The sequence below is a fragment of the Eupeodes corollae genome, chromosome 3 (genome assembly GCF_945859685.1).
Source record: "Eupeodes corollae chromosome 3, idEupCoro1.1, whole genome shotgun sequence".
Lineage (NCBI taxonomy): Eukaryota > Metazoa > Arthropoda > Insecta > Diptera > Syrphidae > Eupeodes > Eupeodes corollae.
This window is the reverse complement of record NC_079149.1, coordinates 47,045,406-47,567,912: the sequence shown is the minus strand read 5'-3', so window position 1 is coordinate 47,567,912 and position 522,507 is coordinate 47,045,406. Positions and strand designations below refer to the sequence as shown.

The window sequence follows — 522,507 nt, the reverse complement described above, 5'->3', positions numbered from 1 at the left end:
ACAAAGTTTTAAAAAATTCTGATGATTTACAAAAAAGCTAAAAGTTATAAGCAAGTTGCTTATTCATACTTATTTGTCTCGGTAGTGTCAATTTTGCTTATTATTTCTTCCTAGATATTCCTTCACGTATTTTTTTTTAATTTCAAACGCAATGGTACCTGCAATGTAATATTTTAAACAGCCAATAGCTGAACCTTTTTTATTTTAACAGCTAGATTTGTCCAAATAAAAAGTGACAGTTTCTAATAACGTCCCATCGACGACGGTCGTCTGTCGATTTTTGTAAAATTTCAAGATAATATTAATAACAATATTTCGTGTGGGATAAACAAGTTTGAAGTCAATGTTTTTCATTGATCTCATAATACATAAGTCAAAAACCATTTCTTTTCGGCTTTTGGCAGTTGTCAATTGAATTTTGGTAAAACATTAACAAAAAGTTAAGAACAATATTTTTCAGATGATAAAATAAGTTAGATTTCAAAACCTCTTTTTGTTCCTGGCATTTGAGTCAAAAACTTCTTTTTATTAATTTTGGTAGCATGAAAAAATACCGATTGGATTTTTTAAAAAACATATTCTTACGCTAAAAACAAAGTTTTTCAAAAAATTAAATAATTTTAAAAACAATACCTTCATTTTAAAATATTCCTATCAGTTTTTAGTAATTTTGAGTACAGTTGGATTTTTCTAAATATTTAAATAAGATTTTGTGTAAGATAAAATTAGTATAGTGGCTATATCTTGATATGATGATGATGAGTCGAAAATCAATTTTTACCAACCTTAAGGTGTTTTTTTAAGGTTTTAATTTTTGTTGTACACAAAACAGTCTCTAACATTTCACTCAAAACCTTACGAGATGCCAAAAACGTTGCATTTGGATATTTTGTTCGTAAAATATTCCGGGTGATAAATATTTTATTTAATTCAGGTACTTATTTGGTATCAGTTTATGAACGTTAGATTTCAAGTTGAGGTACCCATTTTGTTAGTTAGTTTTTGTAAAATATTAGGAAATAGTCAGATTTTAAAATTGTTTGAAAATAGCACAATCATCTTTTTAACTTCAGTAAGTTACTCAAATGAACTAAAAATTTAACTTAATTGTTAAAATAAATCAATCTTAACCCCTTATTGAATGAACGAATTATAAAGGCGATGGAAAACAATATTTTTTTTTGTCAAATAATTTTGTTTTAATAATTTTTTACAAAAATTATTAATAATTTTTATATGCAGTATTCGTAGGCATTTAAGTAAATTTAACCGAAAAATAAATATGTCATATAGGGCTTCGTTTGCGTTTGAGAAAAATGATGTCTTATGGAAATAAACTTCACATTTCTGGCATCGTACAAAAAAACGAAATTTGGTGCTATTCTGGCATAGTTGCCTTTGATTGTTCTTTCATTCCGGAAATGATCCAAGTTATCTGAACGCACCGTATTTAGTGGTAAATCATGAAGCCTTAAATGAATTTTACGTGCCCTTTTTGCTGGGTACTAGTGAATAGGACGGAGTGCATAGAGTGGGTGCTCGGCTTGTTGGTGTACTTAAAGTTGGTGTTCCAGCTGGACGACCACGTTTTTTGGAAATACTTAAAACCTTTCCTGCTCTACGCATATGTTCGGAGACTGCAAGTTTGAAAGCATGTATTCATAATTTACGTTGATTTGGCGCCGTAGTAACCAAGCATTTAAAAGGCTCATACCTCGTTTGTACCATTGACAATAGCGTAAATGGATTCTATAATAGCCAAGCATAGAATCAAGCAAATCTACACCTCCCATGTGCTGATCGTTAACATTCACAGTTTGAGGAGATGTCGCATGATTGAATTGTTTTTCTCGACGAAAATACCGCCGTTTTGTTGTTTTCGGCTCTCTTCCTACATAAGCTGACAGCGTATTCGAGTCGGGTAACGATGTTAGAACTGACGCCAAGAGCAGATGCATCTGAGGATAGGAATTACTTTCATCTCCAGCAAAAATGTCGAAATCATAGCTGAACCCTGAAACACCATTCAACACCTGATTTTTATAACCCAATTTATGGGGTTTTGCAGGATTATATTGCTTGACTTTGTGATGACATTTGTTGGGAATTATTTGCTCATCTACTACTAAATACTCTTCTTTCGGCACTAATCACAAACGTTCCCGAACTTGATCCAAAAGAGGTCGGTTTTTAAAAAGCCATCTGCTCCACGCGTCTTGAGGTTTTCAATGTTGTTGAAATGTAAGTTCTTCTTTATAACCTGAAATCTATTACACGTCATGGTTTCGTATACTTGAGACTGGACTACATGTTTCGACCAATACATCCTCGTTGATGGCAACTTCACACAAGACATGAAAATTACGATTCCAATGAATTGTTCCATTTCATCTTTCTTAACTTTCTATTTCAAGATATTGAAATTGATCGGACGATGTGTTGAACGTAATAATTTGGAAGCTATTTTTTCCATGTTAAAAAAAAAAACAAATATTTACATTTTTTGACGTTTATCAGAATTTACATCTTTCAAAGAAATCGAATTTTTTATGATCTAAATTGATAGACTTGAATTTTATTTTCTTGTAAGACTAATAACGTTTTTAAAATTTGATGAATTATTTTAATTTTCATTTTTTTTTTCGAAAAATAAAATACTACTAAAAATTTGTTTCAATTTAAATTTCTTGACAAATTAAAAAATTGATTTCAACCTCACAATATTTTTAACAAAAAATGAAAGTTTATCAATTTTATGGCAAATACTATTCAGTATTGTTTAACGTATTTTTTGATACAAATATCTTTTAAATAGAGATTGGCTTTCACGTCGTGTGAATTTTATTGTATAAGCAATTGCATTGTAAATATAATCTGACGTTTTTGTGAAAATCAAACTTACAACATTTTTTGCTATAAACATAAACAGTCTAAAAATATCGATTGGAAAAGACTAAGGTATTGAAGTATAATTTCTGAATGTGTCCTTAAAGTTTTTAAAACAAAGCTGTTTTTGGAAAAGACATTTGGTATTCTTTGTCGCTTACCTCAAATCCAAAGCTGCAACTCTTCACGAATCAAGTGTATTATATAAAAATACTTAACGTTGATTTCCTTAAAGTTAAACTATTAGTGTTTTTAAAAAAATGTTTATTTTCGAGTTCAACCCAATCTGGTCGAATTCAAATCACTTGAAAAATGCAAAAGTCCAATCGATTACAATTGCGTTTCCTTTGAAATTGAAACATGTAACCTAGCTGATATTAGCTGATTTTCGAAAAATTCATTAGAAAAAAAGGAATTCCAAAAATCTATCTTAAAATTTTCAATTCAAACACTAACTCTCCTGCCAAGGTGTAAAAAATTACCAAACATTTTTTTTAGATCTGTGCAGAGCCAGCCAATTTTTCAAAGCCGTGTTAGACTTGCCTATAGGGATTTTATTTATTAAATTGTACGTAGTTAATATTGAAACTTAACAAATATGTGTGGTAGGCGTAACCTTAATGAATGTGATATTTTGAAACAGAAGAATACTTAAGTTAATATATTATTCTTGAACATGAGTTATAATAAAAGATTTTTTTTACACACCTTACTTATAACTTTAATCAAATTCCTCACGTTTTTGTATAACACATGACTTATTTTTGCGAAATCTAATTTATCTCAAACTTCTGTTGTTAACACCTTCGTTAAGAGACCTTACTAACGTGCAATGCGTTAAATGGTTGTAATAAATCTTTTTAGGAGTACCTGAGTGAAATAATTTACCTAATATTTACTTACTCACTCAATATAGCAGACTTCTAATGTCAAATTCCGGAAATTGTTTAAAATAATGAACTATGGGTCAAAAAATTATCTTTTTTTTGTTCAGTAACATCAACTTTGGTTTTGTTAAGTAATGGCGGATATTAACTCTTTCCTTTATAAACATATGCTTATGTACTTACCAAAATCCCATAAGGCCCACATCCCATTTTTTCTAAATTAAAATTTAAAAAATCCAACCCTGGTATAATTTAGTTGGTCCTTTGTTCTGAGCCTTATAGTGAGTTCATGTTTCGTCGATCAGCACACGTCAATCTCGAATCAAAATAATTCCAAATGATAAATTGTCAAGGGAAGTGTTACTCAATTTTAAGGCGCTATATCATCATGTTTGACGGAACGAACATGCTCTAGGTTTCTATTCTGTAGAAGTATGTTTAGATATATTGAAAATAAGAGAACAAAAAAATACTTAACACATCTTGGGGGACGAAAGGAAATGAGGCTTTCCAAAAAATTTGTTCCTTTTTTTTCTGTTGTTGTATTGTTCCTTTGTCAGGGTGAAAATAAGGATTTTGGGCTGTCACTAAGCTTTTACGTCCAAGAAATAAAATACAAATAAAATAAAAAACATCTTTTTCTCTATATTCAACGTAATTTTAAATTCACAAGACATTTTGGTTTGAAGCATTTTTTTTTAGGTGTCACCATGATTTTTTAAAAAGCAAGTCCTATTATAAAAAAATAATATGTGGGTAGGGTAGTATACCGTGTTCCTAAGAATTGTACAATTTTATCATGATAAATGCAACTGTCGTAGGTTCCTTGTCCTTCAACCATGATAAGGCTTACATTAACATCCATCGTGATGAATTATTATCTTTTCTGTTTATTTTGATGCCATGTGGGTTTATTTCACATGTTTTTATTTCTGTTGTTGTTTTGTTGTTCCTTAGAGGTATACTTTTCGATAAAGACGACAAGGACCCACCGCCACGCACGCCGTCGTCGGATTTCATCTACCTTCCCAACCCATCAAGGGTATAATAATATGAAATTCGTCCATCCTCGGGTGATGTAAAAGATATAACTATGTAATTAAGAAGGCTTAGTGTGGATTTATTGAATGCTGCCAATTCGTTGATCTGGTTGACGTTCGAAGGAAATTAACTTTACGCATTAATAGTTGAATAGGTTTCCATTTTCGACGAGATGTTTTGATGGGTTAATAATGTTATGTAAAGTTTATAATATAATTTCTATACACATATAAACCCTGTCTGATGGTATGTATAGAGGTAGGATCAGGATGGGTTTTAGAATTTAGAGAAATCGTCCCTCGAGAGTCAATCAAGGGAGATTATTATTTTGAGAATTGATTTCATGTCAACTATATTGTTGACATTGTAACAAGCAGCCTAACGAATTGATACCGTATCATAGGGTTCAAATAACTTCTGCACATTGATATAGATTCATTGGAATTTCATGAGATTATATCACATTTGGATGATTTTCAAATGACACATGAAATCAATTAAAAAAAGGAGATTACTTAAAGTTTAATTTCAATTTAAGGGAAATTAAATTAAGGAGCCGCAACATTTTTCAGGTTGAAAAAGTCGTCGTACATTGTATCCAAAAGTGAAAAATATTAAAATGCTCTTATAAATTACTGCAAGCGACCTTGACAAGAATTCCAAAAATAAAAGAAACAAAGCAAAATAAATTGGAATACATTATTTATAAGATTCAGAAACCATTACTTATTCATTGGCATTCAGTAAGATAAAAGTATAATTGGATTTGCAGAGAGCTGAAAAAATAAAATTAAAACAACAACAACAAAAATATTGCGCTTGGCTTGTTGCATTTCTTTTATTTTTACGTTTCGTTTTTTTTTTGCACATTGGAAAAAGGAAAAGTCATGACATTTTATTGTTTTATTACGAGCAATTTGATATTATCTCGGGAAGGAGCTGGCAGTTGTTGGTAAATTGTTTGATTATTCAAAAAAAAAAAACAATGAGGAAATAAAAACAAAAAAGAATTTTATCGAAATCCTTCGTTTTCGTTTCGTTTTATTCCTTTGTTTTTCATTCAAACATTTTATGACATTTATATTGCTGGTTGATGACAAAGAAGTTAAACGTTTGCATAAAAATGATTATTTAGGTTATATAAGGTTAGACTTCTGTTTGGTAAATTATTATAACTTAACAAAAAAGATTATGGTGATTCTTCACCTTTAATCCTATTACTCAGTATTTTTTTCCCATACGATTGTGAGATATTTAAATGAAGAGAACAATTAAAAATTTTATTCACGGTACTTAAAGTGATGAAAAAAATATAGAAAACCTTACTCTCCTGGGCAGAGTATCCAAATTTAAATGTTCCAATAGAGGGTGGATCAAATCCAAGTTTCTTTTCAAAATGCCAATAAAACGGTTTGGGCACTTTTTCCGAGTCTTCAATTTGAGCAATCAAAAAATTTCGATTGACTTGTTTCTGTGACTCCGACCGATTAAGCTTAACTTTGTGACCAGCCTTGTTTTCGAAGCAAAATAGTCAAATGACGACGAAACTTGCATCTACCCCGAAGTATCCTCTTCAGAAAAGATTATTTTTCATCCTAAATCGTTTTATAATTCTAAGCAGAGTCTAAAGTCGATAGACAATTTATTTCATGTCCTTCAATAGCTGCTTCAATTTTGATTTATAATAACCTGAGATCTTTGTGCAGAATTCTTCTGGAACATAAAATACCATGCTTGTCTTTAAGACGATAACGTGACTCTATTCTCGTGAAATTTTTGTTGTAGAAGCTCAATTTTGACTAAAACTTCTATTCAAGAAACATAGTGTGTGGGATACCTCTTATTTACTTGCTTAAGGTGGCGCTACAGTCCGGGAGGACCTAGCTAGCTGTCTCATGTTTCGCACGCCAAGTTGGTTGAGGTTTTCACCCACCAGCGTTCACCACCAGGGCCACGGTCTTCCACTGCTGCGCCACCCCTAGGGATCGGATTCGAAGACCTTCTGGGGAGAAGCGTTGATGTCCACGTTCTATATGACCCAGCCATCTAAGTCATGTTGGATTTCAATTCTGTTAACCATGTAAGTCTCGCTACACAGCCCATACAGTTCGTCGTTCTATCTTCTCCTCCATTCTCCATCTATATAGACGGTACAAAAAATCACCCGAAGAATTTTTCTCTCGAAGCATCCTAAGACGATTTCACCTTTATTTGACAAACTCCAGGCCTCAGCGCCATAAATAAGAACCGGGATGATGAATGTCTTATAGATGATGATTTAAGATGCTAGATTTTAGGATTGTACTACTCAAATACCTTCTAAGTCAAAAGAAGCAGTGATTTGCAAGAGTTATACTTCGTTTGATTTCAGCGCTATTGTCGTTTTCTGAGTTTATAGCGGTTCCTAGGTACACAAAGTCCCTCCAAGGCGTCGTCATTCAAAGTCCGTTTTTGATCACAGCATATACTTGGTAGTACCCGTGGCATGATGCTTAGTGCATTGTACTGTCATGCAAGGGGTCTTGGGTATAATCCTTGCCTATGCCATCTTAATTTAAAAAAAAATAATTTTCGCAGGTACTGCCTCTTGCTAGGAATTGGCAAATCATTCAAGAGTAATTCTTCTAATATCATCATCTTATCCGAGTTATTGGATGGACCTTTGGAAGATTGTGATTCTAGTTTTGAAGGTTGAGTTTTGCACATTTCTTTCCAGAGGAACTTGCATGGCAATGCATCGCCTTTTTAAATCCTTATTTGACATCAAAAGTTCTGCACGATATTTTCAACCTTGAATAAGCGGCGTGCATTCTCCATCGTTATTCTTCACAAACGGATAAGTTTGACAGGTGTACCAAAACTAAACACTGCGCTGTTAATTTTGACCCTATAGATGCTGTCATACATGGATTTAAAAAAATACAAAGATGGTAATTACGTAATTTCAATATTTTGTCTATATTGGATTTTCCTGGTCTTAAGCCGAAACCTAGCATTAACTTTGCACATAATTTTTCACAACTAACTAACATTGTACTGCGGAGATATGAAACTTACTTACTTTCCAACATTATTTTTAGTGTCAAAATAAATTAAAGCTTTAAAGAAATAACTTGATGAACAACCTTGTATTGTCGTTGCTTAAGTTATGCTTTTAATTTTGACCTTTTTTTGAACACATTTTAAAATGAATTAGAACACAAATCATTTTGCAAAATTAAAAAAAAGAAGAGAATAAAAAAACTTTTTGGAATTATTAATTTATGGCTTTAAAAACCCCTTTCTTTCAATTCTGTTTTAATTTAAGTTTTAGTATAATTTGTATTCTTTTAACAAGAACATTTTTTAACTTAGATTTTTTAAAACATGTAATTTTGACATTTACGAGAAAGCTCTTGTCGGTCAACTTTAGTAGCTTAAGACTAAAAAATAATTTAATTCAATACCATCTATTCCCTTAGCTGGAAATGCAGATTTAAAAAAAAAATGTATTTTCAAAGCAGATTAACTTAAATTAAAATTTCAGAATTATTTTTTTAATTTGAATTGTTAACTTCCTATAGCAAGGCCGATTTGTCAAATTAAAAAATTTGTATTTCTTCCAGTTTTTAAATTACCTAAATAAGAGATTTTAAAGAGTTGTATATGTGGGTGTTCGTTCATTTGTACGTTTTTGATTCCTTTTCGGCTGCCATTTCTCCAGAACCAAAAAGGCTACGAGACGAAAAGATTTTCGATAGTCTCGTCTCTGTCTATGCTAAATCAAAAACTTTTAGTCTCATCCCTGTATCAGTCTTGTATAACTGAGTTTCATCTATGTTTTGGCCTAGCTTTTTTACTATAATTTAAGATTTAAAAATGTACTTGCAAAATTAGTTTGTATTCAAAAATTTAATGCCATTGACTTCTCAAAAAGACCTCTATTTTTTTTAAAATCGTTAAAGCGGTTTTTCCTTAAATACATTTGGTATAATTGTATACATTTTTAAAATTTTTACAAATATTTAATTTTATATTTGGTTTTCGTAAAAATATGTTAACCTTTTTTCAAAGTATCAAATTTTGAAAAAATCTAATATTGTTCCTTAAATCCAAACAAAAAACGTTGACATATTCGATCATCAAATGTTATAAAGACCATAAGAGAGCTTTTCCATAAGAAAAAACTATTGAAATCGGTTCATAAGTTCCTGAGAAAATTTAAAAACAAAATATAGGTTCTAGAGAAAATTTGGTAAAAATCTATCAGAAAAATTTTACTAAAAATTTTAAAAGTTTGAGATGACAAAAAGGGAATTGATAACAATTTACTTAAAAATCGAAAAAAATAATTAAAACATATATTTCTTGTATCGAATACTGACATGATTATAAACTTAAAAATATTTGTATGCATTAAAAAGTCACGTTTTTAAGGTATGATGCAGTTTTTAGAACAATCGAATTTATGTTTTTTTTTTAATGCAAATTTTGGCTTATACTAAATATTGGTGAAAATTGTTTTAAATTTTAAAACTTGCACGAAAAAAAATATTGAATTCCCGCTTTAATAATCCTTTTAATATTGTTATTAATATTTCGTTTCATACAAAAATCAAAGCTCTACCAAAACACATTTAATACATTTATATTCAATTAACTTCTCGAATATATCGCAAAAGACAAACAGTTAAAACTTAATTTGATTACATACGCTTTTAATTTCTTTAAATGAAAAAATTGACTTGTTACTATACATATTTTTTCAACACTTTTATCAGTCCCCATTCAGAAGTTACCTTCGCTGTCTTTTTTAAATTGTTTAAATTTAGTTTTAATTTTAATATTGATTGTCTTTTTGATTTCTTTCGATTAAAATATTGCAAAGGACTAATGAAATTGTTTATATTTTGTGTACTTTTTATATTCCCTTCTGATTTAAACATAGATTTGAATTTATCTTTTTATTCCTCCATTTTTTAAAGTTCATGCATAAAAAAAACTCTTGAATCACTTTTGATTCTTTAAGTTTTTGATTAACATTTTATCAATTTTTTTTTAATTAAAGAGCCACAACAAAAACAACATACTATTCTCCTTTTCAATTAAAATACCAAATCTAACTTAAATATGAGCTTTCATATGACCATATGTGAAGTGAAGACTTATAATGAACATTCCACTCTTTTCACTTTAAATAATCTCGGTATAATGAAAAATCAAAATAATGTTTTCCTCTTGTTGAACTTTCCTCTTGCATATGAACTTTCTCATTTATTCTCTCTTTCGTGATATCGTGATGTACATATGTATGTTTGTATGTGAAGTGATGTGTTTGTGTGCATCACTTTTAATTCCTGAATTCTTCATTAAAAATTTAAATTTATTACTTCCATGTAGCCCATAAACGACCCTGATTCTGATATTCGAATCATCACCCACAACACACAGAAACTGAAAAACAGAATTGCAATCTAGTCATTCAACATCAACATAGTTATGCGAGTGCTGCAGCAGCAGCTATGCTCCTAACTGCAACTATGCGAAGGATACTAAGGATTCATCTCTCACCACGTTCGGTCGTCGTAGTCGTTGATCCTTGTATGTGTGACTGTAGTGGGTGGTTAAATTGCGGTGACAGTGTGTCACTGAGCCAACATAGATTTCCCACTAAAAACGAAAAGTATATTCGGAAGCAGAGCTTCAAACAAAACTTTTTACGCTTACACTTGTACTGTGCAGCTCTATATATTTTTTCATACAATGTTCACTGCACTGAGTATTATGCGTCCTTAGAGCAAAGCATAGGCGAGAATAGGGTTACAAATATTTGTGCGCTTGGTCTCGGGTTCGGGCATTTCCTCTCTGCAAACAGTTTCATTCATAATGGCATGTATAGTCGTACATTAAACGTTTCCTCTGGTTTTTTGTTTCTTTCTTTTTGTATAATATTTTGGTTTAAACTCCGATACAGGTATCCTTGTGGGATATGTCCTTCCTGCAGATGTGCAAAGAAAAAGTTTTTTTTTTAATTAAAGTTGTAGTTCCTTGTATATTAAGGTGTGTAGAGGTAGACGTCGTTGTTGCCGCACAGCTTTCCGGTTCGCTTCGATGGCATCCATCCATTTATCCCATTCTTTTTGCTTATCAGGTCTCGCTGCTGTGATGTTGATGCTGATGCTGATATGCTGAAGCTGATGCTTACCCCCGACCTCGACTTAACTTTGTTTTTTTTTTTTAATTCTTGCTTACTTTAGCTCTTTTACGTATTCTTTCACACCTGCTCTGTCGGTATACTAAAACTGATTCAGGCTTGCCAACTTGGTTTTAACATCCTGTTTATTGCATTAGCTTTATTGCTTTACCTTGAAGAAGTGAAGATGGTTAGAAAACAGCGGTGACTAAAGAGCTGAATAATTCTGTTAAATAATTAATATTAAGGACCACATTTTCGTACTTTAAAAAAGATGATTCTCTTGAAACGGTGTGGCATTCTGGAAAGTGGGGATATTAAGAAAGGCCAAATAGTGGGGCTCTTATTCTAAAATATTGGAGAAAATTGAACAAATTAATGTTGATTTTTTTAATTTTCAAGGAGAAATTATTAGTCTTAAAAATGCTTATAGTTTTCTAAAAAGTGTTCAGGTTTTATTAGCGCTAAATCTCACCTGGCAATACTTTTTTAAGAGAAATGATGCTAGCGATGCAATGGCGGCGTAATTTAATTAATTCTCAAAACAATGTTGTGCATTTTATGTTCACTTTTTTATTTATCCTTTTTTCGTCCTTGCATCAGAATAATCCACTGTCGATTACAAGCATTTTGTCACGAAGAGCCATGATGCTGCTCCATGATGCGTTCGTTTGGTACACAATGAGTGTGTCATTATGGAGAAAAATTGTGTGGTTCAGTTCAAAGGTGAATGCGGAAAATAATAGTTTTATTCTACTGATTGAATTCCTGTCAAGCGCTGAGGAAGAAAAAATAAACTAAGTTGTTAACTGGGGTAGATTAAAGGTAGATTTTTTAATAATAAGTTTCTAATGGTTTAAGGATATTAAATACCTGCTGTGGAAAATTAAATTTAGCTTTTTGTTTAAATGTGCAAGGAATATAATTTTATAGCCAGTTAGATAAATTATTTTGTTTGTGTTGTGTTATAACATTATGTAAGCTGTCAGATTGAATGCACGAAATACAAGATGTTTGATAAATAAAAGTGAAGATAGACTTTTAAAAGCAGCTTAAAAATATAAATAGATCCTTAAGAACCTACATCATCTAGTTTAAAAATAAATGACTCACAATTTTGATTCTTTTTTTTACGTTGGTTTATAGGACAAAATGTCATCCATGATTATATGCTCATCTACTACAATAATCTTTGGAACAAGAATTTATTATGTAACTATGGTAATTTAAAAAATTCTTTAGAAGGCGTGACGATAATATATTGAATTTAGTTGAGCTTAAAAATGAAAATTGCCTTTTAGTTTTTGGGAAACTATTTCTTATAAGAAATATGTTTTGAAAGTTTCTAAAAAAACACAACAAACTTCCATTATCATGTGGATAATAAAAATGTAGTTCAAATCAGACAAGATAAACGTTTTAATCGCAACTATCCTTAATAATATTCAAAAATATAATGTGATTTGAATACAAAGAAGAATTTAAAGAAGGAAAAGCCTCTTTTAAAATAGTACCGATATTTTAAGACTTAAAAATATTCCTGTAGAAAAAGTTTGGGTTTAAAAATAAAAATGTCATTTGATTTTAATTCTTAAAGAAAAACATTAATATTCTCGTACTATGTCCGCCCGTCTTTGAGATATAGAATTATGAAAAGAAGTGTATTAGGATCTGAGAAAATTTAAAAACAATAAAAGAGGCTGGGATGCGATTCATGATAACTTTTCATCCCATCTGTTGATAAGTCTGGAAAAAAGTTTGTAGGTTTTCGTGTTTTGTTAAAAAATTTCTCAGTTGAATTATTTTAAAAAATTTTAAAAACTACCAATAATATTTAAAAAAATATCTATTCGAATTTTTTAAAAAATTTACTGAAACAATATCTCTCATAAGATAAAATTAGTTGAAAGCCAATATATCAAAGTTTTGAAAAGATATTCGTGTCGAAAATCAATTTTTACAAACTATTATTTATTTTTTTAATGTTTTTATTATTTTTTTTTAAATTGTCAATTCCAATTTTCCATTTTTTGTAAAAAAAAAACCGTCAGTTTGATTTCTCTAAAAATTGTACTGAATGGTAAGAAATAAAATTAGTTTTAAAAGACAAAATAAATTTAAAGCCAATATCTTAAGGCTTTGAAAAGATATTTAAGTCGTTAATCAATTTTTACCAACTTTTTTGTAAAAAAAAAACTATCAATTCGATCTTTTTCAAAATACTTCCAAATGTTGAAAACGATATTTCTCACAAGTTTAAATTAGTTATTATTAAATTAAAAAGATATTAAAATCTCAAATCAATTTTTACTAATTTTGAGTAATGTTTTTTAGGTTTTTATCAGATGTTTAAAACGTTATTTTTTGTTGTACAAAATTGTTTTGGAGATAAAATAATTTTTTGTTCGTAAAATGTTCAGGTGATAATGATTTTTTTCAGGTTTTTTGATTTATACCAAAAAAACTGTTCACTGGATTTTTTTTTGGTATCACGTTGCAGTAAATAATATTAAATTGATTTCAAGTCTCTAGGGTTATTGGTTCGTGAGATATTTAGGGTTAACCAAAATTTTCATATTTTTTTTAAATTGCTAAATTTGGTAAAAAAACCACATATTTAATTCTTTTAAAAGTTCTTTCGGCATCTTTTTTATTTGAAGTCGATATTTCTACTGGTTCTTGAGCTATGGACTAAGTACCCACGCACGTACAGACATCTTCCTAAAAATCTTTTATTTCGACTCTAGGGACCTTTGACAAATCGAACCGATTACAATAACTTCCTATGAGAAGATAATAAAGTTTCCATGGCGGGTTGAGAACATTTAATACGAATTTATTGACCCGTTCTTGAGAAAATTTGAACTTTCGATTTTCGATTTTTGGTCAAATATAGGGTCTACTCTTATATCTGGTCTTAAAAAAAAAGAAAATAAATACCTTAAGCAAACCTGATCAAAATCGCAACTTCCAAGTTTAAGCTTAAGTTTCTCAATGGTTAAGACTGTTAGGCTGTTATCATGCGGAAATACAGACGGACTTATTTGATTACCAATCGTACATTACGTAAGCAACAAATTTTAAAATTATAAGCTAAATTGATTTGTACTTAAGAAACCTAATAAAATATGAAAATAGAATTTATTAAAGTTCAAGTTTTTCTAAGTCAATTTACTAATATTTTTGGTAGGATTTTAATTTTTATAAAAACGCTATAAATATTAGTTTTTTAGTTTAACAAAATAATAACAATATATTTTAAAAGTTACAATAATTTTTAAAGCCTTTGCTCCAAACATATTTCAATCGAAAATATGTTTGTTTTATGTAATTTTGAATTATTTTTCGTAGTATAAAATTATTCTGATTAAACGATTTTTGTTGGTTATGCTAACAAACAAATTGTTTACTTAGTATGGCGATCGAATATGCAAAAAAGATTGAAAAAGTTCAATAGCATCATTGTTCCTTAAGAAATCTGGAATCAGCCAATTTTTTACTTTTATATAAATCTCTTATAAATAAACTTATTTCTTGAAAGTCCTTTCCACGCTTGTTGATGATGTTTCTTTTTAAACAAAATGTACAGTGAAGTCGATATCTCTACTCAAGATAGTTCTCTAAAGAGGACAACAATCTATTGTGCTCAGGTGGATGTAAGCATACAGATGTCCCACCCTTCATTTTAATTGTAAGAGTCTAAAAACTTTGAAAATTTTAAATTTTTCAAAACTATAAATATCTAAACAAATAAAAGAGGGAGAAGGTTTGTGATTTAATTTCAATATTTTTCAATATATGTAGGTGTTTAGCAAAACCTTTTTTAAGTATTCAATACTTGGTATATACCTTCTTCAATGTTCATGAACCTAGGTTAAACTTAAACGGTTGCTAATTATGCCTATTAAAGTGCTGAGTATTATTCAAGGTTGTTTAAATATCTCATTTAAAAAAGAGAAAAATAGAAAAACCCCGAATTTATAACAAGAAAACTTGTGAGAGCTAATATTGTATGAATGGTAGTCTGTCTTTGCAATTGATTAACATAGGAACTTGCATTGGGAATACTTCAATCATTTTCAGCTCCGTGAAAAGTAATACATCGGCTCCGTTACCAACTTGGTCAAGGTTGGAATATCAGTAGAAAGTTTTTCAATTACTATGAACGAACCAAAGACTAAATAAATTGGTTCTAGTTTTTTTAAATAGAATTTTTGTTTTTGGTGACTAAGGAGTAGTTTAAGACTGAAAAATAACAGTACTTAGGTTTAGTAAAAGATTTAAGCATGATTTCCGTGATCCATGTGTTCTTAAACAACTTTTTGTTTCGTTCGTAAGGCCATTTATTGAAAATGCGTGTGTAGTGTGCACACCTTGTTATTTTCTTATTGTAATGAAAATTGAACTGATTCACAAAAAGTTATTGAGTTGTGTTTTCTGTTTTCTTCCTTGCTTTCCTAGAAACGTTCTGCCTTTTTATTCTAAATTGCTTACTTTAATTAATTTCCTATTTTCCTTGAAAAGTCGAAGAAATGTTATTACAATTTTGGTTTGTTGATCTGGTTTACGACTCCAAAGGCCACTAAATCACTAAATTTTAAGCAGATCAAACTATAGTGATACAGCCTTCTCGTTATATAAATTTGTTGCAGTTAACGTTAAAAATTTATAACGTATTTGAAATAAATTAAGTAAGTTCTTTGGATAAAACTGCAGTTTATCCTCTCCAAATTTAGGAAGATTCTAATTCGTATTTTAATGAAGCTCTTTACTAATAATTCCGCTTTGTGGGAATTCTTTCAAAATATGGCAAGTTTTTTATATGTTGTTTTTTCTGGATTGCTTACTTATCTCGTAGAATTCTCGTAACTACGGTTTTAATCTTTTTACTTAACAAATAAAATACAATGCCTCTTAAATGAATTATCATATTTTCCTAATGTAATGTTTCTTTGTAAGTTCATTGAATAAATTTAACACAATTCATCTGAATCGACCCTTAATGTTTATTTGTGCTATCAAGAGTAGCAGCTCTACGAGTACTTAGGTAAATTCTATTAATTTTATACCTATTTCCAAGAACTTTACCCCACTTACAACAAAGAAGTTTCTTCCAAGTCTATAGACATACATCAATTTTCACACACATAAAACTTTCACAAAAACAAAACAAATATTATGATTCAATATAGCCAATGAGATTGATCGACCTCCCAAATGGCATATCAACTAAATAAAACCTATTTCAAACAGACTTCTACACACATACGTAATAATATATCACCTATACCTTTACTCTACATATTATACGTGTTGTACGAAAGTATGTTACAATTTAATAAACCAAAATCAATAAATTTTCAATATAATATCAACTATACTCAATATTCGTACATGTACGTTACGTATTGTACATTATACGAGTCGAGTATAGATGTAGCCCTTTTCTTGATGGCTTTTCTTCATAAAATATGAAAAACCTTTTTCCATCATGTTCACACTTATGCAAAAGAAAAAAAAGGAAGAAAAATTGGACATTTTCATTTCAACTGAATATTTCATGCAACATTTATCTCGAATAATCCTTTATTTTTTGCATGTTTGCAGAAATATCCCTTTTTTGACATTTTACCTCATATCACAAAATTAACTGATTTCAACACTTTATGTAAATACCTTCATGTCTGCTAAGTTCCTCTTCTTGTAAGTATGCAAGACCTTTTATAAAATGTACAACTTATGTTCCCCTCGTCGTCGTCGTTGTCGTCAATTCAATGGCGTCACCGTGTTCGTCAAAATCTCATATAATTCCTGTAAACTTTGTTCTCTTTTTATTTGTAAGGCTATAAACATCAATTTTACTGGTTGTTCCATAAAATTAACAGAGATTTTGCACTCAATTTAGTTCAAAAATTCAAACTTTTCCATTCCGGATTCTCTTTTCCTTGGATATCTTCTTATGTACATACTTTTAAGAATAAACAATTTATGACCTCACCAGAGACTTAAGGAAGGCTGTTCTTTTCTTAAGGGTAACACATCAGACCCAAAATTATTATTAATTTAAGTCCAAAAATGTCCAATCTTATGCAAACAGGAAAAGTAATAATTATTTGTTCTTAAAAAGAAGATTTCTTACAAATTTATGGTGAAAAGAGTCCTTGGAAACAATAAGATTCACTGCTGGCTATTAAATCAAAAGTTTCTTTCCTATCTAAGTTTAATGTTTCCTCCTTGGGATCCTATATGATGGTCATTAAGTTTACGAAATTTGTGTATTACCAACTATAATGTTCAATGTAGGCGGGAAACAGAATATAAACTTAACCTACCTATCCCTCGCGTACCTTCATATCTACCATTTTAGGGTAAAACGTGAAACAAAACTCTGAAAAAACACTTCAGCTTTCTCAAGTCCTCTTCATGAAGATACATACATAGTTTGAACTCGTTGATTTAAATTCCAGGGGGTATAATAATGTTCCCTACCTACACCGCCCCTCGTTGGACGTTGGCTGGTTGGTGCTGATGGTATATGATCAAATTTCAACTACATTTTTGGGTAGGTGAATGGGTTTGAATATGTATATATAAAGCGTCCATTAAGGGGTGCCTGTTAAAAGGGGCGACTGAAATCTACCCTTCGAAAACTTAATATTTCGAGTTTTATGTAAGAGTACAATATATACGGAATGAACAAAACAAACAGGTAGGTAAGTATAAATTATACGCAGAAATGGCAATCTACACTTAGAGAAAATAGCAAAGCAAAATAAGCTTAAATACCCTAGGTATACATTTAAGTAAAATCTGCTCATTGCAGAGGTTCACAATTACAAGATAATAGTATAACATGTTTTGGACAAATCTGAAGGAACTGTTATTTTACACAACATTGGTCAAAATATCCAAAATATGCCACATCATCAAAGTAGCAGCTTCAAAAAATTCTAATCTATAATTAAAATGTCAATGGTGTACGGACAAAGATCAATAAGGTCTACCAAAATATAACCATTCTACCACGCGACATAATTATTTTGACTGAAACTTGGCTTAACAATACATTCTTGGATACTGAATTCTTCGATTCCATTTATCAAGAGCACAGACGTGATAGACACTCTTAAATGACATTAGCACTGTAGGAGGTAGACTTTTGTTTGCCGTACAAAATTGCTTGATATGCACTTTGGTTGGCGACTTTCATTAATCTGATTCATAAAAGTTAAAACTGAGACAGGACTGCTTTACATTATCGTCATCCATAGCTCTCCAAGCTCTTCTAACAATGTTTATGAAAACTTAACTAATTGCATAGACAAAATAAACGATCAAATTGAGCCACGAGACAAGCTACTAGTCTTAGGAGATTTTAATCTTTCAAACTTGATCTGGACTAAAAACACAAATGAGAACTATCTATCTCCTATTAATATGTCCACTACCAACGAATTTTTGAAAATTGACGGCCTCTCCTCATGTGGACTAAGCCAATTTAATGGGATTGCCAACAACTTCAACAAAATATTGGACCTTATATTCTTTTTGGACACACTCAATGCTGATATTGCTGTAAATTCAAACAATACCCTACTTGTCGAAAAAGACCGAAATCACCAAGCATTAACCCTATCTTTTAATTTAAATGTATGTAATGTTCCTAATTGCTCCAAGGAAAATCCTAAATGTATCTTCAAAAAATGCAGACTTAATGAACTTTTCAACCTGTTATGTAATGTTAACTGGAATCATTTGTTTGAGAACTGTGACTTTAATGCTATGTGCTATAGATTCTACTGTGTTCTTTTTAACTTAACCGTGCAATATTTTTAAATCTCCTCCATGGTTTGACTTAAAAAATAAAAGAAACAAAGCCTGGATTAAATATAATAAAACAAAAGCTTATAATGACTTGGTAATATACAATGAACTAAGAAATATGTTTATTGACTATTCCGATATTCTTTATAATGATGACTTTATTTTAAATATTGAAACCGACATAAAAAACAACCCAATAAACTTTTGAAGCCATGTTAATAGTAAGAGAAATACTGACGGGTATCTAAACTGCATGTCGAAAAAATTTCAAATATGTTTGCAAATTTTTTCAAAGACGCTTTCAAACTATAGCGACCTTCTGTCAAACGCCTGAGTCATTGGCTCTCTCACAAAATGTCCCTCATTTGAATTCAATTAGTCTCTGAATCTGTAAAGATGAAATCGTTCGCAAAGCTTCAGAACTTGACGTTTGTTATAGCTCTGGTCCAGATGGTGTACCTTCTTATATTTTGAAAAAATACGCATCCTTTTGATCCTAGTCTTTTTAATGAATCGCTTTTCAATTTTTTCTGAAATTTGGAAGAGTTCGTACTCGTAATGTACGATACATAAAAAGTGTAGTAAAAATTAAATACAAAATTATCGTCCCATTGCAAAACTGTCCGTCATCCCTAAGTTATTTGAGTCCATTATTTATAAAGTCATATCGTTTAAAAGTAAGTATATAATTTGCGACAGTCAACATAGTTTTGTTCAAAATAATTTAGCAGTTAGTAACATCTTTCATTTCAATTCTTTTTGTTTAGATTCGTTTGAAAACAGAAAAAAGTTGACTGCGTTTCACAGACTTCAGTAAGTCTAAATTGTGCCATAAAACATTAACTTCCAAACTTAAATCCCAAGGCTTTAACAATAAATTTGTTAGTTTGGTTTCGTAGAACATATATAATAGATAATACAGCGTAGTTTTTAGGAATGAGCAGTCATCATATTTCTATAGCAACTCTGGCGCACCAGAAGGTAGCCACTTAGGACCTTTACTATTTGTTTTGTACGTTCATGACTTGCATTTTATTATAAAACAGTCATCTGTTTTAATTTACGCTGATGACATTGAAATTTTCAATCACTTGACGACATTTCTAAGACCAATATTGGAATATAGCTGCATATTATGGGCTCCCTTTTATTATTTATAGGCTCGAACTTTGACTGTACATTGTTCAATCATACGCTCAGACTCATAAATATTCCATCACTTTCTAAACACAGGCAGTATATTCAGCTGTGCTTAATTATAAAATGAATCAATAGGTCAGTCATATCACCATCAATTTTGTAGCAATTAAACTTTATTTATAGCCGTTCAAGTATTACAAGACAAGTTTTTTTTAGTCCTATATCAAGCAGATCGAACTATGGTAAAAACAGTCCCCTCAACCAATCGATTTCAGTTTACAACAAGTATTACTTTTTGGTATATTCCGTGAGCGATGATTTTAAAAGTAAAACATTTAAAGTAAATTTTGTCAATACTTCAGTCTACCTTTTTTTTGCAAATTGCTTTAAGCATTGTAAATCTATAAATTTAATAATAAATATAATTTTAGTCTTAAGTTCTAACGTTTAACAAACAATAAATAAAACTAAGCAACAAATTAATAAAGTTAGACCACATTATCTGCATTTCTCTTTTTGAGGATGACGAACTTTCTTTCGAATAATCTTGTGTATAAAAAAAGAAGACCCGAAACAAGAAGTTTTTTAAAACATCTTAGGCTATTTAGTTCATCAAGATTGCTTCCAAGCTTCAAAATAATAAGACTTTATTTTACTTGAAAAATTTTATAATTTGACGTCCATAATATTAAGGATTCGAGATTCCGAAATATTTTGCATGGTTTTCAAAAAAACAGATTTCTTTTTGCTATTATATGTATATAAGATATAAGAAAATAAAGTGAACGAACTGTATTCAAAGACTCTATTTACAATAGAACTTATTATTTAAAAAAATTAAAAAAAAACTTCATTAATTCATTTTTTTTTAAATGGTTAAAACGTTTTTTAATACAACTTTTGTATATTATAAGGGTTTTTAAATTTAGTATGCAATTTCTTACAACATAAAAATATACGTTTTGCATTGAAATTTCGTTAAGAAATATTAACCTGTTTTTTTTTATCAAAAAAGGATAATTTGACATTTATAAAAATCGGCTTATTAGTTTTCGAAAAAGCTTAAAGAAAATAACGGGTTTATACGGTTCTGTAACAATATAAAAATATAAAGAAATTTTAATTAAGATCTTTTGTTTGATTTTTTGAAATATTTCTGAATATGTTTTTTCTATGAAAGTCCTGATCATTTTGATGAATTTCATTGACCTAATTAGAATAATTCCGATGTTTTGATGATTGAACGAATCAAGTACTAAACTTCACAAATGTTTCATGACATTATAAATGAATAAAGGATTGTAAAAGAAAACATTCTTTTAAGATTAAAATAAAATTCGATCGCTCAACGCTCCGTAAAAAAACAGACTTACAAATCCCAACTATTTCTGTGTATGAGTAATATCAGGAATATAGGTGACCTACAGTTTTTGTGCCGAAAGCAAAAGTTTTTTTAAAAGCACTACCTAATGAAGAGAATTTTTTTTGAAGGTTTTATCAATTCCATTCAAAGGGAACAACTTTAGGTTTCCCAGGCTAAAGTCTAAAGTTTCTTGAATCATGCTCAAAGCAGTTTTTAAATAACTTTAACAACATTTAAAATTACCTTTGAATCATAAAGACTTGCCAAAGTAAAGCAGCGTAAGCTAATGTTACCATAATGTAAAATTAACACTGGTTTTTCTTTAAATGTAACTTAAAATCGCTTACATCTCGCGCGATTTTGTACACAGATTTAATAAATTGTCACATTTATTTTATTTGGAATATTTTCGTACTGAAATCTTTATAAAGCTGCAAAGCTTTTTTTGTTATGTTAATAAATATATGCATGAGTATACATCTCAAAAATACGTTTAAAAAAAATGATAAAAACGTTCATAAAATGTGCAAAATAAATTTAAAAAATAATTATTCTTAATTTTGTTGCATCTCTACACCACCATAAGTTTGTTTCTGAGGTTAAAGGTCCTTTTAATCGCTTTATCATGAATATTTAATTAACATTGAGGATTATTGTAGTGGCAGCAATTTTCTTCCCTAATCCTTTTTGAGTGGTGGAATGGTGTCATCAGTCCTCTCTTTGGGGGAAGCGACATTACATGTTAATGGAAAAGTCTTTTGAGTAAAATTGATTTAGCAGTTGCACACTAATAAACACACAATGTGTTTAACAGTTAGAAGGATATGAACATGAACATAATCAACTATTTTTAGACAAAAGGAACATGGTGACTATATGAGAAGTTAATCTCTTGAAAATGTACAATCCAATTATTGATCATTGTGAATATTCGTTTTGGCCTATAAGGATATTAGTGATGGCTTGAAATGAAAAAGGACACTTCTTTCATTGAGAAAGGACATGTATGTAAAGGTAAATCTTTTTGAGTGTGGCAGCAGCCAATTTAAGGTACTTTAGAATGTATCATCAGATCTATGTGCATATATGTAGATAATATAGATGGTTCACTTTGAAATAGAGTTGGAGTTTAAGCTCTAGCTTAAATTACCTATACCATATACACTTCTGTTTGTAGAGTGGCAAAGATTCTTTGAAAGATTATTTTTGCACTATTTAATTTCATGAATTTATTGGCTCTTAAATTTGTTTTGTGCATGGTCTTTACAGTAACTTTGGTTGAGGTCAATTTAATTGGAAGAAGTTCTTAAGCTATTTAAAAGATGCATCTTAAAAAGGCATGTATAAGGTGTGGGGTACTGCAATTTAATATCACCTTTTTTTGCTGGTAGAGTGTCATTGGGTAAAATTCTAATTGTACCTCCACAAAAATTGCATCGATTAAATACCTTTTTTAAATTGAATGAATACGACAAAATTTACTAGAAAAATGCTTTTAAATACAATACCTTAAGAGTAACTTAATAAGGGATTTGTAAACAAAAAATTCATTCAATCCCGTCACTTGTTATAACCCTATAGGGAAACCCTTACCAAAGCTTACCAATCCCCTACATAAAAATTATATTACTGAAAAAGTTACATTAACAAGAAAAATATTAAAGAGGGACAAGACCATATAGACAGGGATCCCTCAGTCTTTTTATTACTTAAAGAGTCCTTATCAATGCAATACATTTTCCGTTGATATATTTTCTCCGTTTAACTTCAAAATTACTAAATGTTATTATTATATTATTTGTCAGCCCTCCGAGCATTTATTTTAAAAGCGAGTTAAATTGTATGAACCAGACCTATGTATAGTACGAATATATTTAGCTAATCATAATATCACAAATGGCAATTATAATAAAAAATAATAATGTTTTTGTGTTTAGGAATGTATAGTTAGATAGGGGAGTTTTAATGGAATTTAAATTAGAAGGGCTTCTTTAATAAAGTTTATATGTATACTTTTGCGTATTGTGCCATTCGAGTTAAATTAGTTGTATAACCCCATTACAAATTTGAAAGGCTTCATTAATAAATAAATTATTTGATATTTTGTAGGCATTTAATTTTTTTAAACTGGTAATCTCTCTTTTTACTGAATTGTAGTATTATTATCAAATAGTGGGGATTAATATTGATAAAAGGTCATGTTATGAATAGCGCTCCCTAATAGGTGTCCTTACGGGACACTGTCTTATTGGCAGACAAGCAATACGACTTGGTGTAACCTCAAATGACTTCTGCAGGAGCTGTATGGACGAAGAAGAAGAGGAAACAATCTCTCACCTTCTCTGCACTTGCCCTGCTCTTTCACTAAGACGCAAACTTCATCTGGGAGACTACTTTTTTGATAATCCCAGTGAACTAGCTAAAAACCATATCAAATACCTTCTTCGCTTTATAAAAAGCTCAAAATGGTTAGTCTAGTAAGATATAATTCTCTAGATTCATGTGGTATTACAATGGGCCTTTTCTTTTGGCCTAAGTGTGTGGATTCTAAATCCGCAGCCACGTTAACCTAACCTGACATGGTATGAATATTCTCAAGGTCGATATTTTTAATATGGTGCTTATAGGATAGTACGATAAACTCGGAGAGGGAATATGTGTTATTTGGTAATGATCAATTGTTTATCAAAGAAATTTAAAAGGATAACAATTTCCTCTTTGGTCGCCTAACTATAATTGAACCCGCAAAATAAGAATGAATTTTTGAGTTCTGCTATTTATAAAAACAAAAATGGGTATATATTGAAAGATCATGACATAAAGATGAACACAAATTAGGGTTGTCCACTAATACACTGGCTGTATTGGAAGATAAAGGTGAGTTTGCGGGGGATTACAAGCCCATCTGTTATTTTATTGATTTGAACTAAATAAAAATGTATTCAATCCTATTTCAAAAAACGAGTCTGGGATGCAACCACACCGATAACTTCCAACCCTGTCTGTCAATTTGATCAAAAGGTTTCTAAGTGTTCGTGTTTTGTTCAAAAATTTATCAGTTAAATTATTCTAAAAAAATAAAAATGACCAACAATGTGATAAAAGAGTTTGCTTATTTCAAAATTTATTTTAGTTAACGATATTCTTATTCGAAAACCAATTTTTACCAATTTTAGAAGCATTTCTTAAATACATTTATTTTTAATATAAAAAAAAATAAAAATTGGATGAATGAAATTAATTTTTTTTCTATTATTCACGAGATATCGAAAACCAAACATGTATTTTTACCAAATTAGTGTACTATGTTTTGTAGATTTGAATTTTATATGAAAAAACTGACTATTAAATTTTTATAAACAAAATTACTGTATGTTGAAAACAATGTTTTTATAAAATAACAATTTTTTATAAAATAATAATTGCCTATATTTTACATTTTTGACAAGATATTTGAATCGAAAATCAATGCTACCAACTTTTATTAATTTTTTTCGGTTTTTATTTTTTGTAAAAAAACTGTCAATAAGATTTTTCTCAAAATTTTAAATAATGTTAAAAACAATATTTCACATAAGATAACATTAGTTTAAAACTTTAAAACGAATACTTCAAAGTTTTGAACAGATATTTATGTCGAAAATCAATTTTTACCAACTTTTGTTATTTTTTTTTTTGGTTAGGTCAATTCGATTTTCCTTAAAATTTAACCGAATGTTGAAAACAATATTATTTATAAAATAAAATAAGTTGTAAGCCATTACCTCGATTCGTAAACGACATTTGAGTCGCAATTTAATTTTTACCAACTTTTGTTTTTATGTTTTTATTTGTATATAGTGTTTTTTCTCAAAATTTTAAATTATATCAAAATTGTTTTGGATATGAAATAATTATTCGTGAAATATTCGATTGAAACATTTCTTTTTCAGTTTTTTCGATTTATAAAAATTAATTAATTGGATTTTTTCCTAATATGTACTGGTTTGGTATCACGTTACAACATATAATAAAAAACTAAATTCTCTCTCTAGCGTTATTGGTTCATGAGATATTTAGGGTAAACCAAAATACTCACATTTTTTTTAAACTGCTATGGTAAAAAAAACCACCCACGCAATTTTCTTGAGAGCCCTATATGCATATTTCTGCGAACGTACGTTCTCACGACATCTTCCCTAAAGTCTTTTATTTCGACTCTAGGGACCTTGAAACGTCGAGAAATGTCAACATTTTCAATTTAACAAATTGGACCCATAACAATAACTTACTATGTTAAGTCAAAAATATAAAGTTGTTTAACTAAAAATATACCTAGGCTAACTTTCATTTGAAATGTAAAATCTTTGAAATGGAACCTTACATGCTAAAAGTTAAAATTACTAATTATTTTTTTGTACATTGATAATTTTTAAAATACTTAAGTCTATTTTATAACCCAGGGTATTTGATGACCATGGATGTTATAACGCAGACCCTTTTGTAATTCAGGTTATTCTACAACTTAGGTTTTTGTTGAACCCAGGTTTTTTCTAACTAAGGTTATTTTTAACCGAGGTTATTTTGAAACCATATTAATTTTGTTACCTAGGTTACTTGTAGCACAGATTAGTCTTAGTAGATTAGTTAGTCTTGAACCAAGGTTATTTTATAACCCAAGTTATTTCTTAACCCAGGTTATTTCACGCTCACTTTATTTTTCAACCCATATTATTTTATTAACCAGATTATTATCTAGACTGGTATGGTTTTATAACCCAAGTTATATCTTAGCCTTATTACTTTGGTTTACCCAGATATTTTGAATTCCTAACTAGATTAAACATCACCTTAAAACTCATTTTTAAAACTCAACTTTATGGAATTAGTTTTTGAGCTATTGGTTGCTTTACGAATATTTGAAAATCGGCATATCATCGCTTTGTATTATTTCAATGCTGAGCGGTATATCAGCATATAAAACACAGATTAGACGTACCTTAACACAAAATAGCTCAAAGATGTGAAATCATTATAACAAAACGGGCTTCTCACAACGGTGCTTTATATTTTTTATTTAACAAAGTGATGGAACGGAGAATAATTACTTACAACGTCAACACCTAGATATGAGCCATAATTTGACGGCAAGTTTTTACATTTGGGCATTCTATATTCACTTAGTTTTTGAAATTAACCAAAAGAATTTACTCAAATATTTACTTCCACTTATTTGGCGAAATGTTTCAAGTAAGTGATGGAACGGGGCGTCCTCTAAAAATTAAATAAAAAAATCCCAGTTGGTTCTGATTTAAAGACAAATTTGTTGGGATGTAGTATGGTCTCGAGAGCCATTTTTAAAAATAATACAAATTCTAAAAGCTTGCCATTAATAAGCCTCACTACTGAAGATGATTTGATGATATACTGAAGATGATTTGAGGATATATGTAAGTACTCAATGAGTTTGACGAGCAGAGGCTATACTTTGTTACTATTGAAAACGTTTGAAGTGTGCTAAAAGCTATGGCCTTATTGTTGGTGTATGCGCACCACTCTAAAATGTTAGGGCGAGTTAGCTCGCCGCAAGGTTGAAAGTAAAAGATCAATATGAATATTCTTTTGACTCTGTTTTATTTTCATTGAATTCATTCCTTAAATACTGTTGTCTTAACTGTTATACTTATTTTCTATCTTACTTCTATAAGTTCAATTACATATTCAAAATAATTCTATTTTGTATTGGTTAAATTATATTAATAATGATCTTATTACTCTTGAGTGACAATCAATGCTATCGAGTGGAATGTTAATGTTATGATATGACTAACATACTCGATTTGCATTTCACATGTTTTGTTACTCATTTATTGAATAAACAGTGGCGGTGGATATGTGGATACACTTCACGTTGTTCTGATGTTCCCCTGTAAATAATGGCTTACCAAAGCACTGAAATGAAAGTCAAACACTCTTCATAATGACAGCTTTATTCCTTTCGGTAGTTTTATACTTCTAGTAGTACCCGTGGCATGATGGTAAGTGCGATGAACTGTCATGCCAGAGGTCTTGGGTTCGATTTCTGCCTATGCCACCTTAAGTTTTTTTCACGGGTACTGCATATTGCGAGGAATTGACCAATTCTCTAAGAGTAATTCTTGTCATGAAAAGTGCTTTCTCAAATTTGCCGTTTGGATACGGCTTAAAACTGTAGGTCCCTTCCATCGCTGACAACAGTACCCGCACACAGGAATGGTTGAGAGTTGTCAGTCACTAGGGACTAGTTCTCGAACGGACTGTTGCGCCACCCAATTTATTTATTTATTTAGTTTTATACTAAAAACTCATATTTGACAGCCAAGTGATTTCCTAAAAGGCAGGAAATACACAATTTTTTGCGATTTCAAAGAGCACAATGACAAATTGTATCCAATGGTGATTTTATTTCAAAGACAAATTTAAGGTCTGGAATACAGTATAGCCTCACAATTATCTTATAAAAGAAACTTTAACTACAATTGTACACTGAGGCGTATACGTACTTTTTATATTGCATGTATTTGTAATTTATTTTTCATTTGTATTAATACTTAAGTTGTTGTTACCCAACAGAACAGACTATTTTGTGTGAACAAACGTAATCAATATGATTATTTATATACTATTATTTTCCTGGAAAAATCAATATCGATTTGGCATTGTGGCGAAAATTGGTAAAACGAATATGTGTTCCTGTCGCCATTAATTTGTAAAGTCCAAATGAAAATTGTTCAATTATGTCGATGTTATTATCTCTTAACTTATTTTAGTAAAATTTGTTTGTATTTTTTAATTTATGTAAAATAATCTACGTCTTCTTAACCTTAAGAAAATTTATATTTTAAACCCTTTAAAAAAAATGTTACAAAAACTCTTCCGTTTATACTTGAAAACAAAATTTTTGTTCTTTAATCAATTAATTTTTAATTTTAATCAAAGTGCACTTGAGTTCATACCATGCCATGAATTGATCCATAATCCATAACGCAAATCATACTTTAAGATACTCCAACGCATTTAAGATAGTTTTCGAAAATCCTCTTAAGGTAATCGCTTCCAAAACATTAAACATTAATTAGAACGTCGTCGATGGAATTTCTTATTAAAGATTGGCTTGCTTCCTAGGTTGCGTACATTGCACAGTGGGAAAGCAACAATTAAAAAATTAAAAAATGTCTACTTAGCACAGTGGTAACTGTTTATAAAAAAAATTTAAGAAAAATATAATTAACAATCTAAATCAGCGCTTGGATAATCATCCAAATAACTGTAACTTAATTTGACAGTGCCCTCTTTAGTTTCCTTGTCAAGTGTTGAGAGATTAAACTTAAAAATTTCAAAGTGTATCCATTCTCTTTACAGTCACATTTTTTAACTTTAAGGACACATAAGTCCAAAATCAAATTTACAGAGACAAACGATCTTTTATAATATATTCCAACGGAGCCATCGACGAGAAAAATAAACTGACACGTAGCATGTTTAATATTAAATCACAGGTTTTTTTGGTAACATTCTTCCTTTTATTCGAATAAAATGTATTGTGATCCTTATATACGCTTTGTCAGGACTTTAAATAGAACATTGGGACACAAGATGCCGCTTGCCGGACCATGACGCTTGACAATCCAAATAAAAGGAATTCTTCTATGGTTTAGCAATTCTCAAGTCACAACTCACAAAATATATAAATGGAAACTGGACACTCTGCTTCTAGAGACTTTGACAACATTACAATAATGGACAAAGAGAGAATTTTCCAAAAAAAAAAACATACCAGAGATATATTCTTCACACATAAATATGTGTGAGAATTTTCCAAAAAAAAAAACATACCAGAGATATATTCTTCACACATAAATATGTATAATAAATACAATAAAACCAAAGGATAATAACACAATAGCCTTTTCCTCGAAATACAAAATGTAAGAAAAAAAATATTTTTGATTCCGCTAGAATGAAATTCAAATAGTTTTTCAGAATTTGTACTAACATAACAAACATACCAACAATTATTTTATTTTAAGACTTTGAATCGTACCAACTCACACGAAGAATCGTTACAAAAAGCATGAGGATGAAAAAAATAAGTTTTGTATTTATTATTGTATGTGTATCTTTTCGAGGAAATGCAAAGTTATGATAAGATGATAGCTTGTTGCTATTTTCATATTAAGCTTAAGAGCTCTTAAATTTTTTGAATAAGAATTTTGAAAGAAGCTTAAGTTGTATGTTGTATTTCAAGTGAATTTTTTAAAAATTTGTTTATTAATTCAATTTCCATAACTTGAATTGTAGAATTTGTAAATTAGCCTGAAAAAAGATTTAAATGAAAAGGAAATTAAATAAATAAATAAATTGGGTGGCGCAACAGTCCGTTAAGAACTAGGGCCTAGTGACTTACAACTCTTAACCATTCCTGTGTGCGAGTACTGTTATTAGGGGGACATTAAGGCGAATAATAGCACAGTAAGATACGTTTTCAGTAATGTATAAGCCATGAAATAATTTCCATTAATGTTTAAAATGAATTTAAAGGAAAAGAGTTTTTTAATATTTTTTTTTCTATGTTATTCAAGTCAAAAAGGTTTTGTTCCTGGCAATCAAATTGCACTTTTTCGATATTTTTATTTAATATCTGACGCAAAAATTTTTTATCACGTCAGGTTTTTGAGAGTTTTTTTTCAATACTTCTACAGGGTTCAATTTCCAGTTTAAAAAACGTTTAAAAGATTTCGTATTTAAAAAAAATTGTCATTAGTTATTAGATTTTAACTACCTTACATATATCTTGAGAAAACTTTTTAACAAAAAAGTTAAAATGGGTTTAATATTAATTTGTATCTTTGTATCAAATCTTTTGTCTAAGCAAAGTTAAAAACTGGTATTTATGAAGTTTAAGCAGACAATTAAAATCAAAATTCAGATTTGAAATAAGCATTAGACAATTTAGTTTAAAACGTATTTTTTTAAAGCAATTAAATCAAGGTTTCTCAAAACTTTGTATAGAGTCAAATAAAGAATCATAACTAATGAGAATTGCTAAAAACTAGGCAAGATCATAAAATTTTTCAAACTAGAAGACTTTATAAAATCTACATGCCTTTAATTGACAAAAAATATGTTGTGCTCTACGTTAGCCTTGAAAACACGGTTGTTGGTTGTCTATAAAAGAGATGTCGGAGTTCGAATTCAAAAAAAGAGGCTGGGATGAGGCCCATACTAAGAACTTCCCATCCCGTCAGTCGATTTGTTTTGCCTAAATTATTCACTTAAATTATTCTTAAAAATTTAAAAATTATTAAAAATATTTGGCATATAATCAAATAGATTGATTTCGAAATTTATTTTTGCTAGCGATATTTTAAGTTGTTAACCAATTTTTTCAAATTATAGTATAAGTTTTAATTCTCATATAAACAAATACTAATTGGACGAATAAAATTAATTTTAAGTCAACGTCTTCTATTATTCAAGAGATATCGATTAGCGAAAATCACTTTTTACCAATTTCGCGCATTATTTTTTGTAGATTTTAATTTTCGACTGTTAGATTTTTACAAAAAAATACTGAATGTTAAAAACAACATTCTTTTAAAAAATAAAATTAATTTGAAGAATTTATCTTAAATTTTTCAAAAAATATTTAAGTCGAAAATCAATTTTTACCATCTTTTATTAACTTTGTTTAGGTTTTAAGTTTTTGTAAAAAAAACTGTAGAATCGACTTTTCACAAAATTTCACTGAATGCTGAAAACAATATTTCTCATAAGATTAAATTAGCTTAAAGCAAATATCTCAATGTTTTGAAAAGTTATTTGAATCGAAAATCAATTTTTAATTTTTTATTTTATTTTATTTTTATTTAGGTTTTTTATGTTTTGTAAAGAAAACAGTCAATTCGATTTTACTCAAAATAATACTAAATGTTGACAATAATATTAAAAAAAAATAGTAGTTTAAAGCCCTTGTCTCAAAGTTTTAAAAAGTCATTTGAGTCGAAATTTTGTTTCCTTTTATCAATTTTTTTTAGGTTTTAAGTTTTTTTTTTTTTTTAAACTGTCAATTCGATTTTTCTCAAAATTGTATCGATAGTTCAAAACTATATTTTTTTGATATTTTTTTAGGTTTTATTTTTTGTAAAAAAACCTGCCAATTTGATGTTTCTCAAAATTTTACCAGATGCTAAAAATGTTATTTTTCGTTGCACAAAGTTGTTTTGGAGATCATTTTGTATTCGTAAAATTTTCGAAGTGACAATTTTTTTTTTCCAAAAATATATTTGTTTGGCATCACGTTACAATACATAATATAAAATTTAATTCAAGTCTCAAAATTCATTGGTTGGTGAGATATTTAGGGTTAACCAAAATGTTCACTTTTTTTTAAACTTCTATGGTAAAAAAAAACACCCAGGCAATTTTCTTGGAAGCAATTTTTGCATCTTTCTGCAATATTATCTCTATAACAAAGCCACTTTAAAGTCGTTATCTCTTCTGTTTCTTGAGCCATGGACGACGAAAAAAACGTCACTAACTAACGTTAGTATGGACGTACGAACTAACGTACAAATTCACGAACAGACATCTTTCTAAAAATCTTTTATTTCGAATCTAGGGAGCTTGAAACGTCGAGAAATGTCGAAATTTTCAATTTGACAAATCGGACCCATTAAAATAACTTCCTATGCAAATGAAGAAGTTAATGTGTTAATAAAACAATGGACAAAAGCTATTTTTTAATTTTACCAAAGACCATGTTTTTTTAAAAATATCTGACTTTGTAGAGGTTTTTTTAATCCCTCGTAGCCATTCTAAAATTAAATTTGACTATTTATATAAAAAATCATTTCTTTTAAAAATCTATTGTAAAATAATTTATGAAAAACATAATCGGTTTAAAGAATATTTTGAAAACGAAGAATTAACCAAATATTTCGTTAATGATTTTTCGACAAAATGGAATTTTCGGTTAACGAGAATACCATAGGATTTGTATAGCATTGAATTGGAAATAACCTACAATTATTGCAACAATTTTTTGTGTACACTACATTGACCTAAATTTGGGCCCAATATTACGGTGCTGCATTTTCGCACGGTATAAGCAAAGCACTTAAGGAAATTTTTTGTATGTAGCTGAATTTGTTGAAGGTACAATGATAGATACTGATTCACCAATTTTTCAATACATTGCAAAATTGAATTTAAAACATTTTTAATTTTCACTTTTCAAATAAAATCTAAAAATATGAACAGTTAAAAGTCTTTTCACTTTTCAATTTTTTAAATCGCTTTACAATTTTATTTTGCAGAATATTGTTTATTTGTAAAATTGCAAAGTGAAAAGTGTCTTGTAAATGAACCCTCGCTTCTCAAATTATATTTTTTTCATCTAGAGATTTTAAAGAAACCTAACCTAAAACCTTTAAAATAATTGTGTTCTACGAACAAATATTTTCTGGCATTTCGTGACCAAAAGAGAAAAATACAAACCAATTTGTTTGGTTAACATTGTCTTACAATTATGTATATACAAATTTAATCAACAGATTTTTTGCGAAAAATAAAAAATTGTGTAAGAAAATGGAAAATTTTGTAAGCTTCTAACTTATGAACTTTTTAATAATAATAATTTTGGTTATTGGAAAAAAAATATCTGATGGGGCATTTTAAATTATCAGTGAGGATATCTTACCAGTTTTTATATATGATGATATTAGAGAATTTTTACTAAAATTTGGTCACATTTAATGTGAATATTCAAATATTTTTTTTGCGTGAAACACAAAAGTACTTTGGAAGAAATTGTGAAGTTCTAAAAAAACTTTATTAAAATTTTCTGTTTTCTTAAGATGAAAACATTATTAATTTAACAAATTTATTAAATTTAAGTTAAAATAAAAATATACTCGAAAAATAATTTCCAGTACCCAGTTTTTTAATATCTGTGTTTGTTTCTACAAATTTGTTTTAAAACACTCCGCTGAAGTGAAATAACACTCTTATATGAAAATTTGACCATTGTCCGTTATTTCAAAATGCTGAATAGCATTTCTAAATCCGTTTTATTAAATTTTCTATCACGAACCGAATCGCTTCTTAAGTAGGATTCTGTGATGTGAAAAAATCCGCATGACTAGAAGAAAAATCGTGTTAAAATATTCAGTAATTTTTTACTTTATTTTGATAAATTCATGTGCCTCTGTTTTTGTATATAATAATTCTAAAACAAATTCCAAAGTAAAGTATATGAGGCAAGTTTAAGATGCCTTTCATTGACTTTAGTAATTCCAAAGACCTTTTGTTTGTACATTATAAACTCTATAATATTTTATTCATTTTGTTTTTAAAAATGCTCATTTCAAACTTATTTTTAAATAAATTAATAAAAAAAATATGATTCAAAACATTTTTCAAAGGTATTAAAACTTTAGCTACATTTTTTGTCTGATTACGAAAACAAACATTCAATACTAAAATTTTCATAAAATGCACAATTTGGCAAGCCTGAATCTTAGCTCTAAATCATTTAATTACACTCTTACTCCGATTCTCATGTGGCAACAGAAAACATATCGATTATATTATCACAAATTATATTCCACACATCATTTGACTTCAATCATTATTTTTTTTACTGACTGATGAAGCTGCTGATGTGTGTGTATTTTGTGTCCTTAACGCGAATCTATAATCGCTTTTGCATCAGTGTGTAACTTTATAACTTATACAACTTCCATATGTACCCTATTCGTATATATAATCTCAAAATTATGCGAACCTTAAGCATAACATAAAGTCAATCAAGGATGAACATATTTATTTCAATTAATTACACTCTGCACAAATCTATATGCTTGTATACTTATTTGGCTGCAAGAACTAATTTCAGTCTCAATTTAATTACAATGCCTCAAACGGTATGAAAGTATAATTGAGCAACGTTTATAAGTGATCGGCTTCAGCAATATTTTCATCCTTAAAAAGTATTGGTTATGGGTTGATGATGATGATGACGATACGGATGATGATGATGGGAAAACATAATTTAATTCAGGAAAGTTCAAACGATTGAAATCAAATAAAAATAAAAAAATAACTTTTACGTTTCCATTTTTATTTCTGATGAATTTTCTGTCAGGAAGTTTTATGGTTGTGTAGCTATATATGTTCCTCTTTTCATACATGCATAAAAAGCAACTTATATCCTCCCCCTCTCTGCACTCCCATCACCATCATCATAAGGACCTTAACTTGGAAAAAGTAATAATTTTGTTAGCCAGATTGCCGAGAGAAAAACAATAAAAACGTTCAGCTTATTATTTTATGCCAGCCAAGCCATCAGCAAAGAGAAAATATACTATGTGTACATAAACGAATAAATTAGCACATTTTTCTGTTGTCGTTGTCGTTTTTGTTATTTGTGTGCTCTTGACAATCTGATTGTAATTGGTTATAGCTTATAGATCTTTGTATAGTAAAGGTAATACGTTGTATTAGGTTAGGTACCTAGTTGTGTATGCCTAAGCTATAAGCCTATACTCGTATACCTATACTGAAGGTCCTGCCTGGTCAATTTATGGTTATGTGGGTGGATATAGTGTTTCTCAGTTTTGGAATTGGTCAATGTTCATACAATTTAGGTAGGTATATACCTTAGGCTCATATAATGAAAGCTCTATTTATTGTTTTTCGTATAACGTAGGATATTTTTGTGTAGGCTGTAGACCAAAAATAATAAGGACTATATGCCAAATTCTGTAACGAAATTGGAATTATGTTTATACGAAATGAAAATAAATGATTTTTGCTCACAAATATTTAATCCATATGATTTAAGTAAGTACATAACTATGTACATATATTAGACATGACTTACAATAGCCAAAAAGGCTTACAATTAAGTTGTAAGAATACTGAAAATAGGCTTTAGATTTGTTCAATTTCTTTAAATTTGTTTACTTGATAACTCATATAATTGAAAACCAATTTGTGTTGGAATGACTTAAAGTTCATTTAAGACCATGGAAAAACATCAGTGATGAACTATTATTTTGGAATATCATATGTTACAATAACAGAATTAAACATACCAATTCAACAGATGTAGCTTCAACAATATGACCACAATTCTCTGTCAAATTTTAGACATTCGTATTTAAAAAACCTTTAGACGTGCATCTCCTTTACTTTTGTTATGACAGAATTTTTATAAAAAAAAATTACTGTGCGTTTTAAATATTTTAACTTTTACAATATTAAAAAAAGACTTTTAAAATATATAAAAAAAGTAATTAAATTACCTCAAGAAATTAAGATACCAGAGGGACACATTTTAAGTTGTGTATGTCAATTTTGTACAAAATATAACCAACCTATGTTGTACTACGTTATACAAGAAATAAAGAGTTAAATTTTGTGAACATTAAAAAATTAAACTAATTACATTCAGCAACAGGACTTTATTCCTTGTAATCAAATTTTTTCAATGAGTTCCGATAACCTCGATTTAAATCCGACTTAAACCTCTTTCAAATCAGGATTTGAGATGTTACTTTTAAAGATTTAAAAAAAATGTGTGATAGTTTTCCAAATCTATAAATCTTTTCTTTGAAATTAATTTTTAAGTAATTATAGTATTTCGAAAAATCTTTATATGCTGTTAAATTTCACGTGTCTCAAATTAATATTAATAAAACTGTGCTAAAAGGTTTTGAAAAAAAAGCAAAACGAAATTCATACCATATTAAATATATTAAAAATATATAAATAATGTTGAAAAAGGGTATTTTAAAAATTTGAGTGGATTGTCAAAATCGAAGTTAAGACTCGAAATCAGCACAAAAAGTTACATAATTCCAAAACTTATTTTTCAAAATGGCGAACGTAATAAATCCAAGGTTTCCCAAACCTCCACTTAGAGTCAAACACTGTATCAATATTCTTTTGTATGATAAGAGTAATATGCAGAGACACAGTGTGAGAACTGCGTAATGAAAAGAGGGTTTGAGAGGAGGTATTGGTGCATATTGGTTTTGAATTTCTGGATTTTATTATAACTGCGAAAGGCAGAGTTTGTGATCAACATTGCTTAAAGCGCGAGTACTACGGTTGATCTTTTTAAGAGAAGGAATTCAGCTAGCTTTTTCTTTGAAGTATGAACCGTTGAAACTACGATAAAAAAGGTTGAGGCAAACAACAATGCTAAAATTATCGAATACTTTCCAAGAGCCTGAAACAAGTTGCGAGAATACCGGAGATAGGAGTCGTATTCTAGCTTTTAACGTATGTAAGTCTTGTAGATAACATGCAGGTCAAAGAATTTAAGAAATGAAATGTTTCATCGACCGTTTTCAATAAAGCTTTTTTCGAGAAAAAAGAATTTATAGTATAATATTTACAATATAATATTATTATTTCTGACCCAGAAATTTTTTGAAAACATCAAACTAAGGTTCGAATCCATGAATTTTGAGAAAGATATTTATAAGCTTCGAAAACTACAAACAAAATTTTACTGCAGTTTTAAATTAGCAGTCCGAGTTTTGGAAACTCTTTTCAACTATGTTTTAACTCAATAATTTACTGTGTTCCGGAACAACAACGCTGAAGTAAACCAGCGAACATGTATTTTTTCTTTTAAGTGTAAACAGGCACTTAAAAATACCCTTACATTTTCATGTATAGTTTTTAATGAGTTGTTTCGATATCATATGTTGACCTCAAATTAAAAATAAAAAATTAAATCAAAAGTGTTTAAAATAACATCGTCTAAAAAGGTAAAAAGTATCAGTACATTCAATGTTTCATAATATCTGTTCACAATATACTAAATTCAATTTAATTTCTCCATTATTTGGTTTATCAAAATAAGTTGAGTTGTTTTGAAGAAATTAAAATCACCAAAATTAAAAATATCATTGTCATTACAAAAATATACTAAAAGAGCTGTTCTTGGGAAGATCATCCTAAAGAGTCAACTTAAAAAAAAAATTTCAAAAACCCCCCCAAATTAAGCCTTTATTTTGAAGATTGCAGTAATACTGTCTGCTGAGCTAATATAGACAAACTTGATTATTTTGTATTTCTATGAAGGCAAAGAATTTCGAAAATTTAAAGCTCTATTGTATTTGTTACAAAATTTTCACCAAAATGTGCAGTAACTCTCAAACGATAATATTTTGTACAGATTTTAATTTTGCTTCAATTCAGTGGTTTAATTGCATCAACATCGTACACGGTGCAACGATCTTACGATAGTATTCAGTGCCGCTAAGTACAATGAAGTATTGATTGCTATTGAGGATCTTTGCGTTATCAATATCACTGCCAACTTACCACTCAGTCATTTCGGTATGCATTCACCAAATCGAAATTTATCTGATTTAATAGACAATAAATTGAATCGTGAACTACAATATAATATTATAGAAATGGCAGCGATTGTTGTTCGCAATCTCCCACTTATGAGTGAAGAACAAAGAATCATTTAAGACCAAATCATGCACGCAGTTTTGGACAAGGTGGATTCTTTTTTTTTTTGATTAACCAGGTTGCACTGGAAAAATATTAATTATTTCGTTAATTCTTCCTGAAATACGATCAAATAATGGTATTGCATTGGCTGTCATCTTCCGGCATTCGGGCAACTTTATTGGTTGGAGGCAGAACAGCTCATTCATTATTTAAACTGCCACAAAATATTCAAAATAACCCAGAAGCGGTGTGCAACATAAAAAAAAACAATAATCCATAGTCACCGTGTAAAATTATCATCTGGGATAACTGCACTATCGATTTAGGCGTTAAAGAGGACATTCAAAGATATGCAAAACAAAGACAGACTATTTGGCGGCACTTTGTTGCTCCTTTCAGGTGATTCCAGACAAGCACTTCGAGTAATTCCGCTTTCCACGTACGCTGATTAGATCAACGCGTGCTAAGAATCATCGCCACTTTGGCATAATGTTGAAAGAGTGCAAACTGAAAAGAAACTGCATGCATAAAATTAGCCGCAGATTTCTGCAAGATTATTGATTCACAAGATGCTCTCATTGACCAGATATTTCCCGATGTACACAGGCAATATACAAATCATGAGTGGCTTGCAGAAAGGGCAATTTTAGCAGCAACAAATGTGGATGTCAACGAATTAAATCTCAAGATCCAACATTTGCTACCCAGAGACTTGGTGTCATAAAAATCTATTGATACAGTTTGTGATGCTACCGAAGGTGTAAATTATGCAACTGAGTTTTTTAACTTATAAGATTTACCAGGCATGTGACCGCATAATTTACAATTGAAGGTTAGATCTCCAGTAATTTTGTTTCGTAATTTGAATCCACCACGGTTGTGGAACGGCACGCGATTGATAGTAAAAAAACTAATGAAAAATGTTATCAAAGCCATAATTCTAAATGGCAAATTCTGAGGTGAAAATATATTACTACCGGGAATCCCTATTATACCAACGGATGTGGCAATTCAATTTAAATGCCTTCAATTTCCCACTAGGCATTTGCAATGGCTATCAATCAGTCTCAAGGCCAAACGATGTCTGTCGGTGTCTTAGATTTGAGCCCTTCATGTTTTTTACAACTACAACTATACGTAACGAGCTCTCGAGTGGGTAAACTATCCAGTTTGTTTCTATTTGGGAAAAATTGGATCGCAAAAAATATTATACGCTATTTTGCATTAAAGGATGGATATTATTTTTTTGTAGTTTTGTCATAATTTAAATTAATTAAAAAAAAAAATTGTTAGGTGATTTGTTCGTTTAATATTTTGTCATCATTTACAGTGCTCTATATCTCTTCCACTTACATTATATACCACATCCTTACACACTTACAATAAGATATTTATTTCTAGCAAAATATTCTCTAGAAATTATTTATATGACAAAACAACGTGTGTCTGGTCAGCTAGTAAATTCTATAATATAAGTACCGCTAGGATTTCCGAAATAAAATTTCTGATTTTTACTCAAATTTATATGAGAGTTTGTTTAAATTGTCTGTGATAGATTTTCAGGAAGGTTTTCTGTTGCTCATCTACCAATACATACAGAAACAGTCATAGTTTTGTTACTTTTTGAAGTCTTCCTTAAAGTGATCAAAATTTTTCTTAACTAACCTTGTATTAAGATAACTATTATCAGAATTTGCATTTTTTTAGAGAAAGAATCTATTGAAAATTTTCCCCTGGCTACAAAAAATAAGGTTTTTTAGAAAATAAATATTTTTCCTTAAATTAAGTATTAAAATTAATAAACCTTCGTTACTAAAGTTTATTTATAATTTATTTAATATCATTATTGATTTTCTATAAGACCCGAAGTGATCATTGCCAAGAAATAATAAAAACAATAACTGATTTCTCTCAAGCTTTTAATAAACGTTTAAAAAATCATATTAAATAAAATAAAACTTCAGTTATGAATATACTTAATTTTAAGGCTAAAGTCAATTCGCCACAGTACTTCTTCAAAACTTTAAAGTTCTTCATTAGTTTGAAAAAAAAATCCGGTACCTTATAAAATTCCATCTAGTAATCTGCTGTAGCAATAAGAATTTATTTATTTATCAATGAAAAAAAAACAAACTTATGCAATTAAAATCATGGTCTTAACTCTCTTTTAACCTTTCCTACTTGCCAAGTTCTATACAAATAACTGATTTCTTTTGAACACAATTTTTATTGATGTTTTATGTTCATTCCAAATGTATACTTTCTTACTTTCATTCAACTCTGTCATAACAAAGTTTCAAATTAATTTATTAGAAATCATAAATTATGCGAATTTTAATTGTAACTTTTCTTGCCTTTTCCAGTGTAGAAGATATTGCGTAGCGTATACACATACATACATACAAAAAAAACATAACAAATAAAACAAACACACACATAAATTCATCCGGATAAGCCACCGGCAATAAAAAAAATCTCAAACAAAATATTTCCGTTTTCTTATCCTTCCTTCCGCTTTAACTTGTCATGATGGTGGCGCTGGCATCGACTCGAGCTCGGGCTCTGAGTGAGTAAAAAGCCACTTTGCTCCTTTGTGTATGTTTTTCTTTTGTATTTTCGTTTTGATTTCTCTTATTATTTTCTTTTTTTGTCCTGTTTTCTGTTTTAAGTGGGTTTATTTTATAAAAGAGTAAAATAAAAGTAATAATTATTATTATTAATCGTCAACGGAGTTCAAAAGAAGTCTAGAAAATACTGAAAAATAAGAGAATTATTAATTTGAAAGTTTGACATTGCAAACGTAAAACTCAAATACACCAAATCATTTTTATTTGTTGATTGAAACAAAAAATAAGCTTCACACTTTATTCTAAGCCCTTGCCATCCAAAGGGAGCCAAATAAGCATTAAAAGCTGCAAGTAGGAGAAGGTGGGTCCCTACAGTATACTCTTAAGCAGATGTGTACTTCCTTTCATTGGCAACATTCCCTCTCCTGCCCCAGGAGGGTTGGAAGTAATTTTTTTAAATCTCCCCGGATCCGAGTGTAATTAGAGCAGGAAAAATAAGATTCATTATTTTGAACTCTAAAAATACCAGATTAACGCGTGAATTTAAATATTGAAGCCCATTCCCCGGTTGAAGCTTTGAGATTGAGAGCCCAAGGCAAATGGCAAAGGTTAAATGATTATTTGAAGTTAAATGTTTGATTAGTGTTTCAGAAAAGTGAAAGAGGGCGGGGGAGTGACTAAATGATAAAAATATTTCAGATGGTTCGTGATATGCACGATGTCAAATACTTTGTGAGTTTTCTGTTTGATATTGAAAATTCAACTTTGACATGCTTTGATTTTGTGAATTTCCACTTTGCCCAGAGGTATGTTTAATTGGAATGAAGAGAAATTAAAACGTATCCACTCCCTCTGGGGAGGTGTTTGGTCGGTGTGCCTTTGAATTGGATTCGAAAACGATATAAAAGCCAAAATGCTAGTGCAGCATTTTTGATAGAAAAGGTAGGGGCTAGAGGTGGTACCTATTGGTAGCTTAGGTACTACATATATCTACCTACTTAACTTAATGAGAATGTTGATTTTTTTCTCTCTTTTAGTATTTTTGGTATTTTATTCGAACCATCATCAAAGAGGGTGAAAACAAAGGCAAGCTAAAAAAAATCTGTATTATAAATGACGAACTCTCGCTCCACCCTTGAATTGAGTACTTGCCGTTAGCGACTATATATATGTACATATATAAGCTAGACTAATAATTAAGCTACGGATTTGGTTTGACTAGGGAAGGAAAATAATTAATCACAAGAAGAGAATAACAAATTGAGTTAACCAACAAGCGTAAGGTATACCTACCTAGGTTCTTTTATACCTACAATACTTATGTATATTGTATATTGTCTTGAAGGGATGACTTGACTGTGATTATCTCCTATAGGAGATTTTCAAATGATTTTGAAAATTTCTAATTATTATTCTTATTCTTAAGCCGGATTGGATACCTTTGCTTAACCTACCCATAGTACTTATGTAAATTATAGTATAAAGGTGTTTTAAATTTCATTATTATTTCGTTGAAAGAAACAAACTGAAGAAGTGGGATTTTATTACTTACCTATAAACTCAAGTCAGAACTTTGCTTATAGGTTTTTTTGTATTCCAAAGATAATAATCTGGGAAGCTGTCAGCTCTATGGCCTATAGAGATTATTTTTTAAAGGCAAATCGAACTAATTCATTTGGTATTCCATTAACAAAATTAAAACAAATTTACATAAAAACAAATTATGAAACTTCCTAGTCAGAGCATTAAAAAGAATGTCAGAGGGAATAAGTGCAAACAAATAAATAGAAAACAAAAGACAAGATTTTTTTAAAAAAATTATTGCAATTTTCATAATCTTTCAAACTACACTATTTTCAAACATTTCAAATAAAAAAAGTACTTGTAATTTTCGATTCTTTTCATTTTACTGTTGCAAATTCAAAACGTCTAACTTTATTTTTACTAAAAGTTTGTAGGTTTTCGTGTTGGGTTAAAGAAGTTTCCATTTTCATGATTTTAAATCATATTTATAAAAAAAGTTAACAGTTGAATTATTCTTACAAATTTTAAAATTGCCAACACTATTTTTCATTTAACAAAATACATAGTTAAGTTTGAAAATCTAGTTTTGTTAAATAGATTTTTTGTCAAAACCAAATTTTTACGAATTTTAGTAGCGTTTATTAAATTATACAAATTGGATGAATCAAATTAATTTTAGAAATATCAAGAACCGAACATTAACTTTTACCAAATTTGCGAACTATTTTTTGTAAATTTTATTTTCTAATGAAAAAATAAATTGTTGGATTTTTATAAAAAAAACTACTGATAATCCAAAACAATGTTTTTGGTAAAATGAAAAAAGTTTGAAAACAATATTATTAAATTTTGAAAAGATGTTTGAGTCGAAAGTAAATTTTTACCAAGTTTTAGTATTGTTTTTTTTTTTTTAGGTTTTTATGTTTTGTAAAATTTTCCCGAATGTTGAAAAAATATTTCTCATAAGTGGAAATTAGTTGGAAGCCATATTTTTGAATCGAAAATCAGTTTTTCAACTTTTGCTAATTTTTGTAGGTATTTATTATTTGTTAAAAAACTATCAATTCGATTTTTTTCAAAATAGTATCGAATGCTCAAAACAATATTTCTTATTAGATAGAATTAGTTAAAAGCTAATACTCTTATTTTTGGAAAAGATAATTGAGTCGAAAATCTGTTTTTACCAACTTTTTTGTAAGTTTTTTTAGGTTTTTAATTTTTTGTAAGAAAACTGTCAATTCGATTTTTCTCAAAATTGTACTGAATATTGAAAACAATATTTTTCATTAAATAAAGTCAGTTTGAAAAAAATATCTCAAAATTTTGAAAAGTCAAAACTAAATTTTTACCAAACTTTGTTATTTGTTTTTAGGTTTTGATTTTTTTTAAACTGTCTTTTCGATTATTCTCAAAATTTTACTAAATATAACAAGAATATTCAAAAAAAAATTAAATTAATTCAAAGCCAATTTCCTAAATTTCTAAACGTATTAAAAAGTTTTTTTTTGAGGCGAAAATCATTTTTTAATAATTTTTTGTGTTTGGTTTTTATTTTTTGCAAAAAAAAAAAAAACTGTCTGCTCGATTTTTCTTAAAATTTAACTGAATGCTGAAAACAATATTTGTTATAAGATTAAGTAAGGTGGAAGCTATAATCTCAAATTTTTGAATCGAAATTCAATTTTTATCAACTTTGAGTAATGTTATTTTTAGGTTTTTATTTTTTTTTTATAAAAAAAACTGTAAATTAGATTTTCTTCAAAATTTTATTAGATGTTTAAACGAGGTGACACATTTTTTACAGTGTTTTTGATTTATATACAAAAACGTGGTATCACTTAACAATATATAATATACAAATTAATTCTAGTCTCTAATGATTAGTGAGATATTTAGGGTTAACCAACATTTTCACCTTTTTTTAAACAGCTATGATAAAAAAAAACACAAACGCAATTTTCTTGAGAACCCTTTCTGCATCTTTTTGCCCTTTTATCTGTATAACAAAATTTATTTGAAGTCGATATCTTTTTTGGTTTTTGAGCTATGGACGACGAAAACGTACTTACAAACGCACGCACCTACTCTAGGGCCCTTGAAACGTCGAAAAATGTTAACATTTTCAAATCGACAACAATAACTTCCAATCGGATGCTAATAAATTGTACAATGATTTTGCAAAGCACAAATCTTTGTTTTTTGAGAAACTTTGAATTTAATGGTTTCAAAGTTTTGAAAAAATTTGTTTTTAGAAATTTTTAGTACTCATTTCGAATCTGAATTTTGATTTTTTTTTTATCTGTTTAAATTTTGTAAATAATCGTTTTCTATTTTGTTAATATATTTATTAAACTTGATGTGATAAAATTGAAAAGACTACAATGTTCACATAAATGTTTCAGCGTTTCTTTTAAGTTCAAGTACGACTGTCATTTAAAAAAAAAATCACAAATTGAGCATTAATTAAGTGAAAACTGTCAAAAGGACCAATATTAAAAAAGATATTGCCAGATTAAAAACCACACGTATAAAAAAATAAAAATATTTTAAATAAATTTGAAAAAAAAAAACAAACAAATTATTCATGAATTAAGACAGTCTGAAAAACCCTTTATATGGTATTTTTGGAATTTAAAAAAGTAAACAAACTTGACGGATTTGAATTTAAGGTATCTAAGCATATGAGAAAACCGTAATTGATGGCCAGGAACAAAACCTCTATAAGACTGTTAAAGTGTAGCATTTAAGATTCCTTGTACATTGCAACTGAATTTTCTTTTTATTTTTGAGAATTTCTGAATAGTTATCTACAGAATATTTGAATGCTTCATATCAGTTAAGATGAACCAAATGCTACAAAAGTTTTTAGAGGTCGAATCACTTCCATATATTTTATTTTCAATATTCAGACTATTTTCCATCAAACCACTTGAAAACTGTTTCAAACATGGGTGTTTACAGTGATCTCCTCTAAAATAAAATTAATAGTTCTAACTTCAAACTGTATTCGAATCAGCTTTAAGTGTTTCTAACTTTTCCAATTAAGTAATTAAATTTAAAAAAACTGCCAAAGAGCATGTTTCACATTGCTCTTAATTTTCATTAATTGCATTTGCTTTAAAAATTACTTAAAAGGTTTTACAGCGCAAATCCATTTAAATTAATAAAAAAAGGAAAAAGATTAATTGTTTACAAGATTGATGGATCGCATTTACCGACATTTCACACTGATTCAATTCAAATATGTTTGGAAATACTTAAAGTAGAGCAAGTTGCCTAAGGTAGTCGCTTTTTTGTTCATCTAAACAAATTAAATTAATATTAAGGAAAAAATGCTCTGCTTTGTTAATTGCCAGAGGTATAATTAAGACAAAGGTGCAGTTCAAGAGTACAAGAAAAAAGGAGCAACACTTATAAGAAAGGCAGAAAAAAAACACACTTCAAACCGCATTAAGATAGAAAAATGTAATTTGTCCTTTGCCCTGTCTTGCCTATGATAAAATGAGAATGACTGACATTTTGTTATTTTCTAAGAAAATGTTTCTTCTTCTTCTTTAAACAAAAAAAATTGTTAATGAATTAAAAGGCAAACAAGTATTTCCGTCTTAACATCACTTAAGAATTTCCGTAGGTTGGTAAGTTGCTATAGGTTGAGTAGTAACGTATATATATATATGTATATAAATTGTCATCCAGCTCAAACCCTTGTCAATTACCTTTTCTAATGACTAACAATAATTTTTTTTCTAATTTTTGTTTGTATTCACTGAAAGTCCTTTTGAATCCTTAAAGAAGAAAAGGATGAATATTTTGTGTCTATAAATCTGGGGATATAAAAAAATCAACAAAATTCCTGATACCAGGATATTGCAGGGAACTCTTAATAATTCGAAAAAAAAAAAAAATCTGAAACCCACCGAAATAACCATCAGAATATATAGCTATAGGTACCCTCATCAAATATTGTTTACCTTAATTAAAAGCTACCTTCAAAAATGTTGTTAGGCCAAAATGTTAGCTGTATAAGCACTTCTTCACCTTCTTCTGCTTATCCTAACCAACCATTTCCATTTTTTCCTTCAAACACCTGAACTTCCCATCATCAGACCCATCAAACTATATTATATCCCTTTTGATTGTTGTGTGTGTTTCTTTCTTTCTGAAAAGTTTTAATTGAATTTATCAGTTGAGTGAATTGAAATACGTAGAAGAATAAAAAAAATGTTATAATTTATTCAATAAGTCGACCTCTAACTCACGACGTCGTCAGTCCTTACCTCCTTAAACCCTGTCGAACCCTCCATCGTAGTTGTCGTCGTTGGTCGTGGCTCGGCATCGGCAGAAAAAGGGAAACATCCTTAGCAATATACCTAACCATAGCTCCTGCTCCTGCTTCTGCATACCTTCCAATTAGCTTAAAAAGGATTTGCGTGTTTTAGTTCTTGTTTCGGTTCTCATTTAAATGAATAATTTTTGGATTGAAAAAGATGTTTTGGAAGTTTTTTATTTACGAGGATTCAATTGGCTAAACGAGTTATCCTTTAGTTAGTTTTTTTTTGTTTAAGTGTGAAAGCATTAAAATGAATATGAGAGTCTGGGCGCGTGACGATACATATTAAGAGGCTGAAAATTTGGCGCGTCACGCGATGAGAAGATTCGTTAAGGATTAGGATTTTAAGTTTAGGTGATAAATAATATGAATCAATTTGTTAAGAAAAGAGGTGGAAATGGAATTTTAATCCTTGCGATTTATTAGGGTTGGAGGACTAAAATGAATTCAATAATTCTGGACAAAATTTGAAATGTTTAGAAATGAATATTTATATAATCAAAAGACACGAAATTTTCACCACTTTTAATTGAAAAAAAATTGTTGTCTATAGAATTAAAATAATTTGTGTAAAACTTGGCGAATTGAAAACAACAACATCAACAACAAGTAGTGCCCTAAGAACGAATAAAGATATTTATTTATAATTAAATATTTTAGGCTTACAATAAAACCTATAGATAAATTCTGATGCTTTCAGATTAAGTATGTTTTTATTTAAGTATGTTGTGATGGTAAGTCCAATATTGATTCTGAATATGGGTTTAAAATTAAATGAAAATAATTGGTTTTAAAGCTCTCAACTCAATTTGAATTGAAGAGCGTTCGAAATTCAGATAACAATCGATTCATAATTTAAAAAATATTGTTTTTTTAACACAATATAATATTTTAATTAGATTTTAACTAAAATTAATAATTATTGAGATTTTATACATTTTTTTTTGAAAATTGGACCTTAAAGTTTTTAGGTTATTCCTCGGAGAGGATTATTAAAATGTTGTTTAACTTAAAATTTTATACACTTTGAAAAACAAACATCTTAAAATAAACAATTAAATCCTTAATTCTAAAAAAAATTAAAAGAGAAAGAAAAAATTCAAAGTCTTAGAGAGTTTTCAAAATACATAAATTCATAAAAACCAGAAAGTTGTTGCTTCTAAAATTTTCTAAATTTGTTTATATTTCCTATTAAGAACTTGGATTTTTTTTCAAATATTTCTCACTGGAACATCGGAGATAGAATGGAAATGTATCATTTTCATCTAATTAAACAACATTCAAAACTATTTTAATTTTTTTTTTGTAAAAATGTACCAAATCAGGATTAAAAAATGCAGACCAGAAAAACGAAAAAAAAATTAGTTCTTTTTCGTTTTTAAAAAAATTTAATTGAGTGAGCAAAAAACCTGATTGATATTTTTGATACCGGTGCTTCCACAAGACAGAGCTGCATTTTGGATTTAAAGCCTGTTTCCGTTTCTTTTGTGGCTGTCTGGAAAAATCAGCTATGGAAGTGATACCTATTGCTAGTAAAGTCAAGGTTGTCATAAATGGTCCTGCCACTACTAACAACAGAACTCCTCTCAACAAATACAAAAGGAACAACATAAGCCCATATAAACAAAGGCCTTTGGTGGATTATTAGATGCTGGAAGCAGTCTTATCGCTCTTAGGGTTCAGAGGTCTTCCGATACATACAATGTTTCTGTTAGCTGGATAGGTGAAGTTTGAGGTTTTTCCTAAGTGGAATATCTCTTAGCCGACCAAGAGTGAGCAATTTGATTCCAATTGGACTTCCTGCAATTGAGGAACTTCTTGTGATAATCAAGATCAGCAATCCATCCACGCCAACTCACAACTTCAAAGTCTCTAAACAACCTGGTATAATCACTAGGGTGGAGCGAAAATGGCAAAAAAAAAAAATCAAAATTTTTTTGTTCCTGTATTGTTAACTGTTGACCCTTTATTAGGACATCAGTTATGCAAAAAATCAGGAAGCTATGACTTTATCTTCAGGTGGCGCAGATGACTTTAAATTAAAAAAAATGAATACCTAATTTTAAAAAGTTCTTCGCTCTATTCAGAGTTATTTTAAATCAGGAACCTATGATTTTTCTTTCAGTTGCCGCAAATTAATTGAATTCAAAATAAATTTAAGGTCTACAATCTTATTCTTCATTCGATTCAGAGTAGTTTTTAATGTTTTTTTTTAAAGTAATGTGTCAGAATCGCTTTCTATGAAGTGTAATTGTGCGTATTAAACTATTTTTATATTTAAACCTTTAACTAACTAAGTTAATTCGTTTCACCACTTTTATAAACATTACTTTGACATCCATTCTTTTAGTAATAAATTCGTTTGCTACTGACTTATTAAAATGCCTAAGACTCGTAAAAATACGCGTTGTCCTCTTTTTGGTGATTCACAAAAAATGAATAATAATTTGTTGCCAACTTATTGTGATATAATTAAACATTATTTGTGGATTAGAAACGATTTAATTGCATTGCATAATGGAAAAGACCCTTCAATCAAGGAGGTAAGTGAAATAGTTTCCAATGACGTCGAAAGTATATGGAATAAAGCATCACTTCCTACCATCAGTCATCAACAAGTTGTTGCAAGGTTGATTTCGTATTATAATAAGTATAAAAGTACGAAGAAACAAAAAAGCAAGAGTTTTATCAAGATTCTCTGCAAAAGTTGTTTGATATTGCAACATGTAAATGTATTTCAAGAGGATTGTGTAAATGTGAGACAAAAATACCCATTGGAGAAGAACCCTTCTTAAAAGATCAACGAAATGCTCGTAAAATGTATATTGGATCTGTTGATCAGGTGGCAACCAAGTCTTTGCATCGTAAGGATCTTAGGAAACGAAAATATCAAGAATTTTTAAAAACTACGGCCGATACTCCAACCAGTAGCACTTCTACTACTGATGTAGTTGTGGAATATTTGTCTGACAGTACTTCTACTGTAATTGAAGTCAAGGAATTTTGCCCCTTAAAACCCTGCAAACAAAAGAAAGAAACGCTTCAAATGAGAAAAAAACTAAAGAATTTGGCTACAGCTTGCGATAGAACAGGGGTTTCAGATAGATCGGCTGCTATCATAGTAAACGCTGCTATGTTGGATTTAAACGTCATAAGTAGTGAAAATTCATCGAAAGTGATAGATCGGAGTAAATTACGACGAGAGCGTCAAAAAGTCCGTGTAGGTTTACAATGTGAAGCTACAGGTTTAAGAAAACCTATATCCTCACTTTATTTTGACGGCCGTAAGGACAAAACATTATTCATCGCTAAGACTGACAACATTTTACATCGAAAGACTGTTACTGAAGAACATATATCACTTATATCGGAGCCAGATTCAGAATACATAGGACACCTTTCAATTGATTCGGGAAAAGCAGTTACTATTGAAAGAAGTATAGTTGACTTTCTAGAAACAAATTTTGAACTTCGTACGTCTTTGGTAGCAATTGGGTGTGATGGCACTGCCGTAAAAACAGGACATAAGAACGGAGTCATTGCATTGTTAGAAAAACATTTCGGTCGTCCTTTACAATGGTTTGTGTGCTTATTACATGCAAATGAGCTACCGCTTCGTCATCTGTTTGCAAGTCTCGATGGAACCACCACCGGCCCTAATAGTTTTTCTGGAAGCATTGGGAAAATGCTTGAAAAGTGTCTTAGCTTCAAAGTAGTGAATTTTGAAGCAGTAAATGCAGCACTTCCGGATGTGGATGCTGACTCCTTAAGCACAGATCAAAAATATTTGCATCAAATGTGCTTAGCTATTTCTATAGGTTCAATTTTGCCCGCTTTAGCTAGCAAGGATCCAGGAAAGCTGGCACATTCCCGATGGCTAACTTGTGCAAACAGGATTCTTCGATTATATGTTGGCACAGAAAATCCTTCAGACAACCTCAAAGAACTTGTCATATTTATTGTGAAAGTCTACGCTCCAACGTGGTTTGACATAAAAACAAAGCCATCATGTAAAAATGGTCCGCTTCACATTTTCAACATGCTAAAAAGATCATTGTACTTGGTTGATGACCTTAAGAACATCGTTATAAGAACTATACAAAGAAATTCATTCTTCGTACACCCAGAAAATTTGTTGCTAGCTATGTTGCAAGATGACCAATCACACATAAGAGAGCTAGCTCTCCGAAGATTTATAAAGGCAAGACAACTTAGAAACAGCAATGAAGTTCGTGAGTTTCAACTTCCTAAGCTACAAATAGATGCATCTAATTACTACGAATTAATAGACTGGTCGAAGGAAAAAGTAACCGAACCACCAATGACAATGAATACAGCGATACAGAAATATCGAACATGATTTCTTCAAAGGACAATTTAATGTTTTTGCAGAAGTTGCCTTGTCACACTCAAGCAGTAGAACGTTGCGTTAAGCTTGTTACAGAAGCCTCATTATTTGTTTGTGGACAGGAGGCACGAGATGGCTACATTAGAGCAAAGATCAAATCCAGGCAAGAACTACCGTTTTTTGAAACAAAATCGCAATATTTCAACCGTACCGGAGTTCCAACAACTTCTGCTGGAAGCAATTAAATTTATTTCAGATTTCAATTATTGTTCTTTTATCTATTTTTAAAGTACATATAATTAATAAAAAAAGAAAAAAATACTTTAGTGCATTTTATTTCCACCGTTTTGAAATGCCTTTTTTTGCTTATACTTCAAAAGTTCTATTCTAGCGCGCCACCTGAAGATGTTGACGTAGAAAGCTGAAATTTAGAATTTATACATTTAAGACCATGGGTCAAACAAAAAAAATTGAAAACAAAAATTTCGCTCCACCCTAATAATCACCCTGTGTTTCTATAAAATAGAATACGCAGTCGAAGTTAACTAGCTTCCACATCCATTCCATAGTGAACTCGTGGTTTGCTATATCAACATATTTCTTCAAATTACAGCCTTCTGAAAGCATCCTAAAAATGGTGGTACTTTCATTAACAATTTTATTGTATAGTTATTTATTTAATAAGGAATATGAAATACTAAGAAAATAATTTTTATACAAAAGTGACTCCTTTTTTCAGTGAAATAATCAATCTTTTCAATAAACATCAGAATTGAATGAACTATTTGAGTACCAAGTCATTTGTTACAAAAACGGTCTACTTTGGTACACTTTTTCTTGAGAATTTTAATAATAATATAGTATTTTAAAAATATGTTAATTAGCTTTGTTAACTTTAAGCTAATTTCTAAAACATAGGTACACAAAAAGGAGTTCGCATTAAACATTTCTGGGTCCTTTAATTTTTAAAAAAGTATATATTGATAAATAGCGAATGTTTGCATTAATTTACAACTTTTGGTACACAGTTCTAAAAAATAATTTATACAAAACACATTGTAAAGCTTTTTTCAAAATTAAAACCATTAAACATTTTTTTTTATGAGACAAATCCAAATAACTCTAAATGAATTCCCTGAAACGTTATCATTTAAAATTAAATGCATTTTTGTTTGTATAAATGTTCTTATTTAAATTTTCATTATTTCAGATACTGGGCGGTAACGAATATAGACTATATGCATTCGAGAACAAGTAAACGAGTCTTCATAATGATATTTCTCGTTTGGTTTTGTTCGGTGATTGTATCATTAGCGCCGCAATTCGGTTGGAAAGATCCTGAATACTTACAAAGAATTGAACAACAAAAATGTATGGTATCACAGGATGTATCATATCAGGTAATTAACTTATACTTATACTTATTTAGCGTATAAATTGATTAATATATTTAATTTATTTATTGTTTTTGTTTTTATTTAATTTCAAAAGGTTTTTGCGACGTGTTGCACGTTTTATGTTCCACTCACAGTGATATTAGTTTTATATTGGAAAATCTATCAAACAGCGAGAAAACGGATACATAGGCGAAGACCAAGACCAATAGATGTATCTGCTAATAATAATCAGGTAAGATACAATTTAACAATTTTTTAATATTTTTCAAATGAATTTGATTAGGAGCACTAAATTTTAATTACGTTTGGATTTGAAAACTTACAGCGATAATTTTCGACGACTTAAAAACATGAAAACCAACAATTAGACATTTTTTTCAAACAAACACATCTAACAGTGTCACATTCAGGATAGAAATGCTTTCCAACTATCGTTCTTGAAGCTCATATTTCTGAAGGGAAAATATAGATGAAAAAGACTAAAGATGATCTTTCGATGAAAATTTGGATCATTTTAATTCAATCTTCATTCAATGTTAGAAGATGCCACTTTTCTGACACCCGAGAAGCTTGAATTCTTGTGTTAACTTAACTTTAAGTCTTTATGCAAAATTCTGTATTTTTCGTTTGTGGATCGACGAGGAATGCACAAATCTCTGTTTACTCCAGTTTTCCGATTCTTCACACCATTAACTTGTCGCGACAGCTCAAATTTTGTAACCACCTTTACAATTGCCGTCCAAAAGAGTACGTTATGACGAGTTCAATGTGATTTATTCTATATGTATGGCGTTATTTTAACTTTTTACGTGTTAAAAAATTACAGCTTCAAAAGTGACCACAGCTCAAATAACAGGCTATGAAACCTCTTGTTGGAAAATTGTTTATTTAAAATCGCTTCTTTTCTTTTGATTTTTAGTTTCTCTAGTTTCAACTTTGAAAAAGACTTATATTTTACTGTTATGGTTTTTATTTCGTTAAAAGAAATGGATTTATAAATTGAGGCATTGAGGGCAGAAGTGGCGTAACCCCAAATTATAATAATTGAAAAAACCACGGTTAAAAAAATTAAAGAAACACATTTGTTTATTATTGGTTTCCTATTTAAAATAATGGCTACTAAACTTCAGCTATGACATATCTGGATGAATATCTCTTATTTTAGATCTTAATCTTGTCTGTAAATGTGTGATTTACTGTACTTTATGTGGCTTACACCACTTCTGCTTTATAGATACAGAAATAATTTTAAAAAAGTATAAAAGTAAGTTGGTTACACCAATAATTAAAAATACAAGTTATTACATTTTGTTATTATTATTTTCTGAGTACAAAATAGTAACAAGTTTTGAGTTAAGACTGCTATGAAACCATCACTCTTCATTATCATGTACGTATTCAACAAAGCTAACGTCTCTGTCTGTAGAAACCGTTTGCAAGTTCTTATAAAAGTCCTGGCAACAGGGAGGAATAAAATTTAGTAAGTCGAGTAAATCTTTCTTTTTTGATTCACTTACGGCATTTCCTTTTGGAAACAGTAAGTAAGTAAGTAAGTAAGTAAGTAAGTAATTTCATTTATTGATTTTATAAAGTAATAACATGATTATTACAAAAATGAATTTATAAGCTATGGCATTGCCGTCAGCTCAGTTGGCAATAATATTTTAACAATTTAATTTCTTTTTTTTTTTTTTGGTTTAAGAAGTTTACATTACAATTTTGTTTTAATCAAATTCAGTTATCAATAACATTCTATAATTATATGCACTTTTTAAGAATAAATAAAGATTTTTCCAGTTCGGGCCATTTAGCAAATTAACTGTTTCTTGCACCGTTAAATATTTAGCTCCTAAATATTGTTGTCTTTGTACTGCATAAATTGGGCACACTCCAATAAAGTGAAAGCAGTCCTCTTTTGATTTGAGGTTACACAATGTGCAAAACCGATCAAAACTTCCATTATATGGTGCACCGTTTAGCCCAAGGACCTCGCATCTAGTTTTAAATATTAAAGAGATTTGTTGGTAACTATGCGAATCACAAAAATAGTTATCAGCTTCTAGATTATAGTTGAGTTTTGAGTACAAGAATCTGCTATCCGACTGCTGGGCTTCCGCTACAAGCAACGCTCTCTGATTATCTTCAAACTTTTGTATTGTACGATACAACCGATCTTTTATTGTTATTCTATCGCCGGGAATTATGTTGGTATTTTCTCCATAGACTTCGCCAAGATTTCGCCATTTCTCCATCCACCAATCTTTATTTCGGATTTCATACTGTAGCATTTTCCATACGAGTCGTGATTCGGGGAAGTCGAGTACTTTTAGAATATAGTCGGCTTGTGTTTTAAGAGTACTAGTAAAAATTTTGGGTAAACCTGTTTCTAAGTAAATAGCATAATTTGGAGTTTTTATTGGTAGGTTGAACAATTTTTTGATGAAACTTCTTTGCAGCTTTTCCATTTCTTCAAATTCATCAGTTCCCCATACTTCTGCAGCGTAACACAATGTCGATTTAACGACTGAATCAAAGATTTTGTACTTTGTTGACAGACTAACGTGTTCATTGAACAAAACATTTTTCCAAGTAGAGTTTATAAGTTTCTGGCAAGTTTTAGTTTTTTCTTCAAAATGTGTTTTGAAATCGAGTGTTGTATTAAGCTTTACTCCCAAATAAGTATATTCTCTCACAACATCAAGACGGTTAGTTCCCAAGAACCAATTATAGTTTTGTGTTGGGTTACCCCGATTATTTCTTGAGAAAACCATTACCTTCGATTTATCTGTGTTAATGATAAGTCCCCACTTCTCACAGAATGAAACAAGGCGGTTTATCATCAATTGTAGATTTTGCGGATTTTCAGATAAAATTACCAAATCATCGGCGTACAAAAGAACATTTACTATGGTGCCTGCAATTCTGATTCCACCAGGTAGTTCAGTCACAACATCGTTTATAAAAAGTGCAAATAACAATGCACTAAGTGGGCATCCCTGCTTCACACCACTATCTGTTTCAAACCAATCCGATATATTGTTTCCATCCCAAACAGCAGCATTAGTTCCACAATACATTTCTTTGATGATCTGAATGAATTTGGTAGAAAGTCCGATTTGCGATAACTTGTACAAAAGCGCGTTTCTATGAATGAGATCGAAAGCCGCCTTAAAATCTACAAAAAGTGCGTACACCTTTTTGTTTCTCGCTTGAAAACCTTTCACTATTGCAGTTAGACTAAAAATGTGGTCGATAGTCGAGTAGTTTTTTCTGAATCCTGCCTGTAGTTCGGTCATGGTGTTGTTTTCATCAATCCATTTTTCAAGTCTAGCGACTAGAATTCCACAAAAGAGTTTGCCAATGGTGTTCATAAACGATATGCCACGGTAGTTTTCGGCTTTATCTAAAGCGCCTTTTTTGTGTATGGGGAAGATTACAGATTTTTTAAAAGATTTTGGTACAATAGAGTTCGAAAAAATGTTGTCATACAATTTTTTGAGGTGCAACAGAAATACTGGCGTAGCATTTTTAAAAAATTCGTACGGGATACCATCTTCTCCCGGTGCCTTTCCATTTTTTGATTTTTTTAAGACATTTTCAATTTCCACCAAAGAGATTTCACAATCCAGAATATCATCGACGATAGGAGGTTCGGCAGTTAAAAAGGTTATGTTTCTTTGATCACGAAGTAGAGTTTGAAAGTACAGTGATAGGTGTGCTGCAGAAACGCCTGTACCTATTTTAAATTTAGAACCATTTATCTCTTTTGTTGCTTTCCAGAATTCTTTTGAGTTTTTAATATTTGCAAGTTGAATAGCTTTGTTGTTTTCCCAGTTGATTTTCTTCACACGACACATATTTTTGGAAACAGTAATTCGAGATCTAAGATTTTTGTAAATGTTCTGTTTTTGATATCACAGTTTCAAAAAGCTCGTCTTCGTTATTTCTGTAATTGTTAGACATATTGAAGGGGGTCTCTTTCAAAAGTTGAAGCCATTGAATCTTAAGCCATTCCATTTTCCCTTTATTAACATTAACCTTTGGATTTGTCACATTTGTTTAAAATTCTTTCACAACATCACAGATCCATCCATAACAATAATTCTAAATGGGTCCTTCTTTCTTGCTGCTGCTATAACCTTATACCAGTCCATGGGCCAAAAATGTCTTTTAAATAATTCTTTTGTTTTTCGATAAGACCAAAGTCTTGATCACAAGGTAAGTAAGAGTGGCTACTCAATATAAATTTGTGATCCATTTTATTTACAAGATAGTCACTATGCGATACAATATATTGGCACAAAACAGACATCTGTATACATAATTAAATGTGGGGTTTTCGCAAAATGTTTAATATAATGCAATAAGCAGCTGCCAATATCTTGGGACCTCTTGATCCACCCACTCATCCCAAATGTACATGTAAGCTTTGTTCTTTATCATGTCATGGATACCTAGACAATTTGTCCAAAGCTGCCTATAATAGCACACAACTTTTGAAATGACTGGAGTTGGCAAGGTTTTCATAAGATCAAATGCAATTACGGAAGTGTAATTAGATTTCTTTGCTTTTACAGCATCATCTCTAATGCTATTTCTAGCCGACTCCGCTTTTCTAAGATGCAGTTTATGTTTGATTTCACTTACTGTACAATTTTGTTGCAGAAATGGTGTATGCGTTTGAAATTGATTAATTAAAAAAAAAAAAATAATGCAGAAGTGGCGAAAGCGGGTTACGCCATTTCTGTCCTACGAGAAATTGCGAGCAGAAACAATGTTTCAACAATTTTGTGTAGATTTATGAACAAATGTGAGCTACGCCACTTCTGCACAGAAAGAAAATTTAATGTTGGTCATGTTAGTGTAAATAACTCAAAATTGAAAAAAAATGAGGGTTTCGCCACTACTGCTCTCAATGCCTCAATTTATCTGATGTTCTAAAATGTTTTCAATTTAAAAATAAATCAAAAAAAGAATACAACTTTTAATCATCACATCATTTAAAATTAATTAACATCATTTGCCAGGACATCATGCGTCTCAAAAATAATGTTTTCTGGATACGAAATACGAAAATAATTTTATATATTTTTGTATACGAAAATACACACAAAAAAAATGGTTCTAATTAAGTATTTACGCAACACATCCTTACAATATAATATAGCATCCAGAATATAAGTAGGTACTCATTAACTCGGCTGTCCTGGCTGTTTTTCATCTCTTGTGCATATCACAAGGCTGAACACAAAATAAGTTTGTTACTATTATATCAATGGGGATATTTCATTTGTGTCAAAAACATTTCAATTACACAAAAAGTCCACACACTCACATACATTTATATAAAGTAGTATGTAGATTACACATATCCTGCCTTCCTGGCAACAACGCAGCACAAGGATATGCTCTGTTAAAGTGTTGCTGTTATATTCTGGTGTTTGTCAAACAAAAGAAGAAGCAATAAGATTAAATACTAAAATTAATACAAATGACGTTTGATTTTAATCTCCGTAAGTTCTCTGCGAGCTGTCATACACGCTTTTAAAGAGTCTACAAAGTACACTAGTATGTACACTGTACAGTACATCCTGCCAGAGTAGAGGATCCTTCCAGTGCTGTGATGATGACGTTGACGGTGACGTTGATGATGATGATGATTAGATGACGGAAACGAAGTAAGACCAAAAATGGTATAGGGTTTTTTTACATATTATTCAGGATATCTTCGTTAACTTGGATTATTTTTATGAGCAAGAGAAAGAAGACATCTTTGAAAGACTTGACGTTGAAGTCTAATTTAATCTAAATTGTATTTTTTGAATTTTGTTTTAAAGAATATTTTAATATTCAATGTGTAGGCATATGTGCAAAATTTTAAGTGTTTGTGAAGTTGTGTAGGCCAATATTATTATTATTTAGGGGAATTTCTACGTTCGAAAAAATACACATATGTGTAAACGACATAGATCCTGCTGATGACAATACTAATGGCGATGGCACATAGAACATAAGACAATGTTGTTGTTTTGTTTATTTTACGAAATTTTCAAAAAAAAAAGTTGTAGCTGCTCATTGTATTAGACACGTTTGAACTTATATGATGGCATTTAGAATTCTAGTGAAAATAAATGGCAGGTAAAAGAACCCTTCTTTTGACATTTTCCCTCTTTCTATACCAAAAAGTTTTGGGTTCTTCATGCGAAATTGTATTCAAAAGAAGAAGAGTTAGTAAACGTGACTTTTTTGTATAAAAGTTCCAATACATAGTTTTCAGATCATTTATTTGCAAATTTTGGAAACATAACAGTAGGAATATACATTGAGCTGTGAGCACGTTTCAAGGTTTTTTGATTGAGATTTGTAAGTCTATGTTTTCTTTCTTTGAATATGAAAGTATGTTAATCACTATCGCATCATATATCAGTAAAAGCCTCGTGGCTTATTTGATTTAAAAAGAAATCGAATCAACAATAAATGGAGACATTATAAATGAGAAAGATGGCAGAATATTCTCGTTTTTGGAAATCCAATCTTTGCTAACCAATATCTGTTATATATTCAAGATTCATGAAAATAAATATATTTCATTTCACCTAGTGAATATCAATTCCTTCGCATTTCTTGTGAATGTGCATTTCTAGACTTTAATTAGAAACTAAATGGCTAAGAATAAAATGAGTTTTTTCTTAATGTATGATGTTTCAAATCAATTGCAAGAGGAAATTTGACAACCCCTGACAGATTTGTAAAGTAATGTTTCCATAATATTGTCAAAAAAATTCAAAAAAAAAAATAGGTTAAGGAAAAGTCAATTGAATTAAAAAAAAAAAAAATACTAGGATACAATCCACACTGATATCCTCCCATTGGTGCATTTCATAGTAATGTTATTTGCAATAAGCCACATTTTAATTTAGTTAACTTCAAGAAGTATGCAGTCAACACTTTAACTTGAGCTGTTTTTTGTTAAGATTAAACTACTTTATTTATTTATTGAAGGTAACACAACTTCGTTTGACATTTTTCGAAAAAACGTAATTTTTTTAAAATGTGTTTGAAGCAAAAACCTTCATTCGTTCTTATAATTGAGTCGAAAATTAGTTTTCAACATTTTTTGTTTAGGTTTCTTAGTTGCGTAAACAAAAGTGGCATTTATATTTCTATACAAAAAAGACACGGGGATACGACCCATAATAATTTCCCATCCCGTCTTACAATTTGTCATGCTTAAAAGGTTTGTAGGTTTTCGTGTGTTGTTAAAAAAACGAGTCAGTTGGATTTCAAAAATTGTTTAAGTTAACGAAAACTTTAGTCGAAAACCAATTTTTAATATTTTTAGCAGCACTTCTTAAAAGTTTTTATTTTTTAAATAAAAATACAAATTGGATGAATAAAATTAATATGATGTTAAGAAATCTGACTGTTGGATTTTTATAAAAAAAAATATCGATCGTCGAAAACAATATTTTGTGTGAGATAAAAAAGTTTGAAGCCAATATTTTTAAATTTTTAAAAGTACATTTTTACCAAATTTTATTCTTTTTTTTGTAAAAAAAACTGCAAGTTCAATTTTTCTCAAAATTTGAGTGAACGTTGAAAACAATATTTCTTATAAGATAAAATAAATTAAAGTCTATACCTCAAATTTTGAAAAGATATTTGAATCGAAAATTAATTTTTTCCAACTTTTCCTTAGGTTTTTATTTTTTGTAAAAAAAATGTCTATTTGATTTTTCCCAAATTTAACTGAATGCTGAATAAAACATTTTTAAAAGGTAACATTATTTCAAATCCCATACGTAACATTTTTGAAAAGATATTGGAGCCAAAAATCAATTTTTAGCAAATTTAATTAAGTTTTTTTTTCAAGTTTTAATTTCTTGTAAAAAAAACTGTCAATTGCATTTTTCTCAAAATTATACTGAATATTGTAAAATAACATTTTTTAAGAGATTACATTAGTTCAAATCCAATACCTTAAATTTGAAAAGATATTTAAGTCAAAAATCAATTTTTACCCACTTTTAGTAATGTTTTTTAGGTTTTTATTTTTTGTAAAAAAATATCAATTAAATTTATCTCAAAATTGTACTGAATGTTAACAACAATATTTTGTATAAGATTAAATTAGATTAAAAACTCGAAGTAATGTTTGGTTTTTTTTTGTAGTTTTGTTTATTTTTATAAATTGACTTAAATTTAAAATTTTTATAAAATAGATTTTAAGTCATTATGTTCAAATTGAAGTTAGCAGAATTATTGATTCGGTGTATTTTAGAAGAGTGCTTTTCTATCTGGCAGTACTTTTTATCGGAGTTGCTTTTTTGACAGCTGTCAATTAATTTTGTAACAATTTATCTTATCATTTTGTAATAGAAAGATTTACTCCTGAACAACGTTTGCAAATCGTACGAATTTGTTTCCAAAATAGTAGTTCAATTCCGTACTCAAATAAGACTATCAATTTACTGAAGGAATCTTTAGGTTAGCCCATTATTTCACATCGATTTAAAAATGCTTAACTATTTTTTGTAGGGTTATGTGAATTTTTTTGTCTATTCAGATGAGAATTCTGCAATTTACGTCTTGTCAGAGAATAGCTGGATTGTTATTGCTGACATAAGGTCACAAATGCTGTTAAAAGTGGCCGAAAAATAATCAAACCAGCCAGTCACAACGCCCACTTGACAAAACCATTTCTCAAACATTATGATTAACCTTTTTTTAAAAATAAGCAACATTCTTGGCCTTAACATTAAATTATATGTGTTTTATTTCTTCTCGAAAACATTCGTCTTAAAAACACAATCTGTTTGGAGTAAACCAATTGGTTTCACGTAAGTTCTCTCTAAAAATATTTAATTTCGATTGGCCGTTCGGTTTCGGCTTAAAACTGAGACCCCCTCCATCCCTTATAATATTACTCCACATACGAATGGTTGAGATCTGTAAGCCTCTAGGCAATAGTTTTCAACGGACTGTTGGACCAACTTATTTATTTATCCTGAGGTTAAATCTCAATAAAAGGTACAGATTACAAAATTAAGTGACCTTGAAGCTTCGAGAAATATGACAATTTGTAAGTTGGCAAATGTTACCGACTGCAATTACTTCCAACGGAAATTTTCTAAGTCTAGAAAAGCTAACAACAACAAAATCCAAAGAGTTGACATTTCACCAATGTGAAAAAAATACATTCAATATTTGCTCATTTATCACTTAAAAAATATCAACTCAGGTTTCAGTAAGAAAGTTTTATATATGTATGTATAATAAATGTTGTTAAAATTTTGGAAAAAAAACTGTTGTTGCAATGATTTTGTAGGCTTGTTGTAGGCCCCATAAAATGTTATTAGCCAACCTTAAAAAATAACACTTACCATCACCTATACCCTGCTTCATAAGTGGCTGCCACGTGTTACATGTCATTATTGATGGCTGGCCTGAATTTTTAATATAAAAAGCCTAAACTTTTAGCTATTAAATTGTTATATTTTTAATTTTATTAGGGTAGGGTTTCAAATACTCGCTGTACAACGAGCAGATATGTTGCCAAATTCGTTGTACTTTAATTTTGGGACACCCTTTAAAAACGATAAAATCAAAATTATGCAAATTGTGTTGCTGTAATTCTGGTGCTTTAAAAAGATGGCTATACTTTTTCTCGTAGTGTGTTTTTTAATGACTTTTTCATCCATCATTTTCTCAAGTAAGTTGGCTTCCAGGTCAAGTATCCGAAAGCATTTTTCGCTATATTCTTGATGGTTTATTATATTCTTGTTAATGTTTTCGACCAAAAAATAATCGTGACACTTTAAAAAAAAATATTTGTCATTTTCATGTCATTAATGAAAAAACTTCTTGAATAAATTTTCAATCGATACTTTAACAAGGTGTTATAAAATCCAAAACAAAATTATGTGAATTTTCAAGGAAATTCACTGTTAAATTTCGTTCCAACTTTTTTTTTTAAAAGGGGATAGAAAAATTGTATCATTTCTTTCAATTTGCCAAGATAAAATGCTCATATCCAAAACTTCACAAATTACGTCTCATCAACAATGTTTCCAATATATTGAGTTTCGGAATAAGTTTTTGGAATGTGTAAGCTTTTTTAATGTGCTTTCTTGACATTTATGCCTTTTTAAGGCGTTTTTACTAAAAGATTCCTCTTTCTTGGATCTCTTTTGTAGTGACTTGAGAGCATGATTTTAAAATGAGTTGAGGTCATCTATTATATATTTATATTAACCACACAATTACAGATAAAGTTATATAACTTCTTTACATTGTTTTGGATTGCTTTTAAAATACTAATACTATTTGGATCCTATCTCAAATCTCAGAAAAAGGTAATTTAATGTTCAATTTCTGTTCAGTTTTCAAAGAAAAACAGGAAACAATTTGGGACCATTTTAATAGACCGCTTAAGGATGAATAATGGCCTCCTGACTATCTTTAATTTATCTATTCATCCTTCTCTTCCCTTTGGTTCTTAAAGATGTTATTAAACTAAATAATGCTTCTATAATCTATTTCATTTCAGGCCTATATTAGAGGTTTAAAATTTCACAATTTATCTACTCTAAAATATATATTTCAATTTCTTAACCCTTAATTCAAATAATGGAATCAATCTATTTTGCACAACAGTTGATACAAAATTGATAGAATAAAACAAAGAAATGAAGATAAAAAGAAAGAAAATCAATGTCAAAGCCGAAGTCGAAGAAGAAGAGAAGAAGTACAGAAGATTATTTTCATTGTTTATCTTTTTCATTTGATTCAATTTCCCAGTATCGTCCTTCTTGTCTATCAGCAAGCAAATAAATAAACCAAAGCAATTCAACTTCTGTTTTTTTTTTTGTTATTTTTTGAAATTGGTCTAGCTTGTTGTTTCCTCAACTTCCGCATGTAATCCACTATCATCGTCCTTTCTTTTTTATTTCTCACTAAAGATGAATATCAAAACCGTTAGTAGGCGAAATCCTACATGAATTGTAGAAACTGGCGCCCAACGATAACATCGATAATAATTTATGTCGGTCTCATTAATTGCGAAAAGCATTGGAATTGAACTACGAATATGAGTATTTCTGATAGAAGACTGAACGAAGCAAGATGTTTGAGCTTTTATATTGGAAAAAAAGTAAAACCCGTTTTTCTATAGCTTAACGAATATATGGAAAGTCCTGTCAGCCTTTTGTTTGGTCCATGTCCTTATGCTATATGAAAAAAAGAACCATCTGATAGTAAAATAAAGGCAAATTTGTTCACGAACCAAGGACTTGCCTATACGAGACGCACGGACAACTACAATGAGGACGAGGATGAGGACGAGAACTTCCGAACGCGAACGTCTATAACATAGTGTGTGTATAATTGCTTGGTGGTCGGTTGGTATTGGCATAAAAGAAAGAATATAGAGCATATAGCACCACCATCTCCATCACCGTGGAGGAATGCTATGTGGAAACATAAGGATTGCTTTTCTATTCCTCCTTCGGCATTTTCAATTTTATCATGAGCTGTAATTGAAATACTTGCTGTCGGTAAGGTTGGTTATGGGCATTTTCTTTTTCTATACATACATATCTATAAACTTATATATGGAAAGGACAAAAGGACTATAATATATTCAAATTATTCAATGGATTTCAATCTTTTCTGCGGATGTCAAGTTTTTTATTTTATTTTACTTCAATTTTATTCTATATATTCAATCTTAAGAAAAAGCTGTAGTGGAATCAGCAGAACTTGATTGTTTTTTCTCAAATAATCAAAATTAAATTTATTTTCTTGAAAATTTAATGAATTTTGAAATATAACAAATTTGAAGTTTAAAAAATTTGAAGTCAATTTGATGTATGTATATTAAGAGGGTTTAGACTTATTTTAAGAGCATGTATGCAAGAATGTTGTTAACATCTGAGTAATTTACTAAATTTACTTTAAATCCTTTTAAGTTAAATTGTTCACACATTTAAGTGGCAGCGTTGACTATTCTGAAAATCTCAAATTTGTTTTTTTTTTTTGATTTTATGTTAAAAAGAAGGAAGAAAAGTGTTTTGTATTAAGAATTTGGTCAACACAAGTTTACCATTATTTTATTCGAAATACAATTTTAAATTCACACATTCAATACATTTCTAAACAAATTGCTGTTATTGGATTGTTTCTGATTTAGCTGGTACCTAACCTTTCCCAATAGAAACTATTAGGGTTTTGATTTTTGACTCCTATGTTCCATAGGCTAAATTTTTAATCATCGAATAAGTAATTTGATCATTTTAATATAAACAAAAATGCCAGTATTATTTTTTGCTGTTTCCATAAAAAAAAAGCATAATTTTATTGTATTTCTGTCACCAGTAATTTAGAGGAAAGTGGTTGCGTTATATAAATATTTTTTTTGATAAATAAAAATGGTAATTTGGAATCACTGTTTTTATTGAAACAGTTGAAAGTGGTACTAAACCAGGTGTGATATAGAAAAATTAATTCTTGGATCACCGAAATAGAGCCAAGTTTAAAGCAGGATTTTGCTTTGTTGTTGTAAAGAACATAAGTGAATGATTTGATCTGTATCATGGCAAAAATAAAAAGGCTATTATTGTAAAAAGCTCGTTATTAAAATACCAATGAATTAAACGATATCAGCAAACACATGCAATTTTCCGTGACCAATTCACACATTTGTAGCTGTATATCTTTGATAACTTAACAAATTCCATCTTCTAGGTATTGAATAGATTGTGAAGCGTTGATGAGTCTCAAAAGAAAAAGTCTCCGAAAAATTGTAAGTTGCTACCCTACTCCTGTGGAGCGTCTATTTACCGTCTCATTGAAAATAAACGTCATCGTCCACATCCATATTTTTTTTATTGTGGCAATAAAAAATCATTCATCATAGCTAAATCATTTATTTACGAATAATTAAGTTCCAATCCTTTCAACGCCCTGCAAACCTCAAGAAATTTTGTGATAGTATCAAAAGACTTTATAACAATCATTCCGGTATATTCGAAGCTTTTAATCTTTCCTCATAATTATGGATATTTTTTTCAATGAAAACCTGAATCATTTTTATAATTTGTACGGACCCAATTAGAAAAGATATGATGTTTCTACCTTGAGACCGTCTTGATCTCTTGTGCCAATTGATCTTTAAGGATTTGAGAGTCAAAGCATTATGTTAAATATAGTATTGAGTTAAATGGTTTTTGGGAACGCCTCATTCCAAAAATCGACTAGGAACCAACAAAACTCGGTTCTCTAAGACACTATGGGCAACATTATCAATTATTGTTCTAAAGCGCTGAAAAGCAAATGATTTTGAATCTTCATGATATACATACCTAACTTGCCAGCTGAGGAGAATGCAAAAGCAAAAAAATATTTTGGGAATTGTGACTGTAAACTTTTAAACATTTTTTTAATAACATATCGTTTTTTTTAACTATGGATTAGTTTAATAGTGACATCTTCCAAACATCGAGCTATTTAAAACGAAACCTCTTTTTGCAGAGTAGTGCCTTACTACAACACTCCAAATTTCCGACCATTTCTCTCTAATTCCTACGAAAAAAACTGAAACTTTTATCAAAAAAAAAACTCCATCTCAATGAAACTAAGAATTTTTTTCTCAAATTTAAATTTAGGGTAATTTTAATTGAATGTTGGGAACGTATGTATTTGTTTATCCATTTAGTGGTTTAAAAAGTAAACGTATATAAAACATATAATTTATTTTCTTTCATGATATCTCTCTCTACATCAATTAAATGAACACCATGCGAATTACCTCAAAAGCTTCGAATCTTTAAAGTTATTTTTCGACCACTTTTTGACACATATTGGGCGGTATCTAAATCTTGATGAATGTGGGTTTTTAAATGCCCAAGAGTTAAAGGTTTATCTAAATAAACATGGTCTTTCGCGTAGCCCTTAACAAAAGTCCAGCATTGTCAAAACACATGATCTTGGTGGCCAGTTTATATCGCCACGACGAGAAACAAAATATTTTTCAAGACGTATTCTTTAATAGCAGGCAAAAGGTGGTGATCATGTCACCGTAACGCTCTTAATTAACAGTGACAGTCGTTTCATCGTCGTTTTCGAAGAAAAAAGGGCCAATCACATTTTCGGAGAACGCACAGTAATAATTTCTGAAAACGACGAGGAAGCCACACACTCGGGTCTTAGGCAACTCTATCACTCAAACGATGATGAAACTATGATACACAGGCCTTACAACGACTGTAACCAATTCATTCTTTTTCAAATTTCTTCTAAATTACAAATTTGGTTTAAAAACTTAGTTTGACAGATGTCGAATTCCAGCCCTATACTTTTAAAACTGCAAACTGGATAACTTGTTATAAAGAATCTTCTTATACCAAAGACTTCTAAGCTAGTTTCTTCTCGATGTCGCCCTCGTTATTTCTGGTAACAAGTTCAATTTTGAATCCTTTTTTAATGATATCCATCAAACTAAATTGAAATAGGGCTGACAAGTTACATGTAACATTCATTCATACATACATGTATAAAATATTTACAGATCTTTCATTTTAAATGCTAAACGAATTTTGTAAATCACCTTTTCAAAATATGAAAATATTAAATCTACAACAATAAAATTTTGTAAAAGAATACAATTTAAAAAGAAAACATGTTGAACGTCACTTTAAGTTGTGCTAGAATTATAATGTTTTGAAACATTTCGCAGGATTTTTGACACACATACATACCTGTAATTTTTTTTTTAAACTGAATAATTCTACCATAAGAATGTTCAAATGAATGTACCATAATAAATTAAATGTGTTTTTTACATATACATTTTTATATATTTTAGTTACGGTATCAAAAGGACTCAAATCATATCTTTTAAATAATCGCTCACAATGCATACATAAATCCTCATTGTAATTTATCTCATTTTTTATTCCACTGTCAAATCCTTCCAGAAAATTCTTGATTTGATCAATTGCTGATACCAACGAATAAATTAAGCAAATAAAGAATATAAAATACGACTCAGCAGTCAGAATAAATATGAAAACAAAAAAAATCTGAGGGTTAATTTCACCTTTTTTTTAATATTTTGATTCAAAACCCCAAATTCATAAAACAAATATTTCAAAAAAAAAAATAAAAACAAAAAATAAAGAATTATCATAATTTATTAAAATTGCTGGTAAATAAAAATTACAGCCATCAAAACGAATTGACAAGCAGAAAAATGGAATAAAAATACACCAAGCTCAATTCAATAATAAAATTATTCAAATTTGAGAGCCCATCTAATATGCCAGCCATTTTGGTTGGTTAACTAAGCCCGCACATAAATAAAATATATTTGCATCCAAAAATTCAACTAAATTGCTGCTCATTAAAAAAGGTAGCCATCATATAATATAATTTTTCAGCCCAGAAAGAAAAACACATTCCACTTCGTTTAATTCAACTTTCGTCTTCGATTTCGTATCGAACAAATATTACAAAAACAAAATTCAAAAAATAAACAATCAAACATTTATAAGAATACAAAAAAGTCGCCTAATTGGCAAAATTTTACAATGATATTCAATTCAATTTAGAAGGGAATAAATAAACAATCGAGAAACAATCATACAAACAAAATTAATTTAGACCAACAAATTTTATATACCTATAGCCCAGACACACATATATACATAAGTAGATAGATATGCAGGTTGGTATGTATCTATAAGATACATCTATATATTCGATTACTTAAGTTGAATGTTTGACTTTTTTTATTCTTCTTTCTTATTATTTGCTTTTTTAAAATTTCATTTACCACATCAACATTATTCTCTCCTTTTGTGTTTACATTTCTGTTTCTATTTTGTTATTTTCATTTTTTTGTATTCTTTGCAATTTTCTTTCAGCCTGCGTTATCACAAAAAAAGAGAAATCGCTTAAAACTTCGGATAGGGAAATGCTCAGATAAAGGAAAATCAGCCGCCTCGTCCTTGGGCTTAGTCGAGGGTATTTCAACAAACACAGTTAACACAGTCGAGGACACCGAATTTAGCAGTAGTAATATGGACAGCAAAAGCCGCGGCTTCACAGAGGTGACTACAAATTTTTCTAATCACTATGAGGTGAGAATTTTTGTTGTAGAACTTATTGAATTTGATCAATCCTTGACAATTGAGTATTGTCATTTTGTCAAATTGAATCCCTTTTCAATCTACTCGTACTCAAATTACCTGCATGTAATTGGTAAGCTTATACATACAATAAATGAATATCCTTTTCTATAAATAGATAATAATATAAAAGATGGGCGTGAACACCATTCAGTAAGGTTATACTGCCTTGAGTCATATTAAAAACAAAAAGTATTATTAAAATATTTTGGATGATATTTTCATGCCAATATGTTGGGAATTGTTAAGCATGTGTTGCTTAAACCGTAGATGTCACTAAAAAAGCAAAAGGTGTTGAGATTTTATCCATTTCATTGTTGGCTGCTAGTGTAGCTCATACCCTTAAAATAAAATACATATGGAATAAACACTGAATTTTGCAATTTTTTGTAGTAATTTAAACAAAAAAACTGTTTCCGAACAATCCAAAATAACAAAATCGATTTTAAAAAAATGAATTCAATATATAAACCGATTCAATGAACTGCCGTATATGTGTATTTGTTGGTCTCAAATTGTGAAAGATTTCATTTAATACCTGTCAATTTGAAATTTCATACTAATAGTTGTATTTTTGCGAATTATGATAATGGATCGCATTTTTAAATGATATGCATTTTTCTGTAAAATTGTGATAAAATTTGAAGCCTTACAGATGTCATAAGACCAGTGCGTCAACGTAATGCGACACAGGTAAATATTATTAATATAGAATTCTATTATTTTTAATAATATTTATATTCAGAAATTACTAATATTGATAAATATCAACCTCCTTAAAACATTTTTCTTGAGTTAAGTAATCACCTTGACTTCAGAAGAGATAATTTCCATCAGTTGTCTGAATATTTACCCATTTCTGGAATTGCTGATACATTAGCAATTTTTAACATTGACGAAGCAGTTTGAACTCTTAATAAGTTCCTTAATTATCGTTTTTAAAAAATGAACCCTTAAATAAATGAAGAAATACAAACATTAGCCATCCCTTGTACACGAAAGAATTGCGTTTACTGGACAATTTATTTCAAAACTCTGTGTCCAACCAACTTCTCTTTTTATGTTGAACTATTTAACCAATTTTAGTCTCTTTCTAATTGTTTATATGCTTGTTTTTTACTGATATAGGATCCTCTTTGAAAGAGAACCCTACAAAATGTTAGAATTTTGTAAACTCAAAGATAAAATCAGATGGCACTCCAGTTAACTTCACTTACAAGAATTTTTCATAAGATAAAACTGTTGATATCTGTTACGCTTTAGCAACAAATTTCCGTGAGTCATTTGTTAATAGGTCTGAAGAAGTTGATGTAGTTTATTTTCATAATCTTCACTCCTTTTCGCAAACTACCTGTAGCCACATACCTGTGCTACAGAGTACGGTCCTTGATCTTTTATCTGCGTTGAATGATGACTATTCAGCCGGTCCCAATGGTATTCTCCCCAAGAGTAACTCTTGTCATGAAAAAGTGCTTTCTCAAATAGCCGCTCGGATTCGGCACATAAACAGTAAGTCCCCTCCATTTCTGACAACATTACTCACACACAGGAATGAATCAACGGATTGTTGCACCACCCAATTTATTTAATTTTTAACATCAATTTTCAAGAAAGGTGACAAGGCAGATTTAACAAACTACAGGCCCATTGCAAAGCTTTCTTGCATTCCTAAATCGTTTGAACAAGTTGTTTGTGAAAGTGTCGTATTTTTTAGTAAAAATCTCATTTGCGAACAGCAACATGGTTTTGTAAAAAAAAGATCAACCGTTACTAATCTCCTTACATTCTCAAACATATGTTCAAACGCTTTAAAACAAGGTTATGAAGTTCACTGTGTATAAACAGACTTCTCTAAAGGTTTTGACCAACTAAGCTACGGAATTATTTTATTTAAACTCAAAGCTCTTGGTTTTCCACCCTTTTTCTTAGCTTGGATCAAATCATACCTTGAAAACAGATGTTATGAAGTGAGATTTAGAAATTGTCTTTCTGAACTTTTTGATGCTCAATCCTGTGTTCCTCAGGGAAGCCATCTTGGCCCTTTTTTATTCATCCTGTCTTTTAACGACGTATCGTCATGTCTACGCTCAAGTTAAGTTCTCATTTTTGTTGACGACATGAAGATTTTTAAAATAATAGAGTCCACCCATGATCGTATTCTTTGATAGTTTCACATTTTGGTGTGGGAAAAATAGGCTTTTACTCAACCCTTTAAAATACCAGACAATAACATTTACTAAAAAATATATCACAGCTAAAACTCAGTCGTGGCACCACATTTAAAGATCAAGGTGTTCATTTCTGTTCCAACTTAGAGTTTACACATCACATTAGTTTTATTGTTAATTAAGAAAGTTCTATGCTTGGTTTAATAAAATTCTAGGCAAAGGAGTTTAATGATCCCTGTGTTACTCTTTCTTCGTATAGTTGCCATGTTCGTACTGATCTTTCATATGCTTCGCAGGTTCTCACTTTAATTTTTGTTATGTAATATTTTAATGGTTATTATGTTTTATATTTTGTTCGTGTAGCTAAGTACTTTCTGAAAATTTTAAAGTGTACAAAAAAGTATTGGTTATTAGTTTGCTGTTAATCAGACGCTTATCAGTTTGGGGAAAATTAATGTTAACATTCTATGTTTTCTTTGTGTTTCTTCCGTTTGCCTTATTTTACTGTTATTAAGTTGCAACCCCTCAAAGCTATAGAGAAGCTTCAAGATTTTATTCGTCACAGCTATTTAATGTTAAAATTTCGACTTATCAATAAGTTGCAACTCATTCCAAGATTTTTGTTTGTAGTGGGATGGGGCTTTCTATGTTTATTAACTTCCCATAGGAAGTTATTGTAATGGGTCCGATTTGTCAAATTGAAAATTTTGACATTTCTCGATGCGGCAAGGTCCCTAGAGTCAAAATAAAAGATTTTTAGAAAGATGTCTATGCGTGCGTGTGTATGTACGTTGGTACGCCCGTACGTCCGTACGTTCGCGACGTTTTTTCGTCGTCCATAGCTCAAGAACCAGAAGAGATATCGACTTCAAATACATTTTGTTATACAAATAATAAGGCAGAAAGATACAGAAAGGGCTCTCAAGAAAATTGCGTGGGAGGTTTTTTTACCATAGCAGTTTAAAAAAATGTGAACATTTTGTCTAACCTTAAATATCTCATGATCCAATGACTTTAGACACTCGAATTAAATTGTATATAATATATTGTAACGAAATACAAAACAAGTATATTTTTCCAATTAATGACTTCTGATAAAATTTTGAGAAAAATCTAATTGACAGTTTTTTTATAACAAATAAAAACCTAAAAAAAATTAATAATAGTTGGTAAAAATTGATTTTCGACTCAAATATATTTTCAAAACTTTAAAATATTGGCTTTAAACTAATTTTATCTTTCAAGAAATATTGTTTTCAACATTCAGTAAAATTTCGAATTGACAGTTTATTTTACAAAAAATTAAAAACCTAAAAAAAGAATTAACAAAACTTGATAAAAATGTACTTTCGACGCAAATAACTTTACACAAATTAAAAATATTTGTCTTCAAACTCTTTTTATTTCACAGAAAATATAGTTTTCGATATTTAGTAGTTTTTTTTTATAAAAATCCAACAGTCTTTTTTTTCATAAAAAATTAAATCTACAAAAAATTTTACGCAAATTTGGGAAACATTGATGTTCGGTTCTTGATATTTCTCACATTAATTTCATTCATCCAATTTTTTAAAATTAAAGATATGCTATTTAACAAAACTGGATTTTCAAACAATTCAATTTCTTTGTATGAAAAATATTGTTGGTAATTTTAAATTTATAAAAATAATTCAACTAACAACTATTTTAACCCAATACGAAAACCTGCAAACTTTTAAGCAAGACAAATCGACAGACGGGATGTGAAGTTATCAGTGTGGGTCGCATCCCAGCCTCTTTTTTATAAACAAACTAGGTGGTTTACAATCCTGTTGGAGGTATTCTAATTTATATACAAAAAAATAGGATGAACAAACTACTATTTTCTTATATTGTACTTTTTTATTTATTAATTTATATATTATCTCTGTACATTTTTTTATTACTGTTATAATACTTCTTTGTAAACAATATTTTCCGTTCTTTGATGAGGAGCATATCTACTCGTATAATCATATAGATTTTTTGACAAGCTGACACGGGAGCAAGCAACATAAAATGTTCCGTGGGTAAAATAGGAATTTGTGATGTCAAGGCCTGCAATCTTCAGTGTATGTCCCTGCGCCTTATTGATAGACATAGAAAAACAAAGCTTTACACAAAATTGTACTAGTTCAAATTTAAACCGTTTAAATTTAAACGGGTATTCGTTAGTAATAATCGGTATCATGTCAATGAAAACGACTTGACTGAGCCGGAAAAAAATTTAAAAACGTTTCAAATACGTTCCTCTTCATAGTTACTATACGTAATCTAGTACCATTGTATAATTTCGGTGCATTTAAAATCCTGAAAAGTATTATTAGAACCTGCGGAGGAAGTCCTGATGTATTCAAAAATTTCAAAAATTCAATTGGAATATCAACATTATGAAGGGCCTGAACTATTAAAATAATTGTATTATTTATGCTTGTAACAGAATCGATTTAGTTGCTAAAATCACTCGTTTGCGTAACCAATCATCCGTTTTCTATAAAATTTGGGCTACTTGCAGGTAAACAATAGCTATTAATTCGTGACGCTAGTTGCAAATGCTGGTTCTATTAGTACTTCACCATCATTATTTAAAATATGTCCATTTCCTATATCCTATTGAAAATTGTGCTGCACTATTACGCGCATATTTGTGGTCAATTTTAAAAGTTAGACAGAAGGCAACAAGAACAACGATTTTAGGCAAGCATTTATTTCATCTGTACCTCTTGGCGCAACTGGCAATGTTTGCCGAAAATCACCAGCGAACAGTTTTACAACACCTCCCATCGGACGTCCATCAGCTCTAAAATCTTTAAGTGTACGATCTAGAGGTTCAGGCCCAGGCATAAAATATCCATGAATGATTTCATTGGCACCGTCATTTGGAAAGCAGAATTGGAAAAACGAATCATATAAATGTTAAGAATCTCGATGAGAATGATTCAAAAGACTTCTTAATGGTTTCAATGCATCAGCAATTTTTGCCAATACTTTTCCTCCTGAACAGCAGAGACCTGGTGGTTCTTTAGGCTATTTGTATGCACGACAGAAATTGAACGAGGTATTCATATTTCCTATCGAAACGTAAGATGTGATATTTGGATTTTATATGTATTGATAACAAGTTGTTGACTAACATTATCGGACTTTATTTATGCCTTAAACCTGCTCCATGATATCTTCTTTCATTTAAAAAAAACTGCATTACAATTGTTTAAGAAGTTTCGAAGGCAAACCGTAACAAAGATTTCCTCTTTTGCTTGATTTAAATTTTTTATTATACATTGATAGATACAGATTAGATTTTTCTATACCTTAACTTATTACCGAAAAAAACATTATTACCTTATTATTAAAAAAAAAAAACACCTACTCAATTTTTTCTACATTATTTGCATAACAAATCTTATGTAATTAATCGTGTTCATATAGGTTTTGGTGTCAATTTTGTTTTTGAAGCTCAGAAATTTTTGCAATTTTTAAAAAGTACAAAATTGTGTTTCTCATTACTTAAAGTATCTTCAAATTTTTAATTCAGGTTTAAAACTTACTACCATACGAGTACACTTACTTAATGTGAAAAACATTGCATTACAACTTACGATTTTCAAAGTTTTATTTTCATACTTCCCAAAATATAATACCATTTCTACAACTAGCAAATATTACTTAGTTTAAATAAAACTAAACAAATCAAAAAGAACACCAAAAAAAGAAACTGTACCTTGAGAACTTTTAACTCATCTACTGTTAAGCATTTATCTCTCAAGTAAAAATATAAAGCATATTGAAATTCTTAATAACTTTGCTTGAGCATGATTCATGATTACAATAACTTTACTTGTTGGTGTTTAAGCCTTTAACTCATGTAAAATTTTTTGGTATCTGCTTACCATATGTACTTACAACATTTGTAAGTATGTACATTTCCGTATTCTATCTTCCACAATATCTAGAATTGTACTTGAGTATTTAAATTCCCCCTAAGTACTTACAAATTTCAATCTTAATACTTTCCAATTCTTTTTCCCATTTCTCTTACATTTCAAAAATTCTGAACTTAACTTAAAACAATTATTTTCTAAAACTTTGATTTCATAATAATCCGCCTTAAGTATTTCCTCCTCGAGCACCATCTGCTTTAAAAAACCTGTACCAGTAATAGTATTGTATCAAAAATAATCCCATATCAACAAAATAGATTTCCTACAAAAATCTCCTTAAATTTTTAAGTACATATATATATTCCACAAAATATAACTATTATAAATTTAAATCTTATAAATTATGTAATATTCAAAAACTCTTTCCCAAATGGTAGTAATGCTTAACCTTTAAGCCCGAATCTCAACCAATGGTTTTAATTTTTTGAAACAATTCCCATATACATTCATATGTATGTCTGTATACTGTATTGTGTGTGTAAGTATACGAGTATTTATGAATGTATAGTATCATCTTTAATTAAAGAAGCAATATCTTTAGGATTATCTTCTCTCACTAATATAAACATGAAGTAATTAAACAAAAATTCGCAAAAGCTTTGTTAGAATATAGGAAAGGGAACTACATGCTAAGCATAAATTATTACCAAGAAGGAATAAGGTATTAATATCTTTAAATACAAATACACACATACACTTACACAAAAAATAGAACTAAGAATAACCCCAAACTTATGTACCTAGTAGATATCTACGAATATATAGTATAACAAGTTGTTTTTCTCTATAGCTTCTCTAAGTATATTTCATTGGAAAAAGTTTTCAAAAACTTCTGAACAAACCATAAGTTTGGGAGTTCACAAGGGTTCGGCTTACTCCCTTTTCCTTGTAAATGTAAAGGGTGAGCCAACGTCAAGTTTCATTTTAAAAATGCAATAAAAATTACAAAATTACATTGTTTTTATCTTTCATGGCAACTATTACGAAAGTATTTAAAAAGCTGGTTTCGAAGAAGTGCATTCTGTTACACAAATTTTCCAAGACCTTGTTGAAGATTTAACAGTAATTCATGAACAGCTTGGATAAGGGATTTTAACGATTTCGAATTAATGGCATAACACCAGTCAAAAATCAAATCGCAGCTCCAAATCGGCGACTTCGACTTCGCTAAAACCATAGGTTTTCAAAATCCATTTATAAAATTTCAGTAACAAAACCCCAACGGAAACGTTTCATCAATCCTCATCATATGATGCACCCACTTTCATTCTATGAGGATGCGTTGTCTTTTTGACAATAACATGACGATTTGTTAGCCCTTCGTTTTTCTTCCAAAATCGTTGTCCAAAACAAAGCTGATGGCCCTGCAACTTAAACTGATAAGTCAATAAGATTTTAAAGTTGAATAATATAAGATCTTTATGCAAGATGCTCTTAACTCTAGTGCATGAAATATTGAGCTGTTAAGTTTGCAACTTGTTGCTTGTGATTTGGGTATTAACACTAGGCTACAGAACCTATATTCTAGTCGAATCTTTTCAAAGACGAGTACCATCAGTGTTAACCAATCCACTAACATAACACTAACAGGAAGTTTGTATTCAAACCTTGACGACGAGTGCTTAGTATTGGTTAAAATATCTTTTTAAAAACGCACTTTATTTGGACTACGCAGTACTCCTTTTTTTTAGTACTAGCATAGCATGATGGTAAGTGCGTTAGACTGTCCAGCCAGAGGTCATGGGTTCAATCAATGCCTGTGCTATCTAAAAAAAAGAAGTTTTTTTTGCAAGGGTACTGCCTCTTGCGAGGAATTCTCTAAGATTAATTCTTGTCATGAAAAGTTCATTCTGAAATGAGTCAGTCGGACTCGGTTTAAAACTGTAGGTCTCCCCATCCCTGCTGACAACAGTACTCACACACAGGAATGGTTGAGAGATGAGAGTTGTAAGTCACTAGACCCTGGTTCTCAATCGACTGTTATGTCACCTAATTTTTGTATTTATTTTGTTTAAGTACTCTTTTTTGAAATAAGATTTCAATTGTAATGCTGCTCATTTCGTTCGGCAGAAGTGTTATTCTACTTTCTTTCAAGACTTTCTGTCAGATATCAAAATAAAACTCCTATGATTTAAAAAGAAACCACTTGATGGCCCACCCTGTAGTAACCGGAATTATTGGTCGTCTTACTTCTGCTTCTCCTTCATCTTACTCTTGTACACCACAATGCCATAATAAATTACTTGCAAAAAAATAATAAATAAACGCAGTCATGTGCACAAAAATTAATAACCCAGCTCTCTTTCTTTCTGGTATACAAGTAGTAGTATTTGTGTATAGTGGCTACATAAGTCTATGTATGTTGTCCTGTGCTGCTGTTTTTATTTCCCGAACTTCAGACACGACATACTGAATAATTTTGAGAGCAAAAGCATCTATACGTCTACGGGCTTAGGTTTCCCGGGTCCCGAAATATTCCAGGGACAAACCGAAAAACACACATTAATATACTTCCTCTCAAAATTTGTATCTATGATGCGGATTGTTGGTTGGGTTACTCATCGTTACTCTTCTTTTTTTGAAGTTTTTTGCGTTTTATTTATTCGTTATCCTTTTTAGCTATAAAAAGAAGTTCGTAGGTATAGACGTATAAGGATAAAAGATTGCATGCATTCAGCACGTGAGTGTTGAACTAATTTGATGATTTTGGAATTATATTTTTATCACACATTTCGTTCCTTATCGGACTTGACATAGACGCTATAAATCAATGCATAACTAATAGTAGTAGAATAAGTAGTTTTTCTCTATTCTCATAAAATTCTATTTGGCTGAGTTATTTTTTATCTTGGATTAGTGGACATACGAAACATTCCAATTTGGGTGAATGTAGGAGACTATTATACATACATATAGTATATACATTTGCTTTTCGGGCAGTACAACAATTTTTTATCTAAGCGGTACAACATTTTAAATTTACATACATACATACATACATACATACATATATTTAGCTTTGTATCTTTTTTACTACGAATTTTTATGTGTAATAAGCCAAAAAGTCTTTTACTTCTTTCTTTAAATAAAACGCTACAATATCAATAATCAATGTACAAAATAACAACATTGAGACATTTTACACACCAATTTTGACTGTTTTTATTTCTAATATTTCAGAGAATTTCTATTCTCAGAAATAAGAAACGAAATTTTTTGCACTAATTTTTCACATTTGTCTGAAATCTAAGAACAGAATTTTTTAGGATTTGATTTTCCAAGAATTTCCTATCGCACAGTTCTAAGCGAATGAAAAGAAATCCAAACCTTATTTGATTGCTAAGTGCGAATAAATTGTGATTGTATATCATTCTCCTGTTGTATTAATTCTTTTGAGAACATTCTCTAAGGTTTCTAAGGTTTTTTTGGACGTTCTGCTAGTTAAATGTTATTATGGTATTGACCTAAAATTAGACATTTATCGAAGGCCATTATTGCAGTTCTATAATATGACACACTGACAATATATTATGTTCTTCATTTTCGCTTTATTAGTAAACTTATTTTGTTTAGTTTTTTTTCCAACAATTGAGACTAGAAATTTATTTTTTCCGATAAACCGTTTTGAAAGATCAACTCTAACTTTGTTCATATTAAGGGGTAGATACATTTTCCAAAAATAAGTATGTACAGTATTTTCAGAATGAAGTTACCTATCATTATTTATATATTTAAAGAAGCTTAAGCAGTACTGAAGTCTGCAACTGAGCCTTCGATTGTCACTAATTACCTTTCGAATGTATACTCTTTTGGTCTATTGCATATTCGATTAAAGTCAGCAAATACTACGAAAATCATTTGCCTTTTTTTTGTATGCTCTGTTATTATAGTAAAGTATTATAGTAAAGTACATACTTAAAATGGTTCCTGTTTTCAAAACCTTAAACAAGTTTTTTTCGAAACAATTTTTTTGTTTAATTTGTGCATTCATTACATAGATTAGCTTCTAGTTCTCTAAGATTCCCAATTAAATTTCAAAAATGTTCCTTTTGTGCCAAAAAAAAACATGTATAAAAGGGGGAAAAATCGAATTGCGATGTGTGTCAATCTCGGGTTGCCATCTTCGCAAAAAAACTGTTTGCATCACAATTTAAATAAATAATGCTACAAAATTTCACAAAAATTAATTCATTCCTTCTCGGTTTAAAAAAAAATCAAAAACCGTCGAAATTCTCGAAGATGCATGTATTGCTCTTCTTAAAGATAAATGACGCCTTGATTTCTTAAGACTTGATATCTTAAGAATTCGGGACGAGAACGAGATTTGAATGTAAAGGGTGATTTCTTAGCAATTATCTCTTTGGCAACACTTATTTAAACATCTGACGCACGTTTAGTATTTTGTTTCACTGTCACACATCTTCAGTTTGGTCTATAATTTAACCATGAATCGTCTTACAAACGAACAACGCTTCTTTATTATTTTTTTGCCCAAAAAGAAAGAGCTTGACTTGCATGACATGTGATTTCATTCAAAACGGTGCCACATGCCACACAGCACGCGCAACAATTAACTTATTGAGAGGTGAGTTCGGTGAACATTTTATTTCACGTTAGGCACTGATCAATTGTCCGCCTAGATCGTGTAATTTAACGCCTTTAGACTATTTTTTGTTGGGCTATGTTTAAGCTCATGCCCGCTTCAATTTGAGGAGCAGTCAAGGTCAACATTTGCATGAAATAATCTTAAAACATTAAATAACATTGACCGTACTATCGATTCAAATAAAGATTTCATGAATTTTTCTGAATTGTATGTGTTTATTATTTTTGAAAAGCTTTCCTATAGCTTTTAACAAATCACGCTATCTATTTTAGACCAAAATTTAGGCAGACTCTTAGGCTGTCTCGTCAGCTTATGAGTATTAGGGTTTCTGTATACAAAATATCTTTTATTTTGAATTTATTGCCAACACTGCTTATAAAGTCATTATTTTTTCAAAAGAAAACATCTTGTCATCGGTTAAAAATGGTCAGAAAAAATATGGAATTACGTACGTTATGTATAATTTAACAATGTAACGAAAACATTATCTAGTGTTGAACCTCACATCTCCTCACCACAACCCCTGCTTGCTTGCATAAGCTCAAAGTTCGTCCGAAACTCGAGTACAATTCTCACATCTGGGCAGGTGCTCCAATAACACTTTTGAGTCTTTTTGACTTAATTAAAAAAAAGAGCTCTTAAATTGATAAATGATTGTTCTTTACTGAAACTTTTGTAAATCTTGAGCACCGCCCTAGGGTTTCTTGTCTATCGCTATTTTCATAAACAAATTTCTAGTGAAATACCCACTTGCATTCCTACCCTCAAACAATTTAACCCTAGTTCCGGTTCTTTTAGGATGACCATTAGTTTACCCTTGAGCCCAATTTCGGACGTACAGTAAAGTACAGAATCTTTTTTTAGTCGTACTACAGGAGTGTGGAATTCTTTACCAGAATCAATATTTCCCACTCATTAAAATATGCAGACATTTAAAACCAATGTGCATCGAAATCTCCTCTCCAATCCCATCCTTCCTTCCTAATTACTCGCACTGTGTATGATCATTATAAGGGTATTCATATCCTCTTTAGTGCACGCATAATATCAAAACAAAAAAAAATGCTCGACGCACGGGGGCTTCTAGCTACCGCTTCAAAATATCAGCACTAGATGGCTGTACGATTCTTCATTCAATTAATTTAAAAAATTGAAAAAAAAACAATTGAGACCCCAATGGTCCATGTGATTACTATAGACGGGGGATTGGTGATCATTTTGAACCTTGGAGGATTTGCGCATCCAGCAGATTCTATTTTAGCGACTGCAACTTAAAACCTTAAAAACAGTTTAGAAAACAAGACAGTAATTAAACTTTTTTCAAAATTCAGTTCCATTAAAATACATCGAGAAAATACCAAATTGATACTGATATTTTTGAATTTAGACGAGGCGAAATAAAATAAGCAACATTCCCGTCAGGTCTTATTTCGAGGTAACAACGATACGCATCCATATTGAAAAATCAAGAACATTAGTTTTGTGTACCTCGGTAGAGTCTTATAGTAGCATTTTAAATAAGTGTTCCAACTGCTTGTAATAATTAAAAGTTTCGTAGACTAAAGAGACTAAACAATTCTAAATAGATAAAAAACATTTCTTCATGCTTACATTAGTTCAACTTTTATCTAATCTATTCTATTATTGTCAAATAATGTTTCTTTTCTTCTTTTCCAAAAAATCCAACTTTAATTTTTGTCCTCCAATCTTGCTCTTTCCCACGGCAAATAAAAGACAAAACCCATCAGTATCCTAAAGATTAATGTATGCTTTTTGCATTCTTCTTTGACAACAAAAACCAAAGCACAAAAAAACTCTTAAGCCATGCTGTTAAGTGTAAAAGTTGTTGGTCTATAAACAAAGAACTAAAAAAAATAAATCTAAGGGTTGTTATCCTCGTCTGTATGAGTTTTACCCTTCTTTACGTTCTTATCAAATAAATTCCTTCCATTTGAATTCTTATTTCTTATCCAACAAATTGGAATTTGAAAACAAAGTCAAATCCATTCCTTTAAGAAAAAGGTTGCTATGATACAAAAAAAGCTAATAAAAGGGATTTATTTCTTAAAAAAAGGTGTTCACTCTTGTAACGTATTTTATATTATAGTTATAATGGGGATACATTTGTGTCTGTCCATATATAACGAAAAGTTGGCATGTTATGAAATATATTAAGAGTCCAGATTTTTCTAGTACCTGTTTGAAATTTAAACTAAATTTTTCATTACATTTTCACATTAAACAAGAATTCTGAAAAACTTACATATTTATTATTTTTTTTTAAGCTGTAACCTTTCATATGTACGAATTTAAACATACGAGAATATACAAGAATTCAGTTTACAAAACTAATTTTAAATGCTTCAAGAATATCTGATCTTTAAAATTATCATAAAATAAAAAGGTCCAAGACAATTCTTAAGTGAAATATTTCCTTTAAAAAAATCAACTAATTAGTTTTTGAGACCGTTAGTTTTGGTCTTGAAAAATATTAAAAAGCGTACACAAAAAAATTCTAAGTTAAAAATAAAACCCATTCGAATCAACAATGTTTAAGTAACATCGTCGGGGTAGTAAAAACTTGATCTAAAATTGAAAATTGTATAGTTTTGACTTTTGTTTATACAAATTATTAAAGCTAGAAAACGTTTAGTTTTGATAACTTCTCATTAGTCTCTTAAAACTTACAAGATATTTTTTTACATTAAGACAAATTTTAATTTAATGAATTTCGAAAAGTGTTAAGTGAAAAATTAAAGCTTAATACAGTTTAAGAGAAAGTATAGCGCCTTCTCGATATTTTTGCGGGATTTTATTTTATTTTATTTTTAACTGAAAATTGATTTTTTCTATAAAGTTTCCCGAAAATTAGCAATAATATTTTGTATAAGACGTACAAAAGTTGGAAGAATATATCGGCAATTCTTAAAAGTATTTTTAAAACGTCAAGAATTAAAAAAAAAATATTTGAAAAATTAAAAACTATTATTCCAATGGACCTTTAAAACGAAAAAATTCATTGTTACCATTGACAAATAATGTTGTATCTTATTGTCGTTGCATAAAATTATGGTGGAGTATGATTTTTTTTTTTTTTTTTTTAAATATATATACAACATTAAACAATACATAATTTAATTGAATTTATTATCGTTATTGGTTCGAGAGATATTTGGGGTTAACCAAATTTGTAGCTATTTTATAAGTTGCTCAATTTGTGTAAGGTCCTTCTTGTGGGGCCAATCCCATGACCATAGTGGCCAATTTACATGATCCCTGCGAGATATAACCCTATAAATTGTTCATGCAAAATGTCAATCGTAGCTTTGCTGTGTGGCACGTAGCGCCACCTTCCTGCTGGAACCTCATGCAATCTGTGTAGGTCCATATGGCTCAATTTGAGCCCAACAATTTGGCTTGTTGACACAGCCATTCATCTTAAAATTCGCTTCGTCACCAAAGATGACTTTTCTGGATCTTGTACGCGTGTAGGCCCAAGTCCCGATTCAAAATTCGCAAAGTTGAAGTTTGCGAAAAACCGAGTTCTGCTGTAGACTTTCCCGGACTGCGGCGATGTTCTCGGCCTATCTTGCGTTCCTTGTATAGAGTCGATTAGACGAAACATTGTATCCCAAACGTACCTACACACGCACATACATGCATCGCTCTAAAAGTATGTGATTTAAGTTATAGAGACATTAAAACGTCAAGAAATGTAAATATTTTCAATTCCACAAATAAGACCGATTACAATATCTTACTATTGATGTTTAAAAAAAATCGAAATGTTTTCGAAAGAGAAAACATATGACATTTTTATGATCTTGAAAACCCTAATTTTACAATTGAGGTCTAATTACAATGGAAAAAGAAGTCATAATGAACAAAAATCTTAACGTTGCCCTTAAGCGAAAAAAGGATTCAATTTTGTTTTGTTTTTCAAAAAAACTTTAGATCAATTTTCAACAAATTTTCTTTTTGGTTATATAATAGGATGTAATTTTTTAAACTGTCTTTTGGACCAACTACCTTGACACCAAATTTTTTACGTATTAAAGAACAAAAACTTAAATCTCAAGTCAGATTTTTGTTGGAATCTTGAATTGTACTTACGTATTATTGAAATCGTAATTTTAGATTCTCCTTGTTTCGAAATAACCAATTCTGAGCTATCATTTCTCCCCTCTTAGCTATCGAAACAAGTAGGTATCTACCTTCAATCGACTCCATTGTATATATACGTGGTGTATTCCTATTTGAATTTTGAATGGAAATAGCACTTTTTTGCACCCCTAAAATCCTCCTACCCACTTACAACGAGTGCTAACTGCGACAAATGACGATGGATGCTGGTGATGGGTAAATCTGTTGGGTCTTGATTTTTCAAGTGCGGGTGGTTGAATTCACATTCACAGATTTCCTATTTCTATAGTTAATATAAAAAGTCATTCAGTAAGAACAAAACAAGCAAGAAAAAAAAAAAACAAAAAAGGAAAAGCAGAACAATCGAAGAAAATTGTTTTAAAATGTAACATCTGACAAAATGACCCAGCCAAGCTAACATATACATTCATTTTTAGTTGTATAGCGATAGAATATCCTTTTTCATATAATAAATTCAACCAAACACATACCTACGTTTAGAGTCATGCAACACAAAATACAACTCCCTCTCTCCACCCCTAGTATTAATCAAGTAGCAGTATAGGAGTGTGATGAAAAGGTACCACAATTTACACAATTGAATTTGAATTTCAAATTTGAAAAGAATCCAAATCCAAATGTAAGAGTCTCTGATCCGCACTGATGGCAGCGCAAGGGTATTTTTCGAATCCTTCGAATCTTCCATTTCGAAGGATACCTAAACAAAAAAATCCAAAAAAAGGAACATACAAAAATATCAAAATGGATGAGAGGACAATACACCATTGACTTTGTCATTTCAGGAGTGAGAAAGCCAAAGCTGTGTCCTGTCTCCTGTGTCCTGTGTATAGGTCGTTGGCGTGTCGTTGGTGACCGGCACTTAAAAAGGGTTAAACCTAAATGCCAGTTTATGGCAATTTAAGTATTTCAGCTTCAGAACTTCAGTGTTCCTTTTTAGTTCTGATTTTTTAAAAAACATTCAACTATAGATATGGATATTTCTGTATGAAGGTACCTACGTTAATATTAGTCCTGGGTGATATTTTTTTTATTTTGAAGGTACAAAATGTTATATTATGAGAAAAGGATATAGAAAAACTGTCTTGGTCCTTTATTGACTTTGGAATATGGCCACACTTGGGTAATGAATATGTGGAGGTTTTTAAACGAAAAAAAAGGACAAAAGTATGAAAAATACTGTCACCTAATTGTATTAAGATCTAAGATTGTGTCATTGTGTGGTGAGAAAAAATGGTTCTGCAAAACGTCTGTCTGCTGTTGTTGTCGTCTCATAGCTCTTTGGTACTATGATGCAAAATAAAATCCCTTTTTTCTGACTTTGAATAATCCCATAGCTTTATTTTATGTCCACCAAATCACATTGGAAACTGAATTTTTTCATTTTTATTTTTTTTTAAGAAAATCCAATTACTTGGGTACGTAACACACACTTAATGTTAGATATTCTTTGTATATACGTACATAGATTTGCTTAGAAGCTTAAATTAAACGAAAAATAGAAATAAATGGAAATCAAATTGTAAAGGGCATTAGTGGAAGGAAATTCTAAAAATAAAAAAAATACAAAATCTAAATAAAAACAATTCCCTTCAATGGAAATAAATACTCTCATCATCCTGTGCCTTGGGTTTGATGCTAAAGCCCCTTATAAGGATTTTAAATTAATTTATTTATTTGAATAGTTTTAAGATTGAATTCCGGAAATAGGTAAGTATAAAGTAATATGCACATATACACGGCATTCAGGGGTGTTTTTTTGGTTTTTCGTTTATCCAAATGAGATAATGAGGCTTAAAATAAATATTTAAATTTTTTAATAGATAAAAAAGTGGTTATTTGTAAGAATATAATAAAAGGCAGAAATATAATTATCGGAAAAATATCATTAATTTGATTTCTTTAGACAACCATTTACATATAATTGAGCAAGTAAGCAAAATTTGGCATATAATGACAAAAAAGAAGGTTATAGGAAGTATTTTGTCAAAAAGAAATTTCAAAATGTCTTAGGGAACCGAGGAGGGTGCCGATAAGTCTTAGTTAATTTTTAAGTGAGTCATATCCAAAAACTCAAACTATCCGATGGTTGAACTTTTAGTTTTTTCTCTAAACCACTTTTATCGAATGAATACATTTTATTCTATACGTGTGGCATATAAGCAGAAAACTAAATTTATGTCTCATAATTTTTGTCTTGATGCTTGCCTTAGGTAATGTAGATTCTTATACCACTAGTAGGAATTCTTTGGCTTTGAATGAAAAATCTTTATGCTAAGTTTTCTGAAAAACCAATATAATGATGTAAGTTTATTTTAAATGGAAATAAATTCAAAAGGTTAAGCTAGAAGTTTTATTTAAGTTTAAAAATCAGAACATCCATTCAATATAATATAATAATAATGGTACTATATTCTACCATAACCATTTTTCTTTAAAACTAGTTAAGAAACTTAAATAATAAAAACAAGGTAAGACAAGTTTTAAGCGAAAGTGATGACTTGATTTAGATATCTTATGGATTAAAACTTGAATTCAAATTAATAAGAATATACCTAAAAAATTTCAAGAAAAATTAAAACGCATAAAATTAAATCGTATGGCCAAACTTGATTATAAAAATAAGGGATTTTCATTGCTAAACTATCTAAAGGAAGTTATTGTAATCAGTCCGATTATAGATACTAACACAGAAGACGCAGAAAGGACTTTGAAAATAATTAAATGGGTGACGTTTTTAGTAAACAAATTAAAAAAAATGGTGGAATACAGATATCATACAAACTAATATATCAAACCAATTAATAAAATTTTTATAATTTTGAAAAAACACAATCACCGGTTTATTTCCAATAAATACAAATAAAAATATTTGATACCTGGAACGTTTTACGAACCGAAAATGGTATTACCTCTAAAATAATTTTATGTGACGAAGAGTAACGTTTTCGACATCTGATAAAATTTAAAAAAAAATTAAAAAAAAGAAAAATTATTTCTAAAAGTTGGTAAACATTTCCGACCCCTTAAATATCATGAAATACTAATACTAATTTTATCTCATAGAAACTTTTATTTTTTAGTATTAACTAAGATTTTTAGAAAAATCCAAAATTGGCTTTTTTATAAGAAATAAGAATTTACAAGAATTGCTGCGCAAAACTAGTAAAAATTGATGTCTGATTCGTTTTTTTCCAGAACAAACAAAAACAAAATTATGTCATTCTTTGCAAAATTTTGCTGTTAATGTAGAATTATGGCCGTTATGTCCTTAGAATCTCTCCAGTAAAATTTAAAATCAATTGTATATGTATGAAGTCGCATAAGCCTTAAGGATAAGAGTTTTAAGATCTCAAAGGATAATTTTCTGTCAGGAAACTTTTACTGAAACATGTTTATTGGGTTTCTACAATTCAGCTTATTAGCGTTGAGTCCTAAGTCCGAGATTGAAATAATTGAAGAAGATTCTTGGATGTAATTCCAAAATATTTGTATGCCTTTCATGGACCCAATCAGGCAATGTAGTATGCCAGTAATCAACCGGCTTAATTTTTTGTGTTAGCAGACTTCAAAAGCCGTACATACCAAGTTTGCATTAAAAATGTATCGTTTTCGAAATTACTACTCCAAAAATCAAGTTGAAATTGACAAACCTGGATTTTCATAAAAAGTACTTGTTTTTTTTGTGGCAAGGACCTTTTTATTGCTTCAATAATCTCTTAGGGTTTTTGGTAGTTGGCCTACCTTTTTAGTAGACTTTTCTTGAAAGCCATTCCAGAAAACTGCGTAAAAGGTCGTTTCAGGATCTATTTTAAAGTGATTGCTCTTATTTTCAACCCTAGAAAATCCAAATCTACGGCCCCGTAATAAGCGATTGCTGACCATACCATTACACTGTTCCATTTTTCAAGACAGATTTCTTCCTTTAAAATAGAAACTATATCCTTCAGGTCCGTCCAAATCAAATTTGTTTTCCTCGAAAAAGACGACGGAATAGCATGCTAGATTCCACTTGATGTGATTTTTTGCAAAACAAAGGCGTTGGCTCTTGCGTGCAGCATTCAATGGTGGTTTTTTCTTCATTTTTTGATTTCGCATATGGCCTGCCTTTTGTATCCCTGAGTAATAGCCGATTTACTAGTATTTACCCCAGCTTCTGCTTTGATTTTCTTAATTAAGAAAGCCTTGAATTTGAAGCAGCTCTCACTACCACCCGCCTTTTCTGAAATAGTTTGGCTTTCTTGACTTTTCCATTGTGGTTTTTTCCATACCTCTCTGGGTCCTTGAAGTAGTTGTATACTAATTTTGATCTTCTTCTTATTTTGCTAACTTTAAACCAGATGGTTTTAGTAAGCTTGAATTTGACCTATTTTATCCTTGGTTAGATCCTTACCTCAAACCATACTTCTTGTTATTATATTCGTTTTCATTTATCTGATTAAAAACACGATTCTAGGTCAATTTAGATCTTGTCCCTATTCATTTGATACCCAAAAAACAGGTACCTGTATTTATCAACTTAATCTACTTTACTTATTGCTATACAGACTTAAAACATACCTCACTCAGTTATTTTACATTTGGGGTTTTACAAAAAACCAAAGGGTTAGAAAAAAAAGTGCTATGACTGCAAAATATTCACAATTTTTGTACAGAATTTTAACAATTTCAGTTCATTTTTAAAATGTGTAGATTTTCTTCCATTTTTAGTAATGGCGTAATAACAGCATCAAATTGACAGCTTCTCAAAATCCTATCATTTCAAAATGAATTTTCTTAAATTGAAAACGCTTTACTTAAATTTCAATTTTCGTCACTGTATTAAAAAATAACCATCACGCAACAAAGTCAATTTTAACATACTCTAGGATATTATGATCTCTAGCAAATTTGAAGCTATATTAAAAATTTTAGGTACACATATTGTAACTAATTGTTATAAAAACTTAAGTTTTAAAGAAAACACCACTAGGCAAATATATAAATACATACGTAATGTATAATGTCTATTATGTATAGTAAAATTAAATCTGAATATTCAGATGTGCTTTGTTCATAATTTGAACACTCCTATTTTATTTTAAAATATTTCGTAATATGTATTAAAATTCATGCATCATCGTTCGAAAAATTTCAGAATCCAACTTTTATCCATCTGTGGTGTAGAATATCAAATTAGACGATAACACTTTTCATGTAAAAAGACTCTTCTGTTCGTATATAAGTTTTCCTAGTAAACTTACATACATATATACTTACTTACAAACGTCGTACATAGACTATAGTTAAAGTAAAACACAAAAAATAAGACAACAAGGGAGGCATCTGGTTAAAGTTGCATTGTACCCATCAGCAAAAATGTAAAAAAATAAAAACATGAACAAGATAGTTGGAATTTCTTTATGGTTTTTAACTCACACAGACAAACACAAACTAACACACTCAAACACATACGATGTATTGTGCATGCAAAAAATAAATATTTCGCTTGTAATAACCGCAGGGAATATGAAATATATTGAAATACAGGATTTTGTTTATATTTTGTAAAATTCTGAAATAATTGAAGTTGGTCCTGGATTTGCTTTGCACAGTACTCAATGCTCGTACTTGCAATCGCAACTTGCATGACCAGCTTCCAGTATCAAAAATTCATTTTAAGTTTTTTTCAGTTTTCTAGTTTGATTTAGTTTTATACAAAAAAGAAAGAAATGCAGTTGAAAAAAGAAATTGAATCGAATTCTATTTAGTTTTCTAAAAAGTTGCTGACATAACTTTTCGCATCAAAAAATATAACGTGTCTTAAATAATTTTTGGCAGATTGATATTTTAATGGTTAAGGTTACTTTTTGACCCACAAAACGTATTCAATATCACCTATGATTTTGTATACCCATTTCTGTAGCCAAAAATGAGCCATTACCTTTCTTTATTTATCATTTCATATGAAAGCACTTTTTACATGATATTAGATATTTCATATGAATATTGTTACTGAAGGTTTGTTTTTCGATTGAAATAATAAGACGATTGAAAATTTGTACCTAGAAATTGTTAAATAGTCAAATTTGAACAGAAAATATTCCAATAACATGATTCTTATGAAAAAGTAACAAGCAATACAAAATTAATTTTGGTGGAAACACTTTTGTTACAATCCTGGGCGCCTGGAATCAGTGTTTGGGAGTACATTACTTTAAGTTGGCTGCATATTTGAACTGACAACAATTTTGTCAGCCATCAAGTAGCAAAAGGTCTTTACAACGATGAAATGAAAAAAAGTGAAGTGAAGTATCACCACCTTAAAAAAACTGATCTTCCTAAATGATAAGTAAAGCCAATTCTTCATAGTTGGGCTGATTTCACTTGACATTAATTCACGGCGACGTGAGTCATACGACAAAAGTCATGGAACAGTTTGAAATAATGTCAATAAACAAATCTGTTGTATTTTGGAGTTATGTTAATCCACAGAAACTGACTCTTTGGTTGATGAAATAATTGATATATGTCTACTTCTTTAAAAACAATTCTGGCCAAAACATTACCACCAATGGTGTTCGCTATGTAGTGATAATAACTGATAATCCCTTCACTAATTATTAAACGACCAAGTGGAGGAGCTGTCTGAACCACTCGTAGCCAGTCCTTGCTATCAAATGTCATGAATCATATTTAAATTATAAGCCAGAAGATGATCTTCCGACTTAGTATATTTCATATCAATTCAAAAACAATTGAGTTTGTTTATTTTACTTATGATAAATTGAATAATAAAAAGTATATTTGGTATTGGTAAGCGCACATACCAGTATGCCAAAAGTAGAATTATTTAAAAAAAGTTAAATTTTCGTAAAAATAACTATGACAATTTGTATATTTAAAACAAGGCACCCTTAAAATGAAAATGACTTGACTATAAAGTTGAAAATTTTTGAAAATGTTCTAGAAAGTTTAGAAAAATGTATATTTTTGACTAAGTTTACATTATATTTGTGTAATGTTTTATTAGAAATAATTGAACTTATGTATACACGGACCTTCTTGGTTTCAATGTAATTTTGACGTAGGTCACTATAATTCCAATAATTTAAAATATTCTGTTGGGCTAAAGTTACATTCTTACAAGTGTGGCGTTAAATTAAAAAAAATATATAACTTGTATTATTTTGTGTGTAAGAAGAAGGTATGTAGCTATATCTTGCAAAGGGTGTTTGTCTTAAAGGCCCTTACCTTTTTCTAAAATAAAACAACCCAATGAATAGAACGACCAACATTTTTACATTATTTTAATACCTGGCAAAAATGTTCTTCGCAACAGCTCTACAACCATTCTCTTGGTCAAATTTTTCAATATTTTTCAATCAAATTCGTATTTATAACGTCAATAGTGCATGAAATAAATCAATAATAAATATCTGCTGTTTCATTAAAAAATAATAGAGATTTGAAGCACGTTCACAAAATTTAGCCCAAAGGTGTCAAATCACTTGAAAAGCCAATTTCGAACTCTATCTATTAAAATATTACTATAATTTTGTTAAAGATATTTAATTGTAAGTATTCGCATGATAATTCTCCAAATTATATTTAAAAACTAGTCAAACGTATTTAATTTGTATGACAGTCATGACTATAGGAAGTTCTAAATCTAAAAAAAAGCAATTGGGACCAAAAAAACTTTTCAGTTTTTACTTTTAAAATTTGTGTTTTTACTTTGTAAATTATGTTTCACCAAACGAAAATTTGCAAAGAAGAAATTATTGAATTGCAAAGTTTTCCGTTTCAACAAACTCAAATTTGCAAAGTGCAAAGAATTTTTTATGAAATGAAAAGTTTTGTTGTTTTGCAAAGCATTTTTATCTTTCTGTTTCACGAAACAATAAATTTTGCAAATTATATTTTGAATTTTGAAAACTTGCTAGCAATACGCAAAGAGAAATTATCATTTGCCAATAAGCATTTGTTTTAAAAAGTTATAAAAAAAAAAAACACAAATAACAAAAAAGAGTCTGAGATGCGACCCACACTGATAACTTCCCATCCCCTCTGTTGATTTGTCTTGCTTAAAAGTATTGAGGTTTTCGTTTTTAGTATCATTTCTTAAAAGTTTTTATTTCTCATATAAACAAATACAAGTTGGATGATTAAAATTAATTTGAAGTCAATACATTCCTTGTTCACGAGATATTGAGAACAGAACATAATTTTTTAACAAATTTGCGAACCGTTTTTTATAGATTTTATTTTCTTATAAAAAAAAAGACTGTTGATTTTGTATAAAAAAAAATGTTCGAAATGTCGCAAACGATACTTGCTATGAGATAAAATTAGTTTGAAGCTAGTATTTTAAATTTTTAAAAACATTTTTGAGTCGAAATTCAATTTTAACCAAGTTCTATTATTATTATTTTTTGTAGGTTTTTATTTTTTGTTAGAAATTTGTCAATTCGGTTTTTCTCAAAAATTTTACCTTTTTTATAAGGCACAGTTAATTGGAAGCCATAATCTCAAATTTTTGAAAGATATTTGATTCAAAAATCAATTTTTACCAACTTTTAGTAATGATCAATTTAGGTTTTTATTTAAAAAAAAAACTTCGATTTTCGTCAACATTTTAGCAGATGTCAAAAACGTTATTCTTCGTTGCACAACCTTATTTTGTAGATACAATCATTTTTTGATGGTAAAATATTTGAGGTGACAACTATTTATTTCAGTTTTTTTGATTTATAAAAAAACCATTAATTATATTTTTCCAAAAATATACCAGTTTGGTATCACGCTACAATATAAAACTTAAAATTTTATTCAAGTCGCTAGCGTTATTGGTTCAGGAGATATTTTGAGTTATCCAACATTTGTCACCTTTCTTTTTAATTTCTACGGTAAAAAAAACTACATACTCAATTTTCTTGAAAGCCCTTTCTACATCTTTCTGCATTGTTATGTGTATAACATTTTTTTTTGAAGTCGATATCTCTATTGGTTCTTGAGCTATGAACGACGAAAAAAAGTTCGAGAATGTTCGGACGTACGTACACACGCACTCACAGACATCTCTCTAAAAATCTTTTATTTCGACTCTAGGGACATTGAAACGTCGAGAAATGTCAACATTTTCAATTCGACAAATCGGACCCAATACAATAACTTCCTATGTTAAGTTAATAAATGAACCGCTTTCAAAATGAGAAGTTAATCAAAGGTAGCAAGACAATGGACAATGGACATACCCTTTTTCTTTTTCGAATTTTGACGAATTAAATAAGGAACATGAATTTTGAATTTTAGGGTTAACGCCTTTATTCATCCGAATTTCCGAAATGTTGACATCTTAACGATCCTTCATTGGAATTTTATAGTTTATAGCAAAAACACGATTCTTTTTAAAACTTGCTGTCAAATTATTTATATACAAAAAATGGATCGTGTTGAAAAATATTTTGAAAGCGAAGATGTTAATAATATTGACCATTAAGTAGTGAAACAATTATTTATTTAAAAATAGTTTTCGATAAACGAAACGTACCAATACAATGCAATAACCAAAGGAATATGGGTTTAAGTCCCTTTCAACAATTTTTGAGTACACTAAATACTACAAAGACCTACAAGACTGCTAACTTTGTGTTATTTTTGTCTGATCGACTTATTTTGCATTGTTTACACTAATTAAATACACACTGTCCATATTTTTTTTGAATGCATATTATGTGTTAAAAAACACAGTCTAAGATCTACTATGCATTTTTTAAAAATACAAATTAATTCCAAAGTTCAATTTTTAATTGGTGAAACACTTTTACTCTTCAATTTTTCAAACTTTATATGAAAAAGTAAAAGTGGTTGAAAATTCTTTTCACTTTTAAAATTTTGTGAAAAACTTTGCACTTTTCCTTTCCAGTATATTAGTTTTTGGGAAAGTGAAAAAAGTGTTTGTTGAAAACTTATGTCGAAGTTTTAATCTCTGACCAACTATTCATACTTTGTGTACTTGGGACGTACTTTTTTCTTTAATTGTATTGAATTTGTAAACCTTACAGATTATTTGTTTTTAAAGGTAATACTATTTTTTCAGTTTAGTTTTTAGTTTAAAAGCTTAAGAAATATACCGATTGGCCAGATTAGTTCTCATATAGATGTAATACCAGTAAACAAGTTAAACAGTGAAAAATATATATCTTTTTTTATTTCACACCTGCTTGAAAAAAAATCAAGTTTTAGGGAATTTCTATCTTATACTTTTGGCAGCTTAAATATTACATAAAAATACAAAACATAGAACATATTAAAGCCAATTTCTACTACCTGTTTTATTTTGTTCTTTGTATTAAAAGAAAATAAAGGTCCAACAAAAATTACAACAATTCATAAATGCAAAACATTTTTTATTAGTATTGTTAAACAAATCTTCAAATCAAAGATATCTAACAGATTTTGAGCGCGTCAGTCTTATTTGACTTTAAGGCATGGCTTAATCTGACGTTACGAGCAATATAACAAGAGTCTTTCAAGAGCTCACTGGGAATCTTACTTTGTTGTCACTTTGTATTATTTATTTTTACGTACATATATATGATAATGTTGTTTTTTTCTTACATATTTTCCAAATCCCTAAGTTCTTCCAAAAAAAATCAAAAAACATACAAAAGATATATATGTACATACATATATACACATACATAGCTTTTAAAAATTTCTTAAGGACTGTCAATCAAACATATTCCTTTGGAACTCATGCATAACTCAATCTGACTTAAAAACTTCGTTTGGGTTCATTTATGTTGTATGTACTGTATATTTCACGTGCATATTCAAATATCAGCTCAACCTGACAGTTCTTCCATTAATATGTCAAGCTTAAGGCTGCGAGCTAAACAGAAAAAAAAATGAAAGTCAATTTTAAAAGGCCAAAAACCTTCAATATTGCATGAACTCGCTTAGGTGCTCCCATAAGCCGTCGTCGTCGTAGTCGTCGTATTCGTCGCCACCGCGCGCCGCCGCTCTATAATCGTCGTCATCGTCACATTCAGAAATTCCCAAAAGTCTCTGCACTCTCTCAAGCTCCTAATCAATCATCATCACCATCATTTTGACTTATGTTCCTCTTTCTTCTTGTTCTCGTTCTCTCTTGCAGGCACCCACATCATCCACTAGTCAAATTTCAACCGTTTCTCATCTCGTAGCAATAGCCAATCAAACAGCGAACAAAACTGAACATAATCAAAATTTACAACAGCAACAAAATCAACCGCAGCAAATGGCACAAACCCCCTCATCAATATCGACATCAACGTCAACGTCAACGTCCACGACGATAACGACAACAGCTACTGCTGCGGTAGCGGCAACAACTGACCGAGCGACCGTAATCCCTAGTGATGTCCTTGAAGAGCCTCATCACGAGCTGTCCGAGTCACACAGCCATCCCGCCGCCATTGCCGCACAGCCATCACATGCCACCACCTCAACAGCAACAACAATCACCTCAATATCAGCGCTCTCGCCTCAGACTCCCATCAACCCGACAGGGGGCACTGTTGCAGCTACCGGCCTGTCATCCTCATCGAATCAGGTGACACCGGTGCCACAAAACAAGCAATCTCATCAAAACCTGTCAAGTATACCAAATCCCCAATCGAAGGTGACCAAACGCAAGGAGACCCTCGAAGCGAAGCGCGAACGTAAGGCGGCCAAAACGTTGGCCATTATAACGGGTGCCTTCGTAGTATGCTGGCTGCCGTTCTTCCTAATGGCCCTCCTGCTGCCGCTCTGCGAGGACTGCAATTTCAGTGATGCTGCTGCCTCGTTCTTCCTGTGGCTTGGCTACTTTAATTCGACCCTGAATCCGGTTATATACACGATTTTCAGTCCCGAGTTTCGGCAGGCTTTCAAGCGTATTCTCTTCGGGGGACATCGGCCCGTACACTATCGCAGTGGGAAAATATGAACATGGCCTATTGCTGCGCTGCTCCTGTCGTTGGTTGTTATAAGTGTTGTTGTTCTTTATGAGGGATGGCGTCGACGGTGATTCTCATCAAAATTACGGTACGTAGTCATATTTTATATACGTAGGAGCATGATGTTTTATTCCTTTATTCCTTACTTTTATTTTTGCTCTCTGCCTGATGTTGGAGAGTTGGGTGTTGGGTTGCGAATTGGAATGGGTGATATGGTCACTGGTCAAAAGGGCGTCAGATTGATTTAGGGTGATGTGATGAGTCATTTCGGATTGCTTTTGCATGGCAGACTTGACTTTGGAAACTTTCGTGATAATCGTGTTAGTTTTGGGTAGGTATTGGATTGCATATTCGTCTCGTTCTCAACTTGATCCTGGAAGCTAACTGAGGATGGATCTCGAACTGCAGCTGGAGCTGAGCTGGATGCATTTTAAAGAATAGATATGAATTAATGTTTATTTTCGTTCGTTCGGTTTATGGAAATGAGGGAGTTTTAGATAAGTTTCCCATAAACTGATGATGGACGTTTATGTTTCTAAAAATAAATAAGATTTTAATTAAGCTGCACCCAAAAAGGAGATTTCATAGGAATTTATTACGGAATTCGAAGAGAAAAATTTCAATCTCATCTCAATGGTATTTATCTGTCTTGAGCAGATTTTGTTCGTAGAATTTTGATTTAATCGAATATCGATGAAATGAACTTGTTTTTTTTTTAAGTTTATGGTGCGAAATTCAAAAACAAAGCACAATGAAAAGGTTTGATATGCATGGTTTTAACGAAACACTCTCGAGGTAATGTTCAGTACGTTGGTGAAATTTTTAAACATTTTTCTATTGACACTCTTTGTTTGAGAATTGAGATACGTTGTTGTTTGTGGTCTAGTTTAGAATAACAACTTTCAAAGCAATAATTGACACTGTTTCATATTCGTATTCGCAAAACATCACCTTTATGCTAGAATCAATTTCAATTGGCAATCCATCTTCAGTACATCTTTATTCAAATTTCAGAAAATTAATCTATTTATCGATTGGGGAATACAAATTGAAAAGACACAACGAGAGATGTTAAATCCTGGTGCATGAATAAATGCCTTTTGAACGTTAAAAAGTGTTAAAAAATACGTGTTCCTTTCAGGTAACATTTTTGCCGCACTTAGCTATTAGCATTCAAAGATTTTTACACTTAAAGACAAGTGAAATGGGATAAGACAAATTAGGCTTGTTGCACTTCACAAAACTGACATAAGGCTAATTCTGACTAGTTGGTCATATTGCAATTTGGAAAAGTGAAATAAGGTCAAATCGTTTTGAGAAATAAGGCAGGTATTTTTACGGAGAGTATAAACAGTGAGGATTTCGGTGTAGGTACGAGGTTGAGTGTTCGTAAGGTTTCTTTTACTTTTATAGAAAGAAAAAGCGACACATAAAAATTCGAATATAATTCTTTGTATAGCCTGTTATTGAAAGGCTTTAGTAAAAAATTTGGATTCTATAGAACATGGATTTTTGATAGTATAAGTACAGATGTGTTACATCGCAGAGCTCTTACCTCTGTATCGCTTAATACATCACTTCCAAGGAAGATTCTTCTTAGTTATTTCACTTCCCGATGAAATGCATAATATTTTCTTTTAGCAAAATGTTGCAAAGCGTGCAAATTATTTGAAAATCGTCTCGGTACGGCATGAAGTTCAATCTTACCATTTCTCCTCTTATCTTAAATATTGATAAATAATCCTAAAATAGTTTTTTTTTTTAATATTGTGTTGAAGAACGCTTTATGTGGCACTATGTACAAATGAAGTCGCTTGATGGATACATTCAAAATGAGATCATAGAGTGCATCACATAGTGGCAACACTTCCATTATATATATTCATATCGCAATATTCAGCCAGTTGTTTCCATTTCTCGAACCAAAGACGCAGTTTTTGAAAAGGTAGTCAAACTAAATAGCTTAAGAGTTTTAATAAAAAGCGCAGACAGTCCGGTTTCAATGTTTACCATATAATTTGGCTTGTTTTTCGGTAGTTGAACACATATTTTGACATAGAACTTTAGTAGCATAGAACCTTTTAAATAGCACTTATTACGCTCTTGGCTTAAACAAGTTTCTTCTTAAAATTTGTATTCATTTCTTAGTGACTTGTTATTCTTACACCAAGGAATATATATTCATTCACCACTTCAATTGGTTCGCTGTTGAAATACCATTTTTCAATACTAGCTAGGCTGCTACCACCGTTTTTAAATACCCTAGCCTTCGGTTTATTTAAATTAACCGTTTAATTCCACTGTTCACATTTTATAATAAGACGGTTTATCATTAGTTACAGTTTTTGAGGTGAATAAGCAAAAAGGTTAACATCGTCGGGAAAGAGAAGTGGTTTTGTCTTGGTTTCAGCAAACTCTATTGCACCGAGTTAATCCTTTATAATATCTTTGATAAACAGGGAAAACAGGTACAGACTCAAGGGATATCCTTTCTGATTCCCATTGCTGTTTTAAACCAATCCAACCTTTTCTCACCATTTAATTTTGTTGACATTCCTTTGTTGTACAGCTTCTAAAAAAAGGCTCTTCCATCGATAGTGTGGAAGGTTTCCTTGAAATCTATGAATAGGACACATAGTTTTATATTTAATAACAGTAGATTATCTTGGAAACGTATGTAATTCTTTTTACAAATTTTTGCCTGGATATAAGTCGTAAGATTGTGGGGGATTGCAAGCGTGTGTGGAATGTTATTCTAACCATATATGTACAATGTACATACACCGTGAGCTGTATTTTTAGGCGGCTTGTTCTTGTAGACAGATTTTAACGATTGTGAACGACTTAGCTTTCGACATTCTTTTTAAGTTTCGTGTGTTCATCATAATCAACTCATCCATTTCTGTAGCAGTCATGGAATTCCACCCCATAACTTTTCCAACTTCATGTTTCGCTGTAAGTTCCAGGTTTATGTTTCTCAGAGCTGTATGCAGAACTTCTCTACAAGGTTATTAGCTCTACAAACCTAACTTTATATTCGATCACGTATTCGACTCGCTTGTTTAGTTCACTTTTAAAACATAGGCTTTCATCTTGTAAATCATTTGTTGCAACCGGCCTAGAGAAGCAATTCGCTTGCCGTAATACGATGAACTTTTTTCTCAACTTCTTGTCCTACTTTAGCAACACATTCTGCTAATGTAATTGTTTTATTTGTTTATTATTATTTTATTACTTTATAAGACAATCTTATTGCATTCAGAAGCACGAACTGTATGCTTTGTATTTTCATAGGTAGACATTTTCTTGAAGCTATGTATGGTACTCCATTATTTGTTTAGTATCTGCATATGATTTAAAACTGTTATTCATATACAGAAATTCAGGAGCGGAATGCATTCTAATTTATTATGCAATCTTTGGAAAAAAAGGTTGGTAAAATGATCGAGTTAGATTGTTCTTAAATTACTTTAACTAAAATTATTCATTTTTTAGCTGACATAGCAAAAATTCATAGAAATGTTAAAATCACTTTTTCATAGTTCAAAAAAGTTATAAATATATGAAGAAAATGATTCTTAAAATAAATACTCTACAAAATTATTAAATTTGCAATAAAAGGATTCATTTTGAATATTCTGGTTTTCGGGCCACATGTCCCTTGAAATTTGATAAGCAATGATGGAGCAATGTATACTTCTAAAACGCATTCCGATTAATTTTAGAAATGTGTTTCCTTCGAGCCATGTAAAATGTAACGTCTAAGAAATTTCAAACCTTAAAGATGTATTTCCTTAAGTTTACCAGGATATATGGTTGCAAATGAACATTTAAAAATATTCAATTTGAATAAAACTAACATTCATCCATTCAAACAAGAGACTTTAAAACTCTTTATTTTATTCTTTAAATTTAAATGATCAATGTCTCAATATGTTTAATGGTATGCAGCTTTGTTTTTTTTTATACAAAACTATATTTATTTCTCTTTACGACTCGAAAAAATTACCTAAAAACAGTAAATCCGTTCGATAATTTTGTACATGTGATAACTTCAAAATTTTAGTGAAAAAAATCAGTGTTTTTTTAACTACAACAAATTAAAAACAAAATGCTAAAATTATATCGACTTTAAATTTAAATCAACATAACGTGACTTCAAATAAAAATCGTATAAGCTTTATCCTTAATATATAGGAAAGAATAATTAATATTACTTCTTTTGTTCTTAACATCTCTAAAGATTTTTAGAAAAATCAAATAATTAACTTTTAAAAAAATACTACTAAATTCAAAAACATCGTAGGTTTCAATAATTGATTTTACACTTTTTGGATATTTGTATGTCATTCAAACTTTTAGTTTTTTACAAAAATAAATCTGCAGAAATTTTTTTAAAAGGGAAATTATTTTATTACTTGCACTACAGCTTCCTTTCTCATTGGAAATTTTGACAGAAACAACATTCGAAAAAATCACATTCCTATTTTTTAAGAGCACGTTCAAGCAAAACTTTTGCAGAAAATAATTGCATATTTTTGTCTTGAACTGAAAACACGCTACCCTCTCTACCGAAGCAACTCACGAAGGTCCCTGGTTCCACAATCATAAGTTAAAGAATAAAATTCGTGAAGCCTATTCTATTTCTTTATCATCTTTAAATGTTTGGATAAATAATATAAATGTTCCGAAATGACTACCTTGAGGCACATTCGCACAAGAGTTTCTTACTTTTACAATCATAACTTCTGACTGTTGCGTTTAAACTATTAACCTTTCTGAATAATTTTCACCTTTTTATTATTCAACACTTCGCTTCTCCTACTCTATCACACTTAACAATGCTTTTATTCTCGGTGGGTTTCTTGAGGTAGCTTTTGAAATTTAAAGTTTTGATATCATTGAATATTGTTTATTGTTTCCATTTGGATGGGTTTCATTTAAATTTCAATTATATAAAAACCCCACGAAGGGATATCAATGAGCAAAATTCTATGCCTTAAGTTTTACTTACACTTTGATGCTTTAAGCTCCATGAAGAAGGTATAAATACTTGGGTATTAAAATTCAACCTTAGATTGGCCTATTTCATTCTGATAAATACTTCCGGCAATAAATAACAAAGAAAATTAAAAAACAACGAAAAACAAACTAACTCAAAACACCCTAATCATTTTCGAATTCTCTCGAGCTATTTACATTTAAAACAAAATTATTCGCGTCAACTTCGATTGACTTGAATATTTAGGTACATAGGTATAAACTTATTTAAACAAAAAGCTTTAGTAAGGATTTTCCTCCCACCGCATCAAGGTTTCCTAAAATATTTTCATGCAACAATACTCGAACTTATCTTGTCAACCCAAATCATGAAACAAAAAGTCAGACCTTTTCTTTTCTAAGGATCTGTGTTCTCAAGTTTTTCTGATTCTTTTTTCATGAGCTGAAAAGAACATATCGCATACCTATAATCAGTGAACAAAAGAGGAAGTAAAAACTACAAATTTATAAGCCCTTGGAAGTTCCTCCAGCTTTCACCTCCACCTGTCATGAGGCAGGGAGAAAACAACCTTTTAAAAAGTGATTCCTTTATTCTTTTTGTATCTTCTTTTTATTTTAAGAAATAATTGCAACTCATTACTACCACTCTTGGCGGGATGAATCAACAACGCGTTGGCAATTGATTCACTCCTGGATCTGGACTATTTTATTTTCCAAAAGTTATTTCGTTTTGAAACCCTTTCGTCGGGAATTAAAATGTATAACCTTTCTATCCTTCCGTGTCAAAAATTACTTAAAGAATACCCTACCCATGCCTGTGAATAATTAAACAAAGTTTACGCTCGAACGCATCAGACAGGTCCTCGTTCTCCGTTATTTATCCAATTTTCACAATCTCCTTTGGGGAAATTTGGGTCAACAATGGCGGTAGTGACTATGGCTATCAACTACGGCAACGACAACGGCAATGTAACTACATTGCTCAGGCAATGGCAGTTGGAAGGCTTTTCTCGCGAGATACCCAATACGGGGTAGCGTGGAGGCGGGCCGGGGCTGTTCAATGTGATGATAATGATTATGATGATGGTGGTGGATGGTGGTGGCCAATTGAAGAGCTTTCAACGATTCAACAAAATATGGCTTTTATCACATCGAAGTAACAAGTATAGTCAGATTCTGTATCGTGTCATGGCTGACATGACAGCGATATAATCAAGGCATGAGTCGAGTAGAGACAGTTTCATCAGAATTGTAGAGGACTCATCAGCGATGTCCTTAAAAACATAATTTTCCATCTCTTTTTTGCTTTCCACCTTTTTCTCCATTTCTCTGTCTCTCTCTCTTTTTGTGCCATTTTTCCTCCTTAGAGTATAATATCGAAATTAAGAATAGGAAGTTTTTGGAAATACTGCCAAGTGACAAGGTCCTTAATTTGTGCAAAAACACCTCTAAGGACACAACTCTAAGGAAATTAGATAAGAGGCCATGGTAGGATTGTTTCTTTGTTGTTTTTATTTAAGCTAAATAGTAAGGCAGCTACCTACAGTTTTGATATTTCTTATTCAGTTGCGAATTAGTATGAAAAGATTTTAATTTTCGAACACAACAAAAAAAATAATTGAAACAAGGACACTTTCGATATAAAAACTTATACCTAAGTTAGGAAAAGATGAAATTTGTAAAGGTTTCTATACATAAGTATATATAAAGATATAACTATTTGTTTCATTAAACAACAAAATGAAAAACACTTAAGGAAGCTTATTTTAATATTCAGCTTTTTTGATTCATCATTAGCTATATACAAAAGATATAAGGATTTTCATAATGATAAGCGGGGAAAAAGGAACCCAATTTATATAATGAAAACGTAGATAATGGAAAATATTTGTTCTATATAAAAACGATTTGTCCCAGGTGCAGAATTAGTCTTTTTTTTTTATTTCCAAAGAAAATAATTGCTGAATTTTAGAAAAACCTCATTAGAAGAATCTTATGAATAATGTTCAAAAATAATTATTGATAACGTAATTAATTCCAATATTGACAGGCTTGACTAATATCGACAAATCAAAGAGGATAATATGTTATACTCTATTTCAGTCATTCCATTACAGTCAATATTGCTTAACTGAATATGAAATTTTTCACACTTTTTTTAGTTCGTATTTCTATTTATATTATATGGCGTTTTCCAATAATATATTTCAATGTTATATTAAAAAAAATATGTTTTTCAAGAGATATTAATGGATATCAACCAAAGAGCCTTCACAGCTAAGATTCAAAATTCTACAACTCGCACATAACTTGGAAACTACACAAACTTTTTAAGGTTTTCAATCGATTGTGGAGCATTTAAGTGACTCAACAAAAAAATTCTAAACATACTAGCTCAAAATATTGCGGTGGCAATTGCTTGCACTCGTTTTGCATTTAGCTCTGTCTTGTTGATCATAAACGTTTTACACAATATCAGCTAATTCCGGGCATAAGAAATTATTAGTCATAACTTGATAAAGCAATCAAAGGAATAAGAAAGGTGTAATCTCACCACTCCTGCCCCCACACAAAAGTTCAAAACCCACTTGACAGAATTCTGCTATATGACGAAGTTGGACAGTTTTAATGAATCTTAATGAGAGTAATTACCACATTTTAGCGAAGTGGGCGCTAAGGTCTTTAGTAACTGAACTTTTACCTACATTATCAGCCTAGCCAATGGCTTCATCATTGTGTACATAACTGGGATCCGGTCTGGACCTCGTTCAACATGTTTCTCCACAGTTCCCGATTGTTAGCCAACGCCATCCAGTTTGAGCCCCCATACTCAGGGCGGCCGGGGTACTGGTCTATGCCATCCTTCCCAGATGAGGGGTGGTCTTATAAAAAAAATCTTACTGCAAAGGACTTTTCAGGCGGGATCTTCTTCGCTTTTGCGTGATACGTGCCCAAAGACAAAACAATTTCTGTCTTGGTTCAAGTAAAGGTAAACACCGCATTCAGAGAAGTGATTCTCGCCAAAGCTTTCTTAGCTTTTTTCTGAGTTGAGGTCGATGGACTTGAATCCAAAGTTCTTTTCGTGCTTTTTGGAGTACCACTGATGGAAGCTGGTCGACCCTCCTTTTTGTTAAACGTATTGCCAACTTTGCAGAAATGCTCGGCTACTGCCATCTTGTAGTCGAATAAGGGCATGTAAATTGTACACGTCACTTTTCTTACGCCATAAAATCCATGCATTTACTTCGCAAAGGTCCAACTGGAAGGTACAACTGAAGGAATATTCTTGTTGGGCCATGTCGAATCAAGGAGATCCACACCTCCCTTATATTTATTGTATATATCTTAAACTTTTGGACAGTCAAATTCAATACACTTTTTTTCCTTTCTGCAGTATGTTTTTTTTTGTTGTTGTTGGATTACATAGCACAAAAGTTAATAACATGTTTACAACTTTGTTGTCGTACCACGATACAAGGATACTTTTTCAACATCGATATCTGCCACTCTCTCGATCATATATCCGCTACTCTTCTTTCGCATTTCCTTTTCTGTGGGAGCAACAATATTTGGCACTCTTTTGACTCTTACCATTCCTAATGGAAGCAATCCCGTTTTATTCAAATGTACCTGAAACTTTGGGCTATTGAACCAGTTATCGAAGAAGATCTTGTGGTTTTTGTGTCTTGTGTCTTTCCACTCACACCAACGTCAGGAGCATCTTCTGAATATGTATTACTTTGATCCCCAGAGAAAAAAACAAAGTTATAGCTAAACCCTGACAACCGATTCTTATAACCCCATTTGTGAGGTTTCCTTGCGTTGTACTGCTTGAGTTCATGACGGCATTTTGTAGGAATTGTTTGCTCGTCAACTGCAAGGAATTCTTAATTTGGAATAAGAAGAAGCCAATCCCTTATTTTACTAAGAAGAGGCCTTGATTTAAAAAGTTTATCATGTCCGGGCAAAACGCGCTTTATAAATTTATCGTTGTCGGCAAAGTGGAGATATCGCTTTATGTCTTCTCATCGGTTACATGTCATTGTCTCGTAAACAAAACTTTCACCAATCTCTGAGCTCCAATATCCTTTCGTTGAAGGTAATTTCACCAAGGACATAAACAGGCAAATACCAACAAATGTCTCCATTTCTTTTATCGTTTGTTTATATTGCTTTGTAAAGCCTTTCGATAATCAAATCTTCGGTAAAAAAAAGAGAAAAAATTTTCCGGGGGTCTATTTCTGGGAGTTCCCAGTTTCCTAAAAAAGGGGAAATCTTCTTCTTTGTACGTACCAAGATTTGTATCACTCAAAATTATGCTCTGCTGTTTCTACTATTACATTTTTTGGCATAAAACTAGCTAAAGGCCCTTCATCTTCTGAGTCGAAGTCACTCGTTTCAGAAACCACCTCTTCTGATTCCGCCGATTGTCTATTTCCTCTTTACTTTCTGAGCCATCGTGAAGAATTGAGTAGAACCACCTTGTTGGGAAAACGGAGCTCGATGATGTCATTATGGAGTCACTGGATAAAAAGCCAAATATGGAATGATGATTTTTAATCCATATTTTCTTGTTTGATAAAATGTCTATTTTCTAGACTATTTATGGACTTAAATAAAAACACACATATTACTTACCAAAATAATTTCGTAAAAAAAATTATTATTATTACCACTCTCACTTGTTTCTTCTAAAAAAAAACTATTTGACTGAGTGAATTTTCAGAAGATACGTGACCATGCGCACGGCTTACTTAAACTAAAAAATTAACAGTTAAAAAAAACAACGAATGTTTCTTAGAGACAATTACCAACAAATGCAATCTGGTAAATGTTTGTTTCTTGATTTTTTGTATTTCTGTCGAAAATAGCAACTTTAAAATTAAAAGCCATATATGGAGTTGTATACACTAGAGAAATTTAAATGTTTCTTAGCATATCTGATTTTTGTGTGACTAAGTATTCTACTTTATAGTTGCAACTAATGGCATGCAAGAGGTCTTGGGTTCAAACCCTGCCTGTGCCATGTACATTTTTTTCACGGGACTGCCTCTTACGAGAATTGTAAAATTTTCCAAGAGTAATTCTTGTCATGAAAAGTGCTTTCTCAAATTAGCCGTTCGGATTCGGCTAAAAAATGGAAGGTCCCTCCATTTCTGAAAAAAAAAAACATCACTCGCGCACAGGAATGACTGAGAGTTGTAAGCTACTAGGCCTTCTAAACAGACTTTTGCGCCACCTAATTAAATTATTTATTTATTAGTTACAATTAATACAAAATATATGAATTATCCTTATATTAGCAGTTGTTAAAAAGATATAATTTTTTAGTGGTAATATTATTCATAATAGATATTAATTTAGATATAAAAAGAGGTTGAATGCGATTCACACTGAAACTTTCAATTCGTTCCTGTCTATAAATATTTCTAAAATTTGAATAATATATCAAAAACTACATTTCTTGTAAAATGAAAAAAGTTTTGAAGTCAATATCTTTCTATGTTCTTAAGATACTTGAGTCAAACATCATTTTTCAAACGTTTGAGTTGTTTTTATAGGTTTCAGTTTTTATTTTAAAGTTGTGAATTTAATTTTTCTAAAAAATAACTAAAACTAAGTTTGTTCTCGAAATATTTTCATCGAAAACAATTTTTTTTATCAATTTCTAGTACCGATTTTTAAGTTTTTATTTCTTATAGGAAAAGTACAAATTAGATTCTTCCAATTAAATTAAATTATGTTAACAACAATGTTTTGTATGGAATGAAATAGATTTAAAATCAAAAACCCTCATTTTTACTCGAAGAATTCGCGTTGAAAATAAGAGCATCAATTGGATTTTTTTTTAATTTTTACGAATATTAATAACAATGATTATTAAAAATAAAATTAAATCGAAGCCAAGATATTCGAGTTCAATTGATAGTTCGATTTAAAAAAAAAAGCAATGTATTAGATGTCAAAAACGTCATTCTTTGATGCACAAATTATTTTGGAGGTAATATAAATTTTTGTTCGCCAAAAAGACAAATATTTTTGTTTTAGTTTGTTTGTATTTATTAAAAAACGTTATATGATTTTTCGATTTTCTACCACATTTTAATCTTCTCAAAATTTTATAGTTTAAACTATACTTGAGGTTACAAGAGTTATTGATTCGAGAGTTTTCAACAAATTTGATCACCTTTTTCTTTTTACATTGTTATATAGTTTAAAAATCAACCACTTATTTTTTTAACGTCCTTTCTGCATCTTTTGATGTTATTATCTTGTTCATTTTTTTGACGGTTCTTACGTACGGATGTCATCTCTATAAGAACTTTTTATTTAGATTATAATTGCATTGATTTTTCAAAATTTTCAATTCAACAAATCAGACCGATTTTAATAACTTCCTATATGAAGTAAACAATACACTTATTGAAATGAGGATTGTAAGAAGTTCAAAGAAACTTGCAAAGAAAATCTGAATTCAAATAAACGGTATTGACTGTAAATTGTGTGGCTTACAAAATTTAATTCATTAAATTATATTGATGAAAACTCAGAGTTTCAATGAAAGAATTTTTTGCATTAATATTGAATTTAATAAGTGGTAGGTATGTCGTGTACATGATATCACATGTCTTTTTTTTTTGCAATACAAATTATCAAAACATTTCTACCTAATGAGCATCAATATAATTAGTTAGGTAAGCTATTTTCTAATAAATATTTTAATTCTGATAAAGTGGTAGATAGTGTAGCTTTGCAATGTGAAGATAGGAAAAAAAAGTATTTGAAAATAGCACAGAAGATTTCAATTAAAAATCAATCAACCAATAAATTAGAACCATATTCGTACCCTACATTATGTACATATGTACACTTGTATGTACTTGGTTGTGTATATCATTTAATTGATAAACTTTTGACACATTATAATTGGAGATCCTTAAACATGGAGTAGAGATTATATATCAATCAATTTAAGTAAAGGCAAATGTTTAGTTTTAGTTTTATTTATATTTGCTTCCACTCAAATTAATGCCAAAGTTTTAGTTCAACTAAATTTGAAAACTTATTTTTATTTCATTTTCAGATTTTTCAATAACCTATCTTGGGCTTCAAAATACTTCCAAAAGACTTCAAGCCTGGGATAAGGGCAATACATATTTCATTTTAACTTATCATACCAACATATACATAATTCGCATGATTTTTTCTAAACTTAATAAAACAAATATTTTTTTATATTTTTGTATTCTATTCAAAATAAAAAAGCAACAAAAAAAACTATAAATAAATCATCAAAAAATGTGTAAATCAAATCAATAATTTTAAGACAAAAACAAACAAACAAAATTTAGTTTTGTCTGTAAATAGCGAAGAATAAATAATTGTGTATATCTTATAAATAATATTAAAATAATTATAAATTCTGTAAAATTGAACATAAAATTTTGTTTATTTGTAATTTTAATTGTTAATATAAATTAATTTGTAAAAAGTCATAAAACAAAAATAACAAATCACAAAAACGTATTATAATATATAATGTTTACAAATAAAAATAAGAAAACAAAAATCCCTTTAAAAAAATATTGATTAATAAGTAAATTATATATATACCTAACTATTTCTAAAATTCATGTTAAGGAACCAAGTTTATATTATTAAATTAAATTAAATTTAAACAAATAATAAATTAATGGTAAAAATGGTGTTTTAGCATAATAATAAATACAAAAATGGATTTCTTTAAATATTTGAAAAATTATATATATGTAACTGTATATGTAAACAAAATGTACCTCTAGACAAGTACATTCATATGACTAGAATAATACATTATTGCAAATAATAATAATAATATAGATAATTATTATTAAGGATAAATTAACAAAGAACAAGTTACTAAAGACTTATCTGTGTTTGATTTGTTTATTAAATAATAATAATTATGAAAATATTGCAAAGGACTAAATAGTTAAATTTAATAAGTAATATAAATATATATATAAATTAATGTGATCACTGATGTTTAAGTGATTCGATATAGTTAATTGTTATTTTTAACTTATTTTTTTTTAAATATAGTAAAATTAAATTGAATTGAAACAAAAAATTGTTACATAAAATTTAAGAAAAACAAACAAACAATAATGATACAAAATAATTAAGGAAATTCTATAATTTTTTGTATCCAGTTCTTTTGTTTAGATAAATAATAACAAAAAGAATACAAAAATCTTATCCTTTGTAAACATAAAATAAAAAATAAAACAAAAAAATGACTATTTCTATAATATACAAGAAATAAAATTTAAAAAAAGGAGTAAAAGAAAATAACATTTTGCAAACGGAAATTTTGTTTGAACCATTATTTAATTGTTATCATTTTCATGATGAAATACAAAAAAATGTAAAATAAATTTAAAATTGTTTGAATTTTTCTTGTTCACAGTTTGGAAAAAAAGTAAGTAAAAGGCATAAGATGAATTTGGTAACACAATATATCATAAGGATCGATTTTTATTCAGTATTAAAATCCTGTTCTATATGGAACTCATTTTCTCGAATCTTTATATCCTTACAGTAAACATTTACCAATTTTCCTTCAGTCTGGTGAAAATAAAGGTTAGTTAAAAAAAGCCCGTCTACAAAGGAAGCCTTCGCTATGAAAATAAGAAGGTTTTGAAAACCCATAAAATGTATTTGTAATTATTTTTATAGTATCCACTTCGCAAATAATTTGTTTTGCGTACTTTCCCGTATCTCATTTCGTTAATTCGTTTTAATTGGATCTATTAACATTAAATTTAATAAACCAAAATACCAGGCGCACAGGATCTTCTGCAGATATCCATACAAACAAATTCCTTAAAGAATGCTACACAAAGTGTTAATAATTTTCTCAATTTGCTTTCTCTTAAATTCGAGAATTATTATTATTTTTTCTATTCCATACCAGGCGACCAGGAACTTTAGTAGGTGTTTATAATGCATCGAAGCAAATTTATAAACTCCTTAAAGTATACTACGGTTCAATTTATCAAATTTTATAGTATTTTCTTAAGATTACAATGTTATTATTTAATAAGTTTTTTTATTTTTTTGATCTTAAAAGCGGAGAGATATAAAGCGTATTTAAGTATAAGTTTGTGGTCAGGACATACAAATCATGTTGCTTAGAACATTATTTATAAATTTGATGAGGCATACTTCATACCGTCCATGCAACACTTAAGTAATTTCCATGTCAAATACAAAAAACATTTTACCCTTATAATATTTGTACGTCAAAATAATCATTTCAAGAATAAGATCGTGTCTCTTATTAACTTCCCATAGGAAGTTATTGTAATGGGTCCGATTTGTCAAATTGAAAATTTTGACATTTCTCGACGTTTCAAGGTCCCTAGAGTCAAAATAAAAGATTTTTAGAAAGATGTCTGTGCGTGCGTGTGTACGTACGTTTGTACGTCCGTACGTCCGTACGTCCGTACGTTCGCGACGTTTTTTTCGTCGTCCATAGCTCAAGAACCAGAAGAGATATCGACTTCAAATAAATTTTGTTATACAGATAAAAAGGCAGAAAGATGCAGAAAGGGCTCTCAAGAATATTGCGTGGGTGGTTGTTTTACTATAGCAGTTTGAAAAAAAGGTGAACATTTTGGTTAACCCTAAATATCTTACGAACCAAAAACGCTAGAGACTTGAATTAAATTTTATATAATAAATTGTAACATGATACCAAACAGGTATATTTTTTGAAAAAAAAATAAAACGGTTTTTTTTAAAAATCAATAAAACTGAAAAAAAAAATTTGTCACCTCCAAAATTTTACGACTGAAATATAATTTCATCTCTGAAACAATTTTGTGCAACGAAGAATAATGTTTTTGACATCTGATAAAATTTTGAGAAAAATCTAATTGACAGTTTTTTTATAAAAAATAAAAATCTAAAAAAACATTACTCAAAGTTGGTAAAAATTGAATATCGATTCAAATATCTTTTCAAAAACTTGAAATTTAGGCTTCAAACTTATTTTATCTTATAAGAAATATTGTTTTCAACATTTTGAAGAATGTTGAGAAAAATCGAATTAACAGTTTTTTTTACAAAAAATAAAAACCTAAAAAAAAAATGTATAAAAGTTGGTAAAAAAACTCAAATATCTTTTCAAAACTTTGAGATATTGGCTTTAATTTACTTTTATCTTTCAAAACATCTTGTTGTCAACATTCAGTTAAAGTTTGAAAAAAATTGAATTGACAGTTTTTTTACAAAAAATAAAAACCTAAAAAAAAAATTTATAAAAGTGGGTAAAAATTGATTTTCGACTCAAATATCTTTTCAAAACTTTGAGATATTGGCTTTAATTTACTTTTATCTTTCAAAACATCTTGTTGTCAACATTCAGTTTAAGTTTGAAAAAAATCGAATTGACAGTTTTTTTACAAAAAATAAAACTCTAAAAAAAAACAATACTAAAACTTGGTAAAAATTTACTTTCGACTCAAATAGCTTTTCAAAACTTAAAAATATTCGCTTGAAACTTATTTTATATCACAGAAAATATTTTTTTCAATATTTAGTAATTTTTATATAAAAATCCAACAGTCCGTTTTTTTCATAAAAAATAAAATCTACAAAAAATAGTACGCAAATTTGGTAAAAATTGATACGAGTACATATAGACAAACTTTTAAGCAAGACAAATCGACAGACGGGATAGGAAGTTATCAGTGTGGGTCGCATCCCAGCCTCTTTTTTTTTTCATAATCAGTCTCATAAAAAAGAAAACATCCATACAATAAGCAATAACCTTAAAAGAACTCTAGTGGAAATCTCCTATTAGTTAAAAATATGTCCTGAGTTACAATCAGTTTGAAAAGGTCGTATGTTGCATACTTTCTAAACCTCTCATATTGCTTTTGTTTACCTGAATTTTGTGTACATACATTCTACTGAAGGTACATATCCATTGAAGAATAAAAATCCTGCTTAAAATTATGCTCTAAACATTTTATGCACAATTCTCATTTTTCTTTATTCGCTTACATTTATTTTTTTACAAAATACCAGGCGCCCAGGAACTTTTGTAGGTGTGTGCTATTTGTCGGAACAAAATGTTAACTCCTTAATATATACTACAGCTGAACTTATCAAATTATGTAGCATCCTTTTAAGATTACAATACAATTATTTTATATGGTCTTTGATATTTAAGCCTAGTACATACTTCCTCGTGAAGTGAACGTTCGCCAGTGGAGAAAGTGAACTTTTGAAATTGCTCACTGGTACACACTTGTGAGTACACGTTGTGAACATGAACAAACCAAATGTCAAAGCTTCACCAACAGTTCCCGTACATTTTGCACGTGAATTGCCCGTGAACGAAAACTCTCCACTTTGTTCTCCACTCAGCTTCACGAGCAAGTACACGGGTGAACCAAAAACTGAAATTTGTATGGGTTCACGAGATGGTTCACAAGTATGTACTAGGCTTTAGATTATGGTATCTCAAAAGTTGGCCCTCATAAAGCCTATCTGAGCCCGGATTTCAAACCAGGAAATGCAAATTGTGATAATCAAAAATTTAGTTTTAAGTTTGATGAGGCGGACCCATCCATTCAAAACATGAATAACTTTAGTTTGAAAAACAAAAACAAACATTGTACAATTTTCTTTTCATTTATTGGTTAAAGAATCTTTCCAAAAATAAGATCGTGTATCGTATGACCTTATAATCAGTCTTCACATAAAGAAGACCATAATTGTACTGTTATACACTATGACCCAAAACAAGCCATTTTTGAAATTTCCTTTAAGTTAATGTCATCAGTTGCAGTCAATTTGAAAATACTTTGTCTTCCAACCTCGAAATTTGCTTACTCTATTTCAATAAAATACCAAACCACCAGGAACCCAGGACTTTCTGTAGGTACTCTTATATATGTATATTTATTTTCCAACAAGGAATTAAATGTGAACTTCTTAAAGTATACTACATTTAAAAGAAAGAGTGTTACGTTTTAAGATTTAAAGTAAATTTTGATTTAAACAAATAGTCGAAAGGTGCCACTTATGAGAAAGAAAGGACCAATCCGCTTCACGCTGTCATCTAAAAACAGCCTCTTTAGTAACCTATTGTAAATCTTTATTATGTCCATAGTTGCAGTCACTTTCAAGATATTTTTTGGTGCATACTTACCAACCTCTCAATTTGATTTGGTTGATCTGAATTTCAATAAAATACCAAAAAACCAGGTAAACAAGATCTTCCCTAATCTCTAAATATCCATCGACACTTCTTCTAACACAATTTTTCTTTCTTAGTTTGAAGAATTTTAAATGTTAGTTTTTATAAAATACCAGGCGCCCAGGAACTTCTGTAGGTAATTGTAAGCCAACAAATCATATGTAACTCCTTGAAGTATGTTATAGCCGCATTTATAAAATACTGTAGTAACATTTTAAGATTGAAGTGAATCTCCTTGAAGTATATTACAGTCACATTTATTAAATACTGTACTAAGCTTTTAAGATTATTATACGAGTATATGTAAACAACTTCAGTGTTATTGATTTGTAGATACAAATATCTCAAGAAGTCAAGAGCTGGACGTAGTGGTATCATAAACCGGATTTCAAATCAAGACACACGAATCACGTAGATATGAACTCTTATATAAATCTGATAAGGCTTCCGTTACGGAACTTAACATACAATACATAATTAAATACAGGTTAAACTACGAAAATTCTAAAATCGTTATTAAGGAAAGGGCGAAAGTGACAATTTATTATTAGATATGTTTAAATATTTTTCGATGCCAAAAATGAACGACCAAAAATAAGATACGAAAAGAAGCTGGATTAAGACCACTTTCCATTTGGTGCCCTTCATATAATTGCTGTGTATGGAACAATCAAAAGTGTCATTTAAGGTACTTCAAAAAGTATGCGTTCGATATTTGGATTTTATTTGTTTATACAAATTTTTACCAAAGTTAACAAATTTTTTTTTGAATCAGATTAAAAAGTTTGGAGTCAATGTCTATAGTCATTCATAAATAAATTAGACTCGATTAGAGTTTACCAATATTCAGTATTATTGTGTTTTAGATTTTTATTTTTTGTAAAAAAAACAGGCAGTTAAATATTTCTAAAAATTACATTAGATTTCAAAAACGTTAGTTGTACAAAAATATTCAGTGAGCAATATTTTTTGTAAATTTTTTGTAATAATATTATAGAGGTGACGTACTTTTTTTAATAGATTCTGTGGTGTAAAAGAAAAATACTGAATTTTTCGAAGTCATGTAAAATTTATTAAGTCGTTTTGCAAGTTTTTTAAATAGAAAAATAAACTTTTTTTTTAGTTCAACATTTCATATTATTGCTCTGAATTTTCTGAGTTTTGAATAAAAAATATTTTTTTTTCAATTTTCGTCTAAGAGGAATCTATAACCAACTAGCGATATAAAACATAACTTAAGGACATGCCCCATACTTACCAAATAAACGTAAAAGATGTTATCAAAATAGGTGGCGTAGTTTTGTAGAAGTACGCACAAAAAACACTGTGACACAAGATCCTCATAAAAAGGATGTGTCAAATAAAATTTTAATTTATATACATATATTAAATATTAAATAAAATTACAATATTATCCATATATATAGTAAGTACATATGTTATCCAATTTAGCAAGACCTTTGTGGATGGTTTCGATATCGATTGTGGTATGGGTTGTGTGAAATAGAGGTAGTCCAAATCCATCACATCAATATCTGGAAATACAAAATAAAAATAAAATCGTTTAAAATGGCTCTATAGCACTTCCGTTAATACCCAATAATTTAAAATTTTATTAAATCTCAAACAACATGAGTCTAAACTTAAATTTTGTTTGTTTTTAATGGGTCCCTAGGGTTAAGTAGTTTATTTGGTTCCCCGGGTTCAAGGTGTTGCAAAGGTTCCTATGTTCTCCTGGTTATGAATATGTTAGTTTTACCTGGTAAATAGGTTCCCTTGGTTATAAGTTTCGAGGGGTTACTTAGGTAACCGAGTTATTATTTTCACCAGGTTCCTTGTTAAGATTTGGTCAAAACCATGAACTTTTTATTATAAAAACGGGGTATATCTCTCTTTGGTTAGGAGGTGGGGTAATTATAAAAAGAATGACTTATGTTGAATAACAATTTTTGAAAAACAACGGAAATACTTTAAAGAAATGCAAACTCATAATTAAAAAAAAAAAAAAAAACAAGTTTAAGCAATGTTTTTAAGAATTTCACTTCAGTAGTCCGGACACCTCCATGTTTCGGACACTTTTAAAAGTTTACCTCTACAGTCCGGACAGCGTATTTAAATGATTATGTACAATACTTATACATATATTATTTGTCTCTGTTTCTTGGAAAAAACGGTGCAAATTTACTCATTGGAAGTTTATATTTGTGGTCGTTGATTTTTCATGATCTGTTACATTTCTCATCGAACATTTTTAAAACATAAGTTATTACTTATTATGTCTTCTACAAAGAAAAGAAAGCACGTTTCTTTGACACTTTCTGAGAAATTTTAAATATTGGATGATATTGAAGAAATCAGTCAGGCAAGTAGCAGACATTTTCAAAGCGTCAAAGTCAACTGCTTTTGATATAAAAATGAATAAGATAAAAATTCGGAAACTTGTATTTAAAACATTCCAAGGATCAGGTAAGCTTACAAAAGGTCTTAAATTTAAGGTCTCTAAGATCATTTAACAATTGATGAGATGTTTCATCCAACGAAGAAATCATCATGTGCCAATTTCAACAGATATGATTCAAACCAAAGCCACATTCTTTTACAAAGAGATGACAGGTAAGGAAGATTTTGCAGCAAGTTCTGGTTGGTTGGAACAAATAAAATTGTGACATAGAATTCGATGCCTTAAGATTTGTGGCGAAAAAGTATCCAGCGACGTTGCTGCTGTTAAGCCTTTTCAAGAAAAATGTTTAAAACTGATTCAAGACATGAACATAATTGAAGAACAGCTATATAATGCTGATGCGTCAGCTGCCTTTTGGAGGTTTCTTCCGGGGACGACATGGGTTCATGCGAATGACAATTCTGCCCCTGGCAGAAAAGAAAGATCGCGTTACTTTTATGCTATGTTCTTACGCTGCAGGAACTCATAAGTTACCCCTCTTAGTTATAGGAAAATCAGTTAATATGAGGGCTTTTAAAAACGTTAAAAAAGGCTGGATGTCTACAACAATTTTTTTTATTGGTTCAAGAATAATTTTATTCCAAGTGTGAAAAAGTTTTTGACAGAGACTAACATGCCGTTGAAAGCAATTTTGGTTTTGGATAATGCCCTATTTCATCCTAAAGAAGACGAAATAAACTTTGATCCGAACTTTAGAGTAGTATTCTTACCGCCAATTGTACAGCAATATTGCAGTCTTAAAAAAATTCAATTTGCGAGATGCTGTTTATTTTTTAGATTCAGCTTGGAATAGTATCGGAGAGAAAAATATTAAAAAGTGTTGGTCAATATTATGGCCAGAACAGGCATCCCAATGAAATAATGCAGACCTTATACCACTTTCACAATTACGCCAACAAATTGACTCAGATTCTTCCCTTGCTGATTTAAATAGAATTCATGCCATGATAAGAATAATTGATCCGAATGGTGACACATATAAAACCAATAAATGGGCAACTGGTTAAAATGAAGTCTCCTACGACTTTTCTGATAATGACATTATTCAGTCCCCTTTACAAATCCAACAAAATGTTACTGAAGCTGAAGAAGAAGACAGTGAAGATGCAAATTTAAACAAAGAAGTTTCGAAAATTTCAAACAATAAAGCAAGGAAGATATTTGCCAAGGGCATGCAGTGGGCCGAACAAAATAATAATAATAATAAATTTATTTCAATAATTTTTAATTTGAAATGAAGTAGTTATCGCATCACTATTTTGGCTGGGCACACATCTTTAAATGAACGTGAAAAATTCTTCTTCCTAACAAGGTAATAAAATAACAATTTTGTGTTAAGAACCGTATTATGTTGAAAAATTATTAATTAGTTTTTGTGGTACGAAAACATTCCAAATCTAATGAGAGAGATTCAAATTCATACAAAAAATGACTCAGATTGTAAAACCAGAATTGACTAAAAAATGGAGACTGCGTAAAGGCATCAAATACATGATAGGGCCTACTGTTTTTCTTTCCTAGAATATACCTGCTACAAAAATCGTGAGATTATGTTTTAAAAAAATTTAAAGAGACTGAATTGATTTTAAATATTGTAATGTCTGTGCATCATCGTTTCAATCGTACAACAAAAAATATCGTTGTTATGAGTGTAAGTTTTGCCGAAGACCCAAATGTGTCAATTCCTCGTCGTTCTAAGGAATTAGCACTGTATTGCGGCTTATTATGGCTTATTTTGTATTTGGATCTACGATTGCATCCATATAAAATCCAGCTCACACAACAATGTAAGCCAGCTCGTAGGTGCGTCTAATGGATGCTTGGCCAACACACAGGCGGTGGACGTTAATTTTCGAACAAAATTTTGTATTAATGGTTCTGAGAATCCTCAAGTTATTGAAGAGAGGCTATTACATCCACCAAAAGTTACTGTTTGGTGCGCTCTATGGTTTGAAGGTTTGATTGGACCTTACTTCTTCGAAAACGACGATGGAAAGTCTGTCACCGTCAATTCGGAGCGGTATGGTCATATGACAACGTACTTTTTTTTGCTTGCCAAACAACTCGAGCGAATTGGCCCTATTGTAAGAGACATTTCTGGTCGAGTAAATTCTAACTGTGGTAAAATCAAATGGCCACGAAGATCATGCTATTTAAAACCGCTGGAATTGTTTTGTGAAGTTTTGCGAAAGACCGTTTTTAAGCAGGTAAACCTTTTACTCTTAAGTACTTAAAAACCAACATTCGTCATGTTATGGCTAAGATACCGTCAAAAGAAGGTACAAAATTACCTGAAAAGGATCGATGCTTTTAACAATTCACTTGGTGGTCATTTAAATGATGAAGTGTTTTACATAAAACAAATATCATGAAAAAAAGTTAAAAATAAATAAATTGAGTGGCGCAACAGTCCGTTGTGAACCAGGGCCTAGTGACTTACAACTCGCAACCATTCCTGTGTGCGAGTACTGTTTTCAGGAATGGAAGAGACCTACAATTTTAGCCCGAATCCGAACGGCTAATTTGAGAAAGCACTTTTTCATGACAAGAATTACTCTTGTCAATTCCTCGCAAGAGGCAGTACCCGCGAAAATTATTTTATTAAATTAAGGTGGCACAGGCAGGGATTGAACCCATGACTCTTTGCATGACAGTCCAACGCACTAACCATCATGCCACGGGTACTACCATGAAAAAAAGTAAAACAACTAATTACCCAAAAACTTAATTGAAGAAAAGCCAACATCCCATATTTAAGAAGAAGATTTTATGTTTAAAATAAAGGCCTGAAAGTTTTTACATACTTTAAAGCTTTTTAAAGTGTATTACCATTGAAATGGAACCATTGACAAAAATTCTTTTTTATCAATAGGTACAATAACTCAAAATATCCAAATTGGATAATAACGTGAACTTTATATTGAGTTAAATGTGAATTATGACTTATGATTTGTCATTCAAATGGAGCTTTGGACAACATTTTAACCTTAAAATTTCTATCTAATTAATATCTATGGCCATACACATTACACATCCTTCAGAAAAGAATAACGTGATGTCTGTTACGAAGAGACATAAGTACCTTCCAACTAATAAAATATTCCTACAAATCTTACAAATTTAAAATCAATCAAAAGCCCCACATACATACATACATACATACATACCTTCCTACTATCCCCGATACTATACAAATTTATAAATATCTGTTTGTGTGCAAAGCAGACTTGTGTATGTCAATAAAGCTAAGCAGTTGACGCAGCGCCAGTATTACCTATCATTGGTTTCCATCATTGAAAATAAACATTCGAATTTTTTTGGAAGGTCGTTTATAGCAATCATTCAAAAAAATTTTCTGATTGAAAGCCACTAAAACATTTTTACTGCAGATATCTGTCATTGGAATTGTGCGAAATTGGAACACAAATCAGTGGAACGATTCGTTTCACTTTTGAACATAAAAGTATCAGCTGTTCAGGAAAATGAATTTCCGTCCGAAAAATTGAAAAATACATTTTTAGAAAAAAATAAATGAGCAATTACACTTTTTTTCTCAAAACAAATTCTTTCTTTGATTTCCGATCGATCAGTATATAATTTTCATTTCTAATCAAAGGAAAACACCGTCAAATATCGATTCAAAAATTTGTCCGGACCGATTTCAATAACAGCTATAACTGGCCCGTTACACACAATACGAGTATAATGGCATACCTTTTTACTCCCCTTTTTCCAATATAAGCAACGCAAACAAAAACTTTCTTAGGGTTGGTTAGGAGTCCAAGAGAATATATAATAACTTTTGTTTTTAATTTTGTATGGCGAATTTATTTTCTCTCTTACTCTGATGGCTTCTAATGGGAATGAAAATAATACTTTTCAATCGCTCTCTCCACTTCGCGACACCAACGCCAATAATGCGGAATGTGGTCGCCCTAACAGTTTCTGCTCTTGAGAGTACTTTGGTTTTCATATGCAAAGATTAATGTCTTTGCTAAGAGCATTCAATTAAGATTTGAAGGGTTGAGCTTTCATAAGCTTTTACTTTTTTAGCTAAGATTTATTTTGAAAATTTGAAAGTATTTGAAGCTTTTTATAGAATAAAGCATTTCTGGTTTTTGTATCCAAAACAATCCTAAAAAAAGCTGATATAACAATTAACTATAAAATAGTGATGTTTCTTTTGCAGACACCATTTTTATAGTTAAAATTGATGAGCTTTATCGAAACAGGATAAAGGGTGATTAAGACAACTGTTATAGTTCCCGGAATACTACAAAAAAAAAATTAAAAATACATTTTTAATTTAATAAACAAAAAATATAAATTTTATTTAAAAAAAAAAATGATGTGTGTCAAACTTAGTCAAACTAAGTATCTTTACTTCAACTTGGTCCAGGCTTATTATTTTACATTATTTTAAGTACTTTGCGGTTGATTTATAATTGAAAAAAGTGATTTATCACGTTTTGACCTATGTTTGTATATCTCATGGAAGATAACCACATGTAAATTCTATTTAACGAATTTCTTAAAAAAAAAATTAATTAATTTTATCTTACACATCAGATTTTAAAGCACTCATTATGATTTGCATATAAAAAGTAGACAAAAATCAGACAAATTAGATGTTAATATTCTTTAACGTCAAATTCACCTCTAATGAAAAAGTGCTCCATCATAACACATGATATTAATTGTAAATGAAACTAACAGTTTTTATAGAATTGTGTTGTTATATCAATTAAATAAGATCTGTACTAAAAATTGTGTTTTTATTAGGTTACGCCAAGTTTATTGCAAACGGTGATTATGTTGACAGAATTGTGGAAGGTGACCATTATTTTCGTGATGAAATTTGCACGGTTTGCAAACTTTTTTTTAGATATTCCAATGGCTCAAATTTAAGCACTCCCCAAACGTGGGCTCCGTAAAATAAGACCGATTTTGCCGTTGCATTAAAAACTCGGTACTTAATGTCGACAGATGTAAGTTTATTACTGAAGATTCTTCTCCAATTTGCGCAAATCGCTGATTTCGTTTTGTTCAATTTTGTTTTAAGATGCGAATTTACATTTAAATTGAATGTTACCTCCATTCCCAGGTAGTTGTACTTTTTTACTACTTCCAGATCTTTCCCGTTGTACTTCCATTTTTCATTAGATACCACTCTCCCTGATCCATTTTTAAAAATCAGAACTTTGGATTTATCTGTGTCCAAAATTGTTAATTATCAGTTGAAGTGATGATTGGGACTCAGCTAAAATCACTGTCATCCGCGTACATAATTTTCTATATACTTAAATTTCCAATGTTTACTCCGCCAGTAAACCAATCAGTTAGATCGTCTAGAAACAGTGCAAAAAGCAATGGGCTTAAAGAACAACCCTGCCTGACCCCTCTCAGCATCTGAAATTTATCTGAGACATTACTTCCATATTGTAAAGTCTTGCTATTGTTTTTTGATACAGCTTTTGAATCGCTCGAGTTAAAATGGTTGAAACTCCTAGGTTATGTAGCTTGTATAATAAAGTGTTACTGTTAATAGAATCAAATGCTGCTCTGAATGCAACAAAAAATGCGTACAATTTTTTTATTTTGGTCCAGCTTCCATCGAGCAATCGAACTGAGCTAAAATAAATTATCAATAGTGGAGTACTCTTTTCTGAATCTTACTACTTTATGAGGCTTGGTTGATTTCGTCCCATATACGGCAATTTTTCTTGTTACACAGCCATTCAACCAAAAATGCACTTCTTCACTAAAGATTATTTTTCGGTCCAAATTGGGGTCTTCTTCCAAAAGATTCGAAGCCCAGTCAGCGAACAAATAGCGTTGTCTATAGTTATGAACTTTGAGCTCCTGGGTCAGTTTGATCTTGTACGGGTGTATGCCCAAGACCAAAATTTGCCAAGTTGAAGTCTGCAAAAGGCTTCTTGTGCACGGCGAGGAATAGACTGCCTCGGGTTCTGCTGAACCGTGGCGATATTCTCGTCCGATATTGCGTTCCTTGAACGTACGGGTGTTAGCTGATTATTTATCAAACCGGTCGTCTCCGATTTGGCCACCAAACGTTGAAGAGTCGACTATGAAGGGCCACGACGTCTACCGTAAAATGGGCGCAATGCGCGAAACCTTTGCGTTATGGAACACTCATTTTAATCATAAAGTTTTATCGTTTGAACGTTATTCAATCGTGTAACTTGCCATGATTATTTGGCATAAACAACAGAATAAAACCAAAAGATTTGACAAATGTCACAAAACAAAATGGCAGCCACGGGGCGCCAAAATCTACTCGCGTCAATTTAAAAACCCAATATTTGTGAGGTAAAATATTAGATAAATGGCCTTCAAGGCTGCGATTTCATTCGATCGTGCATATTTTCAATAATATTGTTAGAATTGAGGTTCAATGTCGATAATGCGTTAGATAAGTTCATTCCTTTGCTTTTGACTTATTGATCATAATTTTCCTTTTTTCATATCATCAAAAGAAAAAAAAGAACATAGATTACAAATCTCACAGTTAAGATATTTTTATCGTCATGTTAGAACTTTAAATCCGTAAGCTTCATATCCTCAATTTACGGTTATAAAAAGTCAGTTTTTAAATGTGAAGAAGAATGGCACTATGAGTCCGTTCGTCAGCGAGCCCATAAACCACAACAAATTGTCACTCTTAAACAATCTTAACGCTTTTATCTTGAATATGTCAAAGACTGAAAAGAGAAAATCTAAAATAAAGTTGGGGACAAGAACTTGGACTTAACATGTGACTCACAATATTAATATCATGCTCATGCGTTATGATTGGACTTTTATACGCCATCTTAGATTTAACAAACTTTAAACTGTGAACGAAATATCGATTTCAAATAAAAAAAGTTATTAATTTGAAAAGTTAATATTATATTTTTGAGAAAAATTAAAATGGTGAATAATATGGAAGAAACCTTGATACATTAAAATGTCTTCCTATTTTTTATTTCTGGAATGGAGAAATCATAAAAGTTATGGTACAATTTTTTTATTTTAAAACTTAAAAATCCATTTGATAAATTAAATTCTTTTCTAACACCAGTTATCTCAACTATTCCTACATAAGTAAAAAATCGAGCTACACTCGGCTTTTAATCCTAAATTTGCATAGAAGTAAGAAAGAAAAATAAGCAAGCAATCTTCCGAAGTTTTTCATCTCAAAACGAAAAAAATATATTTTTTATCAAAACTGCAGGAAACCTCTGGCGGAATCCACTTTCTCTCTGGCAGATGCCAGCTGTTTTATCATCTCATTCAGCTTAAACTGAAGAGGAAGCACGTGTTTCCGGTTTAATGCTTCTCCCACATGCAACCTGCATTTTGTAGCGATAACGAATTTAATTATCCTCCTTTATAGGAAGTCCCTATGTTTAAGCGTCATCCATTCGGCCCACACGAATCTACACACGCACATATACAGATATGTACATACAAAAAAAGGCAAACAAGTTTAAGTGCAGCAAAGTGTAAGAAATATAAGTTCCTACTGCACAGCACATGGAATAGTAAACGTCGTCGTCGTCTGTAACATTTATCCTTATGTACATAGGTTCTCTGAACAATCTGGCGACACTCACATACTTTTTTTTCGAAAAGTTTCACTAACGAGAGTTTGGCAAAAGTTTTTTCTTTGAGTATCCATATCCGGTTTATATCTGCAATTTAGTTATAATAAAGTTCGGAAGTTCATAATTGATGGATATATTGACTTTTAATGCCCGGATAATCTCAATGAACTTTCAAAAAAAAAGAAGAAGAAAAATCCCTCGTTTAATTGAATTATTTCTCACAAAAACAACAACAACAATAATGCTAAACAAAATTCCAATGCAGTGGTTTTCTTCAAATGCAAGATCCAGATTAAAAACGAAAATATTATTCTATTCTGCAGTACATGTTAAATTCAATATCTATCTATATAGGATACACTGTGGCCAATAAATTTTGATTGATGGAAAATGCCTACTTAGAAGTGGTGAGTGTACGGAAATAATGTTTTCATTTTCTTTTGTTTTTTGTTTTGTGTAAATTTTCACGTGTTTATGATCATGTCTCAAATAAACAGAGATTCGAGGAATTTGTAATGTTTATAGATTTTAGAACTCATACAAAATCAGTTTTCTGACCTTAGCCCACTTTAAATATTTATTTAATATTTACAAACTTATATAATTTTGGTGGTTTGTTGTTTTCTAACGGAAATGCAGTTTTCACTTTATTTGGTTTAACCACTTTTATGGTTATATCCATTTAGGTAAGGTAAACAAAAACAAATGTAAGAAAAATACGAAAGTAGAGCAAAATAGTTTTTATTTACATGTCTATGGTAAAAATATACAAAAATGTAATGTTTTTCAAAATTTGCATTTTCCTTCTTGAGGCTTAAAAATATACAAAAACTTTAGGTTTATTGACGTTAGTTTTTTTTCAATTTTAGGGTTAGTCCGGGAAAATTAGATACAAAATTGATACAAAGTTGAATTTTGTTGGATAGCTCCATTAAATGTCTTTAACATTACCTAGAAAGTTCTCTCATTTTGGATCGGAGTACAAACTTTGCGTAGGATTTAAATTGAGTCAAAACAATATTTTTCTTGTAAAGTTGATAGATTTGGAGAAAAAAATTCGTAATAGAATGGGGTGTTGTACAGTAAGTCAAAAATGTAATAGTGTCATATTTTTATTAAGGAATTTTTTCAATTGTCTTATGTCCAAACAAATATGTTTCTTTAGAAAACCAGTTTTCAGAATAATGGCAAAACCGCCTCATCTTGAAATAAACATTTTAATTTTTATTGATCGTTGGGGTAGGAAGACTTTATCTTTTTATGTGATATCTAAAATACACTTTTTTTATTCGGATAATATGCATAACCGTTTTTGAGGCCCTTGACAGTGGCACTTTAAGTGGATATATTATATATGTAGTTCAAATGATTACATTACATTACATTACACACTACTCACCTTGAGCGACTAGACAATGTAAGGTGATAACAACACAAGACAGAATGGCAGGAGAGAAGGAACAATAGACAGAAAGAACACATTACAACAGCACGCGGTAGGTTTCGAGACGGTCCCACATCTTCTGTCTACTAACCACTCTCACTGATGCTTGATTTCGGTGATCGATGGGAACCGAAGCTTTATTAGTGACTAGGCCGTTGCCTAGATATTGATGTGTATCAAAAAATCATGTATTTTAAAAACCATTCATATAGCTTAAATTACAAAAGAATTGTACATTTTAAAGTGCACAATTAGATCGAATAAATTTTCTTTTGTTTATGTCGGTAAAAGCTACAGAGTGAACAGTCTTAAGCATTTAAGTTATTAAGAAAAATTTCGATATATGTATAAGTATTGTTATGTTTTCCATGAATCTTTTGAGTTATACAAAAGTATGTTTTTATGATAATTTTGCAAACACTGAAAAGTTTAACTCTAATTTCGACTCATAAATATTAAAATCTACGATAAAGGTGTGAACAAACGTTGTTGATCACCGACCTAAATGAAAATAATACACATATATTTATTTGATTTCCTTGGTTTTAAATCATAAGACGTTATGCCAAATGTCAAAATGAGTTATTTAAACTTTAATCAGTCTTCTACATAAGCATTTTTGATATTTAGGGACAAACATGGGCTTAATCACATTTTCAAAAATATTATTTCGAAAAAATACAAAATTATGGATATGTTTTAGAAATTTCGAAAATTATGCAATCGGTTGAAGTTCAATCAGTTTTCTTTAAATAAAAAAATTGGTGATTGCTTGATTTTTTTTTGTTTAAAAAAAATACCGATAAAATTATACATAAAAAGAAATAAGTGTCATTTGTTCTACTAATAGCGTAAGTGATACAATTATTGACACTGCAAAATTTTAGTCTAGCTATTGACACCCTCTTTTTACATAACGTTTTATTGGAATAAATCGGAACGATTCAACTGTTCGGAACTGTTTTTTTAAATTCTTCACTCTTTCTAATTCCCCCACTCTTTGTTCTTAGTTAGGAGCTAGCTAGCTAATTTTAATTTTTACTGAACTATACTTTTTGGAAAAAAAATTCAATCTTGAAGTTTAGTCCACATTTCAAAACAAACATTCTTAAAATAATTAGGCTAGAACAATTTTTCTTTGAACGCACAGAAATGTCAAAACTCGACAAAAAATGTAATCGGTCCAAAGCATTATTTCAAAAGCAAAAGTCACTTTCATGCTTATGTTTGACTACTTTGGTTAATAATTAAATTATTATGTATTGAAAACTAATTTAAAAATTTCTTATCTACTAACTAGGTTATGAATTAATTCTTTTTAGTTTACAAGTCATTTTCAGACTTAGGACCAAATTATTTCTTAATTCAAAAACTCGCAACACTGTACCAAATATATTTGTTCATTTATTTAATTGTAAAGAGGCATGTCGTTAACAATGGATAACAATGACAGCCAAAAATGACGTGTATCGTTTTATTAACTTTCCATAGAGAGTTATTGTAAAGGGTCCGATTTGTCAAATTGAAAATTTTTACATTTCTTGACGTTTCAAGGTCACTAGAGTTAAAATAAAAGATTTTTAGAAAGATGCCTGTGCGTGCGTGTGTACGTACAACAGTACGTTTGCGAAGTTTTTTGTCGTATTGTTATTGTTAACATTTAGTAAAATTTAAAAAAAAAATCGAATTGACAGTTTTTTTACAAAAAATAAAACTCTAAAAAAAACCAATACTAAAATTTGGTAAGAATTTACTTTCGACTCAAATAGCTTTTCAAAAATTAAAAATATTGGCTTCAAACTTATTTTATTTCACAGAAAATATTGTTTTTGTTATTCCGTAATTTTTATATAAAAATCCAACAAAAAAAAATACGCAAATTTGGTAAAAATTGATTCGAGTACATATAGACAAACTTTTAAGCAACACAAATCGACAGACGGTATGGGAAGTTATCATTGGGTCGCATCCCAGCCTCTTTTTTTAAGTAATAATCATTCAAGTAGTTTCTTATCGGAAACCCCTTTTTAGATATTATTTTGAATATAAAAAAATTGGAAAATTGGAAAGATATACCAATAAAATATAATGTCTGAAAATGAAAATAAAGGTTTACTATGAAAAGAAAAAGAGAAAATTGTTGACTAATTTTAAAAATACATCGACGAATTATGCGACCAACACTCATAACTTTTCATTTGTCTGTCGATTTGTCTTGATTAAAAGTTTGTGGGTTTTCGTGTTTTCTTAAAAAAAGTTGTCAGTTAAATTATTCTTAAAAAATTTACAATTACCAACAATATTGTTCATATAAAGAAAATGTCTACCAATTTAAGTACGATTTCTTAAATTTTTACAAATTGGAAGAATGAAATTAATGTGAGCGATATCAAGAAATCAACATCAATTTTTACCAAATTTACGTACAATTTCTTGTAGATTTTATTTTTTTATGAAAAAACGGACAGTTGAATTTGTAGCAATAAAAAGTACTGACTATTGAAAACAATATTTTCTGTGAAAGAAAAAAAGTTTGGAGAGAATATTTTAAATGTTTGAAAAGCTATTTGAGACGATAGTAAATATTTACCAAATTTAAGTATTGTTTTTTATTTCAGGTTTTTATTTTTTTGTAAAAAAACCTGTCTATTAGATTTTTCTCAAAACTCTACTAAATGCTGACAACAATATTTTTTAAAAGATAATAGTAGTTTAAAGCCAATATCTCAATATTACGAAAAGATATTTGCGTCGGAAATCAATTTTTACCAAATTTAATTAATTGTTTTGTTTAGGTTTTTATTTTTTGTAAAAACCTGTCAATTCGATTTTTCTCAAAATTTGTCTGTATGTTGACAACAATATTTCTTATAAGTTAAAATTTTTTGGAAGCCACAATCTCAAAGTTTTAAAAAGATATATTTGTATAAACTTTGAGTACCCAATATTTTTTGTAGGTTATTATTTTGTATAAAAAAACTGTCAATTGGATTAATATAAAAATTTTACCAGATATTAAAAACATTATTTTTAGTTGCACAAAATTGTTTGGGAGATAAAATCAGTTTTTATTCGTAAGATTTTTGAGGTGAAAATTTTTTTTTTCATTTTTTTTGTATTTATAAACAAAACATTAATTGGCTTTTTTTTCCAAAAATATACTTGTTGGGTATCACGTTATAATATATCATATAAATTTTAATTCAATTCTTTAGCGTTTTTGGTTCGTAAACCGAAATAGTCTCATTTTTAAACTGCTGTAGTAAAAAAAAAAAACCAGCAACGCAATTTTCTTCAGAGCCCTTTCTGCATCTTTCTGCATTTTTATCTGTATAACAAAATTTATTTGAAGTCGATATCGCGAACGTATGGACGTACGTAAACACGCACAGACATCTTACTAAAAATCTTTTATTTCGACTCTAAGGACCTTAAAGCGTCGATAAACGTCAAAATTTTCAATTTGACAAATCGGACCCATTACAATAAATTACTATGGAAGTTAAAACTAAAAAAATTACCAATTTTGATCTTCAAATATAACAAGGGAAAACAAAAACAAAACAAATTTAATTTATTTTTTCTGGAAAAATTTAAGAAGAAAATATCGATTCTTTGAGTTATATCCTTCTGGAACAATTTATAAACTTTTTTTTTTAACCCTAGTTTACTGCCCCAAAAAACTTACTACTCTTCTTTTACACCCCAACAGTTTTAAGCGCATCTAATTGTTTAAATTAGTGTTGTGGTGCCTTGTTGGAATAATTGTTACTGTTTATGAACACGTGTATTGTTCGCCAAAATTTAAAGTGATTTTGTAGAGAAGTGCAAAAAACTTTGGCATCAAAAAGTAAGTATGAAAATATTGTTTTCTAACACAAATGTTAAAAGTTAAAGAACTTTGTAAATGTATAATTTGTTTTAGTATCTAATTTAGATGAATTATTGAAAAAATATATGTAATAGATGAAGATAGAAAGGGCAATAGCGTTGAGAGCAATGCTAGACTTGGAATCAGATGAAGAAGGCGAGACTGATCCATTTTATGCTGGCGGAGATGACGAAAAAAATGATCCAGATTTTTTGCCAAATGTTGAATTCGATTGCAATTATATTCTTTAAATATTCTGTATAAATCGTTCTTTGAATAAATTTATTACTTAGCGGATTATGAGGACATCGATGAAACTGCGGCAGAGATGTTGGGACTAATTGAAAGTTTGCCTGAACCTGATGAAGTTAAAAGTGATATTGATTAAGAATCAACGACGCCAGTTTCAAATGATGTATGTTTTCGTGCTCATAATGGTCTAGAATTAATGAAGTATCCGGAGAGAGCAGCTCTGTCTCGTGTTCAAGGAAGCAATGTTTTCAAGCCTGGTGGAACTGTTGTAAATAAATAAATTGGGTGGCACTACAGTCCGTTTGAGAACTAGGGCCTAGTGACTTACAACTCTCAACCATTCCTGTGTGCGAGTACTGTTGTCAGGGATGGAAGGGACCTACAGTTTTAAGCTGAATCTGAACGGCAAATTTGAGAAAGCACTTTTCATGACAAGAATTTGTCAACTCCTCGCAAGAAGCAGTACCCGTGAAAAAACTTTAGGCGGCATAGGCAGGGATCGAACCCAAGACCTCTAACATGGCAGTCCATCGTACTAACCATCATGCCACGGTGGTGTAACTGTTGGATCTACGATTAATTTGAAACATTCGTCTGTTATGCAAATTTTTAATCGAATTTTTAACCTGGATATGAGAAACGAAATCATAAAAAGGACAAACGAAAAGGCCAATGATATCTACGAAAAATTAATAACTTTTTTTAATTCTGTAAATTTGGCACTAAAGTTATTGGACAGAAAAATTACTCTTCTTGGGACTATTCGCAAAAACAAACGCGACATTCCCAAACCATTTGTTGTCAAGGAACTCCTAAATGAGTATGATATACCAATCAAAATGAACAACAACAAAAAAATACCGTCCACTTTATTCTTCACTTTTTGGATTTTCGGAGAAAATGGCATTGGTTTCATATGTTCCAAAACCCAGAAAACAAGTTTTGTTGCTTTCAACACAGCACATTGTTGAAAAGGCAGTTTTCGGCCCTCAAAATAAACCTCTCATGATATTGGACTATAACAGAACAAAATGAGGAGTCGACGTGTTTGACCAAATGGTCAAACACTCAAAAACATACTCATGTTCTCGTCAAACCAATCGGTGGCCCATGGTTGTTTTTTATACAATTTTTTGGATGTTTCAGCTTAGCCACAGTTATTATTTTTCGCCATTTTAACCCTCCTTCAAAAAGTATAAAGGTATTTAGAAACGAAAAGCTTATCCAACTTGCACAAGATCTAATGGAAAAGGAGTTGGATGATCGTTCGCATCCTTAATGGAAAAAAGGTGATCCAAAATTAGTCTTGATGCTCTCTGCGCTATGGGAAGACAATTTTAGGTTTTTCGTTCAGTTGACGAGAAGCTTCCACGAAAACAGGTATTAATTATTGTAAAAAGCTTTTTATTTTCAGGCCAGATGCCACCTTTGTCCAAGAGCAGACGACAGGATATCCAGATCAACTTGCGATTTTTGTGAAAAACACATTTGCCATCGCCACATCAATACAGTTTGTACTAAATGTCTACCAGAACTTCCATCTATACCGGAATAATTAATATAATTATTTTTAATTCATGAAAAATAAAATAAACATTAAAAACCATTGGAATGTTACACACCGTAGGCAAGTGTGACGACCTTTTTTCACACGAAATTCCAAAAAATCAAGTTGAAGCTCTTTGTTTAAATAAAGAAGAAATTTATTCAGAAAAAAGAATTTTGTTCACTGATTTTTGATCCCAAGTCGAAAAACTGATTTTCAAAAAAGTAACAAGCATTTTAAAGCCGTCTGGGGTGTATCACACCCGAGGATATAAACTACGGTTAATTAAATTAAATTTTGAAAATTTAATTTTTCGGTTGACCATAAAAAAGGGTGACTTCTGTTATTTTTGGTCTTAAAAACATGGATCCGCCAAAAAAACAATGATTTATCCTGAAGAGGTAAAGACATAAGACAGACGGACTAAATTGCCGGATTCACTTTTTACTGACCATTTGGAATGCAGTTATTTAAAATATATTAATATACATTTTATATTTAATTTTCGTAAAAAATGTTGCCCCTTTTCGAGATATCGAATTTTGTATAAATATCAAAAACAAAAATATTATCATTTTTTATCATTAAATATTATTAAGACAATATGAGAGTTTGTACAAAAAAAGTATGATAATCGGTCCATGAGTTAATGAGAAAATTAACAATATATAAATACAAATATTTGTTAACAATATATAAATACAAATATTTGTAGTATGCAGTTATTTATAACTTGTTAATATACATATGTAGGTACATAAGTTTTACATTTCAATTTATTAAAAACTGATGACATATTTTCTAGGTATGGAATATCGAAAAATATCTTTGAAATTAAAAAAAAAAAAACAAAAACTAATAATAAAAATAATGATATTTTTAATCATTAAGTTTTCTTGAAAAAACTTTAAACTATATATCGGCTTTGTATATGAAAACATATACAAAGATATCGGTTCTCTGGAGCAATACAAACATATCTTTTATTGAAACAATCCAAATAAAAAAATAAAATTTTGAACAAAGTTAAATAAAAAATCTATCGGTTTGTTTATCAGTAAATTCGAATTTTCGTTATTTGTAGTCATAGAAATAAAATTAAAAAACAACACCTAACGCAATCTGGCTTAAATCCTTAATTTCCAAATTCAAAAGTCACTCGTCCCAACGATTTTGGCTGTAATTGCTAAGACAGACAGATAGTTGGACGGAATCGGTGGAGCCACTTTTTTAGACTTTTCTACCATCGTAATGTCAGTTTGATTTAAATCTCAATTTCGAATTTTCTTGCACATGCAACACTTGCTATTTATTTCACATACATATGTCGCAGGTAAAAATGAAATGAAAAAAAGGAAATATATTATCAAAACAAATCTATACCAATTTAACAAAAAAAAACTTTTCTTGCACATACATTTAAAAATCTATCTTTAAGAGATTAAGGTTAGCGACTTAGGTTCGCAGCCGTCTGTGAAATACCCTATACGGGGTAGCCAGTAAGATTTCTGGAAATATATCTCAACACCCCCCAACTCTTTTCAAAATATTTTAACAGCTTCAAATTATACCTCTTTTTTTAAAACAAATTATGAATAGTGATTTCTAAACTTTAAGAAATACTTACTTTAATAAAATTTGAAAGTTTTTTTTGATAAATTCCGTTTCATTAGGAAAATATTTAACCCATTTATTTTGAATTAAAACAAATCAATGCATGAGCACTCCTTTTTCTAGATGAACAACTCATAACATTATATAAATAATCATAGCTCTACCGTTCAAGGCTTTTGCAATTAACGCCATCTGTGTCAATATCGACTTTTTGTTTTCTGAAAAAAAAAAGAAATAGAAATATCTATTTAGTAATCCCTTCAAATAAATCAATTCAGTTGTATCAAGCAGCTGAAGTTTGAAAACAGTCATAATAGATAAAAACATACATATGTAGGTGTATAGAATTGCGGAGCCTACTTTAAACTTTTCTATAGAATTTATCTATTTGAAGTATAAAAAATGATGATGACTTTATCCCAAGTTAAACAATAAAATGGATGATGAAATGATGGAAGTTATTCTTCAAAAAACTTTTCACAAATATTGATTCCATCTGTTATTTGTGTTAAAGTTTCATCATTCGTTTTAAATTTATTTTCAAAAGTTAAAAAACCATTTATTGAATATTTTTGTTTGCAAACAAAACAAAAAAGAAATCTCCAAGGAGTTAAAAATATTCAAAAAAAAAATAAAAACATATTTAATAGCAGTTTTTAAAATCAATAAACAGCTTAACATGGCATACACAAGAGTGTATAATGACTTCATTAGACTTGATAGCTTTTTTAAATCATTGATAAGAAAAAATAACATAACATAATATTTTATGTTAGGTGTTATATGAAAAACCTTGTGATTTCCTCCAATTGATCTATGTACTTTATGTTCTCAAGCACATATGTATATAATATACGCAAGCATATTTAACTATTTATCATTTTCTAGTTAACAAGCAGCATCATTTTACCCATAAGCCCCATTAAATTCTCGTTTCCTCGCTTTAATTTTTATTGCTTAACCAGCAGAGGTAGAATATTTCACAAGGATTTATTACGAGTGTTTAGCCAAACTTATATAGACTTAGCCCCCCTTGAATGGATATGGTGGGAAAAATAAACAAACACAAATAAACTATACATATAGAAGTTCAAGCCATGGAACCCGAGGATAAGAAAGAAGAAAAATGCTTTAAAAAATTGAAAAGAAAAAATATTCAAATGTAGATATGTCATTTTAATATCTGTCACAAATGGCCATAATCAATCTTATATCATATTTCTATCAACTATGCTAACTTAGATACCTATATCCTTCTCAAACTAGCATAAGTAAACAATGCACATATAGAAGAAAAAAAATCAATCGTTAGAAGTAATATTTCAATGACAAAGCTCTTATACGACTTACTTTTTGTTGTTGTTTTTTTTTTACATCAGTAGCACTATATTATAGAAGGATATGCCTTCATTTTGAATTTATTCAAAAGGAAACAGCAGGATGATGATAAACATTGAAAACATTCTCACACGCATTCATATCATTGATGTTCTGCATATATATATGTATAGTCGTACACTTAAGAGGCTTGGATTGGATGAGTTCGCATAAACAGCAGGAAACTGAAATGTGTGTCGAAGAGCAGACATATGGCTAACGACATCGACATGATGAGACTTAAATGTGTATAAGTTGGCACCTTTCAAAGAAAAGCAAATGATGCCAGATGCTTAGCTATGAGTTTGCCTTTAAAAAGGAGTGTTAAAGTCCTTACACTTTTATTTTATTTAATATAATGTTTAAATTTTCATATTTTATAGGAAAATAATCTTCACAGATGGTGTTAATGATAGATCAACTTTGTAGGCATTGTAGAAAAATAAAGATAAATGTAAGCGTACATATATACCATCATCATAATTTTGAATGGAAATTCAAGGGAATGGATCATAAGGTAGGGAAATGGTATCCTGGTGGAAGCCTTATTTAATTCGTCATTATATCCATTTGCGATACAAGAAAATATTACGTTTTGAGCTTGATTTCCCGCATAAAACATATAAAAGGTTATTATCTCTTTCAGCAATTCATGAAGTACCTTTATATTTTGCTTCATTTTATTTTGAAGTGTGTGCTGGATCCAATACTGAAGAAATGAAATAATACAGCTTAAGGTTTTATAAACCCTTTCAATCAAAATCAATTTTACTAAGCCATGAATTGAAGACAGAAAGAAAAAATTATTATTTTTGGATACCTTGTTCGTAATACTTATACCTTTATCATTCAAAATAATGTCGAAAAAGTCTTTTATTTCTTTGAATAGTAATATTAAACAAAAATGACTCGCAATCATATAAATTTTGTTCATTTCTTAAATTAAATGCTAAATAAAGCTTATTTTTTAATTTATTCAAAAACAGTATAATTGTTTATCACACCCTATCACAATTTCCATCTGAAATGAACTCGAAGTAACTCAACAGAGAACGATTGGATTAATATTTGCAAATAGTTAAAACAAAAAAAAGTAAGTATACGACATAGTGATCATTTTTTAAATTTCATAGTTAATGGCTCCTTTGAGGCAAATAGTATTTATTTATGAACGTCGGTAGAGCAACTCATTCACCGTTACTATTGCGCTATTCTCATTTTCTTATAAGTAAGGTAAAGTCTCACAACAAGTCTAAATCACCCAAGCTTCAAAACAATCGATCAACCATTTTCCATTTTCCTACAAAATTTAAAACATCAAGCAGTCACCATTTTCCATCGCAATTTTGTCACAAAAGTTCCCTGACAATTTTATTTTTAGAAAAGTTGGCCACTACTGGTCACCGAGATCTTGTGACCTTAGACTGTTCTCTATGAAATATACATTTGTCCACAGTCAATTCAAGACTTTACAGTTGGAATTGTTGACGAAATCGATGAAATTTAGCTGCAAATGAATTTATTTCAACGGATAGTTTCTTAAGGGCAATCTTTACTTACTTAAGAAGAAATTATTAAACTATAGTAAAAACGGGAAAGATTCAAAAAAAATTCTATGAGAAGAAAATGGAAAACTTTTTTTTCCAATCAAATAAACATTCAATTATTTATTTTAGCAGAAAATGTGGATATGTTTTGTCTTTAATATTTTGAATGGTAATTAAAGATGCTGTTGTACCCATGGCGCGGTGGTTAGTGTGGTGGGCTATCACGTCAGAGGTCTTGGTTACAATCCCTGTCTGTGCCAATTTAATTTAAAAAAAATTGTACGAATACTGCCCCTTGCGAGGAATTGACAAATCCTCCAAGAGCAATTTTTTCATGAAAAGCGATTTCTCAACTTATTCGTTCAGATTCGGCTTAAAACTATGGTCCACTCCACCCCTGACAACCTTACTCGCCCACAGGAATGGTTGAGAGCTTGAAGTCTCTAGGCCCTAGTACTCACTTTACTGTTGCTACACCTAATCTATTAACTTCCCATAGGAAGTTCTTATAATGGGTCCGATTTGTCGAATTGAAAATGTTGAAAGTTCTCGACGTTTCAAGATCCCTAGAGTCGAAATAAAAGATTTTTAAAAGGATGTCTGTGCTTGCGTATGTACGTAAGTTCGTACGTCCATACCTCTTTACGTCCGTACGTTTGCGACGTGTTTTTAGTCGTCCATAGCTCAAGAAACAGAAGAGATATCGACTTCAAATAAATTTTGTATACAGATTATGATGTAGAAAGATAAAGAAAGGGCCCTCAAGAAAATTGCGGTGGTGATTTTTTTACCATACAGTTCAAAAAAGGTGAACATTTTGGTGAGCTCTAAATATCTTTTGAACCAATGACGGTAGAGACTTGAATTAAATTGTATATTATAAATTGTAGCGTGATGCAAAACAAGTATATTTTTGGAAAAAAATCCAATTAACGTTTTTTTTTATAAATCAAAAAAAATATGTCACCTCAAAAATTTTCCGAATAAAAAATGATTTTATCTCTAAAACAATTTTGCGCAGTGAAAAATAACGTTTTAAAATCTGGTAAAATTTTGAAAAAAAAATCAAATTGACAGTTTTTTTATAAGAAATAAAAATTCAAAATAAACATTGGTCAAAGTTGCTAAAAATTGAATTTCGACTCAAATATCTTTTCAAAAACTTGATATTATGGCTTTAAGTTTACTGCATCTTTTAAGAAATACTATTTTCAAAATTCAATCAAATTTTGAGAAAAATCGAACCGACAGCTTTTTTTACAAAAAATAAAAATTTTAAAAGAAAATTTAAAAAAAGTTGGTAAAAAATGATTTTCATTTAAATTATGTCTTCTTACTAATTTAAACTCATAAGAAATATTGTTTTCAACTTTCGGAAAAATGTTGAGAAAAATAGAATAAATAGTTTATAAACAAAAAAAAACCTAAACAGAAAGATTAATAAAAGTTGGTTTTCGACTCAAATATCTTTTCAAAACTTTGGGATAATGGCTTTGAACTAATTTTATCTTTTAAAAAATATTGTTGGCAACATTCAGTTGAATTTTGAGAAAAATCGAATTGATAGTTTTTTTACAAAAAACTAAAAACCTAAAAAGAAATTAACAAAAGTGAATAAAAGTTGATTCTCGACTCAAATATCTTTTCAAAAATTTGAAATTATATCTTTTAATTTTCACTTATAACAAATATTGTTTTCAACATTCGGACAAATTTTGATAAAAATCGGATTGACAGTTTTTTAACAAAACAAAAAGTTACTTTCGACTCAAATAGCTTTTCAAAAATTAAAAATATTGTCCTTAAATTTTTTTTATTTCACAAAAAATATTGTCATCGATATTCAGTATATTTTTTTTATAAAATTCCAACTGTCCGTTTTTTCATAAAAAAATAAAATCTACAAAAAATAGTACGCAAATTTGGTAATAATTGATGCTCGCTCTTGATATCGCTTAGATTAATTTTATTCATCCAATTTGTAAAAATTTAGGAAACGCTACTAAAATTAGTAAAAATTTGTTTTCAACTAAAAATCTATTGAACAAAACTAGATTTTCTTTATATGAAAAACATTGTTGGTAATTTTAAAATTTGTAAGAATAATTCAGTGAAAACTTTTTCAACATGACACCTTTAATAAAAATCAATATAAAATAAAATGCACGACTAGGTCTCAAGTAACAAAGAGTCTGTCTGGCTTTAAAATCGTGTAAAAAATTGTTTTTAGAACCTTAAAAACCTTTTGATTTCTTTAACAAAAATTTAATTTTATAAAAAATATTTTTAAAATGCAGTTACTAAAAACTTATAATTATTTAAATTTCAATTTCGTAAAAAAATAATGACCCATTTTCGAGATATCGAATTTCAAAAAAAAGTAATTAATATTTTTTTCACAATCAAAAATAAAAATAATGAGATTTTTGATCATTAAATATAATTGCGACAGTATAAGGTTTTGTACAAAAAATTATTAAAATCGATTAATGAGTGCTTGAGAAAACTTAAAAATAAAATAACGGTTCTATAAGGGATGTCCCCTTCTTTTATTATTGAAAGAAGCCAAATTAAGAAAATTTTTTAGTTTATTTTTTAAAACCTTAATTTACAAATTTGAAGCTAATCAACCCAATGATTTTTTACGAATGCAAAAATTTGTATAAAATTGCTATGTGTATGTCGCAAGTAAAAAATTCCTTTTGAGAAAGTTAAATCCAACTAAATCACTTAAAATAGTTCAGCAAAGAAAATATTACATAGTAAAAAATTCATAAATTTCAAATGAATTAAATTTACTAAGGATTGCAATATAAAAATCAAATGTATAAGTTAATTTAAAAACACTCAATTAAGATTATTAAAACAAATCTGTTTTTTTTTTTCTTCAGGAATGTACAAACCTCTCCAGAAATTGCACCTTGAAATAAAAAAAGTTCCACGAAACTTTAAACACGAATTCACCTCAGCGACCTATGCGACGGAAACTGAGTTCACTTCATTTACTTTAATTAAACTTTTGAACTTTTACTAACTTGAAAAAAAGAATTTTATTCACATATTTGATGGTATAAAAGTGGCAAAAAAAGTAATAATTGAAAAATGTCGGCATTATTTTCTTTTTTATATCTTTCATTGGTTCACTTACATCATCATCAAAAATAAGACCTCGAATTCTCGTCAAAATTCATAAAATTATTTTTGTAATTCCAATAATGTTGAAATTTTATTATATATTTTTGTTGTGTTAACATTAACTTTTTCTTTAATCAATATTTAAAAACTTTCAAAACAAAATTTAATATCAAATAAGATTATTTATTTAAACGATTTACAGTAAAATTTTGAAAATATTGAACTATTTTAAATCATTCAATTTTAAACCAAATTTTTAAAAATGAGTTAATATTTTAGAGAATAAATTAACATTTAGTTAACTATTTTCAGTTTTAAAAAAGTTGTCTCTTTATGTTGGATCCTCATCTACTTGTTGTATATCCAAAGTTCAAAAACTATATAAATAAAAATATCTGAACAAGTTAGAATAATTTTGTATTGAACAGACCAAATTTAGACCTCAGTAACTTTAATTATTTTTATTTTTCAAAACTATTTATGTTTTGAAATAAAACTATGCTATTAAAAGTCCATCAATTTTATCAACATCTGCGATCAATTTTCTAAAAGGTTTCAAAAATATAAACAAAAATTGTCATAGGTACATGAACTTAAATTTGTCTTCATACATTTTTGTGTTAAATTCTTAAAGCGTACGAAATGTTTTAATTTAGTTCTTTTTTTTCTTTTGAAGCGCCTCAGCTCATAAAATTTACTTCGTACTTCGTATTCTATCGTCCCCATTCTTTGACGCGTTTATACAAACAACAACAAAAACAATAAAAGGACAAAAGCTCCATTTTGCCATAAATAAAAACACTTTCTTCTTTTTCCATATATAGAGCTAGAACTGGGACTGGGATTGTTTCGTCTCATTTCACTATACAAAACTCTACGTTTCCTTTGCTCCTTTCCCAATGTCCTCTTCCCGCACTGTTTCTCTTTTCTCACGCGCAATAAAGCGCATGGAATCCCGGAGCTTTTCTACACAATGACGTACTTTAGGTTTCCTCAGCCATCAAAGTACCTATACGCATTTTTACTTATTTTATTTTGTAGGATACGGATACTGATATATCTCTCATTTTATTTTTTCTCAGTCGATCTTCCTTGTAGCCACAGTAGCTAGCAGCAGGAGCAGAAGGAGCAGTTGTCTGCACTAACTTGGTTATGGTTTCCTTTAAAATCCTGTTGGCCAAAGCCCAGGACTCTAGAGTAGCTCCTTTGACGACATCAAGTTTTTTAGTTTTTAATTTTTTGTTTGCTGCATGGAAGTGTAGCACACAAAAAATTTAAGGAGTACGAAGGGTTTGAGCGTAAAGTAAACATTTGTTCACAATGTACTGTCGGCACTATACCTTCCTTAATTTTGTATCTCTATACTCGTCCGTACATCACTTGATGGCTGCAGTGCAGTGGCAGTCCTTGTTCAAAATTCGTTCCTCTCTTACCAAAGTGAATACTTCAATACTCAGACTCTGACTGCAGGAAAGAGAAACTACGAGCAACTAGGTGTTGAAGATATTATATCTATTTTGTGTTGGGGTGGTGGTGGTGGAAAAGGGTTGTAGAGTAGATAGTTGTCTTGTGAATGTGAACACGCTCCAGGCTTAGGAAGCAGTCGTGTGCTTCTTTAGTTCCCGGTTGAGTCCTTTACATCCAAAGTCGTGTAACCTCTATCTGCTCGTGCTTCCTATTTATTTGATTTTTGTCTTCTTTTTCAAAAATTTTGCAGCAGAATGCCGAACAAGTAGTATTTTTCTTCAACAACACAAAAAAGAGTACCGCTTTGACATGGACTGAAGACTGCAAGTGCAGATACAAAATTTAACTATACAAAAGAATACACTCTTTAACATTGATGCTCTGCTCTGTTGTGCTGTATGCTGTAGCTATACTGACGCTGCCGCTGCCGCTGCCACTGCTACAGCCACTGCCACTGCCGCACGCTGCTGTGGCCATATCGTACGTAAAAGTATCCGTGTCGTGTTCTTGTATACCTACAACGAACCTACCTCAGCGCGACTATCTCTCTCAACAATTTCACTTCCATTCCAACAGTGCTAAATGAATTTTCAACCTGTCTGGTTGTATCCGGCAAATAAATCGTTTGCATCCGCGGCGGGCGGTTTTTTGGTTTCCATTGAAGAGAAAAAAATTTAGTGTTGATGTAGATAGTTTTTTTTTTAAATATATTTTTATATATATATAGCTTTATATTTGTTGCTCCTGATGGTACATTAGTTTTTCCTTAAAAGTTTATGAGTCCACATCCGGATGCTGGCTTGTGGGTAGCTATAGTGACAGTGAGATATAGAAAAGCGTAAATGGAAATTAAAATTCCATTTAAAATGGCCTCACAGGCCTCATTTAATATTCTAGGCTTCGAGATTCGTCCTTTTGTATAATAAATTTTATCATTGTGCTATATTTGTTAACAACAACAAAAAAATGTAAAATTTGGGATTCTGCAAAATAATTAACCTATTTTCAATTTTTTAACAAAGCTTATGAAAAAAATTAATCTAAGAATTGAATATTCCTTTGAAAAAAATAATATATTAAATAAGATATACAAGACAATAAAATGAATACTTAAGCAGGTTACAAGCTTAACCTAAATGTGAATTTTGATTGTATCTTGTATCTTCAGGTATCCCTGTTTTTCTTTGACCTGATGCTATTATTTATTAAACATTCACAAGGAAGAGAAAATTCATCTAAATAAAATAAATCAACAACAATAAATAAAAAAAGTAGAAAACTAAGAGGAGACTGCGAAAAAATGGAGCTAACTACCTGTGCCGAAGTGCTCATGTGCACACATCTACGAGTAGAGTGTACCCCAAAAATAACTTAAGTTCCTTCATCTTGACGTGTGTGTTGTGTGTTGTGTCCCTTTTTGCGGGTCTCATCCTTATTTTTTGTACAACGAGTCTATACGTCCGGTCGCCCCTCTTGCTGTATCCTTTCCACATCCTCCATAGCAATTGTTTTTTCATCGTGTCGCTTGTACATCTCCAACAAAGAGCAACAGTGCTTCTTTAGGAAAAGCAATAACAAGCTGGCTAGTAAGGCGAAGCCAAACTCCTAAAAACCATCTGTGAAATACTGCTTTTCTCGCAGGATGTTTTCTTGTTTAAATAATTGTGCGTGTATTTGTGAGTGTGTGTTTTAATGGATGTGTGTGTATGTGCTTTAAATAAAATAACATAAACACACAAAGGGAGAAATAATAAAAGAGCAAAAGAAAACGAAAACGAAAAAAAAACATGCGACACAAAATGAATATCGCATACAAATTGGGAATGATAATATCCTTAATATAATGTTTTCGTCGGTCGTCCCGAGCGAGGATATAATAATGTAAATGTGTAGCTTAGATATTTGTTTTAATAAAATTCACTACTGTGCTGCGTACGAGAGTGTATAATCATCTGTTTGAGTGTGTTTGTGAAGTGATTTTTTCCTCAGTGAAAATTCACGCTAAAAATGAGATATAAAAATTGATAGTTTCCTTTGAATTTGAATAAAAATATCTCTTTTTCCAAAATCCAAAAAATAAATTAAATAAAAATTAAAATTGCTTACATCTTAAACAAAAATTTTAAAATAAATACATACTTAAAAAATATAAGAATTGGTAGAGAATTTAGAAAAAAATATAAAATGAAATTGTTTTGCTCAATTCAAACTCATTGAGTAGCTTTTGGATATTCACTGGATTCTTCATAAATATAAGGATTAATGAATTGGAATCGATTGTTATTTGGCTGCTTGAATTAAATTGGTGTTATATAGCTCGTTGAACTTAAGCACAACATAAACGGATATCTACGAGAATTTAGTGTTTGCAGTGAGTTTTCGGGGTAAGTAAATATTTAATGGTCTAATGAATTTTAATGTTTTTTAGGTATTTAACTTTGCATACAATTGTGATTTTAATTTTTTTTACTGATGCTTAAAGATTTGTTTTTTATTATACAAATTTAGGTTATTCTGTTTAAAAATTGAATAAAATTCATGATCTATGAGCTATCTTTGACTAAATAAACTAGAATGCTCAAATAGGAACTGGCTAATGACATCTTATACAATTAAAATTCAATGAATTTTATTCAGGCAAAAGGATAATAGGAAGGTTAATTTAATTTAATTAATTCACTCTAAGATTCAGATCAAGAACAGGTTAAAAGAAAAAAGCATATCTATTAACAGGACAGTAACTGTACATAGTTTAAAGCAGAGCATCTAAATGTTATCATCTTCACAAAAATATAAAAATCTAGTTTATTCTTCAAACTAGAAAAACTCAAGTTCGAAAAATAAGCCAGATTTATTGGGTCGGCCTAATTTAACAAACATTGTTTTTACGATTTATTATCTTTGTTTCATTTTTTGTTTTCAATCCTTTTGCAAAATCTTCGAATCATTTTGAAATTGTAATACGTGACCACTATATTAATTTCCATAAGTTTCCATAACTTAACTACTGACCTACAAAATAATACTATAATCTGGTTTCTCTAAAAAAGTGTTTTTTTCTAAAAGATAATTTGATTTAGGAACATTAAAGTAAGCGGATTGTTAAAATTTCGACAGAAAAAAAACAGCTTTCGTTCAAAATACCGGCTTTTTTCCAAAAGAAAAAAGAAAAATCTGGAATGTGGTACACACTGATAACTTTCCATCCGTGCACGTTTGACAATTTTTCTTAAATTTTAACAAAATATTATTAACAATATGTTGTCGGAGATTAACAAATTTAAAACCAATATTGTTGATTGTTCTTATAAAACTTAGCTTGAAAACCATTTCTCATCAATTGTTTGTTGTTTGTGTAGTTTTTAGGTTTTTATAAAATAGTTGTCAATTGGATTTTTTTAAATAAATAAAAGTTAGGGACAATGTTTTGAATATATTACAGTAAGTTTTATTTCAATATTTTTTTCTATTCCTGAAATTTGTAGTCGAAAACCAAAATTTACCAATTTTAATAAACATTTTTGACAATTTTTATTTCTTATCAAAAATACCTTTTGGATTTTTCTAAGAACATTGTCGTTAACAAATAAATTCGTAAAAAGATACAGTTTTGAAGTCAAAACTCTTAACTGGTCTAGAAAAATTCGAATCAAACATCAGTTTTTACAAGTTTTGCGTGGTATTTTTTATAAAAAAAAACTAAGTGCTGGAAAAAAATTTTACTAATCTTTTAAAACAATATTTTGTATAAGAAATTATTATTATTTTTTGCCAAGAAATATTTCTTTCAAAATTTTAACAGATGTCAAAACGTAGTTTTTCGTTGAATAAAATTAGTCTGGATGTAACATCATTTCAAGGCGACAAATAATTGTTTTCAGTTTGTTGATTTACTAAAAAAAAAAGTTGATTGATTGTTTGGGTTTGGTACAACGTCACATTATAATATAATTTAGAATTTAATTAAAGTCACTAACGTTATTTGTTCAAGAAATTTATTTGAAGTAAATTTAATTTAAATTTTTCTAATACCTTTAGTAAATAAAATGCACAACTTGGTAACACGAAATTGATCATGTACCCAAAACGTTTGTTTTACAATTTTTAAAATACTTCCTTTGTTTTTAGATTTAAATGAAATTTGACTAACCAAAATGTTGTTTATTTAAACTTTATCTCAAAAGTATATTGAGAATGCAGTTACGAGTATTAAGTACTTATATACATACATTTCATATTTGAATTTCGTTTAAAATGTTGACCGCTTTCTGATATTTAATTCTGAAAAAAATTCGAATTTTCGATTTTTATCCAAAAAGTTTGTATGATACTTTTATTTCTCGCCTTAAAAAAAATGCAAAAAAAACGCGTAAGGCGAATCGTTAAAAAAAGATGAAACTCAATCGACTGAATGCTTTGGGCTGTAGGGTTGTGCACAGATTAACAGACGTAATGAGATGTTTGATTACAATCTCGACTTCAAAATTTTGTACGAATGAAAAACTTCGCATATACATAGTTCCTATGTGTCGCAAATAAAAATACAGACTCAATTATTTTGTATCCTTACATGTTATTATTTGAAATTGATATATTGAGTCCGTTCTTGAGATATGGCTAATTCACCCATGGCCAATACTATTTACAGTAGACACTTTAAGTTTTTCTTCCTTGAAGTCAATTTTTGTATATTTACAAAAATAAAATATACTTTAACATTTTTAAATCAATAACAACAAATCAAAACAGCGTTATGTCGTAAAAATGGATATACATTTAAAAATATTTTTAACTTCCCATAGGAAGTAATAGTAATTTGTCCTATTTGTCAAATTGAAAATTTTGACATTTTTCGATATTTCAAGTTCGATAGAGTCGAAATAAAAGATATTTACGTCTGTACGTTCGTGACGTATTTTTTGTAGTCCATAGCTCAAGAACCAGAAGAGATATCGAATTCAAATAAATTTTGTTATACAGATAATAATGCAGAGAAAAATGCAAAAAGGGCTCTCAAGAAAATTGCGTGGGTAGTTTTTTTACCATAGCAGTTTAAAAAAAATTAATATTTTGGTTAATCCTAAATATCTCAAGAACCAAAAATGCTAAAGACATAATTAAATTTAATATTATATATGTTAAATTGATACTAATAAACATATTTTTGAAATAAAATCCAATTAACGGTTTTTATTATAAATCAAAAAAAAATGTCTCACCTCGAAAATTGTACGAATAAAAAATGGGTTCATCTCCAAAACAATTTTGTGCAACGAAAAATAACTTTTTCAATATCTGGTAAAATTTTGAGTAAAATCAAATTGACATTTTTTATAAAAAATAAAAACCTAAAAAAAATATTACACAAAGTTGGTAAAAATCGATTTTCGACTCAAATGTCTTCAAATATTTGAGATTTTTTGGAACATATTGTTTACAACATTTGGTAAAATAAAAAAAAATAGACAGTTTTCAGAAAAATTGATTTGACAGTTTTTTTTACAAAAAATAAAATCCTAAAAAATTAATAAAAGATGGTCAAAATAGATTTTTGACTCAAAACTCTTTTCAAAAATTTAAAATATTTACTTCAAACTAATTGAAATATTGTTTTCAACATTCAATAATTTTTTTATAAAAATCTAACAGTCGGTTTTTCCTAAAAATTAAAGTCTACACAAAATAGTACGACAAATTGGTAAAAATTAATGTTCGGTCCTCGATATCTCGTGAATAATAGAAGACATTAACTTTAAATTAATTGCATTCATCCAATTAGTATTTGTTTTTATAAGAAATAGAAACTTTTAAGAAATGCTACTCAAATTTGTAAAAATTGGTTAACGACTAAAAATCTCGTTAACTAAAATGAATTTTTGAAATCAAACTATTTTATCATATGCAAAATATTTTTATTAATTTTTAATTTTTTTAGAATAATTCAATTGACAACCTTTAACAAAACACGAAAACCTACTAACCTTATAGGCAAGACAAATCGATAGGTAGGATGGGAAGTTATCAGTGTGGGTCGCATCCCAACCTTTTTTTTTAATTTTACGAGACCCGGTTTTTGTGCACAATTAGTAAAAACGTAATTTATATAATTGTTTGAAATGTTAATACTTATAATTACAGGATGAAAAAATAAATCAAACGAAATTTGTCAATTTTTTAGATTTTGGCAATGTACCGTTAGGTTATCAATTTTTGCAATAAATTTAATAACTTACCAATAATTTATAATCAGAAGCTTTTGAAAGTATTTTTATAATTTAGATATCAGTCTGTATAATTCAGATTTTAGTTATCTTGTAAAAAAAATTATCAACAATACACACAAATTTTATAAATTGTATCAAAAAGCAGTAAAATTTTGTTAATTATTTTATTTAACACCAACATTGAAAGTACTATAATTTAAATAGTGATTTAGAAAATACAGAAATAGCCAATACTTATTTGGCTGCCCATATTACGCATTCTGACATCTTATTAGTATAAAATTGGTATTTTATGTTTGTAAAGATAATTAGCAAAGTGCTTTAAAATAATATTAAAATAAGGTGGCGTAACAAAACGTTGAGAACTAGTGCCTAATGACTTACAAGTCCGTTAAAGTAAACACAAAATTTAATTTTTTGGATATGAATTACTACGTTGATTTTTTAAAATTTGTATTCTTACAAAAGTAACATTTTGGATTCCTTTTTCAAGGCCTTAGTTGTTAATAGACAAATTCAAAACTAGATAAAGGTTTATCAGTTTTTTTTTATTGAGCTTAGATCAATTTTGTTCATAAATAGCTACAACAAACTTTTTTGATTTAGTTGTTGAATTTCAAAATTTTTTTCTTCAAACATAACATTCATAATGGGCCCAAAAAGTTAAGCCTGATCCTGTCCCCTTTAACAAGTCTCTTTATTTATTTAATTGCGAGCTAACGTCATCCTGCAGTTGCACACACCAAAGCTTCGGAAATCCTGCATGCACCATTTCCTTGCCGTAGGCATGGTCTGTCTTTCTATCTTGTGCCATAGAATGTGCTATAAAGGACTTCCTCTTTGTTCATGTGAGTAAGTTGAACTACCAATCAGAACAGAAATTGCTTAATTTCTTTCCAAAAATTTGCTTTGAGGCAAATTGTGTATAGAAGTTTTGAACCTCACAATTCCTATATTTCTTTTTACTGATTTTGGTCCAATATATATATTTCTGTTATGTGATTTAAATCAAATTTAGTATGTATGTATGCTATAATTGAGCCAACAAATATTATTAAATTTTGTATAATCATAATATCAGATGGCATGATACACCATAATTAAAATGAAATTGCAAAAATGTAACCTTTTCTCAAGTGCTTACTAAAATGTTTTGAATAACGAATGTCATAAGTCAAGAATAATTGGCCAAATTGTACTTTCACAAAGAAAGAAAAACTTCTAAATAAAAACCAATTAAATATAATATTGTTTTTTATATCAAGGTTCTTAATATAAGATACACAAAATAATTGTACCTTTGCTTAACACGCAATTGTTACAAAAATACATACAATTGAACACCTCAAACTAGATGGTCGTGTAAGGAAGTGAGAAACTATTGGTGACGAGAGTAACACAATTACTTTCGACAGAATTAATTTGATTATTTATAATGTATAATATATATGCCTATTATTGATCAATAAATGAAAACATGCATCTCATATGTACAATGTGAATACAGCTGCTGTAAAAAAAGGATAACACTGCAGAATATCGTCATTTTTATAAAGAGAAATGACAAATTTCGTCCTTCGATAAATCAATTACTTTCCAAATCTTTAAATAATTTTACACAACACAGTTTTAAGAAATGTTTTTTTTTATTAAGAAATGTCTAATTTTCAAACCGTTAAAACTATTAACAGTCAAAAAAAAAAAAACAACGTAATACGTATCAAAATCACATATATAAAAAATTGAAAATTACACTTTTTATAATAAATGTAATGCAATTTGTAAAATTTGAGGTTGAAATCAATATTTTATTTTATATAAAAGCTTAAAAGCTGTTGACATGTACAGAATGTTTAAACTATAACATTATTGTACGGTCTTGAAGTACTTCTTTAATAATCAGCAAAATTAATATCACCTTATCATATTTTATTTTCTAACCATTATCAAACGGGATCGGATAATGTTGCTCTTTTATAAAAATGTAAGCTTTTAAACAGATGTATTTGATGGAGATAGAACTCAAATTCGTATGATTTTAGTGTTTGTATTGTTTATTTTAGTCGTATCCGTTTAATGATGGTTAGTGCGTTGGACTGTCATGCCAAATCTATGGCATCTAAAGTTTTTTTTCTCACGAGCCCTGCCTCTTGCAAACTCCAAGAGTAATTCTTTTCATGAAAATTGCTCTCTCAAACTAGCCGTTCGGATTCGGATTAAAGCTGTAGGGCGCCTGCATCCCTGACAACAGTACTCGCACACAGGAACGGTTTAGAGTTGTAAGTCACTAGGAACTAGTTCTCAACGGACTGTTGCGCCACTCCATTGATTATATTATTTATTGTTTATTTTAAATAATTTTTGAAACATATCAATTTTAAGCTTTAATACAAATTTATTAAGTTTCAAACAAAATAGATACATTGACAATATACATATATAGTCTTTGGTGTGTCCACTTTGAAATTTGGCGCCCATTTTCATGATAAACGGTCTTAGGGCATTTTGACCCTCTTCCTTAAAATCGTATGAAATTTTGCAATTAAACAAATGCTTATGTTTTTTTTTTTTTAATTATGCCAAACATCATACATACGTGTACATTAAAATTCAATTACAGTAGAACCCAGATTGGTGGTGCACAAGTACCTTTTATTTTCGAGAATCAAAATTCTTAGAATTTTTTTACTCAAAATTACATTACTAATATTCACTTGACTGCCTGCATCGCTTGAAGTACCCGTAAGGTGATGGTTATTGCTTTGGACTGTCATGCAAGGGGTCTTGGGTTCAATCCATGCCAGTGCCAACTAACTTTTTCACGTTCACTGCCTCTTGCGAGGAATTGACAAATCCTCCAAGAGTAATTCTTGTCATGAAAAAGTGGTTTCTCAAATTATCCGTTCGGATTCGGCATATAAACTGTAGGTCCCTTCCATTTCTGACAATATTACTCGTACACAGGAATGGTTGAGTGTTGTAAGTCACTAGGCCCTGGTTCTTCATGGACTGTTGCGCCACCTTATTTATGTACCTGCATCGCTTAGCTATATTTTATTTTGTAAAATTTAAACGAATTTCACTACCAAGAATTTTTTTAAGTACACATTTAAAACCAGCAGAACAATAATACAAAGTCTTCCTATAATTTAGAACTTCCTTGTAGATCTTAATCTACTACAACAATAGTGAAGGCTATTTTCCTATAATATTCCCTCCACAATATTAATATTTTGTTTAAAAAATATATGTATATAAAGGGATAAATCCTAATGTGCACTTAGTGTCTTTTTATAAACCAAGTGCCCTAATAGCGCAATATTCACTGACAGTGAATCACTTATCCCGGTTTTACTGTATATTAATAGAATAAGAGCTCTCCATATGATACAATTTTAAACAAAACAATTGTTTTTCACATAAAATAACAACAAATTCCTGCAATCACAGCGTACATTATATTTAATGCTTTTTTCATTAATAATTCACTTTTGGCCTGTGAAGTTGTGAATCTCAATGACTCAATTTTCATCCATATCGCTGAACAAAACATTAACGAGACATTCCGGCATTTAATTATTTTTAACCTCCCATATGAAGTTATTTCAATGGGTCCGATTTGTCGAATTGAAAATTTTGTCATTTTTCGACGTTTCGAGGTCCTAAGAAGTTAAAATAAAGGATTTTGAAAAAGATGTATGCGCGTGCGTGTGTACGAACGTTCGCGACGTTTTCTTCGTCATTAAAAGCTCAAGAACCAGTAGAGCTATCGACTTCAATTAAATTTTTTTTTATTCAGATAATAATGCAGAAAGATGCAGAAAGGGCTCTCAAGAAAATTGCGTAGGTGTTTTTTTTACCATAGCAGTTTTAAAAAAAGGTGAAAATGTTGGTAAATCTTACGAACCCAAAACGCTAGACTTGAATTAAATTTTATATAATATATTGTAACGTGATACCAAACAAGTATATTTTTTGAAAAAAATCCAAGTAACGGTTTTTTTTATTATAAATCAAATAACTGAATTAAAATATTTGTCGACTCGAAAATTTTAAGAACTCAAAATGATTTTATCTCGAACACAATTTTGTGCAAGGAAAAATAACGTTTTTGATATCAGGTACAATTTTGAATAAAATCGATTGACAGTTTTTTAATAAAAAAATAAAAAATAAAAAAAACATTACTCAAAATTGGTAAACATTTATTTTCTACTAAATATCTTATCAAAAATTTGTGATTATGAATTTTAACTTATGGAAGTATTCTTTTCAACATTTGATTACATTTTGAGAAAAATAGAATTGACAGTTTTCTTCCAAAAAATTACAAAATTAACAAAAACATTAATAAAAGTTGGTAAAAATTGATTTTCGGCTTAAATATATTTTCATAACTTTTAGATATTGGGCTTAAACTAATTTAATTTTAATTTTAATTTATATTGTTTTCAACATTCAGTAACATTTTGAGAAACATCGAATGACAGTTTTTCTTTACAAAAAAACTAGAAGCCTAAAAACAATTAATAAAAGTAGATAAAAACAGATTTTCGACTAAATTATCTTTGCAAAAATTTTAAATATTAGCTTCAAACTAATTTTATCTTATAAGAAATATTGTTTTGAACATTCGATGAAATTGATGTTCGGTTCTAGATATCTCTCGAATTAATGTTGCATTCAATTTGTATTTGTTTATATAAGAAATAAAAAAATGTAAGAAATGTTACTAAAATTGGTAAAAATTAGTATTCGACTTAAAATCTATTAAACAAAAATAGATTTTGAAATAAAATTATTTCACTTTACGAGATATATTGTTGGTTATTTTAAAATTTTTGAGAATAATTCAATTTACAACTTTTTCAACACAACACGAAAACCTACAAACCTTTTAAGCAAGACGAATCGAGAGACGGGATGGGAAGTCATTTTTTTTTAATTTTGGTATATGGTTTAATGTTTTCAATTATTGTTTTGCTTCACGTTTCGATTCATTTATAACCCAATAATTTAAATACAATTTTTCTACTTCTAAAATTCAACTTTTACCCTCTATTTTTGAAATACATAACATTTCCTGACTTTTTTTAGTTTTTACATATTCGCCTTAAGAAGTTGCATTGAAACAAATAAAAAATTATCAAAATGCATTTATTTCTCGATAATAAAAAAGTTAATAGTATAATACTGCATCAAACTCGTTTATCGAATTTATTATAAAATTAAGAATTATTTTATGATACAAATTCTAAGAGCAACGCATTTAAACAAATACAGAAGTTTTTGGAATGTTAATCCTGGTAATTCGCTAGAATTGTATTGTTCACCTTATTTTTAAAGTGAAGATCCTTTTTTTAACATTTAATGTCACTAAAGTTGTAATCTGGAATTTGACCTTTAAAATTAATTTTAAGACACAAAGTTTCTGAGACTTTTTTAAATCTAGAAAAAATCTAATAGTGTATAATTTTAGTAATATTTTTGAATGTTCGGTTGGTTAAACTCAAACAAAATGTTTCCACCCCTTATACGCTTAAACTGTATTGTTACCTATTAAACTTCTAGTGGGCAACACTACAAACTTGAGTTGGTAAGAAATTTAAGCGCTCTGTTATGCTAACATCACTAATATATAGCAGTTAAGTAAACATAAATTCAGGGTCTAGAAATACTTTTTTTTCTTATTTCAAAGTTAAACCTAAGTTATTTGTATGAACATATAAAATAAAAAGTGAACACTAAAGTTTATTTATTAATTAAATTCCTATTACAAAATCCAGTCAAGAGTTTCTTGTATAGACGAATTGAAGTTCGTTAACTGAATACACCATAATCGAAACTGTTTACAAGCTGAGCTTAAAAATAACTTACGCCTCATACTTTGCCAAAAAAAAACAAGCAAATCGAATGATAGGGAATTTTAGTGCTAGTAAAGATAGGTATCTATAGTCTTTACCACCAAAAACCTTTGATTTTTCAAGCTTGACGTCAAGCTGCGTACAACAGAGATTAAAGAGTGATTTTAAGTCTCGGAATTTAGTGGAACAAACTTTCAGATTCCATTTGTAGTTAAAATTTTTGGAAAATTTCGAAAGCCAACAAAAATTAAATCAATGATGCAAGATTATAGCTGAGTAACGAGAAGTTTGACCGAAAAAGAATTTAGTTCGGGATAAGATCATAAAATTAGAACAATAAAAAACACTCTATTAGAACTTTATTTGTACTGCATAGGTATTAAAATGAGCTTGAAGTGAAATAGCACATTACATTAGCTAATAATTTTATATTATTTTTTAGATTTCTTTAGCTGAGCTACATTTGAAAAATCTATTAATATTTTTGCAAAAATTGACTCAATTTGTATAAAGTTTATAGTATCCAAATGTCGTATCTTTAATTATTTATCTTTTTTTGTCTTCATACGAAACAAACTTATAATTTTACCCTCTTTAAGTCCCCATATTTCTTATGTGTATATCTCAAAACCGACATCACCTATCACGTACAAAATTTGAACCATATTTAACATTTCATTTTGACCGACAAAGCATCTGGTATTTTTTTGTTTCAATATGTGCTGCCATGTCATTATGTTTGTGTTACACTGTGTGTGTATGTGTTGGTATTTGAGTGTGTAAATTAAATCTCTACAAAACTCTATAACACAGATTCTCCCTTACTTTTGTGGCGCTCTACCAGTCTACTTAACCTGCTCCCACTTTTAAGCTAGACCAAGACTATTCTTGGTTCAACAGGTGGCAGTCACATAGAGAAAAGAAAGGAATGAATGTGAGGTGTGAAAATGAAAGCCCCTATCTACCTTCTTTTCAATACGCACTCATACATTACCTACATGCAAACAGTTTTCCGTTTACATGGAACTTTTGTTTGCATGTAACGGTGAAATCTCCGCTCCTTTCACGCAACAATAACACATCCTTAAACCAATACTCTGTAGATATGTATACAAATAAGCCTGGTCCTTAGCAGTTAATACAAGAAGATTTGTATAAGTCCAAAACTGCTTCTCTTAAAACCACAGCAGTAATTCTCTGTTTAAAAATCGTCCTCTCTTTTTGAAATAGAAAATGGTACTTTTCATCTTCTCGCTCAAAGAGATCATTTACTTTCACCAACACTCTCACTAACAAATTCATTCTCTTTGCTCTCATTTCCCATATCCTTTCTCTATATCTACATTATATCTCCTCTCCGACCGTAGTTTTATTCTAAATTAATTATTTATACTTTGGCTAGCTTTACAGCTACATGTGCTGCTATGTGTTGTGTGTGGTGTATGTTGTGTATAACGGTATACCCACTGCTTTTGCGATATTATGATATGCTTTTTAGTGGGGCAAAAACGTCGAAAAAGGAAGAAATAAGAAGAAAAAACCGTTTTAAAATCCCTGCTAGCATCCTGAGCATATTGACTCACATTCAGTAAGAGCATTATATTATATAGTAGTCCTCTTGATGCATTGCTGCAACTGCATGCATAGCATATGCCTATGTTGGTGTGAAAGTTTCAAGGATTCAGGCTTTGCACTGTGTTCTGGTGCTCTGGAATTATTTTACAATTTTTTTCTTTTGCATCCTTTTCTTCTATTTTGTGCAAAATTAATATTAAAAAATAAAATTAAAAAAAAAAACAAGAACTAGACGAAAGAAATGAGGTTGTATGGATGTAATGTAATAAGGACATTATACTATGACTTAAGGACGATGACGATGACTACGACGACGAGGAGGAGAAGAAGGAGGAAGAGAACGACTATGTCGACGAATGGTAGGCATTATAAAACAGTAACGAAAGGACTTTCTATATACATATGATGTGTAACGCAGTTCATTCGCTATATTGCTATCCTTGTGCGGCGTTTAAGTTGAAGGATACAAAACTAGGTACCTACCTATACGAGGAGACAGTTGTGCCGTTTTATTATAAGTTGTTTGCCATATTTGCCAAACATGAATATTTAAAAAGACGGAAATGAGTTGTGAAAGTTAAATTCATGACACAAAACAAAACGATTACAAACAAACAAGGACACTTTCAATATGATGCACAAGTCACATGGTCTAATAAATTTGTGTACGTGTGTGTGCTGTATTTTTTGAATTTAAAAACTGCCTACACATAACACATCCATTTATACAAAGGAAGTGCATGTATCTGAAATCTGAATTCTGAACTGAACTTGGGCATCACATTATAGGCATTCAAATAGAACTGTTGAAAGTTCAAAGAGCTAAAACTCGTGAAAATAAAACTTCCTGCCATTGAATAGGCAATGCAGCATGATGTGGAAGCTGCAGATTTATTTGTTTTGTTCAACACAAAAATATCACTTTATGGTGATGAATAATATGAACGATTTATGAGAACATAAAACTTGTTTATGCTTTCTTAAAGTTTGGCATTCAAATTATAATATCGATTTAGCTGACAAACCAAATAAATAAATAAATCACAGTGCACAGGGACAACACATACATCATCTCGTTGTTAAACTTTTTAAAATAAAATATACAAAAAAAAGTTAAATTTGTGTAGTTTTGCAATTTATTTGAAATTTTGTAAGTTTATGTTGATAAAAACACATAAAAGTTAGGTTCTGCATTAAGTCTTTAACTTTTTTTTTTGTACGAGAATGTAGGATTTAATTTTTTATAACCTGCGCCGGACTTGATGAATTTGTTCAGAAATAGGGTAGTGTTAAATATTACGCTACATTATGTATTTTTATTACATTATATTTAAACTGTGTGCCTTAAAGCCTGCACTTCATATTATTTAATAATTTATTTTTTTTATGCCTGGAAGCTTGAAGCCTGCACTTTGTATATGCAATAATTAATTTTTAACATTATTCGAGCATTTTGGGAAAAAATAAAAACAAATTTGAAAATAAATTTTATGAGGTATAATTTGGATTGCGGGCAGTTAATTGTTTATGGATTTTTTTTATTGTTTTCATTAACGAAAATTGTATGTTGCTTGGATTTATTTACATAGCTTTAAGGCTAGAAATCAGTTTAAATAATTTAATCGATTGGGTTCCACAACTTATTTTGTTAACATAGAAAAAGAAACCGCTTGATCATTAAAACAGCGGAAAATAATCTAATTAAACATAGCTTACAAATTGGTAAACATTGAAATAAGAGATAGTTAGCTGGAAAATTGGTACAACTCCGTTAAAATGTTCCTTGTGTTCATTGTATAAAAAGTAATACACAATTTCGTGTTTACGTCGTAAATTATGGTATGCAATATTTAACATTCTGGTAGTAAATCAACCTTATTTATTTTTAAAAGCAAGACTACTTAGAACATGATTTAAGAACTCAGAAATAGGGCTGGGTGCTCCAAAATAAAATGCTTGATGTTAGGTCTTTTCACCCAAAACCGTAGCACCTAAATCTTTCAATTTTAAAAATAAATCCTAAAATTGGTTCGAAAACTCAAAAAGTAAACAAAAATTCCAAAAAGACAAAGTAAATGTCACAACGTCCAAAAAAAATTAAATAGTAATACAAACTTTTAGTTGTCCTTTTGCTCAAAAGAATTTTTTATTTAGAATTTAAGTTTTATGACAAAGGGGTTGGACTTGTTTCATTTATTTTGGGCATTTTGACTTAATGACATTATATCATAAGAATTACATAAAGCCCAAAAAGACAAATGCTGTACAAAATATCACTAAAAAACGTCAGAAAAAACAAATAAAATATTATATTACCCAAACCAACTTTTTAAGTTGTTACACCCAAATTATGAAATGTCATTACGTATTTAGCAAACCTTTTGGATACTTTGAGATGCGTATAAACAGTAAGGTATTTATGGGGGCATGCTTACCTCCATTTAACCCCCTGCTTGGGCTCACTAAAGGATTTCAGGTAGTTCCGAAGTTGGCTGCATCCAGAGTTTCCGTGCATTTAAAGAAAGTGGATTTAAATAAAATGAAAACGCACAACGTCGCACCTACCCCAAATATCCTATAATGATCCTAAAAAGGGACGTTGCAGAAGGCAGCATATTTCATATATTAAAAACAAATTACATTTTTTTTTTTTTTCAAAATGCCCGAATTTTCAAATGTTAATATACATTTTGCTTTGTGGCACTTTTTTCTTTAAAAAATTTTGGGCTAAAAAGCCATTTTTGGTGATATGACATTTTTAATATTGTGGTGTTCTTTTATTGGGTAATAAGATCCAACTCTTCCTAAAATTTTTAATTTCCAAAAATCTAAAAGAGTTTTAACTCCCAAAGGATCGGTAATATTGGCCAATTCGTACAACAACAAAATGTTAATAAAATTGTTTTCGTAGCTATGACATTTTTAATTTGGGTAATATAGTTTGACCGAAGAGGACTTAAGCCAGATTACATAATACAATTCAACTACTGGGGTTCTAGATCATGCCATACATACTTCCCATAGGAAGTTATTGTAATGGGTCCGATTGGTCACACTGAAAATTTTGACATTTCTCAACGTTTCAAGGTCCCTAGAGTCGAAATAAAAGATTTTTAGAAAGATGCCTGTGCATGCTTGTGTACGTACGTTCGTACGTCCGTACATTCGCGACGTTTTTTTCGTCGTAACAAGTCGTACCGTACGTAATTCTCGACTTTTTTATCTTCCTCCCCAACGAACTCCGTATGGCTCCATCGAAACTATATCTCTTATTCTGCGAAATAGTAATTTAAAATTAAATCTAAACCCCACTTCTCCTTCATTAAAACTTCTGAGTTACCCTTTCTCATACAGTATAAGGTTAAGTTCATAGTTTGTTTAAGTTAAATTAAGAATTATCTTGTATTCAAGCCGAATAAATGAGGTCTAGCTCCCGGCAAAATTAAATAAATAGTGAGTGATATCTTGAGATCGATGGCGAGTTTATGTTCGTACATTTAGTGTCACACCCAATTACGGCTACAGCAGCAACTTTTTTGTTTCTCACCGTTCGATGTTGAACTTTTTACGGAATTCGCTTAATTTCAGTCAAAACGGATTTTTAAAAACAAAAAAGTTGATGCCACACATCAATCACTTAAGTGTCTATATTTCTAAGCTATATTTCTATGTTCAAGCGAATAAAGTTACTCATATTGTTCGAGGAGATATGCTGACTTTTTATCAAAGTTTCAAGCGGAAAACTCTATAAAAATTTGATCATAAATTTAGGTCGCTAACATTTTTCCACAACTCTTTCAAACAAAAAAGATGTTTAAAATTGTCGAATATTTCAAACGTTTTTAAAATATACATATTCTTAGAAAAAATTAATTTTTTGTTTGTTTCGACAGACGCAGATACAACTCGACAAAGACTCTTATTTTTTATGATTTAGCTTCATAAAGCTATTACATTAGAAACTCAGATTTTGTTCAAATTTCTAAATATATTTTTTCTTAGATTGTCTCCTAAATTATGGACTAATTCTAGTCTATAGATAAGGATGACAACTTTTAACGTCCAATTGTTTGACGTAAAAGAAAAATTGTATAATCCACAAATTAAGAAGAAATATTTTTATTCTTAAACGAATGCGAGCGAGCAAAGCTCTATTAATTTTGACTACAATTTCAAAGAGAAAAAGTTATATAACAGTAATACGTCCAATATATAAATCCATAAGTCCAGGCCAACGGAAATTATTTATGGAAACATTTCGTGTTTCGATTTTTTTGCCTGATATTAAAAAAACACAGGCACACAGAATAAAAATACGTCAAAGTGAACTCAACACGTCATAAATATCTATAAATAATAACATTGAACCTAATCAAATACATCTAAAATATTTACTTTTCAAAATCAATAGTCAATTATTATTTGATGTCATATTCGAAACGTTCTAAAATCAATACACTAGATATGTATAGTAGTTAGTGACCCATGAACTACTTCATAAGTTATCCAACACTTAATTGACTTTAATGGAAATGAAACTAAAACAAAACCAAAACCAAAAAAAAAAACAGAATATGACTTGAAGCAACCTTGACAAAACACAAACCAAAGAGTTTTATATGGTGGTAGGAATTATGTATAAGGACATGAATATTCAACAAAAGCATGCGCTTCAATATAGTGCGGCCATTCAATTTAATGTCCTGACTCCTAAGCAAATAATACTACAAATACGAACTATACAAGAAGTTAATCGTGCATGCAAAAACGAATTTAGTTTTTCTTTTCTTACTTCTTTATTTGCGTCACTTAAACATTAATTAACACGGAAACTAAGACGGTAGCCTTTTTGTCGAGGCACACAAAAAACAACAATAACAGAGAGAGAAAATTTCGTCATCATGAGGACGAACGCAAACAAAGAAGCTCTTAAAGATCCTTTGTAATAAATCTATTTTCTAATTACCACTAATAGATTCTAAGAAAACCACTTAAGGAGGCTATAAATGGCTTCGTCATAATGCCAACACTATACTTGTGGCAGACTTAAAAAAGATCAACACTCTTTGTGTTCGAAAAAAATGTTATGTTGTTGTGGAAAGGAAACCAAAACACGAACACGAATACACTCACCAATATCATAACAGTGCCAAGTACGTACTTATGGTTTTAAAGAAAATGATTTTTGAAGCGTCCCATTGCCCCAACGAGCACTTGAAATCTTTGTTGGCCGAATGAATAACCAACACAACTATGAGGCTCAAAAAGTTGGAGAAAAAAAAACTATCTATTGCCATTGTTGGCAGCAAGTTTTTGGCAAATTAACTCGATCCTGAATTAAAATATTTTCCCACCATCCTGCGAGTATAAGATAAGACTGCTCTTGTGTAGGCGACGACGACGTCGGCGGGCGGCAAAGAGGAATCCAATTATTGTGCCATGAGTCTCCCTTAACAATTTATGCATTTTTGCAACTTTGTACATACATTTAATTTACATAATTCAATGCAATTCATTTATACTTGTCATAACTTTCATAAATGCAGACAAGTTTGCTTATACCAATAAATTACGAAAAAATAATTATGCTGAAAAAGCGGAATAAAATTAAAAATGCGTTGTATTTTTTTGGCATGTTTATGAGATAACTTTATTGTACGAAAAATACAAAATTGAAGAAAATTTCAAACTGAAACAATTTTTACAAGTTATTGGAGACATAATTGTTCAGAGAATAACATTTTAGCGGAAGTCGATTTTTTCATAAATTTGGAGCCGAAAAATGTTTTAGGATCGTTAGGCTTTTTCTAAATATTATTTTTCATATTATCTCCTTTGCTTTTTTCTGCTAAGTCTGTGACTATTGTCATACTATCATATTTTTTTCAGTTGTAAAGTAAGTTCTTTCCATATCTCTGAACATTTTGCAATTCAAATATTATTTAAGAAGAAATGTTAAAAATTTGAGCCACAATAAAAGCACAAATATAAAGCAATATTATTTTTGTCAATATTTATTGTACGATTTTGGGTTTTATGAAATTCTAAAAAAAGCGTTCGGTCTTATTGCCCAATAAAATAACACCAAGATATTAAAAATGTCTCCATTGGCCAAAAACGTTTTTAGAAGGAAAAGCCACAAAACCTAACATCAGTATCATATCGAGCCCTCCCCGCCATTTAATCGTAAACGACATTTTCAATAAGAAAGACAACTTAATTATTAAAATTTGCTAGTAACCCATAGAGTCTTGAAAGCTTTTGTCATGTCTTAACTTAAGTATAATTAATAGTTTCAAATATTTACTATAGGTACAGGTCGTTTACGATACAATTTCTTTTGGCGCTTACGATGAATTGGCGGAAAGGTCTCAATATTGTTCAAAACAATTTTAAAGAATCATAGCGCCCAAATTATTAATTGACATATTGCACGAAAAATGTCATGTGTTCAAATATTTGGGCAAAGTGCTAAAATTTGTGTTTATTTTGGGAACTACGACATTTTAAGTCAAGAATGCGACTTTTCTTTCAAAAAAGGTTAGTTTTCAAAGGGAAATGGTTTGCCGGCTCACAGTGTAACACCCAGTATTATGGCGGTTACATAGAAAAATATGTATCTGGAGCATGCTGACCCCTGTGACCCATCTGCTTGTACTCATTTGAGGATTTGGGGTAGGTGCAACGTTGTGTGTATGTAAAGTTTCTTAAAATTCAGGTTTTTTAAATGCAAAAACACTTTGCATACACCCAACCTCGCACCTTCCCTGAGTAGGTTAGCCCAAGCAGGGGGTTGAAGGAGGGCAGCATGTCTTCAAATACAAACCACACTGTTGACAGGCGTCTCAGAGCCCTAACATCCAAAATCTTTTGGGTGTTATGACATTTCTAAATTTTGCCGGTTGGACATTAACAATTGTTTTGGGTGATATGACATTTTACTTTTTTGTTGTTTCTCTTTTTGAACTTAATGTCATTTTATGATTTAGGTTACATGTCGTTTGATGATAAGACCAAAGAAATTATAGAAATCATTACCGGCGTTATGCCCAAAATAAATGTCACAAGGCCCGTCCTCTATGTTATGAAACTCAAATTCATTTGGGCACAACGACAACTAACAATATGGACGTTCTTTTATTAAAAATTTGTTTCGGCGTAACGTTATTCACTTTAGGTTTTATGACGACTTATTTTAACTTTTTGGGCTTTGTGACCAATTTTGGGCTTTATGAAATTTTTGAACTTGAGCGTTATGGCTTTGGGCTAGAAGACCTAACGCCAAAAAAAAACTCTAGATGGCAAAGGCAGGGTTTGAACTCAATACCTTTGCGACTTTGGAGTTGCAGTCTCAGCAAAAACTGGTATTACTGATGATTTAAAAAAATATTAAAACTTTCAGTTTGTAAACTTTTGTGAAGCATGCATGCAGTTGTTTTTGTCCCTCAAAAGATTCAAAACTACAGAAACTTCGGGCCCCAAAATGCTCTTTTTAATTTTCTATATGACTTTTTTTACTGAGATTTTATGTACATGTTAAAAATAATGGGTCCGATTTGTTGAATAGAAAATTTTGACATTTGTCGACGTTTCAAAGTCCTTAGAGTCGAAATAAAAGATTTTTAGAAAAATGTTTCTGCGTGCGTGTGTACGTACGTTCGGAAGTTCACGACGTTATTTTTCTTCGTCCGTAGCTCAAGAACCAGAAGAGATATCGACTTTTTTTGTTTTTCTCGCTATACGGATAATAATGCAGAAAGGGATCTCAAGAGAATTGCGTTGGTGGTTTTTTTAACAAAGCAGTTTGAAACAAAATTTTGGTTAACCCTTACTATCTCACGAGTCGATGACGCTAGAGACTTGAATTAAGTTGTATATTATATATTGATACTAAAGCAGTATATTTTAAGAAAAACATACAATTAACGGTGTTTTTTTATAAATCAACAAAACTAAAAAAAAATTTGTCAACTCGAAAATTTTACGAATACAAAAAGATTTTATTTCAAAAACAATTTTGTGCAACGAAAAAGAACGTTTTTAACAACTGGTAAAATTTCGAGGAAAATCGAATTGACAGTCTTTTTTACAAAAAACTAAAAACCTAAAAAAGAAATTACTCAAAGTTGGTAAACATTGATTTTCGTCTCAAATATCTTTTCAAAACTTTGAGAAATTTTCAGCAAAATCTATTTGACAGTTTTTTTACAAAAAATAAAAACATAATCCTAAAACTTGGTCAAAATTTACTTTTGACTCAAAAAGCTTTTCAAAAAATGAAAAAAAAAAACTGTCTTCAAACTTGTTTTATTTCACAGAAAATATTGTTTAAGATATTCAGTGTTTTTTTTTATAAAAATCAAACAGCCCATTTTTTCATAAAAAAAATAAATCTACAAATAATAGTACGCAAATTTGGTAAAAATTGATGTTCGATTCTTGATATCTCTCAAATTATCTTCATTCATCCAATTTGTAAAAATTTAAGAGATACTACTAAAATTGGTAAAAGTTTGTTTTTCTACTAAAAATCTGTTTAACAAAACTAGATTTTCAAACTAAACTATTTCTTTATATGAAAAATATTTTCGCTAATTTTTTAAAAATAATTCAACTGACAACTTTTTTAACCCAACACAAAAACCTTAAAACATCTAACCAGCCTATTTTTTATTTTGAAATTGACGATGTTTCAAGCTCAATATATTGACTTAAGTCGGTATCATAGCTTCAATAAAATTGTGCAATATTTAAAACTTATTTCCAATGTGAGTTCTGTGCGTTTTTTGAAAAGAAGTTTTTGCAAAATTATGACTGCAAACCGTAACGAGAATAATATGCTAGTCGATAACACTCGTAGTCCTTTTACTTATCGTCGAGAGTTTGAACTCACAATATATCCGAACAACTCAATATTTCGCATACTAGCCTGGGAGAATTTTTGGACAAATGGGCCAAATTAGGGCAGATTTAATTTTACAACGCTTTTGGGTGAAAAATCATTTTTCCTTACGAGTCGTATTTTTATCAGAGTAGCTACGGGTATTTTGGAAAACCCACCTGTTATTGTCGAGAAACCAATGCTTCTGTTTTGGAATAATAGCATCATTAGACCATTTTTCTTCGACATTTTCATTTCAGAAGTTAAGAATATAGTATAAGACATACTCAGGTACATAAACCCAAATCTTGTTATCAGCCATATTGGCTAAGTCAATTAGCCCCTTCTATCTTTAGTTTGCCTCTTTCGGACTTATATCCGTAGAATACCGTGAAAAACCGAAAACAGTCCACAAATTATTCAACCACATAGATAATTACGATATCACATTCAGAAGCCAGCTGAGACAACCATTTGAAGGACTTTGTGTTTCATAAGTAATAAACGAATGTTTACTCGTTTTAATAAAGAGTTATAATAAATAGACACAAATTATTTTGTTTATTTAATTTGATTTTTATAAATGATCTTGTAGTTGGCATACATTTTATTTTTAATGGTTAACTAATAAATTGACGGCAAGACACAATGGCGGATCCAAGGGGGGGGGGGTCGTAGGGGTCATGACCCCCCCTAGGAGATAATTTGTTTGCTTTTTCGTAGGAATTCCCTTCAATTCAAAACTAATCGTATTGCGTTAATGGATATGACCCCCATAATATTTTGAATCATTTATTTTTTGTATATGAAAACAACATTTATATTTTACTTCCTCAAATTTTGTTGCTAAGAGTACTACTTTTGACTGAAGATTGGACCAAGAACATAATATGAATTGGATATTCAGCCTTATTCCAAAATTACAGCACAAATTCATCAACTTTTGACCAATTGTCGATTCAGGGGGGTCACATGAGCCTAAAAGCTTATACAGTTAAGTTGTATAAGTAAGGATTTCATCTATAGATTTATTAGTAATTTATCGACATGCACCAAAGAGTGGTTTGCGGTCGAAAACAACTCAAATTTTAATTACAAAATTTAGAATTTGAAAAAAACTTTAGTCATGCTTTAAATTATTTCATAAAAATTGTTTTTTAAGGAAAAGAACAAATATTCCGGTTCTTAAGACGAAACCTTGAATAAGTGATCATGAATTTTATATTAAGTTGCCTTTGAATTCCTTAAACTAGCCTTCCATTTTATTATTACATTTTTTTGACACACATTAATAGTAATTATTGAAGTGATTCTTACTTCGACATACATATAAGAACTATTTAGCAAGTCTTGCATTAGTAAACAATTTCAAACTAGAGTTTTTAACCAAATATATCATTAGGTAGAGAAGCCGAAAAAAGTGGGCACCCCGAAATCTTTCGTCTGCCCATACAGTCTAAACAATTGTGTTGATTGAAATTAAGATTTTCAGCCGATTAGTGTAAGGCGTTTTTTTTTCATTTTATTAATACTAAAAATAACAGCAGTCCCCACAAATATTTTTTGATTCAACATGCGATTTTTCTAAAACTTTCTCTAAATTTTGTTTTCTTAATTTGGCTTCTTTCTACAAAAACATATTTTCGTATTGCTCTAAAAGGGTACCATTCAAAAAATCTTTATTTTGTTTTTAAGTTTTCTCAAGAACTAATGGAACGATTTCAAAATTCTTCTCTTTCAGTGCAAGCTCTTGTCAATGATCAAATTGATGATGATTTTTTATGAAATTGATTTTTAATAAAATACTAAACTTAAACCTCGATATTTGAGGGACAACATTTTTTGACGAAATTTTAATGTAAAATGTTCATATATTTATAAGCGCTTTATTTAGTGCTCATACCAAAAATATTTTTAAGACAAAATTTAAAATGATTTTCCAAAAAAATAGCTTAATCTAGATTTTTTGACATTTAAATTTTTGAGAAAAACTTATTTTGCAGGTACATTTTTAAATCCTAAAATATAGGAAATATTTAAACAGACTTTTTTAAGAAATTTTCAAGTTCGTGCGTTTCATTTCTTTCAAAATTAGTTTTCTTACAAAATATTTTAAAATGTTAATTAAATCTACTTTTGAAGTGAATTTTTCTTTGGATGCTCTAGAACTAAGATTCAAACACGAATTTCAATAATACAAATTTCCCAAAAAAATCAAGTGACACTTTTGTTAAATTAATGGCTAAGGGAAAGGCATAATAAAAGTTTCATATCTATTGATACAAAAGCTTTGAAACGTGTAATTTGTGAGTACTACAAAACTTTTCTTCCCAACTTATTTGTTTACTTGCCTTAATTTTTTTTTAACTTATGTTTTAGAGAATTTATGTACTTAAATGCAACTATTTTCTTGAATTCAAGAATCAAACCTGTTAATCTCTACAATTTTTAAGTTTTGTTGACGCCTTTAAAAGATCAAAATACGAGTAAGCAGATTGATAAAGATAGTAATAAGAGACTCCCGGAGATTGGTTTCGAAAAAAACTACATCAAAAAAAGCCCGACATTTTAACATATCAGATCTTCTCTCATTTTCTGGATATTTAAATGTTTGCAGCGTTCTTTGCATTAATAGAAATGAAAACAAGAAAAGTGCGTTTTGTTTTTATAAAAAAGCAACGTTTCAAAACAATTTCCTACATTTCTGCGCGAAATGCACCAAAAAACCTCTAAGTTATTGTATTTTAAATTTTTCTTAAATATGGCATATTTAGAAAACTGTTGGAATTTTGGAATGCTTTCATATGAGTCATCCAAATTAAATAGTAAGACCATACCTTGCTGGACAACAGTGTTCTAAATAATTTGATAACTAAAGTGGGCATTTTAGCAATTATTAAATTTTGTTAGGATCCTTTACAAAACATTAAAGAACATTTTTCAGCGGTGAGTAAAAACTATCTAAGTGTGTGACCCCCCCCCCCCTGATGAAAAGTCTGGATCCGCCCTTGGCAAGACAGGTATTTTATAACCACGACTTATTGAACCATTTTTATTCAGAGTCGAGTTTACATTTTATTGATTTAATTTAATATATTTTTAAAGGATAAAGGTTAAACATAACTATTTTGCAATGATTTATATTTATAAGGATATATTTTCAAGGACACTGTAAGATCCATTCACACCCATGCTCAGGCAGCTTCAAAATCAATTAAACCACTTTTACCAAATAACCGATTTAATGGCCAAAACCCAACCACTTACTGACAATAAAACAAACAAAAGTAACTGTAATCTATACTAAATCAATAACAACTTTCCTCAACTACTCTATACCACAGACCTGTCTTCCTATACTATTAAATTCTCCTTTAACATTTTCGCGCTTTATTTTTCTTCCATCATAATGGGTTTTAATCAATAAAATCAAGGAGGCACATAAGTATACTTAACGGAGATTTTTATTGTTCAACAGGGAATTGTCGATATGTATTATACATATCTACTTAAAGATAGAAAACTGACTGGGATTTCTGCCAATTCGAGTGTGGATTTATGTCTCTACTAGATGAATCCTATTTTGAGGGTTTTTTGGCAATGTTTTCTTTGTTAGACCAAAGGTCATATCGATGATTTTTATTGAATGGGTAATTTGAATTTTAATTTATATTCATTTATTGGGGTTATTGAAATTGAATATTGTAATATTTTTGAAGCAAAAAAAAAACAGTCTATTGTAATACTCATGCCAAATATAGATTTAATAAAATTTCTTACACTAAAGCATTTACTGTTTAACAGTGTGACCGATTTACTAGAAGTCTCCTATGTGTAGTCTTACCGGTAAGTAAACAAAACTTCTTAAAATAGGAGGCGTGTATGAGGAGTGTATGAGACATACAAATGTTGAGTCAATATCTGTCTTTCTTCTTATAATCCTTAAGTCAAAAACTATTTCTTATCAGTTTTTTGTTCCTTTTGTATGTTTTAGTGCTTTGTAAAAATAAGTTTTCAATTGAATTTTTGTCTAAAAAATGAACTGAAAGTTAGCAAAAATGTATGCACATGATAAATAAGTTTGATTTCAATATCTGTTTTTTTCCGACATTTTTAGTCGACAACTAATTTTTAACAATTCTATCAGCATTTTTTGAAAGCTTATATTTCCTGAAAAAAAAATTAGCGATTTAATTTTTCTAAGAACCTTATCTAACGTTAACAACAACATTTTGCATAGTATGAAGTAATTTTTAAGTCCGTATCAGGTTTTTAATTTTTGTAACAAAACCATTACACCGATTTTTCTCAAAATTTTACCAGATGTCAGAAACACTTCCTAGTGGATCAAGAAATGTTTGGAGTGGTGGTGAGACAGGGTTAAATGTAGTTCTATCCAGTTTAGCCATTTTGTTTGCTTTATTAACCAAAAAAAATAGTTTTTTTTTTACAGAATTAAAATATTCAAAGAAAAATTAAATAAGAACTTGCTCATGTACCAAAGAGTCTGTTTGCAAATATTTTCTGTATTTTTAGATTTAAAAATGTACCTGAAAACAAATTTTGTTTTTAAAAACTTAAATGTCATTTGACTTTCCAAAAAGACCTTCATTTCTCAAAGTTTGTATTTGAAATTGAAATTTTATTTTCGTAAACAAATGTAACTAATTTTCGAACTTCGAGCAAAAAAAGATTAATACATTTTTAAAACCCAAAAATATAAACAATGACATTCTCGATCATCAAATATTATTGAGGCAGCAATAGCTCAGGCTGTTCTGCTGAAATGGGTTGATTTGTTCTTGAGAAAACTTAAAAACAAAATAAAGGTTCTATGGGGGTACCCTTCTGGAAGCCAAATTAAATTTTAAAAAAAAATCAATTTTAAATGAAATTAAAAAAAATCCATCGGTAAGTTTTTGAGAAAATTTTAATCTTCGATTTTTGACTAACATATTTGTATAGGGTGTACTGTTAGTCTTTAAAAATAACATAAGACGAATTGGTCTTAAAATCTTAATAGGGGCAAGGACAGAAAGACCGATTTAATCGGGGGTCCCACTTTTTTCGAATTTTCTACTATAATCATGTAAAGTTTAATTAAAATATCGCCATAAACAGTTGTTCAGTTGTGGGCACAAATTAAGCACATATGAAGAAGATAACAAATATCGTTACTTTACTTGTATAGGTTTTGTTCGAAGCAACTTCTAATTTCATGTAGTCATTGTCACCCATATTAAAAACTAGAAACTGTTGCTCTAAACAAATATATTTGTTAGCGTTCCGAGAAAACTGCATAAGTTCGTAATTCAAACTATTTTAAGCCGAAAAAGGGTTAGGTTAGGTTATAGTAGCTGTCTAAGATGGAAACGGACACACATAGGCCAGTTTAATATCCCATTGTGATACCACATGAATCTTGAGACTTCGTCCTAGGTGGAACTAGCTTGAGTTCCTTACGAAACGTGAGAGGCTGATTATTCCGATATGATTTAGATCGTTTAGATCGTTAAAGAAGAATTCTCCTAGGTAATTCTTGCGTTTTCGAGCTAGAGCAGGGAATGTGCAGAGAAGATGAAGAAGCGTTTCTTCCTCTTCCTCGTCTATACAGCTTCTGCAAAAGTCATTTGAGAATACGCGTAGTCTTGTGGCGTGCTTTCCTATTAGACAGTGTCCGGTTATGACACCTTTTAGCACCATAACCGTTTTAAATCCAGTGTTGGCCAGATGTTTTTTAGTCCACCTGGTGCCTCCTCACGTCTTGCACCAACAGCAGCTTACCAGTAGCGATTGGTATGACAGTACTTGCCAAAACGTGGTAGCATGGGCTGTACTGCACCGTTCCTGGCGAGTTCATCTGCCTTACAGTTACCTGGAATGTTTCTATGGCCCGGCACCCAGCAAAGGTGAATATTAAACTGTTGCGCCATCTCCATTAAAGATGATCGAAAGTTATGAACTGTTAAAGAGATTGTAGAGACAGAGTCCAGAGATTTGATAGCGGCCTGGCTATCAGAGAAAAAACGGATATCAGATGTTGATATCACGTTTTCTTTGAGTCAAGACAAGACCTCTTTTATCGCCAAAAGTTCCGCCTGGAACACGCTATTTCTTTGCTAAATATGTCAAGAGGTGTAAGGAAGAGCAAGGTGTCCAGTGCCGCAGACGCTTATATGTACATAGGCAGGCTGAACGTTGGACTTTATTTAACTTATCCCTGTTTATACCTTTCTCTAAAGCAGTCCACCATACTGCGACAACGTACGTTAAAATCGGTCTGATTACCGATGTGTATTGTATAGCCAATGCGTGTATTCTGGGTTGTAAACCACATTTATAACTCATAGCTTTTTCGCATGAAAAGAGAGCTACATTAGCTTTGTTGACTCTTTCCTGTACGTTGCGTTTCCAATTTAGTTTTTTGTCTAAGACAAGACCCAGATACTTAGCCTCGTCTGAGAATTTTAATTGGATTCCTTTAATATAGGGAGGGTTGACAAATGGAATTTTGTATCCCCTCGAACATAAGACCAGATCGGTTTTGTGTGGGTTAACACCCAGTCCACACCGATCAGCCCAAAATATTAGTCAGTCCAAGGCATTTTGTAAGAGTTCTTTTAGGATGTTAAGATGCTTTCCTGAAACTGCTATAGCAACGTCGTCCGCATAGGCTATCACTCTGAAACCCTCCGCATCCAGACTAGTTAGGATTTCATTCACCACTAGGTTCCAGAGGAGAGGGGATAGAACGCCACCTTGCGGTGTAAATCAGACGAACATAAATTTAGCAAATTTTAGTATTGATCCGTTTAGTTAAACAAAAGAGCACTTTTCAAGGCAATCCGGTATATGTTAATATCAGCAAAATATCAAAATAAATCAAAATGTCCTTAAATAATCATGGCAATACGACAATGGTGCTCAAAAGATAAACGAAAAATAATTTTGTAGATGTAGACAAGAAAAGGACATTTTCTGACATATCTTGAAGCTTTTCTGTGTCGTAAGTAAAAAGTAACCAGTAAGAAGAAAGATTTCTTTAAAAAATCAAAGGGCTTCCAGACCGACAAAATTGAACTTTGCTGTAGAGCTTCATTGAGAATTTACAAATTTGGATGTGGAACACAAATTTATACGGAATACTACAAGTTTTGTTTGTAAAATGTTGTCGGTAAATACATACGAGTATTTTAGCTTTCATATGTTATTTGTAAAAAAAAGAAGTAAAATAATATTTTTTTAACAAAACTGCTTGATTTGAAGATTTCAAAATGTAAATAAAATTAGTTATGTTTGAAAAAATGTTCTGTATGAAATAACAAAGTTTCAAAATGAGATCGTTATGGAAATGCCACTATCTTGCAACAAATGCTTTATTGTAATTGTCTTCTGAAAACGCTAAATTTGTACAAATTGATCTATGGAGAAATGTTAGATACGTGTTAAGAAATTAATAAAAAATCGAAAAAAAAAACTAATGGATGAGTTTGACGGTATCTTGGCGGAAATTAGAGATATTGAGTTCAAATTAAATTTATGTACTAAAAGTATTGTTTTTAACATACATACAATCAAATGTTTATAAAAAATCAAAAGAACAATTATTTTTACAAGAAGTGAAACCACATCCCTGTAATTTATATTTTAATTTATTTTTTAATTCAATAGCTTGAAAACTGAAACTGAAACAGATTTTCGAAAAATTATTTTATAAATTAAATTTTGTTTTAGGCATTACGTGACATTTAAATCCTTGAAGATCAACTATTAAACAGGTATATAAAAACATGTACTCTTTGGATACAGACGCAAGTTCGTGTGAAAAAGTCGTGTATTTTATTAACTGTAATGGATCCCATTTGTCAAATTGAAAATTTTGACATTTTTCGACGTTTTAAGGTTCCTAGAGTTGAAATAAAAGATTTTTAGAAGGATGTCTGTGCGTGCGTGTGTACGTACGTTCGCAACGTATTTTTCGCTAGCCATACCTTAAAAAAAGTTAAATATTTTGGTTTACCCTAAATATCTCACGAACCAATGACGCTACAAACTTGAATTAAATTTTATATTATTTATTGTAAGGTAAAAACAAACCAGTACATTTGCTGAAAAAATCCAATTAACTATTTTTTTATAAATCGAAAAATCTGAAAGAAAAAATTGTCAATATTGATTTAATTTCCAAAACAATTTTATGCAACAAAAATAAACGTTTTTAATCTGATAAAAATCAAATTTAAATTTAGATAATCGTTTAAACTTATTTAATCTTATAAGAAATATTGTTTTCAATATTCTATAAAATTTTGAGAAAAATCGAACTGACAATTTTTTCTACAAATAAATACCTAAAAAAAATAATAAAAATTGGTAAAAGTACATTTTCGACTCAAATATCTTTTTTGAAATTTAAAATAAAAAAAAAAAAAGTTATTGATTTCAAATTCATTTCATTCATCCAATTCGTATTTGTTTATTTAAGAAATGCTATTAAATTTGGTATTGGTTTTCGACTAAAAATTTCGTTAGCAAAATTAGACTTTGAAATAAAACTATTTCATCATATGCAAAATGTTATTGGTGATTTTGATTTTTTTTAGAATAATTTAACTGATATCTTTTTTAAAAATACACGAAAACCTGCAGACCTTTTAAGTAAGACAAATCGACAGACAGCATGGGAAGTTATCGTAGCCTCTTTTTAATTTTAAAATATAGGTATTACTTTTAAACACAAGTACTCAAGTTCGTGTGACACGTGTATTTTATTTTCGGACACCCAAAAACTTAATCGAAAAGCGTAATTTTTGGCTCAATAATAAGGGTTTAAGCATTAAAGCACCTAAAATGTACATATACAACTCTCAGCTTAAAAAGGTTTGAATTTTAAGAATCAGGTGAAATTCACACATAAGTTCTGACGAAATTATTTGGATCAGAAATATTTGTAAATATTTCTACCAAAGCTATTTTCCATGTTTTAAATTTTAAAACAAGATCGACTAATTCTTGAGAATTTTTCATCTGCGAAACATTTTAGTGAAAGTGGAAAATCTATATATTTTAGATTTTTAACTTCCGCGTTTACAAAATTAACATACTTAAATTAATTTTACATTCTTTATACAAGAAATTCTTTTGAAATGTTGTTTAATTTCAAATTCAGACACACAAATTCATTTAAGCTGTCAAGTGTATTTGTGTTTTTTCTTTTTTTTATAACATGAAATGGAAATATAGACAAGGTAGGTATACATTATTCCTTAAGCTTACTAAGAAAAAGTCTTATTTTCCATCTCAAAGAGAGAGATTTCTATTCAATTTATAATCTTTTTCATCTTCTTCTTGCGAGATATAATTATGCAAGTCTAATTAAACAACTTAAGAACTAATAGGATTTGACCAAGAACACTTGCTTTTAGATTAAAAAGAAAACTATTTTGATATTTTACTTAAATGAAGGATACTCAAATTTAAAACAGTTGCAATAAAACTATGTGCGTATGAGTTAAGTTAAGTTGCACAGCGTTGAATTAGTTATCGCATAAGAAACTAAGTACTAAATTAAGTTGGAAAATTTTCTTTCAACTAAAGACACATTGGTGTCTTAAAAGGATAAAAGAGACAACTTATGGTCGATCCTCGTGGGTCGCTGGTATATAATTGGATTGAGTTAGCATTTCTAGCTCATGGCACACAAGAATATACAATCTATTTAAAAGAGATGTTGACTAATTGACTCACTGGAAGAACAAAGATGTGTTAGGTTTGAGCTTGCCAAGGCTGTTTCTTAAATTCTGAAAAAACAAGACCTTAATTCAAGAATTATGGTATTATTCTCAAAAGTACTTAATATAAGAATTATGTTCTCTAAGATGCTGTTAATTTGCTAAAAAACGCAATTTATTGAAATCAATGTTTCTTGTTCAACATATTAACACTATTTTTAAGTACAAAATCTTGATCAACCAGCATTTTAAATACAGAATTTTGTCCTATTTTATTTTGACCACACCGTATTTTATTCGTACAGTATTCAGTAGAGCAGAATTTTGGCATACAGTATTATTGCTCATACAATATTTCAACTCCTACCCTAGAATAAGTTTGCTTTTTTAAATCTGAGGAAAAAAATTACTGTTTAATTTTTGTTAGACCATATTCTGAAAATATTTTCAACAATAAAAATTTCCAAAAAGCAGAATGTTGCTTCGATTATGTAACAGTTTACCCGCAAGAGAAGTAGAATGAAGCCAATACCAAAAAAGCCCTTGGGTAGACGTTTCATGTGAAACATGTAAAAAGTGTTACAACGTTAGGAGATAATTCAAACCATAAAATCGCTACAGTTAATTTAAACACCTGTATACATATGTTTCGCAGAATATATAAAGAGTATTGTTTTTTCAAACCTATGGTTTTCAAGAAGAAATACAACGCAAACAAGCTTTATTATAATAAAATAATCATTATATTATGTTTTAAAAATTATTTCGAGCAAATGGCCAACGCGGTTTTCTCGAATAAATTCCAGCCAAGAGGCCTACTTTTTGCAGCAATTGGTTCCATATGTCAGCAATGAAGCGCAGAATGTTCTTTTCCAAACTATCAATCGTCTCCGAATTATCTGCGTAGCCAAGTGATGGTTAGTAATTAGGTCTGTCACGCTTGAGGACTTGGGTGCAATCCCTGCTGTGCAACATAAACAAAAACAAAAGATTTGTTCACGGGTATAGCCTCTTGCAAAGAATTGACAAAACCTTCGAGAGTAATAAATTCAGCCGTTCTAATACTGATAAAACTGAAGGTTTCCTCAATTACTGACAACATTAATTGCACACAGAAATAGTCGAGAGTTATAAGTCACTAGGCCGTAGTTGTCAACGGACTGATTACTTACCTAGTTATTAACTTACCATAGGAAGTTATTGTAATGGGTCCGATTTGTCAAATTGAAAATTTTGATATTTCTCGACGTTTCAAGGTCCCTAGAGGTGAAATAAAAGATTTTTGGAAAGATGTCTGTGTGTGCGTGTGTACATACGTTCGTAGGTCCGTACGTTCACGACGTTTTTTTCGTTGTCCATAGCTCAACAACCAGAAGAAATATCGATTTCAAATAAATTTTGTTATACAGATAACAAAGCATTGAGTCTCAAAAAAAGCCGTCCAGAAAATTGTATGGGTGGTTTTTTTACCAAAGAAGTTTAAAAAAATGGTGCAAATTTTGGTAAACCCTAAATATCTTACGAACTAAAAACGCTAGAGACTTAACATAAATTGTATATAAATTAAAAAAATAACATTTAAAATAATATTTATGAACTCGAAAATTTTACGAATAAAAAATGATATTTGTGCAAAGAAAAATAATGTTTTCAACATTTGGTAAAATTTTGAGAAAAATTGAATTGACAGTTTTTTTTATAAAAAATAAAAAACCTAAAAAAACATTACTCAAAGTTGGTAAAAATTGATTTTCGACTCAAATATCTTTTCAAAACTTTGAGATAATAGCTTTAAACTAATTTTTTTTTTGTTTTTTTTTTTCTTTTTCGCTCAGTAAAATTTTGAGAAAAATCGAATTAACAGTTTTTTACAAAAATTAAAAACTTAAAAGAAAAATTAACAAAAGTTGGTAGAAATTGATTTTCGACTTATATCTTTTAAAATTTTTGAGATTATGGCTTCCAGCTAACTTTAACTTATAAGAAATATTGGTTCCAAAAAAAAAACTAAAACTTGGTAAAAAATTTACTTTCGGCTCAAATTGATTTTCCAAAATTGAAAATATTGTCTTCAAACTTTTTTTATTTCACACAAAATATTGATAATTTGATTTTTTTTTTATAAAAATTTAACTGTTTATTTTTTCATTAAAAAAATGGTACGCAAATTTGGTAAGAATTGATGTTTGGTTCTTAATATTCCTCGAATTATTTACATTCATCCAATTTGTAAAAACTTAACAAAAGTTAAATCGCGCGACGTAAACATTGCCAAAAAAAAAAAACAATTCTTCACTTTTCCCCAAAAGTGTGTAGGGGTTAATTCACAGATTTGAGGCGGATATTTAACGTTGCGATCAAGGCTAAGAACTAGATTTGGTATTTTTATTAGGAAAATATTGATAATTCATTGGGGATAAGGGCTTGTTGACAAAGTGAATTTTTTTCTGTATGAATAAAAAGTCTGCCAAATAATCAATATTCTGTCAGTGAAGAAAAAATCGGCAAGTTACGATCCTCGTCAAAAATAGTGGTTTTCCAAAACACGAAATTCTGTCAAAACCTCAAAACAGAAACAGGTGTTAGTGTCAAAAAAGCGTTAACTAAAAGAAAAACCGATATATGTCTATCGATCTTGTAGAAAAATAAAATTAAAAATAGCCTCGGTTCAAAAAATGTCCCCAAAGTTCTTTTATTTTCGTCTGCTATTCATAACTTTTTAAATGTTTTTAAGAGACTAAAAAAAGTGTTTAAAAAATTGTCCAAAAAAAAGAAAGGTATTTCACATTTGGGCAGATTCAAGTACAAACGTCATACATTAAACATTTAATAGGTAATTTTTTATGAGGGTATACCAGCTTGATGTGAATTATTTTTAAGTGAATGCATAATTTGTCTGGACTATTATTTACGAAAAAATAATTCTACCAATAAAATTACTTTTCACGAAAAATTGAAAGTTTTCAACAAAAATTAAAACCTGTCAAAAAAGATTTATTTAAAATTCTTTAAAAAAGTTTTCTACTCGATACCTTGAAAAAGGGCTTAAATTTAAAATATTGATTGCATTCCATGTGAAGGGTGGTTAAATTTTAACGGTCGATATTGAATGTGAACCACACCTTAAAGTAAAGATTTTGTTGCATTTTATTCGACATTTCTCGATTTCAAATTTAATTTGACTCATGGTAAAACACACAATCGAGCAAAGCGTTAAAGTTATTAAGGCTTATTAGTTATTATGAAAAACGCCTATTAAATCAAAATGCATTACGTGCACTTTGCAATTTTTTAATTAATTTAATCGTCTAAATGTACGTATAATCAGAAAAATCTGCAAAAATTTGAGCAAACCAGGTCTGTAAGAGATGTTAAAACACCGGGGAATGCTTGTTAAGCTTGTACTGCATAAAGTTTTGCTGCTGTTAGCGATAGAGCGGCTGAAAAGCCAACCACTTGAACTATTCGTCGTGCCGAAGAATTGCACCTTTTACTCTCCTTACTGATGAGCATTATGCATAAAAACTTGGACTTACATGCTTGCAACTTGTCGATTGACTCAAGAACTAAAATCTCTAGATAATTTCAAGCGTCGTCAATGGTCAGAATGGTGGAAAGAAATGGAAACAGTCGATGATGAATTTTCGAAGAAAATCATCTTCAGTGATGAGGCACATTGTCACCTTAGTGGATTTGTCAATAAGCCGAATTGCTGCACTTGGGCGAACATAAACACAACACAGCGGTTTTTGGAAAACCAATACACCCACAAAGAGTGACTGCTTGTAGTGGTTTATGGGCTGGCCTCAACACTGGGCAGTATTTTTCTCAAAACGAGGCTTTTTAAAGGTATACGTCGATAAGCCAAAAACAATTTAAGAGCTTAAGAATGATATAATTCGACACATTAAAGTCATAGAACCTCAATTTTGTCACGGCGTTATCGAAAATAAAAATTTAGATTCTCCGATGGGGCTGTGCGGCTGATGTGGCGGCTGTAATTTGTCCAAAACTTAGTATCATACATAATTGATTTATATCAGTATTATTATAATTATTAAAAATGATAGTAATTCTTTAAATAATCTGCGTTTTATTCAATATCAAAACCGGCCCTTAAAGTGTTACCACCCTCTGCTTTCCGTGGTTCTTTGAATGACGTTTTTGAGTATTACAAACAAATATTGGGTGAAAGCTTCAAAAACCACCAGTAGGAAGTTATCAGCATATTTCGTCCACTCAACCACTTTTTTAAAAACAACACGTTCTCGCATTTAATATTCATTCTAATATCTGTATATCGCAGTTATTTCTGATCTCTGGTTCAAAGTTTTTACAATTTCCTATAATCATTAGCAATATTAAGCATTTCAAATTCAAATAAAATTGCTATATAACCAAGAATTCGCCAACATTAACCTCAAGAGAAGAAACGAAACCAAACCATTCACCTTGAAAAACATCTAATTTTCCCAACCAATTATCAGATGTCATCTTGCACCTTCATAAAAATTAAACCCCCAATTCTATTTTAAATTATTTTATTCTCCAGACAAATTATAAAGTACGAACTTGGAATTTCATTTACAATTTTTTGTTCAATTAAATTACTGCAGACATTTCCTTAATAATATTATTATCATATCATTAGACAAAACCACCTTAGTACACCACAGACCCTTAACCTTGAACTTATTTCCTTGAAACTGTTTTAAGGGGGGTTAAGTCCCAAGCGATTAAACCTTATTTAATAGGTTTATACCCCACTGTTTGTCCAAAAATACACATTCGGAGAGAGAAAAATACATCTTTTACGACTTGGTAATTCATTAATTCAAGACCAATTACTGTGCATGTTTTTTGGAAAAGGCTTTCCTTTTCGTATTGCAGGGGTATTTTTGGGAATATTTCGGTTCTTTTTTTTTTTGGTTTTTAATGTACCATAAATTTCTGCCGCCATGTAAACGAAACGAATTCGGACTCCTCGCTCTTTGTTCAGTACTCAAACTGTCAAATTAATATTTTAACAAGACACCCCTGGTCTGTTGGCGGTGGCGCTAGCGGTGATGGTGGTTGTGGGCGCAACAGCAGTGCACCGAGTACCGAGCACCGCGGCATCAGCTTCAAGTTCAGCATCCGCACCCTGCTCTGACACTGATATACGCTTACGCGTACACACTTCAAACTTCAGCCACTTTTGATTGCTGATGCCGCCAATCAAGCAGACATCATCATCTGGCGGAAAGAAATTAATGTTTTATTACGTGAAATTGTGTGTTTCTTTTTCTGTTTCGTTTTTGGTTTGTTTTTCTTGAATCGCATGTTTCTATATTATGTATATTCGAATACACTGTTTCAATACTTATTGCATATAAATCTGAATGTGAATTTGATTCGGATAAATTCAGTGGGGCAGAAATTTTGGAAGATAAATATAATATAAAAATCAAAACAACCCCATCACCATCACCATCCCCATCAAAATAAATACGGGAAATCCGTTGATGTTCCTTGTGTTTCGATTTGGGGCTCAGATCTTTTTATTTGCTGTTGATATTATACTTTTTGCTTTTGTCGGTGTCGGTGTTTATTTAGGATATAAGACTGAAAATATTTACTTGTTTTTGATTTTTATTTTTATTTTTTGTTTGTGTTTTTTTGGTGCTGCTTTTATTTTTCTAATCAAAGCCATGCGGCATGGACTTAACAGAGTACATGGCAATATTCATACGATATTTATGAACGAGTGAGGGGAAATATTCTTACGTTTTTGGAGTTTGTTTGTAAGCAATTTATTTTACTGCTCGCTAAGTGATTAGCGAAAATATAGTGGAGCTATGTTTTTGCTTAGATAACCCTTTTTCAGAGGAACTCACTTAGTTCAATGAACCTTTGTTTCGGCATACATTTTTACGATAAGTTTTATTTATTTAATCTTCACATTGTTTAGGGAAGTTTTTCTTTTTATTAACATTATTTGGCCATAGTTTGTGTTAAGAATAAGATCAAATTCCATTTGTTAGTTTTTTCAATCAAAATGAACATTTAACTTTTAAATAATTTGCATACTAATACAAATTATTACAGGCACTGAGATAATCATTTTTAAAAGGTGACTTTAAGTGCTCCAAACATTCCACTTGAGCATAAAAAGGGATTAAGGTTTTTTTTTCAAAAAATGTCCGAGTACTGTTGTGAACGATGAAGCTACTTAAAAGTTTTTGAGAAGTTAAGAATAAACAATGGTTTCAAAACATGAAAACAAGTGATTTTGATCAGAAAAAACTGTTTTTAAAATGTACAATTGATTATTATAACAATTATATATTGTTTATAAATTTGTTTGGTCTAAAGTACTAAAGTTACATTTTAAATTTGGGCTGGTTTAATCAAACAATTTTTCAATAATTTTTCTAAATATCCTTAAACGTCCAATGGCGATCATAGGCCTTTCATACAAAGCAAACAGTAAGTAAAGTATACTCAGGTGTTAACATACTTTTTTATATATTAATTTCCTGTAAGAATATATTGTAATCGATCTGATTTGTCGAATTGAAAATTTCGCAATTTTACAACGTTTCAAGGTATGTAGAATCTTAATGCCATATTTTTCAGACGGAAGTATGTGTATGGCGTGTGATACCCGTGGCATGATGGTTAGTGCGTTGGACTGTCATGCTAGAGGTCTTGGGTTCGATCCCTGCCTATGCCATCTAAAGTCTTTTCACGGGTACTGCCTCTTGCGAGGAATTGACAAATTCTCCAAGAGTAACTATTGTCATGAAAAAGTGCTTTCTCAAAATTAGCCGTTCGGAATCGGCATATAAACTGTAGGTCCCCTCCATTCCTGACAACATTACTCGCACACAGGAATGGTTGAGAGTTGTAAGTCACAAGGCCTTGGTTCTCAACGGACTGTCGCGCCACCCAATTTATTTATTTATTTATGTGTATGGCGTGTGTAGGCTCCAATTTGCATGACTACAAGATAACAATGGTAGTGATTTAAATTTAATTTAATATTGCTCAGTCTGATTTGATAGCAAACTGATATAAATTTGGTATTTATTTAACTAACGGCTTTTTTTAAACTGATAAAAGCGAAAGTTTTTTTAAACAAATAAAAAAAGGAGCGCAATAATCCGTAAAGAAGCATAGCCTTGTGACTAACAACTTTTAACTATTCCTGTACGCAAGTAATGTCAACATATTTTGATTTTGAAGAATTTCTTAATATCAGTGAAAAAAAACTTAAGGTGGCACAACATCACGCCAACGATACAATTTTTTTTGACAAAGAAAGAAAGCAAACAAATTAACAAATTAAATTTCGACTTGAATATCTTAGCAAGAATTAAAAATATTGTCTTTCAAACAAATTTTATCAAATGCATAGTTTTTTGTCAATTTTTAGTTAGTTTTTTTAGAAAATCCAACTAACAACTTTTCTTTACAAACACTAAGTTGGCGATAGAAATACTGATAAGAAAATGCTCAAGTTTTATGAGAACAAAGAAAGGTACTGACTTTAAAGTCTACTCTGCGAAATATCGAAAGACAAACACGATAGGAAGTGATCAGTGTGGACTGTGGGTATTTTTAAACTCCCCATATAATAAGTTAATGTAATCGGTCCGTGTCGGTAATGTGACGAATACAAAATACTTAAAGTTTCTTGACGTTTCAAGGTCTCTTGAGCCTAAATAAAAGATGCTAAGAAGATTTCTGAGGGCGTGTTCGCAATTCGTCCGTAAATTCGGAATACCAATTTTCATCGTCCATATCTCATGAACCAGTAAAAATATCAAGTTCAAATAAATTTTGTTTTACAGACAATAACATGAAAAGATGCAGAAAGGACTTTAAAAAAAAGAGGTGGTGGTTCCTTCTTATAAAAATAAAATAAACAATAAATTAAGTGGCGTAATAGTTCATCGTAACTCTCAATAATTTCTGTGTGCGAGTAATGTTCCCAAGGATGGAAGGGACCTACAGTTTTAATCCAAATCTAAACAGCTCTTGGAGGATGTGTCAATTTCTCGCAAGAGGCAGTACCCGTGAAAAAAAACTTTAGATGACAGTCGAACAAACTAACCATCACGCCACGGGTGCAGGGTTTTTATATGCTACATAAAGGAACTATATAGCAAGTTTTGCATGTGTTAAAAACTTCGAACTTGAGATTTTGATCAAAAATGACATTTCGATGTTAGAGAAGTTAAAAGAAGTGGGTCCTCCAGTTTTGTCGATCTGTCTCTCTGTCTGTCTTGGCACCAAGAGCCAAACCCTTGGGACCATTGAGTTCAAAACAAATTAAGGTTATGAGCCTACTCGAGTTAGGTGTTTTTTTCATTAATTTTAGACTAAAAATAAAAGTAGTCCCCATAAATTTTGTTTGGCCAAAAAACGAATATTAAAATTGTCTCTAAATGTTTTTTCTTAACTTGGCTTCTTTCAATGAAACAAAAAAAAATGTTTGCATTGCTCTATAAGGGTACCACTCATAGAACCATTTTTTCGATATTCGATATCTCTAAAATGGGGCATTATATTTTTAGGCAATTTAAATTTAAGAAGTATTTTAATAAGCTTCACATAACTCCATGAAATTAATATTTTTAAACTAAAACTGAAAAATTTTCATATATAACAAATAATTTAAAAAAAACTGTTCTAATGATTGCAAATACAAATTTTGAAAAATTAAGGTATTTTTGATAAATCAAATGGCATTTAAATTTTTAAAAACAATTTTTTGTTTGCAGGAACTTTTTTAAATGTTTAAATGCAGACAATATTTTCCAATAGACTATTAAAGCATACATGATCAAGTTCCTACCAAGTCGTGCATTTTGTTTATTTTAACTTGCAAAAGGTAATAAGTTTTATTGCTCTTTTTTCCATTTTCTTACTGTTCATAAAATTGCTAACTACTTTCAGCGGCTTTGTTGTTATTTCTTATCTGTATAACAAAATCTGCTTAAAGTCAATACCCATACCCATGTTTAAAGTTAAAATATGTTTAGTGTTAAAAATAAAGACATAAGTGGGTACCCCTAACGACGCACGTACCGTACATACACAGCAGATTTTGATTCTAAAGAAGTCGAAATGTAGATATTGTTTAAAGTTTTCAATTTGGACAATTTCAATCGATTGTTAAAACTTTAAATGGAAAGTAAGAAATAATCATTATACTAAGAATATTGAATGAAAGTTTATTGTAGTATTATATTTGTCACAGTAGTTTTGCTGACAAGGATCATTTTGCAAGTATAATATTATTTTAAACCCTTCTCAGAAAAAAAGCATCACATTGAATCCATAAATTTTGTGTATGTAAAGGCTGATTTTTTTGAGGTTAGGATTTTCATGCATTAGTATTTGACAGATCACGCGGGATTTCAGACATGGTGTCAAAGAGAAAGATGCTCAGTATGCTTTGACATTTTATCATGAATAGACTTACTAACGAGCAACGCTTGCAAATCATCGTCGCCGTTCGCAGCAATTGGGTTTGTGTTATTCGACCACATGGAAGATTTTACGCAAAGATCTTGGTGTAAAACCGTATAAAATACAGCTCGTGCAAGAACTGAAGCCGAACGATCTGCCACAACGTCGAATTTTCAGTGAATGGGCCCTAGAAAAGTTGGCAGAAAATCCGCTTTTTTATCGACAAATTTTGTTCAGCGATGAGGCTCATTTCTGGTTGAATGGCTACGTAAATAAGCAGAATTGCCGCATTTCATTTGGAGTGAAGAGCAACCAGAAGCCGTTCAAGAACTGCCCATGCATCCCGAAAAATGCACTGTTTGGTGTGGTTTGTACGCTGGTGGAATCATTGGACCGTATTTTTTCAAAGATGCTGTTGGACGCAACGTTACGGTGAATGGCGATCGCTATCGTTTTTTTTGTTGCCAAAAATGGAAGAACTGAACTTGGTTGACATGTGGTTTCAACAAGATGGCGCTACATGCCACACAGCTCGCGATTCTATGGCCATTTTGAGGGAAAACTTCGGAGAACAATTCATCTCAAGGAATGGACGGGTAAGTTGGCCACCAAGATCATGCGATTTGACGCCTTTTGACTATTTTTTGTGGGGCTACGTCAAGTCTAAAGTCTACACAAATAAGCCAGCAACTATTCCAGCTTTGGAAAACAACATTTCCGAAGAAATTCGGGCTATTCCGGCCGAAATTCTCGAAAAAGTTACCCAAAATTGGTTTTTCCGAATGGACCACCTAAGACGCAGCCGCGGTCAACATTTAAATGAAATTATCTTCAAAAAGTAAATGTCATGGACCAATCTAACGTTTCAAATAAAGAATCGATGAGATTTTGCAAATTTTCTGCGTTTTTTTTTTTTTAAAGTTCTCAAGCTCTTAAAAAATCACCGTTTATATGGATGTTTATGTACACTTAGGCGTATACGTTATATTTAATTTGATTAGATTGTTGTAACTGTTCCGATATGTATGCATTAATACAAATTTTGACTTTTCTCAATGTTTCAATGTCCCTAGAAAATAAATCCTTTGTGTTTTGAGAGATGTATTTAAACTTATGTTAAGTTTAGCCAGGCATATCTCAGGAAGCAAAAGGGATATCGATTTATTTTTGCTTACTGTGGTAATTCACAAAACTAGAGTGAACTTTAAACAAAATTGAAAATATGTCCAAAAAGTAAACAAACGCTTGTCCTATTTTACGTTTAAAAAATAATATTTAACTTCTTAAATAATGTTTCCATACAAAGATTATATTAATAGTTCCATGATAAGTTCTGATTTTGTCTTTTCTAAACTAAACTCCAGTTTACTCGTGTGTCAATCAAAGACAATTTAAACCCAATTTTATACGATAGCTTGGAGTCCGAAAATAAACACTACATAACTCATGTTTAATCTGTGTTCATTACTTTAAACCTTTAAAAATAAAAAAACTAATTGAAATCGACAGAAATTTCTATCGAAGGTATCGATTCGATAAGCATTTTGCCACGTTTCTAATTGCCATTAAATATTAAAGATCAAGCTTCAATACTTCCAAGTCTGCAAGTCTTAACACTGCTTTTATTTTTCGGTCGGAATATTCACTAAAGTCACATAGATAATGTGATATTTGCTTCATACGTAGTTTAACCCCAATAAGTAGATAATTTGTTATAACACGTGACTTTGGATGGATTTTCTCACCCAACAGTTTTAGGAACCGCATTTTATTTTTTTCTCTTTACAAGCCGTTTATAGAATCAAGTGAAATTGTACTAGAATTGTAGTAAATTATACGTCCAACCTTTTTATAACTAACCAGAGCTACCAAACACTCATATATTGTAGTTGACATTTGGTTTATTGAAAAAAAAAAAAAATAAGTTCCAAAACTCTTAAATTTTAGACTTTTTACTATTTTCGAATTTTTTAAAACTTAAAAAAAAAATAACTTTAAATCTTTCTAATGGAAAGATTTGTACGTTCGTACGTCCGCGTCGTATTTTTTGTCGTCCATAGTTGAAGAACCAGAAGAGATATCGACTTCAAATAAATTTTGTTATACAGATAATAGTGCAGAAAGATGCAAAAAGGGTTCTCAAGAAAATTGCGGAAGTGTTTTTTTTACCACAGCAGTTTAAAAAAGTTAACATTTTGGTTAACCCTAAATATCTCATGAGCTAATAATTTTAGAGGCTTGAATTAAATTTTATATTGTATATTGCATTGCAACCTTGACATTATGGATTCAAACCTATTTTATCTTATAAGAAATATTGTTTTGAATATTCGCGAAAATCTGGAGAAAAATTGAATTGACAGTTTTTTTTTACAAAAAATAAAAACTTAAAAGAAAATTTTACATAAGTTGGTAAAAATTGATTTTCGACTGAAATATCTTTTCAAAACTTTGAGATATTGGCTTTAAGCTACTTTTATCTTTTAAAAAATATTTTTTTTCAACATTCAGTAAAATTTTGAGAAAAATTGAATTGACAGTTTTTTTTACAAAAAATAAAAACCTAATCTTAAAACTTGGTAAACATTTACTTTCGACTGAAATAGCTTTTCAACAATTGGATATATTGTATTTAAACTTTTTTTATTTCACAGAAAATATTGTTTCGATATTTGATAGTTTATTTTTTTTTGTTAAACCCCAAAGAAAACCTACAAACTTTTAAGCAAGACAAATCGACAGACGGGATTTTAAGTTATCAGTGTGGGTCGCATCCCAGCCTCTTTTTTTTTGGTTACTGGGATATTTTTGTATATTCTGTCAAATATTGAATATTTTTTTTCCTTAAAGCTTATAACTTATGTCAAACTAAAAACACAAAAAATTAAAAAAAATCGAATTAATTTAGTTAAAGCTAAACCTAGTATTTTCAAAATCAAATCAAATGGGGTGGTGCAACAGTCCGTTGTGAACCAGGGCCTAGTGACTTACAACTCTCAACCATTCCTGTGTAAGAGTACTGTTGTCATTAATGGAAGGGACCTACAATTTTAGGCCGAATCCGAACGGATAGTTTGAGAAAGCTTTTTTTCATGACAAGAATTACTCTTGAAGGATTTGTCAATTCCTCGCAAGAGGCAGTACCTGCGAAAATTATTTTTTTTAAATTAAGGTGCCATTGGCAGGGATTAAACCCAAGACCCTTTGCATGACAGTCCAAAGTAATAACCATCATGCCACGGGTACTAAACTAGCATTTTATGTAAGTCAATTTGGAACCCTCTTTTTTACCATATCCTATCTTATTGTAATTGTTGCTGTTTTATTAGAATAAGGAGTAGGTAGTATAAATGTGTATGCAACAAAAACCAGTTGATCAATTCACAGGTCCATTTCGTGAGATGATTTGCTCACCAAACGTTTATCTCAACAAAAAATACCATGTTACTAACGTTATGTTTGAAACATTTCTTTCACTAATAACTTGCAATGACATGAGGAATACCAAAACTTATAGCTAAAATTGAAAGATCATTCTAAAGCAACGATACGGAATCGATTTGAATAAATATTATCAAGACATAAATTCTTAAGGTTTTGGTGTAAATCTTTGCATGATGATCATTCAAACAATATTTAAAAAAAATAAGTCAAACACAATTTATTTGTATGACAACTTGTTTTATATTTATCGCCAATGAAAGTTCATACTTCAAAAAAAATACTCGATATAAGAAGCTTGAATATCAAAAGTGATTACAAATTTATGACTCAGACAAATGATGTCCATTCTATTTATTTTGTCCAATATAATCCTTGAAAAACAATAATTGCTGACGTAGAATTAATGCAATTAAAATTCAAACTCGACAACATTAAAATTACATCTCTAAAAAATATTGAAGCATGTAATATGCAGCAAGTCGAATGTAACCAAATACAAAATCAAATGATTTGTTCTACGAAACCTAATTTCTATTCTCCCCCAACCATGGTCCTTGAACCAAAAAAAATTAAATATCGTCAACCAACTAGGTACCTAAATCCCTTACCCTACCAACTCCAACAACATTTTAAATAAAATACAACCCTAAGTTCTAAGAGTAAAAGAAGAAGAATAAACAAAATTGAAAAACAAAAAAAAATACACGGAGTAACCACACACAATTTCCTACTCAAGGCCAATTTCAGACAACAAAAGCGTTCACAACATTTTGTTGCAAGGTCCTTACGATAATTGCATCACACTTTGCCTAGCTACACGTTCATAAGCCTCCATTTCCACCAACATAGCCAAAGCTAACCATTTACATTTTCATTTCCAACATTTTCCGTAAAATATATTCACACAAATACATGTAAATAGGTGTAGGTACACAAAATAAAAACAAAATACATACACAAACAAAAAAAACAACGCAACATTATTTGCTTTGTAAACTATTTTAATCACCCTTACCCCGTGCCATGCCCGTCCGCTGCCGTTTGGTGTTCTCTATGGAACGGAATAGAGCTGAGATAGGTACACTGGTACACGGCCGAAACTAAAAGCATGTTTTTCATTTCTATTATTATTTCCAACGCGACAAAAAGGATATCTTTTTCTGCTACTTCTGCTTCTGCTTCTGATCCTGTTTCTGCTTTTAGCATACACACTGAACTGACATATACTTTAAATGTTGTGTGGATTTGAGTCTGAATCCTTTTTTCCCTTCTAGTCCATACTTCCTCTAGAGTTCCCATGTCATAGACGATAGACCCATGCACTGCGCATACACACATACGAACCTAAGGCAGTCGTACAGACAACGAGGAACGAGGACGATGGCGATGCTAGTGTGAAAATCTAAATAAAATTTATTCAAGTACACAAGGGACATTTTTACTTCTATCTATGTATATCCAATTTACATATATATTCGCATCATCGTATTTTTAGAATGTATTTCACCAGCCAAGTTGTTCTTGGAACTAAAATAGAATTTGAAAACTCAGGAAAAAATAGATAACTACAAATGTTTGCTTACGTTTCAACTTTAATTTAAATATGTGTAAGCTTATGAGAATCTTCGTATTGTATTTAAATTACTTTGTTTTTATTTGTTTTAAATTTTGTTTGATGTGTGTTTAATTTTTCCACATGAGTTTTATATTTCGATTCAATAAACTAAAGAAAGAAGAATTTGTTGCAACCAAAATTTGAGCCACAAAATTATGGAAATAGGAAAAAGTATAGCGTATTTTATAGTACAATTCAACAAAAAGTTTGGAGAGTTTCATTCCTGTACTATTTTGAAACTTTGTCTAGTAATTCAGATAAAACTGTACGCCCCCCTCCCCTCTCAAGGATTTTTTTTAATCCAAATATAGAAGATTTTTTATAAACTGTAGAGATCGGATAAATGAACCATCTCACCAAATTTTAACTTTGGAATGTATACATCTTATTTTAATGGACTACTTAAAAATTAAAAAAAAAAGTGGATTCGTCAGGCTTGGTCTGCAATTGGTGTAGGTCAAAATTTGCAATTTAGATACTTCTTAGTATTTTTCAATTGTTCTTAATTTTGTTTAGGGAAATATACATTGAAATGCGACCCCACTGATAACTTTCATTGGTAACCTTAAACATTTGGCTCAAAATCACAAAGGTTGCAAATTTCAAAATTGGTTTTATGACAAAAACAATTGAAAGCTAAAATGATGACTTTAAGCTTATACAATTTTAAAATTTGTTTATCAATAAACTTTAAGCAAGAACAAAACAAAGCGCATAATTTAAGCTTTGATAACTAAGCAATAATAAAAACTATACATACAAAATCTTCTACAAGGAAAATACGTCAAATCATGTCAGGGAACGTTCCCAAAATGACCGTTCACGAAATGACGATTTCAAATAAGATGGCCCTTTGATTATATGGCGGACATCTTAAATGTGATTTGACTTTGACAATAGGACCATAATTGAGGTTTCTTTGTTATTTTGAGTCATAGAAAAGAATTTCATCAATAATTAATTATTAAATATAATAAATTTCACGGAATGACGTACTATTGATGTACGCTCTACAAATAATGAATGGAAAGGTTCTTAACATTGAGATATGATTTATTTGACGAAAAGTACTCTGACAGCTGGCTTTGCTATTGTTCTCTTCCTCGACTGATATCGAATGGCTGGACTTACTTAAAATTATTTTTGATCCATTATCGATACGTTCACTGAAATGACTTGTCCAATACAGCGGACAAACTATTTTTGCGTTTTTGTAGTTAAAAATAAATAATCTTTTAGTATCCTCTCTAAAACTACATTTTGTATACAAAATACGGTATTTTGAGTAATGACCGGGATTAAATTGTCAGAATAATTGTCGAAAAATTGTCGAAATTCAGACCAACACTAGTTTTAACTTAATATAATGGACAATTTTAAAGACAATATCTTTAGAAAATATCAGGAATAATTTATATTGAACTTCTTTTATGTTTTCCATTTCGTAAATTAAATTTCATTGAAATAAAATTTAAAGGGACGGGTTTCGTATGTAGATTATGGTTTTAAGTAAAAAAGCAACAGACCGTTAATAAATTGTAATATTTTTCGTTGATACTAACTTTTTGCAGAATAACAAACAATAATACAACTCATCTTATTTAAAAAAAAACTTGGTCGAAATTCAAAAATAAAATAATTTTTTGTATAGATTAATAATGCAAAATAACTTCGGAAAATCAAAGATGGATTTATATTTTAAATTTGCATAGCATCAGTGTATTTTTCGGAGGACTTATCAAGATACTTTTTATTCTTTATTATGATTTGTAATTTCGCAACAATCCATACAAATTCATCACAAAAATTATTACACAAAAGTTGATAGCTGATTTGAAAAACACACTAGTAATTAAATTAAAAAAAAGGTTTTGTCGGAATATCAAAGTACATCTTGAGTGACGCAGAAATATATTGTATGTAGGGCACTACTCTACGGTCACAGCTTTCAAATGTCAAACGTTTCAACGTCTAAGAATGAAAACCCCAAAAATCGCTTTTGATACTTTTCAATTATATGTTGGACTTTTAGAACGCGTTCGCAAAATTATTTTCTATGCGTGTCGTGTATATTGATTTCATATAAAATTCATCTTATTAATAAATTATATATTTTGATGGACACCCAAAACAGGTTAGTTTTAGTATTTTATTCATTTTTTTGTTTCAATTAAGTCAAGATTTAAGGCATTAAATTGCTAGCAGAGCCAATTCTGCATCTTGGTGATTTTGAGCCATACGCATTTGGTTGCGGATATTGTCAAGATATTTGAGTCTAAGATCTGTTTTTTAAACTTTAGGCGTTTCATTTTTTTAAAAGTGTTAAAAGTTTAAAGTTGTTTAAAAAAAAAAACGGAAAAGACATTTCAGATAGGTTGAAATCAAAGAGTGTATTTATAGTAAAAAAATAGTCCATAGAATTCAAATCGACAATACCAACCTGGAAAAAAAAACTAACTGGTGAGGGTTTCTATTGGAATTTTTTTGATTAAGCTGGTATTTTTGAAATACTGGTATTACAAGAACTAACCGATAAATTATAAATGTTTGTTTTTGTTCTTTTATTTTTAAACATAAACAAAATAAAATCATAATACTATTTAAGAAAATTTTTAAACAATAAAATAAAGTTTTAAACAAATATTTACGAAAGTAATATATGTATGTATATAGTATGAACTAGTAGAAATAATTTAATGAATAACTTTATCTTTTTAAAATAAAATGCACGACTGGGTCGCACAAAATTGCTTCTGTATGCAAAGAGTCTGTTTAAAGTACCTATATATGATTGAAAAAAATACTTGTTAAATAAGTTTGACTTCAAAGATATAAATGCCATTTGACTTGTCAAAAAAACCGAACGATTCATCAAAAGACACAACTCATCCCGCAAATGAAAAATACTTATAAGCAAACTTAACGAACACAATTGTTTGTGTATTCAACTATTTTGTTCCAAGCTTTTTCTTTTGGAAAGCTTTATTTTAGTTTAATATTAGAAGAAGCAGGATGGAAAGTAAATTATCTGAAGATAAGAGAGAGGAAGAATATGTATGTTTAAATTGTAAAGCGATCGTCCATTGGTTGTGTAGTTAGGCAGGTGTCTAAAACGAATACAGAATAGTTCATTGGCGTTCTCAACTTTATGCAGATAGATAGATAAAGACATGTTTTTGATGATAGTGAAGGAAAAATTAGTAGATAGACAATCTACATTCAATCCAATCACATTCCTGCTTTCCTACAAGTTTTTAGCGCAAACATTGAGTAATTACGTTCAGTTTTTTTTGTTCAAGAAATTACGATAAATGCAGTTTTTACAGTCAGGCTCTTATGCATTTTAGATTTTAGTTATGAAGTGACACGTACGCAATACTTGTAGAGGTTGTACGTAAAACCTATACAGGTATAATGTGTATACTATACATACTTTGAAAAAGTGATTCTAATAGAAAATACATTTATTATTTCTGGCCCGATTCTTAAACTTGTACAAAGAATTTATTTTTATATACAGGCGAAGGCAAGTAAAATATGTGTGGAACAACCGTTTTCGTTAAGAATAATATTTTAAAATCACATATACAAAGGTGCCAAGATATTACTTGATGATAGACACTTTCAAATAGATTGTTGATTAAATATATCATATTCGTTAATCCGATACAGTGGCGCTACAGGGACGGCCATTGTTGGTATTAACAAAAATTATTGTTATAAAAATACATAAATATGTACCAAATTCATTAATTTGGATAAAAGGAATGTAATTGAAATTTAAATGCCATTTTAAAAATCAAGAAAAACCCTACATTTTTCATTTTTTTTTTTGAATATCGTGCGAGCGGTTTTTTTTTAAATTAATTTTTTATAATATTAATTCGTAAGAAAATATTAACCCGTTTTTGAGCTATCGAATTTTGAAAAAATAAAATTCAATATTTTTTTAAAAATCCAAACAATTAAAAAATGCACATTTGTTAATCAGATATTGTTAAGTCAGTATAAGAGCTTATTCGAAAAAAAATTTACTGATATCAGTTCATAAGTTGCTGAGAAAATTAAAAAACAAAATAACGGTTCTATGAGCGGTGCCTTTCCTCAGCAATACAAAAATTTGTTTTTCTTAATAAAAGAAACCAGGATAAAAACTAAAATTTAAGAGAAAATTTAAAAAAAATCTATCGGTTTGTTTTTGAGAAAATTTGAATTTTCGTTTTTTGACCAAAAAAAGTGTATGGGGGCCACTGTTAGTTTTGATCTTAAAAAAAATGAAAAAAAACGCCTAACGCGAATCTGCTCAAAACCTTAATTTCCAAGTTTGAACTCAATCGACAAAATGGTTTAGTTTGTAGGAGCGTGGACAGACAGGCAAAACCGACCGGACGGAATCGCGGGACCCACTTTTTTCGACTTCTTTACCATCGTAATATCATGTTTGAATAAAATCTCGATTTCGAAATTTTTTACGTATGCAAAACTTGTCATATAGTTCCTATATTATGTCGCAAGTAAAAAATATAAAAGCAAAATATGAAATAATATTAACTTAAAAGCAATTAATGAAAATAAAATAACCAAGAGTCTCTGCTGTAACTCAGTTTTTTTCAAAATTTTCAATTAGTTTTTCTTAATTTTATTGTAAATGAGACTAATTAAAATAAAGTTTGTTTATTTCCATGATGTCTTGTCTAAAAATTTAAAATACTCGTAAGGGGGTTTTATTTCAAATTTCACAAAAAGTCTGCGAAATTCTTTTTTTACATTTTTCTGTATTAAGGTAGAAAATAACGTATGTAAGTATTACGTCCTTAGTAAAATAAAGGATTTGTTAATGCTGCAATAAAAATACTTTTTTTTGTTGAAAGAATCCAAGTAAAAAAAAAAAAACAATTTTTAGAGAAAATTTTATAAAAATAGATCGGTTTGTTTTTGAAAAAGAACTTGAATTTTCGATTTTTGGCCAAAAGAATTTAAAAATGAAAACAACTTATAACGCGAAGCTTCTAAAAACCTTACACTTTCCAATAGTTTTGGACAAACGGATGGCATCAGGAGAATAAACTTTTTTACGACTTCTCTACCATCGTTATGTTATTTTTGATTGAAATCTCGAGTTAGAAATAGTTGTACGAATGCAAATCATGCCATATAGTTCCTATTTGCCCGACGTAAAAATTATCTAGTTTTAAGTATTGGAGTAATGGAGCTCAAATGAAAAATTAAAACAAAATTAGTAACTATCACCTTGACTATTATCGTAATTCAAAAATAAACTCAAATTGCAAATGATGAGAAATTTTAATTGTCAATTTCGTAAGTTATTTATATCACTTTATAGGCATGAGGCTTATGGGGTCTTTTTGTTATTTCAGACCCGTTGTCAAAGTCTAGCATCAATATGACCTTATAGTTTAACAAAAAAACAAAATATTTTGCACTCTATTGTAAACGGCCAATCTCTTAAAACCAAAGTCATTATGGAGTTTCCAGTTTCTCTACTTTCTCTGCTCGTAATTGTATAATTTGTTTTCAAATGTTTCATTTGATAGCTTGTAAACGGTGATTTTTTTAAGAGCTTGAGAACTTAAAAAAAAAAAAAACGCATACAATTTGCAAAATCTCATCGATTCTTTATTTGAAACGTTAGATTGGTCCATGACATTTACTTTTTGAAGATAATTTCATTTAAATGTTGACCGCGGCTGCGTCTTAGGTGGTCCATTCGGAAAGTCCAATTTTGGGTAACTTTTTCGAGCATTTCGGCCGGAATAGCCCGAATTTCTTCGGAAATGTTGTCTTCCAAAGCTGAAATAATTGCTGGCTTATTTGTGTAGACTTTAGACTTGACGTAGCCCCACAAAAAATAGTCTAAAGACGTCAAATCGCATAATCTTGGTGGCCAACTTACCGGTCCATTCCTTGAGATGAATTGTTCTCCGAAGTTTTCCCTCAAAATGGCCATAGAATCGCGAGCTGTGTGGCATGTAGCGCCATCTTGTTGAAACCACATGTCAACCAAGTTCAGTTCTTCCATTTTTGGCAACAAAAAGTTTGTTAGCATTGAACGATAGCGATCGCCATTCACCGTAACGTTGCGTCCAACAGCATCTTTGTAAAAATACGGTCCAATGATTCCACCAGCGTACAAACCACACCAAACAGTGCATTTTTCGGGATGCATGGGCAGTTCTTGAACGGCTTCTGGTTGCTCTTCACTCCAATTATGCGGCAATTATGCTTATTTACGTAGCCATTCAACCAGAAATGAGCCTCATCGCTGAACAAAATTTGTCGATAAAAAAGCGGATTTTCTGCCAACTTTTCTAGGGCCCATTCACTGAAAATTCGACGTTGTGACAGATCGTTCGGCTTCAGTTCTTGCACGAGCTGTATTTTATACGGTTTTACACCAAGATCTTTGCGTAAAATCTTCCATGTGGTCGCATAACACAAACCCAATTGCTGCGAACGGCGACGAATCGACATTTCACGGTCTTCAGCAACACTCTCAGAAAAAGACGCAATATTCTCTTCTGTACGCACTGTACGCATTCGTGTGGTTGGTTTAATGTCCAATAAAGTAAACTGAGTGCGAAACTTGGTCACAATCACATTAATTGTTTGCTCACTTGGTCGATTATGTAGACCATAAATCGGACGTAAAACGCGAAACACATGTCGAACCGAACACTGATTTTGGTAATAAAATTCAATGATTTGCAAGCGTTGCTCGTTAGGAAGCCCATTCATGATGAAATGTCAAAGCATACTGAGCATCTTTCTCTTTGACACCATGTCTGAAATCCTGCGTGCTCTGTCAAATACTAATGCATGAAAATCCTAACCTCAAAAAAATCACCCTTTATATTTTCGCATCAGAAACTAAACATGAAATGGAATATCCGTGCTTTTTTTTTAAATTTAATTCCACTAAGAAATTGCCATCCGCGGCACTGGAAATTTTAGAATAATTTAAAACAATTTTTACAAAAAATTGAGAAATTCTGACTAGAAATAATGAACAAAGGGGATATGCTTAAAAAATATAAGCAATAACTAATTATACTCGTAATTTATTTGTTTTGTAAAATGAAAGGGGTACGTTTGTAGATTTTGGTTTAAGTGGTTCGTAATGGTTCTTCACATGTAACAGATGGTGGTACTTTTACTTTTGCTATTAAATATTTAAAACCAGATTGAGAAGTCGGATTCAAATTTTTTACCTGTATTTTTTTGCCTGAAAACTTGACATGATAATTTTAAGGTATTATTCCCAAGGCATCTACAATTAAAACAGAGTTGTGACACATTTTGTATTCGTCAAGTTATTCAAAAAACACAAAAGTATCAAATTTATTTCAAATATTTTTAGAGAAATTCTATCGAAATATCAAAATTGATTTTGAGTTTTTAAATGACCTCATAGCGTTTTGTATGTTGAATACTACTACACGATCTTCTGAAAAATTATTTCCTGAACTAAAATAAAAGTAAAACATCTACCCTATGTAGCTTTACCTTTTTGATAGTGATTCTACTGCCTATTGGTCCTATTGGTTCTACAAATACATTTTTTCCTGCATTTACTTCACTATACAAAAGGAGCTCAAACTGTATATAAAAATTCGACCTTATACAATTATTGTACTATTTTCCCTTGCCGAGAGGAATATCAAATTTAACCATTTAAAAAAAGCTGATAAAACGGATGTTCAAACTTTGGTCAAAAGAAAGCTGCATTATTGAATTTTTGTCATACAACTTGAAACCATCAAACCAAACTGTTAATAAAATCCAAATGGTTTCGAAAAACAGAGACACGGGTTTAATATTTCTTCTAAGTCAAACATTAAAAACTGCCAGTGAAATTCACTTTTTCTTCGCCTCTATACATCGCATATAGATGATCTTTTCAGCCTTTTGTGTATCCACATCCATTGAAACTCATTATAGTCTGATGAAGGATTGCGTGCTTCAAATTTTAATTCATATTCTATGCCAACAAAATCCTAGACAAGCCTTTAATGCATTCATATTCTATATATAAAATTTATATGAATACGAAAGTGAAACAAATAAAATGATAGGGCCCAATAGTTCCATTTGAATATTTTGGTCCAAAAGCAAAACAAGCCATGGCACAAAAAACCAAAGAGAATTCAATTGACTTTTTTTTGAATACCCATAGAAACCTTCGTACTTCCGGCCGTATTATTCAGGAGTGTTTTGTTAGATGCCAAACAAAAAACGAAAATGAATTATGTGGCAGTGTTATTGGGAAAAGCATATTCAATTGAACTCGGAAAGCTTTTAGGCTTTGAAGTCTTCTATATTATGATATGAGTAGCTATGTCCTATCCTATGCTTATGATGAGGTAGTTTTAAATTGTTTTTCAATCCTGTCATTTTTGGCTTCATTTTTGATTAAAAAAATTCCTAAAACGTTCAATCATATTAAAGGATGCATAAATTTGGTTTTTATTTTGATATTTCCATCAGAAAAATATTAAAATAAACTTAAAAAACTTTTGATTGGTGACAGGTAATTTAGTTCCACTTTTTTTTCTGTTATAAGGTGAATATTTTGAGAGGGAATCACCATTATACCGGCATGATAATCAATTCTCTGAACCAAGTCATCGAAATGTTTGAAAAAGAAAGAAAAAAAATATCACCGGAAATTAAGAATCGATTTCATTTAACTTCATCGATATTTTTGGCCAACTATTATCTTGGCCAACTATTAGAGGTTTATTATATTTGAATTTGAAGGTATATCCAAAAAATACTCCATGCACCGCAATTTCCTGACGATTCAATTTCCTTTAGGTTATTAGTTTTTCTTAACTTTCTTATGTTTTTAATAGAATAAATGCAAAAGTGCACGAACCCGCTTTTGTGGGTAAAGACTATTACGTGAATTTATTCAATTAAATACAAAATACAAGCTTTTAATTAATTTAACCAACAGTGAGAACTTTGTAGCATGAATGTAAACGAAAAAAAGGCAGGTTATATCTTCAAATTTAAATAAGAGCATTTTAAAGCGTTGTTAACATTTAACATAACATATTAAAAACATTTGAATATTTAATTTTCTCGACGTTTCAAGGTCCCTAGAGTCTAAATAAAAGATTTTTAGAAAGATGTCTGTGCGTGAATGTGTACGTACGTTCCTATACGTACGTGAGTTCAGGAAGTTTTTTTGTCTTTCATAGCTCAAAAACAAGTAGAGATATCGGCTTTAAATACATTTTGTTTGAACATATAATAATTCAAAAAGATGCAGAAATGAGTTCAAAAAAAAAGTTAATGGGTAGTTTATTTAACATAGCAATTTAAAAAAAAGGGGAACATTATTGTTAACCCAAAATATCTCCCAAACCAATAACGGTAGCGACTTGAATTGAATTTTATATAAGGTACATATTATGACGTGATTTTTGGAAAAAAAAATCTGAAAAAAATTTTTAAATTTTGAGAAAATAACTGACAGTTTTTTTAGGAAACATAAAAACCTAAACAACAATACCAAAACTTGGTAAAAATTTACTTTTGACTTAAATATTTTTTTCAAAAACTAGAGATATTGGCTTCAAATTAATTTAAATTTTAAATTAAGTATAATTTATCTCATACAAAAATATTATTGTCAATGTTCCATAACATTTTGAGATAAATCGAATTGACAGTTAAAAAAAAAAAAAAAAAAAAAAAAAACTTAAAATTGATTTTTGTCTCAAACATCTTTTTTAAAAATTTAAGGTTATGGATTTATACTTATTTTATCTTATAAGAAATATTGTTTTCAACATTTGGTAAAATTTTGAGAAAAATCGAACCGACAGTTTTTTTACCAAAATAAAAACTTAAAAAAAAACAATGCTAAAACTTATTTAAAATTTACTTACAACTCAAATATCTTTTCAAAAACTAGAGATATTGGCATCAAACATATTTCATCTTATAGAAAATATTGTCGACGCTCAGTAAAATGTTTATAAAAATCCGACAGTAATTTTTTTTCATGAAATTAAAATCTACAATAAACAGATGCTCGGTTTTCGATATCTAGTGAAGGTATTGACTTCAAAGTTGTGGAAATTGGTTATCGATAAAAAATCTGGTTTAGAAAAAGAGATATTGAAATCTATTTCACCATATGCAAAATATTGTTGGTAATTTTTAGTTAATTTTTTAGAATAATTTAAAGGACAACTTTTTTAACTAAACACGAACAATTACAAACCTTTTAGGCAAGACTAATCGACAGACGGGATTGGAAGTTATCAGACTGGGTCGCATCACAGCCCATTTTTTAATTTGTATCACATGGTCTAGTCTAGATTTAGTTTTGTAGATTTTGTGTAAGGTTTAAAATTTTCTTCTCATATTTATTTCTGATAGTATTTTGTTGTCTCTATTTCTAGTGACCGGAATGACTTCTTAGGAACGTAGCTAATACTTTAATAGTTCTAAAGTATATATGTTTCAAATATTAAAACATTTTGAAAATTTAATTCTTCTGAAAATAAATCTTCCGATATTACTATTTTTTTAAGATAAACTTTGATTTATTGATAATTTGTTTAATAACGACAGTTTCTTATGAAAGCACACGAGAAATAAGTAAGAAAACCCAATATTCGTAGAACTTCGTAACGATCTAAAGTAGGATTAAAAAATTGAACTCAAAGTTCGGTTGCTGCAGAATGAACATTTTCAGAAATGACCCAGATGAAATTTAAAGTGGCAGACAAAGTTCTTTGTTCTTTTAAAATAAGAAAAACATTGAAACACAAAATCCGTGGTTATTATAAACTTAAGTAAAAGTGAAAAAAAAGGAAATAATTTTCTGCCGTTTTAAATCTCAGCTCAAAACTATAAGATGGGCTAAGTTTCTGACAATTTTTTTCAGTACATTCAATTATAGACTTTAACCTTCTTTAGTTAAATATTTTGAGTAAATTTGTCAATTTTAGTTAAACATTTAAGAGTTTCTATCCAGGGATTCGTCAAGGGACAAACTTTTGTTTCATTGGATTTAAACATGTAAAAGAGTCTTAATGTTGACTTGTGTCATTTTTTTGCATTTTTTAATTCTTCTATCACCACTTTAGTATAGAATCCGAAACTTCTGCTCTATCGATTTTGGCTCTGAGCTAACTAAATCTACGTATAAAGTATGGAATTTTTGCAACTAACTCTGCAATGGTCGATTTTTTCACACCATTTAATGTTTCGAGCTATTAAAACAACCTTAAAATAAACGAGACACGAAGAACGCCACACAACAGGTAAATTTGGTCAATTTATTGAGTGCAAATTTGACAAAATATGTAGCTGCAACGTTGAACCAGCTTCTTCCAGTAAAGACAGAAATTCCCTACAAACAAAAATCGGAGGCTTTTATTACATCATATGTTATACTGAAACTTTTTACTTGCGACATATAGGAACTATATGGCAAGTTTTGCATTCGTGCAAAATTTCGAACTCGAGATTTTAATTAAACATGATATTACGATGGCAGAGAAGTCGAAAAAAGTGGGTCCCGCGATTCCGTCCGGTCGGTTTTGTCTGTCTGTCCACGCTCCTACAGCCTAAACCATTGGGCCGATAGAGGTCAAACTTGGAAGTTAAGGTTTTGAGCAGATTCGCGTTAGGCGTTTTTTTCATTTTTTTTTTAAGATCAAAACTAACAGTAGCCCCCATACAATTTTTTTGGTAAAAAAACGAAAATGCGAATTTTCTCAAAAACAAACCGATAGATTTTTTTTTAATTTTCTCTAAAATTTTATTTTTTAACTTGGCTTCTTTTAATAAGAAAAACATATTTTTGTATTGCTCAGGAATGGTACCGCCCATAGAACCGTTATTTTGTTTTTTAATTTTCTCAGCAATTTATGAACCGATTTCAATAATTTTTTTTCTGAATAAGCTCTTTTATTGCTTTAACAATATTTCATTATCAAAAGTGCAATTTTTAATTGTTTGGATTTTTAAAAAAATATTGAAATCTGTTTTTTCAAAATTCGATATCTCAAAAACGGGCAAACATTTTTTTACAAAATTCAAATGTATAGCGTATATTTTTAATTTCTAAATAATTGCATACCAAAAATATTTTTAGAACAAAATGGAGAAATTTTATATATAAAAAATTAATTTAAAAAAAAACCGCTCTAACGATTTTCAAATTAAAATTTTGAAAAATCAAAAGTTTTTTGATTTATAAAATGGCATTCAAATTTTTGAAGACAAACTTATTTTTCAGGTAAAATTTTGAATCTTAAAATATTTTTTTTAATTATTTTTATTTTTAGTAAATTATTTTGACAAAATTTTAATTATATTCTTTTATCCAAATTAATGCATTTGGTACAATTTATGTATTTTTATAACTATAACTATTGTAAATACCAACTATGGCCGTGAAAAGATTATGATATGTTTAATCAACAATCTATTTTAAACTGTCTACCAAGAATTAATATCTTGGTACTTTTGTATATATGATTTTAAAATATTTATTCTTTAAGAATGAGGTTGCTTAACACATATTTTACTTGCCTTCACCTATATAAAAGAATAAATACTTAGTACTAGTTAAAGAAACGTACAACCTCTACAACTACACCTTACGTGTCACTTCATAACTAAAATCCAAAACGCACTAGAGCCTGACTGTAACCAACACATGAATAGCAATTTCTTGAACTTTAACGAAAAAAATAAATTGAACGGAAGGATACCTACCAATGACATTCTTTCACTATCATCATAAACATGTCATTATTTTTCTATATGCATAAAGCTGAGCACGCGAAGTGAACTATTCTATGTTCGTTTTAGACACCTACCTAACTACACAATCAATAGGTAACCGCTTTACAATTTAAACATACATATTCTTCCTTTTTCTTATCTTCAGATAATTTACTTTCCATCCTGGTACTTCTAACATTAAATTAAAATAAGGCTATCCAATTAACGAAATAGTTGAATACACAATTGTTTTCGTTAAGTACGGTTACAAGTATATTTCACTTCCGAGATGAAATGTCCTAGGATGAGTTGTGTGGATGAATTGCTGGTTTTTTGACAAATCAAATGACATTTATATCTTTGAAGACAAACTTATTTTACAGAAATATATTTTAAAATCTTATATAAGTACTTTTTTAAACAGACTTTTTGCATACAGGAGCAAGTTCGTGCGACCCAGTCGTGCATTTTATTTAATTCTTCTATCACCACTTTAGTATAGAATTCAAAACTTCTGTTCGTTCGATTTTGATTCTGAGCTAACTAAATGTACGTATAAAGTATGGAATTTTTGCAACTAACTGGGCTATGGTCGATTTTTTCACACCATTTAATGTATTCGAGCCTTAAAACCATAAAATAAACGAGACACGAAGAACGTCACACGAACACAACTCATTTTCTGGTAAATATGGTCGATTTATTGACTGCAAATTTGACATAATATGTAGCTGCAACAGTGACCAGCTTCTTACAGTAAAGAAAGGAAGTCCCTATGAACAAAAGTCGGAGGCTTTTATTACATCAGATGTTATACTGAAACTTTTTGGGTTCAAACCTGAATGATGCCAAAAAATCACAACTAAGGATTTTAAAAACTATTTAAATAGAATCAATTTAGACTTTTAAGAACCCTCTGCTAGATCTTCTAGCTGACTACGCTCACAACCTTATAAATAATTTAAAAAGGCTATATGCTATAAAAGAGTTTATTTAAATCATATAATATGATCGAAAATCAATTATGTGGCAAAACAATCCGTTGAGAACTAAGGCCTATTGTCTTGCAACTCTCATTAGTTCCTGTGTGCGAGAAATGTAGCGATGGAAGAAGTCTATAGTCTTGTGCCGCATTCAAAATCATGAACGCACTTTTCATGTAGGCAGCATCCGCGAAGACCACTTTATGTAGCACAGGCACGGATTGAACCCAAGACTTCTGGCATGATAGTCCTACGCACTAACCATCTCGTCAATCTTATCTCAATGATTGGAGTCCAAGAATCTTTTATATAGATAGTTTACTTAATGTTATGAATAACTTTTCAACTATTTATTTTGTACTTTGTTAGCTATCAGAGAAATAAAAAAGGACAAGATTTAGCTTTTTAACTTTGAAATGAAATCTAAGTTAATTTAAAATAATAGGAAGTTACTTTGACAGGGCAAACTTAGTTCGTAATATTCCAAAAATAATAAAATGCACGACTGGGTCACACGAACTTGCTCATGTATCCAAAAAGTCGTTTAAAACTGGTTCCAAATTTTTTAAATTTTTAAGTTAACCTACAAAAAAATTTGTTTTTAAGTAATTAAATGCCATAGATTTCCAAAAAAAATGTTAGTTCTTCAAAGTTTGTATTTGAAAATCGTTAAAGCGTTTTGTTTTTTTAAATTAATTTTTATACTTACAATTTTAAGAATACATTTTTTGTATGCAGTTATTCAGAGTTTATTAAAATGTGTTTTACATTTTACATGACACATTTTTAATAATTTTTTTTTAATCAAAAACAAAAAAAAAAATTTTAAGAATACATTTTTTTTTTTTTTTTTTTTTTTTTTTTTTTTTTTTTTTTTTTTTTTTTTTTGTATGCAGTTATTCAGAGTTTATTAAAATGTGTTTTACATTTTACATGACACATTTTTAATAATTTTTTTTTTTTTTTTTTTTTTTTTTTTTTTTTTTTTAATCAAAAACAAAAGTAGTACCCGTGGCATGATGGTTAGTGCGTTGGACTGTCATGAAAGGGGTCTTGGGTTCAACCCCTGCCTGTGCCAGCTAATTTAAAAAAAAAAATAATTTTCGCGGGTACTGCCTCTTGCGAGGATTTGACAAATCCTTCAAGAGTAATTCTTGTCATGAAAAAGTGCTTTCTCAAATTAGCCGTTCGGATTCGGCCTTAAATTGTAGGTCCCTTCCATTCCTGACAACAGTACTCGCACACAGGAATGGTTGAGAGTTGTAAGTCACTAGGCCCTGGTTCACAACGGACTGTTGCGCCACCCCATTTGATTTGATTTTGAATCAAAAACAAAAACAATGACATTTTTTGATCATCAAATAATATTGAGACAGGATTAGAGCTTGTGCAGAAAAAAAAATGAAATCGGTTTGATTAGTTCTTGAAAAAACTTAAAAGCAAAATAACAGATCTGTGGAGGTAGCCTTTTGCAGAAATAAAAAAAATGAATTTGAAAGAAGCCAATTAAAAAAAAGAAATTTAGTGAAAATTTGTTTGTTTTTGAGAAAATTGGAATTTTCGATTTTTCACTAAAAAATTGTTATTTTCAGTCTTAAAACAAAATAAAAAAAAAGCGCCTAACGCAAATCGGCTCAAAACCTTAATTTTAAAAGTTGAAAACAAGCCTTGGACTATAGGGGCCAGAACAGACAGACGAAATCGGGGACCCACTTTTTTCCACTCCGCTTCCATTTGACGTTTGATTTGAATTTCGAGTTCTTAATTGTTTACGAATGCAAAACTTGCAATATAGTTCCTATATATCGCAAGTAAAAATGTTTGGGTCTAACGAAGGAAGAAATATTAAACTTCTTCAAGAAAAAAAGTTTTACTTCTGTTACATAAAAATGAGAAAAAAATATGGAGTCAGCAGAATCATTTCGTGGGATTGCTTTACTGTTGGACCGATCTTACAAATTCATAACCATGCAATCATCGCATGATGTTTTGAAAGAATTAATGCTTCTGTATGCTGAGAAAAATACGCTAAATAAATGGTACTTTAAGCAAGATAACGATCGCAAGCAGTTTTTAAAATTAGTGATTACACTGGGCATCTTAGTTTCCCGATCATAAAGCGTTACCACTTCTCAAAAAAAGTGGAAATAGATTTTAGGAAAAAAGTGAAGTAGATTGAGAAAAATGGAAGTAGATTTCAAAAATTGACTTTTTCATATTATTCTACACATTTTTAAATTACATTATTTTAATAAAAAAATTGAAAAAAAAACTAAAATTATTTGAGCATAACATTTCTTAAATTTAATCTTGGTTGTTGGCAACGAAAAAGCAAAGATTGGGCTCGTGTTGGCCAGATGAAATGACTTTAGGATTTTTTGATTGCAAAGGACTAGTTCTACCAGAAATTGTTATTGTAATAGTAATACAATTTTAGTACTTCAACAAACCCTTAATCTTTATTTTTGGACAACTTGAAAATATCTTTTCATGTTGAAAACAAAAAATCATATCCAAAAAAACACTAGCGCACAACTGAACACAAATAACATTTACAAAAAGAAAAGAAATAAAATGCACGAAAAACTATGTTTAAAACTATTTTCTGTATTGAATTAAAATGTACCTGCAAAACAGTTTTTTTTGAAAATGTAAATGAAAAATTTAATTTCTTGTTAAATTTGTATTTGAAAATCGTTTTCGAATTGTAGTTTAAAAATATTTTTAGTATAAAGTTTTGAACTTTCTATTAGAAGTCCATTTTCAAGATATCAAAGTTCGAAAAAATAATATTTGTTTTTAAATTATTATTTTTAATTTAAAAATAACATTTTTGGAAGGAAGCTAAACTAAGAGCACACATTTTAACAAGAAAAAAAAAATCTATCGGTTTGTTTTTGAACAAAATTCGTACAATCGATTTTTGACCGCACAAATTTGTATTGAAACTACTCTCATTTTAAGTTTAAAAAAAAAAATCTATCGGTTTGTTTTTGAAAACGATTCGTACAATCGATTTTTGACCGTACAAATTTGTATTGAAACTACTGTTATTTTAAGTTTGAAAAAAAAAGGAAAGACGTACAGAAAAACCGAGAAAATCGGGGAACCCGCTTTTTTGTCTTCCCTACCATCGTAATGTCATGTTTGATTAAAATGTCGAATTCGAATTTGTTTACGAACGCAAAACTTGGCATACAGGTCCTATATTTACACCGAAAATGACAAAATTGTTAAACAAGAATACATAAGATAAGACGGAACCTCACTGCAAATGCAAATACTCAAGCGATTTTTAATTCTCTAGAAAGTTTTAAGACTGCATACTGCAAAAAAGGAGTAGATTTAGTCTATTTTTATTAAAATTGAAGTAGGTAGAAACACAGATATTAAAAATGAAGTAGAGTTCAATATTTTGATGATTTTTAATGGATTTGAAAAAAAGAACTAGATCTATTTCAATTAAAGTAAAGTGGTAAAGTACAACCCATTCGAGCAACTTTTCAGCCCCAATGGTTTTCAACAATAAACACCAACTATGGCTTGAAATAAAAAATCAATGGAAAATTTTGTTTGGTTTTTTCAATAGCCAGAATAGCTTTTTTTTAACACTCAAAAAATAAAAAAAAAATGTTTAAAAATGCAAGTCAGCTGGTTTGGTAATTTCTCTACTAATTTTGAAAAGCTGTGCATGTCTTCGGTGACCACAGCATTGGATGATATTACCAACACGTGAGATGCCACATGCATTCATAAATTTATCGCTAGCGCCGCAGGGGATATAATCCGCGTGTAAAAAAGTCTTTTTTGTGAAATTGACCTTGATAATCATGATCATATTATAACCATTCCGGTCACGATCTGTCACCATCCATTTGCGTGACTCATGGCTTAAGACGTCGTGGTCTACTACATCTAGATCTCTATATTGCAAAAATGAATTACAATAAAACTTTCCGGGCTTTTTCCTCTTAGCTCATGTGAGCTAGTTGTCCGACCCACTGGAGTCCACCTGGTCTAAAATTGTTTGATCACTTCGACAGTAGTAAAAATGTTGTAAAATATCAAGAAAACAGTAAACAAACGATACAAAAATGGTCTAAATTTAAGTCTACTAAACTCATCCTGACCCACAAAATTTAAAAGTGTTTTTCATTTTAATATCCAAAACAAAAAACACAACATGTGAAATGATTAAACTTTTGCATGCAAAATTTTAATAAACATTGAAATTCCAAAGTTACAACCACTTTGTTCGACCAAATGATGTCTCTTTTTTTTTTAAACATTATAAAGTATCACCTTTAAATTTTAATCTTCCTCTTTCAACAAAACCTGAGAAACTAGAACACAAGCTTCACGTAGCTTAAACAAGAACAAAAAAATCAATAGTCTCTAGTTGGTTTCCTCCTGGTGGTAAAAACTTCATCTCATGCTTAGGTGCTGTATAATAAAGTCTTCTTTTTCCTCTTATTTTTTCGTTACTTTTTTTTACTTTTTTGAAAAAGTAATTGACTTTTTGACTAAAAGTTAATATAGGGACTTCTCGGGAGAGTGTGCTAATATTTAATAGTTATTTTTCACATTATTATGTTTTTTGGTCAGTGTGATGGTCGTGGTTAGAAAAATATTCTTTTGCTAAGTGGAAAAAGTAATTTAACAAGGATTAAGGACTGGATTAGGTGTGTTTTTGTGTATAGGATATTTAAATTTTGTAATATAATATTTACATATTAAATTGTTTAAGACACTTTGTTTGTTGAACAAATTTTGTTTCCGTAGAATTCTTATACAACATTTAGATTAGATGAGTACGATAATTGAACTTTTTGTTCTAATTTTTACCCAATTGAGAAGGACTTTTTGCTTAAATAAATAAAATAAACAATGACTATTTCAAATTCAATTTGGTTTTACGTATAACCAAAACCATAATTTAATCGAAAGTTTTTCCGTTTCGAGGGGCACAACTATTTACCATACAAAAATAACAACATAACCCATAATGCGAGTTTCATTTAATGATCAAAATTTTGTTAAAATTTCCAACCACATTCACTTAAGACAAATTCCACCCATAATCTCATATCATCGCCATAGCCAACTTTAAGTACAAAAGACTCGTTTATCCCCATGACACTCTTACAAAAACTTATCCAAGCAACTTCCGAAAGGAATTCTCCCAAACATAACAAAAATTTTCAACATAGCTAGCTGTTGCGCGTTCTTCCTTACTTTCTCTCTCTCTCTCTTTCTCGTTCTCTCTTCTTCAAACCTTTTCCGCACATACCACAATATTGTCATTTCTATTCTCGTAGCTATATCGGGTATCTAGGTAACTAATTTAATACATCATTACAACAAGCTCAACAGGCGGGCTTGAATAGCCAAGTAGGTAGCTGGCTTTATTGGCAAGTTGTCAACCAACAACGACGACGAACACGACGACTACAACGGCGAACGTTCCACAGCAACAAGTTCAGGCTACCTCATATACCATCAGACCCATTATCATCGACCCACTCAACAGCTCCCACTTCCCACCACCCCTTCCATTTATTTGAACTATGACCATAAAAGAGTAAAACCATAACCACCTAACACCACCTAAAACCACCCAACACCACCCACCTTCACCTACAACAACGGCAGCTTTATTCGTCCTTTCAAGGAGTTGCTCCTTGTGTAGGGTTGTGAGTGGAATTCATTTTTCTTATTTTATTATTTGTGTGTTGCGAATTTCGACTGGCATGGCGATATGGTTTGTTTGGAGACTTTTATTGGCTTCGCAGTGAGAGAGAAAAGCGCGTTTCTTGGTTTATGGCACTGGCACTGGTCCATAAAAATAAGCAGTAAAAGTAAAACTCCGACTGTGGTTTGTTTAACTGTTTACTTTTCATAACTTCTGTTCGATTCGTCTACGGGAGTAATGTGATTGCTGTGCATCAATTTTATGACGAAAATATTTTCCATAATGATTTTTGTAAACGTATGAAAGTCAGATGATCATTCAAATGCAATAACCTTTGATTTTAATGACTTGTTTAGTGATTTTTATTGTTGAATTTAATTATTGGCTACAAATAATTTTATCTAAGCATTATTCCTTCTGCTTCAATCCCCAAGGCCAATGAACACAAGATTATTTTGATTATTTTCATAGAGCTTCAATACCAAATAGGTTTATGCTAGTATCTAATAAAATGATAATAATAATCAAGCACAGACATTTCTATACATGGGTTGGTTTAACAGGTATACCATAAAAGGGCTTATAGCTTATCCAGGAACATTTGGAAAGGATTCCTATTGCCACCCCATATAATCGTCAGGATGGATTTATTGGTCATTTCAAATTGACAAACATACTTGACTGATTTAAGAGGATAATAATAATTTATAATGTTGGTATCCTTTTTTGTGTGAAGGGAAGCATAAACTGTAAAGTCAATTTGGAATTTTGAGTTTTTGTTTTTGTTTTGTTTTATGTATTCGTTGTTATGCCTCAATTCTCTAACTGATTTGTCGTTTTGTTTGTTTGTATTTTATAACCATTTTTTATTCTTAATTTTTCCATTCATTGGGTTTTGACGAAAATAATTCCAATATCGTGACCCATAATCCAGAGATAGGACTCCTACAACATTTTATTGACGTTTGACCTTTTTGCTGAGTAAAACAGCACAAAGTTTGAGTTTTTAATGTCATTCAATTATATACCCGAGAGATAACAAATGGACTGTCAAGCTTATTCTTATTCAAGTAGAATATTTTCTTCGTTTTTAACTTGTGCGATATGTTTACAGATTTTACAGTCAACCTTGCTTATGTGCAACAAATAAAATGAAATGTATGCAAATAAGCAGAGCTTTTATATCCAACAAAATTCTTATAATTGTAACTTTAACCCCCTTTAAACGACTTCAGTCCAAAAAATTTTCATTCCAACAAACTTTGACAACAAAAAATCACGTCATAGAACAATTTATACAACTTTTTGATTGTGACATTTTAAAGGCTTAGAAAATGTGTTTGATGTTTTCAAACCTTAATGTATGGATGCATTCGATTCTTTACTTAAGCAAAGTTATTTTGAAACAAAACGATTATTATTTAGTTGAAAAAAGTTTTTTCAACTCAAGAAAGTTTTGAAATAGGAGGATAATTGGATGGATTATAAATTTTTCATTGCTTAGTTTTTAGTTTAATGGCTTAGTTTTATTTAATAAGTGAGATAAAAAATTCAAAAGTAGAATTTTTCAAAACCTTGTTGATGATTTCACAATTAGCTTGGATTATATTTGTCTCAAGTTCTTGACACTTATTAAATGAATTTAATTCGGTCGTTTACGGTTTGCAACAAAGTTGTTTAAGTTAATTTTTTCAATTTGCGTAAGTAATACATTGATCTAGAACGCAAAGCCGCCAACCCTTTCCAGTCTCAATTCTATAATTGTCATACAAACTGTCATTGTCTTTGGATGGTTTGGCTTCTCAGAAATATCGTGCTTGTTTTCCGAGCTCCAGATAATGCAATTTTGTTTTAGTTAACGGAGTCCATTTCTACGAATGTGAAAATGCACCTAGTCAGAAAAAATGATTTTCCACCAAAAATCATTAACGAGTTCATGCTCTTCTTAGTGTCAAACTGCGAGCGATAAAGAAGCAGATGGTCATGTGAGATCACCGAGATCCTTTGACATAAGACTTTTCCTAAGACCTCAGACTAGTGTCGAGCTTTTAAGATCAATTCTCATCTATTTGAACCGGAGGATGAGAAAGGGGTTGATGGGATTTTTTTCCTCTAGCATATTGGTTTTAAGAACTTTTTGCACAAACTTTCATACAGTTAGAACGTTGGATGGTTCTTTTTAAACAACACACTGTTTGGACACATAGTTTTTAAAATGATCATAAAATTATACCCATCTTTTTTTAAGCTTAGAGTGCTTCATTCTGTTTCGAAGAGGTTTGATATTGTCTTCTTATCGAGATTTTTAGCGAAAAAGAGGTGTTAATTGCAATCATTGGTTTAAAAAGAAACAACTAGATGACTTACTCTGGCACCTATTTAACGATACTAAGTGCAATATTCACCCTATACCTATGCTTTTTATTTCTTACATCAAAATAGGGGAACGGAATAGTCACTGAGAAATACAGTATGTAACTCTTTAAGAGAGAACAAGTTCTCTTAGTCCAAATTCCCTTAGCTAGACCATGAGATGTACTAAAAAATAAGTTCTTTTTTCGACGAGATAGCGTCTAGAAGTTACAAAGGTTTCAAGAAATGTCAAATTATGAAAATATCGACTGTTTTTCTTCAGCACTTCCAGTTATTACTATACATAAGATTATATATTTACAGCAAATTACTGGACAATGTGTCTTTAAAACTCCGGTTATTGATAAATTAAAACTCATTTGATGAACTTCGACTTAATAGGATATCAGGACTAGGTTCAGCAATGTTTTTACTTCCTAATTTTAAGATTCATTCCAGTTTATATTAAATTGCAGACCAAAAGGTCAGTGCAATAATAATAAATGTTAGGAAATGTATGTGTGTATGTAGTACATAGACAGTTTGCCAACAATTCAAAAAATATTAGCTGCATCATGTAAAATGTTGTGGACTTTGCTAGTTTCAAAAAGTGTAAGTCGAGAAATAACATCCAATCTAAACTAGCCAATATTAATATCGACAACATGAACAAATAAAATTGATGATACATCAGTATTTAAGAAGCCCGTTTAGACTTTATGTACATCGGAAAAGTATTTAAAATCATTAAACTTCTATCAATATTTGTTGCATTTTTCATCTCAACAATAATCTTTTGGCTGAATCTGCTTAAAACACGATTTCGTGATTGTACATATATCAAAAAGAGGATGGGATGCGACTCACACTGATAACCTCTCATCCCGTCGATTTGTCTTCCTTAAAATTTTAACACAATATTCATACAATATATTGTGTGAGAAAAATAATTTTAAAGTCTATATCTTTTTATGAGTCGAAAACCACTTCTTATCATTTTTTTTACGTTTCTGTAGGTTTACGTGTTTTGTTAAAAAAATGGTCGATTTCATTTTTCTAAAAAATTAAATAATCGTTACCAACAATATTTTGCATATGATGAAATGGTTTGATTTTAAAACCTATTTTGGTTAAAAGAAATTTAATAGTCGAAAATCATTTTTTATTAATTTAAGTAGCATTTGAAAGTTTAAATTTCTAATATAAACAAATAAAGATTGGATTTTTGTTAGAAAATTTAGCACTGAATGAAATAATATTTAAGCTTCACTTAAGTTTTATTTATAAGTGTTGTGTACTATTTTTTGTAGATTTTATTTTTTATAAAAAAACAGACTGCTGGATTTTTATAAAAAAAAAAACTACTGAATATCATAAACAATGTTTTCTTTGAAATAAAAAAAGATTGAACACAATATTTTTAATTTTTGAAAAGCTATTTGAGTCGAAAGTAAATTTTTGTCAACTTTTGGCAATGTTGTTTTTAGGTTTTTATTTTTATAAAATTAATTAATTAATGCTCGGTTCTTGATTTCTTTCAAATTAATTTCATTCATCTAATTTTTAAAATTTTAAGAAATGCTAATAAAATGGGTTAAAATCTGTTTTGGACTAAAAATCTATTTAACAAAATTAGATTTTCAAAATAAACTATTTCTTTATATGAAAAATACTGTTGGTGATTTTAAAATTTTTAAGAATGACTCAACTGACAACTTTTTTAACCCAACACGGAAACCTACAAACTTTTAAGAAAGACAAATCGACATACGGGATGGGGAGTTATCAGTATGGGTCGCATCCCAGCCTATTTTTTAACTTTGTGATACATAAGAACATATGTATAATGTATATACATGTTAAATGTTTTTTTAGTTTTTGTTAAATAATTAAAAATTGGAATCATTTTTTGTTTTGATATTTCTGAAAATATTTTCAATTCTACCCTATTTAGTTTATGAAGTGTACCACAATTTTTAATTCTTAAGATTCTTAATATAAGCTTCACTTCATGAACAATAATGTTGACTAGTGGATCGCACCAACTTGCTGTTTGCAAACAGAACTTATATTTTAATCGACAAATTACCAATAAAATAAGTTTGTCTTCATAAATTTCAATGCCATTTAATTAATCAAAAAAAACTTGATTTATTTATTTATTTTTTTCGAAAATTGTTAGAGCAGTTTTATTTTTAAATTAATAGTGTATATATAAACTTTTTCATTGATTGTTATTAGTATGCAATTTGGTATAGCTTATTCATAAAGTTTTACGTTTAATTTTTGTAAGAAAATGTTGACCCGTTCGTGAAATATCGATTTTCTATTTTTAACTAAATTTAAGTGGGACTTGTGTCATTTTTAGTTTAAAAAAAATTAAAATCATCTCACCCCAATCTGTTTAAATTCTTATATATTTTTAATATGTACATTCAATTTTTAATATGTTTTAAATTCAAAATACGAATTTTTCCACCTTTACTGGAAATTAGCACCTTGATGACTGTTTTAACCATATTCAGAATCAATTACATGAGAGTGTACATCATTTAGTCAAGTTAGATACTCTACTCAACTTCTACTATCGGAAAATACATTTATTTGAAATTTCAATAAATAATGAATTCGAATTGTTAAAACATATTTCAATTTATTTTTTAAGTTAAACGCTAATTTATACATTTTTAAATCAAAAAATTATTATTTAGTATTTGACTTCTTACCCCAACAAAATCATCATCTTTTTCACTTAAAATAACAGCTTAAAAATGTTAAGAATGTCTTAAAAACCAAAAAAGTTACATGCGTTTTCAATTACCTAATTTTTCCAATGAGTTTTAATCAGATTATTGTTAAAAATGCTCTTAACTCAATGACTGCTCAAAATGTAGCTACTTGAACGTGAAAAAATTTTTTATTTGCTATACCTCTCTAAAACTATATAATAACTACAAATTGTTAAGGGTATCAAAACACGTGATGCTATCAAATTTCTTTCTTTTTTTCTTACCTATTGACAAGACAATTCTCACGTTCAAAATACTTGCTTCATCTGCAAGTACAAGTAGCTCCTTCAAAACCATTGTTTTGTGTTCACTTTAAAAAAACCACCACCGCCAGTCACTACTCAGGATTGAAAAATATTCAAAAATAGAACTCCTTCAACTATTGATCACAATGATCATCACAAAACAAACGATTCCTTTTCATCAACAAGGAGTACAAAAATACAAAAAAAAACATAGTCACTCATCCTTGCAACCAATTATTATGTACATATATTTGCATTGGCTCTACTTTTGTTTTCTTTTCTTCTTTTTTTCAGAATACTGTGTCAAGAGTGCTGACAGCATTGTCGAAACAAAGCAAGAACATTCCCAACCATCTACAATAAATGCAACTCCTCATAGCAGTAATCCCTCCTGCCACAGCAGCAAAAGCAGCAGCAGTAGAAACATCAGAAGTGGAGGCAGCATCAAGTCACTCCAAACGATTGCCATCTCAATGCGAATAATGTTGACACGAAAAAAACCAACAAAAAGAAATTGGAAGCCAGCAAGGATGGCAACGTTATAGTATTAAATTCATGAGCGTGTATAGACAAAAGCTTAGGTACACATCCTGGCAAAGAAAGTAAGCTATGCAGAGGAGCGACAACATACTACAATGCATGTGGCAATGATGAAATCCGATAAAGCGGTATGCACAAACGACACCATGGAAGAGGACCTGGGCAAAGCCCTAACGTACGAGGCAATCTTCACCACGCTCATCGAGAACAAAGTGTTGGCAATGAAACGTGACTGTGAGGAACGAAAGCGTGCCAAACGACAAAAGCGCAAGTCGTTCGGGCGGATCCTTTTTAGCAAGAAGTTATTCGGAAGCAGTGCATCAGGTGGAACTGGTGGAGGGAGTGGTAGTGGAAGTGGTGGCCGGAAATCCCCATCAGCTGAAGAGCTCGACGTAGAGAAAGGTTCTTCTTTAGCAGATGATTTTGAAATCAATGTGACTTCGAAACTTTCCGACTGTCACATTCACGATGAAACAACACATTCAAAAGTGAGCAGCAAAAGACATCATCATCCGGAAGCCGATGCCTCGATGAGGCGGGGGAAGAACGCTACCATCAAAGTGCTACCGCAAATTCCCCCAGGCGATGACAGCCTATCAAGCAATGCCTACAATGACAGTTTGAGTCTTTCGGAGAAGAATGGAGTAAGGAATCTTGTCGTGGAGGTCCTCACCCACCACCATGACGCACGACTCGCCTACGACGATGACGCAGCATCGATAGCGGACCAAGTAGCACCAATCTCACTCAACGACACCACAACGGTGGACCAAAGCATAGATGCCATTTCGATATGTAGCAATAGCATTGCGGTCGATGAACACAACACTTCCACAATGGCTGACGATAGCCTCACTTCTATTCGGGACAGCATTGAGAGTCTATCGTTCCCGAGTTCACGCTGCACGGTAAGCGTGAGCGGATTCGGGGCGACCGGCGGTGGAGGTGGTGTGTGTCCTGAGATAACAGTGAATCCTAGTTGTTTAGACAGCGCTTCCTTGATCTTCGACAAGAGACGCGCGAAGAGGCTGCGAATTTTAGAAGCCAAGTCAATTAGTGCCCAATGCAGTCCGGTTCTGCCGCGGCACATCAAGCCAACCATATCGAACAGAGTGTCCAAGTTCTCCGCTGCCCACACTCAAACCACCCAGAATAGGGGCGTCACACATCAAGTATCATTTTCGAACGACACAGAAACGGGACGAACAGAGCACGAAAAACTGCTAATTTCCCGCCAGAACACGTCGGAGGACAGTGCCAATCTGACGGTAAGCACACTCCTCAACGAGGCCGAAGAAGCCCTCATTGCCAACTCATCAAAGGACCACTCGGGCAGAAGATCAAAAAGCACCAGTCTCTTAGTTATATCGAGCAAAGATAATTTAAATAAGCAATCACTTAGTAGCCGTTTAGATAGTAACAATCGTAATACAGTTAATCAAATATTAGCACCAGGCCGAGAGTCCTTTGTAGCATATACGACAACGTCGAATTATTTTCCTGTGATTACAACGACAACAATTGCAACTGCAAATGGAACTGCGACCACTGCAGCAGCCGCATCCGCAGCCGCAGCAGCAGAAACGACTTCGTCTATTCATTATGCCACAGCACCAATACCAACCCTCACAACACCAACAACAACAAGCAGCGCTATTGAATTGGTATCAAAAAATGGCAATGCAGTTATGTCGGGCGATGCAATCAATAGCAAGGGTGGTGGAAATGTGGTTTATGTGAAAGCGGAAGCGAAAGACTTTGTTCCGGCACCATCGTCGTCGTCGGCCATTGTACCGAGTGCAATGCTACCGAGCGACACAGCAAAGTTGCATCGAATGACCTCGACATCGACTGGGTCCAGTGTTGCACCGACCGGTTGCTGTGCAACCAAATCCCGTGACAAGGAGAAACGTTATAAACCGAGCTGGCCATCGGGACAGAGCGGAAGCGATGATGAGTACCGGAAGCGCAAGAGAAAATATAGTAAGTCTTTTTTCTTTTACATTTATGTTTTTTGTTCTAAAATATCTGAGTACGTTTAAGTTACCCTTTATCAAAGTTAAGGTGAATTTCAGCGGCAAAATAGTTTGAGTTTAGTTTTAAAACGAAATTCATCACAAAATTTACTATTCAATTATTTTAAGAAATTTTGTAGGAATGTTAACAATACCGAAAAATATAGAGATTCAAACCTTCGCTTTTGGAATCAAGATTGTGGTAAATTTTTTAACGTGTTTAAAATAACTTGTCATATTAAAATATTACAAGTTTAAAAATTATTTAAAAGGTTCACTTTGGCCTCAAGTTTCTAAGTTCAATAATTTGAGAGAAAACATTCGTGATGAGCCTTAAAAAAATAATCTCGATCTTAAAATTACTTTACAAATTGAGCTTCAAGGCAAATTGATGGAAATTCCTCTGCTTGAGGAATCACCTCCCAGCAGGAGTTTTTGGAAGCAAAATCATAGATTTTTAATAACAATTTTAAGCAATTTTTGCTTTACGTATATCATTTTAATGTTTAATAATATGTTGCTTCAATTTAATGAGTACTTGGGTCAGTTTGTATGATTTAATTAATTGTTGAGAAGTGAGCTCTGTGAAATTTTTCGTTCTTCTGTCTTTTTTATTTAAAATGGGAGTTTTGACATTTACTAACCACACTTCTGTTAAAATTTAAGTGAAATATGATTTACTTGTCCAAAGTTGAGGGTTTTTTTTCTTAAAAAACTGAGTTCTGATCCGCATATCAAGAGTTGCGGATTAGTTGACACTTTTCAGTGGCAAAAACAAAGTGGATGCAACATTAAATATGAGTTAAACCGTTTTTCCACAGTTTGACTTTATGTATTTTTGTTACAAACTAATGGATTTTTGATGTGCTTGGAGACAACATGATAAATTGAAAATAATTTACTGCTTTTGATTGCAATTCTGTGTGAGAACACACAAAAAAGGGCAATAAATTTCCAGTCTAAGCCTTTTGTTTCAACACCAATTTATTTGAAATAATCTAAATTTATTTATGGATTTATTGCATAATTTCCCAAAAGAAAAGAGCTCTTGCATTGAAAATGGTAGGTATATGATAGTTCAAATTTAGTTTATTGGGGTTAGAATAAAAAAATAGCATTTTTAATAATATTGATGTGGCAATAAAAGTGCGGGACCTTCTAAGTTGGAAATTCAAAGCGTGAAAATAACAGATGGGGGCTTGGCAATTGTCTGTAGATGGTTTCAATGAAAGGTTTCATTTTGGTAATTAAAAAAAAATTAGTATTTTTTAATACAAACCAATTGATGTTTTTTTAATTGTAAAGAGGAAGACATATCATTAACAATTAAAAAAGACATCAGTCAATAGTCAAATGACAGCCAATGCGCTAGTTATGCATACTTTTATGGAAATAACAAGGTCAGGAAACTATTCTTACAAAATTGCCATTGCTGATGCACTGGCTCTTCAATTATCATATTGGATTATCATTTCGCGAAAGGCGATATTTTTGTTTTTTAACATAACCTCCGCGATGAAAATGGGTCTTATAATTTTCGATGAAAATTGGGTTAATTTTTATTCATTTCATTCTTTCTTCGATTGGATTTTTAAAGCTTTAAGATCAACGACAAAAATCAGAGAGGAATTGAGAAACCTGTATTCTCATCGGAATATAGCAACAATACTTTGAGTAGTTCTTTGGTTTAAATTAAAACCATTTCGAAATTTACAAAACAGCATCACCAGCTTCATAAGTCCCAAAAGTACATTATTTTTTCGATATGTGCCTCCAATATTTAGAAAAATATTTTTAAGATTTTGTAGTGAATTTTAAGAATCTAAATGTGCTCTGAAGCGTTTATTGTTAGCATAGCAACCTTTTTAATTGTCAAATGTCAATTGACGTCAGCTTCAAAAGTGACACCTGCCCAAATATCAATCTACTCAAAGAGGAACCTCTTTTTAGAAACCCCATATTTTAGTAACCCCTGGCGATATTTTGATCATAACAAAAATGAAAATCACGTTACTTGATCTTAATTAAGTACGTTTTTCGCCTAAACCAAGATCCTTCATCAAAATCATCCATAAGGCACCGCTCCATTTAGGTCTTTTTTGATATTCTGCTCTACAGCAGACATAGCTGCTCTAACTACCAATTCTGTAGGGCTATTAAACACAAAATAAATAATGCAGCACAATTTTCCGCTGAAAATTAGGGCCTAGTGACTTACAACTCTCAACCATTCCTTTTGCGAGTTATGTCAGGAATAAAATTGACCTACAGTTTTATGCCAAATCCAAACGACTCATTTGAAAAAGCGTTTATTAGTTCCTCGCAAGAGGCAGTACACGTGAAAATACTTTTAAATGACATATGAACCGATTGAACCCAAGACCTCTAGCATAACACTAACCATCACGCAACGGATACTGCTAAGGATTATGTCAACAAAATATTGAAATCAAAAAAATTATAGGTCATACTATCCGAACCATTATTGTCGCAATACATTCTCACGATTTGAAAATGTTGTTCAAGAACAAGTATGTTTACTATAAAATGGTATCCCAAACGAAGAATAAACCATTCAACAGCTGTCAAAAAGACCAACTCCGAAAAAAGTATTGCCAAATTAAAAACCACACGTTTAAGAAAACAACATTTTTATAATTTCAAACCTACATATTTAATGGGAACTTTAAGATTTTTTGTCAGTAAATGTTGATTTGAAAAAAGCTGAAGAGGTGGAATTGCTATGCTCTCAACAAACTTTTATTATGTTTAAAAAGCAGAAGTTTCAAAAGTTTTATTTTCAGAAAATCGAACTTTAAAAAAAGTTTAAAATTTTCTTTAATCCTGATTGAATTGAATTTCTAATTTATGAAATTTTTGAAAGAATTAATGTTCTTCTTTCAAAAAAGTTTTGTATATTTAAAGTAATTTAATATGAAAATCACTCTTATTTCCAAAACTGAGGAGGAAATATGAAGCATAAGACAATAAAAGTACAGTTTTTTCTTTTGAACTAAGACAACACCCACAAATCCGGACTCTATCAGGTCTTAGAATTTCAATGTACAATTTAACTAGGATTTTTTCTTCTTTAAAAGATACATAATTTTACTATATTGTATTGTAAAGGGTGATTTATTTTCTGCTTTTAAGTAAGCTACACTGGAATTGGCAATTATTCAACTCGAAGTATCATAACAACGGGTGTTTTTTTAGATGTATGTATGGTTTTCGACTTGAAAATAATATTTTCAAAGCTGGTTTTTTGATAATTGTCACTTGATTTATGCTCAATTTATTTTAACAACAATAAAATAAACTAGGTGGGGTAACATTCCTTTGTGCGAGTAATTTTTTCAGGAATAGGAACCAACAGTTTAAGCCGAATCTGAACGGCTAATTTGAGAAAGCACTTTTCATGAGAAGAAAAACTCTTGGAGGATTTGATTTGATTTAAGATGGAACAGGCAGGGATCGAACCAAAAATATCTGGCATGACAGTCCTACGCACTAGCTATCACGACACATGTATTTCACTTATTTTAACAGGTCATACAAAATGTAGACTAACTCTTTAATCACGTTTGCAAATCGTGCATATATATGACCAAAATAATGGTTGGTTTCTCAGGACGCATTGCGAGCTGCGTCCAATATTTGGTGGACATAATCGTCCAGTAGTGAAGTAGAAGACAGAAATAAGTGTTCTTTGAGATGTATCCATCCATTTTTTTTTTAAATTTTGAGTAAGTATTTTGGTTTGTTTTCTTACAAAACCCAACTCGTGCAAAAATCGAAGCCGAAAGATCATCAAGCTTGTCGTATTTTGAGCGGTCATAATTGGAACGCTATTGTTGAGCAGCCACCGTTATGAAATCCTCAAAATGGCACTATTTGGTGTGCCCTATGGACAGAGGAAATCATTGGTTTAATTTCTTCGAAAATGAAGCCGGTAATAATGCTAGAATCAGTGGAGAACACTTAAGAGCCATGGTTTATGATTTGTGGTGCTCGAACTGCAGGATATTGATATGAACGATCTTCCAAAAAGTTCCAAAAAGACTCATGCCATACTGACTACAAAACAATCAAAATATTGAGAAAAAAAAACTTTTGGTGAGCGTATTATTTCGCATTATATTCCTGCGACATTGCCTCCAAGATCGTGTGATTTAACAAAGCTAGACTATTTTTTAAAGACTTATGTAGAGTCAATAAGTCCAAGACTGTTGACGCCTTAAAAGACAATATTCGGTGCGTAATTGCTGACGTATGAATTCAATTGCTGCAAAAAGTGGTCGAAAATTGGGCCTATTGGCTTAAATTTATTCGAAGCAGCTGCATTTTCAAAATATGATTGCAAACCCTTATATTTTTGTTCTTCTTGAAAATAACACGTCTTAGAAAACACCCTTTGTAAGTTTATTGTTTCTAATTTTCTATATTTAAAAATTATAAAAAAAAGTTAATGTCCTTAAACCGTCTGCCGATAAACCGAATTTATCGATGTCACGCAGTTCGTATTTGAGCTTTTTAGCTTCTACAAAAATGAGCAACATGTCACATAAGACATTATGGCCGCAGTATACCGCTTTAAATTCCAAGAAAAATCTACAGATCCATTTAAATAAAATTGTTTTTCGGGCTCAAGAGCAAAGTCTAAACTTAATATTAAAAACAAATTCGTCTGTGTTTCAAAACGAAACATTAACGAATAAATAAAATTCAGTATAAAAAAGCTCATAGGTTAAGATGAACCAAGGTCGTTTAAAATAGCATATTAGTATTTTTTAATAGCTACATTTTTATGAAATACTTAGTTACAGTTTACACTAGGATCCAAAGAAATTAAATATTTACAATGGAACATTTCATATATGAACTTTATCAATACCAAAAATGTGAAATACCAATAGGTCAGCTATCACAAAGGTCATACAAATAACAGCTGCGATATGGGTTACAGCATTAAATCGAAATATCCTGAATTTCACTGAATACACGCACGAATTTATTTATTAAATAAAAATAATACTCAAGTAATTTTAATTGATACACATGTACTAATGTATGTATATGTAAAATACATCTGTAGGTAGATACTTATTTTAATTTCATTTATAAATATTCATTTTTACAAATAAACAAACCATTTCATTTGTCCGATTAAAATATAACAAAAACAAAAACAAAGCATTAACTCAAGGCTACTATAATTGTGCACGTTATACCTACAAAAACTCATTTTCATTTGTTAAATCAACCACACATCAGTTGGTATATTGCATTTCAAAAATACCAGCCAATAGATATTATATCTCTGTATTACTCGTCCTTTTTATGTGAGTGCGTGTAAATTACAAATGAATAATAACTTTGGTTAACTCTTTACAGAACGCCACCACAGATGCTCAGATCCGGTATTGGTTTATCCCTCCCCGAGTGGCTTACAGCATTGCATCCTAAGTATGCCTCCAAATCAGCCCATGTAAGTACCCATAAGCTCACCCTTAAATACAACCACCCGTCGTCGTCGTAGCCGAACCGATGCTGTGTTGTTGTATAGGATGTGTAATTTAATTGCAGACACAGCTAATTATTATATCGTTCTCTTACATGTGTTTTTGGACGCACAGTCAATTCCATTACAATGAGGATTTTGTTTACGACATGACGCTCCAAGTGGAATCGGACAAGAACGACGACCTTCAGGAGATAGTTCCAAGCAGTCGCAATCGCAAACATCGGTAAGTTACTCAGTTCCTTCAATTACACATCCTCCCTAAAATCCTTTAAGCATGCTTCCATACATTTGTCTGCAGATAATATTTTGACTTTTGGACAGCCATTTAGAGGGCTTAGAGAGGGTAGTTTCAGAAGTTGTAGATGTAGGATTTGTTTCCACTCCAATTATGTTGAACAAAAGATTTGGAATTAAATGGCCTCATTGCGTTGTCGTCGCAGCTCGACGCTCGTCCTCGTCCTCGTGTTCATGTCTTCACTTAGTCCTTTGGTGGAATATCATCTCTCTCTCTCGCTCTTTTTCTATCTTTTTCTCTCCTGTCGAGTTGAGATAATTAAACGTTTTCCTTTTTATTAATGTTTTGTGTTGTTTTTGGAAAAGTGTGTTTGGGACAAAGGAATCCAATAAATTGCAAAAGAGATTTGTTGTTCCGTGCCAAGTCTTACCGTTCGGGACATTGTTTGGGATGCAATATAATTAGAATGAAAGGTGGAACGAAATCAATCTTCATTCCATTAAATGAGTAAAGTTTTGAACACCAACAAGAACTTGAATGTAGTTTAGTAGGAGAATGAGCATTATTCTCATTTAACTTTCTTTGAAAGTTTAAAGAAATTGCCTCGAAGTTTCTTAAAATGTCAATTGATTTTCTTTTTTCACATTTTAAGACGATTTTTTGTTTGTACCTAAGTCTTTCTATTTAAAAGGTTGGTATTGATTTCGTGTTAAGTATTGTGTTGATTCTTAAATTAGAGAAAATGGTAAGCATTCAATTCTATTAGGACCTTATTACAACAGGACAAGTTTTGAAGTCGTTATAAAATCGAATCATTAGGTATTTATAAACAATGGATAGAAAATACGGAAAGGTATCAACCGTACCGTAATTAGGTCTTCTGTGTCCTATCGGTCTATACACAGAATACATTTGTAAAGGTATTGTTTTTGAGCTGATTAAAATTCAGAAGATTGTTCCCAAGTGCTCTTCAAAATTGAATAACTTTTTGGATTTCAATGACAGCCAACTTAAAAATCCTCTCTTTAGAAGGGATACACAAATGGTTGTAAGGAGTACTATTAAATTTATTTATTTATTCATGTAAAATTTTAAGTGAACTAATCACTGAATATCATTGAACAAATGAGACAAAAATGGGTGCAATTGAAATTGCTACGGAAAGAAAATATTCAACAAATTGTGTTGGTATTTTTTAACCTGAAAAAGACTTTTTTTATGCAATCATGTTATGCGATTTCATGCAAATTAATTAACTACATTTTGAGTCCAGATTTGTGTCTATAGGTGTTAGGGTTTTTCGAATACAGTTGTTCAAAAATTATCTAGGAGTAATATACATTTTTTTTACAAAAAAAATGGGCGAAGTAATACTAAATTTAAAAAAAATATACAATCTGTAAAATAGTAAAGAAATGTTGATATTGTTTATAGTATCAAAAAATATACATAATTGTAAATTTCAAAAGTTGAAAACAACAATTTTATTCAGTTATCAATTGTCCTTGATTGATCTAAACAATATATTTTACTTTCCGAGAAAATTGGAAACAATTGCATCTTCTACAGTATTTTTAAGATTCTCTTTAGGGAACGAACCGTTTCCGTAAATTCAGTAGATCAATTTTTTTGTCTGAGTGTTTATGACGTTGGTGTGGTAAATAATCCAGGTTTTTTATCTCAAGGTTTGAACGGAACATGGAAAAACATCGGCAAAACAGCGAACTGTCTGTGATTTCAAAAGCTTGTGTTTTATGTAATAATGCAATTCTGTAATCTCCATTAATGCTCATTTGGGAAGAAACATTTTTTTCTAAAAAAGTTTGAGTCAGGAGGGACTTTTTCAGTAGATTTGTCTCCTGAACTAGAATATAGAAAATCCTGAAAATGTTATTGAGAGAAGTCAATCAAACTTTTGCACCTTTTTGACTAAAAAAATAAATATTCACTACTCGGGCAATCTTACAAATTATTGTTTGATTCTATATATGTTCAGCCGCATCATCAAAGTTCGTAAATCAGAAATTGCAAATTCACTATAAAAACTACAGTTCCGGATTTAAATATTTTTGTATTCTCGGACTTATGAAGTTCGATAAGTATAATGTTTATTAACTTCCCATAGAAAGTTATTGTAATGGGTCCGGTTTGTCAAATTAATAATTTTTACATTTCACGACGTTTCAAGTCGAAATAAAAGATTTTTAGAAAGATGTCTGTGCGTGCATGTGTAGGCACGTTTTTCATCGTCTAAAGCTCAAGAACCAGAAGAGATATCGACTTTAAATACAATTTTTTACACAGATAATAATGTAGAAAGATGCAGAAAGGGCTCTCAAGAATATTGCGTGGGTAGTTTTTTTACCATACCAGTTTAAGGTGAAAATTTATGTTAACCCTAAATATCTTACAAACCAATCACGCTAGAGACTTGAATTAAATTTTATATTATATATTGTTACGTGATACCAAACAAGTATTATTTTGAAAAAACTTCAATAACCGTTTTTTTTTATAAATCAAAAAAAATTGTCACCTCGAAAATTTTACGAATAAAAAATGATTTCATCTTCAAAACAATTTTGTGCAACGAAAAATAACGTTTTTACCAGTGATAACATTCTGAAAAAAATAAAATTTACAGTTTTTTTTAAGAATTTCAACTCAAATATATTTTAAAAAATGTGAGATTATGGCATCCAACTTATTTTATCTTATGTATAAAAAAAATAATTCAACATTCGAAAAAAAAAACAATAGTGTCTTCAAAATTTGTATTTCACACAAAATATTTGTTTCGATATTCAGTAGTTTTTTTAATAAAAATAGAGCATTCCGTTTTTTTTCATAAGAAAAAATAAAATCTACAAAAAAAACGCAAATTTGGTAAACATTGATGTTCGGTTCTTGATATCTCTGAATTTCATTCATCCAATTTAAGAACTGCTACTAAAATTGGTAAAAGTTTCGACTAAAAATCTATTTAAACCAGATTTTTAAAACAAACTATTTTTGTATGTGAAAAATATTGTTGGTAATTTTAAAATTTTTAAGAATAATTCAACTAACAACTTTTTTAACCCAACACGAAAACCTACAAACTTTTAAGCAAGACAAATAGACAGACGGGATGGGAAGTTATCAGTGTGGGTATCAAACTAGCCTCTTTTAAAGTGTTAAACTCTATTATAAGAAATTTAATACCTTAAACTGAAGAAAATGTTTTAGAAAATATATTTAAAATGCCATTTTGAATGTGAAGTTACGAGGTCTGCTTATAGTATGGGAGTCGGCGGTCAAAGTGCCTACCTCATCGAGTCAATGGAAAATTTGGTCATTAACGAATGGTAAATGACACAAAGATTACAAAACCGCTGGTCGGACAGATTTTTTCCCAATGACCACTTCCGGTTGAGTTTTTTGGTGTTGGGTTATATCATCAGGTCAATGGAAAATTAAAATAGTAGTTGGTAGAAATCTGGCGGTAAATTTAAAATCATTTGGTCGGACAGACACATTTCGGGACCAACCCTTTGTCCGACCATTTCAAAAAACGGTATTTTGGCGTTTACCTACCTCATCGGGTCAATGGACAAATGGGGTATCAAATGAAAGCTTGGACCGTCTACTTCAGGAATCTACTGGTTGGACAAACTTTTCATGGGCAAAATATACGTCCGAACGCTTTTTCCCCAAAAAAATACTTTTTTTTTTTGATTTTTTTTCAACTCAATATCAAAAAATTTTAAGTGCATTTAATATAAAATTTGTATCAGATAAAAGTTGACATTGTCACCTTAATAAATTATATAAAAAGTTTAAAAAAAATTACAAAAAGCCTTAACAAAATCTTTTGATAATTTTGTCTTCAGGAAATGAGTTTTTTTTATAAATTAAATAAATGACATACTTACCGACGAGCCACTAACTCCAATTAAAATGCAATCATATTTCTGTACTTAAAATAGCATCAGGTATCTACATAATAAAATTACATATATCAATGAATCTTTGCAAATAGAAATGAATGCTATAATTTTAATTTAATCTGGGCAGTTTGACTATCCAAAATTCCTGAACTAATAATGTTGATAGGATTTAATAGTAAGGCAATAATAAATAATAGTGAGATTCAAGTCATAGATTACTTTAAATTAATTTGTCACCCACACTCTATACCGTTGTTTTTGAAACTCTTAATCATGCTTAAAGAATTTGTAATCAGAAAGAAATCATTTTCACATATGACTTAGCTATTGCGAAAATGGCAATGCAAATTCAAATATTTTATATAATTTTAATAATGTTTTGTAGGAGTTGAAATACTTTAATAAAATTAATGACTAAATAAAATAGATTATTGAAGACACCATCCAGTAACACTTCGTTTTACGATATTTGGTATATGCACATGTGTACATTACATATGCTCAAGAGAAAACTCTCATTCTTTTTGCAAACGCTCTTTAAGTTTATTTTAATGTTATTTATAAAAAGCTCAACTAATAACAGCATAATCGAATGACGAAAAATACTGCTTTTGATATTTTGTAACAGTAATTTTTTGTTATATAATTTGTTATATAGTTTTAAGCTTATTGAGTTTTGTTAATTTTAAGAAGTTTAGTTCGAATAAAGCATCCAAATGATTAACTTGTTTTCTTTTTTATTTTTGCATGTGAATTTATTTATGAGTTTTTTTTAAGTTCAATATTTTATTGCATGATCATTTTAAGTTTTGCATGAATATTTTAAATTGAATTAAATCTAAAGTAAATTAAATCAAGAATAAGCCCTACAGTTTATTGATGGTTCTTTAATTGTCGATATATTAGTACAATCTGAAGTTTCAGATTAGTAAACGGATTTAATGATGGCAAGCACTTTAATTAGTAAACGAATCCATTCTTCCCTGACCGGTTTCATTCAGACATTGAACGGTTTTGTTTAGAAAACAACATCAACATTTCAGAAGATTACGTTGACGATTTACAACACTTTTTTAAAAGCCCATTGCAACCAAATGAGAACCCTAATTTAAGCTCATTGCTCAATGATATTTTTACTTAATACAGAGCGTATGAGTATAATACTCCTCGGTTTTTCATGCAATATATTAAATTCATGAACGTTTTTTTCAGGTTTTCAAGGAGTATAAGAACAATTGATTTTAAATTGTATGTGGATTCTATTTTCGAACTTTCCGATTTATTTTTTGTGTTTAACCAACCTAATTATGCAAGGTGGATATTAAAATATAATTACAATTTAGTTGAATTAAGAATACAAAATTCTAATTTAATAAACGAATTTAGGCGGGGTGCTTTTGGTATAAGGCGTACAGCAAAAATTTTTGCTAGGTCACCAGTTGACCTTACTCTCGAACAAACCATTAATGCGGATGCTGCTAACTCGTTGACTGGTGTTTTCAAATTCAATTTCAGAAAGATAACGCAGGGTACTAAGTCATAGCCTAAGAACAAAAATTATTTCCAAAATGTTAATGGAAATAAAAATCGGACAATCGGATGATATATGTCATGAGCTTGTCAGAAATAGAATTCAAAAGAACAAGAAAGCATTAACTGATATCGTTAATGTTTTCAAACAAATTATAAATCCTTCTGATGAAAACTTGGAAAAAGAAATTCTTTTTAACATAACAACAAGTAGAGCAACAAGTTCTAAATGTCAATGAAACAGGGTGATTAGCAATACTAGAAAAACTCAAAATTTCATCAACGTTATAATAACTTTAATTTATTGTACTTTAACAAAACTATTTCTATTATCGATCAAGCCAAAATTTACTTTCAATAGCTACTATGCAAAATTTAAGTAGAAAAGATGAGCTGTTAACTCGTTGGTGGTTGCTGGCAAAAAGGGCCGATCGATCGCGAAACAAGTGTACTCGATGCATCATACATTTTTCCAACCATACAAAATTTTATGTATAAAAAATTAACCTTGGAATAAGAAGTCTAAGCATAAAACATCTTACATGCAATCATATGAGGTGTGAAGATTAAAAGATTAAGTTGTTTGTTTTTTTAGAAGATTAAGAGATTAGCTTAAGAAAGTAAATACATAGGGTATAATATTCTATGTTTGGCAATTGAATAATTTTAAGTTTTAAGTTAAGTTATTAAGTTTTATGCGAAGCAAAATATAAATTAGCGAAATTGATCAAATTGAATATTAGTTATATAATAATTAATGATGATTATTTATGTGAACATAAATATCTATAATAAAGCAAAAAATAATAAATATCATTTCTGAACACAGGCAAAAACAAAAGATAACATTTATTGAAGAGTGTTCTGAAAACACTGGTCGATTTGAAAAACCTTTTAAAGCACAACAATGTTTAAAACTTCGCATCAAAATGCTTAAAAAAATATCAAAAAGTAGAGATGTTTCAGAATAGAGCCTTATAAAAATGGAACCGGATGCCTTTGGGAGATTATTAGCAATAGCTTTAGAAAAAAAAATTGACATGGTGGTTTGTTTATCATATCCATTGTCTCCAGCCACCCTAGCCATTTGTCAATATACTGATGAAATGCACAAAACTGACAAAGCAGTTTTGGCAAAAAAAACTGAAATTTAGAATTTCTCTCTCCGAGCTGTTAAAACAAGATATAGAATTTATTGATGGTTTTACTTAATCCATCTCTTAGGGTTTTTAGTTCTTAAAACATTTACCAAATTAGCCGAGATGAACATTGCGTTCGATATGAAGTAGAAGTCTCAAATTTCACGATTTCTGGACCACTTCAAAAACGAACAGATGATTTTCTTAAATGCCTAAAAAACCCTAAATTTAAAGAATCCCTCGTAAGATTTTAAGTGCTGCTTTGGAAGGATAGTTCCTTGATTCCAATTTTAGGAGACAAAACATTTTTTTTTCCTATGAAGTTCAAAACCAATGTATTTCTAAACGTGAGGAATATATATATAGTTGTAGCTATGAGGAAGCCGATACCAGTTAATTTACTATATTAGCAAATTAAAACCTAATTCCAACATTATGTTTCGATCATCTGACACAGATATACTCGTTATTTTACTAGGGAATATGCACAAATTCAATAACTAAGAGATTTGGTTAGCAAGTGGTAGCTCGAAAAGAAATAATTTCAATTGCATAAACTGTACGCAACTAACTTCGACATTGGGAGTGAATTTATGTGCTGCGCTACCAGCATTTTATGCCTCAATAGGTTGCGACTATATGTCCAGTTTTTTTAAGAAAAAGAAAAGTTAAACCTCTAGAAATCCTTCAAAAAAATGGTTGTTATCAAGCTGCCTTTGAAGCATTGTGTAAACAAACTGATCTTTTACTGAAAAAAGATACAGAAGTTATTCAAAACTTTATTTCACATAAGTATCTTTAACGTAAATTCAAAAATGTAAATAAAGCTAGATTTTAAAGGTTTCAAAATATATAAGTTTAATTTATTTAGGTGACAATTTCAACTTTTATCTTTGACTTAAAATTTGTTGATATTGAGTTGAAAAAAAAATGAAAAAAATAAAAGCATTTTTTTGGGGAAAAAGCGGTCGGACGTATATTTGGCCTATGAAAAGTTTGTCCGACCAGTAGGTTCTTGAAGTAGATGGCCAAAGCTCTAATTTGATACTCCATTTGTCCATTGACCCTATGAGGTAAGTCAACACCAAAAATACCATTTTTTGAGATGGTCGGACAAAGGGTTGGTCCCGAAATGTGTCTGTCCGACCAAATGATTTTAAATCTACCGCCAGATTTCTACCAACTACTATTATAATTTTCCATTGACCTGATGATATAACCCAACACCAAAAAACGCAACCGGAAGTGGTCGTTTTGCGGCCAAAAGGCCGGGAAAAAGTCTGTCCTACCAGCGGTTTTGTAATCTTTGTGTCATTACCATTCGTTAATGACCAAATTTTCCATTGTCTCGATGAGGTAGGTACTTTGACCGCCTTCTCCTACACGGCAACGATATGTAACCTATCTTTGATTACAGTAGTTCAAAAATTTGTTCTCTTCACCGTTTTTAAATACAAAGAATCTAAAGTAAATTTCAGAAGAAAACCGTTACATAATTTCAGAAACATTTTTTTTTTAATTTGTGTGCGGAATATAACCAATTAATCTCAACTCGTGATGATGCGCCAGGCGTTATTTTAGAATTTTTAAAACATAATGCCAAATGATGTACCCAAGTGTCTACGTCTGTGGAGCAAAATAAAAAATGGTACGCTTATGCGTATACGCAATTTTGTTTAGTGATATTTAACCAATTTTTTCTTTTTTAATGATACGTTAATTTAGTTCACTAAGTAGTCCTTAGACAGCGAATTGCTCATTCCGTTGAACATACCTATGATTTTTTTGAAACAAAGTAAAGGTTCTTCATGTCTTAACCATTGTCATTTGACAAGTAAAAACTATGAAATAACTAAAAAAATAGAACGATAAATGCTTTTGCAACGAATCGGAAAATAGAAACATCTGGACAAAATTAAGCTTCGGTAACAAGTATATGATATAAGAAATCAAACTTTGTTTAAAACAGGGCTTTAACGAAATCCCAGGTTTGTCGATGCTTCGTTTATCTTCACTTTGATCGGGTTCTTAAAACACATACAAATCATTCGAAATGATCATGAAAGCTACGATAATTGTTGCATTTGACTGGTGTAAGGGTTGCGACGTATGAAATTTTATAATATTTTAGTATTAATAGAATTGGACAAATTTGTAGCCATACTTTCCACACATGTAACAGAATAATCTTAATTTCGCAAACAAGCTTCCTTATTTAGTTATTTCTCAAAAATGTAGCACATTCAGATTTTTAATCTAACAACTAATGACTTTGTCTTTATCACCACTTAAAAGATATGTTATTTCAATGTTTTACAATTAAGTCAGGAACTTTGATATGAAAACCGTAAAGTTATTAAGCAAATTTGTCATTGACAATTTTATGACATTGGCATGGTTCTAAAACCTTAACCTCTTTATGCCTTTATGGTATTATGATATTATATACTTTTTGATCTGTGCTTCCAAATAAAAATTCATTATATAACGGCGATGACGAACCAAATTCCGCTGTAAGGGAGATAGAACCACTCAAGCTCGGCGACGCAGATCACCAATACCGCCTACCCGACCTTGACTAAGTGATATCTAACCTTAAGTCAAACAAAGCTTCTGGAGCTGATGGCATCACTGCCATAGTTCCAAAGCAGCAGGCGATGACTTGGTACGGAGCATGCACCATGCACCAACGATAAGTGGAATCTCAGCATAGTGTGCCCGATACATAAGAAAGGAGACCCTCTTAACTGCGCCAACTACAGAGGCATCAGTCTCCTTAACATTGCGTATAAGATCCTCTCTGCCGTATTATGTGAACGTCTGAAGCCGTTCGTCAGCAAACTGAATCGTCCTTATCAGTGTGGCTTCAAACCAGGAAAGTCCACTATCGACCAAATATTCACACTGCAGCAGATCTTGGAAAAACCCCAAGAACTTCAAATCGATGCCCACCATCTCTTAATCGATTTTAAAGCCGCGTATGACAGCATCTATAAGGAAGAGCTCTACCGAGCAATGTCTAGTTTTGGCATCCCTGTCAAACTTATCCGTTTGTGCAGAATGACGATGGAGAATGCACGCTGCTCTATCAAGGTCGGAAAAGATCTTACTTCTGTGTGCTTAGAAAAATGCTAATCGGTTCAGTATAGTTCGATAGAACGGAAAAAACCTGTAATTGGATTACAACTTTCATGTGGGTGCGGTGGCGTGGTGCGTAGTGCACTAGCTCCTCACACGCTAGATCGCTTGTTCAAGCCCAGCTCGGGCAAAAGTTCTTCAAAAATTAAATTGAACATAAAAAGCGATTAAGCACCACTAAAGGAGTCTGATGATCGGGTTGGTCCCCGTGAAATAGCTATAACTCAAGCCTATGAACTTGGTGGTAGCACACACAAGTTGTTGTTGTTTCATTCTAAAATTTTCTTACCGATGCATTTGATGTCAAAAAAGGTTTTAAATAAGGCGATGCACTGTCATGCGACTTCTTCAACATCGTTCTAGAAATAATTGTGCAAAACTTAACCGTGAACACTAGATTCATTATCTCCCAAAAGTCCGTCCAATTACTCGGATACGCAGATGATATTGACATAATTGGAAGATCAAAGCGTGATGTCAGTTGAGCGTTTTTGAGCATTGCGACGGAAGCGAAGAAGATGGGTTTAGTGGTCAATGAGGGCAAGACCAATTATATGCTGTCATCAAAAAAGGACACTGAACGACGACGTCTTGGACAAAACGTCACCATGGACAGCTATAACTTTAAGGTAGTTAAGGACTTTGTCTACCTAGGCACCGCTATTAATGCAGACAACGACACCAGCGCTGAAATCAAACGAAGAATAACTCTTGCAAATCGCTGCTTCTTTGGACTTAGAAGGCAATTGAGAAGTAAAGTCCTCTCTCGAGCATGTAAAATCACCATCTATAAGACACTCATCATCCCGGTTCTCATTTATGGCGCTGAGGCCTGGACCCTATCAAAGAAAGATGAGAGCGTCTTAGGATGCTTCGAGAGAAAAATTCTTCGGGTGATTTTTGGTCCCGTACGCATAGATGGAGAATGGAGGAGAAGATATAACGACGAACTGCACGGGCTGTACAGCGCCACTGACCTAGTTAGCAGAATTTAAGTCCAAGGGTTCCGGTGGCTAGGTCATGTAGAGGGGATAAACATCAACGCTCCAGCCCGGAAGGTTTTCGAATCCAATCCCGAGGGACGGCGCAGTAGAGGAAGACCGTGACTCAGGTGGCGCAATCAGGTGGGAGAGGACCTCAACCAACTGGGCGTTCGAAACTGGAGACAGCTAGTAATGGACCGAGCTAGCTGGAGACGCATGTTGGTTGAGGCCCAGGTCCGCCCAGACTGTAGCGCCACCTTAAGTAAGTAAGTTAAATTTAGAATCTCAAACCAACGGGAAATTTAAACACAAATGTGTTCTATTTTCCTATGTTCAAAATCATCAAGACATACCTACATTCCCAAATTATAGTCACAATGAAAAAATATAAATAAATACCTACATAGACAATTTCCTACGTAAACAATTTCCATTATATTGTATATTCTATTGACAACATCAACATTTATCTTAGCCAAAACAAAATGCCATCCTAAACTCATTTTGTTAATCGTAAATAGGTAACTTCATATACCAATGTTTAAGGATTTAATCTACAAATGTATAACACGGAACAAAACATCACTTTGTTAAAGTCATGATGATTGATTATTTCATGTTTATCTAAATTGACATTCAACATTCCATTTGAATCTTTCATCCATGAAAATCTTATCGACCATGATGGGAATTTTATATATCTTTTACCTTATATCCATTTGTTTATGTACCAAAGATTTGGAGCCAAAAGAAATTGACTTCTTGTCAATTAATTTCATTCAATGTTCGACTTTTCTCTGTAAATTTGTTTTAAATGTTAAAAATATATTTCTTCTCTTTAACTGTCAATTAAATATTTCAGACATCATAAACACAAAAAGCGACATCGTCATAAAAAACCAAAAATCCTTGTTCACGATTTAGACACACAAACGGTTAAGGTATGTTAATTGAAAACAAAATACTTATGAAGGTATGTACAAAATTAAAACGTACAATAATTAAATGTTTTTATTCTGATTGAAGGTAATTGATCCCGATGATCTTCCGCAAAGAGCTCGATGGACTATCATAGCCACAGCATTCCTCCTACTTATAATGTGCCTCATGCTAGTTGGTATCACACTACGAATGGCACCTATCATCGATGACATGGGTAAGTTTTTCTGATTCATATTGATTTTGATGTTATTTAAAAAAAAAAAAAGAAATTCCAAGAAAAAATAATAATCAAACAAGTTGTATGTTGCCGCAGTAGCAGATTATACAAATTTATACACATCTTGCAGCAAATGCAAATTGTATAAACAAAAATATGGAATTTGTTTTCCACTGCGCCGTAAATATTTCCCCCTATGAATTTTTCCAAAAATAAAAATGTAAACAAACCAAAGATCTACAAAAATGAGATCTCTTGCAACACAACATAATCAAGGAAGATACGTAGGATCTATCTTTAACTTGCAACAAAATAAACACACAAAATCCAAAATACTCGTCACAAGCACGACGACACAATTTACAGATGAAAGAGGGTGAAAGAGAGGGGGCAGTTGGGGCGTGGGAAAGGAAGTACGTATTCTCAAGGATGGAATCTCGTAGTAGTAGTTTAGTTTAGTTATGCCTCAAGTATCTCAACAAACTGACCTACATTCCAGACAAAAACAAAAGCACGCAAGTAAACTCCCGCCGGCTTTTTTCCTCTGTTTTTATTTTTGAAGTGCAGTAGCACAGCACACTACTCTGCTCTGCTTACTGCTCCCGGGTAATGATTCTCTACTTCCCCAGTATTTGGCAAAAAAACAAGGTAAAGGATAACAGTCCCCTACTTACTTATACTGTTTTTTCTGTTCTTGTTTGTTTATTTTGTTTCTCTGTATTTTTCATGAAAAAAAGTACTTACAAGCTTTTTTATTATTTATTCAAAACTCGTTCACATTAAATACAACAAAAAAAACTTCCCTAAGGCTTACGATAGGACACTGTGACTGTCCTTGTTGGAAAAAATAAGCTTTTGAAGGAGAAGAAAGTTTACAGGAAAGAGCTTTACGTTTAAAAATCCCAAAAATATGCAATGAAATTTAATTTTACTTAACTTTCTAATGGAAAGCTTAACATCTGAGCGCAAAATCAACGAAACTTAGAGCTTTCGTGAGAGAAAAGCTTCTTTCCAGTGAGATTAATAAACACTACTTTAAAAAGATAACACATTTCCAGGACTGTTAAGAACAGAAGGATAATAACATTTTATCAACAAGTAGTGAAAGGAGTAGATAGGATAATATACAAATATTTCTGTATGAACTGAACCCTTCCCTTACTCAACACAGTTTGGTGCAAGAAGCTTGTTGATTTATGTTATAAACTCATCTGTAACTGTTCTCTGTATATATTTTCTTATAGGTATGTTGCTTCATATGTATTTTCCGTTCTATCTCTATTTCTATCTCTATATCTTGAATGATGATTCTCCCAAAGGTGATCCAGAACGGAACCAAAGACAATTTCCATTGTAACATACTCAACCGGAAGTTAATATGGTGAACGGAAGTTGGCGATGGTTGAGCTAATGTTTTGATATTCTCTCTATCAGATTAAAAAGAAGAAAAGAAATAAAACGAACGTGTGCATCGTGTATTGTGTACAAAATTAAGTTCCTTTGGGGTCGAGATTGGAAATACTATTTAAGGTGTTATATATAGATACATATATTTTTGTAGGGTAGGTTAGTTGTACAAGATTCTTTCTAGAAACAAATTGAGAAAAAATTCAATTAATTTGTTTTATGTAATCTACACATCGTAATGTGAATATAAATAAGTATACTCAAGGGAAGAATTATTTTTTGGTTTATTTGATAATGAGTTATTTTGTGTTGTGTTGTTTTTTTTTAGAGGCGATACAACAAATTCAATAAAACTATCTACAGACAAATTTAATGTTAAATGTGTAAACATAAATTTTTTCATATTACCTCTATTTAAGAACGGTCGTTCTAATTTTTCAACATTTTTTGAAGTGATCATATCCGATCTTTTTTCGAATAATAGGTCGAACGTTTATTAACAATAAAGCATTCAACCACACCAGAAATTTACCACAGATAAAGATGTTGAATCACAAGAAGGAGGTGGGCAATTCAAGGCTTTATTTATTCGTGTGGCTAAACAAAATATTTCTCCTTAAAAAGATTTGTAATGAGGAATAAAATAAACACATAAATGTACAGAGTAGAGAACACAGCACCTTGAGCGACTAAGACTATATAAGGTGATAACAACACAAGACAATTATACCATACAGAAGAGAAAGAACACATGACAACAGCACGCGGTAGGTTTCGAGACGGTCCCCCATCTTTCCACTAACCACGCTCACTGGTGCTTGATTTCGGTGATCGATGGGAATCGAAGCTTTATCAGTGACTAGGCCGTTACCTTAAAAAAATATAAGCACTAATAATTTGACTGTGGAGTATATTTTTAGGATTTAATTGGCGTCTCTAGGATTTAATCAGAATTTTGGTCATGCTCAAAAACTAAAAAAAAAATCAGTTAATTTAAAAACCCGCTAAGTGAAATATGGATATAAACCTCATTGTTCACTTGACGAAGTTCTACAAATTTGGAGAACAAAGCAAATATTAAATAAATTAGCATAATCGGTTTTGTTGATTTGCCAAAGAAAAGGTGTCTTTATTTTGAAACTTATCCCTATCGGAAGTTTTATAGTTACCTTTAAAAAACACTCGACATTTTATCCGTATTTTTAATTCATAAGGTACTAAGTGCTTCTTATTATATGATACCGATGCAAATGTAATTTATAAGTTTCCCTTATTGATATGAGCGATAGAAAAATAGTTGCCTAGGGTTTGAAAGTAAAGCTAGGGTTTGTTTCCTGCATCAATCTTAAATTTGGGAGAGTAAATCTTATAACCGTTTTAACAGATTTATTATTATTACCACTGGAAATTGGGTATATCAGAAGTTTGACTGATGACCTTTGGAGGAGCAGTCTTTGATTTGAAACAACATAACATAAATATGGGTGACATTTTCTCAAAATGTTTCCAACCAGCATACAATTTACGTATAGACTACGTAATATTCGGTTAGTAGTCAAAATATGCATACAATTCTTGAAATTTCGGTAGAATTTTCATATCGATGAGAATTAGTACAGATTCTGAGAAAATCATTATTCAAGTGACAAAAAGTTCTTCAAAATCCGGTATGAATGAGCATAAAAAGTTTTTGAGGTTTTCTGTCAAAAAAAGTTTTAAAGGTGTTATTCTTAAACAATAATACTACTCAAAATCTGTCAGTTTAACTTTGAAGATTATGAGCTGTACTACCAAATATCTTCAATAATTTATAGCGGTTACAAAACAGATAAAATGTCAAATATAACGATTTTTCGGATATTGTGCCTAAACATTACTTTAATGACTTTAGGTAATAAATTGTAGATTAAGTATTTTTTTCTATCAGACAACACAAATTTTTTTTTCCAAGGATAATTAAGTTGTATATTTTTGTCATCAAATGAGGAAGTTAAAAAATCTATTTTTTATCTCCACTCTCAAATGGCAATGCTGTTGAAAAATATTTGAAATCTTGTTTTTTAACAATGTTACTGTTAGACACTCTCCTCCATCCGACACCCCTCGACTTATTTAGCAAACAAATGGCAGCGAGTACAGCTATAAGACTCAACGCCTCATCTCAATGGACCAATTACAATGTGGGGCACTCCATCACTTTGAACCTCTTTGGTTCTATACCAAAGTACACTATTCCAAAACCCCAATTTGGAAAAAACTTCCAGGTATTTATTCCATACAGAGGAAGACAAAAAAACTCCTAGATGACAAATGTATCCATTTTTATACAGATGGATCCAAGACAAATGAGGGAGTTGGTAGTAGTGTGTACTCAGAAAAGCTTAATCCAAGCATCTCTTTCCGCCTCCCTAATCATTTTAGCGTCTTCCAAGCGGAAATTTTAGCGATCAAAGTGGTTCTTTCCTGGCTAAGAGAAATCGTGATATAAACTCCCGATATCCGCATCTTCTTTGACAGTTTGGCTGCTATCAAATCCCTTGATGGTGTCTCAACCAAATGTCTAACGGCCCTCGATTGTCGATCGTCTCTTATGAAAATGGCGCAGCAATTTAACATTCACCTCTGTCGGGTGCCGGGCCACAGAGACATCATACGAAATTGTAGAGCCGATGAACTCGCTAAAAATGGAACCGTCATACCTATTTCACCTGAAAGGGAGAAGATAGGTCTACCGATAACTACATGTAAACTTCTGCTAAAAGAAACTAAAAGAAAGCTTTTGCGATAGCAAACTCTAGGTGGTACAATTTACCAACATACGCAGCCACAAAACTCATATGGCCTTCACTGGACCTTAACCGCTCTAAATAATTGTTATCTCAAAGCAGACTTCATACTAGCTCCCTAATAGGTATCCTTCCGGGACACTGTCTTATAGGCAGACACGCAATACGACTTGGTGTAGCCTCAAATGACTTGTCCAGGTGCTGTATGGACGAGGAAGAAGAGGAAGCAATCTCTCACCTCCACTGCACTTGCTCTGCTCTTTCACTAAGACGCAAACTTCATCTGGGAGAATACTCTTTTGATAATCCCAGTGAAATAGTTAAAAAGGATATTAAATATCTCCTTTACTTTATAAAAAGCTCAAAATGGTTCGACTACTGTTAAGTTACTCTCTACATTCATGTGGTATCATAATGGGCCTTTTCTTTAAGCCTAAGTGTGTGGATTATGAACTCATTCATTGTTGACTTCTTAGAAATGTTATCCAGACAGTTGTACTAGACTGTATTTATTTCTACAAATCTACAGTCATTGCTTGTATCCAATGGAACGTATTCAAAAAAAAATGCACGACTGGGTCGCACGAACTTACTCCTGTATTCAAAAAGTCTGTTTAAAATAGTACCTACTCTGGCAACTCTGGCAATTGTTATATAGTAGACATACAAAAGTGCTCTGTACAAATTTTTTATTTTCTTTAACTAACAAAAAGTTATGGAATTATTCTTCAACTTAAAGTGACCAAACCGGAAACCGAAAGGCAAGTGTGATTCACAGATTTTCCAATTTTAAACTAGTATCACTATTTGAATCAATTTTAAAGTTCACACAGTCATTGACAAGAATAATAGTAGCCATTTTAAGTAAACTTAATATATATACATTAAAATTTATTGATGAGCAATAAGCGCAAAGTTGGTGAGACCTCCCCCGAATTAGCAACGTTTAACTCAAAAAAAGAAAAAAACATGTCTCAATTAGTCGGATCCATGTCCATCCAGGAATTACGCCAAATGTTCGACTTAAAACTCAAAGACGTTGCTACGAAGGATGACATTGTTGGACTTCGCAGTGAAATCATTGAGGTTAAAACTGAAAATGAGAAACTGAAGGAGTCACTGATTTCTTTAAACACAAAGTGCATTTCCCTGCAAAACGAAATAAACCAGATTAAAACCTCAGCAAATGCGGCCAACTTGGTTTTTCTACTGAAAAAAAGCTCAAACGATCCACTCATAGAAACCGAAAACATCTGCAAAACTTTATCGGAGTCGCAGGATGTAATTACTATCCAAGATATACGGAAGATAAGCTCAGCGAATGGCACTGTTACAACTTTGGCAGAATTTAAAAACAGAAACAATGCATTTAAGGTTCTGAGGAATGCAAAAAGGCTGAAAGGAACCGGAGCATCCGTAAGTCGGGATTACCCACCAGCCATCCGACAGAAGCGTAGCAAGCTCTTACAATTGAGAAAACATATTCAGACCACTCAACCTCGGATGAAAGTTTCACTGCGCGATGATAGACTCAGCATTAATAATATAATTGAAGAATGGATTGATAATCAAGGCTTTGTTACTAATCAAGTAGATGGTTTTAAAAAATTAATTGAAGATAACAACCTGGAAAAAAACTTTTTTCATCAAATCTGTTTACAAATTCAACAAAATTCACGAAGAGATGTCAGACTAAACGTCATTCATCAAGAAACGTCAGTTGGGCAAAGCACATCTTCGGCTGGAAACACAATGCAAATCAGCAGTTGGGACTCAGGGGTTAACACTTCAGCACATTCCAACTTAAAAAATAATATAATGAACTAGGTAGATGCCGTCTGCCAGAATTCAAATATAGTTAACGTTAGAATATTAAGTTATAATATAGCAGGTTTAAATAATAAGATTCAAACTTTAGATTTTTTAAACTTTATTAATGAATTTGAAATTTTTATATTAATTGAAACTCATGTAACTGAAGAACATAACATTAAATTTGAACCATATTTCCCGAACCATACAACTAAGTGGCAACCAGCAATTAAAATTAATAGAAAAGGAAGGGCTAGCGGAGGCAAACTGATGGGCTGCAAATTAAATACAACAGGTGTTGAATTCATTTTTAAGAACCTCGAAGACTTTCTGTATATTGAAATCAAATCCAACCACCATACTTTATCCTTGGTTCCTGTATATCTAAACTGCACTAGCTGGGATAGGCAATTTAACTTACTTGAAGACAATTTGTACATTGCAGCTCTTAAAAACGTCATGCTCATTGGGGACTTCAACGCTAGAACAGGATCATTGGAAAGCGAACTCAAACCTTTGAACTTGAACCACCGTCATTCGAAAGATGTTGTTGTAAACCGAGAAGGAAAGAAAATTATTGATCTTTGTAATTCGTTTGGTCTTGGTATCTGCAATGGAAGTACACAGGGAGACGCTGATGGTGCCTACACTTTTATCGGTCCTCAGGGCAACTCAGTTATTGATTATGCTATGGTGAATGGGGATTTGTGTAACCTAATGAATGACTTCGAAGTTGTATCACAGATTCACTCGGACCATCTTCCTATCCAAGTTTCAGTTCAGCTACCAATGAGTCTACAACGTGTAGAGGTTTGCACAACAAAAGCTACAAAATACAAATGGAAACAATCGATGGCGAATACGTATGCTGAAGCGTTAGACACCAACATCGCCTTAAAGCTTGCACCTCCATTCAATACAAACCTCAATCTTTCCGAAATTGATGATACCATAGCAATATCGATACCAACATCTTGTAGGATGAACAATAACAGGGTTTCTACTCCTCGTGACAAATGGTTTGACAGAGACTGCTCACAAGCAAGGAAAAAATCATTTGCTTGGTTAAAGCTTGTAAGGAAGTACCCTCAAAACCCCTTTCTAAAGCGTGAATATTTGTCCGCTAACAAAACTTTAAAAGCCTTGCTTAAGTCTAAGCGTCAAGCATTGCACACGATCTTTCAAGTTGCAGGAACGCGTCACAGTTTTGGAGCAAAGTACGCCTTATAAACAACGACAGTCAATTACCGCGACCTTGCCTACCGATCGAACTGAAGGATTTATGCGAACATTTCAAAAACCTCACAAAGGACAAGTTTACTACGAGCTTCCAATTTGCTATCCCTTTTCAGGCGGATGACGCCTTGGACGCCCCCTTCTGTATCTTAGAGGTAAAGGCAGTTTTGGATGAACTGAAATGTAACAAAGCTCCAGGATCCAACGGTATACCGCCGGAATTTTACAAATTCAGCACACCCTCATTCATCGAACACTTTACTCTAGCGCTTAACCAGGCTTACGAAGACGGATGCATACCTACTTATTTTAAGGATTCTATCGTCACTCCCATATTCAAGAAAGGTGACTGCACTGATCCTGCAAACTATAGAGGAATATCCTTGCTGAACACTTCAATGAAAATTCTGACAAGGCTTCTATACAAAAGACTCTACGGTTGGGTTCAAGCAAATCATCTCCTTGGTGAGTCTCAAGCCGGGTTCCGCAAGAACTACTCAACGATAGACCAAATCTACTCACTCACATCCATTGCGGACATCTTCATTAAAGATAAAAAGAAGCTGTATGCCTTCTTTATAGATTTTAAAGCTGCCTTCGACACCATCGACAGAAAAGCTCTAATGCTTAAACTTTACAACAAAGGTGTTTCAACAAAGTTTGGACGCATTTTGGAAAAATTTTATGAATCTACAACATCTGCAATCTCTTTCAACAACGATATAGCGGAATCATACGAAGTGGAAGTAGGAGTAAGACAAGGTTGCAACTTAAGCCCTCTTTTGTTTGCACTCTTCATAGACGACATGGAGGACGATCTACAGGGTGGAGCAAAAGTTACAGCAAATCTTCTAGTGAAATCCTTAAAATTCGCCGATGACATTGTTATATTTGCTGAAACGCCTGAAAGTCTCCAGTTGATGATAAACAGAATAGCTGCATACTGCTACAAATGGAGGCTTCAGGTAAACCTTAGCAAATCCAAGGTTATGATCTTTCGTAACGGTGGAGGCCCAAACTGTCTCAACGAAAAGTGGAGATTTGATAGCAAGGAAATCGAAGTAGTAAGTGACTACAACTACCTAGGAGTAAAGATATCAAGAAATCTGAATCTGAGAAACCACATTGTAGAGAAACTAGCCAAATCAAAAAATGCACTAAATGCAACGTGGAAGTCCATTATGCACAACAAAGACGTTCATTTCAATTCAAAGTTCCGAATTTTTGAAACAACGGCGAAGGCAGTTATGTGCTACGCCGCACAAGAATGGGGTCACAAAGAATTCAGTGAGGTGGAATATCTTTTGAGATATTTTCTAAAGAGAACTTTGAGGCTTCCAAACAGTACTCCAAATCACATTCTCATGCTCGAGACGGGTCTTCCTCCTCTATTCATTTCGACACTTAAAATGCAAGTAGACTACATAATAAAGACGTTAACCATGAACGAGAACAGGCTGCCCAAAAAAATAACTATATTCATTTTAAGAAGGAAGTCATCTTGGTTCGAGAGCTGGAGTAGCTTAGCTACTCTTTGTGACCGTCAGCTAACTCTAAACGAAAATAGGCCAGATCAATGGAAAGCTGAACTTTATGATCTCATTAGTGCAGTTGATGTGAAGAAAAGAGAGGAATTCATTACAAAAGCTAGAGAGTCGTCAAGCAGACGTATTTACGCAATGCTCGATTACAATCTTGCAACCAGAAGTTATTTCAAGGAAGAGTACTCATCCGACCTCATGTCACTGGTTTTAAAAACAAGAGGAGAGTTGCTGCCACTCAACTTTATACCGCATAGAGAAGAACGCTCGGAAATCTGCAATTTGTGCAACCAAGGAGAAAGGGAAAACATCTACCACTTCCTTTGCAGATGCCCGATCTTAATGGAATCTCGGAGGAGTGTTTTTGGGAAGAGTTTACTGAGTGAAGATGAAATGATAACCATTCTCAATGGAGCTGATTGGAAAGTCCTGTTTCAATTTGTCAAGCTTGCTCTTTCATACAGAAAAAAAATTACAGATGAACTTTTTTAAATACAAAAAAAAATTACTTAAAATCTACTTTAAAGTTTATATTGTCAACTGGCAGACGGCTTAGGCCATGCTCTAAAAATGTTAGTTTATTATTATATATATATATAATCTGCATAAGACTTAAAGAAAAATAAAACATTTGTTAATCTAATCTAATCTAAAATCTAATCTAGTACCTATATAAGATTTTTCAAATACACCTGTAAAATAAGTTTTTCTTCAAAGATATAAATTATAAATCAAAAAACCTTTAATTTTTCAATTTTTTTTTAATCGTTAGAGCGGTTTTTTTTTAAATTAATTTTGTATATATAAAATTTTCCAAATTTGTTCTAAATATATTTTTGGTATGTAGTTGTTAAGAAATTGTAAATATTCGCTATATAATTAAATTTCGTAAAAAAATCTTGACCTGTTTTTCAGATATCAAATTTTGAAAAAATAAAATTCAATATTTTTTTAAAAATCCAAACAATAAAAAATTGCACTTTTGATAATCAAATATTGTTTTCATAAGTTGCTGAGAAAATTAAAAAACAAAATAACGGTTCTATGAGCGGTACTATTCCTGAGCAATGCAAAAATATGTTTTTCTTATTAAAGAAAGCAAGTTAAAAAATAAAATTTTAGAGAAAATTTAAAAAAATCTATCGGTTTGTTTTTGAGAAAATTCGAATTTTCGTGTTTTGACCAAAAAATTGTTAGTTTTAATCTTTAAAAAGAAATTAAAAAAACGCCTAACGCGAATCTGCTCAAAACCTTAACTTCCAAGTTTGAACTTAATTGACCCAATGGTTTAGGCTGTAGGAGCGAGGACAGACAGACAAAACAGACCGGACGGAATCGCGGGACCCACTTTTTTGACTTCTCTACCATCGTAATATCATGTTTTCAATTATCGTACTACCCCCGGCTCTAGGAATGTTTATCAATAAACCCTTGAGCAACCAACTTCAATCGTAGTGAGTTGTACAGAGATTCATTCCTTAGCCGTACTACCTTTTTACAAATAAAAAATTATATACCAGCAGCCTTAATTTTTTTATAGATCCACTCTTTGACTTTTAGTTCGAGCCAAAATGTTTTTTTAACTGCCGTCCACTTTTCCAGCTGTTACATGATTTATTTTAAGTTTGATTTATTGTTTTAGGTATTATAAGAAGATGTACTTAAACAACGCTTCCAATTTTTTTGAAAATGTCAATGTTCGTAAGCAATTTTCTTTAGCGATAAAGCTTGGTTGGAAAACTGACATATTTTGAGTTATAACAATCCTTCCGTGGAAGATTTTTCAAGACGAACTAATAGAGAACGACTTGTGTCGCTTGAACGATATTTATTTAATAATTTAACAAAGCTGTACCTTGTATAATGAGAACTGAAAAGAATAACTTTCGGTTGAATCATTGGATCATAAGGTCCAATCATAATTTTGAACAACGATTTCTATGTACATTGGCACAAGTAAATGACGAGTGTTTGCAGTAAGACATAGTGTGATACTAAAGTTTACAGACTACTTTGGAATAAAGTATGCTGCACTTCTGCTGTCACAAAAAGTTACCGTCATGAGTCAATAGTGAGCTATAGAGCCATGATTACTGACATTTTAGTTCATCAACATGTTACACAGCTAATGCAAAAATTCACTCATTGAAGTAGCTTACAGTAGGTAAGCGAGCAGTTTCAATATACGGGAGAGTGGATTAGTCTCCAAGATGGTGTAACTTAACGTCACTTCAATATTTCCTGTGGAAATATCTAAAGTCACTAGTCTACTTCTAAAAGCCTGAAAAGAATGTCATTTTGCAGGACAATATTTACTGATTCATGGCCACAAATGTTTGAAAAATGTATTGTGAATCTAAAAAAAATCTCTCTACATTTTGAATTTCTATAACTCTTTAAGAAAAAAAACTCCTTTTAAAAGGAAACAAAATAATATATGAAACAAATTTAAATAACTTTACATGCTTACTTGCGATTTTTGTCAACTTTTTTATTTGTTTTGAACGTTTATATGATTTTCAATCAATATTGGAAATATTCCGCAGAAATCATTTCTATTTAAGCTGGACTAAAATTGCAAGAAGTATTTGAGTCGTATTTTAAGTTATTCAACTTAAAGGGATTTTATATTAAGTTTCGAAAATATAGTTAAAGTATATCTAATTATTTGCTCAAGCAGCAATTGAATGCTTCAAGACCTCAAACCTATAAGAGCTGTGTTTAAATTTAGAAAGCTTCGTATTATTAGTTTTTTTTTAATAAAATTTGTATAAACCTAATAACTGGATTTTTATGTTTCTGTTATTGATTACACTTTTAAATTGGCATGTAGAACTGTTTATACTAAATACTAAGGAATTAAAGTGATATAAGTATAAACTTACCATAAGAAAAGAAACTGATTCAGTTTTTAGTTCATTCGCATAATTCCAAAACATTTTTGGTTGATGTTGTGATTTTTGAAACACATCATTCCTGTTTCAAGTGTCACTCAATTAAATCAGTGTACCTAAAACCAAAAAAAAAACTTATTATTCATCACCCGTATTTTGTTTAAATTGCTCAGAATACCAACATGACACATAAATAAAACCTCTAAGCATAAAAATTATAAATATTTTGGTAATTCTTTAAAAACAACAAAAAAGTTACATAAATACCCCTTGAATGAATTCATCACAAAGCCCGCAACTTAACAAACTAAACCAAAACTCTAACCAACCGTTATAATTTGCCAGCGGTTATGATGAAGTCTCCCAAGTCCCAAATCACAACCAAGAGTAGGCTCTATTTTATATGTATGTAATGTATATACCTTTCTCTATTTAGGAACTCTATTTTCTAAGGCACCCTTATGAAACCTTTTTACCAACTTTTTTGCCACAACCCTATATCTATCTACCTACTAATGTATAAAGTACATATGTACCTCTATCTATACCTATATAAAAGTATGTATGAGTGCGGGTATAATATAAGGATTTGCCGCCTTTTCCTTTGCCACACAATGATGGTGAATGAATTGCAAATTAAAAATAAAATGAAGCTTTTTGCAACCGGAAGTAATTAGCTTAGTCAGAGGGGGAGAAACAAAATGCTGCTGCTTAGTTTAGAGTGAGAAATTCACGCAGTGATTTTAATGACTGGAAAATGGCGTTTTCTGAAACACAAAAAATACAAAAATACAACTGCGGTACCTTACCCACCTACCATTTTAAGTTTAATGATTTTTGAGATTTGTTTGCACGTACTTTTTTTTGTTCTTTCTAGTTCTCTATGAACAAATCTCTCCCCGTTAAAAAATTAGGTATACCTTAAACTTACTCAACAAAAAGAAATAAAAGAAAGTCATTTTAATTGTTTTCAGTAATTAAAAATAGGTAGGTTCCTACTTTAAAAAAACGGAATGTAATTATGACAAGCTTTGAAAGGTTCTTTACAATTTATAAATCATACGTTTTATAATTTTACACGCACTTTAAAACAAACAACATTTTGAAATTCACTCTTTTATTAATTCATGTGACATTTCAAGACCAAATTATTTTGTTTAGCTAATACTTTATAACATAAAATTTATATTACAAGTCTTTAAAGGTTTTTATATAGTCCCTCGGGGTTCTCTTCCAAATGATTCGGAGCCCAGTTAGCGAACAAACGGCTGCGTTGTCTATGCAATGGCGGATCCAGGAGGGAGGGGGTCATAGGTGTCACGACCCACCTGGGAGATAATTTGTTTGTTTATATTCAAAGGAATTCTCTTTAATTCAAAACTAATCGTATTCCGTTAATGGACGTGACACCCATTATTTTTTTAATTATTAATTTTGTTTGCTTTTTTTTAAATTGTATTTAAATTCCTTAAACTTTGTTGCTTAAAGTACTTTTAGTTGTAAACTGGACCAAGAACATAATATGAATCGGATATTCAGCCCTATTTCAAAAACACAGCACAACTCATAAACTTTTGATCAGTGGACGATCTAGGGGATCATATGAGCCATAAAGCTTATACTTTTAAGTTGTATGAGTAAAGATTTCATCTAAAGATTTGTTAGAAATTTAACGACATTCACCAAAAACCAGTTTGCTGTCAAAAACAACTCAAATTATTATTTTAACTCAATTTAAAATTTGAAAAAAACTTTGGTCATGCTTTAAATTATTTTCATAAAATTTGTTTTTAAACCTTGAATAAGAAATCGTCAATTTAAAAATATCTGAGTTTCTCTAAATTCTGTATTCTTCATTTGGCTTCTTTCTAAAAACATATTTTGGTATTGCTCCTTATAAAACCTTTATTAACTTCCCATAGGAAGTTATTGTAATGGGTCCGATTTGTCAAATTGAAAATTTTGACATTTCTCGACGTTTCAACGTCCCTAGAGAGATTTTTAGAAAGATGTGTGTGCGTGCGTGTGTACGTACGTTCGTACGTCTGTACGTTCTCGACGTTATTTTCGTCGTTCATAGCTCAAGAACCAGAAGACACATCGATTTCAAATAAATATTGTTATACAGATAATAAAGCAGAAAGATGCAGAAAGGGATCTCAAGAAAATTGCGTTGGTGGTTTTTTTTACCATAGCAGTTTGAAAAAAAGGTGAATATTTTGGTTAATCCTAACTATCTTAAGAACCAAAAACGCTAGAGACTTGAATTAAATTTTATATAATATATTGTAACGTGATATCAAAGAAGTATATTTTTTTTTTTAAATCTAACTTACGTTTTTTTTTATAAATCAAAAAAACTGAACAAAAATTTGTCTTCTCCAAAATTTTACGACTAAAATATGTTTTCATCTTCAAAAAAATTTTGCGCAAAGAAGAATAATGTTTTTGACATCTGATAAAATTTTGAGAAAAATCGAATCGACAGTTTTTTTTTTTTTTTAAATAAAAATCTAAAAAAAACATTACTCAAAGTTGGTAAAACTTTAATATCGATTCAAAAACTTGAAATTTAGGCTTCAAACTTATTTTATCTTATAAGAAATATTGTTTCCAACATTCTGAAAATGTTGAGAAAAATCGAATTGAAAGTTTTCTTACAAAAAATAAAAACCTGAAAAAAATTTATAAAAATTGGTAAAAATTGATTTTCGACTCAAATATCTATTCAAAAATTGTAGGTATTGGTTTTAAACTACTTTTATCTTTCAAAAAAATATTGTTGTTAACATTTAGTAAAATTTTGAGAAAAAAACGAATTAACAGTTTTTGTACAAAAAATTAAAAACCTAAAAAAAAATTAACAAAAGTTGGTAATAATTGATTTTCGACTCAAATATCTTTTTAAAAAATTGAAATTTTTACTTTAAACTTATTTTATCTTATAAGAAATATTGTTTTCAACATTCGATAAAATTTTGAAAAAAATCGAATTGACAGTTTTTTTTTACAAAAAATAAAACTCTAAAAAAACAATACTAAAACGTGGTAAAAATTACTTTTTAAAAAATTAAAAATATTAGCTTCAAAATTATCTTATTTCACAGAAAATATTGTTTTCGATATTCAGTAATTTTTATATAAAAATCCAACAGTCCGTTTTTTAATAAAAAATAAAATCTACAAAAAAAGTACGCAAAATTTGGTAAACATTGATACGAGTACATAGAGACAAACTTTTAAGCAAGACAAATCGACAGACGGGATGGGAAGTTATCAGTGTGGTTCGCACACCAGCCTCTTTTTTTGGTTGTTTTTTTTTTTTTCATCTTAAAAAGAACATAAAGGCGGGATTTCTAAAAACATATTTTGGTATTGCTCCAGAAGGGTACCCCTTATAAAACTTTTATTTTTTTAAGGTTTCTCAAGAACTAATGTGCCGATTTTAAAACTCTTCTGTTCTGTGCAAGTTCTTGTCGATGATCATAGGATTGAATTGATGATCAAAAATGTCATATTTGTTTTGATTTAAAAAAAATATTAATTTTGTTTACAATTTTGTTCATAGGCATTTTATTTAAAAGCTTTGAATCTCTTGAGATTTGAAGTGAAAAGAGATTACGAAAAGTGTAATTTGTATTAAACGTTTCTTCCCAACTTATTTGTTTACCTTAATTTGTTTTAATCTGATTCTTTAGAGAAATAATGTACTTAGTTGCATCAATTTCCTCAATTTCAAGAATCAAGCATTTTTCTCTCTACTATTTTTAAGTTTCGTTGACTCCTTTAAGGTCGAAATACGAGTTAGCAGACTGATAGCGATATTAATAAAAGACTCCCGAAAATTGAGTCCGAAAAAACTACGTCAAAAAAGTACGACAGTTCCTTATATCAGATCGTCTCTCTTGAATTTTTTTTGCATTCTTTACATTAATAGAAATGCAAACAAGAAAAGTATATTTTATTTTTCAAAAAAAGCTACGTTTCAATTTCTTACATTTCTGCGTGAAATACAACAAAAACCATCTAAACTATTGTGTTTTAGCTCTTAAATATGGAATATTTAGAAAACTATTGGAATCTTGAATTGCTTTCATATGTAGGGAGTCATCCAAATCAAATTGTTAGACCACACCTTGCTGGACAATAGTATTCTAAAATTATTTGGTAACTAAACTTTCCACTAGCAATTAGAATCTGTAAATGTAAGGTTATTATGTTATTTAAATGTTGTTAGATTCCTTTAAGAAAGATTAAAGAGCATTTTTAAGAAGTAAGTTAAAACTCATCAAGCGTGTGCCCCCTCCTTGATTAAAAGTCTGTGCCCTTGTGTCTATGGTCATGAACTATGAGCTTCTGAGTCAGTTGGATCTTGTACAATTGCAGGCCCAAGTCCCAACACAAAATTTGCCAAGTTAAAGTCTGCGAAAGACCGACTTCTTGTGAACGGCGAGGAATAGACTGCCTCGGGTTATGCTGTACACTTTCATGGACCTTGGCGATGTTCTCTGCCGATCTTACGTTCCTTGAACGTACGGGTGTTTGGCCGGTTATTTACTTTACGAAACCGGTCGTTTAAGATTTGGCCACCAAACGTTGAAAAGCCGACTGTGAAGGGCCATCACGTCTATCGTCAAATGGGCGCGATGCGGGCAACATTCAAAGAAAACTAATTTTGATCGTAAAGTCTTATAATTTAAACGTGCTGTTCAATCGTATAACTTACCATAATTATTTAGAATAAATAACTGAATAATAAACAAAAGATTTGACAGATGTCACCAACAAAACATGGCAGCCAAACGCGGCGCCAAAATCTACCCGTGCCAATTTAAAAACCGTATATTATAAAAAAAAAAAGAAATTTGTACTCGAAACAAAAATGGTGGTGGTTGAGTTTATTCTATTGAGATATAACTTCCAGGTAGAGAAACTCAGAATTAGATTTTGATAAGACAACATTTTTGACTATAAAACTCGTGACAGGATCAATGCAATAATTGTAATAGGATAACAAAAATGTTTCATTTTGTCAGCTGACATTTTTAAAGCTATCTTCTTTTGACAAGAGTGACAAATAAAAACAAATCATTAAAACATTGAAATTGTTAAAATTCACAGTAAAAAAGACGAACTCTTATAAAAAATCAATTTGATTACACTGTTTTCTTTGGGAAAAATGATCCATTTCATTCATAAATTTGTGATGAAGAACTATGGTGCTGCAACTGAAGACGTAGTGAATATTTTGCTGATATCGAAACTTTCCATTTTAAAATAATATAAACATTCATTGAAATCTTTTGAAAAATACTAGTTTCAACATCAAAATGAAACTTATATTAAGTATCTCTAATTTGTAACCATTAAAATTCGTTCGATTATCCAATAAATTAGGTATTGCAAAATTTCATTGTCTTGATGAAACAAATTAATTTAATCAAATAACATTAACTTACCAATTAAATTGTTTCTTTTTTTGACATTATTCATTTTGGACTTTTCACTACAGTTAAAGGTAAATTAAGGTTTCTTTCACAAAATTATACAATTCCATTTGGAAATTTGATTATTTTTTTGTTGGTTAAAGAATTATTTTGTATTGAAACTTGATATTAATTTATTAACAGAAGGCTTTTAAGTGCTTGATAAATAAAATTAATTAAAAAGTTAACGCACCCATAGTGGGATGCACATTAATTGCCACTGGCCACTGTAGAAATTAATGAACGCGACACAAGGATGAACGATCTCTCATCTTTTGCTTTGTCTACGATAAATTATTCATTTCACATTCAATCGGAATTTATTTTTCGCAACGCGCACTTGGTAACACATTTTATAGTTTTCACTTGGTTTTCGCTCCGTGAATAAGAATATTAAATGTCCAAATTCGTTTTTCTTTTAAAGTTTTCTTTAGCTATCGGAAAAAATCGCAACACGTTCGCCTGTTTCTTACTAAAACACAAAAATACTTAATTGAAAAGATAATACATTTCGGCTGTCATTTCGGGTTGCTGCAAGTTGCGGAGTAGATAGTGAGAGAGTGTGGGTAGTCATCCATCCAATCAAATTGCTTTTTTTTTAATTTCATGGGTGTGTTCAAAAACATTGCAATTCTTACCAACAGAACCTCGGGTTCTATTATTTTCTTACAATAAAGTCTCAAAGTTTTTTTTAATAAATTAAAATATTGCATTATAAAATCTAATTTGTAAATCATGTGCAATGAATTGTTAATTTCTTACTCACTTTCCATATGAAGTTGTTGTAATGGGTCCGATTTGTCCAATTGAAATTTTTGGCAATACAAGATTTTTAGAGAAATGTCTGTATTTGTGTACGTAAGTTCGTACGTCCGTACGTTTGCGACTATTTTTTCGTCGTCCATAGCTCAAGAACAAGAAAAGATATCGATTTCAAATACATTTAGTTATAAAGGTAATAATTCAGAAAGAGCTCCCAAGAAAATTGGTGGGAGGTTTTTTTTTGCCATAGCAGTTTAAAAAAAAGGTTGAAATTTTAGTCAACCCTAAATATTTCACGAACCAATGACGCTAGAGAACTGAATTAAATTTTATATTATACGTAAATTATATAGTGATACCAGACCAATATATTTTTGAAAAACAATTAACGTTTTTTTATAAATCAAAGAAACTGAGAAATTTGTCGAACATTTTACGAAAAAAAATGATTTCTCCTCTAAAACTATTTGTGCAACGAAAAATAACTTTTTTAACATCTGGTAAAATTTTGATAAAAATTAAATTGACAGTTCTTTAATAAAACATGAAAACCTAAAAAAACATTACTCAAAGTTAGTAAAAATTGAAGTTCGACTCAAATATCTTTTCGAAGCCCCAATCTAGACAGAGTGTCAACTTCTCGTGAATTTGATGCTTTTTCTGATTCCATCCAAAGAATTGTTTCGTCCTATCCTCGCACTGAAATCGTTGTTACGGGCGATTTCAATGTACACCATTCTTCATGGCTTCAACATTCGGGCCAGTCAACACCAGAAGGAGTGTGTGCTGAGATCTTCGCTGAGTTAAACCACCTAACTCAGCTTGTCAACGAGCCCACTCGAATATCGGACGTGGTAGGTCGAGCAGAAAACACTCTTGACTTGTTTCTTACTTCTGACCCTGGTAAGTACACTATTAGTGTTCTATCTCCTCTAGGCACATCTGACCATTGTGTCATATCAGCAAATTTCTCGTGTAAAAACTCTCTAGTTAAAGAAAGAGCTCCTAAGAGAACCGTTTGGCAATACGAGAAAGCCAACTGGGACGGTCTCAATAATTATTTTAGGATCTTTAACTGGTCACTATGCTTCCTCGATAGTGACGTTGACGCCAGCGCTGATATGATCACAAGTTTGATTCTCTTGGGAATGAGAACTTTTATCCCGAATAGGGTTAAAAGCATCAGACCTAAGGAAAACTCATGGTTCGATGCGAGCTGTAAAGAGGTTATTAGGGTCAAGAAGGTAAGTTTCCGTTGTTTTAAAGCCAATCCAACTGAGGAAAACCGGAATAAGTTCAAGCAAGCCAGGAAGGCCTGCAACGCCCATATTCGACGGACCAAATTTTTACATGACCAAAAATTACGGCAAAAAATACTGCAATGTCCCAAAGGCAGTACAAATTTTTGATCATTTGTAAAAAATATGAGGAATTCTTCCTCTTCCTCGGTTCCTACGCTCGTTGTGAATGACACTCCATTTGTTAGCTCTTTAGAGAAAGCAAACCTCTTTGCTAGGCAGTTCGCCGCCAATTCAACGCTGCCAGTGAGTGTTATGACTCCGCCTGTACTTGAGCGAGTTAATGACTCTATGGGGCAAATCTTTTTTCGCACTCGTACTGTAGCGAGAGTCCTAAAAGATCTTAACATACACAAATCTGCTGGTCCGGATGGTATCCCCGCTATTGTTCTGAAGAGGTGTTCTTCATCGCTGGCAAAACCACTTCGTAAGCTTTTTCATCTGTCCTACTCCTCAGGTCTCGTTCCGAGCGGATGGAAAACAACATTTGTCCAGCCTATTCCCAAAAAAGGCGAATCTTCCTCACCGTCTAATTATTGACCGATTGCACTTACGTCCCTTCTTTCCAAGGTCATGGAAACGCTGATTAATTATCAGCTCAAGAAATATCTTGAAGAACGGAAGCTTCTTAATGACCGACAGTATGGCTTTCGTAGCAATAGGTCCACTGGTGATCTCATGGTTCATCTCACCGAACAGTGGAACAAATCTTTACATAGTTTTGGAGAAAGTAAGATTATTGCACTAGATATTTCAAAAGCATTTGATAGGGTTTGGCATCAGGCTCTCTTATCGAAAATGCGTGCTTTTGGTTTGCATGAATCCCTCCTTCATTGGATTAGTTATTACCTTTCGAATCGTTCAATACAAGTTGTACTGGATGGATTCAAGTCTGAAAACCACAAAATAAATGCTGGTGTGCCCCAGGGCTCTGTTCTATCTCCAACACTCTTTCTCATTTTTATTAATGATCTCCTGTCTGCAACATCTAATCCAATACATTGTTTCGCTGACGATAGTACTCTTAGCTTTTCATATTCGTTTTCAGATTCACACCCCTCTTCTTCGGATGTGGAACTGCAACGACAAAATATGATAAGCTCATTAAATTCCGACCTAAACAGCATTGTACAATGGGGAATAAGAAACCGCGTGGAATTTAATGCTTCGAAAACGCAATGCTGTCTTGTATCGTTAAAGCGAAATGTACCCCCCCTGCCATTATCCATAAATGGCACTTGCATCGAGGAAACTGAACATCTCGATATTCTTGGTATGTGTATCACCAACCACCTTTTGTGGAACGATCACATACGCGATGTCGCCAAAAATGCCGCAAGATGTTTGGGTTTTCTAAGGCGATGCAAGAAGTTTTTCTCCCCCTCTGATCTGGCTGTTATTTACAAGACTTATATACGTCCAAAGCTTGAGTATAACTCCCATATCTGGGCTGGTGCTCCTGCAACTTACTTAAGCCTCTTGGACAGTATTGAACGTAGAGCATTTAGACTGATTGGTGATATTACCATCATAAGATCATTTACGTCACTTGAACATCGTCGAAATGTTTCTTGTCTCACCCTCTTTTACCGTTATTTTAATGGTTTATGCTCTAGAGAAATAGCCAGCTGCATTCCTCCCCTTAAATAGTTCAACCGTAATACTCGCGCTTCTAGGAATGCTCATCAATATACACTCGAGCCCAACTTTGGTCGTACTGTCAAGTACAGAGATTCGTTCTTTAGCCGTACTATGCGAATGTGGAATGCCTTGCCACACTCTGTCTTTCCCAGCTATTGCAATATTCAGGAATTCAAAACCAATGTGCACCGACATCTCCTTTCAAACCCTCTCTCCCTTTCCTAGTACTCACACTGTGTCTACATAATAAGGGTAATATATCCCCTTGAGTGTGCGCTTATTATAAAAAAAAAAAAAAAAAATCTTTTCAAAAACTTAATATTATGGCTTGAAAGTTTATCTTTTAAGAAGTATTGTTTTCAACATTCCATAAAATTTTGAGCAAAATCGTATTGATAGTTGTTTTGCAAAAAATAAAAACTTTAAAGAAATTTTAACAAAAGTTTGTAAAAATTGATTTTCGACACAAAATCAGTTTTGTGTCAAAAATTTGAAATTATATCTTTCAACTAATTTAAACTTATAAAAAATATTGTTTTCAACATTCGGACAAATTTGGCGAAAAACCGAATTGACAATTTTTTACAAAAAATAAAAACGTACATAAAAAAATTAATAAAAATTGGTAAAAATTGATTTTCGACTTAAAAAGCTTTTTAAAAATTTTAAATATTGTCCTCAAACTTTTTTTATTTCACACACAAATTTGGTAAAAATTTATGTTAAGTCCTTGATATCTCTCAAATTAATTATTATTAATTCAGATAAACATTCGAAAATTAATGTCATATTGCCCAAATCAATTTTAAAATATCATAATGTCCAAATTGACAAATAGCCCGAAAAATTGTATGTGTTACAAAATTTGGACATTCTATCTAAATTGTTCGCTTATTTTGGGCACTACGACTTTTTGAATTTTAAATTGTACCGCCTAAAGACAAATATTAAACGAAAAGAATTTCAGATCACCTAAAAATTCAAAGCGTAACAAATTTGTTCGGTCTATTACATATAGTGAGCTGGAAAAGGGAGGTTGCCCATCATACATCACTTGTTATAAGCGTCTCAAACCACCCAAAATGTTTGCTAAATACAAAATTTTATTCGCAATGACATTTCTAAAATTGGGCTTTACGAAATTCAAAGTTGGTTTGGATGATATGAAATTTTATTTGGGCTTTGTGACGTTTTTTCAGTGATATTATTTACGACGTTAATCTTTTTGGGCCGTTTGTCTTTTTATGGTAATACGATATTAAAAACGATAGAAATCATAATCGTAATGCCAATAGGATAAGACCCGAATTCCAAAATATTTTGGGAAAAATGGCAAATAAACATTTGGGTGTTCTTTTATTTAAAATTTATTTGGGCATTACGACATTTGCTTTGGGTTTTTTTAAGCCTTGTTTTATAACTTTTTGGGCTTTGTTATCAATTTTGAAAATTATGACATTTTAGGATTTGGGCGTAATGGTTTTGGCAAAAAGACCTAACGCTGCCGCTTAAAACTGATATTTTCAGTGATATAAGGAAAGTAAAAGGACAAATGTGAAATCACAAAAAATCTAGAACTAAGTAAAAGTTAAGCTGTCAACATTTTAAAGTTTATTGATAAAACTGCGTTTGCGCATGGAATTTTTTTAACATTCGTGTATTAATGGACATAATGTCAAAATAGAAAAATATTGAAAATATTTATGTCTTTGTAATGAATATTTTTGCTATATAATATGATTCAAAATTTAGTTTCGAGATTTAAAACATTTTAATTTGTAATGTTATTTATTAAAATCAAGTTAAAGAGTAGAATTTTTTGTTACTGAGCAAATGATTCGTTACAAAACCGTTCCTCTAAAGGCGTTCCATTTTCCAACTGTATACCCACCTGTCAGTTTTGCTTTGAATGATAAACTGTAACTGTATGGCACCAGTTATAGGTATAATTGATTTTCATCATTGAAAACACACATTGGAATTTGTTTGAAAGGTTGTTTATAGTTATCATTAAAAAATTTCTGTCAATGAAAAAAAAATTTCTGATTGAAATCCACTCTCGAATTTTTTCTGACAGAAATCTGTCATTGAGACTGTGTGAAATTGGAACACAAAGCAGTGCAACGATTTGTTTCACTTTTTAACATAAAAGTATCAGCTGTTCAGGAAAATGAATTTTTTAGAAAAATAAACGTTCAATTACACTTTCTTTTCTCAAAAAAATTCTTTGTGTAAATCTGATCGATCAGTATAATATAATTTTGATTTCCAATCAAAGGGAAACACTGTCAAATATCGATTCAAAACTTTTTCGGATCAATTTTAATGATAGCTTTAACTGGCCTCTAAATGAATGAATGCAATCATGACTCGACCTTTTATAAAAACTTCAATGATGAAAGCTATGGCTAAGTATTAGAATAAGCCTTAGTATTCTTTTTATTGTGAAAACCTAGATTGTTTCATCATTGATATTTTCGAATAATTCTTTTGGCAAAATCGATATAGTATTGGTAAATTGCTTTGTATGGATATTTGATAAAAAATTTGGTCAACAATGGTAAGAAAATTGAAAGATTTGTATGGAATCCTTTCCGTCAAGTTTCATAAATACCAGAAAAATTGTATCGTTAACAACAAATCAAAAGTGTAATGCTGGCCCATGTGAACATAAATAGCCTAAAGTCATTATTGGAAATTATTAACCGCACTTAAGTTAAAACTTGCCAAAAGGTTTTATGATTTCATGTATTCTGAAAATATTTTAATAAATAGTGTTCTTTTTTATTGAAAGTTTCATTTACTGTAAAATTGGAGAAAGAAGTTGATATATATAAATGCTCTCTTACTTTCTTCGCGGGCAGCTTTTCTTCTGGTGCTAGTTTTTGTTTTGAAACGATACTAAGCCCTATTACGATTTCCATCATAATCGGAAACTTTTACGAATTACGAAAATAAACTATCATCAAATCCCTCCTTAATGAAGAATTGTTTTAGATTTTCCTCTACAAACGTATTTGATTAAAGTTTTTTCATGATTCTGAAAAGTTTCCGATTACGATGAAATCCTCGACATGTTTGACACTCTTTAACAAGAACCTTTTTCACACTATCGCACATATCTACATGTATGTGCATAAGAATATAAAACCATCAAAAAAGTATGTAGAAAATCATGTAAAAGCACTCGTAGTGTGAAAACCGAATATTAAATTTCATCACATCCAAACTTAACACACTTGGCAGTTCTTATATTCACGTTCTGGCACATGTGTTAATTCATGAATATTTTAAGGATTTGCTTTAAATACTGAAATCCTTATATGATTATAGTGAGCTAAATTTAGTTATTGTATACGTAGGTGGAAGTAAATTATTAAAATTATTCAGCTTAAAATAATTTGGTAGTCGAATGGAAATTCTTTTAATTCATTTAATTTGACATGTGAGTATTTTTCTTCATTTGGTAAGTCTAGAAGAGCCTTAACTTGATCTTTACTGACTAAAAGGTGGGCCAAGTATAAGTTTCTTTTTAAAAATGAAGGACGCGATGATACAGCCTCAAGTGTTTCGATTATTTCTGGCGGTTTTTCGCTTGAGGGTTTGAGTGGCCACAAATATCCCGTCTCAAACTTCGAAACATTTGTACGCCTTTTATTGAAAAGTCGATTGGATCTTGTATACGAATAATCCGAGATCTTTGTGCAGAATTCTTCTCAGGCTAGTGTGTGAAATTTTGAGCTGCTGATATCGATGGGGAGTTTATGATGATGAATTGAGTCCAACACTCTTGGTCTCAGCTACAGTAGCCAAATTCTTATCTGTATCGTAGGACGCGACGAACTATTATTAAGGCTGTCACGAAATTTTTTCACAAACTTTCTTTATTTCGGCTAAGACTTTCTTTTCAAAAACTTACTGTTTAAACTACACATCGACTTCCTTTTCAAGAACTAACTGTTTGAGCTACACAGCACCTCTTTAAAAGTGTTCAATTTTTATCAACTTTCTTAAAGCGTAAAGTGACTCATTTTCGATCCACCGAGGGATGATACTGACTTTCTATGAAGATTTTTGGCCGACAAACAGCTGTCAGTGTCAAAACCATCAATGATTTCAAAAGAAACTACTAGATAGCCCGCCCTGTACACTTAAATACGTTTGAAATATGCCTCCCACCAGACTCATGCTTTTAACAGTTATGTACGTCCTTTAAATTGTTTAAAGGTAGGTACCTACCTTTCCTACGTAGAAACTCACTCATATCTCAAGTTAAATCAGTTTGCTTTGAAAATTTTATTGTTTGCTGTTTTATTGTACAAGATTTGTTTGTTATTTAATTCATACTCGTATCACAAACAAAAATCACTTAAGCTGCCAACAACATGACTGGCCTACAAAATGTGTCGTCTTCATAAACAATACCAATTTCTTTACGAGTGCGATGGTCCTCTTATTTTGTCTGCCCTCATATTTTGTTGGCTTTTATTCATCCCTCTTTTGTGTTATCAACAAAAAAAAAATTAAGAAAAACTGTTAAATAGAATTTCTCTGAAAAAAAAAAATCAAAAATTCTTTTATCCATTTTTATGACCATGTTAGAGCTTTTTTTGTTGTTGTTAAATCACAAACAATGCCTAAGCATAAACTTAAGTTCCATAGACACTGACACTAGGACGACAACGACAACGCCAACGACGAAGACTTCGTCGTCTCTCTTTTGTCTTTTCTCTTCTGCCTTTTCCTGTCAAAGGACTAAACTAAAACCGTTTCCATTCACAACACGATGTAATATTCATTTTCCATTTCCTTGTGCAAAAAAAACCCTGAAAGATTATTCAAAAAGATATTAAATTTTAATTAAGACAAAGTAAAGCAGCGCAACAGGAACATCATGCACCCTGCACACACATTCCCGCGCATCCTTTTTGTTTATAATGTCGGCATAACGGCTAAAGCAGAAGGACTTTGCTCTGCACAGCCTGCAGATTTATAAATGAACGCATTCAAAGTATGTTTTCTATATGGGTATGTACTTGCTTCTCATGTTCCATTGCTCCTTCAGTGTCCTTAGTGCAACAACACAAATCCCCATCATTACTTTAAAACCACAAACAGTACATATGAATAGTTAGATAGGCTAACAACGCAATGTTTATGAGGTTTATGAGAGACGAGGCAGCGCGGCGGTGCGGTGGGTTAAAATGACATTAAACAGGATGAAATGACATCCAGAGGGATAAACCAAAGAACGATGGAGCGCGGTGCGATGACGACAAGAGGGGTTGTAACTTGCAATCGAGTTAGAAACGCTTTTGTGCATAACTGCGTAGCAAACGAATGATGAAGATGATGGGGATAAGGGAATTTTCTTCAACTCCTGTGCGGTTTAAAGTGCAAGTGCATAGCAAGGATCTTCTGTTTGTGTGCATTTTGTGTATTATTCTCCAGCAATGTGAGCAATAATCACTCATCTATGCATCTATTGAATCCACTTGCATTCTCCATAGCACAAAATGTTATGATGATGAAGGACAAGTAGAAAATCCTTTGCAGCGGAATGTCCTGGGCTTATAGTATATTGATACAGTCAAATATATGGGAATCTCTTGCTCGCTCTGCCACAGCAACATAACCTCAGACTCAGACACTGAGATTCTCGTAAAATATTAAATCATTCTTCTGTAAAGTGTGGATGTGTATTTTTGAGGGAATTGCTGCCTGATGCTGCTGCTTCAGCGTCAGCTAATATAGGAGGCAGCACCTCGATCTCGAATCCTTTCAATGATGCCCTCGAAAAATGACATGTAAATAGGTTTTTTTTTTCCAGAATCCCTTCCCACATCATGCAGCTCGCTCTTATGTGCTATTGTTGTGTTCTGCTTTAGGTATAATGTCGTTTGCCTATGAGCTATAACGTTGTCATCGTCTACGACGACGTCGTCGGGCTTAAGCTCGTGCTAGGACCTTTCAATATGATTGCCTTCATTGAATAGCTGATGACGGGGCTATACCTTTACGACTAGAGAGTATATAGAAACTTGAACTCTGTTCTGTTTAACGTCACATATAACAACAGAAAATGATTTTTGAAATTTCAACAGAGAATAATAATAGGGTCCTGCCCTGTGTTGTGTTGTATCCTTGTAGATTGACACTGTGACATAATATTCATGGGCGGCTTTAGTATAGTTGAATAGAGGTTTTAGTTGTTGTTAGATAGTTCATAGGTACCTATAATACAAGACATCAGATTGAATATGTTATAGAGTTTAATGCATCCATAGGATGGAAAATGCCTAAGCCAGAAGGTTTAATTTTCAAAATTGGTTTATGAATTACAACAAACATGTTGATTCAAATTGATTTTCCAAAGTGAAAATCTATTGATAATTAAATTCATTTCAAATTTTCGAATGAATTGCCTTTTAAAATGTGTTTGAATTTTTTTTGGATAGTGGATTTAACCGAATTTCTTTGCGTTCAATCCTGGAAGACCTTGCAACATTGAGGATTTTATAGTTAGCTTCAGGTATTTTTAATCAGAATTATAAATAAGTATAAAGAGGACTATATTCAATAAGGTAAGCTTATATAGCAGCATTTTCCTCTTTGAAAAGGTTGCTCCGTTCTGTTAACGTGTACAAATTTTCATATAAACATTATTAATACTTTTTTATATTATGATGGAACTTTAACTTTTGAAGAACAACAAGTCCTTGTCATTGCGATACTTTTACAACCCACATACGAATACATATGTATATTTGTAATTATTGGTAATTTAACGAGTTTTTCGTTATATGATGATAAAACAACTCATTTTGATTTATGGATTTTCGGTTTCATCACCAAAGAAAACATCAAAAAAAAAGAGAACTTTCATTAATCATTATAATTATCTACCTATGAATCATTAATATTGTTTCTTTTAGTGTATTAATCTGTTATCTGTCGACATTTATACCCTTTATAGGTTCTTTTAGTCAAAGAGTTTTTACAAAAAAAAAAAATAAAATACGAAAAGAAGATATATTTCCAATTACCTTGTCATAGGTAATTTTAATAACATGTTTTAGGGGAGATCATACATTTTTTTCAACAAATTTTATTCTAAAGCTTTAACCATTATTACGTTTTATTTTGATTCCAACCTGTAAATAAATGCACTGATAGACATAAATTGATGTTTATTGTTATGACCTTTTTCTTTAACATCTTTTATAAAGAATTAGTGGTCAAATAGATATTAAGATTATTTTGTTCAATACACTTATTGGGTTGAAACACTGCTTTATTATCAAAATTATGTGTGATACAGGTTGGCCATAATGCTTTATGCACTGTTAATTTACAACACGGTAAATCGAAGTGCTGTATATAATCATACTGTATCTCCAATTTTGTACTAACAAATTAGTTTATCTGAACACATTTTTTTTGGTTTAAAGCCATCTGTTAAATTAAAGCTGGCATTATTTTACAGAATATAATAAAAACGCATTGGAAGTTGATAAATGTTAAAAAACATTAAATACATGTATCTAATTGTATATAAATCAACAAGAAATCACAAAAGAAAGTTGTTGAAAAAAGTCAATTATTACTTGAAAACTACCAAAACTTTTTCGGAACACAAAAAAATCATGTTTTTTCAAAAAATATTGATTCATTTTATTGCCTTGTAATGGTGTGCTAAAATAATGAAAAATTCAAAAAAGCAGTTAATTGGCTATAAAAATAGTACAGTCAAAGTGAACACTATTTTACATCATAAAAACAAAATTCTTTTTCAGACTATTTGAACCATTTTTTAATGCAGAATTTTGATCATCCAGAATTTTGTCCTACAGAACTTTGATTGTACATATTTTTTTTTAAACACAGTGTTCTAATGCAGACTTTTGATATACAGTATTTTAAATACAGTATTATGACCTACACAATATTTTAACCCCAACCCTAATTAATTGAATGATTTAAGAACAAACAGAACTGTAGTAGTTAGTACCAAAAGTCTGTTTTTTTTCTATTAATTTTCCTCTATATTTAAGGTTTTTTAGAGAATTTTTAAATCGTAAACTTGACAGAAACTCCGAAGGTAAATAATTCCTTTATTTATTTTGTTTCAAACTTTAGACTTAAGATGTTAATATAATTCCAAAATTGAACAAATTAAATAGCTATTTTGCAAAATATGAAAATTCAGAATATTTTATTCGCTTCTTTTCACATTTCAAGTTACTTTTATGGTCATATTTTAATTTACCTTCAAATTTTAGGCCTAGTAATCAATAAAATATTTACTTATGCAAAAAAATAATAAACATCTGACATCTAAATTATGTTTGTGAAAAACGTATATCTAAAAATGTTTGGTAGACAGACACAATCCCGAAAACCAAAACCCCGAATATACAAAATCCCAACAAATCAAAATCCTTAGAATCCCAATAATCCTGAAATTCCAAAATTGTGAAAATCCAAACTCCCGAAAGGCAGTTATTCAAATAAGACTTTAATAATGAATTAAATATAAAAATTAACACAGTGTCATGAATTTTCTAACCAAACCATTGTATTCTGTTCAAAATATAATATCCCCCTTATCCATAATGCTTTGGTTACTATGCCCGTTTGGCACGAAAAACAGGAATTATTTAAAAATAATTACTAATAATCTAAATTGTAACGTGTATTTTAAATTAATGCTTCAGTGAAAATATTCTAAACTCCTTCTTTACTTAAAAAAAAATGTTTTAACAAATTTTAAATACTTCGTCACAACTCATACAACAAAACATGTTTTTAAAAATATATTTTGATTATGTTAATTTTATGGAAAACTAGAAGCTTTTTCGGAAATTTAGACCAAAAATGTTAAATTTCACCTTTCGTACTCAACTGGGCCTGGAAGAAAACTGAAATTGGTCAGCATTTAAATTTAATTGCTTATTGGTTATTGATCCGCTGTATCAATTCGCAATAATTGCTTAGAATAATGAATTGAAGAGAAACAACCTCAACTAATTTGTTAACTTTTAAGAAAACCACCAATTCAATTTTGTCTGAATCTTTTCTGCACATATTGATGTTACCGTCTCCAAAAGTCTATATTTTTAAACATTCCTTAAAATTGTGATAATGAACAATTGTATCCGAGCGTAGGACATCATGTGAATGCTTATGTCGGAAATAGCGTCAACATTTGCAGTTCGAAAAATCTGAACGATTAAAAAAAGTTACTATTCTTGTGTTAAAACAGTTTTTAAGTAAGTCGATGCCGAGGACACAATTGACTGTTTTTATCAAAATCTATAATACCAACTATGCTCCAAAGGAACTTTCAAAACCTAAAACTTCTTAAGTCTTTAAATAAAATTTGTAATTTTTCCTAAAAAGACTTCACAGTTCCAAACAAAAATTTAATTTTTGTATTTAATTGAAAAAATGTAAACTTAGATTTGAAAATTGCTCCAAAAAACTTTTATTTCTTTTTTCAAAAAGTACAGACATTCTTATTCTTGAAAATCTTGCATGTTTAAAATTTTTCAAAAAATAAACTATAACATACAATGATAATTTCCAAATTATGCCCTTAAAAATCTGTAAAATATATTTGTTTAAAGCCGAATTTATAGTGGGATTTAAATTTTACCAAAAAACAATTTAAAATTGGAATTTCTTAAGTAATTTTACAAATTTTTTAAAATATTTAAGACATTTCTCTTAATGTCCACACATTTGAAGTTAATATCTGTCCTTTTCTTAAAGATATTTGAGTCGAAAATCAATTTGTAAGTACATATTTTTAGTACGTTTTTGTAGGTTTTTTAAAAATTCGGCCCGATATTTTGGATTTAATATCATTTATTTTTAGTAGAATATTCTAGCTGACAAATATTTTGTTTAGTTTTTTAACTTCCCATACAAAAGTTATTGTAATGGGTCCGACTTGTCTAATTGACGTTTCAAGGTCCCTAGAATCGAAATAAAAGATTTTTAGATTTTCAAGTGTGTACGTACGTTCCAACACAAATATCTTTTCAAAAATTTGTGATCATGGCTTTCAACTAATTTTAACTTATAAGATGTATTGTTTTCAACATTGGGAAAAATTTTGAGAAAAAACGAATTGACTGTTTTTTTAAATATCGATTCAAAACTTTGAGATATTGCCTTTAAACCACTTTTGTCTTTTAAAAAGTATTGTTGTCAACATTCGAGAAAATCTAATGGACAGTTTTTTTTACAAACAATAAAAATACTAAAACATTTTTATTTTTTCAAAAATTTAAAATATTGTGTTCAAACTTTTTTTATTTTACAGAAAATATTATTTTCGATATTCACTATTTTTTTATAAAAATCGAACAGTCCGTTTTTTCATTAAAAAATTTTACGCAAATTTGGTTAAAAATTATATTCGGTTCTTGGTATCACCCAAATTTATTTTTTTCATCCAATTTGTAAAAATTTAAGAAATGCTACTAAAATTTTTTAAAAATTTGTTTCCACTGAAAATGTTATTAACAAAACCAAATTTTCAAACTAAACAATTTTTTTTTTTAGATGAAAAATATTATTGGTAATTTAAAAATTTTTAATAATAATTTAACTGACAACTTTTTAACCCAACACGAAAACCGCCAAACTTTTAAGTGAGACATATCGACAGACGGGATGATGGGAAGTTACCAGTATGGGTCGCATCCCAGCCTCTTTTTTTTAATTTAAAATTCATAATTCATTCAAATTCTATATGACAACACAATAAGTGAAATAAAATAAAATTAATATTTGGGATCAATTTTACATTTTTGAAAAATGTCTATAATTGAAAAAAATAGAAACATTTACTTAATTTATTTGATGTCGATTTCCCGGTTGGTTTTTGCACTATGGTCGACGAAAAATGGTGACACGAACGTACGAACAGTTGGGCTTTATTGAAACTTCGAAGAATGTTTAACAAAAAAACCTTGAAGTCAATTTTCTCATTTATTTAAACTTTAACTGAAATTTGTTTAATACAATTTTTCCACGTTTCTGTGTGACTTTTGAGAAAAATTTTCTATTTTTTTGTATGTCAAGAATCAAAAACAATGGAAAACATTTGTGAATTTAAACAAAATGATGCTTTCCTCCGAAATCTCAATTATGAATTTAAAGCCGTTTAAAAACCCAAATTCATTATACTTAAATGTAAAATTAAATCTTAATGACCTAAACTATATTTTCAGAAAGTGAAAATTAAATACATTTTTTTAAATTGTTCATAATAGAATATCGTATCACAGTAATAATGTTCAGTATGGATAAATAATTAATGTTTAATAATTACTTGTCTAGTAAAATATCTACATTCAAGTCATAATCTTATTTAATTGAGCTTAAAAATAATAGCTATAATTTTCCATTAATTCGCCTCAAAATCAACTGATGAAATTTTAATAGATATAAATGGCGCCGTAAAATTTTAACTAAAGCGTCTTGCTTAATGGCGCATTTTCTTTCTAATGCTTCCATGTATTGACGAATACACACGTCTGATACGTTCATAATACAGTGCATCAGGATATTGTGTATAAAGATGGCTGACTCTAGGTGCTTAGCTCTAGGATACAATTAGAGGAGATCTACGCTAACGTGCTTGATTCTATATAACTGGTTGTATCAGTGGAAAGGATTTAGTGAAATCAGATTAAAGATTTTAGAATAACCTTCTGTCTTTTCTTTGGCGAACGATCAAATTAGACAAGCTGATAATCGTTCAAGGACAGATTTGACTCTTCAGCTTCCATATATGCTCTCACTTAATTTATCCAGATGATAATAAAAATAAAACCGTATCAGGAGCAGGACATTTTCAGGAGTTGAAGAATGCTATACTGTGTCAAGTGTTGCCAGACAAACAAAAATCTCGATTCAATAATAAAAGTAGATGTTTTATATAAAAATGACAAATAGTTAGCTGTCAGTATTTTTAATAAAATTGAACTAAAAGGAACAATGCATAGTTTGCAAAAATGCTTTTTTAGAGTTTTCTTTTTTCAATTATATCTTGAAGCCTTCAGCGTTCCTGTTCAGAGTGTAAAGCCTTTGCCTTCTGCATCAGTCTTCCATTTGCAAACAAAACAAACAAAAAATTGCTTTTGTTAAACGCGTAGAAAACTTATGACACACTTTCCATTATACGCGAGTCTGACAGAGGAAAATTTGTTTTATCAACTTGCACCTTCAGGCAGTAGTTGTCACCATATCATCAACTTTGACCTCCACTGTTTGATGCTTTATGGCATTGAATCACCATACCTGTCATCGTCGTCGTTGTCCTCGTGCACAATCCAAAGTTCGTTTATGCGTGGCTTTTCCAACCATAATATACGAGCGTCGACGACGACATTGACAGCGACTATGACGATGCTGCCGCTGCCACCGCGCCGCAGCCGCCGTTTTAGAACCAAAATTAAAACGTTTTCTCTGTGAAAATAATGGTAGAGGTCGAAGCATAGGACAGGGTGGCAAATATTTTGTCGAGAGTCAAGGGGCAGAAAAATATCATAAAATATTTTTGACAGAACAGAAACACTCAATTTCAGCTCAGCTACACATTTTCCTAGGCAAGCGGAATTGGTGGCGTACGATGGCCATGGAGCGACGCGGCGCGGCGTGGCGCGGAGTGGCGCTTTTAGAAGAAGGAGGAGTACAGCAACTCAACCAGCTATAATGTTTGTTAATAGAGGTATAGAGCACTAGCCCCGAGGCTGGAACATTCTTACCGATAAGTTGGTTTCATGTTATCAACATCATCAGGCCAGGACTCGGGAGTTTCCAAAACCAAAGTTTAAAAAAAGGAAAAAATATTTTTGGACCGGTATGCTCGGTGGAATGCTCCTGTGATGTTGTTCGTCATTTTTCGCTGATGTTATTGCTGTGTTGTTGTTGCTGTTGCTATTGCTTTTGATATTTGTTTGAAGTTTGTTGTTGTTTTCCATATACACACGTATATCCTTTTTTATTCTGTAGCTACCTACTTGAGCATAGAACGAGAAATTATGCTCAAGGCGGACAAGCTATGGAGTGTAGTGTACTTGTATTTGTCATCGCACGAAATGAGCACTCTTTTAGCTGTAGGAACGAGTAGCTACTTATTTTCTTTGACGATGTTGTGCAGATATATGTATAATGTTTTTGCATATATTAAAGAATTTATTTTGTTTCATTTTTGTAATGGTATTTTTAAAAATATTTTAGAATGTAGGAAAGGTATAAGTACTTTGTACCCATTATAGAATGGGAACTACACCCATTAATTTTTGGTTTAAATTTTCTTTTTATTTGAAACATATACATAAATATATTTAAACATTATATAAGCTTTGAGTTTTATTTGATCCTTGATTTGTGATGAAATTGTAAAAAAGCACAAAAAATATCGAATGCTGAAATATAGAATTCGTTTAGCCTTGAAGTTGACAACAAAAAATTGTGTTAGAAAAATGTAAAAAATTTATTAATTTGGACTTTTAAGCAAAAAGTATTAAAATAATTATTTTTAATATTACTGCGAACGTCTGAAATAAATGGAATCAAAATGGTCTTAAAATATAAAAAGGATGTGGTGAGGCTCATACTGATAACTTCAGATCATTGTCGCCCTTTGAAATTACATTGACATACAAAAACTATGGGAACTATTTCATAAAAGTTGAAGTTGAATCCATTGTTTTCCGTCGGGATATTCGTGACGTTAAATTAATTAAGTAGAAATTTTGGAACGATTTTGTTTTTCTAAATTTTTTATTTAAAAACATAACTTCACGAATTAAATCTTTAAAGTCTTAAAATTATTGTGGAGAATTGTTATTTATCTAATCTCTTACTTACTCGTGGGCGAAAATATAGACTTCAGTCGTGCGCTTGCACAGAGTTCTTTCTTTTTCTGATGTGAACGTCTTAAATCTATCAGTTTTAGCTTTATAAAAAGTGATCTATGTTTTAAATTGGAGCTTTAGTTTTGATACAAAAAAAAATATCAACCGAGAAGATATTATTACTGCAAAGAAAATATAAGCTTTAGTTCGTCAAAAAAATAACCTATTTGAAATTAAGCTTTCAATATCTGATTCATGGTCGAATGTTTTTTTTTTTCTTTGATCTTGTTCAATGCCCTCCCATTCTTCAGTGAGTCTAATTTTGAGGACCAATTTCGTGGCTGATACAGAACTTCTCTTAGTTTGATCCCATAAATGAACAGGCTACGAGGTGACCAATCCATAGCGGAAATTTCAACATGCTTTAAATACTGCAGTACGGAACCTGAAGTATTTGGACGAAAATTGATTGAATGTGGAATAACGTGATCCTCAAAAAAAGTTTGCCTTTTTATCATTTTGCGTTAATACATTTTCACCATCGTTAGTTTCAATATTAGCAAACTTAGTTTTTGCGACGATTCAAAGGAACCTCCTTTGTTTATGCAAGCACACTCCGCTTTCGGCAAAGAGAACGTTAACCAATTCTTCTCTGGAAAATCGTAGATGAGTTGCTTGGTTCGTTGGGTTCAATTTAGGTCAAGTAGCTACACTTTTTAGCTGTCTTAAGTCGTCTAACTTTCCAGCTACTCCTCGCGTTTTCTTATGCTTTTGTTGGACTTGAAGATCAGTGACGGACTGATTTCGCATCATTTGCCATATCCATTGGTCATCCAATAATTTCTTCCGGAACCGTGTCTTTTATGAAATTTTGTCAATTACTTGGTAAGGACGGTAAAGTCTAGAAACAGCAGACTGGCTCATGTTGCAACATAATGACCATTGGTCACTTGACTATTTGAGGAGCTTTATCACTTGTGGCATCCATTTGCAGCGAAAATTCTTATTTGTTGTTAACGGCGATGTATAAAGTTTAACGTTAAATAACTAACTAATAGTGGTGGGACAGTTAGATAATCTTTTACAAGGGTCAGTTACCCCTAGAAGTACAATATTTTATGTCATTTGAAACTTAAGATTTTCTCTTTTTTTTAAATACACCGTTATGTTCAGTTTTTTTTTTCATTGGCTTGCAGGAGTATCTTGCTATCTTGTTGAAATTAAATGTGGCCTTCAATAATATTTTTCGATTCCAGTAATTTAAATTTAATTTATCATAGCTTGGCAGCGCAATCCGTATTCAGTAAAAGTTGCACTTTAATCATTTTTGAATAAGTAAGATCAAATCCAGAACTTCTTTACAAGAAAACTCACCAAACATTTAAGTGATACCTTGAAGATGAAGAAACATATCAGTTTTAATTGTTGAACTTTAAAATTCACATATGTACCACAATTGTAGGTGAAAATCACTGAAGTCAATTTTTGATGAAAGTTTAGATCATTTGTATGTATTTCAAGGACTTTGCTGGTGTTTGATTCAATTGATTATGCAAAAACCATTTTATATTTTGAATGAATAAAAAAATTTCAAAGATCGAAGACCCATTAACAAGCCTAAGTTTTTGACAACACTACGGGCTTAAGCAGGAATATTCTCAGTTCTGCTTGAGCAACTCCCAAAGTTGCGATTCTGTGCTCCCATCTCTTACTTTTTGTAACAGCTCAAAGTGTTGCATAAGTTTCACTGCGTTCGTCCGAAAAGATGCCTTACGACGACCCAAAAGGTTTTTTGTTCTCCTAGTAGTGGATGCATCGGTTGATATTGAGTAATGGCGTAGTTTTAACTCTCATATTAAAAAATTACCAATTCAAAAGCGACAGCTCTTTAAATCAAACATCTAATTGTAAAAGCTTTAATATTCAACTTGTGTGTAAATATATATGCTCGTAAATACGAAACATCAGTCGAAAAATGTTCTTCAGTATTCCAAAAATGAAATCTAGACCTTTGTATCAACCTGCCTTCAAAATTCTCTTAGAAAAATGTTTAACCTATTTTTAATTAAAACATTCTCAACTTTTTGATATTGAGATACGAATATACGTCTGTCTAAAGGACTTCTCTACCTACCTATAAAATAAGAATAATTGAACTTTCTCTGCCCTTATTGAACTGCACTAGACACTTCTGAGAGAAGTTTCAATTTCAAAAATACCAATTTTTATTTTGATTCTCATTTCTTATTATAAATACAAAATTGAAATAGATGGCAGCTTGTGTCTTGTGCAAGAATCATTGAACATAACACAACACAACACTCACTCAAAAGAAAATACCACGAGCGGAGCGCAACAGCTACAGCATCCCTCGCTCAATTTTCTAATGGTTGTGCTTTCACTCAAAAAAGCACACCAAAATTTTGAGTGCTTATGCGCCAACTCATATGCACGCATATTGTAGTGGAGTGGATGCTTCTGGGTTTTGAGATTTTGAGATTTTGAGATTCTAGGTCTGTGATCTGCTTTCCCTTTCCTATTGCTTAACTAAATGTTACATCTGGAGCAAAAGCTTTAAAAACAAAAATAAAACACACGACGACGTACTTACTTCTACGTCTACCCTACTTCCATCTACAACCCCCTCGGACTCGTATATAGTTGTATACTCTCTCTGGCGCGCACACAGCATCGGCTCGGTGAAAGGTGGCACTGGCACGTTACGGTTGTATTGCAGTCCATCCAACGTGTTGCTTCCTCATGGATAATTTTCCATTTTTCAGTTGAATTTTTCCCACGCTTCGGTTATGTTCCTTATTCACAAATTTTCAAACGGTTAACTGCCGTCGCACACACATCAACAAAAGAACACACCTCCATTCTCCGACACACAAATAACGCGCGTTCTTACATTCGGTTTTTCTTTTTTTTTATTATTGTCATTACTGATTTATACTCCCGTTTTTGCTGGTCACGCGAATCTCTGTTGTTTTCATATTGATTTCATTTTTCTTTTGTTGAATTTTCAAACCCATTCGAATGGCTGCTCACGGGAAACGGAAATAGTTGTGTTGTGGACGGATATTTGTTTGTTTGATAAGAAAATTAAATAATCGCTCCTAAATACCTGTGTGATGTCCACTACGAAGCATTAATGAGCGTCAAAAATAAAAGCAAAGAAGAAATTCAGATTTTATGTAACACAAAACGTTTTTGAGTGGGAGTAGTTTTTGAAAAAAAAAGTAGGCAACGAAAAAGGATGTGTTGCGCTTTTTCCCTACTTTGTTGTTGTTGTGTTTTTTTTTGATAACGGGTGTGACAAAATATTAAAAAGTCCCATTTGTGTTATATAACCGATATTCGAATCGAATTTATTTATACGATGTTTTTATAGGACTTTTAGATTATTTATTTTTTTTAAATACCTACAACAAAACAACTGAACTAACCAAGTCTTATATTAACAAAAAACAAAGGACTTTAAAAAGCAAATTAAATGATAAAGAATAGGTTTCGTAACAATCAAGGTTCTAAATGAATTGTTTTTTATTTAATTTTTAAATATTGTAAATATTTAAAATAACAAAAAAAAAACAGTGTAGAAAGGACATTTTTATCGTTAATCAGTTTTAAGTGTTGTTACTGTGTATTAAACAAAAATTTAAACTAAAATAAAATAAATATTTATAAATCTAATCAAAATTATAAGAAAAAATTAATAAATATAAAAAATAATCAAACTAAAACAAACGAAAATATTTATATTCAGTGTTTTTTGATGAAAAATAATAATAAAAAAAATATAAAATATTATATAATCAAAAATTATATTATAAGTGTTGCAAGTGTTTTTTGTATAAGTGCGTAGTTGTTTTTGTAAACGTAGAAGGAAACTATATATATATATTTATTCGTATGTACATCTATATATATTTGTATATATTCTGAAAGAAATATAAAATATAATAAGCATTTACAAGAAGAAGAAAAAAAAACAAACGTAAATTTGGATATATTAATGAACCATTGACTCCAAGGAAAATAAAGAAAACAACGTAAGATCCATCCAAAACTGCATGAATTGAAAACCTATAATTTTCTTTAAATAATTCTCTCAATTTATTTTCTTATATTTAAAAAGTTAACACACATGTTTTTTTTATTTAAAATAAATCTTATTAAATTCCAGCTGCAAGTTAAACCATTTAGTTAAACAACGAATATACATTTTGTTAAATTAAATCAAATTTAGAATTAAACTAATTCGAAAAAAGTGGGTGTGGTTTTTAAATTATATATAAAGTGCATAACATAGATGTACTAAAAGAATTAATATGAATATTTATGTCTGCTTTGAAAAACAATTTAAGGAAATTATCCTTTGTTATATCCCTGGATAGAAAAAACATAAAATAAAAAGTTCACCAAATTTTGAAATTAAAATTTCAACATTTGAACATAGGTAATTTCTATCAAATATAATTATTCATGGGCATTGGGCATAGTCGTTTTCAATTTTATTTTATATCAATTTCAATTTTGTCAGTTTGTTAATAAAACGCAAACTTTTGGAAAATTTCATCTTAAATGAACAAAATAAAATAAACAATATCAAAACAAAAAGTAGGCTCCTTTCCTACGTAAGCTTGAAACTTATGACATGTAGGTTTTGACCGACAAAAAGATGTGTCAGTTCCGATGATGAATTCGTATCAAACTTTATTATTATTGAATTTTGATTCAAAATAAAAAAAATTAGGTTGAATGGTGAAGCTGGTTTTTATCTTCTTTTTAATGAAACATAAAAACGATACACTTGTACATATGTAAGAACCAAAATTAGATCTCGTCTTTAAAAAAATACATAAGTTCAAAAATTAATTTCGTTTAAATATGTATATGTCCGGATGATGATTTTGAAGAACATATAGATAATGAGGATCTATTCAAAAATAATACTAGTAATGTGTTGAAATAACTAAAAACATTAACATCACTCAAATAAATTCGTTTGCTTAAGATTTGACAAAAATACAATTTACTCATGACATATTTCAGAAAACAATTCTCAGAAATTAGAGTGCTTGAAAACTTAAAGCTACCAAGAAACTAGTAAAATTTATTTTAATTAATTAAATTTTAAAAAATAAATAATTTTCTTTCGTTATTTAAACTTTTTCTATGAATGGTAAAGTGTAGATGGATTTTTGTAAGCAATTTAAAGTGAACAAAATTAAATACCTGGTGAAGTTCCCAATTCTTGGTTTTAAGTTCTTCAAATACAAATGTATGTTTTTTTCAAATAAGTTTTCTTTACAAAAATACTGATTATTACATCTAACAAATGTTCTTGTTTCCGGAAAAATACAATTTCCACTTCATTACTATCTTTGTATAAAAAAAAACAGGAACAAAGTATTATTTTCAAAATATACAGGTATTAGTTCTTATAGCAACGTGCTGCAGGAATTTTAAAAACATTCTGTGTTTTGTCATTTTTCTTTTGAAACGCCTAAAAAAATTTAAAACAAAATTAAAGGTATTTAGTTGAAATAATTTTTACTTCAAAATTTAATAATTGTTTCTATTGTTTCACTTTGACTTTGTCTCGGGAAAAACTAAATGCTTTGTAGTTTTTGGAACTGAATTATCCTGTAAATTGTATCTTCAAGCCTGTTTAGAACATCTTAACGTATTCAATTAAATTGTGTTATGTGCGATATTAAATCATACATAGTAATTATGAATTTAAAAACCTGCAACTAGCAGCTTTTCCATCTATTCAAAAAATTGAAAAGAAAGATGGAGCGCATACCATACTTATAGGTTCATATCAGTGCCTATCTATTTTCTAAAAATTTGACAAAACAGTAACAACATTAGGTTTAAGAGAAAACAAATTTAAATTTTTTCTTCTGATACTTGAGTCGAAAATTATTTTCTATCAGTGTTTTGTAGTTCCTATCAGTGTTTTGTAGTTTTTGTAGGCTTAGTGAAGAAAAAAGTTTTTTCGTAAGAAACAAGTTGCCAATTGGATTTTTCTAAAAAAAATTCTTAAACGTTACCCATAATATTTTGTCTTTGATAACATAAGTTTGATTTTAATCTCTGTTTTTTGTTCCCGAGATTTTTATTTGAAAACCAAATCCCACTAATTTTGATGGGTTTTATTTCATGCAAAAGAAAATCCGAAGGATTATTCTAAAAAAATTATCTTTCGGACTCAAATTAAAATTTTGCATTTATTCTCCAGGTGTTCGAATTAACCTTTAAAAAATTGTGTAGTCATTTTTGTGGCTATACAATATAAATTTAAGTGTCTCGTCAATGTTCCAAAAAAAATGTACCAGATGTCAAAAACGCTAACATTTGATTTATTAAAATATTATTGATGTAATTTTATTTCTTCTCCAAAATATTCGAGAAACCAAATATTTTTTTTTTGTTATGATTTATAATAAAAACATTCATTGATTTTGTATTTGAAGTGATACCAATGACGTTACATCGTTTAATCTTAAATTTAATTGAAAACTCTAGCATTATTAGTTCCATAGATATTATGGGTCTCCAATTTTTTCTTCGTTATGTCTGACTGTTTTTGAGATATGGCCAACGAAACAAATCTCCGAACGTGCAGACACACGCCCATACATCTTTCTAAGAGCTTTAACATTCTCGGGACCTTAAAACGTCGAAAAAAAAGAAAAACGTTCAATCGGACAAATTACATTCACATCCTATGGGAAGTTTATAAATTGTTGGCTCGAATATTTGACAAACTGAAAATTAAATTTCAGTCATAATATTTGTATACCAACAATAAGATGGTTTTTGGAATTAGAAATAAACAGAATAGGTTATATGTTCTCTCGAAAGGGATGTTCTTTAAGCTTACATTTTTAGCTAAACACTTTTCTGAATTCTTAAAATGACAAAATAAGAGTTTATACATAAAGACGCCAATTGAGAGCTATCAGGGTAGGCCACATCTCAGCTTATTGTATTATTTTTCGCCACAAAAAAAAAAACAATATAATAAAAAATTATATTTAAGCTTGTATCAACACTGTTAAATTCTTCAACAATCTGAAACAAATTACTAAATTTATATTTTTATGGAAATCTAAAAAGGCAATACGCTTAAAGTAAACTTTAAAAAATGGTTCTTTTAAAAAAATACATTTTTTAAATGATTTCCGAATCACTTAAAAATGTGTGTTTATTGTTGCATTGATGTATGCTAGAGTTCTTAATGAAAATACAACATTTGACAAAAATTGTTTTTTTTTTCGAAAAGATTGATAACTTCTGGACGACATTTGAATTCAAAAATTAACATATGAAGTTAAAACTGCTTAAATTAAAAAAAGAAACATTTTAAGAACATAAACTCTTCAAATACTCTTATTAACATAGGCAGTTTAAGTTTTTCCACTTCTGAGATTGAGTTTGCGTTGTCTAAGCTTAAGGGTGATAAGCGACGTGATATGATGGAATTTCAAAAATCATTGGTTGTTCCTTTAAAAATTATTATTTTAAATCGTTCACTTGCAAATGACGAGTTTCTTAATACTTGGGAACGTTCAACAATCACAATTACTTACAAATCATTTGGTAAGCAAGATGATTCAAACTATCGTCCAATTTGTAAAATTCCTACGATTCCCAAGCTCTTTAAAAACTTAATCTATGACAAATTAACTCCTTCTTTTAAAGCAATTATTTCACCATACCAACATGGTTTTGTAGCTCGTACCAGAGAAAAGTTATCAGTATGGTGTTGTCTACACTGACTTTTCCAAAGCTTTTGACAGAGTCAATCATGATGCTTTATTTTTGAAGATAAATAAAATAGGTTTTCTTTCAAACTATTTAAAATGGCGTTCGTAAAAATAACGTTATTTCTGCACCGGCATATGTTACGTTTTGTGTCCCGCAAGGAAACCATCTTGGTCCTCTTCCTTTTTTTTGGTGTATAAACGACATTCCTGATATATTTTTAAAATCAAAGTGCTTGATGTACGCTGATGATCTCAAAGCATTTCGTTGTATAAAATCTGAACATCATTGTTTTCTTCTGCAACACGATCTTGATCTTTTATCCAACTGGTGTTTAGCTAACTGTTTACATTTGAACAATTCTAAATTTCAAACCTTAACATTTTCTGGAAACCCTTGTCCAATTAATTTTATCTAGAAAATCAATCATATTCCATTGTACGTTATAACCTATAAAAAAGATCTTGGTGTGATTTTTGACAAAACACTTAACTTTGTAAAGCATTTTGATTTTTTAGTTGCTAATGGCAGTTGAATGTTGGGTTTCATATTGCGTAACTCAAATTACTTTCTACACAAATTAAAGTGTTTATATTTTGCGTTTGTAAGATTTAATCTTTAATGCTGCAGTAAATCTGGAATCCTTCATATTTTCTTCATTTATTTAGAATCGAAAAGATCCACAAATGATTTACGAGAGTTGCAGTGAATAGACTTCAATGGGGCATAGATCTTCCTACCTATGAGATGTAAACTACTTGGTATTTTTCCTTTGAACATTCGTAGAAAGTTCACAGAGATTATGTTCATTCATAACAAATTCGCAGATCATATAGATTGTTCACAAATTTAAGCTCTAATTGGGATTGATGTTCCTGCGAGATTGTTTCGAAACCAATCGTTTTTTAAAGTTCCATATCATAGAACTGTCTATGATATCAATGAACCATTTTCCGGGTGTTTTAGAGAAACAAATACTGTTCGCGATATGACTGAATTCAATGTTAGTGGATATTTGGTTAAATCAAATTGATTGTTAATTCTAAATAACTTTGCTTTTGGTAATGTTTACAATTTAAAATTGTATGTATTAAATTATCTAGTTATCACGACAGTACCTATAGTAACTTTGTTTGATGAATAAACTAAACTAAAAAACTTTATTCTTGTATTTTATATCTGTGTCCTATTTCTATACGGCTTCAACTATTCAAATGAAAATCAAAAGATTGACATTTTTCGAATTTTACGAAACTAGGAAACGTTCTTGTCTCATGGCATCATCCTAGAAAAAGTTAATCAATGCTTAAATCGTTCGTTTACTATATTGCATATGCAAATAAGTCTGATATTATGCAAAACTAGAAAGGAGCAGAGAAAAGTCGATTTTAATAGTTTCAGTAGATATAGTACCCGTGGCATGATGGTTAGTGCGTTGGACTGTCATGCAAGGGGCTTGGGTTCAATCCCTGCCTGTGCCACCTTAATTTAAAAAATTAATTTTTGCGGGTACTGCCTCTTGCGAGGAATTGACAATTTCTTCAAGAGTAATTCTTGTCATGAAAAAGTGCTTTCTCAAATTAGCCGTTCGGATTCGGCCTTAAATTGTAGGTCCCTTCCATTCCTGACAACAGTACTCGCACACAAGAATGGTTGAGAGTTGTAAGTCACTAGGCCCTGGTTCACAACGGACTGTTGCGCCACCCCATTTGATTTGAGTAGATATAATACTGTAAAGATTCACATGCGACCAATTTAATTTTAGTGTATGTAAATACAGACTTGTGTACCTTCAGTAAAATTTCTTTCTTTACAGTAAAAATCTGTCTCACTTGTTTCTTATGCAATAAATTACATTTTAATTAAAATCTCTTATATCATTTTGTACATAAATGGATTTTGTGTATAAAATGCAATCAAGTCATCAAAGCTCAATGTTTTGTCTAATCTTATCTTAACCAGGTTAATTGCTATTTTACATCCGATACTTTGATCCGTTTGGCATTCAAAGAATATAAGGTACAGAACAGACCTATCAATGTACAAAGATGCATTTTAATACATTGAAAACCTATTTGAAATTTCTTTTCCTTTGAAAACGGTATACTTTGCTATAAAGAGTCCACAATGCACGTACCAACACAAACAACCATACGTACTACACATATTGCATTGACATAGAGAGACGTGTACTTTATCTCTTCATTATAATGATCCTTTCTCTGTGCAATTGCCATGGATATGAATAATCCTTTGATTCAGTCTGATGAATGATGTTGGTTTCAATTTTGTCCTTATGTTCTGTTTATAGGTAGTCTCATTGAAAATAATGCTTTAATTATTCCAAAATAGAAACGTGTATTCTGCAACTTTAAAACAAGATTTTGTTTCTATTTCGTTTAACAAGAATATCCTGCGAAGCATGTTTGGGTTACTTTGACTTGATGATAATAATAATAATAACACTGTATTGAAGTGACGAAGAAACGGTAGTAGTTATGACGATAATTTAAATTGTTTATAGACTCCGAAAAACTAAAGCTATTCTCAAATAATGTGTTACATTCACGTTTCAACGATTTTGAAGTTTTATATTCCCTGGCCAGGTTCAAAATGTTTGTAATTTTTTTAAATAAAATAAAAAATATACTATTTAAATAACAACATCGTTTATAATGTAATTACTCTGAAAGTTTGGAATACGTATGCAATCGGTTTCTTTGGGAAAAATTAAAATTGAGACAAACCAGAAGGTGCAAAGAATCAATATTTGCATTCATTAACTTAAATCATAAATAAGAACGTCTGCTCCCACGACTATCTCTTAGCCCAACGAAGCATTGAATAAGCTTTACAATATTTATTTGAGTTCTTATGTTATAAGAATTTTAGGTTCACATAAAGTATAAAACATCAAGAACAGACATATCGTTTACAAGGGATAGTGATACTCCGTCAAACAAATAATTGAAAATAATTACAGAAAGTTTTTTCCTAAGACTTTTAGTTTTATATTTATCAACTTTAAGAAGCACACATCAACAAAAACATCATTAAAAAAACACCAGTTAAAATCACATTGCAATTCTTCACAATCACGAGTACTTAAAACCGTTAAAATCACATTGCAATTCTTCACAATCACGAGTACTTAAAACCATTTTTTTAAATAGTTTGATCGTCGTCGGAAAAAGTTTTAATGTGCTTTTACACTGACGGTAAATCGTTCACAAATAAAATAGAGACAATAGGGGCTAAATGGCTACCTTGTGGAATTCAAAAGCTAACTTTGAAAAGTAAAGGGTATGATCTACCAAATAAATAAGATTGAAACCATTTTACGAAATGTTTTCTTAATTTAAAATCCAATATTCAATGGGAAATTACATTGTATGCATTTTTACTTTAATAAACTTAAATCAAACGTTATAAACGAAACTTCTAGTATAACATTATGTGTTTTTGACATTTGCTCATAAAAATCTTCAATGATTCAAATCAAAATAAAATATTTACATCAACAACACAAGAAATGTTTTATTATCAAAAAATCAAAAAACATAAATAAAATAAATTTGGAATATTTATATTTTTGCAGGAAATAAAAAAGCTTTTCGAAGTTGTTAAAAATATAAAATTTAAATAAGGTTTTCGTGTTGGGTTAAAAAAGTTATCAGTTGAATTATTTAAAAAAAAAAAATTAAATTAACCAACAATATTTTTCACATAAAGAAATAGTTTAGTTTGAAAATCTAGTTTTGTTTAATAGATTTTAAGTGGAAACAAATTAATACCAATTTTTTACAAATTATATAAATAAAATTAATTTAAGAGATATCAAGAACCGAACATCAATTTTGCGTACTACTTTTTGTAGATTTAATTTTTTTTATGAAAAAACGGACTGTTGGATTTTTATAAAAAAAATACGGAATATGGAAAACAATATTTTCAGTGAAATAAAAAAAAGTTTGAAGACAATATTTTTAATTTTTAAAAAGCTATTTGAGTCGAAAATCAATTTTTACCAACTTTTATTAATTTTTTTTGTTAAGGTTTTTATTTTTGTAAAAACACAGTCAATTCGATTTTTTTCTAATTTTTTCAAAATGTTTAAAATCATATTTCTTATAAGTTACAATTATATGGGAGCCATAATCTCAAATTTTTGAAAAGGTTTTTGAGTTCAAAGTCAAGTTGTACAAACTTTTGTTAAATTTTCTTTGAAGTAAGAAAACTGTCAATTGGATTTTTCTAAAAATTTACTAAATATTGACAGCAATATTTTTTAAAAGATAAAAGTAGCTTAAAGCCAATATTTTGAGGTTTTGAAAAGATATTCGAGTCGAAAATCAATTTTTAACAACTTTTATTAATTTTTTTGTTTAGGTTTTTATTTTTTGGAAAAAACTGTCAATTCAATTTCTCTCAAAATTTTACAAAATGTTGAAAACAATATTTCTTATAAGCTTAAATTAGTTGAAAGCCATAATTTAAAATTTTTGAAAAGATATTTACGTCGAAATTCTCTTTTACCAACTTTTAGAAATGTTTTTTTAGGTTTTTATTTTTTATATGAAAAACTGTTAATCCGATTTTTCTCAAAATCTTACCAGATGTTAAACCTAATCATGAGATATTTAGGGTTAACCAAAATGTTCACCATTTTCTAAACTGCGTTGGTTAAAAATCCTCCCACGCAATTCTCTTGAGAGCCATTTCTGCACCTTTCTGCCTTATTATCTGTGTAATTAAATTTATTTAAAGTCGATATCTCTTCTAGTTCTTTAGTTATGCACGACAAAAAAAAACGTCGAGAAATTTCAAAATTTTCAATTTGACAAATCGGACCCATTACAATACCCTATGGGAAGTTAACGAGTTTTGTGAGGCTAAGTTAGAACTCAAAATATCTGTTAACAAATCTGTTCAAATCGTTGTCTTCTAAATACAATTTAAATCATTTTAGTATTCCAGAATGTAGTATTTTTTTTGAAAGTTCTCATTAGTGTCATGAGTCTTTATTTGACTCTATATGAATTTTTGAGAAAACCTTCAATTTGATACTTTCATAGTTTTGAAAATATTCTTTCAAACCGTTTTGTCTTCTTGTGTTGAAAACTGTTTTACCACACATTTTTAAGCGTTTCTTTCAGATTAGTGTAAGACAGATGAAATCTAATAGCTTATGAAAAGTCCAAATATTATATGAAATAATATTTATAAGTGTTTCAACTAAATATTGAAGATATAGATTTAGAAAATAATCACAGAGTGTATTATATAAAAGCTACATTAGTAATTTGGATAGCCTCAAAAAGATAAATATACATTTTTTCTTTTAAAAACCTGATTCATTAATTTAGAAATTGGATTCGAATTAAGGTCATCAAAACTCATTGAAAAAGTGCAATTTCATTGCCAGGAAGAAATTCTTGCCAATAAGTGTTATAATCATCAAAACATTAAATTCAAATGTTTTGATTTACTACAAGAAATCATCTGTTGTTTTACAAAATTCAGAAATGTTTGCTTAGTAGATAGAAGGTTTGAGTTGAAAAGGTACAATTTGTTTTAATTTAAATTCAAAATATAACTGAACTTGTCACTGCATAAATTGTAAATGATTTTGTCTATAGAAATCTTAACTATCATTTAAGGAATTTCTAAAAGAATGAAATTTAAAATATTCTTGTTTCTCAAGATATTTCAGTCTAGGGAAAATTCAATAACTCATAAAATTAACTAAGACTCAACATAGAGTAAAATTGTTTGAAACGTAAAATTATTTTTTGTGAGCCATGAGGTAGTTTGTACCTATTATACATCTTGAAGTGTAGAGTAACGATAGAAATCTTGAGATTTTTCACTTTTTTTTTTTAAATTCCCATTGTAAAAAACACGTCCCCAAAATTTTGTTAAGGGAACTTTTGCTTTGTAAAACAATATCAAACTCAAACTCTCTGCTTTTTCCTGAGATGATTTCAAAGAGAGCTGATATGGTGAAGCTAATCTATTCGACAATCCGTACCGATTACTATAAGTTTCAATTGGAAGTTATGACTCATTTTTAAAAATATTTGTTTTGAACTTATAAATTACAAAAATTACAAACTATATTATTTTAAAAACAATCATCTTTTGGATCTTAAAAAGATTTAAAATAAAGAAAAACAGCTATACGTATAAAACTGATTAATGTTTTATAACTATTTTAAATTTTTTTCTTGCAATAATTTTCCTCAAAAAAATTATAGAGTATTTTAACTGTACGAGCAAATATTAAATTGTTCAATTTATCATTTTAACGAAATACAAAATTGTTACTACGGCTATCATTTCAATGCATACTTTAATAAGTACAAACTTTTACATTATTTATACTTATTTGGAAAACAATGTTATAATTTAAAATAATAAACACTAAGTACGAGTATTGTAAAATATAAGAAGAAAAAAACAAAAACCTTTTTGATCTTTTTGCCTCCAAGACAAAAATAACTTCAATAATAATTCCCAAAGTAGCTTATTAATCCTATTATGTTATATAGCTATAAATGTACTGATTTTGTTTGTCCTGCGTCAGCCCAAAACCATATTATTTATACACAAACACATCAAAGCAAAGCAAAAATACTCTCCTTATTATAGTCAACAATGATTTAATGTACATAAGTAGTAGGTACATTTATTTTGTCCATTATATGGAAGAGAGAGTATTTATATACATATATTTATAATCTGAAATTATTTTAAATTTTGATAAACAAATATGAAAATTTAATCCTTAAAATGATAAAACAGTTCCTTATACTTGTAAAGAGAAACATACAACTGAATTTATGGTACATATCTATATGACTTTATGTCAGATCTAAATTTAATCCTTGCCCAAGGGTTAAGCTTTCAAAAAAATAGAACATATGTCAATTTGTTCATGAAGTCTGCTATGACGATAAACATATGAAATTTTACATTCTTGTTCTAGATTTGTTGTTGCATCATTGCACATCAACACAGCAACTAATTTAAACTGCATTTAAATAAATGTTTATATACAAATTTCAGGTCCTGATGCAACTTCCACAAGTATTTATCTTCTTTTGTTATAGAGTGACCATCCGTGTTTTTGGACCATGTCAAGTTTTTCTCAGAAAAAAGGTTTATCAAGGAATAAGGATGAGTGAGTTTCCTTACACAAAGTCGGTTCCCAAGGATCTTTTTGACATATTTGTAAAAGCATAGTTCAGTTTCCCAGTTTGTTTATTTGTATAAGCATAGTTTAGTTACTTGTATTGAAAAACATATTATTAATAATGTTCAAATCGTTTTCCATTGGATCGATTGATTTAACAGGTAAGTGACTTACAAATGAAGTCTGACCCTGTACGAGCGGGTTAATTTACTTATTTAGTTAGGTTCTCAGACCTGTTAAGTCCGTTGGGAACCTCTTAAAGGGCATAAGGCCTCTACTACGCCTGCGCCATGTACTTCTTGGTCGTCCAGCTTTTCTTCCTTCTTGTGTGAGTGGATTCCACTGCATTGCTTGGCCTGGAATGCAGTCGTTATCTACTCGAAGCGTATGTCCAATCTATTGCCACTTACGCCTTCGTATTATAGAGTCTATAGGTTCCTCGCCTGCCCTTCTATCACAGATCTCATTTGATATATGGTTTGGACAAACAATCCTTAGGATGTTACGAAGAAATATATTCACGAAGGTTTCAGCTTTCTTGATTGGTTGAAGCTTTTAGATTCGACATTTTTGCGAAACAGTCGTTGCTTTGTCCTTTCGATTTTCGATAACATACCGAACGCCGCTTTTGCTTTGCTGATGCGGCAGATGACGTCTTGTTCGGTTCCACCTTTGATGGAGACGATACTTCCAAGGTACTGAAAGCTCTCCACATTTTCCACCGGTTGCGAAAAAATATTTATTTGAGAGGATGGTTGGGATCCGATGCTGATCAATTTTGTTTTGCCGGAATTAATTTTTATCCTTGTTGTCATTTGATGGAGATCTATGATATACTCCCTGTTAACGCTATCAAAGGCCTTCCCAAAGTCGATGAACAGCAGGTGTAGTAGTGATCGATATTCAACGCACTGTATAATAATGATTCGCAGGATGTTGATATGATCAATACAGGAGGATCCAGCGCGGAATCCTGCTTGTTCGGCATTGAGTGTGGCCTCAAGGTGTTCTCTGATGTGTTCCATTATGACTTTTGCTGCTCTTTTGGCAATGGAAGGTAGAACCCAGATTCCAATCCAGTTTCTGCACTTTGTTACATCTTCTTTTTTTGTTAACTTGACAATAATTCCCTTCTTCCACTCATCGGGGAAGCTTGCGGTGGTCAAGGCTTCTTTTATGAGCGGATGAAGCAATTCACTTGATGACGTTGGCGCTGCTTATAAAAGCTCTGCGGGAATTCCATCAACTCCTGCCACTTTATTGCTCCTAAGAGCTTTAATTGCCGCAACGATGTCACCTTTACTGGGATTTGAGGTGCGGATTCGGGGATTAGTTTGTTTAGGCGCTTCAGAAGGTATTGGTTGCACGTTGTTTGCAAACACTCGGTTTAAAACCGAGGAAAAGTTTGCTTTCCACCTTCTGACTTGGTTTGATTTTGTAATTACTGGTGTACAGCATTTTGAGTTGTTCCAAAATAAAGAAAAAAACTTCTTATTATAAAATCTGTGTGATTTGATCAAATTAATGTTTGAACTAAGGTGCCGCAAAACGACTTTTAAACCTATTTTAAAGTTTTTTTTAGGTACAAATACGGCATTAAAAAACTAGTCTTCTGGTTCATAAAATTTACTGAATATCATTAAAAAAGGAGAATTTACTCAGAGTAGAAAAAACTTTTTAAGAACATTTGAACTTTTTTTAATAAAGCTTTTATAAATACCTGATATTTTTTGAAATTCTCTTCGAATGTTATCCGTCCGATTTGTTGAATTTAATCTTGTAATTTCTCTACACTTCAAGATTCATAGAATGCAAATCAATTAATTTTGAAAATGGTTCGTCTATTTGTACATTCGAAATACCTTTTTTCGTCCTTCATAACTCAAAAAATAGCAGAGATATGGAAAATTGAATTTTCTGAAAAGCAAATAAATGTTGTTTTTAAAAAAAAAGAAATCAAATTTCTCAAAACAAATTAATTTGGATATTTTTTTTAATGATAAAGACTTAATATTATAATTCAACTATAAGATCAAATGTTGAAAGAAATATTTATTAAATTTGTTAAAACAAAAATTACGTTAAGATGGTACTTTATGTCTAAAGGATAATTTTTCTCAAAATAAATTTGTTATTAAATTGAATCCTACATTGGCTGTAGCTCTAAGGAAAGGTTTAAGTTAAAAATTAATTACCTTTTAGCCCAAAGAATTTTCTAATAAGAGGTTTCATTTTGAAAAAACACTTTTTGGAAAGTATTTTGTTGAAGCTGTGGTTTTTTTTGACATCTGACAAATAAAATTACGCCACTTGTAAGTTTTTAAGTTATGTCGACGAAAATATAAATTTTGTTTTTGTTTATTAATATTTTAAATAAGGCATTCCAAAAATGACAGTACACCCTATTTTACGTAAAGACTTATGTCTCAAACTGGTAGTTCACTAGCATTTATGAAATGCATCAAAATGGTAACGATTTTTATTGCGAAATCATTTTTAGTGATGAGGCCCATTTTCACCACCTAATGAACAGAATTTTCGAATCCAATAATTAGTATTGTGGATTTTGGGCCGACGTGGACGGTGTGATCAGACCTTTATTCTTCGAAAGTGATTGCGGTGCATCTGTTATGATTTATTTTCAATAAAACGATTTTACTTGATCACAATTTTGCACAAAAAAAGTTTCCTTACCATGTTATTTCCCGAAGAGGAGATCACAATTTCCACAGAGAACTGAAATCGAAAATCCTTTTCAACAAAGTAAGCAATTGTCATGCGATTCTATTCAATATTGTCCATGTCCATGCATCCCAAAATATAAGTTTTCGCGGGCTCAAAACCATTTCATTTGATTAAGATAATACTTTTTTGGTTAAAGATATCTACAACCTAGTTTAATTTAAAATAACATCAGGAATTATACGCACTTTGTATTTGAATTTTTAATAAAAATCTCCCCTAAAACATTTTAATCAGAGTAATGATATATAAAATTCATTCAAGACTGGAAGGCACGAACTTGTTTGTGTATTGAAAGAGGCTGTTTTAAAATGGTACCTTCAATTTATGATGTAAACATATCCCCGCAAAATAAGCTTGTCTTCAAAAATTCAAATGTTATTCCATTTCTCAAGCAAATGGCTCCACTTTTTTTGAAAATCGTTAGAGCGTTTTTTCTTAAATGGTTTAGGCTATAAGGGCGAGGCCAAACAGACAAACAAACGGAATAGGAGCATCTGCTTTGTATGACTTCTCTTCAATCATTATTATCATGTTTAGTTCAAATCTTGAGCTCGAAATTTTGTAGGTAAAAACTGTGTGTTTTATTTTCAATTAATTTTCTTCAGGTAAACATTTTCAAGCAAATAAATAAAATAGTGCACTTTTGGTCATGATTTCAATTCTTTCTAAAGTGTAGTGTATGCATTTCCCTTTTATTTAGGTATACCTATTATTTTTTCTTCCCAAAAGGATATAACGGTCACCACAACATACTGAACTGATGTTGAAGAAGTGTAGGTTTACCTACTCGAAAACAAGAATAACAATACACTCATGTATACAGTAGTAGTTTTGTGGTTAGTTTTTGAGTGCCAGCCAGAAGCACTTAAGGACTTAAGCTACAAAACAAATCTTATTGTTAGTTTTCGACTGAAGTCATACATACATATGTGCGAGATCTGCTATGCTTTGCTCTGTTGCTGATTTTGTCTGTGTCTAACACATGACACAAACAAACATCGTCCATATAATGTTGCCATACATAAATAGATGACATTTATATATTTATCTGTATATTTGTTTTTGGGTTAAATTCTTGAATAAAATTCTCTAAATATCCTGCTGCTTCATGCTAACACTGCACGCCTGCCACTACCACCACCACCGACTCACCAATTGTCCCAAAAGGAACACAAACAATTTAAAAAAAAACCGCACTTTCAAATGATATGATGATCCTCGAAGGACTCTTCACTCGAACACAAAACACAGTTCACAAACCATACACACAAATTGGAGTGAAATGAAAACACGAAACACAAAAACAACAACAACAAAAAACTCATACAAAGCAAAGCCAACAACTTGAAAATGTGTTACCTCTAGAGGCGCCCTTAACACCACTTAAATGACATCCCATCATGCCCATGCGAAGAGAAGGATGAATCTGTTTGTTTAAAAAAAAGAAAAGCTTTAATCTAGGAATTCTTAGGATTTATTATCTGGCAAGTCGGACGGTTTTTTTCTCTCCAATCCTCTGTACATAACAGAAGCAGCCAGGTCACGAGAAAATATACAAACGCTTCCAAATGAGACCATCTCTGGGCTGAAGGCATTTTTCATGCCTGCCATGAACATTACTCTTCCTTTCGTTTTTCTTTCTCCTTTTTTGGTGCCGAGGATTACCTTTTATTTCTTGTATCTTTGGCAATTTTTATATAACTTTCAAGCAACTATAAGAGATGTATAAGATATAATATGTTTTTTTCTTTGCTTGCAGTTTTTCAAAAACTTTTTAATCCAAAAAATATTCTCCGTTGCACTGACACGTTTACAAGGACAACTTCCATTTTTCTGTAAAACTTATATACTATGTATGTACGTAACGTAGTATTGTACGATCCTAGTATCTTAAACAAAAAAAGAGGAAGTGTAGTATATCCTATCCTATCCAGTCCTTTGCTTATTGAACGCAAGCAAGCAGAAAAGAATTTCGAAGCCATATTATAAGGACTCTGGAAGTCATTTCCTTCATTTGGCTTGCCTTTATTGCACCAACTTGTCTATCTTTCTATCTACTTATCTAAATGTATACAAGTACCTTTTAGATAGTTTTGAAAGTTCAGGTGTAGTTGAATTGGAATCCTTCTTTTTGTCATTTTGAAGTCTCAGAGGCGGATATCTTTTGTGTGCTCATTAGTAGAAAGTATTTATATAGTAGAGTAAGAGCTTTTACTTTTTTTTTTAAATAAGAAGAAATTGTGTTAAGTTTTAGTATTGGTCAATTGCAGTTTGCAGTTGAGTTTAAGTTTTCTTAAATGAGAAAACAACAAAACGGAGGTAATCGAAGCGTATGCTACCTACTTGCTTCTTGGGAATAGTGATTAACCTGTTGTATAAGAATAGATTTCAAAGCAAGAGGCAAATAATTGTCTTTTTGTTTTTAGGACTTCTTCGGAATATAGTCGGATTTCTAGTACCTAGGTGCAATTACCATCTCAAGTTTACTATCAAGTCTACAATGATCATTGTTAGGATGTTAGTTCGAAAAGTAATGGCTTCAGTAATTAAATAAGGTTAAGTAACGATTTTTACACTTGTAAGGACCTTTTAGGATTTTAATTAAACTATTTGTAGTAAATGTTGAGTTACAGTGTTTTGAGAAACAATGGGCTATGTTTTTGACTTAGGTTCTAACTAAAAAGCTGTCGTAAAAGTTGGAAGTAAAGCATAAACACTTAGCATTTATTCTGTTTTGCATCCTTTTTAAACATGATGTAAACTTCTTAAAATCCTTGAAGAAATAATATGTTTAAGTGCACTAAAACTTAAGTACAAAGCAATAAAATTAGTCAATGAAGATAGACAGATAGAAATTAAAATTACCTTGAAAGCTATAAAAGAATCAATTACTGTCAAAATTTATAGGTGAAATACAACTATTTGTTTTTTTCTAATGGCTCATATAGTTTAAATAATAAATTAAAAGTACGTACAAATAAATTAGTAGCATTTTTTGCATTATTTTTACTTTTAAAAAATTCTGTTGATTTAAAATACCAAAATAATTTTGTTTGTTAAAAAGGTATTTGAGTCGAAAAATAATTTTTAACATTTAAGTAAATTTGTATTTTTTCTAAATTTGATTGGTCTTTCACCAAAAACAAAATATAGCAGTCACTATAAGAAACCGAGACGAGAGTCTTTTTGAGTTTTGGCTCTCATATTGACTTGGCTAAGTTTTTATAAGCAATGGTGTTAATTACCACTGCAAAAATGTTTATAAAAATTCATTTAACTTCCAAAACAAAATCGTCTCGTTTTACTTCTGAATAGTTTCTTACGAAATCTCACCTTGAAACGCGCTTAAGGTTTGATGTTTCACTTAATTCTAATATTAGTGTTTCAAAACCATGATTCAAATATTTAGGAAAATAGATTTAACCATGTTTTTTTGATATTTATGTAGTTTTTCAAAAGACGAACCAAGACTTTTCTCGTATTTTCGTCACCTCAAAAACAATTTTTCCTAATTTTAAGGATCTAGAAGAGACTTGATAAGAATACTCTCTAAACCAGTATAATTATTCAAAAACTTTTCAAAGAAATCAGTTTTTAACAAATTTTTAGTATACAAATTGTACTAGTAATTTGAAATGATACTTTCCACTCTTTGTAACATAAAACAATCTTGTTTTCAATCTCCCTTGAAATATAGAAACCACCACAAGGTAGTACTTCGATTCGAAAGTTTTTTAATTTCAAATTCTGTATGTTGTAAAAATGATTGATTTTGTTTTTGAGATATTTGAAGGTTTTCCTTTGTATATGTTTTAATCATAGTTTTCCTTCAAATGTAATCTCCAATTCAAAATATCTTTAAAATTTTATAAAATTTTTCAGTTGTAAGATATAAATTAAATATCAAATCTCTGAGCAAGCTGCGTATTATAAAAATAAAAACAATAATTTGTAAAAAGCATTTATCTATGAAAATAAAATATCTATCTATCTATCTATCTATCCTTTGTATATTTTAAAATGTCTATTGCATGTAAAACAAATTATTTCACATTTATATCTCTGCTCATTCTTGAGGTTCTATGAAGGATTGATGAAATTATTAGGATCAGTTTGCTACTGTGAACTCAAACTCCCTTCTTAAAACGAAAGATTTTGATGTTAGGAACTTTTAAACGTCAAGAAATGCCGCATCTCTGCCTCCATCACATCGAGAATTAGTGGCAACATTGCAAGATACAATCAGAGACGCTGCCACCAACAATGAACCCCTGGTTTGATGAGGAATGTCAGTAGGCAAAGGTATCCAAAAAACAGGCATGCAAAACCTGCTGAAGCAGATGAAACGAAATTCACAAGTACATAAACCTTGAACCGAAGGCTGCAAAGACGAAAGTGGAAACATCATAGTGGAACCGCAGTCAATGCTGAGGATATGGATGGATCACTTCTGCAGACTGTATAACTGCGACGATGAACCGCTGTCAGGCAGGATAATCCATTCAACATAGACGTGAAAAGCCATCAATCTCGTCTTCTCGACTTCGACGAAGTAAAGATTACCATACCTAAGCTGAAGTCTAACAAAGTGGCTGGAGCAGATGGCTTGAATGGTAAGCTCTTTAAAACATCTGGAGATAATTTGGTAGGGAGCATGCACCAACTCTTTTGTAATATATGGTCTGAAGAAAGCATGCCCGATTAATGAAACTTTAGTATTGATCACCTAATTCTGAAAGTAGCAAGCCTTATTGGTTTGACAGGTATTTGGAGTCAACCAAATTTTTCTATTTTTGTTCTGTCTTTTGGTCTTTGAGACAAGGTTTACAAAAATAAAAAGATTTCCATTCTCACACACTCACAGACATGTCTCTTAAAACATTTAATTTTGATTCTAGGGAAAAAATCGGATTCAAACGACAATTTATCTTACAAAAACAATCATTTCCAAGTTATATGGGTTTAAAATTATTTTTTTTTTAATTTTTGTATCCACTGTTCTACCTTATAGCATTTGTGTTTTTTGTTCAATGTCGTTTAGATAGCTACGAGATTATCAGTAATTTTTTAAATTTAGTGACGTTAAAAAATATCCAATTAAACAAAAATACACAGAACTAATTTGCTTGGTTCTCTTGTAAAACTTTATTTTAGTAGTCCCCAGTACACATTTTAAACTACCTTATCATGGTTTTTAAAAAAAAACCAAGTTCAAAACCTTCTTTAAAAAAAATGAAAAAAAAACATTATACAATTTCTAATAATTAAATAGAAGTCAATTTGAAAAAAAATCTTACGAACACAAACTACACAGTATTTCTAAGTAAAGTGACCTTCAGTCCAAGCCTAATTACGTTATACTTAATGACATTATTTCGGTTTATGGTTTGAAAAAAAATCCTTTCAAAAGCCTATAAGAGGCCAACAACTGATGAGTGACAGTGACTATGCCTTTTAAATCACTATACACAGAGACTGATGCAAAATTAAATGCAAAAAAAATAAAACTGCTTCTACCTTCAAGAAACTATCACTATGCCCAATCGACAATCGCCAAGGACTTCAACCATAGCTTCCACTCTATACACTCCTACCACCATAACATCAACAACTTTAATTATGAATCTTGTCAGAGCATAAAAGTATACGCCTGAAGAAATTCATTTCTCTCCCAGCTCCAACATCAGTTCGCACAATCACAAACAGACTTTTACAACTATTACGTACATAGATACGAATACTTTCATAAAATACGGCCATTATGATGTACTTTTCATTAAAAGGCGACATCTATACCAAACAACTATAACTATCTATCTGTACTTTCAGCTCAGCTCAGCTTCGAAATGGAGTGAGTATTTGTGTGTTCGGTGGATCTGTTCTGTTCATGGGTCATTCATAGTTTTATTTCGTGCACTAAATGCATCTGTTGCCACAATCAACATATTTTTTCCTTCTATTTACAAGAGAAGTGGTGAAGGATAACAATCCCATTTGGCTGTAATGGATTTCCGTGAAATTATTGCTGAAAGTGCGGTACCGTTACCAACCAACTACTGTATACCCACGACAGTGTCGATACGTAACGGTACTGGTACGGTGCGTGGTGGTTTTGTGTCATAATAACTATGCGACATCATTTTGTGGTCTATTTAATATGTAATCTATGGATGTGTAGAAGGATTAATGCCATGTGATGGTCAATTTGATGGCACGGTCCACAAACAGCTGTATATAAATTTGAACCATTCGCATCCCATCATCAACAAATTTCAGGATATGGAACGACAGTTTTTATAGATTTTTGTAAAAGCTTTTTCATATATCCGGCGAAGCACGATAAGAGTATTGGGTGTGGGTTATACCTTTAAGATTTATGTAGGTACCAGCTCTCTAAAGGTTGTTTAAACTATTTTTCTTCTTTTTTGAATGGGGATGAAAATGTTGCGGTCAATTTTAAGTTCAAATATTTTTTCTTGATTTGTGCCTTGTTTAAGGATACAATAAGGAAGAAAATACAAATACCATCATGCAACAAATAAACAAAAACGTACATAGAAAAACACATAAACCAAAAGTATTACAAGGTTTTTTGTTTTGTTGAACATGACAGCAACAACCGAGGACGACTTAAAGAATCTTAAATGGCAAATATAAAATATACATATACTCTTATAGATATATAAAGAGCAATGCTTTTAGCTCTTTTTGTTGTGATTTTTGTTGTTGCTGTTGTTGACAAAGTAACCACACAACGGATGCCACAAAAATATAGGGATAAATGTAGAAACATTATACTATAATCCTTTAACAGTGTGAATTTAAGGAGATACACATAAGCGCAGTCAACCTTACGGCCGGCGTACAGGGTATGGCTATATCCGGGTGTTTAGCATTTTGCAGGAAATGATTTATTCTGTGTGTGATGCAGGAATTGATAAAAATGTTCGTTTTAATCGATGACAACGGCTTTTGAAAAGATTTATTTAGATTTTGAATTAAACTATAAAAAACATATTTGTTTTTACTTTTGTAGCTGTTTACATGAATTCTGGCGAATTTATGGGTTTGATCAAGTGAACGACTTCATTTCCATTTTTTTTTTTTTTCAAATCAAAAAGATTGTAATAGTTTTTTTATTTATAAACATGAACAGAATATCTTTTTTCAACCGCACTACACGAATGTGGAAATTTATCTTCTTTAAAATCGTAATATAAGAGTGTTTGCAGTCCTTTGGGTGCATGTAGAATGTACAAACAGAATACTCTTCTAAAAGTTTATATTTTTAGAAAGAACTATAAATATCCAAACAAAAATAAAAGACTGTGATGGTGTCTTCAATAAATCAAAACGTATTTTAAATAAGTTCGTTCCTTAAATAAACCAGTTGCTTGTGACTTATCAAGGGTAAAATTGAGGATTATGGTTTTTCTTGACGTCTTACAGTTTATTTAAAGAATAACTTTCGTGTACAAAAATAACCTCAGATACACAGATACATAAAATCAACTTTTATTTTCATTTTGTATTACAAGAGTTTTATTTGAAGTAGTAACTTATTTGTGACGCTTTCACTTGTAAGGCTGTAGAGTTTTTACATTTTCAACTAGAACTACGTCATTACTAAGAATAGAACAATACTTGCTGTAAAAAATATATTGAAATTGTGTAAATTCATTAAAAAAATGGGAAATATTTTGCAGCCACACTTAGAAAAACCAAAGAATTGTGGGTGGTTGCGTCGTAAAGCTCCTTCAATATACTGACGTAAAAAATTAAAACCAAATGCTTAGAATATTGGTGCTTTAGCCTCTAGTATTAACATTCAGTTAAAAGAAGCACATAAATTTGCGTATCATTAGCGAAGTGGGCAATTTTCACCTAGGAATTTATGAAATAAGTGGAATTATCTCATTTAGGGCTTTTGCAAATCGATGCATGATTGTTAAAAAGCCACTTGATCTACAATATGTCACATTTTGGTGCTGTTTTTTTGAGCCTGGTACAGCTATGGGATTGGGATTTACTAATTCATAAATATACTAATGTGCAAACAATGTTGAAGTTAACCATGTGAATTTTCAAAAATAGTTATACGTTTTACATGAGCAACAAAACAATTCTAATTTTAAAAAAAAAAATTTCCTGACCATGATATTTCTCAACAAAAATTTCCTGAACATGTGATTTCTCAAAGCCGTTATAATAATTGGCCACGGAAATCATTTGGATTTTACACATTTAGACTTTTTTCTTTACAGTTACGTGAAACATTGGGTTTATGATATTTCACAGTCTATTCAAGACCTAAGTAATGGAATTCGTGAAGTTATCGGAAATAAACTGCCTCAGTTCTGTGAAATTGTCATAGAAAATTTCATGTCCACCCAATGCCTTTTTAGAAATAAAACAAAGAGAGTTAAACACCTTTGAAATTGTTAAAACACTTTGTTAAAGTCCAGCAAAAATAAATTTAAAATATTGTCAACTTCAATAATGAAATTACAACGACGGTCTTTAACCAGTTTTTACAATTTGCTTCAGGCACAGGACAGCGAGGAGCAAGAAATGAGTAATGATCTGGCTGTAACTTACAAAGCCTTCATGCGTGCAAAGCTCGAATACGATTTGCATATCTGGGCTGGTGCTCCTAAAACAACTTTGAAGCTCTTGAATAGTATTTAAAAAAGGTTCCTAAAAAATGATAAGGGACAGAACTATAACGGAAACATTTTATCGATATTTGTACAAACAATATTTCTGGCGAATTAGCAAGTTAAATTCCACACCTTATACGATTAAGCCGTAATTCTCGCACTTCCAAGAATGCTCATCAGCTTACCCTTGAGTTCAATTTTAGGCGTACTGTCAAGTAAAGAGATTTTTTCTTGAGCCGCACATCGAGAATGTGGAATGCTTTGTCCAACTCAGTTTTTCCTTTCCATTTTAATGTGCAGAACTTAAAACAAATGTGCACTGGTATTTCCTGTTAAATCCTTCCTTTTTTTCCTAACACTCGCACTATTTTTAAATATAAACATACAGAGGGTTCTAATAACCCCTTAAGAGCCTGTAAATTATTAAAATATCAAGTGCGTAGCTCTAGAATAACTCAGATTATTGCTGCTGCAGCCCGTTATATTGATAAAAACACAGAATTGTCCCTTCCTTGTCGATCCTTTATACCAACCCTTAAAATTCACCATTTTAAAATATAGTTAACAATTGGCTACGGAAATCATTTGTATCTAACATTTTCAATCCTAGAAATTAGAAATGGGAATTTGAAAATACGAAATAGACGATCTTGAGTAAGTTTTTACAACTTGGTTCACGTGTAGAACAGCTAATTCTTACTGTAGTCCAAGTTGCTATCATATTGTCTCAAACTAAGTCGTTTGGAATCTTGTAGCTCATTCGGTTCTTAGATCGGATAAACACCTTAAAAACAATGAAAGCCTTCTTACCTTCAAGAATTGTTGAAAAATTTTTGCTTTGAGATATCTTTTTCAAAATATTTAATTAGCGATGTAAATCAGACAAACTTTCTAAATTCCAAGTAGCTTTCTAATATTTGAATGTTTGTTGGAAATAATTACATGTATAATTTAGTATCTCTTTGTAACTAAAACAAATTAGTTGTCCAAGGACCGGCCTTAAGACATCCGCCTGTTGCTGACCACTGCCCAAGGTCGTAAATATAAATTGCTGCTAATGTGTTCTGTAACGAAGTGCAATACTTGTACTTTTTCAAGTTTTCTTAAATCGATTGTCTTAAGAAAGCTACACTAAGTTTCTCAGTGAACACCACAATAGACAACTATGGGTTTCTGAGATCGTTTAAGACTAAACAATTTGGCAGTGAGACTTATAAAAACAAAGCAATTTAAATATCGTAGGATCCTATGGTAATAATTTTCTTTTGCTGAGATGATCACAGATTAACGTGTATATTTGGATCAGAAACATTTTGATAACAGTATATATTTTTAATGTCGATTTTTTCTTTCTTAGAATCTTGTTAGTTACTAACCGACTTTCTTTAAAAATATCTACCACCTCATTAAAATTTTTGACTTCTATACCAAATTACAAATCTAGAAAAGTGTATTTTCAAAAACTTAAATAATCTTAACAAAACCCCATTTTTACCAAAAAATGATGTTACTTGATTTATTTAAGAAAAAAAAATAACAAAACACTACATCTGCCTCCAGAGTTGTCGCATTAACATTATTCGAAAGTCTCGAAAACATTTTCAATATAAGGTGACTCGTTCTACGCACAATGATGAAGTTAATCAATTTTGTTCAAAGTAATTTCACTGCTGTGTGAATTTCAATTAATTTGAAACGATTTTCGGAAAGCTGGATTTTCCTCCCCCATCACATCAACAAGTCCCTGTGCATACAAATGAGTATTGCTGAGACTAACAAAAGACCGACCATTAATTTTAGGGTCTTACATACCTTACAGGTTTATAGGAGGGCAATCGCCAGTGGTGGCGGTGGCTGAGGCGGTTTCGTCATCCTCATCGTCATCAAGTCAAAATGCCACCGACTTCGATTTTTTTCGTTGTTCATTCTTTTCTCTCTTTTTTTGTTTGTTATTGTTTCGGTTTATTACGATCATAAATTTTAGAGTTCAGGTTTAGTGTTAGAGCCTCAGGATATGGTACGATGTCCTGAGTTTTGAAGTTGAATTATTTTTGTAAATGTATGAGCTTATTTATTTTTCGTTTTACCTTTTTTTTGTGTAAATTGGTCTTGAGGGAAAATTGAAAATATCCGTTTTGTTGGATTTGCGGTTTCGACTATTTGTCTTTTTGTAAATGGAGATTTTGTTTTGTTTTGGGGTTTTGTGTGCGGGTGTGGATTTAATGGTGGTTGTTTTTTCGCAAATTGAATAAGGTGATGTAATTGAAACATTAGACCATGTAATGGTTATAAATTGTTATTGTGTTAGTCTACTCTACTCTAATAACAAAAGTTCTTAAGTAAATTACATGCATAGAGGTTATTTATGAACAAAAAACTAAAGTACCTTTGTCGGTTTTTAAATAAATTCGCTTAATATTCAAGATTTGCAACATATTCAGCAAATTTCTATTTTCTAACAAAACAAATCAGCAAATCCGCAAATTGACAAACTTTCAAACCCATCTCTAACCCTTTTCAAGCGCAAAGACTAAATGACAAACATTCCATGTTCGGACAATTTAGGGTCAGGACAGATTGGATTTTTTATCTCACTTACGTCCACAGAAGATAAAGATCATTAACTTAAACCAAAGAGCTCACATAACTTTCAAATAAAGACATACAACTAAATTAAAATAAAATCCTATCAACTCTGTCCAGTTCCAAGCTCGAGTCCAAGGAGTCTTGTCTGTATCCTGCGGTCTTGTGTGGTGTTAGGAACCAGCGAAAGAAACGAATTTATTAGTTCAACAATGAAAATGCACAAAAACAACACAAAACTAATCCCATCTCTATCGGAAAGAAAGCCCCACCCAACTATGTAGCATGTGTAAAAAGCAAAGTCCAAAAAATCTCCAAGTGTGTTTTCCAAACCAACCAAACTTTTTAACTCTATTTATTGACGTTCGTTGTGCTGCTTTGGTCACAGTAAACGTCTCAAAATAAAAAAAAAAAAACACAAAAGGAAAAAAGTATCTGGAATAAAAAAAGCGAAGTAAAGGAACTGAAAAATTGTTACTAATGTTAGATACTTTGTTCTTTTCAACAAAGACATTTTTCGAATAGTTCTTGTGGAAGTTTGAAGTAATGTTACTGAGTGAGCTTAAATCCTTTATATGATATGGGTGTGGTTCGAGGACTAAATTGTGCCCCAAGGAACAGCAACAGCAGCATAAAAAGAATCCTTAAAATTTATCCCAAGAGAATGTTTTTGCACACAGTTTGTTTGATATACGCCTTTGCTTTAAATTTTTAAATATGTGTGCTTATGAAAGTTTTGTTTTCGCTTTTGAGCTAGAGTTGTTTTGTTTTCACAGAAATTATAACAAAATATTTAATAATTTATTTTTAAGGCTAATTGAGCAGTGAAAGCGATTTTGTTTGTGTTAATGTTGTTTTTGGAGTTTAAATTTTGAAATGACACTGTGGCGTACACGAAACATTTTATGAACTATTTTTCTACATTTATTTCATTTGGTTAAATCTATGAAAAGGTTTTTTGAATGTGCCATTATATTTGAACGTTTTAAGTACAGAGTTTTTTAAAGTTTATATTTTTAAAGTTTTCCTAATTTAACTTAATTTTGTTTCATAGATATTCCAGCTTTTTTTGCAGAAACAATGCAGTTTCAAAATTTAAGTTCAGAAAGCTATACAAATTCCTGTATAAAATACATTCATAATTTGTAAATTTCCAAATTTATTTTCAACAGCCTTATAAATTGTATTTTTGTTTTCGCAGAAAAATCATATTCCAAATCCTGGAATATTTATTCCTCCTCTATGATTAGCATTTTAAACTGATCCTTAGGATGATTATTATAGTTCTGTGGAAATACAAATAAATAGCCAAATAACGTGCAGCCATTGCGGCTCACAAAGAGTTAATTTCAAATTGCATTGGTCATTATGCTATCCCTTTCCCGGTTGTGTGGTAATTTTCTTCTTTTTGATAGTTTAGAATTTGTAACCAAATTCATGCGATTTAACATTTCCTGAATTGAAAATTCTACTCTTCAGATTTCCGGCGAAAATTCAAATAAGCCTGCCACTTTGATATTTATTGAAGGCATAAAATTGAGAACTTTATCAATGAAATACAGCCCAATTCTATGTTAGGAAAAATCTTCATGGAAGTGGTGATAGTCATTTATCCGCATGGGCTATTCAATTTTATATACTGATGAAAACTATTTACAAACTACACAATATTGACATTAAAGTTAAAAAGGACATAAAACTTTTCTTATAAAGTTACACTCAAAGTATTTTTGTAGTGCAAAGTTATTTAAAAGGTAGGTATAAAACATTTTGTTTTGAAATAAAAATAAAATTAAAAAGTGACTGAGTGCAACAACACTGGTAACTTCTCATCTATGACAGTCTGTCGATTTTTCTAAAACTTTAACAAAATAAAGTAAACAAATTTTGCCATACTTGACGTCAAAATTTTTCTTTGTTCTTGTAATACGTAAGTCGAAAACTGTTTCTTGATGTATTTTTTGTAGATTTAAGTGTCAACTAAATTTTTCTTAAATAATACCAAAAAGATAGGTAAAATATTTTACATATGATAAGAAAAGTTAGATTTTAATATCTGTTTTCTTTTTCGACATTTTTTAGTGAAAAACCAATGTTTACCAATTTTCAACAACATTTTTCAAAAGTGCTAATGTCTTATAAAATAAATATACTGATTGGATTAATATGTTACGGCAGAAACAAGATTTTGCATGCCATTAATTAATTTTGAAGTCAATACTTTTATCTTATCTCAAGATAATCGTGTGGAAAATCAGTTCTTAAGAAATATTGTGTTTTATTTTGTGTAGATTTTTATTTTTTGTAAAATAAAATGTTACAAACAAATTGTTTTAGGATTAAATTATTTGAAGGTAATATTTTTCTAATTTTTGACGAGATATTTCTTCAATTTCTCTAAAAATCTTAAATAATTTAAAAATCGTTGTTCTACAATGCATGAAACTGTTTTTGAGAAAATATAATTTTGTGTACACAAAATATTCTAGGTGACAAAATAATGTTAGTTAAATTATTTTGGAAATTTATTCTAATTTGTTATCACTTCACAAAATATAATATAAAATTTTATTAAAGTCGCGTCCGTTATTGTTTCGAGAAAAAAACCACGCTTTCAATTTTTTTAAAAACTTTGCTGCTTTTTTTTGTGTTATTATCTGCATAAAAAATGTGCTCGAAGTTGATGTCTCCACCAATTCTTCAGATATGGCAGACTGAAAATGGTGTCCCTAACGTAAGGCGGAATGAACTTCTAAGAATCTTTAATTAAGATTCTAGGGACCTTGAAACGTCGAAAACTGTCAACATTTTCAAGTTGAATGAAATAAGCAGAAAGAACAAATATTTTGGCAAAAAGTTTGGTTTAACCGACGTCATCCTATTGGGAACTTAAAAATAAAATAAATTAGGTTGCGCAACAGTCCGTTGGGAACTGGACAAAGTGACTTACAACTCTCAACTATTCCTGTGTGAGAGTTATGTTGTCAGGGGTAAGAGGGACCTGCAGTTTAAAGCCGAATGAGAACGGATGATTTGAGAAAGCACTTCCCATGACAAGAGTTACTCTTGGAGGAATTGTCAAATCCTCACGAAAAAAAACTTTAGATAGCATAGGCAGGGATCGAACCGAAAATATCTGGCATGACAGTCCAACGCACTTTTTTTTAAATTAATTTGTATTAATTAATTCTTAAATCTATCTTAAAGCTTGACAAAAATTCATGAAACTAGCCTAATCAATAATAACGTACAACCAACTTACTGGTCCCATACGGTTACTCAAGTCTCTAGAATTGTAGAGACTTGACAAAACAAACAAAAAAGAAACATTTTTGACCTTTTAATTCGAAACTTTGTAATTTTTTTTAATAGTTCAGCTTGTGGAAGGTTCCAGAAGCACAAGTAGAATTCTAGAATTCTAGAGACTTGACAAAACAAACAAAAAAGAAACATTATTGACCTTTTAATTGGTAACTTTGTAAATTTTTTTAATAGTTCAGCTTGTGGAAGGTTCCAGAAGCACAAGTACATAACTTATCCTCTGTTTATAACAGCAATATTAAGCTTCATTAGAATATTATTTTATTTTTTCTATTTGCTTGTAGACTTGAAATGGTACAACCTAAATTTTTGTAAATAGTTTTTTCTTTTTCGCTTTCTGAGCATCTTTGGAATACTGACCGATTGACGAAATCACAAAGTGTTAGTTAATTTTTCCGAAATGTATCAATATTTTGATACCAGTTATACGTTTTTTAAGTATATTTGGGCAGTTTCAAAATTGTATTGTACGTCCTGATGCAATTTTTAAGAAAATACTTTTATATAAATAAGAATTTGTTTACAAACACTTTTTAGATTATAAAACAAAAAAGTGTTCGTAAGCTTAAAGTTTTATTTTTGGTTCTAAAAACAAATAATCAATGCAAAACAATTATTAAATGTGTAGAGCTAGCTTAACTAACATTTAAAACTTTAATTGAAAACATGACAAAACATACAAAACAGTTGCTTTTCTTTTCCTACTTGTTTCGTGGAATCTGAAATAAAATTACAATTGTGGAAACAAGAAGACACAATCTTTCCAAAAACGTAAAACAGCAAATAACTTTTTTTAAAAAACTGAAATATTTGACTTTAATCTTGTTTTTCCTCACAATTAAACAAAAAAAATTAGTTAGTTAGTTGTTCTTAACAAACAATTTGAATCAAAGACAAAAAAAATGAAAATGATAATATTCTTAGAAGAGACGACATTTTCTTGTTTAAGACCCTGACTTTATATTTTTCAATATGTAAAATTGTTCAAAATCATTATTGACATACTCAAACTCGTTTGGTCCCATAGTGCGTTGGTCCACGAATGTTTCGTTTTAGTGACCACAATCCATTAGCCAATTAGTGAAGCCGCAACACTCCTTGACAGTAGACATTTTATGTAAACGGACTAACATCTAACATCTAATCTAAAGATGAAATTGGGCCCGTGAATCATGTAATTCCAGCCATGTGATCATGCAATCATGTTGTGTTTAAATTTAAGCTTTTCTCATTAATTTCATTCGAATCATTGAAAATAAACAACTCTCATTTGAATCTTAAATATTTTCAAAAACCAATGCATAAATCCGAGAAACATTCTGGGTAATGTAAGTTCGTATGTATCTTCTTAACGACCTCACATTAGCCAAATATAAATCTTTTTTAATTGAACCTAAACAAAAGATTTGTTGTAAACAGAGATTCAAAATATATCGATAAATCTTTTCAAGGAGCTTCCCATAGGCATATTAATTTATTACTATTAAAAGCCCCTACAAAGTGCACATAAGTGCACTTTTGTGTAGCCTTTTACGTGTGGTACTATGTAGTCACTTAAATTAGTTTTTATTGTTTTTCTTGTATTTGTTGTTGTTTTTTTTTTAAAGAAAAAAGGAAGCATTTTGAACTAAACAAGATTATAGTAAAATATATTAACTCGATTTCAAAAGATGTAACAAGCTTAACCAATTAGTTTCATAATTCTCCTTGTTTATCCCTTTTTTTCCCTTAAAGTTTCTTAGTCTTAGAACCTACAGATGATGATAAAGTTTAACACTGATGGCAACTAATGAAAAACAAAAACATCAAAAAACAAAAACCAACTAGGGTAGGATTCTCTGTACTGTAAATAAGGGTATACACCCTTATAGTTATAATATAGCGGTTTAATAATTTTTGTTGTCGTTTACAAATGAGAATTGAATGTTTTGCAGAGTAAAAGTTTATATTTTGAAACAATTTTCTAATAAAGAAGAAAGAGCTTTAGATAAAATTAAATATCATGATATAAAAGATTAACGTAAGGTTTTTGCTTTTATGGATGAGCATTAAATTTCAACCCTATTCGAAGTTATTAGTTTATGTCTTTAATTTTGGCATATTAGTGCGTTGTGCGAAAAAGGGGGAAGTGAAATTAATTTTGTTTGTGTTTTGTATATTGAAGTTTGAAAATCATTGATTAAGTTTTAATTTTGATTATGGTTTTTGTTAAAATTATGTAAGCAAATATTAAGATAAATGACGAGAAACTGTATTTGGGTATATTTTTGACAAATATTAATAAATGAAACATGGCTTTGAGTTGTTAAGAGAAATATGTTAAATTGAATTGACAAGTATCATATAATTATATAGATATGCGTACATACCTATATGAATATATATATTTTCTAAAAAAACTAGGGACTATGTTCCAGTTTTTGTGCTCATAAAATTTAGAACTCACGATTTAAATCAAATATGACGATATTGATGAAGTCGATAAAAGTGGTTAGTGTTTTTTTAATTTTATTTAATAAAATAAAATAAAATAAAATAAAATAGTCCCATTAAAACTGTAGTTTTGTGTTTAAATTTTCTAAATCGTTTGATTTTTTTCCTCACAACTGTCTGAATTGTATTTGCGTATAAGAAATCTCTTATTTTATTTTCATTTTTACAGAATACTACTTTTTTCCAAAATTCAATAACTTTAAACAGATCAACGTTTATTTTTAGCAATATTCAAATGCAAAACTTATATTTATAAGCTATAAATAATAGCATCTCAAAAATATTTCCAGTGAAAAGTTGAAAAATTTTATGCAAAGGGTTATTTTTAAAAAGCTATTAGAAAGTTATCCAAAAAAAACACACAATTCAGAAAAATGCATGACATCTTTCTTTGTATCGATAGAACAGTCCATTTTATTTAATATTTGACGATTATTTCATGCAAAGCTTGACCTTGACTCCGACTGGCCGCTTAGGCCAATTTTGGCACACTCTTTCCAACATTTTGGCCGGTATCTCACGAATAAATGCTTCAATACTGTCTTCAAATGCGTCAATTGAAGCAGGCTTGTCTGTATAAACATGAACTTTAACGTAGCCCCACAAAAAATAGTCTAAAGGTGTTGAATCGCACGATCAATACGGCCAATTGACCGGTCCCGAAAGTAAAATAAAATGTTCACCGAACACGCTTTTAATAAGTCCATTTTTGAGCGTTCTGTGTAGTATGTGTCTTGCTGAAACCATATGTCATGCAAGTCAAGCTCAAGGCAAAAAATAGTTGGATATCATCTCACGGTAGCGCTCACCATTCACGGTTACGTTACAATTCGCATCATCTTTGAAGAAGTACGGTCCAATGATGCCACCAGCCGCACCAAACTGTGACTTTTTCTAGATGCATTGGTAACTCTTGCAATGCTTTTGGCTGATATTCACTCCAACATAAAAATCTGCTTATTTACGTATAAAATTGAGGCAAAAAATAAGTTTCGTTACTGAACACAATTTTTCGGTAAAAAAGTGGATCTTCCGCCAACTTTCCAAGAGCCAATTCACCAAATCTTTTACGTTGCAGTAGGTCGTTCGGCTTCCTGATCCCTACAGCCTAAAGCATTGGGTCAATTGATTTCTAATTTGGAAATTAAGGTTTTGATTCAATTTGCTTAATACTGTTTTTTAATTTTTAAGATTAAAATTAACAAATGTTTCGATCAAAAGTGGGAAATTGTAATTTTGTAAAAAACAAACCGATAGGTTTTTTTAATTTTCTCTAAATTTGGTTAGTAATTTGATTTTTTTCAAGTATTTTCCCAGAAAGGTACGCCCCTAGAACCCTTATTTGATTTTAAGCCTTTTCAGGAACTAATCAATCAATTTCAATTATTTTTTTTTCTACACAAGCTTTGCCTCAATAATATATGGTGATCCAAAATGTCACTGTTTTTATTTTTGATTTAAAAATATATATTAAACATTTGTTTTTCGAAATTCGATATCTTGAACACGAATCATCATTTCTTAACGCAATTGAAATCTAAATAACTGCATACCAAAAATGTACAAACATTTATATATAAAAAATCCATTTAAAATAAAAGATCTCTAACGATTTTTAAATAATTTTTTTTTTAATTAATGTTTTTTTGAGAAATTGTAAAAGCAATTTCGTATGACTCAGACATGCATTTCATTTTAGAAGAACTGAAAACCTACAAAAAAAAAACAAGTAAGAACTGGTTAGGATAGATTTTCAACTTATCTAATTGTTTTGAAAATCAATTTTCAAAGTTTTGTCGTATTACATAAACTTTTGGTTTTAATATTTTGTTAAACATTAAGTAAAATTTAATTGAAAGTTTCTTAAAGAAAAAAAATACTTAAAACTTATTAATGTTGGATTAAAAATGTTTAGAACAAAGAAAAATACTGATTTTAAAGATGTTTTATTTCACATAAAAATTGTTGTTAATATTTGTTAGAACAAAAATCAAAGTTTTACTAATACCAGATACTATTATATTGGTTTTCGAATACATCTTGACAAAAAGCAGCTCAAACTCAAATTTAGTCTTCAAACATAAAAATGTAAAAATATTGTACTATTTAAGGGAGTAATTTTTTGATTCACTCTTCATTAAATATTATATTCCCATTTGAAATAGGTTAATGTTTAATATTTTTATATAAAATTTGCTATAGGTTTCCTTTTTTTAATGACGATATTAGCTTAAATGGATAGTAAATTAATTGGCTCTGAGTTGTATTCATCTCTCAAACCGAAAACTAACTGTCTTATGTATAAAATAATCGATGCTTGTGTAGTGTAATGAATATTCGATAGTAGCCAAGGATTTAGTCAAAAGTACCTTAAAGCACTTCATGCGAAAAACTCAATTATATTCCAAAATCATGTGACATCGCTTCACACTTCATAGACTCTAATCTCTCTGTTTCGCCTTGTCACTTTCTGGATGGTGTTTCAAAAACTACACACCACTCGCATTACCTTTCATTTATGCAAAATGTGTTCCTTGTTTTCACTTAAGTTTGGAATAATTGTGTTTCAATTTTTGTTCTTCTTTTGTTTTTTGAAAGAGGGTTAAAAGAGATTTTATTTTCATGAGTGTGCTTTTGTGAATTTTCTACTTGAATCTTCTATATGACTGCGAATTTATTAGCTCAAAATTCTTACGAAAGAATTTGTTTTCAAAATGTTTTCCATAAAGGCATTTCAATACTTTTTTATTATTAGATTGCATACTCCCAATTATTGTGTTCAATATTTACCTACATGTACCAAAAATACCTAGAAGACTTATACGATTCTGAGAAAATTGTTTATTCAATTTGAATACGAATCGTGCCTCACCTTTTGTCAAATAATTTCAATCCAAGAACTGTCAAACTTAATATTGGGAAAAAATATAAAATATTTAATAAGAAACTGATAATTCTGGACAAGTGAACAAACGAGAGCACTTGCTCTAATCATAGGAGACACTTAAGTATGTTCAATGTTCATATATTATATTATTTGACAGCTAAAAAAAGATATTTTGACATTCAATAAAACTCAATTTATTAATATTGAACATTGAGATAGCAGTCATGAATAAGCAATTTTATACGATAGATCCTATACTCGAATAGTACTCTCGAATTGAAGTGTGAATTATATTGAATGTTTATTGATTCTATTTTTGCTCACAAGACTTGAATATAATATTAAGAATTTGACAAAAATATTTCACTAGAATTAAGAGTCCTAGTATGAAAAAAGGAGATTCCCTCAAGGACTACTTCACGAAAGATTTACATTTATTTGTGTCCATTTGCTGAAGCAGCTATATCTACTTGTCTTACATGTTTATTGTTGAACATAAGCATTTATGTCAATTATTTAAACCTAAAGCTGCATGGCGTAAATCATCTGTTTATTGTCACTGAAATAAAAATAAAATGGAATAAAATAATGATAATAAAAACTCATAAATGTGCCGTCATCATCAATGTTAAACATAACTTTAACACAATGAAATTTAGCTGTTGGCGAAACGAATTCATGTGACACGTGAGACGTGAAACATGTTGTCACTTAAATCAATTGCTCTGTAAAAGAACGTCTAGATTGGTGTAGATGTTTGAAAAACAAAACAAAATTATTTTATGACAACTTTGTGTAAAAAATTGAAATATTTAAAACTAGCTGTTGTGAATTTCAAAAATAAATACTTTATATTTAATAAATTTTGCACGCTGAAAATGTTTTTAAAAAAGAGTAATTTTGCAAAGGATTTGTTCTTTTTTCTTTTACTAAACAATGAACTTTGAATTGAATTGAATTTAGAATTTTGAAAAGTCTTCGGTAATATGAAAAGCGAAATTTTCTTTTTCAAATAAGAGTTTGTTTTAAAAATTTGTATAAAACTAATAAAAATATTGTATGAGCCATTTTGAAAATGAAGAAGTTAATAATAGGACAACAACAACTTTTGTCGTAGTTTGTAGTTCATCGATTGTAGAATATTATTATTGATGTAACCAGATCAGGGAGTATGCGAAGAGGGTAGATCGCATCTACAGCATTTTGCCATGCTTTACGCAATTTTTAGGTTAATGTCGCGCTGCCGGAGAAGCCCTTAAGGATGCTTGTTGTAAATGTAAATTCACTGATTAGGGTCAACCGTAGAGCTAACTTATTCCAATTGCTGAAAGACCAAAGTCCTGAAGTGTTTTTGATCAGCGAAACAAAACTGAACCATAAGCATACATTGACGCACACCAATTACAATATCGTACGAAGGGACCGTCCGAACTCCACACAAGGGGGTGGGGTCACTATTTTCGTGCGAAAAGGCATTAGTTATAAAGTTATATACAATAGTCAAGTACGCAGATTTCAGCTGCTTGAGGCATGTATCGTGTGCTTTCCTCTCCACCAGGGAAAGCGTTTGCATACCATCGCGTCTTATGCACCGGAATCATCTCATCCAGCTCAATTTATAACAGAGCTCGGAAAAATTTTTCAGTGCTTGCAACTGAACTCGGAAGAGAACTTCTACTTATGACGGATATTTAAACTCCAAACATGCACTTTGCGGAAATCAAAAACAAAATCCTTGTGGTAGCCCGTTATTTAACTGGATTTTCCAGTACAATGACGAGTATATGCTCAACCTGTTGGCTACTGATAGACCATTATTACCAAGGAGGGGTGCCTATTTGTCTAGCTTCAAGATATTTTTAAGATTTTGATAAAATAAAAAGAAATAACACGTATGTATTTCCAGACATAGCCTCGCAATTGCAAAGTATTTTAAATTGGTGAAACACTTTTACTTCTCATTTTTTAAATAAAGTCTAAAAAGTTGAAAATTTAAAAAATGTTCACTTTTTTATAAATACTTTGTAAATTTTGTGAAACACTTTACAATTTAACTTTGCAGCCTATTATGTGTTTGCATAGTTGCAAAGTGAAAAGTGTTTGGTGAAACAAGCCTCTGATGTTAACAATGTTATCCATCGTTACCAAAAATTATTCTTAGTGTAAAATATTTTTTTGTGCATAAAATATTCGTGGTCACAAATTTCACTGGTTGACAAAGTTCTGTCAATCAAATTGCACTTTTCAAAAAATGGGTTTAGATAGCTATGAATCAAATCCGACTTCAAAATTATTCAAGCACTTAAGTTATTAAAATATTACTTTTTAAAATTCATGAACTAGATTTTTGTATTTAAATTCGTAACGGTTTTCGAAATCTATTATCCCATTGTTCAATATTCTTTTAAAATTGTAAAGTTTTTCCATTTTTTTCGAAAACTTTGTCATAAGTTTTTGGATTTTAACAGTCTTACAAGACTCTGAAAATAAACGCTTTACCATGATTTGATAAAATTTTAAAACTCTAAAAACATTTTATTAAGATTTAGATAAGATGAACTAGTTTTTTCGGGCTTTATCATTTTATCACACATACTTTTGATTTAAATGATAAAATGAAGAAAAAAATTGAAGTAAGGTTTCTTATTTCTTTTGATTCTAGGCAATAGTTTGATGGAATGAGTATAAATCTAAAAACTTAGGAAATTTTATCATACAAAATTGATATTGAAGTAAGGATTAATATCTATTTCCAAGCCATAAACAGGCAAATTTTACTTTAACTACGATTTTTAAATGATGATAAAACATTTACCAGAAAATACAATATTTTTCTTGGTAGATAAAGTTTTAATTTTGAAATTGTTTCCTCTTAAAACATTTCTAAGATGACATTAAGATGCGTCTGAATTTTGTTCAAAAATACTGTAAAAATTAATGAAATCACATTTCAAGTTTCAAAATATTAGCCTGGGTGGGCCATTAGTGATTTCATTTGCTATTGAGAGCTATTTCCTACTTTAAATCTCATAGGAAGTCAGCATAAATCCTCCACGTGATGAATTAAGACGCTTAACATATGAAAAACGTAACACCTTTAAATATCTCAGGAAGAGCTTACATTTCAACCAATATTTGAAGCATATTTTTCAAAACTCTTTAAATGTAGATAAAATTGACTTTTATAACGAAAAATACAAGGTGCACGTTTAAAAGGGGCACTAATGCAATTTTATCAGAGTGAGTCTCACTCCATCCTTATTTTAACTTTATGTTTATCGTTGATTTAATTTAGTAAAAGTTCAAAATACCATGGCATGCAACATATTTATTTTTGTTTCCAAAATATTTCATAGGAAAAAGTATTTGAATTTGAATGAGCCAATAACTAAAAAGGAGTTGAAAAATTCCTGTTGTATTTTCATTTTATTCTTTTTTTTTTATTTTATATTCCTAAAAAGTATCTTTCTTTTGTTAAATATGTTTTCAAAATTCAACTTCTCTCCATAAAGGAAATACCTTCTTCCAATTCAAATATTATTTAATATCCTTCAGTTGAATTTACCTCAAATAAATATCAAATTTCCATATTATTATATCAATAAGTCATCGATTTTGTTTTCCCCTTCCATATGTTGGGGTGTAGAGTAAAGGATAAGGAGGAAGGTATAGGTATTTACTCCTTACATTCAATTTATTCATTTTTTTCCGATTTATGCATAAAAAAGGGAATCCGTATGAAAAAAAGTCAAGTGCTTTTCATTCAATTGAAAATCAGGTCTTTTATAGAATTTACATACAAACATACAAATGTACTTATTTTTTGAACATAAAGAAAAGGAACATAAATCAACTTGAATTCATTTTCAAACATTTTTGCCATTTATTATAATAATTTCACCAATCAATTGTGACTAAAGGAATAATTTGTTTCCAATGCATGTACATATATTAACGAACAGAAACATCTACTTTAAAGAAAGTTATTTTGAATTAATTCAATTACAATTTTCAAAAAAAAACAACACTCGAGAATCTTCAAAAAAAACACCAGGTATTGAATGTATGTAATGTTAAAAATATTTAACAATTCTAGTTTCATAAAATAATTACAAGTATATTTACGCATTGAAAAACAATTATTCCAGTAGGTTTACTCTTGAGCCCAATTACAAACAGTACAGATATTCTTTTTTCAGCTGTACTTCAAGAATGTAGAATGCTCAAAACCTCCAGCGAGGAAGGTACGATAACTGAGGTTTCATAATCTGATAAAAATGTTTTATAGAAGTTTCGAAAACAAACATTTTTAAATAGTGTCAATTTTAGAAACAACGTATTTATGTATGCAAAGACTCTGTTAAAAAATATTTCCTGTGTTTTAATACTTAAAAATGCACTTGCAAAAAAGTTTGTTTTCAAAAAATTCCACTTGATTTTTGAAAGACAACTTAACGTTTCAAAATTTCTATTTATTGTAATTTTTTAGAGTAGTTTCTTTTTAGTTGATTTTGTATATGTAAGTTTGTTTACTTTAAATATATATTTGGTATGCAGTTATTTCAAGCTTATTTGTATACGTATTCGTGAAAAAATGATAACACATTTTCAAGATATCGAATATCTATTTTTTGAAAAAGCAAAAATAAAAACAATGACATTTTTTATAGTCAAATATTATTGGATCAGTATAAGCTTATTGAAATAGGTTGATTAGATTTTGAGAAAACTTTAAAACAAAATAACAGTTCTATGAAGAAAACCCCCCTGGAGCAATACAAAAGTATTTACTTTATGTTAAAAGACGCCAAATTAAGAAAAAAATTATCAAAAACTAAAAAATAGTATTGGTTTGTTTTTGAGTTTCTGATTTACGACCGACGAATTTGTGTGGGGACTTCTGTTATTTTTAGTATACTATTTCTAAAAGTATTGAAATAGATTTTCAAACCATTGTTTTACTTTATTGTAATTTTGTTTTCTTAGATTTGCCCTTCCATATTAAAAATGTCTGATTTTTCAGTATTCCAAAAAAAATCTTATCAGTGCATGTTACGTAGCATGATATGCCTAATGAATTAGAGGTGAATGAAACAGAGTTCGTCTTAATATATGCCATTAACTTTTGTGAAAAAATGTTGATAAAAAAGGCGCTATAACGCCCAATCTCGACCATAGTATGTGGGTAGCTCTTAAACGCCGGGATTAAAATGTTCATATACAGAAAAGATTGTTTTTACCTAAAATCGTTATCCAAAACTTCCATTTAAAGAAACCCCAGTGTTTGGACTACAAAGCACTTAATTTGGAAATAAATTTTCAATATTTCCACAAAGCTTTTCAAGTGAAGCGCATGATACTGACTTTCTGTCAATATTTCAAAGGGAAAACAGCTTTCAGCGCTAAAATAATCCATGGTTTAAAAAATAAATCACTAGGATAACTCACCCTGTGCACTTATTTCCTGGTAGGAGAAGGAGTACAGGAAGATAGATATTTGCCATGGAATTTGATCCTCTTGTAGAATTTAGGTAAATAAGTAACGTTAACCAAAATGAAGAATTTCTTTCAAAATTTTCCACTTCTCGAAAAATATGAACATACATCAATTTACATTTAGTATTTTACTTTTGAATTATATTCTTCTTTTTTTTTTGTAACCAATTCCAACCCACATTACATATTTTTGACCATACAAGATTGAGTATCTACGACTCAGTCAGGCATTTATTTTTAACTTAATGGAAATTCTTATGGAATTTCATTTTCTGAAATAAAGTGCACTTACACAAAAATGGTTAAATAAAGTAAAGTTCAAAAATATTTAATCCCGCCACAAACATTTTCCAAGTTAAAACTCAATTTTCAAATATTTCTTATTCAATTTACGAGTATTCAATGTATGTAGGTTAGGTATAGGTATTCGTGTTGGTACTCCCTTGGGTAGCATTCAACATTTTATCCCTAAAACAAAGAAAAAAATAAGAATTGTATGTTAAATTCTCTTCGAGTGTTTCTTATTATTCAATTTCTCAATTTTTCAAAAATATCCTTGAACCAACAACAACAAAAAAATGAAAAATCACAGTTTTCGAAAGAACGACAGATGGTTTTATATTTAATTAGCCGCAACATTGTTCTATTTAAATTCCTTTTTAGTACGGAACCCGCGCCACTGCGCGTACAATTTCGGGTGCCAAAGAATTTTCCATCTGAAAATTCTTTTGTAATGAAATTACTTTTCCAGTTTGGCTTTTGAAATTTTTTCTTTCTCGTTTTTTTTTTATAAATTTTTGGTTGAACTTTTTATGTAGCACGTACACACGAGGAAGTGCTGTTTTTTTTTTGGGTCCTTTATATTGATCTGCTACATTTGGCCATATAGCTTATTGGCTTTTAGAATTCAACACCACCACCACCAACAGCCACCGCACCACTTCGCACCGGAAAGGATATTGATATCTCACTCATCCCTTATAATTCTGGAGGTGGGTGTTAAAAGTCTTTGTGGGGATATGACAATTTATTAATGAAGCAATATGTGTGGCAACACACATTCGGTGACACCAGGGCTTACCCGCTAAGCTACGCACTCAAGTGCGGCCATATGCTACACAATATAGAGATGATAAATTTTTAACGCGAAAAATGGTGCATTTTCAAACGGATATTCTATTATTTTTTTTATTTTATAACCAAAATTAATATTCATCCAAAAATGTTTTACAAAATTTACATAGTGCCAAAAGGAGGGAAGGGGAGGGATTACTCCTCTCCTACCGGATATTGGATGGTTTTTGAATAACGAATATCTCCGGGAAAATAGCTATAACAAATACATAAAATTTAAAATAAGATTTTTATTATTTTCTTTTAAATTTTTGTTTATCTGCTTTTTTTTAATTTAATTTATTAATTGTATTTATAATGGATTACGTTTCAATACTTTGTGAAGCAAAATGGAAGTAATAGCTTTTTCAATATTAATGATTGAAAAATAATGAAGCCCACGAGGCAAGTTTGGTACGCGTATTGGTGTGATGTGAAGGTGAATGAAATAATACAGAGGCCAATATTTTTCAATATAAACAATAAACAAAAACAAAGCAAACAAAAAATGTGTTTATACTAATTATTTAAGTTCATTGAGGCAACTACTGTTTTTTTTTGTATTTTGTATTGTTCGATTCTGTGTTATAAACAAATAAATTTGTTCTGACGTCAATATCGTGTAGTAAAATCAAAATAAAAATAAGTTTGTATTTTTAAAACAAAATTTAAAAATAACAATATACATATTTTGTTGTTATTGTCTAAAAGCTTAATAAATAACGTTGTTCAATGGTTTTGTGTTAATGATTGGAAACAGAATATTGCAAGTGCGAAAAATTTGCATCTTTTTAGAGGCTTTTGTTTTTTTCGATTTTATTCATAGGTGGCTTTGAACTAAAATTAAAAACTTGTTTCTGTTAAAACAAAAATTCAATTATATATAGTATTTTTTTTTTAATATTCAGATAGTCATAAAATTAATGATAATGCGGACACATAGTGCTTTTTTGTACTTATAAGTTTGTATGATGCTTTAGCATGAATAAAATGCTTTGTCACATATTTCTACTTCTGGTTTTGATTTAAAACAAAAATATATTGTTTTTTTGTATTTTGTTAAAGAACTTGTAATGATTTTGAATTAAGTATATTTTTAACTTCCCATAGGAAGTTATTGTAATGGATCCGATTTGTCAAATTGAAAATTTTGACATTCCTCGACGTTTCAATTTCCCTAGAGTCGAAATAAAAGATTTTTAGAAAGATGTCTGTGCGTGCGTGTGTACGTACGTTTGTACGTCCATACGTTCGCAACGTTTTTTCGTCCTCCATAGCTCAAGAACCAGAAGAGATATCGACTTCAAATAAATTTTGTTATACAGATAATAAGGCAGAAAGATGCAGAAAGGGCTCTCAAGAAAATTGCGTGGGTGGTTTTTTTACCATAGCAATTTGAAAAAAAGGTGAAAATTTTGGTTAACCCTAAATATCTTACGAACAAACGCTAGAGACTTGAATTAAATTTTATATAATATATTGTAACGTGATACCAAAAATGTATATTTTTTTGAAAAAAAATCAATATAACGGTTTTTTATAAATCAATAAAACTGAAAAAAAAATTTGTCACCTCCAAAATTTTACGACTGAAATATGATTTCATCTCTGAAATAATTTTGTGCAACGAAAAATAATGTTGTTGACATCTGATAAAATTTTTAGAAAAATCGAATTGACAGTTTTTTTATAAAAAATAAAAATCTAAAAAAAAACACTACTCAAAGTTGGTAAAAATTGAATATCTATTCAAATATCTTTTCAAAAACTTGAAATTTAGGCTTTAAGCTTATTTTATCTTATAAGAAATATTGTTTTCAACATTTTGAAAAATGTTGAGAAATATCGAATTGACAGTTTTTTTACAAAAAATAAAAACCTAAAAAAAATTGTATAAAAGTTGGTAAAAATTGATTTTCGACTGAAATATCTCTTCAAAAATTTTAAAAATTGGCTTCAAACTAATTTTATCTTATAAGAAATATTGTTTTCAACATTTAGTAAAATTGTTAAGAAATTCGAATTGACAGTTTTTTACAAAAATAAAACTCTAAAACAAAACAATACTAAAACTTGGTAAAAAATTTACTTTCGGCTCAAATAGCTTTTCAAAAATTAAAAATATTGGCTTCAAACTTATTTTATTTCACAGAAAATATTGTTTTCGATATTCAGTAATTTTTATATAAAATTCCAACAGTCCGTTTTTTCATAAAAAATAAAATTTGGAAAAAATTGATACAAATCGACAGACGGGATGGGTAGTTATCAGTGTGGGTCGCATCCCAGCCTCTTTTTTAATTGACAAATTATTTAAATACAAGCGTTCCCCTGCGGGAACTTACGCAGAGTCATTTTTGTTTTTAAGCTCAAAATTTATTATATGTCTCAGGCTTTCTTTAGTTAGTTTCAGTCTGTCTTTGCTGCTCTAAAGTTAACAAAACCGTTTTTAAATTTTAGTCAAAAGTTAATCTTCGGTATGGAAACACTTTAAGTTTTTGCTTATTTCAGGAAAATTTCCACTAATAGTTTTTCCACAAATTATTTTTTCCATCTTGAATTTACTTCATGCTTAGAAGCATTACTCTAAGTTATTAAAATTGAGTTGTTTCTGCCTACTTATATTATTTTAAAACTTCTACATCCTTTTTTACATTAAACATTCAACAGACATTATTTTGTCTTTACATCACAAACTTTGTTTTCATCCACAAGGGAACTCTTGTATTTACAATTTTTAAAAAAATGTCATCTACGTTGTTGACGAAACACTTAAAACTAATTTCAATTTACCTTTAACCCAAACGGGAATAGGAAAGACACAAACCAATAATCTTTTGATTATAAGTGTTATATTCTTCTTAGAATGAGTTTTTGTTTTCGATATGAATTGTCCCTGAGGTATGGACTAAGATGGGCTGCGTGCACTCATCCCACAAAAACATTGATGCCCTGACTAAGCTCAACCTGAGTATGTTCATCTCAAAAGTATAAAACTAACTTTTCGAAAGAAATGGCTTGTCCATTGTACCATTTATTTATAATACCAAGTATTTCACAGTTATAAGTGTTTTAAGTTTGAAAAAAAATTATAAATATTTAATCAATAACAAAAAAATAAAACAAAATTGTCTTTCTTTTGACAACTTATTTGTTAAAAGCGGAAAACAATACTTACTATCGAAATAATATTTAGGGTACTAAAAATCTATTTATCTCTCCTGACCTTACTTGTACGATAAAAATATTATTTTGTGTTATAATTTTGAGATGTTTAATATTTTTATATTATGTGTCCAATCGAAATAAAAGACGGTAATTTTTTGTGTGGGAAAAAGTATATAAAAAAACCCTGAATATTACAATGGTGGAAAAAACCTCTCTTCCCTAGTGGTCAAGAGTGACAGACTTATTATTCTTGTATAATAAGAAAAGTCACTATTGACAGAACCACACGTGTAGGCCAGTGTTGCCATACGTAACATAGACATTTAAAAAACATTACCTCTTTATTTCAAGTTGTAAGAATCTACAATATTGAGGATTTTACTTATTTTCGATTTGAATTTTGTACTCAAAATGTCAATGGTTTCAATATTTGATTTTTTTTTGTTGCTATCGATTTTAGAATCACATAATCTAAAATATAACACTGATCAACAAAATTAAGCTTTTTTTTGCCACTTTAACTAAACAGTACTTTTTAAAATACCTTCTTAAGGTTTTCGAAAGATACCTTTTTTTTGAGCCAAAGGTTCAACACAACATAGTTCTTAAGAAAATACTTAAATACGATTTTGGTTCTATGCTGAAATTCGAAAATAAACATTTTCAACTGAGTTTTTATATTTTCGTCAATATATTTAAAAAAAACTTTTTTTTACCTCGACTTGCATTTTTCAGTTAACACTGTTTCAATATAAAAGATTATTGGGTTCCTTTAAGGTTTATGTGGGACTACGCGATGAATTAACATAACTTCAAAAATTATAATATAAGGTTTTGGAAAATTATACGGACAGATAGCGACATGTAATTTCTTTTTTAAAATAAACTGTGCAGTTTTCGATTTGTATTAGGAGCCTTTCTGATTCCTCCAACATAAATTTTTGTTCACCAAATTTGAATTTTCTTTAGATAGGAATCGATTGTAATGGGACCCTTACAATCGGGAATTAAAGAACTGGTGGAGGTATTCATTTTAAATAATTTTTGTTATACAGACAATAATGCAAAAAGATGTAGAAACGACTCTCAAAAAATTGAGTGGGTGGTTTTTTACCATAGCAATTTTAAAAAGAAAAAGAGGCTGGGATGCGACCCACGCTGATAACTTCCCGTCCCATCTGTCGATTTGTCTTGCTTAAAAGATTTGTATGTTTTCGTGTTTTATTAAAAAAAGTTCTCAGTTAAATTATTTAAAAAAGAATTCCGACAATATTTTGCATATGATGAAATAGTTTGATTTCAAAGTCTATTCTAAACGAGATTTTTAGTCGATTTTCACTAACCTTTGTAGCATTTTTGTAGATTTTAATTTTTTATGAAAAAACTGACTGTTGGATTTTTATAAAAAAATGTACTAGTTATCAAAAACAATATTTACTGTGAGATGAAATTAGTGTAAAGCCAATGTTTTTAATTTTTGGAAAGATATTTGAGTCCAAATTAAATTTTTATCCTGTTTTAGTGTTGTTTTTTCTTCAAGGTTCTTATTTTTTATAAAAAAAAACAATTTTTCTCAAAATTTTACCTGATGTGAAAAAAAATGTCTTCGTTGCATTAAATTGTTTTGGAGATGAAATCATTTTGATAGCAAGTAAAATTTAGAAAAAAATCTAATGGACAATTTAAAAATAAAAAAAAAAAAAAAAACATTTACAAAATATTACTAAAACTTGGTAGAAATTGATTTTCGATTCAAATATCTTATCAAACGTTTAAGATATTAACTTTAAATCTATTTACATCTCTAAAAAAGTAGTGTTTTCGAGATTCAGTAATTTTTTTATTAAAATCCAACTGTCAGTTTTATTTTCATAAAAATTTTAAACTTCCAAAAATGCTACTAAAATTTGTAAAAATCGACTAAAGATCTAACAAAACACAAAAGCTCACAAAAACAACAGAAAACTTATAAGAAACGGTTTTCGACTCAAGTATTTAGGGACCAAAACAAAATATTGACTTCAAATTATTTCAGAAAGTTATCAGTGTGGCTCGCTTCTCAGCCTTTTTTTTTCATTATTGAGTGTTCCAAGTAATAAGGAATGTTAAACTTAATGTGTTTTGAAATCAAAATAAAAAAATAGTGGTTTTTTCAATAACCAAAATGGCCTCCTAATTTGGTTGGTATTTATGTTTAAAATTTATGGTGGCTAAAGAGTTTTTCAAATCCGCTTGCAAATTTTCTATCCGATATTAGATGGATGGACTGAGATGGCCAGGGTACCAGAGAAATTCGGTGTTTGCGAACCCAATCACTTGCTAAATTTAGAGAGTGCTAAAATCGGCAAAGAGCATACGAAAGCATAACCCCTTTCAAAATATCATGACATTTCAAGAATTTGGAAGAGCTGTCCAACATTAAAACAAGAAAAACACTGCCACTGCCTACGTGTTTAATAGTTTGATTGTATTGACCAGTGAAATCAAAATAAGTTTTTTCCTTCACGTTTTCTAAGCGTACATTTTTCTTAAACCTAAAGTATTCTCCCATATGGGATGATAAAGAACGGTTTCGAAACCATACTTAATATCAGAACCAAAGTTAGTAGCCAACTATACTTGTTGAAACTAATTTTACACTAGACTGCACAATTGTCATATTAGCACAGATTTATTCTTCCCAATTTTCAGTTTTTCCTCAGAATAATATAGATTAGATTTCTTTTTGAAATCGGCTAAGATGATGTATACTTTTATTCATCAGTTTTTAAAGAAAAGCAATACATGTACCTTCGCTTAGAAGTCAGAAAATAAAATCCAAGTTCTATGTAAGAAAATCTCTTCTCACATTTGTTTGAATAAGACAATTGAGTCCCTGATTTCGTAACATGATATTATTTCGTTGACTGATTTCTGTTTCAAATGTTCTGTTCGTGACGTTTCCAGATAAAAAGCTTAATTTTGAAAAACAAATAAAAAAACAAAAACACACGGCATACACCTACATCGTTGGAAATGGAAAGGCAAGTCAAGTCACAGGTAGGTAATGCGAGAACCTACATAAGTTCAACGCAAACAGAAACACAAAAATATCTTAACGGACATGGTTTTGATATAAAAAGTTAGGTAAAGAAATAAACAAAACAAAAAATAAATAATCTTAAATTTCATTCGATAGACGTGGGATGAATTTTTCTTTTTGTTTTGGTTTGCTTTTCTAACTTATCTCTGTAAGTAGTTAAAAGGAATATTGGCTCACTCTGAGATTTCTTCACATTTAAAAGAAAATAAAACAAAATAATAACGGTGACATGTTTTCTGGAAGGAGCACGACGAGGACAAGGACGACGACTACAACGACAACGCGTTAGGTACAAAGGTGTACGATGACGCAGGGAATATATATGTACATAGGATAGAAGGTACATCTCTTATATCCACTTTTGAATCCTTTTTAAATAGAAAAATAAGTCATACTTTTACTGGCTTAAGCACGTAGAAAGGCACGTTCAAAGTAAACTTTTAATATCCGTTGAATTTAATTAAAATAATCCTTGGAAAAAATATCCTTTGAATTTGATTTTGATTTAAAAAAGAAATTGAGAGATTTTTTTCCGTACAGCGAGTTAATCAATAGAATGTTTTAACTCAGATTTTAAAACATAGAAACATAAATAGGGCACATGCATGTTATGTGATATCAATTTTAGGATTGAATAAAATTTTAATTAAAATATCAGATTCCAGTTTTAAAATAAGTAATTCGTTAGATGTATCCTTTTTGGTTCAAAAGTAGTAACAAAAAAAATGTACATACATTAAAATTTAAAAAATATCTACCCACATGGAATTCCACGAAGAATCAAATGAGTCCTTAAAAATATGAATTTTTTTTAACACAAATGTGTATTTTATTTTAATGTTTATTTGTAATGCTTTTTATTTGACTGTCAAAAAATGTTGATCAGAATGAGTACTCGTGGACAGATTTTTAAAAATAATTTTGAAATATTATGACATGACCAGCAATTGTAATATTGGTAAAATACTTGAGCTGCTACAAATATAACATTGAACATTTTTCTGCTGTGGCCCATAGTGTTAGCGAAAATACAGCTTTGTCAATTCTTCTTTGGAATAAGGCATTCCAAAAACAGAATTAAACTGTGCTTTGCATACGAATTCTATAGTTTAGTTAACAGAAAATCGCAAATCAAGAGCTATTCCGAATTTTCGCTGAGTACGTCCTGGAAATGTATCAAAATAATCCAGACTTTCATGGAAATATCATCGTTAGTGATATGGCCCATTTTCAACTTAGAGGATGCTACTTGATATTATATTTGCATAAATATTTTTTTACAGAGCAAAGTTAAAAGATTTACGAGCTTGAAGGATTGGATACAAAGTTATGAAGTAAGATGCATTTTCATGTTGATTAAGATTGCGCAGATAACAATTTGTCTGTAAGTATGCTGAAGCGTTTCCATTTGAGATTTAAAGATTCAACTGATTTCATTAATATTTACCTCGTTTTGAAAATAACTGTCATCCGCCAGACTTAAGTTAAGGTTCCTAAAAACTGTTCTCGAAGCAGGCTCAAATATAATTTCGCAATGAATCTATTTATTTATTTCAAACATAAATTCAACATATAGTTATGTTCCAATGCCGACTCAAACAAGTCTCTAAAAAGACGATATCTTTCGCGCAGAGAATTCAAGATTATCTGTTTCTGTAAATTGTTACTAGGAGTCTATTTCACCAAACACTTTTCATTTTCCAACTTTACAAAAAAAATAATATCCTGCAAAGTAAAATTGCAAAGTGTCTCACAAAATATACAAAGTAAAAAGAATTTTCACCTTTTCAGACTTTAATTGAAAAGTGAAAAATAAAGTGTTTCACCAACTAAAAGAAGAACTTTTCAGTTAATTCGTATATTGAAAAATTGCAAAGTAAATCTTAGATTTTGTTTATTAATTTAAAAAAGCATTTTAATCCGAAATTCTCTTTTGTAGAAAAATCATTTCCGATATCGATTCTTAGTTTCGTTTCTTTGTTTAATTTAAATCAACTTTTCAAAAGAAACAGTTAAAATTATTTACTTCGTCGTTTCCAAACCGATTGATATATTTGTTAAATTACTTTTCGACAACTTTTCAAAACAAACTCTTATTTGCAAATGAAAATTTCTATTTGCTTGTCACTGAAAAGCATTTCAAAATTTAAAATATACCTTGCGAAGTTTATTGGTTAGTGAAACAAAAAGAACAAATACTTTTCCCAATAAGATAACTTTTCACTTTTAAGAAAAGACTGTACATTTTTCAAATATGACTTTATTGAAATATTTTTTGCAAGTACGAAAACTTTTTAATTCAATAGTGCAGAGTAGCAAAAAGAAAAGTACTCGGTGAAATAGGGCCTAGATCTTAGCAAAACTTTGACTATACATAAAGTTTACTACTACAAAATATTAAAACACCCTCAAGAAAATATCTTTGCACAGATTCTATTTCAATACATTTTTGTAAACATAAACTCCATTCGATCTTTAAATCGGTTTTTGAGAAAGTTTGATCAGAAACAAAAATGGAAGGGAAAAAACAGAGTTGGTCAAAGCATTCCACATTCTCGATTTGCGATTTAAGAAGGAATCTCTATACTTAACGGTATGCCCGAAATTGAGCTGAAGGGTAAACTGATGAGCATTTCTGGAAGTGCAAGTACTAATGCTGAATCGTTTAAGGTGTGAAATGCAACTGGCTAATTTGATAGAACAACAACAACGAAAGGCATGAAACTTTACGGCGGCGGCGGTGTGCTAGCGAAAAAAATGGCACCTGTCCAGATATGCGAACTGTATTCAAGCTTTTTAAATTACAGCCAGATCAGAAGGGTTGGAAAATTCCTTGCACCGTCGCCGTCGGAGAAATCCTAAGCACCTGGCAGCATTTTTGGCAATATCAAATATATGATCATTACATAAAATTATCCGTGATACACATACAGAGTACTGACCGTTGATTAGTTTCCTTGATACAAATACCACTCATAAATAGCAGCACTGGTGGTGTGTCACGCTTTAACGACAGGAGACAGCATTGAGTTTTCGAAGCTTTAAATTCTACACGGTTTCTGACTGTAAAATTCTGTCAAGATCAGAATTTAATGAGCTTATCATACGCTGCCGTTTAAGTTCCATATCCGAAGGACTATGCTGAGGATCTAGATACGAAGATGAAAAGCTGAGGGTACTGTCGCCAGCAAAACAACTTAATGGATTAAAAGTGGCAAACAAAAGATCATTTACGAATAAAAGAAAGAGAGTCGGAGACAAAACGGAGCCCTGTGGGACACCAGCATTTATTTTATGAATTTCAGACTTGAAACCATCCAATACAACTTGAATTGTACGGTTAGGAAGGTGAATTCTAATCCAACGTAGAGCAGACTCATCAAAACCAAAAGCACGCATTTTCGATAAGAGAGCCTGATGCCAAACCCTATCAAATTCTTTTGAAATAATAAGTGAAATAATCTTACTTTCTCCAAAGAGATGTAATGATTTGTTCCACTTTTCGGTAAGATAAATCATGTGATCACCAGTGGACCTATTGCTACGAAAGCCAGACTGTCGGTCATTGAAGCTTCCGTTCTTCAAGATATTTCTGTAGCTGATAATTAATCAGCGTTTCCATGACCTTAGAAAGAAGAGACGGGAGTGCTATTGGACGCTAGCTAGAGAGAGAGGAGGATTCGCCTTTTTTACGGACAGGCTGGACAAATGCTATTTTCCATCCCACCGGAAAGAGACTTGTAGGAAGAGGGAGTAGGAAGGATTGAAAAGTTTTTAAGCTTGTTTGAACTTATTCCAATTTTCCTCAGTCGGCTTGGCTTTATAACAACAGAAACTTACATCCCTGAACCTAAGAAACTCTTTACAGTTTGAATCAAACCATGAGTTCTCTTTGGGTTTTATCACCCTAATTACGATAAAATTTCTCATTCAACAAAGAATTAAATTTTGTTACCATATCTGCACTTTTTTCATAAAAAGAACTTTTATTAAGACGTCTCTAAAAAAAAAAACAATTCTAGTTATTCACGTACCCATTGAGCCAAAAATGACCTTCGCCACATATTTTTTTGGGAAAAAAAATTGGATCTTCGGCTAACTTTCCAAGAGCCCATTCAACAAAAATTTTACGTTGCAGTAGGTGCAAAAAAAATAATTGAACACATAGCGCTTAGAATGCATTTTATTTTTAATAAGCAGAATTTTTACACTTTTAAAAAACTTCTCTATACTCCTGTTTGGATTGGATTATTCTACCAAGCTGCAATTTATATTATAAATGGATATTTTCCTCTTTACAATTAAATACAAATTTATTGCTTATATCAAATATGAAACCTCTTGTTGGAAAACAATCCATAAAATGAAATATTAAAAATACTGACATATTTTTAAATATTTCAATGTTTCCAGTTTAATATTATTATCATTGTAATATGTACAAACTAACGGTCATAAGTTAAAGCAATATTTTATGTTAAAACTTATCTATTTACCCGGAAACGCTTGTTGGAATTTTGAAAATTAATTTCCTTAATAACCTTACAAAACTCAATTTATGTGAATGTGTGTTGTATAAGTATACCCTTCACAACTCTAAAATACAAATAGTTTTATTTTAAAATTTCGTACATTTTGCAGAAGATGTTAACAAAAATAAAAATAGAAAACAACAGTACAAAACAAAACCCTCTTTAATCATGTAAAAGCTAAAGCAATGAGAAAACAAGAGTTTCAAACAATAAACAAAAACAAAGTAAAGAATCTTTTTCCTTCGACTTGTTGTATAGTAAATAAATTAAAATTCTTTTCGCGAAACAAAACAAAATAAAAACAAAACAAAAGAAAAAGGACGACATACATAAGGCAGAAGAAACAAAAATTACCAAAAACAAAAAAAGAAAGAACACGTTCAAAGCAATAATTCGTTTCGAACTGAACTCAACTCTTAACGCATTTAGAACTTTACACAAAAGATTAATTGTTTTATGCCACAAAACAGTTCGTCCTTTTTCGTCCTTTTTTGCCCAATTCAGCCCAGTTCCAAGCTCCAGCTCAACACCATCTTCATGTTAACTTCATAAAACGGATGTTTACAAGACTACGTTCTGCTTTTGCCTTATGGCCGACGATTAGTATAAATGGCCAGTAGTAGATAAGATATAGGATGATAACGGATATAGCTTAGCTACATGGCAGGTTTGGTCTCTACTTTATCTGTCCTCTTTATCTCAATTTTGCAGCTCTCTTTTTCGCTGGTGTAATGTTCGTACAATTGTTTGGATAAATAATGAAACAGAAATTAAACAGCAATTTTCCAGTGGGCTACGATACGACTACGGGTAGGTATACAAGTATGCAAATTTCAAGACTATATTTGGCACCAAAAAAGGACTTCTCTATGTACAAGCTCCATCTTGGAAGGTTAGAGAATTGGTCTATAGAGAGATTGGGCGCTCCGTTAGCAGACAGATAAAGTTTTCTAATTTAATTTTCATTTCCTTGTACAAACATTCAATAAGACACGCCATCTAATCCTTATAAGAGTGTTAATGTATGTGTGTAAGTGGGTGTGTAAGATGGGAAGGATTTGTTAACATTGCAAAGGAGCATTTCAAAGGTTAGACGCGGGAATGAATCAAATGTGAGTTGAAGGCTCTTAACAGTTCTGTCGGAATGACTGAAAATAGTTTGAGGGGGTGTTTTCGACTGATAATGAAAACGGAGCGAAACGGTTTGGTTCGGTTCGTCATGTTCATCGATGACGACGTTGTCTCCGGTTGTCTTGTCAGTCGTATGGATGTCAGAAATAGCTTTCCGTTTTATCCATAATTGGATTACACTGTGAAAGGAATTTAAATAGATACTGATGGCTTTCAAACGCCACAGCCAGCGCCGCTACCGCCACCGATAGAGAGTGAGCCAATGATTTCGATCCCTGTAAGTTAATCTTAGTATATTATTTAACCTTCTCCACATCCGCCTCCATCCATCAACCAGCTGCTTCCATTCATAAAATTATCGCGAACGAAGTGCTAAGAGTGTTATAGAGCGATTCCTAGAATTTTAATGGTTAAGATTCTGGATCTGTAATTTATCTATAAAGTTCTACGAAGGTGTCAATTTGGTTTGAAATTTCTGCAAAGTTCAGGTTTATATATATATGTATTGTTAATGGCGACTCGGCGGAAACGGTAGCAGAGGCGAAAACGAGTTCTGACAAAATGTTTAGTTACGTAACTTTGGATTTATTTTCAATCCTAGAAATCACATCTTCTTGTAGAACTTATATATTCTCGTATTTTCTGGATAATGGTCTATCTTCTGTAGGAAAAGCTTAAAATAAGAAAAAAATATCACAGGATGGGGGATTCGAAAGTTCACAAAATTAACATTTACATTAACGGTTCTTCTTGGTTCTGCTTTAGGATTTAATTGTTTTTGTTTTAAGAAAAAACAAATAGAAAAAAAAAACACCAACACTGTTGGAAGTGACGGTTGATAAATATCTATGCTTGTTTTAAGAAAAAGTTTTCAAAATATTCACCTGCTGTTCACGTTTAAAGGACTAATTATTTTCTTATTATTTATGGTAATTGGCTTAGTGACGCCTTCTGAGAATTTAGCAGTGGCAGAACAATATTTTTCTGTTTAAGACAAAACATAATAGGTTATACTCGTATCTACAAACTTGTATTATTATTAAATGAGATTAAAACAAGCTGTCAGATTAAATGTTTGTATTTCGATGTTTTCAGAAGATTAAGCTTAAATATAGAATAATAGAAACAAGTATTTGAGTTATTGTGTCTGAAGCTGTGAAAGATTTCTTTCATTAATTAAGTCATGACAATATCAGTATCACTATCAGTGTCTTTTGTCCATAAATTCTTTGTGAATGATGATGACAGAATTAGAATTGAAACACGCTTGAGCTAAAATTAATTGCTTACAAAATTTCAATTCTTAGGAAATTACGTGCCACCAGCTTTACGAAACAACTTACTGTACATAAATATTTGAACAATTTAGAGAAGATGCTAATGAATAGCAAAGTGTGATAATTTTTTATCAGCAGATTTATATCAATTATAAGAACTTCATTACTATTTAAATTTATATTTATTACAAAATTAATTATAAAATTTCGATTAGATGGCATGATAAGAGATTTTTAGCTGATAATTCTTATTAGTAAGTACAAAAAAGCCGGTTAATATACAACTTTTCAAAAAAAAAGTTATATTGGAGGAACTAGAAATATATCTTTTTATCCTTTCTAAACTGTAATCTTTTGATATTTATCAACTAAAAAGTACGACCAATTTAATTTCAACGTATCGACATTTTTAAGCTTAAAATGAACTTTAGTAGTCGTGGAGCACCTTCTTGGTGGCGAATAGTGCAACTTGTGGAACAATTTGAATTCTTCATGCAGTTTAACAAGTAATTAATGAGAAGAATTGAAACCTTCTCCAACAAGTAACGTTAAAACTTAAAACAGATACTTCATTCTTATTGCTAGATTTTATTTGAACTACTATACTTATGTAAACAATATTCAAATTTGAATTAAAAGCTAAAGTGAAATGTTGAAACCATTTAATTATATGCCTTACAAAATACAAATTTAAAAAAATTTGTTCGCGTAACATTGATCTTAGTTAAGTAAAAGCTTAGTTACATTAGACCCTTTGCAAAACCTATTAAGATCATCCTGTGAATTTTGCAGTCATCAATAGAGTTTATAAATTTGATGACATATCAGCGTAAATGAAAACAGACGAGTGTTTCATAATTGATAGTAAATCTTTTACATACAAACAATTAGTAGAGGTCTTAAGTGGCTTCCTTGTGGTACCCCAGATTTGGTGTAAATTTGTGATGTCCGCATATTCCTTAATATGACGCTATGCGATTTGTTTTTTAAGTTTCAGTTTGGTAGATAATGTCTTATGGCACAATTTATCAAAGGCTATACTAAAGTATGTGAAGTTTTAGTCCACTTGTTTTTATTTTTCGTACGAAGCGAGACAAAGGAAGGTAAAAAAGGAGGTTCGTAACTGCTGACTTATATTGAACAAATGCATGTTGAATGTCACAAATTTTAGATTTACAATTAAACGAGAGGACCTTACAAATAATGTAATCAAAAGTTAAAAAAAAACCAGAGATTTTCGCAATTTGACGATAATTTTTATATTCCTCCCTTTAAATAGATTGGAGTTATGTAAAAACTTTTCAAAAGTTCTGGAAAATATTAAGATCTGAACGATTTATTGAAAGGAATATGTTTATGATAGATTTAAAAGGGGATAGGATAAATAGGACTTTATTTTTTTTTTTTGTAATATTAGAAGGTACACAATATTAAGAGGGCTATATCGAGTGTCAAATCAAGCTCTAAGAATTTGTTAACGATCTCATCTTCAGAGACCAAAAGAATGATTGTAAATAGATATCCAAAGTTTTCCGTATAGACCAATAGCATATTCAGCATGAATTTTACTTCGAAAATATCTTTGGAAAATTTTTAAAACATTTTTGAAATGAGAGTCATGGCTGGGTTTTTAAGCTAAAGAAATGTGATTATTATACTCATCAGTATTTTATTTTTATGTCAGTTTTTTTTTAACTCGGTTTCAGTACTCAAAATATAGCAATGATATCAGAATAGTCATTAAACATATCTTTTTAACTTATTATAAGTTATCATCGGATTTTGTTTCATTAAATTTAATTCAGACCTTGTTTCTTTTCTTTAAGGTTTTTAAGGCAAGAATCAAACTAGATTTTAAATTATTTTTATGTTTTTTCAATGATGTAGTCTTATAAAAAAAAAGTTTAAAGTAATATTATAGAATTTAGAACACATAGCATAAACGGCACAGTTCTTAAAAAATGATTCCAGTTAACATTACATAAAAGATTAAGAATTCTAGGTTTTCAATGCAGCAACTTAGAATATTTACCAAATTTAAGTGATAAGTCTAAAGCTTTGTGATGTCGGTCTTCTTTGACAGATATTTTATTGGCTGGATTAACATTAAGTGTGCCCGAGAAAAAATAATATTCAATGTTTTGTTGATAACCCCAATAAATTGGCTTAGCCAACATGAGTCAAGACAATCAATTGTCAAGAATTCCTCATCCGTCGTTTGAGTCATGTTTAACATATTTAAATATCCAAAGACAAGTTGAGTTGTCTTGTGGTTCTATACAGTTTATATAGTTGCCAAAAAAGCATCGGTAAGAGAACTTGAAGGTATATGTTAATGTTGCTACGATATATAGCAATCTAGTTTCTTTTCTAAATTTGTAGGTATATCTTTTCTTCTTTAGATCGGTTTAGGTCGTCAACCAAAGTGCATATCAAGACATTTTTGAGGACAAGCAAAGGTGATAACACCGTTTAAGAGATACCATTTCTAATCGAAAAGTTTCGTATCCAAGATTCCAAGTTTCTGTTTAAATGATTATGTCAAGAGGAAGATTATTTTGATGTTATAGATCTTCATTCTTAGTCCATTTTCATTTCAATTGATAATAGATTTTATGACGCTTCTTCCGTAATAAGAAGTATTGTCAAAGATATTGTATAAAGGGTATGAAGATGTAACTATCGTGCTGAATTGTTTATCCGTGAACTATTACAAGAATTAACTGAGCTTAGAATCGATTCAAGACCTTAAAGATAAATCTCTTAAAGTTATCGGGGACATACTGCACGAAATGTGCGTATTGGCAGTGGCTATACCTTTTGGCTTATATGCTTTTCCTCTTTACAATGAAATAAACTCTATAAGGTTCCTATAAAAAATGCATCTTTTTGAAATATCAACATAAAGCTTCTTATCGGAAAAAAGACTGAATACTAATCTATACAAATCCCTGTGTAAAAAATATGCCTCCATACTTTCTCAATCTTTCAAAAACGTTTAAAAGCTGACTAAACGGAACACAAAAATATTAACGAAGTTTGAAGATCTTGATTTCAGCTTTGGCTAAAGCAGGAATTTAAAAAAATAACAAGAAAGGTATCGTTTTGCTGTACATAACAAACATTTATGTTTATCAACAGAAATAATTCTATAGCTTATCAGAGATTATTTTCCATTTGTAAATTAAAGTGACACTTGAATTACAATAAAAATCCCTTACAGTTATGTTTATACCTTTCTCAAAAAAAACTGACAAGGATCTGACAGTCTTAATTATATGCATTCATTTCATGAAATGTTAATAAGTCGTTTGAAAATCGGACTCATGATTTAAATCACTTTACTTATATAATATCCTTGTAGCATATCCTTACATTAAATGTTCTATTCATACCATTACGACGACGAAGTCCAACAGATACATATACATACTTATATATATATTATGAGGTCTTCTTAATTTACTTAACCTGATGTGTACCTAATTTCAGTGACATTAGGGTGGTATTAAAGTAAAGAAAAAGTAGACTAACTTTTTCCCATTTTTACAATTCCAAAATAAAATGTTATGTTTTTAATGGTTATATTTTTATAGTTTTTAGAAAGCTGATTTTAGACTAGCAATTTTTTATTAAAAAAATTAAAAAGGATATGAAAACAATTTTTCCTTTATTTTTTTTTAAATCCAATTATACAAATAGTTAATTTTGATACATTTATTAATTTATTTTTGACTTAAGTGCTTTTACCAAAACAACTATAACAGATTTTAATTAACTATTTATTTCTATTTTTATTCATTGAATATGTCAAGACATCTTAAGTCAATATTACAAAATGCAAATGCAAAGAAAAGTTTTTAGTAAAATATCTTAAGTTGACATAAATGATTTTACTATCTTGTTTAATGTCAAACATAAAATAGCTTAAAATATCACATCTGTCTATTAACGAAGGTAAAACAGAAAACCTCTTTATGGAGAGAATCTATAACAAAAAAAGGATAAACAGCTTGAACCACTTAAGTCGAGTTGGGAGCATTATCCTTTTGAACAGAGAATTTATTAAGAATATAAGTAAAGAACAGTTGGATTTTTTTTAATTAAAAGAAAACGATTCTAATGATTTTGATAAAAATTAACTACGTTACAAAATTAAAAACTTTTCTCGAAAATTACACATAATGGAAACAGATAACTTCCATGGCTGTTTTGGACAAAAACGAAAAGTCCAGTATCCGGAAATTAACTATACAAACTGACAGTGGCAAAGAATGATAACTCTGTAGAGGCTTTTAAAATCAGCTTTAGATTATTTAAGCATATTTTGAATATCTTCTCAAATTTGGATCTTCTAAAGTATTCAATCACGTAATTGGAAAAAGGTGAATAATTTTCAAGAAAGTGGTACCCGTAAATTGTCTCTTAACCTTTTTCTATGTACAAAAATCTTAGGCCAACAAAATTTTTGTTTTAAATATAGAAAAGGCCACCTTAACATTTGTGCAAAGTATATTTCCAAATTCTATCCACCTTTTGTTTGATAAGTTCCCTGTTTGAACTTTTGAAAATACTGAACGTCAACAAGGCAAAGACGATGACGATGATGATGATAATGACGATTACTATGATTGACAGAAAATTAAGGTCTTGGTAATACTATAGAGTAGATTTTGTTTTAGTCTTTGTGTAGATATGTATTTTACCGTGTGGATAGGATATTTAGATTTTAATTTTAATTGTTTGTGACTGGAATTACACTTATCTATTTAAAGATATAAATCCAGGAATTTATCATTACTTAGAAGATTTTCAAAGAACATTAATATTCCTGCATAATGTATATATGTCTACCTTGAGAGATTATTTACAAATTCAGATTAAAAGTGGGACAGCACGTTTCTGCAACAATGCATTGACTTGACTTTAGTAAATTTTAACGAGGTGCACTTTCTACTAAGCTTATAATTAGTATTCTTCCGAAGATTTGTAAAGATATTAAAGATAATACGATTCTCTGAGTTTTGAAAAGCAAAATCTAACACAAAAACATTAAATTACTATATCAAATTTAAAAATCGGGCTTCAATAAACTAAACAGTCTTGTTTAAGGGATTCCTTCTTTAAGTTTAAGCTTTAAAAATGTTTGGTAACAAAATATATACTTATGTACTTCACAGCGGAGTATCATCATTTACGTCTGACGTTTCATAAGTTACACTCAACAAGAAATACAGCATGCACCATCTAGCGGATATTTGAGAAATGGCATCTTTTTCCTCCTTAAAAAAAAAGAAGTAAGAAGTGTGATTCTCACACGACTGTTTTTTTTTCTATATTTGGTTGCAATTTGCGTACCGTGAACCATTTATGTGCTAGACTCTAGAGACGGGTTTTTTCCTATATAGTCTTTTTAAAACAGGCCTTATAAGGACTGGTATATTAGGGGTCTACATGATTCTATGGATTTTAAACGCACGCAAACAAAATTATCGTCGTAAATGTTGAAAACTTATTTAAATTGCGAAGACCAAAAAGTGTACCTTTATTTAATTCCTACATTCGTTCTATATGGTTTTTCAATAAGGGCGGCTATATGGAAAAAATGTCAATCGTGGCGTTTGTTTTATAGCATGTAGCGCCGCGCGCCGCCACGTCGCGTCGGCCTGCTGGAACCACATGTTGTCTAGATCCATATGGTTGAATTTGGGCCATAAGAAATTAATTATCATCGTTATGCAGAGCTCGCTGTTGATGGTAACCGCCTCACTGACGCCGCCGTTTTCAAAAAAATACAGACCAATTACGCCGCCGACCCGGAATCCACAACAAACTGTAACTTTTTGAGGATGCATTATCACCTGGCGTGGGTTGGTGGCAATTTTGCTTCGCCTAGTCACTAAAGATGATTTTTTTCGGTCAAAATTGTGGTCCTCTTCCAAACGATTAGAAACCCACTCAGCGAACAAACTTCGTTGTCTTTGGTCATGAACTTTTAGCTCCTGGGTCAGTTGGATCTTGTACGGGCAAAGGCTTAAGTCCCAACGCAAAATTCGCTAAGTTGAAGTCTGTGAAACGCCGAGTTCTTGTGCACGGCGAGGATTAGACTGCTTCTGGTTCTGCTGTACACTTTTACGGAACTCGGCGATGTTCTCTTGCGTTCCTTGAACTTACGGGTGTTGGTCGTCTTAAGTGTGGCCACCAAACGTTAAAGAGTCGACGCTTTTGACTTATGTCATTAAAACAAAATGGCCACCATGCGGCTGCAAAACCTACGAATCCCAATTAAAAAGACTTTTATATAAGTTAACAATCATTAGTTCTGAAAGCACATAACGAATTGCTAAACGTACAGCAGACGGTGGGGTTGACTCCCTGACCTCAACGAAAGTTAAAGTGAAAGTTGGTACAGACTGTGAGCTTGACAATTCAGTTAAATTGCAATACAGTCCTGCCCAGGTTCAGCGGAATAATAATAATTATTTAAAAAAATTGGAACAGAGATATTTTAAAACCAAAAATCCTTAATTTCGGCTTCTGAAGCCGAGATTTTAAAACTAAATTAATTTCATAGTTCTCAATTGTTAAGCGCACAGTCGAAAGAAGATTTGAAATTAGGTGTCGGTGTGCATTAATTTTTCATCTCTGAACACTACAATGACTAGGAAAGACATAATGCTTCCCCATAGAAATAATTTCGAAATTAAGAATTTAATCAAACATGACAGTACGATGGTAGAGAAGTCTAAAAAAGTCCGCACGGCGACACTGTCTGTCTTTTCTAACCCCTAAAGCATTTAGTTCAAACTTGGAAGTTAATTTTGTATGCGCATTAGTGCTAGGAGTTCTTTCATTTTTACCAAGTGACCAAGTCGTATATTTTATTTTTACTGAATTTGAAAATGTAGATAGCATCTCAAGCAATCGATACAATTCAACTTTTGCTCACCAAATTCTCAAATCGAGTTTTGTCAATAAAATCTATTACTGAAAATCCTGACACACACCAACGACGTTGAACGGAATTGAGTATTGCCAATTTTATTGCATTTTGAAAAAACAAGCAAGTCTTTGGCCCACCCTTTAAATGTAATTGAAAACTCTCCACATGATTAACACGTGTTCTTCGTTCTCCATTTTATGATATGATAAATAACTTCATCTTATTATTTCCTACGTCTCTCAATTCCATATCCTCAATAATCGGATTATTTCAGAATTCGAAAATCTAAAAAAAAACTCAAACTTGCTGTTAAATCCTTGACATATAAGAAAAGTCTGTCGTCCTCATTCCCTAACAACTGACACATCATTTTAACAAAATTCAACTAAATGGCTAGATGGATAAACAGAATACCTATACGTGTGTCGTCCTCTTAAACCATATAAATATATAAATGTACTGTGTACACTGTACATACCCCCGAACCATTTTGTTTATCTAAGTTCGACAAGAACTTTCTTAACTCTACTTAGGAGAAGGCTTACTAATCCTCCTGGAAGTGACACACAACGGCAGTAATTCCATTAGGGATAGGAGTATGTACAGATCTCAAAATGTCTCCCCCTCAGAGACTCATTTTTTGGTTGATACTTCCTTGTTTAAGGACGCAGAAGAAGACTAAGAACAAGAAGAGGATGTGTGGAATGTGTCATTACTGTTTGTACTATTCTCTTCTCCGACAAACTAATATTTGTTTATTTTATTGCTGCCATTTTACTTTGTATGTATGAATTGTCTATGCATAGGTTAAAATTCGAATGGATGCACACGAATGCACGTTTTATTCAGGCTGGGAGTTGGGCAATTTACACTTGGCATCTTTTGTAAGCCACTAAGCCAGTATAAAATTGTAATCTTTTTCAAATTTATGTGTTGATCACTCTACAAAATTTTACAATACGGTCTGTTGGTGTCGCTGTTAGGGCTGTTGGGACAAGACGAGAGGTGTATAGAAGAGGAGGCGCAAAATTTCCAGTAATGCAGGTCTTTTACTTCCATGAGGATGAAATTTGAATACCTTAACAAGGATGCAAGCAAATATTAGCTTTTACGCCCATTACCTCCGCATATGACTTACAAAGCAGAATTCGTGGCATTGGCTCTGATGATGGCAGGCAACGACGATGATTATGGTAGCGTTGCGATGTGATGCGATGGCAGGGAGGACTCATTAAGTTGAGCGGAAAATGTTAGGCAGCTATGAACATTGAACATATAGTAGCTCCACAACACATACAAGTGGCTAGTAACTATGCTCGTAGCCTTTCTTCCAAACATTACTCCCCTATACATACGTCATACATATGTATATATAGTATAATGGCATGGTTATGAGGAGCTCATGTATGCGCAAAAGGACCAGGCTCTATAGAAGATAGAAGCGAAAAACCTCAGCCTCACGTTATAGTCGGAAAGGAATGTTTCCATTAAATATTCTGTGAACGATGTTCGTTGGTGCTTCTGCTTTAGGGAAATTGTTACGTTGCGTTCGCCTTGTTATTAGATTTAAGACCGTATAGAAAAAAAAAGGAGCGGAGTTTTGCAAAAGCATTAATATTTTCTGGTTATGTACACGTATACCCTGCACTGCACTGCACACTGCAAAGGACTATACTACCTTTCTATAGTTTTTATCTATTAAGAGGAAATTTGAGTAATTTTTGAGAAGCCAGTTAGAAATAGTGTGGTTATAAAATTGCTGTGCTTGCAAAATAGCGATGTACAAACCAAATATTAACGTGATCAGGGACTGGGTGATAGCTTCAAGAATTTGATATTATTATTTTGAAAAACGGTTATCATAGACTAAGGTATTGTATTTCACACAGAGCAAAGAACAACTTGTAAAAGATGGAAATTCTATAAGAAGTGTCGTTTAGCTACATCAAAGTGTATTGTGTCTTCTTGAGGATATTTTTATAACTTGAATCTTTATTTTATAGAAAGATAGTTTTTATAGGGATATTCGAGATGAAAATAAGAAAAATGTTCTTATCTTGAAGCTTTTTACTTGCAAAAGGAAGGGTGGGCCAAGCACAAGTTTCTTCTTTATAATGCAATAAAATTAACAACATTCAACATTTGTTTGTAATAAAAGCACGTTGCGCAGCGCCACCGTCTTGCTGGAACCACATGTCTTCTAGTGCCATATGTTTCAATTTGGCCACACTAAATTAGTTCACGTTGACCTCCTCACTAACGTTTTTTTCAAAAAAAAGTACGGGCCCATCACTCCGCCGGCCCAAAATTCATACCAAACGGTAAATTTTTGGAGGATGCATTATCACCTAGTGAACCTCGAGTGGGTTGGTGGTGTCCTTTATACGGCAGTTTTACTTCTTAACACAGCCATTCATCCAAAAATGCGACTCGTCCCTTAAGATGATTTTTCTTTAAACTGCCATGGTGATTTGGCATAAGCAACTCATTTCCGAATTGTTGTTCCACACAAAAAATCCCAAGGGAGTCAAATCACATCTCAAAATTAACCAATTGATCTCCTTAGATGACTAAAAGTCTATCTTTGAAGGAAATAATACTTGCACTCTTGATATTCATGCATACATTTTATAAAAAATTAAATTAAAAGTCAAATTGAGAACTTGTTCCCATTCGTGTTCGACTGTCGAAATTTGTAAAAGTTTTACAAGATAATAATAACAACATTTTGTTTCACATAAAAAACGAAAAATCCAATACCTTTCATTGTTCTCAAGACAAGATACTTGTGTCGGAAGCAAGGTTTTCGTTGTTTTTTTTTAAAAAAAAAAGGTGGCAAATGGATTTTTCTAAAAAAAAAAAACTTATTTTAACAAAAATATTTTATTTTGGTCGAAAACAATTTTCAAATATTTTGATTTTGGTTTTGATTTTTGATTTAGATTTTAGGCATTTTGAAATATCGAGTAATGCAACATTTTTATTTCAAAAATCGGACTGATTACAAAAACTTCTTATGGGAAGTTAGAAAGGTATAAGTTTAAAGATATGCTTTGACTGAGCTTGTTTCGCATTTTTTTATCAAACAATTTTTTAAATATTTTATTAAAAAAAATTGAAATAATTTTGTTAAATTTAATTAAAACTTTACATTTATACATATACGCTAGAGAGTCAAAAGGTGAAGTAACTAAAATTAAGATTGGGTCGAACGATATACATGTATACCTGAAAAAAAGTTTAAGCTTACAAATATTAATGGCATTTGAATTCTTTCAAAAACCATAATTTATGAATTTATTTTTCGAAAAAAAGTTAGAGCGATTTTTTTTTTAGAAAAGTCTATAAATTTACTCGTATGTATACAATTTTTTCAAATTTTTTAACTTCCCATTGGAAGTTTTGTAATCGTTCCGATTCGTTGAATTGAAAATTTATACATTTTTCGACGTTTCAAGGTCCCTAGAGTCGAAATAAAAGATTTTTAGAAAGAGATGTCTGTGCGTGCGAGTGTACGTACGTTTGCATGCCTGTACGGTCGCGACGTTCTTTCGTCGTCAATAGATTAAGAACCAATAGAGATATCGACTTTAAATAAATTTTGTTGTACAGATAATAATGCAGAAAGATACAGAAAGGGCTCTCAAAAAAATTGCCTAGGTGTTTTTTTTTTACCATTTAAGAAAAGGTGAACATTTTGGTTGACCCTTAATATCTCACGAATCAATAATGCTAGAGACTTGAATTGGTTTTTATATTATATATTTTAACGTGATACTAATCAAATATATTTTTGGAAAAAATTCCAATTAACGGTTTTTTATAAATCGAAAAAAACTGGAAATAAAATATTTGTCAACTCGATATTTTGTGCAACGAAACGTTTTTAACATCTGGTAAAATTTTAAGACAAATCGAGTTGAGTTTCTTTTATAAAAATAAAAAACTGAAAAAATAACAAAAGTTGCTAAAAAATTGATTTTTGACTCAGATATCTTTTCAAAAAATAAATATTTTTGCGTAGTGTTCAATTAGCCTTAAACATTTAATAACCACAATTTATGAATTTTAGGTTGGAGTGTAAAGTATTTGAAATCTAATACTAATACAAAACTGTTAAGTTATGAAGAAAACTGTAACTGTGGTCTACTATAGTAGGGCATGCATGCATTCCAGTGTTAAACTAATTTTATCTTTTTAAAAAAATTATGTCAACATTCAGTAAAATTTTAAGAAAAATTGAGATGTGAGTTCTTTTTACAAATAAATAAAAACCTGCAAAAAAATTAAGACTTCAAGACTTTAAGATATTTGCTTCAAACTAATATTATCATATAAAAAGATTGTTTTCAATATTCGATAAAATTTTGAGAAATCGAATTGACAGTTTTTTTAACAAAAAATAAAAGCCTAAAAAAAACAATACTAAAACTTGGTAAAAATTTACTTTCGACTAAAAAATCTTTTCGAAAATATAAAATATTGGCTTCAAACTTATTTTATCTAATTTAAATTTTTTAAGGATGAAAACCTACAAACTTTTTAGCAATACAAATTGACAGACCGAATGGGAAGCTATCAGTGTGGGTTGCATCTCAGCCTCTTTTTTTTAATTTTTTTGTTAAGCTGTGCTTGAATTAAATTAAAAAATGTTGACCCATTTTGAGATCTCGATTTTTATATATAAAAAAAAACTTATTTATTCTAAACAAAATCAAACATTTTTGATTAACACATATTTTTAAGGAGAAAACAAATATTTTAATTGGTTTATTAATTTTTGAAAACATTTGTATGAAGCAATTAAAAAAATGTTTTTATATTGAAAGAATCCTAGTTATACAAAAGAAAATTTCATAAAAATCTATTTTGCAGTTTTCGAGAAAGATCGAATTTTCTTATTTTGACGGGCAAATCTCCTCAAAAATATCATTTTCAAATTTGAACTCAGTGGACCAAAAGGTTAAGGCTGTAGGTGTGAGGACAGACTGAAGTAAGAACAGACCAATTTTGTTCAACCTTTTCAATATCGTTATATCATGTTTGATTTAAACCTCAGTTTCAACTTGCCATATAGTTCATATGTGTTGCAAGTAAAAATCGCCCCTCAAGAAGTCACCAAAGAATAGCTATTTTGAGCATTCGAGATTTTTTCAAAAAGAGAATAAGAACAATTTTGAAAGCAATATTTTAAGAATTTTACCATTAACACTAAAAGTTGGCTTTTTCACTTTAGTAATTAAGTACTAAAGTCTTGAGCAAGGACTCAAAGACTATGTTTTGTCTAATACGTTAGATCCTTTCTTGTTCAGACATTTAACAAGTTAAATTTTGAAGTTCCATAATTTTCATAAGGTTAATTAAAAATGACAAAAACAAAATTAAATTTTCGTGAAAGACATCCTCCTAGCAAAACACTGGCATTTAGAATACCTAAGAATCCACACTGCAATGGCATCCGACAAGGGGATGGTTTGTCCTGCATCCACTTTAACCTGGAGAAAGCAATCCGTGACTCTAGCACACCAACAATAGTAACCATTATAACCATGTCACAGATACTGTCTTAAGCAGACTACATCGACAATATCGACAGAACCGAAAAGGCTAAACACGATTTCTTGATCCAAGTCGAATAGGTGGCACACAATCTGGATCTGCACATCTGGTGGCGTCAACTGCGAGAAGAATATTTGATCAAACAATCGAGTTAACGGAGCATGAATGTAGTGAAAGCATTTCATTTTCTAGGGCAATAGAAGAATAGGGCGATAGAGTCTACTATGGTCTGTCGAAGCTTTTTAAACATTTTACCATAACTTTTAAGCTGCTTCTGTATAGTACGAAGTTTTTGAAAGTACCCACATAAGGTTCCGAGATCTGGATGCTTAGTGAAAGACACACTGACCTCTAAGGTGCGTTCGAGAGGAAGGTTTTACAAAGAATTGTTAGCTTCTTGAGGGAGTAAGGAAGATTCCAGAGACTCTGTAATCACAAACTGCATGCAATCTACCTGGAAGTAAACATGGTGATGAAAACTAAACTTAGTATTTTCTGGTGGGCTAGACACCAAGCTCGCATGAGCGAAGAGGAACTAAACCAAAATCTCCTCTCTCAAATATTTTTCTTTTGCTTTATTTCTTCTTTATTTCTAAGCCTTGAAACGTTGAGTAATGCCAACATTTTCGAAAACAAAAACCCATTACGGAGCAGTTAGGTATCTGCTCCCTGATAATAGTAATTATAAAGTCACCCCATTATGAAGCAATCAAGAGCTCTACTCTAAAGACTTTTAATTTCAATCCCTAATAACCAAGCCTTGTCTTAAATACCCCATTTAAAAAAATCGTTAAAAAACTATGTGCATATATTAAAACTTTACCACAGACATTCAACAGCATTCAAAAGAAAACTTATTTCAATACCCATTCCAGAGAGTGCACTTTTGAGTATTGAATGTTTTGAAAAATAATAAAATTACATACACTCAAACCCTCTTCATTCTTGTATACATCCAAAGACATAATTATAGGTACCTACCTATAATTACATACTCTTACATTAATATATGAACAAGCATTTTTGACGCTTGAGAAACCACCTCATTTCTATTTATTAATGCCGCCCGCTGCTGAAACCTCTGCCGCTGCATTACATATAAAGGTTTAAAGGCTTTTTTTAGTTTTATCAACTTTAACATGAAAACCCTCAAAACCCACTTCACATTTTTTATTTCTCTCTTCTTTTAGTTTAACTTTACAGAGCATGAAGTTGAGCGTAGTTCTCCTTCTTACTTGCATACCTAGGTACCTCGTGTAAAAAAAGTGTATAGTCTTAAAATACCTTATTCTTAATTGAATTGCAATTACAAGTTAAGGTCGTGAAAAACGACTCCATTCCACGGCCCATTGACCCAAAGTATCCCTCTTCTTTTTTCTTTTGCAAAGGGTGGAAGATCCGGAGGTGCAAAATATTTATAAATACTTTTTGACCTAAGGGAAAGTTCTTAGGTTAAATAAGCTGATATTCTCAGAAAAGGAAATAGTTGAAAAAAAAATTCGCTCAAAAAAGATTGTATTTCGTTTTAAATTAATTAATGATAATTTTCCTGAGAAAATATCGAAAAAATGATGAATTGAATTTTAATACCGTAACGCAAAAGGTTTTCGAAAGGAAATTAGTTGTTTGTTTTATAATTGAGGTAATTTATCTGTGCAATCAAAATTCACAGAAAAAGCTAAACCATTAAAAGGTTATTCGAGGGTTTAGGAAAATTCTATGGTAATTTTTGTATCTGTGTTACTAGCCTCTTAAAGGATATCATCAATATTACAATATATATCTTAATTGAACTTAAAAAGTTCGAAGGATGTAGAAGTGTACGGTGGGTTTTGATACTGGTTTTGATTTACCTTGGGAATAGAATTTATGATTAAAGTTGCCATACAAGCTGAATTATAGGCTGTCTTCATGTTATACAGAAAATTAAACTAAGATTGCATTTCAAAAAAATAACTAATAAGTTTGTATTTTGTTTCCGGATTTTAATTATTATTGAATTTTAATTATTTATAAAGAGAAAGGTATATCAGTAATATTTCGGCCATTGCAACACCATATTCATGAAATTGGTCTTGAAATTGTGCATGGTCAATTTTCAAATTTTGTGTATCTCCTCTAGTATTTCTAGAATTCCATTAAGGTCTTAAATCTAAATCATAGGCACTGAACACATCTGTCACGTTACTCCAAGAGCTGAAGTCTTATGTTGTAAATTACAAGATCACTGTGACCAATAAATTCCTCTCTTGATGAATTTCCTGTCAAACAATTTCGCTTGCAAACTTGCGAACTTTGTACTGTTTGCCTGAAATATACATAGCGTCACCTTTCTGAACGAAGTCTATACCTTCTAATTAAAGCAATAAAAAACCATTACTCATAGTTCGGTAGTGCAATAGTTGCGGATCTAACCAGCTTATGTTCATGTGTAAACTGAACTTTCAAAACCTTAAGTTCTAAAGTTAAGTTGCAAAATACGGTTCAATGTCGTTTGAGGAATGGCCTTTTCCAAAGATCAACGAAGCAGCGACATACTAAATTTTTTGGCAACAATTTGGCTGCACCGACTCATCGCTTACTTGTTTCAAAAGCTCACAATTTTCTAAAAGTTTTACTATCTCCAAATAAATTGTTTACGATTTTTGTTGGGAATTAAACCATTTTTGAAACACGTTTTGTTTATTGTTTGATTATAGCATAAAATGTCAAAAACTGACATCTTCAAAAGTTACAGGAGTATAAATAGCTGGTTATTCACAACGAAACCTCATATTGGAAAAAGCCTTTCCTTAGACGCATACATTTCAAACTGAAACTGTCACTCATCGAAAAAAGCTCTGTCAAGAAAAGTTGAATGACAAATATTTATAATGAAGCAAAGCACATTCCTGTCTCAATATTAATCGTTTAATTCTATTAAAAACATTATTCCCCTCCCTTTGATAAAACAAACCCTAAAATTTGTTTTAAGTTTTCCAAAACTTTGCAATCAATCTCTTTTGACCCGCTAAAAGCAATTTAATGTTTTTTTTCTTTGCTGTCCAACCCCCCACCAATCAAATTAAGCAAAATATTTCAAATATCCTTTATTTATCTATAAACATATAATACAAAGAACCTTTCAAAATAATTAACCCCCTTATAAGTATTCAATTAATCCTTTTTGAGGGTTAATTCATTTATTGGGCTTGCATTAAAACATCGAAAATACCCTCGTTTATAATTCAACAAGAACAACAGAATGAAAAAAAAACTGATTTTGGTATTTAGCCCTTGGGTTTGGAAATAATAACAAATTACTTTTCCATTATATTTATAAAAGATTATTCAAATACAAAATCGAATTAATAATTTTTTAATATTCCATCATCTTTCAAATTTATTTTTGTTTTGTTGTATATATCAACGACAATATACTAACAAAAATAAGAACAAAAATGAAAATTAGAAGATAGAAACCCCTAAAAGGAAAATAGAAATTAATTTTTTGTTTTTATATCAAAAAATTAAGAATAATTTTTCCATGTTATTAGAGTGTCTGTGGTGAAATGAAAAAAGGGAGTTTTTTTCATTTCTGATCTTAAAATGCCAGAATGACTTGGAGGGGAGATTTTTTGTGTAATCAAACTTAAATATTTTGATTAGTATCCAGAAAACTTGAATAAAATTTTGTAACACATTTTCCTTATTCATTCAATATTCAAATTTTTCGTTTAAATGCAAACATCGATCCTTTTTGATAACTTTTAATATGTTTGTATATTTAAAAGAAAATGATTTGGGGAATGTTTCTAATTACTTCCAGATCAAATCACGTCATGTAATAAATAATAAATTAATCAAAGCTTAAATTTTGAACAACAATGTGTGTTGTGCTGTTCCTTTAGGGAAACTCTTAAAAATTGCCAACTAATTTATTTCTTTTTGATCTCTTAATTTTTAATAATCATTTTTTAATTTAAGCAAAAAATTAATAAATCTTGATAAAAAAATTATTCGGTGTTATGTTCTGATGGCCTTAAGGCATTTTATCTTAAACATAAATCTAATTGATTTGCAGATATACAAAATTGAATTATAAGATTGAAATCAAGTTCATTATACGAGTTTGTTTTTTAATTCAATTCCACAATAAAATGAGGGGTTTAATAATTGTAAACATTAAAAAAAACTGTAACGAAATTTTCTTATAAATTGAATTGAAAGGATATGAATTGTTTTAAAATCGTGTTCAATTCCAAAAAAGATGGTTTGTTGAGCAACCAAACTTACAATCTGAGAAGAATGAAAAGCAAATTAAAATAAAAACTAAAGGCTGATTTTTTAAAGGCTATAGAAAAGTTTGTCAAAAAAAACACATACAATTTAAAAAATGCATAAAACCTTTATTCGAATCGATAGTACGGTCCATATAATTTAATTTTTGAAGATAATTTCATGCAAATGTTGACCTGGACTACGCTTCAAATGGTCCATCTGCTTATCTAATCTAATTTCAGCCGCTATCTCACGAGCTTCATCGCTGAACACAATTTTTCGGTACAAAAGTGGATCTTCGGCCAACTTTTTAAGAGCCCATTCCCAAAAAATTGTACGTTGCAGTAAGTCGATTGGCTTCAATTCTTGCACAAGATGTATTTTGAAAGGCATCACACCTAAATCCTTCCGCAAAATTTTTCACGTTGTTGAGTAACAGATTTCCAATTGCTACAAACGGAGACGAATCGATAATTGATGGTCAACATTAACACAGTCAGATATAGCTGCGATATTTTCTTCAGATCGGACTCTACGTAAGCGTGTTGGTGGTTTAATGTCCAACAGTGTAAATTTGGTGCGACATTTAGTCATAATAGCCCGAATAGCCGCTTCAGTGGGTCGATTAAAATGACCATAAATGGAAAAAGAGTGCGATGAACTTTCTTAACGAAGCACGCATTTTGATAATGAAATTCAACAATATGCAAGCGTTGTTCGTTTGTAAAACGATTCATGGATTAATTATAGACAAACTGACAGTGTTTCCATAAATATAAGAGTTTAAAAAAATCTCCCTTTGTTAGCATTTCAATCTTCTTTTTCTCTGAGGTATCATGTAAAAGGGGGTCAAATACCAATCCTTTTCAATAATACAATAAAATGAATAACGTTCTAAAAAACCGTCCATACTGTATCTTTTTAAGTAAGATCAAACATTGTTAATAAACTGGAGACTTAAAGCCGTTCCTCGACTAGACTGGCTTACTAGTCGAACTGCAATTCTTCAAGACTTTTTTTAATTGTTTCGGGTTTTAGCTCACGGATATTTAAATCCGGCCTTTTCTGGTTCAAGAAAACTTTCTATTGGGGTTTACTTGCAGCTCGGAGGCAATCAATTGGCAGTGCCAAAATGACTATTGATCGATTGGGGCATTCATGGTGTGTGTCATGACACGAATTAAAACATTTGTTTTGTACTTTTAAAATTAAAAGAATATTTTTTGTCCTTTATTTCCTAATATTTTACATTAATTTCAAAAGGAGTTTAAGGCTCCTACAAAGTTACTATACAACTGTCGATCCACTCGGCATACAGTCGTATTTATATCCTTTCTTATCTTTCTACAAGAAGACCAAAGAATAATATCATCTTGCTTGATCTTGAGATAATAAAATATCCATGTCAAGTAGCAGAGCTCGCCCAAATAAATGTATTCAATTAAAACAAAAAAAATAAGAGTAAACATGGCCACAGTTGACTTTAATTTTATGCTAGACCTCACTGACGAAGAAAAATGGGTCAATGATGACACAACTCTCAGCCTTATTATATGGCTCAATATACAAAAGGTAACGATGCTGATTGTAGTGTACCTTCAATTGCTGAACGAATTGGACCTCAGGCGTTTTTTTTTTTTATTTTAGCTCAAGAATTCTAAATAAATTCTCAAGCACATCAAGCATATTCTAAGTAAAACGTATTCTAAGCATTTAAAATTATTTTTAATACACACTTTAACACCTGACCAATTGTCAATTAATTTCTCATTTTTTTCTACAGAAACAAATAATAAGATTCAAAACTTTAAAACGCTCTGAAGAAATATGAAGCATTCGACGTTCAGATGTAAAAAAGAAACACAATGTTTTGTTTGCCAGTTGACCTCTTGTTAGCGCAATCCGTAATCTTTGTGCAAAATTCTTCTTGGCTATTAAAATCGATCTCGAGTTCTTGTTCGGAAATTGAGTCCCACACTCTCTGCTACATTCTAGACTGTGAAAATCGGGACATTACCTAAGACGGTCTAACGGACTTCCTTACGTACAGTTCAGTTTTAAAGACTTAATGTGAATCCAGTCAGGAGAGTCAAAGTCAATCAAAGACTCGTCATTTGACTTTAAATGAGTCAATTGAGTCAAAGTTAATTAAACTGCAGTTTCTTTGACTTTTTGAAGTCTTTAAAGGCTTTTACAATACAGTACAATTAAAGTTATGTTTGGAGTCCAAAGACTTTAGCAAAAATCAGAGGCATAGCTTAACTGCAGTCTTCAATAATGTAGATCACATAACTATCCTTTTACAATTTTTAAGTCAAACCTTGCAAAGCATGCAGACTAAGCATTTTATTTATAAACATGATTGATGACAAATATCTTAACAGTCTTTAAGTTAGGACCGGTACTTAGTCCCATCAATTTGGAACTTAGTACTTGTTCTAGGCCCTGGTTACTATACCAGTTGTTAGTACTCGAACCGAAACCAATTTTTTTTCTTCACAAAAACCTAAGCTTAGTTTTGTGGAATAAGTACCGAATACTAGTAAGAACTCAATATTTTCTGGTACCGCACAATCAATAGTCAAGGACAGTGTTTCCCAACGTGGAACCCACGCCCCACAGAGAGGCAATGTGATTTTATAGAAGGGTACTTCAAAATTATGCTGCATTAGACTTCTCTCCGAATAATCTATGGTTCTTGTGTTTTCGCCCTTGAAAATATATTTTTGAACGCACCCATGATCTGTAATTCATCAATTTTAACTGTTACCAACTTTACTTCAATCAATGACATTTTTTTTCAAATTTGATTCAGTTTTTTTCTGTCACTTTAATTTATCAACCTGGTTACTTGTCACTTTGATTTATCAATCTGGTTAATCCCCACAGACAGGTATAAACATCAACGTTTTTATTTTAATCATATATTATTATTATTTTATGCCAACAATGCTTGACCAACGAATCAATGAAACCAGGCTTATTTGAAGGTCAAACATAAACCCGATCTAAATTCAAATTTGATTTACTTCCAAACTATAAAGGCAAATTTAAAAAAATAAGACAGTTTAGTCCCTATTTGCTCAACATCAATCGTAGTCTTGAGGCAAGTTACCAAAGTTCTTTACTCATCGCTAAATCTGGAAAATTTATGCCATAGGATAGAATTTAATTAAACCATCAATTACAACAATTCTTAAGAAAGTTTTGGAAAAAAATGACAAATACGTTCAAAATATGCCACTAAGTAACAATACTGTTTACAGAAGAAAAGATGAAATGGTCGAGGGTATTGAAATGCAAATCGTTGAAAACTTGAAATTTATCATTGCAAATAGATGAATTCACTTTAATACAGAGTGAGGCCGTATTTTTAACTTATGTAAGATATATTTACGAATGTGATGAAGAAATGCTGTTTAGATATATTTATTTAGTAGGCTTCATGACTACTTAGAATTCAATAATATATAATATACCCCTGAAAAATATGTTATCTTGAGCTGCAGATAGTGCTCCTAATATGATGGGGAAGCAAATGATTGCTTAAAATTGATGAAACATGAGAACCCAAAAATTCTTTTTGTCCTTTGTGTTTTTCACAGGGAAAACTTGGCAGCCAAAAACATTTCAACTGTTCTGAATGAAGTTCTAAATTCTGTTATAAAGTGTATCAATTCAATTAAAGCTAGTGCCAAATGTGAACGTCTTTTTAAGGTTGTTTGTGAAGAACAAAATGAGGATTATGTAAGACTTATACTTCACACTAAAGTAAGATTGATCTCGAAAGGGAACTGCTTGAACAGATTTATGGAACTTTTTGATACTCTTAGTAATTGTTTAAACGACAAACCAGAAATAACAAATTTGATGACGATTGACGGTAAGGTATTTGTGAGTTATTTACATTACTGGTATCTTCGAAAAACACAATACATTGAATAAGGAACTTCGAGGAAAAAATAAAACCCTCGTTGAAGCAAAAACGAAGTTATTTGGGTTCATTACCTTTTTTTAATTATGTCACACATGTATTTACAACAAACATTTTGAAAAGTTTTCTTTGCAACAAAAATGTGAAGTAACCGATACCGCTAAAAATTTAATTGTCGACCATCTGACAAATTTATTGACTGATTTAAAAGAAAGATTATTTTATTTAAAAGAAATGGATTTCCCAATTTGAATGATGCAACCAATGCTAGAGAATTTTTCTGATATTTCAAATGTACAATATCAAGAAGAACTCGCTAAAATACAAAATGATGAGTCAATTATAACTTTATTCGAAACCATGGCATAGCTTTCTAAAGAAACCGAAATCAAATACCCCAATACAACGAAATATGCTAAAGAACTGTTATTTCCATTTCATCTTGATATTAAACGGAATGCGGATTTAGTGCCATAAATGACTTGCTGATAAAAAAAAGAAATGGTCTTGATATAAAAAAACGAGAAGACTTGAGTTTGAAGCTGTCTAAACTTGAAAATCCATTTGCAGAAGGCATCAAGCGTAAGCATTTCTCTAAATTTAAACAGTACATTACTTTAAATTATTATTTTTACTACTTGAATTTCAGTTTTATATTATATGTTTTGAAAACAAATTTACTGCGTTTACTTATTTTCTATGGATTTCCCTATCCAACATTTCAGATGTTTGTATGTTCAAAATTGTTGAGGTCAATATTTATAATGTAAGGGGGACATGAAGATTTTGCAAATTTTCGGTATTACATAGCCGAAAAAGGTTGGGAAATACTGAAATCAGAGCAATACATTTTGTTGATGTTGGCATCCGAATATCTTTATTTCCGAACAAACATTTATAAAAACCAAAATCGTTTACTAAATCAAAACTGTATAAAAATGTATAAGCCTTGCACTTTTTGAAATAAAGCTAAGTTCAAATAATGCCAAATATTACAAAATTAACGATTGTTAGATATTCTAATATCTTCTATGTGAAGCTGAAAATAGCCAGATGGCAGATTTCAAACCAACGTTTGGGAATATAATTTGTGGTAACTTTTTAATTGTGTTAGACTTAATGATAAATTAAATTTTAAATCTCGTGTTCCGAACGCATTATGACGCTAAGTCAAAACAATCCCGAAATTTTCGAGCTTTTTTCTAAAACATAATACGAAACTTATTAACTTATTAATTGTAGAAATATATGAACTTTGAATAGAAAACTAAAACGAACTTCATTCGCATTGAATTATTATTTTAAAAAAATATTCCAATAATACTACGATTTCAAAAGTGATTTTAACTTTAATTGTTTTCCAGAAACATAAACGTATTTTTAGGTAGTTAAAAAAACGACCAAAAACGTACGGTGCAGAATTGCATTTTATTTTTATTATCTTTCAAACAAAAAATGAATCAAATTTCTGAGTTGGTAGTTTTATAATACTGAGTAATATTAGATATTATTCAGGGCAAACAAAATTTCCCCTAAAAAGATTAACCGTCGATATAAAAATTAAAAATTCACTCGAATTTTCGTATGACCTGACTTTTTTTTGGCAAACGCTGGGAAAAATCTAAATTCATTAAATAAAATAAAATATGTAGACTATCTACTATATGCACTCATGTTCATATTGTAAAATAAAAAAGATAGTAAAATAAAAATAAAATAATAATAAAATTATCAAGGGTACACGTGGCGTATGTGGAACATTTTTGTTTTATTTTAATAAAATGGATTTAAATAATATATTGTACATAATAATCTATTATTCCAACATTTTCTGTTAACACTTAAAAAACTTCTCACTCTGTAACGTTTATAAAGCCCTAAAGTTTTATTTGTATTACTAGAATCTTGATGATGTTTCCAACAATTCATACAACACGTGTAGTTCTATTTTTAAAATCACATAGTTTCCAGACACTTATCGTGGTGTGCCAGAAACTTAACCAAAAATAAACAACAAAAGAGAACACACCATGCTGTGGTTTAGGAACAATATACAAATACTATACTTGTACCTATACATGAATATAATAGGACATATGTTTGCCTGATTTAAAATTCGCAACATGTCCTTAAAGTTGGTGGTCGGTGAGTTGGTTCGATTGGTTTTTTTAGGAACCTGATAGTTGAGGTTTATTTTGTCTTTTACTCGTTCTTGAATCCGTATATCTGTAAAATCACTCAAGAATGTGCCTGAATAAGAAATCAAACTCATGTTTAAAAATTGATTGAAAGAAAAACGAAGAGAGAGAAAAAGAAATTGTTTTTTTCTTAGGTTTTTCCTTTTTATTTTTTAATTTCTTTTCTGAAGTGGAAATGTTTTTAGGATTAAAGTTCAATCAAATATGCTAGTAAACTTAAAGTATGAGTGCCATCGTCAATCAGATCAAGGTAAAATACACAACATTCTATGGAAATTGCTATAGCTTAGAAGCTCGCAAAGGATAGAAACCTTAATTAAGTGTCTATGTATGTATAAAGGTGGATTCTTTATAAAAGCAATAACATAGTTTTTTTTTCTTGTAAAATGATAACCCCTTGCATATAGATGCTGGAAGATCTGGTTATGGAGAAACATTGCAATTTCCATCGTGTAGCTTGATGCTAATTAACTTAAACTAATGGAATTTATTAATTTGCTTTGAGAGATAAATAAATTATAAATGAGAAGCTGCATAAGTCTTAGGACCTTAGGCAAAACAGTGCCGTCTGGAAGATACGATTCACTCTGTTCGTCTCTTGAAATTTACATAACGGAGGAGGAAAGAGTTAATGGTAGAGAGAGAGGTGAGCCTCTGAATCAGTCAATAGTGAGTTTATCAACCGACCAGCTGCTAAATCAGATAGTCATTCAGTCAGAAGTCAGTCAGACAGTCAGTCAATTATCAAATCAGTTAGTCAATTAATCAGTCAGTTGGGTCTGTTAGACAGTCAGTCAGTCAGACAGTCAGACAGTCAGTCAGTACGTCAGTCAATCAGTTACCGAATCAGTAAGACAGTAAGTCAGAAATCAGTCAGCCGTTTCATAAGTCAGCCTGGCAGTCAGTCAGTAAATCAGTCGGTAGTTCAGTCAATCAGTAAAACAGTCAGTATGAAATCAGTTAATCAGCCTTTTCAGCCAGTAACTTCATCAGTAAATCAGTAAGTCAGTTAAATAGTCAGACAATCAGCCAATTAGTCAGTTAGTTATTCAGTCCGTCATTTAGTCATTCCAGTTCAATCAATCAGTCAAGTAGTCATTGAATCAGTAAGAATTCAGTCATTCATATAAACAGTCAGCGAATCACTCAGCTAATCGCTGAAAATTTAGTTACTCAGTTAATCAGTCAGGAAATCAGCCAATCAGGAAGTAAGTCAGTCAATCACTTAGTTAGTCAGTCAGTCATTCAGTTAGTCAGTCAGGAAATCAGTCAGCTAGTGAGTCAGTTAGTTAATCAGTAAGTTAGTCAGTCAATCAATTAATTAGTTAGTCAGTCAGTCAATCAGTCAGTGAATTAGTCGGTTAGTCAATCAACCAGTCAGTGAATGAATTAGAATAAAACTATATTAGATTGATAATCTAGCTAGTCTCCTACTGAAATTCAGCAGTTCACGTTTAATTTCTAGTAGTGAAGCACCAGTCAAGGCGCCAAGAAACCAAGACTTGGTCCTGATGATGGCTTAGTACCAAATAAAAATTAAAAAAGGATGCCAAAGCAGATACCAAACATAATGACAACGCAAAAAAAACTAAATTTATGCAATATATACTTACGCGTATATACAAAAGAAAACTGTTTGACGTTCAAATGAAGACAATGCACAGGCACACAGGAATATGAAGGAGCATTTTCCTAGATTTTTTTCTTTGTATCATTTTCTTCTTAATATATTATAAGGAATACCATAATTCAGATGCAAAAAGGACAAGAGCCAACTTAAAAACAATAAAAACGAGAGTAAACAAAGGAAAAATGCAAAAATAAAAAACAAGAACGTGAGCAAACACAGATTGGAGGAAAAACAAAATAAAAAAGAATCTAAGAGAAGACATATACATAAGGTAAGGATGAGGAGAGAAAAATTAAAATTCATGACACGCGCATTTTTCAATGTGCTTTAGTTGACAAACAAAATCAAACATAAAAAGGACACTTCAAAGTTGTGGTGTACTCTCAGGGATGGTGAATGGAGAACAACGACAACGAAGACGAAAACGATGATGATGATAGTGGCAGTGGATGGCAATGGCATGGAGATGAGATGGTGTAGAGTAAGGGCCGGTCACAACCACTACTGTCCATTTTCTTGCAGACAAACATGATTAATATTTTATCCTTGTGCTTCTCTTTTGCTTATGGGGATGCTCTTCTTTTTACTTTTTGCAAGAGTTTTTTTGAATGGGTACGAATATAAAGTGCATCAGAATTACGAGTAGTTGGGGGCTATAGTATCTTAAGGATAAAATGTCTTATGTCTGGTTGAATGTTTTTTATTATTATTTTTGTATCTTTTTTGTTAATATGCAAGAAAATGTCAATGAAAGGAAATTTTGCTGCACCACAGCTCAGAGACAGAGCAACCGCATAACTTTTCACAAATCTCATTACACAAAATTCTCAGCTATGCAAAAGAATCTGATTTATTATGAAATTAACTTTTTGTAACCTGGGGCACAGCACCGCCCGGTTGCCTGCTCGCGAGAGCCTTTGAAATTAATGACTTCGTTGATGGTTGAGTATAGAATAGACCAAAGATAGTTTTATGTCATTAGCAACGTAGAATATCATTATTTATACAAAGTTTGGTATGGGTATATTAACAATAATGAAATGACTCAGTTTTTATTAGCAATGGCACAACTATCTATCTAGCTTTATTTAGTTCTTGAAGAAAATATAGCATCTTTGACGAGCTCGCGGGCAGATACGAGTAATAATAAATTTGAAGTCTTATGAATCTGCATAAATAAGAAATAAGATACCTTTTCTTTGATTTTGATGGTAAAACGTTGAGGGTGATTTAAGTTTCACGATAGTTCCCATTAGCTTGATTGGCCATAATAAAATTTAACTTCCACGGTGTGATTACGCAATCGCTAGAGCCTCTAGCTGCAGCGCTTTATGTCAACTTATCTAGAAGTGCTTGTCGACGACGTGTCATTAAATATAACTGCCATTAGATTTTTTGGGGCCTGTACCTATTACTTAAACGTAAGGTGGGATCTTATTTCTCCTTATTACCTCTTTCATCAGTATTATATGTTCATGGTTCTTAAATTGCAGGGGATCATTTTTATAGACGTTTGTTACTCATTCATAAAGTTTACGACATATTTACATTTAGCAGTTACTATTTTCAATTTTTAATATTTTCTCTTTAATAGTATTGTGATAGTAAAACATTATTTCATTCTGGTAGCTTTAAGGGCACCTTCTCGTTTCCTTCCCTTACGATACTCCTCGCGCTTTAAATTTACGCACGTCTTAAACGATGTATACCTAAACGTGCTTTGCATCGATTAGTACATAGTCGATTTATTTGGCAGTTCAACTGTGTAGAGGAAACCAGATTTCTAATAAGTCACCATCGAAATACGTGCGGACGAAACTATCGTATCCGATGGTTACTTACAACAGTTTCCGATGGTCCTTTTTTTAATTCTAAGGAAAATGTTTGAAGCCGGAAGTAAAGTAAAATAAGCTTCTTACTGTGAGAAATATGTATTTACAGATGCAGTAAGAAAACCTTTAGAAACATAAATCAGTAATTCATGACAACTAATGTAATTTGTATTCAGTTCATGAAATTTTACCCATAAGCGTTTTGAATATTCAATAAAGAATTCGAATTTAAGGACTTTCTAAATGTTTTTTTTAATAAATGTTTTCATTCTTAAATAACATAAGTAACCATTTGAAGTAAATTTGATAGTGACATCAATAAATTTGAAATATTTTCCAATTCAAACAATGACTGTGAATAATATAATTAGAAAACCATTTCTAATGAAAGGGTCTTCTTTTGCTTCACTTTTTTCAATGAAAGTGCATTCGTTTCTTTCTAAAACAAACAATAACAAAGTTGGTACACTTAGGCGTATACAAGAATGTATTTCTAAATTATTTAATACGGCAAGTGTTTGTTTCGTGTATATAAAAGATGATAACTTTGGTCAAAACATAAACAGTGCTAAGTGTTTGTTTATTAATTTGTAATATAAGACGAGACAATAAACAATAATAATTCAAAAATTCCTATCATATATGGGGTATTTTTAAGAGAAATAGTTGTCATACTTAATGAAGTGAGTTTAACTTTTCAGAATTAATTTCATTTTGTTTTTAAGTGAAAAGTTATTTTCACACTGACGGGTGCTTATCGTTTTAAATCCCTACTGAAAGCCAGTACAATACTTCGGCGGAAAAGAAAAGAGTCACGTTACTCTTTAACAACGGTGGAAAATATTAAAAACTTACTACCAAAGTGAATGCAAAATAGCTAAAATATTTTTGTTTTGGTAGAAATCAAGTAACTGCCTCACAAATGCTACCGATTTAATCAAGATCGAAGTTAAAAAGTAAATTTTCTATTAAATAAAATGAGTTGGTACTAAGTATTTCGAAGGTTAATGTATTGAACAGTCTAAATGCTACTGAGGTTTACCAATTAATAAATCTCTGATTATTCTTTTTCGTAACGTGTAAGCTGGGTATTGTGGCTTACAAGATAACCAATTCTACAGAAAAATATTTGTATTACTTGATAAATATAGAGATGTTTAAGTCAGAAAATATCCGAGGTGATAAACAACTAAATCTGTGTCCACATCTTTTTTGTCTCCAGATTGTACCGAAAATATGCTAACACATTAGCAAACAAAGATTGAAAATAATGTAAAGGTCCTACGCAATATATAGGGTCTGCAAAATTACTTCTTTTTTTAAATTTAAAATCCTATAAAAACATCAAGTCTACCTTCGGCTGTGTGGCACGTAGCGCCTTCCTGTTGAAACAAAGTGTTGCCAATATCCTCTTCTTCAATTTTTGAGAACAAAAATTCGTTAAACAGGCCCGATAATGATAGCCATTGACTGAACGGCCACCCGTTTTTAATTTTCGAAGAAGAATGGCCCAATCATGCCTTTTGGACCTAAATCGGCACCAAACAGTGACTCGTTTTGTTGTATCGGGTTTTCAATGTATGCGAGCGGGTTTTCTGTGCCCCAAATGCGACAATTTTGCTTGTTCACATACCTGACAAGATCAAAATGAGCTTCATCTTGAACGATAATTTTGTTTGGCAAAAGCGTTGTTCAAGTTTATACAAAACCGTATTCGTTCACCGGAGATATTAAACTAATTATTTTTCAAATCAGACATGAGCTAAATAAGCACTAATGGAAAAAAACGTAGGATGGCGGACTTTATATTATTATTCCAAATCGTATTTAAGATTGAACAAGTCTGTAATAAATGGTCTCCATATGCCTTGCCAACAGAGCTTTCTCATGTGAAACATAAAATAAGTGATTGTCAATTGATATTTCTTTCAAAAAATCAAAATATATACCAAAAAATTAGATCTAACATTGAGGCACAAGCTATGTCATCTATCACTTTTCCTTTTAAGATTAAGTATACTATTTGTATTAATATGGAACAAAATTGAACCAAAAGCTTAACCCTGAGGAATTCCTATATTAATAATTGTGGTTTCATTGAAGTTACCACTTATTTTACCCCTTTGTTGCCTGCATAAATAGTAATTACCAATGAAAACCAATCTATAACAAAACCTCTACAGCCAGGTTTTTTTCGAATCTCCACAAAAATATATCATGGTTTACTGTATCGAAAGCTTTCTTAATATATCCCGTGTTATGTTGGAAAATGTATCAATAGTATAGTAGAATTTTACACGAATAACAAAAACAATATCCGCAGTATAAATACTACCGATAAAAGCTTAAGTAGAATCTTACTACGGATGGGTTTTGATATTTATACGAGTCTCGAATGGATCTTATGTGATTTCGTTCTAAAATGTTTGTACAATTGATATTGCATTTGTATCCCAATAGCTGTGTTTGTTGAGAAGTTGTGCATTTGAAATCATTTGTTTTCCATTGGGGACAAAATCAATCTGTTTCTGTTGATATTATTTAGTTTTGATTATGAAAATGGACTAATTTTGCCAGAGAAAACAACAGAAAAAATGATTAAGTTTTGCTATTTTTCCACCAAAGGTTTATCTCAGTGTTTCCACCGCACAAGAAGATTTAAAAATTATTAAATTTGACAGCACTTTCTAAAATGTTTCGATGTTTCTTATGAAGTGCAAGTGAGATAGCAACATATTTTTTTAATTTGATTAAAACAAAACTATAGTTTTTGTATACAAACATACAAATAAACAGACCGTAATGCATTAACTTAAAGACCAACTCATCCAACATCATTCAAAAATGTTGATTCCATTCAGGTATATAAAGAATTGAGACAAGCTTCGAGCTCGCTTTAATACCAAATGCTAATGTAGTAGTCTACGAACAAACCCCTCCTTGAAGCAATTGTTAAATAAAAATTTTTATAGAATCTCAATTTTCAGATGTTTTCTTACCATTTCTTCTTGAAAATGGTCTTTTTTATAAGTTTTGGTTAGTTTTTGTTTGTTCTTTTGATTTTCACAAAACTTTCTTCTATTTGTGTTTTTTATTGTGTATTATTATTGTGGCAGGTCTTCTTTTAGTTTTACAAATTTTTAAATACAAAGATCTGGCTACTGCCGATAGGTTTTCCTGGAAATTTTCTACTATACTATTTATATGATACGAAAAAACACGGGTGTTAATATAAAGATTAGCAGTTTGCTTCTTTATCTATACTTTCGAAAATATGCCAACGATATGATAAAAGGCATCTAAAATTGATTTATCAGAAGAAACTTTCTCAAGGTAGCTACACATTTTTCGTTTGATGACTTCTTCGAACATTTTTGACAAAAAAAAGATAATAACTATAATTTTTAAAATAATTTTATCACATTTTCTTGATAAAGCCATGCGTTCATGTAAAATCTTCATTAAACATTTTAGCAATTTCTAAAAAATCAGCAATGTTTAATTTACCCACAGTAAGACTTGAAGGACTATCAAAATATGTGTTTCTATTGAATTAACTGACCATTTTTTGTTCTTATATCTCCTTTCGCTTAATCTCCATACACAGTACTCAGGCTCAAGCAATGGTTTTTAAATAACTTTTAGAAGTCTGCATTCGCAAATAATAAAGTACATTAAAAACCTCAGTTATCACTAACTTCCACAGAAATCACCTATCTATAAATTAGCTTTTTGATGTTCTTACATAACTTTTTTGATAATGCCTTTTTAGAGAAAAGTTTTTGTTCCAAAAATATTACACAATATTGATGCCCGTTTTCGTAGTACAAACAAAACCAATCAGCTTTTTTTTTAAGTGTGAAAAAACCATTTTCAATATTTACCTTTATATCGATACGTTGCTTTACAAATATTGTAGGCCCAAATATGTTTTTTTTTGCAATTAGATATCAAAAAGAGGTATTCATTAAAATGATATCGGGTTTTAGTGAAAGATTCCTTTTTTATGTTTAGTCTATAAAAAGAAAATTTAAACAATACCTTTAGATGGGTGGAAAATGATTAAACTCATCCATACGCATCCATACACCAACGTGAAAAGCACCCAAGAGTCCATGAGTGTAGAAATTGAGTAGGTACAGCGTTCAGCAAACATTCATTTTATTTTTTAACATACAAAACAGAGTCTGATACTCGAAAAGGATGCTGGATGTTCAGCAATCTCAACAACCCTGGGAGTTCCACATTTGTTTTTCCTTTTCTTTTATCCCAATGGGTTTGGATTCTAGGATGAGAAGGAGTATGCGGCGGTGGCGGCGGCGGCGATTGTGTGTTGAGGAACAAAATTACAAACTAGAGGCGAACAAAAAAGTTTGATTCTCATTTTATTTTTATTTTTTGTTGCTATTTTCAATTGAAAATCATTTCGACTTCCATGCAAGGTTCGTTCAGGGACATCCATGCGGCTCATGGTCCTTTTTCTGCTATTCGAAACTGTTGTATGTTTTAGCGTATACTCGTATTGTTTTCGACTTTTGTGTTGTTGTGGTGTTGTTTGTTCTGTAGTATCCGTTTTGGGTTGAATTAAAGCTTATGTAGCATATGTACCTATGTATCTACATACGATTTCTATCAACGCAAAGGCAGAAAAAACACTCAATGCCTTTAATCCTGTTGCTTAGGCAAATCTAGTGCCGAGCAATAGACTATACAAAAGTAAAAGCTGCTAGTTGCAATTAAATTCCTCAGGGTTCATTTCACCACTGGATTAGAAACAGTCGTTGGTATTTTCAGTGCATATTGTTACGTTGCGTTATGTCCTTTTTATAGACGTTAACATAGGAATATATGTATATAGTGATAGACTGTTATCTACTGATAGTGATAAAGTTTCTTGCAGTCATGTGTTGCGAGATAAACAGAACTAGCCCAGAAATCAGGAGGTGTTTTCGATAAACTGTTAACAGGAATTTGTATATGTAACTTCGGAAAAGTTTCTCTTATTTTTTTTTCTTTGTTTTGGTTACGCACAGGATGCAGAAAAGTTAAAATTACCTTCTGGGAAAACTTTATCAAGTAATTACCTATACACAATTCATTTAACTGGAATTTGATTCAACAACCAATTTGTAATTAATTTGTTGAAAGTTTACTTCATTTCCAACAAAATAGCAACCAAATTAGTACTTATAGATTAAAATAGAAGAGTTTTGAATTAAAAACAAAAAGAAAAACTCTGTTCTATGATTTAGTTTGGTAAACAGTTTTAAATAATTTTTCACGAATTTGGCTAAAACATTGAAAGGATTATTTTTCTTAAATGTAATTAATTTGATATAGGTACATTAAAAATGGACGATATTATATTTAAACTTTACGATGAAATTTATAAATGAAGGAATTATGTTTTAAAACCCCTAACTGTTGTTATAATTTTAAAATGGACATTATGGCTGATCTATGCATAAAATATTCGAATCGAAACGAATATTTTTTGAAATCACTCATTTCAAAATCCTTCTTTAAAAGGCCTAATCTTGACAACTTTGATTTTGATCCACTATTAAGACCACGACCACGTTCAACGGCTTCTTGGATTTATATAAAAACAAACAAAAAGTCAAGATTGAATTTTAATAACGAATTTGATTTTAATCGTTTAGAATCAATAACTTTTTAGGAAAATAAACACAGATCAAACAATTTTCCTAAAAATTTATTTTGCCGACTAAGAGTAGGAGTTTTTCAAAATTTTAAAAGGGTAGGTTTAAAAAAGAGATATCGGTGTGCAATAGTTTTGAATTCCTGATCATTCCAATGGCAGGAATGATAGACATGGTAAGGCACTTCCCATTTGCTTAGGACGACTAAAGAAATAACTCTATACTTCACAGCACGACTAAAATTGCTTTAAACGGTCCGTTTATTAAGCTTGAATTAAGTCATTTTTTCCTTAGATGAGTTGGATAGTCTAAAGTGTTTTGAAGTGTAAAGTGCATTGAAATAACGATGAAAAATGTTGAGACAGTAAACATTACATGAACTATCAAGTGACGTGAGTAAGTCAATATAGGTAATCTCACCAAACATTTTTAAAACTCTTCTTTACAATATATTTTTTAAAGACATAGGTAAATAACTGAAGCCCTAACCCAGAGGTACCGATACAAATACCAATATTATGTTGCGCAGATACAGAAAGCACTATTTTTCGATTTATCACAAGTTACAAGAGTAATTGAAAAATACGCTAAGGTGGGGTTATTACCTCTGCGAGACTTTTTTGTTTTAATCTTAGTAGGAATTCTCTTGAATTCAAAAGTTAGCGGATTGCCTAAATGAATGTGACTCACTTATATTTTTAATGACTTATTTCTTATATATAAAAATAAAATTTTTATTTTACTATTTTAAACTTTTTTCTGTAAAAAGTACTACAATGTTTGAAGATTATTTTATGCAAATATTGGCCTTGACTGCGCCTCAAATGATCCATCCACTTAGTACAATTTTGTCATACTCTTTTCAACATTTCGGCCGGTATCTCACGAATAAATGCTTCAATGTTGTCCTTCAATGCTTCAATTGAAGCCGGCTTGTCTGCATAGAAATGAGTTTTATCAAAGCCCTACAAAACATAGTCTAAAGGCGTAAATTCACACGACGATCTAGGCGGCCAAATGACCGGTCTCGAACGTGAAATAAAATGTTTACCGAACTCGCCTCTCAATAAGTGCATGTTGCGCAAGCTGTGTAGCATTTGGCACCGTCTAGACGCGTCTTGTTGAAACCACATGTCATGGAAGTCAAGCTCTTGCATTTTGGGCATACAAAAGTTGGATATCATCTCACGGTAGCGCCCACCATTCACAGTTACATTACTATTCGCATAATCTTTGAACAAGTACGGTCCTATGATGCCACCAGCCTCCAAACTGTGACTTTTTCTGGATGCATTGGTGGCTCTTGCAAGGCTTCTGGGTGATGTTCACTCCAAAATTGACAATTCTGCTTATTTACGTACGCATTGAGCCAAAAATGAGCTTTGTCACTCACTGGAAGAAAAAAACGCGCGATTAACTTTTTTAACAGAGCACGCATTTTGATAATAAAATTCAATAATCTGCAAGCGTTGTTCGTTTGTGACACGATTGATGGTTAAATTATAAACCAAACTGAAGATGTTTGCCAGTGAAGCAAAACGCGAAACGTGCGTCAGCTGTTTAAACCAATGTTTCCAAAAAGATAATAGCTAAAAAATCACCCTTTGCGAATACCAAACATAATATGTATGGGGAATATGGCCCTATTTCAATCGCATCAATTCATCAACTTTTAACCAACAAAAGATCCTAAGATATCAAAGGTTTTCACAAAAAAATTAGTAATGCTTAAAATTATTTGCATATGATTCTTTCTGATAGGTTCTTAAGAATAATCAAATTCCTGAAACTCGTCTTTAATTCAATCTTTTTTTTAACGCACATATAAGTGTAATGTTTTTATTAAGTGTTTTTTTTCAAAGTTTATCTAAATAAATTAAAGAAATCTACTTTTTAAGCTTTATTTGCTTTGGATTAAAGTAGAACTGTAATTTATACATGGATTTCAAGAATAGAAATGTCTCAAAGTGACATTTTCCTTATGGCTAATTGAAGAAGATAATGAACGTTTTATATCTAATAATTTAATATAAGAGGTTCTTTGATGTACTCGAGCATTATAGTTAGAAGAAATTCAGCGACGTGTAATTTGTGATTGCTACACTATAGTTTTTTCCCAACTGTGAACTTTAAATTTTTAGAGAAATGATGTACCTCAAAATTTGTCCGTCAAACTTTCTCATTGTTTAGCTTTTTGCATAAATATTTTCGTAACGTTCTTCGCACCCAAAAACCCTCTAAACGATTGTATTTTAGCTCTTAAATATCGGTCATATTTAGAAAACTGTTTGAATCTTGGAATATTTTCATAAGTATTGAGTTGACTAAGCTAAATATAATAAATATATCTTTCTGAACTATAGTGTTCTTAAAAAATCAAACAACTAAAGCTATCACTTAAGCTTTTAAAACATGTTACAGTAAGGGTAACATACCCATTATGTTATTCAAATTTTATCAGCTTCCTTTACAGAAAATAAAAAAATAAATAAGGTGGCGCAACAGTCCGTTTGAGAACTAGGGCCTAGTGACTTACAACTCTCAACCATTCCTATGTGCGAGTAATTGCAGGGATGGAAGGGACCTACAGTTTATATGCTGAATCCGAACGGCTAATTTGAGAAAGCACTTGGAGAATTTGTCAATTCCTCACAGAAGGCAGTACCCATGAAAAGACTTTAGATGGCATAGGCAGGGATCAAACCAAAGACCTCTGGCATGACAGTCCAACGCACTAACCATCATACCACGGGTACTACTTACTTACAGAAAATAAGGAATATTTTTAAGAGGTTTTTAAAACTCGTCTTTATGTCAAGTGTATTTTAATCAAGGGGGGGGGGGAGTGACCTGATTAAAAGACTGTATCCATCATTGCATGGACCTTATCTTCCATGTAGATAAAAATAAAAAAGAGAAATAACGATGTACGGAAACTTTTCTTGTAAAATTGATATTGTTTTCTTGCTTTCATGGCAAGTTACGCCATCATCAAATGTGTCCTCTAGTTTAATTACTGTCGGCAGAGAAGCTTTTTCACGAAGACCCAAAGGTCCTTAAGTCTTAAGAACTGTGACTGCAAAATGTTCATCACTTTTATACATAATCTTACAATAACAATGATCTATTGAAGAGTGAACCTTTGGATTTTTATTAATAATATTTTACTTAATAAATGTCAAAGATGACAGTATCGCAAATGACAGCTTCCCCACGCGTTATTCAAAATGAAACCTGTTATCGGAAAACCTTTTACCATATATTTTTTAAATATGTAAGGAACAACACCGCATTAAGTAAAAACATTGAAGTTCAAAAATGTCTAGAAATAAGTGTGAATTGTGATCTTCACTAAAAGGCTTTAAATAGTCAAAATTCACATGAAATATTAAGAAAACTGTATGAAATTCTCAATTATTTGTCAGTTTTCGACTTCATTTCATGAATAAATCGTCTTTAAGCCATTGAAAATTGGACTTTAAAACAAATTTTGTAGAAGGAATTTTTTATCAGAAACATGCTTTGAAAAAATAGAGGCAGAAAAGCTTTAAAACGAACTAAGAAAATTAAAAACTTTATAATGTAAATATCTTTATTTTAAACGTATTAAGGTCTTTATTTTTAATTTTTCACTACAGTAAGCTTACTCAAAATGTTTATTCAGTAATTTACCCATCGAGCAAATAACCCAACTATAGTCGCATATGAGAGTATTAAAAAACAAAACATGTTGGTTTTTTTACCTGAATACGGATTTAAAAATTTTAAAAATAAAGAAGTCATTCAGAATATCCACAGGATACAAAAATAAATTCTTACTAACATACGTCACACATCAATCATACGTACAATAAAATGTATAACCAGACACAAAGTATAAAATCCACTTTATTCAAATGTATATCTATAAAAAGATACAGTACATTCATCGTTAATCCTTAAAGTCACGGATGTCAAGTTACAAGCAGTTGTTATTTTCAAGATATCTGTCAACATATCACAAAATCAATCAGATTCACGTTTGTGATTTGTTTTTATTTTTTATATTTTGCCCTCCATGGTATGGTAAAAAGATGGAAAATTGAAGAGTCCTTCACATTTCCAAGGTCGTTTAATACAATACTTTTAGCACACACATCCTTTTTCCTTTTCAATGGCAAAGGAATGTTCTTTGCATACATTAATCTTTTCTATTTTTTCTTCTTCTTCTTCTTCTTCTTCTTCTTCTTCTTCTGATTTTTTGTTGTTGTTGTTTTCTTTGAATGACATTAGAGTTTGTTTGATTCAACACCCTCTAATCCACCTTGACATCTTTAGAGGGGCACTTACATTATAAGACCACATAAAAGGGCTCAATATCAAGTATACAGTGATATATTTTATATAAAATTTACAACGAATTATGCAACCTACTGTGAATGATGGGGTGGTAGAGAATTTTAGCGATTTTGTTGTCCTTGGGGTAAAGTTAACGTCAATCTACATTTTGTGTAAGGACGGTCTTTAGATGAAGACACATTGCGGGGCTTATAAGCTAACAAATATGAATGCATTGTGGAAAAGAAATCTTTAGGGAAAAATGTTTCTCTGTGGCAAAATTATCAAGGGTTATTTTTTTCTTTAAGCTGCAAAGTTCAACGTTGTTAAAAGAATAAAAGTGCTGAACTTAGAAATCTTGTGTTCGTACATTTTTTCTTTGATTTGGAAAATTTAATATTTTAACAATTCTCCAAAGTTTAAAAATCTTAGTTCATCATTTTAAAAAGAAGTACTTCATTCAAATTTTGATGTCAAAGTTATACATCAGATGTTACAACATCACGATGTGTAGAAAGGGCTTACAAAAAAAGTCTTAGTGGTTTTTTAAATGGTGAATAAGTAAATGGAAAAAATATTGGTTCATTTCAAACATTTCATAATCAAAAAATACTTAACAGTTAGTAAAAAAAAAATATTGGAAATAAGAATGAATTTGAAAAAATGAATCCGTTGACAATTCTATTTAATGAAAAAATTTCAAGAAATAATTATTTCAAAAGCTTTGAGAAGAAAAATTATAATAGTCTGAAATAATTTGAAACAAGAAAATATGAGTTTTTTTTATCGAGAAACATAAGTATTCCAAAATAGATTAAAAAAAATTAAATATAAATAATTTGTATTTATCCTTTAAAATGCTGTTTATTCAAAAATGCAACGAAATTTTTGCATTATACATTAAACATGAACTTTGTTTAAAAGTAATACGTACTATTTTCAAAAATTTTAGATTCCATCCGTACGTCCGTACGTTCGACGTTTTTTTGTCCTCCATAGCTCAAGAACCAGAAGAGATATCGACTTCAAATACATTTTGTTACACAGATAATAAGGCAGAAAGATGCAGAAAGGGCTCTCAAGAAAATTGCGTGGGTGGTTTTTGTACCATAGCAGTTTGAAAAAAGGTGAACATTTTGTTTAACCCCAATATCTTACAAACCAAAAACGCTAGAGAGTTGAATTAAATTAAGTGATATCAAAGAAATATATTTTTTGAAAAAAAAAATCCATTTTACGGATTTTTTATTAATCAAAAAATCTAAAAAAAAAAGTTTGTCACCTCCAAAATTTTACGACTTAAACATGATTTCATCTCCAAAACAGTTTTGTGCAAAGAAGAATAATGTTTTTGACATCTGATAAAATTTTGAGAAAAATCGAATTGACAGTTTGTTTTTTTTTAAATAAAAATCTAAAAAAAACATTACTCAAAGTTGGTAAATATTGAATATCGATTTAAATATCTTTTCAAAAACTTGAAATTTAGGCTTCAAACTTATTTTATCTTATAAGAAATATTATTTTCAACATTCTGAAAAATATTGAGAAAAATCGAAATGACAGTTTTTTCCCAAAAAAAAAATTAATAAAAGTTGGTAAAAATTGATTTTCGATTCAAATATCTTTTCAAAAATTTGAGATAATAATTTCCAACTAATTTTATGTTTTATTGTTCTCAACATTTGGACAAATTTTGAAAAAAAATAGAATTGACAGTTTTTTTACAGAATATAAAAACCTAAAAAAAAAAATTTATAAAAGTTGGTAAAAATTGATTTTCGACTCAAATATCGTTTCAAAAATTTGTAATATTGGCTTCAAACTAATTTTATCTTATAAGAAATATTGTTTTCAACATTCGATACAATTTTGAAAAAAATCGAATTGATAGTTTTTTTACAAAAAAAAATAAACAATACTAAAACTTGGTAAAAATGTACTTTCGACTCAAATAGCTTTTCAAAAATTAAAAATATTGGCTTCAAACTTATTTTATTTCACAGAAAATATTGTTTTTGATATTCAGTAATTTTTATATAAAAATCCAACATTCCGTTTTTTCATAAAAAATAAAATCTACAAAAAATAGTACGCAAATTTGGTAAAAATTGAAACGAGTACATACTCGTATAGACAAACTTTTAAGCAAGACAAATCGACAGACGGGATGGGAAGTTATCAGTGTGGGTCGCATTCCAGCCTCTTTTTTATAAATATTTTTGGTATGCAATGAATATATACAAATATAGGTTTTATGTTTGAAAGTCCTTATAAAATGGTTGCCCGTTTTTGAGATATAGAACTTTATAAAAAAAAAAATTCTTTTACTCTTTATCTACGTAGACCTGACCAAAAAATTACCCAAAGAATTTTTCTCTAAGTATCCTCAGACGTTCTCATCTTTCTTTGGCCAGGTCCAAACCTCAGCAAACATTAATAAGAACCGCGATGATGAGTTCTCTATAAGTTGCTTGATTGAACCAGCAGCGATTTGCGATTTTCCTGAATACCTGATACTTTTATGTTCAAAAGTGAAATGAATCGTTCCACTGATTTGTGTTTCAATTGCACACAATTCCAATGACAGATTTCTGTCAGTAAACATTTTTCGGTGGATTTCAATCAGGAATTTTTTTTCAATGACAGACATTTTTAATGATAGCTATAAACGACTTGCCAAAAAAATTCCAATGTTTGTTTTCAATGATGAAAACCAATGATAGCTATAACTGGCGCCTTATTCTCCGTTTCGTGTCGTTGTCGGAATTTATAGCGGTGCCTAGGTAGACAAATTCCTTCACGACCTCAAAATTTTAGCTATCTATGATGAAGATTTGTCCAAGATGTCATCGGTCATTGTTCTTTCTTGATGACACATGTACTTGATCACAATGCTCAAAAAACGCGCAACTGACTTCTTGCTTTGATCTTCCAATTACATATGTCAATATTATTGGTGTATTCGAATGTGCTAAAAACCTTAATTTCTAAGTTTTAACTCAACATACCCAATCATTTAGTCTGTAGGGTCGAGGACAGACAATGAAATGAACGGAATAGCTGGAATGCTTTTTTTGGACTTTTCTAATATATCATGGTTATAAATATTTGATTAAAATGTCGAGTTTAACTGTTTTTACAAGTGCAATACCTTAATAATTCCTATGCGTCATAAGTTAAAATATTGACATTTGCAACCAACTAAAACTTCTGTATTTGATCAATAGCTCCCTAAACTAGAGGTCGTGTTAACTTCAGTTACAAAAAAATTTACACATTGTGTTCAGCTATAAATTTTGAAGAAAAATATTAAAATGATGCCATAACTCCACAATCCTTACAACGCTATGACTTTTTATGGTCTCTTTTTCTTATTCTTTTCAATTACGTGTTGATTTTCTAAGTACTGCAATTTTAACGTAGCCAAAGAAATAAAAAATAAAATCATTGTCGAATTCAAGTTGTTCAAGAGACTCATTTCATTTCGCAGAGGTAAACAGCTGTCAGTCTTAAAATAACCTTTAATTTGAAAAGTAACTACTGACTGTTCAAACCTTAATTCTTAATAGAAAATCGCAACTAAAAAATGGAAAAAATGCATAGAAAATTAATGTTTACCAACGCAAGAAAAACATCGTTTTAAGTTCCAAATAAAATGTGACAAATCTAAGAAAATGCATTATAAAAATATATTAACATGCAAATTTTTGACAACTTTGACAAAACTTGGCTTTCAAATTTGAAAAAAAAAATCAACAATAGAAATGTTAAACTTTTTCATTTAACTCCAAAACTCCAACTTTAACTAAACATAGAATTACTAAGAAACTTAAATGAACTTTAAACAAAACAAATCCCTTATTGTTTACCCAAATATAAAGAATTCATTTGCCATCGGTATCAAAACTTCTATGTTTACAATTTAAGTTTATTTAAGTTTTAATTAACTCTCGATTTCACTCTACAATATAGAATTTCACTTCCACAATAGAACTGGCTACACATTTCCATTCTTAAATAAGAATAACCTCAATTTCATATAAAAATATTCACGCTTCTATAACCTTGACAACATTATAATTGGCATAAAACAAATACTGGGTTTATTCATAGTTAGGTAGGATATAACCTCAACTCAAGTACATAATGGACACTAAAATGAAAAAAAAAAAAAACCACCACATCCTGATGCGCTATAATACTCCTGTCTATTATCATTATACTGCTCTGCACAGCGGAAGATCTCGAAACCAGTATAAATATACATTTCCCTCGTAACAATTACCCAGTTTCTGCTCAGTGCTCATAGCTTGTCCTCTTTAATATTATCCTTTTTTCTGTAACCGATGTCGTCGTTGTCGTCGTCGTTGTTGTCATAGTCTTCGTCGTCTCGTTTGGCCTGTTGCATTTTAAACTTGTCGTTATTCACCGTTATACACACAACCGGAAGTATCATCGCCTGTTATGTCATTAACAAATACACTATTCACTGTTATATGTAGATAATAATAAAAGTAGCTGTAGCACTTCCTGGATGTCCTGTCCCTATTTCAAAAAAGGGCGAGTCATTGGATTCATCAGTAAACTCGTCCTTATATAAACATACTCCTATAACCCTAACTGACTTTAATGTATGTTTGTTATTTACATTTTACGTATTAACTTTTAAAACTTCCCTCACCCTTACCAACTACCACAGTGCAAGTGCGGTGAAAGGATTCTGATTGTGGATACCCATGCCCAAACGCCAAACCTTCGTTTCAATATTTACATTGATGTGCAAGTATCACTCACATGTCACATCCCATGTCCCAGTTCATTTAATTCTTCCTTTTTTTTTTTGTTTTGTTTTGTGTCTCCCTAAAAGACACGAACTCAAGTATGAGGCTCTCTGTCAATGCACAAGAACCATAGCCTTTCCGGGTGATAGTAATATAATGAAAAAGGAAAAACAAGAAATAAAAATGAAATACAAAAGTATAGAAAAATGCAAGGCTTGCAAAGCCATATGGATAATGTTGCTCCTTTTATCCAACCAACCGTATTGCATGAATATTGAGTACAAAAATAAACAACAAGGATATCCTCGTTGTAACTATCTATAGATTTTGGCTAAAGGGATACCACTGTTACCAACTTTGGTGTAATTTCAAAACTAAAATACTTTTGTATGCGCATTCCATCAATTGGTCTTAAAAAATGTTTAAAGTACCTAGCAGAATTTCATTGACTGTTATACAGAGTTTTTAAATTTGGAGCGGGTAGATTTTAATGCCCTTTGTTTATTATTAAGTTATTTATGCCAAATCATCGTTGCAAGTTACACGATTGAACAGCACGTTCAAATAATAAAACTTTATTATTGAAATGAGTGTTCGTTAACGCAAACGTTGGGCGCATTGAGACCATTTTACGGTAGACGTGGTGGCTCTTTACCATCGACACTTCAGCGTTTGGTGGCTTAATTTGGGACAACCGGTTCAGTAAACAATCAGCTAACACCCGTACGTTCTAGGAACTCAAGATCGGCCTAGAACATCGCAGCGATCCTTGAAAGTGAACACCAGATCCCGAGGCAGTCTATTCCTCGCCGTGCAGATCTTGGCCTTTCGCAGACTTCAACTTGTCGACTTTTGCATTGGGGCTTCGGCCTACACCCATACAAGATCCAACAAACGCAGGAGATCAAAGTTCATGACCATAGACAACGCCGTTTGTTTGCTGACTGGGCTTCGAACCGTTTGGAAGAGGACCACATTTTTGGCTGAAAAATCATCTTTAGTGACGAGTAGCATTTTTGGGTGAATGGCTGTGGTAACAAGCAAATTTGCCGTATATGGGACCACACCAACCCACGCGAGGTTCACCATGCGATAATGCATCCTAAAAATGTACTGTTTGGTGTGGATTTTAGGCCGGCGGTAGCGTAATGGTGCGTGCTTTTTTGAAAACGAAGCGCAATGTTAGTGAGGCAGTCACCATCAACAGCGAGCGAACTAATTTTTTATGGACGTAATTCAGCCATATGTTCCTAGATGACATTTAGTTTCAGCAGAACGGCCGCCGCCGGTGGCGCTACGTGCACACAGCAAACGTCACGATATCTACATACAACATCTACCCGCTCTTGTTGAAAAACCTTATATATTTTTTTTAACTACAAAAATTATATTGCCAAATATGATTTGATTACTAATAAATTAAATATTCATCATCTAAGCTGATTGCATTCATTGTTTTGAAAGGCTGAATGCAATCATTAACTGTCAAAATATAAAAATGCACACATTCAAACACAAAAATATGTGAGCTAGTGAACTTATGAAGCCGAAGATTTAGCCAGATGTTGATGGTTTATTACACCATTTTTAACGTTTCAACATTGCATGGGCTTATCTGCTTAAAACAGGGTCATTCATTTTTAAATTTCTAAATTATTTAAGTATAAGAATTTGTATTAATTGTAAAATATTTTTTTTTTAATTTTAAAACATCATAAAGTTTTTGCATTTTTCCTTAAGTGTGAAAAGTACCCGTGGCATGATGGTTGGTGCTTTAGACTGTCATGCCAGAGGTCTTGTGTTCTATCCCTGCCTATGCTATCTAAAGTTTTGAGAATTGACTAATTCTTCAAGAGTAATTCTTGTCATGAAAAGTGCTTTCTCAAATTTGCCATTCGGATTCGGCTTTAAACTGTTGTTCCCTTCCTTCAATGACATTATTCGCACATAAGAATGGTTGAGAGTTGTTAGTCAGTAGGCCCCAGTTCTCAACAGGCTGTTACGCCACCCAATTTTTTGTTGTGAAAAGCAGTATACGATTCAGTGACTACTGTTTTGAAGAATTCGGAAGGTATCTCCTCCAACTTGGGGAATGTTGATTTACAGCATCTAGAGTTCGAAGACTATTTGTGAAAGCGCGGAATATTGCTTAAGCCTACAGACAAGATCTAACGTTGTCAAATCAAATGATTTTTTTGTCAATTGACCTCGCCAAAACGTTAAGAGACCAGGAAACTTCTTACACAATAAAGAGAATAGCCGTGTTATAAGGCTTGTTAACCTATTTTGTTGGAATCACAAATAGACTGAGTCATGATCTTGAATCGAAAACATAAAACGCTAAAAACACGATAAATTCGTAGCACTTACGATTCCGGCTTTAATATTTTCAAATGAGCATGTGTAATAATAAAGCACAGGCGTTAATGCAACAGCAACGCTTGCTCTCCTTTACAACTTTTTCGCAGTTTTACTGATCGCTAAATTATCTCGTTATACGTTAGTTTTAATAATTTTAAGACATTGCTAAACCAATAATATGACATTTTAAATGACAGTTGAGTTTGACAGGTATCAAATGGCAGCATTGGTAATTAGAATTTTAGGGAAGCATTGGAAAAGAAAACTTTTTTTGAAAATAAAATGTTTTTCAGAATGGCAAATTCATTAATAGCGTCAAAACACACTAAAAACAACGATAATTTGACAGTTGTAGCTTTAACAATATCAATATGGCTGCTATATTAAATGTCAAAAGTAAAATTTTCACAATTAGCAGAATTATTGCTACTGTATTAAGTTAAAAAATGCTAGAAATGAATATACATTTGTATAGTTATTATTGAGTCGAAATGAGTTCCTTAAAATTGAACTGTCAAAAATGTTAAATAAACTTTTTCATCGTTAACATAAGAAAGTTCCGACAGATCTTCCAGTGTTTTTTAAGCCAACCCCTTTGTTCATTTGTTTACTTCGTTCAAATTTAGGTCAGTTTTGCATATTAATTTTTGACAGAACTATTCAAAGTTTTTGAAAGTAAACGAACAAAATTACAAAGTGCTTTGTGTTGGCAACATTTACTTGTCAGTGTCAACAACAGAGTGCAACACCAAACAATGCGAATACTCAGTATTCGCTATACACTGCTATAGAACTGTGTTTATTTTTATTTTTCGTTGTTATAGAAACTTTGTCCCACAGCATCACGGACAAAACAAACACTCATACACATACAAATGCACACCTACACACTACAAACACACACATGGTCTTAGTTGAATATATGTAGAAAAAAAGACATCACAGGCAACAGAAACAGAAGCAGCACATCTGTTTCCTCTCGGTCTCGCACAGTTCGCTAAAGTAATGGAAATGAAACCCGGCACCCGGTCCCGGTCCCGGTCCCAGGCGCGGATAAATTCTGAAATTGTGAAAGTTTTAAAATATTCCCACAAACAAATCTAATAGTAGGTCGGGAAAGAATTTTGGACAATCGGTCTATCCTCAGGGCAGAGAGATAATGTACTCTCGCGTATAGTACTTCAAACTCATGCGCTAAAGCTAGAGCTAAGGCTGGTGCTATATTGAAATAGGATATTATGTGGTAGCGTGGTGATAGATGACTGATTTATGTGGGTTTTAGTTCAGTTGGGTGAATGCGACATTCCTCTAGGCTCTTTTTAGAGAGCTTCGGGCTTAAAGGTTTTTTTTACAATTTTGATTAAAATTTTACGAAAGGGATATTCGGTAAGCACATATGTATGTATGTACTAAACATATATAAAAGGGAAAAAATTTGCACATTGTACTTGTTGTATATATTTTGACAAATGTCATAATGTACAAAATTTATACATTATAGGTGCGTTTGATAATATTAATGAGAAAAAAGTCCATATTGAGCATAATAAATCAGAAAATGTTTGTTCATTTGCATTAATGATATTACTGTTGCATTCAATTATGTTTTGAAGTTCGTTTTTTGAAAAATGAGAAGAACTTGTTTTTTCTTTAAATATACCATACATATGTTTTAATTTAGGAAATATCCTGAATGCTGCAGATTCACTTGAGTTTTAAAATAGGACATATTATATATTTTCATATGCAGTCTAACATTCACAAAAAGCGGGTAATATTTTAATTAGTTGAAGCCGTTCTGTTTTCTATGTTTGTTCTTGCTGAAACATTGACTAGCTTTTACACCCGATTTCGTTCGCATTAAATAGTTTTTTTTTTTGGATAATAGTATGAAAAAACCTGAGCTGTACTTTTTTGTACGTATGTTTGAATTGTGCCGAGATGGGATGAGGCCGTACTAAGTTTGATTTTCATAGGTTAGTTTAGGTTAAAACATTTTAAGAAGAAGATAGGTTACTGCAGGTTACTGCAATAGATTTTTATATACGACTATTTTTTGTTTTTCCTTCCTTGGCCAGAACGTAAAAATTTTGTTGATTTGATACTCGTTTTTTGTTATTGCACATACTGCTTTCAGAGGATACTTCACTCCTTTCAACTAAAACGGCAGATCGGTTGGAATTATCGGAATGCGGGGTATTAAAACATTATTCCAGTCATGATTATAGCTTTTATAATATTTCGTCCGAGGTGAGCAATCTGTAGTCGTGTACCATTACATAACTTTGGTGCGTCAAGATTTCTCATTAACAGGACTGGAACACCAACTTATGAGAAGGCACCCCTGATAATTCCAAATAATTAAGAAACTCTATGTGGTATGATATTACTTGCTCCATGTCCATAACGTTGTCTGCTGAGAGGTACTCGACGATATCTCCCTCCACGTCCGACATAATTTGTTCGTTTATCTGGATATCTCATAAGTTCGACCTAAAATTATCCTCTCACACAACCACTTCCGATTGCCCATATTTATATGCATGTTTGGAAAGACATTACTTTTCAATTCATCTGTGTTACAGACAATTTTACCAAATTCATGACTCAACGTAATCGTGCCGTTAAAGTCTGTTGGCATAAAATCTTCTCTGATTTTTAGAAGAGCAGCGACATATTGTCCTGCTTGAGAATCATTGTAAGGCTGTACTCGTATATTCGTAGTCAAAACTTTGTACATGTAAGCATAACACAGATGCTATCAAACATGCGTTTATTTCATCTGCCAGTGTACCTCTAGTAATTACCGGCAGGGTCTGTCTAAAATCGCCAGCTAAGAGAACGACCATTCTTCCCATGATAGCCCGGTTGTTCTTAATGTCTTTCTGAGTACGGTCTAGAGCTTTAACTGTTTTTTTTTGTAGGACATAAGCGATCGGCCTACCTGAATCTTCCCAGAGGAATCGAGGAATCCCAGGGTAAAAAGTAGCCTACATCCTTTTTCGGGTATTAAAATATCTCCATACCAAATTTCATGCAAATTGATTCAGTAGTTTAGTCATGATTGAGTAGCAGACAGACAGACAGAATTACTTTCGCATTTATAATATTAGTATGGATTGTAATCCATTTATTGAATAGTTTATGACTTAAAACTTTGACTTTAACGAGACGTTAGTAGTAAGAAGTAAGTAGAAAGTTTTGAAGTTCATTGTTCTCTAAGAATAGGTAGATCAACAGTTCGTAGAGAACTAGGTGTTAGTGACTTACAGATCTCCACAATTCTTGTATGCCGATTTACTGTTGCTGGATTTGTCAATATCTCACAAGAGGCAATACGGAAATATTATTGCCTTATAATTGTTCATTAGTCTACGAATTATTGAAATTATGTTGATTAACACACATTTTTTTCTGACAGCATTTTCTAGTTTACATGGAAAACATAAAATTATTCACATTCATAACCTGTCAAGAAAACAGTTTAAAAAGTTTGGGTGGCTCCTTTTTTGTTCCCTTACTTTCTTAATTGCCCCCAACAAACAAACGTCCAATTCGGTCCGTACCTAATTGTCCACAGTTTCGCAGTCTACGTTTGCTAAAGTCATTGCTTATCTGCGTGTACTACCTGAGTCGCGCTCTTTCTCTGCGACGCCCTTCCTAGAGATAGAATTCAAAGACTTTTCATGCGTCAGCACTCTTCAGACCCAGCTATACAAGTCGTTAGACATTTATTTTTTGAATTGATCAATATCCCTGTACAACGCGTACAGTTCGTTGTTGTATCTTCTAGTCAACTCTCCTTTAATACGCAAACAGGACCAAAAAATAACTGAAAAAATGTTTCTTTGGAAATATCGATATATGTATGTATGTACGTTATCATAATTCATTGACAAGGTCAAAGCCACAGCGCAATAAATGTGAACCAAGATGATGAGCCTCATATAGAAAGTGAATTTAGATGCTCAAGAGAGGACTTTTCTATCTCACAGTTTTTTTTTGTATATCCTTGGTCTAGCCCTAATTGACTGCTAAACCCATCTTCTTCGATTCCATCAAGCTTTCATTTTCCAATTATGTCAATAACATCGGCGTATCCAAGTAATTGTATCAAACTTTGGAAGATTGTGCTTACAGTATTGAACATTGTGTTTTGAAAAATTCTTTCCAAAACGATGTTGAAAAAGTTGCATAACAGTGCAAGGTCTTTTCTATAACCATTTTTGACATCATCCGCATCGGTGAGACCTTTTCCAACCTTCATTCACAAACGCACAAGTCTTACAGGGACAAAACTAGACATTGCACTGTTAAGTTCTTTTTCTGCCATACGTGGCTTTAAAATCAATGTATAGATATTGGGTATTTGAAGTTTCAGATATATTTTCGAGATCTGTGTAATGTGACTACTTCCTCAATGGAGGACTTTTTTGGTTTGAACCAATTGTGATAGAGATTAATCAGGTTGTTGACGAACAGCTTAAAACATTCACATAATTCGACTGACAGGATCTTATGACCGACACTTAGGAGACTACTGCCCTTGTATTTGGCGCCGTTAAGAGGTTCTCCTTTCCATAGAATTGGGCAAACTATGCTCACTCATCAAGAATGCTTTCTTCCGGCCATATTTTGCAAATGAGTTGGTTAGCTTACTCCTACCAAGATATTGCCTACTGTTTTGAATAATTGGGCGATATCGTCAGCTCCAGCTATATTCCATTCGTCTTCTTATTGTGAATCGCCTTAGTTGATAGCTGCTCTTTCACTTGCAGTGGAATTCGATTCGTTTACTAAAATTTGTGTTTAATGAAACAAATATATTTGGTGGGAAAATTGGCTTACCAGTAAAGGGTAATCAGCTTTACATACACCAGTAAATGTGTGAACTTGTCATTGAAAATATCAGGAAAAAAATAAAAAATATTAAACTGTAACTGAAGCCATGATAGCCATTTTGATTTGTAAAAAAATCGAAGTAACTGATTTTCGTCCACAAACAAAAACCAAAAAAAATACTATTAAATTCGTTCAACGTCAACGTTTAGAATAGTATCATAGTTGCATACTCTTCCAAAAATAATTATTCAGAGCATTTATGAAAACATTTTTCAAAATAAAGTTCGCGTCAATATTTTAAATCATATGTTTTGTATTCAAGAATATTTTAAATTCTGCTTATTTTATTGATACGATATTTGTGTTGATTTTCCACAAATTTATCATTTGTATTAATTTGAGTAAATTAATGAATATTTAAACAAATGACAAAAACTTCTATTTGATATTTCTGTTAATTTCATTTATGGGCTGACTTATTTTATCAATATTTATTCTCTTCCGCATTCATATACATCTAAACACCAAATGTCTACAGCAATACGCACAAACTTTCATTCGAAAATTGTATTTTATGACTGAATATAAAAAAGTTTCCAACTTCAATAAATTCAAATAGAAAACTTTTGATACACAGACTCAGAGTATTGGTATTGGAATACTATATTACCACCTCACCATTAACCTCCAACAACGTCAGCGTGGTTCTGATTTTCGAACATATTTTGCTAAAATTGATTGACAAACATATCATTTTATGGCCAGACGTTTAAGTTTGCATTCTTTATAATGGGCTTTCGAAAAAAAAAACATCCCAACCCCACCACTTAACCCAAGGTCCTACATGCCAAAAGTTACCACTTTATTTGAAAATTATATTATTCAACATAAACATTAATTTTGTGAGCTGTGAGGCAGGAGGTGCAAGTATTGGGATATGAATTTACATTTGATAATTTCGAGGCGTTTAACTATGCGGTAGGTATAGGAGTTATTGATGCAATAAATGATTTGAAATTTCATTTTGGACGTTATATTCCTTGTCATAAATACATTTATGGTTTTGTAGAATCAGTGATGTTGAACGAAAATAGAAAATGTGCAAATATACGATTGGTGGTATTTTTAATATGTTTGTTTTAGTGGTTAAAAGTTCGAAACATAAAAGATGGTTATTGGATTTTTGATTGCTTTGGGAATATTTGCACCTGGTGTAATTAACTTTGGAAATATGTGTGTAATGTATACAAAAGTGTATTGTAGATGTAAAGTCGAATTCTTGATATTTTAGACTATAGACTTATTGATTAATGACTTCACTGTCTGGTTTAGTTGGTCATAGATGAATGAATTGTATAAAAATGATTTTGCTGTAATATTAAGTTAAATACTTCAGAATAGAAATTTTCACAGCATTTTTGGAAAGATTAATAGATTCCCAGACTCTTGACAACTGGATAAACTATAAATCAAGTTATGTGTCTTGGAACAAAAATTAAATTGAAAAGATAAGACAAACGGTGGAATTGTTGGGTTATTGAAGTGATTACATGTATGATTGAACCTCTTTAAAAAAAAAACTGAAAGCTTAACATTTTAGGAATTTTTCAAAAAAGTTGAGTATTTTAATAATTTTGGGCTCGAAGAATCCAGAAATGATTGTTGAAAACGCCTCTCCGTCTGCAATGTGTCACTTTTAGGGTGACTTTTAGACTGGAAAGTCTTCGAATCCGCACCCACAGGAGAGCGCAGTAGAGGAAGACCGCGGATCAGGTGGGGCGCAGAAGTGGAAGGTGACCTCACCCAACTTGGAGCGCGAAACTGGAGACATCTAGCTAGGGACCGAGCTAGATGGAGAAGTTTGTTGGGTGAGGCCCTAGTTCACACAGGACTTTAGCGCCACCTTAAGTAGGTAAGTAAGTTTAGACTGGACTTTATTATATGTTCGGAAATGAGTCTGTTTTCGCTGTACTGCATCTTTCGAGAAATTAAAAAATCTTCCAAGATTTATTGTTGCCATAAATCGGTTTACTAGTTCTAGAGGAAATGTTAAACAAATGTGCAAAATAATGATTATTGTTGCGAGTTCCCTTCTGTTCAGCGCGTTTTTTTTTCGAAAAAGTCTCTAAAATATAGGAATGTACATATACAATGGTACAAACCTACTTCAGGTTTAGAAAGTCAAAGTGTCCCAACGTGAACTTGGCTCTCTTTTTAACTTTTTTGTCCAAAATGTTTTCCTGTTTTGTTTTTAATATTTATTTTGCTGAAAAAAAAAGCAAACCCATGGAACAATCACTTTGAAAATCTTTTAATCTTCTAATCTCTTTGCTCTACAATTTTTATAAGTTATCATCACATTGAAATCTATTTCAACTAAAAGCTTATATGTATTTCTTTCCTTTTCAATTTATCGGTTTTCATTACATTTTTTAATCCTTACGATTTTCTATTTAGATTTGCAAAAAAGTAAAAAGAAAAAAAGAACAACACCAGTTTCCGAAATTGCGAAATCCATTCTATTGTTTTGATAAATGGGCTCTTTTCCAATACATTCATGCGATTTTTCATTCCGACAACTACCATAATGTATGGCTACCCACATTTGCACATGCACACATATTATGTATGCCATTTCCCACACACAGTTGTGGTCACATAATTAAGCCACAAAACGAACAAAAGTAACCAAAATCTTAAATTTTGTGAAAACAAAATATGTCGTATAGAAACAAATGAACAAGACCTTAAAATGCTTAAAAAGACTCGTTTGAAAGACTTCTATGAAAAAAAAATCTAAACAGAGAGCTCAAAACCCAAAACAAGTTTTAATGTTTCAGGTATTCTAGACTTGCACATGTTAACGAACATTTATAAAAACGTCGGCAATGAAGTTTTTAAAAAATAATCAAAAGTAGTTCCACAGTGATTGCCTGATAGCAAGAAACATATCTTTTCAATACTTTAAATAAAAAAGATCGCTTAACAATATCAGTTTAAGAATCCTCTATACAACATCGAAAAAAAACTTCAAAGAGCTTAGTGCTTAAAACAGAGATTTTGATAAGGGCAATATCGCAATGCTAAACAAATTGTAAACTCAATATGGATTTCTGGAAAGATTTTAGACCGTTTTGAGTGGAAAAAAGATTTCATCTACTAAGGTAACGCACATTGAACACTTACAAGTCCATTTTAAAAGTTTCCTTTACAGAACTCAAATGATGCCATACCGTTTCTATATGCACCACGTTTAATATAATTATGAGTATTTGGATGCACTTATTTTGAAAAAGTGATAAAAATGGTTATTGAACCCGATTTTTTCACGGCTTTTAACTTTGGAGTAGATATAATAGGATAGTTGACAGCGATGACGTCTGCGCGAGTTCCCAAAAGGCGAATATCCTTCTACTACATATCACTGCATAAGAAAAGGTTATGGTGAAAATCCATTTAATTTTAGAGGAATTGCATTTTTAAATAAAGCTGCAAAGATTCTTAGCTTAGTTTTATATAATAGACTCGGCGAGTAAGTCAAACCTTGGCAAATTTTGAATACATTTATTTTATTTTAAGACGGTTTTAGACCAGTTTGTTTGCTTCTAACTTGAACCTAGATAAACATCTACAATCCAATTTATCTGAAGCAAAGTGTGATATGTGTTTTGTGTGCATTTTGCATTCTAAGAAATAGCAAGTTTTTCGAGATACGGCAATCGCAATTCTGTTTTAAGTAGCACAGGCATGGGAAACTGTAGAAAAGTTTATCCGTACCGTAAAAGTACCTTTAGGTTGCCAAATACGTGCCAAATTGGCGATGAGTGTAGACTTGGGCCTCTAAATGTAGCAAACAAAAAAAATCACAAGGTGATAAATGGAGGGACCTTGGTGGCCAGGTTATGTCTCCTTGTAAGAAAAGAAGATGCCCTGGAAAGATGTCTCTCAAAATGGTCAGTGAACGCCGTGAAGTGTGTGCTGTGGCTACATCTTGTTGGAACCAGACTTCTTTGTTGTTCCAAGTAAACTGATAAAAAATTTGGTTGGAGGCAGGTCTCAATCATGTGCCCATTTTCTTCGAAAAAATACGGACCTAACACACCAAATTCAGGAACAGCACACCAAACATGTGCAGCATATAAGGGCTGTGAAGTGGTCTTTGATGAATTTCTTGTGGTTTTTCTGTTCCTAGTATCTGAAATTTTTTTTATTTACAGTACCCGATAAATGGAAATGGGCCTCGTCAGACGAAATTAAAAAAGCACCAACGGGAATGTTTTGAAAAATGTCTGCACAAACAGCTCTAGGACGTTCAAAATCTCTCTCACTTAATTCATCATCATTTTGTAGATATGCATATAAAGATGTGTGTGCAAAATTTGTCTTACACTCCTATCCATCCAAGGGCAGCTGCATGATTAAGTGCTGAACGCCTCGGGGATAGTTTGATAGACGCACTTACTCTTGCCACATTATCCGGCGTTGTTCGTTGTTGCGGTTAAAGATCGGCCAGACGATTTTTAACGCAGAACCAGTTGTTCTAACGTTTGATACCCAAACTTGTATTGTTTTTCCATCCGGAACAGGATCATGTCGTCCAAGTTTTAATGAAATGCGAAATGCTCCCTGAGTAGTAATCGCAGAACCACCATTACGGATATATTTCTCTACGACAAATGCGCGATGATCACCGTGCCACGCCATTATGATTTCTCAAAACGGCATGTAGACCCCTCTCTATTTATACCCGGAATACCATTTTATCTATACGTAGCTTTAAATATAAACGTCTAAAAATATGGGAGGTTTTTTTGCCAGACCCTGGACATTCACGATGGGAGAAGAAAGGGTTCTGTGACAAGTACACACCCAAGTTTTCAATTTAGAAAGAACTTATTAAAAAAATGGAAACAATTGGCATTCGAATGTTCATCTACGTTGTCAATATCAGCTGACGAAAATATCGTCAGGATGAAATTTGATGACTTGATGAAAAAGCCGGAAATATGGTAAATGTTACTTTTGTGAGTAAAGCGTCATCGGTTGAAGAAACATTCCTCATCGACAAAATCTACCAATACTGTGTGATCTATGCAACCCCGAAAATGTATTTCAATTTATAAGTATTTTCCAGTTGTTAATGAGTTCCGAAAGCGCTGTCTTAGGGTTAAATACTTTATTTGGATAAAGCTACCAATATATCGAATGAAGGACGAGCCTGTGACCTTCTCTATGAGTACTCATTGAAAGCTTTTCATAACAAAACCAGTATAAAATATGGAAAACTTGTAATGTTTTTAATGATCTCAAAAATTATCAAGAACATGTTATGATCGAAATAAGAGAAATTATATAAAAATATGATTTATCTGTATCGACTTGAATTTCTGAATTCTGAACAAATTTCTTCACAATGTGCGTTTTAAAGCAAAATTATGTTTATAAATAGCAAAAACTTAAATTATTTGAATTATGTAGCTAAATTAACAATTTTCTATTGAATGTACAATTTTCAACAAAAGATATAGCTTCAATTCGCAGTGGTTAAATTATATGACCACAACTGTCTATACGATAACACTGAAACGGCTCTTTTGTAAATGGAACTATCGATTCCCATAGACACCTATTTCACATTAGCATATCGATACCATCAATTAAAAACAAAAAATAAGGAAAATCTTTTGTTTTTCACATTGCATGCATGCATACATATGCATTGCACTAACCGTCATACACGGCAAATCCAAGCGATATTGCGCCGCCATTGTGTTAAGTGAAAAAAGAAATTCAGCGCAATTTTTTTTATTTCCACCGATTTTCTGAGTTGAATTAAAGTACTCGAGAGGATTTTTTACGTCCCACCTCCCATTCCCATGTCCTTATAGTCATACAATCAGCTCTAGAGCTGATCCTTCAATGAGGATAAGGATAGTCAGTCGTCGATGACGTTAGCGTCAGTGTCAGCGTCATCGTCATCGTCAGTTGGTGGTGGTCGATTTGATACTTTGCATTTTGGCCAGAATTCTTTATCCGAATCTCAATTCAACGAACGAGCGAGCGATTGGCATTGAATGAAAAACTTTTGCAACAAAATACAATACGAAAAAATTGCAACAGAAATGAAGTGAAAAAAATGGCAACTGTGTGTGTATAGCGTGTTTTTATCGCACAAACGCTAATAGCTCTCAACTCTTGTGAAAACTTTTTTATTTCCTTCGTTTTTATGCTGTTTTTTTAATTTTTTTTTTGTTTGTTTTCGTCCTTTTTTATTTTCATCCATTATATCTACATGGATTCATTTTTACATGCAACGTTATTGTTTGTGCCGTGGCTGGAGATAATAAATAATCGATTAAAAAGAAATCCACATTGTTATGCAGTTGCGTTTGTGCACAATGGTTTACTACAGGTGGTAAGTCTCATGAAAAATAAAGATCCTTCACGCGAGCATTGTATTAAAAGACAGAACAATCCTTTCTTAATACAGTGGTACGAGGATGTTTTTATTTTGAACACGGAACTAGAAGAAAAAAACTTTTCGTATCTTTTAATTAAGACATGTGTACATACATCTATCAAAAGCATATCTAAGCTTTAACATAACTCTGCAATCTAGAACCAGAGAAACAATGGTAGAAGTTATGAACCTCGAAAGACTTACACGATTTCTCATGCAAGAACATACATTTTTAGCAAAGCTTAACATTCCCATTAATTATGGAACACAACGTGTCGTTCTAGTGGCTGCCTTCGCAGTTGAGAATTCTGTCACTTCTATTTTCCATGACCTTAATAATAGTTTGGAGCGGTAACTCAAGGATTGGCTGGAACGTATTGACCTTAGGTGCTTCAATTGTTTCCGTAATTTGGGTGTAACATCAATTCTTCATTGTTTCCATAAAAAGAATGCTAAAAAAGAGGAAATCTTTGAGGCGACGAATTGACATTAACACAAGACTGCTGATAAAACGATTTAAAATTGTTTGTTTAAAAGATTGGTTGTGGCATGGTGCAATATTCTGGATGAATCAATTTCAGTATAAAATAAAATTTAATACTGGGTCACACAAACTTGCTTCTGTATCCAAAGAGTCTGTTTAAAAATAGTAGCTTTTTATTTTAATATTTGAAAATATATAGTTTTTTGCTTTAAAAAACATACGTTATTTCATTTCATTTGAAATTCATTAACAAATTCTGAAAACAAAGGATACTGTTTTTTAAAATCAGACATTTTGTATATGTATTAAAATATAACTTAAAATATTAAAAAGTATATAACAAAAATAGCTTATCTGGCTATATTTGAAAGCTTGGCTAAAGGGTTCCCTTAATTTATTAGTTAAATTAATAAGGATTTACTTTATTTTTAAATTATTTTATTGTACGATTCTGCATTAAACAATATTTTTGAAATTTCATAAAAATTCGATGATCAAAGTTTTTTTGAATCAACTGAATAGGTACAAAATAAATAAATTATTTGGCGCTACAGTTCACACCTCAACATCCACAAAGGAACATGGACTTCTCCAGATCAATCTACCGTCAACCAGATTGACCATATTGCGATCGACGACAGACACGCTTCCAGCATCATGAATGTACGAACTTTCTGGGGAGCTAACATCGACTCGGACCACTACCTCGTTGTAGCCAAGGTAACACTTCAGGTTTCCAGACCCAAGGCAAAACAGGGAGGTGCTGGAAGAAGATACAACGTCGAACGGCTACAATCGCCAGAGATCGCCAAATCCTTTTCCGACCGAGTTACAAATAACCTCTCTCGAAGTGGCAACATTGCCAAGATGCAATCAGAGAATCCGCCTGTGATGTGCTGGGTTTCAAACAGCCACCAACAAGGAACCCCTGGTTTGATGAGGAATATCAGCAGGCAAATCCAGCCAAACAACAGGCACTCAAAGCAGCGCTGCATAAAAGGACGAGAGCTGCTCATGAGCTCTATGAGCAGAAGAGGCGAGAGGAACGCCGACTTCTCAGAAGGAAAAAGAGAGGGCATGAGAGGCATGCGGTCAAAGATGTTGAGAGGTTTAAAAGCAGGAATGAAGTTCGAAAGTTTTATGAACAGGTGAGACGAAATTCACAGGTACATAAACCTATAACCGAAGGCTGCAAAGACGAAAGTTGAAACATCATAGTGGAACCGCAGCCAATGCTTAGGATATGGAAGGACCACTTCGGCGACGACGAATTGAATTCCGCTGTCAGGCAGGATAATCCATTCAACATAGACGACGACTCCCGACTTAGACGAAGTAAGGATTGCCATATCTAAGCTGAAGTCTTATAAAGCCGCTGGAGCGGATGGCTTGAATGCCGAGCTCTTTAAAGCAGCTGGATATAAGTTGGTTAGGAGCATGCACCAACTTATCTGTAAGATATGGTCGGAAGAAAGCATGCCCGATGAATGGAACTTCAGTATTGTTTGCCCGATCCTGAAAAAAAGGAGACCCTCTTAACTGCACCAACTATAGAGGAATCAGTCTACTTAACATCGCCTATAAAATCTTCTCTGCCGTAATATGTGAACGTCTAAAGCTCATCATCATCAATAACTTGATAAGTCGTTAATAGTGTGATTTTAGACCAGGATCAGTTGATATGTGAATACATTACGGCAGATCCTGGAAAAAGCCAAGAACATCAAATCAATACCCACCATCTTTTCAACGATTTCAAGGACGCATATGACAGTCTAGTTTTGGCATCTCTGCCTAACTCGTCTGTTTGTGCAGGATGACCATGAAAAATTCACGCTGCTCCATAAAGGTTGAAAATGACTCAACAGAACCTTTTTTATGTCATGCGTTTTTTTTTAACATCGTACTTGAAAGAATAGTGCACAGCTCACACGTCAACACTAGAGGCACTATCATTCAAAAGCCTGTCCAATTACTAGGAAATGCTGATGACATGGACATAATCGGAAGAAGTCAGCGTGATGTCAATGGGGCTTTTGTGAGTATTAAGGAGGAGGCAAAAATGGATTTAACGGTTATTGAGGGCAAAACAAAGTACATGCTGTCGTCAAGAAAGGACATATAACACCGATGTCGTGGTCAAAACGTCACCATCGACAGACGTAACTTTGAGGTAGTCAAGGGCTTCGTCTACCTAGGCTCCGCTGTAAACGCAGAGAACAACACCAGCGCTGAGATCAAACGCAGAATAACTCTTGCTAACCGATGTTTCTTTGGGCTAAAATAGCAATTGAGTGGTAAAGTCCTCTCCCGAGGTACCAAAGTGTCGCTATATAAGACCCTTATCATACCCGTCCTGCTGTACGGTGCAGAAGCATGGACTATGACAAAAGCGGATGAAAACACCTTGAGTCGGTTCGAAAGAAAAGTTCTTCGTGTGATCTACGGTCACGTATGCATCAAAGGGGAGTGGAGGAGAAGATGGAACGACGAACTGTACGGGCTGTACAGCGACGTAGACTTAGCCAGAAGGGTTAAAGTCCAACGACTAAGATGGCTGGTTAACGTAGAGCGCATGGAAACCAATGATCCGGCCCGGAAAGTCTTCGAATCCACACCCACAGGACAGCGCAGTAGAGGAAGACCGCGGATCAGGCGCTCTCAAGTGGAATATGACAACTTGGAGCGCGAAACTGGAGCCATCTAGCAGGGACCGAATTAGATGGAGAAGTTGTTGGGTGAGGCCCTAGTTCACACAGGACTGTAGCGCCACCATAAGTAAGGAAGTAAGTAAGTAATAGCTCATGTTTTGAAAACCATTGTCTTAAAACTGACAAGTTTTTTTAGTTTAACTAATGATTCAAATAAGTTACTCGTTTCGTAAGTAAAAGCCTGATCACCAGCAAAAGCCAATACACTACTAAAATGTTGCTGGAATAAGGAATTCAGATACATTAAAAACAAAGCCGGGCCCAATACAGAGCCTTGTGGCACACCAATAGTAATATTCATGACCTCGCTTTAGACATTTCCAAGTTCTAAGTCATGTGACTTAAATAGGAAGCAAACCAATTATGGATTTCACTCTAAAACCAGCTTTATAAAGTTTGTTCAAAAGAATATCATGTCTTCATGTCAATAAATAAAGATATGGTGTTACTTTTTTTTTAAAACCCTCGCATATTTCGCTGCATAATTTTAATATTGCATCTTCTGTTGAACGACTTTCATGAAATCCTAATTGACTATCACTCAAAAAACCTGAATTTCTTTTGATGCAACGTCTTACAATGTTAAAACTGCAATTTTGTCTCAATATTAAGACCGACGATGTAAGCCTTAATTTTACTAGGTTAACAATCACTTTCACTTTATAAAACTTCAACAGCACCAATAGTTTCAGAACATAGTGAGTCTATTTAAAGCATTTGATTGGAAAAGATTTTTGTTTTTTGAAAAATGGACCAAAGTCTTTTTCACAGATCATCTAAATATAGCTTAAAAGAAAGAACAAGTTAATTGATAAGATAGATTTTAAAAAAATACAAAAACGTGTTTGGAGAGAAAAATTCAATCTGTTTATTATTTCCAGAGATAAAATTAAAAACAATTTAGCAATACAAAAACTTTAAAAACCTATAGGGCCTTTTTTAAGGAAATGTTTATTCTCACTTTCTTACCAAAAATTTCAAACCTACTTATGACCTTAATTTTAAAAATTTAAATCAATCGATTCAGTAATTAACGATGTTGGGCGGTAACAGATGGACAGATGAACGTAAAAGGTCCTTGTCAAAAAGTCGCTAACGCCCAGTATTAACCGAAACGTTGTTACTAGTCTTATTTACAATTAAAAAATCCCCATGACACTCTGTGCATGCATTGCCTGCTCAACAATAACGTGCGCGTTTTCCTAACCCAAAAATGTAGCACACGTTCTCGTCAAGATGAAAACACCCTTTATCGAAAAAGATAATTTTCGCCAGAAATTGATTGTCCAATCCAAGGTGATCGAAGTACTAGAAACTAATACCTTCAAAATGTTCTAGAAACCTCAATTGAACTAATTCTCACTGGAAAACAACGTTTAGGAAAATTACTAAAAATTCCGAAAACTGTTTTAACTTCTTAATTTTTTCTAACAGTAATGCAATGGTAAAGAGACGAGGTAACTTCAATTCGCATTCAGCAATATATTCCAACAACTTTATTCCTAACTCAAAAAATACATTTAATCCACAAATGCACGGACTGTTTTTAAATAGTATGAGGAACCCCATCTATTCGGAGTTCCCCATCATTTTGATTAAATCCACAATTTTCCACATTCATCAAATTATATTTAAAAAAAAAGAAATGTTCCAGATCAAAATATTATGAAAAAAGCTGAAACGAATGTTTCCTTTTTCCTTTATTACTTTTTAAAATTTTTTTACTTTGCCTATATGACCCTAAATAATATTTGAGTTCAACTCAAGCTAAAGACAAACATATTTTACACTTGATTAAACACTCAATTTCTTTTTTAAAAATTAAAAAAAATGTCTATGTTTCCGTTTTGAACGGTACTCGTTGAAAATACATAAATTCAAAACCATAAATCCTTCAATTTTGTCCCTTATTCATTTTACTAAGTGCACTCAGGGACTCAAGTCGAGAAGGAGAGGATACAAAGTCAATTTGACAGTTTTCTTTTTGTCGGTGTTTTGTTCTCTTTTTGTATCAAACTCCATTAATTTATTCTTTTTTCTTGCTTCGCTTGCATCTGATGCCAATATCATATTTTTTCATCAATCTACCGTCAAACTTTATCCTCTTTGCCCTCTCGAACATCAGAACAAAACAGAAAATAACGGTGTATAACTACTATATGCATTCCATTTGTGACTGTCATCTCATAAATTCTTCTCAACATCTCAAATGTGCCACAGAGCAGAGCCGAGCAAAGCAGCCTCAGCTGAAAAACCTGTGTTTTTTTTGTAAAAAAAGGCAAATATTCGGATAACGTCAACGTGTAAGGTAACAATATCAGGAAAATGTAGGTAGGCAGTTTTTTTTTGAACGCCAGATATTAAAAAGTTGAACCTATATACATATAGCAAAATATTCATTTCATAATTGAAATTCTCTTTTTGTATCTTATTAATGTAACCATTGTATGAAATCGAGTGCAGCTGAATTTTTAACGTTTCAACATCACCAAAACCACCTTTTTTCAACACAGTGGGCTATGCCATCAAAAAACAAAGTGTTCTTTTTATTTTTTGTAAATTGAAATTTGGTGATGGAAAAGTTAAAAAATGGATTTTGTCATAAAAAAAATTGATCTGCATTTCAGTAGTTCGAGTTAGAAATTGCTCATTTACATCAATGGTCAACAACGTAATGCGAAAGACAATCAAATTATGTTTTTTTATAAGGTTTTTGAGGGATGTAGTTCGAGTCCGACTTTAAAATCAATACGGTATGTCAGGTTTTTGGCATTGAGTGAAACCCAAGTAGGGGAAGATTAGGATAGTGCTGAATTTTTTATTCATGGGTATGGCTTGGTGCCATTATTCTTCTCATTTAGGAATGATGTTGCATATCAACTTTTACCACAATACGGTCATTGTACCAACTTTGTACCAACTCCCTCTTTAATTTCATGAGGTTAACACTTTTCGTGAATAAGCACATCATTCACTATTGTTTTCTTTATTGGAGCCCAAACCTGAACAGAGTTTCGACTTATAAAGAATTTGATACTCTGCCTGACTCCATACAAAGAATTGTCTCTTTATATCCCTGACTAAAATCGTTATTACGGGCGATTTCAATGTTCACAATTCTTCGTGGCTGCGCCATTCGGGCCAGACAACACCAGAAGGAATGTGTGCTGAGATTTTTGCTGAGTTTAACCATCTTACTCAGCTTGTCCATGAGCCTACTTGCATATCATATGTTAAAGGTCGAGCAGAAAATACACTTGATTTGTTTCTCACTTCTGATCCTGATAAAAACATAATCAGTGTATTGACACATATAGGCACATCGGACCGCAGTGTCACATCTGCTAAATTCTTGTGTCAAACAAATCCAGTTAAAGAAAGAGCTCCAAAGAGAGAGCAGTACGAGAAAGCCAACTGGGATGGTCTCAATAATTTCTTCAGGATCTTTAACTGGTCGCTTTGCCTTCTCGATAGTGACGTGGACTCCAGTGCAGATATGACTTCTAGGTTGATTCATCTGGAAATGGAAACTTTTATCCCGAATAGGGTTAAAAGTATTAAACCCTAGGTTAAATCTTGGTTCGATTCGAGCTGCAAAAAGGGTATCAAGGAGAAAGAGGTGAGCTTCCGGTGTTTTAAAAACAACCCAACTGAGGAAAACAGAAAAAGATTTAAGCAAGCCAGGAAAGCCTGCAACGCCTGTTTTCTAAAAACCAAATTATTACATGACTAAAAATTAGGCGAAAAATACTGCAATATCCCAAAGGCAGTAAGAATTTTTGGTCATTCGTAAAAAACATGAGAAATTCTTCCTCTTCCTTGGTTGCTACGCTTGTTGTCAATGACACTCCTTAAATTAGCTCTATTGATAAAGCCAACTTATTTGCTAAGCAGGTTGCCAAAAATTCCAGCTTACCAGATAGTGTGATGGCTCCCCCAGTTCTTGAACGCGTAAATGATTCTATGGGACCAATCTGTTTTCGTACTCGAACTATGGTGAGAGTTTTTAAAGATCTCAACATTAATAAATCCGCAGGCCCAGATGGTATCCCCGCCATTATTCTGAAGAGGTATTCTTCCACGTAAGCTTTGCCATCTATTCTATTATTTTCGTCTCGTTCCGAGTAGTTGGAAAATTACATTTGTTCAGCCAATCGCAAAAAAGGCGAATCTTCTCCTCCTACAAACTACCCACCGATAGCACTACCGTCTCTTCTTTCTAAGGTCATGGAAACACTGATTATTTATCAGCTTTAGAAATATCTTGAGAAACAGAAGCTTTTAACCGGCAATATGGCTTTCGTAGCAATAGCTCCACTGATGATCACATCCTTCATCTCACCGAACAGTGGAACAAATCTTAACATCGTTTTGGAGAAAGTAAGATTATTGCACTTGATATTTCAAAGGCATTTGATAAAGTCGTGCTTTTGGTATTGGCGAATCTCTTCCTTGTTGGATTAGAAATTTTCTTTCGAACCGTTCAATACAAGTTGTTTTGGACGGATTAAAATCCGAATTCTGAAACTCATAATATAAATGCTAATGTTTTGTCTCCGACCCTTTTCCTTTATAAATGATCTCCTGTGTGCTTCTTATAATCCAATACATTTTTATATTCGTCTCCAGACTCACAACCCTCCTCTTCGGATGTGGAACTGCAACGGCAAAATATGATAAGCTAATTAAATTGCGAACTAGACAGTACTGTACAATGGGAAATAAAAAAACGCGTGGAATTTATTGCTTGGAAAATCCAATGTTGTATTGCATCGTTAAAGCGAGATATACCCTCTTTTCCACTATCCATGAGTGGCACTTGCATCAACGAAACTGAAAATCTCGACATCCTCGGAATGTCTGGGTTTTACTTCAAACATACAAAAATAAACCGTTTAAACATTTTCACCATCTACATAACTTATTTTACAAAAAATCCCCATTAGTTGTAAGCCTTAACCAGTTCATATATAAACCTTAAACGAACTCTAAGGAATTTATACTATGGAGGTTCTCAATGAAAAAAACCCAAAACTTTATAAAAGAAATGTTTGATCTTATTTTTAAATATATTGAAACAATCATTACTGCGTTTGAGCACATTTAGTTGAAATCGGAATTCAGAGGTGGAATCGAAATGATCGAATTTGATCTACGTAAGATGATAATCAAATCGGTACCCAAAAAGCTGTCACAATAAAAATGTGATAGCCATTTTTAATGAAATATGTTTATTCCGAATAGACCTATAAGACGCTTACATAAACGGCTTTAAAATTTTCTTAATTCGCTTTGTTTCGTTAAAAAAAAAAACACATTCCTGTGACGACAAAACTAACTACATTCGAAAAAAGCAAGAAAAAAACACAGCCAATTTGATACTTTTATTTAGATATTTTATAAGAATCAATTTAAAATTTCACCAAGGCACAATGAATTTTGACAATTTGAATCTGAAAGTGTTAAATCGAATTGAATTGAGTTGAATCATCTTACACCGACGGAATGAACATGACTATCAAAAACATTATAATCAACTATCACCTTAGCCGATTCCACCCAGATTCGGAACACTAAAAATTAAATCTAAAACGGATTATTCAACAACATACAAAAATTACATGCAAGATTTTTACAAAACTTCAGTTTTAATCCCTGGAGTCAAATGAAGACACATATAAGTCTTCTTATAAATAATGAGAGGTTATGAAAAGTAAGTGAGATACTAAAATGATTTAAACTGTCTCTGGAAAATTAAGATTTGTTCCTGCTAAATCAACGCACAATTAAGCCCTAAAAACACCATTTTTGGTTGTCTCTAACATTCTTTAAGGTGTAAATGCTTTCAAACATTGTTTCTGTAAAACTCTAAGTTGTATTAAATTGTGAGAAAAATATTTACAAATTGTCATCACAAAAATGCTGCGGCCCAAATTTACAAAGCCCTTTTATCGATAAATCTTCTTCAGCGATAAATCTAATAACTGGCTGAGCAAGTATGTTAACAATGAGTTTTTAAGCCTTTATTAATTTAATTCAAGTGGTTACTAGTTCCAGTTCAGTTTGAAAAGTGAAATTTAACACACTGTTCATTTAGGAATGTAAAAATCAATGCTTGCAAAAGCTACTAGTTTTTCAAAAAATGCACGTTGCGTCTTAGCAACGTTCTCCAAAAGCAGTAGAAAAATGTTAAATTGAATTTCTTTTTGTTGTATGAGATGTGGAACAATTTTTAATATTTGTTTAAAGTTATTTTAAAAAAAGAATAAGATGCGACCTATACTGATAACTTAACATTCTCAGCAATCTGTTTATATTTCTAAATAATATTGAAATATTAATAACAACGCTTCTTGAAATATCAAAAAAGTCTTTAGTCAATGTTTTTCTTTGTTCTCAAGATACTTAAGTCGAAAACAATATTGTCCATCAGTTTTAGTTGTTTTTGTAGTTTTTCGTTTTGTGTAAAGTTGTCTATTGGATTGTTCTAAAATAGTAACTAAAAATTAACAACAATATTTTGCATATGATAATCTTAGTTTGATGTCAATATTTGTTTTTGTTCTAGAGTTATTTATATTGTACTAAATTTAAATATGCCGATTGGAAATTTATTTATATTTTAATCAAACCAAATGTTAAAATATTGTTTTTTTTTAATAACATAATTCTAGGTTGAAGTAAATATCTTTGATTATTACCAAAATATTAGAGTCGAAACTAGAGAGATATTTGGATTTAATCAAATTATCACTCTTTTTTGTAATTTCTATAGGTAAGAAAAAACGCACTAAATTTTTTTGAAAGTTCCTTAAACTTCCCTGCTTCAATAAATAAAACGAATTATGTTTTGTGGAGAGTTCATAATACCAAAAGATTTCAAAATTGGTGAATTTTTGATCCAGTGCCAAACAATATGTAGTTTTTAATATGAACATTTTTAGGTGAGGATATCAATTAAACTAATTGCTTATCAAAAAATATTTATAATTTTAATCCACATTCATTCAAAAAATTATAAGTAAGGTTTCTGGTCTCATCAGGAGATCGGAGTAGCTTTAAAAAATGTTTCATGTTTAGGCTGAAACGCCATATGCAATCATAAAAGAACTCTGCATTGTTATATTCTGTACCTTATTTATGTTAAAAATGCTATGGCAATAGCATTTAAAAAAACGTTGCCAAAACGCAATTTACAGCATTTATTTCTCCTGCTCAAATCTATTTCAGAACATAACTTCAACCTTAGTTTATATGGAGTCCACATTATTTTGTAGAGTTATAATTTGAAGTGATTTTTAAAAATCTCAAAAAAACTATCTCAAATTGTTCGAATTTTCACAAATGAAATTTATAAACTAATTTCAAAAACAAAAACAGAGAATAGTTAAACTTTCAAAATTATTAGTTTGTTCATTAAAATTTTCATCAGATGAGATCTAGCAGAGCGTAATTTTTGACGTTGTGTTGTAGCAACATTAGACGGAAACGTTTGGTGGCGTTTACATGCCGACCTGTTCTTGAATGCTTCAATATAATAACTAGTAATTTTGTTTTCTTTTTCAACAATGTTGTTTTGAGAAATAGTTCCAACCATTACTTTGTTGATCCAAACGTTTGGTAATCGAATCGAATTGCTTGTCTTTTGTAATAAATCAGAAATTACTATTAATTTAAAATATCTGAAGCATTTTTGAATGAATAAGAATAGGTGTTCTCGACACAGTTGTTCAAGGAAGATTAAGTTATTAGAGAGCAATCAAAGAAGTCATATGATAAAAATATATATTAAAATAATTTTAGTCATTGCTTTAAATATTTTGTATTTCATTCTAAAAGGATACATTATATATACCTAAAAATCAACCATTATTATAACAACTCGAACCCATTCATAAAACATTTCCGTCGAATCCAAATAGACTATAAAACAGCCAAAAAATATATTCTTTGAAGATTTTTTAACATCTCGTGTACAAGCATTTTGAATTTACTTATCTCCTTTGATTTATATTTTAAGCATTATTTTGTAGAAATCCTTTGTAGGAATATAGAATTTCCGAAAAAAAAGAATATAAAATGATATTCAAATAATAATAATAAGAATAATTCTTCAAGAGTATAATATTCATTTTTCATTACAGTAACAAACTTTTAATGAGCTCAAAGGAAATAACTCACATAATAAAAAGAAAAGGAAATAACCATCATCATCATATTACCTTCATTATGAACCCCATTTTTCAAAATTGTTCTCGAACATTAAATTTCAAGCGAAAATAAAATCATAGGTACCTACGTCCAAATTTAGTACCAACATTAAATTAAATGTTCGCACTTTAAATAATACGTACGAGTATATCTACAAAGCTTATGATTATACTACTAAGGCTCATTGGAAAAGGAATAGACCATAGCAACCCAATGAATCCTTCCAAAACAAAAATTTTTTGAAACTTTCCAAATCATTCTTATGCCTTTTTACCCCAAAAATAAAACATGATGAACACAAATCAAGCAAACCCCAGTCATATGCAATAAATCTTCTAAAAATCAGTTGCTAACAACTACACTTGATGATTTTTGCACAACTACCAACGACTTAAAAAACAAGAACTTTCATTTTAATTCCATCCTTTTAAATAATCCTTTTTCCCTGACTGATTTTCACCAACATGTCCGTGCGGTGTGTTCTTTCGGATTCACATCATATTTTACTGATTGGAATGGTACACATGGAGGAAGGAGTTTAGGTGTACCTTACCTATCCTTTCAAAGTACATAATATCCTTTTTAGGTTTCGTGCTTCTCCTGTGTCGTCTTTCATAACGTATGCATGAGTGATTTTTCTTACTTTTTTTTTCGTTGTGCAAATGAACTTTTTTGATGAATTAATTCTTGTTTGCACCAATGATTTCTCTCTTGAGTTGCTCAAGAACATAATACACCATGATTTTTGTGTCCTAATGGTTAAAATTTTTTACACAAGGTAAGTCTTCATTTTTTTTGTAAATAGTATTACAATTTGTGGAAGAGAAAAATACTGTAAAGTCCAACTTTTAGAAGGGATTTATGTATATTTTTATATAAGAACTCTCTGTAATATGTGAGCAATTTTTGATATTTTATTCAGATCCTGTCTTCCTGATGCTTGGAAAATGTCATTTTTATGACTTTTTGTATTTTCTTCTTAAAAGAAAAGTACGCAGGGGTTATCAAGTTTTAAAGGAGGAAACAAGTATGAAATGAGAAAAAGTATTTCGCGTTGTACATATGTAGGTATATTTTTACATTAATATTATAAAGAGCAGTATTTCACTTTTGGAGACAGAATAAAATCAAATTTTGATAAAATCACGCAATTCTTTTTTTTTACCCTTCTCAGGTACATCGAAATATAATAATAACTTACCTGATGCAGGTTTAATAATAAAGCGGAAATAAAGTCAGTGCGAGTCTCATTTCCCAAAAATGAAATGAAATATTTCCTGTCGTTTATTTCCTTACTTTAGTTTTTAACGTTTTCATATATTTCTTTCTTGCCAATGTCAAATTTCGAAAAATATTTCAACTATGTATATGCACTAACAAAATATTGTGAACATTTCTAACCTCTGAAAAGAATACAAAAAACGTCTGATGTTGGATCTCTGTCCTGAATATGAATTCATGAATTTAATTTAAGTAAACAATTCTCATTAAGACTAAGACTAAGACTAAGACTAAGACTAAGACTAAGACTAAGACTAAGACTAAGACTAAGACTAAGACTAAGACTAAGACTAAGACTAAGACTAAGACTAAGACTAAGACTAAGACTAAGACTAAGACTAAGACTAAGACTAAGACTAAGACTAAGACTAAGACTAAGACTAAGACTAAGACTAAGACTAAGACTAAGACTAAGACTAAGACTAAGACTAAGACTAAGACTAAGACTAAGACTAAGACTAAGACTAAGACTAAGACTAAGACTAAGACTAAGACTAAGACTAAGACTAAGACTAAGACTAAGACTAAGACTAAGACTAAGACTAAGACTAAGACTAAGACTAAGACTAAGACTAAGACTAAGACTAAGACTAAGACTAAGACTAAGACTAAGACTAAGACTAAGACTAAGACTAAGACTAAGACTAAGACTAAGACTAAGACTAAGACTAAGACTAAGACTAAGACTAAGACTAAGACTAAGACTAAGACTAAGACTAAGACTAAGACTAAGACTAAGACTAAGACTAAGACTAAGACTAAGACTAAGACTAAGACTAAGACTAAGACTAAGACTAAGACTAAGACTAAGACTAAGACTAAGACTAAGACTAAGACTAAGACTAAGACTAAGACTAAGACTAAGACTAAGACTAAGACTAAGACTAAGACTAAGACTAAGACTAAGACTAAGACTAAGACTAAGACTAAGACTAAGACTAAGACTAAGACTAAGACTAAGACTAAGACTAAGACTAAGACTAAGACTAAGACTAAGACTAAGACTAAGACTAAGACTAAGACTAAGACTAAGACTAAGACTAAGACTAAGACTAAGACTAAGACTAAGACTAAGACTAAGACTAAGACTAAGACTAAGACTAAGACTAAGACTAAGACTAAGACTAAGACTAAGACTAAGACTAAGACTAAGACTAAGACTAAGACTAAGACTAAGACTAAGACTAAGACTAAGACTAAGACTAAGACTAAGACTAAGACTAAGACTAAGACTAAGACTAAGACTAAGACTAAGACTAAGACTAAGACTAAGACTAAGACTAAGACTAAGACTAAGACTAAGACTAAGACTAAGACTAAGACTAAGACTAAGACTAAGACTAAGACTAAGACTAAGACTAAGACTAAGACTAAGACTAAGACTAAGACTAAGACTAAGACTAAGACTAAGACTAAGACTAAGACTAAGACTAAGACTAAGACTAAGACTAAGACTAAGACTAAGACTAAGACTAAGACTAAGACTAAGACTAAGACTAAGACTAAGACTAAGACTAAGACTAAGACTAAGACTAAGACTAAGACTAAGACTAAGACTAAGACTAAGACTAAGACTAAGACTAAGACTAAGACTAAGACTAAGACTAAGACTAAGACTAAGACTAAGACTAAGACTAAGACTAAGACTAAGACTAAGACTAAGACTAAGACTAAGACTAAGACTAAGACTAAGACTAAGACTAAGACTAAGACTAAGACTAAGACTAAGACTAAGACTAAGACTAAGACTAAGACTAAGACTAAGACTAAGACTAAGACTAAGACTAAGACTAAGACTAAGACTAAGACTAAGACTAAGACTAAGACTAAGACTAAGACTAAGACTAAGACTAAGACTAAGACTAAGACTAAGACTAAGACTAAGACTAAGACTAAGACTAAGACTAAGACTAAGACTAAGACTAAGACTAAGACTAAGACTAAGACTAAGACTAAGACTAAGACTAAGACTAAGACTAAGACTAAGACTAAGACTAAGACTAAGACTAAGACTAAGACTAAGACTAAGACTAAGACTAAGACTAAGACTAAGACTAAGACTAAGACTAAGACTAAGACTAAGACTAAGACTAAGACTAAGACTAAGACTAAGACTAAGACTAAGACTAAGACTAAGACTAAGACTAAGACTAAGACTAAGACTAAGACTAAGACTAAGACTAAGACTAAGACTAAGACTAAGACTAAGACTAAGACTAAGACTAAGACTAAGACTAAGACTAAGACTAAGACTAAGACTAAGACTAAGACTAAGACTAAGACTAAGACTAAGACTAAGACTAAGACTAAGACTAAGACTAAGACTAAGACTAAGACTAAGACTAAGACTAAGACTAAGACTAAGACTAAGACTAAGACTAAGACTAAGACTAAGACTAAGACTAAGACTAAGACTAAGACTAAGACTAAGACTAAGACTAAGACTAAGACTAAGACTAAGACTAAGACTAAGACTAAGACTAAGACTAAGACTAAGACTAAGACTAAGACTAAGACTAAGACTAAGACTAAGACTAAGACTAAGACTAAGACTAAGACTAAGACTAAGACTAAGACTAAGACTAAGACTAAGACTAAGACTAAGACTAAGACTAAGACTAAGACTAAGACTAAGACTAAGACTAAGACTAAGACTAAGACTAAGACTAAGACTAAGACTAAGACTAAGACTAAGACTAAGACTAAGACTAAGACTAAGACTAAGACTAAGACTAAGACTAAGACTAAGACTAAGACTAAGACTAAGACTAAGACTAAGACTAAGACTAAGACTAAGACTAAGACTAAGACTAAGACTAAGACTAAGACTAAGACTAAGACTAAGACTAAGACTAAGACTAAGACTAAGACTAAGACTAAGACTAAGACTAAGACTAAGACTAAGACTAAGACTAAGACTAAGACTAAGACTAAGACTAAGACTAAGACTAAGACTAAGACTAAGACTAAGACTAAGACTAAGACTAAGACTAAGACTAAGACTAAGACTAAGACTAAGACTAAGACTAAGACTAAGACTAAGACTAAGACTAAGACTAAGACTAAGACTAAGACTAAGACTAAGACTAAGACTAAGACTAAGACTAAGACTAAGACTAAGACTAAGACTAAGACTAAGACTAAGACTAAGACTAAGACTAAGACTAAGACTAAGACTAAGACTAAGACTAAGACTAAGACTAAGACTAAGACTAAGACTAAGACTAAGACTAAGACTAAGACTAAGACTAAGACTAAGACTAAGACTAAGACTAAGACTAAGACTAAGACTAAGACTAAGACTAAGACTAAGACTAAGACTAAGACTAAGACTAAGACTAAGACTAAGACTAAGACTAAGACTAAGACTAAGACTAAGACTAAGACTAAGACTAAGACTAAGACTAAGACTAAGACTAAGACTAAGACTAAGACTAAGACTAAGACTGACATTTAACTTCTGCATGTCTGATGTAACATTTAACTTCAACATGTCTGATTTAATATGTTCGACGCAACATATTTGATGCAAATGAGCAGTGGAAAATATTTGATGCAATATTTTTGAAGCAACAAATTTGATGCCGCATGTTCGTAGTAGTCGTGGCATAATGGTGCGATTGACTGTCATTCCAGAGGTCTTGGGTTCAATCTCTGCCTTTGCTATTCAAAGTTTTTTTTCAAGGGTATAGCCTCTTGCGAGGAATTGACAAAGCCAGTGCCAGTGTCAATGACAGGTCTGTATAAAATGTGTGTTCGATATTTCTAACAGTTCAAAAACTTGCCCCTAATTCAACCTCTAATATTCGACAGCTAAAGTGGAGGATATTGTTAGTTGTAAATTTAGAAGAAATAGGTATGTAAATACCAAAATGAGCCATTTATTGTTGTATCTTTTTCAACTCACCAGATCCTATTCTTAAACCGTCGTCGTCTTTGTGTTCGAAAATGTAAAAAGTCAAAGATTTTTAAAAAAAAAATACAACAACAATAATTACAAAAACGTGTCGAAATACTCTTTTGTATGATTCTATAATGTCCATCAAGCTTCTGCTTAATTTCTTATTTTACTGTCAGCGTTATGTATTGTTAGAAAAAACATTAAAAATCAATTAATTTTCAAAAGCCGTTTTCATTATATAAATGTACTCATAGTATTTTATATTTCTAAGGTGAATTCTTTTCTTTAAATCACAAAACTGAATAATGTATGATGTGTGTTTATTCGAAAGATGTTTTCAAAAATGAAATTCCTTTCGAATCATAATAAATGAAACATTATGGATTTTTTGGCCATGAGAGGTTTTCCCCCAAATTTATTAAACTTAGCTTCAAGGTTCTTTCGGGGATTTATATAATTTTCTATATATGGAGTAGATTTTTGTTTTCATTCTTTGCTCTCTCTATCTCTGATTCCTCTATTTTTTGTTTTATATATATTTCTGGAAACAGCACAATTATTAATGATTTTTCTGCCATAGATTTTTCTGTTTCCCCCCCCCCCCCCCCATATCAATACAGCTTTTTTTCTTTCAAAGTTCAATTCAATGTACGAATTCTAGAAATGTGTACAGTAAATAAATGAATGTTTCAATGGAAACAATTGAATATCGACAGTTTGTGGAGTTATTTTGTTCTGTTTGCACCAGTTACTCGTGTGTATCTATAAAGGTACAAACATTTTATTGTTTAAAAATGATTCAAACAACATTCAAATTGTAAACTGCAAAAGTTTCAACTTCATATTGATATTGGCTGTGGCTGTAAAAATGCATCAAAGTGTATAAAATTTATTCGCTAATTGGAGTTTTATTTTTGAGTGAATGTAATGTAATACAATTCAATTTATTTTTTTTGGAAAAAATCATTTGATGAAATTCAAAAACCGAACTATGTTTTCTGACGATAGATATTATTTTGGAATATTCGATATTCCATTATTAGCTTATATTTTGTTTGTATTTGCCTTGAAAATATTCATAGAAAGCCTTTCAAAAGAATCTTATAAATAGATAAATGTATATCAATAAATTAGAACAAGTTTAGGATGTTAATCAATCAATTCAATATGTTATCATAAAAAATGATCTCGTCCTTGACACAAAAATTATTTAGATATGTTTTTGTTTCTCTATATATTCAACAGGCAAAATTACTAACAGGTCGGTGGATTTAGATTGATTGATTGATTTGCTTTATTAATCAATGAAATTCGAGGTTGAATTTATTAAAATTGAAATGAATGTGGTTTCTTTTTTGAATTTTGGTATCATCTCTTTGCTATGTGTGAAAATAGAGATAAATCATTTAATTGACATCTTTGACTTATTAAGAAAAAAAAAACATTTTTTCCGTATTTTTCACAAAAGTCTAGAGTTAAGATGATTTTTTTTTTTAAATAAAGAAAGCTGGGATGAGAGCCACACTTATGACTTCTTAATCGAAGTTATTTAGTTGATTTTTTTGCAGTAGTCAAATTTTCATTTAAGGAGCTTCGAATTTTTGATTTATAAAAAAACCACACTATGTTGGTAGCATTCTGATATATTTGATTGTCAACTAAATTGTTCACTTTTTATTTGAGACATTTTGGAACTATATTACAAGCATTGCATTCGTGAGAAATTTCTAACTTGAGTTTTTACAATAACGATTGTAATGGAAGTCGAAAAAAGTGAGTCCAGCAATTAAATCAGTCTGAATTTTCTCAAACACAGATCATTTATAGAATTGTTTATACATTTTTTGATTATTTGGCTTCTTTCAATACTCCCATAGAACCGATGTTTTTAAGTTTTTTTTCACGAACAAATAAAGCGATATAAATACTTTTTTTTGAACAACAAAAATGACGAATTTTTTACTTCCCATATGAAGTTAGTGTAGTGGGTCCGATTTGTCAAATTGAAAATTTTGACATTTCTCGATGTTTCAAGGTCCCTAGAGTCGAAATAAAAGGTTTTTAGAAAGACGTCTGTGCGTGCGTGTGCACGTACGTTCGCAACGTTTTTTCGTCGTCCATAGCTTAAGAACCAGAAAAGATATCGACTTCAAATAAATTGTGTTATACAGATAATAAGGCAAAAAGATGCGGAAAGGGCTCTCAAAAAAATTGCGTGGGTATTTTTGGAGAAAAAAAATCGAATCAACGGTTTTTTTTTTTATAAATAAAAAAAAATGAAAAAAATGTTGTCACCTCGAATTTACGAATACAAAATAATTTTATTTCCAACACAATTCTGTGCCACGAAAAATAACGTTTTTAATATTTGGTAAAATTTTGAGAAAAAAAAATTTACAATTTTTTTATAAAAAATGAAAACCTAAAAAATACATTACTCAATGTTGGTGAAAATTGATTTTCGACTCAAATATGTTTTCAAAACTTAGAGATATTATCTTGAAGCTATTAATCTTTTAAAAAATATAGTTGCAACATTCAGTAAAATTTTGAGAAAAATCGAATTAGCACTTTTTTTACAAAAAAAAAAATAAAAATATACAAAAGTTGGTAAAAATTGATTTTTGACTCAAATATGTTTTCAAGTATTTGAGATTATAACTTTCAACTAATTTTAACTTATAAGAAATATTGCTTTCAACATTCGGAGAAATTTTGAGAAAAATCGAATTGACAGTTTTTTTTACAAAAAATAAATACCTAACAAAAAAACAATACTAATACTTGATAATAATTTAATTTCGACTCAAATAGCCTTTTAAAAATTAAAAATATTATCTTCTTCTTTCTTTATTCAGTAGTTTCGATATTCAGTAGTTTCTTTATAAAAATCCAACAGTCCGTAATTTTATAAAAAAAAAATAAATCTACAAAAAGTAGTACGCAAAATTGGTAAAAATTGATGTTCGGTTCTTGATATCTCTGAAATTAATTTTATTCAACTAATTTGCAAAAATTTAAGAAATGCTACTAAAATTGGTAAAAATTTATTTACGTATAAAAATCTATTTAGCAAAACTAGATTTTCAAACTAAACTATTTCTTGATATGAAAAATATCGTTGTTAATTTAAAAATTTTTAAGAATAATTCAACTGACAACTTTTTTAACCTAACGCGAAAACCTACAAACTTTTAAGCAAGACAAATCGACAGATGGGAAGTTATCAGTGTGGGCGCTAAAAAACTGCATACCAAATATTTTTCTAAATGTAAAAAATATTACCGATTTCAATAACTATAGTAATTGAAATCTTCACAAACTTCTTCAATTACTTTAAAATGGAAGAATTTCAATTGCTGATTACATGTAATTGAAAAGCCTCAATTACTTGAAAATAAGATTCATAAATGTAATTGAAAACAAAAGCAATGACCGAAAAATCAGTAATTATTACATTTTCTAGTAATCAATACACAAAGATGTGTGTTTTGCTTTGAATTAATAAATAAATAATGAAATATGATAAATTTTGTAATTTGCCTAAGATAATGTTTTGAGGAAATTTCAATCGGTAAAAACTTTCAAAATACACTACTAATTTTTCAATTAAAAATCTTGCAAACATGAAGAAACATTGAAATCAAACTTATTTTGTCACAAAATGTTATAATTAATATTTTGTTAAAATTTTTAAAAATATCGACACACTTACACGAACTTGAAGTTATCAGTGTGGATCGCAGAAAGAGGACACTATTTTTAAAGAAATTTTAAAATTGTATATGTACAAAATTAATTTAGAGACATTTTAATTTTTTAGGATAAACTTATTTTGCTGTTATATTTTTAAATCTCAAAATATAGGTTCTATTATTAATCACCCACTGAAATTATTTTAAAGTAGTTCCTGCATATCTGAAGTTATTAACTGCATAAACAAATGTATTTTAAGTCGCCGTTTCTTTGGGTTTTGGAAAATTTCCCGACGAAAAATAAATGTTCAATTTGACAAGTAGAACCGATTACAATTACAATAAGTTCCAAATGACATACTATACTTTTAGATATGGAAATATGCAAATATTTTTTCAAATTGATAAAAAAGAACCTATGAACAATTTAAAGCTGTTATACATTGTCACATGGAAAGGGACAAACTTTTTTCGTTTTTATTTAAAAAAAAAAATACTTTTTTGGAACAACCTAAATGTGGAATGAATGAGATATGTATTAAGTTTGTATTTGGATTAATTTGATAAATACAAATTATATGGCGCTCTTTCCGAAGAAGGTCATAAAAATTAGGTATTAGTAATGTGATTCCTCCAAATTCTGAATTACTTCAAGTGACCTGTGGTGTATTGTTTCATAGATTTTTGTCAGATAATTGAGCAAAATTTGGACCCAAGACCATCTTACGGCTTCAATAATCTCTTCGGTTTTTTGGTATGGCCGTCTTCTTTCGTAGGCTTTTCCTGGAAGTAATCCTAACGCATTTTCCATGATGTTCAGGACACATGTTGCCCCTGAATCCAGGCCTTTGTTGTCCGTGCGATATGTATTGGTGCATTATCTTGTTGGACATTCCATCGTTGTCGATCAAATAATTCAGAAAACTAAGGAAAAGCTTGTTTCAGAATAGATTTATAAGTGATTGCCGGCATTTAAGAGCTTTGAAAATCCAGCTCTTCAATTCAAACTACTTCCTCTACTGTGCTTTTTTCAAGATAGAATTCTACCTTTCCTAAATAATGGAAATAACAGCTATAATCATCAGGCCCGCTGGATTCCACCTACGTTGATTTGTTAAGGCGTTGGCTCTCGTGTGGAGAATTTTATGGTGGTGTTTTCTTAATTTTTTGGTGTCGTTTAGGTTAGCCTTCTGTATCACCCAAGCACCAGTCAGTTTACTAGTATTTACACCAGCTTCTGCCTTGCAGCTCTCACTGGCGCCCGCTTTTCCTGAAATTATGTGGCTTTCTTGACTTTTCCTTTATGATTTTTTTCATACGACCTTGAGATAGTTGTATACAACATTTGAACTTTTTCTAATTTTACTAGCTATAAAACTGATGTTTTTTCTTAAATTTGGCTGTATCCGTCATACTTCTTGATTCTATGAAATGAATACTCGTACTTAGCTCCCAAACAATCAGAGTATTGTTTTATCTGACTTAAAACACGCTAATAGGTAAATTTGGATCTTGTCCCAATCCATTTGATAAAAATATACAGGGACTTTTTATTAGCTTCTTGTATGTATCAACTTAATCCAAGAATGTTTGATACAATATAAACTTTATACATACCTCATTCATTCCACATTTGAGTGTTTGCAAAAAACCTAAGGGTTTAAGAAATATCGGCAAATAAAGAACGAAAAATGCGACACGAAGTGATAATTTTTGAAACTGATTTAAAAAAAAAAAAACATGAACAATTTAAAGCTGTTATACATACCCTGACAACAGTACTATCACCCAGGAATGGCTCAGAGTTGTAAGTAACTAGGCCCTAGTTCTCAACGGACTATTCGGCCACCCAATTTAATTTAAAACATACCTAGGTATCCTTATTCCAAGTCGATTCTTTTTAAAGAAAAAATAACATTGCAATGTGTGTTATACATTTTTGGATAACTCAGTAAATTTTTAACCGTTTGTCAAAAATAAACAAGATTGTTTAAGATATTTTATTCCATTTAACAAGCTAGCTCTTTTACAGACATTCTGCATAACACTGGCCAGCATTTCAAGAGTTTTATCAAAGCTGTTTGGACTAGTATATAAACTTTGTGTTGGCTTTTGTTGTTTTGCTATCTCGTAAAATGTTTATTTATTAAATACCCCTACTGACAAAAGACTGTTCTGGAGGAAGGAAATGCTACTTCAAATCGCCAATTAAAAAAAAAGGTGGAAAAAAGATTTTTTTGAGATACTACATATTCATCGGCAAATCATGAAATTCTCAAACAAAACAAGAAACTGTCTCCAAAAGACATTTACAACTAAAAATCTTTTATAGTTTAAAGCGCTATGATTTTATAGCTTTTTACTGTGTGTATGGACTAATAATTAAAATGGCTTTGATTACGTTTCAATATAGTGTTTATCCGAAATCAGCTGATTCATGGCTGATGGCGGATTCATTGAATCCTGAAATAGAATAAACTCAGAAGGTACAAAATATTTGAATGTCAAAATATAGACAGGATTAGTTTTGATACATAAATAAAATACTTGTTAGAAAAATCAGTAAACGTTTATTATTAGCAATGGAAATAAAATCAATCAAATTTTAACAATTTATTTGCCTTATTGTTCCTTTTTTGTAAAATGTCATTATGTGTGAATAGCAAATTAAAAATTATACTTTCTTCAATAGCGGGCTCTTCTTAAAAGAACCTCAAGCCTTATAGCTCTGTTCGAATTTTTGTCTTGCTCTAAGATAGATTAACAAATAAGCTTTAAAATAATTTAAAGGAATTTAAAAAAACACACATTTAAAGACCCCATAATTTGTTTCAAATCTTGAGCTTACTTTGGGACACCTTTTAATGTTAATGAAAATTCTAAACCATACAATATAAGAACCTAATGACATCAAAATCATTCTTGATGGTCACGAATAGCCGATGTTTCTCTCAAGTATCCACAAAGAATTGCTCATTCTATTTTAACATTTTGATATTAATTTCTTTTAAATCTTTTTTTACATCAGTGTTTCAATTTAAAAAGTACGTGTATAAAATGTTGTTTTTATTATTATTTCACGGGAACATAGGGAGTATGTTTGTTTATGTTTTTAGTCATAAAATAAGTGTACTGAATTTTTAAGAGCCTTTTTTTGTTCTTTGTATTTTTATTTATTTATTCTATCGTCGTTTACGATTTAAACGTGACAAGTCCACATGACATCCCTAACGACTTTTATAAGCTTAAGCTTTGTATATGTGTTTTATTTGAACTGAAAGCAATTTTTATTAAATCAAAGTCATTTAGAATTTATGAGACACTAAAAAGTCACAAAAAAAAACCAATGTAAATACTGTTCTTTATTTTGTTTTTTTAAATTTTAAGGCACTTGTTGCAGAGTTGAAAGTTTAAAATATAATAGTGGTGTGATAAAAGAGGAATAGAGGAAATAAGTACAAAAAAGTAGAAAGAGATTATATTTTTTGAAACAAATAGGATTTTTTTCCTTTGAGCTTAAAAAAATGGCAAGAGAATGAATTCAATTTTAAAATAATTTATACTCCTGAGAAATCGCTAAGTAACTTTTTCTTTTATATGTCTACATAAATAGGTTTGTTCAGGTACCTAAATGAGGCGCGTGGAATCTAAACGAAAAAATCAATAGTCATCACTTTGTGGAGCCTTCAAAACATGAACATTTACTTTCTAATTTTGTCACCCCAGTGGAATAAGGTGGCCTGGCTGGCACGTGAGGTGGTCGTTGGACGTCAGCAGTGCTAATTGGGACTTGGTTTGAAGGCTATTTTTATGTGTAACTTTACTGAGATGGAAATTGCTTCTTTTTTTCTTTTTGAAGCCAAATTTGTTTTAAAAGTTGAATTTATGTTTTACGAACAAATATGGCTTGTTAAAATTGAACTTTTCATCTCAGTAAATTTAACATAAAAATAGCCACCAAACTAAGTTCTGATTTTAATTATTTTAATGTAATGTGGACGACGTTGTGGATAAATTTATAACTAACATCTTAAAATTCAATACTTACTTGTGATACATACTACCTCAAGAAATACAACTTGCTTGCTGAATGTTTGGCATAATACTTGGTGTGCAACAATCTGGAAGAAAATATGATTGTTAGTTTCACACAAACTACAAAAAAGAGTAATCTTAAAAAGAAAGTTCTAATGCTTTTGGTATCTAGATTGACAAAAATTAAAAGTTATGAAAGGAATTTAAAATTCAAGAAGAATGAAATGAATAAAGGACAAATATCTACACTCTGTAGATTCCATTTAATCCTCATCTCAAGGGAAAGTTGATTCTGCAGGGAATAAGAATTATGACTTAAAAGCTTAGGAGCGGAAGAAAAGCCCCTTATTTATTTAACTTAAGAAATATTGATCAATCAATTTTTAAGTTAATCTTCTGAAAAATATATATGATTAAGAAATTTATTGAAAAAATAATCTCAAAAAAAGAAGATTCTGTTTAAATAAATGATTTTCCAATAGGAGGTCTACATTTAAATTGGCCGCTATTTGGATAGGTGTGGCTTTTGAAGGTATCTTCTTATTACATTTGACAAATAAAAACTATGAGAATTCCTTAAAATTACAACATATATGCTTGAAAAACGCATTGAATTTTTTATATTCACGACAAAAAGGTCACAGTTCACAAAACTAACAAAACTATAAGTAGTCGTGAAGCACCTTTCAGTGAAAATGTTGCAACTTCAACTTTTTGCAGTTATTTGACTAACATCATATTTTATTCATAATTGTATGCCTTCCTCTCTAAAACAAAACATTAATTTATTGATTTCTCGAAAAAAATCTTCGTTTTCTAAAAGTATCAACATGAAACCTGTTATTAGAAAAATAAATACAACAAAAACTTTTAAAAATATTTGAAACTAAAATTAGTTAAGTAATTACTTATATATATATATATATATTATTATATATATAGATATTTTATTAAAATATTTGCCACAAATTTTATTAATCATTTATCTAATTGCCATCAATCAAATACCACACAGAATCTGCAATAAATAATAATTTGAAAAAATGTTACGTATACGCCACAGTCAACTAAATAAATGCCATTTGTAAATTGGTGCTAAATGCGTTTGGAATTCATTTTAAATTTTATAATTCTTGACTATGACGAGGAGTTGCACAATTATGTTCGTTTTATACAAAAAGTATACATAAATACGACAATTCAATGCCCAGAGCTCATCAGAATAAAAAAAAAACATGTATTTTAAACTTCTCGCCACAGATTCATTTTGTTTTTATTTTAATACATTTTCATTCATTAAAAAAATCGTTTCTATATATTTTAAAGGTAAGGTTCAACAGGGATCTTTAATCTTGTACTCAAATTATAGGAATATGTCAACTCTACGGATAAAAAAGCTACATCAAAAAAAAAATCATAAACACCCAAAATCCAAACAGCTGTATTTTTCGTATGGATTTACTTCCAAAGTCATATTATGTAATTTTTACAGCCTACATTGACCACTCTAGTACTAAACATATATACGACGCATATTACTTATGTACATAAATCAGAAGAAGGAAAAAGTAAATCAAGTCGTAAATTCCCTAATATGGGTTAGGGACATTTCGAATATGTCACCTTTGCAAATCTTGTAGAAATATTACAATTTTCTTTGTCATGAATTTCTTCAATAGAAGTAATGTGAATAATGAGGTGAAACCTATAAAATTGCTTTTCTTTTTTTTCCTTCCACCGATATCTCACTACCGCACCTGGGGCTTGAATAAATATACATGCGTTAGAAAAAAAGTTAAGTAGACATATTCCGTATATATATATTATAGAGAAAGTCGTGCGTATAGGGTCTTACAACTTTTCCAAATGGCTATGTTACATAAAGCTTCATATAAAAATATCACCTCGGAGGCTTATATTGAATAGAAAACATCACACGTACATAATTCTATATACATAGATATGACAAAAAAAAATATAGACTGTTTTATAAAGCACATAGCAAATGACATCCATGGAACTCAACTCATATTAAACAATTAAATATACGAGTAGGCTAGCGTGACAAATATAAATTTGAGTGTCGTTGAATTTGCCATGCAGCTGAGTTAAGTAATTGACATTTTAATTCAATTATTTCTGCCACAATTGTTAATTGTCATTTGCCTAATTTGACTCGATCAAGGACCGCACAGAATGTTAAATGAATAACAATTCAACAAAACCCAAAGAAAAAAAAGTTACGTATACGCCAGAGTGCCCTAAATGAATTTCATTTATAAATTTCTACAGAATATTTTAAATTCCATAATTTCTAGTGGCAAGTAATTCGAGGATGTACTTATTGCAAAAAGAGAATACATATATATAAAAATATAGAATGATGGTGTCTATCAGAGAAAGTTCATCGGCAGAATCAAAAGGGATGGCTACTATGCAAAAGATGTTTGCATATCATTAGTTCAACGGTCAATGCTCTGTATAATAATAATTTTATATTCAGTGTACTATTGTCGCCATGAAGTCCATGCCACAGTCATTGAATTGAGAAAAAGAGGTTACATTGTACAATAGCACGCGACCAAGATCAAAAGGGACTTATTGAACAACTAGTACAGAAAATCCTTCAATTTAATGGCTGAACTATGCACTCATTCAAAAAGTTCAAAGCTTCTTAGTCAATTTGATTCCAATTTGTTTGTAAAAGAAAAAAAACAAAGAAAATAAGAAGAAAGCTTTTCTAATTCTAAAATTATTTTCCAAGTCATTGGGTTTGTTTTCCAATTCATTGTTTATTCTTTTTATTCAGCTATGATGTGCAGAAAGTTCAATTTCAAAAATGAAATGTGACATTTAATCTCATTGCGGTGTATTCAAATGGAAAGTTTTACTTTATTTGTTATTTTTTTGTATCTAGATTAAAATTTAAAGACATTTTTTTTGACTCTGCATTTTTATAGACTTTTCTGATGAAAAAAAATGAATATTATAACATTTTTATTCAAAAAAATGTCATATTATTAAGTCAAAGGAATAAAATAAATGTACATTCATACATTTAAAACAGCGTCATCAGGTCGTATGAAAAATCACTTAAACATTTAAAAGCACGTAAGAGAATCTTTATCCTATATTCTTGAGAATGACTTATGTTGAAGGAAAAATTGACTTCTTTTTGTATTTTTCTTTGAAAACTAAAAATGGTTTTCCAACGAGAGGTTTCATTTTGAATGGCTCATTATTTGTTCAACCGTTACTTTAAAAGCAATCTCTTTTGACAACAAAGATGTACACAAAATTAATTTCAAGAATAATACCTTTAATGTCGTGAAACTAAAACATTTCCTGAAAAATCTTTTAGGTCTTAGGTCGGGTCCTTGAAATATCGAAATATCGAAAAATCATCTTCAGTTATGCTAAAGATTTTACTAAGGAGCAGCCGAAATTTTGCTGTGAAAATGCAAAGATGAATTTTGAAAAACCTTAAAAATCCTTAACGTGTGACATGCGTAACTGAGACTGTTGCAACTGCTACGGTGAATTCATTGCGTTTCTGACCTATGATAAATTTGTGGGGCCAAAATTGGAAAACCTTTATTTTCGACAAGACAGAGATCTTGTGGTTGAACACCATAAGACTTTTTTCATTTTTAAGCACTTGAAAGATAAGGTTTATGCTTATGCTCCACAATCGATTCAAGACCTTTAAGATACAATTCGTGAAGTTAACGAGAAAAGAATATGTTTATGCAATTGTAATAGGTAATTGTTGCCAGTCATTATGCTAATATTGTTCTGTTTGTTTATTTGTCTCTTTTTTCAATGCCACTTATTTGTATCCAAAAACGGCACTTTCATAATTAATATGATTTTTTATTAAATGTTCGGTTCATAAAAAAGAGGTTGAGATAACTGATAATTTCCCATTTGTGCTTATCTGTCGATATTTCTCAAAATTTAACGAAATATTGACACCAAAATGTAGTGAAATATAAAAAAGTTTGAAGTTTTTTTAAATTTTATTTTTTAAAAAAAAGGTTATCCATTTTTTTTTCTAAAAAAAAAAAAAACTAACAGCTAAGAAAAATTATTTTAAATGAAAAGAGATAATTTCGAAATCAATTTATTCTCGAGAAAATCAATTTGAGTCAAAAATCAATTTTTACCAACTGTCAGTAGTAGCTTTTTAAAAAAAAAAATATTAACAGATGTCGAAAATGCGATGCTTTAATGCATAAAATTAAAAAAACTTTTAAGATGACGATTATTTTCTTGTAAAAACAATTATGCTTGATTTTTTCGAATTCAAAAAAATCCATAAGCAGGTTACAATGTATTTCAATTAATTCACTAGCATTGTTAATTCAAGAGATTATCTGGGTCAACCGAATTTTACACTTTTTTTAAATTACTTTAGTACAAAAAAACACCCACTCAATTTAGTTGAAACCCTTTCTGCAAATTCTAGTGTTATTTACTTGAAGTCAATACCTCCACGAGTTCTTGAGATATGGCTGAAGAAAAGGAAAACCCATTCGTATACACGCACCCACAGATATCTCACTTAAAACCATTGATTCAAATTCGAGAAAAACTACAATAACTTCTTCTGTGAAGTTAACAGCGATGTAACCCTTCTGGACCAACAACAAAAGTATATTTTTTTTTAATTCAAAACAAAGCCCAGTTAAGAAAAAAATGTTCAGACAAATCTTATAAAAATCTATTCCGTCGTTTTTAAGAAAATTTGAATTTTCAATTTTGGTCTTAAGAAATATTAAAAAAAAACCTTATCGCTAATCTGCCCAAGTTTAAACTGAAGTATGATGAATGGTGTAGGGTGTAGAGCAGAGGACAGACGGACTGTACGTATCAATTTCCATTTCAGATATTTTGAGAATAATGAGGGATATTATTGGCGAATTTATTTTATCTTATACCAAATAAAAAAAGATTCTGAGATGCGACCCACACTGATAACTTCCCATTCCATTTTTCGATTGTTCTTCCCTAAAAGGTTTGTAGATTTTCGTGTTTTGTTTAAAAAAGGTGTCGGTTGAAATATTTAAAACAAAAAAATTAAATTACCAACAATTTTTTTGCATGTATTGAAATAGTTTGATTTTCAAATCTATTTTCATTAACAAGATTTTTATTCGAAAACCAATTTTTACCATTTTTAATAGCATTTCTTAAAAGTTAATTTCTTATATAAACAAACGAAATACAAATTGGATGAATTAAAATAATTTGGAATCAATGTCTTCTATTAGTCACGACTTATCGAGATCCGAACATTAATTTTTACCAATTTTACGTACTATTTTTTGTATAAATTCGTTGAATGTCGAAAACAATATAGTTTGAAGGTAAAATTTTTAAATTTTGGAAAGATATTTGAGTCGAAAGTAAATTTTTACCAAGTTTAAGTATTGTTTTTTTAGGTTTTTATTTTTTGTAAAACAAACAGTCATTTGGATTTTTCTCAATATTTTACCAGATGTTAAAAACTTTATTCTTCGTTGTACAAAATTGTTTTTGAGATATAATAATTTTTTGTTCGTAAATTTTTCGCGGTGACAAATATTTGTTTCCAGTTTTTTTTTTATAAAAAATCGTTAATTGAACGTAAAAACGTACACACGCACACACAGACTTACTAACTTAAGGTGGAGCTACAGTCCTGCGTGAACTAAGGCTCCACCCCAGAAACTTCTCTATCTAACTCGGTCCCTAGCTAGATGTCTGCAGTTTCACGATAGAAGTTGGGTGAGGTCACTTTCCACTTGTGCGCGCCACCTGATCCGGGGTCTTCCTCTACTGCGCTGTCCTATGGGTGTGGTTTCAAAGACTTTCTGGGACGGAGCATTGGTTTCCATGCGCTCTACGTGACCCAGCCATCTTAGTCGTTGGAATTTTAACCTTCTGGCTAAGTCTACGTCGTTGTACAGCCCGTACAGCTCGTCCGGGACCATAGATCACACGAAGAACTTTTCTCTCGAAGCGACCCAAGGTGCTTTAATCCGCTTTTGTCATAGTCCATGCTTCTGCACCGTATAGCAGGACGGGGATGATAAGGGTCTTATACAGCAACACTTTGGGCCCTCGAAAAAGGACTTTACCACTCAATTGCTTTCTTAGCCCAAAGAAACAACGGTTAGCAAGAGTTATTCTGCGTTTAATCTCAACGCTGGTGTTGTTTTCTGCGTTTACAGCGGAGCCTAGGTAGACGAAGTCCTTGACTACCTTAAAGTTACGTCTGTCGATGGTGACGTTTTGACGTCGTTAAGACGTCGGTGTTGTATGTCCTTTCTTGACGACAGCATGCACTTTGTTTTGCTCTCATTAACCGTTAAACCCTTTGCCTCAATACTCACAAAAGCCCCATTGACATCACGCTGAGTTCTTCCGATTATGTCTATGTCATCAGCATATGCTAGTAATTGGACAGACTTTTGAAAAATGGTGCCTCTGGTGTTGACGTGTGAGCTCTGCACTATTCTTTCAAGTACGATGTTAAAAAAACGCATGAGCGCCTATCACCTTGTCTAAAACCTTTTTTGACATTAAATGGTTTTGTTAAGTTATTTCCAACCTTTATGGAGCAGCGTGAATTTTTCATGATCATCCTGAACAAACGGACGAGTTAGGCAGCGATGCCAAAACTAGACATGGCTCTATACAGCTCGTCCCTGTAGATACTGTCATATGCGGCTTTGAAATCGATGACGAGATGGTGGGTATTGATTTAATGTTCTTGGGTTTTTCCAGGATCTGCCATAATGTAAATATTTGATCCACTGTGGACTTTCCTAGTCTGAAACAACATTATAAACGACTTATCGGTTTATTCATGATGAGCTTTAGACGTTCACATATTACGGCACAGAAGCAAAGTCTCAACACTAAGGCTAATGGAGATAATTTTCATTCGTATTATACTTGTTTAACTCTAACCTTCAATTTAGGCATTGGATTGTTTTTTGAAACTCTAATATCTTACAAATCCAAATTTATTTGAAGATTAAATTTCTTACTATCGTAATTTGTATACGATAACCATAAGAATTGCAATAAATACGAGTCAATAGCTTTCCATGGTAAAAATTTCAATTCAGCCAGCAATAATATCGTTGCTTATGAATTTCATTAGTTCCTTTGAAACAATTTAAAAAGTTCCACCATACCAAAACCACATACCTAACGCATCCAAACTTTTCATATAACTTTGAATGCGAATACACAATTCCGCGCCGACCACTCTGAAGGTCCTGAAGTTATATATATATAAACTTATTTGTTTTGTGATCCAAATTACGAAGAACAAACATACCAAACATATTTTCTTATTGTTTTCTAATAAGAAATTTTCGGCCAGAACAATTTCGAAGAACAATAAGGCAAAGGCACTGCCACTTTTTATAAAAACAAAGAACATTGAGATGAAATGAAAAAAGTCCTAAGTTAAGTGAATACCTAAATTAAAAAACAATGTTAGTCAGAAATATATTCTTCCATTCACATGACAGGATGTGAAATATCCTTAGAAAAAAAAATAAAATGGCAAAAATGTAGGAAGATCTAAGGGTATTTCTCAAGAGGGCCAACATTCACTTGGATAATGGGAATCTGATTACAACAACTCTATTTTTGTATTGTTGATTTGTTTGCATGACCTCCTTACATTCGTTCATACATACAGTCTCCCTCCCAACAACCCAACGTCTTAACTAGCATTTTCTATTATTTATGTTTAAAGGATGTGCCATCCTCGCGATGAGATACGAGTATATAAATAAAGACGTTCCAAACTTTCTGCATCTGTTGTCTCTTATTTTTGTTGGAGTACAATGATGATACTCGCCTATGTCAATTCAGCTAACAACACAACGATGACTATTTTATTTTCTATCCAAATATTGAAAAATGCGGGTGGATAAACATCCTTTTTGACATCCTGTCAAACAGCCAAACGCTAGAAAGAGAGAGAGAGAGAAAGGAAGGAAGGAAGGAAGGCAGGGGGAGTGGGAGTGGGATTGGGAATGAAGACGCCGAATAGAATTAGATATACTATAAAGGCAAGATGAAAAGTGTACTAAATTGAAATTGCTTCTGCTTATCCTTGGAAAAAAAGGATGAGGCGGATAAAGGCCCATAACATGCGAGAAGAAAAGTCATGCTATGAAGATGATGATGATGATGACGATTATTATCATCATGCGAGCACCGAGGAAAAATATAGTCTTAAAAATACCCAAACCCAGGCACATAAATGATATTATTTGTTTTGGACTTTTTTTTGTTCTACCATATTGTCATTTAGCCCATCTTCAAAAAAAACACAAAAACAAAAAAGTCATCGAGGACTACTTTGACAATAAGGAAAAGAAATACACAAAAATTGAATGAAGAAACACAACGAAAATAATATATATATGTACGTTCCTGACTCCCGAAGCGATGGCAATGTCGAAGTCGAAGTCGAAGGAAAAAAAGCCACGGGATAGGGCAATGGGAGAGGGTGGTGGTGCAGTCGTATATATTTATACCCAAAGGAGCACACAAAAAATGCTATTCAATATGAATCAAGGGCAATTTGGGTCCTCGAGGAGTTCATTCAAATCTACATAAATAAACAAAATATCACCCCCTCCGGTGTTATTAGGTAATAATTTGAGGGTTAGAGTATAGACAGAGACAGTGACAGAGAGAGAGAAGAAGAGAAAATAACAACAAAACAAAAATAACACAAATAAAAAGACAAATTTTGCGAGGTGAAGGGTGCGGTAGGCACTGATGTGTACTTTATACATTTCAAGGATATTCGATTACTTTGTGTGTGAGGTGTAAATTCATGAAATATTTTATCATTTATTGGATATTTGAGGATTAAATTGGGACATCATGGAGAAGAGTATGAAATAACGATGATAAGTGGGTCGTCCTATAGATCTCATCCTCGTCCTTCGACGTTGAGATTTTTTTCATTTGATTATATTTTTATAAAATGAAATAAAGCAACAAGTATTATAATATAGATTCCTATCTATCAGAAGAGGTATTGGCTTTCAAAGGGGATTTAAATCAATAACAGGATATGGTGTATAGGTACGAGTAGATATTCCGTTATGTTAACCTAATCGAGCAGTTTTTTTTTTTCGTTGATGTTGTACTTTTCAAGTGGATAAATGTGTGTGGTGATTTACATTCAAAGCAAATGAGTGGTTGATAAGTGGATTTTATTGATGAAGTTGAATATTTATTATGTATAAATTAATTACAGAAAAAATCCGTACTATACAAATAAAGTTTTTAAAGGTATTTGTAGGTTAGATTGAAAATAAGGCATACAAAAACTGTATATGCATTACCAGTTGGCCTGGTTTTGATTTTGAATTTTGTATAAAGTGGAAGCTGATTCTGAGGGCTTTTGCCTTTGACCAACGCCGCTTCCAGCCGGACGTTTTAATCATACTTGAACTTTAATTCATTTGATATTCGACTATTCTACCAACTGCTTTTAATTTTGTAAATTATTTGGATAGAGATGAGGAATTAAGGGCAGTAAGCAGCTGTAATCTGTAATTTAGGTTATTTGAAGTTTTGAATAATATCCACTCATTTTTATCAAAGACATTTTTCTTTTTTCAATTTTCAGCCTTTAAGTTTTAATTTTGATATACTTTCTGTTGGCAATTATTGTAATTTTTCGAATCGATTTGTCAAATTGAAAATTCTGACATTTCTTGATGTTTCAAGATACTATTGCTAATTGGACAGTACCAATTAATTACTACTACAAATACAGAATAGCTAAAGAACGAGTTGGATAAGAACAAGAAATTGTTTTGATTTTACTGAAATAAATAAAAATAAATAAATAAATTAAACAACTCTCAACCATTCCTGTGTCAGAGATGTAAGGGACCTACAATTAATATGCCGAATCCGAACGGATAATTTGAGAAAGCACCTTTCATGACAAGAATTACTCTTGGAGGATATGTCAATTTCTCGCAAGAGGTAGTACCCGTGAAAAAAGTTAGGTGGCACAGGCAGGGATTGAACCCAAGACCCCTTGCATGACAGTCCAAATTTTACTGAAATATAAATCCTTAATTCTTTGATTAAAGAAGCCATATTAAATTTCAGAAATAAAGAACTTTTTGGCATCTTTGAAAACACAAAAGTCAGTAGGTTTTGACAAACTAAAAAAGCGTGTATATAAAATATCTTTCAAGATCAGGATTTATTTTTTTACAATCATTGTCTTCAAGTTTTTTTTTTCAAGCGAAGGGAAAATGAAAAAGATGTAAGTTTTCTACGCTCCTTAAGCAAGTGCTTTGAAAAATAATTTAAAAAAAATATTAATGATATTTATTGGGGGGTAAAATAACATGTTGGTTTATTACAAGAGAAATTATATTATTGGAAAAAGTATAGGTATGATATTGCTTGATGTAGAAAACGCATTTTTATTCCGTTTGGCTTGACGGACTTCTCCATAAGATGGTTGGTCTTTATAGAGGGGGAAGGGAGAAACCATCCGGGCCCGGGATTTTCTAGGGATTCGTAAAATAGAAAGCAATGAGGAGAGTGTTTTTTTTGCAATATACTCTATATTCATCATCAACATACCTATTCCCAATTATTTTTAGGGGCCCGAAAATTTAAAATCATTCATACTTTCGGGCCTCTGTTTGCATGTTGTCAACCAATCTATCAGTGCATTTTTTTTAATATTTAATGAAAAATTGGCCAACTCTGAACTATTAAAAAAAGTTATAATAAATTGTTTCACTTTTCGTATTTATTTTAACGTAAATTTCAAATGTATTTTATTTTTAAAATTTTTAAAGTTAAAATAAGGACGCGGCAACTTAAAACAAAACCCAAATATTTATTTCCGTTTCTGTTTTTGTAAATATTCTTTTCTTCTATTTTTGTTTCTGCTGGGAATGCAATTTTTGATTTGGTTTGGGGAGACCAGAAAATTCCATGCAAACGTTTTTTAATTGTGGTTTCCTTAATATTAATTTATTAATATTTTGAATAAGTTGTTTCCTGAAGATTTGAAGGATATCAAATCACATTAAAGTGTCTATATTAAACCAGCTATATACAAATTCAATAGATTACATATAAAAGTATGACTGGCATAATTGTATGCAGGTAGTTAAAATAATTTTTCTTTGCCATTTAAGGAAAGGTTTTATTTTTACTAAAGAGTAAATTAATGAATGACTCTTGGTAAATAAAATTTAATCTCTGATTTGATGGGATGGGATCAAATTTTATATGAAATCAAAGCAGTTGCTACCGTATTGGGGGATGTTCCAAAACCGTTCTCATGAAACCGAAAAAGGCAATTAAAGAGACATTTTGGAGAAAATCGAGAAGCCATAGTGTAAATTAAAACAGACGAAGAAATAAATATCAAGAGAAACACCTTTTACGTCATAGTTGGTTCAATTATATCAGGAATTTCTCGTCGGTTCGATACGATGAAGAATTAGAATGCTACATTTTCATTTGAATGGCTGTTTTCAACAATGGACGAAATTGAGATTAAAAACTCCGCTACAAAGTCCACCAAAAAGTATAACTCGCAGGTATCTCAAGAGTTGAAAGAAGAAATAATTCATCTGAAACACATTTTTTATGAAGCCAATTTTAAAGCAGAACTTCCCTCACTGACTTTGCTGAATGCTATTTATTCCCAGAACTTGGAGACGATTTTCCCCAACATTTGTGTTGCTCTCCGTGTGTTTTTCATCATACCTGTGACCGTAGCTGGTGCCAAACGTTCATTTAGCGTCCTTGCCAGAACAAAGAATTTGTATCGTTCGTGCTCATCAAAAGATCGTGTTTTCGGACTTGCTACACTATGCATCGAAGCACATTTGTCTAGGAAATTGAATTTCGATGCAATTATAAGTTGTTTTGCTGCTCAACAGCCTGCAAACGAGCCTTTAAAAATATATATTTTTCTTTTAACGACAAATTTCAAATACTTTTACTTCACTCTATTTTTTTTTCTCTAGTATGTAATAGATCTTCATTCTAATTTTTTTTTAATAGTTTATCAGCCGTATTATCAGTTAATAACATGTCGTTGGCAATATCAAATTAAATGTATGATTCTGTTCCGAAGCTTATCTACTCGCATGTAGAATTATTTTCTACCCATCCTACATTTCAACTAAACTGGACAAAACCTGTGAGATTGATTTGATGATTAACACTTTTTGTCGGTTTACTTTGCAGACAAAAAATTAATATTTCCAACCAATTTCATGGTATTCGTAATTGAAATTAGAACGTACCATATTAGAAGGCATGAACTTTGAAAATGGTAAATATGGGATTTTACCGTCCCGAGCCCGGAACTTCTCTCGACGGTCCTGATAGTACCCGTGAATAATTTTGTATATGATATGTTTACTCTTGTGGCAGGTGTTCCTCAGGGTTCTGTTTTCCCTCATAACTTTCCTAGACTTCTAAACTGCGAATTAGCTCTTTTTCGCTGACGATGCGTGTATATTTTCGAGAGATTCAATTGCTTCAATTATGGGAAACAATTTGAAATCTGCATTAAATATAAATCAAAACTGTTTTATTGATTCGAAACTTAAACTGAGGTTATGTTAATGATCTCTGCTAACGGTATAGGAATCGAGTAAAAATCTTTCGCAAAATACGTAGGAGTAACTTTAGATACAAAACTAATCTTTTGTTTACAGAAAATAATAAAAAAGTTTAACTTAACAATTAAAACACTGTATACATTTATCAGTCAAAATTGTAAGGTGAGTAAAGAAGCTCTATTTCAGCTAAGCTAATTATGTTTTATAGTTCATCAGCATGGTGTACTTGTGCAATCAGTCATATTCGTAGGCTATAAATATTGCAAAATAAAATTCCGAAAATTAATCTTCCCTGGTGTTTTTCGAGTTGTGATTTGCACACATTATATAATATTGAAATGGTATATAACAGAATTGATAAACTTAAGGAAAAGTATAACATTTCTTCCATATAATTTAACAATGCACCGTGGCCATGGTATGACTTTTGTAGATTCAATGATCTACATATGATGATGACTTTTGACTAAAATATCTCGACCATAAATAAAGGTATTGAATTCAAAATTATTTCATTCTATGCAAAACATTGTTGTCAACATTAAAAAATTGGGTTAGAAAACTGAATTTTGTATTTTGTACAAGAAATACAAAGCCTTAAGAAATTTTACGCCAAAGATTAGTTTTCGATCGAAAATTTTGAAAACAAAGAAAGGTATTGAATTCTAACTTATTAATCTCAAACTAAATATTGTTGTTAATATTTTCTAAAACTGCTGGAAATAGCATCAGACGAGAATGAATGTGAAGTTACCAATCGGTTATATGATTTCTAAAATTAAAAAAAAAAATCTAAATGAAGTACCCGTTTTCAAACTGAAAAAACGGCTATATTTTTTGTAAAAATTAACCTACCAAATGTTTTGCATTTGAGTGTACAGAGTAAGACATCTAGAGATTTTTATTAATTCATATGATTAATTTGACACTGACAGCTATTTCCAGCCCGAAATCTTGACAGAATACCAATATCACATCTCAGCGAAACAGAACGAAAAACCCGTTTCTACAACTTAACATTTCACGCTGTAGCTGATTAGAATTCTGCAAAAATATCTCTGATTATTTTCTTACAATGTCTCATTTGTCTCAGTATCGTTTTCGAGTTCGAGCCTTAGAGCCATTTAAAAGGCAAAAATGGCATAGCAGTCCATGCCACAATTGATCTTTTGATTATCAAATTAACAAATCATGTTATCAGCCGTGTTGTCAATGTCAATTGAATACATTAGTAATGGGGGGAACCGTGAATTAGCTATTTTAGACGAACTATTCAAAAACTTTTCCAGTACTTAAGGCCAATATATCAATAAATTATATCCCGAAAACGTCAATAAGGTTTAAAATATGTTTAGTGAAAGAATACGGTGAACTACATGAACTACACGAAGTGTTCCATAATTAATTGGAAGTTTTGCTTCTGAAGCTATAATACACGAAAAGCATTTAATTTTGAACAACCCTTTAAAACGAATCTTTTTCTGTTTTGAAAATAATTGCAATATACCTGCACAAGTAAATTCAGGTGTTTTTCCAAATCTCTACAAATGGCACTACACCATTCTTTATAAAGGACATCAGTTAAACAAAAAAATAAAATTAACGTACTTTCTTCCACTGCTTCGTTGACAGCCATGATTTAAGTTATTGCATATTTCTTCTTACCTTATACTCAAATATCACAACAACAACAAAAACACTACACACTCTACAGTAGTACACATGAAGAAGGAATTTAATATCCGTATCCTTGCTACTATGGTGGTATGGTATGCATGCAATTCTAAACACACACAAAATATAAAATGCCAAAACCCATAACTGAATCAGTTCAGTACCATAGCTACCATTTCAGGACAAAGATATATCAAGAACAGTTTCAGTCTTTCAGTATATCTTTTGAGTTACGACTCCTTTTTTGGCCTTATTCTTTCATTTCCGGTACAAATGCAAATAGCTTGTGCTTTTATTCATGTGTGTATGTGCTATATTATGCTTAGGTATAGTTTTAGAAAAAGATGACAATGAAAAATGTTTCGGAAATAAATTGAAGTGTTATCTTTCTGTGTGTTATGAATGAGAGTTAAGACAGCGAATAATTTCGTACACTGGAATAAAATGAATGTACCTAGTACTGGATGTTTTTCTGTGAATTTTTTTGTAATATAATTGGAATGTTTGGTTGGAATTTGTATTTTTAGAATATGATTAATAATACTTAAAAATGCGTTTAATGTACATTTATGAATATTTAGATGGAAAAGAAATTTTGTAATTTAATAAAAAATAATTTGCTTAGCTTTCTAAGTAATTGGAATTTTCATAATTTTAAACTTGTTTGATTTTTTTAAAAATATTATTTCTTAAAATTCATTTTGAAACAGCGTTATCATAATATTGTTTGAATGTTTAGAATTTACAATTATGGATTTCTTAAAAATCAGAGAAACGATTGCTAAAATTGTAATTAAAACTGAAAAGAGTGACAGGGTATTAAAGTCACACTGGTCGACAAAATAACGTTTTCGTTATATAACACAAATAAAACAAAAATATTTAAAAAGGACTAAAATATCCTGAAATTTAATTTTTCCTTAAAAATATCGCCCTTTAAAAATGTTAAAACAACCAAAAACACTGTTATAAAAGTCAGAAACTAACAAATCTTTTAACAATAAATTGTGTGATGATTTTTCAAAGTTAGTTTTTCCCATCAGTTATGAGCCTTTATTTGACTGTTTATTAAGTTCATAGTTTTGAAAATACATATTGTAGTTAATTTTTAGTGCTAGTTTCGATTTCGAACAAGTCCTAAAAATATCAATTTTTAACACTATTTTAAATTTTTTATACATTTGAAAAAAAAATTGAATTGAATGATTCATGGCGAGAACATAAAACGCTTCCAATCCATTTTGACTTTTCTGATGAAGAACGTTTTAGCACAAATAGTTAAGGTTTATTTTAAATTACGTGAAATCTAAAAACTTATAAAGATTTTTTGAACATGAACATGATTTTATGAAATACTATAGATAAATATTTTAACTAACTATCGAACAAAAAATATTTTAAATTTGGAAAAACATCACAAATTTAATCAAAAAAAGCGACTTCATCAGTTTTGATAGAATCAAAAAGCCTTGTATTCTTAATTTTAAAAAAGTAATTCCTCAAAAACCTTGCATGAGTTATTTTGAAGTCGAATTTGAATTAAAGCTATCAAAACCGATTAAAAAAGTTCAATTTGATTGCCAGTAAGAAAACCTTAACGAGCAGTGTTACTTTTTCTAAAAATTCTGGGTGATTCATTTCGTAAAAGCATTTGATACCTGTCAAACTCAGCTGTCATTTGAAATGTCATAAAATTTTTCAAACGTTTGAAATGTATATACATTTGTTAAGGTTATACATAAAATTTAAAAAATTAAAGGCAAATTTTGGTTGCAAGGTCTGTGCATCATCATAATTCACGCTAAGTGGAAAAGACTGCTACTGTACGTGCAAGTGTTGTAAATGATCAGAATTCATAAAAATATTTATTAACCATTTTCATTTATGAAGCGAGGTTTTTAAAAGCCTTGAGCAATTTTAAAATGATATTTTTTCCTTAATTATAGGAACAGAATTTATTGATGATAAAATTCGAAAGAAAATATGTCAAGCATTTCACCAACAATGGTTTTCAATAAGGATGAACTTTGGTGGGAGGTTAATTTGTTGTCAATTAATATTGGAATTCCAGTTCTAAATTGTGGTTTATTTGGTTAATTTAAAACTAAAACCAATAAATTGATGGAACTGCAGTGCATGACTGGTATTTCGATATTGATTGACAAGCAATAATTCTACAACCACAGTTTTTTTTTTTTTGGAAACCATTATTGAAATATTTGACATATATCTTCTTTCATGTAGTATCCTCATTAAATTCTATTAAAATGTTTCATTAAAACATGTTTGTTATTCCGTCAAAAAAAATTTAGTAAGACCATCTTAAAGCTGCGACCATTCCAATCGTTTAGTAGTACTGGCGAAAATGCAGCAAAGAATGGGCTTACTTTTTAAGGCTTGAGAGTTTACAGAAATATATATTCTTAGGTTTTTGTAATGCCGTTTGAATATGTATTCAATGTCGAGCTTACGAGTGCTTTTGGGAAACGTATATAAACAACGAATACAAAATTCACTTTGGATATAGTGTTGACTAAAGCTAAGAATACAATCTTCCAATATTAGCAGATTTTCCAAAAACCATTTTAACCAATTTTCTGTTAATCATATGTAAACACCCAAAAGAGACAGAAAAAAAATATAAGTAATTCGTCAGCAAATTTTTTATCACAAAATTGGCTGACTTCTTGCAATCGTATGTACTCGATTAAACGCAAAATTTTTAATGTTTTTTAAATGATTTGACGATTGTAGAATTGGATATTAGATAATGTTCTTTCGAAACAACATCATCCTAGTTTTAATTTGCAAAAATATTTTGAGCAGGAAACAGAAACATACGTTTGAAAGGTTTTAAAAACTACAAAAATTGAAACTGACAATTGCCATCCAATTTTCTAATATTTGGATAAAATCAACAAACAGTAGACAAGATGCCTCTGAATATTTTTTTTTTAACAAAGTAAAAGGTAAAAGGTTAAAGATAGAAAATTACAAGATAGACAAATCTTTATTTATTAAAAACGATACATAAAATGGTAAACATCTTCGTTTTGGTTTGAGTTGCTGATTGAACAAATTGCATCCATGTCAGTTCTATGTGGTCTGTAGTTGAGCTCAAGAGTTTCAGTCCGTATTTTGAATTTCAAACTTATATCAGAAGGAGAAAGGTCCTTACAGAAATAATTATAATCACCCAAAGTAAAATTAAGACGGCTATATGTTGCTCTAGAAAGTGATTTCCTAGCCCTTTCGAGATTAGGTACAGACAATTAGTGCTGTTTTGCCGTTTCGATACCAAAAACTCGTTTGATTTGTGATTGAAAGGGATAGATTTATAGAGAAGCTTCATAGCGATTATGTTAGAGCCATTTTGTCACATTGAGAAAAAAGATCTAATCTTTATCTCAGATAGCTCATCAAGTTCGTGAAAGAATGCTTTTCCATTCTAGCGTTTGCCAAAGCAGAACATTTGCATAGGAAATGGATTATCGTTTCACTTTCTCTTTGGTCACTGCAACTACAACAAAAGGTGTTGTAAGAGATACCCAACTTGTCTGCATGAACTCCTATAGGCCAATGTCCGGTAAAAACCGCAACAATCCTGGCTATGTCTTGCCTTGGCCTGCATTGAAGATCGTTTGTACGGGTTTTATTATATAGGTGAGGTGAGGTGATATAATGCAGTTGGGTAAATTGCTCCACCTTCGGTTTGATTCAGTTTGGTAGATAGAAAAGATTTTACCCTTCATAGCACCAAGAGGAATGTTAACCATTTCCCCAAGTGAGCAATGAAGGGCCGATCCTTGCCTGGCTAGCTCGTCAGCCCGTTCATTTCCCACGCTACCACTATGGCCCGGAACCCAGATCAGGGTGACACTGAGGTTAATATTCAGGCTCGCAAGCTCATCGCGACATTGCTGGACCAAGCTTTGACAGCTGCATGACTGTCTGTAAAGATAGCCGCATTTCAGTTTTGGTTTGGGTTTTGTTTAAGTATCTTATACGCCTCCCTTATTGCCAACAGTTCAGCCTGAAAAACGCTAGCAAAGTCAGGAAGCCTAAAGGATTTGAAAAGATCCCAGAACCAACTCCGCACTCCATCTTTGAGCCGTCAGTAAAGATGGTTGTGTCGAAACCTATCGAAACGATGTCATCCTCTCAATTGTCTCTGGATGGGAAAATAACCTTAAAACCCTTACTAAGGCTCAAAGTAGGAGTGCAGTAGTCAGTGTCTTGCTGTGACCACAAGGTTTTAACAACCAGCAGTTTGATTCCTTCATCCTTAAAGCGCTGCAGGAAACTTTATATTTAATATAAAGGTCGATTGGTATAAGATCCAAAATAACGTTTAAGTCGTCCGTTGGGCAAGTACGCCTGGCCCCTGTGGTGCCCACGCAATCTGTTCTCTGAACCTTCTTTAGCTTATCAATATTATATTCTTTGCTAAGAGCAGGCCACCACACAATCGAACCATACGTTAAGATTGGACGTGCTACGGCTGTGTACGTCCATAAAATCATCTTCGACTGAAGTCCCCACTTTTTGCAGAAAGTTTTGCTGCAGGCGTAGAAGGCACCACAGGCCTTCTTAACCCGTACTTCAATATTTAGTTTCCAGTTCAGTTTAGGGTCGAGTATAACTCCCAAATATTTTGCACTAGAAGACAATGATAGGATTTGACCTTTGAGTCGAGGAAGCGTGAAGTGCGGTACTTTAGTTTTGGTGGTAAAGAGCAACAGTTCAGTTTTACTTTGGTTAACTCCTAGTCCACAATTCGTGGCCCAGTTGCTAACTTTCTTCAAAACTGACTCCGTGATTTCACTAATCACAGAGGTGTACTTTCCTGACATAGCACCAAATCGTCCGCATAGGCTACCGCCTTCACTCCACATCTCTCTAATTTAAGGATAATTGTATCCATGACCATAAGCCATAGAAGAGGCGAAAGGACACCACCCTGGGGTGTTCCCCTACTCACGTGTTTTGTTCTGATTGTATTGCCTAGAGCGGCTCGAATCTTCCTACCACTGAGCATGGAAATAATACATTCTCGAATTAGTTTTGTACATTTCCTTACTAACCATCGAAATTCAGTTGTAAAAAGTATTTCCATATTCTTCTTTTTTTTGCTAAATTATGTGCTGTGACAAGAGCATACCGATTTATAAAAGGGGAATGATATAAGCAGGATTTGCTTTTGCAAATAACTATCAGGTCTATGCATAACTTTAATAAGATAATCTGCGTTGGACTTTAAATTTGTTTAAGTTTATTTATCTGAAGCTGCAATGTCACTGGGTTATCAGAGATCACCACCAGGTCATCAGCGCAGAGCAAAATCTTCAAAGTTTTAATTTATTTTCAATATCATTGATAAGAAGAGCGAACATCAGCGGACTCAATATACAGCCTTGTGGAACATATGTTTCATTTTTAAAGGATTTTGACATAGATATACTATTAAAAACCATTTCAGACGTGTTTAATAAAAGTTATTCATAAATCCAAATAAATTTAGTTGAAGACAAATAACTGCTAGCTTATATAAATTGATCTTCTGTTGATGGTATCAAAAGCATCGACGAAAAAAGTGTATAGGGGCTTCTTTTTGCCGATAAAACGCCTGGCAACGCTCGTAAGAGCAAAAATTTGATCAATCGTTGAAAGGCCTGCCCAGAAACCAGCCTGATATCGACTTATCACATTATATCTTTCAATCCAATTCACAAGCCCAGCGTACAACATTTGTGCAAACAGTTTTCTCAGTGAGCTCAGAACTGAAATACCTCCATAATTTTCTGGTGAATTCGGATTACCATTTTTAAATATAAGAAATATTGTAGCCAAACGAAAGTAGCTCGGAAATTTCTCTTCTGTAAACATTTTGCTTAACAACCCGAACACATGCTCGAGAAATTCAGGAGTTCAATTCTTATAGAATTCGATAGGAACGCCATCAAAACCCGCTGCTTTGTTATTTTTCATTCTGCTTAGAGTCTAGCTCATCGATTGAAACATTTTGCTGAGCAAAACTGATGGAATTCTGGTAAGGATCTAGAAGTAGTAAACTGCTGTTCAAGGTAATTTCCTCTGTGAGTATCGTTGTTAGATTATCTAAACAATTTTAGGTAAGCGAAAGACTTTTCCCTACATTTCTTACATTCATCGTCATACCACTTCGATTTTGGCATCAGTGTTGTAGGACGAAATCTGTGCGTTGCTGATTGTCTTATTAGTTCAAAAATAGAAACTGTCAAAGTAAAAAGGAAGGTATTTTACTAGCAATAGAAATGATATCAGCAAATTGGTGGACGACTTCGCTTGCAGCTACTTATGGTTTTGAAAAAATTTTCCATGAAAAATTCGCACATTCTAATTTCTTCTAAAATTTTTTGACTTCCATCTTTAAGTTCTGCAATTGTTTTTAAAAAAATATTAGCATAAACGTTATTTTTCACGTGACTAACAGAAAAAAAGTCTGATGGTGTTAAATTACAAAAACTCTTTTGCCAGCGTATTACGATCTATTTTATGAGCAATAACAAGTTGAGGGAACTTTTCTTGCAAATTTCCTATTATTCCCTTTTTTTATAATAAACGGGCACTCAAGGAATTAACATGTTTAAAGTTTAAACACAGCGTGAGCTTTAGGAAAATAGGGAAGGATTCAAGAGGCGATACCGATGCACATTGGTCTTCATGTTTTGAATATCAAAATTATAGGGAAAAACAGAGCTGGGTAAAGCATTCCACATTCTCGATGTGAGGGTGAAAATAGAATCTCTCTTGACATTACGTCCAAAATCGAGCTCAAGGTTAAACTGATGTGCATTCCTAGAAGTACGAGTATTACGGCTAATTTGACAGAACACTGTTTATAAAAATATCGGTAGAACAACGAAAGACATGAAACATTGCGTCGGTGTTCGAGTGATGTGATTGTTTCGGTTATAGTTCTATGGCCGATCATTTTTAAAGCCCTTTTTTGAATTCCATCCAAAATACTTAAACTTGTTTTAGGGGCACCTGACCAAAGTTTTTTGCGGATAAAGACTTTGTATATTACAGCCAGATCAGAAGGGTTAAAAACTTCTTGCACTGTCGGAGAAATTTTAAGCACCAAGCAGCATTTTTGGCAATATCGAATATGTGACCATTCCATAAGAGGCGATCTGTGATACACATACCGAGTACCGAAAGTTGATAAGTTTCCTGGATGCAAGTGCCACTCATGGATAGCGGCATCGGAGGTGGGTAACGCTTTAACGACAGGAGACAGCATTGAGTTTTCGAAGCATTAAATTCTACACATTTTTTGATTCCCCATTGAACAATTCTGTCGATATCAGAATTTAATGAGCTTATCATACGCTGCCGTTGAAGTTCTACATCCGAAGGACAAGGATGAGAATCTAGAGACGAATATGAAAAGCTGAGGGTACTATCGTCAGCGAAACAGTTTAATGGATTAGAAGTGGCAGACAAGAGATTGTTTATGAATTTGAGGAAGAGAGTCGGAGACAAAACGGAGTTCTAGGGAACCGCAGCATTCATTTTATGAATTTCAGTCTTGAAACCATCCAATACATCCTGTACTGAACGATTAGAAAGATACCTCTATCAAATGCCTCTGAAATATTAAGTGCAATAATCTTTCTTTCTCCAAAATGATGTAAAGATTTGTTTCACTGTTTGGTGAGATAAACTACGAGATTACCAGTGAACCTATTGATACGAAAGCCATACTGCTGGTCATTCAGAAGCTTCCGTTCTTCGAGGTATTTCTTAAGCTGATAATTAATCACCGTTTCCTTGACCTTATAAAGGACGGACGTGAGTGCTACTGGACGATAGTTAGAGGGGTAGGATGATTCGCCTTTTTTAATAACAGGCTGAACAAATGCTATTTTCCATCCACTCGGAAAGAGACCTGTAGAGTAGGAAAGATGGAAAATCGTTTAAAAAACACCTCTTCAGACCAATAGGTCATGGTCAAGGTACTCTTGCAACTGTACGAGTGCGAAACTAGATTTGCCATGCATCATATTGATTGTATTAACCAAATAAATGTTTAAATTTGTATTTAAATTAAATCAACCTAATATTATCTAATCTATTCAATTTAAACATTTGTAATGTGTTATTAAAGCATGTATCATTGCATTCGTAGTAATGGCGTAGTTTTTACTTGTCAAATGTTAAAAGATGTAAGCTTCAAACATGGAAACTGACCAAATAGCGACCTTTTAAAAATGGAATCACTTCATTGAAAACCCTTTGCGTTTTTTTGCCTAAACTCATTTGCTTTAAAGCTCTAATTCTGTAAAATATAATTTTCTAAGAACTTAAACTTCAAAGCTAATATTTGTTGGCAAAATACAAATATTTTGAATCCAAAATTATTCCTTAAGAATGTCTATACACATTTTAGAATAATAACAAATTTCTTAGAACAGAAAAATTAATATATCAAACGATAACTTTGCCTGGCTTACATATAATATACATAGATCCATTACCTAAAAATATACACTATACAGCCCTATGACTTCAGATATTCAATTTTAATTTGAAGATGAAAAATTAACCATAAATAACCTCTCTTCTAATTGGGCTGTCCTCCCTATAAACATAATAAAATAATCCATATTAAAAGGCCATTTTTCTCTGTCAACAAGTATTTAAGAATATATTTGCTAATAGACCATAAATAGTGTTGTTATTTAGTATATTTTTTTTTTGTTTATCCATTGTTTGATGTTTAAGTCTTCTCATTGACCTTACCCACTGTATCAAATTTACCAAAACTTTTCATCTGTCATAGACTATGTACACACCACCATCAACAATTATTATTATTGTTAGCTCATTAACTATAATTTTCACAGATATTTTAGCTATATATTTATAATTACTGCATAAATATAGCCAAGCCGTACAACAATAAAATTCCGAACGTTTGTTGTTATGTATGTGCAAACAGCAAAAGACATGCGGTTTTCAAGCTTCATGATTTATTAGAAGACCCTATGATCATAGGCTCTATGCTCAACTATATAACATAATACATATGTATGTACAGAGGTAGCATCTGCGAATGATTTACCCCAAGTGATTTATTACAAAATATTTGAGATTCAACTAAATTCTTGTTATATATAAAAAAAAAAAGTTTTCTATGTCAATGTTGGCAACAGCTGAAGTGCATGAACGTAGCTTTAAGAAAATGGGGATTTAGGGGCCTGAGCAAAATGATCCAGTCTTAGAAACAAAATAATTATTCGTTACTGAAATTATTACCCTGTGATGTTATTTGGTGGTTGAGGTTTCTATACACATTTCTTGATAATGTTGTTGAAGCTCTTGAAAGATGTTCACTGAAGCTATGTTCATCAGTTCTGGTGATCGGATCATTGAATATGGTGTGCCATTGATTCTAATTGGACTCCAAAAAGAATAGATTGCTGCCATTTGAAGAAACTATCTGGTTCCATTCCTTAAAAGGGAAGGCATTTATTTGCATAAGCCTTGTCATAATGGATTTGTAAAGGCTTCTTTCATGCCTCTTCATAACTTTTAATAATGTAGTCTGCTTTGGTATTATGCCAGACTCTACTCTACATACATAGCATAATTGGGCGTTGAAGAAGGCAAATCTGAACAAGCGTTTGAAGAAATTCCTTTGTACGGCTTCAAACTCCTTTAGTTGTAAATATCCAAAACTTGGGTATCGTTGCACATGCGGAAGTTCATAGTAGCTTGAAAAACAAGGTGTTTGGATTTAAGATCGAATTTTTGGTTAATGTAAAACTTAGGCCACATCAAGTTTAGAGCTACTTTGGCTTCGATGCTTTTTCCTTTCACGTGTTTTGAAACAAAAAGATTGTAAGACAGAAAAACTCCAAAATATTTGAAATAATGAACGACCTCAATAGGCGCGTTCTTTAGGGACCAGTTTTCTACTGCGATTCTTCAAATTCAACTTTAATTATTATATTAAGGTATGTTTTTTTTTGATTTGATGTTTTTTGATAAAGCATTTGATTTGAGCATATGCTCCTTATAAGTATTTTATCTATTTTAGTTTTAGAGAAGTGCAATCTTAGCTTAAATTTGCTAAAAAAGTGTTTCTACCAAGTACCTAAATCTTAAATTTACCCTGATACAGCTAGAAACGATGCAATGGATGAACACGATGGAAGCTATCTGTCTACGATTTTCCTTTGTCTTAATTAATTAATTAAATGCAGTCTTGTTATGGCGAGAATGAATCAGGGAATCATGCCAAGACAGGCCTCAAGTGACAAATTCAAGAAAACGCCTTTTAACACAAACAGTTCTCGAAATTTGTATGCCTTCATTTTGCCTTCAAGAGACCATACTTAAGACACGTATTCAAGGTGAAGGAAATCAAACGGGATGTAGAAAGGTCTATCCAAAACAGGAAATTTAGCTTTCGGTACCATATAGAGCCCAAGTCCACGATTGGCCTCAACTTAGAGAAAGGGTTGACTATGCAGAAAATATTTGCCGGGTTAAAATCCTTCTACCATTTTATGAAAGAGCAATGTATATAAATTTTAAAATATTTAGATTTAAGCTGATCTTTTTACACCATACTGAGAAGCTATCGTCTTCTAGTTATATAAGGAAATAATCCTTTAACAATGTTATAGTCTTCAAAAACTTTTTATCGTCAGAGTAAAGTGACATAGGGTAGTATTAAGTTATCAATTTCACATCGTTAATGATGGAGAACTGATAAAAAGTAGTGGACCTAAGTGGCTACCGAAGGGTACACCAGAGGTAGCAAGAAAAGTGTAGGAGTGTAATTAAGGCGAAATTCATTTAAATAAAATCGATTCAAAGACAAGAATAAAAAGTTTAAAGAGTTCAAGTCTGTAAGATTTAGGATAATTTGTTAAAGATAAGGTTAACTTAGTTTCCTTTTCTGAATTGCCAAAAGACTTGAAGACACAAATTCCACAAGATTATTTGTCGTAGACTTTAATTTTCAGAAAACCATCCTGTCTACACGAAATGAAAAATTTGCAAACAATATTAAAAATATCGTAAAAGATGCTTTCAAATCATGTTAATGCTCTCTTACATTTTCCCATTTGCCTCATTCAAATAAAATAAAACAACTACGTCCCTGAAAAATAGATTTGCGAGGCTGTGCGGTTATGTATAACAATACCTACTACTTGCAGGAAATTAATTATGTAGGTTCTTTGTCAATGAAAATAACTTTCACATCCTTAGATCCAAAGTACTAATGACACCCATTTCCTCTTGTCTACCATGTTTGAGAATTAATTTATATAGGAAACTTTATGGTTACGAAGGATATGGATATACCTACATAAACATATAAAGATACGCTCAACATCTATACTAGATATACCTAGAAGGTATCTTGTACTCATTCTTGTGGAAGAAAATGATTAATTTGCATAATAATTTTAGAATGATGTCTTGAACAAGTTTTAATACATATTTTCATTATACGTGTATACGTGTTAGCCAACGGCTAAACTATAAAAATTAAAAACTTCATTTTCAAAGTGAAAAATTAAACAAAATTCATTGGAATTTTATTTTGTTTTTGTTTTTTTTTTTCTGTTAGTTTAATGTATACAAAAAATAAAGCTATGAATGCACTGATGGAAATATAGAGAGGTAGCTGCACTGAAACACACAACAAAAATATACAAAACTTCAATTTAAAACATCAAAACATCTAACCACAACAATTATATTTCACCCTACCCTCTGTAAGCTTATCTAAACATATACGTTAGCGTAAATATTTATTTTTAATTTATAACCAACCAGGTTTGTAATGAAATCGCCAATGGATGGCTCACTGCTCATTAAGGTATATTATTGCACGCAAATAGACAACAACAATGACCAACAACAAAAAATCCGTTTCCACGGGAATAGATTTGATGAATATAATTAATATCTAAAAATAGGGTTTTAATTATACGAATTATATTTAAACAAAAAACTTTTGCATTGTGCATTTTCAATGAGATACATAATGTTGGATGTTTAATTGAAAAAGTTTTGAATTGAATTGAATTTGAAAAAACAAAAACATTTACGAATTTTTGTATTATTTAAATTTAATAATATTATTTTGTTGGTATTAAAATTTTATTAAATAATTAAAAAATCTATTAAAAGCAAAAAAACCGCAACTGCAAATATTGACAACTGGCTTAGGCTTAGCGAAATTTAGTTTGGAGTTTTTTTTGGGTAAAAAAAATATTATATTGGTTAACATACTTGTGTAGGTATATTTGGTTTGGTGAACTTACTGTTTAGACTTTCCTGGAAAACTATTGTCCAGTAAAACATGGTCTAAATAGTTGGAATTTGATTATAGAGCAGAATAAATAACTAACTGGGATATTTAACATCCTGAACACTATAATTAAAGCTTTTGAAAATTCATGACAATTTTTAATAAAAGATACCTCAATTCATTAAGAGTGAAAAGGGATTCAAAATGAAACTAGATACAAAAATTAAATTTTAAAGAAATATCTACGGTACAGCTTTCGTTGCAATAGGTCCACTGGTTATCTCATGGTTTATCTCACCGAACAAATTTTTACATCATTTTGGAGAAAGTAAAATTATTGAACTTGATATTTCAAAAGCATTCGATAGAGTTTGGCACCATGCTCACTTATCGAAAATGCGTGCTTTTGATATTGACGAATCTCCTCTTTGTTGGGTTAGAAATTACCTTTCGGACCGTTCAATAAGATTAGTAATGGACGGGTTCAAATCTGATATCCAAAAAAGAGGCTGGGATGCGACCCACGCTAATAACTTCTCATCCTGCCTGTCAATTTGTCTTTCTTAAAAGGTTTGTAGTTTTTCGTGTTTCGTTAAAAAAGTTTCCAATTGAATTGTTCTAACAAATTAAAAAAAAAAACAACAATATTTTTCACTTACAAAGGAGTTTCATTTCAAAATCTATTTTTGTTAACTAGATTCTTAGTCGTTAAATAATTTTTACCAATTTCAGTAGCATTTCTTAAAAGTTTTAATTTGTAATATAAACAAAAACAAATTGGATAAATGAATTTTATTTGAAGTCAAAATCTGTTATTGCTCACGTCATATCGAGAACCGAACATCATTTCTTACAAATGAAATAAAAAGAGGACTATTGGATTTTTATCAAAAATTCACAAAATGTTGAAAACAATATTTTATGTGGATAAAAATACGATTCAAACCAATATTTTTAATTTTTGAAAAGATATTTGAGTCGAAAATCAATTTTTACGAACTGTTCGAAATGCTTTTTTAGGTTTTTTTTTAATTTTATCGAATGTTCAAAACAATATTTTTCATAAGATCAAATAAGATTTAAGCCAACATCTAAAAGTTAAAAATAGATTTTGTAGATTTTTCTCAAAATGATACTCAATTTTGACAATAATATTTTTTTTTAAATAAAATTAGTTTAAAGTCATATTCTCATAGTTTTGAAAAGTTATTTAAGTCGAAAATCATACATTTTTTTAGGTTTTTATTTTGTCATTCAATTCAATTTCATTTTTCTTAAAACTTTACCAGATGTTTAAAAACGCTACTTTTCGTTGCACAAAATGATATTGGAGATAATATTATATTTTTTTCGTAAAATTTTCGAGGTTTCGACTCTTTTTTTCCAGTTTTTTTTATTTATAAAAAAATCCGTTAATCAGATTTTTTTCCAAAAATATACTGGTTTGGTGTCACGTTACAATCAATATATAACATAAAATTGAATTCAAGTCGCTAGCGTTATTGTTTCGTGAGATATTTTGGGCTTACCAAAATGTTCACCTTTTTTTAAATTACTTACTTACTTAAGGTGGCACGGCCTCAACCAACATGCGTCTTCAGCCAGCTCGTTCCCTAGGTAGCTGTCTCCAGTTTCGCACGCCAAGTTGATTGAGGTGGTCACCCACCTGCGTTCGCCACCTGAGTCACTGTCTTCCTCTACTACGCCGCCGTCCCTCGGAATCGGGTTCGAAGACCTTCCGGGCTGGGGCGTTGAATTCCATTCGCTCTGCATGACCTGGCTATCTAAGCTGTTGTACTGTTAGTGTCACTGTGAAGCCCGTACAGTGAAAAAATTCGCATGTCTGGCTTTTGGTTTTTATCTTCTCCTCTATATTCCATCTATGCAAACGGGACCAAAAATCGCCCGAAGAATTTTTCTCTCGAAGCATCCTAAGACGATCTCATCTTTCTTTGACAGGGTCCAGGCCTCAGCGCCATAAATGAGAACCAGAATGATGAGTGTCATTATAGATGGTGATTTAAGATGCGCGAGAGAGGAATTTACTACTCAACAAAAACACTCCACTGACATCACGCTTTGATCTTCCAATTATGTCAATATCATATGCGTATCCGAGTATTTGGATTTACCTTTTTGCGCATTTCTTTCCAGAACGATATTAAAGAAGTCGCATGACAGTGCATCTCCTTGTCTAAAACCTTTTTTGACATTAACTGCATCGGTGAGATCTTTTCCAAACTTGATAGAGCAGCGGTTTTAAAGTCGATAAAGAGATGGTGGGTATCGATTTGAAGCTCCTGGGTTTTTTCAAGATCTGCCGTAGTGTGAATATTTGGTCGATAATGGACTTTCCGGGTCTAAATCCACACTAATAAGGACCTATCAGGCTGTTGTCGAACGGCTTCACACCGACGCCTCTGTAGTTGGAGCAATTAAAAGGGTCTCCTTTCGATGTATCGATTCCACTCATTAGGCATGCTTTTTTCCGACCATATTTTGCAGATAAATTGGTTCATGCTCCTTACCAAGGCATCGCCTACTGCTTTGAATAGTAAGGCAGCGATGCCTTCAGCTCCAGCAGCTTTGTTTGACTTCAGTTAAGATATAGCAACCTTCACTTCGTCGTGGTCGGTCGAATTGTTGATCTGCGTCGCCTAGGTTGAGTGGTTCCATCTTCCTTACAGTGGAATTCGGTTCGTCATCGCCGTTATATAATTTGGAGAAGTGGTTCTTCCTTCTATCTCTTCGATCGCGCGCTTCTCATGCTCTCTTTTTTCCATCTAAGAAGCCGGTGTTCCTCTCTTCTCTTCTGCTCGTAGAGTGTTTTTAAATTGCTATGGTTAAAAAACACCCACTCAATTTTTTTAGAGTCCTTTCTGCATTATTATCTGTATATCAAAATTTATTTAAAGTTGATATCTCTACTGCTTCCTGAGCTAAAAAAACTCTCTTAAACTCTTTTATTTCGACTCAAGGGACCTTGAAACGTCGAAAAATTTTAAAATTTTCAATTCAACAAATCGGACCGATTATAATAACTTCCTATGGGAAGTTAAAAAGAAAATATGTATTTTAGGTGGAGACATTTTTTTAATGGTTTATGTCTGAAAAAAATATTTTATATTAACAAAAAACGAGATGGCGGCTATCTTGTAATTTTTTGCATTTTAACTCCGAAGAAATTTTCGAGTTTCAAAATTTCTCTAGAAAACCAAATATTTATGAAGTCTGTATGTAAATTTGTTCCTGAGTAATTGTCTTTAAAGTTCTGCTTTTTTAAAATAAAAATTGGAACATTACCGAATGTTTTAATGATGTATTGGAAAACACCAATTTTAAGTCGGTTATTCGCTCACTCTGTCTAAAAATGATTATAGTTTTTAGTGTTTTTGGCATTTTATAAACGGTGATTTTTTAAGAGCTTGAGAACTTTAAAAAAAAAAAAAACGCATACAATTTGCAAAATCTCATCGATTCCTTATTTGAAACGTTAGATTGGTCCATGACATTTATTTTTTGAAGATAATTTCATTTAAATGTTGACCGCGGCTGCGTCTTAGGTGGTCCATTCGGAAAGTCCAATTTTGGGTAACTTTTTCGAGCATTTCGGCCGGAATAGCCCGAATTTCTTCGGAAATGTTGGCTTCCAAAGCTGGAATAGTTGCTGGCTTATTTGTGTAGACTTTAGACTTGACGTAGCCCCACAAAAAATAGTCTAAAGGCGTCAAATCGCATGATCTTGGTGGCCAACTTACCGGTCCATTCCTTGAGATGAATTGTTCTCCGAAGTTTTCCCTCAAAATGGCCATAGAATCGCGAGCTGTGTGGCATGTAGCGCCATCTTGTTGAAACCACATGTCAACCAAGTTCAGTTCTTCCATTTTTGGCAACAAAAAGTTTGTTAGCATTGAACGCCAGCGATCGCCATTCACCGTAACGTTGCGTCCAACAGCATCTTTGAAAAAATACGGTCCAATGATTCCACCAGCGTACAAACCACACCAAACAGTGCATTTTTCGGGATGCATGGGCAGTTCTTGAACGGCTTCTGGTTGCTCTTCACTCCAAATGCGGCAATTTTGCTTATTTACGTAGCCATTCAACCAGAAATGAGCCTCATCGCTGAACAAAATTTGTCGATAAAAAAGCGGATTTTCTGCCAACTTTTCTAGGGCCCATTCACTGAAAATTCGACGTTGTGGCAGATCGTTCGGCTTCAGTTCTTGCACGAGCTGTATTTTATACGGTTTTACACCAAGATCTTTGCGTAAAATCTTCCATGTGGTCGAATAACACAAACCCAATTGCTGCGAACGGCGACGAATCGACATTTCACGGTCTTCAGCAACACTCTCAGAAACAGACGCAATATTCTCTTCTGTACGCACTGTACGCATTCGTGTGGTTGGTTTAATGTCCAATAAAGTAAACTGAGTGCGAAACTTGGTCACAATCGCATTAATTGTTTGCTCACTTGGTCGATTATGTAGACCATAAATCGGACGTAAAGCGCGAAACACATTTCGAACCGAACACTGATTTTGGTAATAAAATTCAATGATTTGAAAGCGTTGGTCGTTAGTAAGTCTATTCATGATGAAATGTCAAAGCATACTGAGCATCTTTCTCTTTGACACCATGTCTGAAATCCCGCGTGATCTGTCAAATACTAATGCATGAAAATCCTAACCTCAAAAAAATCACCCTTTATTAAGCAAATGCAGGAACAATTAATTTTTAGAAAGAAAAAATTGCTGTTTCGATATAATTTAATAAATGCTTGGAAACTGAAATTTAATCCTATATATAATAATCTATAAAGTAATATGCTGAAAAAATTGTCTAGCTTTTGGTTTTTATTTCTGACTGTTAATGCGATCCTTACACGGTCACAGAAAACTATCAACGCCTTGACAATATCACAACGCACGTAATACTAAATGTATGCGTTTTTTTTAAGTCGACCTTTTAATAGCATCTTAAAGCCTCCTTTTCCATGATGAGCAGTTGAAGTTATATCTCAAATTTTATGGTCCAAATATCAATAAGTTCAATTATAAATTAAAAGCAATATATCGCCTTCTGGAGTTTTACAATTATTAACTTATGTTAACCTATGTAAATGAAATAAGCATCAAGGACAAAATATTAGTAATACAGTTTATCCTTATTTATGCAAAACAATGCATTACAGCCTTGAACCACAAGTTAATTCCATCTAGTCATGCATTCTATAAGATATTACCATACACGAGTAATTCTACTACTTTAAGGATCTGTATTAATAATTAGCTAAAATCGCTTACTTGTAATGCCATTTGCATTTTAAATTTAAGCAAGGACATAATTATACCTACAAATATCAAAATCCTACAAAGCTCTACACTTACTGCATAAATTGATGTAAGCATTGTCGTCAAAGTGCTTTGATTTGACGAGATTTATTTAATCCATCCTTAATGGAGTACCCTTTCGATCCAACATGGATTTAAGTTTTTTTTTTTGTATTTTAATTATGAACCCGCATAATATATTACGTATACTTATGTACAAAGATCATCGTTTTGTAGGATTTTCATAATCAAACGTTCCATGGTCCTAGCATAAAATAAAAAATTTAAAAATGCTGATGCTGATGGGGGTATCACTCAATATTTTCCTATTCAGAGATTCAACATTTAACAAGGATGTGATGAGTGCAAACAGTGAGCTCAGAATTAAAAAAGAAAAAACCTAATTATGCAATGAAAAATATATGGTTGTACCATCAGTAGTATATACCACACGTATTTTAACTCATTCCCATGATTTTAAATATGTGCTTATATATACAGTGGTGGAAAAATAATTAGAAACTATGAAAGTCTTACTTCATAGTTTTTTTTAAGGTCACGATTTTACGCTGTTTTTAATATTAGGGTAAGGCACACATTTTTAAGCAAGATAGTATACAATGTTTTCTTAAAATAGGTACTAACCTGTCGGTTTTAGATACAGCTTAAATCATTTTAGTATCTCACTTGGTTTTCGAATTTATCATTAGTTATAAGATGACTTATGGAGTTTTATTTGACTATATCTGAAATTTTGGAAAAACAAAAATTGAATGTAATTTCTTTATGTTTTTGAATAACTCGATTTAGAAATAATATCTAGTGTTGATTAACAATCAAAGCTCTGATTTTAGCTATGTGTACTTGAACTCAGAAATACCCGTTTTCAAAATTATTTTTATACATTTCTGTCTTCAATATACTCTAAAAACATAAAGGGAATATATTTTTTTTTATACATTTTAATTTCTTGTGTTTTTTTGTGATAATAACCGTTTTAGGATAAATTCTTCTGCGATTCTTTAAAGTTTACATAGGGCTGGTATAAAGACTTACAACCAATGAGGATTTTCTGAAAAATCATCACGAATTTTATGGAAGAAAAACTACTCCATGAGTTTTTGAATTATAAGGATTTTAAGAATATTAAAGGTTGTTTCTCAAAACACTGACCTGATGGGTTTATTTTGAATTCTTTCAAACATTTTTAGAAAAGTTTGATTTGATTAACAGCTACATAACTTTGTTAGTCTTGAACTGAACAAACTGCTTCGATTTCGTTAATTGTCTTCAAACGTGATGAGATATTAGATTCGAAAAATTCTTAATTTTTCTTTCTTGGCTTATAACTCGATTACACAAATAGCTGCAAACCTGAAATGTGTCTTCTATGACAGCCATTGCAAGCCAGTTAAAAAGCGATATTGAAGGTTTTCAACGAAACTAAAAATTTAAAAATCGCAAGAGGAAAGAGACAGAAAAAAGCAAAACAACCAAAAAAAAAGAAGAAAAGGAGAAGTCAAGCTATTTGTGTTGCTATTTCATCATCATTTTGCTTTTTAAAAGTGGCTTATGGGGATGATTTTTAAAAATAATCAGTTTAAGAAATGAAACTATGTAGTACCCGTGGCATGATGGTTAGTGCGATAAACGGGACCAAGTCCCTTGTTAGTGACGAAGGTTGAGCTTCAGCTCATCTTCAATTCAATAAAAAACAAAAAGTCAGCAGGTGTCGATGGTATATCCAACGTTGTACTAAGGCATTTACCGATGGAAGCAATTGACATTTACACCACACTCTTCAACAATGCACTCAATAATGCATATTATCCAGTACATTGGAAGACCGTTGTGGTTCATCCTCTCCTGAAAAAGGGAAAGGACAATTCCAACCCCTCAAATCTTCGGTCGATAAGTCTTCTTCGGAGCACCAGCAAAGTTTTCGAAAAAATCATTAATAGGGCTCTGACTAAGTGGGCTGCGGACAACAAAATAATTCCGGATAAACAGTTCGGGTTCAAGGCGGGTCATGACACAATTCATGCTGCGTCTAAACTCGTTTCTGATATCCAATGGAATAAATCAAAACAACAACGCACAGGTGCTGTTTTGGTTGATTTGGAAAAGGCCTTTGATACCGTATGGTTTGAGGGTCTTTACCTAAAACTGAGCAGGCTTGTCATAAGCAAGCCATTGTTGTATATACTTTATGATTTGCTTAACGGTAGAAAGTTTGTTGGGGCAACTTCTAAAACAACATTCTCAATTGAAAATGGTCATCAACAGGGAGCGGTGAATTCGCCGATTCTCTTCAGCATTTACACCACCGATCTGATAGGTAGTCTTACAAAGGCAATTACGTACGCCGACGATCTAATTGCATACAGAACGGCCTGAAAGGTTGAGGTTATTAGAATTCTCTTGCAACGCGATTTCGACAAGATTCAGCGATATTGCGACGACTGGAAACTGAAAATAAATGTTCAGAAGTCGGAGACAATTCTGTTCCGGACTCCGTTGTCTAGGGCCACGAGGGATACGTGCAAGAATTGGCGCAAGATGGTCATCGTTGATCTTCACGGGCAGCCATTAGCGAGCAAAACTGTAGTGAAGTACCTCTGTATCTGGTTAGATCAGTATTTATATTTCGACATACATATATGTTGCTCTGACCAGGGCCAGAGGAGCCTTCGCTCTGACGAAACGGCTGTTTTTTACAAGTCGACTTGACCCCAGAGTGAAGGTAATTTGCTACATGGCCCTCATACGGCCAATGATCGTGTATGGTTGTCCTGTGTGGTTCAGCGTTGCCCCTTCCCAGATGGAGAAGTTTCGGGTGTTCGAGCGGCAGTGTTTACGACGCTGTACCGGCTCATATCAAACAGCCGTGAAAAAAAAGGAAAACAATATTTAAAAAACATAAAAAAAGGCAATAAATATAAAAATAAAAAAGTTAGATTTGCTGCTGGGGTTGTTCTAGTTTTAAGTAGTTTATAGGTAGAATAGGTAGTTTAAGTTACCTTTAAGTTTTATTTAAGGACCTAACTGAAAGTAGTTTTTAAGTAAAAATAAAAGGGATATTGAAATTAGTTTTTTAAATTTTCTAATGAATACAAAAATAATTTGCCGTTCGGATTCGGCTTAAATCTGTAATTCCCTTCCATCCCTGAAAACAGTACTCGCACACAGGAATGGTTGAGAGCTGTCAGTCACTAGGCCCTAGTTCTCAAACGGACTGTTGTTAGACCCAATTCAATTTAATTTTAAAAAATAAAACCTTAAATGTCGTTTGGAATCTGCAAGAAAAAATTTATTTAAAACCGCTCTCATTTAGGAAAAAATTCTAATGAAGTGTTGGTTTAGAAATAAACATATTTGCATCAGGAAGTCCAATTATCCAAAAGGTAAATCCTAAGTACAACATCAATATTTCTTTCGAACCGTTCAACACAAGTTGTTTTGGACGGATTCAAGTCTGAAACTCATAAAATAAACGCTGGTGTGCCCCAGGGATCCGTTTTGTCTCCGACCCTCTTCCTCATTTTTATTAATGATCTCCTGTATGCTTCTTCTAATCCAATACATTGTTTCGCTGACAATAGCACTCTTAGCTTTTCATATTCGTTTCCAGACTCACAACCCTCCTCTTCGGATGTGGAACTGCAACGGCAAAATATGATTAGCTCATTAAATTCCGACCTTCACAGCATTGTACAATGGGGAGTAAAAAATCGTGTGGAATTTAATGCTTCGAAAACGCAATGCTGTCTTGCATCGTTAAAGCGAGATAAACCGTCTTTGCCACTATCTATGAGTGGCACTTGCATCAACGAAACAGAAAATCTTGACATCCTCGGAATGTGCATCAGCAACCACCTTTTGTGGAGCGATCACATACGCGATGTCGCCAAAAATGCCGCAAGATGTCTAGGTTTTTTTAGACGTTGCAAGAAATTCTCCGCCTGATCTGGCTACAATCTACAAAACCTATATTCGTCCGAAACACTTGAATATAACTCTCATCTCTGGGCTGGTGCTCCAGTAACTTATTTAAGCCTCTTGGAGAGTATTCAAAAAAGAGCTTTTAAAATGATTGGTGACATTAACATCATCAACTCGTTTACATCACTCGAACATCGACGCAAGGTTTCTTGCCTCACCCTTTTTTACCGTTACTTTAACGGACTATGCTCTAGTGAAAAAGCCAGTTGCATTCCTCCCCTTAAACAATTTAACTGTAATACCTGCGCTTCTAGGAATGCCTATCAGTTTACCCTAGAGCTCAACTTCGGCCGTACTATGAAAAAAAAGGGATTCTTTTTTTAGCCGTACTACGTGAATGTGGAACGCCTTGCCACGCTCTATCTTTCCCTGTCATTGCAATGTTCAGAAATTTAAAACCAATGTACACCGACACCTCCTATCCAACCCTTCCCTCTTTTCCTAATGCTCACACTGTGTCTTTGGCATATTAAAGGTATAAAAAACCCTTTAAGTGTTTGCTAATTATAAAAAAAAAGATAATGGGGGAAATTAAACGATTTTGTTAAGATTTTCCTGGCGAGGCGAGGTGTGGATCCTAAAAAATTGAAGGACTTATGGGTCAATGACATTATAAAAATATATTAGAAAATAATCTAAGATATCACCCACACAGACAACTTTTCATCTGTGCCCGTCGTAGTTGACCCGTTGCTAGGCTGACGGTGTCTATAGCATTATTATAAACTATTTAAGAGGAACGGTAGGAGAACATCTTTTGACATGGGCACAACCATGCTTTTTTACATAGATGCTTTTTGTAGAAAAACATGGCCACAATCATGACTGATTTTTTAGTAGCGTGACCCCTATTACAATGAAATTATTATTTAGGAATGAAAACAGAAACTTTAAAGCTGGTATACAAATTTACTGCTTTGGGATTTGAAGGGAAAGGACTTTGAACACAATTGATCAAAATTTTCGTGCAGTTGATGCATTGATGTAATGCAATAATCAATGCAAAATAATTAAATTTAAAATGTATTATTATTTTTATTCAAGTTTGTAACAAATCAGAAAACGGAGTTTTAAGTAAATAACATGTGACAGTTAAATTGATACAAACGGTTTAAAATCCTTTAACAATAATATTTAATATTTTGAACTATAAATACTTTAAACTTCAATTTAATTTAGCACTATTGGGTGCACAATATTTTTGGTTAACCTGTCTTTTGCTAACACAAATATGTTTGACGATTTTCCTACACGTGAACATGCAACACATAGCTGCCAATGAGAAAAACATGGGTTTTCGAAGTCTAAACCTCAAACGGACATTGTTTGGCCTTAAGACTTAATTAAAGAAGTTTTCTTTTGGATAAAAAGTTGTAAGCATAGTTAAATTGGCAATACTGAGAATAGTAACGTCCACAATAGTTATAGCCGATACGCCAATGCCAGTATGGGAATTACGCCCATACTGACTGGTGACATGTACAACGCTCCTAGCAGAAAAGTCTATCCATTATACTCGTAGTTTTTGTAGAAATATATCGATACAGTAGTTATACCCATGCACTATTGACAGTAATCCAATAAGGGTATCGATTATCACGCCATAAATTATCGCGGGAAAAACTAGTAGCATTGCGACATCTCAGGTACAGTATGGCGCTGAAGGCAATGCTGTCTAGTCAAACGTACTATGCGCACATGTGTTACAAGCAAAGCTTGTGGTACCATACAGTATAGTACATAATCCCATACTTATAGGGACTGTTGCAAGACAATGTAGGAATATCACATATACTTTTTTAGTATAGGTCTCCAGGCCATACTAGCATTGTCATAAGTGCTCTACACTTCTTTCCGTTTGGCAAAAGCTAAACGAATTGAAAATTAAAACTTTCTGAAAGGTATGGTAGATTCTGACGTTTAGAAGTTTTACATAGCGCCATCTATTACTCAATCCATTTAACAGATGTCGCCATCTCTTAGAATCGTTAGGAGCTAACAGATAATTGTTACTGTGAAATAATGGTCAAATAATTTGCAATAAAATAACATTGTGATCATAAATTGAGATGTTAACTATCCTATTTTTCAACTTGGATGACGGTGTACAAATTTGATTAAAATCGGTTAAGTAGTTTAGGAGTCCATCGCAGACAAACATCGTGACATGTGGTTTATTTATATTAGATTAATAACAACATTTTGTAAAAGATACAAAACTTGTAGTTTCTTTGTTCTCAAAATAATTAAGTCGAAACCGCATTTCTATCAGTTTTTAGTAGTTTTGGTATTTTTCGTCTTATGTTAAAAACAGTTGTCTGCTAGATTTTTTTACAAAAATAACTGGAAGTTAGCATTAATATTTATGCATTTGATAAAATAAGTTTGATTTTAAAATCTATTTTTGTTTCCAAGATTTTGGTCGAAACCCAATTTTAAATATACAAAAAATATCAATTTTCTTAAAATTTTACTTAATGATAAAAACAGTATTTTCTCTATTCGTAAAATAAAATTAGTATTAGTGTAACATATTTAGTTGTGTGCAGGATATTCCATTTTTACCAGCTTTTAATTGTAATTTAGGTTTATATTTTGTGTTAAATACTGTCTCTTCAGCTTTTCAAAAGTAATATTTTTTGAAGCACACAATTATTTTAGATGTAAAACATTTTTTTCCAATTCCTTTGGTAAAAAAACACCTAGGTACTTAATTTTTTTTGAAAGGAGAATAAAATTTGTTTTAAATCGATAAATCGAAGGGTCTTGAGATTAGGCCGATGAAAAATTGTTTTACAACTTACATCTCTTTCAAAACCTTTTATTAAGGGTCTATTGATATTGAAACGTCGAGAACTGTCGACAAATAGGACTGATTATAAGAAATTCCTATGGGAAGTTAAAAACGGAATAGAGTCGTATCCGTTTGAAAATTTGGCATTTTTAAATATGATAACAATGAGATCGTTTATATCTTGTAAAGTGTTGGTTTGAAGGTGAAAATATTGAAGTTTTAGAATGGTTAGTTTAAAATCCGGACCTCAATCCAATAGCCAATTTTCGAGCAATGTAAAGTGAGCTTTGGATGCCCCAAAATGCATAAGCTGTCTAAAAACAATCTTTAAACAAAATGTCAGGACCTAGTATCCATCCTTCTAAGGCGTTTGTTCAGCAGTGATTAAAAATGAGGCGTACCCGACAAAGTACTAAAATTTTAAGTTTAAAAATCCAGTAAATTTGCTTTAGATTAAATCAAAATTATATAAACATTTGCTTACTAAATGAAATATATTTTAAATTATTTTCCGAGCTGAAAACTATTTTTTTAATTTTGTTTATGTTAAACAGAAGTTAAAGAAAAATAAAACAAGGAAATAATTTTTACCAATATTACTCTAAAGATTATATTGATACAAACAGTTTTAAGAAAAAATAAAAAATTGTTTGCAAATAATTTTTCACCACTGTATATGTTTGTTTGGCGTATATGAGGACAATTCTGGCCTAGGTTTCCTTTCAAACCTCTTCCATCATCCCCAGGCAAGGACAAAGTTTTCTCCAAAATTGATTTAGTTAATGTTTCATATAAATTGAGCAAGTTAAATAAAATTCTTCTTCCTCTATGCACCCCCATAGAGACCATAACTTCTATGTGCTACACCTTACCTATCTACTAGGCAAGGATAAGAACATATGAATGTATAATGTATATACACACACATAGTTCTTGATTTTATTGTTTGGAGGTAAATGAATTTTCATTACCCCAGAAAAGTGTTAATCGAGTTGACGCGGTGGTGTGGTGTGCCAAGGCATAAACAAAAAAAAACTTCCACGCTTTCACACTTTTGGTCTTGATGATGATGCTTTTGTAGACGAACAACGACGATGATGACGACGACGATGAGGATAACTACGACGACGACAAGGACGATGACGTTATGTATGCAGGATAATTATTCATATTCACATAATTATCTAAAGTGATTATGTGTTGTTTAACACTTAGCTATAATGGTGACGCTTGGCGCCCAACATGGGAACGTCAACCAACAGCAAAAGCATCAACGTCAACGTCAACGGTAATAGCAAGGCAAGCACAGATTCCCCACAAAATGTTTTTATAACTCATGAAAAATTTGTTTTTGTTAAACTTTGCTATACTCGTCCTTATACTCCTCGTCATACCCCTCATAAGCGTCTTCGTATCTTATCTTGAATAAATGCGGAGGTTTTCCGAACAAAAATACCAAGAAAAAAAAGGGTTGATGAAGTTCATTTTCACCTGTTTAGATTTTAGGGATTTGAGGGATATAAACTTCATCTAAGAATCTTTTGTGATGAGAGGAAACAAATCACAATCAACTTTTAACATATCAAGCTCCACATACATCCTTCACACAAATACACAAATATAGATGAGGAACTTTATAAACTGTGTTGATGGCGTGAAGGTTTCTTTAAGCTTTCACTTGATACTTATACTCGTATATCCTTTTTCGTTTTCTTATTTTTTATTTTTTTTTTTTCAGAAACATCTTTTTTTGTCACCAAGTATTGTTCATATCTTAAGTTGACACATGAAAATAAGATGTCAAGGCTTTGAGTGTTGTTGTCTTCTCTTCTCTACACTTAACTCGTTTTTTTTTTTGTTTAATTTAATTTAATCCAGAAACGTTTCTTGGGTTGAATGAGAAAAATCCATTACAGAAAAATTCAAGAAGAGAAGACCTTAGATTTTTAAGAACTTTAGTGTGTTCGTGTGTCTTCGAATATGTCTGAAAAAGGAACAGAGAATACTTAAAAATGTTTTCTTAATATGATTTTTATTTTTCTAAGTGTGTTTTTATTTTCATAAGATATATTTATGTAAATATATGTGAGTTTATGTTCATAGTTTGGGTTCAAGGATATTGTTTTATAGTGTTGTTTTTCATTAATTTTGAACATTTAATTAATTTGAAGACAATTTTAACTAATGCTTTCCCATAAAGGTGAATGGTAAAATAGGTATAGGATATTACAATACTCATAGGTAAATATATCAGGGTGGTTATAAATAAGAGGTTTTATTTTTTAATTTAACACACAAGCATTTCAAAAAGAATTTAATGAGTGTCCCTATGGGTACGTTTCCAGCACTGAAGTAGACTCGTTAGTGTCCAGGGATCTTTCCTCCACGAATTGGTTTAGACTGAAGCTATCAGTAGCTAATTGTGATGAAAATCTTGAAGAAATAACACTGTCAACAAACTTTTCTCGCATAATTGCATTCGTTTCGTTTGTTCAAATAAAAGTCATGCACATCAACTTTTTCAAATTCCGGACAAAAAATAATTAATCTTAAGCTTATGGTGAAATCCATTCACAGTTTCAAGCTCAATATGCTACATTGTACATATTTTAAGCACCCAATGAGCCAAAATACGAAGTTGTAGGCAATCGACTGGTTGTAATTTTTGTCTTAAATGAACTTTAAACGGCGTTAAATCTTAGTCTTTATAAAAACACGGTTCAATGTCGTTTTTGGAATGTCTAATTCCAAATATCGAGGAGGAATAGACGACATGCTACAGCAGCAATATTTTTTTAGATGGTTTTATGTAACTCACTCGGTTTCTAAGTTCACTTAGTTTTGCAAACTGACTGAAAAGGGTTCCCCATATTTGTAATGAATGTTAACAATTTTAGTGCATAGTTAAAGTGTGCATAATTCCACGTGATTCCACTTTTTGTAAGTGCACAGATTTTAATTGTGAATTGTCAAAAGTGACAATAGTCCAAAAAGTTGCTATTCGAAATCTTTTATTATCTTTACATACAAAGAGAAGACATCATTTTATGCAAATTACCCTTGTTTTTTTGGCATTCTATAAATAGTATAGTAAAAAATTCCCAAAAAACCCATCGGCAGTAGCCAGATTTTTGTATTTAAAAATTGGTACAACTGAAAGAAGATCTGTAAAAATTACAATAAAAAACACACAAATAAAAGAAAGTTTTGTGAAAATCAACAGTTAAAATTCACTTAGCAAAAAAAACTAACTAAAACTTATAAAACGGATAGTTTTCAAGAAGAAATGGTAAGAAAACATCTGGAAATTGAGATTCTATAAACAAAAGGTTCATTCACCAATTGCTTTAAGGAGGGGGCTTACTACACCAACATGTGGTGTTGAAGCGAGCTTGAACCTCGCCTCAATTCTTTATATAACTGAATCGAGTTGAATTGAGCTTGATTCGACGGTTCGGTGAAAACACCAAAACGATTTATTTAATCTAAACTGAGATAAACCTTTGGTGGAAACATGGCAAAACTTAATTATCTTTTCTATTGTTTTCTCTTGTAAAATCAGCCCAGTTGGTCCATTTTCATTAACAAAACTAAATAATATCAACAGTAAAAGATTGATTTGTTCCCCAATGGAACACACATATTTTCAAATGCACAACTACTCAACGAACACAGCCATCGAGATACAAATGCAATACAAAAGCGTACCAACATTTGAGAACGAAATCACATAAGATGCATTCGAGACTCGTATAAATGTCAAAAACCCATCCGTAGTAAGATTCTGCTTTAACTTTTATCGGTAGTATTCATACCACGGATAGTGTTTTTGTTATTAGTGTTAAATCTTACTACACTAGTGAAAAAAAAGTAAAGGTTGTTTTAAGGTGTGTAGTCCAGCGTGCATCATAGGAGCACTTCGCTTACACCAACCGCAGCACTGGAAGTGCTTTTAAACCTAACACCTCTTGACATCTTCTCCAAAATGGTGGCAGCCAACTCATGTGTGAGGCTTAGAGCCACTTCTCAATGGAACAGTAGCAATACTGGACATACTACTATTCTAGCCAATTTCAGATCTATCCCAGATCGCTTAGACTACACCACTCCAAAAATGGTATTCGCTAAAAGCTTCCATGTGTCCATCCCTTCAAGATCCTCCTGAAAAGAAGAGAGACCCCTGGAAGACGATGCGGTACACTTCTATACAGACGGTTCAAAGACCGATTGCGGAGTTGGAAGTGGTATCTATTCGGAAAAACTGAATCTCAGTCTATCATACAGACTTCCCAATCAATGTAGTGTATTCCAGGCAGGAGTAATGGCTATTAAAGAGCCACTATCCTGTCTCAAAGAAAACGTTATATCTTGCAAGGATATACGAATCTTCTCGGACAGCCAAGCCGCTCTTAAATCTCTCACGACTGTCTCCACAAACTCTCAAATAGTCAACGATTGTCGATCATCTCTGAATGAGATGACGGAACAGTTTAATATTCACCTCATTTGGGTGCCGGGCCACAGAGACATTCCGATAAATTGCAAAGCCGATGAGCTCGCCAAAAACGGAACACTTCTGCCTTATGTTAGACAAAAACATAACATAGGAACACCACTTGCTACATGCAAATATCTTCTCAAGCAATATGCTCTAGAAACAACAAATGCTAGATGGTCACAAAGTACCACCTGCCTAGGAACCAAGCAAATATGGCCAAGTATTGAATTAAAACGGTCAAAAAGCTTGTTATCACTGAGCAGACAAAGTATAAGCTCTACAATTGGAGTAATAACGGGACACTGCCTCATAGGAAGACATGCTCTGAGGCTAGGGGTCTACACAAATGATTTCTGTAGAAGCTGCATGGACGAGGAAGAAGAGTACATGAGTACATGTCCAGCACTCTCCATTACAAGATATAACTTTCCCGGTAATTCCTTCTTCAATAATACCAGTGAACTGGCAACAATTGACACAAAATGTCGCTCTAATTTCATTAAGAGCACAAAATGGTTTGTTTAAGTTCATTACTCTCCCATGAGTAACCTCATTAGTGGTATCACAATGGACCCTTGAGGTCAAGTTGAGTCAATGACATCTGGACAGCCACTCCAACCTAACCTAACCTTTAAAGTGGTTTACAAAAAAAAAACGCATGTAATTTAATTTTATCGCCAAGAAATTGGCTTACTGTAAAGATAAGGTTTTGCTTGTTTGTTTTCAAAGTGATTTGGTGCAGTGACTAGCTCGAATAGATTCCAGTAGAGAGGAGGTAGACCAATTTTCGACCATTTTATGCAGTAATGTTGGCAAAAACGCTTCCAGGCGTCAATCGTCTTGGACTTATATGCTTAGACAAGTGACTTGTGACTTTATACAACCGTACAAAAAAATGACGATGTTAAATCACACTATCTTGGAGGCCACGCTATTGACATATCAATCGATATGTCGCTTGAACCAAACCATAATTTGGTTTACTTCATCATAAAAAATATTTATTAAATATTTCTGTCAGATGAAACCACTTAAAAATCAAATCTTCTAACAAGCTCGATACATTGAACTCAAACATCTGGCGAAAGTTTCAGTCAATGCTGATCGCTGTTGAGGGTTGATTACAGACTTTTTCGCTTATCAATTGAACAACCATTGTTGTTCAGGAGCTGTGGTTTCAAAAAGCCGTAGTAGCATGAAAATCATGTTGTATAATAATTTGAAATAATCAAAAAAACGTTAACTAATTGCATAGTTTCAATTTTAGGACCTGTGAATTGGTCTAGTAGAAGGTTTGATTTAAATAAGCTTGAGTATTTTCGCCTTTGTTTCACTCCATTTCAAAATTCTATACTTCAAAAAACACCCTTTACTTGGTACTTCTACTTGTGCCTTCTTATTTCATTTGTACTTTAATTCCTTTAAATCTATTATCTTTCCATAGGAAGATATTGTAATGGGTCCGATTTGTCGAATTGAAAATTTTGACATTTCTCGACGTTTCAAGTTCCCTAGAGTCGATATTTAGAGAGATAACTGTGCAAACGTGTGAACGTACTTTCGCGACGTTTTTTTCGTCGTCCATAGCTTAAGAACCAGTAGAGTTATCGACTTCAAATAAATATTATTATACAGATAATAATGCAGAAAGATCCAGAAAGGGCTCTCAAAAAAATTGCGTGGATGGTTTTTTACCATAGCAGTTTAAAAAAAAGTGAAAATTTTGGTTAACCCTAAATTTCTCACGAACCAATGACGCTAGAGACTTGAATCAAATCTTAAATTATATATTTTATTGTGATACCAAACCAGTATACTTTTGGAAAAAAATCCAATTAACGCAACTAAAAAAAATGTCACCTCGAAAATTTTACGAATAAAAAATGATTTTATCTCCAAAATAATTTTGTGTAACGAAAAATAACGTTTTTAACATCTGGTAAAATTTTCAGAAAAATCGGATTGAAAGTTTTTTACAAAAACTTAAAAAATGAATGAAAATTTTACAAAAGTTGGTATAAATTGAATTTCGACTCAAATATCTTTTCAAAAATTTGAGATTATTACTTCCAACTGATTTTCACTTACTTAAAAAAAACTATTGTTTTCAACATTTTGAAAAATTTTGAGAAAAATCGAATTGACAGTTTTTTTTATAAAAAATAAAAACCTAAAAAAAACATTACTCAAAGTTGTAAAAATTGAATTTCGACTCAAATATCTTTTCAAAAATTTGAGATATTGGCTTTAAACTACATTTATCTTTTGAAGAATATATAAATTCAGCAAAAATTTGAGAAAAATCTAATTGACAGTTTTTTTACAAAAACTAAAAAACTAAAACAAAAAACTTTACTAAAACTTGGTAAAAATTAACTTTCGACTCAAATAGTTTTTAAGAAATTAAAAATATTGTTTTGGATATTCAGTAGTGTTATATAAAAATTCAACAATTCGTTTTTTTAATACAAAAATAAAATCTTAAAAAAATCGTTCGCAAATTTGAAAAATTGATGTTCGGTTCTTGATGTCTCTCAAATTAATTTCATTCATCCAATTTGTAAAAAATTATAAATGCTACTAAAATTGGTAAAAGATTTTCTAACTAAACTGTTTCTTGATACGGAAAATATTGTTGGCAATTTTAAAATTTATAATAATTCAACCGACAACTTTCTTAGCCAAACACGAAAACCTACAAACCTTTAAGCAAGAAAAATCGACAGACGAGATGGGAAGTTATCAGTTTGGGTCGCACCCCAGCCTCTTTTTTCGTACTTGGTATTCCTTTTTAAGCACGACACTTGAAACGGAAGTTCAAGGCACATTAACCAGTCCTCATATTGAAGATTTTTGGGTGCAAGAGCAAACGAATTGTACTGGTAGTTAAAAACTTCTAGAACCAAGGAAATTTACTGAAGCTAATACTTAAACGTTAATTACACAGGGCTGGATGCTATAGTTGACTGTTTTGTAAGTCCCTCAAACGGCGATTGACATTCTCTATTTGATTTCAGAGCTGCAGTAAAAAGTCATTAAAATGAATTCTAAGATACACACAATTTTTAATTAACTTCATACCTCTACTGCTGGTGACGTTCGTCCCAAAACTTCTCTTTTAACAAAATTGCCACAAAAGTAGACCCAAGTAATAGAATTGCTTAAAGTAAATTTCAAAAAAAAAAGATAAATAAATACCTTACTATTTCAAGAAACTATCATTTTGGAAATTCAAGAAAATATGAAAACCATGAGCTTATAAGGTACACATGTATGACAGACATGAGACTTATATCTTGGACAACCTTACTCTTTGCAATTTGTAAGACTGAAACCACAAAATTTATTTCTTCATATTCGGTTTTTTGAAACATGAGTTGTGTGTCGAGTTTTAGTATTTTATTATTTTAAGAACAAAATATAAATATAGCTTCGTATAGATAACAATAAATTGTGGAGTGACAGTGTCAGATGTCTGCACTTCTAATGCAGAAACACAATAAAAAATATCCTATCGTAGTAGAATTGTGGTTCGAATGTCCCGACTTTGGAGTGAAGTTGAATAGAATTATGAATGTTTTCATGTTCTTTTTTTATTTTGTGTGTTTTGTGTTTTATACAATTGAATGTCCTCTTGAAATATTTAAAATCTGTGCATAGAAACATGTTGTACCACTCATATGAATAAAACGCACACATTTTGAAGGATATGAGGGGGAGGGTGGCAGAGTGACATACATTTTGAAGAGTCTGTTTGAAATTAACTTTTAAGCCACGCACTCATAAATATCCATAGTATTCTTAATTAAAATATTTTTCGAAGAATAAAGTATCGGAATACTTGAATTTTTAGAAAACAACATGAAGAATATTTGGTTTAACTTGCAGCTCGACGAATGATTTTCTTTAACAATCTTACACCTCTTATTTTTTTCTTTTCTTCTTGCAACAAAATGAAAACACCATCGCACCACTTTACTTAATTTTTTCTCACTTTATACTTTTTTATAGATTTTTTCACTGTGATGTGCATCGTGATGAGATAATGAATGTTTCAAAAAAAGAATTATATAACATTTTAGTATAACAAAAAAAATTACATGACAATAAAAAAAAATTCACTACTGATCAATTGAAAAAAAATATAAAACAAAAAAGTTAAAAAATAAAAAATACACGCCTATATTAAAGAACGTGAAATGAAACGAAAACATTTACATTGAAACCAGCAACAAGTACGCACAAGGAGAACCGTTAATTATTTTTGCAAATTTACTTTACTTCAAAAACGAAAGAATATTATTTACACTTACAAAACAAACAAAAATCAGCAAATAAAAAGTCTTCCTTTTGCTTAAACCATCGTCTTTGAATATAAATAGCTCTCCCCCTTTTTACACACTGAAACCATCCCCTAAATATTCCACCTCTGCACCCTTTATGAATATGAGTGTTTAATAATACACACACACACGAAAAGAGCACTCTTAATAAAAAAAAAAAAGAAAAACTTTTTTTAAAAAAAGCCCACCACAAAGCACAATCATTGCACAATATAGAATACCGCACAGCTACAGAATGGACAGAGAAGCCAAATCATCCCTAGACAATCCGGCTACAAAAAAGAAGCCGCCAAAACTGAAGTCGATCAATCGGTCAATTTCAATGGCCATAGATAATTATACACCGGCACCGCAAATGATCATTGATCGTTCGCTGATCCTTAAAGAACCACCGCTACCACCACCGCCAGCACTTGCTTCCATGCCACCAGCACCCCTGCTCCCTTTGCCCCTCTCTAAGTTCCCCCAGCCTGATATTTATTTAGTTAGTGGCGCCGGCAGCACGAGCCCCATTAAATATGACGACTGGCATCCGATGAAGAAGCCTTTATTCCGTCGTTCCGATACGATAGACATACATCCGAGTCCCTTATTGCAGATGAAGAAGACGCACTCATTCCATGCTAATGACCCAACAATGGAACAGATAATGCTGCAAACTGCCGCTGGATCGACATCTTCGTCGCGCCGCACCAGCAGCGTGCGGGGGAATTACCTTTTCCCGCAAGCATCAGGCAAAGATTTAAGTCGTTCGCCATCGCCAAGTCGGCGAGGCTGTCGAACCCATCGATCTTTTAACGAACCGCGAAGGCCTAGTGTGAAAACAGACGCAGATGCCATTCGACATCCATCGCTGAACGATGACATGCTCGAGAGCTCACGACCGCCTCCCCTGTTCAGTACTACTAATCTATCCCTGGAGAACGAGCTTTTCACAAGTCTGAGCAATCGATCACGCAGTAACAGCCACACCAAGATCGAGGAGCAAAGACTCTCACTGGAAGAGGCTGCTGCGATACATGGGAGCAGCACCAGCATCAGCAGTCGCAAACAACACGCCCGCCAACACAGCTCCCAGAGTCTGGAGCTGGAAAAACAACACGAAGCACAACTTCACAATCATCACCTGCTGCCATCGTCGTCCTCGATTTCACCCACCCAACAGTCGGGACCGCACACGCATCACTTCAAACGAGGCGGCAAGCACACGCACAGTCTTTACCTATCGCCAAACAACCTCGACGAGCTGCAAATCCATCGTCCAGCTACGATCGCTCAGGGAGCAACCAAGAAAGCGCACAGTTCCAGCATGCGGGTGCGTACATACAGGGAGGCGTTAAGTACGTCGAAAAAATCCAAAAGCTTTATAAGTGATGCATATCCAGACTTTGATCTTTCGCCCCACCGCCGCAATAGTCGACCACTTGCCACGGTCTCCGGAGATGTTGGACCTGGTGGTGTCAGCGTGCTCGATGACATCAAACGCAGTCCTAGGCCTCTGGTTGCATCAACATCGGGTCGTTTGGCTGACGACAAACATCCATCCTTCGAGAGGAAGACTTCATTGTCCTACGAGATGGGAGAAGCTGCTGCCTTCGATCAGGTCCTAAGACCATTTCGTCATCCAGTTCGCCGTTCTTCGATTACAGGATCGGCTAAAAAGCTGAAAAAGAAATCACTCAGCGATGAGACGGACGAAGACGAAGATTCTGATCGAAAACGAAAACGAATCGTTTGCATCATCATGACTGTATTTCTGTGCCTTGTATGTGCCAGCGTTTTTGTGGTCATAGTAACGCTGACACACTCGAGTACGACGCAAGTTCAAAACACGTCGAAGAAGGTTTACACGTTTTCGAGGGAGACACCTGTCCATTATACGGGTATGAGCAACAGTAAGAATTTTTCTTGTCCTTTTTGTTGTTGTTGTTGTTTTATCAATTTTATTAAATATTTTACAGCTTATTTCTACACTTACGATAGGTAATTCAACTCACTGAATGGTACCATAATGTAAGCGTCAATAGTATTTTTTTTCTGGTGGGAAACAAAAAAGTGTATGAAAAAATATAGTTCAGTTCTTATAAACATTTTAGAAAATTAGTATCTTAAAAACTCTCCACTGTTTACACTAAATTGTACGGTGTTTGTTTATGATGGTAAACAAAACATCCTGTTCGAAAAATATTGTTCAGTTTGAATAGAAATTTTAAAACATAATTATTTAAAAAATATATCCACTATTTTGCACTGAATGGTACCGCACTGTAAGCTTAAATACATTGTTTTTGTTGAGAAATAAAAGATCAGAAAAATGTCGTTAAGTTTCGATGAAAATTGTAGTAGATCAATTTTTAATAATGTCTCTGCCTCCACTATTTTTACTCAATTCTAAAGTACTGCTAGCATAAATAATAAAAATGTTGTTCTTGGTTGGATACGTATAAGCAAAATATCGATAAATTTCGATAAAAACTCTTAAATATCATTATTTAAAAAAGTCTCCACTTTTTTTCAATGAAGTATGAAAATATATAATTTTGTGGTGGAATCGATAAATAATATAAGAGAACTGTAGTTTGGTTTCAACAAAAATTGCAGAAAATTATATGCAAAAGTCTCCACTTTTTCACGTTACTTAGCTACTATTTTTTTTTGTGGAAAAGACGCATAAGATCCATCCAAATCGTTAAGCCTGTAAATACTGTAATACTTAACAAAGTTCCCTAATCAAATTTGTGTTCAACTCTTCAAGTAAAATACAGCTTTGCCTCATAAAAACATAAGTCTCCAATATATTATAATTCACATAAGCTTTGCTTTATTTTTCATCCGTTAGGTTTTTCATTGACTATTCCATTCCCCCTTAGCTCCTTGGAAACAATTGAAGCTATGAGATATTCATTTTTTTAGAAAGGTGCATAAGTCTCCAAGGAAATACTGCCAAAATCTCTACTTCCCTTTTATTTCCTGGGAGGGCTTCTGATTTTTTTTATTAAAAAGCACACCCCAACTATTACCACCAGACTTCAAACTACTTTCGATTTCAACCCAAAACGGAAACGATGCACATTGTAACTTTTTTATTTTCTCTTGTGAAAAATGTTCTCCAAGAGCTCAATTTTTTACCCGACCATCGCTCTTTGTTCCTTTATTGTGCTTGATAAAAGCTCAGTTTAGTTCTTTTTTTTCAATTTCTATTTTCTATAGAAATCAAGATTTTCACAATTCATTTTCATTTTCATCAGTCGTCATCGTCATCAGGTCGCAAGATAACCAACGGAATCATTGTACTACTATATTAAAGTTATGGTTGGGGTTTGTGGAGCTTAAGTGCAGACACAAAAAAATTACGACAAGGGACAGAGTTTTAGATTCTGGTTTTTTTTTGTTTGAAATGGTTTCGGCAGAGATGTTCATGCTGGTTAAAAAAAAGCCTTGAAATATGCACATGACAAACATACTTTTGTATATATAAGAATGTTATGTACCAACTTTAAACTAGCTGCCCAACATTAGAAAAAAAAAACTATCCATCAAATCAACTACAGATACGTCAGGGTTACCATTTAGAACAATAAATGATATGTGACGTACCTTCTGGTTTCAAAAATTATGGAACGCAAACTCTATTTCATTCTAAATTTGAATACTTTTGCATGTTTTTATTTAACTATTTTTTTTTTACTTTTTATCGTTCGCTACCCTTTTTTTAACTTGTGAGAAAAAATTATGAGACATCAAATTGACTTTCCTGAAAAAGATGTTAGTGTCAATACCTCCACTTAACGGATGGCACCAAAGCTTTGATTTGTTAACTTTCAAAGTGTTTACTATTGGTAAATTTAGATTTATATTAAAATTGATATTTTTCTCGATACACAAAATTTAAAGTTTAAATTATTTTGTGTTCAATACTAGCTTAATATTTTTCAAGTATTGTTTTGCTTATAAACAAATCTTTTGGCTTGCCAATTTCATTTGAATCAGTTTATTTTGAATAATGTAGGCGAAAAAAAATAAATGTTAGTAAAAATTGATTTTCGACTCAAATATTTATTCAAAAATTTGAGATTATGGCTTCAAGATAATTTTATTTAATAAAAAATATTATTTTGCTACATTCGGTAAAATTTTGAGAAATATTGAATTGACAGTTTTTCTCCGAATTTTAACAGATCTAAAATAATAATAATTCCATTAGTTTAAAAAAAAAGAGAAAAACAGAGGCTGGGATGCGACCCACACTGAAAACTTGTCAGTCTGTCGATTTGACTTGCTTTAAAGTTTGTAGGGTTGGGCTAAAAAAGTTCTTAGTTAAATTATTCTTAAAAAATTTAAGATTACCAACAATATTTTTCATACAAAGAAATACTTTAGTTTGAAAATCTTGTTTTGTTAAATAGATTTTTAGTCGAAAACAAATTTTTACCAACTTTTGTTAAATTTTCCTTTAGGTTTTTATTTTTTGTAAAAAAACGTCAATTCGATTTTTCTCAAAATTTTACCGAATGTTGAAAACTATGTTTCTTATAAGATAAAATTAGCAAAAAGCCATAATCTCAAATTTTTGAAAAGATATTTGAGTCGAAATTCAATTTTCACCAACTTTGAGTAATGTTCTTTTTAGGTTTTTATTTTTTATACAAAAAACTGTCTATTCGATTTTTCTCAAAATGTTACCAGATGTTAAAATCATTTTGTACTCGTAAAATTTTCGAGGTGACACATTTTTTTTCTCAGTTTTTTTGATTTATAAAAAAGAACCGTTAGTTGATTTTTTTTATATATACTTGTTTGGTATCACGTTACAATATATTATATAAAATTGAATTCAAGTATCTAGCGTTTTTTTCATGCGATAGTTAGACTGTCATGCAAGGGGTCTTGGGTTCAATCCCTGCCTGTGCCACCTAACTTTTTTCACGGGTACTGCCTCTTGCGAGGAATTGACAAATCCTCCAAGAGTAACTCTTGTCTTGAAAAAGTGCTTTCTTAAATTAGCAGTTTGGATTCGGCATATTAACTGTAGGTCCCTTCCATTTCTGGCTCACAGGAATGGTTGAGAGGTTAAAGTCACTAGGCCCTGATTTTCGACTCAAATATCTATTTAAAAATTTGAGATTATGGCTTCAAGGTAGTTTTATTTTATAAAAAAATATTGTTTTGCTAAATTCGCTAGGTTAGGTTAGGTTAGGTTATAGTGGCTGTCCAAGATGGAACGGACACACTTAGGCCAGTTTAATGGCCCATTGTGATACCACATGAATCTTGAGGCTTCCTCCTAAGCTCAATGGAACCAGTTAGAGTCTCTTACGAAACGTGAGAGGCTGATTATCCCGATATGATTTAGATCGTTTAGATCGTTAAAGAAGAATTCTCTTAGGTAATTCTTGCGTTTTCGAGCTAGAGCAGGGCATGTGCAGAGAAGATGAAGAACCGTTTCTTCCTCTTCCTCGTCCATACAGCTTCTGCAAAAGTCATTTGAGAATAGGCCTAGTCTCATGGCGTGCTTTCCTATTAGACAGTGTCCGGTTATGACACCTATTATCGAGCTTATATGCGATCTGCTTAGAGAGAGCAAGCACCTTGAACGTTTTAAATCCAGTGTTGGCCAGATGTTTTTTGTGGCTTGACACTTGGTCCACCTGGTGCCTGCCCTCCTCACAGCGTCTTGCATTAGTAGCAGTTTACAAGTAGCGATTGGTATGCCAGTACTTGCCAGACGTGGTAGGATGGGTTGTACTGTACCGTTCCTGGCGAGTTCATCTGCCTTACAGTTACCTGGAATGTCTCTATGGCCCGGCACCCAGCAAAGGTGAATATTAAACTGTTGCGCCATCTCCATTAGAGATGATCGACAGTTATGGACTGTTATAGAGTTTAATTTAATTCGCTAAAATTTTGAGAAATATTGAATTGACAGTTTTTCTTATAGAAAATAATAACCTAATAAAAACAATACTAAAACTTGGTAAAAATTTACTTTCCACTCTTTTCGAAATTTAAAAATTTTAGCTGCAAACTATTTTTATCTCACACAAAATATTGTTTTCGACATTGAAATAATTTTTTATAAAAATCCAACAGTGAGTTTTTATAAAAAAAAAATTAAATCCACAAAAACTAGTAAGCAAAATTGGTAAAAATTGAATTTCGATTCTCGATTTGTCATGAATAATAGAAATATATAAGTAATAAAAACTTTAAAAAAATGCTAATAAAATTGGTAAAAATTGGGTTTCAATTAATAATCTCATAAACTAAAATAGATTTTGAAATCAAATTATTTCATCATATGCAAAATATTGTTGTTAATTTAAACAATTTTTAACTACCCTTAAGAAGGTAAAAACAGATAAAGTGTTAAAACAAAACAGGGCAAGAAATACTTAAATAATAAAATCAAAATAAGGTTCAATAAAGTTTTTTTTTGAAAATATTAAGCCCTTTATTAGAAAACAACAGTAATGGGCTGACATTTTAGGTACAGGGTTTACCAATAATAGGTTTCATTTTGACATAAAAAAAACGATTATTTTATATAAGAAAGCAAAAGAATTTTTTATTGTTAGGTGTTGGCTATTTTATTAACAATAAAAATCAATATCACTCACAAATAGCTACTGAAGAATCACAATATCATTTTCATGAAATTCCAGAACCAATTTCCAAATTTGTAGTTGTATGCCCGGAAGAACTTCACGAGTTCCATCTTAAAATTCTTGTATTGGCATAAGTCATATCTTTAATGAGGCGTCAAAGATAATATTCCTAAGAAGGTAAATCACAAGATTATTGTGACCAATTGTGATCACCTCTTCCAGAAATGACATGATCAGGAATATTTCGTTAGTAAAATTGTAGTTGTTTCGTAACTTGTGTGATACTAAGCTTCGCTGACAGTTTTGTGGAAAATAAACGTTGTGAACATAAATAACTTTCTAAATAAACTTCGTAACTTCCAACTACGCAGTTCTTTTCATTTGCAGTAGCAGATTCACAATAAGAGGCTTTTCAACGATCACTTTTTGATTGTTCTGCTTAATAATGTAGCCTCTGAAGTGAAATATAGCCTAATTAATGAAGATGATTTTTCGATGAAAATTCATATTATGTTAATGCATTTCAAGAACCCAAGCAGCGAAGATACTACCCCTTTGCTGGTGATCAATAAGCTGGAGTTTTTCTGTAAACTGAACTTTTGAAGCCTAAAGACTTAAGACTTTATGCTGCGTTAGTATATTGTTTGTAGAGTGTTTTATTGTAAAGATCGACGTCGGGTCAAAAAAACTAGGTTTTCGTCAACACTTCAACAACAGCAATATTTTCAGTTGCTTATAAGTGACGCACATTATTTTTATTCTTCACATGAATAACTTGTCCCAATAAATACATTTTTTCAACCCGTTTCACTTTTGCTGACTCAAAAGTAATTAATTTTGCAAATAGTCATTTGAAAATTTCAACATGTTGTTGAAGAATGAATCGTTTTATTTAAAATAATGTTAGCAAATGTCAAAAGATGACAGCTTCAAAAGTGACAGTTTTCGAAATAGTGGGCTATTCAAATTACAACCAGTTATTGGAAATTACTTTTATATTATTAATCTATAAATAATAAAACTGATCACAAACAATTTTTGCACTCGAACTCATTAAAATTCTTTTACAAGTACAAAATAAAAACAAAACAAAAAACAACATAAGGTAACCCTGCATCTACAGGCCATTGCATTTTTCTTCTAGGTCGGTATATGGTTAAAATATGTTTAAGAATGCATTACAAGCAGCGATTCACATTTTTCCACTAAATGCTCGTTTGGGGCAGTAGTGATTTCTCAACCATGCCCCATCGTACGATATAACCAACAGGGCGGGAAAAGAATACCGAAGTTAACATTAATTTTTTTCATATTTTTTTGTGGTTTGTATCTTTAACCGCACACAATGGAGTTGAAACATGTACCTTCCTATTCCTACCTAGATCTACCTACTGGCCTAAAGACCGACCGACCGACATATAAAATCGATAATTTACAACTGCCTCCCAAATCCAGTAAGAGAATAAGAACAACAAAAAACTAAGTAATACCACATTACATTTTTTCCCTCCTTGTTTTAAATCCAGGTCCTTTTTAGTCTATAAGTGTATGTATGTACTTTGGGCTGGTTGGTATAGGTAAGGCAGTGTAGTTATGTAGTTACATCAACTCAACATATAGTGGTAAACAATACCAATAAATTCATGCTCTATTAACTGAAAAGGAGAGTTAAGGTATGGGACCAACAATTTACTCCACCACACTCCTCTCCATCTCTCCCTTTACCTACTCTTTCCAATCCAACAGTGGATAAAGTCCATGACAATGGTTATCCTCTGAAGCTTGTAATTTATAGTTGCAGAAGATGCAGGTGTGCGGATTATGGAAAATGAAAACCTGGTTTTCGAGACCACATCCGACCGACCAAGCAACCAACCCAACCAACCAACCTACCAACCGACTGGTCTATAGAAAGGATAAGGATTTTTATCTTATTGCAATATCATTTTTTTTAATTTGTTTTTAAATAAACACTTGCAAGGATAAAACTTAAAAACTTGTACGTTTAACTAAAACAAAAACAAAAAAACGAATGTAAAGTCAATAGTTTTCTCAGACAGTTGTTGTGATTAATTTTTGTTCACTAAAGTTGTTGTTTCAAAGTTAAAATCCTGTTTTGCAATGAATTTTATAGGTCGGTTGGTTGGTTGGTTGGTAGGAGAGGTATACTAGTCTAGGTCTAGGGGTACATTGTGATGTTTATTTTTTTATTAATATTTTCACTTTGAGGAACAACAAAACAAAAAAAAAACACAACAAACTTTTATTAATGAGTTCAGGGAAAAGTTTTTTAATTAAAGTGAAAGTTACATACTATATGCAAAGTGAATGCAGAAATATGTTATAAATGGTGTAGGTCTTACATGAAGAAGAGCACACCGAAACATAGTCATCTTTGTACCTAGAATGTATATAATATACATTACAAATGTAACGGTATTCTAGCAGAAAATGACAAGTGTGATAACTGCGATGAATTATTTTAAAATGATTATGAAACTTTTGATTTCATAAGGGAAATGAAACGTCAACATAAGTTCAAAATGCAACTACTGACTTGACTTGAACTTCTATACGTAAAGCAACTTGTTTATTTACATTTAATTAGAAAGTTTATACCTATCTAAGAAGTAAGAATAATTATTATTAAGATACAGTAATGTGTCTGCCTATTTAAGATACGAAAAGTCATTCTTTGAAAACAAAATATTATCTTTCAATTTATTTTGATTATAATATTTTGCTTGTAATTCTATATCATCAAAAGCCTACGTAGATCTTTTTTTACTGTCCCAGGATATTTCACGTGAGTCATACAATTCTAAGGAAGAGAAATTTTGTTTGTGGCATGTGACATTTTAATTTGCATGTAATTTCACGTGAATCCTGGAAATTTAGCTAGAAAAAATATGTGACGTGCTTTTGTTTGCTTGACGTGCTTTTGTTTATTTGACGCAATAACTTTTATGTAAGCAAATATTCATGATAAATTTTACTTCAATGTATAAGTTTTGTGCATCATAAAAATGTCATATTTTTAATATTTTTCCAACGAAATTGTACACTGGTGATTTCCCAATTAAAGGTTCTTTTGCGTATTGCTGGAAAAAAAAACAGTTGGTATATTAAAATAATTGACAATATTTCTATGTCATGAGTTGAGTGTGGTACCAACAATAAATCTATTAAAACCACTTATAATAATGAAGTGGTGTCAAATAGTAAAAACCACGTAAAACGACGATATTCTGTAACACGTAATAACCATCATTTCACTCATAACACTTGAGCGTAGGGAAAATATTTTTATATTTTTAGTGACGTGGATTCCAGCGCAGATTGGTTACAAACTTAATTCTTCTTGGAATAAGAAATGTTATGTTATGTCTGTCGATTTGTCTTGCTTAACAGTTTGTAGGTTTTTGTGTTTGGTTAAAAAAGTTGTCAGTTGAATCATTTTTAAAAAAAAAATTAAATAACAACAATATTTTTCATATCAAGAAATAGTTTAGTTTGAAAATCTAGTTTGGCTAAATAGATTTTTAGTAGAAAACAACTTTTTATCAATTTTAGTAGCATTTCTTAAAATTTTCCAAATTGGATGAATAAAATTAATTTGAGATATATCAAGAACTGAACATCAATTTTTACCAAATTTGCGTACTATTTTTTTTATGAGAAAATGGAGTGTTTAATTTTTATAAACAAAACTACTGAATATCGAAAATAATATTTTCTGTGAAATAAAAAATATTTGAAGACAATATTTTTAATTTTTGAAAACGTATTTGAGTCAGGAATAAATTTTTACTAACCTTTGTTATTTTTTATTAGGTTTGTAGTTTTTGTAAAAAAATGTTGACAATAATATTTTTTAAAAGATAAAAGTAGTTTAAAGCCAATATCTCAAAGTTTTGAAAAGATATTTGAGTCGAAAATAGATTTTTACCGATATTTATACATTTTTTTTTAGGTTTTTGTTTTTTGTAAAAAAACTGTCAATTCGATTTTTTTAAATTTTGTAATAATGTTGAAAACAATCTCCATAACAATAACAATAGCCATAATCTCAAATTTTTTAAAAGATATTTGTGTCTTAAATCAATTTTTACCAATTTTTGTTAAAGTTTCTTTTATTTTTATTTCTCATGTTTTTAAAAAGATATTTGAGTCAAGGTTCAATTTTTACCAGCTTTGAGTAATGCTTTTATTTTTTATAAAAAAAAAACTGTCAATTTGATTTTTCTCAAAATTTTAAAAGAAGTTAAAAACCTTTTTTTTTTGTTGCACAAAATTATTTTCGAGATGAACTGCTATGGTAAACAAAACCAACCGCTCAATTTTCTTGAGAGCTCTTTGTGCATCTTTCTGTATTATGATCTGTATAAAAACATTTATTTGAAGTCGATATCTCTCCTTTTTCTTGAGCTATACGTACGACGAAATAAACGTCGCAAACGTACGAACGTACGTACACACACACACACACTTCTCTCTAAAAAAAATTTATTTCGACTCTAGAGACCTTGAAACGTCGAGAAATGTCAAAATTTTCAATTTGACAAATCGGACCCAATACAATAACTTCTTTGGGAAAGCTAAAAAACTCATGGTTTGATTCGAGCTGTAATAAGGTTATAAGGATCAAAGATTTAACTTTATAAAGCCAAAGAATAAGTTTAAACAAGCTAGAAAGACTTCTAAGGGACACATTTGATACATTCAATTTTTGTATGACCAGAAATTACGGCAACGAATTCTTCAATGTGTAAAAGGTAATACAAATTTCTAGCCATTAATAAAATATCTGTGTAACACTACGTTATCGTGGGTTTCATTGAATGTTTTCAATTACACTCAATTCAATTTGCTGGCAGCACAGTTCGTTGTTAAATTGATAAAGACGTGACTTCTACTCGACTTTAAAGCCAGAGTTTTAAAATTTCTTTTCATACACAAATCTGATGGCACAAAAATATCCCTCGAATTATTCTGAAAAGGACTAACTATCTGGACTAACCACTTCGTGAGCTTTTCCATCTGTCCTATTGTACAGGTCTACTTCCGAGTGAATGGAAAAACGTATTTGTCAAGCCTGTCTATAAAAAAGACGAATCCTCCTCCCCTTTTACTAGTGTCCAATTGCACCTATGTCCATCTTTTCCAATCATGGTCAAAATTTTTTGATAGAGTTTGGCATCAAGCTCTTCTATCGAAAATGCATGCATTGTTTTTGGTATTGACAAATCTCTTCTTATTGGTTTAAAAATGTCGGGTTTTTCAATTCAAGAAGTGTTGGGAGGGTTCAAATCTGATATCCACAAAATAAACACTGGTGTGCCGCAAGGCTTCGTTTTTTCTCCGAAACTCTTTCTTATTTTTATAAATCGTTTTTTGTCTTAACTTTTTAACCCACTTCATTTTTCCGCTGATGAAAGCACTCTTTTCATATTCGTTATAAGATACCCATCCTTTTACTTTGGATGTGGACTACCAACGGCAACGTATGATAAGTTCATTGATTACAAGTCTGGTCACCATTTTTCAATGGGGAATCAAAAATTGTGTAGAATTAAATGCTTCGAAAACTCAATGCTGTATCTAATCGCAAGGGAATGGTATTTGCATCGAGCAGACTGAACAGCTGTTGGTTTTAGTTATGTGCACTTTTTGAACTGGCTATAATTTATACAATTCCTATATCTGGACTGGTCCTCTAATCACACTCTTGAGTCTCTTGGTTAGAATTCAAAAGACATCTAGTACTCTTAAATACCGCCGCAAAGTCTCATCCCTATCGTTATTATTTTTATTAAGATAGCCAGTAACATTAGTAGCAGCTTCTAGAAATGCTCCTCAGTTTTGGATGAACTGCTAAGCAAAGTTACTCTTTCTTTAGCCGCACTACACGAATGTAGAATGCTTTGCCGAACTCCATGTTTTCCACTCATTACAATGTGAATCGGTATCTTCTTTTTAATCCTGTCCTTTTTTCTTAATTTCTCGAGCTGTTAATTATTATAATAACTTGAGTGCGCACGCACAAGTTTCTTTTTTAAATTCAATCAAATTATTATTTTTGTACGAACAAACGCTCCCATGAATTATTTAGTGTCTGCCTCAGTAACCTTTGCAGTACTAGATTTGTCCAATACCCTGTAAAACCAACGTTTAAGGCAATAGCTTACATGTTTTCTGGAAGATATTTACTTTAAGCTCAATCAATCATTTCCAGATTGTTGTTATCGGTTCCCCACAAACAAAGTCTACAAATTTATGGTTATGTAAACCCACTGTTGACAGAAACGTAGTTCCTTAGCGTTATTGTCGAAAACGGTTGGTTCAATGATGGCACCACTCCATAATCTTCACCAAGCTGATACTCTCTGTGCTCGTACTGGTTTCTCGACTTAAAAAACATGTTTCATCTTTTCAATCAATGCATAGATAGATAGACAGATAATTGATTTTTATTGGTTTAAAGATTATTTTCTACCAGATTGACAACTTTAATAAATTAAATTACTGAACTTAACAAAAACAATTAAAAGAAAAAGAAAAAGAAAAAAAAACATTTTAAAAAAGGCCAATTTAATAAACAAAGAAAAAAATGACTAGCAAATTTAAAGTGTCAGAAGTCTTCATTTGCAATTCCGCATCTATATCGTAACGCAACTTTGCAATAGTAATAGAGCTTGGAGACATCCATCTCATTCAGCATACTATGAACATGTTCCTCTGTTAACTTCATATAGGAAGTTATTGTAATGGATCCGATTTGTCAAATTGAAAATTTTGACAGTTCTCGACGTTTCAAGGTCCCTATAGTCGAAATAAAAGAAATAAAAGATGTCTGTGCGTTCGTGTGTACGTACGTTTGTACGTCCGTACGTTCGCGACGTTTTTTTCGTCGTCCATAGCTCAAGAACGAGAAGAGATATCGACTTCAAATAAATTTTGATATACAGATAATAAGGCAGAAAGATGCAGAAAGGGCTCTCAAGAAAATTGTGTGGGTGGTTTTTTTACCATAGCAGTTTGAAAAAAAGGTGAAAATTTTGGTTAACCCTAAATATCTCACGAACCAGAAACGCTAGAGACTTGAATTAAATTTTATATAATATATTGTAACGTGACACAAAACAGGTATATTTTTTGAAAAAAATCAATATAACGGTTTTTTTATAAATCAATAAAAGTGAAAAAAAAAATTTGTCACCTCCAAAATTTTAAGACTTAAATATGATTTCATCTCTTAAACAATTTTGTGCAACGAAAAATAATGTTTTTGACATCTGATAAAATTTTGAGAAAAATCGAATTGACAGTTTTCTTACAAAAAAAATTAAAAACCTAAAAAAAATGTATAAAAGTTGGTAAAAATTGATTTTCGACTCAAATATCTTTTCAAAAATTTTAAATATTGGCTTCAAAGTAATTTTATCTCATAAGAAATATTGTTTTCAACATTTGGTCAAATTTTTAAAAAATCGAATTGACAGTTTTTTACAAAAAATAAAACTCTAAAAAAAACAATACTAAAACTTCGTAAAAATTTACTTTCTACTCAAATAGCTTTTCAAAACTTAAAAATATTGGCTTGAAACTTATTTTATTTCACAGAAAATATTGTTTTCGATATTCAGTAATTTTTATATAAAAATCCAACAGTCCGTTTTTTCATAAAAAATAAAATCTACAAAAAAATAGTACGCAAATTTGGTAAAAATTGATACGAGTACATATAGACACACTTTTAAGCAAGACAAATCGACAGACGGGATGGGAAGTTATCAGTGTGGGTCGCATCCCAGCCTCTTTTTTCCCTTTAAGTTGGACACGTTTCGACGAAATGTATGACGTTCTCTCTTTCTGCTAAATTACAAATAGTACACTCCAGTGGTAAGTCGGGTCTGTGAGGTATGAAGTTCAGGTTAAGTAGTTCGGTTCTTAACTTGACCATCGTAGCAATGACGTTTACATTATTTGCATAATGGAAGCAGTTCCTTTCTGCGAGATTTTGCTTGAGCCTACTGTAAGTTGTTTTGAACAAGGACCCAACTGCTTCAGCTGCATATTCTGCAGTACACTTCTCATTTACCGCTGTTATAACCTTGTAAATAAGATCTTTATTGTGTGATACATATTCGACATTTAAATTAAAACTTAAATTGCATCCTTCTGCGAGACTCGCCCACCCAATGTACCAGTGATTTTGGTCTTCTACAGCTTTTACTACTAGTTTTCTAACTAGTCGGTATTCGTTCATACTAAAAACGTGCAAGAAATAATCCGCTTGCATCTAAAAGGTCTTTATGAATACAGGTGATAGTCCGGTTTCCAGCGTAATCACGTAATTTGAAGTAGGTTTTGGCAGACGAAATATTCTCTTCACATAATGTGTTAAGAGTTTCTCTAGCGTGTGAAACATCCACATACTTCTGAGCCATACAAAAGGATACGTTCTGCAACTGCTTTAAATACCTTATATTTACTACTGTGAGCTATGTTTTCGTTCATAAAGCATCTTATCCATGAAATATTAATTTCAGTTTTTGCCTTTGGTAGTTTCTTGCTAGAATGTTTCTAAAAATTCAGGTTTCTTGAAAAAATTACTCCTATAGGTATTTGTATCCGTTAACACATTCTATATCTTCTCCGTTAAAATTCCACTTTTCATTCGATGCATTTCGTCTACCCCCTTTCTAAAAAATCATCACCTTGAATTTTTGAGTATTGACTGTAAGGTTCAAAAGACAGCAGTAGTGGTATACTCTATTCATCATATGTTGTAGTGTTTCTGTAGAATACTCAAAAATGACTATATCATCAGCAAACATTAATGCCTTAATACGTAATCCTGCTAAATCAACGCCACCTGGAAGATAATGTACAAGGTCATCTATGAAAAGCGAAAACAAGATGGGACTCAATGTACACCCCTGTCTTACTCCCGAGGTGGTTGTGAACCAATCAGAAAGCTCAGCTCCGTTCCACACTGCAGCCTGATTTCCTTTATACAGCTCTTCTTGAACGCGTCAGAACTTCAGAGACAAGCCCAGGCCATATAGCTTGTAGAATAGAGCACCTCGTTTGATTGAGTCGAATGCTGCTATGAAGTCAATTAAGAATGCATACAATTTTCTTCCCTGTTTAATAAAGCTTTCAGCTAATCTCCTGACACTGAAAATATTATCTATTGTAGAGTACCCTGATCTAAAGCCCTCTAGAGTCTCTTTTAACAGGTTCTGATCAGCAATCCACGTTGTGAGTCTCTTCTGTAACTTTGTTGTAAAAATCTTATAAGTCGAATAAAGAAAAGAAATTCCACTATAGTTCGCTGCATCCAACAAGGATCCTTTTTGTGTATCGGGAAGATTATAGCGTCTCGAAATTCATTTACGGAAATATGTCCCTCGAATACTCCATTTAAAAGTATTACCATACGTTGTTTTAACATAACTGTTCCAAAATTAATAGAACTTAACAGGAATATCATTTACACCCGACGCTTTTCCAACTTTAAGAGATCCTAGAATTAATTACACTTCTTGAAGGTTGATTTCCCTATCTAGGATTTCGTTGTTGAAACGCTGCTTGGATTCAATAGTTCTATGAAATGCTTGGATAGAATGTTTGAATCTTATGGACTGCGAATTATTTACCATACAATTCGCAAGCAAGTTTCAAAAATCAGTGGTGTTTTTGCAGGATGCCAGTTTAGAAGCATGTAGTTCTTCATAAGTCTTCTTTTTGTTTTTACATAGATCCTTATATTGAGAGTTGGCCTCTAAATATTTTCTTCTAAATAATCCTTGAGGATTCAGGAAATTTCGCAACCATTCAAAGGACTTCTTACGGGCTTTTTGACATTCTCCATCAAACCAAGGCTCCTTTATAAATTTGCTCCTTTTTCCACAGCCTTGTTGTTGAGGGTAAGATGACTTTATAATTTGGGGAAGTTTACATTTTTGTGTGATTGAAGTTTCAAATCAAGTTGTTGTCTATGTGCCTGGATTCTTGAGATATTCTATTTGAGTTTAGGAAGTAAAAGCGTGTTAAAGGTTTCTTCGTTTAGCTGTATAAGCCATTGGAAAGTAACAACCACTAGAAAATGATCCGACCATGGGATTTTTTTGATCTCAAAATCTTTCACAAAATGCTCCCCATCTTCACCTAAATTGCATAATTTATCACTGATGCACCTTGTCCTCAACAAAATGGATGATTTCCCTCACAAAATCACTCGAACTGGTTCCATTTTGAATACGAAGTCCAAATGAATCACATAATTCTAACAGTTTCCTTCCTCTGGTATTACAAATGGTATCTTTTGATTGCCTCAAAATGCCCTTTACTTCGTTCATTACTCCTGACACAAGACCGATTCTTGCGTTCAAATCACCAATCAGCATAAAGTTTGAAGATCCTCTTTCGTTAATTACCTCCGTTATTTGTTCAAAGTCCTTTTCCCAATTATTGCAGTTTACATATGAAGGTAGTATCCAAAGCTGTTTAGTATTTATTTCTTGCATTTAACATATTTCAGCTTTATTTTGAACCCAAAATAACACCCTCCGCTTGCTCTGCCTCGCGTGCTAGTTCTTAAAGCCGGGGTCCATTTAAACTTAAAGTCTATCAATTTATTTCCAATATTTGCATAATTGTTTTCTGTTACAATCAATGCATAATTTTAAGTTCTGGGATATTTCAATTGTGACATTAAATTAAATTAAAAAACATAGGGCACCTTCAAAACAACTTTTCTCTAAGTAATAATTAAAGCTGCTCAAAATAAAATCCCTGATTTTACATCTTTTAGTTTGGACATTTATCAAACCATTACGCCTTTTAACAGAGAATCGCCCATTTACTTTATACTTTGACGCTAATGTAATACCAAAACCAATTTTATCCCATAAATCACATCTTCACCATCAAAATGTCTTTACAATAATAGCTGTCTTAAATTATGTTCATACATATATAATATGCATTTGAATGTCCTATATCCTAGATAAATACAATATTCTTTGAACCCCTTACATTTTCCAAAAGATTTGATTTATTTAAACTCGTAAATGTAAACCTCCCGGCATCGTCATACTTCTTCTTTTGTATTCATTCTTCATTTTATCAAAATTGTGCAAATTACTGTTATTTTTTTTTGTCATCAGAAAGAAATCACTCTTTGATTCAAAGAAAAAAAAAACATAAACCCCACAGGCGCGTTAAGCCTGACATTCTTAAACAAACACTTCACAAAGATCAGAAAAAAGAAAGTATGTTTTTCCATACTCTGATTAAGGCCCATTGTTAAATCCTCAAACTCCACATCTAATAACAGTCTCTTTGTTCGTCCTAAGCCAACCCTTTTAGAAAATTCGAAAGCACAACACAAAACATCGGAAGGAGTAAGGAGGGAGAGCTTTGTTCCTTTTATGTCGCGCCAAATACTGTCTATCGGATGATGTTTTTCAAAACCACACGCAAAAAATAAAAAATACATCGTAGCCTACCTTCCTTTGGAAGAACCTTTAGGAGAAGGTCTCTAGCGCTCTGTTTGATAGGATTTAGAGATAGAGGTAAAAGGATATCGCATAAATGCCTCATTTCTTTCCTTTTTCCAAAATCATATTACAGAACACTATTTCGTGTCGTCTAGGATTAAAATTTGTTAAAGAAGTAAAAAACAACCGTCTCCTAACAACGTCAAATTGCACACATAATAGAAGTTAAAAAACTACAAAATAGAAATAAAAGAAGTCATGATCCTTACATCCCTAAAATACAAAAAAATACATATTGATTGCAATCAAAATCTGAAAGGGAGACTAATTTGATTTTAACTGAACAACACGCAAAACAAAACTCTATAAATCATTTATCCAATTTCACTTTATGCAAATAAAGCTTAACACTCACACCAACAAACATAGGTGACCGTATTTGGTTTAAAAAATGTTGTTTTACATAAAACCCGTGTGAGTATATTTAGATGACACAAAAATAGAAAAATAGATATTTATCCCAAAGTCGGGATATGAGATTATCTCCATTATGTACAAATAAGGCTCTAAGCCAATCGATGTGCGATAGAAGAAAAACGTTTGGAAAGGTGTGTGAAAAGTTTGACCAACACCTTTAATTGATTTTGTCACTGATTCGAGAAATTGTGAAAAGAAATATTGGGCATTTATTTAGGCGAACATTTTAATTTTAATAATTTAGAAAAGTTGGAAAATTAAGCTAGCGGAACTTTTTGATGAATCGAAAAAGTTATGTGCTCTTGGCTTTTTAAATATCAAAGTTTGAGGTAACATTGAATTCTTTTGGTGCCAAAAAACATACTGGATGAAAATATTTGCTGGTGTTTACGAAAAAACACTTCAATAGATTTGAAGGTTTTTCAGAGACTGACTTTTATGCATCACCTCTCCCAAACATTTCAGTCGTTTTCACTTTTAGGAATGCCAATCAGTATTCAGTTTACTTTTGAGCTTTTAAATATAGAGATTCGTTTTTCAGCCGCACATCAAGAATGTGGAATGCTTTACCCCTAAATATAAATGTCATTCACATACATATCTTTACATATATTACTTTGTTAGTAAGCCTTCTTTTTCCTGGCCTCACACTAAACTTGGAATATCAAGGGAGGCCTGTAGTTTTGAGAAGAGTCCTTGAAATGACAAGGTAGGCGCAGAAAAATCAAATTAGTTCGAGGGCGGCCTCGAAATATTGGGTGAGGAATGTAGATTTTTAAGGAGGTCTTGAAAATGTAAGGAGTGTTTAAAAATTTTAAAATAGGTCTTTAAATATGCAGGTAAATAAAATAAATTAGGTGGCGCCACAGTCCATTGGGTTACTTTCAACTCTCAACCATTCCTATGTGTGAGTACTGTTGTCAGACTTGGATGAGACCTACAGTTTTAAGCCGAATCCGAACTGGGGGAGATATGTTGATTTCAAGGGAGGTCTTCAAATTTTAAGGGGTGTCTGTAGATTTCAAGGGAGGACTTGAAATTGTATAGGGTGTATGCGATTACAATTAGAGTCTTGGAAAATTTAACTGAGATCTTGAAATATCAAGGAGGGTCTAGGGATAAAAAGGGATGTATTGAAATTTTAAAAGATGACTTGAAATACGAAAAAAGGTTTTAAATTATCCAGAAAGGTTTGTCTATTCCGATAAAGGTCTTAAAATTTTAAAGGAATTGTGTAAATTTGGGGGGGAGGGTTAAAAATATCTAGGGAAGCTTTAAAATGTCAAGCGAGGTCTTAAAATATTAATAAAGGTCTTACAATATTAAGGGGAGTCTTTGGTGAGGTCTGGTGATACCAAGCAAGCTTTGAAATATTAAGGGAGGTCTTAAAATATTAAATGGAATCTTTATTGATACCAAGGAAAGTATCTTGAAATATCAAGGGGTCTGGTGATACCAAGTGAGCTCTTGAACTATTAAGGAAGGTCTGAAAGTATTAAAGGATATCCTTATTGATACCAAAGAAGATCTGAAATATTAAGGGATTTAGTGATACCAAGGGATCTCTTGACTTATCAAGAGAGGTCTTGAAATATCAAAAAATGGTCTTAAAATATTAAAGAAGGTTTTGAAATATCAAGAAAGGTCTAGAGAGTCTGTATAGTTTAATGAAGGTCTTAAATGTCGAACTATACCAAGGAAGGTCTTGAAATATCAAGGGTATCTAACAATACCAATTGTCCTTGGTGATACCAAGGAGGGACTTAAAATAGTAAGGATGTCTGGTGATACCAAGGGAGCTCTTGAAATATTAAGGGAGGTCTACAAATTTTAAGAGGAGTCATTATTGATACCAAGTTCTGGATATATCAAGTGATTTGGTGATACCAAGGTAGCTCTTAAAATATCAAAGAGGTCTTGAAATATGAAAAAAGGTCTTGAAATATAAATGATAGTCTTGAAATATCAAGAAAGTTCTGGAGAGACAAATAGTGGTCTTGAAATACCAAGAGAGATTTTAAAATGTGTGAATTTTATTCATAGCTTAGTAGTGAAGGTCTCGAAATATCAAAGGGGGTTCTTGAAATATGAAAGAAGGTCTTGAAGTATAAAAGATGGTCTTTAAATATCAAGAAAGTTCTGAAGAGTTCAATAGTAGTCTTGAAATAAGAAGTAAAATTTTAAAATTTGTGAATTTTATTCATAGCTCTGTAGTGAAGGTATTGAAATATCAAGGGAGATCTTGAAATATGAAAGAAGGTTTTGAAATATAAAGGATGGTCTTGAAATATCAAGAAAGTTGTGGAGAGTCAAATAGTGTTCTTGAAATACGAAGAGAGATTTTAAAATTTGTGAATTTAAAGCTCAGTAGTGCATTCAAGACACCATAAGATTGTCTTTCACATGACCTCAACAATTTAATTTCCAGGCCGTTTTCATATACGATGGTTTCTACACTTAAAATCGCTCTACATTTTAGTCGGAAAATATGACCGGAAAATATTCTCTATGTTTGTAGAAAAAAAAAGTATTTTTCCAGTTTTTGTGATGATGTAATTTTTACTTGACAAAGCAACAGTTTGTTAGTTTAGGGAGCTATTAAAAAAAAAAACATTCTATGTTAAGAAATAATTTATTAAAATCTTTATGACCAATGTGCCACAAAATCACCTCTTAAAACTTTCAATTACTACTTAACGCACGCATTGTGTTTACACTTTAAAAAATGTCAGTATACTCATATCCTTTTTAAGTTCGTTCAACTACAAAAATGTAACCTCAAAATGTCGTTTATTTATTGTAATTTGCTTCTGAGCTTCATTTGATTTCTGAGATTCTTAAATTTCAAATTAATAGATCCGATCCACAGATTAAGGTTTGTTTGCTTCGTTTTTTTTCAGAACTGTCACTTTTAATACGTGTTCATGTTACGTAAATGTAGTCACAAAACTTGTAAATTTTGAAATATCTAGTTCATTGCTAAATATGTATTATACTTTTAACTTACTATAATTTTAAGACCTTACTATAATTTGTTTTAAATTCTTCTCCAGTATATCTAACTGGATGTTTTCTGCCAAAAAATCGTCTATGAAGTAAAGTCTTGGAATCGAACAGATCTCATATGACATAATTTTATTCTAAACCAACCAAAACGAGTTCTGAGTTTCAAAAGCGATTTGAATTAGGTATGTTTGGCATTTATTATAAACCATTCAAGTGTTTCAACTTTATGACTAATAGAAAAACACGGACTGTTTGTCTCACACGATTAGATTTGAATCTCGCAAAGTGTGTTTATGAAATATTCATAAGCAATATCATCACGCGTTCTACCTGTTTTGAATATTTTATTTCGAAAAATGAGTCACTTTGAAACAACCTTATACCCTTCACACATGATGTATCCCCTCCTTTTTTGGTACCTATATCCAGTTATCCTTGCTCGAGTTCACACATATCCCTAGCGTCAGCAAACTCAAACTAACTGGCAACATACAACTTGAATTAAATTTGAAAAAAAAATATATTCTGCTCATGCATAATGTACATACGTCGAAAACTTATAATATGCACACCATATAAGAAAATATTGAAAAATTAAAAACAAATCCTTTTTTTTTTGCTATTTTACAGTTCGCCAGGAAAATGAAAGGCTTATGCAAGAATCCATAAATCGTGCTAGATTGGCGAAAAACTTTACCGATGCTGCATCCCTTAGTGCTGCGGCCGAACAAATTCCATAACAAAGTTTTCAAAGGATCTTCAGCGATGTGATTAGTGAAACATTAGCATTTGTAACTACATACATAGAAACAGGATCAAATGTACGTAGATTCTTGCAATTTTTGCACGCAAATTTATTTCATTTCGTTTGAAATTATTCTGCAGCATCAATGGCAGTAGAGTATATACTTAAGTCTATAAATAATAACCTAGAAGCCTACAGAATGTCGACCAGCAAATAGTAAATTCCACATTCCATCACCTCTGTCTACATACAAACATATGTATTTATAAATGTACTCAAATGTGGGTTTGTGATGTTGAATCAAAAAAATGCAGAGTGTCATTGCCTATGTCCTTCCGGTTTCACTACGATGTTGAGGTTGAGGATGAGAACAACGACGACAACGATGCTGTGAAACGACACCACCATCACACCACATCACTAGAAATGTGAAGAATAGCTTCATCAACCATGAGTACAATTATTATAGTTTGCTCCCTATAATCCGTGTCATCGCTGGAACTGAAAATATTATTCAAAATGCTTGGCACTGAAGCTGAAGCTGAGGCTGAGACTGACGACAGCGTGCACAAGGTTGATACAGTACCAATCTACGGATCCAATGATCCACGGATCATCGTGGCTGAACTTCATTGGCATGCTAATGAAATAATATCCCGGCATCGGCATAAGCCTCGTCGTCGTCGTCATCATCATCGCCGTTCACATGTATCCTCGCACTCAGTCACACTTCCAGGCGAATGAACTTTTCTTATACGAGTATGTACATTTTTATATCCTGCCTCACCTCACTACATCCACTGCTGACAATTTTTGATACGATGTGTGTCCTTATTCAAACTGGTAGTGAATGGATATATCATTGCTGCGACCACCATCACGATGATGGTATCTACCTAGATAAATAAAGCTGCATCCTACCTTTACGAAGGACATCCGATGTCACTGTCTATCATTCTTTTTCAAATTTCATCATCATCCCAGTATCGTGTGACAGGAATGTTAAAGAAGCAGAAACTCGTGCACACAACATGTCCTTAAATCATCCTCTGGGAGATCCTGCTTCCAGCTGCCTGCCCTGCCCTCTACCTTTGCTTAATGCCCCTACTCGAAAAAAGGATTTATATGATACCTCCTGCTACTTCGACGACAGCAAGGTTGTGTGTGTATGTTTATCGAATTACCGTAATTGCAGTTGACATTCAATAAATTAGTTCCGGCGTTCGTCGTCATCGTCGCTTCGACGTCGTCCATGTCGTTATTGTCGACAAACGGCTCGACAAACGACGTTGTGGCGCCGGCAAAAGCGTTCAGCGGCGCAACGTGACGTAGTGAAGTAAATTTTGAAAACATTAATTGAGTATAAATTTATAAGAGGGAGTTTCTATGACAATTTGTATTTTTAAAGGATTTTTTCCAGCAATGAGATTAACACAAGCAAAATAAGAAGAAAAACAAAAGTAAAACTCTTAAAACAAAATGGTTAAATGTTCCGTTTAAATCCATTTAAACTTTAAAGTATGTGATTCATCTTTAATTAAACAAAAAAAAAAGAAGTCAATAATAAAAAAAATTGTTAAAAGCATTAAAATAAGAATAAATGTTTACAGAAATATAAGAAAAGAAATTTTAAAATAAAAATGCTTTAGTCATGTGTATTACAGGTATTTTACATGAAATTAAATAAATAAATTTAAACAAAAAAACACAACAACAATGAGAAAACAAAACAAAAACCTATTAATGAGTTTGTGTGTAAGTTACAGAGTAAAATGTCGTTAGATTTGTTTTAAGAATGCAATAAATGCCTTTAAGTATTAAAAAAAAAATAATTAATATGAGAAATTACAACCAAAAAATAATAAAATAGAAACAAAAATTATTGTAATGGTGTTTTATAAGAAGTTGTTGAAAAAAAATGTCAATTTGTAAAAAAAAAAACAAATTGACAAAAAGAAAACTTGGTTAAGATTGAAAAATAATAATTGCAAATGTCTGACTTTGTTTATACTGAAATTAAATATAATTATTATATTAGATATTAGGAACAAAGTATAATTATGTGTGTATGTTTAACTCTACTTTAATTCGTTATACTTATTTATTGTTTCACTAAGCATAACAAAAAAATCATTTATAATAAGTTTCATTTATTTTCCAGTTAACTTAAAAATTATTATTAGATTTAAATTAAAATTTTAGGAGTTTGAACAGGTCTAATATTAACTGTCAACACTGATGACAGCCAACCAACAACGCCTTAATAGAAAATAAAAATATGGCGTAAAATCTATTCAGGCGAAACAATAGATCTCTGAACAGAGCCCGAGCATTATGAGAGTTCTGGGCTCAGTTCTTTCTAATTTATCTGCAACACAGCTGAACATTCAACTCACACTTTTTCACATGTAAAATGCTCGTGTTTGTAGTTTAAATCCCCAATCTAAAAAAAAGTTTGTAGCTCTGAAAAAAAGGAACACAAAAGTGTCATTGGCTGCGTTCAATCTCGTGTGGAATAAGCTATCTTGCATAGGTGGACTTTTAGATACCTTGTTGAACGAGTTGGATAAATGTATTGAGATAGCTGTCAAAAAATAAAAACAACTTTCAGCTGTTCAGAAAAAGCAGAGAAACAATTGAGCTTAGAAGTCAAAATGTTTAATGGATAATTCAACTGATTCGTCCGGACGATGATAAATTAATAGGTGCGTAACAATTTAATAAATAATCTATGTTATATTTCCTCTTAGCTCAATGATATGAAGTGACAATACCTAGATATAGTTCGGAAGAATTTCGATTTCATTTCCGAATGAGCAGAAGCTGCTTTGCGGTAAGATTTTCAGTTGGTTTGTTCACAATAGACAAAGAGTTAGCTTAATGGTGGGACCAACGCAAGAACTTTTGTTGCATAACATATTCGTTTGGTTATCCAATGCTTCTTAAAAAACCATTTAAGGGGCACCACCAACTAGAATAGCCAATAAAGTGTGAACAAACTAGTCTTGACATCTATAATGAATAGTTTATTAAGGATTTCAAATTATTAGGATTTTTCGCACATAGTGCAGCAAAATAAAAGAACTTTTAACTTGGAGAAAAGAACTGTTATTTTTTGTTTGGATCTTGAGTAAGCAAGAAAGTTTCTTATCAACTTCAGAATGATGGACAATATCTATCTAGCAAATTGGTCATCTACAAAACGAAAACAAAATAAGTCAATTTTGAAGTTTAAAAAAACAGATCATAATTACCTTCTAAAAATCGGAAGCAAATAGCTTCTTCATCGTCTATTATGTACAGAGCATCCTCAAATCCAACTTCATCCAAGATTTTGCATCTGTTTGTTTACCAGGTTAGGTTAAGTTTTAGTGGCTGTCCAAGATGGAAACGGACACACTTAGAATAGTTTAATGGCCCATTGTGATACCACATGAATCTTGAGGCTTCCTCATAAGCTCAATGGAACCAGTTTGAGTCCCTTACGAAACGTGAGAGGCTGATTATACCGATATGATTTAGATCGTTTAGATCGTTAAAGAAGAATTCTCCTAGGTAATTCTTGCGTTTTCGAGCTAGAGCAGGGCATGTGCAGAGAAGATGAAGAACCGTTTCTTCCTCTTCCTCGTCCATACAGCTTCTGTAAAAGTCATTTGAGAATACGCCGAGCCGCTTAGCGTGTTTTCCTATTAGACAGTGTCCGGTTATGACACCTATAAACGAACTTATATGTAATCTGCTTAGAGATAGCAAGCACCTTGAACGTTTTAAATCCAGTGTTGGCCAGATGTTTTTTGTGGCTTGACACGTGGTGATGTTGGTCCACATTAGCAACAGTTTATAAGTAGCGATTGGTATGCCAGTACTTGTCAAACGTGGTAGGATGGGCTGTACCGTACCGTTCCTGGCGAGTTCATCAGCCTTACAGTTACCTGGAATGTCTCTATGGCCCGGCACCCAGCAAAGGTGAATATTAAACTGTTGCGCCATCTCCATTGTAGAGACAGAGTCCAGAGATTTGATAGCGGCCTGGCTGTCAGAGAAAATACGGATATCAGATGTTGATATCACGTTTTCTTTGAGCAAGACAAGACTTCCTTAATCACCAAAAGTTCCACCTGGAACACGCTACAATGATAGAGAAGGCGGAATGAGAGACTTAATTTCAGTCGTTCAGAGTACACACCACCACCAACCCCTTCTTCGGTTTTTGAGCCATTTGTGTAAAAGTGGATTGACTCATCCTCCAAGAATGTCCTATCCTCCCTAAAAAGATCTGGTAGGTATAGAAATCTGGAAATTTCTGTTGAATTGTAGTTGGGGGATGGTGTAGTCTGTGTGCTTTGGAATTGATTCTAAGTACCTTAGAATTACGGAGTGGCCAATGTTGTTGTAAGTCCACTGCGACGCAGCATTGAGGCGAATAGCAGAGCTTGCAGCTATTAAATATGTCAAGAGGTGTAAGGTGGAGCAAGGTGTCCAGTGCCGCAGACGGGGTCGTGCGTAGCGATCCGCTTATACATAGGCAGGCGAAACGTTGGACTTTATTTAACTTATCCCTGTTTATACCTTTCTCTAAAGCAGTCCACCATACTCCCACACCGTACACGTTAAAATCGGTTTGATTACCGATGTGTATAGCCAATGCGTCATTCTGGGTTGTTAAACTCATTTATTACCAATAGCTTGTTTACCAACAAATACAAAAATCTGACATCAATTTTCAAGTTTCTTGAAATTCACAGAAGTCACAGAAATTTTTGCATACCTTTGGATTCCTTTTTTGACATTTCAGCTGTTTTTGATCAGCTGTTATTTTACACTTAAAACACTAACAGAAAGGTATCCGGATACCCTATCTGTCTGAGATTGAACGCAGGCATTGATCAGAATTGTTTTTCTTTTGAACTTAGCAAAATATTTCTTATTTCAAACTGACGTTTGAGGAAGCTTCTTACTTGTTTGTTGGATTTCATATGAAAAATTGAAAATCGTTCTCTTATATTTGTATTTGCCTAGCTCTGAATGAAAAATCTAAGCTTTGGACAGTTTATTGAAAATCTGAGCTCAAAATAACACGCGAAGTATTTTGGGCTTGTCCGAAAAAGAAACTTCTTAATAGTGACAGTTCGTGCGTGAAAATAGACAAAGTAAACAAACGGACCTGTTTATTTTAATTCCCAACTGTAGACTGGAACATTCCATCCACTGCTCTTCTAAGATTAATTATATAAATGTCATATGGATGTAGCAAATTGCTAAAAGTTAAAGTAGAAATTCCGTGATTAGAATATTTTAGAAAATAAAATCTTTTAAAACTAGTCAAATCATCTTTTAAGCTTAGTAAAATATTAAAAAAGCCTTTGAAATTTGACTAAATCATTTAAAATTTAAGTCATGCAGTTATCACCCAACATTTATCTGAATGAAACTCGGTAATGTCAAAATGAGCTTTAAATGGTGTTGTTACCCAAACACATATTAGTTTAATTGGAATGTTGAGAAAGGGAAAATTTAATAAGTTGAATCACACTTCAATATTCTTTTATTTTTGTTGACGAATTTCAAATTCTATAACTTGTGTACAAAACTCTCAACACTAGTCGATAATAGGGGCTGTTTGTTGGCTCTTGGCGTACTGAAAAGTGCTCTGACTGCTGAAGTAATTCTGAACTGTTAAAACATTACAAAAAATGAGTTAAGTTGGCTGCGTTCAGCATTTTGCTCGGTTAACTCGACCATTCTATAATATGTATGGCGTTTTTCTTTTTAGTTCAGAGCTGAGCTCTGAGCAGAGTCTGAGCGAGCAGAGTAGAGTAGAGTAGAGTTCTGAGTAGAGTATGTTCAGAGCTCTCTGATTTAATTATGAAACAACTTGAGCACTAAACTGTCATGATTTTAAATGTCGTCTGTTTGAAGGCGTTCAAAATTTTCTTTAATCAAATTAATTAATAAAACAGTCATAGAGTTGGTCCGAGCGTGCTCTGAACATTCAGAGCTCAAAAAGAAACACAATTATTCTTTTGACAGTTCGAGCTCTGCTCTGAACTAAAAAGAAAAACGCCAATAGAAGCTCATGGAGCATGCTCTAAAGCTAAATTGGAACAGGAGTTAAGTACTCTTAACAAACTACTAACCACACATAAAAAGCCTGTTTGGTAACTTGAAACTGTTATGAAGTTTCCTCCTCCAACAAATCAATACAATTCTCATTTTTTCTTCAGTCATATCAGCAAGGAAGTTAAATACCTCTTCGAACTCTTATTGAAAATTATGATTTAACATTTGTGCAAAATATTAAACTACCTTTTAAACAAAACTGCAGAAAATTAAAAAAAGAATAAATTGTTAGGACAAAATTCAATCAATAAAAATAACGCAAACATTAAAAAAAATCAATATATTACAAAATATAATCCTTACTATAAAAACCCATAAAATTGAAAAAAAAAGAAATAAGATAAGACGAAAATCAAAAATAGATAATATTTGGGAAACTACTACTTTCTACCTTTGTACCATGCAATCAAAACAAAATATAAATCATTTATGTGTTATTTGCTATATATTTAAAACAGAAAACAAAACTTTTATTTTTCTAATAAACCACAATCAATTAATTGATCAATTAATCAAAAATAAAAATAATAACACAAAACAAAAAACTAATATTGTTCAAATGAATGTTAAAAATAAAGCATAATTATTTTAAATAACGAATTTTTATATGAGTAATAGAAAAAACAGTATGCAAATTAGTAAGAAAATATTTTGATTTTTTTAACACAAATAATAATAAGCTTGTAACAATTGTAAATTCTTAAAAACAAAAAAGAAATGAAAGAAACTTTAAAAAAAGAAAAAAAAAGTTTAGGAAAAAAGCAATTTAATTATTCTAAAGCAAAAAGTATTTTTTTAATCATTCCTTAATTACGTTTTGTTTTAAATTTTTAAGTTAAGAAAAAGTTAAATTCAATTTTAAATTATTTGTTTGTTGAAGGTAAAAAGCAGGTGAACAATTTCAGTGATCACTTTTATTAGTCTTAAAAAATAATCGAATTCGATTTTGACTTTAAAAGGGTTTTAGCATCAATCTAAACGAACCCCTTTATTAATTTTCAATAAGAAGGTCTTTTGACAATTTTGTAAGTCTCAATAAAACGTGATTAAAAAAAAAAAACTAGACTTAGAAAAGTCATCAGTAAATTATCCAAAATTACATCACTAATTTTTCAAATTTAAGTCAAGCTTGCAATATGACTATTTATAAAAAATTTTATGTTTGACAATAATTGACAGAAAATAATAAAATACAAATCTAAATATCGTCCAGTATTTGTATGGTATGATGGAGTTTGACATTTCAACAAAAGATCAATAGATAAAAAATATTTATGGTTTTGAATTGTCACTTCAACTTAAGTTCTTTTTGAAGACAATTGGGCAGTTTTTAATTCAAGATCTCAGAAATATAAACGAAATTTCTCATACAACATTTTTCACTTTTGCTGTGAAATACCTGACAACAGATTTTGTATAATTCGATTTCAAAAGCATTCTCTATCGCACAATTCAAAAGTGATGAAAAGAAATGCAAAACCAATTTGATTGATACGTACGAAAGAATATTGAATTGTTTTTATATATAATACTCCTGAGAAAATTCTCAAGAATATAGGAAATATAAACTGGCCAAATAATACATAGCATATGTTGGGATTCGAAGACATTTTTTGACAATTTGTACAATAGCAGAAATGTCAACATTGACATTTGTTCTTCTCTTAAACCTCGGTTGTGTTCAAAAATGCAATTAGTTGCACAAGTCATGCCAACATAATTCATGCAATGCATTTATGAACAGAAAAACTACTGCAAGAATGCGGTAGATAAAAAAAAAAACAGTTCATAAATGTCATCAAATTATGCGGCTATAAAAATATCAGCCTTATGATACTCGTATGATATGAATATCAATTTGAAAGTCGATAAATTCTATCAATTTTTGATAAGTCGGTATTATAGGTATCAACTGGTAATTTTAGACCAATTGTGAATATTTATCATAAGTTCATTGCGAATGAGATTTATTTATTTTGTTTGACGTTTCACGTGTGAAGTATTTGTTGTTTTTTTGACCACTAAAGGAAATTATCTTTGTACGAAAATGTAGTTGCTCTTTTAAATATTTACTTTGTTTCTTAACGTGTTTTTTTGTATTTAAAAGCAGAATAGTTTGCAACGTTTCCTACGCCCAATTGGTAACTTCCTTTTGCAAAGAATTATAAAACCGCTGATAGTTTTAGTACATTTGGAATGGATTGCTGACTTTTGATCGGGTTTCATCAATATCGTTAAAGCCTGATATTTTGAATGAATCTGAAATGAAGTTTCATTACCCAATGCAAGAATTAAAGACAATTCTGTGTTCGGCCAAATACATTGGGTTGGAAGAATCACGTAATGCTCTGCGTATTTTAAGTTGTTGAATTGCGTTAACTTGATCATATTCCTTCAAAAAACAATTCCCTCAAAGAGAATGGAAAAATTGTACCTTGTGTAAATATTTTTCTAAATTAAAAAGTATTTAAAATGTATCAACCAAGTTGTTGATATGAAAATTGATGTGTATCTATTTTTTTGATATCCATAATACCAAGTATGTCAAAAAAAATCATTCACAATAATGATAAAATTCGCAGTTCATCAATAAAGTTGGTAGCTGATAGCCATCAAAAATATTGTTATGTATCAAGAATCTAGTTGATAGCTATAATAGGGCTATATGACAAAAATAATTAAGTTTTTTCTTTGAGCTACGCGGGTTTTGGTTTTATAGTGTTTCATTCATTTATTTATTTCTATGAAGTATATAGTAATTATATTTCAACTTATTAATAACAAATCATTTTATTTTTTGCCAAAAATGTAATAAATATTCAATTATTTTACCTACTCATCGTCTTCTGACATTTTCCTGCAGAGCGGCAACAGAAATAAAATAACTGCAGGTTTGATCGCATTTCCGCTGTCATACTGTTTTTTTGAACAGAGTTACCGACTGCAGTAATGCAGTGTATTTACATTTATGAACGTTAATCTTGCAGTACTGCTGCATGTTTACATTAATGAACTTACCCCTCTCTATCAAATTCTTAAATCGTTGCAAATATTTTCCGTTTCGTAATTCAAAAAGTGAATGTATGACAACATTTGGAAATAAGGCCTACTAGGAAACAAAGTTGCTTGCATGTTTCTTATTTGGAACAAATAAAATGATCATCAAAGCAATAAAAAAAAACATACACCCACAAGTGTAAGGACTTTTGTGACATCTTCTCTCACATAATAAGCCAACCGTGAGCCTAATACTTGTATTTTATTTAAAATCTTAAGAAGACCTCAATCATATGAAAAAAGATTTTTGTTAACAACATTTTTCAGTTTGTCTTTCAAATACAGACAAAGAGCTACAAAAACAAATAGCAACTTAAATGTCCGAATTGACAGGTCCTTTCGATATATTTTGACAACCATACACTGGGGTGTATATGAATTTTATTGAATTTAATTAATTTTCTTCTTTTTATGATTGTTCACCTGCCTTATTTGCTGTATAAACCTGAACAAATATAAACTAAATTTAAGGGCCTTTCTATACTTAAATTAAGGTCGGTTTGGTGGAACATAGTATAAGAGTGTTTTATTTAAGTAAAATATAAGTGTTAAGTTTCAAGAAAAAAGAAAAAAAAAAAACTTCTCCTATGTAAGACGCACAGTTTCCCAAAAATTTACAAACAAAAATATATCTAATACATAAATAAAATAAAAGTCAACATTTTATCTGCACTTTATCCGAAAAATAAAGCTATCAATGCTTGCCTTCCTATAATTTTAATTTTGACCTACACTTTTTTCGAAATGTAACTGTGCCTAAGAAAAAAGTGAACAAACAAAAAATTGTTGTATTTAGACGGTTTCACATTATTAAGTATATAAATTATCTCTGGTCTACAAAAAATAAATATCATTAAGTTTATTTATTTATTTAGCAAAAATAAAAATTTTTAACAAAAAATGCAAAACCTTTGCTTATAATAACAATGAGAGCTTTAAGTGCAATTTAAGAGTTAAAATTGAAACTTATATTATATTGAAACTGTAACAAAAATAAAAGTATTAAATATAAAATCGCTTCATAAAATTAGTTATTCACTATTATAAAAAAAAAACACAAACAAAATTAAATGTAAAAAGGAAAATATGTTTATATTTTTGTAAAATATCTTATTAAAGTATTAAAAAAGAAATAACAATGAAAACAATAATAATAAACAAAAAAAAAACATTCTGAGAATTAAATAGTTAAATAAAAATACTAAAATTTAAACAAAAAAAAACATAAGCAAAATCAAAGCATTTGATATGCGTCACAATAATTAAAAAAAAAAAAAGATTTTAAAAACATAATCAATTGTTTTCAATTAAGAAGAGAAAAAAAACTTGTAGATCACCAATGGTAAATGACCAGTAAGTTTCTAAAGAACAAGAAAAATAATCAAATTATTATACTAAAAATAATAAACAAAATGTTAAAGAATTCAAAAATAATTTTTGAAAAATTAAATGTACACACATGAATCATAATTCAATGTTTTAATATGTGTTGATTTTTTAATTTTTGAAAAACAATTAGGTACGCATATAAAAATTTAAAAAAAAAAATGAATCAACTCTTTTTATGTACTGAAATAGTATATAATTATATATGTACAACTTTGTTAAATAGTTATAAAGAAAACATATTTATGTATAGTTTATAATTAATTGTATATTAAGTTTAATTTTCGTTTTTGTGAAATTATAAACCAACAATCTCGAAATGTTTGTACATAATTGTTGTTTACATCAAATAATTGCGTTATAAATATTAAAACAAAAAAAAACAAAGAGACAACAGAAATCGATTTACAACAATATAAAAATAAAAATAAAAGAAAGAATATTAAATACATACAATTAAAATACATAGCTCAAAAATAAAAATTCAATTTTACTTACAATTAGATATAAACTTATAGGTTTAATATTTTAATAGATACAACCAAATAAATGAACAAAAACAAAAATGAGAATAAAAAAAGAACATATTACGAAATTTGTAACATTTACAAAATGAAAGAAAATGGATACAAACAAAAAAAAATAAAACAAATTAAAAATAAAAATAAAAATCGATTCTAAATGTTAATAATTGTTGCTAATACATGACAAATTAATATTAAATATTAATATAAGTAAATAACACTAAATAAACAAATATTTATAAATGAAAATGGGAGTTTCGTTTAATTTTTGAATTTTAATGCCAGCTTTAGATGTAAATTTTCAAATTTGAAAGAGTTAGAAAAGAAAACAATATGGAGGTAGGATGTGTGAAGTAACATGTCAACCTCTATTTTTTGGACTTTGAAAGATCTGCAGAATTACATTAAAATAAAAACAATTACCTTGTCTGCTAGCTAGAAAAAATACATTTTTTGATATTTGTAAAGTATAACAAACGAAACAATCGTAATTGTCAGCTCATTTTAATATTAAAATGAAACCATTTCTTGGAAAACCATATACGCTCAACCTAGAGTTGGTACATTATGGTTAATTTACATGTAGCTGCATTTGATTTCTGTAATAAAAAGTGATGAAGAAGATATTTATTTCTGCATTGTAGGAAATTTGAATAATACAGGAATAAAAATTGTTATGAAGATAAACATTTTATAGCATCAAAGTGTTTCGGTTAGGTTAGGTTATAGTGGCTGTTCAAAATGGAAACGGACACACTTAGGCCAGTTTAATGGCCCATTGTGATACCACATGAATCTTGAGGCTTCCTCTTAAGCTCAATGGAACCAGTTTGAGTCTCTTACGGGACTCATAGGATTTAGATCGTTAAAGAAGTATTCACCTAGGTTATTTTTGCCTTTGCCAGAGCAGGGCATGTGCAGAGAAGATGAAGAACTCCTACTCTTCCTCGTCCATACAGCTTCTGCAAAAGTCATTTGAGAATACGCTTAGCCGCGAGGCATGTTTTTCTATTAGACAATGTCCGGCTATGACACCTATTACACTGGAAAACAGCATGTTTGTTGCATGAAATTTCTTAAATGAATCTGAATAGTTTGTCCACAGCTCTAGTTTTGGAGTTATGAAGGGACAGGATTTTTCATTGAAAATGCACATAGTTTAAGTTAAAAAAATTACTAAACATATTTATACAGAATAAAATTTTCGTTTTTTTGATTTTCTGGAGTGGAATGTATTAGGAGAACTATTTTGAATGCTCCAACAATAATCAGCCATCATATGTTAACTCCAGTACCCCTGATAACTTTCCTCGATAGTGCGAATATCCTGGTGAAAGCGCTCTCCCCGTTCCTCGCTTAGGTCGCCGAGATTTTCAGAAAAATTGTCTAGATGGCTGTGAAGGTAATGAAGCTTGATACTCATGTTGCATCCAAGCCGCTGGAAGTGTATCAGCAACTGCTCAACGTGCTGAATGTAGTCGTCTGACTTCCTATTACCCAAAAACTTCCTCACTTCCAAAACAAACTCTTCCCATGTACATTTCTCGACAGCTGTCATATTGTTGATGAAATTTGCATCATCTACCAACTGTTTTTGTGGGCCATCGAAAATAACACTCTTGATTTTCTCAATACTCAATTTTGGAAACACTTTTACAATGCTGTTGAAACATTTGCCACCTTTGTTTAGAGCTTTACGAACTTTTTTATCAACCCCAGTTTTATGTGCAAAGGAGGCAATATAATTCGGTCTCTGAATACAAGTGGAGCATTAATTACATTTTCCTTACCGGGAATCAAATACTCCCTGGAAAGCCATTCACTTTTTGTCCAGTGCTCAGCTTTAGCTCGGCTGTTTCATAGGCATAGGCAACAGGGGTATTTTGTATAGCCACTTTGTTGGCCCAGGAGAAAATTTACCATTTTCAAATCAACACATAAAAGCCAGTTATATTCCTTGTACTTAATTTTGTTGAGAAGTAAAGATATTGTAGGATATTCTTCTTTAACCTTTGTAGAATGAGCAATAGGTAAGGAACCAAGTTTGTTGCCATTATGTAAAAGTACACATTTCAAAATCCGATTTGACGAATCAATAAACAACCGCCACTGCTCTGGATGATACTCTTGTAATCCCATTTTGTCTGATGCCATTATAGACAGTATAAGGTCTTTTTAGATCATCTTGATTTAGTGGTCGGGGACTACCGTAGCAATCAAAATCACTGTTGCTACCATTGCCGTCGCTTTCGCTTTGTTCGCTACACTGGTCTGAATTTTCCGCAGATGTGCATGGTTGATGTGGTGTTGATGTATCACTTAAGCGCCCAATACACTATACAATCTATCGTACCGACTTGAGTTGTACCGATATCGGTAGCGATATCGAACGTGAGCACACACACATACGACTAGCTCACGATTTGATCAACTGTCAAAATAGTTCCTCATTTTCATCTTCTATTCTCTTACTTACTTGCTGCCAGTCAAAACAAAAACATCGGTTTCACGGTCGTCACATACGTTACAAACGGTACGATTCTCATCAAAGCAGTCGTATGCAACCTCTCGTTTTCGCTCGATAGCATTCGACCATGCGATTTCAGTACAGCGGATACTTTGTTTTACACACACAATCCAATCATCGCATGCGATTCAACTTTTGTACGATAATCGGTACAATAATTGTATCGTGTATTGGGCGCTTTATACTCAAGACTGGCCTTATGGCAGATTTAAAATTAGGATATATCCAGTGACGGTGCGTCAATAAGACGTTTTAGACAGTGTCTACCCTTCAGATTTGAAACAATACTTTACTCTCTACAGTACCTAAATACATAACTTTAAAAATGATATGCATGGAAAAAAACAAAAATTTGTACCTAATTATACTAATTCCAATTTTGATTTTATTAAGAATAATATTTCCTATCCCATAGTACCTACTTCTTTTCATTTTTTGTCTAACCCATTTATATGTGTATCTACAATCTACATTCACACCTATTTCTACTTTTATTTATGATATATACATGGGTGATAATAGCTTGGCTCTACATATATGACTGACTTCTATTAACGAACCTCCCGAGTCCCGAACGAACACCAAATACCGAAAGTACGAATGGCACGACACGAGTAAAGACGAAGACAGTGTCTTTGTTTCCCTTTAAAGTTATATGAAGGGAAAAGGGTTAGCTTATCATTCCCAAAAACTGATTTTGTATGGAAGTTAGTAGACATAAGTGAATCTGTCTAATCGCTTGTTTGTTTAGAAAGTAAATTCTTAATTCGAATTTTTCATGAAGAGAACGAGTGTCAGTCAGGAGGAGTAGCACAGTGAATGTGATCAACGCAGCACGCAGCGGCAGCAGGCAAGTGTTACCACTTCTCAAAAAAAAAGTGGAAGTAGATTTTAGGAAAAAAGTGAAGTAGATTGAGAAAAATGGAAGTAGATTTCAAAAATTAACTTTTTCTTAATTATTCTACATATTTTTAAATTATATTATTTCAATAAAAAATAGAAAAAAAAATTAATTATTTAAGGCTTCATATCATATACTTCAAGATGTTAATGTAACATTTCTTAAATTAAATCTTGCTTGTTAGCAACGAAAAAGCAAAGATTGGGATAGTGTTGGTAATATCAAATGACTTTAGGATGTTTTTATTGCAAAGGACGAGTTCTTCAAGAAATAGTTATTGGAATCGTAATACAATTTTAGTACATCAACAAACCTTTTATCTTTGTTTTTAGACAACTTGAAAATATCTTTTGATATTGAAAACAAACAATCAAATCCAAAATAAGACTAGGGCATAACTTAAAACTGTAACAAACAAAAAAAAAATAAAATGCACGACTGGTTCGCATGAACTCGCTTATGTATTCAAAAATGTCTGTCTAAAACTATTTCCTGTATTAAATTAAAATGTACCTGCAAAAAAATTTTTTTTCAAAAATGTAAATGCCATTTGATTTCTCAAGAAAAAATACAATTTTTTTTAAACTTGCGTTCGAAAATAGTTATTGAATTTTAGTTTAAAAATATTTTTGGAATATAATTTTGAACTTATTATTAGACGACTGGCATTTCAATTTTGTAAAAAATGATAACCCATTTTCAAGAAATCAAATTTCGAAAAAAATAATATTTGTTTTTTAAATTAAAAATAAAAACCAATGATATTTTTGGCAGAAAAAAAAAGTTTAGTTCTTGAGAAAACTTAAAAACAAAATAACGGTTTTAGCTGGGATGGGATAGCCTTTATATATTTTTATATTGAAAGAAGCTAAACTAAGAACACAAATTTTAGCAAGAATTTAAAAAAATCTATCGGTTTGTTTTTGAAAAAAAATCGAATTATCGATATTGAGCTCTGTCGGAAAACGTTGCGTCTTACATGTGAATTAAATTATTTTCATTTCATTTTGATATTGAACTCTGACAGGACAAGTTAAGGTTGTAAATTTTTGAGATTGCCAACCTGTATTGCGTAAATCAATACATATTTGTAAAATGGATTTTTCAGGATATGTAGATATTTTTGAGTATTTCTCAAATGATACAAATGTAAAGTTTTCAATGCTACCTATAGAAGATAAGATAACTATTAATTCATTATTACAATGCGAAATAATGAATCAAAATTTGTGTCTACCCAGTCAAATGGACTGCCGCACGTCACTGGATATATCCACTTAGAACAATTTTTATTGTTTATTCCTTTATGATTTTCGTTACGCAGAAATAACAGTCGTCATTATGGTTGGATGGTTCAGGCCAAATCATAGGAGCTGTTAAGCGAACTTGGAACCAACTTTCATGGTAGTAATGTTTCTTGAATTCCAAGAAAAGGCGCAATATACTAAGTCAATATCTATCTCTTTCTTAAAGAATTAATTTTACTATTGAACACCGGAAATTTGGCTTTTTGGATTAAATCAACCATTTTTGAAAAGAAACAGAGTGAAGTGCATAAGCTTGATAGTTAAAATAAAAAATTAACAAAAAATAAGAAAATTGCTTAAGGCAATTACTAAAAAATATAAAATATATTAAGATATAATCTGGAAACAAAAGTAAGGAAATATAATTGTATATGAATTATTGTAACTATGTAATTTAACTTTTTTTAGCGAAATTAATGTTTGTTCTTCTTTCAAATTGGATTACTTTAATTTTGGAAAACTTTCCATAAAGTTGGCTAAACAAACAAACGCTTTGTACTTAAAAGTGAGTCTTTTTTTTGCCCACCTTCGCATGGATTCAACACAACATTTACATACCAGACTTGGTATCCAAGGTTTAGCATTTAATGGCAATGGAAACCAAAGTAGTCGAAGTATGCCTTTTTCACAAAGTCCGACACATTTAAACGAAAATTTTGGAACATATATTCTCTTCAAATAACACAAAAACAATCAGGTTTATTTAAACACGTCCTTCTTGAGGAAGACATAATGAAATTTTTAATGAAACTACTTAAGTTACACCGCTATTAATAGAAACTATCGACTATTATTAGAGCTGCTACAAAAAATCTGAGAGTAGATTTGAAATCAGTGCACCCAATTAGTAAACAACGTTAAAACAATGTCATGCAACACAAAAAACGGTTGATTTTGTTTTTTTGTGTTATCGAGCTTATATACGATCTGCAAGCACCTTGAACGTTTTAAATCCAGTGTTGACCAGTTGTTTTTTGTTGCGACGTTGTTTTATCTGGTGCCTGCCCTCCTCACAGCGTCTTTCATTAGCAATAGTTTACAAGTAGCGATTAATATGCCAGTACGTGCCAAACCGTTCCTGGTGCGTTCATCTACCTTAAAGTTACCTGGAATGCCTCTATGGGCCGGCACCCAGCAAAGTTGAATATTAAACTGTTGTTTCATCGCCATTAGAGACGATCGACAGTTATGGACTGTTATAGAGTTTGTAGACACAGAGTCGAGAGATTTGATAGCAGCCTGGCTATCTGAGAAAATGCAGATATCAGATGTCGATATCACGTTTTCTTTAAGCCAGGACAAGACTTCCTTTATCGCCAAAAGTTCCGCCTGGAACACGCTACAATGATTAGGAAGGCGGAATGAAAGACTTAATTTCAGTCGTTTAGAGTACACACCTCCACCAACCCCTTCTTTTGTTTTTGACCCGTCTGTATAGAAATTGATTGACTCATCTTCCAGGAATGTCATATCCTCCCAAAAAGATCTGAGAGGTATAGAAATTTCTGTCGAATTGTAGTTGGGGGATGGTGTAGTCTGTGTGCTTTGGGATTGATTCTAAATACCTAGAATTACGGAGTGGCCAATGTTGTTGTAAGTCCACTGCGACGAAGCATTGAGGCGAATAGCAGAGCTTGCAGCTATTTGTTTGCTAAATATGTCAAGAGGTGTTAGATAGAGTAAGGTGTCCAGTGCCGCAGATGGGGTCGTGCGAAGCGATCCGCTTGTACATAGGCAGGCTGAACGTTGGACTTTATTTAACTTATCCCTGTTTATACCTTTCTCTAAAGCAGTCTACCATACTGCTACACCGTACGTTAAAATCGGTCTGAATACCGATGTGTATAGCCAATGCGTGATTCTGGGTTATAAGCCCCATTTATTATCAATAGCTTTTTTGAAAGAAAAGAGAGCTACAGTAGCTTTTTTGACTCTTTCCTGTACGTTGCATTTCCAATTTAGTTTTTTATCTAAGACAAGACCCAGGTATTTAGCCTCGTCTGAGAATTTTAATTGGATTACTTTAATATAGGGAGGGTTGACAAATGGAGCTTTGTATCTCCTCGAAAATAAGACCAAATCGGTTTTGTGTGGGTTAACACCCAGTCCACACCGATCAGCCCAAAGTATTAGTCTGTCCAAGGCATTTTGTAAGAGTTCTTTTAGGGTGTTAAGATGCTTTCTTGAAACTGCTATAGCAACGTCGTCCGCATAGGCTATCACCCTGAAACCCTCCGCATCCAGACTATTTAGGATTTCATTCACCACTAGGTTCCAGAGGAGGTGGGATAGAACACCACCTTGCGGTGCCCCTCTACTAACAAATCGTCTACCAGAAGAGTTGCCCAGTTTTGAGTTAATTATTCTGCTAGTAAGCATTAAATGAATTAACTACCGAAGCGAAATCTACATTTAGAGATGTTAGTGTAGATGTGATTGCAGATGTTTCCACGTTGTTAAAGGCACCTTCGATGTCAAAGAAAGCAACCATAGTGAAATCTTTATGATGGAGGGAATATTCGACGGTGCGTCCTAAAGAGTGTAACGCAGTTTCCACCGATTTAGCTTTACAGTAGGCATGTCATGTTGAGACGAAGACAGAAGTCTTGTATCGATACTTGCCCTTAAATGGATATCAATCAATCTTTCCAAGGTCTTAAGAATTAATGATGATAGACTTATATGTAGGTCGTAGACCATTAGGATTGACTTGTGAGCATTTACCTGCTTTGGGTATAAAAACAAACAGCTGGTAAAAATTGCTGAAGGATTGATGCAATTGTGTCAGAAGTCTTTTGTAACTTGTCTGGTATTATTCCATCTGGTCCTGCAGATTTAAATGGTTTGAAGCTGTTGAGAGCCCATTATAGCTTGTCCCTTTTGATCAGACCTTGTGGATATGTTGTATTTGAACTTGAACGTATATAATTGTTGCAAGTTTCGGTGAGAGAACTACCAGGAAAGTGAGTGTTCAATAGTAAGTTCAGCGATTCATTACTTGAATTTGTCCAGGAGGTATCTGCATTTTTCAAGCAGCTTGGCATCGCAGGAATAGTTGAAAGAATTTTCCGTAACCTAGAGGCTTCAGAAGTTTCTTCCATATCGTGCCACAGAAGGATCTCCAAGAAGATCGCTTAGATTTCCTTAGTGCATTCTTGTAGATTTTTAGTAATTCTTTGTAAGAGTCCAAGTGAGAGGTTAGTCTTGTTGCTTTGGCCCGGTCAAAGTGTTTCAAATGCTTTGCATTTCTTTTTTTTGTTATTATGTTCAAGAATTGCATTTAAATTTCCTTCTAATTGTGGGTTTCATTCAACTAATTGCAATACTTCTCTTGCATTATAAAGTAAAAACGGATTTTAATGCGTATATAAGAATTAAAAGTTCCTTTCAACTATCATTTTGAGATTATGGAAACTGTGCTGTCAAAAAGTTAAAGCATTTTATAAGAAGTAAAAACGAGTAACCATTGGTCTTTGCTATCCCACTTTCAGGTTTCCACATTATATTTACCTCCATCTACTTTTTAGCATTATGCAGATGATGATATGTATGAACATATATGTAAATCCGTCTTCATCTTGTATATGTTTGACATTTATGCAGTAGAATGTACCCAAGATATCTATCTGTGTAGCCAGTTTATTGAACAGCGCGAATTTCAACGAAATTTACCTAAACACTTTTATATTTGTTTGGCATAGAAAATCCGTACAGACAATTGTCTGTTGCAACTTAACATTTTGTCAGATCTGTCAAAAAAATTACCTTATTTTTCGTCAATGTCAGATAACATTTTAAATTATCAGATTTGTTTTTTTTAAGAAATCAGACATTTTTTGAAATTTAATCTGTTTTCAGAGTATCGTATTTTGACGTTTCGAATCAAACTTCAAAGAAGATTTTTTCATATTAACATTAAAAAAAAGTGATATCAGTTCCACTGTAAAGAAGCAAACAATTTTTGTTCGAAATCCTAAATCAAAGCGGTTTAAAATAATTTCTTCCCCAAGTGTACTTATTATTTGCGATGGTGAATTTTTAACCTACCACATTTTTATTTCACCTCTAGCGGAAATTGTACTAATGGAAATGAAACATGACTAAACTGGTAACTACGCACCGCTAGATGGCAGCTTTTAGTTATTTACACTGACAAACATGTGTGAGCAATGAAGCTTGATGGTATATATTACAAAATATAATGTTATAAGTTTGACTTGAGAGCCGCTTTGACAACTTGATTATTTTATGCACATCCAAGTATTGAACAGAATACAAAAAATAAGCATTACTGGCTATTATTATTAAAAATAACAAATTTTTAATTAGAAAATCATTTTCGGAAATGGTAACTTTAACACGCTAGAAAGAATTATAAGAGTGAAATGATACTAGAAATTGCTTCCCTCAATTAATATTTGAGATAGACTTAGATAGTTTTATAGCTATAGACAGCAAAACTGAAATCGGACAGAACTACTGAGACTCGTTCGTTCCCCAAACACGATTGAACCAAAGAATTGAAAGACGGACCCAAACCAAGCCGCCTTAGTATCTCCACTCGTCCAGTTTGACTCGGGGCAAATTTTAGACCTTTGGCTCAGTCGTATGTTCTCAGCTTGAAGATTTCTGATAATTTTCTCAGTCATATTGATTAGTTCACTATTCATTCTCACTTAGGAATTCAATAATTAGCTTTTTTCATATTTGAACTTTGAATCACAAAAAATTTAATTCTCAAAAACAAGAAAGTGGCATCAACAACTTTGTTCCCTTTTTTTGAAAAAAAATAACAGATATTTCTTTCATTTTCGAAATATAAACTGGCCAATTTCAAATCATACAAATTTTGTTCTTAGATTCCTGACAGCAAATGTAAGACATTTTTATAAAAACATGTTGTTTATATCTTTGAGAACACGGAAGTCTCTAAGATCTTGGAAATATAAACTGACCAAATGGGACGTCAAAATGAGAAAAGATTTTGTCCTTTATCAATCGTCAAAATTTTGCAAAGCTTTTTGAAACAATTCTGAAAAGGTTATCCAAGGTTTAAGCCATCTACTAAGACGTTCAGTTTAAATATAATTGTCTTTGTATTTATAAATTAAATAAGTTATTTAAGCCAAGAGAATACATTGGCACTGAATTTTGTTAATTTCAAGTTAAAATTTCAGTCAAATTGATTCGTTTAATGATACCCTAAATATCACTTTAATATTATATCCAATGGCACAGAAAATCATATAAACATGGAGTTAAAGAACAGGTATACAATTTTTAACTAAAAACTTACAGTTTTATTCATCGATCACTAGATTCGACTCTTTTTCGGCGACTTATTTCAATTTCCTTTTCTCTTATTGACTCAATTTTTCTTTTTCAAACAAGAATTTTCACACGCGAATTGTTTTATTCGGTATTTGGGACTTAATATTATATTATTTATCACAATTTAAGACCGAGGAAATATTTATTTCTACTTTTAATTGTTATTTAAAGTTCGACACTTAACACGCACAGCAATGAAGTCTTCTGAATGCTTTTTCGTTTCAGTGATGCCAGACATACTTTTTTTGGGGGAGTATGTTTCATTTTGGAATCCTACGAAACGGGCCACCCAAATTTGGTGTCGTTAAAAAAAATTGTTATTAAAGACTCTTAAGTCAGTGGGCAAAATGCGAAAAAAGGAGTTTAAATCCTAAGAACCAGAAGAAGGTCACCAAGAATAAACAATAAAATCAAAAAAGGCCATTTTGTATAATAATTTTTTTCGCCTGAATGCATTAAACTGTATACTTACTTACTTAAGGTGGCGCTACAGTCCTGTGTGAACTAGGGCCTCACCGAACAAACTTCTCCATCTAGTTCGGTCTCTAGCTATATGTCTCCAGTTTTGCGCTCCAAATTTGGTTAGGTCACTTTCCACTTGTGCGCGCCACCTTATTCGCGGTCTTTCTCTTCTGCGCTGCCCTGTGGGTGTTGATACGAAGACTTTCCGGGCCGGAGCATTGGTTTCCATTCGCTCTACGTGACCCAGCCATCTCAGTCGTTGCACTTTTGTCCTTCTGGCTAAGTCTACGTCACCGTACAGCCCGTACAGTTCGTCGTTCCATCCTCTCCTCCACTTGCCTTCTATGCATACGGGACCATAGATCACCCGAAGAACTTTACTCTCAAAACGACCCAAGGTGCTTTCATCCGCTTTTGTCAAAGTCCATGATTCTGCACTGCACAGCAGGACGGGGATGATGAGGGAGTTATATAGCGACACTTTGGTCCCTGGACTTTACCACTCAATTGCTATCTAAGCCCAAAGAAACAGCAATTAGCAAGATTTATTCTGCGTTTGATCTCAGCGCTGGTGTTGTTTTGTGCGTTTACAGCGGAGCCTAAGTAGATGAAGTCCTTGACTACCTCAAAATTACGTCTGTCGATGGTGACGTTTTGAACAAGATATCGATGTTGTATGTTCTTTCTTGACGACAGATGTACTTAGTTTTGCCCTCATTAACATTTAAACCCATTTTTGACGCCTCTGATTCAATACTCACAAAAACCCCATCGACATCACGCTGAGTTCTCCCGATTATGTCAATGTCATCAGCATATGCTAGTAATTAGATAGACTTTTAAAACATAGTACCTTTAGTGTTGACGTGTGAGCTCAGCACTATTCTTTCAAGTACGATGTTAAAAAAAATCATATGACAGCGCACCACATTGTCTTAAACCTTTTTTGATGGAGCACCGTGAATTCTCCATGGTCATCCTGCACAAACGGACGAGTTTGGCACGGATGCCAAAACTAGACATGGCTCTATACAGCTCGTCCGTGTAAATGCTGTCATATGCGGCCTTGAAATCGATGAAAAGTTGGTGGGTGTCGATTTGGTGTTCTTGGATTTTTTCCAGGATCTGCCGTAATGTGAATATTTGATCGACTTTAAACTTTCCTGGTCTAAAGCCACACTGATAAGGACCTATCAGGTTGTTGACAATGGGCTTTAGACGTTCACATATTACGGCAGAGAAGATTTTATAGGCGATGTTAAGTAGACTGATTCCTCTATAGTTGGTGCAGTTAAGAGGGTCTCCTTTTTTCAGGATCGGGCAAACAATACTGAGGTTCCATTCATCGGGCATGCTTTCTTCCGACCATATCTTACAGATAAGTTGGTGCATGCTCCTAACCAACTTATATCCAGCTGCTTTAAAGAGCTCGGCATTCAAGCCATCCGCTCCAGCGGCTTTATAAGACTTCAGCTTAGATATGGCAATCCTTACTTCGTCTAAGTCGGGAGGACGGGATTGTTGGCTTTCGTCGTCTATGTTGAATGGATCATCCTGCCTGACAGCGGAATTCAATTCGTCGTCGTCGTTATAGAGTCTGCTGAAGTGGTCCTTCCATATCCTCAGCATTGGCTGCGGTTCCACTATGATGTTTCAACTTTCGTCTTTGCAGCCTTCGGTTATAGGTTTATGTACCTGTGAATTTCGTCTCACCTGTTCATAAAACTTTCGAACTTCATTCCTGCTTTTAAACCTCTCAACATCTTCGACCGCACGCTTCTCATGCCCTCTCTTTTTTCTTCTGAGAAGTCGGCGTTCCTCTTGCCTCTTCTCCTCATAGAGCTCATGAGCAGCTCTTGTCCTTTTATGCAGCGCCGCTTTACGTGCCTGTTGTTTGGCTGCAATTTCCTGCCGACATTTCTCATTAAACCAAGGGTTAATTATTGTTGGCTGCTTAAAACCCAGCACATAAACTGTATAGAAATACAAATTATACGAAAGCTTCACTACTGAAATGTCACCCTCTAAAGTTAAAATGAATCGCCTTAAAAGGGTATAAAGTGAGCCTGAAAATTAAAACCGCCATAAAATTAATTAATAGCACGTTTCCACCAAAAAATAAACCGAGATTTAAGGCAAATGATTTAAAATAAATCATGAGGTGTTTCCACCAAAGAATAGGAGATTGATTTGACATTGTCATAACAACCAATCGTCAAATTATTCTCCTTTCGAAAAGAAAACAAATATGAAATTTGTATTGACTTTATTGATTGATAATTCAATATTTTTTAATTATGAATTGTTAATTTCTTTAAAAAAGAATGAGTAATTTAAAACTTTTAGTATATCTCGTCAATTGATTCTTCTCAATAATTTGAAAGTGGTAGTGGGTGCTTTGGACAGGAGAATTCACTTTTATAGAAAAAAACGCCTGCAGTGCTTAATAAACATTTTGGTAGCTAGAAAGAACAAAAAATCAATCCAAAATACATTTTTAAGAAAGCAGCCTATAAGAAAAGTCTGGGTTAAGGTAAGTACAATGTACAACAACCCAGTCCACTGTATTTATTATATTCCAATTTCACAGGTACGTTCAAGTACTTTTTGGGAAGAGGATGTTATTAAGAACGACGATGAATTCTTTGAAGAAAATGTCCGTATGTACCGACAGAGTTTTGAAGATCTTTGTTCTCATCTTCAGCATTTAAAAAAAAGACACCATTTATAGAAAGTCCATACCTCTTGGGAAGAGGATTGAAATAGCCTTATATGCACTTGGATCCTCTGCAGAGTACAGAAGTGTTGGACACTTCTTTGGTGTTGGAAAATGCACGGTTTGTAAAATTTTAAAAGAATTTTGCAAAGCCGTGTGGAACGTGCTCTCACCTATATATTTGTCTGCATACCCACTTACCGAAGAAAAATTGGCGTTTAAATGGGTCGGTTCAACAATTATTCTCCGAAACAACAGTTTGTTGGATTTGACAAACTAATATTTCCAAGTAGATTTCAATGAGTTTTATTTGAAATCTTCATTTGAGGAGATTAAAATTTCTATTGTAAATGTGTGAGATTTCAAGGAGATTTGTGACAAATCTAGCTAAATCTCGGTTTAGTGACCGTAGTATAAAGTTTCTACAACTCTCCCTGAAAATAATCCATTGAGATTAATTTTTCGTGAATTCCCAATTGGAAGTTACATGTTTTAGAAATTAAAGCTGGCCACACCAACGCTATTTTCCTTGTTCCATTTACCATCCTATCTCAAACCATCAAAACCGAAAAATCCAAAATAAATGTCCCCCCATTGCCATTACCAGTGTGTAAATAGGACAAATAGATAAACCACCCTTCTTCTTCTACCAACCAAAGCGAAACCCAAAAGACGAATCGAAACCGAAACCCAAAAGACCAAAGACGAAAGCGAAACATTAATCAACCAACAAAGAAACAACACGAATCGAAACAATAATTTCTTTCGTGCGTGCCCGTGTCAGATCAGAATCAGAAGTTTGTCTACTTTTTGAGTGTTTTTTTGCGCCTCCGCTGTCAAGTATTAAGTTTGAAAAAATTAGCTAATTACACAAACTCAACTTTATTTTAATCGTAAAATTAAAAAAATCTCCCTCTATCAAGTAAATTATTCTTGATAAATAATCAAAAAATACCGAAACAGTATTTTACCACTCGGCAGTCATAGAGCTCTCAATTCTCAAACCACAAGGAGGAAGCAGGTAAGTTGCTGTGCCGATTGCCTATGCTTTTACCAGCTCGTTCCACACACCATTTATAATAATTCAATGTGAGAACAAGAAGAATCAAAGAAAAAAATTCGCGGCTTTCATAATTGCTGCTCCTCCGCAAAAACCGACCGACAAGCAGGGAAAATTAAATTAAAAAAGAAAAAGAAGATATACTCCACCGAGCGATTAACGATTAACCGATTGTGTGGAAATAATTTATCTAATTTGTTTTTATTCTTTTTATTTTTTTAATTTCGTCTCTGCTACCGCCTGTTCTGCTGTGCTGTGGTCGGGAATAACATTTTTCCTTCCTCGGACAACACTCTAGAGAAGCGTTTTTACATTTTTATCAGCATTCAGCTTTGTCGCGAGCAGCATAAGAAGCCCGTAACTTTATAACAAATATAATGGAAAAGAGGATAGATCTCGAACGGAGAGCACGTCGTGCCAACAATGTGAGTACATATGTAGTTTTAAACGTTTTTGAATTTTCACATTTTTAACTTAGTTCTAAGAAGTATATAATAAAGAAAAAAAAAAGAAATGAAAAAATAACTTAAGTTTGTGGGGCCATGACGTAGATGTAGATCTATACCTACCCGCCTACTTCAACCAACCAAACCGATACCGAACAGACGAAAGGGTGAAGAAAACTACATACGATAGGTATACAAAATACAAATTCAAGCCCAATAACGGACCAAGCATCTTCTCGCCTTCTCGAGGCAGGCAAAAATAATTAGCACGATTAAAAAGTGCAATCGAATTGGAATTGGACATGAAAATATCTCTAAAGAGCTTTGATATTCGTTAAGGCGAGGGAAAACCTTTCAAATTTTTCTTGTTTCACGTGTGATGTTATGATGACTGCCACTGCTGTGAGGCGTCATATATTATGTAGCAAACATGTAGGTATTCTTGACTTGCCCTTCGATTTAAATCGTTTCGATTCGATTAAAGTTTTGTGTTGCGATTAGGAGAGCAACTTTTGAATATAAAATTATTGTTTTTGGAACAAAACAACAACCATACTTAGCTCAGTTCAGTTCACACAACAAATTATTGTTCAAGAGAGGAACAAGTCGAAGTCGTTTCTTTTTCCTTCTTTCATTTTTTTTCTTCTATCTGAAGCTGAAAGTAGTTATCATTTAGGAGTAGGTACACCACGCGGCTTAAACAAATTTTTACTGAAAACAAAAGTGATGTGGCCGATAAAATCGATTTCGTTTTAATTGTGGGGATTTTTTTTTTTTGAAAATTATTTGTAATGTCAACGCGCCATTTTCTGTTGCGTTTGTTTTTTCCTTATAGGTTGGTATATATATTTTTCTTAGACATTTTGAAAAAATCATAGGGAAGATTAATTTTTTGTTGTGGTTTTGTATCTTAATTAATTTGAAAGGAGACATTTTCTAATTCATGTTTGGTGTTACCAGGCTTTGTTTATTTTTTCTTTTCTTCATTTTTGTTGTGAATGGAAAAGTGTTACTATAAATATATAAGCGAATCGAGAAAAAAATCAATTAAACATGGCTCCCTTTAAGTTGTTATCTTATCTGAAAGTAGCTTCGTTTAAAATTAGGATGTATGTATGTAGGTATACCTACGTATATAACTTAGCTTTACATATGGATAGGTATATATATATTAGGTCAATACGAGTATTATGTTGTTGTTTTATTGTGTCGCCTATTCTACCTGTTTTATTAATACTACTTTGAACGTAAATACAAATAAAATAAAATAGTACCTATAATGGGTTGAAAATTCAGAAAGAAACTGGCAACATTGAACCAGACGCTAAATTTTGTTTTATTTGTAGACTGGCTTAATTAACTACTCATTTAAATGTTAATTTTGTGCTTTTGGAGAGTTCGAAACATTAAAAATTTTTTTTTGGAAAAATATAACAGCAAGATTTTTGTTTTTTCATAACGAATTCTTAAAGTCACGAATCAATATTTGTGATTATTTTTTTTCTTATAACTGTAAGCAATATTAGATGAAGTGATTCACTTGTTCATACGTTAATCTAGATCAAAGAATCGGTGAATACGTTAAGTCTGTATGTCTTTCCTTTAATCTTCTAAACCATTGTAGCTTGTTATGCTATGGACTCTGTCCTATAAGTTTTTTAAGAGCTCTAAATTGTCGATCATCTTTTGCGAAGATAGCAAGACAATATTTAATATTATCCTTTGCTCGGCGAGGAGCTATAGAGACATTCTAGGAAACTACAAAAGTAATTAATTCGCAAAAAATATAACTGGTTTAGCTTTATAGGCTAGGCCAGCGTTCACCAAGAGGCGGACCGCGAAAAGTCAAACAGTGGACCGCGGGACCACAAAAGTTCAAACTTAGCCATACTACCGAATCAAGGAAGCACTTGGAGTTCATAACAAAGGAGCGGCTTTTCGAAAAGATGTTCTGAAATATTAAAATGAGCTTAACATCCAGGTACAATGAAATAGGAAGTACATATGTTGTTAAACAAGAATTTATTAAACTTTCTATCGATTTTGCTGTAAAATTCCAAGATTTTACAGAGATTGGGAAGCTAAATATCTTGATTTCTTAAATAAAGTCACTGTAGTAGAAAATTGGACTGAAGTGGTTACGAAGTTATTCGATTTTTCAAACGCTTCATTACAATCGGAATTAAATAAATTGACCTTCAAGAAGATATTTCCTTCCGAATGTTTAGAACTGCATCCACTGAAGAATTTTGGGGTAAACATGTTCCAGAAAAATATTAAAACTGCAAACAAAAAACAGCTATCAACTTGGCTAGTATGTTTGGCTGGACATTCATATATATGCGAACCGTCTTTCTCAAAAATGAATTTTTTGAAGAACAAATATCGAGATTCTCACTCTTCGCAATTGCTGCTCCTCGCATGGCCCAACACAATTAAATAAAATCAATTAAAATGTTGGTGCTAAACTCTCGTTAGCACGTTAGCTCCGATTTACTAGATTAGCTGTTTAAAAGGAAGACATACATTTATGCTCTTAGACTTGGAGTCCTGAAGAACGTTCTTATCCCTCTACCTTCCCAGAATCATCACCCATTCCCACATAAAAAAGGCATACCAGACTACGTTTATGTCACCAACTCCCATCCCACTTCCTACGTTGTAATGGCGAAAAAGCTAGCAACGCTTCTATCTCCTATGCTCCTTCTCACTCTAGGTAACCTAGCTGAATTGCTGTTACCGAATCCCAATATTTTCCTTACATATCAGAATGATGATAACATCAACTGACTCCTCACCCTATCTCTTCCTCCCCAACCACCTCTCATCTTTATTGCGCTGGATCTAAGCTGTTAAACGATCCGTGCCCAGCGTGGCTGGGGCCCAATTCAAAAATAGCCCAGTCTCTAACGGAGTATCCGGATACCTGGCGACCTCCGGGTTAACTAGCCTTATCTGTACATGCGAATCTCTGCAGACGGACCTCTTTTCTTCGCATCTCGTGGGACCAAAGATGTACAAAAAGAAAACAAAAATGACAAGAACGATGAGACTCTCTTCAAGACCGGGCGGCAGTTTGGCGTCAAAGCCTGTTGCCATATCTCCTGCGGCCTACACAGAGAAGGGAGTAGTGGCTAACCATGGACCCTTCTATGCTGTTGGTAGCAACGAGAATATGAAGGTAGCGATACCTAATTTCAGTAGTGGCGGGGTTGTGAAAAATGGCCATACCACTACTAATGAGAGTACATCCAGAAATGGAAAGGGGAAACTCAAAAGACTAAAGGCCTCTTGTGCATCATCGGGGGCTGAAAAGACACCGCAGCAAACCGCTAGCGTCGAATGGGCTAAAAGCATACTTGCTACAATAAGGACCAGTAAGGTCTCTACGTCTAAAAGAGAAAGGTCTCTTGAGGGGGCCTTACTGACTCCAAAACGACCTCAGGTGCACAACAGCAGCACTCTCCTCAATCCCATCAAAAAACAATCAGTTTCAGTGATGTCGCGAAGGGAAAAGAAGTGGTTGCGGTCATTGGCAGGAGCGATGATGATGGCACAATATCGGCTGACCGTTGGCAGTTGGTCAAGGTTAAGCTCTCGGGTGGCTATATAAGCATTTTGAGGTAGCTTCCAGGGCAACTTTCTTCCATAAGCGATGGGGGTTGGCATCAAGGCCATGTCAAACTCATGATTTGTGGCGACCAGAGGTCTTGTGACTTATACAAGCACGCTGTCAGCCGGTTAGGTGAAGTTTTGGGCAGGTGCGAAGCTCGAGGTTGTCGCTATGGAAGACATCCCCAGCAGCCCGGATCTGGATTCCAATCGAACCTGCTGGTATCAATTACATTCTCGAGATGATCAGATCATTTGTAACCCGTCCCTTCCGATGCATAACTGGAGATAGCCAAGCTAGAGGAAGTGGCTTATATTGGGAGGACCCTAATCAACCATCTGCAGTTCATCGGCTCTATAAGTTACTTGTTGGGGGTACGATCCCCAGTGATATGACAGTAGTAGTAGTAGTTTTTCAATTATTAACAATCGAACCAAAGACTAATTACAACAAATAAGTGAATGTGATGATCGATGATGGCCTCCGCAAAACATAATGTAATTCCAGCAAAGTGTTAGCAATTTTTTGTTGTGGGATTCAAACCCTACTAATATTCCTATGGACATGAGCCAGGCCATTTGGTCACATGTTAATATAATGGTTTAAAAATAAGTTAAGTAGGTACGACTTTAACATTTTGAAAAAACACAATTTTTTCTAAGTTACCTTCTATCTTGGTTTTGTCTTTGTGACAAATCCTTTTGGATTTCCTTTTTTGAGGCATTAAAAACTGAAACAAGTTACAAAATAACAAGAAACCATATTTTAAAACGCTTTCTTATGGAGTTAAGGTTTTTCTCAAAAGATAAACAAGTTTGGTTATCAATTATAAATCCTTTTAAATATGGAAAAACTTTTTATACCAACTTAACAACTTGCGTGCGCACTACGATTTCTCGGATGTGGAAGTTATCAAAATAGTCTCCGTTTGTTTTTGGGGGAGTTTGACTCGTTTATTCACAAACTTTCCCTTGCTTTTACGACATTCGTTGATTTTGCCATGTGAGCATTTTCAACTTCAATGTCTGCATCTTTTGAGCCGGGTTGTTCCACTGTTGCTGTTGAATTTGTTCTAAGCGTATTGCCCATTGGATTTACAGCCTGCTGTAAACTTAGCAAATCGTCAACTGCCTCTTCCAAAGGGGACAAAGACAACTGCCGAAAAGGTCCTCCGCCTGTTCCGACTACATCCTTTTTATTTGTCGCGATTTTCTTCAGTTTTAATTTACAGTCCAGCCAAACCTATAAAATTGTATTTTCTAAAACCGTTTTGTAATATTCTTTTTTACGTACTTTATGCATCGGCTGAATTGTGACTAGAACTTTTTCTATTGGTGCACACCATTTTGTTAAGTCTTTGAAATATGGAAATAAACGACTTAAGTCTTTGAAATATGGAAATAAACAACTCCAAACTTAAAAGTATACTTGGAATATTCATTTGACATGGATTGACATGAACTTCTAAGATCCTCAAAACGAGACTCGTTTTTGTACAATATGTATTATATAAAATTTGGAATTGAATTTTTATTAACTATAATGAATTAATATGACATGTGTTAAAATATATCCAAAACGATGTTTTATTCAAAAGAAAAATATGGGCCCTAAAAACCTATCAATTGTTTATGGTTCACAAAAAATATTATTTTTAACACAAATTTTCTGACCTAACTTCCAAATTTGAACTACATAATATCTGTGACAAAACAACTTACATCTAAAATTTAATTGGTATCAAATTGAAAAATTAAAATAGAGGCTGAGATGCGACCCACACTGATAACTACCCATCCCCGTAATTTAAAAGTTACCAACAATATTTTGCATATGATGAAATAGTTTGATTTCAAAATCTATTATTGTTAATAAAGGTTTTTAGTTGTTAGCCAATTTTAGTACCATTTCTTAAAAGTTTTTTTTCTTATATAAACAAATACAAAATGTCTTCTATTATTAACGACATATTGAGAACCGAACATCATTTTTTACCAATTTGGCGTACTATTTTTTGAACATTTTATTTTTTTTTTATAAAAACTGACTGTTGGTTTTTTATAAAAAAAAAAGTTTTTGAATGTCGAAAACAATATTTTGTGTGATATAAAAATAGTTTGAAGATACATTTTTTAAATTTTGAAAAGATATTTGAGTGGAAAGTGTAATTTTCACCAAGTTTTAGTATTGTTTTTTTTTTTAGGTTATTATTTTTTGTAACAAAAAAACTGGTAATTCTTTATTTCTCAAAATTTTACCGAAAGTTGAAAACAATATTTTTTATAAAACAAAATTAGCTCAAAGTCATAATGAGTCGAAAATTACTTAAGCATCAATTTTTACTAACTTTAAGTAATGTTTTGTTTGGGTTCTTATTTTTGTAAAAAAAAACTATCAATTTAATTTTTCTCAAAATTAAACTTTTTATTTAAGTCGAAAATCAGTTATTTACCAACTTTTTTTTATTTTTTATAAAAAACTGCAAATTCGATTTTCTTAAAATTTTCTTTTAAGATAAAATTAGGTGGGTATCATAATCTTAATTTTTTTTAATAAATATTTGAGTAAAAACCAATTTTTACAAACTTTAAGTAATATTTTTTTGAGTAATTATTTGTTTGATTTATAAAAAATTGTTTTGGACTTTTTTTTCCAAAAATATACTTCTTTGGTATCACGTTACAATTTAATTCAAGTCTAGCATTATTAATTCGTGAGATACATATTTAGGGTTAACCAAAATGTTCACCTTTTTTTAAACTGCTATGGTAAAAAAAATCACCCACACGATCTTCTTGAGGGTCCTTTCTGCATCTTTTTGCATTATTATTTGTATAGCAAAATTAATTTCAAGTCGATATCTCTTCTGGTTCTTGAGCTGAAAAAAGCTCTCTAAAAGTGTTTTATTTCGACTCTAGGGACCTTGAAACGTCGAGAAATGTGAAAATTTTCAATTCGACAAATCGAACCCATTACAATAACTTCTTATGGGAAGTTAATAAACTTGTATTCAGTTGGTTATTTTAATGATTCAATTTCAAATACCAAGAAAAGAAATATACATGCTTTACCAAGTTGACGGTATATATTTTATATTACTATGAAAAAAGTAGAAAATAGTTAATATTGTGCATAAGAATAAATGTCATTTTATTGCAATATTGGAACGCTTGATTAAAACAGCTGAAAATAGATATTTTGAATAAAATTTATAATTCAATTAAACATATGGCCAAGGGAAGGGTTGTAGATGTATTTAGTTTTCTCCGATGTTACAGAAACGAATGAGACATAAAAATGAATAAATTTAATTGGAATTAAAAATGTCAACATTTTCCATACATTATGGTTAAGTGTCAATATTGAACCCATTACAACAGAGAATGTTTAATCGATAAGAGTTACTGCAAAAAAAAAAATGAAAAATAAGAAAACTTTTTGAATTCTCTTCAAACCAAGCCAATATAATGTATGAAGGTATAACGTTTGTATGTACATACACATGTTTTACAGTTCATATACCTACCGATATACATACATACGCGTCGGTACAAGGCAAGGAGATTCATACTTCCAGATTAATTTAAATGCTTAAAACTATTTTTATATCTGGTGTCTTTTAAAGCAATAATTAACAAGTCTTTTTTTTAATCAACTTTCTTCAAAAAACAGTAGTGAAAAATCAATTTTTTATTTTACTGATATGTATGTAGGAATTATATTTTCAAAAACAAATCCGTTTGTTTTCTATGGTAATTCGTATTAAATTTGATTTGACAAACGATTACCTCAAATGCTAATCCCTATGTCATTAACATTATGTACAGTAAATGTCTGAGAATATAAATAAATGGTATCTTTTATTAGCAATTTAATAAGAAAATTGGAAACCTTTTATATGTACACATGTAATGTACCTATACAATATACAGGTTGATATAAATTATATGCATACTCTGGATGTAGGCTGGTTTGTTGTTTGTTTGTAGGCATTTCTTTGTTTAAAGCTTTACACACATCAAAGCCCCGAATGCGAATAAAAAGCCATTTCCTTAGTTGTGCTAAAGCAAATGCAATGTCAAATCAACGACAAGGGTGAGTTTTATTCACTATCGAGTTCGAGTGTGATAATAAAAGCGCGCATAAGTAAAAGTAACACACTTTTCTTCTCCCTTTCCAATAGTTCACTTCTGTTGTAACTTTCATTTCAAATTTAAAATTTTCAATATGGTTACCTACCTACAAAGTATAAAAATAATAACTGACATTCTTGCATTTTAAATGATGTTGCGTCAAGCTGTAATCTAGATAAATAAATATCGTTAAAATCATTTCAAAATCAAATTGGAAAACTACTACATCATAGAAATCATCCATTTTTAATTGATGTTTAGAGATGACGTTAATTTTGCATATTTCTCATACCCAAGTAAATTTTCTACGTACAACTTTTCTTATTTCGTTCTTGGTTACACGTTCTATTTTCATTTGATTTAATTCACCATACTCTGTTTTTCCTATCAAGTCCAGATCCAAATAACGGAATGAAATCGAAATGAAACAACCATCGCCATGTTTTATTTTTCTCCTTCTGTGAATTTTTTTTTCAGACTTTTTCACTGAAAATTCCTCCACTATTCGGAAAACTCGAATATTGAAAATGCACAGAATCGAGTTAAACACTTGTTGTGTCATTTTTTAACATTACACACAATCGCATTTCTAGAAGATTGCATTGATAAAATTAATTGATTGAAAATATGTGAAAAATATTTTCTAATCTTTTTTTCCTCACACAATATGGCTTGGCTGTCAAGCTCCTAAAATGCGACTAGCTTCATCTTCTTTTTACCTGTAAGTTTGCCATTGCCTGAAACCGATACCAGGCGAAGAAAAAGCAAGGAATATATTGTTTTTTGAACTGGAATGGAATATAGTTAGTTCCGATTCCATGGCCAAATTAGATGATGCAGAAAATTGCAATTGTTTGTCAAGGAGAAAAAAAGAGATACAAAATCGATGTTTGTCTTTCGGTTTCAACTTTTGCCGAAAGGAAGAGATGTTTGATGAAAATGAATGTTGTATTTTACTACTCTACTCTACTGATTCTAACTTGCAAATTAACAATGACGAGATGTAGAAGTTATGTATGTTTCATTGCTCATATGAATATGATATATTCATATAAGTATGTTCGTTCATAATGTAAAGCTGTGAACGAAAAAGATAAAGATATATGTATGTACATACATCGAAAACAGTAAGATGCGTGACGCGCAAGCCACAAAAATGCAACGGAATGCACCTGTCTGCGTAGCTTTTAGTAGACTTTTTTTTATTTGTGATTGGAGATGGGGAAGTGGGTAGATAATTCACTGTTCTTTTGGGATTCGAGTTAGGACTTAGTCGTCAAGTTTACCACTTTTCAATTTACAGTGGAGGAAAAAGAATTAGAAAATTAAACACTTCCTAAATTTTGACCATATTACCTAACTATTTAATAAAAATGCATGTACAGTGCATCACAAAAGTCATGGGACAAGAGCAATTACATTATGTATTTAGCAAACTAATTAAAAATGAATACAAAAGCAAAGACTATATTCAATCGATTTACTGTTAAGTAGTAGGTAAGAAAGGCAAACAAAGAAAATTGGCAATTTATTAACTAATGGGAAAGTTTCAGCATATAATATAAACAAGTACAAAATATTATCTCACAAAAGTCATTGGACAAGACTAGAAATAGCGGCATTTTTTGTTTGTCTTAGATTTTTTATTATGATTAATGCTTTTATTTAATACTTTGTGGGGTTTCCCTTGGCTTCGATAAACTTTTGTAGTCTTCTTGGAACCGATTTTAGTAAATTGGTTGTCTCTTCGGTGGTAATAAGCGACCATTCCTCCATTAAAATTCTCTTCAACTCGGCCTTAGAATTAATCGCATGTTTCCTTACTTTTCACTTAAGAATATCCCAGAGATGTTCAATTCGGTTAAGATCCGCCGATTGAGATTTTGTTTTGATGACCTTAGGACAATTGTATTGAAGCCAGGACAGAACAGTAAACAATTTGTGTTAAGGATTGTTACCTGGTAATAACTAAATGTGTTACGAAGTGCCATTTTTTTAGCATTTTTTGAAGTAAACAAAAAGTTAGATTTAAATCATCACGAATTTTATTTAAAAAAAAAATAATTCATAAATTAACATATCCTCAAAAATCCTAATAAAATGTTTATAGTAAGGAATTATAAAAGGTATCTTAAAATTCTAACGTGATAGATTAATTTTGAAGTCGGATTCAAAGTAAAGCCATAAAGAACCTTAGAAAAGTGATGGATAAACATATACATATATAACATGTCCTTAGTAAGCAAAATGGATGTAAACAAAATGTGTACATCTTAAATGTGTTAGCTTATTATGCACATGTTCCAGTTAAAAAGATAGGAGTACATGAAACATTTCCTCTAAATTAAAATAAAATTATAAAATTTTAAACCGAAACTGGAAGCCTTAAAAACCTCAATAGAAAAAAGAGAAACAACTCAAAGAGAAGATCAACTCATTGTCGAACAGAATAAATAATTGCAACCCGTCAAACTATTCCAGATGTAATTTTATCCCAATCAAGCCAGGAATAATAGCACAGACTAAAAGGAATGTGGTACCCGTGGCATGATGGTTAGTGCGTTGGACTGTCATGCTAGAGGTCTTGGGTTCGATCCCTGCCTATGCCATCTAAAGTCTTTTCACGGGTACTGCCTCTTGCGAGGAATTGACAAATTCTCCAAGAGTAACTATTGTCATGAAAAAGTGCTTTCTCAAAATAAGCCGTTCGGAGTCGGCATATAAACTGTAGGTCCCCTCCATTCCTGACAACATTACTCGCACACAGGAATGGTTGAGAGTTGTAAGTCACTAGGCCTTGGTTCTCAACGGACTGTCGCGCCACCCAATTTATTTTTATAAAAGGAATCGCCTTTTCAAAAGTGGCTTGCGCCAGAACATTTGGAAAAATACTACATAGTTACGGTCAAAGTTGACCAAGTACTTACGGTAAAAGTCGTAAAATCTAGTAAATTATCGCAACAGTCCATAGAGAGAGGCTTACAATTCTCAACCATTCCTGTGTGCGAGTGATTTCAGGTATTAAATGGTGTCTTTTTGCAGAATCCGAACGGCTTACTTGAGAAAGTACTGACTAGAATTATTCTGGAGAATTTGTCAATTCCCCGCAAGCGGAAGTACGATGAAAAAACTTTTAAAAAGTGACGCAGGCATGTATTGAACTTAAGACTTATGATAGTCCTACACATTAACCATCATGCCACGGATACAACAAAAAAACTTACAAATAATTGTTTGCATTTTAAAATAAAGTTAAAGGTCCAACAAATAAAACAAAAGTGCAACGTGCTTTAAAAAAATGAAAAATTGTTTCTTATTAATTTTCCACTACTGTATCTGTTTTAAAACTAATAGAACTAGAAATTTGATTAGAATTTAACAGAATAAATGGGTTCTATAATTAAAAGAAACGTAGAGACTTAAAGAATGAGTTTTCTAATTAGAGGTTTCATAAAAGTAAAAAATGACTTTAATTATATTTTGGGACAATCAATAAACCAGTCTTATTTTCAAATAGGTTGAAGTGATCAACCAGCTTGAGTTGACTGAACTTTCAAAACTCTATGACCTACGTCCTACGTCCAAATTACGACGCAGTTTCGTTTCTAAAAAGCCTAATTTAAAATATCAAAGAGAAATCGACAAAGTTGAGTTTTCGTCAACACCACGGCCTGCACAACAGCAATATTTTCATTGTTCTTAAATGACGCACACTGTCACGTTTCTCTAAATCACTAACTTGTCCCTGCTCAATTTTTAGTTTTGCGAACTACATAATTTTCAATTTTCGTTAATAATTTCAATGCGTTTTTGGAGAAGTATTAACTTGTCGAATTTTAAAATCAAATGTTAGTTGAGTTTTTTTTTCATATGATTGGTGGTACACATGATGTTATTTGTTTGGTTCGAAGACTACACCAGCGCCCCTCTATATAAAAACTTTACCACAATTTATGTTCCATTTTCTTCTAATACTGGAAATCTTTCGTTCAACACATTTTAAATACTCTTTTTTTCAGATCACAGAGCTAAATTTAGACAACTGCAGAAGTACCAGCATCGTTGGTCTCACAGATGAATATACCGCCTTGGAATCCTTGAGTTTAATCAATGTTGGTCTTACCACATTAAAAGGTTTCCCAAAGCTCCCCAACTTGAAGAGATTGGAACTTTCCGATAACAGGTAAATAAAAAAAATAAATAATTTGAATTTTCTCATAACACTAAACAATGACTAAGACTGATTCATTTTTGAGAAATGTCCTTGTTTTTAAGGAAATAAATACACTGTAATTAACTTTGTTGTATTTTTTTTTAAATTTTGTTTTTAGAATATCTAATGGACTAAATTATCTAACAACAAGTCCAAAATTAGCCTATCTTAATCTTTCTGGAAATAAAATCAAAGATTTAGAAGCCCTCAAACCATTGGAGGCGTTTGAAAACCTTTCGGTTTTAGATCTCTTCAATAATGAGGCTACACAAATTGAGAATTACCGCGAAAAAATCTTTGAAATGTTACCATCGTTAGAATTTTTAGATGGGTAAGTTACAATAATATTTCTTTTACTCATTTCTGAAAAATATATTAAATTGTTATTGTTTTGTATTATAAAATATTTAGTTTCGATGCCAATGATGTGGAAGCTCCATCAGAGGGTGATGATGATGATGAAGTCAACGGTAATGACTCTGATGAAGGTTAGTAAATTAATTTTCTTTTTAAATTTAAAATAAATAAATATGGTTGCTTTTTTCTTGAATGTCTTACAACTTCTCCCATACTCAGACAAACACTTAAACAATAACATTCTAGGTCTTCAAATTTGATCAAATTTACTCAGAAAAATATAATTTAAAGCACAACAGTATTGTTAATTTTATGTAGTGATAGCCATCGACTAGAGCGTACATCTTAGAAAGATGCGGCAGCATCTAACTGATGAGCCCATCGTAGCTCGGTAAACCAAAAGACATTAGACGAAAAGTCCTAAAATACCCATTATTTTACTTAAAGTTACTTTAAATTTTGAGAAAGTTGTCGACCTTCTTCGCTTCCTTTAAGAATTTTGTTATAGTGAAGTAGACTCCAGTGCTGATATGATAACTAGTATTATTCTTTTGGGAATGAAAACTTTTATCCCAAATATTGTTAAAAGTATCAGTCCCAAAGCTTGAACTACAAAGAGGTTACCAAGAAGAAAGATTTAATCTTACCTTGTTTTAGAGCCAATCCAATTGATCACAAGAGGGGAAAAGGCTTAAGTAATTCAGAAAGGTCTGCAACGTCCTCATTCGAAGGGCCAAATTTTCGCATGAACAAAAATTACGGCAAACAATTTTGCAATGTCTTAAAGATAGTAAGCGTTTGTAAACAAATATGAAGTATTCTTCGCTTTTCTTTCAATTTCTTTTCAATGACACTCCTTTAGTTATTTCTATTGAAAAAGCAAATCTGTTGGCAAAACAGCTCGCCGCAAACTTCAACTTACTTGATAGCGTAACGGCTGCCCCAGTTCTTGAACAACTCGTACTGGGAAAAGATTTCGAAAAGGATTTAACTTTTATAAATCTTCTGGTTCGGAGGGTTACTTACTTACTTAAGGTGCCGCTACAGTCCTGTGTGAACAAGGGCCTCACCCAACAAACTTCTCCATCGGTCTTCCTCTACTGCGCTGTCCTGTGGGTGTGGATTCGAATAGTTTCCGGGCCAGAGCATTGGTTTACATGGTTCGGAGGGTATTTCCACTTTAATTCTAAAGACGTGTTTTCCGCTCTATCAAAACCCCTATTTTCCAATATTCCTCCTATTCTGAGCTCGTTCCTAATAGTCAAAAGAAAGCATAACATTCCTCCAATCCACAAAAAGGCGAATATTCTTCCCCTCAAATTAACGACGATATCACTTACCAATGGCATTTAAACGCTGATTAATAACCAGCTGACTTCGTAGAAATACGTGCCCTGGTGATCTGATACTTCATCTCATCAAATAGTTAATAGGTAATTTACGCTCATATCTAAAATGAGTGCTTTTAGTATCGACGAATCGTTTTAGACAACCCTGAAACCACAATATAAATGCTGGCGTACCCCAGAGTTCCGTTTTCTCAGGCTCTCTTTTTTATTCTTCTAAATGACCTCCTGTCTGCAACTTTTAATAATTGTTTCGCTGACAAAAGTGCTCTTTGCATTTCATTTTCGCCTCCAGACTCACATACCTCCCCTGTCAATACTTGATATAATTTGCACACACTTACGAAGTTATTACAACCATCAACATTTTTAAAAAAAAATATCGTGAGCTTGGGGGAAATAAGTGAGCTCAATCCTTAAATTGCTAATCGCGTTTCATCGTAATGTCTCTGTTAACCTTGCCAAAAAAGGTAACGCTGATTTTTTGTCAGGATATATTTATTCATATATCTACTTAGTCTTTGCAAGCATCTAACTATCCTTGCATGTTACCATTTAAACATTAAAACAGGTACCTTTAAATAGAGGGCATAATTTATTAATACAAATAAAAAAGCATTGCTCAAAAAATATATTTAACACTTTCATAAACCATCATCGACAAATTGAAAAATATGGTTCCATTTAAATAAAAGGTTTGCATTATGGCTTTCAGACAAAAACGCCTTTTGTATAAACGGTTTAGAAATTGACTTGGACGAGTTAGAAAAATTTGAGAATCTCGTCAAAGCTAAGAAGAAGTCCTCACAAACTATTTCGTCTCATGAAAACCCTCAAAATCCTCCATCGTTATCTAATGAAACCGATGACTTGGATGAATATCTAAAAGAATTAAAATTAAAGGAGTCATCAGAAACAGATGAGATTGCAAAAACTTGTGCAATTAAAGAATCCCATCAGTCTTCCCAACAATTACAACAGCAACAACAACAAACTCCAATGAATTTTGCTCTTTTACTGTATTGGTTCTTTGCTTTGCTGAATTTAGTTAATGCAGCAAATTGTAAGCATTTTAAATAACCATTACTTATTTTACTAATCACGTTTCATTTTTCTTTTTAATTATTTTGCAGTTTCCGATGAGATAGTCGATGATGAAGACGATGGAGACGATGGTGATGAAGATGAGGAAGATGACAGCGATGATGAAGATAATGGTGATTTATCATTAGCTGAGGTGAGATTGTTGATCTTGCACTCTTTTATTTTTTAATATTTTTTTCTCCAAGAAACAGAGAGTAAATAAATATTTGTGTTGTTTCTTTTTTTTGTGTACACAGGTTTATAATGATGATTTAGAAGAAGATAATTCTGAGTGGGACGAAGAAGATGGGGCCGATGAAGATGATGATGATGAATCTGACGAAGATGAAGCCGATGGTGAAGCTGCTCCCGCTGCTGCTGCTGATCCATCTGCCGAACAAAAGGAAGCGGAAACAGGGGGTATGTTTTGTTTTGTCTTCGAACAGTGGAACTTAAATTATTTTTTATTTTATTCTCATAATTTGACAAAAATGTTTGATTTCGTTGATTGGTTTAATTGTATAGGTTTTTACTTCTTTTAAGTTTATATTGGTTCATATTTGCGTAATTTGTATTGCACTGAACTAAACTGCTCATATAACTATTTAATTACACTTAACCAACGTTTTTTTTGCAAATTTTTACTAACACACCCAGTTCAAGAATAATGAAGTTCCACAACAAGAAGTTTATGAGTGTATTACATACAGCTGTGGACAACTAATAAGAAACACAAATTGAATTCACTTTTAAAACAGTATCTGTATTTTTTGTACCTTACATTTATTTTTAACACCTTGTTATTTTTATCCACTAATCGTTCCTTAAGAATTTCAAGGTATTTAACGGCTGTCAGCGTTCCATCGATTCGATTTATTGGACCAACTCCCAACCACAAGAAACAACCCCAAACGTTAAGCGAGCTGCCTCCATGTTTAATTACTGGCAAAACATATTAAGGGGGTTTCTTTTGGATTTCAATCATATCGTGCACCATCTTGGCCCATCCTATTTATTTTAGTTTTGTCACTCCACACTATGTACTTCCATTCGTTTGTTGTCCAGTTGGCGTGTGATCTTTCGAACTCTCTCCTAAGTAAACGTTGCCTTGCGGTTACTAATGGTTTCTTTCGAGAAACACGACCATGTAACCCATCTTCCACCAATCTTTTTAGGATTGTGCGTGGGCCTATCGGGACATCGGTTGGCGTTGTATCTCTGTGGAGCTTATTTTTGGGTCTTTTTTGACCATCCTTCTAATTGCTCGAACCCGAAGTTTTGAAAATGCTTAATTGCATTGAAAACTTTCTTTACAGAACATTTCATTTGAGATGCATTTGCTCTATATAGATTATTTTTATTTCACCTAAATTAAATCAAATTAAAAAATAAATAAATTGGGTGGCGCAACAGTCCGTTGAGAACTAGAGCCTAGTGACTCAACCATTCCTGTGTGCGTATGGAATAGAGGGGACCTACAGTTTATATGCCGAATCCGAAAGGCTAATTTGAGAAAGCACTTTTTCATGACAAGAGTTACTCTTGAAGAATTTGTCAATTCCTCGCAAGAGGCAGTACCCGTGAAAAGACTTTAGGCAGGGATCAAACCCAAGACCTCTGGCATGACTCAAAAAAAAAAATAAACTAACACATTTACTTGAACATAGAAATCATAAATCAATCATAAATGATATCAAAAATAACAGCATCAACTTGAATTATATCCTATAACAGGTATAAAACCATTTATAAAACCTGTTTTAGCTTAAGTTAAATGTGGCAAATCTTTTCCTTTGGTTAAAAGGCTTATTCCCGAACCGAAAAGCGAGAGCTGGGCACATTTTATAATCACAGTCTTAGCGTCATTAATCTCTCGTTCCAAGTCAAATTCCTGTGAAAAATGTCCTAAATTCCTGGGTTAAGAATGAACGCTGCTGCTCAATGTTACTGGCTATAACCAACCCAAACATTGTAGGAATACAATTAGGAACATCTATGTTTTCTGAATTAAAAGGAAATTTTATGACGTCGAACACCCTGTCTGCCTTATCAATATGACCTGGCTTATTGAAACTAGGATCAGCTAATTCGAGCGACATATAAGGTTTAGTTATTGAATGAGGGAGGAAGGCTGGCGGAAGAAGCGAAGTTAACTTAGAGATGACATAGCAATCAACTTCAATATTGTTATTATCAAAGCACGAAAATAAATTTAGAGTTACCACACCATTGGTAACACCAGCACAAGTGGACGCAACACCCATTATAGGAATTCGCGACGGCTTACAAAGTAATCCCAAACATTGAACGATCTGCTCTGTAACAAAAGAGACTTGCGATCCAGTATCCAACAATACGCGAATTTTATGGTGAGCTCCATGTTTATCTTGCACCATGACGACAGCAGTAGGAAGCATAGAAGACAAATGATGAGATGGTTCCAGCGAATGACAGTTTAAGTTTGTGGGCACAGAAGAGTTGACTGACAAAGAAATACCAGCTGAAGTTGTTGAAGCTAAGTTTTCAGTAGGATGAACCAATGTATTATGACGCTTGTTGCACAATTTGCATCGTAAATTAAAACGACATCTATTTGAGGAATTTCCAGAGCAGAAAGAATTAAAAGAAAGGTTATTCTCCTTGACGAATTCACGACGAGCTTCCAAACTAACAAAAAGATTTGCAAGCAGAAAGAAAGTGATCTTCCTTGCAGTTTGGACACCCTGTCGAAGTCTCAACCATATGAGAACGAACAACTTTTTGAACACTGATTGTTTGCTTAGAAGAAGATGACTCAAGAGGACCGCAGGCTTCAAGAAACTCTTGAATGGTGCAGTCAGTTCGAGAACCTACCACTTGAGCCCACTCTTGTTTTGTTTCATAATCGAGTTTTTGAAGCAAAATATAAATTATCCATGGATCCCTCGTAGTAGCCTCTAAATTGTACGAAGCATGGTGGCATTTTTACCTTTAAGTGAAGGCATCGACAAGAAAGTTTGAATAAAAGATTGTATTATTAGATAAGATTTGTCATACCGCTCCTTTAATTTATTCCAATCTTCTAAGTAGTTTTTTCTGTACATAGAGTATTTTTAAACAATTCGGCAGGTTTTTTGCCAAGAAACGATTTCAAATACTGGAACTTTCGAGTTCCATTAAGTGTAGGATTTGAATCGATCGTTCCCATGAAAATATCTTTAAAACCCGGCCAATCTTTGTAATCGCCAATAAATGTAGAAACAACAAGTTTTGGTAACTGTACAGATTTCGAAGCCTTTGTAGTTTCAATATCTTTCAAAAATTTAATTTCTTGTGCTGAAAGAGATTTAGTTAAAGACTCTACGATGAGTGTCGGAGCAGGCTCAGATATGTCTTCATATAAAACACTTTTTAATTCTTCAAGTCACATAAAAATTCATCCTATCATGGTGGCAAATTGATTAAAACTCTCTGAACTATTTTATAAAAGTCAAATCCTATCATTGTATTCCAGTGCAAAATATTTGGGAGTTATACTCGACCTTAAACTAAACTATAAACTAAAAATTGAAGTACGGGGAGTTTGGACTTCAGTCGAAAATGATTTTATGGACGTACACAGCCGTAGTACGTCCAATTAACATATGGTTCGATTGTGTGGTGGCCTGCTCTTAGCAAAGCCTATAATATTGATAAGCTAAAGAAGGTTCAGAACACAGCTTGCGAGGGCACCACAGGGGCCATGCGTACTTGCCCAACGGACGCCTTAAACGTTTTTTTTGGATCTTATACCAATCGACCTTTATATTAAATACATAGTTTCCTGCAGCGCTTTTGGGCTGAAGGAATCAAACAGCTGGTTGTTAAAACCTTGTGGTCACAGCAACACAACGAAATTGATTCCCTCAGATATTATCTCGTTAGACACTGACTACTGCACTCCTACTTTGCGCCTTAGTAAGGGTTTTAAGGTTATTTTCCCATCCAGAGAAAATTGAGAGGATGACATCGTTTCGATAGGTTTCGACACAACCATCTTTACTGACGGTTCAAAGATGGAGGGCGGAGTTGGTTCTGGGATCTTTTCTGAGTCCCTAAATGTAGCCAAATCCTTTAGGCTTCCTGACTTTGCTAGCGTTTTTTAGGCTGAACTGCTGGCAATAAGGGAGGCATGTAAGATACTTAAACAAAACCCAAACCAAAACCGAAATGCGGCTATCTTCACAGACAGTCAGGCAGCTGTCAAAGCCATTAACTCGGTCACATCCTCATCTTAATTGGTCCAGCAATGTCGCGATGAGCTTGCGAGCCTGAATATCAACCTCAGTGTCACCCTGATCTGGGTTCCGGGCCATAGTGGTATCGTGGGAAATGAACGGGCTGACGAGCTAGCCAGGCAAGGATCGGCCCTTCAGAAGGACCATGCTCACTTGCGGAAATGGTTAACATTTCTCTTGGTGCTATGAAGGGTAAACTCTTTTCTATCTACCAAACTGAATCAAACCGAAGGTGGAGCAATTTACCCAACTGCATTATATCTAGGAAGATATGGCCAACCTATAACAAAACCCGTACAAACGATCTTCTTGTTGCGGTTTGTACCGGACATTGGCCTATAGGAGTTCATGCAGAAAAGTTGGGTATCTCTTACAACACCTTTTGCCGTAGCTGTAGTGACCAAGAGAAAGTGAAACCATAATACATTTCCTCTGCAAATGTCCTGCTTTGGCAAACACCAGAATGAAATGCTTTGGAAAAGCATTCTTTCAAGAACTCGATGAGCTATCTGAGACAAAGATTAGAGACCGAATCTTTTTTCTCAATGCGACAAAATGGCTCTAACATAATCGCTATGAAGCTTCTCTATCAATCTATCCCTTTCAATCAAAGGTCAAACGAGTTTTTGGTATCAAAACGGCGCACTACAGCGCTAATTGGATCTCAGGCTAGGTTGCATTGAGATCGCCATTTCTACCTACCTACCATTTTATAAAAGTCACTAATTAAACGCGCACTGCACAATTTTACATATAACCTGCATCCGGCTCGAAGGACCATGTTTTAGCCTAAGTTAAATGTCTTCTCTTCAGAGGTTATTTTTTAAAAAGAATTAGTTTTAGAAATATTAGCATGAAAATGACATATTGACAATGTTATTCAATCGGTAAAAATAGAGTATAGTGTAGCTTTACAAAGTTTGGTAAGGTCTACAACTCATTCAAAAACTATAAAAATATGAAATTATAAAAGTTAAAAAATTTCAAAACAAAATCCATAATATTAGTTTTAACATAGATATTTTTGTGTAAAATAAGACAAAAACTATATTTTTCCAAATTTATAATCAATTCGTATTCTCTTTTTGCAGAAGAACCACAGTCCCGAGGAAAGAAGAGAAAACATGATGGTTAAATGAGTTTTAAATTATGTTTTATTATTTTTATTTACAAAAACAAAAAAGAAAAAAAAATAAAACATAATACAAACAAAAAAATCAAACTAAAAATAGGAAGGATTTCATAACGAAAAAACAAAAAAAGCAAACAGAAAGAAAGAAACAACAAACAAATATATATTCAATATAATTTTAACAGAAGAACAACTACAAAAACATCAATACCCCGACTCTCCCCGTGACCTTATTTTCCATTTCAGCCTGCTTGTCTGTTTTAATTCCAACTCGAAAAAAAATAAATCGAGGATTATTTTTTAAGGGTAAATCAGAAAAAAACAAAACCACAAACAAAAAATATTGTACAAGAGAATCAAAAGAAAAAAAATATCATTTAAACCCCCCTAACCTCTTAAAAAAATAAAAAATTAAAATAACTCAGAATAAGTACTTCCTTTGCATGTTGACTTTTAATTGTTTAATATGTATTTCTTCTACTTTGGATTGAAAATAAGTTGCACTCAAATTTGTTTATTATAACTTACTTAAGACACAACAACAAAAACGAAAAAAAGAAAGAAAAGCACTTACAAAACACACGAAAATTGAAAATATCATTTTTATATATTAGTTCAGATAATGTATTCATTTTTATTTTAGTTTTTGTGTATATATATATTTATATTGTATATCTCTTGAAAATTTGTGTAATGATAATTATGTTGGGTGCCATTTATCCACCCTCCCAAAAACCCCATCATGAGTTTCTTCTTCAGGCGAAGTTATAAAAAAAAATGTTTTTCTCTTTGAGATTTTCTTTCCTCCAAAACACAAACAAATGTAAAGATACTGATTTTATTTCATCTCGGTAGTAAACAAAAATTAGCCTTGTTGCATACAATTTTGACGGCATTCTAAAGAAAGAAATAAAGAGACAATAAAAAGTGTAAGGATATTAAAATCCTTATTTCTGGAATCCCACTTTTCACTTGTTATACGCCTTTTGTTAAAAGAAGAAGTGTTTATAAGTTTCTAGTGACAAATGGGATTCCATTCAAACGACTTATGTTCGTCACTTTAAACTCTTATGACTGATTTAAAATAATTTATGGAGAGTTCAATTTTTTACCTTTTACCGTTGTCAAAAATGTTTTATGCAACAAGACCTGACTATCTTCACAAAACCAACATAATATTTTTTTGTTTTATTTGCACGTTCAATATTCCGTTCTATTTGCGCGCTATTGCTATTTAAAAATCAGTCTTTCTCTTGATATATTCTGAAAGCGACGTTTTTTTCGAATGCAATTTTGTTTAAATATTTATTGACCAATTCTTTGATTATTATTGAATAATGTTTTTATGAATTGCCTTATATTTGTGGTCGTACTCTTTAGAGATTTAGTCAAAATCAAAGGTGCGACCATGGAAACAGCCTGACTATTCATAACAACACTCATGGTTTTTTTTCTGTATCCTATGTTTACATTAATTTTGTAATTCTTATCATTTTTTCTTCTTTAATTGTGTACTTTAAAACAAAACCAAACAACAACAACCACAAAATTATTAGCGACAAACAAAAAATAATTGAGCAAAACAACATAATTCTGGGAAAAAATTGATATAAAAAAGTAAATTATCCTTTTATTTTTGTAAAGTGTTAAGCATTTAAAAAAAAGAATAGAAAACAAAAAAAAATTATAAATAATTTTTAAGTAAGGCCTTGGATTAACCGAGACACATTTTTAATAAAAAAAAAACTTTAAAAATACCCATTGGTGTTTTATTTCTAGTTATTTTATTTTCAGTAATTCTCTGATTCTTGGAATGTTGAAGAGAATGTTGAGATTTTAATAATTCTAAATTTACAAAATCACAATTAGCATGGCAATGCCGTCTGCCAGGTTGACAAGATAAATTTAAAGTAATATAAAGTTATGGTTGCATTTAAAATCAAGAATTTTTAAACAAAAGGAAAAAACAAAAAAAAAATATCAAGATAATTTTTAACTTCGATGTGTTTTCAGAAGCTTCCGCAGATTATTCTGTCCCGGTAAGTTTTAGCTACTTTGCAGTACATATAGAGTTTTTCCACCGTCATCTTATTTAAAATCCCTATTGCCATTGGCGAGTCGAATGAATAAACGTGTGAGTGTGAGAAATTTGTATTACCGTTGGCGAACTGGAACCGACTTAAGTGTTATACATTTTTCGAAGATTGAACTCACTCTTTTGTCGAACTTATCGAATGTTCGTTGATTTCGTGTTATTATTTGTCGAACGTTCAGATTGTGTGAGAAAAGGTCGAAGCTCGAAGGTCGAAAAATAAAACAATGTAAGTTCATATGCATATGTAGTTCAGCTGCAAGAGAACTAATAAAAATCAGAACGAAAAGTTAGTCGAACCCGAATGTAGCGAGAGGTGTTGTAGAGTTTGATTCTTCAAATAAAAAAACAAAAGAATAGTTTGACCAATTTGCTACAACCCTTAACTCACTTGGGCCACCTACTCGCGAAAGAAAAGAAAAATGATTGAACGACGAAATAAAAATATAAATACTACTAAGGAACATTGAACGTTCTCGTCTTTGCTTCCACGTTTTAATAACTGACTTAAGATTACTAGAGTTCCATGGATTGATCCATGATATCTTAAGTCAATATAACGAATACACATTTTATGGTCACACGCCTAAAAAACTTGCACTAAAAACCAAAAGCTTTTCTCGAGGAAAAAGCTTACTATCATTTAAACTGTAAACTTTTCTGCTAAGATACTGATGAAGCAACTCAATCGGAGCAACTATTCCTATGTGGGTTCGATCAACTTATCTAATCACTCCTGGTAACCTGGCCGTTGAAAAAAATAGTTTCATTCGTTTTGTTTTTCATCGGATGAATTGTTGAGACTGATCCAGTTTTGTCTTCAATCGCACACAAAACTTCTTTTAATACTAAGGAAACCGAGGATTGTGACAGGCATAAGTCAAAATCTTTTTCTACGCTGCTCTGATTACTTCCACTATCAAAAAACCTTGAGGGCAGAAGCTAATTTTAGTATAGCAGGTATTAAGGAGGTACGTGCATTTTTGAATTGGTCTACCAACTTGTTAAATACGAATACAAACGCTTCCTTATTCAGTCGAAAATATGATCTGAAATTTAAGAAATTTATTAAATTTAAAAGAACTTCCAGTAGCCACAAAATATTTGTATTACTTACAGATGATTCGGGAGTTCCAAGAAATTAGAGTTGTCTCGAATATTCTTGTGCAGTCGAAGCATTCTTACTTTTGTCTGTAATTTATGTTTTCTCCAAAAAAATAAATCTGTATTGCGTATAATTTTATTAATTAACTAGCGGCTTAGTACGTGCTTCGCTACGTATAAGGCATATTAATAAAAAATAATTGGGTACTCTTACTATGGCGGGACTATATGGGTTAGTCTAAAACAGTTGGGTGTCCGACTCTGGAACAGGCAACATAAAGTTGGCCATGTTAAAAACTTTATTCCTCCAAATTGACACCACAAACGTGAAGTGTTTGCTTTTGGGCCTTATCTATGAACATCGCAAATGATAAACGCACAGGATATTGTAATCTTTTTAATTCAAATGGCATATCAGTGGGAATCATAGGGACACTTGGTATAAAACACACTTCTCCCTTTGATTTACCAGTTAAGATTGTGGCTTCAATCAAATTTGGCAATAACTTTTTCACTGCCAATCTGGTGCCATTACAGAGTTTTGGTGAATTAATGTTTCGCAATAATATAATCAAAGAACAAATTTTCAGATTCAAGCAATGCGGTGGTATACCAGCCGGTTCCAATGAATTTAAAAATTCAGTTGGATAATTCATTGCCTCATCTTGATTCATAACACTGTCAATTGATTTATATGTCGTGACTATACCTGGCAGTTATGCTTGAATTTGAAAATTAATGGCATTGATATGAATGTTTTTCGGTGCTAAAATGTTGAGTTCTCTCAACCAATCATGATTTCTGTAATTCTGAAGAATATTTGGAAAAACACATTCAATCAACTCATCTATAGATTTTGCAATTGTACAGAAATTGTTCGGTAAAGTCCGTTGGTACTGTCGGTTGGTATTTTTGCATCACCAATTTCTAACAATTTTTTGACAACTCACGGGCTGTTACATCATTATGTAGGTAAATACGTATGTTAACATATCTCCAAAGAACTGATGACTTCAAACAGGCTTTTATTTCATCAGTAGGAGTTGATCGAGGAATGACAGGCAATGTTTGAAGAAAGTCCCCTGACAGCAATATCAGAGCACCACAAAGCCAGCTCTTGCCATTCTGCGTACTAACTACTTCTTTCATTGATTGCATAGAGAGCTGCTTTCTTTGGTAATCATCCATTGTGTATTTGCAGAACTTTGATGATGTGGCTATATTTAGTTTTAATGTTTGAATAAAAAGCGGCGATAGTCCAGTTTCCAGCAAAACCATGTAATCGGTGTGTTGTAGGGTAGATGAAATATTCTTTTAATAAAGAATCTTAGCAGTTTTTTCACACTTTCGTACTGTGTGTACCTCCAAACCTGTGCTGCGTAAAGCATAATAGACCTAGACACTGCTTCAAACACACGAAATTTGCTACTATGTGATATGTGCGTCTGAGAAACACTTTGCCCATGAAGTTGCGATTGCACTTTTTGCTTTCATAAGTTTTTCATTAAGATATCTTTCCATACTAAGATTCTTTGTAATGCACACTCATAGGTAATTGAATTCTCTCATTATCTCAATCAAGTTCGAATCGTAGTTCCATCTTTCATTTGAGTAATATAAAATAAAAAAGGTCTGAAACCATTCAGAGTTTTCCTCTC

The 522,507-nt window shown here is 31.3% G+C and overlaps 3 protein-coding genes and 1 long non-coding RNA gene across 11 annotated transcripts in view; 3 read left to right on the top strand and 1 right to left on the bottom strand.

The window, feature by feature from the left end:
* LOC129948843 (5-hydroxytryptamine receptor 2A) overlaps positions 1-107,513 on the top strand; it is a 351,836-nt gene extending 244,323 nt beyond the window's left edge. For 2 of the 4 annotated variants that reach the window (XM_056059943.1, XM_056059944.1), the window contains 5 exons: positions 51,793-51,982; positions 52,074-52,211; positions 67,903-68,118; positions 94,201-95,111; positions 107,109-107,513. In XM_056059943.1, the coding sequence (XP_055915918.1) occupies positions 51,793-51,982; positions 52,074-52,211; positions 67,903-68,118; positions 94,201-95,013 (1,357 nt within the window). In that variant the 3' untranslated portion in view covers positions 95,014-95,111; positions 107,109-107,513. The remainder of the gene's footprint in view (positions 1-51,792; positions 51,983-52,073; positions 52,212-67,902; positions 68,119-94,200; positions 95,112-107,108) is intronic. The other 2 variants (XM_056059945.1, XM_056059946.1) reach the window with 2 other exon arrangements.
* Positions 107,514-138,469: 30,956 nt separating this feature from the next.
* Positions 138,470-475,327, top strand: LOC129948813 (uncharacterized). 3 transcript variants are annotated; one of them, XR_008781963.1, is made up of 8 exons: positions 138,470-140,985; positions 210,524-212,752; positions 218,179-218,272; positions 218,421-218,531; positions 230,125-230,203; positions 230,289-230,418; positions 471,569-471,759; positions 471,824-475,327. XR_008781963.1 is itself a non-coding variant. In XM_056059873.1 (8 exons), exons 3-8 carry the CDS (start codon positions 210,865-210,867, stop codon positions 471,676-471,678), a joined length of 2,412 nt encoding a protein of 803 aa, XP_055915848.1. In that variant the 5' UTR covers positions 138,470-139,286; positions 139,770-140,985; positions 210,524-210,864; the 3' UTR covers positions 471,679-475,327. The 3 variants fall into 3 exon arrangements, 2 of the variants coding, with proteins under 2 accessions (XP_055915848.1, XP_055915847.1); XM_056059873.1 differs by having other exon boundaries at positions 138,470-139,286; positions 139,770-140,985; positions 471,569-475,327; XM_056059872.1 differs by having other exon boundaries at positions 471,569-475,327.
* A 21,439-nt stretch (positions 475,328-496,766) lies between these two features.
* LOC129949219 (acidic leucine-rich nuclear phosphoprotein 32 family member A) lies at positions 496,767-519,410 on the top strand. Of its 3 annotated transcripts, XM_056060533.1 has the most exons (9): positions 496,767-497,035; positions 497,373-497,499; positions 509,286-509,449; positions 509,598-509,810; positions 509,891-509,967; positions 511,898-512,245; positions 512,316-512,419; positions 512,523-512,685; positions 517,613-519,410. In XM_056060533.1, exons 2-9 carry the CDS (start codon positions 497,452-497,454, stop codon positions 517,654-517,656), a joined length of 1,161 nt encoding a protein of 386 aa, XP_055916508.1. In that variant the 5' UTR covers positions 496,767-497,035; positions 497,373-497,451; the 3' UTR covers positions 517,657-519,410. The 3 variants fall into 3 exon arrangements, with proteins under 3 accessions (XP_055916508.1, XP_055916510.1, XP_055916509.1); XM_056060535.1 differs by lacking the exon at positions 511,898-512,245 and having other exon boundaries at positions 496,772-497,035; XM_056060534.1 differs by lacking the exon at positions 496,767-497,035 and having other exon boundaries at positions 497,114-497,499.
* Positions 505,134-506,217, bottom strand: LOC129949220 (uncharacterized). The gene is made up of 2 exons (XR_008782014.1): positions 505,493-506,217; positions 505,134-505,437 (listed from the first exon to the last, which is right to left on the bottom strand). It is a non-coding gene; the product is annotated as an uncharacterized LOC129949220 (long non-coding RNA).
* Positions 519,411-522,507: the final 3,097 nt, after the last annotated feature.

Coding starts and splice junctions, on each gene's coding strand:
- LOC129948813 (XM_056059873.1), top strand. CDS start 210,865: ATGCATGTGGCAATGATGAAATCCGATAAAGCGGTATGCACAAACGAC. Junction 230,204..230,288: donor TAGACACACAAACGGTTAAG/GTATGTTAATTG, acceptor TTCTGATTGAAG/GTAATTGATCCCGATGATCT. Junction 230,419..471,568: donor ACCTATCATCGATGACATGG/GTAAGTTTTTCT, acceptor GCTATTTTACAG/TTCGCCAGGAAAATGAAAGG.
- LOC129949219 (XM_056060533.1), top strand. CDS start 497,452: ATGGAAAAGAGGATAGATCTCGAACGGAGAGCACGTCGTGCCAACAAT. Junction 509,811..509,890: donor TCGTTAGAATTTTTAGATGG/GTAAGTTACAAT, acceptor TAAAATATTTAG/TTTCGATGCCAATGATGTGG. Junction 509,968..511,897: donor CGGTAATGACTCTGATGAAG/GTTAGTAAATTA, acceptor TATGGCTTTCAG/ACAAAAACGCCTTTTGTATA.